General features: G+C 42.0%; 13 protein-coding genes and 1 non-coding gene across 38 annotated transcripts; 7 read left to right on the top strand and 7 right to left on the bottom strand.

Annotated features, from left to right (window-relative positions):
• Positions 1-4,047: 4,047 nt before the first annotated feature.
• Positions 4,048-5,914, bottom strand: LOC117424780 (myeloid-associated differentiation marker homolog). The gene has a single exon (XM_034041484.3). The coding sequence runs from the start codon at positions 5,646-5,648 to the stop codon at positions 4,785-4,787; it is 864 nt and encodes a 287-aa protein (XP_033897375.1). The 5' UTR covers positions 5,649-5,914; the 3' UTR covers positions 4,048-4,784.
• A 39,888-nt stretch (positions 5,915-45,802) lies between these two features.
• Positions 45,803-62,659, bottom strand: LOC117424758 (axin-2-like). Of its 5 annotated transcripts, none has more exons than XM_058992280.1 (11): positions 62,091-62,659; positions 59,292-60,201; positions 56,548-56,688; positions 54,067-54,166; positions 52,456-52,596; positions 51,649-52,142; positions 51,267-51,443; positions 50,875-51,102; positions 50,587-50,682; positions 49,788-49,955; positions 45,803-47,340 (listed from the first exon to the last, which is right to left on the bottom strand). In XM_058992280.1, exons 2-11 carry the CDS (start codon positions 60,098-60,100, stop codon positions 47,214-47,216), a joined length of 2,481 nt encoding a protein of 826 aa, XP_058848263.1. In that variant the 5' UTR covers positions 60,101-60,201; positions 62,091-62,659; the 3' UTR covers positions 45,803-47,213. The 5 variants fall into 5 exon arrangements, with proteins under 5 accessions (XP_058848263.1, XP_058848266.1, XP_058848262.1 ...); XM_058992283.1 differs by lacking the exon at positions 62,091-62,659 and adding an exon at positions 61,478-61,785 and having other exon boundaries at positions 51,267-51,440; XM_058992279.1 differs by lacking the exon at positions 62,091-62,659 and adding an exon at positions 61,478-61,783.
• A 13,848-nt stretch (positions 62,660-76,507) lies between these two features.
• On the bottom strand, positions 76,508-181,105 carry LOC117424070 (centrosomal protein of 112 kDa-like). 2 transcript variants are annotated; one of them, XM_034040103.3, is made up of 27 exons: positions 180,988-181,104; positions 179,859-179,986; positions 179,324-179,514; positions 178,685-178,857; positions 174,259-174,355; positions 173,528-173,605; positions 164,260-164,307; positions 164,039-164,116; positions 153,500-153,586; positions 150,661-150,760; positions 150,170-150,288; positions 149,259-149,402; positions 144,699-144,853; positions 144,183-144,312; positions 142,966-143,058; positions 142,707-142,766; positions 141,610-141,689; positions 131,447-131,582; positions 127,841-127,948; positions 122,920-123,102; positions 111,604-111,834; positions 101,626-101,688; positions 98,126-98,275; positions 88,940-89,029; positions 82,134-82,235; positions 80,359-80,423; positions 76,509-76,965 (listed from the first exon to the last, which is right to left on the bottom strand). In XM_034040103.3, the coding sequence occupies exons 2-27, from the start codon at positions 179,956-179,958 to the stop codon at positions 76,962-76,964; spliced, it is 2,865 nt and encodes a 954-aa protein (XP_033895994.2). In that variant the 5' UTR covers positions 179,959-179,986; positions 180,988-181,104; the 3' UTR covers positions 76,509-76,961. The 2 variants fall into 2 exon arrangements, with proteins under 2 accessions (XP_033895995.2, XP_033895994.2); XM_034040104.3 differs by lacking the exon at positions 82,134-82,235 and having other exon boundaries at positions 76,508-76,965; positions 180,988-181,105.
• A 2,227-nt stretch (positions 181,106-183,332) lies between these two features.
• Positions 183,333-187,377, bottom strand: LOC117424645 (beta-2-glycoprotein 1-like). Of its 2 annotated transcripts, none has more exons than XM_058992277.1 (5): positions 187,238-187,377; positions 185,808-185,937; positions 185,174-185,335; positions 184,069-184,266; positions 183,333-183,509 (listed from the first exon to the last, which is right to left on the bottom strand). In XM_058992277.1, the coding sequence occupies exons 2-5, from the start codon at positions 185,878-185,880 to the stop codon at positions 183,445-183,447; spliced, it is 498 nt and encodes a 165-aa protein (XP_058848260.1). In that variant the 5' UTR covers positions 185,881-185,937; positions 187,238-187,377; the 3' UTR covers positions 183,333-183,444. The 2 variants fall into 2 exon arrangements, with proteins under 2 accessions (XP_058848260.1, XP_058848261.1); XM_058992278.1 differs by having other exon boundaries at positions 185,808-185,898; positions 187,238-187,349.
• Positions 187,378-187,441: 64 nt separating this feature from the next.
• On the top strand, positions 187,442-308,115 carry LOC117424636 (protein kinase C alpha type-like). Its single transcript, XM_058992275.1, has 17 exons — positions 187,442-187,862; positions 193,307-193,338; positions 233,308-233,390; positions 262,387-262,498; positions 264,007-264,135; positions 271,396-271,552; positions 272,329-272,463; positions 272,704-272,797; positions 281,075-281,212; positions 281,552-281,725; positions 282,965-283,056; positions 285,163-285,225; positions 285,793-285,931; positions 294,618-294,698; positions 295,626-295,733; positions 300,999-301,139; positions 304,236-308,115. Exons 1-17 carry the CDS (start codon positions 187,693-187,695, stop codon positions 304,398-304,400), a joined length of 2,013 nt encoding a protein of 670 aa, XP_058848258.1. The 5' UTR covers positions 187,442-187,692; the 3' UTR covers positions 304,401-308,115.
• A 7,437-nt stretch (positions 308,116-315,552) lies between these two features.
• On the top strand, positions 315,553-329,947 carry LOC117424643 (voltage-dependent calcium channel gamma-5 subunit-like). 2 transcript variants are annotated; one of them, XM_034041225.3, is made up of 7 exons: positions 315,553-315,875; positions 321,071-321,307; positions 322,780-322,821; positions 324,161-324,247; positions 327,368-327,508; positions 327,796-327,941; positions 329,551-329,947. In XM_034041225.3, exons 2-7 carry the CDS (start codon positions 321,112-321,114, stop codon positions 329,809-329,811), a joined length of 873 nt encoding a protein of 290 aa, XP_033897116.1. In that variant the 5' UTR covers positions 315,553-315,875; positions 321,071-321,111; the 3' UTR covers positions 329,812-329,947. The 2 variants fall into 2 exon arrangements, with proteins under 2 accessions (XP_033897116.1, XP_033897117.1); XM_034041226.3 differs by lacking the exon at positions 322,780-322,821.
• Positions 329,948-346,276: 16,329 nt separating this feature from the next.
• Positions 346,277-359,908, top strand: LOC117424642 (voltage-dependent calcium channel gamma-4 subunit-like). The gene is made up of 4 exons (XM_034041224.3): positions 346,277-346,817; positions 352,250-352,333; positions 352,732-352,872; positions 357,627-359,908. Exons 1-4 carry the CDS (start codon positions 346,601-346,603, stop codon positions 358,148-358,150), a joined length of 966 nt encoding a protein of 321 aa, XP_033897115.2. The 5' UTR covers positions 346,277-346,600; the 3' UTR covers positions 358,151-359,908.
• Positions 359,909-363,165: 3,257 nt separating this feature from the next.
• Positions 363,166-376,342, top strand: LOC117424644 (voltage-dependent calcium channel gamma-1 subunit-like). The gene is made up of 4 exons (XM_034041227.3): positions 363,166-363,543; positions 371,023-371,097; positions 372,759-372,896; positions 374,461-376,342. Exons 1-4 carry the CDS (start codon positions 363,306-363,308, stop codon positions 374,691-374,693), a joined length of 684 nt encoding a protein of 227 aa, XP_033897118.1. The 5' UTR covers positions 363,166-363,305; the 3' UTR covers positions 374,694-376,342.
• A 5,879-nt stretch (positions 376,343-382,221) lies between these two features.
• Positions 382,222-422,810, bottom strand: LOC117424633 (probable helicase with zinc finger domain). Of its 8 annotated transcripts, none has more exons than XM_034041206.3 (31): positions 422,684-422,810; positions 420,202-420,426; positions 419,715-419,751; positions 419,135-419,259; positions 417,492-417,548; positions 417,041-417,158; positions 416,463-416,538; positions 415,874-416,072; positions 415,406-415,513; positions 414,444-414,741; positions 413,708-413,975; positions 412,502-412,835; positions 411,280-411,410; positions 410,290-410,472; positions 409,125-409,226; positions 408,197-408,375; positions 405,366-405,484; positions 404,109-404,254; positions 402,844-402,991; positions 400,635-400,818; positions 400,112-400,340; positions 396,075-396,291; positions 392,444-392,495; positions 392,122-392,306; positions 388,860-389,055; positions 388,014-388,087; positions 387,124-387,664; positions 386,431-386,653; positions 385,437-386,028; positions 382,966-383,218; positions 382,222-382,807 (listed from the first exon to the last, which is right to left on the bottom strand). In XM_034041206.3, the coding sequence occupies exons 2-31, from the start codon at positions 420,406-420,408 to the stop codon at positions 382,461-382,463; spliced, it is 5,928 nt and encodes a 1,975-aa protein (XP_033897097.3). In that variant the 5' UTR covers positions 420,409-420,426; positions 422,684-422,810; the 3' UTR covers positions 382,222-382,460. The 8 variants fall into 8 exon arrangements, with proteins under 8 accessions (XP_033897097.3, XP_058848253.1, XP_058848254.1 ...); XM_058992270.1 differs by having other exon boundaries at positions 383,110-383,218; XM_058992271.1 differs by having other exon boundaries at positions 383,116-383,218.
• A 2,309-nt stretch (positions 422,811-425,119) lies between these two features.
• On the bottom strand, positions 425,120-432,133 carry LOC117424638 (26S proteasome non-ATPase regulatory subunit 12). Its single transcript, XM_034041219.3, has 11 exons — positions 431,867-432,133; positions 430,850-430,909; positions 430,612-430,740; positions 430,224-430,331; positions 429,741-429,845; positions 428,550-428,699; positions 427,698-427,832; positions 427,100-427,212; positions 426,648-426,822; positions 426,153-426,230; positions 425,120-425,850 (listed from the first exon to the last, which is right to left on the bottom strand). The coding sequence occupies exons 1-11, from the start codon at positions 431,969-431,971 to the stop codon at positions 425,641-425,643; spliced, it is 1,368 nt and encodes a 455-aa protein (XP_033897110.1). The 5' UTR covers positions 431,972-432,133; the 3' UTR covers positions 425,120-425,640.
• A 2,424-nt stretch (positions 432,134-434,557) lies between these two features.
• LOC117424640 (cytoplasmic phosphatidylinositol transfer protein 1-like) lies at positions 434,558-483,778 on the top strand. Its single transcript, XM_034041220.3, has 9 exons — positions 434,558-435,368; positions 462,901-463,049; positions 468,011-468,099; positions 468,690-468,697; positions 470,798-470,869; positions 473,040-473,135; positions 475,818-475,973; positions 476,852-476,915; positions 480,500-483,778. The coding sequence occupies exons 1-9, from the start codon at positions 435,321-435,323 to the stop codon at positions 480,829-480,831; spliced, it is 1,014 nt and encodes a 337-aa protein (XP_033897111.3). The 5' UTR covers positions 434,558-435,320; the 3' UTR covers positions 480,832-483,778.
• Positions 483,779-484,399: 621 nt separating this feature from the next.
• Positions 484,400-494,208, top strand: LOC117424635 (nucleolar protein 11). The gene is made up of 19 exons (XM_058992274.1): positions 484,400-484,475; positions 484,727-484,874; positions 485,283-485,396; positions 485,943-485,999; positions 486,235-486,383; positions 486,827-486,884; positions 486,984-487,125; positions 487,408-487,602; positions 487,898-487,974; positions 489,547-489,670; positions 490,148-490,242; positions 490,476-490,541; positions 490,773-490,960; positions 491,243-491,368; positions 491,591-491,815; positions 492,161-492,239; positions 492,441-492,533; positions 493,029-493,136; positions 493,365-494,208. The coding sequence occupies exons 2-19, from the start codon at positions 484,728-484,730 to the stop codon at positions 493,476-493,478; spliced, it is 2,157 nt and encodes a 718-aa protein (XP_058848257.1). The 5' UTR covers positions 484,400-484,475; position 484,727; the 3' UTR covers positions 493,479-494,208.
• An 896-nt stretch (positions 494,209-495,104) lies between these two features.
• On the bottom strand, positions 495,105-495,186 carry trnas-aga (transfer RNA serine (anticodon AGA)). The gene has a single exon. It is a non-coding gene; the product is annotated as a tRNA-Ser (tRNA).
• Positions 495,187-496,947: 1,761 nt separating this feature from the next.
• LOC117424631 (nucleosome-remodeling factor subunit BPTF-like) lies at positions 496,948-534,888 on the top strand. 11 transcript variants are annotated; one of them, XM_058992258.1, is made up of 32 exons: positions 496,948-497,710; positions 502,062-502,884; positions 506,641-506,861; positions 507,903-508,115; positions 508,346-508,540; positions 509,085-509,291; positions 509,770-509,942; positions 510,078-510,433; positions 510,743-510,874; positions 512,106-512,235; positions 512,712-512,847; positions 513,293-513,556; positions 513,812-516,275; positions 516,615-516,739; positions 516,970-517,098; positions 517,472-517,622; positions 517,816-517,939; positions 518,667-518,919; positions 519,280-519,444; positions 520,241-520,395; positions 521,050-521,179; positions 521,605-521,822; positions 523,344-523,584; positions 524,049-524,785; positions 527,123-527,205; positions 527,616-527,841; positions 528,308-528,606; positions 528,927-529,100; positions 529,467-529,659; positions 529,811-529,895; positions 530,627-530,813; positions 533,150-534,888. In XM_058992258.1, the coding sequence occupies exons 1-32, from the start codon at positions 497,254-497,256 to the stop codon at positions 533,184-533,186; spliced, it is 9,483 nt and encodes a 3,160-aa protein (XP_058848241.1). In that variant the 5' UTR covers positions 496,948-497,253; the 3' UTR covers positions 533,187-534,888. The 11 variants fall into 11 exon arrangements, with proteins under 11 accessions (XP_058848241.1, XP_058848239.1, XP_058848247.1 ...); XM_058992256.1 differs by having other exon boundaries at positions 496,948-497,731; positions 508,349-508,540; XM_058992264.1 differs by having other exon boundaries at positions 496,948-497,731; positions 517,816-517,858; positions 521,050-521,164.
• Positions 534,889-535,658: the final 770 nt, after the last annotated feature.

Here is a 535,658-nt window from a genome sequence, read left to right as displayed (position 1 = left end):
TTTTATAGTTTTCCTTATATTATGCATTTACTATAGTTAATCATGGCTTGCCTTGCTTTTAATATGCTTTGTCATGCTTTCACAGTGCTTTATCAAACTGTGTTATTCTTTTACTGTGGGAAACTTTTATAAGGGATTATACCTGCTTAAAAAACAAACAAACCAGCAACTGCTGGACAGCCAGTGACCAGTAAGAGTGGAGGTATCGGAACACACATTTACTGGTTTCTTACTGGTTTCAAGCTAGAAGCACGTGACCCAACAGTTGACCTGACAGTTTTTGAACCTGTTGATTTTCCAGTCAGTTGGGCTCTGATAAAGGTAATTGAACATATTCCCCCAAGGTGATAATTACACAGATGGGGGAGGGCGTTTTAAAGTCTTGTGCAATGAGATTAGGCACAGACCTTTGAGTAAGAAATGCCCTGTAGGTAAGTGATAAGATCATCTCTTTGTTCTTCTGCACCTCCCAGCAAACACTGGTTTTCTATCAAGGTTGAATGCAAATAAGAATAACAGTTAATTTAACTGATGTGGCCCGACTGCTAAGAGTCTGAAATGCAAAAACTTTGAATGTTTACATGTTACATCATCACTGGAGAGGAGAAGAGAGGAGAGGAGAGGAGAGGAGAGGGGAGGGGAGGGGAGGGGAGGGGAGGGGAGGAGAGAGGAGGGGAGGGGAGGGGAGGGGAGGAGAGGAGACGGGAGGGGAGGAGAGGGGAGGGGAGGTGAGGGGAGGGGATGAGAGGAGAGGGGAGGAGAGGGGAGGGGAGGGGAGGGGAGGGGAGGGGATGAGAGGAGAGGGGAGGAGAGGGGAGGGGAGGGGAGGGGAGGGGAGGATAGGAGAAGAGAGGAGAGGAGAGGAGAGGAGAGGAGAGGGGAGGGGAGGGGAGGGGAGGAGAGTAGAGGAGAGGGGAGGAGAGGAGAGGGGTGGGGTTTACATGTTACATCATCACTGGAGAGGAGAGGAGGCGGGAGGGGAGGGGGGCTCACATGTTACATCATTACTGGAGAGGAGAGGAGGGGGGAGGGGAGGGGGGTTCACATGTTACATCATCACTGGAGAGGAGAGGAGGGGGAGGGGAGGGGGGTTCACATGTTACATCATCACTGGAGAGGAGAGGAGGGGGAGGGGAGGGGGGTTCACATGTTACATCATCACTGGAGAGGAGAGGAGGGGGAGGGGAGGGGGGTTCACATGTTACATCATCACTGGAGAGGAGAGGAGGGGGAGGGGAGGGGGGTTCACATGTTACATCATCACTGGAGAGGAGAGGAGGGGGAGGGGAGGGGGGTTCACATGTTACATCATCACTGGAGAGGAGAGGAGGCGGGAGGGGAGGGGGGTTCACTTGTTACATCATCACTGGAGAGGAGAGGAGGGGGGAGGGGAGGGGGGTTCACATGTTACATCATCACTGGAGAGGAGAGGAGGGGGGAGGGGAGGGGGGTTCACATGATGACGGCTGATGATGAGCGTTGAAGGACTTGATCAAAATTCCACATTCATTTTAAACAACGATAGAGAAACAACTTGTGAGTGCTTAAGAGACTTTGCATTATATTACTTACTTTTACTTTGTTCTAGTTTTGTAAAATGAACAGCAGTTTTTTTTTTTTTCGTTCCAAATTGTTTTTATTAAAGATTGGAGTAATATTCTAAAAAATGTTGACTGTCTACTCTACACTGACAACAGCACCACCTGCTGTTTGGATTTGAAATTTCACCTGAAGCATACTTACTGGTAATACTGTCCACTATAAATGCAAACACTTCCACCTAGTGGTCTTCAGAATCGCCTCTCTACAGCACTGGTATTAAAAAAAGCCTGCCATTCTCTCTCTAGTTAAATCAAAGTCACGAGGAATACCTTTTTGGACACCCCTTAAATCAATAAATATTAGCCTGAAAATCAAAACAAAGATCTAATTGTATATAATATTTGCTTAATTATTGTTATTGTTCTTCATCTTCTTTATGTGATTGTTTTATTATTATAATTAGCAGTGCTAGTCATAGTCTTATTAACATAAAGTTCAGTATTTTTCAGAGTGTACTTCTTGATAAACTATTCATTTTGGAAAGGTGACGTACGTAAGGCATGTCTGCTATGCAGACGTTTCTTGACTTTTCCTCAGCGCTGCAATGGAAATGTAAGACAAAGCCGATACAGTACTAAAAATAAGAGGCTTCAGTTGTTTTATCTGATTAGAGAGAGGATATGCGCAGACCTTCCCTTAGATGCAATCGTTCAGTGAGTCTTAAAACTGGCCACAATGTTTTGACTCATGAGGATCATAAATAGAAACTGCTTTTCACACCTTCTCCTCATAACAGCGCTTGCCTAAAAGTCTGCAGAATTGGGTATGATAATAACATTTGCTGCATAAAAACTTGAGATTATATATAAAATGATATTAAACAGACAATATCTCCAATTTGAGATAATAAACATCCTAGTAATAGCAACTGCCCCTTTTCAGATGACTTGGCTATAGCATCAATCACAATGCCAACAGGAGAACGTTTTCAGGTACCATTCTTGCTACGTGTTTGCAGACTATCTTTAGATAATGGCGATGGCAGGAAGCCATGAAGCTGTTGTTTTCTGCAATCTTGTGGTGGAGAGGAGGGGTGGTGGTGACGTTCGGCGCTCAGCTTATCTGACTTCACCCCACGCTGTCTCAGCCACTTCCAGGCCGAAAGCAAGCAGCATGCCTGGTAGGAGGCAAACTAAACGCTGGTATATGAAGTGGGGCTGTCCCGCTGTGTGCATGAGTTGCTCCTCCAGTGTGCCTGCCCGTTTTAGCCTAGATGATCTCTGTATTTGTCACTGCCATGGAAAGCCCCCACCCTTTACGACCTTGTTATTCTGTGAACTTTAGTGAAAGAAGAAAAGCGGCCCACACAGCTCCACCTGCGCTGCGCTTGTAGATCATGCTCAGGATGCAAACAACACGGCCGTGTCGCAGGAGGGGAAGAGGCTCATTGAAATCAGCTCCCGCCCTGATGGGAAGGGGATATTTCGGGTAGCCTCCACAAGGACACTATTACCCCTTTTCCACTGGCACATGTGAGCTGTGAGAACCAAACCTTGAAACTCTGACACAACTGAATCTGGCTTTAGTGGTGAGATTTACAGAGCCGCTACTGATAGAGGGGACATTACTGCATTGCTCCCTGGCGCAATTTGATCAAACGCAGGAGGAAGGTGAACAGAGGCACTTTTTGAATTTGTAATTGTTAAGCTTTCTTACTGACACATTAACAAACGATAGTCATTTTTTGCTAGTCGTTGGTTGATATGTTGATCCGCTATAAGCAGCATACTCACACAACACCTTTCTCGTTTGCAAAGTGTTACTAAGTGCCTTCAGACTAACAAAACCCCTTTCCAATAAGCAGCTGATGAATAGGTTGCTACATATCAAATGGCCATCAACACAAAACACAAAGCACTATTGCACTATAGCTGCGAATAGTTTGTAACTAAACAAGCGTCATAGAACATTTCAAATATATCGTTTTTGGCTTGTATCCTTAGCTGCACATGGACTATAGGGTGGCACAAAACAGCAGCATTTTCCTGCAGTCCTGTTCAGATTGACACATTGGTGTGTGTTTAGCCTTCATCATTCTGTGTTCTTCATAATGAAACCTGTGTGCAAGACATGGTCAGCTCAGCTCAGCTCAGCAGCCACATCCACATCCACCCAGTCCCTTTTGTGGTCAAGTTATTCAAGTCAGACTGAAAGGCAGGTTCTCAGGCAGGAATCAAATATATAGCAAACCAACCCCCCATTAACAGCAATCATTTAACTACTCCTGCCTGCAGCTAACTTGTTTCTGAGTAATACATCTTTTTAAATTCTCTTAGATTTGCTTTGCACTTGCTTCAAACCATGTGGCGCTTTCTGTAATTAAAAGGACTTTTTTTTTGCACGTCTTGTTTTTTTTTGTTGTTACTTTTTAAGTTATTTTTATTGCTCTCCTCTTATACAGCTTTTTAAAGAAAGTTGAAAAGGGAATAAACCAAAACCACAATCTTGCGTATTTACTTTTTGTTTATTTTTAGGAAAAGTAGCAGTTTCATGGTTTTTAATCATTGTAAATCATTTCTTGGTGAACACATAATCACATCTGGACTGTAACACAGAATACTGTCAGCAAAAGGTTTGTTATTATGTTTTTTAAGTTTCTCTTCACAAAAGAAGAAGTGAAAAGGTAGCATGCAAATTTAACAAAAGGGAGCCAGCACAAGGTGTGCACAGTGCTAAACACTAATAACAATGATCTAGATGAGTTAGGTCATCTTTTTCTATTGAAATGACCAGGTATTATTCTGACAACATGTCCCCAAAGAAATGCTACCGTCCAGAACGTTGTACTGAAGCTGGTTTATTTGTTTGCTACACATGCACTTAATTTGCTAGATCTAGAAATATATATATATATATATATATATATATATATATATATATATATATATATATTATTCCAAATTGCTAATCACTCCAAAGCACAATTTCAAGTTGAAAAACAAAAATGGCATCTAATTATATTTTAAAAGTAACACCTATTTGTCTAATATGATACATTTCTCTCTTTGTATTTATTGGTATGTATTTGCTTTTTATCTCGGTAGTTACACTTGGAAAACCAACACAAACCCATGGCTTGGACATCTGCTGATGGTTTGATTCAGTACTTTTATATTAGATAAAGCGTATAAGATCTAGGACTGTACACAACTTACAATACGTTGGAATCCTCGGTGCTTCCTTTAGGCTCTGTAATACAGCAGCTTGAAGGAGAAAGCCAAGTCCACAGTGTAAGCCAGCAAGTTCAGGCAAGTCATTACAGTGGCGGTTATAACCTTCCAAGTGTGCTGTTTACAGCGGTCAGGATGCACCAGAGCCCAGACCCAGTAGCCCACGGCTGTGATGTACATCAGGACACACAGAGAGCCGAAGCCTGCCAGGATCCTGTCGAAGGGGACGGGACAGCGTCCCGTACACTCCCCCAGCATGACTCCAATGGTGCATAGGGACATCAAAAAGCAGCTGCAGTAAACTGCCACGCACCACCAGAAGAGCGGGCCAGCCTTGCACGTACCCACTACGTCGCTGTCCAGAGTGACAAAGACCACGCAGGCTCCGAAGACCTCGAAGACCTTTAGAAACCCTGGGGTGGTGGCCATGTACCCCCGCTGCTCCACGTTCCTCACCTTCGTTATACAAACCTCTGCAGCGTACGCCAAGAAAGTTAAGCAGGAGAAGATGGAGGCAGCCACCAAGCGGGGGTCAATGGATGCCTCATGCTTGATGGCGCAGTAGGGGAAGCCGATGGAGGCCATCAGGGTCATCAGTGCTCCCAGGAGAGCCATGGTGATGGGAAGGTTCTTCCAGGAGACTGGGACGAGGCTCTGGAACTGAACGAACTCCACCAGGAAGATCAGGGCTGTCAGGATGAAGAAGAAGCACCAGGTGAACATGCAGAACGTGTAGGTATTGGATTTGATGATTGTTTCGTTGTTGCTCGCCAAAGACACCAAGCTGAAGGTCGTGCATCCGAACAACAACTCTAAGATGCGGACCAAGGCCTGAGGGGTGGTCAGCATGTTGATCTCCCCCAGGATCACCGGCATCTTCAAAGATAACTCCCTGTGTCTGTGAGAAACCGCCGTGTTCAGTCCTGGGTAGATACAAACTGGTTCTGGTTTGCTTGCAGGGCCATCCGTGTAGAGGAAATCCAAACCTGTTTGTATCAAAGTGCTCAGCTTCGTCTGTGTGTTGCAGTTTGTAGCAGTGTAGAAAATCCTAGAGGGATCAACGCTCAGCCAGATTCTCAGTTAGAATGTAGGCAGACAGATTCTACTCTCAGTCACAAGTCAGGTATGATATGATATGTTTCCAGTTTATTTAAAAAAAAATAAACCTTACCCCTAATCTAAATGTATCTTTCTTATTGGTGCAAAAAACCCCCACCATTTCCTGTTGGAGTCGCATTCTGCGTCGAGCTGAGGTGCGCATGCAGTGTGTGAGTAGGAGTTGGAAGTGAGTTCTGTGACCACAACAAAAGGAAACTCAAACGTATCTCTTTCGTTCTCTCTGCTCGACGGCAACATCATTTTTTCCTTGTTTTTAAAGTCACCAAAAAAAAAAAAAACACTTTGCATAACGTGAGGGGAAATAATCTTTTGCATTAGTAACATTGAGTATTCAGATTTACAATCTGCTCCGTACAGCAGGGGCTCACAGCTGTTAGGGGCCCTTCATAGTTGAATAATTAGCAGATAGGTACTAGTATCCTGCCCTTGTAAAAATACCAGAACACCTCTTTGTCCAGTTACCACTCTGAACTCTCTATTTTTCCAGACTTTCTAGTAACACTCTTGAACATTATGCCAGGCTCATAACACTGTATAATTACAATGCACACTGTGCATACTTTTCCATAATCACATAATATACATATACGCATTTATAACACTTAAGCATAACATTACTTGCATTACAAACCAAATGTCCTGTAATTGATAACCCAGCAGTTCAAGTGCATACTGTCTCTGTGTCTCGTACACCTTCCCATTTCTAGTGCAATTATCCAAAGCACTAAATAATATCATTTTGTGGCATAATTTGACACAAATCTTCTGAATACTAATATGCATGATATATCTTGTGTGAAAGTGATCCCGAAGGGTAATTTGACACAAGATATATCATGTTAGGTAGGCTTGGTAAAGGTGCTACACAGTGTTGTTCAAGTGTTAGCGACTCTGTCATTGTCACACTAAAGAGATCACAAGACCATGAAGTCTCATTACATATCCTGTGGGGTTGTGGTGAGTACTGTTTCTAGCAGAGGTGAGCTTAAATTACTTGAATGTGCGTCCAGCTGTTATTTTAGGCCGGAAATCTGGTTTTGTACTTCCCTCTAATAATTACAATTCAGCCTTTTACCAAACTAGTGAAAGAGATTCTACCAATGATGTGATTCATCAAACCTGGACTCTTTCTGCATAGAACACAGAGGACACACTGAATTCCATCCTCTTATTGTTGGGAGGGAAGTAGGGACTGTTCCATTGTACTCTTGATATTCTAGTCATGCAAAAAAAAAAGTTACCCCTGGAAGGAGACATGAGCTAACATGTGTAACTTTCATAATTACTTTTTACATTGGAACACGCTGAGTGAGGAATCAGTTGAAAGCAGGCTAATCACGCAGCCTAATGACAGGTGGCCGCTGTTTCCATTGTTTTGCCCAGTCCTTGCAGGTCTCTTTGCAACGTTAACATTATTGCACAGCAGTGGTCCTTCGTAGCCTGAGCAGCCAAAATGAAAGGGATGTCTGCAACACAAGCAGCACCACCTAGACTGGGAGGTGAACCCTGTTATCAGCTTGCTAGAGTGCATGTCCAACACTGTACTGTGCAGGGAATGTCACTGACACACTGCCCTCTATCTGTGTGAATCAGAGGGAGCACACTTTGGGACAGATTCTCAAACCTATTAACTCTGTCATTACCATGATTAAAAGAATCTCCAGATCCCATTGTAAAAGAAATAAGAAAGCACTCTGGAATGCTTTCTAGAGCCCCGGCCTTTAATGTCTGAGTTGCTTGTTGTTGTTGTGGAAACTTTCCCAGGTGCATTTCTTTCTATTCTGAAATAAAAACCACAATTTGGAGTAAACAGCTTTGAGAATTGAGCCCATTGTTTTTTAAATGACATCCATTCATGTACTCCTGGTGCTGTGATTCACGGTACACAGCACTGCTCTCAGTAGAACCAGCAGGGCCGCCGCCCTGTTTACATCAGTGGTTGGGTCGGAATGCTCATACTAAGATGTACCACAGTAAAAATGCCTCGTCTAGTCTTTTGTTTTATATTTTGTTGTACTTATGCTTAAAATAACCCCATGAATAAAAGCAAATATTTTCCGCAACATCACCCAGTTATGATATCGAAGCGTGGTTTGTATTGCTGCTTTAAGCACACAATTTGATTTCTGGTCTCTACGATTGTTTCTTTAGAGGAAGCTGATACAGGATAAGCTCTTGCAGAATGTAGGCAGGTTTGCAGCTCTCTGCAAGCTGGGGGTTGGAGAGGATAGCGCCTTACGAGAGAAGCGAGGTGTGGTGCTCTTTCCTCTAAAGGTTAACTCTGTGTATTTAAAAACTAGGTGACATGAACTCTTGGACCTAATGCAGAACTAAAGGTGTAATATAACCATTTCTTTCCTTCCTTCCCATTTGAGCAACAATTTTCTATCTGTAATGTCCAGTTGCCTAGTGCTTCTGTAACGGGCAGTGCTGTGTGATACACTGCTGTTACGGATTGCCCTGTCCCGTCAGTTCAAAGCTCTACGATCATGAATGCAGACGAGCCCGGCTCTTTTGCACTGCGGTTATTATGCACAGGGTCAGCAGTGTGAACCCAGCCTCCATTGTGTCACACTTCTTTTTACTTAGTTATCGGTACAACAATAAAATATCAGAATACCAAATGCATTTTAAGATTCATGTGTTTTCTGTTAAAGAGTAAGTATTTTCCTTACTATTTTACTGTGAGTTTCAAAATAAATACAGGTGATGGGATCCCATTGTAGGGTTTGGTTGCTATTGTGCTCAGCAGTGTATAGTTCTGACAAAGCAGGCATATTGAAAGGGAAACGATGCCGCCATGTGGTGTCAAGGTGTATTGCACCAGCAGGGGCTGCCTGCATTGAGACAGCGACTGAGAGATCAACCAGCCAGCACTTAGACTGGCAAATGTTACCAAACAAAAACTTTCCTTCACAGGCTGGGAAATGAAGTTCGATGTTTTGGTCTGAGGAGGTGGTATTGTAAAAGCGTTGAACACTAGCTGCTGAGCTGAAATTCATAGACTTGTGGGTTGTGAAATGGACTCTTTGTAAGCTGCTGGGGGCCAGAATGATTGTACATGTGCTTTCTACACACAGGGACCAGTCCAGTCACTCAGTAATAGAGGCACCACTCCATAGAGCCTCAGAGTGTGTTCAGGAGAGCTACATGAATCCTTGCGGGTGTCTATTTTTATAACCTAAACAACAGCGGATCTAATTCCCACAACTCTGCTAATCCTGCGCACCCCCGCCAACCCCACCCACTTGATTTATTTACACCAGGTTAGATATCCCACTTAAATAAGCAACAGGCCAAGTTCTCAAAGAGACTCCAGTCTTTAATTAACTCCTGTTTTTTTTTTAAAAGGAGGATAAAAACTACCTATTGACTTTACAAAGCTAGCATCAAACAGCGAAGTCATGTAAACGAAGGCATCTTAAGCACTCTCGGTTTTGCACATTGCTGTTGAATTTTCATCTTTCAAAAAATAGGAGTAAGACTGGAATAAACCTGTTGCAAATATGGGCCCGGTATTTCGAACCAGCAACACAGCTTCTTCGGAACTATTTCTTGGTAGTGTTACAGTGTCCCCTTGTCTTATTCCTCTTAAAAACATTGACACTTGCTTTAATATATAAAGGAACCACAGTTTTATTTTAGGACCAGAGTGAAATAGACAGCAGTGTTTTTTTTTTTTGTTGTGGTTTTTTTACACCACACAGCTTGGTACAGTCATCCATCTATATATGTGAGACATGACTACCCGTTATCTTGTATCTCTACAGAGTGATTAATAGCGTTGTTTCGTTCACATCAGTTCTTTCTTTGACCTTGACAAGATAAATAACTCAGATATAGCCGGCGCCACTAAAGAATTTTGAAAAGGTCAGTAAAGGATGTTATTAATGCGGAGAAAATACCCATTCAAATTGAGTCTCTTCTCTTTAAAAAAAAAAAAAAAAGTTAAAACAGAGATGAATAACACATTAATTTATAAGAAAAAAGTAAATAATTGATGTAGCCATGGTGCCAGCAGTAATTTCAGACAGCTCCCCACTATCTCACAAAGACATTTAGGAGTGATTGAGATCAAAGTGTCCCACACTCCCACTGCTAAGCTGAAAGGCAACGCTCGCGACCGCCTTTCCCTGCTCTAATAATATCGTCTTTATGCATTTAATAAACTGCACACCCCAGTCAGGCTATATCATTACAGAGGGCTGAGAGAGCTAATCATTTAAAAGCACAGAATCGCCTCTGTTCTCCGCTTTGAACTAAACAACATTGTGTTGAATGAGGAGGCACATCAAAGCTGTGTCACCACTACCAACATGGCTGCAGCATAAGGCTGCTCAGAGCTCCTGCTTCAGTAGCCTCAGAAGATTAAAGACAGCCTTATCGGCCTATGGGCGCTGCCAGGTGGTTTCATTATTTATTTCTGCTGTGAAGGCCTCAGGTGGCTGGATAATCAATTATAAAGTGGATACAAGTGAATTAAACCTTTCACTTTTTTTTTTTTTTTTACTGTAGCCTTTCACCAAGACCTTCTGATCTCAAACGAGGGGGAGAGGGAGGAGGGAGCTGGCCTGGTGGCTTTTAATTTGCTCCTCTGTGTGATGTCCTTTTTCTCCTTGCTTTTTTAATGAATGTCAGCGATACGGAGATAACAAAGCGCCATTTACATTTTGAGTCAAGCTTCGTTTTCATCCCGTTTCATCGGATTCTGGTCTATTTTATTTAACGGACAGGGCTAAGGTCTGTTGTTTTGTACAAAGAAGAATTGATTTGGGTGTAAAACGCTATATGATGAAATGCCAAGGCAAGCACAAAGAAATAAAATAACAAGAAGATCAAGAACTGAACTGATTTGTCTTTCTAGTTTTCTAACCTTACAATTTGCCTTTGCAAGAAGGTTTCGATAAGACAGCTTACAAAGACATTGAAAACTATCAGACGCGCGGCTCACTTTATTCGCTTGTCTAACTTGTTTTAGTGCTCCACTGCATCACGAGAGTGAGGGTTTGCAAGTTGAGGATGAAAACAAGATTCAACACTACCCTACTAGCATGGGATGGGAAATCTTTTTGACAAAAGATTTGGCAATTACTGCTGTACTTGACTCAGGGCAATACTGATTGCATAGGGTGTGGCTGCACTAAGCTGACTAAATGGTAACTTCACATACAGCCTACGTCTATCCTGCATTGCCCACAGGCACTTTATTTACACAACATAATCCCCCTGTCATTAGAAAGGAGAATGTGTTGGATAATTGATCTTGGTTGCTCCTGGTGTGCTGCTGTATTCAGACGTGCAGGCTGGAGATTTGTGACTCAGAGGGCTTTTTCATGGTTTATGTGAGAGATACTAAATTAAATGTACAGCAACCGAACATCAAATGGCTCTGTAGCATTATTAACGCAGAGTAAACGGGTTGCACCTAAATTCAGGAGTCTTTTTCTGAAATCAAATTATCGGGAATCTAGAAAGGTAGGTAATAAAGAAAGAAAGAAAAAAGTCGTCTGCACATATACAGTGGATGATCCAATCCTTTACCATTTAAACTGTATTTCCCAAAGCCTGATCCCATCTCACATGCGGAGAGCTTCCCGATTGCATGGACCGTTTGTGCAGTGTATACATTCCTGGTAAAATAAGATCGGTCTGCAGTACAGAACCCCCCTGGCTATGCAGGACAGCAGCCCCTCTGCATTGAAATTAAACATGCTTCCCCCGAGCTGGGCCCGAACAATCATTTAAAACCCAATCTCGCCGGCCCATGACCCTGGAAAGGAGAGTCTTGTTATATGAGAGGATTCATTCGTTTTGTTCTCAAATCATCTTTTAAAAAGAATACTGTTAGGATCCTTTTCTGCCTGCTCTTTTGACTCTGAAGAGGTTCTTCAGAGGCTCGCTCAAGAGCCTTGGCTTTATTTAAATGGTTATTCATTCATTCCTTTTTTTTTTTTTTAAGCATAGTACTGTATTGCTGTTTTTAGGATTTTAATAATACAAGCCCACCTCCACAAAAAAGAGCAACTTATAAATACTTCATGAGAACTTTAGAGATGTAAAATGTATTAGTAACAAGGTATTATAAGCAAGTTATAAAAATAAAAGACCTTTTCTTTTTTGTGGGGTCTATGGACCCTGCAACCCCCTTCTTGCACAGTATCCACTGATACCCCAGTGTGGAACTCCGCTACTGAAAAATCCAGCATCCAATGGGCTGTTTACGAGCCTAGTTCCTCTTTACTGTAAACCTGCACTGTGGTTTTATAAAACAGACGGGCCACCATGCTTTACCCATGCTGTACCACACAGTGATAGTGCTTTACGAGGCTGGCCATGGGAAGTCTCTGTGTTTTAACATGATTTCACCTTCCTTATGGTGCAATGATTCACTTTTCTAAGAAAACAAAGACGCGTTGCAGTTCAGTTAGACTGCTGGTCACTGACAGGGCAGTAGACGTTGGATTTTCCTGGAGGCGCGCTGCGTGGTGTTTTATAAGGTTTAAGGGTTACTGTTGAAATGCATTTTCCCTGCCGAGGGTGGGAGTGCAGCACTGTACCGGGGTGATCTGCAGATTGATGGGCAGTCTGGAGACACGCTCCAGTTTAAGTAAATAAACACGCGGTGACCACCCCAGAAAAGGATCCATTAAGAGTTGATTTAATAACCCTTTAAACTCTCCCCTCGCAGTACAAACAAAGTTAGCGCCAGGGAGCGAGAGCTGGCTGTTATTATTTTGCGGGTTCCTTCCTTGACGTACACGATGGCACTTCGGGGTATCTTCGGGCTTCCTGCAGAGAAATGGGTGCTCAGGTTCCAGGAGACTTCACACAGTCAATCCGCTCAGACACCCCCTGCAATAATGAATGGGACTCCCCACGGCAGCTGTAATACATCCTCCAACAACACAGTGCCACCACTGTTTTAAGGTGTATATATATATATACATGCATGTATATATCTATCTGTATATATAGAGGCTTTGACAGGTGCTCCTAACAGTGCATGTTTGATGTAACAGATTCATTCAACACCTTCCCAAGGGCTGGGAGCCCAGTTTACACAGATGCTAGTGTCCCAGGACTTTGCAAGCAGGTGTCTTCTCGTGTTACACAGACCACCCTGGTGCTGCAGAGACCACACCGGTGATCAGGCTGTGCAAAGCTGCGCACGCCCCAACACAGAAGACAATGGTGACGGGTGATTATCTGAGCTCACTTTCTAGCAGCTGGGTGATTTAAACTGGATGATTTATAATCATTAACTGTATGTGACAAAACTGTTCATCTTCACTTGTTTTTTTTAGCAACATTGTCTCTAACTGGCAGATCTTGTCTTGATTGTTATAATCTGAAGCTATTAGATATTAAGTGGCACACATTATACAGGCCTTTTTTTCAGCGCTGCATATTTTCATTTAGGTTTGCCGACTGTATTTTTTTGCGTAACTTTTAAATGTTCCTCCCATGCCCAGCTCACTCCGGGATCATTTGCAAGGTGGCTGTAGACACAATTACTGTTGAAGCTTTTTAAAGAAACATGCTTGCCTGCACGTGTTACTGAAGATGCATTGAGAAGGTGTGGGTGGAACGAGGGGTGATGACGAAGGTAATGATTGAGGATATATATATATATACGGTAGAAGCCAGGCTAGTTGATGGTACACTGTACAGGGCACTGCAATGAATACTGAAGGACCAGGTAAGATTGGGATGCATTTCGAAATAGCAGGTAGGTTAACTACATGCAAGCTAGTCTGAAGATACTGAGCATCAACCCGACGCCCTTAAGCACACACGTGTTTGATTGTGACTGTAACCAGTTTATGGAAACGCACACATTAAACACGGTTACCTCGCTATTCTGTGTTTTTTGTTTCCCATTGTGCCGAGGTGTTCATCACAGCCTCAACCCAAAACAGTTCTTCTGCATTCATTTCACTGAACAACGCAAGCCATTGTCTTCAGATGTGCAGGAACAGACACGCTCACCTGAAATAAAAACAAATAAAGGACACGATGACATTTCGTTTCTCACACAAGCTTACCTTCACAAAAGCATTATGGGTTTTACTAAGAAAAGTCACTATATGATAAAGCTTCAAAGAGAAGGCCAGTTCTGACGCTGTTTCTCACACAAAATGGAGCATCTAAGAAAGCACACAAGACTGGGGACTAGGACTGTTTGTTTGTTTTTTTTTTGGGGGGGGGGGGGGGGTTTGGCTGGTTTCCCAAAGCACTAAAATTGAGACCACCTCGAACAGGACTTGGAAAAAATCAGTTTCATTTTTTGCTTTTCAGTTTTGGTGCTGCGCTGCGTCCCGGCTTCGCTCAATACGACTGTTATACTCAATACAATCTGGAAATGCTTTTGCTCACATTTTTGTCCCATTACTGTTCTACTCTGGGTGCGGAACAATGGGTTCGTTGACCTCAGAAGGCAGAAGGGAAGTGGAGCAGACGCCCACTGTGCGTCAAGGTGACCTTGAGTTGATAGCACCAAGTGTGATCATTCTTGTACTAACTGTCTTTATGGCGACGGCTCCCCTGTTAGGAATTCTAGCAGTGCCCAGTGTTGGGAAGTCATTTTTCAAATAATATTAAAATGATTCCCACGTCTTAGCTATTTCTTACACTGTCCCCCTTGATCCTTAACACAACCACGAAGCCCCCTCCTCATGATGAGTCTCCATGCCAGCCCTGCTTCTTAACCAAGCAGCAGATTGTATCCACTCTGTCCCTGCAGTCCTCCCAGGTCAGCTCTCTCCCCTTCTCCAGCTCCTGTCTCGCTCAGCCCTCTCCCCTTCTCCAGCTCCTGCCTCGCTCAGCCCTCTCCCCTTCTCCAGCTCCTGCCTCGCTCAGCCCTCTCTCCTTCTCCAGCTCCTGTCTCGCTCAGCCCTCTCCCCTTCTCCAGCTCCTGCCTCGCTCAGCCCTCTCTCCTTCTCCAGCTCCTGCCTCGCTCAGCCCTCTCTCCTTCTCCAGCTCCTGCCTCGCTCAGCCCTCTCTCCTTCTCCAGCTCCTGCCTCGCTCAGCCCTCTCCCCTCCAGCTCCTGCCTCGCTCAGCCCTCTCTCCTTCTCCAGCTCCTGCCTCGCTCAGCCCTCTCTCCTTCTCCAGCTCCTGCCTCGCTCAACCCTCTCTCCTTCTCCAGCTCCTGCCTCGCTCAGCCCTCTCCCCTTTTCCAGCTCCTGCCTCGCTCAGCCCTCTCCCCTTCTCCAGCTCCTGCCTCGCTCAGCCCTCTCCCCTCCAGCTCCTGCCTCGCTCAGCCCTCTCTCCTTCTCCAGCTCCTGTCTCGCTCAGCCCTCTCCCCTTGTCCAGCTCCTGCCTCGCTCAGCCCTCTCTCCTTCTCCAGCTCCTGCCTTGCTCAGCCCTCTCCCCTTCTCCAGCTCCTGCCTCGCTCAGCCCTCTCCCCTCCAGCTCCTGCCTCGCTCGCACACACACCTGGGCAGGATTACTGCTCCTCTGGTTGCTCTCGATCTCCGCGCTCCCTCTCCGGGAGAGGGAACAATAGGGTCTTTCTTTGACTCTGCCACCTGGCTCATAGAGGTCCTATGTGATGTGAAATCGCCTTATCTGAGGAGCTCAGGGTCAGGACTGTAGCTGATTAGCAGGGTTAAAACGCACCGGTTTACCCCTCTCTGACCGTCAAGGGGCTAGTGTTGCCCCGGTTGAACTGCCTTCAAACGCCTGGTGTACACGGGCCTCTAACACGAAGAACCCCTTTTCCCTTTCCCCTGTTTATTTTTCTTCTTTTCTTTAAGTGACATAATGGGAGGCAGCTGTAAAGTTTCCAGTACTGCGGAGCGAACACAGGGTCAGGAACACAGTGTTCCACAGATTAAAGGCAGGGCTGCACTCACATTGCTTCGAGGTCTGGGTACGGGCCAGCAAATACTTCAGAGGGTCGGGGGTTTAGAAAAGGTAGACTGCAGAGAGAAAGACTCGGTTACTTCAGTAGTTTTCCTTATTTTAAAAGTTTTCTTTCTTTGTCTTTTGCTAATTACATTTTTTAAACCTGCCTGTAAAGGAGCCTTCCATTACAACTTGCACTGCTTTGAGTGTAGAGACCTGGGATGATAGCAGCACAGCTCTCATACTGGCTTTATATCCCAATCCAATCCACTGAGCCGCCTTGATCCTGTAATCACCTGTGCAGGTGCCTTTACAGTAGACCCCCAAATACAGTACAAATCCTCCTCCTCTGTCCTCAAGGTCCACTGCACGGAGCCAGGAAGGAGGACACGTCCGTCCTGTTTGAAATTTTGACATGAGGAATGAAAACCTGTTCGTCGCTTGCCCGTAACCACTCGGGTAAGCGATGCCAAGGCCCTCCTGTGATAACAGCCCTACCTGCAAGAGAGAGGGAAGGAGAGAGAGAGAGAGCAAGAGAGAGAGAGAGAGAGCATGTCAGAGCTGCACCTTCAGATCACTTTTCACTGCAGCTGAGGTTGTAACGAGATTGAGAGCGCTTTGTTGTTTGCACATGTCTGACTTCAGAAGGAAAGCAGTTTGCGTTTCAAGATGAAAGGTAATATTTATTATTTTGCCGGCCAATTTGTATAGTTGTCTCAAAGTGAGCGAAGAGGAGGCGTAACCAAATGGAATAATTCATGTCCGTTCTAATTCCAGCGAGGGAGGTACAAATTAAAGGTGCAGTGTGCTGCTCCCCTCCTTTCTCTTTTCAATTTCACCCGAGTGATCAAAGATGGAGCCCAGGACAGCAGGTGGTGCAGCTGCTTCGTCGCTGACAGCACTGCGTCACGGCTTCACAACAAGCCTCTTCAAAATGCTGTTTCTGTTGTTTCAAAAGGTGGCTTCTTATTATTTCTGAAGGTGTTTATAAAAGATAGAGCTGCTGAGATGCTGAATCCTGTTTGCCGGGACTGTTCTTTCACTCCTTTTTGTTTTGTAGGGGTTGGGGAATCAAAAAGCCTATTGAATGAAATAAGCCAGAGCTAAGGGATTGTAGCCAAGTCATCATTTCTGACCTGGATAGGCCCGCAGTAAGGACACTGCAGGTTCAACAGCTGTTATGAATCATACTGTATGCTCAGCAAAGCTAGCCCTAGCCTCAGTCCGTTCTTCCTAGTTCTTCCTGTGTAACAGGGAAGATTACCGGCTATTGGTTCCCTAATCACCCTGCAGTTCCTCCTCAATCTTGGACTGCAGCAGCAGCTCACACTGCTGTGTGAATCGAAGCTGTTTCCCCCGCACTGCTGTATAATGTGGCAAAGCAAATAAAAGCATTCTTACACGCAGCGTGGACATTGCTTTATTTTACTTATTTATTTTTATTTAACCAATGATATAAAACTGTTGATATCGTCACAATTGCATAACAATTCAATTCTCATTTATTCCACGCAAAATAAAAGTTAGTGTTAGTGCCTGGTACAAGCATGTCAAACTATCCTGACACATTTCTTCACATTAAACAATACAGTACTCCTTCCATTAAAGGCTGATGTTTTTTCTGCCCTCTACTGGTTCCTTATTGCACTGTACAATCCGAACGTTCCGTTTTGAGTCATTATTTAGCAGTTACAACAATATCGCAAACTGGCGTTTAAAAACACGATTGTACAAATGTTTTCGAGATAATGGATATCCTGCAGTGATCAAAAGAGAAAAAAAAAGAAATAGCCTTGAGCTGTTTATTTCGAAGTGATTGTTACTTTTCTGTTCTACACGCTGCGGAACGCAATTAAAAATATTCAGAGCACCTCTTTTTCACTGGTGGATTTTAATGATGGGTGGACGGCACTCGACTGCCTGTTGTTTGCTGAAACCCTTTCTTGTTATTCTGTTTACACAGTTCCAGTTCTGAGCTATTGGCTTTTCTTTTGAAACAGGGGCAAGGTGGCACAGTAGGATAATTTCTTTATCATACCTTCATCGAGGCCTGGGTTTGACTCCAGTTAAATCACAAATGACTCTTTTGCTCTTAAGATGCTCTGTCTCCTTTACAAGGGGGTCCCAGGGGGCATCAGCCACACACAGTCCGGTTACAGCTCTCACAATAAACATTCCAAAGGCGTTTCCTGGAGCTGCTGGCATACAGACGCATGCCCTGCCAGTGCTATCGGTGCTCTCTGGATAAATACAGAGGACAGCATATCGTCAGTCAACAGCATTAATCTAAATAAATAAACAAGTAATTCTGAACAAGCGGCTTAGAACGAGGCCAAACAAACACATTTGCTCAATGCAGCACATCTGCATACTTCAAGTGCTGTGTGCATTAGCTGGTATCTCCTCACATTAACTAAAGTACCATTAATGAACTGCACAACAGGCTTTAAAATGAATCATTCTTTTTAATGATCTTGTTTTTGTAACATGACACAAAGCTCTGGATCTGAAGGCTGAGCATGGTGGGAGGGATGTGTGTGTGTGTGTTTTGAATAAGCCAAGAGTATTGCATTGAATTAAAAGAGAACAGAACCTCACAACTTAATCACTCAAGCCTGGTTTATGAACAGAGTACTTCAGAATGTTAAATTGGGATCTCACTCAAAGCTGTTGCTTCACAAGTGTCATGTGATAACAAGCTGACTCGCAATTTGTAAATGACAGTACCTGGTACATTAACAAGAGACAGAAACGGAGATTGAATATGCTCATTAAAACCAATGAAACCAATGATCCACAGACTGCATGGTACAGCACCAGAGACTGGATTGCTAAACCAGACTGTATTTATCAATAGAGATATGGAATGCATTTACTGCTTTCTGTAATCCATTTAAAGTTGTGTATTCTTGCACTTGGGGGGGGAAAGTGCTTCCTAAAGGAGTTTTTTTTTGTATTACATGCAGCTACAAAATATAAATGGAAGTGCACACACATTAGTGCCAGTGTCTTCATCAGTGTAAATGGTATGGCACAGTATGGTAAATCAATGCAGCTGTAGGCAGGTTTACCATGATAAATGTGTACAGTAATCCCAAGCACATTTAGCAGGCTTGCCCACGGTCCTCTGTCACTGTTATCATTCATTTAATATGCTCTAACCCTCTGCTATGCATTTCCAGTGGGGTACCTTGTGTCCTCTCTGCCTCTCTTAGAACCCTATGAATCTGGCGGTGTGCTTTTCCGCGGTGGTTCATTCCTATTTTATCAGCACTATTAATCTCTCCATTGTTCTGCACAGCTGATGTGGGGACTGAATCTGGCTTTGACCCAGTAGCCCTGTGGGCTAAATGTATGTTGTTTGCAGCGCCAGGTTTTTAATTGTGCTACAGTACCTGTTCGCTTGTTACTGGAAGCTTGTGGCTTACATTTACTTTTCTATTTTTTTTAAATTTTTTTGGGGGGGCTTGTGAATGTTGCGCTCATGACATCATGGCCTAAGCACCCTCTGCCATTCAGCCCTGGGCCTCTTTCAAGCAGAGGCTGCCAGTTCTGCTGAACTGAGCCGAGCTGCCTGGTGTTTTCACTTGCACACCAAAATCCACTGGCGAATAAAATTGAGACCATCACTTCACTTGTAGGACGCAGACACAAATCCAGGAATGAGAGGTAGCTGCCTGTGTACTCCACCCTGCCCCATTCACTTTCCACTTCGAGGAGTGTTGGTACTCATGATAGTGCTAGATAGGCAGCAGTGGAGCCTGAACCCCTCTCTCTTTATCCAGACGCATCAATGAATGTGAGCATGTCTAAAAATAAAGATGGGAAGAGGTCCACTCTGGAGCAGGTTAAAGGAGTATTTTGCATTTCCATCCACTGCTGTACCTAACAGGGCACTTATGATTGTAACTGCGACGCTGCTCGCCTCCTTTGTGATATGGTTAAGAAGTGTTTTAATTCTATTCCCATGCTTTCAGCTCTTCCTCTATTGAGTTGTGCAAGCTGTCCGTGTGTAAAGCAGCAGTGACAGGTGGGCTGTCTGCGTGAACTGGTCCTGGACTGCAGCTGTCGTGGTCAGTGTGGAGCCCAGCCAGCATCTTTCAAACAGAGCTATCTGAATCGAGCCGTGCTGCTGCAGCTCAAGCATCTATCCACCCACTTAAACCTGGTTCACAGCCCTGCAGATCACAGCCTCGCTGGCACACTGTCACTGAGCACCCTGTCACCAGGTCTGCACTTCCAGGCTCAAACACCACTTACAGACGCAGACAGACACATCTGAAATGGTACTGTGTCAGGGGATCCCAGTCTGATACTAAGCATCTGTTAAGAACACGAAAGAGAGACATACCCATCCAGAGCAGTGTGGCGACACCACAATGACAGGTTCATGTATTGATGCAATAGAACCACAGTGGTAGCAATTGCACGTCTTGACAGACCATTGGAATCTGAACGGTGAGAACCAGCACTGTCATACCGCATCAGGACAGCAGCAATGTTTGTTGCCTAATCTGTTGCGCTTCCATTGCTGGTAAAGTTGCGGCCCGCTTTTAGTCCTGACTGGGGTTCTTCAGGGTAATGGTATGGAATCCAATTGTTTTTTCCATAAGTGACAATGGGGGTTGCTCATATGGATACATTAATACTCATGGACCACCAGGTGGTGCTATTCACAGAGTTAAAAAATGTAAGATAAACAATAACACATTAAAGGGTAGGTGTTTTAATCTTTTTTTTTTTTTTTAACTGAAAAAATGTTTTGGCTTGAAAGGTCTTCTTTCAGTTGAGAATTTCCGGTGCTGGGACGCATTCATCTTTAAAATATAACTGTTTTTCAGGCACAACAAAACGGATGTTTTATTACCAGTAAAAAAAATAAAAATAAAAAAGCTTCAGTGATATAGGGAAACAAAGACAATGGTAATGTTAGAAAGGAAATTCTTAAAATATGAACTGAATGGAATGCAATGGATAAAAGGACAAGTGAAAAGCGCTTTTGTGTGAGCTGCAGAATTGTTTCCGTTTTACTGAATGGAGCGCCTATTATATAACTTGCCATTGTTGAGCTATCTAAAAAGCTTTTGGGAAGGGGTTAGCCTGGTATGTCTTAAAAGTGTTGTAGCTCTTAAAATAGCTCCACCAATCTTACCTGCCATGCAGCTCTTCCATCGGGGCTCAAAGGTGCAGTTTTGCAAACATGCAAATATTTCCATTTAAAAAATAATGATACATCTGGTAGTAAACTAGCTTAAAGCCTGGCTTTCAGGTAGTCTAGCACTGCCTTGGTCTCTTCACCTAGACTGAGATTGTCCCCTCCCCAACACCTTCTTTCCGGTCATCGACCAACCAGCTGAACCCACGATTGACTGACGTGCTTTGCAGCCAGTAAGTAACCTGCTTGGAATTGAAACAATAACAGTTGGAACATGGCATGATTATTGCACAGTTCATTTGAAAGACTTGGAACTGGAACTGGAATTGAAAAAAAAGGAATTGGAATTGGAACTGGAATTGAAAAAAAGGAATTGGAATTGCAATTGGAATTGGAACTGGAATTGAAAAAAAAGGAATTGGAATTGGATTTGGAATTGAAAAAAAGGAATTGGAATTGGAATTGGAATTGGAACTGGAATTGAAAAAAAGGAATTGGAATTGGAATTTGAACTGGAATTGAAAAAAAGGAATTGACTCCAACCCTGCTGCACACGCAGCATAACAATCACCTGGTATTGTTATTCGTACTGACCACTAACATTATGTTAATAATAAAATAAATTAAAAAAAAAAATTTAATAATCTGGCAGAAAACATGCTCTCAAACACACTCTAAAGTACTAAAGATTTACTTTTAGACGCTGCAGTATGAGTCTAAAAAAACATAACACATTTTTAACAATAATAATCCATGGGGTCGCACAGGCTAGAGCAGAAAACAAAACCTTGATGTTTCTGCTCGAAGTACATCTTTAAATCTGGATATTCTCACAGTGAAAATAATATGCTTTGAAATCTAATGCATAAACATTCTCTCCAGTTTTTCTTAACCTAAAGCATCAGCTTCTGAGCTCTTTTTTTAGAGAACTTTCCTTTTCACACACTCAGAAGCTTAAATAGCAAACAGCCTGGGATTGGGATACAGTTGTGTCTCATCAAAGGGAACGATCTGAAGCAATCCTCTCCTGCCTGTTCACAAGACATCTGGCAACTCCGAGTCTTTAAGAAAAGCCTCTCTGTGGTTTATGTCATTTGTTTCAAAATCTGAATTGTGAATTTGCTCTTTGTTGAGCATACCTGTTTTCCTTGAAGGAAGGAAGATTTCAAAGGGACTGGCAGCCACTTATTTTTCATTTTGCAGAAGGGAAAATATACAGTGTTCTGGGTAGATACTTCTTAGCACAGTGCATGCAGATGTACAGTATCAGCTTCTGCACTGCGCTGTTCTACTATCTGGTATAGTGTATGAGCGGGTGGCAGCACGGTCTAGTGTCAGTCGCATGGCATTGGTTCTGATGAGGCAATAAGGCAAACCCTGCATCCTTTGCCATGTCCTGATCTGGAGGAGTCTGAACATCCTAAAGCCTTGTGGGCAGGTATTGCGGTCCGACACAATGCTTCGTTTTCATGGAATACGTAGCGGTGATGCTTGCATACTGTCAATAGCAATGTTCTCCATTGTCATAAAGCATTAGTGTGTCGGTAAAAGAATAAGACGCCACTAAGCCTTTTTGACAATATGGTATTTTGGACAGAGCAATTTTTAATGCAATGCAGTTAGATTGAGTTTTTTTCAGGTACTACTGGAAAACTGACAGATTATAAAGTGATACTAAAAGAAACTTATTTACTACATATTCTGGCACTGAGTGTAATGTGTAATTACGGATGACAGATTGATGAGATGCAAGGATGTGCTTAATACTGAAGTGTTTTTAATTACCTCTAATTAATCCTGATGGCATTTTAATTAAGCACATAGCAATTGCTATTGTCATGTACTGGTAATTTTCTTTTAATTGGATTTTTCGTATAGAACACGCACCACCCTGTGGGCGAATGCTGGAACTGCAGTATCTATTTACAAGGAAGGGTCAGTTTATCCGAGCACCCCTGGTAGATACATAGATAGAAAGATCCCATTTCCAGGCTATGCAGAACGCAGGGAGAATGGCTCAAAGGGACTGTTGGTACCTCACTGAGGATTAGCAGTGATCTCTTTCAGATGAAGGAATTGGCCAAAAGCAATTCCAATTCCAGCTCCAGCAGCACACAGTATTTCACTTCTCTAGTGCTCCGCACTCGGGATCAGCTCCGGCAGCACACAGTATTTCACTTCTCTAGCGCTCCACGCTCGGGATCAGCTCCGGCAGCACACAGTATTTCACTTCTCTAGCGCTCCACGCTCGGGATCAGCTCCGGCAGCACACAGTATTTCACTTCTCTAGCGCTCCGCACTCGGGATCAGCTCCAGCAGCACACAGTATTTCACTTCTCTAGCGCTCCGCACTCGGGATCAGCTCCGGCAGCACACAGTATTTCACTTCTCTAGCGCTCCACGCTCGGGATCAGCTCCGGCAGCACACAGTATTTCACTTCTCTAGCGCTCCACGCTCGGGATCAGCTCCGGCAGCACACAGTATTTCACTTCTCTAGCGCTCCACACTCTGGATCAGCTCCGGCAGCACACAGTATTTCACTTCTCTAGCGCTCCGCACTCGGGATCAGCTCCAGCAGCACACAGTATTTCACTTCTCTAGCGCTCCGCACTCTGGATCAGCTCCGGCAGCACACCGTATTTCACTTCTCTAGTGCTCTGCACTCTGGATCAGCTCCAGCAGCACACAGTATTTCACTTCTCTAGCGCTCCGCACTCTGGATCAGCTCCGGCAGCACACAGTATTTCACTTCTCTAGCGCCCCGCACTCTGGATCAGCTCCAGCAGCACACAGTATTTCACTTCTCTAGCGCTCCACACTCTGGATCACCTCCAGCAGCACACAGTATTTCACTTCTCTAGCGCTCCACACTCTGGATCACCTCCAGCAGCACACAGTATTTCACTCCACATTCCCATTTCATTAATAACAACCGGGTCAAACGCTTCAGGTTGTTATGGATAAAATGTGTACCGTACAATACACTAGGAATGTGCATGAAAAACAAGAATATCTCCTACAGTATTTACCCCCAACCCATCTTGTATTTGTACAATGCACAAAGAAAAGTGTCATTGTGCCGCACACATATCTATATAACAGACTTTGAAATTGTGAACTTTTTAACAGTCATATATACTATCCATAAAATAGTGTATACAGTGTCACTGCACACCGAATTACAGTTTAATAATAATATTACCCTAGGTGAGGCTGGGAGCAATTGCATCACAAGCAATTGTTTCAACAGTGGTGTGTAATGAATAAGCATTTTTTTCCCAGTCCATCGATAATATTTTTGAATATCTTTTAATATGCACACTTGTATTGGGGGAAGTGTGCGCGTCTCCTACGCTGAAATCTTTAGAGAGCATGTCTGGGCATTTCATGTGAAAAAGCTGCTGTTTGTTTTGTTGATTTATTAATGGTAACCTTACCACAAGCTCTCCTTGACAGAATCAGATCACAGCATCACAGTTAACAGTAAAATAACAACAATAGCCCAAGCGTGCCCCTTAGAGGCCCCTTCAGTGTCGGCCTCAGGAATTGTGGATTGGCTTGTAAGTTGTCAATGCTCTTATTGTAGCTTTTCAAAGCCACTGATAATAGCAAGGGGGGGGAGGTTTGGGGGGTTACTATAGGACTAGTCTATACTCTCTTGTATCTACAAAGAACCAGGGAAAACAGCAAGGTCTATTTTAATGATCTAAACTGTGCAAGCTCATGGGAGGGTCTAAACAGAAGCAAACGCACACGGTTTGAGATCATTTCATGATGGTCGGATTTAGATCTACATAAGCATACACTGTGATGGCTGCTTGTACTGTTAAACCATTCTCCTTGGTAATTTCATCCAATTTTCTTTGGATGAGAAAGTAATTCTTAACCTCCCTTTGCCACACACTTGGAGGACATTATTAATTTATAACACTGCACTTACTGACCCCCCCCCCCCCCCCCCCCCCGGTAACACTCCGGCGCCTCTCGTACGAGGAGAGCTTCTTTTAAAGACTTATGCAAACTGTGAACTGCTGTTGTGTTGTCTTTGCTTTGCAGCTTTCATGTCGAGCACAGGAGTGAGTGATGGGAAAGGCAATTGGTTTCCGTCAGGAAGTAAATCCTTTGTTTTCCAGTGTTTACTCATTAGACATGAATCCCAGGCGCTCTCCTGATGGAAAGTTCATTGGAACAGTTTATTAGAAAGAAGGAAGAAGAAATCCGGGAGCTCTTGGGTTTCTTTGATATATTTTTTTGTTTTGCAATCGAGATGAAAGAACTTCTTGTTGTTTTTTTTTTCCATTCTTCTTTTGTTTTCTCTTGATGCGAGAGGCAATGTTTCAGTGAGGTTTGTGCACCGCGGGTACCCGTGGAACCGCAGCACTGCTAATTCTGTGCTGCGCGATGGTTAAACGCTTCTCCCTACACCTTGTTTCCTTTCAATATTAAGCAGATGAATGGAGACATTGTGTGCAGTGTTACCCAGCGAGCCTGATTTATTCTGGGTTTTGATTAAAAAGAGCCTGAATCACTAAAGGGGGTTATGGAGATGAGTGACTCGATAGATCATTGTCTTATCTTCTACCATCTATCATTACGAATTCATTTTGAATTTCATTTAATGTTGCGGGTTGCTGACAATCAGCACAGTAGCCCTTATAAAAAGTTTACCACTGTATCTTTTGCAGTTTTCCCATGCATTTCCCATGGTTATACTATGCATTTAGTTTACCCTGGTTTGCCATGTTTATTAATATGCTTCACCATAACACTTTTACTATGCTTTATTACACTTTATTACACTTTTACTGTGAGAGAGAGAGAGTCCTCATTTCACTGCCTTTTATTGTATTTTTTAAGATAATGTGGGAGTCAATGAGGATGCACTCAAACAGATTTTTAGATCCACTTCTGTTTGAACATTAAAACATTGTCTTTTTTGTTGTTATAAATCAGGATTCATTCATCTTTAAACCTGTTTTTAATTTTCTTCAGCATTCTTCTGGAATGTAAAATTTCCACCCCTGGCAGGGGGGGTAGATCATAGCAGCAGCTGATAAAAGTGTCTGTCGCTGCCTCAGAAGATTACAGGTTTGCTTGAAGCCTCCTCATAATTCATTATTATTATTGAAGATGAGCCCTGTGGTTGTTTCAGAGGTCGTCTCGTTCAGCTTTTCTATCCATTCCCTTTACTTTAAAAATAAACACACCTAATGCTCTACAAGCTGAAGGTCAGTCACATGCATAACCTCTGCAGTACATTAAGAAGTTTGCAGGATTCTTCCCATATGAACAACGGGTCCCATTCGGGTCGGGTTACCTTTTTCTCAGCATCTCAGATAAAATCATGATGTGGAAAAATCAGAGCTCGGCTTGGGGGGGGGGCATATGGAGCTAATCATTGCAGAGGAGCCTCAATGATGTCATTGCCATGTGACCTGCTGGTTGACAGCAGTGCTGGAATATTACCGTGTGAAGCTCTCGATGATGTCATTGCCATGTGACCTGCTGGTAGACAGCAGTGCTGGACTATTACAGTGTGAAGCTCACGGTGATGTCATTGCCATGTGACCTGCTGGTCCCATCTTAATATTCTCACCTACTTATAATAAAACCCAGATACTGAGCCTTTATTTATGAGTTTCTGGAATCAATCATCTAGATTCTAGAACAAGAACTTTTAAATCAGTAGATAACACTACAGTATATTCACTGCATAGTGAACACATGGTAAAGCACAGAGAGCTACAGCACACCACGGTACACTGTAATGGTATGAGCATGGAGAAAGAATGGCAAAATGTGCAAATATACCAGGATAACGGGAGTACAGGAACGTTTTGACTAAATGCATTGACTGATTCAATAGCTTCTATGTATTTGTACCAAGGGGTTACCCGTGTGCACTGGCTTTTGGCCCAGTGGTAAAGCTGCATGCTTGCTAGCATGACTAGAGATACCTAATGGGAGTTTCATTCACACCACTGTGATTATTTCCTTCCAAGGGTAACACATTACACCCGATATCCTGCACGCTGTAAAACAATATAACTCAAGCAGCCTGTGCAAGCAGCCATCTTTGTGGATTTCGTCATGTTTTTCTGTCAATGGAGATAAATTCTTTGTGCTTAGTGTAAGTTACCAGAGCGGTATCACAGCCCATGGCAGGAATGAGAGAGCCTTTGTGTGCTGCAGGTGTATGTTTCTGCCAGTCACTCTCAGTACAGGATATGAGAACAATACGTTCCTGTAAAGGGATCCCTCAGTCAGCACATTGAGGTGACAGAAGCAGATGAAGATGAGATTACACAAGATTAAACATCATGAAATGATTAGGAGCTCCCATCTGAAAGGTGAAGCACAGGGTAAAAAACAAGCACTCACTGCCCCTTAAGAAAGAGGAGAAAGAAAAAGAAAGAAAGAAAGAAAGAACAGTTCTGTTTTTTTAAACTTATTTCTGAAACTCAGCACAAATTGACGGTGCTACTTTAAGGTGTTGATTGTTGTTTTTTTTTTTTTTTTTTAAGTATTATTTGAAACTGTAGTAAAAGTAATTGTGTAAAAGTCATTTCTCAAGGAATGTGCAAGTCTTGTTTAAAAAGTGCCTCCCATATGATGTAACTGTACAGTGAGTGGGGGGTCTGGAGGGCGTTATGAATCCAAGGGTTAATCTAATTGAAAGGCATGTGCCAGATAAAGAACACAGTGCTCAAGCTCCTTTGAAATCGTTAAATGATAATGGTATCACATTTCAGCCAGTGCTGGGGGGAAGGGGGGAGGGAGAGAGCCTCAACTGAAATGCCTGCAGCCAAAGCTGGGCTGTGTTATTAACTTCACATTCCTGCACCAGTTTCAAGTAAAGCACTGCGGAAAACTTTAATGATAAAATGAGTAACAGGTTGTTTGAAGATGCTAGTCGTTTGTATTGTCCCTGTAAGACAGAGACACCTGCTTCTCTACAACAGACGCATACATGCCTTTTGTGGGGTACAGTCAAACCCTAATGATGTGTATTTCTTTTTCCATTTTCTTTTTTTGTTTCAGAATAATAAATAACCATTTTCAATGTGTTATCTGTTCGTAGGGTTTCATATGACAGTTCTGAGCAGCAATGGGAAAGTTAAGAGTGCTTACAACTCCTGATTAGTGTGTGTCAGTGTCTGTGTGTGTGTCAGTGTCTGTATGTGTTGTGTCAGTGTGTGTGTCAGTGTATGTGTGGGGGCAGGTATTACTATCAATGTATGGACAAAATTTGCGAAAATGTCCCCACAAAGATAGTAACTCCTGAAAAAATGACGTTGTAAAACACGTGTTTTACAAACCACTTTGTAAAACACGTTTTTAAGAACCAAATATTTTGTTTGTTGTCGACTTCTACCCTGTGTGGAGTTTCGTCTGACTGGAGTTAGAAATAGTAAATAAAATTAGTGAAAGTCAATGAGAAGTCCCCACAAATACAGGAATGCAAACATGTGTGTGTGTGTGTCAGTGTGTGTGTCTCTGTGTTTGTGTTTCTCTGTGTGTGTCAGTGTCTGTGTCTCATTAATAACTACAAAAGAATGGGTATAATAAGTGCCATTAATTAAAAAATGATGCACAAACTAACTGAGTTCCTATTGAACTCACACAAAGCAAGCATCAATTCAGGAAATGTTCAATAACTCATATTGGTGATATTATATACTGTATAGTAGCTTGTTATTGAAAAGCCTGTTTGAATTAAAACTGAAGAAAAAAAAACAGAAGTGTAACGCAGCTAATGAAGATTCACAGAGCCCACTCATATCTGAAAAACGAATCGCTTTGCAACCTGAGGCAATATTATCATTTTTATTTACACAGCATTGTTTTTGACCGCTTTCACTTTTTAGTTTTTTTTGATGGGGCGTTGGAGGGGGGGGGGGCTGGGGGGGGGCGAAACATAAAAGCAATCCCCCCCTCGGAGCTGCAGCAACCTTGCGACTTATTAAAAATGCTAATATCCTTTTTGTGCTTTGAAGTCTGGCAGACAATAAAGGGAAGGTTACATTGTAATCCTTTGTTTGTCACTGAGTTATGACACCCAGCCGAGCCGCGTGACAGTCCAAATCAATCATTCCTTGCGCTCGGCAGGCCTCTTCTACCTCCTGCGGTGACGATGCACTTTAATTAGCTTGCTTTCACACTCGCATAATGTACGTCTGTAGCTTCAGCTAGCAAGGAAACAGGCCATTGATCTGTGTGTGTAACTGCTAAAAACACACACACACACACACACACATACACACATACTTACATACACACACACACACACACACATACACACATACTTACATACACACACACACACACATACTGTAAGTGGCAGATTGGATATACTTTCCATAGAGAAGATACCAAAAAACCAAAACAAGTCAAGTGTAACCCCAGAGTAATAAGAAAGGAAAGATCCTCTATAAAACACCAGGAACAGTACTCTACAGCCATATATATATATATATAACATTCGACATAGTGTATAGAATGTATGGCTGCACCTGGAGACCAATGCATTTACAACTGAGAAAAAAGTAGAATCAAAATGAATATACGGGAGGTGATAGCAATGTGTTGGCGGGAGTGCAGTGTGGTTTATTCACAGTGAGGCTGTCACTTCATGTATTTCTAGCCTTTAGAGAACAGGTTAATGGGATTATACCATTCAAATATAGAAGAGCGTCTGCATCATATGATGTGGATGCACCTTCTTAATTATTTTTTTTTGCTGTCTTTCATCATTATGGCAACTTTTCAAGCTTCTTATTTTTTTGCTCAGCACTGTCACAAGTGTGTCTCAGGATGCCTGCCACATAGAAAGCCCCCCTTTTCATGTTTTAAAATCCAGACTATGCCCTCATGAACACATTTATACCAGGGAACTCCATGGTCTCCCCTAGTAAAAGCACTGCTTGGAGGGCAGGGTAAGTCATGTGATTGTGATTCGAATCCTGGTTGCGCCAAGCTGCCAACCTTTAGGGAGATATGGGAGACTCTGGCCTTCACTGTACAGTAGCTTGGTAAAGCCTGTTGCATTTAATGTCAAACATCTCTGCTACAAAACACCTCTTAATAAAGAGTATACAGCTGCTGTATTTGCACACATAGGTGTCTATTCCGCGATTACTGATTTCACTGTTATTCAGGCTTGGGTGGAAAACACCAGCAGGATCAATCTAAATAGAAGCTATATTTAGATCGGCCACTGCTTATATATCATTAGAACAAAACTTCAATATGCATTTTTCACCAGCCATTCCAACCTTTATACCTTCAACTTCTCTCTGAAAACACCCTAAAATAATCAAACACAGAAAAACAAAATACTTCATAGGAAGACTGTTGCTGACGTGCGGATCGTGGAAACACTGTCTCAATAACAAGTTACCTGTCAGGAGTCCTGCAGGAAAAGGAGTCTGCTGTCTTAGCTGGGTTAGTCCTGATTAATACTCTCAACAGACAGACAGGCAGACAGAGGAACGGACAGAGAAAAAACAAAACTGGTTCATTTAGATGAATGTCTGTTTCTGCTTCCTTTCATCCTTTAAAAAAGAATAAAAAAAAACACATCTGACAGCTTCTGAATTCTTCTACAAGGCGCAGATACACAAATTAGCAAAATCTTGACATCTGCTAAACATCGCATGTCACTTCAACATTAAAACTTCATCACAGGAAACATATTTTAAAAGCTGCATTTTATTAGCGGCCAGCCAGCAACAAACAAAAATAAAAAAAAACACGCAAAGTGGATTCATTATCACTAATCTCGCTCTCTCACTTTCATGTGTCACTTCTGTACATAATATGCTTCTATCATTCATGACTTTGTAGCAAATACATGATGAGAAAGGATTCTGTTCATCAGAGGGAGCCTTTGAAAGGGATATGCTAATTTTCCAAGGGAGCAAGAACAACATGTGCCAATGAATAGCCAAGGGACTTTCAAGTCTTAATATCCCTCAGAAGTGCTTTATCTCCTAGCGCAACCTGTATCATAGAGTAAACAGCAAATGAAACAGCCGGCGCATCAAAGGAGCACCAGTCCACGGGTGTAATTTTAGATGGGGTTTAATAAAGGTTATCTGTGCCACGCTAATAAAACAAAAGGGTGTGTAAGGGGGGGGGGGGGGGGGGGGGTGTTGGGGGCTAAAGTGTCATTTGATAATTTGTGTTATCGCGATTCATTGTGACAGAGTTTGATCTCTCAAGACAGCACGATAAAAGCTGCTAATGATGAGGTTCTTTTTTAATAATCTAAAACAGCGTCAGAATTAAACCTCCTCTCTTTAACTTTCTGTTATTACTGCTGGTGTTTTCTCCCAGCCTGGATGGCTTCTTGACCCCCCCTTGCTAAATAAAATACAGTGAAGGCAAGTCATCGACAGAGCAGTTTGCAAGGTCCAATGTGACGCTATTATACCGTATAGGTTACTAAAATAAACAACCAAGTATTTTATCCAACGTGTTTTCCATTGGGTGAAACGGAAGCAATGTTGTGATGCATTATCGCTTTGCTTCTCAAGAGAAAGGAATTATTTATGGTGAGCCTTTCAGAAATCTGTCACTAGCACACTCTTGTGTCTATCGCCCCCAAGAATGAGGAAGATGAAAAGATGGAGCAGTAAGCTCAAAATCATTTGAAGACAGTTAATTCAATAACATTTAATAAAAAAAGGGTGTAACTGTCTGCTATGTTGGTGGTCAGTATATTATATACTCCCACAAGAAAATGAAATTACACAGTATGTATATTTTATTATATACTTACTGTGTAATTTCTTCCACACACAAATGCGGTATGTTTCAGTGTCCACGTTTTGGCATCGTGCACATGTCATCCCTATCAGACTCCAGCCTCCTTCAAGGGGGATTAATCAGTGAGGACATTAATGTGTAAATGATTCCTATTTACATGGAGATGCTGGCAGGACAACATTGATAACTGAGGCTACAGACTAAGAACACTGACATTTAAAAGGGAAAGACGACTACAAACTGAAAGATGAACTTGTCCTGTGACATTGTGTATAACTTACTAACCTATAAAGTGGACAGTATTATATCACGTATGTCTGACTGGTTTTATTGTATTTTACTGTGGACCTGTTCATTAGTTCAATGCATCAGCTCACACTCCATCCTGCTTGTTCTTGGTTGGGTCTCCTCACGGCAGAAGATCTTATTCAAAGTTACTTTAAGCCCCTGTCTTTCTGGCGTTTCCTTTTCTTTTAATGTGTTGTAATTTGTACTGAATAAAAAGCACAGTGTCCGTTTCTGACGACCCCGACATTAAAGAAACTGCAGGAAGAAAGCTTTGCCCTTTTTTTTTTTTCTTTACAAGCAGCAATCTTACAGATAAAATTGTTCACCCTGGCAGTTTGAATAAGCAGAATAAAATCAGATAAAGAAATTACTGTATAAGGAAGGGACAAAAAATAACAAATTGCCTCACCTCTAAAGCTCAGGACTTTTTTCTTGTTCTTTTTTTTTATCTCTGTGAAAAATAATGAAAGAGGAAGCTGGAAACCACATTTCCATTGATGTTAGAATACACAACTAGTGGTTTCAAAAACACTGCCCGGGATCAAAGAGAAGGGTTTTCATTCCAATAAATTTATACCAGAGCTGGAGCCCTGGAATGGGGGCTTCTTTACTTAAACTGGGAGGCAAATAGTTGCTAGAGAAGAGTTAAAAAGTAAGCATGAAAGAAATGCCTGAGATTCCTCCAGATTACCACAAGAGCCTTTTTGCAAGTCTGATTAATAATACTCATTTAAAAGAAATAAATACATTATAAATCCCTGTTTACAAATATATATAATTCTTTTACATATGTTTTACTTTAGTTACGGTATCTTGGAGAATGCTGGAAGGATTTTTTTTTTCTTTTATCTTTGAAAGTACTAACGAATGGAGCCTGAAGCTATTAACTAATTAGACATCAGCCTTCTCATTAAACTGTGAGTAATGCAGTACAATCGGCACTCCCATATTTCAGATGGGACAGCTATGTCTTCTTTAGGAATATGGTGCAATGGTGTCACCTGCACACTATAATCTTTGTATAATGATATGCAGATAAACGGCTTTAGGAGATCCTCTTGCCTTATTACGTATTACTTCACACTGCCCCAACCAGACTGCAGTCACTGACAAAAAGCTCAATCAAAAGTAAAATACTTGCCTACTCCTGCGTAATAAAATTTTTTCTGACTTTTCACGTTACCTGGATCCATCTATCATAATACATCCACTCATATTGGCTGACACTGTCCAGAGGCGTTTGCCATTAAGTGTTATGCTTTAAATGCCCAGCAGGTGGAGTTTGTGTATATATCGATAGTTAGTAATGGGTGTAACCAAGAAGGTTTGGTGAAGAGGGGTACAGGGCTAAGAGTCAGGTGGTCCTGGGTTCGAATCTTCACCTTGGTGGAGTATGACATCATAGCTAAATAATTAAGTAGAACAGAAACAGAATTGAGAATGTCTTATTTGCGCTAATGCAATAAACCAGGGTCTGGTCTTCACAGGTCACAAGTTGAGTGTGTTGGGTGGTCTCTTCTAACTCAAGTGGTAGTAGAGTTGTGAGGAGAGACACAGGAGTGAATAGCAGGAGCCGGGGTCTTTCAAGTCAGGATTGATGTGTATTGACTGAGCTCCCACATAATGCCCGTCTGCATGGGGGCTGCATGCTGTTAGTCTCTCACCTTTCGTCAAGTCCCATTGTGGGTTTGCAGGGTTTGCTATCAGCTTTCATGCCTCTAACCTGTGCACAGTCCACTGCAGTGGTTCTTAACCCTGGTCCTCAGGTACCGTGAACTGGCCCGGGGTTTTCGTTGAAATCAGTTCTCTTTTTATTGTGTTTCTCTATTTATTTGTCGGGCAGTTTGATCGATAATCAAAGACTTGACGCTGTTTATCTGTAGCTTATCAATTATCTCTTTGATTTGTTTCAGTTCACCAAGCTCATTACCTTTTTTTAACCATACCATTTATGCATCTTCACACATCGCTTCACTGCATTATCTTGTGCTGGCTCGTTATCCCAGTAGCATTTTTATTTATTTGTAGTGACCCTGAAAAAATAACTACTGCACATGGTAGAGATACAGCAGCACACTGGTACTGATATAGTAAAACAGCACTGCAGTTAATCACCACACTGAGATATGATCATTATATCTGCCTGTGTGCACCCACTGCCCCACTGAATCAATGCACTGCCTCTGCATTACCATTGAAGAGCACCTGGTCAGGGCTACCCCATTAGCAAACCTTGGTGCAGCCTGACTGCTAGTTATATCCGTTTGTTATTTTCTTAATGACCAAAGGACCCTGCTCAGTGCTTGTGACGGTTTAGATTAAGTGGAGAAATGTCTCTTGTTTCTATAGCTACTGCAGCTTTCAAAGGCAGCTTCTTCAGCATGACAACTGAACAAAGAAAGAATCATCAAGGGTTGGATTCCTGAAGACCCCGGGGTTAGGAGTCAGCAGCCCGCCCAGCGAAAGCTACTTCTGTACAGGACAGCATTGCAATGCCAGTCTATGGTCTGCCACACAATCTCTCCTATTGCAAACTGACCGTCTGATAAAATGGAACTCAACTGCAATAAACAGATACTTGCATATCAATAACATTCTTATTTTCCATGCACAGTGAAGAGCGCCCTATATTTTGATGCTGTATGTGTTATTTTTGTGTTCTGCTCATGTGGGTCACAAGTAAAAAGCTTGTGTTTGCTTGACACGGATGCTGACTGTCTGTGTTGTCCTGCCAGGGATCCCTTGAGTATGAGCTTTCAATGTCAATGGGTGCTCTCCTGGTAATAAGAAGAAAAATGAATATTTGGAAACTTACGTTCACATTACTTGCTTATTGATGTATGTAATGTACTGGCACATTAAACAAAGTGCTGGTAAAGTTTATTGATCAATGCATCATTTTACTATTGTGTCATAAACATAACAGAATATAATATACCAAATACAATATGAATTTTATTCCAGCGATCCCAAGCTGCATTGTCTGTGAGGCATAAAAAGTATTGCAGAGCTCTGAAACAACATTCTGTGTCTGTGCCGCTAAAGCCTAAACTAAAAGGAATTATAACTGTTATTAATAACTTGAAATAACAAAAACAACATTGACTGCTTGGGGGTAAACACGCTTGCAATTAGGTTGCTGTGGATTCATGTGCTGTGGTTTCTTTGAGGAATCCATAGTCTTTCAGTCAAATCGTGGAATTAATCAACTTGAATATCAAAGCAGAACATCACAGACGCGATATCTCCTTGCACCCAGCTGCATAAGGAAGAGTTATTGACATGAGAGAGGAAAACAGAATCTGAGACCATTCCCCAGAGGAAAAGCTGTGTTTAAAGTCTCCTCTTGAAACTTCCTGCAGCGTGAATAAGCTTCTCCACTGACTAACAGCAGTTTGCAGTTTCAGTATGGAGGTTTCTGTAGCTGCTCCACAGAGCCCCCAGGCTGGGTAATTACATACTGGAGCATTAGCAGCCTGTCTGACGCAGAGTGATGGATCAAACACAGTGCACGAATTAGTTATGAGAACACCAAAATACCAGATCCCAACCCACCACTATAGTCTGGTAACACTTTGCATTAAGTGTCTCTAATCCAACTCCACTGTAATTACCTGTGCGGTTACATGGTCATTTCATCGCCATACGTACAAGTGTACGATTACAGAAGGCGCCAGCAACTACCAACTTTCTTTCATTTTGTAATTTTTGCAATGGAACTACACAACCACATGTGCCACTACTGCAGTGCATTTACGGATGTTAATGTTCAGTTTTACGGATCATTCTTCTTTTTCTTCTAGTGGAATTCAGAATAGTGAACAGACCTGGAAGGGTTACCAGGGTGGTTTGTGTTACAATTGCTTTTAATACGATTTTGAGTATTAATGATATTTGCATTGAAACAAACTTGCCCGGAATGACCCTGTTATTAAAACATAAGCAGACATACCGTTTGTTATTGTGGCATAAAGCGAGGGATATACCACTCGCTGATGACCAGCCAAGTAGAATATAGATCTTCTTTACATCTCCTGAAGAATTGGGAATGGTACGGCGTGTATCAAAGCCACGGGGAGCAAGAAGAAACACAGCTAATATATTATACAGTTCAAAAAGAAAAACCTTATTATTTACATTCGAGCTTCCTTCATCCTTGTCAGGTTCGAAGGACGGATTGACTATTGGCAGCATTTCAAGTTTTTCCCTTTCAGTTCAGTTAAAGAATCAGAACCTTGCCATCAAGCGCTTCTCTACAGCAGGTCTGGGGAAGCAGGTGCAAATCGAAATCCTCACGTTTTTTCTTTTTTTGCTTCGTATTTTTGCCCCAATATCGTATCAATGAAACAAACATCAAACAAACAAAAAAGAAAGCCTTCCCTCAAATCTTATCTGGTACAGAAGGCAACGGCCCCACTAGTTTATCTGATCTGGTACAGAAGGCAACAGCCCCATTAGTTTATCTGATCTGGTACAGAAGGCAACGGCCCCACTAGTTTATCTGATCTGGTACAGAAGGCAATGGCCCCACTAGTTTATCTGATCTGGTACAGAAGGCAATGGCCCCACTAGTTTTTATAACCTGGAGAAGCCCCTGCCTCCATTCCTCTCAATAAACTTTAAGTTCAAATGAATAGCTGCTGGGCAGAGCTTCATAGGAGGGAGAGGTTTCTGTTCACCTCCACACTCCTCATCCACAATCTACAAGAGGGTAGGGGTGGGGTGGCAGCTTTCGGGCTTTGCTACATCAAAGGGTTTTTTTTTCCTCACAGAAATGTCAATAAAATCAGGGCATGGAATTTAGATGCAGAGTTTCATGGAGCGCAATTGAAATTCCTGGCACGCAGTGATATAGATATCCCGTTAGCAGATCTAAACCGTTAGCAATGGCATGCTTGGATAGAATATGCAAGATGACGTTGCTTCTTTTGCATTGTGGTTAAGATGCTTGTTTACAGTCTGCGTGGTCGCCGGATTGCAGCAACCCTCCCCCTCTTACACTGGCTTGATGCTAAGCTAACAGAAGTGGCAGTTTTTCATATAAGGTACAAGGGACATGTGTCCCACAAGTAAGATGCTAGTTTCCTTGCCTTTGCAATGAGGTCCACGAGACAGGGTTTAAAATTCACTGGCAGGTTGGATCTGGTCATTCACATTTTCAGTTTTTTTGTGATTCTTGACTTACTCTCAAATGTATTTTAACAGCTGCTCAATTCCTTGGTAGCCTAAGGGGTTAAGGAGCTCACAGCAGGAAACAGCGTTCTGATTAATAAGAGTCATCTTAAACAGTATTAAATTAGCAATGTGTAAAACAACATAGTAAACTAAATATCATGATTACACATGCACCCCACAATCCAAACCCTTGACTGTGCATTTACTCCTACAAGCACTCAATGTGCTCTCGGAGAAGCCTCCTTTTCTGATTTCACGGCTCACAAGATCAAACGGTTTTGGTAAGCTCTTTGTGTGTTTACTTCATCCCACACCCAGAACAATGCGGCATCCGTTTTGCTTTTGGCTGTCATTTGTTTTAAGCTGGCTGTTTTCTCCGTACCTGTCCATATATATATATATTTTTTTAGGAGACATCATCCCGTCCTGACAAACGTGAACAAAGATGACTAATCTTGATCCAAGATCATTTCGATCCAAGACGAGTCTGAAATCAAAGCAATCTAACCTGATGATCACCCCGTTGTCAAAACCTCTGCACTGCCAAAGAGGAAGATTTATTTTGAATCATTAAAGGCTTGAGATGGAGACGCTCCTGGTGGCTGCAGTCTGCACCTTCAGGGACCCTGCGTTTCAGAGCGGGTCTCCAGAGCCTGCAGTCTAGCTGCCGGAGAACCTTGCTCAGTGTCGACCCTGCTGCGAAGGGCTTCCGTACAACTGCACTGTAACCGCAGTCACGACTGTAACACCAGCCTGAAAAAATATTGTTACTGTAGCCGCCAGCTCTCATGTTAGGAGATTCCTGTAGTAGACCAAGAACTAAGTAGGCCTATATAGTATATTACTTATATAGATGAGCTGCTTTGCTAAAACACTACAAAGACCAGAATCCTTTGCGTGTGTGTGGTTGTGCTTGTTTTATTGTGTAGTGAAGAAGCATTCACCTCAATATATTCCAGGTTATTAACACTACAAAGACCAGAATCCTTTGCCTGTGTGTGTGGTTGTGCTCCAGTTTCACTGTGCATTGAAGATGCATTCACCTCAATATATTCCAGGTTATTATTCTCACAGTACAGCGCTGCTGACCCACTGTTTGGAGCAACAGAGACAGCGATTGCGGTGTGGTCATGCTGTTTACTGCACAGTCCTATTGTTTAGCTCTCCCTGGTGTCACACAGAGCACATTGTTGTAACTCAAAGGTGCTCACGGTTAAGAATGGAATGTGCTTCCAAAGGCCTTCCGTTGATTAGCTGTACCGCAGAACCTGGTATCAGTTTCAGTGTGCGGTTTATAATTGCAGTCCTAATGTTCAAATACTACTGTGTTGCCATGAGCATACACAATCCGGAAGGTATGGGTTACAGCGCAAAGAATCCACTTTGGGTGGATTCTCTTTCTGTTAGAAATAAGACAGCTTTTTCTCTCTTTTTAATCCCCACTGCAACTCCTATTTAACAGCACAGCCAGGGAGTTGAGTGAAAGACTGGCTAGTTGTGAGAAATTCCCTCAGAATTGCTGATTCCTTCATTTAGGAAACCTATCATTTGAACAGCACAACCCTATTTTATGATAATTATGAGAAAGTTCTGTTTCGCCGCAAAGTTGACAATGAGAACGCGGCAGTGACTGAGTTCACATTCCAAACAAGAACCATATGTGTGTCCTTTTCCATGGGAAACATGCAAACACAAAGCTGCCCTGATCCACCAACACATGCACTGACTCGATAAACAGCAATCTTACTCTCCACTATTAGGGCTCTTCCACACCCCAAAAACAAGCAGCTCAGATCACATCGCTGGGGCGCTCCTCCATCGCCTGTGTGTGGCAGACTGGCGACTTCTCAAACTCTGTCCACATACTGCTTCAACTATTGTCCTGCGGATAAGAAGGGGGTTTGTGTGAAAGCGGTATGTGGGTCACTAAAGAGAAACACGGGACACAATGTACTGCTGTGTTTGAAATATGCCCTGGACATGCATGCCTTGATGTCTTGGCAGATTCTCTGCCCCTGAAGCCAGGCCTGGTGTGTAATCTTGGGCGAGCCGGTGCCTGCTTCTCAATACAGGGGTGCCCAGCGGTGCCAGACACAGAACAGAGGTGCCGCCTGGATAGGGAGGTCGGAGGGGCTATGGGTTTTTAGACATCCTATCAGGGTCTCTTTACACACTCACTGGAGCCAATTACAGACTGGAGGAAGTGCTCTGGAAGTAGACCATGTCCTGTCCCATCCCATCCCCCTTGTGTCTTCCCCCTAGGATGATTTGAAAATATGAATTTGATTAAAGGAAATAAAGGAAGATTTACTCTAATCTCCTTGACAGACAGTATGGAATGCAGTTTGCATAGAGGGCAAGTGGGAAGGGAACAAAGAGGAATGCTTGCAATGTGTTTTACAGTGCAGGGTGCACAAGCGCCCAAAAACAAAACCCTTGGGATTTACACAGCGGCCCATGTTAGGACTTATACTACCCTGGGAATCAACATCCACCAGCCACACCCCCAAGGGCATCTCAGAAAGAATGCATGAGAAAGATGAAGGAGATTCGTTTTACTAATACTGTACTGGTACATTTTTTCACTGTGTTTACACAACAGCCATTCCCACTGCTCTCATTCAGCAGGTGGTCATCTGTGAGCCTCCTGAGAAAACTACCTTTGGGGAATATAAACCAACTGAACAGTCAACAAGATCTGTGTCCTGATGATAGATATATATATATATATATATATATATATATATATATATATATATATATATATATATATATATTGTAATTAAGTCAATGGGTGCAGTACCTGGTCTTCTCTTAAAAACACCAACCAGGATGTAATGAATACGTCGTAGTGTGCGTTTATTAAACAAACTAACTAACTAACAAACCCAAACCCAAACCCAAACCCAAACCCAAATTCTTGTATTGTACTGTAGATAGGAATTGCCAGCAGCTATGGAATGGATTTCAATACAGTGCATCTCTAAGATTTTTTCAACGCTGGTAGTTGCCTTTTGGGTTAGGGAGTGAATGCAGTGGTTTCCCGTCTGTTCCAGGGCTGCCAGAGTGTAAGGCTTCATTCATGGAAAACTGCACAGAACTTTACACTGCTGCTACTATTAACCCTTGAAGTGACCTGGGAACGGCACAGAATGGGAACTTGTCCATAAACCTTTGGGGGAATGTAAACTAACTGGATTATGGAACACTGACAGAGTGCTTGTTTATGTCCATTCCACACAACCCCTGTCAAGGGTCTATAATTCTAAAATGGAACGGCGGATTCCAGCAATGAGGGCAGAACAGAACACACTTCGCTACACATTTCCATGTGCTTCAAAAAAAACAAACACTTGACCTTTCCCTAGCTGGATGCAGTTCCCCATTTTAACAAATAACCTAAAAAATATATAAATATTGCTCATCCAATTAAGAGTAACTGATTGCAGATGAAGCAGCATGCTGTGTGAGCAGCACTTGCCAGTGCAGGTACAACACCCTTTTAAAAGTCATGACTGCCCTCTGTGACCTTTTCAAAGGCAAAGAGTTCTTTTGTAACAATATTATGACCTTTAAGCAGGCAGAAAATGCAGCTGCAATAGAACACATGCAATGCTCAGGGGAAGGTAGAATATATACTGCAGGGATTCATTTGAACAGTATTCTGTTTTCATATAACAGTGTCGTGTTGTGCCAAGCCAGCAGTGGGTTTACCAGCACTTTACCCATGACTTGCACACATGTGTAACCAATGTTACCCCTCACTCTGCGCTGCGTTGTGTTTGTGAGCTCAGGCAGACTATTTCAAACCAGCAGACAATGTAGTCAGGAACGGGTTAATAAGCCTTGTTTTGTTTTTTGCAGAACCTGCACGTTATTATTATTATTATTTTTTTAAGAAAGCAGGAGCCCCAACCCTATGTTTTACTTTTAGCTGCGGTCTTTAAACTAAACTGTCTAGAGTTAATATGGTAACAACATGTTACTAACACTTAAAAATACAAAAAATACTGTAAAAGCATTCACCATAGCAAAACAATGTAAAACATTTCAATCCGATACGCGCCATAGATGAAACAGATCTGTATCTCGTATAAATTACCATGCCTTATTTACAAAATTAAAATGATGTCAATTAAAAAGAGAGAAAAAGTCAAGAACACACCGCCACGTTTTGTTTTTAAAGAAGCACGTAAGAAAAAAAACCAAAACATCAGCTCTGCGTGCTCCAGCCCTCCTTCCTGTGAAATGAAGCCCGAATTGGAGCGACCCGGGTCTTTGCACCAAATTTTATTTTAAAGCATGCATTTTGGGTAAACACAGTTTAACCAAACCACCATCAGTCGCGAATAATATTACATCTGTATGATAATGGAAAATAAAAAAAAAGTCACACAGGTGGCTTCAGTTACAACATACTCCGAGGTAAAGACCCACAACAATAACATTGTTGTAAATGTGCATCTAAATTGATATTAGTCTGCATTCATTTAAATATGTGGAGAGATTAAACGTCCCACTCACCTAAATGCGGGTTTACGCTGAACTCTATACAGAGTGCAGCAAAGGAAACGTGCATAATGACTGTTGTTCTTCAGGGGAAAGGTAAATAAACAGTAAACCAGAAATCCACACAATATTTTGAGGACGCGCTCAAGGCTTGTGTAAAACACGTTGCACACGGACACTAATAAAGTCGACACGTTTGTAAACACTGCGCGTGCTACTGCACGTTCACCTTCTGTTTGCAAACCTGTACAAATAATGTGTTTGTTTTCCTTGTGATGCGTTGTTTCTTAACCCTCTGTATATGCTAGACTATAGAGTATAGAGTTTGTGGGTCATTTTCAGTTTGGATTCATTTCAGAGATAATCTACACTTGAAATCAGGAGCCTCAGACCAGCTCTCACATGCACGCACATGGTTCAACCACATACAAAATGAAACATAAAACTTCAGGTCACACTGAAACAAGAGGCCAAGCGGCAAGTCGAAGCTTGATAGTATCTGCTGCTGCCTCCTGGAAACAAGCATTCCCAGAGCAAGACAAGAGCCAGGAGATACAGGAGGAGGGAATCCTAGTTAAGATAGGTCAGCAATACTGGAAACAGCCAGGGTCACGCCTTGTCCAGTCTCAGTCACTTCAAAGCTATTTTTTATCTTTAAAATAAGTCTAATGCATAGTACTGAAACAACAAAATAATCAATTAATATGTTCAACTCCAGATAGTGGGACTGTGGTTATATTGGTAGCCTGAAAGAGTGAGAAATGGATTTCGCCACTTTCCAGAGAATGGGACTGTGAACATAAGAACATCAGAACGTTTACAAACGAGAGGAGGCCATTCGGCCCATCTTGCTTGTTTGGTTGTTAGTAGCTTATTGATCCCAGAATCTCATCAAGCAGCTTCTTGAAGGATCACAGGGTGTCAGCTTCAACAACATTACTGGGGAGTTGGTTCCAGACCCTCACAATTCTGTGTAAAAAAGCGCCTCCTATTTTCTGTTCTGAATGCCTTTTTATCTGATATTGGTAGCCTGAAAGAGTGAGAAATGGATTTCGACACTTTCCAGAGAGTGGGACTGTGGTTATGTTTTTAGCCTGAAAGAATGAGAAATGGATTTCAACACTTTCATGCATGGCGACCACATATGCGGATGGATTAAAAAAAAAAAAACTCTCTTATACTCTCTTAAATATATTTATTATGTGTCCAAAACTCATTTTTTTCAGTTGTTTTCAATATGTCTTGCATGAAAGGGCTCCAGTCTTGGACCTGCGATAATAGAGAGAGGCCTCTTCTGAGCTGAACTCTGTAAAGAGCTGCACTTCATTCAGCTCGCCCAGTTAAACGAGTTTAAACAAACAGCCCTGCCTCCCCCTTCCCTTCCCTTCCCCCTGCCGTTATCCTGCCCCGTCGCTCCACGGGGAACCCCATGACATCATACAGACCGGGGCTGGGGATTACAGGGCACAAAGGACTTCCGGGATCCAGTAGAGAAAACCCTCACTCTGCTCAGTGCCATTGAGTGTGACAGCAGAGTGCAGTCTTCGAGGTACATGCTGTTTGAATGTGATATCAAATACAATAAGAGCACACTTAACCACCTAAATAATTACACCGCGTGTAAAACACAAATTCTATTGCTGTTTGTGTGTGTGTAACAAAGGAATAAAATTCATTGGTCTTTCATTTATTTATTTATCTATTTATTTAAAAGTAAAATAAAAATACATCTTGAAAAGTCACTTTGGTCTGCATCAGGAGTCGGAGCGAGGTGGGCCTGGGTTTGTTTCAGTCCCTGGAAGACTGTTTTTAATAAATAAGAGTTGTAACAGTGGGGCTCCATAGCCACCAGTCAGGCCTCTTTTAAACTAAACTTTACATGAAAACTCTGCGCTGCCTTTGAACTCTCCTTGTTTCTGACCGTGGATTCCAGTGTTTATGCATTCGCTGGGATTGCTGGCGGGATTGGAAGGAGGGTTTTCATTTTTTTTAAAGCAATCTCCTGCCTTCAGAAACCATTAATGCCCACTTTCACAGCATCAAGGCATCGCTTTGATGTATCTTCTGGCAACAACAGCTCATCCACTCTTCCTGGTTACTGTACAATCACATAATTAAACGGATTGTCAAGAAATTCTTGTACTTGGCAATTAAGCACATTAGCAGGGAATGGTATGAAAGAGTTTTAAAGCCATTGCAAATCTACAAAGGCTACCAGCACAAAAGCCTTGCCTGCCTTGTGATGAGCTAATACAGCCTGGGGGAGGGTGTGGAGCAGCTTCAGCAGCCTCACACGGGGCATGTTTGTAGTGCTCATGCCCACACTAAATGCCAGTTAGCGGCGGACACAGAGCTATGAAAGGAACGGTTTGCGCTGTGTACAGGGAACAAACCCAACAGTCTGAGGTGACGGTAAACCGAGCGAAAGTGCGGCAGGAAACAAATTCCCACGTGGAGCTAAATGAAAGAGAACATCACGCCTTCGCTATACCAGCTGTGTGGAGTGGGCATTGTCATATAACACAATGTGGATTGAGAGCCTCACGCCAGACCCTGGAGAGAGATTATCTCTCGCTCGCTCTCTCTCTCCTTGGGAAAGGGAGGTACAGATTGTCCAGATCAGTCCTTAAGGGAAACGGCTTTCCATTCAGTTTCTACCTCTTAATCGTTGCTTATCTAGAGATGCCGATTCTGTTTTCCGATCTGCAAAAGGAACCGTCCTGTGGAATGTTCCCATTTCTCCAGCATGCCCCAGATATTGCCCTGCAGCTGCACCATTAAAACCAGCTGAACTAGGGAAGCCCATAAGGATCTTCCAGAATGGGGAGTATACAGGATTGTTTTTGCTGCTTAATTCCAGACAAGCCATCTGTGTCAAAAAAAAAAAAAAGTGGCAGGAGTTAGGGGTTAAGATGGGTCGCCTGTTCATACCTCAGCCTAAATGTCAATATTGGTAATTATCCAGGCTGGGTTGCAAAGTGAAAAGAAATCTTGATTGAACCCATGCCCAAGCCCGGTGATCCCCCACCCCACCCCCCCGACTCCTGGAGTGGCGCAGCAGGTGGGAGGGGGTCCGTCTCTTTGCAGTTCCAGATGTTCAGAGGGCAGGAAGCTGGCGGTTTTACAGAGCTTCAGCCAGATTCACGATCATCTTTCACATTCCGATATTACTTTAAAAAAACAAGCTTTAAAAGTATCTTCCCGCAGGAGCTCCGATTCAGCAAAGGCTGGATGCGTGTTAAAACAAGAACCGTTTACACGTCTCCGACCACATTACAATAAATACAAAAATTCAAAATATTCCCTCTAAAAATAGTCAAGTGCCTCTTGAAAAACACTACGGAACATCCAAAAACAGTGACATGGACTCAAAATGAGAGTCTACTGTGTATGTCCAGGGCTCTGTCTATTTCTCGATCTGAAAATAGGACCATGAGTGGGGCTCTTATATAGTACAATACTGGGCTTGCACAATGCACTGTGGACATGGACTAACTGTGGATTAACCTGCTTTGAATATCGAGGGGCACTTTCGATATCTTACAGGAGAGCAGGTACCCAATAAGGGCTGACCACATGCATATCTGCTGCAGAGCAGAGGGCACCACAACAGTAGAAATGGGCACTCGACACAGACAGGCAGACAGGCAGAGAGACTCAGAGAAACCACTCGACACACAGACAGGCAGAGACTCAGAGAAACCACTCGACACACAGACAGGCAGAGACTCAGAGAAACCACTCGACACACAGACAGGCAGAGACTCAGAGAAACCACTCGACACATAGACAGACAGACAGGCAGAGAGACTCAGAGAAACCACTCGACACACAGACAGGCAGAGACTCAGAGAAACCACTCGACACACAGACAGGCAGAGAGACTCAGAGAAACCACTCGACACACAGACAGGCAGACAGGCAGAGAGACTCAGAGAAACCACTCGACACAGACAGGCAGAGAGACTCAGAGAAACCACTCGACACACAGACAGGCAGAGAGACTTAGAGAAACCACTCGACACACAGACAGGCAGACAGGCAGAGAGACTCAGAGAAACCACTCGACACACAGACAGGCAGAGAGACTCAGAGAAACCACTCGACACACAGACAGACAGGCAGAGCGGCAGAGAGAGGCAGGCACCAAAACACAACAGGCAAGATTTTCATTTGAAAAATATAAAATTTTAATAAAAGGCTACATCTCTTAATAATTACAATAATTAAAGTACCAAGGATTCTTTTAAGGAAACTTTTTATAATGCATAATTTACAGTTTAAAGTAGAACAAAAATGCCATGGCAAAAAACTAAAAAACAAAAAAAAACTACATTACAAGACTGATAAAAATATCTTTAAAAACATAAGCCCCTTAAAAAAGCAAGGGAATATTGTGCCCTGAACACAGGGCGACACATGGCATTTTAACACCATGCAGGCACGCGTACTAATTCAGCACTATCCCACGGTGTATTACAATTCTTACAATACAATCGTTACAATATGTACATTTTTTCTTTCTTAGATAATGTTTTACAGCAATAAAAAAAAAAAAAAAATTTAAAAATGCGATTGTGGAGTGTCTTTTTCTTTTACAAACTCTGTGTGTGTGTGTGTGTGTGTGTGTGTGTGTGAGAGACACACGTTCTTTAATACACAAGAATATTTCCTGGATACAGGTTATCATTAAATACACAATGGTATTTTGGTGCGCCTGCTACTTTAATGTAAACTTGTTTGCTGTTGTTATTTTAAATAATGAATGAATTCTTATTTAATAACGTTACGACGTGTCTTGTGATTCAGGTCGTGTATTCCAGGCTGTTTGAATTCTTATCTAGTCTGTGCAATGCCCGGCCACAGAGAGGCACTAGAGGCAACTTAAAAACATCCACTATTTTAGAAGGAGTGCACGTGAACCCGAGCGATTCAGCACCATGGATTAAGACTGGTCCACTTCGACACCAGTGGATTCAACAGGTGCAAATCATTATTTTTTATAATTCATCTTCGGGGGAAAAAAAAAAAAAACAAGGATGCGCTGTAATGAAATCCTTGTAAAAATCGGAAAGACAACTTTCGTTCTCTCAATTTTTTTTGAAGCAGCATATCCATAATCTGGACACGGTGGAGTAGGGACAGGGGGTGACAGTTTAAGAAATATATATTAAGGTTTATTAATAATATATAATATAATAATAATATATATATAAAAACTGAAACAAAAAGCAACAAGGCAGACGCACAGTCCAGTTCCATGTCTGTCAATTCCTTATCCTCAGGAAGTCCGCGGTTTTTACAATAAAGTCTTTTTTGCAATGGTCAGCGTCTTCAATAACCAATCAGTGGTCATGTTTATTTTTTTCAGCTACACACAGTTCTGAGCTCTTTATATTTCTCCACGCCAAGTTTATGAACCTGTATAACGCAATCCCTGCTGCTGTCAGGTAAGTCTTCCATCCACTCCGTTTCCTATTATTACTTCTTCTTCATTGGCTCATTTTTCCTTCAAATGTGTGGTCTCCTGGATATACCTCTTTAGCTTAAAAAAGAATCTTCAAAAGTCCTTTCTCTTTAGTCGACTCTTTCCACTTTCCCCAGAATCTTCCCCTCATACATGGGCAAAACTGTGCAGTCCTCCCAGATCTCCTCAAAAACCGCACCACAGTCAAACTCACTGCTGGCCTTCTTGAAATAGTACCTGCAGAAAGAGCAAGAAAAACAGAGCTGGGGTAAGTAAAACACTCAAAACAGATCCAATCCTGTTCAAAATGAAAGTCTCCGCCTTCATTATTATTATTATTATTATTATTATTATTATTATTATTATTATTATTATTATTACCACACTTTAAAAGCAGTGCTCAGACAGCAGACAGGATTTTCAGTCCAGCGAGCTGCTTCATTAAATCATTCACGAAGGTTAAATTACACAGGGAGACTCTGAGCATGGAGGAATTCGTGCTCCGAAGCATCATTAGCCGTTTAATATTCAGTCGATGATGCCATCTAGCTGAGCATAACTAACAATTACCCAGTTTATGAAGGCAATTCAGGAAGGCTAAATAGCTCTATAAAGGAAGTGCTTGCAAAGGAATAAATTATATTAGCAATAAAAACGGCTGCCTCTGGGGTCACTAATATCATACACTGCCAGCACAGCTGAGGCAAGGCCCGTTACAGTTAAACTGACTCTTAAACTATTTATATTCACATGTTATCTGCTCCGCCTCGCCTGAGCCACTTTCTTTTGTTTTGCTTGTTGTTTTGCATTCAGCCAGGCTGCGTTCTTCAGATTACATCACTGTTAAAACAACGAGCAGGTAGAAAGGGAAACAGAGGAGATTCTGAGTCCCAACGCTGAATGAAAGGCCCTTTGCTTTGCTGCATTCCATCTTTTTTATCATGCTTTAAAATCTTGAGACAGCTCAAAAACAGCCCCCTCCTTCTGTCAAACATTTAGGACCTCTCCATTATCCCAAATGAGACGTTCGGCCTTCTTGATTAAAGGCTTCTTTTCCCCTGTCTGCTCGTTTACCCTCTATTGGTTCTTAATTGCAGACGCGCTAAAATGAAGTTAACATTTCGGGTGCCTGTGCGTCTGCATGTCAACGCACACACCTCCTCAGACTGCAGACGCTAACTCGTGATCACCAGCAAAGAAAGAAAGAAAGAAAGAAAGAAAGAAAGAAAGAAAGAAAGAAAAGCTTGTCAGATCTCCCTCAAATAGACTGGAGCCTGTCCTGGCCGGCAGAGCCACACTGTTCCTCTGTAAATTACAGACAGCAAGGGGCTTCTGCGAGGTTAAGAGGTCGCATAACTCGGGGCTGAAAAACTGTAGGGTTGATTTTCAGTAATGGCTTTGCTGGTTAGTGATGTTTTTTCAAAGGGAGACCGGCAGGGGGTTGGGTCTGTTTTAATGATGTGCTTTTGTAATGGAAAATATTTAGTGGCGCTGGGAAAGGCAGGGATTCCTATAGCGTTGTGCGGCTGCTGCTTCAAATCGAGAGCAGGCTGAGGAAGTCATATACAATATCAAAATGTGTTGGAAGTAGGTTCAGGTTTTTTTCTTCTCCTAATTAATTATAGGAAAATAAAATAGAAAACTTGACAACTGAGTGCCATTACGACAGGGAGACCGGAAAAAACTAAAGTTATCAAAGTTTCATTTCTAGAAAAAAAAAATATATGAACACTATACGGTATACATTATTTCCAAGGTCTCTTGGACTCTTTATTTGTGTTTACAAATTCATGCGTCTCAGTTTTTCTTTTCTTTTTGAAGAAGAGAAAAGCAGCATGACATTTCACATAATTATAACCTTATTTCTCAGGAAAAAGCTACATCCTCCCCCACAACAGTTTCAAACGAGAAAAAAAAAAAAAGGTTTCCATTGAAACATGTTTTATGTGGCAAGCTTCTCTCTGTGGAACATCTGGCACCAATCTAGTCTGGCAGGCATGGTGTTACTGTTCTTTGTTGAATTTCTGCCATGCTGAAATTACCCAACACCACGCATTCTCTGCTGTTAGGGCCATCACTGTTAAATAACTTCTTTTTTAATTTAACACTAACAGTATTACCAGGATACCTATTGTATTGACTTAAAAACAATATATATGCAAATAAAAAAATAAAAAAAAAATCGTAGGTGCCCATAATGCTGCCTGATGCAATCAATAAAGAATTTGAGAGTCTTCCCATCTGTGTGAGTCTTTGTGCATAAAATGAAAAGCATGGGCTTCAAAGACATGCTTATTAAGTGTGCCTTACAATGAAATCAGTGCCAGATGTGACCGAAGCAGACTAGTTTGAACCCCCCCCCCACTTTCCAGGAGCTACTATGGACAGCATGCCCCCCCCCCTTCCTCTCAAGGTCACCTGCAGTTTTGCTCAAAGTCCAGCCAGAAGTCAAAGCTTAGATCAAAAATGAATCCCTGTGTGTCGGTATAATTAGTTTCTCCTTTTTAAGTCAAGCATGTTAGGGAAGCGTGTTTTAACCCATTGTTGGCACTAGAGTCATTCTGAATACAGTAAAGCAATCAGGTAAAAAAAACACACACAATAAAAAAACACCCTATTAAACATCACAAGTAAAGATGTGTTACAGACGTAGATTTTACCACAACAATATATATTTTTTTTACCTGTAATTTCCTTTTTTCCGGAGCTGTTCCTTAAAGTGCCCCAGCGTCAGACAGTGTGACTTCATCATCCTTCTGTAAGGGATTTCCTCGCCACAGAAAAAGTACGTAACCACCATCTCACTGGCCTGGCCACTGGGACCACTGTGCGCTCTCTTTGGTTCTTTGTGTCTGGAAAGAGATCATTAAATACAGTCAGTCAGGAGTGCCAAGCATGCTTTTCTCTGCACAAGCGCTTATTGCATTACTAGACATGCACAGTAATACTGTACGGAATGGGACACAAACAAGATGCAAAAAGCTCGAAGCCGTGCAACCAAATGTGTTTTTCTCCTGTGTTTTTATACCAAGGGGAGAACACTTGGTTAAAGGTTTGTCTGTGTCAGTACTTCAGAGGCAGTGTGTACTGGGAGTGTCAAAAGGTCACACAGGGTAGGTCCACAGTAATTTTGTCTTAATTTGTTCCAAGTCTTTGTAGAGCAACTTCAGAGAAGAGGCTGAAGCAAAGACAGCTGGTAGACTGAAGGTCAGCCAATTAAATAAAAGTCTGCTGTCAGGTGACCCTGTCCGAACTTCAAAAGAAACGGGCTGAAGATGCAGAGGAAGTTCAAAGCATAGAAGAAAAAAAAAAAAAGAAAAAAAAGCAGATTTTGTTTTTTAACCCTTTTAGAGCTAGCTGTGACGCAGTGTAAAAAAATTATTATTATTATTATTATTATTTTTATTATTAATAATACTAATAATAATAATAATAATAATAATAATAATAATAATAATACCACCACACATGAATGTAACTTACTCTTCTGTTTGAAGTCCAGGACTTGATAAAGGCGGGACTCCACTTTGCAAAGTACTTGGGTGACTCCTGTCTCTCTGAAGGCTTGATGTTGAATACCTAAGCCAAACAAGAAACCACCAATTAAAACAATAATCAATCATGTACAAAATGGGTTGGTACATTTTTCTGGTTCTAATTCATATGTAAAATAATATAGGCTTTCCGTGGGTTACACGAAACATACATTTAAATAGAGCAGTGACGGCAGTGCCTTTGCAATGGTTCTAGTGCCGGACCGCGGCTCCCTACCTCTGTTTGGCTGGCTTGGACACCTCCTCCAGGCGCCGGCAGGCCTCCTCCAGCTGTGCCAGGGTGTTGGGAGGGGGCAGGGGGGGCATGGCCGGGTCCTGGATGAAGGGGTGGGCTGGCTGGTGTGTCCGCTGGTGACCGCCGCTCCCCCACAAGTGCTGGCGACCGGACCTCTCCCCAGGGGCTCCTCTCGAGTCGGAGCCGTACACCTTCTTCGTACCTTGAGTGCTGAGAGAGGGAGAGCGGAACGGAAAGGTGAGTCCCCATGAACACGCCCGACAGCATCGCTGCTACTGCTGCCCCACTGGACAGCACAGTTACTATACTGCATGGCTGCTTACTGCTACACAGCCTTTAAAACATGTGGAATGCATGACTAGCCTAAAACTCACCTGTGTGTTTTGTGCTTGCTCTGCCTCTCCCCCTCCAACATCCACTGCCAGACGCTGTGGGAGCGGTCCGTCCCGTCCGAGGGAAGCTGCCCAGAGCCCATCCCCCCGTCCCCGTTGGGAAATGCGGAGTTCTCGCTGGCTTTGCAGCTCCTCTTAGACAGCGTGCTAGACCGGCTGCTGCAAGAGAACAAACACACAGCGTTACAACCGAAATCTGCTTCAAAAGAATTATATCACCACTGAACTTAGCAGGCTTTCACCAGCCCGTTTATGATTTAAACCCTACATACAAGCAAACTGCTTTCCCACCAATACAACTACAGCTAGCACTTAAAAAGCCTATACTGCATCTATACCTGTTTTGCTAATATAATCCACTCACCCAAATCCGTATTGATCCCCTTGCCCCGCGGACTGGTCTTTCGAGTGGCTTCTGCATTTGGGGTAGGGGCAGTAGTCCGTGCTGCCCGGGCACAGGCACTGCACCCGCTGGGCAGCCTCCACCTCGATCTGCTCCTTGCTCTTGGGCCCCGAGTGGTGGTGGATGTAGTGGTGGTGAACATGTTTGGTGGACTGCTTGGTGACGAAGGGTTTGGAGCCCAGGGGATACGGCAGCGAGGGCACGCTGCCCCGGTGCAGGGGGTAGTGGTGGTGGTCTGGGGATTTGGAGCGGGGGGAGTGGCGGCCCACTCCCGGAGATTGGCACCCTGGTGTCTTCAGCACCCTTGACAAGTGCTCGTCCAGGATGGCCTGGGGGTCTTCCTCGCAGCTGCCCGACGACGGTAGCAGAGCCAGGGAGTGAGGCTGGAGGTGTGCTGCCTCCAGAGCAGCCTGCTCGCTCCCGGCTGGCACCTCAGTATCCTCTTTCTCCTCCTCCTAGCAAAGCAGGTTACAAAACAGCTCATTAACTGAACACACAAAAACACACAATACAAAACACTGAGCCGTCCTTATATTCACAAGCAGCAAACACAGTTCATTTACTGAACATAGAAAAACACACAATACAAAACAACACACAGAGCCTTCTGTATATTCACAAGCAGCAAAGAGATTTCACTACGACTACAACTGCAAACATGAATTCGAAATCAACACAGCAACTATGGAAACAGAGAACAGAGCTTTTAAATAAGAAAGCCAGCAGCCCCGGAGGTGCTGGCACAGTGAAGGGTCCTCCCTCTCTCACCTCTTTGATTTGCTGCAGCCTCTCCTCCAGGCTGCTCATGGTTTCCTGCTCCCTCTTGAGCTTCTCCAGCCGGGCGATGAGCTCCGCAGCGAAGGAGGCTGGGTCCACGGGAGTCATCTCCTTGGGCAGCCGGTGTGTCCTCTGGAGAGAGGGAGAGACAGAGGAGAGATGCCTCATTGAGCCACGGGCTGGAGAGCAGCATTACCCAGCGACTGAATGGAGACGGTGCTGCAGGAGGGAGGGAGGCAGGGCTCGGCTGCTGTCTTTATGAGCGAGCGAGTCGGCGTGGTCTCGCTGAGCCCTGCCGCTGCCTGCCCTCCTCTCCCGCCGTCGGCAGCGCTCGCCTACGGCACGAGCAGTTGGTCGCGCCCCGAGGAGCCCCTGCTTGTTCCCTCTGTAGTACAACCAACCCATCACTAGCTACTCTGAAGTCAGGCAGCTTCAAAGACTGTTGTCAAACATCAAAAAAACACCAGGGTGGGAGGGAGAGGCTTTAACTGGAGAAATAAAAAGCAAGTTCTAAACAGAGTGAGAGAGAGGAGCGAAAATTAAAAAAATAAGATGGGGAGATGTGTGGCGGAGGGGGTGGTGAAGTCAAACGGCTCCAGATCAGAGATGTGGTAATTTCTTTCCTGGCTGCACACTGGGCACCTTTGAGGTAGTGTTGTCTCAATAGTGTCCTAGTCTCTCTAGTCTCTCTCTCTCTCTCTCTCTCTGACAATGAGAGAGAGATGCTCCCAGCTCTAGTGCTATACTGCCGAGATTGACTGCCTGAAGCACATCCATAAATGGAAAAGGGAACCATCTCCAAAACAGAGAATGGAAGAAAAAAATAAAATGAAAAGAGCAAGCAAGCTGTTTCTACCAAGTGAAGAAAACGTACGTGTGTGTGTGTGTTTTATATATATATATATATATATATATATATATATATATATATATATATATATAAAAGATTTAGATAGATAGAGAGAGAGAGAGAGAGAGCAGCGCTTTGTTTTTTTCTGTCATATCTGCCCCCCCCTCCACCACCTTCTATAACCCCCTCCCTGACCCTCTACCCCCTACCATGAGCCCATCTTTATGAAGCCCAAAGCCAAGCTGCCAATTCAAGCCTCCCTGCCCACCAGATGAGGCAGGGTCTCTCTATGGCAACCACTGGGCTCCAGAACTGATGCGAGAGGAAAGAGAGGGGAAAAAGTGCCACTCAGCTGGAAGTTGACACTTTTCTACAGGCTGGCTCTATTCAGCGTCTGATCAAAGAGCTGCCTGGCAGAGAGAGTCGATTTGCACGCCCCAGGACAAAATAATCTCATTTACCAGCTTGGGCTATGGAATTATTATTATTATTATTATAATTAGCACTACGGCTACTTCTGTTATCTGTATTTTTATTAATATTAAAAGAAAATAAAATTCCAGCAGTCTCTGTTGAACAATAAAAAGAAGAGAAATAAATCTATATAGATACCTTTCAAAAAGTAAAATGCTTTCAAAGCAGTTTCCAATTGGGAAGAATTCTTCCGACAATATTGAGAAGCAGGAAAACGCACTTTGCTTTCGACGATGAACCGCGAGAGTGACAGAGAGGGAGGGAGAGGTGACACTTACGGGAAAATGAGGTAGCGAGACCTGGCCATTCATCTTGACACTGCGCTGCATCTCCCGCTGCAAGTGTTTCTTCCCCAGTCTGTACGGAGGAATCCCATCTCTGTGGACGACACAAAAACACCCAGGTCAACCCCACGGGTCTCCAAAGCACACAGGTAGCAGTGAAGCGGTGTGGGGAGTGGCTGCCAGCGGGAGAGGGTATTATTCTCCTGAAGTCAAGTCAAGGGGCATGCATTGCAACATTTCGCTGAAACTGTCATGTATTAATGAGAACTGAAACAGAATGAAAGGAGGCACATTTGCAATAATCAACACTTGAATATTTCGTTTTGAAGAAATAATAAATATTGCTTAGAATTATAAACACGTGGCTTCAGCCAGACTTCTTGCAGCTTTTTTTTTTTTAATCTTTTTTTGAAGTCAGCACTCCAGTGAGCTGCCATTTAAGCTGGGTCAATTATCGGAGCCTTTTTTAAGTGAGCTGTGCCCGACCTAGTCCAAATGCAGTTTTACTGGCGCTTTGAAATCCCCGGCTCCTGCACATAAGCATCCCCTCCCATCTTCATTGGCAATGACTCTGAAACAAGCCTCTGATCTCCCCACATCAAAAGGCTGGTTTGTAAGATAAGGTAATGTTTGAAGTTCACACAGCAGCATTCCCCGGCGTCCAAACTAAACCCAGAAATAAGATACAAGCACCAAATCAGCTTTTTTTCCTTTATCTAGAAATGAGATTTAAATGTGCACTGCGTGTCTTTTAACTATAATAAAAAGGACACACTAATCAAATTGTTCCCCCAACGAAAAAGCTGCTTCTATTTCACGCGGCAACATGAAATAAAAACGAAAGAAAAGCTGCTAATTCTTCTATGCTGCTTATGGAAGCTTCATTTTTAAATTCAGAAAGCACACACAGTTATGGGATGGTCAGTGGAGAACACATTGCCAGGGTTACACTGGGACCAAACAGTGTCGGAGCAACAGAACCAGATCTTTGACACAGATATTCCACATCATCAAAGCAATTCAACTAACAACCAGCACTGCCTTCTATACCCACACCACTACAGGACCCCTCTTCCCCCAGTATAGACTTTGGAATGAGGAACCCCATTCTACTTCAGATACCCCCACCCCTTCTCTTTCTTCTGTACCCCCTACCCCCAAACTTTCCACTAAAGAAATAAAAAGGCCAACAACCCACAGTGCACCACGGAGCTCTTCAAATCCTCTATACGAATCCAGCAGTTTAATCAGCCAAGCCTCCTCCCTCCTCCCCCACCCCCCCCTCGCCCCTGCCCTGGCCTGGCTATTGCAACGGCAGGAGAAACAGTCAGGCTCCTTTCATGCTCTGCATTCTGGGGATCTCTTATTCAGTTGTGCAAGTAATTTTCAAAAGCATCCTGCTTCTCTCTTATCCCCCTAAGCTCCCCTAGACGAACAATAGGCTGAAAGTGATTCAGTTAAGCCTTTCATGCTCCATGCACTTTATTTCTCACTCCTTGCTCTCATCTGTATGCTTCTACAATCGGCGCCACACTATAGAAGAGGGTGCCCTAATCCTGGCCCTGTGAATCCCAGGTGACCCTACCCCAGTCCACAAACGTGAATGCACCCTTGACACATGACCACACTAAAACCACAGCCAGTAGGAAGAAATGAAATTACCATGTGACTCAGCCTCCCTTCATTTACTGCCAACATTTTTCAATGAGCGAGTCTCACAGCCCACATGTCTGCTTCTTTTCAATGGAAAACAATCACATAATTAGAAAAGGCCTTTGAAATCTGTTGGATCTCATGGAGGAGGGAGGGGAGGGAAGGGTGAGAGAGAGAGAGAGGGGAGGGAGGGGGTTAAAAATCTGAAAGCTTTGAACTGTTGATTCCTTAAATCACACAAACAAAAAAACAACCAGAACGCTTTCTGAAAAGCAACACCAAGCAGACAGCACAAAAACAGCAAAAAATGAAAATCAGTGAAGATGCCATTTCCTCTCGACTATTTACAACACATTGTCAGATCGTTGCTCCTAAACCTCACAAACAGACCTCAAGATGAAGATGAACATGGAATCTGGGGCTCTGTGTTTTTTTGCGTTTATTCTTAATGCTAGATATCCAGCACTAGCATTACATTAGCACCACAAACTTCAAAACCTACTGCGTTACCTATACTGGTGTTAATTTTAAAGGAAGGAAAGCGTGTCCTGTTGCTTTAAGAGGACCCCTCTGTACCCCAGCTCCTGCCCAGCTCCACTGCCTCCTGTTATGTAGGTGTTAATTACCACTCCAATGGCTAGGTATCAATTTAAGCACACAGCAAACAATAGTTAACTGGTCGGTAGCACCACGAAGAGATACCCATTAACTAAACTGAAATGTAAATAGGGCCCTTGGACATATCTTTGGCAGCGCTGTGTCTGCTGGTAACATTAATTAAACATGCAGTGTTAAAATGGTATTTTCCCCTGTGGTACTTACACACTGCTATCAGTCATGGACATGGAATCGTCAGTCATGGCGTCGCTGGATACTTCACTGTCGTTCGCACTGGTTGCAGGAGCAAACACATGACCAGAATTGACATGGTACGGGTTGACAGGGTCCTTACGTCTATAGGACCTGAAAAGAAATAAACAAGGTGTTAAATAATAATAATAATAATAATAATAATAATAATAATAATAATAATAATAATAAATAATAATAAATGGGAACTATTCTGGTGTCCAGCAGAAAATGTATTTCTTTCATTTTTAATCCAAGTTGATAAAGTGTTTCGGTTTCGGTTTTGCTGGTGGCTTGATTGATAAGGGGATTTCGATAGCGCAGTTTTCAAAGGTATTCTTAAAACATTGTGTGTGTGCGTGTTTCTAAACTTCAAAGGATCCCTCCTTTGTTTTGTTTTCGCCAGGGTCCGCTGATTTTAATAATCAGAGTCATTTACACAAGACTCTGAGGCCTCAGGAATGTGACAGCATGCTCTGCAGGGCCCCCCCTTTCTTTTAATGTCCTTTCATGCCCCCCCCCCCCTCCCCCACAGCAGCCTCTGAAATTGGATGAGGCTAGCTTGAGTGAAGTGAGCAGCCCGGCTGTCTTAAAGGACAGCAGCACTTCCCCAGATTCTAGTATCTCTGGGCTTTGTTCCTCTGGCCCCCCGGTCTCTCACTTTTCGACCTCTTGAGCGCTCGGTTTTCTCAAACAAACCCTGTGCCCCTCCTCCTCTCCTGTGCCCTGCTGTGGAGCATTCCTGCTTCACTAGTGAGAGGAGGGGGGGGGACTGGAGTGAGAGAGGAAGGGGGAAGAAGGGCCTCTTCTTTATGAGAATGCCTACTGCAGGGAGGACTGTTAGGAGAGGAGAAGCAGCAGCATGACTAAAGCCCAAGGCTCCAGCTCAGGTTTGAACCATGGTGATTGCTGCAGAGTCAGGTATTTAGCACAGCTGGGAATGCATTCTTTTTCTTCACTTATTTATTTTTTAATTTTACTTCGCTCTCCCAAGTACGCTTTTCAAAATTCAATTTTAAAGGAGAAGACAAAAAAGGAGGTAAAAAAACAAAAAAAAAACCTGAAGTTTTAACTTCCATTTTTTTTGTGTGTGTTGTGAAGTTACGGTTGAAGAAAAGACCTCTCCACCCTCCCCCCTCCCCCCTCCCCCCTCCCCTCTGCTTCTAGCTGGCTGTAATAAAACTAGCCGTGGTCATGTTGTGGAGTAGTGGTGGAATTCAAATGAGTTCCACATGCTTCAGATGGAAGTTGTGACATGAAAGAGTCCGAGAGGAGAGTTCTTTTGTGAAAGATTGGGCTGTATTGATCAAGCATGGTAACTTGAGATGAAGTGCCACAGCACTGACCTGTAAATCATAGCAGTCTGAGATCCAAGCCTTTATCGCTGCTGTGCTTGGCAGGGCACTTTTTTTTTTTTTTTTGGTCTGGGCCCATTAACTCCCCTAAGTACCTCTGAATAAATGTGTTGATGTCAAATTGCCCAACATCTGCACAGGACCCCGGCCCCTTTAAGTGTTTAACTTGCTCCTATTATTTGGCCAACATGTAATCATTCCCTGATTATGCTAATATAGCGGCGCTGGCATGTGCGCGCAACATGTTTTGGAAGCGATGTTTAATATCACCAGCGCCCACTGAAATCACAATAAAAAAATAATTATACTGCTTTTTGTTTTGTTTTGTTTTTTGTAAGTTGCCACCAATAGTTTCTAACTGAAGGATGTTTTAGGAGCATCTGTATCAACTAGAGGGTTTTAGGGGTAAGAGTGTCCACATTATTAAAATACCCAGTAATAAAAAGAGAGAGGGGGGAGACCCTCAAACATCTTAAGCAAACTGATTAGAGCTGTTTCTGTTTTCCTGCAATTCCAGTATTTTTTTTTTCTCTCTTGACCACATTACTGTAATTGCACCCAGATGGGTAGACTGTTTCCCATTGCAGTTAGCATCAGGAATGCTTCACAGGGACCCAGTTCCTAGAGATGCAAGTTAAAAACACGCGCAAGAGCTCCCAGGTCCGCTCTGTTTGTGAAAGGCACTAACCCTGCCTGCCGTTCGGTACTCTATAGCACACAGGAGAAATGCACGGATGCCTTCCAGGCTTTGCTTATCTCTTATCTTGATAAAATGCGACAACAGCCCGCTCTTTTTTTTTTTTAGTACAGTGTTTAGTCATGCCCAGAAATCGAAAGAACAAACATGACCGTTAGTTTGAGTAAGTGGACCGTGCACCGAATACAACAGAATTCCACTATAATTTAATTCATAGTTCTGGGCACTGAAACGTAGATTTGTTGTAGGGGGGAGGCTACACCGTTAAATCTGAGACAGCACTGTCTTTACTGTCTAATGAAATATCAGTCCAACTACTCCGCCTATGGGAGTCCAACTTAGTTCCAATAACTTCCATTCAACAAACATCCTTCCAATACAAGTAGAGCGGACACCAAGTGAGCCACCAGAGGGCGTCTTTCCCAGGCAGCCTGTGCACTAAGTTATGAGGGAGATGGATCTCATTGATATCGTTCCCCATCTTTCATGAATATGAAGCAGGTGAGAACATGATGTTATGACATACCTCCACTAATCAAGGAAAAACTAAAAATAAAGTTAACTTTTTTTTTTTTTTTTTTAATTAAAATTGAATTACCACCGCAGTTTTCATTCAAGACTTAGTGGATACACGGACCGCCCCGTTTTTGCTGTCATAATCTTACCTGTAACCATTTTCAATGACTTCCGTAGTTCTCAGTGATGCGGTTGCCCTTAACGATTTTGAAGAAAGTCCCACCACAGATGCCAGCGCCTTGGCTTTGAAATCGTTGCAAGTCCACTCCTCCTCTTCGTTCAGGGTAGGCAAGTAGCCACACACGACTTTCAGACTCCCTGGCCCGTTCAGGTTCGCGCACGCCGGGTTCTCGCCCCCGGTCCGTACGTAGTCGAGGTATACATCAGAAGTCAAAAACATCTGGTAGGCGTTCTCCTCCATCGTTGTCTGAATCTCGGTCTGCGCCTGATCAAACATCGCAGAGTCGATCTGCTGCTTCTTAACACTATCCCTTATGTAGGTTTTCGTGGCGGGTTTAAGCTGCTTGGCAACGATGCTGTTGTTCTCGATATACCTCTTGTAAATAGCTTTGGCAACTCGTAGCGTTTTGGTTTCCTTGAGGTCCATTTGCCTGAATCCGTTGCAGGCGAACCAGAAGTCTAAAGTGTCAACGCATTTCTCGCGTTCCAAAAAGGTCCTGAACAAGTGAGCACCGTCCTGGTCCCCCAGCAGGGAGTGCAGCGACTTTGTCCACCGAGAGAGTGGGGAGTCCGGGGAGGCGCTGCCTTCGGGCTCCCCGAGTTCACCCTCGTTCCTCCGCGGCGTGGCGTCCGAGGAGAGGGGTGCGACGGTTGTCTTCGCCTTTGGGGTTTTCATGGCGAGCTTGCGCGGGGGCTGGCATGAGGACTCTCCTTCCTCCCCTGGTACCGGAGGTCGAGGTGCATCTTCTCTGAAGCTGTCCGTAAGCGTCCTAATCATGGCTCGGGTTCGGGCTGCTGCCGCCGCCGGAGTCTCGCGTTCTCCTTTGAGAGTGCCACAGTAATCTCACAGGACAGCGGGGGTCTGCTCAGCCCTTCTCTCTGAAAAAAAAAGAATCAAAATGGATCTAAGCAAAAACAGAACCGCCCAACTTCAAAGAAATGAAGTAAACAGTCTATTCACAGTCCCCTTTAAGGTTCTGAAAGAACAAAAACACAAATAATTTGCTATCGGTAAAGTAAATCCTACAAATGGCCGTTTTTTTTTAAATGAAATATTAAAAGCAGATGCTTTTGAATATTTTAACTATTTGATTAAAAAAAACATCTTTACACATTCAATTCATGAAAAAAAAAATCATTTAAACAAATGTAGCCTTCTGTATTTTGGAAACAAACTTTTAAAATAAAACCCAACTAATTAAACTACCGTTAACAAAGACTTCAAAACATTCATCATAAACGTTACTGTAATAAATTAAACGTGCATATGGCCTGAAATTTCTTACAAAAACCTATTTCTGTAAACGTGTAACTTTTTAATTAATATTTACACAAATCTACAGCATGCTTCACGGATCCTGTACCATCTGTTTCACATGCCTGTATTAAACACGACACGCAGAGAATCAATTTCTCAGGGAGTATACACGTATACAAATCACTATACTATTATTACTAGAAAGTATTCAAACACGAGCGGGCATGGGCGAATCCATGGAGATCAGTAATGATCCTCGATCACTTCCAACGTTAAACCCACACATATACCCTTAACTGAAAAAACGGGCAGACAAAATCAGAAACACAGCTCCCATCGGTGCTCTTCAAAGTGTTAAAAAGTGCTTTGTATCTTAAATGAACCCCACTCGACGTGCGTATAGCATTCACTAGCGCAGGCCCCGCTGATGTGCTCTATAATTAACACATCCAAGCACGCAAAAGGAAAATGGAACCCCATACACAACGCGTTAAACATGCAAACAGACTTACAGTATTGTCATCGCGCCGGCCCCATGCAAAATATCAGAACTAGGCTTGATTCTTTAAAACTGCATGCGAGGACCAAGATCTGATTCCCCGACTCTCAATTTCAAACGACAGATTCTTATCATTCGAAAAAAAAAAAAAAAAAAACACTACACGGTTGCTTTACTGCTTCGGGTTACAACACAGCTCAACAGCGGGTGTACAGTCACCAGGAGTGCGCAAAAAGAATACAATCAAAGCCACACTGAAGCTGGGAAAGCCGCATATAAAGAACACATACACTCGGATAGCCTACACAATGCATCCCTCCGTGCAAAGTATCCCATTCCAACTGTACAGCGACAGCCCCTCAATAAATACAGGCTGTACAGAAAACACTCTGACATACCATTACATTATCCTGGGTCTGGATGGAGTTAAAAGGCAATACGTTCCAAATGAGCGCTCGTGTCTGTCCTGTGAACTGTATTATTGTATTTATAAATCCAATAGGTAGGTTGTCCGCTGGGTAGCAGCTAGTATAATCCACGAATGCTTCTCGGCAGGAACGGACGCTTCGAATGCAATCACAAACCCAGCGTTTCCTGAAGTACTAACAACACAGCCTCTCCAGTTGCATGTCCCATTCACTGACTGACCCCCAACTGAGCACGCAGCGCCTCTTTAGAGATCAGAGGGGTGTACTATGAAGGGGGAGAAGGGGGAGGATCCGGCGCACACATCACAGCCCACCTATTTTTTTTAAAACAACAGTTTTTCTTTGATATATATATATATATATATATATATATATATATATATATATATATATATATATATAAATACACACACACAAACATCGGTCTGTTTAAACAAACCTACATTTCTATTTTTTTTAAATGCCCAAAATCCAAGGCGAAAATAGATGGGTTTTTTTTTTTAAAACTTCAAAGCTACTCAAGAGCACATCAAAGCAAACCGAAGGGGCCACCGACAGGATCACACGCAATCTTGTAACTTACCATCGATCCATTAGTTTTCAGCTCCTGGGAAAAAACAAAACACCTTGCTTTCTCTCTTTCACGCAGGGAAAAAAGTAATCCACAATCTGCACTGAGCCGCGGTGCGTTTCGTTCTGGGTTTAAAATCGGACTTCCCCCCCTTTTAAAAAGAGCCCGTTTGCCTTCAGTACAGGTTGTGATTCAAGCAGTCATTGCTTGCTCCAAATGTCCTCCGGGCTATTGTAATTCCTAACAAAAACTGTTCTGTAGGTTTAGCTGTGGACATCAAAGCGAGGAACCGACGGCCTGGTCCAGCAAGGGGTGTATAAAATAATGATCTCGTTTTACTCACTGTAAAAAAAACACAACGTTTCTGTTCTGCATCTCGTCCTTTTATCTAATAATACAGACACCTAGACATACATCGCGGCTCGTTCGATTTTTTTTTAATGAGAGTTTATTCGTTTTTTGAAAGCAAAGTTGCTATTAAGTTGCAAGGACCTTATCAAAGACAAGCAATCTTGAGCCAACTCCCCGAGGCTTTGGAACGTCAGAAGTAAGTGATCTGCCGCCCCAATAGCATTATACCGACACTCCTTCTGTTGCTACATAAACGTTAAAGGCACAGGCTTCTTTTCTCCACTTTAAAGGGTTGCATATTTTGGGTTTAACCATTTACTGTCTGGAACACAGAAGGGGGGGATTTGAGTCACAACACAAGCCTTAGAAGCCCAAGGTGTTCGATTTCTGTTGAAATATGACTATATCTTTTGCACTTAATGTCTTTAGGAATGTTAAGAACGCATACCCCCGTTTATAGTTTATAACGTTTATAGGAAACGGTTATAGTTTCCTTCTTTTGAAATATATACAAACAAAGAATGCATAAATGAGCATATGTTAAATAATAATTCTTAATTTCTACCAAGCAGCCGCATACCGTTGTGATCGTTTTAAAAAAAGGTTAACTTTTAAAAGCTTTCGTCAGCTTTATAAGGGCATGACCTTTTAACACCGTATAAACCTGCCAACTGAGTATTTTGCTGAAAATCCCTCTTCTGTGTTAAATGCGGGGTGACTTTCTTAACGTCCCTGGAAGGAACGTTAAGGGGAGATGAGACGCTGCGGTTTATCCTACCCCACGGTACTTCAAAGGCTATTGTGCTCCTTTGAAGTTGAAAATTAACTTTAAAGAACAAGATATAATTAAATTAATGGATTAAAAAGTGATACTGCCACTAAACAACTTGTGGCATAGATCGTACTTATACAGCACTTAATATAGATTAAAATGCAGATACTCTATGTGTGTGTGTGTGTGTGTGCGCGCGCACTAGATGCCCACCTTCAACCCTTATAGATAAACTATTCTAAGCTTGAATGCTTCCCATGGGAATTCTGTGCCCGACAGGAGTCTCCTAACTATAGGTTAAAGATTCCATGTAACATATGGGGCTATATTTGCTTCCCAAGATAATGTTTTTTTGCTCCGCATGAAACAGGCTAAGGTCACATTCTACACATCTGAGGAGGGAAAGGGGAGGGCGGTAGTTCCCAGCTTGTCCAATGTGTCTTATAAACCGGACCGCATCTTTCATATGTGGACTCTGCGGTCACGGGGTGGTTGGGAGGGTTCTTGGTGCTTTCAGACACAGCTATATTGTTTGAGCTGACATCTCAAAAGCAGTAATGTTTGAAATCCTGTGCAATAACGGACATTACAGTACACGGACTATCCTCCGTCTCCCACAGTCTCCCACTGTCTCTGGGATATGCATTTATTATATGAATGCAAACCCCTGATTGGTGCTGGTGGGATTCTGTGTGTGTAAGGAGGGGTGTAGCCCTGACAGTGTGCGACATGCAGTGACGCCTGTTGCAAGGTAGGGCAGAGTGATACAATTACAAACTTCAATTTCAGACCGGTTACTTAACAATACGCCCTAAAGACCAGACCTCGGAAACCTATCATTAGCCTTGCATTCAAAGTTTTTTTTAACTACAAGAAAGTCAGTCTGGTGTTTCTTCGTTTAAATTTTGATCCCTGATGCGCATGTATGCAAAAATGTTTTTCTTTTTTTTTTTTTTTTTTTAAATAAAATAAGTAATACACCGTTAGCGACGTTATCTCGTGCCGCTGTTTCTGCTCGCTCGTATTTTAGCTGCTCCTGTGTTGTTGCTGTACATTTGCTCTTTTATTGAACCGCATTTTCAGCATATCTAGTCTAACACAGAAACAACGACAAGCCTCTCTTTGATGTTTATTACAGAGAGCAGAACAAAGAAGGCTTATAGGAAATTACTTCAGCAGTCTCAATGTCGTATTCCCGACAAGATTAGGGATGTTTACTTCCTCATCAAGGCAAAACGCAACTTTATTTCAAAAGAACGAGCCATTTTGATTATGAAGTAGCTCATGTGTATTCATGGCGATGTGTAATAATACAGGCGCTGGCACTTTATTCGGTGGGGAGGGGCGGTGTAGAATCGGTAAAAGTTATCAGGAATGTATAAACTGAACCCCATACCCAACGCAGGTCCAGTGAGGTCATGTTCTGTTAGTGAAACATGCCACACTTTGTGGTTCATGTCAGTCTAGAACAGTTTTCATAAGCATCACATTTTATATCATTCAGAAAAGAGCTTGTGAATATGGCCCACTATTTCAAAGTCTCAGTTATCCTTGACTCCCTCTCAGATTTTAAACCTATGCAAGACTAGTTATCACGCATTCATCCAATTCCCATAGCTGCAACACAAATATGTTGACTATATACCACAGACAAGTATGCCAAATGTAATATCCAATCCCCAGCACAGTTTAGGGCATGTCCCTTTAAGTTATATCTGATTAAATCGGTTATCTGATTCGGTCGGAAGTGGTTGCTGTGGTTGAAATTTATTTTACAAACGCGCACATTCTAGCCAAACCACAGGGTGAAATATTACCGCAGCCCGGCTTTTCAGCAAAGCAAGCCCTGTAAAAGATCCCAGACTCGGGCTTGTGGACAGACTTACCTGGCACCAGAAGAACCGTGCAGAAGTGATTACTGGGCACGAAACTGTACTGCGATGTGGAGATGATGTCCTATAATGTATGGGATGGGATGGCGAACTCTAATCAACTAAGCAACTTGTACTTCTGCGCATGCACGGCTGCTTCGCTGTCTGGAGATGCTCGTCTTACCGCTGGGCTGGAAGAGTAGAACAATGCATGTGGTACCTGCTATTAATCACTAACAATTGAAAGGCACAAGTAACACACGCGTATTTATTATGAATTAACCTCAACTCAACCTAATGCACGTTTTGTAGAAATATGTTCTGTTATTGACTGTTATTGGTTTTGACATACGGGTATTATTATGATTATTATTATTATTATTATTAGTAGTAGTAGTAGTAGTAGTAGTAGTGTTACTCACTAATGGATTCGTATATAATATTGCTTGGGGCTCATAGAAACAATAGCGACATGTTTGCAACGCAAGAAGAGACGCGTAAGATTGGTTGGTACAGTGGAGCAGGAACCGCCCTTCAGCTCATGGGGTCCTGGTGACACCTGCTTAACACCATGTAGATGTATGACAGCTCGCTGTGGTAAAGCGTGCAGATTTGTTTTTGATTAGGCAGCTGTAAAGCAGCGGCACGGAGGATTATTTGATGTTGACCGCCTCCTTACCCCGCTTCGTGACCCTTTATTACAACTTCACAGGCTGCAATGGCGCATTGTAAAGCATTGTGCCCGGGCGAGGGAAACCGGGGCGGGGCTTATCATCCTCTTGTCTGCTTGGGAATTGCAATGAAGTCCGGCGAACGGGGTTACGGGGAGGTTACGGAGGTGTCACTAAAGTACGATACAGAGGTCAACTTCAAGTAAAGCGTCACCATTTATTTATATATTTTTGTTTTTTTTTCCGCTTTATGCTTGTTTGTTTGCAACGTTTTCCAGTGGAGCAAATGGAAACGTTTGCCTATGAGCGGGGATTGATTGCAAACTCAACGGAATTCACGCTGCTATAGATAATGTTATTTGAGGTATTTTTATCAAGTGGAACGCATCTGTGTTGATAGCGCTGTGGGTGTACAGTGAGGCACGGAACTAGCGCTCTGGGTATAGTGTACAGTGAGGCATGGAACTAGCGCTCTGGGTATAGTGTACAGTGAGGCACGGAACTAGCGCTCTGGGTATAGTGTACAGTGAGGCACGGAACTAGCGCTCTGGGTATAGTGTACAGTGAGGCATGGAACTAGCGCTCTGGGTATAGTGTACAGTGAGGCATGGAACTAGCGCTCTGGGTATAGTGTACAGTGAGGCATGGAACTAGCGCTCTGGGTATAGTGTACAGTGAGGCATGGAACTAGCGCTCTGGGTATAGTGTACAGTGAGGCATGGAACTAGCGCTCTGGGTATAGTGTACAGTGAGGCACGGAGCTAGCGCTCTGGGTATAGTGTACAGTGAGGCACGGAACTAGCGCTCTGGGTATAGTGTACAGTGAGGCACGGAACTAGCGCTCTGGGTATAGTGTACAGTGAGGCGCGGAACTAGCGCTCTGGGTATAGTGTACAGTGAGGTATGGAGCTAGCGCTCTGGGTATAGTGTACAGTGAGGCATGGAGCTAGCGCTCTGGGTATAGTGTACAGTGAGGCATGGAGCTAGCGCTCTGGGTATAGTGTACAGTGAGGCACGGAGCTAGCGCTCTGGGTATAGTGTACAGTGAGGCACGGAACTAGCGCTCTGGGTATAGTGTACAGTGAGGCACGGAACTAGCGCTCTGGGTATAGTGTACAGTGAGGCACGGAACTAGCGCTCTGGGTATAGTGTACAGTGAGGCACGGAACTAGCGCTCTGGGTATAGTGTACAGTGAGGCACGGAACTAGCGCTCTGGGTATAGTGTACAGTGAGGCATGGAGCTAGCGCTCTGGGTATAGTGTACAGTGAGGCATGGAACTAGCGCTCTGGGTATAGTGTACAGTGAGGCATGGAGCTAGCGCTCTGGGTATAGTGTACAGTGAGGCATGGAACTAGCGCTCTGGGTATAGTGTACAGTGAGGCATGGAACTAGCGCTCTGGGTATAGTGTACAGTGAGGCACGGAACTAGCGCTCTGGGTATAGTGTACAGTGAGGCATGGAACTAGCGCTCTGGGTATAGTGTACAGTGAGGCATGGAACTAGCGCTCTGGGTATAGTGTACAGTGAGGCACGGAACTAGCGCTCTGGGTATAGTGTACAGTGAGGCACGGAACTAGCGCTCTGGGTATAGTGTACAGTGAGGCACGGAACTAGCGCTCTGGGTATAGTGTACAGTGAGGCACGGAACTAGCGCTCTGGGTATAGTGTACAGTGAGGCACGGAACTAGCGCTCTGGGTATAGTGTACAGTGAGGCACGGAACTAGCGCTCTGGGTATAGTGTACAGTGAGGCACGGAACTAGCGCTCTGGGTATAGTGTACAGTGAGGCACGGAACTAGCGCTCTGGGTATAGTGTACAGTGAGGCACGGAACTAGCGCTCTGGGTATAGTGTACAGTGAGGCACGGAGCTAGCGCTCTGGGTATAGTGTACAGTGAGGCACGGAACTAGCGCTCTGGGTATAGTGTACAGTGAGGCACGGAACTAGCGCTCTGGGTATAGTGTACAGTGAGGCACGGAACTAGCGCTCTGGGTATAGTGTACAGTGAGGCACGGAACTAGCGCTCTGGGTATAGTGTACAGTGAGGCATGGAGCTAGCGCTCTGGGTATAGTGTACAGTGAGGCATGGAACTAGCGCTCTGGGTATAGTGTACAGTGAGGCATGGAGCTAGCGCTCTGGGTATAGTGTACAGTGAGGCATGGAACTAGCGCTCTGGGTATAGTGTACAGTGAGGCATGGAACTAGCGCTCTGGGTATAGTGTACAGTGAGGCACGGAACTAGCGCTCTGGGTATAGTGTACAGTGAGGCATGGAACTAGCGCTCTGGGTATAGTGTACAGTGAGGCACGGAGCTAGCGCTCTGGGTATAGTGTACAGTGAGGCATGGAGCTAGCGCTCTGGGTATAGTGTACAGTGAGGCACGGAACTAGCGCTCTGGGTATAGTGTACAGTGAGGCACGGAGCTAGCGCTCTGGGTATAGTGTACAGTGAGGCACGGAACTAGCGCTCTGGGTATAGTGTACAGTGAGGCACGGAACTAGCGCTCTGGGTATAGTGTACAGTGAGGCACGGAGCTAGCGCTCTGGGTATAGTGTACAGTGAGGCACGGAGCTAGCGCTCTGGGTATAGTGTACAGTGAGGCACGGAACTAGCGCTCTGGGTATAGTGTACAGTGAGGCATGGAACTAGCGCTCTGGGTATACTATAGTTAGGGGCAGTTCGTTTTCGTGTTTTATTATTCTTGATCACGTGATGTCCCTTTTTGACTCCGTTGAATCAAGCTCTTGGAAAAGTGTTGATTGTGAGACCAGTTGCTTTTAGTTTTTTTTCTCCCGTAACTTTATTAAGACTATGATTCTATTTAATTGATAATACAGAACACGCTAGCTCCTTATTTTTAATTCAAACCGTAGCAAACAGTGAGTGAAGTTAAATTGATTTAATTAAATCGTAATTAACTATTATTTGCCAAACAGGTTATAACCTTTTTGCAAAGCCTCCTTAAGATTTTAAATCCGGGAAAACACGTTAACTGGACTCGCTTTTTGTGTTCAGTTTTAATTTAAAATTTTAAAACGTTTCTGTGGTATTCGTTCAGGCACACGCAAGCATGTATTGCTTTGAGTGGCGTTGTGTGGCATAAACCTAACCGTCTGTTCTTCGTTTTAAAGAGCGACGAATGAACCAGGCAGTCGTTTTAGTTTCCTCCTATCGGAAATCTGCACCCCTATAATGAAATCCGCTAGGAACTCCCAGGGGTGGGTCCCTGGTATCGACAAATGTCCACAAGGGCTCCTATAAACGTGAATAAATTTTTTTTTAAAACATACGAAAGCGTGCCCTTTGAACACACTGCGGTCACTCGCTGCTCTCAGTTGCCCCCATTGTCCATTTCCTTTTCTTGCTCGGGGTTAAACTCTTAGCACTTCTCTTTGAAGTGATGAGCGCTTTATCTGGGCCGGACCGCGGAATGTCTGGATTTCTGGAGGACAATGGAAAATGCACCCACGGGCAAGCTTATAACAATTACTAAACGAGAAGGGAGTGGGGGCAGGGGGTGAGAGACGACGCAAGAAGACAAGTGTGAATGTCAGTTTTTAAAAGGAGAAGGGGTGGGGGGAGGGATCACACATTTTTAAATAATAATTACTAAATAAATAAATAAAAAGCGAATGCGATAATTTCCAAGTAATGAGAGAGAAAAAGAAAGAGCGAGGGAGTGGGGTTGTCAGCAAAAATCATTGAGCAGCAGAAGACGATACAATGAAAATGTGGAGCGGAGATGAGCTTTGATGTTGGGCATGGTGCCTAACACCCTTAATGTTAGAAAAGGCTGCCATTCATTGGCTTGTTACGGGTTGTTAAGAGGATCTAGTTAAAAGGGCCAATTTGAGAAAATAAACTTTAATGTGAACTTTGAAGACATAAACTGATCGAATATTTTAAGTAAAAGACGTGGCGTAGGTTATATTGACATCGGAGCAATCTGTACATTTAAAGTAACATGCAACACAGGAATATAACAGCCTATAAAATGAGTATTGACATTTTTCGTTCTCTTTTTTTTTTATCCAATTTTTACGCTTGACTTTAAAGTTTAAAATTGTATGGAAACGACGTCTGACGTTCAGCCTAATCCGGTTTTGCCAGGAATCCCGGACTCTGCGGTAATGAAGAGTCCGCTATGGGTTGGTTTTGGCGTGGGGGTCATGAACGGTTTTTCTTTTCAGTGTTCCTGAAAATACCGCTCCATAAAGCAGACCCAAGATTATTCATTCACTTTGATCTGCTGGGGCCCAGGGCTGTGGCATGTCAGTGTTGGGGTCCTCTAATATTGATTAGTACATTATGAATATATAATTCATACAAGCATCATATTTTTTGCTTGTTGCAAATTCAATGATCATTTGTATTGAATTATATATTTTCATATGTCCTAGGTATAAACCAGGATTGTTTTTCACTGCCCACCTCTTTGAATGTCACATTGCTTGCTTGCATGGTTTGCTCTACATTATGTTACTTAATACAACACAATAAATACAAATGCTTCGTGTGCTTTACAGCTCACCTGTTTGTAGCACTGCCTGCAGATCGGAAAGATTCAATAAGACTGATGTGTCAAAAACATGCAGGTGGTGTCCGTGCATCTTTAAAAGGTGAAGCTCTCGTTTTCCTGCCCCTTATTAGTAAAACTTGTAACTGATCCCTTTATCATTGTGTAGTTGAACCTTCTGAATGGCTATGCATTGGCTATGCACTTCCAGAATATCCTGGGTTCAGGCTTTGTCCATTGCTAACATTGCTAACCTGACATAACTTCTAATTCTCCAATGAAATGAAATGTTTTTTTTACAGGGCAAGGTTAGAATGGGGTCACGGCACACACTTTGCCACACTTGAATGGTTTGTGTTTAGTTAAATACACAATACATTACAACAAAGGGTATTTCTTGTAAAACGGGTCTATAAAAAGCACAGTGGACTTCCAAGCCCTCTCCCATGTCTCTTACAACACTGGGACTGCTCTTAACACTTTGATGTATGTGCTAACGCTGACAAATCTTCATTTAAAAATGCAAACTTCTCTACAAGCCAAAATAAATAAAGAAATAAAACCCACACAGTACATTTTATATATTTCAAAGTAATCTTAACTAAGTTGTAAAAATAAGAATTTCCCCCCAAAACTGCTTATTTGCTAGTAAACTATTTTGACCAAAATCAGACCAAAGAATCATGACAATGAATTTAGCCTTTATTTGCTGGTTGAAGGTTCAAATGGTCATTAAACCCAAATTACAGTAAATTAATGGGTTATCACAAATGCTTGTTATACAGTTTCAGCCACATTATGTCGACGACAAGACCTAACCCCCTAGGAGAGCCTCTTGCTTCAAACCCAGTCTCTTCCTTCAGCAGATGGAATGCACTACCTTGCCAGTGGATCTTCAATTAGTCCCTTATTCAACTCATTCAGGGTTCGGTTTAATTGATAGCTCCTTGCCTTGTTGTTCATCAGGGTGGTGTTAAAGTTAAGGGCTTCTTTGTATTACCTGACACCCAAGCTGTCCTAACAATCTGTCACTGCCTCACCTCAAACGTCCTGATCCAAGTGTTCATCACAGACTGATCTCTCTCCCTCTCACAGCAACAAGAACTTCAACTCCAGACTCCACAGTGTGCCTCCCTTTGAGAGTTTGAAATAGTTCTGAGTGCTAAAAGCTAACTGCTGGGTAAGTGCTGGATTACCCCAAGGATCTTTTTAAAATGACCCATTATTATTTATTTCTTAGCAGACGCCCTTATCCAGGGCGACTTACAATTGTTACAAGATATCATTTTTACATACAGTTACCCATTTATACAGTTGGGTTTTTACTGGAGCAATCTAGGTAAAGTACCTTGCTCAAGGGTACAGCAGCAGTGTCCCCCCCACCTAGGATTGAACCCACGACCCTCCGGTCAAGAGTCCAGAGCCCTAACCACTACTCCACACTCCTGCCAGTGTGTATTAGGACTAACAGGAAAGCGCCCACCTGAAGCTATCGAGTGAAGGGACTGCTGAAGAATCAGCCGGTATGATTAGATCCATACATCTGTACCTATAGATAGACACTGAGCTGGTCAGAGACTCACCCACACAGGACCTAAAGACAGAACAAAGATGCTCCGTTAAAAGTAAGAGAGGAGGTTTCATGTATAAGCCCGGGCGCCTGCGTCCGAGTCTATGCAGCCCCCCATGGTTGAAGAGGAGTGCACATGTAAGATGTGCCGGGGGGGCTCTGATATTTATAAACAGCCTGGTAAACTGACACTGAAATTGTCACACTGAAGTCTTGTAGATTTTTCACTCTCTTTTTTTCTATTTGACTCTTTTCTAAAATAGTCCCCCATACAAGCGCATGTGCCTATTATTATTATTATTATTATTATTATTAGGTATTGAGTTTTTATATAAAGGGGTTAAAAGAACAAAAATGCATTGGAACGGTGGCTGCATTCAGGCGTTGGGATAGTAATGGGATACAGAGATGGGGATCGTTCTGTTTTCAGGTCTTTGTAATCTAGCCTTGGACCCCACTGGAAGACTCAGTCAGTCATATCTCTAGAAACAAACAAACAAACCAACCCTGCCTGGTCAGCCCCAGGACCACAGCCCCTCTGCTTCCCTCAGTCAGCGCTGCGGTAGCCGAGCGAGTCACACACTCGATGACCATCTGTCAGCGGGGTCAGCCCCTTTCCAAGCCTCCCTGGCAGGATCTGAGAGGACAGCCCTGATCAAACAGCTCAGCAGGGGGCCTGTCTGTGCACAGCTGTAAACAAATACATCAGGGGAGGAGACAGGGCGTGCATGAAAAGCAGGCTGAAGTGTTTGAGTGCACTGGGGTCAGGAGCCTTTGAAACACCCCTTCTCTCCCCCCCCCTCCAGCCCTGGGGAACAGTGAGGAAGAAGGGGACACATCTATCAACCCACCTCTCCTTCCTTCTATCAATCTACCCCTCTAACTATCTATCCATCCCTCCATAGAACCTAAAACTATATTTAAGGGTCAATGTAGATCGATATATTAAAGGAATACAAATTAACTGATCGAATCAGGCCCTTTGTGGAAATATAATTGATCAGCCAACTAAAGATAAGCATTCAAAAACGCTCCAAAACAAAAAAAAAAGAGCAAAAAATGTATTTTAAAGGTCAACAGTAACAGCCTAAAGGGGGATGATTCTAAGGCCAGCCTTCAGATATAATTCAGATATAATGCACATCCCCATTATCGATCTATCTTGCACAGGGAATCATGAATGAAAACTGGAATACGCAATTAGTAGTGTCTTTAATTGATTTAAATGAGGCTGAGGATTCCTCCACTGATCTTGTGTAGAGTTTCTTAAGTGTCTTTCTTCACAGAAAAAGCATTATAATTTAAAAGAAAACCCACACAGGCACAACAGCACAGTTCTTTATAAAGCGCTTACCAGAGAGTGAGCTCAAATTGGCCACATTACCTGAACTAGCTTCTCAATGCCAACAGGATTAGCGACAAGTAGAACTATCTGGCTGGTTAAATATCAGGATTCCAAATGGCCACTGGTGCAACGAGGGAACCAACATTTTTTGTTGTATGAAAAGAAAGCTGTTATCTCCCTCCTTTTCCTCTCGCCATTTCAGTGAAATTATGGAGTCAATTAAAACTATGCCCTGCCTCGCTCCCCCCCCCCCCAAAAAAAAAACCCTGTAAAAGAAATTTAAAACAAAAAACGACAACTTGCGCTTAATGAAAATCACTGAATGCAGCTTCTGCAATCATTTTACATTTGAAGCTAATTATGTTTGGAAAGAGTTGCTTGAAATGAGCACCTTGCCAACCTTTTTTTATGAAAGTAAATTGTGGTTTATGAAAGTAAATTGTGGTTTGTGGGCCTGGTTTGTTTGTGGATAGAGAGTTTCTAATGCAGTTTTGACTAGTTACACAAAAATATGACATTTTACATGGCTTATGCCTTGCTCCATTAAGACAGAGCATTTAAAGTATATTTTGCTGGTACACAAAACTATATTTACTAACAGACACACCAGGGACTGGATTAATTGAAGTACAAAAGATGAAGGCAAACTGTAAGTGAAGGCACTATACGAGTGTGTTCTCATTCTTCTGTGCCATTCTCACACGGCGCTTCATTTCAGCTCATCAGCTTTGCATGTAAACAGCAAGTCGGACTGGGTTTCAGAGTCAAAATGAAATTGAAATCAATTCGTAAGTCTTTCTTTCTTTCAGTAAAAACAGTTTCCACTCTACGAACGGGGCTGTGCTGCCACAGTTTTGCTGTCGTAAAAAAAAGAGGCGCCATAAAAGTGTAGGTGTTTTAAATATCAGAGAGGAGTACCTTCCTAAAGTCAACCAGCAGATGTTTGTTTAAAATGTAAACAAGCTTATCTGAGAGAAGTGATTAGCCCTCTCCCCAACATGAAAGGAAAACTCTATGCAAATCTATTTACATGACTTTCAACTGCTGTTCCAACTCCCAAACCATTATTTATCAATATCAAAGCCTCAGCTCACACTTTGACCAGTAAACATTACCTTGGTGTGCAATCCCAAACCAACAAACAAGAACAAAAAACAAATGCAACCCATCGCTATTTACAAATAAAAAAAAGATAAACAAAAAAGCTAACTAAGGTGCCCACACCAGCCCAATCCCAATCATACCTCTTCATAGAGGGCTGAGTATGCTGTGATAGACAGGAGGCGGTGATCTCTTAAACATATCTTCTTTGTCAAAGGAGTTCCAGCTATAACCTTATAATAAATCACACACATATTTTCAGGTTTTGTCTGGCTCTGCATTGTTTAAAACCACCATATAGTGAGACTTGTTCCCCTAGTAGATGGACTTCCAGCTGCTCCCTGACGCCCTCACACCCTCTGTAATTGTGTCATTAAAGTACAGAGTTCACACTTGAAAACAAGAATCACCTTACATACAACACTAAAGACACCCCACGTAACAACATCACGACTACACGTTTTAAAGCAGAAGCGCATGTTGCTATTTGTTTTGCAGAGTTCAGCGACTGGTTAATTATTTCTATTATTATTTATTTCTTAGCAGACGCCCTTATCCAGGGCGACTTACAATTGTAACAAGATATCACATTATTTCACATTATACAGATATCACATTATTTTTACATACAATTACCCATTTATACAGTTGGGTTTTTACTGGAGCAATCTAGGTAAAGTACCTTGCTCAAGGGTACAACAGCAGTGTCCCCCACTGGGGATTGAACCCACAACCCTCCAGTCAAGAGTCCAGAGCCCGAACCACTAGTCCACACTGCTGCCCTCAATCAATTGGAATAGTTTGCATGCAAGGTAAATACTGGTGGAGTTGCCTAGCTTTGTAAGAACCCTCCACATGCGTCTCATTTATTTCTGTTCTGAACGTCAGCATGCAAACTGCATCATCCAGTTGTGTATCTCATGAAAACCTAAATGGAGACATGTGGCTAACTACTACCGCATCCAATTACATTGCTCTGCATTTAAAAACCACTCATTACTCTTACGAAGACACCTCATAACTTATAAAAGATTACAGGAGAAGCTTCTCATATGTAATTGTAATTGCTAGAGCATAGCCAGTGGGTCAGAAATAGCTCTTCCTTCCTTTGGTCGCTTTGGTGCAAGTTTGCTATTATTGCTATTTTGTTCTTGTGAAAGGTGACCAAAAGCATACACAAGCTTGCCCGCAATGCTCCAACAGTGCACCTCAATCTTGACCTGGTTTGCCATTGGCACCTCCCAGACAAACATGCCAAGTGCGCCAAAGGGCTTAATTAAATGGGCTGCCACCTTGCTCTGAGGTCCTGGCTGAGACTAGCAAACATTTCAAACCCAGGTGCACCTGGGCTTCAGGTAAATAGACATTCAATGGGAAAAGATGTCTAATGACATGCCAGCGTGTATGTATTAAAATTGTGCGAGAACCTCTGCAAGGAAATGGAGCACTTACTTATTAAAAAAAATAACGAGCTGCATAAAAAGGAATAGGAACATGAAGCGGATTCAAAACGTAAAGACGCTTTCTCATTCTTTTAAGGAGCATTCATTTCTGCCTCTGGTATCAGTTCCCTCATGTCTGACCCCCTCCAAACTCCCATCAAGCCACATGCAAGCAACAGCACGGTCTTTCTAAAACACACAGAGATCCCAAACTCCCTCACGGGCTGACAAGCACCTCCGTCACGGCAGAGAGTGGCATTAGAACTGAACATCTTAATCAAAGTGAGCTCAGGACCAGAGCACAACAGAACCCAAAACCCTACTGCCGTCTGGAAAACTACAGCACTCGGGTAACACCACTGCCCCGATTGCTCTTTCAAAACGAAAACAGTATAGAAAAAAAAAAAAAACACATGAAAACAGCAAAATGGCAAAGCGTACAAACAAACCTAAAAACAAAACCAAGACGTGCAGGATACAGCCCTTTCCCTCATAATATGTTGGAGTGAGTTTGTACTTCTCTATTGCATTTTGACAGGATGATATAATTGTTCTACTTGGTTATTTTTCATGCGTTTGCTATACCCTCTCGACTGCCATGACTGACACTCGCCAGTTGTTCAAGTATGTGAGCAAACATATATACATAACAATGTTGCACTGATACATACTGTATGTTTAAAACCTCTCCCAAAACCTCCTTCATTGACCCCGTTCAACAAAATACAAAATCACCATCGTATTATGAAAATGTGTTGTGATGTGAAAAAAACACAAAATAATTCCAACATGCAACACCGTAAAATATTTTTAATAAAATGTTAATAGTATAAAAAAAACAATTTGCTGTATTACAAAAAAGAATAAATATATATTTAAGTCCATATTATTCTTGATTTCTTTTTTTGTTAGAAACAGTTAATATCTGGTATACAATGTGTACAAAACCGAATTACACAAAATCCAAAACGGTATTAAAAATATAAGAATAAAATAAACAGTTAATTAAAAAAAATATAAAAAACTATTGAATATTGAATGATAAAAAAAAAAAAAACTGTTGGTGAGATATGGCTGGGAATTCATTAGCTTGAAAGAAATAAATGTGATTGATAAAACTGTCAGAGATCTCACTGCCTCGTGTGAACTGCTCCATGTCTTCATGTGCTCAAGGACAGAGACTCATTGCAGCTTTTGATGAGTAAGCGTGCGCCCAGTAAAGGAGCAGTCTGTTTGAGAGGTTACCTGAAAGCAAGCAGATGAAAAAGAAAATCCAATTAGGAAAGAGAAAAGATCTTGAACTGGGAGCTGCAGCTTCAGTATTGCTTAATATTTCATTAAACTGGTTTCCACTTAACAAAACCTAGTCGTGTTATCAGTGCAGCCTGGATTCAAACCAGCCTGCAGAGCTTCAGTGCAGCCTGGATTCAAACCAGCCTGCAGAGCTTCAGTGCAGCCTGGATTCAAACCAGCCTGCTGAGCTTCAGTGCAGCCTGGATTCAAACCAGCCTGCAGAGCTTCAGTGCAGCCTGGATTCAAACCAGCCTGCTGAGCTTCAGTGCAGCCTGAATTCAAACCAGCCTGCTGAGCTTCAGTGCAGCCTGGATTCAAACCAGCCTGCAGAGCTTCAGTGCAGCCTGGATTCAAACCAGCCTGCTGAGCTTCAGTGCAGCCTGGATTCAAACCAGCCTGCTGAGCTTCAGTGCAGCCTGGATTCAAACCAGCCTGCTGAGCTTCAGTGCAGCCTGGATTCAAACCAGCCTGCAGAGCTTCAGTGCAGCCTGGATTCAAACCAGCCTGCAGAGCTTCAGTGCAGCCTGGATTCAAACCAGCCTGCAGAGCTTCAGTGCAGCCTGGATTCAAACCAGCCTGCAGAGCTTCAGTGCAGCCTGGATTCAAACCAGCCTGCAGAGCTTCAGTGCAGCCTGGATTCAAACCAGCCTGCTGAGCTTCAGTGCAGCCTGGATTCAAACCAGCCTGCAGAGCTTCAGTGCAGCCTGGATTCAAACCAGCCTGCAGAGCTTCAGTGCAGCCTGGATTCAAACCAGCCTGCTGAGCTTCAGTGCAGCCTGGATTCAAACCAGCCTGCAGAGCTTCAGTGCAGCCTGGATTCAAACCAGCCTGCAGAGCTTCAGTGCAGCCTGGATTCAAACCAGCCTGCTGAGCTTCAGTGCAGCCTGGATTCAAACCAGCCTGCAGAGCTTCAGTGCAGCCTGGATTCAAACCAGCCTGCAGAGCTTCAGTGCAGCCTGGATTCAAACCAGCCTGCAGAGCTTCAGTGCAGCCTGGATTCAAACCAGCCTGCAGAGCTTCAGTGCAGCCTGGATTCAAACCAGCCTGCAGAGCTTCAGTGCAGCCTGGATTCAAACCAGCCTGCAGAGCTTCAGTGCAGCCTGGATTCAAACCAGCCTGCTGAGCTTCAGTGCAGCCTGGATTCAAACCAGCCTGCAGAGCTTCAGTGCAGCCTGGATTCAAACCAGCCTGCTGAGCTTCAGTGCAGCCTGGATTCAAACCAGCCTGCTGAGCTTCAGTGCAGCCTGGATTCAAACCAGCCTGCAGAGCTTCAGTGCAGCCTGGATTCAAACCAGCCTGCAGAGCTTCAGTGCAGCCTGGATTCAAACCAGCCTGCTGAGCTTCAGTGCAGCCTGGATTCAAACCAGCCTGCAGAGCTTCAGTGCAGCCTGGATTCAAACCAGCCTGCAGAGCTTCAGTGCAGCCTGGATTCAAACCAGCCTGCAGAGCTTCAGTGCAGCCTGGATTCAAACCAGCCTGCTGAGCTTCAGTGCAGCCTGGATTCAAACCAGCCTGCTGAGCTTCAGTGCAGCCTGGATTCAAACCAGCCTGCAGAGCTTCAGTGCAGCCTGGATTCAAACCAGCCTGCTGAGCTGCCTGTTGGCCCTTTTTTAGTCCTGTGTGCCAAATACGGTTAAGCTTCATTTGGTTCAAATTATTATTAAAAGTGGAAATAACACTCCCATTGCAGATCAGTTTGAGCCACTCCTGTTTTTATTGAGAGCCTAATTATGTTCACTTGAGATTCTTAAGTTCACCTAATTGGCCTCCTAGTAAAGATTGGCATGGATCTCACTGCTATTTTGTTAGAGTGTCCTCCCTGTATTATTTTGCATACCGTGCTTCTACTGCATGACTTTAATAAGCAGCAGATTTTAAATCAGGCCAGGCTTGATTTTTTTTCCAGACAGAACCCACAGGCTCGATCAGGTCAAGTTCACGTCCATTACCACAGCACCAAGCCAAACTCATTATCTGTGATTCAGTGTGCTTTCAGGGGTGACTCAGGGGTTTATTGCTGCTTGTTACACAAACGTGGTTCTGCGTCCCACAGTTTCAACAGTTCACATCACCACTTGAACTACTGTATAATGGGATTCATTTCCAAAGCTTGTTTTGATGTGCTGTGATTAGCCACTGCTCAAAGTTTCCTTCACTGTCATTAGGAAGTTTCCTCATAAAAGCCATAATTAAACTCAATTACATGTCAATGGGTGGAAAACTCAGGATGATTGGCCAAAAAAAGGGTTTTGAAACCCTGGAAACCTGCCTGAGCCCTCTTCAGCAGAAGCTGGGAGCAACATCCCTGCTACCCCAAAGGAGGAAACACAAGGTACTACTATCACCCCCCAAAAAAATACAAAAAAACACTTTCAGTGTGTATCTTCATTGATATATTACTGCAATAATTCTCTGCAAGCCTGGCCTGATTTAAAATCTGAGGAGGCTGTGTGGTCCAGTGGTTAAAGAAAAGGGCTTGTAACCAGGAGGTCCCCAGTTCAAATCCCACCTCAGCCACTGACACAAGTCACTTAACCTCCTTGTGCTCCGTCTTTCAGGTGAGATGTAATTGTAAGTGACTCTGCAGCTGATGCATAGTTCACACACCCTAGTCTCTGTAAGTCGCCTTGGATAAAGGCGTCTGCTAAATAAACAAATAATAATTTGACAAATAATTTGCATTAGGAGTCGCAGTTCAGCATTTGTATATGAAAGTAATGAGCAGGAGTCAAAATCTGATGAAATATCTGCTCATGCCCACTGGCTTGGATCTAATTATTGCTGAATCACAAAAAGGGGTGAGATAAAAGGAGCAAGATCACAAAGGCACACCCGCAAGACCTACAATTACTCACAACGTGACTCTGTTTACTTCTTTACAAATTATCATCAAAACCAATTAAATCATGTACAAATTATCATCAAAACCAATTAAATAAGTTAAAAACACCCACTTGTCTTCAGAAACCGCACATTAAATTCTCTCCCTGAATACCAAGTGTGGTAGTTTGTACCGAACCTTAATCCCAAAACAAAGACAAAGCACTGGCACCTACACTGTGCGTGTGCGTGCGTACGTGTGTGTGTGTGTGTGTGTGTGTGCGTGTGTATGTGTGCGTGCAAGCTGTTTTTAGGACCTACTGAATACCTGTTTGTATCTACAGGTGCTCTCGCTGTGTAAAACAGGATCAACTAGAGTTCCTCTGACGAACATTATTCTGCACAGCCCAATAGAGGTATTAAAGGCGGTTTCCTGCTCTTAAGAGGTTGGCCAGTTCCTGCACTGCTGTCTGTCACAGAGGTGTTTGTTTAGCCGTTTCAGACTGTAGGTAAGCAAAGGTTTACCTCCTGCTCCGATAGGCACCCAGCTCCTCCTGCAGCACCGAGGCTCTCTTCTGAAGAAAGTTCACCTGAAACGACGGAAAACAACGTCAATCACTCAGCTGAAGTGCTGACTGGCTGAGAATGAGGTGCACTCTTTGAAGTGTCAAGCCACCTCACTGGATTTTCACCAGCACAGTACGCTTTGACATGCAAAGTCAGAGAAGGCTAAAAAAATAAAAAAAATAATGTCAGCCCAAAGCAAACAGAAAACTCTATTTCTATCCTTATGCAGCATATAGTGTGCTTGCAAACAGGATCTTGTAACAATCTGAAAGCAGACCCTGAAGGCAGTTAGTAATCCCCCCCCCCCACCCCCCCCCCAAAAAAAAATAGGTTAAGACAGACAAACGGTTTTTCAAAAATGTAAAAATGTTGATCTCATTTCCATGGTCTTTACTGAAGGCTTCATGACTGAGTGCATTACCGTAGCAAAAGCTGAAGAAATAAAAAGCTGCATTCTTCCTGTACACTTCCACCTTGCCCTGCCTCTAGGGCGCTCCTCTGCATGTTTTTATAGCATCTCCCTTCCTTTGATTTCTTTACCCTTCCTGCCCTCTGTTGTTTTTCTTATTACACACATGATATGCAGTTGACGCCATTACCAGGGCAAGCCCTCTTATTTTTGCCAGCCCTGGTAGAACACTTGTGTGAAATGGGCGAGGTGACATCATGGGAACCTGGGAGTAGGTGTGCCAGCTTTGACAAGTGGTTCCGACACCTTGCAGGACAGGTGACCCATCAGCTAGCGGGAGACCATTATGAGATTATGAGTGTGGTTATGATTTATGACTCCTAACTGAATTGAAACACAGTAAAGCTGACAGTACATTGGGAATGTTTTAGTTCTATGTGCTTGCCCAATGTGCTTCATTACAATTTGAAATGTAACTGATGTCATCTGAATGAATATATAGGTGCTGTTCTAACAGATATGTATACAGTATTAATATATTGTATTGTGTGAAGCTCTTTGAAAGGTCCACTTTTGAATAATGTTTTTGTCTTTACCCATTTGTTTAAAAATCGCTTATGGTACATAAAAGTTATCGGAGAATCCAACGCAACAGTTGTTAACTAGACACACGTTTGTATTTGGATACTTCAAACTATAAAGGCATTGTACACATATAAATAGAAATATGCTAAACTAGAAAAAGCCTTTAAATGCAAATGCATTAAAATTTGCTCTTGATAGTTTTTTTTTTACATGTAAAGAATTATGCAAGTGACCTTTAGAGGCCAGTCTGAGTCTTTGAAAGTGCACTTGAGTGATGTTCATGAAGTCCTCAACTACTTTAGAGACAAAAAAGCTATTGTTTGGGTTAAATATTTTACATAAATTCCCAACCACACTCACTTGCATGCAGAACAAGGATCACTGTAACTAATAACTAATTTTATTGAATCCTTGAACTCTGTATTAATGTTCCACTGTATAATTTTCTACAAAACTGATCAAATGGTAGAGAAACTTCAAAGAACAACTGCAAAATCAAGTCCAAGTCTATCAAGTGAGCTTTGTAAACGCCCCAGAATAGTCGCATAAAGTATCGTGTAAACTGTGAAAATCATTTGCGTACTATGACAAGAAGAAATGTTTTTCCTAAGCTTGTTTTGTAGTGCTTTCAAACACAAACGCAGTCGGACGACTTTTCAGACAACTGGGGATTCTATTGACTGTGGAAACAAAAGAAAGATCACATTACTGCAAATCTGAATTCAATGTTTTGAACTACCTGAGATTTCAAAGAGGTAATTGTGTCCTCGAGTTCCTGTCTCAAAGCTGCTGGCATTAGCCCCTTTATTTTCAGCTCACACTCCTGACGAATATGGGTTATCTGCAAGGAAAATGGACAAATACTTTTCAGGATATATTAGGTTGGCACTTGGCTCTACTTTCGGAAGTAAAAATAGCTCCTTGTATTAAAGTAATTGTTACTGAGAAGCAGATATCACCTTGACATGAATAAACTTCAGCTCCACAATAATCACAGGAGAAGTTGACATAATTATTTAATATTTATTATGGACAGCTTTTAAAATGCTATCAATATCCCTGCATAGACAGCTGAATTGTCATTTTGTATTTCATGTTGTTTAATAAGATTCAAACACCACGGCTACATTACTGTACCAGTCAGCTGATTAGGATGTTAATAATGACGAAAGTGTTCCTTTAAGAACCCTTGACTTTTTTTTATTCCATTCTATCAGCGTCAGATTTTTTTTTCTTAAGATGTTCATTAAAAAAAAAAAAAAAAAAAAAATGAAGATTGCTTTCCTTAAATCCTGCTATGGATTTAAGTGCTTGTTCTGGGTTTCTGTAATTAATCTTTCTGGTGACAATAAGAGAAGCGGGAAGTACATCAAAGGAACAGAGGATAAATGATCTGAACACATTGCGCATTTTTTGTCCAAGTACAGTGTGCTGTAGTAGATTAGGACTTAGCCAGTTTGCCAGTTTTTATTAATCAAAAGTGTCAGGTCAATAAAACGTCTTCACCAAAGGAATATCCAAATCAGCAGCTCACGTTGTGGTTCTGTATATAAACAAAACAGTACTCATAATGAAGGTAGCTTTAACTCTGTACTACCCAACACACATTTCTATAGCTTTTACTGAAGCACCTCCAGGCACTATACTGAACAGCAGCTGCTTTACAGAAGCGCTGGATTGCTGCTAAACGCTCTTACAGTAAAACAAACAACGAGATCAGTGAGACGCACATATCAAAACTGATCAGCAAAAACAGAAATGCAAAAACGCTCCTACTTAAAAGATTGCTACATTCTCCAAGCTATTTACTCCATGACATCATAAGCATCATATTGTCCCAAAGTAATAACACCCACCCCAAAAAGTTACCAAGCCAGAAATAAACAACTCAGACATGTGAGGCTGGGGCTTGAGCTGTTTCTTGTTGTTTAAGAATTGTAAATGGTGGTCTCCCCCCCCCGACCCCGACAGAAACATGCTAATGAATTATCTGGAGTAAACAGCTTTGAGAATCCGGCCCAACGTGCTCTAGAGACTTGCAAACATACAGACCGCTTCTCAAGTCAGTGAAAAGGGGATTCCCTCAAATCAGGAGTCAGGGCTATAAATGCCCGGCAATGCAAGAGCCTTATTTGAAGACCAAACACAGCTGCATTTACAGTACTACAAACAGCAAGCAAATTACCTTCAAGTACTTACTAAATCTGACTACCGTCTTACAAAGAACCACAGTGCACTGCCATTGTACCACAGAGCCTGAAGGAGGGCCAGAGCTGTCTGGAAGTAGCTTATGAAGAACTATGAAATTCCTTCCCCATCATTTTGGTTTCCTTGCCTGTGATTTGTAGCATGGCCACTTTGTTCCATGTCCGAGAGGGAAGGCGCTTGAGAAGGAGCCAGTCCCAGCTGTGATGTGTTCTACAAGCCCTGCTCTATCCCTATGGATCTAGCCACGCTGGTGATAAAGATCCATTCATTGAAAGTGAATTACAGGCAAGTTGCGTACCAGAGCAAACAGGGGGTGCAAGTTTCAGAGGATCACATTGTAAAAACAGGTGCTCTATTTCAATGCTAGCACACAGTTTTAAGATAAGCACGGGGCTGGATTAAGCAAAACTGAAAAGAGTGTTATCTGGTCTGGAATGCTGCAACACATAAGTGCTTTGATTGGCTAAAATAAAAGCCTGTTAGCCCTGGACCAACAGAATTGTAAATCAGTCCCACCTGCTTCTCTGACTTCAGTGCACCAGTTCAGAATTGTAAATCAGCCCCACCTGCTTCTCTGATCCAGTGCACCACTTCAGTCGAAGATAACAATCAAGTCATGTGGATGAGACGCATAGCCACCCTATTTGTTTGTCTCTTCGTATTTATATCACACTCAATGTTTTTATATACTTTGTAGGTGTTGTCACTGCTTTTTAAAGTAAGATTAATATATATATATATATATATATTTATTATTTTAATGCATGCAATTTAAAAAGGGGTATTTTTTATCATTTTTTACTATTTCTCAATTCTTTTGTATATTACAATTTTTTAGTCTTTTATTAATCTGTAGAGCACTTTGAAGTGATTTATCACGAACGGCTCTATATAAGAAATAAAGATTGATGGATTGAGATATGTATTGATAGAATTATCTAGAGTGCTTATTCACTTGGTTCGGACCTTCTTTTTGCCAAGCTATGAGCATATGTGACAATATGAACACATCTGTGACAATATGAGCACATCTGTCTGACTGACTGCATGACATGTTTACAGGTCCATGCACTGGATATAGGTCATGGTGATCTTCTACGGCATATAACTTGTATCTCTAATAACCTAGAATTACAGCTGTGGCACTGAAGGAATGTCACCTGCATGCTTAACTATGTTAAGGGAGAATAAAACTACAAAAGGAGGGGCAGATAAATGAACTTTTATTCAAATGTTTGGTCTGGAACAGCTGTCAGCTGCACTCTCCCCCCCCCCAAAAAAAACATCTTGATTGAGCTCCAGCCTTTTTGTGGCAAACAGGTTTCATAAAATACTTGACTTGGGATGCGTTCAATAGTATTGAAGACATTTGATTTGTCAAAGGATATACTAAAAACAGCAGGATCAGAGCTTGGGTCATTATATTCCTCTACGGTGAAGGGAACAGTAGCTCATCTTTTTATATTTTCCGATGAAGATCTAAACTCCAGCATCTCAGAAACACCGTCTTCACATTTTAAAAGTGACAAACGTGTCATCTAAATATAGCCTTTTAAATTTCACTGCGATTGAACTCTCCCTCAAGCTAGTGGCATCTGCTGAAGTTTCTGACAGCTGCCAGCACAAAGAAGACGTCTCGCAGTGCTGTGAAGGTTCAGATTAACGATGTCACTTCATCAGCATCTTCATGCATGCTAATAAAAGTGCTCCTGGTACATTCAAACTTGGGAGCTTTTGTGACGTTTCCAGATCTCACTAAACCTACAAAAACCTAACAAATTATTTAAATTATTAAATACAATTTAAAAAAAACAATTGTGTATATAGTCAATAGAAATTCCATCATGAACTCTGAATTAGCAGTTCCACGTCATAAAAGGAAAACAATTAATCAGATCAAACATGAGTTGAAAGCAAATACCGTACTTATTGCCTTACAGTGGCGCAGGGATATCCCATATTTATGAATAATCCGCTAGCTTCTGAGCAACACATACTAAACACACACTGGGATTTGTGAAACCTGAAACATTTCTTTACATTGAGTTAAATAGCCACTTCCATAAGGTCTCAGTTTCAGGGTGGGGCCCCTCTGTAATGCCACAAGTTAGCATTCTCAAGGTCAAACAACAAACTCCTCAAGAATAGCACGCATTCCTTCAGCTGGAGGCCTTGAACTGCTGATGGAAAAGCGCCTTGGAGACTCGCACAAACTACCTGTGTGTGTGTGTGTGTGTGTGTGTGTGTGTGTAAATCTCTTCTAATTATGGCTTGCTCTAAGGTGCAGTATCTAAACACCTTTTTCTCCATTCTAACCAATCCCCCCATGGTCTATCTGATCCTTCGCTGCTTTTACCAGACCACATCAGAACACGGGTCTGGCTTTTATTCATAAACCTTTCACTTCTACTTCCTGGAAGAAACCTCTTGACAAAACCACTCGGGAGTTCCCAGTTAGTTCCTCATTGTACTGGCTGAGCCGATGCAACCCCCGTGTCTTCCAGACACTGCACCAGCCGGGTCACACCTCCACAGCTCCACTACTCAAACCAGGACGACACCAGCTTTTTGAGTGGTTCTGACTTCGGAAAGCGCAGACATTCCTGGAGCTCTCCTTTACTTCCTGGTGGAGGTGCTGCTGGTGTGAGGGGAGGCTGGGAGAGTGTCAGCAGGCCAGGTGCAGCGCTGACAGCAGGCACAATGCAAGACTGCGAGAGAGAGCGAGAGAGAGCGAGAGAAACCTGCCCAAATTGAAGACACAGAAAAGTAGTAATTACGGCTTCAAAAGCATTTTTCAACTCTTAATTCTTTTTTTCAAACCTCTTCCCTGTTTAGTTTAAACAGGTTTTGTTTATTCCCACTGCCTAAGCAAAGCAGGATGGTGAAGCACGTGTTAAAAGAGATACTTTTTATAATCTTTTTTCCTGACTAATATTATCCTGTTGCGTGCCTTGTGTATGATTCTCCATTGTTAAAACCATCTTAGCTAGTTTTTTGTCATGAGGAGTCTTTTCAGAAGCAACTGTTGGAAAAGTCAGTAAGCAAGGTAAACAAATGAGCTAAGCAGAAACAGCAATATGTAAATCATACAGAGCACACACACTATAGGATATTAAACAGCAAAGAAATGTAATCATACAGAGCACACACACTATAGGATATTAAACAGCAAAGAAATGTAATCATACAGAGCACACACACTATAGGATATTAAACAGCAAAGAAATGTAATCATACAGAGCACACACACTATAGGATATTAAACAGCAAAGAAATGTAATCATACAGAGCACACACACTATAGGATATTAAACAGCAAAGAAATGTAATCATACAGAGCACACACACTATAGGATATTAAACAGCAAAGAAATGACACATAGGACAGCACAGAGTTCCAGTACAACATACAAACCCTGTGTGAGGAAACACAACATGCAGTTGAAATGGTCAGAGGTAAATCTCATTTGTAGGACAATTGCACAACATTTGGCAGCTATTACAGCCCTGACTGCCAATTCTGCATGTGCTTCAATAACCGTTTATTTACTTTTTTATAATATATATATATATATATATATATATATATATATATATATATATATATATATATATATACACACACACACACACACACACACATACATATATAAATAATAGTGAAACAACAAGAAAAAAAATGATAAATGTCAGAATCCCATTTCATCCCTCTGCACGCACATTCTAAGAGAGGGCTTGACAGATATTAGTCAGGATCTAATATTCATCCCTACCACCATTTTCAGACTGTAATTCCCTCAAGCATGAGATCCGGACTGACTCAATTAGTATTTTAAGGAACAATTCCCTGCAGTTGTCTTTTCCATGTATAATGTATACACAGAGCACCGAGACGCAGGAGCTCTCTTTCATGCTTCCCTACGCCTGTGGAAGTTAAAAGAAAACCCAGCTGAGTTTAAAAAGGCTGCAAAGGAAGAAAATAAAAAAAGAAGAAACCAAAAAAACAGGCCAACGCTTTCAAGAATAAAAAAAACGTCTCAAAAAGAAAAACATTTCAAAGTGTGATCCATTCTGAGGCCTTGATCGGTGGAGGGCGTGCCGCGCCTCTCTGCGTGCAGCTGGGGTGCTTCTGGACACGAGTTTAACCCTGTGTTGCAGAGAGGCGGCACAGTGGACCTTGTTTTATTTTTCTATTGGGCTTTTCAGGTAGCGTAATAATGATCAGTAAAGAAGTGTTTAGCATATTGCTGGACTTATTTTTATTTTTGCATATTTCCACTTTTCTAGTTACGCTCCTGTAACCGTACATTTCTGAATCACAGATGATTCACAGCCTGTAGTTTCGTAGGTTGGAAAGTTATAAATGGATGACCACTAAAGTGTGTAATATATAAATAGTGTGTGTTGTCTATACATAGTGTGTGTTGTATTCAGGAAATCACTGTATGTTTTATTAAGCACTAAACTCAATCTATTACATTTTAAAAAAAAAACTGTTTGACTTGATCTAACTATACTTTACCAAAAGTATTTTTTCCAGAAAAGTGGTGATTTTTATTTTCATGCCTGTTAATATTCAACCAGATGGCAACAAAGGGATATTAGAAACATGCCACTGACACAAGGCTCTGAGAGATGTCTTCCCATGTGAAGAGAAGGGACAGCATTACAAGAATAAAAGAAAGTTCACCAAGATATACCGTTGCAATGTCTTGAGCAAGGAACCAAGGAAAACGATAGCTCTAAACTGCATCTTTAATTGAATTATATATGAGCTTTCATCTCAAGCTAGACCTGTCAGAGCATCCAGCCTACTTCTCAAGAGGAGAATGTGCCGGCTATGGAATCAACAGTCGGTTTGGGATAACTAAAAGACCTGTGCAATGTAGTATTGCTTAACTTTCATATGAGCTACACACAAAACACGAGTCAAAAGAGTGCTATATTACATGGGAGCTCAAACACACACACACACACACTTCTGTGCAAGTCTTTGACATGAAGCATTTTTTCTACGCTGATGCATTATGAGCATCAACAATATAGATATTGTTTTCTGTGTATATATATATTTTCTTAACAAAATCTATGGTAAATATTTTACCTTTTGTCAATGACAAACACATTTATAATTGAAATAGCCAAAATACCCGCATGAAATCCAATAGACCTGGATAAGTGTGTCTTTGCCTGTGGGGTACAGACAGTTAAATCAGAAGAATGCTGAATTTGTGAAACAAAGAACGCTGCCTTTATCCAGCAGTAAGATATTATTTTCAGACTTGGAGACAAAATACAGCCCTACTGCCCCAGGGTAAAGCTGCAATAAAAAGCTACCTGCTCCTGGGTCTCCAGCTCCTTGTTCTGGAGTTTCTTCTCCACAGAGCGCACTTGATTCTGAAAGCTTTCAATCTTGTCCTGAAGAGCCTAAAACAGACAATGAAAAGAATGAAAGGGCTTGGTGGATGAGCAGTGCTGATGTGTGCACTGAACATCGGTTTAGCTAACAGCTTCATTCAGTTATTCAAAATTAATCATTAATAAAAATTGACGGGACAGCACAGTACATAGGAAACCTAGCCAACAAAGTTGAAAGGTCACAACTGCACGCTTTCTGCAAGGAGGAAATAAAAAGGCAGTCAGTTAGCAGTTAGCATTCAACAGAAGCTCTGAATGTAGCTGAAAGCTGGCTAGTGGAGTCTCTAGGGAAGCCAATGAGCAACCTAACTAAAACAACAAACGGACATTGTGTAAAACACGACAAGGTTATACAAAAAAAAACACATGTTGAAATAGCGCTTTTTAAGCTTCTACTTTAGGCATTCAAGAGGACAAAGTCTGTAAAAACTAAAGGGGGTTCGTAAAAACAGCGTGTAAGCCTAGGTCTGACCACAAGTGAAATGGGTTGTGTGGTCTCAGCTGCAGCCAGTACTGTATGCTATATGCTGGCGTTCTGGAACTGGTCCAGTGAAGTTCAGTCCATCTCTTTATTGAACTGAACAAGTCAGATGTAATTCTGTAAAACCACTACCATGGTAGTAAACAGTCCTGGAATGATCCACGACCCTAACCGCAATTTCCCTCAGCTCCCCTGCACTTCAGGGACTTTAAAATAACTACCCCAGAAAGCAGCAGCAGCACTGTCTTGTACTTCACACTCAAGCCATGCAGACTCACAAGGATCTTGACCCTGTCACTTGACCCCTTGTGCTCCAGCCCGTCTCCCTGCTGTGAAATCGGGGACCAGCTGACCAGAGCACTGGGTCCGCAGCACAGCTGCAGGTCAACTCAAGCACTGCCAAGTCTTTAACATGTGCGGCAATAGTAGTTTCAATATAAAGCATGGTTTCCATAATAAGAAATAATGAAAAGCTGGAGAAATGTGATGATGACTACTAGTGGGAAATGAAACTCCTTTTCAGCAGGTAGCTGCGATACAGAATAATCTCTGGACAAAGATAGGAGTGATTTCTATAGGACGGGTCAAACTTTGTCTGGGAGAAATGTCATCGCTTGACTGTAGTGTAATTAACGTGACCAGCCATAACTTCAAACAATTGGAAAACCGTCAGTGGTACTAAAATTAGGCTTTAATAGGTAGACAAACATTTGAACAAAGTGTCTTTTTCAATGTCTTCCAAGCACCTCCACATGTATAATGTGACCCCTCTCTCTGTATTGCAGCGCCAGCCTGGATTTGGAGTGCTTGTGTCCTGTTTGCAGGGTCTGTCTTTCTGTCTGTCTGTCTTTGTCTGCCTGCGGTCAATGTGCAGGTGCAAAACCTGCAATGCAGCCCAGCTACCCAGCTACCTTTAGAAGCTCGCTAACCCACAGGATCAACACTGGAAAACTACACAAGCATCAACCTCCGTCTAAAAATAATCAAAATGGAAAGTGTCTGTAGACGGAGGCTTCCTGTCCCTTGTAAAAGAACAGTGCGGCCCAGTGTTCCCCTTGACAACGCGCTCGCTCTCACCAGACAGAGACTCTCTACTGCTGGGGAGGATGCAGCAACCAACCGCACACACCCCCTGTGAACAACTAGAACCTCGACATCTGCACACTACTTCTCGGAGAGTTCACCATTAAAGCGCTGTAGCAGTTTTACAAATTTTAATTCAGGGTACTTAAAAGTAAATTGCACTGCACCTATGGCACGAGAAGAATGCAGGCGGAGTTCCACGGTGCTTTGGGATATAGAAGGCAGCTTACCACATAAGCAGGCGTGATACAGAGCATGAACGTTTCATAAATCAAAAGAACAACTGTCTCTCGTGTTTTTGCTGTTGGCATTGTTGCTCTGATCGAGAAGCTCCAGTCGTCAGAGATGAGATATCCAGGCAACGCTAAGGGTCACTTTTCTCATTACTGGGAGTCTCCTGCTAACGAGTGTGACTGAGATCAGTGTGTCGTCTTTGAGCTGTCCTGATAAGCTGCACTGGGATAAGTCAGGAGCTCATCACTGTCTTCAGATGCAGGGGACCGACACAGCCGCCTACGCACCTGCCCCTTTCGATAGGGCTGTGCAGCAAATGAGACGAACCAACGAAAGCTTTCCATTTTTGCTCACAGATTGATCCCTGGTTGCACAGATGAATCACTGCCAATCAATTAGAATTGGAGGTAATCAACTACACATTAAAGGGGAGTCAGAATACACAACCCACACACTGAAACAAACTAATGCCTAAAAAAGTCAAAAGTAGTTTTTACTTTTAAAAAGTAGTTTTGTTGCTATTTTAATAATATAAACCAGTGGTGGTATTTAGACCCGTCACTGCTTAGATCAGCTGAACAGACCCCAGTAAGTGTCCAGTTGTGCCCGGATCAGTCCCAGGTGTGTTGCTATGGAGATTCAATCCCACTGATTCTTTACAGGGGTGTCTTCCAACAGGGCCAGGTGGTTGGAAGTGATGCACTCTTTATCACTCCCAGTGCATGGTATGGAATTAAAACAGACCAAAAGTTCTCAAAAGTTTCCTGAGGAGCCTGTGTTGACGTGGCTGTTTTCATAAATAATCTCGCCACGGTTTGAGAGTTATTCTCCCCCCAATCCCTTTTCTTCTTTCTTCAACTCCGTCGAAGGATAATGAGCATGACTCACCTCTCGGAGTTAAAAAAAATAAAATAAAAAAACACGAGACAAGAACCAGCTTTCCTGGGTGGTCTTTGCGCACAGATAAGGGAGGCATTTTAAACCCTCTGTAACTAAAGCACAAGTTTGGACGTCCTTTCAGGTTCCAGCACTTGTTTTGTTAGGGCAAGGCTCCCTTTTTTCTGCGCGATTCAATGGGGTGCTCTTTAAATACTTATTTAGGGATTCGATTAGAAAGTGCCAGACACACAGAAGGTAAACTACATAAACCACCAAACTACAGGCTGTGGAGTCTCTAGACCAGGTATATTGATTTGTTATGTCAAGATTAGGTCTCTTTCTCTGTATTGTGGTTTCCCTCATTTTTGTTCCTCTCTCTCTCCACCAACACTACAATGACTTCCCGTTAAGGAAAATACTTAGGTAGGGGAGAGGAAATCTTATGGTTTTAACCTAATGCATGCGTTTTCTTTTCACATATGGTAAAATTCCTTGCTGGTGAGAACCCTTTTTTTTTGTTACTGCAACACAATATATATTCAAAAGAAATTCTGCTTTGAAGTGAGTTTCTGCTTCCGATTTAATTCAGCTAATGATTTAAACAAAGAAAAAGAAGAGGAGGAAGAAAAAGAAAAAAGAAGAATTTTTTTTGTGGTCTGCTTCTTTTTGTGTCTGGTACAGCTTCTAAAGTCTGGATGCGCAGGCTAAGGGCTACATTGCCTGCTGAGCCGTCCATCAAATGGCTTGACGTCTTCATCATCAGCGGCACAGTTTGTATTGCTTTTTGAAACAACGCTGTATCAATACAGATGTCTAATGCCAAGGTCTACACCTTTTAGGAGTTGTTCAATTTACTATGCTTGCAGTGGTTTTAAAGAGCAATGATCATATTGCGCCTTCATACGAAAATTGGCAGCAAGTGAAAACCAGGCTTCTGACAAATCAGAGCATAGCATTATTGTATGGCCAGCATTTCACTTGATTTCCACCTACCTGTGAGGTCACTGTAGGTGGGATGTGGATGAAGTTCTGTAGCTAGAGCTGAAAGTGATGCTTGCACATTTGCAAAGCACTGTAGACTTTCACTTAAAACAGGCCATCCCCCCCCCCCCCCAAAAAAAGATTTTATTTTTTATAATTTATAGTGCTAGCAATCTTCACAGCATTTATTTTCTTTTATGTTTGAGATGCTACCATTTCTTGACATTCTACTAACAATTAAGTGGAAGTCCTAATTCAGCTTTGAAATACGACAAGTTACACAGCATCTACTTGACCAGATATTTTTAGGACTATCCGTACAGTCAATTGTCATCTGGTCCATCAGGAACAAACGGAGCCTGATCTTCATGAACAAAACTGCGACCTTAAGTACAGCAGGGAAGTTAAATAAAATCCACCTTAAAAAAACAACAAACAGAAAAAACCCAAACTTTAAGACGAGTATCGTTTGAGTCAGAATCTCTCTTATCTTCTGCATGTCGAAGCCATGGCGAGCACAAAACCCATCAGCATGTTTTTGCACCTCATTCCTGCACTATTGGGACAACCACCTGCTGGGCTGTCTTATTTTAGAAGAAAAAACAAAGTTAAAGTGCATGCAGCGAATATGAAAGCAGCTGCAGAGCACAGACACGGATTGCAGGGAAATTGTTAAGAATGCATGACTCAGGCATGTGTAAAGATGGGAAGTATGAGGTACACGTTTGAATTCTCTAATCTTTGACTTTGGCCGATGGGCTAGTCTTGATGAGTGAGAATGAGGCCCCGCAGAGCCTAAAGGTTGTGCATATGAAAAAATCACAAATAATTGAAATCCTGCGTACCCTACTTTAAAGGTGGACATGGCAAAGTTTTGAAAGCTTCTAAAGCAGTGTTAACCACCCAGCCCAGCTTCTAGAACCTTTTAAACATTCCGACTTACGGCATGTGCCATCATGAAAATAGCACTTTAAAAAAAAAAAAAAAAACGATGACAGCCAGTACATTTTATAATGACACACTGCAATTGAGAGATCTGCCCAGCTTGCAAAGCCAGACCAATGGGAATGTCCTCTACAAATATTCCTTTCTTATTTATTCATAAGCAATCATAATAGCCTTGGATTCCTCATACCATGTGATGGAAAAATTCTTTATGGCAAGACAAAAAAAAAATTCCAACATGAAACAGACTTTCAAAACATAAGAAACAGAACTAGTTTGTGTTTCTGGAATGTGAAGTATTATCAAAAAGCTTAACTTGATCCTCACAAGCAGTCCTTGCCACGGGCAAAGTTATCTTTACACTGTGCTCATGCAGGCTGTCTTCAATAACAACTATCTAGGGTTAAACTGGAGCAGAGACGTATTGCTGAGCTCTCCTACGCAAAGGCATGAATCAGAGCCAAGACACTTGTGTGCTTGGAGAAAGATTTGCTCCAAAAGCGACACAAAGACAACAAGAGCTTCAACTGACAGTGATTTAATTACATTGTATATGACGGCACATAAAACTGTTTCACGCATCGGCATTCACAATAAGTTTCTCTATGTGATGCTTACTTTAGATTGCTTTTTTCTAATTACAACACAGACGGTTAAGATTTTGAGAAACCAAAGCCAACAATAAGTCAGTCATGCTGTGGTGGTACAGTTCTTATCAGTATCTATTAAATCGCATTAAACACCACTAACTCGGTGACCTCCGCACTTACAATGCACGCCAGGCATTCCTTCTCCCTCAGCTTTTAACTGTTAGATGAACTGGTCCAGTCTCTGCACACACTGACACAGGCCTGTGTTCCATGGGTGTTTTCAGCATTGTGGGTCTCAAGTAGGGATTTGGATCATGAAAGTCATCTGTTTTTTCCAGTTTCAATGACCAGCTATCTTCTGTGCTGTTGGTGAGCTGTCAGCTCAGCTTGATGCACAGAATGGTTAGTCATTAGGGCTCTATTTTAATGATCTAAAATGGCGGTGGAGCTAAATACCACCCCTTTGACTCTTTTTCATCCCTGGTGGTGTTTCCACCAGGGGTAATTTATTAACCCACTTATTAACATTACTGCAGACAATACAAATACAGTGAACTGATGTCCTCTGCAAATCGAGTCCATACATGTTATCGCCCCTGGCATTTTCAAATGACAAACTTTAGGTGCCAACAGAATACATATTGCAGTATTGTACAGTATACTGTATGAGGCGCGGGAGCATTGAACTGAAACGACATGTTTGCTAAAACTCAAGACTGCACATGTGAGCCCTATATAGCGAATTGAGGTACATGAAAGGTGTAAGATATACGGAAACACTGAGTTTGCTACAACCATATCTTGTACCGCCTATAAAGCAGCAGCACATCACTCTTTATTTGGACATACCTGCACGTATTCAAAAGAAATTGGTCTCTCCTGTTACCTGCAACCTCTTATCACAAACCTGTCGGCTGTATGTTTATTGTTCTGTTTACTCTCAGCTCAGATGTCTATTTAAGCTTCACGGCTCTGACACATTACTGATGGCAGTCTGGAGTGAGGAGTCTTTCTGTTCTCAGTGACAGCTGCCTCGCAACAGGAACACTGCACTGTACCTGGCGTGTTATGTGCCTCGAAGCATTGTGCTGTCGGAGCGAGAACGATGTTTCTGTTCAACGATTTCATTTGTCTGCAGTGAAGTGCAGCCTTCATCTTTTTGATGCAAATCAACAGTTTGAACAGAATGCTAAACGACTTACCATTTTAAAAGTCGCTTACAGTTCTCGGGTCTAATTTAAAGGGCCAATCTCATGGCAAGGAGTGTTATGCTACAGGCAAGGACCCCTTGTTTAGTTACTGCCGAGTACATTTGCTAGGTGGGGCAGCTTAGCGTAAGCCCCCATTAAAACAACCGCAGAGGAAACAGTAACACTGACCGGCCACACTGTTGATAGAATGAATTGTCCACAATATAGACCGCAGCTTAGAAGGGCTCACACTAAAACAATCTCAGACTGACCTCACCGTGGGAACTTTGTCACATTATGCAGTTCACAGTACTGCAGTCCACACAGAGAGGTACTGTCTGCTTTCCTTTCTGATTTGAGCCAACTGTGATCCTGGGGTCCCTCCGTGTGATCAGAAATACAAAATGTTAATAATACTCAGTGTTGATTGTCAAGTCCAGTTCCCAGTTTCATCCCATCAATACCTCTGAATGCCAGTTATCCTAAACCAGCCCTAGCTCAGTGGTTCTCAAATCCAGTTCAAAAGTCTACTGGAAGCCCTAATAGTAGTAAAATCTATAATGGTGTGTGTGTGTGTGATTAGTGGGAGGAGGGGTACTTTAATCTTCAATTCCTTAAAGACAGCACTTCCATGATTTGCATTACGAAACTTCAAATGTGTACCGCAGCCTGGTATTTACATTGAGATTATGATCTTTGCTATTCAAACAAAGCACAGCCCACCATGTATGCAAAACAGCAAACGTTACACCCCTACAGTCTCACCACTCTTACATGAGATTATCAAATGCACTAAAACCTAAAGCTGCACACTCCGACAATCTTGTTCAATGTTACACTGTAATTCCTTCTTGTCTTTTTTCCCCTCAGAGTTTTGCATCCGGCGAACCGTTTCAGAAATTAGACCTTGCAGGTCAGTTTGGTTTCATTATTATTATTTATTTCTTAGCAGACGCCCTTATCCAGGGCGACTTACAATTGTTACAAGATATCACATTATACATTATTTCACATTATACAGATATCACATTATTTTACATACAATTACCCATTTATACAGTTGGGTTTTTACTGGAGCAATCTAGGTAAAGTGCCTTGCTCAAGGGTACAACAGCAGTGTCCACCACTGGGGATTGAACCCACAACCCTCCGGTCCAGAGTCCAGAGCCCGAACCACTACTCCACACTACTGCTCATGCTCATTCCGCAATGTTGCATTTAACAGTGGGGACTACAGCTTGCAGCAGTTAGAGGTTATACACAACGTATTCAAGTGATCATAGCACAAGACCACATTGTTTTCACTGTATAAACAATAACCCCTAAAAAAAATGTTAGAAAAAGAGACCAAATGCTTTTTAACCAGGACAGAGGTTTAAGGAAAGGGCCAGTACAACTTCAAGCAAAATTAAAAACAAACTGTGGCTTTAATCTTCAAGGAGAAAAGAACTTCTGGCATGAAGCAGGGCAACCAGAACTACTGTTTTGGAATTCGTACATTTCAATGCACAGTACTTTGATGTTTTTCTTTTGCCCTTTAGCATTCATAAGCAGTCTTTGAAGCAGGCAGCATGGAAACACTTTCAGTACTGCAAGAGACAAAACAGCTTTCTTTTTTTCTCTACCTAAGCCTGCACCACAGTATCTGGAATGTAATCACCAGCCTGCAATTAATAGAGCTTGTTAACTTACAATTAACTGTTACAGTTCATGATAATGAGCACACCAACGGTATGCTTTCTAGTTAATACTGTGGCGGACGGATCACACAATAGCTTACAGAAGCCAAACAGTTGGAATATGTATCGTATGTTGACTGACATTTGCAATATTTAGGTTGCTGTCAATATTCAAGACAAAGTAAGCTGTGTGACTTGCTAAGTCCAGGTCTGCCAATCAGACTACAGCAATAAGGAATGCAAGCATTCACGATTTGCAAATGAATGACAAATTAAAACTGCACTGCTGGCTATGTAAAAAAAAATAAGTGCACTAACAGGCCCACACAATCCCACACTGAGGGTGAATAAGTGATGAAGCGGCACCCCCGCCTCCTCTTAGAACATTAACGTCTTAGATGTGAGCCTGTAACGTCTGTGCATCTCTGACTTTCTTGTGCAGGTTACGAAGGCTGATTGAATCACTCAGTCCTGCGCCACTGTGTAGTGCTAATTCCGCGCGACTGTAGTTCATTTTGTTTATTTCTCATGTTTTTCTCACTGTATTGTGATCTGCTGCCTCAGGGAGCTGTATTTACAGTTTATGGGTTGTGCATTTGAACTCGTACAGAAACCCACATTATAATTCAACATATGCAACAACAAATTAAACAAACCCTCTATCCTCTTCTCTTTGTGTTGGTTATTGAGTGGGTAACTATCCTGCAGCCCTGGAGTTCCATGCTTGTTCAATCCTTTTTATTTTCTGATGCCCTCTCCCAGAGTAACAGAGTGTCTTACTGGATGATACGGAACAGATACAACAACGACAGTTTATCCTGGTAAACAATCAATAGAAGCGACTGAAACACCTGCCCTGGGCTTTTTTCACTTTGCACTGACCACTGATGCATTTCATCTTGTTAATCGTCCTTATCAATAAAAGTATTTCGGCAAGCAAATAATGAGCATGTTTTGTATCTGACTCCATATCCCCCAGCTCCCTGCTCCCTGGCTGGCTGGCTCCTCCCCTCCCTGCTCTGGCTGGCTTCCCCCCTGCTCACCTTGCTGGTCTTGTCGTGCTCTCTGGCGAGCCTCCTCTTCTCCTCCTGCACCTTGCCCAGCCTCTCCTGGAGGTGCCTCTCTGCTGACAGCTGCTGCCGACCGGCATCCTCGCGCAGCGAGCTCACTGTGGACTGCAGGTCTGCGATCGTCTGCAGGGGGGGGGGGGGACAGGGAGTGGGTAACAATTATTGAGTGTTACAAAACTACATTTCCCAGAAAGCGCTGCTGCTGTGCTACTGCTCCTTGTTCCGGAACACTCCCCCTGAGGCGTCGAAGCGATACACAGGTCGAGAAGGTACTGCGCAGGCTCAAGTTTCTATCACAGCAGTGAATTATGAAGAGTAGTAATGGAGTGAGTTGCTTAAACATGCCTCCTTAATGAGACACTCCAGTACTGTGTGCAATCAACAGAGCGCACTTTTTATGTCAATGAGGAATCATTTTGCAAACTTGACAGCAGATCTGCTCTCAGATCTGGCTCGGTTGTGATTGTGTTCACGTTAGTGTGCAGGTCACTGTCCAGCCTGTCGTGTGCAGGTCTGTTTTCAACACATACAGAGTCACTTTGTGCCGGGGAACTCATGGCACAAATCAAAAGGAAAAGTGCAGGCGGGCTACTTTCATATCCTCCTCAAGTCAAAATGAACATTTTATTTAAACATGAGCCAAGAGAACAGGCCTTTGCAGCATGCTTTGGGCAAGCCAGATAATTGTTTAGTGTGTATAAAATTTGGAGGAACAATCTGACTGGAATACACAGAGTGTGTGGGTGTTGGGAGTGAGCGATTTGGAGAGGCTGCAGAGAGATAGATCAGGCTTATTTTGTCAGTGGAACCACATTAAAGTAACAAATGACCCATTATTATGGTAACGTCAGTTTTCTTAGTAATAATTATTTCGCAATATAGATCCTTAAAACTACTCTGTAGCCTAAAGGAGCAGACTAATGCTTCGTGTTGTTCTTTCCTGCTTTTTTAAGGTTGCTTTGACTATATGTCACACTGGGCTGGTCTTCTGAAGCTTATTACCGCTTCTATTCCAGTTTCCTTTAGTTTCAAACTTACTTTCTCCACTTCAAAGGACTTCCTTTGGGGCAGCATGAAACTCAGTTTTATTGTATTTAAGCCAAATGACCTAAAATTAACTATTTGCGAATAGAGGAACAATTGAATTTGTAATAACTTAATTCAAAAAAGGAAAAAAAATAAATTATATTATATATTATCTCTCTCTCTCTCTCTGTCTCTCGGAACTAAAATTGCTTGGTATTAAATATTGTAGAATTATGACAATGACAAATCTGTGCGAAACCTTAAACGACTGCCTGAGGTTACCAAAAGGTTACTAAAATAAAAATAACAAAAATCTATTACAACTATACCTATGGCTGTTTAAACTTTCATTAGCTTTAGGTGCCATTTTTCACTTATTTCCTGATCGAGGTGAAATAGTTATTTTTTATTTCGAGTGGGGGTTGTACATTCTAACATGCGAGAGAGCTACTGGCATGTATAAAATGTTTATAACCCTACAGTACAGGCTTCTAACAATAGCTATAACACTACGGCCTCTTCCTCCTAAATCAGCCTAACATCCTGCACAATGTATACAAGAAACACATATCCTCGTAAAGTCACCTCGTTATCCTGTTATGCCGCCTGTCTCTCTCCTACTCGTGTAGTAAACTCTTTTGCAGAGACAGATGAGCCACATTTTGATTATAATGGTCTGTCTCTCTGGTTTCTCTTCCAAGGGTGTAGCTCCCTAATCTATAGCTGGACTCATCACCCCAGCGAGAAACCTGACCCTATAATCAAGAAGCTTCACAGAGACGCACTCCGTGAACACTGAGCTTTGCTTATTCCAAATAACAGAACGTGCGTTTAAAAAATAGAGAAACAAAAAGCCCCCCCTCTCTTAGCTCTGATGGAAGTGGGACGGGTGCTGTGGGAAGAATGGGGACCAATACTATTCTAACTAATAGCTCTAAAATTACTATGACAATAGGGGTCTTGACAAGACTCCATAAACAGTGTAAATCAGGCTGTTACTCGTGAGTATTGCACCCTGTAACCAAGCATATCTCCACATTTTTTGTTGCTATGGAAAAGTACATTTGCTTTGAGTTCTTATGCAGGAAATAAGAAACACAAAGACAGAGAGAGAGCTGGGAGATCAAATGTGCTTTTACTGTACAGCTTTAACCTAGAAACCAGCTCTTTTGAAGCTTTTTTTTTCTTTCCACGTCTTTGTTATTTCGAATTAATTTTTTATAAAAATGTTTTTTTTCCTGAGATGAAAATGTACGTACATGAGTAGCTACGGGTCGATCGCAGAGTTCCGCTTGCTTTGTTCTTTTTGGTGCTTTGTGTTCACGGAGAGGAATATAAACACATAGCTACCTACACATGTTTACATCTAGTGTACACAATCTTGTGACCCGCAGGGCTGCGCAACAATCTAACATGAGAAGTTACTTTTCATTACAACGTCCGACTGTCTGCCTCTCTACAGTACAGGACCTTGAAAATAACAACTTGAGATGCAAAGTGATAATCAAGCACAATTACATCATACATAATTACATCCCTCGGTGAATGCCTTATATGTTAGTATACCTAAAATAAAGTTTTCAACAATTTCAAGCGCGATCAGGTACTGTCGGTTTATTTTTTACTTAATTTCACCGTTATAAATCTGCACCTCATGTTAAACATTTAATTCACTTGCAATACAACATTCAGAAATGACGTAGACTGGGCATGGAAAATGCCAGCATCCTGAACAGCTGTTTAAGCCTTTAACCACTCTTACCTGCAACCCTTTCAAACGAGTAGGATGGATCAGGGAATTTCCTTTGATCCCCTTAAGAGACCGGACATCCATTATATTATTATGTATTCAGTGCACTGGATGCAATGCAACACAGGGTTAAAACAAATACAAGCACAGTTTAAAACTTGGGATTAGGGCATGCTGAAAGCAGTGAGAGCTTTCTTTAAAGCTCCATAATAAAGAAACCCTCCTGCCCTCCTTGCCACACCCCACCCTTGATTACCAGCTCTGGTGCCACTCTACAAGTACAGTACTGTGAGAGCGTTCCCTCTGGGGCTCAGTCAGGAAGCATCCTTTGTGACCCGATCTGGGTTTAAAGACTGCTCTTTATCTGGTACCATTATATACAGTCCCATTCCAGGCTTCGCCCTAATCCCTCCAGCTATTCTCCACACAGCACTGTCTACCTGCAAAAGCTTCGGGCTTCTTAATGTAAAGCACATGGAGCAAGTAAGCTGGTTGGGAAATAAATTGGCCGCGACCATGAAAAAAAGGCTGGGATATATTTTCTTAACACGGGATTGTATATCTCCGTTTTATCTGCATTTATTTTTGTAACGTCAGCGTATACACATCTGAATGGGGGGTAGGGGTGTGGGTGTGTGTGTGTGTGTGTAATGCTAACGCTGGTTAGTTCTTGAAAATGCTCAGAGAGACTGTTTACCTGGGAAGACTTGGCAAGCTTCTGACTGTATTCCTTTTCAATCTGCTTCAACCTGATTTTGGTCTGGAAGAACAACAAAAACAAAAGAGAGTGAGAGATGAAACCGGATCGGCTTGGAGGAAGAGCACGCACACACACTTTGCTGTTGACCCCTCCGCTTGGCACCTCATCTGCATGCCTGTCGCTGAGGAGCTGGGCCTCGTGCCAACTCCAACGCCCCTTTGTGGCAGCCAGAAAAGCACAGGGGCCTGCCTTTGATCTGCAGCCAACTATTCATCACTTAAAAGGAAGAAAAATTCAACCGCTGCTGCCAATTATTAGAAAAACATAAAGGCCTCTGTGGAAAGAGCGAGAGAGAGAGAGCGAGCGAGAGAGAGCGAGCGAGAGAGAGAGCGAGAGCGAGAGAGAGAATTACAAAGTTCAGGATGACTTCACCTTAGCATAAACAGGGACACAAGCTCTTTGATGGAGGCTTACACAGGTGTAATGTAATGATCTGTTGTTAATTAATAACGTGTGGTTATCTGTGTGGTAGGATGTCCTCTGGAGGTTAGAGGAGTGTCACAACCTGATTACAAAAAGGATCCAAGAGAGCCTCCATTGATAAGGATTTTTAAAGGTGTTATAAAAGGTGGCTATAAAAACCACATGGCATAGTAATACATTGTAATGAGATTATGTGAAACCAGTTGTATCCTAAAACAGGACAGATTTTGTGCCCCTGTTCTGCAAAATAATCCAAGTCTGGGTGATGAAAATGTACCATTTATCCAAAAGATTTACCACTCAAAGTTAAAAAAAAAAAAAAAAAACAACTCTTGTAAGAATGAGCACTTTCTGGATACATTGTATTATTTTTGTATTTAAAACCCAGCCTGCACTTGCAGATAACAAATAGAAAACCTAGTTTATATGGAACTATCTGCAGAAAGCTTATGCTCCTCTTTCTGACCAGGTATTCTGCTGCTGCCAGCACCACTAGAAATTGTCAATCTCTCTGGGTTACGACCTTTCCCCTGGGAGATGAGAAATAGCTTGCTAGATCAGTTATCAAATGCTACTTTTCTTTCTCGTCTGAAGAAGGCACAGCCTCTAAGCTGCCTGCCTGGTGATCTGGGCTGAATCTCGAGCTGCTGATCAGGCAGAGGCAGGACGACAGATATACAGGGGACATGCGTTTGATGGGAAAACTACCAGGGGCTGAATTGCACTGAACTGGCCCTCATTCGAGGATTCTGACCTCCTATAGCAAGCTGCAGTCTTTGGGCTTTGTCCTTCAGCTCTCCGATTCCTTACTTACTCCCCTTTGTGGATGGCATTTCCATTGTTTCTATAGAGACCGTTTTTAACATTGTGTTGTTTCCCAAGTTCCAGGTCTAGATGCTGACAGGACTGAATCCCACCTGTGGTAACAGACCTGGGGATTCACAAAGAGCCATGACCTGGTTTGCATTCTGCTGCTGAGTCGCCTTGCTTTGCTCTGCGGGCCAGACCTGAGGGAGCCACGTGAAAGCAGCACTCATCCCAGGCATTGTGCTGCAGGTAAAACAATAGACTGTTTACAAACCTGTGCGGTTCAGCCTATTCTGCGGAATGTGTAGCAAGCAATGCAAACCTCAGAGAGATTTATAGCGTCACGGTAATACATTCACCAGACAAAACAAGCCACACCTCGCAGAACACAATTGTGTTTTTGTGATCGAGATGTTTGGATGCACAGGCAGGTAGACTTAACCTAGTGCGCAACTAACGCAATAAAACATCAAAACAGCAGAATTTGCAATCCAGTATTCCCGTCTCAAAACCGCGTCTTTGCATTTACTGGGACTGGATTTTTAAATAGTTATAAAATGCTTTTGAAAAGATTACTTGCTTAATTAAAAAAAAAGAAAAGAAAAAAGCATTGAACCCATAGAGCTAGCTAAGTGAGCTACTGCGGATTCCACACCTCTCCCTTCATACCGAAATGACTGGCTCAGGGGAGCAGGCTGAAACAAGTGCGCCACTATTCTCCTTTCATGCACAGCACCTTAGACAACAAGCACTTAGACATTTCATAGCTTATACCCTCTTTTGAGTCTAGAGGGCTCTGTAAATTAGATAATTGCTGCACAAAACAGGCTTTCCCATTGTGTTGCACAAAGAACGACAGCTAGGTTTATCTTTTAGTACCTGCGCCCTGCCACTGGCATTTGAATTCTCCAGGCAGTTAGATGCAATACCAGATACTGTAATCATTTAATAATCCTGACTGGCACATGGGCCTTTGAAGTCTTAAAAAAATAAATAAATAAATAAAAAAACCCAAACACAGGTACAGCAAACACACTCGCCATACCAAAACCTGATTAAGACAATTATTGTTGGCCCTGGTTCAGCAGATACCAAGACAAGCCTTCGAGAAACAGCCCAGGAGCAGTGGCTGGAACATCAATCAGAATGCATCCATTAAGCAGTGCTGCGCCATCATGTTTTTTTCTGTTTAATAGATAGCATCACTCCGCAGTGACTCTGGAGAGAGCTCTGTTTGCACCGTGCAGTCGATGCCTTAATCTCCGAGGAACCAGCTATGCCAGGAGTATTGTATGTTTTTTAAAATACACCGATTTTCTGAAACGCTGAAGGACACAGCTGTTAATGAATGTAGATCCCACTACAAATATGACACTCATAGTGGCATTGCAGTCCTACCTACTGGGATTCATTTTAGAATTAAAAAAAGCCTATTTTCTAAAACTGCTCCAATTCCTGCCCCCTACTCTCTTTACCACACCTCCACTTTTAATTGCAGCCCCAATTATAACGTTGACGGTACGCTGTTCCACTATAGGTGTTTCAACGTTAATAAATCTGAACACATCCCAGGAACGCAGGGGCAGTTTTTGAATCCTTGTTTGAGTATAACATTGAAAAGAGGAGGCTGGCCTGCTGTCCTGCAATTGGCTATGGTTAACTCAAGCCCTCCAGTGGAGGTATCGTAGGTAGAGACTCTGCAGCCCACGCAGCTTATTTTCCGCCTGAGTGAACTGCAGCGTTTATTTTTCTTCTTGTGATGTGCGAGAAGCAGGATCCCTGCAGGTTATATCATCTGAGGATCTTCAGAATGCGCTGCAGCCTGGACTGGACTGCTCCGGGGGCTTTAGGATTGCAGCAGGGACTGAGTTAAATCAATTAGGGATGAGACTGGAGCAGATTCCAACTTTGAAGTCCAGGGGCGAAAGCACTGCCTTTATTTACCGAACCACTGAAGTAACTATTACATGTTTGCCGTTACGCTTTTATTTGCTTCTTCGGAGGCTGCAGGCTGAGTCTCATCATCTTTAAAGTGCTCCCTTTTCACAGTCACCCCCCCTCCCCCCCACACTTCTTGGCATCTCCAAGCAAAAAGTTTGGTGATTGACATGTACGTTTTCTTCGAAATTAACACCACTATAGTTTATAGGGTTAAAATATTCTCTCATTTTGAATTAGCTGGGGAAACAAAGGCATAGTTCATACCATATTAACAGTGAAAATCTCTCTCAGGGGTAAAATAAACCCAGTATCCCATCAGATGACCTAAGAAGAGAGAAACACTCTTCTGTACAGTAGAATGGGTATTATTTATTTCAGACATCAGTTATGCACTTGCTTCCTTTGCATCTTTTTTATTCAGATATTTATAAAAAATATTAATTATGATCGAATACAAACCTTGTTATTTTTGCCAGTGAATTGTTTGTTTGAATACTAGAATACTTGTCCCATCTCTAGAATTGATGTCCTGTCCTGGAATTGTCTCACAATAGTTTTGGATGTGTTATCTCTACTTTCAACAGCGTTGACATATTTTTTTCAGATGTTTTGGGGTTCTTCTTTTGTCTTGTGCAATGGAATATGTGTTTTTTTTGTGTGTGTGTGTGTGTTTCATACTTTCATACTGTGTCCCATGTTTTGTTTTTGAGACCCTGTTTTTTGTTAATACCTTCTTAAAATCCGTCAAAAGCAAGTACGACAGCCTTCGGTCACTGAAATCTGGGCTGCGTTCAAAACTAAATACAAGGGCAACATAATTCACAGCCAGTCACTTCACCTCCTATTCAACAGGTAAGAAAACAACAATTACTGTAAAAGCCCAAAACACACTCATTTTTAACCAAACACTCAGGACTCGTTTGAAACATTCCCAGAGAGGAGACGCTCTCATCTAAATCTGATTTTCTAACAGTTAAACACCCCCTCCCAGACTCTGAGGTGATTGGGAAACTTCTTTCATCTTTTTTTTTTTTCTCTAATTTATTGCTCTACATAATCCATGACAAAAAAATAATGTGATTTACTGTATCTCTGAATGACAGAAAAGCATCTGACAGAAATGAATACGTTAGCACAAGCAAAAAAGTCTTCTGGCAGCAAAATATACAAATCATTACTGAGGCACGTCAGTATTGTATTACAATGAAATAAATGGATGACTGAACACAGGACAGCTCTCAACCCCATCAGATACATGCTCTCGGTAGGACGTCGAGCTCCCTTGCAACCAAAGCTTCTCTCATGTGCAAAACTAGCAATAGCCTAGCACCTTCCTGGGACTTTCTTTATACTAAAAAAAAAAAAAAGCCATCTCACAAAATCTATTGGTCTGTATCAGAACAGCTAGCTATTACACAGTATAAGTACTGCATGAACAGGTGATAAACACAGAGGGTAGACTTATAGTTTAATAGTGGCACGGTAAATGTATTGGACTTCACTTTGATGAAGTTTTATTTATTTTGTTACTAAGCCTGACCTAAACAATAAAGCCTCATCTAAGCACACACTTCACTGCCAACAAACTTCGGACTGTGCACAAACTGATTAGGACTTGCAACAGCAAACCTGGGCTGTGCCCAAGGTCACACCTGGCCTGAGTCAATGCCAACCCTGACATGTGGAAGATGTCTTCGCCAGCTGAACCCGACGCTGAATTGTTCCACCTTCCAGCCTTCAAAAGGCTTGCCCTGTGCGCTGCTCCGTGGGCGTGACAGGAAGAGAGATAAAGAGGGAAATTACAAATAGAAGGATACGGGCAGCTGTGTTTGAAGAGAACGCTCAATTTGGACAGGCAAGCGGAGTAGCATGTTCTTTTTATATCAATACTGAAAAGGCTCAAAAGATACAGCGGTTTCCTAAACTGTTTCAATGGTCCAAGGTTACTTCCTCAGCGTATTGTTAGAATGTCTTCTGATCTGCTCGGGTCATGCTTTCTGAATGCAAGCCTCACTTGCCAAGAACATGCCACAGATGGAAGTTACAAACAGCACCCACATCCAAAACGTACATCTGCAAACACTTAACAATGAGGCCGGCCCTTCTGGATTTTTGTTTCAAACTTGAAAATATTTGCAGCAGTTTGTGTGCTCTGCACCTAGTTACCATGGTGATAGCAATGCTTGAGCGATAGATAAGGGCACCTGGCACCAGAACAGTAAAGCAGGTTTGAAACGGAAAATGTACACATGCTGAAGAGTGAAATCACTGACCGCAAGGGATAACACCTGAATGAGCAACAGTATGATAGTACTGTCCACTGGCAGCTGTGCTACACTTCAGAACCTCTTATTTAGGAGAAGCCTCCACGGGTCACCATACAGTTCCCAGCAGCGAGTTGCAATTCAGTAATGGAGAGTTCGATATAAAACCTGAAAATCAGGGAGCTGCAATTCCAATTACTCAATCAGTACAAATATTTCAGGATCTATAAAAGGATCACAGAAGCCTTCGCTGATTTTATGTGTATGTTCGTATAATCTCTCTCATTAATTCCATTAAAACTACATTACAAGAATAAGTACAGCCTCGAGGCATGTTTACTCTCATCAAAGCAATGCAGGCAGAGTGATGCAGACCATGACTGAGGTGAGTGCTTTTAAATGAGCTCCACTGAGGATGACCCATGCCTGGAACAGTCTGTGCTGGCGTTGTGAACGTGTGCGCAGGGCCCGGCTTGCCCTGCAGCAAGCATGTGTATAACTGCAAACATGATCTCTCTATTCCAGCACATTCAGGCACTGGACTTCCTCAGATAGAATGTTCTTCTAATAGGCATTTCTTCATCATGCTATGGAAACATAGAGGTTTCATATGTGTCCAAGGGCAGAATTTCTCCTGATTTGTTGTTTACTTGATTTGGTTTAGAATCAATGCATCAGGGTGTGAGGGTTTATTATAGATTGAAATTAACTGATGGATTATGATTGATATATGAATTACAGACGCAGACAAGTGCAATTAATCAAAAAAAGCAGGGCATAGGCCATGGGAAAAAAGCTAAAACCTTCAGTGTCATATTTATAGTAAACAAGCCAGGTTTTCTTTTTGATGATTATATATTTTTTTCTTCTGGTAATACAATGGGGGAAGGTAGCCATGATGAACAGGGAGGAGATGGCTGTGTTTGTATCAGGCAGCAGCTGAAAAGCTTACAATGAGTGTGAAACGCTAAGAGTAAGCCTCTGAAGCCAAGTACTGGCAGGTGTGCTCAGAACCAATTCAAAACATATCCTCAAATCTCACCGAGCCTTCCCTCTGTCAAGCAGACACCCACATAACAGTGACATAAACATAACCTCACCCTCATTCGGGTCTTCACCGCTTTAAGAAGTGAACCTGACTCTACATTTTGTTTTTATGTAAATGCATTTCCCAAGCTTTGCTGACAATGCAAAGGACATGCTCTATTTCAAAGAGTTGTAGAGAGCGACACTGCAACATTGTAACGGTCGAGTCTCCTGCACTGCATTCTATACTCTGGTGAGGGTGCATGCTGTATTGAGCCACTACACAGGTGGGGTGGGGGTGGAAGTATTAGGGCAAAGCTTTAAGCTCATGTTAACATGCCAGGTGTGCAGTCAGGCGTGACCTTGAAAACATGCCACGTATGCATTTTGTTCTGACCCGTGCTACACATCAGAGTTCAAAATGAACTAATGCCAGATATTAAAGAATGACTGACAAGACTGGTATACAATGAAGCTCACTGGATCTAATACAGTTAAAAGAAAGCTTCTTAGTTATGGGTTAGTTAGGGCTGCATTAACCTGGGGCTTTTCAAAACTGGAACGTGCACAACATAAAAAAAGCCATACACTATATGTGTCAACTGACTGCTCAAACTGTCCGATATTGCTACATTTATTAGAGAACACAGAGACGGGACACGTTTGCTGAGATGGACCAGATCTATCTTCTAGAGACTCTGATATGCACTCATTCATTTTGTAAAGGGCAGAACTTTTTGCCACTAGCCAAGCCAAGTATTTTCAGCCTGCACTGAATTTACCCAGGACACTGTGTTTAGCAACCCCTGTTTAACATTGGCAATCAGAGATGGGAGAAAGTATTTTGGTGGATACTGGTTCCATTGTCCCTGTCTGTGTCACTGCCCTGATGCACTTGTGACCTGCTTCATCTTCACTTGTAAAAACACAACACCCCCCCTAGATAACATGTCCATAACATCCGTATGGATTCCACAGCTGACTTTGTGTTTCCTTATTCATTTAGAGACCAAGCGACATCCTTACTAATTTGCTCATCTTTAGATGGCTGATAATTTACGTTTCTGAATATAACATGCATCCTTTAACAAATGCCAGGGGTATTTCTGCACGTTATATATGAGGTTCACAGTGTATAGTACACTAGGGTATTTTTGCTAAGGTTTCTCAGGCATTCATGGTATACACAGGGTGCACACTATGTTCTGAACATTTTGGTACATGTTACCATATTTACATAGGAAAATATGTACAGGTTGAATGGAGGTAGTTAATGCAATGCAACCCCCCACCCCCACCCCCCCATGCTTTTTCTCAACGCAATATTGTACGTGACCTGCAAACACATATACTGTGTAAGTCGACCGTCAATTAAATTCTTAATGATGGCAAACACAGCGAACGAAGCTGCAGCAGTCTGAAGGACAAACCAAAAGGTAATCACGGAGACAGCTGCAGCAGGGACATTGAAATCGTCTCTCATTATTTTCATAATGAATACTTATTTAGTACTTTCGCGCTGGATTTTAAAATACTCTACAGTTTGCACAAGGCATCTCACTAATGATTAACACACTTTTGGGTTACCATTAATATCAACACAAACTATACATTAAGAATTCAGATCCAGATCAAATGTTCTCTGCAAAATATTATATCGGGTTCACCCCCAGTTTATTAATCAAGGGGTGTTCTGGAACACATACTGTATAAGAAAGCTTTTGCGATCATGTAAAATGCCAGGCCCACTGGACTTACACTGGTACAAACAGCCAGGGCCTTCTCCACTGTGTCAAGCAGGTGATTGCTGTCCTGGCTTTAAAATTTTTTCATCAACAAAAATAGGAAGTGTGAGAAATCAGTGTAAAGTGTTCCAGGGAAGGTCGGCTTATCTCATGATACAGTGCTCCAGATCCAGCTGCTCAACAGAAGAGGAAGATTGTGAACCTGGGGCTCTTTACAGAGGAGATAAACACAGCAAGGCACCAGACAGAGAAACATTCCATTTACTGCACAGCCTTCAAAACTATTTCAATTCATTATTCTCCAATATATATATATATATATATATATATATACACACACACACACAGTATAAAAACTGCAGATGCACGCAGCAATCAGTGGTAGAATCTCATCTTCTGACAGTCTATTGCCCTATATTATAGTCCATGCTTTCTTCAAACAAGCGTATTTAATCAAAATACATTTTTGAGATTCATGGATTTCACGGATCATTTTCTTTTATCTCTGCAAAATATGCTGAAACTCCAGTAGGAAAAAAAAAAAAAAACACAACAAAAAAAAACAAACAACAACAACAACAACAACAACAACGCTGACTCCCGACACAGGTTACTGTTTTTGTCGCCGTAAGAAAATGTAAGCTAACAAAACAAGAAAAAAAAAAATTTAAAACATTAATAAATATCATTCGCATTTTCCAAAGTTTGAATTTCCTAAGGTCCATAAATACAAAATCAGCAAACTGCAAGACTTGAGACTTTATTTTCTTGATTTCTGGTTGTTGAGAAAGGTGTTTACTGGCAGCAATGTGCACAGTCTCCTCAGTTTACCTGTTAGTAGAGCTGACACTGGAGGTACAAGCCAACCACTTCTTAACATATTTTTGACATTTCCTATGAAGTTGCACAGTGCCAACTTTGTGGTGTTTTTTGTGAAGTGGAGCGCTGTTGAAATGTTCACTTGAAATGTTAGCCGGATTCGAACCAAGAACCAGTGCAACATACTACACCACCTAGCCCCTAAGAGAAAGAGACGCCAGGAGCACATGAAGCTGTTGTCTGATGCTAAATAGACGTAATAACACAATTGCAATGAGCACAATTGTAATGTGAATCTCTTACAGTTTTGTGCAAATAACCAATATGTTCCTGTCCGAAGCTTTCTGTAAGATCAGGATTCATTTGGGATGAAGTGCTCACATAAGGTACCAAAATGAAGGCTGGATTTATGAACGCACATACCACAATAATCTGCTCCAGATGTCTTTGAAAGGCTTGATAAGTGATGTATGTGCTGTAAAGAAAAGCCCATAGCTTTGACCGGTCTGATGATACCACCTTTTAACAGTTACTGCAGTATCCGGATGGCCGTACTGTACGTATCTGAGTTCTGTTTTATGTTAACAGGAATTCAAGGTTTGGTAAATACAAAACCTAAAGAAGATGGAGTGGTGAAACAAAAGCCTGAAGGTTCATGTGAAGAAAAAAAATCTGCATTGTTTTAGTGAAGGGTAGCTGATGGAAGACAGATGGGAACAGTACAGCACAACAGTAAGAACGATGTTGCAGGAGATACAGCCATTGCGGGCAGCACAGGTTTTTTTGGGGTTTGTGATACGAATAGCTACAAGTTTTAGATCACATCCTGCACATCAGCTCGAATCTCGCATTCCAGTTTATTTTGATAAACAGAGGATGTTCCTTCTCACCTGTTCGGCTGCCAGCTCCATCTCTGAAGTGTGGACGCTCTGCAGCTCCGGCCTGATCCTGTCCATCTCGGCCTGCAGTTTGGCGATGGCGTCCTGGTGCTCCTGGGCGGCTTTCCGTTTCTCCTCCTCGCGAAGCAGCCCCAGTTCCAGCAGCTGCTGTTTGCGCTGAGCGTCCAGCTGGATAAGCTCCTCTCGCAGGCAATGGACCTGGCTCTCCAGCTCCACGATGGTCTGGAGGGAGACAGCAGCAGGGTTAGCTCCAGGAACAAAACCCCCCAGGACCCCCAACCCACAGTGCACCTGTAGGGTATGTGGACATATTGGCCTGTGATGCAATCATTGGGAAGTTAAGACCGTCAGCAAGGTGTGCAGGGGAAACTACTGCTGGTTTCAAGTGGTGACTTTACTGTACTGCACAGCACCTGCTCATGGTCACACTGTATCCAGAACACTGGGTATTCTGGACCAAAGCGCTAACCACAACTCATCAATATATACAATCCTTCTTTGAGAGACATAGTACCTTAAAGTTTGACCTTCCTTGCAGTAAAGCTTAAAAACAGAGACAGATTAAAGACTTTTTTTGCATAAGTCTTGTTCATTAAATGACGCTTGGTCGATGGTAAAGATAGTATTTACTGTGGTTGGAGGTGGTGGGGGGTGTTTTCAGTGAGATTCCCCACCATGCTGCATGGCAGTCCTTAATGAATCTTCAAATGAAATTTCCCTGCAGCACCAGCAAATGAATCTCTTTACTGATGAGACACACATGCATGCATTCATTTGGCTGTTAATTAAATTCATGACATGCCAGCAGTCCAAAGCAAATCTGAAACACGCAGTGTTATCTCAGTTATCTACGCTGCTTACTAGGAGGTGAATTAAACAAAAAAGGAAATCAGTTGGTTTTGTGAGAAAAGTGTTGCTGGCAGTCATAATAATGTAGAAAAGGCACCGCTAAACAAACATCCATGCATAATGTCATTAAACAAGTTCCCAAGACAGTTTCTCAGCCTATGAGCTGTCAGACAATATCTTGGGTCAAGCCAGAGATTAGATTTTACTAGCTGAAATTGCAGTGAAATGTTAATTCCAATTATCATCCCAAATGGATGAGTGATTCACAAGGTATAAAAAGGTATGTCTGACATACAGACGGACAGACAGAAGCGTTGCCTCCTGTCGCCACGGATATTCATCACTGCATGAGCCTTAAATGTGATCATGCTTACAAGCAACAGCAGCCACTGTTATATTGAGGGTAAGGAGTACAATCCAAGACCGGTTAGACCATCGCAGCAACACGGACTCCCGCGGGTCCCTCCAGTCATAAAGAAGCATGATTTTTAATTGTTATAACTCTAAAACACACAACACTGAACTTTTCTCAGCCAGTGCCGTCTTCAACCCCAGCGGGGATGGAACTTATTAAGAATAACATGGCAATTAAAACACCACCATCCCTGGAGCTGCGGGCCCAGCGAGGAACCATTGTCATGGCAACTTCAAAAAGAATCCACTTTCATTTGTTTGTATTTCAAAACAAATGCGCTTTACAACCCCCCACCCCCCATGTCAGTGTTTTAATTTTAGCTGTGGTTTTTTTTGCCCACATTAAAAAAAAGGTCCCAATTGCTAGATTTGAACTTTAAAGTTGCACCATTTTATTTTTCATGCAAGCTATACGGGTTTGGAAATTGTTGAACAAAACAACATTTTGGCACAATTTTAAAAATAGCATTGAAAGCAAATCATTACTATTGTTTAAAGAAGGGTGATGCAATGCTAATGTACAGATTTTAATTAAGAGAACTATAAGTACACCACACTATAATTAACTTTGAACATGAGGTAATATTTAATCTAGCTTCATAAACACTACCAGCAGTAGTGCAGATGGGAGGTCAAACACAATGGAAGACAATAACAGTAATACTAATGATAATATTAAAAGCAAAAACAGGCAGGGCCTCTGAGGCATTCCCACAATACAGCTGTCTTCAGGGTCCTTTATTATATTCAGACCGCCAGGTACAGACCTGCTGAATAGCAGCTGCGTTGCAAAAGACCTTGAGACTGGGTGAGGCAATAAGACAACACTGATGGTGCATTTACACTTCTGAGTAAACGACACGCTGAAAATATCCTGGACAAATAACTTAAACATGTCATTTTTTCACTGTCAGCGCATTCTGCCCGTTTCCACTACAGACCACCTGAGCCCAGTATACCTTCTTTTGCTTTGCAAAACGGCCAGATTATTTTAACAGGGGAGAATATTTCTCCAAGGAAATGCTGCCATAAGCCCTGAAGTTAAGCCAAGGATGCCTAATTGTTTGCCTTATAACATTTCATTTGTGCTGTTCAGTTTTCTCCACATGTGTTCACAGCACCCCTGCAGGTGTGTAGTGTCTGTGTGGATCTCTGCTTTTAAATCTGCCAGTCACTGTGCAGTGGGCAGCATTCCCAGGAAGGTGACAATGGAAGGGTTTTCTATTTGTTTCTTTTAAAATTCAGCAGTGGCATTCACTACTCTGTCTGCTACGACCTGCAAACAGCACACTGGAGAATGCCACACTGAAACAGGTGATATAATACACATCCGGCTCAGCACTGAAGAATGACTTTTATATCCAGATAACAACTACTTACCTCGGTTCACTGCTAGCCAGCAATTTAGCTGCCAGTGTTTTACTGGCAGAGCGACTGCTACGTTAGGTGACAAGGATGCAAACAATGGCACTGGACAGTTTTAGGCACCGCAACTGCAGTTCATCAACCAATCATCCCTAACTGCTGAACACTCAATAGTGCTACATTTAGAAACAGTCAAAACTAAAAACTTTAAAAATTCCATTTGAAAACGAAATAGTTTTATTCACCTTAGCTGCGCATCCTCTGACAGAACTCACCCCGGTATCTTAAACCCTTTGAGGTCATTTCAATAAGCAAGCAGCTACTGAAACACTGCATCACTCTCTCCTTCCACAATCAGGAGGAGCTCCAGAAGCTGACACAGTTAAACTACACATGGTGCCAAATCGCTTCCATTGGCTCCCTTTACGAAGTCCACTGCACCGACTTTAATTGATCCCTGTACCACTCATCTAATCTTCAATAAGCACTGTAGGTATTGTGCTCTCTCTCTCTCTATATATATATATATATATATATATATATGCTATATAACCTGGGGATTGCTGTTTCCACGACAAATACATACCACAGCATTCTTCTAAGATTGCCCCCATGATTCGTCAGACAGCAGTAGTGTAGGTCACTGAGCTGCAGCATTCTGGTTGTGTGAGTTGTGTATTACACAGCGTAGTTACTATCTAAAAACTACAGGTGTAGTTAAAGTGCAATTAACAACAATGCAACTAATAACTCGGAAAGGTGTATGCATTGCATCCGATGATATCATTCATTCTTTGAATCCTCATGGGCCATGGCCTACTTGTGGGCTGGAGTAAGTAAAGATGCATTTATTTATTTATTCGGGTTTTGCGTGCATATTTATCTACTGACTGAATTCATTTACCGCATGCATTTATGTATGTATGAATGCATGCATGTATACAGCATGCCAGATAAGGATTTGGGTCTGGGAGTAACTTACCCTCTAAATTTTAACACTGAGAGTAAAATGTATTTTCAGGGGGTAAAATGCAACATTACCTTGAAGTCAGAAGTAATCTCGATAAATACTGTACAATCTTTAATGGTAATGGGGTAGGCATTAAAAAAGAGACTTCCATTTTAACTGCAAATTATTTTGAATACCGTACAGCCACGCATGTGTTCTACAAGGTTCTTTATCGACTCAGTGTATTTTTTTTTTTTTTTTTTCGAGGTTTACGCTACTTGTAGCTTTGTATTCCTTATTCATACTGTGACACAACAGGGCTTGCCAGAGATTGGATAATGTTTGTTGGGTTGGTTTTTCTTGTATAGAGTTTCCTACTAACTGAAGCCATTGTATTCTGGGAGATGTATTTGTTAGTGGACAGCTGCATGTACATCATGTATGTACATAACCAACCATACATACACTGAATCACACATGTGTGCACAGCCTTGGAATTAGCATGTCCTGCAGTGACATGCATACTGAATACAAATCAGTAGCAGGAGCTTAAACTCGGCGTTGCAGCTCTCATTTCCAATTCGCAGTGCAATCAGAGGTCTCTGATGGATAAAAGGAAAGCAGCTCTCTGAATATTAGCTAATGCCACATTTGCAAGTCTTCAAGAGGATCTTGCGCTTGTTTAAAAAAAAAAAAAAAAAGATTTCTTGCGAAACCTATATATGAATCACTTTGTACTGTTCAACTAATGGAAGCGATGCCTGGGCTGGGATTAAACCCTTTTCATCATAAAACCCCATCTGGTACCGAGACCACGTCTGTCAAACCTTTCCTTTAAAGTCCCGCCTTTGATTCCACTTCAATTTATTCCGATCGCAGCTGTGTGACTTCACAAAAAGCACGAAAGGACAGCACCATTTAAACCAAACATATTTCCAACTTGAAAGGGGCAGCTATAATTAAAAACAATGGGTATGAAAGAATGAGAATGGGAACAAATACAACCCCCCCTCTGCCCCCCCCGCCCTTCCCCTCTGCAAGTGGCTCAATGTCCAACAGATGTAAAAACGTTCAGAGATGTCAGTAAGCGAGGCAAGAGCTTGTCATTAAATGTGTCTTCTGGGAAGTGAAGGCCAGGAGGCACGGTAATGACTGGAACTATTCACAGACACATGCTTGTGTTTTTAATTTGTCAAGACTGTGTCTGCAGTTTTGTGTGCGATATTAGAATGTGCTCCCCCCCCCCCCCCCCCCCTCTCCCATATTGTTCAGCAGCATGACTCGGCTGCACTTCTCTATATGTAGACTTTTTCCACAGAGGGCCACTCTTGCAGAGTTTCTGCCCAGGAAGGGCCGTTTCTGAGATGTAGCTTATCAGACAGCATTTGCAAATATAAATGTCAGCAGATACGACACATCTGTGACTCAAGGCCGCTTGGGAAATAAATCACAACATGAAGAGACGGCAATGAATTCTCTTACACAATATCTTTACTTGTAATTATCATTCAGTTCAATTACACATTAAAATGAGGAACCCTTTCTGTGTAAAGGTTTACTGCAGTAAACCACAGTAAAAACATCTAGTAAAGCTTAGCAAAAGTATAATGAAACCACAAATCCCAGCTGTATATAAGCACGGTAAACTTAAAAAAATACAGAGCAAAGAGTCTATACGAGGGGAACCTTACCTACAAGAAAAATACGAATACAGCTATTTCTGTAAATATCCCTCTATGGTAGTTCCATTAAAAGTGAAACTGCTTCCAAAAGAAAGGTTTCATTTTTGGCCATCACTTTCATGTAGAATTCCCGTGTTACAGACCCGTGTGCTTCACTGTCATACACTTTCACAGCAGTTTGCCTCTGGTGGTGGAGACTGGATGGCTAATGAGGGTGCCGGCTGCAGCTGGACCCAGCTGAAAAGATAGTGGAACGGGTTTTAAAGGTCGGACAGGCCACCAGGTCTGGGTTTGGACACCCAGGCTGATTACTTTCCTGCTCGCTCTGACTCTTATCAAGCAGATAAGACTGTGCTGGATGAGGTTCTAGAAATGTTTGCCAAGTAATAGTTTGGCTTTGATTTATCTCAAAGCAACACAAGATACCTTTTTGTATTACAACCTTTTTTTGTGGTCCTGTTAATGATCAAGCCAGTTTTATTGGCTTGGTGGTCTACTGGGTAATATTTGCATTGTTTCGGATATACTGCCTGTCTGTAAAACGGCCTTGAGACGACACTGTGGGGAAAGGCATTATAATTTATAAATAAAGTTAAAAACGGTAACCTGGCTTGAACTGAGACTTCGCTCCCTAGCAATGCACTGTACTGTATTACCAGTAAAGCAAAAGAAAGGGGGGGACCAGTGCTAATAAGAGAGAAGAACACCTTTAAGTGTAGTCAAACCTTAGAAGAAATGTCCATACAAATCTTCCGTCAAAATGAACGAACTCATTCATGTGTTATAATGGACGCTTTCCTTCGTTGGTGACAAGATTGGCATAGCACCAGCTGACGGTTAAGAGCAGCAACTGAAAACGTGAACTGGAGCTGATTTTCCTGTTTAGACAGAGGATCTTTGCAATGATCACCTGGCAAACCTGACTCTGTGAAATAGAAAGCGGGACTGTCTGGAGATAAGATGTCTGCAATGTTGTCATCGTAAGCTTTTTAAACATTAAAACATGACATTGAACTGCACAGCCTGAAAACAGACAGGACTGCGAGAGAAAAAGTCGACATTTTTGGTCTTAATTAGCTTTCCTGGAAGAAAACCCTTAGAACATTTGAGGGCGTCATCATTTTGCAAATCACTCGTTTGGAAACTGATCTCTTCTTTATCTCCCTGTGATCTCCACACAGCTGTTTGAAGTCCATATGATATTGATTGTGCAGTTCTGGGTGCAGGAATAATGTGGTGAAAAAAAAGATCAATAAAGCAAGCCTGCAACATAAGACAACCGATTTTAACGACACAATTAAATATTTATGTTGTTAAAGACAACAGTCCTAAAGAATTTCAATGACAGACTGGTATAGACTGACGAGTCCGGAGTCTGGGGCTATTATCAAAGTAAATGCTAATCTCTATGGTGCCAGACATAACAATCATTTTGAAAAACAACTTGGATGGGTAGATGTATGGAATGGTGTCATTAGCTACAACTGAAAGGAGTGACATGAGAGTGGCAACAAGCTTAACAATTCTGCAACTTGCATCACAAAAGCCTCATAAAGTTCAGCGTGACCAGACAGTCTCTGCTCGGGAGACCCCTTCCCTTTAAGCACTACCTACATACCTACACAATGTGCGACTGCCACCTTTTGAAAACGCAGCTGAGAAGAACCAATGGCAAGGACTTGATTGTAAGGAGTTGTGCTGGTGCATTATTTGGGAAATGTGGATGGAGTACTACAGGAGACAGGTATATATCCACTTGGACAGCTGCACAGAGCTGTAGTCAATGCTTCCCAGAGTGCTCAATTCATACACAGAAATTAGACTTTGGTGCAGCAGGGTAAAAGGGATGTACAATGTGCTTTTCCTAGAAATAAGAGCAGCGAGGGCATTCTTAAAACATTGAAAAATGAAAGTAGCACCATGTTGAGTTAAATGGCCTGAGGCTCCTGTGCAAGTTCACAGGTCAGACTAACACAACCTCTGTAAACACAGGGTATAAACGCTGTTTAAAAGATTGGAAGGAAGCAATAAAGTGGAGACTTCATAAAAACAAAGAGAAAGGCAGACATTTTCTGACCGCATGCTTTTTTGAAAACTAAAACCTTTAATTTTCTCAAACTTAACTAGACTCTTCCTGGTTGCTCTCCGCATGTCTCATACCTAACGGTTCCAAAAACAGTGGCGTGGTGCCTTTGCAGGAATGTGTAATAGTGCTCCCAACACAAAAACACAACTAATGCTTTGAAGAGATGTGTTCTGTGTGTAGTTTCATTAAAACAACTACAGTAGTAATAACCCACTGGGCCTCAGGCCTTACTTCCCAGAAAGGTTCCAAGTTTTTATTTATCAATTTAAATTACAAATCATATTTCAAAAAATGTAAACCTTTGAAGTTGCATCTTAATCCCTCCCCTCCACCCTGATCTTTGAGCAGATCCAGTTTCCTGTCATGGTGTGTTTGCTTGGCTGGCTCTCCAAAGCAGTTGGTAACTGTCACACCAGAAAATCGTGTTACATATTTCACTGTGATTACGTGATTTGAATAAATCCAGCATGAGAGACCCTCAGCCCACACTAAGTACAGCACCCAGTTCGCTTTTTGCAATCTCATTGACTGATGAGGGCGGCGAGGGGGGGGTGTCTAACATGTTCAAACTGTTTAGTTTTGGGATTAATCCTGAATCTTAAAGTACATGCCGCAACAGGGGTCAAACTTAAGAAAAAGTACCAGACTAAGCTCTGGGCTTAGAGAAAAGATTTCAGTCTTTTCGATCTCGGTTCCACACTGAAGGTGTAACACGATGAACCCTGTGATCCAATGCAGTTCAGGTTTCAGGAAGGAGATTTACGGTAACGCACCCTTCTGCATGAATTAGGGATGAAAAAAGATAAAACGGGAACAGAACCGATTCTGGTTGCTATTTTCATTTCAACACAGCTGTGAACCAGCAACTGCAAACACGCCTTCCCCCATCCCTCATCTCAGTCTCTCGGATTGTTACGCATGTAATAAGAACTAGCTGAAGGCAAGTCTTATTGGGTAAACAACTATCCTACAGTGACTGGCTGCCAGCTTGGTCTCAAGAGAGAAAAATATGTTTATTGATTCTGTTTGCCTGTCTTTTGATCTTTAAAGATCATTGAAAGCTCAAAGGACTGCAGACATTTTCCAATCCCTTAGGTCTGTGACACTAATTTGAAACACAGCAGTAGAGTTTCACATAGTACCAGGCCTCCTGAAAGAGTTTAAAAAAGTTGCAGGACATCTTTCGAGTTCAGCACAAATAAGATAAAACAGTACAAGTATGACTCGTTCACCTTCCTGTCCTCTGGGCATTGACTACAAAGTCCAGGCAGGAAAGGAATCCGACTTGGTAATCTCATTAGGAGTTTTATCACTCATGTCTAAATGTGGGTCCCTTGTCCAATGTCCCCCCACTCCATAGAGTTTATGTTTAAGGCTGCAGAGAATGAGCTCCTGTTACCATTGCAAACACACCTCGGTGCCACATGGTTATGAGGTCTACAAACTTGTTTCATCATACGATCAGCCCAGAGACAGGAGCCTGGCTCAGAGCAGGACAGGAGTTCTCTGAACAGCAAAACAGGTGGGATCAGGACCTCTTGCTCCTTGGCCCAATGCATAAGCAGGGACACCCTGAGGAGTGATGGAGAAACCAAGCTGTAGTAACCACAGTGTTAGTGTGTTGAGTGGGCAGAGGCTCCGAATGGCAGCCTCCACTCGACAGCAAGCCAATCTGTTCAATAAGGAAACACCTGGGGAGGCTCTCATTCGTTCCTTCCCCTGCTGAAGAACCACACAATCGCCTTCAAACTGCAGAATACGGAAACTTACCACATCAAACAGATGGGTTTCAATTCCAGCTCAGACTTACTCACTTTTTATCTTTGCGGACAGACTCCTGCGACCACATGCTCTTGGCACATTTTATGTTGTTGCGAAAGCCATACTCCATCACGCAATAATGGTTTATAAAAAAATAAAATAAAACTAAACCTTTGAGCACAATGTATTCTGAAGTCTCGAGAGACAGGGATCGCTGGTATTTAGAATTTGTCAGACTAATCTCAGAGACCCATGGCATCTGTCAAGAGGATGAATATTAAGACTGTAGCGTAAATGTCACCTCCATTAAGATGAGCAATCTGCTTGTGCTCATGCTGTAGTTTATCCATTAATAAAAAAAAAAATAATAATTCAATGACAAACATTTAGACTAGAAGTCTTTTTCGATGTCTTCGATGACTTCTAGTCGAACGTTTGTCATTGAAGTTTATTTTAGTATTTCTTAATTCAGCGCTATTGAGTGTTTAATAGTTACGGATGCAGCTTAACCATAACTTCAAAAAGCCTTCAAAATATTGGTGATGAAAATCAGGTCACCAGCACACCAGCTGAAACGTGTGTCTGTTTGACTTGGTTGCTGCGGAGTTTGGTTGAGGATGAGTTTTATATGGAATGCTTGGCCTTGTTTTGTATTGCTTCCTAATCACATGCGGTCATGTGATCTAGAGAGTGGTGCTCTGTGGGTCTTGGTGATTGGATGAGGCACATCAGTAGGAAGGCATGAGCACCAGTGTTAAAGACGTCATGCATCAGGAGAGCTAACCAAACCGTAGTTACATTTTACCCATGATCCCTTGAGCACTCTCCCTTTAGTGGCCAATCGCCTTCCCTGCCGCACAGACCCCAGAGTCATGTGTTTAGCATTTGTCCAGGCTGTGCACAAACTTTACACTGCCTGCTGCGTTCACTGGGCTCAGGTATTAGAAATGGCATTGCTTTGAAATCGATGCTATAATGATTGGGCGCAGTTACATCCAACTTGAAAACAGCTCACAACATAACCCCTGATTTAAAGCCAGGCAAAGAAGCGGATTCACTCGTTTTACACAATGAAAGCCTTGTATGGATAACACCCAGAAACCATGTTCTAATTTATAAGGGAATTATAAAAAATAAAAAAAATCCTACATATGGGAATACAAAAATAAAATACTAATTACAGTATAACTAATTCATTTTGGCAGTCATTTTCAAAATGCTCATACCCAGTGTAAAATGGCTGTTACCAAAACGCTTTTAATACTGGGTACCAGTGCTGAGCTGCTGAAGCAGAGTGTATCATTAAACTATGCTTCCGGACTCCACCACCTTTATCCTGCACACTGAATAAGCATCTGTGTGAAAGAGACTTACAGCACAGGTCCCCCCCCTGTCACTGGAGACCGTTCTGATACCCCAAACCTCTACCCATTTACAGCTTGAAACTAATAAAGATTTTCCATGCTGACAATGTACATTTCATCCCCAACTTTGAAGAGTCAAATACACCCACAGCTGGGGGTGATTCGGTCAAACGGCATCCCACAGGGACCATGGGGGTTGGGTATTGGGGGGCAGAATAACCCAGTAAACAAACCTGATGAGGGGGAGAAAGTGACATTTTAATCGCCTTATCACAAGAACCCCCCAATGATACTTATTAAAAAAAAAAAATAAAAAAAAAAAATGATGGCCCGAGATGTTACAATGAAAAACAAAACGGAAGCTTACGGCAGGCCATTGATGGCTACCTGCAGTGCGGAGAGGAAAATAAAAGAAGGGCGCCCCTACCAACCGAATCATATTTCATAGAGCCGAAATGCTTCCGCGATTGGATGTCTGTGATCTGAATCCAACAAAACAGGGAGAGAAAAGAAAATGCAACCTAGGGTTTGGAATAAAAGGCCCGATTTACACTGCGGCATGAGATTTTAATCTGGCTACCTGTGGTTTTTACAGATTAATCTTTTCACATAACAACGCAGAGAAAAAACGGACGACTACCGCAAGCGACGCAGCCGCGAGCAGCACTCATGCGAGAAAAAAAACACACACAACATAAAAAATGTACACATTTACAACAATTATAGATCTTCATATATATATATGTATATATATATATATATATATATGTATTTTCTTTAATTAAAACAATGATTTAAAAAAATAAAAACAAGCATAAGGCAGTAAAATGCCCCTACCTGGCTGTCCCGCTTCCTCCACTCCTGTGTCTGGGTGTCATGTTGCACCATGGCGGCTCGCAGCTGTTTCTCTAAATTGGCCATTTCCAGTTCGTGGTCCTGGACCAGGCTGTCCTTCTCGGCATTGTGCTGTTGGAATAGGTGCGTCTTCTCCTGTTCGTGCTCCAGTTTTAGCTCCACTATCTGATTGGACAATGAGGAGCAACACTTCATGAGCAGAACATCCCTGTCGTCATGGCAACTTGTCCACGGCTCCATTTATTTTCTCTCTTGCCTCAAACCAAACCGAGTAGACAAGTGCTTTTACATCATCATTATTATTATTATTATTATTATTATTATTATTATTATTATTATTATAAATCTGCAAGCCCCTCCACCCAAATTACAGTACAGGCCAGTGCTCTCGTAACGGAGTAATAATCATCTCTCCCTCTGACTGGGGCTAGCCAGCCTCATCTCTACTACGTGACAGACAATAAATCAATAACCGCTTTAATTAAATCAGAGGCCAAATGAATACGAGCAAAACGTAAAAACATACTGAGCTCCGGCAAGCCACTTCTACCTATAATACTATTGTCCCCAACAGACTGCAAAAGAAGCTACACAAAGGGTTAATTCTGCAGTCCTAATCTATTCCTAATTCTTTTTTTTCTTTTTTACGACACTTAAACAAAATTATAATTCCCCTACATTCATAAATACATCTCTTTACAAAAAAAAAAAATTGTATAAAAATACATATCTCAATACAATGCGCAGTTTTATAAACGTACATACACTTGTGTTATTTTTTTCTCTTTCTTAAATAAACAAAAAAAATCAAGACAGAAAGAAAGAAAGAAAGAAAGCAAGCGGCGGCATTATCTCGTTGTCAGCTACGGTACACCCACATAAACAGATGTACATGTATCAACAGGGCACATGCTGTGCTGCTTGCCTCCGCCATGATTATATACTAAGAAGCCGATTCCCAGGACCCTTTCCACGTCCCAACCACGCTGGAGACTGTGACCTTGGCCGGTCCTCAGCTCTCCCTGCCAGGGCTGAATGGCAGCCCACGACCAAGGGCCTAGTCTTCACATCTTTGATACTAATCCTCTCAGACTGTGCACAATGGCACCCTACCTGGCCTGTGAACTATAGGCAGCAATGCAGCCTTTGAAGCAGGTGATGAATGGTGGACTGCAGGAAGCCAGCTTCTCCAGGGAACTCCAGGCCACACAGCTGCTTAAAACAGTCACTTGGATTTTTCTTCAGTTTTGGTGGATTTTCAAAATAAGAATAAAGAGGAGTGCGTTTTTTTTTTGTTTTTTTTTTTGTTTTTTTTTTTGCTGTGGAGATTATATATATATATGTGTGTGTGTGTGTGTGTGTGTGTGTGAATTTAGTGTGAGAATTGCTTCTCAGAAGAAAAAAAAATACAGAATAAAGGAGCTAACAGTAGGAGTCTTGCTCGAATTGATCCTGTTTGTGCAGAGAGGAAATCGCCTGGACCACTTAGTCTTAAAGCTGCAGCCTCTCTTTGAGACAACCGCTGCCGACTATTTTCGCAACAAAAAATTACAAAAGGACAATCCATTTTTGCTCTACGCCTCCATTAAATGTTTTCCTGCGCCCACAGTTTGACACAAAACCCCCAGAATTGGGGGCAAAGGTACACGTAAAAGTTATTTTTGTTTTGCAATAAAAATCTCTTCGATCATAGCTACAAAAAATACACAATTTTATCAAGCCGTATATGATACCTGTAAAATCAACCTGCAAGATCGATCTCTCTCAAGGGTTGTTTAATTGTCATTCACAAAATTTTGCAAGAGAAAAAGCTTTTTAAATTACAACAAAAAATATTTTAAAATGGTTAATCTATATCTGTAAAACAGAAATCTTGTTTTGGCATAACAATTGTAAGTGCTGTATATTTTACAAAATGGTGAATCTGAAGTATGCATCTGACGTAAAAAGAACAAAGTATTGTGCTGCAGTAGTGTTTGATACCCACCCATCACTATGAACGCTGTCAGCCGAGAGCTTTAGGCAGTAGCTGTGGCAGCAGACTCTTTCGATACAGCCCAAAGCTTTAGGCAGGATCAGCAGACTCTTTTGATGCACCTTGTCATCTGCTTGATGAGATTATCACCCCCTGCCTGTCCCGGAACAGTGAAGTTGTCAGAGATGGCAGGACGGCAGAAACGGCAGCGCGCGTCTGCGCTGACCCCTCTGTGCATCACACAAGCGAGGCAGGTCGGGACAGAGAGACAGTGGCGGCTCGTCGGGCCTCAGCAGGGGGTGTCTCTCCTTCAGGACAGAGTTTGGGCTTTATTTTGGTGTGAAAGAATCGGAGGAGGGGGGCACATCGCTCACAGGGAGACTATTCTACATCTTTTTTATTTCAGTTGCGCAGCTGAATGTTAAAAGATATGACACGGAACCCAGATAGAATCTTTTATCTGTACAACAAGATCAAAACGTGAAGCACGAGCACTAACAATACAGCTCATGACTTAGCTTCGTTTCAATAAGTGTCTGGACTCCTTTGAACCAGACAGGATTGCCTACCTGAACTTGCAACCAGTGCATTTAAGTTCCTAAATGTTCCATTCTTTTTAGATGTTTTTAGCCAATGACGTATCTTGAACAAGCTGATATGCATGTTGAAAACATATATACATACATGTTTGTTTTTCGTTTTAAATAGACAAAGGGTAGATGGGTAGTAAGATGTTAAAAAATGTTCCAGCTCCGATGGGGAAGAGAGTCATTACTTATGCTATTGTAAAAGTTCTCTCTCAACAAAAATAAAAAATAAAAACAAAGACCTACTTGAATTGACACTGAATCAATACAAGACTGAGGACAGAGGGAAGGAGTGGTGAGGGTATGGACCGTGTTACCTAGCCACTTTGTTAATGCTGAATCACTGGGATCCTGTCGCTCGTAAAGTTTCTTCCTACATGGTAGATTTGTGGTCTCCTAACAAGCTCTGCAGTCTGCCAATGCGCTGAAGGAACACTGTTCTCTTGGACAAAAGACTTGAAAGTATGTTTTGGTTAAAACAAAAACAAACAAACACAGATAGCGTTTTGTAATACTGTTTAAATGTATTATTGCACTACAGGAACAAGTTAGCTGCAAATTAGTGTTCTTCACTACATAACTTGTGTATTTCCTATTTAAATAAATAACAATACAAAGACCCCGCCCTCTCTGATGCTCATCCCTGGACCTCTCCAGGGACTCTGCTGGGTACCAGAGAGGCAGGAACACTGGAGCCATTGCTGGGATGGCCTCCAGCAGAATGTGTGCCAGAACAGTAAAGTGCTGGGGTTTTTTGTTTTGATTTTTTTTAATGACTGAACTGTCACATACAATGTGAGAGCGGCGATTGACTTGACTTTATTGTCATTGCACAATGTGGGATAGTCGGTTTGGATGGTATTTAAATTGCTCTTTTATATAAAGACGAGTATTGTGCTGGGTGAACACAGAGCTGGAGTAACCACACATTTAAAGGGTTGAATCGTTTTCGGTTGCTGCTAAACTATGCTCTTTGTTTTTGTTGTTGTGCAAGAGTGTATTTAAATAAGAAAAAAAAAAAAAAAAAGATTTGTGGCCTGTCTCCCTGCTTGCTTTTTATTCAATTTTATTTTTATTCAGGTTTCTGAATACAAACTGCAGCGCCTCAGTTGTATATTACTGTGTTTTTCAACTTTCATGGTTTCTCTTCATAAAAAGGTACAATATTGTAAATTGGGAGAAAGCGTTTATATAAAAATATTCTGCTCATTTTGAGGAAGAAAGGAAGGAAGGGATTCAAAGAATAAATAATTTCTCCAGACTTAAGTGGCGGCTAAGTTAAGTTGGTTTGGTTGCATTCCAACCTTAACTAAACCTTCATTTCCCGTACAGCGGCTTGACGGAGCACCAGAAACACAAAGAGAAAGGTAAAAATACCGCAGGGAACCTGACTGTGCTCATCACGAACGGGTTATTAGGGCTTCACTGCTGAAAGAGGTCCTAGATAGATCTGTCTTCATTTTCTAATTGCTCATGCATGCTTCTTTGCAGCCGGGGTCGTCAGTTTTATGTGGTAGCCACCTGCACGGATCTGCGCATGTTTCAATAGTGGAACCTGTTGTGTGGGAATTGGTCTGATCCAATCAAAGTCGTTTCGTTATTCCTTCCTTCAACGTTTCTGAGCCACATGATACCCTGGAACACATCTTTCAGCGCTACCAAAACAGCCAGTTCTGTCCCCAGACTGGGAGATGGCAATCGGGCTCGTGGAATTTTATTTTGGTTGCCTCACTGTAATGACAGTTGGGAGCACGTTGCGTTGGCATCTTGGGAATGGAGAGCGACATTCTCACAGAGCTTTGAACTGCGTAAACCTGTCATTACAGCACTTCATTTGAGGTCTCGGAGATTGTAATTTAATATTGATGTCGTTTTAATTTTGGGCTGCGCTCTGTACCCAGGAGATTTCACCATTTTAAAACCAGGGCTTTCAACGTTAATTCTGAAAGGCCTGTCAGTCATTTGCTGTGCTGATAAGATCAGCTCTTTCAGTTTTCTCTCACAGATTGATCCCATTGTACAGATAACCTTGTGTTAGTTAAAAAAGAAAAAGAAAAAAGGCAATCAATTGTGTGATAAAGGGAAAAGCAATAAGGTTTTCCTTTGTACCTTTGTTACAGATTCACTTTTTAAATTTTGGATTCACTTTTTAATTATTTGAAAAAACCCATCTATAAAATTAGAAATGTAATATTTTAGAGGATAAACTATGCACAGCCCTGCAAAGTTACAAGCCATGTTTTAATAAAGCACCCACCCAAGTGCTTGAAGGAGTCCTGGACAGTGAGAAACACATTTCATTAATACAGAAGAAAAAGAAAACCTCCTAATAAGGACCAACCTGTTGCTCGTATCGCTGCTTGAGCTCTTGGAGCTGCCAAGAGAACTCCTCAGACTGCTTCTCACGGAGAGATTTTGATCTGCTAAGATCTGCCTCAACTTTCTCCATCTGCAAAGGCAGAAAGAGAATATTTCATTTTTTGTTTATGGCCTCAAACATAAAGCTGACTTATTTAAAACATACAGCACAGTCAGCTTGGAGTACACCTACTGTCGCACCACTGTCCCACCAAACAGGGGGGACTACTTGAAGCCCAACGCCAAACTGTGCTCCATGCAAATACTGTTCAAAATCCCAAATGCAAGATTGTTTTAGGGTTTGCCCCTTACAAATGTTTACCACAGTAAATCTGAACAGTAGTTTTGTTTTCCCATGGTTATACTATGCATAGTTTTCCATGCTTAACCCTTTAAGGTACAAGGGACAGGTGTGTCCCCCAAATAAAAATGATGCTAACTTTTTATTTTTACAATGAGGTCCACGAAACATGGTTTACAATTTACTGACAGGTTGGATCCCGACATCAAATTGTCAGTTTCCTTGTGATACTTGAGTCACTCAAATGTATTTTAAGAAGAATCTGTTTGAATCACTCAATTCCTTGCATAACCTATTATTTTTTTTTTTTTTAAATTTATTTCTTAGCTGACGCCCTTATCCAGGGCGACTTACAATTGTTACACGATCTCACATTATTTTTACATACAATTACCCATTTATACAGTTGGGTTTTTACTGGAGCAATCTAGGTAAAGCACCTTGCTCAAGGGTACAGCAGCAGTGTCCCCCACCTGGGATTGAACCCACTACCCTCCGGTCAAGAGTCCAGAGCCCTAACCACTACTCCACACTGCTACCCTACGGAGTTAATATCCTTTACCATGCTTTCACTATGCCTTATTACACTGATCTATGCTTTTACTATGGTAAACCTTCATGAGGTGCGTTACAGACAAACTGGAGGCGTTGGAGCTGCAAACCACCTTTGTGAAACATAAACCAACTAAACTGTGAACAAGGTCTGCTTACTGACAACAAGAGAATGTTGTAAACAGAAATGCATTCATTTAATGAATCTGTTGAACAGCTTGGGCTCTGCTTGGTCCAACAGGCCGCGAGGCGTTTGTGTAAACCTGTCCATTAGACTGTGCTGTGCGGTGCCATGGGGAGATGGGATTGTCACTGTAAGAAGTAGGGTCAAGTACACAATGGCACATGGCAGGATATGGAAACTTTTAATAAGCAGATGAATAATGAGGTCTGGCAGTGCTCAGGATGTGTTGCATACCAAATCTGAGGCTGCAAGTCATCCCTTACGAAACGGCTTTGAAGTAGATTATAAATTAGTAATATATAGAAGCTGAACCGGATACTCTCATTGAGGTTATGGTGTGCCTGTTTCTTTCATGATACTCTTATGCGTTTCATCCAGCATAATTCAGCTACAGCGCAATGTCCTGGGAGCACTGTTAGGGTTATTAGCCACATTAATAAAGCACGGGTTGAAACACAGCAGATACGTTGTAGCTACACTGCGCTATATTCCACAATAGAACCTGACAAAATATCTTTGACAAGCGACTAGAGGTCCCTTCTGGAATGTCTTCCTCAAAGATGAAGATGATGATTGAAGACAAATCAGTAAGATTTCTAGTTGAAATGTTTGTCAACATCAGTTTCCTACAGCTCTGCAAGCTCCAACCTGATATCTTAACTATTGTTAGCAGTGTCTCTGTTACTGGGATGAGCATAACCTGATACTTGTGAGCATTTGAAACAGAAGGACCACCAACGGCAGTCACCCAGTATATCAAAAACTAACAAGTAAATATCCAGCATTACTGCATGTTTAATTGCTTGGATGTATCGCAACAGCTGGGTTTGCTCTAATAAATGAGCAAGGGAGTGGCAATTATTTCTTATTATAAATCATACAATTACATGTACATGCTTTACTCAAGAATCTGCAGTGAACGATGTTTGGAAATTGAATCAAGAGCACGTCCCGCTGTATGAATAAGGGCCTTTGTGACTTGTAACATTTTTTATTACCATTAAAACACACCGAGTGCCCTGCGACGAAACAGTGATGTAATTTAAAACATGTTTGGTATTGTTCCAGTGAGAAAGTCTGCATGCAGTTAAAGTGTTGTTAACGATCTGTGGTATACATACCTGATTTAAATGCCCTTGTAAAAAGTAAAAAACAAACAAAATAAAAACACAACCATAATTAGGTTCATTTTACTTAATCCTTTATCTAGCGGCGCTGAACTGACTTTCCAAGCATCTGGCTTCTCTTGACTCAAATCAAGCAGGAGAATAAACTAACCCTGAATCATCTAGCATTGACAGGACACTAAAGTTATTTGTTAACAGATAAACAGACCCAAAATAACAAAATATGTACGCTATGTACAGGTTTACTGCACGCATCAAATTAAACACAGCTGTTTGTCTCTGCTGCTAAAGATTACAGACTGCAGGCCCTGCTGTACTGGTCATTGTGCCCGACCTCACACAGCACCAGGGAATGGACAATGATGGGAGGGATCTTCAAAAAGTCAGCTTTTTATAAACGGTTAGAGAGACTAACTTCTCAAATCGATTTACTCCAAACTTGGTTGGTAACTTTATTGGGTGTGTTTCTACTACTGAAAAAAAATGTGCTAATGACAATAAATGGTTTGGAGCATCCAGCCCTGAGAGTAGGAATGCTGCTACATGATGTCAGTGGAAGATTCTGTTTCATCCAGCTGTGAGAAGGATAGGAATTTCCTCTGAATAATGTTGTGTCATTATTTTCAAAGAAGTGCATGGTGTTTTAATGACTAATCAAAGACTCCATAGTTACTCGTTGCCGAACGTTATTAGGAAGTAATATATTAGAGATGAATGATGTTTTACAAAAAAACTTGAATAAAAGAAGAAATTCATTTGAGTGTTTTTAGAGCAAAAGGATAGCATAACAAAGTAGGAATCTTTTTGAAACACAACAAACCACGAGAAAAATCCTGCTTATGCCAAATGTCAGAAAAAAATTAAAATAAATCAGAAACTTTTTTTTTTCATGATGTTTTGGGTAAACAGGATGTGCTGTATGCGATCCAAAGGATGAGGCTTGAACTGCAGAGTTTGGAAAGCATCAGAATAAATAACTTTGACTTTTTGATGCTGTTGTTTGCATGCACAGACCTGGCCAGGGCATTTAAAACATTACACTACATTGTCAAGCCAGAAAATCCTGGTGCATGCCAGCCTATTGCTGAAGGTAATCAGAACTGTACCCCACTCCTCCTCCCCCCCTCCACCAGATAGTGGTGGTCTTCTCACACCTCTCCATTAAGCTGGACTGGCCACACAGGGGAATCCCTCTGTTCTGAGACTGGGAACTCCACGAGCTGGAACAACTCTGAAAAAACCACAGCTCTGGTCGGATCGCAGCGCATGAAACAGCATCTGATCTGATTTGTTCGTCCGGTGATTCACATTACGCGGCTTAACACATCAGAGTATCTAAGAGCCAAGTTAAACTGCAAAAGACACGCATTAAAAAGACAGGTTCAAGTGGTATAACATACGAAGAGGCTGACTTTCAATGCTCACCTGCTGTTTCATTTCAGAGTACACCTTCTCGGAGTTGAGCGCCACCTGCCTCTTGAACTGCTCCAGAGCGCCCTCTGCCTGCTGGGCCTGTATCTTCTGCAGCTCTGTCAGCCTGACGAGCTGCTCCTCCTTCTCTCTGTGCAGGCAGAGCAGAAAAGACAAGCACACAAGCTTTCACTGCACTAGCCTGGGCACATTGCAGGCTGTGTAAAGCACTTTCCACTTCATTACAAAGGCATCTTTCCACCAGGCCTGTCTGCACAGGCCTTCAGCTTCTCCCCGCGTCAGATAATCAGCACAGATTCAAAATCAATGGTTTCAAATGCAATGATAAAATTATTGCCTAATTAGCTGGGATTAGCCACAAGGTGTCATTGAAAAAGGCTTCCAGTTAAGAAGTTTGTTACTGAATTCTGTAAGTTTCCCAGTATTTCTAAATATAGAACTATTGACCGTTTAATTAGTTATAGATGAAGTTAGAACTATATACGACTATTGGACACAATATCATTCAAATATGAGACGTGAAAATATCTTGTAAAATATCTGTAAACAAATATACGAGACAGGCATCACAAATCAGATGTAAAACCACCGTTTAAACGTTTGCACTTCCTAAACCATGCACACAATCATTTTTAATTGAAGAATGCAGGGAATGGCTTGCTCTGACAGCATAGATACTGCTACTAAATAACCTCAGAGTGTCTGTAGCCGGTTATCTCTACAGACGCTTCTGTACGTGTGTGTATGGGGAAAAAGACCTTAGTGGTGCTGTGGTATTCTCAAGCAACGTGTACTCACCCCACCATTTTAACTCTAGGAAAGTAGAGGTTAGACATCAGGGATGGAAATAAGACTCATATTGCATAGCAGTTTCACCCATTCCAGGTTTTACTATAAGCTTGATTAGCCCAAGTGTATAGGTAACAGGCTCAGGTGCGTCTTACTAAATTCATAATAAAACCAGGAATGGATATAACTTCTATGCAATGGGAGTCCTAATTCCATCCCTGTACATGCTGGCTTGTCTAAAAGTTAACGCGCTGTGTGTAGCGTGTCCGTTACTGTATTAGAGATATCATTTTGTTTAAGAAAAAAATTCTTATATGGAGACACCCTCAGCACAGCTTTGCTTATTAGAAATCAGTGTTTGACTTTTCTTTTCCAAAAAAACAGGTGCAAATTACATTTCTGCTTAAAGACCTTAATAGATCTGGCCCAGCATCGTTTTGGTTCTTTTTTTTTTAATCTGATCACATAACCAACAGACTTGGAATAGTTCCTTTGTTCTTCTGCCTTCCTGGCATCTCTGTCACAAACTCAGGCGCCCTACCAGGAATGGCATGGGGCCTGTCTTCTTATTTATTTTTGTAATGCTTTGCCAAACAGTAGACACTAACAATAACAGGAAATGCAGCTTTAAAAAAAAAAAACTGTAGGACCTTTCCTTTTTATAAGATTTTTCACTTTGTAATCTTGGTCTCTCTTATGTTGACATCAAAAGATTGAGAAACTGTTTTCCCCAGTGCTGTGTACTCTGTAATTATTAATCTGCCTCGTAACACGACTGCCTGCAGGGCAAACCGAGACACAAAAGCACTTCTTCAGAGCTGTGATGTGGAAAAGAAAAATATTCATACGAAAATAGATATACAAACTTCATAACAAAAGATTGCTTACCAAAACAAAAGAAAAGGAGGAAATTCTGTGTGAAGTAAACTGAGTACTTCGGATTTGATTATTATTATGATTCTTATTTTTATTGTTTTTTTTTAATTTTTTTAAACAATCAAATCGCTTAGCTCTACGCTTTCCCTACAGGTCTTGATTAGATTAGTGCTGCAATCCCTGCCTGCCTCGCTTGGTTTATTTCATTATAATTTTAGGCTCTTACCACCCTCATACCATGAACAGAAGGCAGATTCAGCCTTTAAAGCTTACAGGAGATAAAGTCTCAAGAAATGCGGTTCTGAATTTCATTATTATTTATATATAAATACATTCATACACAGCACCGGTATACATACTGCACTGGGTTTACTTTTCTTTCTACACAGCTGAAGAAGAGCTTGTGTCTGAAACGTTCTGTATATCTATCTATCTATCTATCTATACACACACACACAGTATCTATAATCCAAGCTCAATGGGGGAAAAAATGTTTTATTACTGTATAGACCAGTTAGAAACTGCAAACCCCATTGTGAAGCTGCACTCCACTCCATTTATTTGACTTTCTTTGGGATTTGTTTTTAGGCTTTCTTTTAAGCCATCTAAACCACCACTGCAGCCAGCTGGGCTGTCTTTTCACACACACACTTTCCATATTTAGGCTGAGAACAACTGGGTGGCCCTTAAACTTTGATGATCCGTCATTAGAGTGTTACTAGCCTGTGTTTCACTGATGAGATCCCGCTATAAGTTGCCGCAGCAAATATTAGAATGGCATCCTTTTTTTTTTTTTATCAGGACTTCAAATGTACATTTAGGGGAAAGAACAGCTTCGTTCGGATTTGTATCCAGTTTTGTTTTAAAAAGTGACGATTCTCTTCTTTACCCAATTTGGTTAAAAAATGTTTTATATTGTAGCCAAACACGTACGCTACCCTCTCATGCATGTTCCAATTAAAATCTTCTGCACGGATTTGAATGATAAGCCATTTGTGCATGTGAAGATATTTAAAACACAAATGGATCCCAGTGGGGTAAAAACGAACAATAAAAATCGCCCTCGAACCTCAAAACCATTCTGGTTTGTTCATCTGTCCCAATACTTATTGGAGGCTTGTACGGAGATCTTTCAAGAACTTCACACACAGTCTGATACAGTGATGCTGAACGGGACCGGGTAACTAATTCAAGCTTATCTGGGACTGATGAGAGGGAAGGCATCCCGTGGGATGGCCAGCCTTTGAGGTCAATTGCTTTAAAAAGGCTTCTGGTTGGGAAGTGGTATGCAAAGGAAGCCAAATTAGAGAGGTGCTCAGAGGGAACCAGGGAAATCCTCCTGATCTTCAAGATGTGGTCTCAGCACATGGGCATTAGAGGAAGCAGAACTGGCGCGTTGGAAGGAGAGTCTGATAGTGTTTCCAGTTCATCTGGAGAAAGCAAGGCATGAGAAGCTACACTGCACCATGTATACCACAGCCAGGGTACAGCACACTGCTCCATGTATACCACAGCCAGGGTACAGCACACTGCTCCATGTATACCACAGCCAGGGTACAGCACACTGATCCATGTATACCACAGCCAGGGTACAGCACACTGCTCCATGTATAACACAGCCAGGGTACAGGACTGGGTTCAGAGTCATTATGCTGTATCAAAAAGCCTTGTTAGTAAGGCTGTAGGTTTCTGCTCTGTGCCTCCTAAACACATCTGCAAGCGTTTAAAAGCTTTACGTTTTAAGGAAATGATTTAAGGAAAGTTTGTATAGGACCTCCTGAATCTTTAAAAAATAACAAATAAATGAATCAATGTCAAATCGGAGGGAATCTAATATTTTTTTTTCCCCCACTGACTATATGACAGACAGATTGCCTACTGTATCATCACAAATCACTGAAGTCTGACTTCTGTCAAAAAGGAAAAAAAGCAGGAATGGTTCTGAAATTGAGAGCTCTTTTGAAGACTGAATGGGAGGTTCACCTGAGGAATTCTGGTGAGCGGCATTGCATAGAGATACCACTCAGATGGGCATTATAAATGGGCGATTGGTCTTGGAATTAATGACTGATAAACAGCCTTTCCCTCTCCCATTAAATGGTATGTCTGTCGTCCTTAAGTCAAAGCAATGTACAGTAAAAGCAGCACTAATACTTAGTAAAGCTATAAAATGTGCTCTTTTTATTAACTGCAAAATGGGATAAATAAGTGTGGGATTCTTTTTATTTAAATAATGTAAGGAAAAAGTGTAAAACACATGGAAGACATGCAGATCCCATTTCCTTTGGAGTGGAGAGGAAGAAAGACAGTGTGTCATCCAAGCGGAATGATAACTAAACCAAAGCCAGATCAAAGGACCCCAGAAAAAAGAGCTAGAAATGCAAAACTGAAATATTTATTGCCTTCAAAACATCTCTCTCTCTGTCCCCTGGGAGTATGAGACTGAGCGGTTAGAAAATCATTCTAACTCTTAGGCGTCAAAACAGACAAAAAAAAATAATTATATATATATAGCAAAATCCTCATGGTCAGAAACGTTGGTTGTATAAAATTAAAATGAGAAAATGGATATTAAATGGAAAAGCAGCCTGATTATAATTAGCAAAGCTACTGCCTGTTTACAACATGCATGATTTGGAATTGAGAATAACCACTCTCTCAATAGTAACGCCCACGTTTTAATCGTTTCATACCATGCATACTGGAACAATATAGAATTAGTAGATACTACATCTAAACTATGTTCACTGTACTTGCTATGTTACTGTATTCAGTTATAACACAATGCAAAACTACCTTATATTAAGAGAATTGAAATCCATCACTATGAGTTCCATTACCAGGAGTTCCATTACCAGGAGTTTCATCCGACTTTTGTGACACAATGGGTTAATGGTCTTTGTTGTGTTTTTGCTTTTTGTCTTCACCGGTGAATGATTCACTGGCTTTAGTGCAGTTTAAGAGGCGGACTGGGGAGTGGAAGAAAATGCGCTGGGAAATTCAGAACTTACTCAACGTGTCAGTACATCGAGGATTTAGGACATTTTGAGTACTTCAAGTCTTTTTGTTGGTGTTTGGGTTAGCCAGTGAAACCCTCGCCTGAAGGCCACCTTGGTACAAAGCCTTGCCTCAATTAATGTCATATTTTCAGGCCACCCCACTATTAGGGCTGCATTTTACTGCTCCCTTGACTGTCATGCTGGACACTTTCTAGCCAGGTAACTCTGTGCAGTGCTGGTGCAATGCATTCCAATAAACTGGGCCACCTGCACTTCATTCACCAAGAGTCTGCTTTGTGCTCTGTACAGCACTGGGCTGCCTCCTTCCCTGTGATCAGGAACTCGCCTTCATCATTTCTCTTTCTGAGCTCCGAACCATGTCAGCTTACTGAATTCCAGTGCATTCTCAGGTTTTCATGTGGAATGCTGCTTTCATGTCACAAAGCGTTTTTTAACAATAAGGCACATGCAATAGAAATTCTTTGATATTAATCCTGGCAAACAGAAAACATCTGTGGATCAGGGAACAAAAAGTATCGAGCGCTGGATACTAGGGGTGTGCCGATATTCCTATTTTCAGAGTAATTACCTTTAAGAAACTTGAAGTTGTTAGTCATTAATTAAATGGAATGAAACTTGTAATTACTCAACACAAAACAAAGTAGATCACCAAGGCAGAGTATGATTATTACTGAAAACAGTACCCCATAAACAATATTGGATTCCTCAGCCCCATCCAATTTCTCATGTACTGAATTTCCATATTGACTTAAGAGACTTCACTTTAAGCAAATCTTTTCCCCTTTCAACCATTAATACTACAAAGCCTCTTTTTATGGAAGATTCGGACAAAATAGCAAATGCCAATGACTTATCAGACCGCAAAGAGTTTTCTCCAAAGTTCCCGAAAGGGCTTATGACTCAGAAGCTATTCCTGCATTCTCTTTATTGAAGTTTCCTGAAGCTAGCCCACTGCGCTGCATAGTTCAGTCCTGTGTGCCCACTTTACATTGTGCCCCCTAGAGTGAGGGTCAAGCCAGCATGCAGTAAAGAGCTTATGGAATGCCTATAATACACTGTGGAAACTGTGACTGCTTTTGATTTAAACGCTTTCAGATGCTCCTAGGAGGCACATAGCAGAAAACAGCTGGTTGGTTTTCCATTGATACACACAAAAGCTCACTGTCTCTTAAAGAGACAGCACAAAGTTCCACTGTCCACCCAATTATAGGAATGACAATCCTTCTGCTTAGCACATTATCTAACAAGCTTTTTTTTTTTTCAATATATTTTAATAAAAAAGGTAAAATCTTATTGAAGCTCAATGAATAGCACTGTAATAAAAGCCACTTGTTCCTCTACATACTTTCTATTACAATAGAAGCTATATCCACATCAATTAGATTTTCTTTCTAGTTGCTGATAAAGATCTATGTTGTGGATGCTTTGAAGTGAATTGTTCGGTTTTCTTAAGCAGACGTTGCATTTGCCTTGCAGAAGCTCCCTCTCAATATTATAAATCGCGCAGATTTTAGAAGACCTTCAATTAGACATCCATGCAAAAACGTACTATACAAGAACATAGATGGCAAGAGATGTGTGACTCAACAGTTAAGGCCTGTTGCACCAACGAGGCAATGGAAATTAAAACAAGATGCAGACTACTTTGTGATGCAGCTTTGAAAACATTGAAGTTTGCGATTGTAATTACTACACACAGATAGTCTGCAAGCTGGCATTTAAATGCAAGGAAGGCATTGATGTGGGTATTCTAGTGAGGCATCCTGCTGTTATTATGAAAGAGATGACTTCATATGCCCAGAAGCAAGACAATTGGAATCGGCCAGCACAGTACTGCAAGTTTCAATTGCTATGAGAATCAATCCTCAAACTGATTTCAGCCTGCATTCATTTTAGTAAATAGCATAATAAGAACCTCCTTTGGTGCATGTCAGCCAATTTCCCCAGCCATCCCAGGGCTTGATTATTGAGCTGTGAAGAGAACTCCGCTACACAGGCCTTCGCTCGGTACCTGCAAACAGCGTGGAGGGGTGTGCGGGGAGATAAGGAGGCTTCAAATGAACGCTGCTTTATTGATCTGCACACAAGCCAATCTCTCCAAATCAAAAAAGGTTGCACTGTATAAAATAAATCTAAAAGATCTTTTGTTTCAGGAGTGCACGGTGAATTGCGGCTGGGTGGATTACTCCCGTAGGACAATTGTGCATTTAAAACAGAAGCATCACACGCATGCCTAACTCGTTTAAAGAAAACAAATTAAAACTAAATAATCAAATTGAACTGCTGTGTTCCTAGCCATTTGAAATTATACAAAATATGTACAGCGGGCTGTGCTGTGATGACTATTTATGTGAGCACGTGTCTGGCTATAGAAGTGTATGCAACTATGTAAATAGAGATCACTCATTTCCTTTATATACAGCAGTTACAAAAGGAATGTCTTACCAGTTCATGGATTTTTTTTATTGTTTTTATTTTAGTGCTCATAAAAAGGTGACTGACTTCCAAAAGCACCTCAATAATTCTGATCTGAAGAGGTTCCTTTCATTACTATTCAGACAAGCAGAGATTTTGCAAAACTGCCAAGATGAGGCGCTTTCCAGTAAGGCTCGATTCAACACCATAACCAAGATGGGTTTGAACCAAGGCCTTCATAAGTGAATGGTGAGCGTGTGAACCCACAGCGCCACCTCTATCCCCTCCCGAACCACCTCTCTCCCTGCTCCAGAATGCCTTGAGCTAACAGCTAATGAAGAACAGATACGGTGGAGTAGTGGACAGAGTGTGTCACTGCACCTTGAAGCAAGAATGGTTTTGATAAAGAAAGAGGGAGGGTGAGTGAATTTCAATACAAATAACCAGATTCCTGAAAAAGGAAATGCCAATGTCCTGAAATGTCCTCTTGAATGCAAGAAGCTATTTCACCCGAGCGTGCAGCCAAAGCCATTCCGATTCACAACTGCTCCCTGCAACATGCTCCCGTTATGTTCATTCCCTCTGATCATCTCCGGGAAGGGAGGATGAAAGGGCTGCTGAGAAACTGTGCGTTCAGTGCTTCGGAGTTCTTTAAATCGTTGCTATAGTAACGTGAACCTGGGAATCACATCTACACTCAGGTTCTCATGAAATGCAGAAATCAAAAAGGATTGACAGATAAATAGATACATTAATGTAGAGATGATCAACTTCCTCAACTGCTGAAGTTAGCAATACTGCTGTCCCAAACTGCTTTCTTTCTTGCTACCTCCTTGACAAGGCTCAGAAGTGGTTTTATTTAATCTTCAAAATGTATATTTATCTATTTAACCTGTTGTGTGTCCATTGAGATGTGGCCTCTTATACAAAAAGGGTTCGTCTAAATAGCTGGAACAATATACATTTTAATCAGTTTAATTATACTACATTAAATACATGGAAGCATATCTATATGCCAATTGAAGCTCTAATTGGAAATCTAATCACAGGGCCAGGTTTGCAGTCTCTCCAGTTCTAAGATGCAGCAACTCTATTTAAGTTTTCCATCTAAAAAGACAAGAAACAGTGATGGCGTAGATCAACAGCCCCTAAGTAACACCTCTGAAAATCAATAATGTATGCCCAATAGGCGTGTCTACAGCTATGAAGAACTTCTGAACCTTAACCATGATAACTGCATGATGGGACAAGCCTGCTCATTAAACAGAAACATCTGAAACGGTTTACTACAAACCTGAGGACATGACTGGCCTCAAAATCAGGACCTACACAGCACGGAATGCAAATACATTACTGTCTGGCAAACACTATTTTTTGTTATTCTTTTCCCAAAGGCACATTATTTACTACTGAGCTTACTTTTTATGGTTTGGCTTCAAAAATGTTTCTTAAAACCTGAGATTTAATGGGCAGGTCATTATATAACCACCATGCCCCTATTCCCTGTATATTTCAAAGATAAATGTCACTATATTTTACTTGCAATTCATATCCAATAAAACAGGGTGAATATTAATCATAAAACTTATAAAGTACTCAATGACTGGGTTCATGCGGAAGCCAGTAACAACAGGGAATGTTCATGGCAATAACCAATAAAGAAGCATGTTTGTATGTATGGTCTGCATTGTTGTTTAACTTTGTATCCCTTACTATTACTCAGCCTTCAAAATCTCAGTTTCCGAGCTGCATGATTTTCAAAATTCAAATGCATATATGCTAAAAAAACAAACTATAAGTAACTTGTGAAAGGTCTCAAGCAGCAGGGGGAAAACAGTTGCACAGTTGAACAATGAGATGGGATAGGCTGATTCTGCATTCAAGTACAAACAAAGAAATACACACAAGTCGCATAAACAAGGCCTTGTGCTGATGACTCTACTGTAATGAACTCTGGGAAACTGGTCCAAGGAGAGTGTGAAAACTCACAGGCAAGAGTAAACAAGAAGCAAACAATGACATCATGGCTTGAACCAAACCCAAACTGACATCAACGTACTTGTTGTGTTAAGAGAGGGATTATATAGTGTTGGGGACACACGAGCTGCTTTCGTGCTCAGGAAATCGGAAGGAAAAGGGCTCTTACTTTTAGAACAGCTCCCCCCAGAAATCTTGTGGTTAAACAAAGCACTTAAATGTTGTTTACAGCCTCCGATGGCAGCACAACTGACAGGTTCATTCACAGCCAAATGATAGACTGTTGTTGACTTTGGGGAAAAAAAAAAAAAAATGAAAGTAAATGGACTAGAACAAGAGCTCTTCCACAGATTCTCCGGTCATACGCAAGTCCTGTTATCGACACCAGCTGTACAATTTCAACTCCCATTAATGCTCTTTATTGCTTGGGCTGGCATTATATTTTCATTACAGCACTTGGCACTTCATCTTCAATTTAATCTGCCCTTAACCAGATTTTTTTTCCCCAGCCTGAATAGATCAAGTACTTTTAACCCGTCCTTCAGCCAAAATGTCAGTCTCTGTGAAACGAAGTGTCCAGACCTGTCTAGTATTCTACAAAAACAATATATAATCAGGGCCTATAGCTGGAATCATTTAGAACCAATAAGGTTTTAAAAATGATGATCAAGATAACACATACAGCTTTATTTCTTTATTATTTACCAATTGCATTGGATCCAATAAGTTACCATGGAGAAGGGAGCTGTACTGACCGCATTGGATCCAACAAGTTACCATGGAGAAGGGAGCTGTACTGATCGCATTGGATCCAGCAAGTTACCATGGAGAAGGGAGCTGTACTGACCGCATTGGATCCAGCAAGTTACCATGGAGAAGGGAGCTGTACTGATCGCATTGGATCCAGCAAGTTACCATGGAGAAGGGAGCTGTACTGATCGCATTGGATCCAGCAAGTTACCATGGAGAAGGGAGCTGTACTGATTGCATTGGATCCAGCAAGTTACCATGGAGAAGGAAGCTGTATGAGTTTTCACCCTAAATTCTTGTAAACAAAACTGAAACACTAGAAGCGCTTACCTTACAACCTCCTCCAGTATGTCCATTTTCTTCTTGGCCTCAGCTTGGTCTCTTTGAGCCCCACTTTGCAGTGAGCGAAGCTGTTGAACGAACGAATGAATGAATCATTTCTTAGGTTACTACCAGTCAGCTTAAATGGGAAATCAACAGAACACCTGTCTTTTTAAACATGGGAATGATAACGTTGTCTTTATCAGCGTTGCCAATAACTGGCATCTACTGTGTAATATATATAGATAGATAGATAGATAGATAGATATGCAATCATTTTAGAAGAAAGGAACTAAAACAACCTCATTTCACCCACAGATTTTTCTACATTATTTGGGTGCCACCATTATCAGAGCATTGTATTTTTATGAACAGAGTGGAGCGCTAATGAGAACCCTGTGAAGATAATCTAGATCTTAGAAATGCGCTGTATATAACGCTGAATCTCGTGACCCTCAGTGCTTGTGAAACACCATAAAAGGCTTCCTTACCTGGAGGGGTATACACTTTCACAGCAGATGTTCACCTGACAGATTCCTCAGGCTTCTACCATCAGCCTTTCCCTTTATTACTTTATGGGGACAGGGGCAGCAGGCTATTGGCTAAGGCCAGGTGTTATCTCTGCTGTTTGACTTGCTTAAGCCGACCAGCTCCTGACTTAGCAGATTAGACCAATTCATTAAACAACAATGTTTCTCTTTACAGCGACCCACTTGCTTTGATCTGTCCCTGGTTTCTGTTTGATCTTTGTGCATCCGAGCACGGATACACAAACAGAATCCGGACAGAGTCAATAACCATTTTTTATTTTACGATGCCCTAAACCGATTGCAGCACCTGATCTTTGTTGTCAGTAGCATTCTCTTGGTTTATCAGCATCCACTGACAAGCAGGTTTGGATTTTTTCCCCCACTTTAGTAAAGATCGAAACTCCTTTTAAATTAGGTTTGAAAGCCATGAAACAAAAATAAGCATTTAATGAATAAAGAACCTTCACTGCTTGTCAATGTTGTTTGAAAAAAAAAAAAAGTAATATATATTTCTTTAGTTTCCGAAGCCTGCTTTTTAAGATAAGGAAAACATTTTCAATTTGTTTGTTTGTTTACCTTTTTGTCATTAAGATGCTCAATATTTGACTTCTCCAGTTGAAATTTGCTGTCTTGTTCCTGAGAAATTGAGAAAAAAAATATTTGTAATTAGAGAACCCCACCTTTGGATTCATCCAGAAAGGCAAAGTGTAGCATTCCTAAATCTTAAACTAACATCATTCTTTGAGAAATGTATATTTCATAATATACACACACACATATATATATATATATATATATATATATATATATATATATATATATAGCCCATGGTTACCATGAGCTGATGCTGCCTCTTGTGCTCACTCTCCTGTAGCTGCTTTTTCAGCTGAGACACAGTCTGCTCCAAATCATCTATTACATCTGCAGCCTGCAACAGACAAACAATGTCATGCACTACATTAAACAAGCATTCTGCAAACAAATAAACCATAGGCTAATGCATCCAGTATAGCCTCCTCAGTCCTTTTGTTCAGTATACAAAACATTTTTCATTTGAAATTGCCCGCGCTGCTGTCAGCCAGAGAACCCTCGGGTACGGACGTTCAGAATACTGAACGTACAATACAGTCAGTGTCTCAAATATTGGTCTTATATTTTGTACGTTTTTGTGGTCTCATGTAAAGCAAATTAAATCGTTTCACAGGCAAATTTCGTTTTTAACAAACCTGGTCTCAGGACCGAGGCGTGCAGAATAAATACAGGAACATTAGAGAAATATAATGTAGATCTATAAAATAAGAAGCGGACATCATTTTCTACCACTCTGCTTATACCTTCTAAAAGGCCTACGGCTGGTTTCACAGACCTTGATTAGCACTGACTGTACCAGAAAGCGATCAAGAGCTAAGAGGGCAGTAAAAAGAACATATGAACATGTGATTTAATTAGCTAGTGTTTGATGCTCCATAAGAAAATGTTCAGGTAAAACTTTTGAACCAGATCAGAAAATTACTTCATCATCCAGCAGTATGTTTATAATGAAGTTGGTAAGACTGCGCATATCTTAAGAGTATAAAAGTGTTGAGGCCCAGGACACAGAGATACCGCAACACCTGTAAGTGTATCAAACAACACTGCCTGTACCACCGTTCTTGTGAGATCATTAGCTGTACATTTCAAACACGTTTTATACAAAGACACAGGATTAGATAACACTTAAAGCACTTCCACTATCAGACTTGCACTATCACTTTCTGGTACAAAACTCTGGGAAATGCTGCATATTTGAAATACTTATTAGGCATCCATATCTGAACTGCACATGTACTGAATTACAGGGAGTAAAAGGTTTGTTATCTTGCATCGCCTGGTTGTGGTTTTCAAAGCAGTTGTCATTTGTGATTCTGTCTCTGTTCCTGTACCATGATAAACAGGGCGGAACCCCCCAAAAAAGAGCTAATTTATCCTTGGTTGTAGCCATTGTTCTCTGTCAGTGCAGTGATTAGACTGGGAGGCATCCTACAACAAGCTCTTCAGGCTGTGTGTTAGTACCTTCGCTGCTGACAGAGCATGCTCCTGTTTGAAGTGGACGAGGTCCGAGTCGTGGCTCGCTGTTATCTGGCGAATGTTCTGTTCATGCTCCTCGATTAGCTTTCCCTTCTCCCTCTGGAGGGCATTGTACCTTTAAAACAGGAAGGGTAGGACACGGTTGTGAGCCTCCATTGAAAAACACTGCTGCCCAAGTTCTTGCAAATGTAGGATCTGCATAATTTTGTACACAGGGCATGGCTGCAAGGATAATACTACAAGTTGGTTAAACTAAATGTATTTAATTGTGTGCATGTATGTATGATGTATGTGCACACACATATACATACATAGTAATAGCAATAATAATAATAATTTATATATATATATATATATTTATAATGGACCACCATCACAAAGTGCTTTACAAGGGTCAATCAGGCTAATTTCATAAAAACCCTACAATCCAGAAAACTGATTTTCATACACTGCTGGGTTTGTCAAAACCTGTGTCAATGCTGGGCATTATTTAACACCTACTTTATCCTGGCCTCGTGCAGCTCTGTGCTGATGATTGTGTTGTGATGCTCCAGCTCTGCTTTCTCCTGGGTCACTTTCTGACGCTGCAAATTGCTGTTTTCAGCTTCCACCGTGAGCTGCTGAACCCGGGCCTCCAGCTCTCTGACCATCTGGTTCTACAGACACAAGACTTCAATCAGAACCTCCTCCAGCGTTAATGTCTTCTGCCTGACATTGCCCTGGAGCTGCTGCGGTTCTCTGGTGGTCTGGAGGCATTATGATAACTGTCATTCTAAAGACCCCCTGGGTTTCTCACTTTAGCTCTCAAAGCACAATTAACAAGACATTATGTGCGCGAAGAAAAAAAAAAAAAATGGCATGGGAATTATTCTTTAAGCATTAACTGCTGCTCGTAATAAATCAAAAACATGTCTGGAGATTAGGAAAATAAATATAGAGCTCTTGGGCCTAAATACACATCCACAACAATAATTATGGTTCAACTTATCCAGAGGCCCAATTCAAAAATTCCTGAAAGTCTTTTACTGTTTTAAAGTATGGAAAATGAGACATGCTACAGTTCCAAACAAAGGCAGGTATGCTGTGCAGTGTGATTGAAGACGTTTGATGCTACCACTGGCAGGTTTGTTCTAACTTGAAATCAAAGTTTGTTTGGAAACCAATATATCTGCGTGCGTGGTTCTCAAAGCAAAACAAAGGCATTCACTTTCCTTCTTTGATGCAGAGTATCAAATACTGCTCCATATCAAACCAGGTAAAGGTACCTGACAAGGTTACCAAAACAACCTGGTCCACAATTAAATAGCAATACATTTCTAATCAACCTCAACATGCTGCACAGCAGGGACCAAAGTACTTTAAAGCTTCCTTTAAAGTACTTTCAGATTTTATCTGCCGTTATTTTTAAAATGCACCTTTTGATGTAGCTTGGAGCTCTTTGTTCTGCACATAATGTGGGGGAAAAGAGGAATACATTCTTATTCAGAAGAAAACAAAGGGACTTGGAAACATGTAACTGTTCATAAACAACAAGGCCAGTAACAATCACAAGCACACACTCCAGCATGAGAACCTCCAAGATGGAGTTCTTGCTTTATTGATATTGATATATTGTTATTTGTCTAGAACACACAACAACTCAGGTCCCTGATATAAAAATAAGAAACAATCCAAACTAAGAAACTTTCCATTCATGCATTGCATTGTTTTCTGTGGCTAATCCTTCCTTCTCCAGTGAGCCAACGGTTCCTCGTTTGATGTAAAGGTATAAATATACTGCCTTTCTCATTTCACATCCTCTATGAAAGAAAAGCAAACCCCAGAAGTGCTGTTTTGCCATACTAATACCCAGCAATGGCAGCTGTTCAACAAAGCTTTAGGGTTATCTGACTAATGAAACCGAAGCTCTCCCCTAAGGGAGAATTAGACAGAGGACGTCAGGAAGTCATTCTTTAGTCCGGACTAAATTAATATACTTGCATTCTGAAGGCAAAACGTTCCACTGGATGCAACAGGAAACCCAATAGTTTCCAACACTGAATAAGATCAGATGTTTGTTTAAGCTATATTAATCATAATACACTAAGAAGAAGAATGCCACAAAAGAAATCGAAAACAAACTCCTGCATATCTCCTTTCTATTTCATATTTTATTGTAACCTTTAGGATTGTTAACAGCAAGTGGTGATGTTAATAGTTTAGAGTTTTACCAGCAAGCGTCATTTTGCTTTAAAAAAAAAAAACACATGCAGGAGAAATACAGGTGTTAGCCTTAAGCTGAAGGAACACAAAGTCACTTTTTCAGGAACAGCGGCTTGAAACCTGGTTCCAGGAGACCTAGTTAGAGGCTGTATCAAACCCCATGTCTCCCTGGTGTGCCGTGCAGTGACCTGAAACCTAGTCTCCTATCGAGAGCTTCTTATTAAACCTTTTCTGATTGGTTACCAACATTCCTAATATGTTAATCGCTTCAAAGTTCAAACGTGTTTTATCCTACAGTGTAAATATTTAGTAAGTTAGATTAGAAACGAGCACCCAGAGTGGTAAAGTTAATAACTTCTTTTTAGCTTGCCTGAATATGGCAGTGTGTGCTGTACTGCGTTTTCTTTCTCTAGCCCAAAGATTGTACCATTTGTTACAAAAAAAATAACATTTGCCAAAATAGACAACACAGCATGTTAATCTATAAGCGTGCATCTGGAAACAGAAGGTTGGACTGCAGTACCCGGCCTCAGCAATTCGAATGATTACAATCTCTAAAGACACTTTGATCTCTCTCTGTTCCTCCCTCTCAATTCACTGACAGTAGCGAGCACAATAAATGATAATATATCACAGGGCAGCATTATAAATGCACGCAGTATGGTGCAGAACACAGCATACACATGTGTATGTGTAAAGAGAAATAAAGACAAAAGTTTCAAATGCATATTGGAGACAAAAAATACAAAAAAAGTGTTTAATCCCGGAAAGGACTGAACATGTTTTTAAAGAATTAGTCATAGACAGTTAATAAAAGCAGTCTCAGTATGGAAGCAATTACATTAGTTGTTTACAGAACGCAGACAAGATGTCTTGGTGTTTCAGTGGTCATTGTGTTTAATGATGTCAGTGCTGTCTTTAAGGAATCCCTGTTATGATGAGCGCCATGGTGTGGGATTGTTTACTGGAAATGTATATTGTTTAGTTTTGTTAGTAAAATTATCAGTTTCTTTTGAGTCCTCCATTGTTGTGAAACCATCATCAAAGCAACAGTTGGGAGATAAAGGCTGGCGTTATCAGTCCGGTGCTATCAGGTAGAAGCTGCAATACCAAGTTTAATAATGTGGTTCAGCAACCTTGAATGTGCAGAGCTGCATGCGCGATGATAGCACACACACATTCCGCTTCTAATATATACTGCAAGGTTAAGAACCCCTCTCTGCGTACAGCAGTGTGCACATTTATTACAACGCCCGAACGCTTCTGCAGTTTTCATTTGCTGTGCATATAAAATCCGACCGCTGGAAATTAAAATCTTGGAAAATTGTCAAAATAGACAAATTAGTGATTGTGATTGAAATGACCACTTTAATAGCAATTCATTTAAAATATTAAGAGAAAAGGAAGACATAGCCACAAATGGTAAAATGCAGGAGACTTTTCAGAAGTTGTCTTAAGATGCCTAATTAAAGTGGTCTAACATTTTCACACGAGTGCCTATTGTTTTTCTAGATCACCGATTGCGGAGTGGAAACTGAATTCTCACACCCAGAGGTTTTCCAGCAGGTAGGTATACAGAGGATATACATGACACATCATGAGGTGTTCTAATAACTTTGCACACAACTGTATATTAAAACAATGTACTGCACCTGGTACGGGATTCACATGCCATTGGAACTATGATTCTTTTTTGAGTTGATTCATTACGATCGGTCACCTGCAAGAAGTACTTTCTTTACGTTAAGCTTCCACTTTTCACCTGAAAAAAGGCTAGTGTTTTTGCATATACATTTTTGTATCTATTCCAGCTGATTCAATTAAAAAGGTAACAAAAAAAAACAACTTTGCTCTATGTGAACCCACACAGCTTATAGTATTACAGTGATGTAATTTATAAAATGCATTTTTTTCTAGAGATTACCCTCAGATCGAGGGTTCTAGATCATCGCTGTTATTTAAGTTAGGATGGCCAAGTTCTCAGCAGACAGCGTGTCTTTTTACACTGTTTCCATCAAAGCGAGCCCTGGCCTTGCCTTCTGCTGCTGTAGTAAAAAGTGTTATACAGTAAACAAAAACAAAAAAAAACAAAAACAGCTGTAAACTGAAGAAAGGGCAGCCATTCCATTGTCTTCAATTGACAGACAACCCGGAAGTTTATGAAAAGAGAAAATCTAAGAACAGAAAATGGAGAAAGCCCTCTTTCATCTGAAGCTGGTCATGAACTCTGCCTTGTTTAGTTATTAAATGGGGTGCTGCTCTGCAGGATCTGTCTGCTTTTGATGGGTCTTAAATTCAATCTCGCTGATAGACCCTGGCCATTCTCCTCTGTCTGTACAGTTACCCGTGACAAGTGCTGAATGCTAATTTTAAAATGTAATATTCATTAATGACAGCATGACGTTTCGTTTGACTGCACGGTTTTTTTTTTTTTCTTCCTTGTGCCCCTTTTCTGGCTTGCCATAAACTTTGCTTTTATCTTCTTAGAAACGAAGCACGCCAAAAATACATAGTCACATTTTGTAAAAAGTTTTGATATACAATATATTTTACAACAGCAAATAAAATTGTTAAAAAGTTATTTCATGTGCCGATGTCGTCTCTGTGTCTCGGCAAGAAACACAGCTTTTATCTGTCAGTGTAACACTACCATTAAAAGGAAACAGAGGAAATAGCAATGTGAATGCCTATGTACCTTAGAGTTGTATTAAGTCAAGATTTTCTGATTGAGAAACCAAAACATCACTTAATGGTGGAGGGGGGCACGTCAGCAAGTACCTGAGGTTGAATAGAAATGTATGCACAAAATATCTATACATTTAATAACGTTTAAGGAAAAGGAAATGCTTGAAGCCTTACTGTAGCCTTAGACTGGGCTGAATACTCTGCCTCCATTTTGGAGAGGCGCGAGTTCGTGTCTTCAAGCAGCTCCTGAATATTTTCTGTGTGTTTCTTCTGGAGTTTGAACTTTTCCTGTTCCATTTCCGTCACAACATTGTGCAACTGAACCCAAAAAGACAAGAAAGAGAGGAGGCCAGATTAAAATGACAAGAGTCTTTCTATACGCTGTCTGTTTGTTGAACATCTAAGCTTTTTTTTTTTTTTTTTAAAACAAGCAAATAAATAAACACAGCCTATTCATTTAGTAAGCGTGACTGTCACACGAAGTGTAAAACATGACAGATACAGGACGAACGGTTTAAAAGCACTTGTGTTTGCCACGAGGATTAAGCAGAGTTCATGACGGAGGACGGTGCTTTTATCTAAACAAAGAGCTTCGTTTTAGAGATCCATAACCCAGGTTACACTCCAGCACTCTGCCAGTCCCATTCCCACTGTGTTTAACAGCTCGAGAACTCAGCAACACATTCATACTCTTCTACGTGAACATCTCAATCAATTCTGCATCGCAATCAACATGTTATAAACGGGTTATATATTTTTCATAGACGTGTGTTTATACACTTGCGTTTATTAGGAGTGATAGGAAGTGGCAGCTTTGATGTAGCACTGATTCACACAACTCTCATAAGGGTTACGCTATGGTGGATTGACATGTGTCATTATAGGGGGATTCAAAACCAGGGCAGCACCGCTTGCCATAGTATCAAATTATTAACACATTTGTGGTGTATCACCAGAGCACCGCAGACATTAGTGGGACAGCCTATTCCCACTTGTGGTAACTCCTGGGTTACTTTTTCCTGTCCAATGGTAGCGCACTCCCGGGCCTAAATAAAACAACAGGAATCCGTAATGTATTTCTTCACCTTCTTCTCCCACTCGTTTTTCAAAGAATCAGCACTTTGATCAGCCATTTTCTTCAGCTCTGTGATCTGGTTCTCTTTGCTCTCTCGGATAACATGCGACTCCCGCACCAGGCTTTGAACTGTTAAAACAGAAAACAAACAAACAAACAAACAAACTCAGGCCATGCCGCTGGGAGATTCCTGCCATCGCTGACAGACAGACAGACAGAGAGACAGACAGACAGAGAGACAGACACAGGCTGGGCAGCCCTACAGTGATGCTGCTTTTATTAACCCCTCAGCAGGTCCAGTGTGAGAAGCAAACTATTACTCACAGTGGAGTTTAGCAATAAGTTAACGCTTTTTCTATTTTGACTAAGTTTAACACATTTAAAACACACTTTGATCAAGCAAAGTTTTCACCAATGCTTTGACCAATACTGGCCTCAGTTCTATGAAGCACAGCTTACTGAAGACATCCAGGAATGTTTCATAGCTTTCACATCTTGTACCTTTCTTCTCCAGTTTCCTAATGTCCTCTTCTGATTCCTTCTGCTTGGTCCTGTAAAGGTTTTTCAGTTCTTCAATTTCATTGTTCTTCCTGTCCAAAATCTGACACACAAAATGTCACGGTTTAAACATGGACTAATCTTTTTTTACAAACACTTGATTTCTCAGTTTGCTGTTTGGTAGACTTCTAGCAGTATCTACTCCATTTCTAACAAAGCTATTGCAGAATTACTACCAGCTGAGATTTGTATCTCAGATCAACACATTTTTATCAGGGCAAACAAGGGAGATTTTACGTTGCTTCTGATGCTTTCTTTGCAATTACCATTACAGTGAGTGGAAGAAGCAGAAGAAACAGACATGGAACAAAAGCCTGTCATCTGGATCTGTTGCAAAAATTGGATCTCTTTGAAACAGCACCTTGGTGACCTCATGGCGAACCCATTCCTTCCGATGGAGTGTCGAGTTATTCCGTTTGCTGTGAACACACTGCGCGTTTCTTACATTTTTATACAGGGACGAATGCATCTTTTATGGACTTCTATTGAAGGACTGTTGTTATTTGATCATTTCTGGACAGCGTTTGCTGTTTTTGTCATTTCCACATGCCTAGTCATGAAGAGCATGCAGCATGCTGATTGGTCCATTCCGAGACTTACACAAAGACTGTCCAGCGATCCATCACGAATAAACCGCTAAAGAAACGTAACAAATAGTGAAGTGAAGCATATGGCTGTGAAGCCCCATGAGATCCAGAACATGATCAGTAACTGCTGTGGAGGCTGTATGACACCAGCACATACATATACCCACTGCATGAGCTCAGCAACAGTAAAACCACAATCTCAGATATAAAAACCACTGCCACTCATACAACAGCGAGCATACGGAAATCTTGGATACACAAAGTCGTGTATCATGTATCATGGTGTCAATTTTAATCACTGAATAAGGCTAGATGGAATTTTAAAAGACCTTACGAAGGATTTGCAGTAATACATATGCTTCATATTGATGCCCAATTTGACTGATTTCTGTGGAAACAGTCTGAACAGGTGCAAGTGAAATTGCTACACAAAGTAGGAAGAAACTAAAAAGGAAAAGTGAATTTCAACTGAAAGTGTGTTTGAAAATACAGTGGCGGTACCTTGATGCCTAGGCTAGGCTTTTGATGCCATGGCAACTCATTTATTTCTACTTAAATGTATGCATGTGCTTGTGATGTAATTTGCAACATAGTTAATGATGTGATGATCTACTATTCCTTTCTATTTAAACCTTCAGGCATCATGGTACAGAGTCTTGAGGTTATAGAGATATATTTTAGTATTTTCATTTGCCACACACAAAGCGCCCCAGTCATAAATATTAGAGAAGAAAAGTAGGTGATTTTTAAATATTTCTCTTTAAGTAAAAGCCAATGTTTATATTTATATTCTAGTCTGTAAACATGAAATTTTTTTCCAAGATATCGAGAACAAAGAAGATCAGTGGCACAGGTGCATGGGCCAAAGAAACACAGAAAGAAAGCTTGCAAACTCTCATACGGTACGCCACGAAGAAGAAGTCTATACAGTTCATTATTACTTGCAGAGCGGCCCACAGCCTTCATCAGGATCCTAAACACTGGGCTGACATGCAAGCAAAATCAAAGCGCTGCATGTACGGGTGTGCCAGGTTCTGGGAGGACAACAATCCGCTTGCTTCAATAAAGGGCTGTGCAATAAAATAAGAGCACATTTAAAGATACTGGCAATAAAACGGAGATCAAACGCTGTACAGTACCTGATTCCATTGTTAGTGCAGGAAGAGGTTTACGATATAAACGTAAACAGGGACTCGTACTCTCAGAAACTGTTCCCTAGGTTTGTGACTTGTGAGCTGAGCCTATGAAAGGGATGGCTTTTTTACAGTGACATTTAAATTGATGTGTTTGAAGAGGGCTAATTGGCAAATCATAGGCTGAATGATGGAATGTTTTGCACAAGGCAGGGTTTCCTGCAATTACTCACATCTCCTAACATGCCTCACCTCTGACCTGGAGGAGACACCAGGTGAGCATTAAAGCCTGCGTGCTTCTCTGTTCAAAGCCCCCACATTAACTAATACAATTAGTAAGCATCCGTTTACTTCGGGTTTTATGAACCCTAGTCTAGGACTGTCTGAATTTATTCTGCACCAGACCAGCGAAACAGGTTTTTTTTATCGTTTTCTGCAGACAACTAACAAAGGGCTCACAGCTTACTACAGCAAGGGAATAATTCACAGAGACACTAAGGTGACAATATAATGGGTAGTAAAATGTAATTCTTTGAAAATATATTGATCTAGTCAGCCTGACTGTTTAGATTCTAGTTATTCAACGGACACTGCAAGCTTTCCATTGACTCAGTGGTATATATTGACACATGTGTCTGATATCATCATCTGTGTTTAACCAACAGAATACTGCAAGCTGACTGGAAAATAATAATTTATGTTGTTTGACCAACATTAAAGGCCTGGGAAACCTCATGAGATAACATGCAATCACTGCTGAGTGAATCATGCATAATCTGTAATATGCGGGAAAAAAAGAACAAAATCTTAGGAGAATAATATTCATACTCACACCCCTTAAAGAAGAGTACTGTGGTAAATCATTATTAAAGTGTTGTGAAGAACAGTAAAAGCATATTAAAACCAAAGGCAAGCACGCAAAAGCATGCTGACAAATGTGGTTAATAAAACACGGTAAGTGCGTAATACTGTAAGAATGGGAACATTCATAGAGTTTGCTTGGGCATGTTATGTTAGATATTTCAAAGCGCTGGCATGTTTAGTTGAAGTGCACTTCCTCACCTTCTGGACATCAGCATCGTGCTTCTGCTGCAGTTTCAGCTTCTCCTCATGACATCTGGCTTCCAAAACCTGTGCCTTCATTTCAACCTACAAATAAAGCACAAGCAACTAGAATCGAGCAACAAGTCTTTATTACAGCCGCATCCAGGGCTGGATTACAATCATTCATCATGTACTGAAACGATAGGGGTCCTGATGTGCAAAGCACCAGCTCGCTGTAATTATACCCTGTGTTTTGTTAGATATATAAAGATATATATAAAGATATGTATACACATGACTGCTGCAGAGATCCCATTCTCAAAGATTCCCAGTATGCACCCTGAGTAGGTGTTGAGAAATTGAACACTTTCCTTAAAGGGGTTTATCCGGGCAGGGGGGGACAGAACCAGGCAAGTCCGGAGAAGAGGATTTAATCAGAACACTGAGGTTAACGCTTTCTTTCAATAGGACTGAACAGAACAGTGTCGCCTACTGCCCCATTCCCCACAGTTCTGCTTGTATTTCCTTACAGTCTTCCATGTACTGACCATGCATAGCTCTGCTAAGCTTTAGGAAAATTATTAACCCAGGGTAGTGCAGTATATCTCCAGTAAAACCAAACTGCCAATACTACACGTTACATAACAAAAGTAAGAACACTACTTCAAGTACCGCAAGAAAATACGGTATAATATGCCTGTTCAAAATAAGTTTGAATGCAAGATAAGTTCAATCAGACTGTTTTGTGCTTATGTAAGCGTCCCACTTATGTTCTTGTGTATTTTAGCTCCTAAACTTTAAGTAACTCTGAAATACTCTCGGCTGAATATCAAAGTTTAAAAACGCCTCGGGCCGGGCTTGCATGAAGGTGAGTTTTGAAAGAATCAAGGAAGTGCTGATCAAATTAAACCACGTTAACAATTCTGCATGCAAATACAGATAAGAATTCATCCCAGTGCTTTAACTCCCACTCCATCATTGCCTGCTGATTAACAACAAAGAAAGTCACTGTCATCAAATCTGCATGTATCACAAGAGCCACCGACAGTTAGCAAAACTTACTAATCAAGTCTGAGAACAAAGCTGGATTGAGATCACACCACAACAACATTATTAGCATAACTAGACTTTTGAGTCATTTTGTGTTTTTATAGCTATTTTATATTAACAGACTACAAAAACAGACTTTACTAACGACTACGGAGATGAAAAGAGATCCTATTAGAATTACAAAAATACAACATTTTTAGTACTAAATGGTTCTTATAAAACTAACTAAGCCCTTTTTTTTGTACTCCACTTGAAAAAAAAATGACTTGTTCTTATTATGGCAGTAGAATATGAATCAGAACAGACAACACATTTATACAGAGAACATGAAATCAGAGCAACTTCAAAATACTAGACTGGAACAAGTCTTGCTTTCTGATGCGCAGAAGGCTCACTAACTATAAAAGATTGCAGTAAACAGACACCAAGGAATGGCTGTTTTGTTAATACTTCCAGACAGAAGAGCTGCTGCTATTTAACATATCCAACCAAAGCATTGTATGTTTCCTCTAATTATACCTTACATATTGGAAAATCCCTGGTAAATTCTTTCAGTGCTTAGAAAACAAATATCAAAAGGGATTTAGGGACGAAAGCTGAAAAGCTTTTACCTGTTTGCTTGCTTGCAGAGAGCTCATACTTGGCTAATGAAATCGTACAGTTCATTGTGTCGGATTCGCAAGTCTGTACCACAGTAATTATTATCAACAGTAGTTCTGTCTCAACTCTATTCCAAGCAACTTTCACTCGGCACCACTCTGGCATTAATTCCTGTTCTGTCTTTTCTTTTTATTTTTTTTATTTGCTAAAACATGTATTTTTAAAAAGAGCAATCTGTTTGATCTGTTTAATTTGCTACTTTATAAACCCATCGCTATGCAGATAGGCCCTCTCGTTATCTCGAGCCCCGGGCTGCCATCTCCTTTGAACTGCCAGTGATTGCCGCTGGCTTGTCTTTCCTTATCTGATCACCTCTAGGGCAGAGGTGGCATCGAGGAGGATAAATGGGTTCTCCAGGTTCCCCAGGATGCGTGCCAACGCCATTAACTGAACGCTGCTGCTTGACAGCCGACTGGAAGCCAAACATTTAAGAAAAAGAAAGAAAAACAGAACATAAAAAGGTGAACTTCACGCTCTGTGACTGTACTATACTTGAACCTGACAAAAGCTGACAGAAAAGTTTCAATGCAAGTATCATGTTTCTAAACATGGCCCTAAATTAAACAATCTGCATTTAAATTACTGGTAGCAATCAAAGTGAAATAAATCAAACCTGATGCAACCACACAGTTAAGTGAGCAGCAAGTCAGGGGCAAGATTTCATTTGAAAGGCAGGGAGTTTGACTGATAATTAGATGAGCAACTGCCTAACACAACACTGTTAGCTTTGATCCCCCACCCCCCCTTTGTATTGAGAATTTGGTTATAACATTTCATAGAAAAACACAGCAGAAAACACCAGCTGAATGAAAAAAGTAATGCAACAAAGTGGATTTAATCGATATACAACTCAGGGAATAATAATAATAATTATAATAATAATAATAATAATAATAATAATAATAATACATATTTAAAAGAAGTTTCCCTGAACTTTCTTTATTTTTTTTATCTGACTGATTTGGTTCTGTCATTTCTATGAAAGGCTGTTTGATATGTAACTGAGAACAGGTCTCAAGCCACTTTAACCAGCTGCAAATGGTCTCATAATAAGCACTGCTAGTGCTGGGGTTCCACAGCAAAATTACTGGTCATCCTGTTATAGGAAAGGGGGAAAAGGGAAGAAATCCCCCATCCAGTAAGCATACAGTAGCGTGTGTGGCGGTATTTGTACTTCTTTAACGCTACAGTGCTGCGGCTGCATCAACACTCAGCATGTCTGGAGCTAGATACAGGCTGGTACCATATCTGTGTGAGATAAGAGACGCCTGGCACTTTGTATCTTTGAAGGCCTCGCCTGAGAGCGATTTAACCAGGGTCATCGGCCGGCCCATGTTTGGTGTTTTGTCATCAAGCCAGCGCTGTTTTGTCAACTGGTCTGCAGCACCTCCAGGTGTCCCGGCGGCAAAGCCAGACTTGTGGCACTCAGACCTGCTCGATGCCCTTCAACAGCCCCTTATAATCCTTCCCTCTCACCCAGAGCCGCCCCCGACTTCCTGCGAGACTGAGTGGTCACATGGTGGAAAGCCATCGAGATCTAAGTGCCTCACATACCTGCTGCACAGAGATTCGGAATGCAAGAACAAAAACCTAGCTATTGGTCATTTTTGAGCCACTAGCTGAAACCAGGCTGGCTTGCCTGGATAGCTGCACAGAGAACTGCACCAACTACGCCCGATTTTAAAAAGATGCTGTTAACAGATCAGAACACACTGTGGGCTAATTGCCTATGTAATATGTTAAATATAGCGGGTCAGTTTTCTTGTGGTTTGTCCACTGTAATATATATCCAGCGATCATCTGCAAAAGGCAGGACCATAAGGAGGAAGAAAGCACCCAGTATTCAGCTACACTGTGACATCAATGCAAGGTTACTTACTGCACTGGGGCTTTGAGAACTATCGGAAGGGCAGTGTTGTAAAACTACTGGAAGGGCAGTGTTGTAAAACTACTAGAAGGGCAGTGTTGTAAAACTTTCAGACACAAAAAAACTCCACACAGTACAAGACCCTTGGATAAGATTAACATACATAATCCTGACACACTGCCGTCTAAACAATCCACCCTATAATAAACACTGCAGAGGCACTTAATCAAGAGAGGATTTTCCAGCACACAGCTATTAGCTTTACTGGGTGATCTCCAAAGGCCCTTTGCATGTTTCAGACAGTGGTATAAAATATTAAGAACAGTGCAAGACCTAAATAATATCAGCTGAATGCGGCTGGGAGATTCTACAAAATAACCCTGAAGTGTGGAACATGAATAAGAGAGCACAGCTCAAACACTGAAAGAGCCCCCTTGAAGGAGATATATTAACCACTTTCTATTTGTATTTTCATGCCTATGAATATGTTGGGTAGATAAAAAAAACAAAAAAACAACAACATTACCTAAATCCCAAGGGTACATGACTTAAGCCTTAGAAATGACATGCTGTTTGTACTCACAAATTAATACAAAATGTACAGACACCATACATTCATAATTTATATATTTATAACGCAGATCTTTTTTTTTTTTTTTTAATTATTATTTTTAATATATTTTCAAGACACTTTGTTATCATTGCAATGCTTTTGTGTGTGTACGATTAACAATTAACACAACGTGTAGCTCTGATTACAGATCGTGCTTGTTTTGCCGTTACAGATAGCAGGCTATTTCTTTGTGTTTCTCGGTTTCATCCCTTTCCTGTTCTGGCCTATGCAAGTAAACTATGACTTGGTTTTGCAGAAGTTCATTAAACTGTGCACGCTTTTGAGTTCTCTCCAAAGCACATCAACGTATTTCATCATCAACTGGATAACTCTGGCAAGATGAAATCTACAAAGGCTGACATTACTTTAAATCGTATAATGGGAAGAATCACTGTTTCAATAACAGAAGAGAATTCTGTCATTTGGTAACAGACCAAAAAGTTTTGTTTTTTTTTGTTTTACTTTTTTTGTTTATTAATTGTTAACAACTATCTTACTAATAACACATTAACAGATGTTTTTATTTGTATTTGAACGGCTATTTAAAATATAGTATTCCACCCCACTAAAAAAAACAGAAGTGGGGTTAAATGTGTTACTTCATTCAGTCAGAAAAACCAAGCCCTACTGTCACAAGGTTTCCATTAAAAACGTATCATTCTTTAAAACACCATCCTCTGGCATCCATTATATAAACCTGGGCCGGGGAGCATTAATGGGAGATCAATAATGAAAAAGCTTGATTGGTGGGAACGGGAAGACTAGGCAGATGTTCTCAGTTCAGAAAGGGACAGCCAGCTCCTCCAAGAATGTGCTCGGGAAGGCATTCCCCTTTGCGTTTCAAAACCTCGATCTGTCTGTGGTTTTCACTCTGCAGTATCTGCTCTTTCACCCGGCTCACACAGACGTTTTAAGAATGAAATCGTCAATAACTAGCAGTTGATTGAATCCCCTTCTCTCTTACTCCAGTGCCAGAAAACGCACTGTTCCAACCCTCGCTAGATGTGCTGCTTTTCATCACAAGAATGAACAAGCAAAAGAGATTAAATTGTGTTCAACTGAATACATGGATATGACTTCTATTCATCCCACAGTTTTCTTCTCAGCTACTTCCAGGGCAACAGAATATCTATATTTTAGTTAGAAATATATTTTAAAACCAATTCAATAAGTCACAGCGCATTACATACAACGAAGAAAACAATTACAGTAATCGTCAGTAATCAAGGCGTATAAAATTCTTTGCGGCTGTGTTTCATGGGACTTGGCCTCCACCTGTGGAAGAGATTAACAGGAGCCCAGGCGAGCATCACCCTTCACCAGAACACAAGACACTTCCATTCCATTAGCTACGATCAGGCATGAAGTGGTTACGTCACTTTCCTTTAAATCTCCAGGAAGCTGCTTGGTATTAGTGGGTGGCACATGGAATGAGTGGAGGTGGGGTTCAAGAGAGCATATCATTGCTTTCTGTGAACATCTGCTTTTTATTTGACTCTCAAACCGAGCTCTGGAAACCAATCTTGCTGTTTTACTTCTTTGCTCTGCGGCCCTTTCATTCAAAGCCAGTGCAATTGCGATGTTGACAGTTTCTCAGAGATATTAAAATCTGCATTGTCAGGGCTCCTAAGAAATAAAGTACTATAAACCCCCTCCCCCGCCCCTGCCCAAATGATATATGCGTGACTATTGTTTTATGGTGCTGTGAGAACTATTGAAAAGTCACTGTTTGGGTGGGCTGGTTCTTTCCTTTTTCTACTTTGCTATCCATCTGTGGATAATAATATGCACACACACACCAAGTTGTCATGATTACTATATCTGAAAACACTGGTTGCATTTTAACTTTGCAGCCCCTATTACTTTCTTCAAGACAGGTTTGATTACCAGCATTTTAGGTTGTGCTGCTGTTAATGCGTCCGGCTGTACTGTAACATGACAGAGTAGATTTACCTACTCGCAGCTGGATCTTCCCTCAGTGACCCATGGCAAAATGAATGACTTATTGTCAGAAACAAGGTTGAGGAAAACATGTGACCTCTCACATCCCAACGAATATTTACTGCGGAGAAAGGCTGGGCGCCTCGGCAACAAAGGGCATGAAACAATGATGGGATCGCTTTCATCACAGGAGAGTTTTCTTACCCAAGATTGACTTCTCTTTCTCTTCAGGAAAGCTTGTTGTGAACCATTTTCATTTCACAGCAACCCAGTTACTACTGTGGGTCTCAAGCCTTTGCAATGCCCTCTGCTGAATATTCTCTGCCTGTCTATGCCCGTGGAGTGCTGGAGACCACTTGCACTGGAAATCAGAAGTATAGAGTGATGTTGTCTTATAAAGAAAGATACATCAAGTGAGTTATTTGTGGTTCCTTGCAACTGAAGCACTTCAATGTAACAGCCCTACTGCATGTGTAGAGAGCTGGTCTGTGTAGCACATGACAATGCCATGGACTGGTTGACCAACACTCGCTACCGCTATGAAACATCCATCAAAGCACAGAGAGAAGGGGGCACCTATGCAGTGTAGGCCTCTAAACTCCCCGGTCATGCCTTTCTCCGGTTAGTTGAGGGACAAAATAAAGTAGCACATTTTCTACTCATAATGACATGCAAATTGTACTGGAGCTACTTAAAATAACACAGGCACACACACACACACACACAGTGTCACTGATAATGAGAGAGAGGAGCCATATTTGTGGGGACTTCTCATCAACTCTCAATAGACAAAAATCCCACAGAGGGTGAAAGTCGACAACAAACTAAATATTTTGTCACTTTCTTTTTTAAAAAGGTGTTTTACAAAGTGGGGATGTCACCATAACATACTTTTTCTGGAGTTACTGTCTTTGTGGGGATGTTTTCTCAAGTTTTGTCTGCACATTGATAGTAATACCTGCCCACACACAGACACACACGCAGAGTGAAATGTACATACCCTCAAGATACCTTAATATTTATCCATACACAGACTCTCAAGACAGAAGACAACATGTTTACAGAACACTATTTTCCTCGCTGACTCCCAAAGGGAATGATTAACTCAGCCTATCTGTCCACATGCTCATGTTACCCCCCTGTATATTCCATCATTACAGTGACACGGGGAATCATTGTAATGATACAGCGAGTACTTCAAACACAGAGAGACCCAGAAAGACTCGTCACAGAGTCCAAAACGCTCTCAGAGTCAGGATTATTATTAGAGGAGACAAAACAACCTACAGCGCCAAACAGACATGTCGCTTCTCCCACGCAACTCCACTGGCTCCCGATCACCGCTCGCATCCAGTTCAAGACTCTTGTACTTGCCTACAGATGCCTTGACCAGACTGCACCCAGCTACCTCCAGACCCTCATCTCTCCCTACACCCCCACTCGACATCTCCGCTCTGCCTGCACTAGAAGACTGGCTCTACCTTCTCTACGCTCCCCTGCCTCCAGAGCCCGCTCCTTCTCCACCCTCGCCCCGCAGTGGTGGAATGACCTTCCTACAGATGTAAGGACTGCCCAGTCCCTGACCACATTCCGACACCTCCTTAAGACTAACCTCTTCAGACAGCACCTGTAGAACTCCTCTGTTTTTCCCCCGGGACACTTATCACCCTTCCTTAAATGCGCTTTACTTGCTCTTATCTGCCCCCTATTTTACTGCATTTAATCCTGTACTTCAGAGTACTGTAATCTGCCTAGTGTTTAATCTGTAGTATTTTGTATTTAATCATATCCTGATGTAACTATCACTGTTATCTGCTGTATTATTGAATTGTATTTTGTCACACTTGTACTTGCTTGAACCAAAGTCATTGTATTTAACTTGCTCTTAATTGTATTATTACTTGTACTGTGATACTTGAAATGTATTTGCTTACCATTGTAAGTCGCCCTGGATAAGGGCGTCTGCTAAGAAATAAATAATAATAATAATAATAATTTAAAAAATGTTAAAAAGGCAGGGCTGGTGGAGCCCAAAAGGTCAAGAGGACGTTCAGACACTGTTGAAGCCCATGAATATTTTAGCAAGCCAACGGCTGCAAGTCATCTGAAGGATCAGGTGCTACCGTTGGGCAGGCAGGTATTTATAATCTTCTACAGATGCAGGGTTTTTGTTTTCTTCCTTTGAATTAATTATTAGTGACCTTGGAAATACCGAACTCCATTCCTCGGCTGTGACCTCCAGCATTTCCATAGTTTTTTTTTTATGAAAACCTGTGGGACTGGATTATTAAAGACAGTAATTTAAAACAAAAAAGGGGCAAATCGATGGCGTGCTGCAGGGGTTCCAGAGGGGGTACGATGAGAGCGTTGAGAAAGAGGTTGAAATGATACCACGCTGTGCAAACAGAAGGCCTCTTGACTCCACTTTAAACCGCTTAATCAAAAAAGTAATATCCAACAAGAATGTCATGAAAAAGCAATTATCAGCAAATAAAGCAACCACCAAACTAATGGGCGACACCAAATCAAAGCAGGGCTACCCTCACTGAGTGCATCTTATCTGGGCTGATCAGTTTGTGAATGGCAAATGGAGCAAATTAGGTTTATGACAGTGGGGTCCTCTATTCAATTGCTCTCAACAGTGGAGGATCTTAATTCCACCGCCATTAAAATGCAAATGATGAACAGAGAGAAGTGCACTAAATAATCTCACTTGCAGTTACTAGTTGTCACTGAAGAGTCCTTTTTGAAGGATCCCCGTGATATAAGGATCCAACACTGTTCTGATCAATTGAATACAGCACAAAAATGCTCTTTACTTGAAAACAGCAGTTCAGTTTCCAGTTCACTGCTAACATCACAGGCCACATAACCCATCTTCTGTGTGATGTGCTGCGAGCATCAATGAGGTGAGAGGACAGTACTTCACTGAAACACAGTACCAGCACAAGACCAGAGGTCAGAAACACTACCCTTCATTATCACTTCCATTCTGCAAGATGGAACTAAGGGGTCACCCTTATGCTAACAAAATGCAAATACATGGAGGAACAGGACAACAAAGTCTTTCTAGAGCCAAGACCAGCGGATTACAGCACTGCAGCAGATGTTGGGACCCTCCACTCACGGGCAGTGGCAACAACTTGCAGCCAGCATCCTGTACCGTCCGTCCGTTTCTTAGATTTGGATCAGGCGATAGAACTATACACAAACAGTAAGAATTCAGTCATTCTTAGAATTCTTAGAGTTTCCTAGTAATCAAACACAATTAGATCTAACAGTAATCCATGTAAACTACAGTAATTTAATAATTTAGCTTCAGTAATTTCACGTAATGGTAATAAGTACTTATTGTATTTATCACATGGTAAATGAATAGCATGTAGTACCATGGGAAAATCATAGGAAAACAACTAAATTATCATGCAAAAATAGCATGGTAAACATTTATAATGGAGGCTGCAAGTCCACAGGCTGAATACTAACTAAACAAGCAAAACATTTTGGGGACAGATCACAAAAAGTTTGACAGCTTCAAAAGATATTCAGCTATTTCAAACAGGACACGAGTTCCTGTGAGTGACATGTCAGCCTGACTATAAACACTGTGTCATGTCTGGTGCTGAATACTTCTCAAAATGAAAGGATCTCAATATAAAAGAGCACTGGCTGCTATGAGCAGGGAGCATCTGTTAGAGGTAGGACACTGTACGTGTACTGCAGCACTGCAATGAGATTGACATGGGTCGGACACAGGTCTTAGTTCACTTCCTGCAAAATGCACTCCTTTCAAACCAACAATCCTGCTTGTCGTGCTTTGAAAAGCTCCATTATTAAACAAACTTTACTGTAGCTTAACCTTGAAAACTGCTAAATCTCATTTCTAACACTGAAAGCAATGCCCTCTTAACAGTTTCACTGTCCTCGTTTATCCACACACACAAAATCCGAAAAAATCAGTTTTCTACTGTAATGAAAAAAAAATAACAACAACATCCTGAAAAGCCTTTATGGTTTAAGAAAAGCGGCGCTGTGTGTCATTGATCAATTCAATACACCTACAGTACAGCCTGCTATATGAAGAAACCGTGAGTGCCCATTTGTTCTCCAGGAACACGGTGTGCCTTACTGTAATCTGCTTGATGAACTGACTGGCTAGTCCGCTCTGGAGGCCTGGGTTCGAATCTGGCTTCGGTCACGAGTGAAAAGTGTTTGGTGGCCTCCACTTAGCCTTCAGAAGATAATTGTCTAAGACAGAATCCGCCACACAATTTAAATCATTTTTTTGGTTAAAAGAAAGAAAAACAACATTGGGAAAGGATTAAATCAAAGATTACCATTTTGCCTTGCTTCCTCCTGTTATCTAAAGGTATAGCCTGGGCGCTGAAGTTCACACACTGCAATAACGCAGCCCTATTATTCTTACCTCTTTCTCATGCATGTGAACTGGAGTCTGGTCATCATAGAAGGTGCTATTTTTTCCCAGGCTCGTTTTGAGAGAAATCTATTAAAAGGAGAAAGATCAGGTTAAAGGATCAAAGCCAACACCTAGAGAAGAATCATATTCAACTGGAAAAGCATTGCCATAATTATCAAAGGCAGGCTATGGACTGCATGCCCACTGTGGCCAGGGAACTTAACACCTACCGGGGACAGGGGTATAGGGTTCTCCCTCAAGTACCTGGGGTTTTCAATCTGAAAAAAACAAAACAATGCAACAAATCCTTATTGATCATTATGGCGGAAGACTCCCCATCTCCCCCTCCCCTTTATTTCTCATAAACAATGCTGAATAACTTCAAAGAGTAACACTAATACACAGTCTTTCATCTGCCTGAACTGTTTATCTAAAGAATATCCCAGGCCACCTCTGTGTATTGTACGATGCTGCTTTGTTTTCTGCTTCGCTAACAAAGGCAACCTGGAAATGATGGAAAGCCATTTAAAGAGCAAAGTGGATTAAACACTTATAAATAAGCCTTTAAAAAAAAAAAAAAAATTCTTAAGGGGACACAGTATGTATACGCCTCTGATCTACACAAAACGGGACTCATCGGACTTCCTGTACTTGTCAAATGCACAACACTAAAGGAGGCAGGGATTAAAATGTGAATCCTGCGTTTAAAAAGTGACAGGAAACAATGTCAATTTCCTTGTTAGTCTTCACACCGCTGTTTCCATCTTTAAGCCAGTTAAACTTCTTGCCCTGCGTTGTGTGTTTTTTTTTTATTTTCCGTGCCATTATAGTGAAGTACATGTCTAGTTCATTGTGATAAAAGTCAGACACAAGCACACCACTCAAAACGCATTTGAAAAAAAGCTAGAGTCATACAATAGTTCAGAGTAAAACATCTGTGTTTCGAGCTATACATCAAGAACTATATATCAATGTAGACCACACAAATACAACTTAAAAATAAAGATTTAACAGTTAAAGTGTGATGAACGATGTATGTATTTAGAATATAAATGGGATGTGGTGGCTAATTGCTAACCTAACTGTTCTTACGTGAACATTTATTGTGTATGATGAGGCGCTGTGATGCTGTCTCTATTATAATAATCTATAAACAGCAGTGGAACTAAATACAGGCATCCTAAAATATATACATCTGATTTCTGTTGTGCTTTTAATAACGGGGGTGAATACGTCACCCAGGACTGGAGTGCAAAACATCAGCAGGATATGATTCTGTTAAATATTATAAATACTTCTATATTAACCCTTTAAGGTGCAAGAGACAGAAGTGTCCCACAAATACAAATAATGCTAACTTTTTTACTTTTGCAATACAGTGCACGAGACAGGGTTTCAAATGTACTGACAGGTTGGATCTGGTCATCCAGATTGTGATATCTGAGTCATTCGAAAATGTATTTGAAGAAACCATTTAACTGCTCAATTCCTTGTGTAACTTAAGGGGTTAAATAGTACCTCTGTCGTTGGGATTAGGGTACATTCGCTTCTTTTCTGTTTTCTAGAACCAACGTAACTGAGCCTTCCATGGTCCACAACATCAATACAAAGGAGTTTTTTTTTTTTTTTACCTTGAAGACTCAGATTTATTAAAAGGTGTTCCCGAATTCTGGAATCTCTTCAGATTTATTTTAAAAAGCTGATGTGCTATATGTGTTCCTGCGTCTGTTTCTCTGAATACTTTATAAGGCCGTGGCAACATTATCCATGTATCTGGTGACTGTATAACACCAACCAGATGTCCTTTGAAGTCGAATGTTCCCACTTTGTAGCCAGCAACAAATAACATGTGCTTTTATTACACGGTAAACATGCGATGCTTCAACATTTTCTTCTTTCTTTTAAGTTGTTCTTGTACAAAACGTCTTGCAGTCTGTGATCCCACACGATCCCAGAGTCGAGTTACCACTAGAAAGACAGGCTCTGAAATAGCCGTGACCACATTTAAAAGTCAAAATATTTTTAAAAAATCGACAACTCATTACCATGTGGCAATACGGGCATTTTCTAAAACACACAAACACAATCTCAGTAAATATGTCATCCACCACAAACCATTTCAGCAAGCAATAATGAATCAAAATAACATTTATATAAAGCAAATTCACATACAGTACTGCCAACAGAACAGAAAGTTAAACTTCATTGTACTCTTGTTCACTGAACACTGCATTCATCTTCAGAATTAAGACAGCATTGCAACTAAATGTAATAATATTAATACATTGTATTTAAACACACACAGGACTTAAAGATCCCCTTTTTGACAACTCCCATTAAAATCAGCTATTGTTGTGAGTACCGAGTTATGCCACTGCAGAGAGAGAATTATAAGACAGCATTTTACAGGACATTTGATTTTTTTTTTTTACTCTAAAGTGTAATGATTTTTTTAAATTTGCATCTACAGTGTGCCACAATACCTGTTACAAACACAGAGGGCATCACGATGATGTCAATACCAAGCACAGACACGATTAGCCATGTCTCTCTGGTGCTCATCCATAAGTTGAGCGCGATTGTCAAGCAGGGGCCTGTGTCAGTGCAAATATAAACTGTGTGCTCTTAATGTGGCTCACAGCATGTGAATGACGTTATAATGTTCCCGTCATGTTCAGGGTATTACAGAGATCAGCAGATGTCAGGGTTTCTTTCATCCCATTCTCACAACATGAAAGTGACGAGCTTCATTATCATGGTAAAACCCTATTAAAATTGTGTACACAATCCCTGTACAGGACATCTGCAAAGTACTCTCCCATCCTCCCCAGCAGACTCATCACACAAACAGAGGCTTTTAAAGGAGTCAATGATTTACTGTTAGCGGACCACTTAGAATAAGCCAGTGGAATCAGATCAGAAGAGTCCATTACATCCGAATGTATCCGATTCATCTACTGAAAAACAGGAGGCAGGGAATGGCTGTCCGATTTCAATGTAACCAAAAGGTAATGGAGCTTTAAGCAATCATATTAGAATCCCTTCTTCATGCTTTAATTTTTGGCTTTATCTTTTTCTAGGCTACGAGAATTACATAAATTATTCTGGTGTTTCTAAAGCTACACGCATCCCTATTAAAATGAATCTGCTGGTGAGGCAAATGCAAGAACAGAAGATGTTGATTTATTTTATGTATTCTTAACAATCATTAATCACATATATATATATATATATATATATATATATATATATATATATATATATATATACACACATACACAGTGCCGTGCATAAGTATTCACCCCCCTTGGACTTTTCCACATTTTGTAGTGTTACAACCTGGAATTAAAATGGATTTAATTGGGATTTTTATCATTTGATTTACACAACATACTTAACACTTTGAAGGTGCAAAATATTTTTTATTGTGACAAAAGTTAATTAAACAAAAACAAAGACATTTGTTAGTTGTATAAGTATTCACCCCCCTGAGTCAATACTTGGTAGAAGCACCTTTGGCAGCAATTACAGCTGTGAGTCTTTTTGGGTAAGTCTCTACCAGCTTTGCACATCTGGATCCTGCAATTTTTGCCCATTCTTCTTGGCAAAATTGCTCAAGCTCTGTCAAGTTCGATGGGGACCATGGGTGAACAGCAATTTTCAAGTCTTGCCACAGATTCTCAATCGGATTGAGGTCTGGGCTTTGACTGGGCCATTCTAAGACATTCAGGTTCTTGTTTTTAAACCACTCCAGTGTAGCTTTGGCTGTGTGTTTAGGGTCATTGTCCTGCTGGAAGGTGAACCTCCGCCCCAGTCCCAGGTCTCTTGCAGACTGAAACAGGTTTTCCTCTAGAATTTCCCTGTATTTGGCTCCATCCATCTTGCCCTCAATCCTGACCAGTTTCCCAGTCCCTGCTGATGAAAAGCATCCCCATAACATGATGCTGCCACCACCATGCTTCACCGTGGGGATGGTGTTCTCAGGGTGATGAGCAGTGTTGGCTTTGCGCCACACCTAGCGTTTTGCGCTAAGGCCAAAAAGTTCAATTTTGGTCTCATCAGACCAGAGAACCTTTTTCCACATGTTTGCTGTGTCTCCCATATGTCTTTTGGCAAAATCCAAACGGGATTTGATATGGGTTTTTTTCAGCAATGGCTTTCTTCTCGCCACTCTTCCATAAAGCCCAGCTTTGTGGAGCGTCCGGGTTATACTTGTCCCATGGACGATTTCTTCCATCTCGGCTGTGGATCTCTCCAGCTCCTTCAGAGTTACCATTGGCCTCTTGGTTGCTTCTCTGACGAATGCCCTCCTTACCTGGTCACTGAGTTTTGGTGGACGGCCTTCTCTAGGCAGAGTCGCGGTTGTACCATATTCTTTCCATTTGTTAATAATGGATTTAACGGTGCTCCAGGGGATGTTCAAAGTTTGGGATATTTTTTTATAACCCAACTCTGATTGGTGCTTCTCCAGAACTTTATCCCGGACTTGTTTTGATAGCTCCTTGGTCTTCATGCTGCTGTTTGTTTAGATATGCTCTCTAACAAACTCTGGGGCTTTCCAGAAACAGGTGTATTTAATCTGAGATCATGTGACACTTTAATTGCACACAGGTGGACCCCATTCAACTAACTATGTGACTTTTGAAGGCAATTGGTTGCACCAGAGCTTATTTAGGGGTGTCACAGCAAAGGGGGTGAATACTTATGCAATCAAGACTTTTCAGTTTTTTACTTGTAAATAATTTTGAAAAATATGTAGATTTTTTTTCCCACTTCGACATTATGGACTATTTTGTGTAGATCAGTGACAAAAAATCCTAATTAAATCCATTTTAATTCCAGGTTGTAACACTACAAAATGTGGAAAAGTCCAAGGGGGGTGAATACTTATGCAAGGCACTGTATATATAGACAGTACTGAATTTATTGCAAAATAATGCTTTGTTTGGCCATAATGCATTATTTAAAATGATGTCCAGATGTCACGTTCCGGCATATGTAATCGCTCATCGTAGATTGTTTGCATGCTTGTGTGACACTAAAATGTAGATTCAAGTGTACTGTAAATACAATGCACACCATCTGTATACTCAGAACAGAGCAGCTTTGTGTTGCAACTCTTATATAGCACACTAGTACTGTATGTAGTATAAACATACGTATACAGACTGCACTGACTGTTACTTTGTGTTTGTTTATCATAGTAAAGCTAACTACAGTAGTAATTATCCATTGCTGGCACCAGAAGTTGACTTCTGCTGGCTTGTGCCATATTGCATAGCAAGTTTCAGAAACAAAATCGATAACTAGAATATTATACCTTATATTTTACACAGCCTTTACTTGTAAAAGAGTGAGCATTGTATTCCAAATACAGTACTTTGTTTCTGTGCATCACATTTTTCCAATCACTATTGAGCAATGCATAGGCTACTAAGCCACTGTGAAAGTGTAGTAATGTTCTCATAGGAGAATTGATTTTCTTGTTTTTATATACCTTAAAAAGTCTAAAACAGTCACTTCAGGTGGGATTCAAATGAGATGCTACACAATAATTCCTGGTTATTGTTACTGAATCAAACACAGGTTTGTCATGTCCTTTCATAAACGAGAATGTTGGGGGCTCCCGAGTGGCGCATCCAGTAAAGGCACTCCGCGTGGAGTGCAGGATGCGCCCTATAGCCTGGAGATCGCAGGTTCGAATCCAGGCTATGTCACTGCCGACTGTGACCGGGGGTTCCTAGGGGGCGGCGCACAATTGGCAGGGAGGGATTAGGTCGGCAGGGGAATCCACGCTTCACCGCGCACCAGCGACCTCTGTGGCCGATAGGGTGCCTGCGGTTCTGCAGTGGAGCTATCAGATCTGTGTTGTCCTCCGGCACTATAGGTCTGGTGGCCTCGCTGTGGATCCGCAGTGCGAAAAATGATGGATTGGCAGGAACACGTTTCGGAGAACGAGTGTTCCAGCCGCCGTTTCCCGAGTCGCCAGGGGGTTGCAGCGGTGAACAGGGATACAAATAACAATTGGGCATTCCAAATTGGGGAGAAAACCAGGGTAAAAAAATAAAAAAAAGAAAGAAAGAAAGAAAGAAATAAACGAGAATGTTACACGAGAATAGCAAATTGAAGTGTACTAAAGGAGAAACCTAGGTCAGAAAGAAAGGAATCAATTTGTTCTTCTGCAAAAACAAAAAATAAAAACTGTTCCTGAATACGGATTTCATTGCTAGAGTTCACTGCAGCAGCACCCTTAAAAGCATTTCAACCCTGATGCTGTGCAAGGATGCATGCATTCTGACAGACAGACCACTCCCAGATCACTCCTACACAAACACATTAGAGGTGCAGAAGGGATTAAGAGAGAAAAAAAAGAAAAGATTTCACTTATGTCAAATGAATTATCAAAAGAAAAAAATAACATTTCAGAAGAGAAAAAAAAGTTGAGAGATAAGCAAGCGGTCATGGAACAAATGTTAGCATCAGCATCATCAGATTTAATCTCAATCAAAGACATTAACCGTGTCACTGTTATCTACAAAGACGCAACAGGAACATTTGACTTTTGAACATTTACAAGGGAGTGTACACGGCGTACCATTAAAAAAAAAAGACTTCGATGCCAAGGTGCAAACTGTTTACATCAATATGAAAACAGCTGGTTAGAATCCAGGTGATGAATAAAGGACCTGGTCCTTTCAACTCTTATGACACCTGCAAAAAGAGATCCAAGCAACTTTCCAACCACACAATTGAAATGTAATAAAGTTCTCATACCACTAATGGAAAGATCAAATCGCTGCACATCACTGAAGCCTTGCTTTAATTGTTTAAGTATAGGATAGGTAGTGACAGACACTTAAATATCTTGTTTCTGATTCAACGACTGACATCAGAGGTGGAAACAAACACCTATCCAACAAACACCGCAGCACAGAAAACAGCATTCGATTTGTGTTCAACATTACAGGAAGGTACTGGAGTCCCTGAAAGTACATATACATTTACACATAACACTGCCTGTAACACAAGAGCCATGATTTAAAAGCAATCATTTTCCGGACTTCTATTACTGCAGCCGGTTTACAGGAAAACACAAAAGAATGACAAAACAACCTGGTGTGTGCAAAAATACCCTTTTTAATCTCAATAAGCCCTTGTTTCACTTGTCAATACTGGGATTAAACCAAAATACACATCTTTTACTTGCCGAAGATGCCATTGTTTTATGACTAATCTCATTTTCATAAACACAGGATAGACAACTCAGTGAATCCTGAGGGATACCTGCAGCCCCGGATAGTTTTTTTTACTTGCTATATCGGATTGTAATATCGAAGTGTGTATCGTTTGTATTGGGTACAAGACCAAATACACAACAGAGCTCACTGTAGATCACCAAATGGTTCTTGATGGAAGAATAAGTAGTCAAGCTTTATTTTAAGGGACTTTTTTTGTTTATTAACTGTTAACAAACAGTCAATAAACATGTTAATGTACATTATTTATTTTCTGTTAACTTTTAGTAAATAATATAAGGGCAGCAGTGTGGAGTAGTGGTTCGGGCTCTGGACTCTTGACCGGAGGGTCATGGGTTCAATCCCAGGTGGGGGACACTGCTGCTGTACCCTTGAGCAAGGTACTTTACCTAGATTGCTCCAGTAAAAACCCAACTGTATAAATGGGTAATTGTATGTAAAAATAATGTGATATCTTGTAACAATTGTAAGTCACCCTGGATAAGGGTGTCTGCTAAGAAATAAATAAAATAATTAATATACAATAGCCAGCTAAAACTGCAAACACCAGAGCTCTATGGATGATCAATACCCAGTCGATCATATGCTTGAAATTGGTTCAGCTTGTTACTGTAGTAATGTTTAGCCAATTAAATCAGGTTTTTATTAACCCTTAGCTAAAAATTAACAATGTTTAACAAAAAAACAGCCCTTACAATAAAGCGTTACCGAATAAGTATGTTTTATAGTTGGTATCGATACAAACTCTCTGTATCTCATTTCCCGTGTGTCTTTTAACAAAACAGTCCATCATTAAATGATCATTTGATCTTATTTTGGATTGTACAATTAGCCAATCAGGACGCTCCCTATCGTACCAGGATCCGCATATCACAATACGTATCGTGAGATTAGTGTCGAGTTACACCTCTACTCATCTGATTAGTGACAGTACTGTTTCAACACGAAACAACTACTTCAAAACAATCAGTGATTCCTTTTTTAAACTAAGTGGATTCGCACCTCAATGTACTTTCCCTTTGGAAAAACAAACAAGCTCAGGAATTGCTTCAGTTAATTCCCAGCATGATCTTCCAAATATGCTTAGCTATAGAGGACTCAATTAGACCCTTGAAAGGAAATGTTTCAGTATTATTATTATTACTGGGTTTCATCTGGGTTTTTTGTAATTACTTGTCTCCAGGGGTAAACCTGCCAGACCTAGTAGTTTTATGTTTTTTAGCCTTTAATATACCGTACCTTTGAACTTTCTAACAGCAGGCTTACGGTTTTGAAATGAAGGGTCAGCCCCAGTTATATACCTCAAAAGATCACAGAGAGGACTCTCTCAAAGTATAAAAAAGCTGTAATGGTGCAAATCTTCACGTTCACATCTGATGCACTGCGAGATTGTTCCTGCATCCATAAGTGCATAGAGGGGCAAGGAAAATCAGGGCAGGACTTATCTAAATTCAGACAGAAGACACTCCAGACAGAGATAAGAGCCAGCCAACCACATTTCAAATTGCTGCTACATTAAGTTTACATAAGTCTATCCAGCCCACTGCTGAGATTTTATCACAATCAAACGGTTTTTCCTCTTGGTATCTTTCTTTTCACAAAAGCCATGCTGGTGTCTCCTGAGTGTAAATCATTTTGTGTCCAAACGTAGCATCTGATGGCTTCAAGCGTTTCACAGAAGTCAGCGAGGATGCTTTTTCGATCTCTTGGTGTCTTTCTGAAGGCTGTGGACTGCCAGCTCCAGAAGATGTGCTTTGGATGACACCCTTGCTATTTATTCACAGAGATCGTTTCAGAGTTGAAAGGCCAGTACAGTAACCTCCTGCGCAAACTGAAACCCTTTTCCTTCTTTAGTCTGTATTGTAAAGATGCACCCTGTTTTATTTTCTTTCTCTCGATTTCTGTACAGAAACAGCAGCCTGTTACAAGGCACAGCTAGGGGTCACTGTCAAGCGCTCCAAGACCACTCGCAAGTTCAAAACGCTTAATCAGAATTCGTAGAGAAACTTCAAAGCAACTTAGTCAAGATGTCTACTTCACTTCGTTTCTTAAAATCCATTGCTGTTTCGGTATCCGAAACTTAATACTGCATGCAATTATTATTACCGGTGTTGTGCGTGTTTTTTTTTTTAAAAAACCTTCTTTTATTAAGCAGCACTCTTGTTTTCCCAAGGAGGCTATTTCAGAATAAAACAAAAATGTGAAACATGTCAAGAAACAATGTGAAAAATTCCACTCCTACCCCGAGGTTCCAGCTGTTCAGACGGGCTTCAAGGTCACTGTCGTCAAGGGAGGTTACAAGTCTCCTCTGCCCATCATTCTGAAATCCAATGAGGAAAGTCATTTTAAATCACCGCTGCAGAAGACGACACTTCAGACTGCTTAGGCCATTGGCTTTTTGATCTTTAATTGAACGCATCGCCAGCCAGTCAAGAGTGGAATGTCTGAGTAATATTGAGAAGTAACAGCTCAGATCCAACACATGGGAGCCACATCTTCCAGCCTAGAAAAATCCCAAACTCACTCCCAGGACACCGCACTGAGCTAGACCTTTACCCTTTCCTCTTTAAAATCAATTCCCAATTCCAATTCCAGTTCCTTCAAATGAGCTGGATGTTTTAGAGATGTAATAATTGTTGCGATTGTTCCCACCCCCCTTCATGAATGTTCAATATACAAGGTTTAATAAAGGCAGAACTATTTGGATTTTCATCAATCCTACTGCATAGCAGTTTCACCCATTCCAGGTTTTACTACGTGCCTGATCAGCAAGGGAAGTCTTGCTAAACTCATAGTAAAACCAGGAATGGATCATACTGCTATGGAACAGGAGTGTTATTTCCATCCCGGCAATACAGCACATATCTAGTTGTGGAAATAATAAAAAGCAGCAAAGATTACAAAGGGTGCACATTTTTATTTTTAAATGTCTTTAGGTTCTTTTATCAGGGGATGGGGAAGGGGAGAACTTACAGCCTGTTGAGCCACGTGGTTTTTTTCATCCGATCTGTGCGTCAAAATATTGGAACGTGCTTGCGATGCTAACTTCTCACTGTACGTGTGTCTCCTCCTGTAGTCAATACACAGAATAATAAGCATCAGAATTTCAGGAATTCAATTTAAACATGAAAATAAGGGTACTGACATTGATCTTTTTTATAGGATACTGTACACACTGTATATGTGGCCATGAAGTAAAAAAAAACAAGTCAAATCAAGTGTACAAAAATAGAATCTCAAAAAAAAAAAAAAAAGAAAAAAAAGTTTCAGATTAATCCAGAAACCAGTTTTAAATTGATCTTGTCTACAGTTAATATAAAATACAGTTTTCAGAATACACAGTGTGTGTGTGTTGTGTCCACATGTACATTACATTTCTGATTTAAAAAAAAAAACAACTAAAACTCAGTCACAGTGTAAAGGTAATCCTCCGTGGCTGCCAAATATATATTTAAAACAAAACACAAGAATCCTGGAGCATCCCAGGCAAAAAGTGTTTGTAGTTCAGTTTCGACAGGCACAGCTAATTTGTTTTAGTACCTAATTACAAATATTCATTTGAGTTAATTGCATGCCCGCAAAACTGGCGTTAACTGATTTAAATAATCTCAGTTAGATGACTGTCATGCAAATGGCGGTCTACAAAACAATACAATGTAACCATTTTTAAGGCCTTGATAGTAATTGTATACAATGAATCTCTGCAAGCTAAACTCTGATCTGCACTACGTACTATATAGAGCTATACTTTATAACATTATCTCATTACCACAGATGGCAGACCGATATTCCAGCACACATGCAGACATATATGTATACTGGACAAAACAGACACAACACTACAAATGATCTTTATGGCTCAAGAGATAATTGCCCATTAAGAAAATCTTTACAACGACACCAACACACAAGACTTTGTGTTCCACCACAGGGGAATTATACTGGAACGTCACTTTTAAATCTATCCTCACATATCCTCAGCTGTTGGCTTAGGGTAATCGAATGAGATGTGCCTACAGTTTGAGCCTGCAAAGATCAAAAGGGAAGGACAGTCAAGACTTCCTAAGGAGGAATGAGGTGCTGCTGCACTGATTAAAGGAAACTGACAGGAATCTCTATTTACTTAACCTGCTGATGGACTGATAGACCATTTACAAAGCGGCACTGGAGGCCGTCACAGATCAGATCCATCACCTTGTTTCCAAGTGAAAGGCTCAATTCAGCAGGGATCTGGGGAGCTGTGGATGTCACACTCATTTTGCACCATCAGGACTTCAAGCAGGAGATTAGCTCACAATTCATAAGATTATTATCTGATAGCTAACTTAGCAGAAAGGCAGATCTTGCACTATGCAAAAATAAAATACTGAATTAGCAATGTCCATAATATAACAAAATGAATGAGCTTGTTTTAAATCTCAAATTATTCAGTTTACTAATGTCCTAGCACAATAAACAGTAAGTCAAATAGGACTGGCATGCATTTAAAGTATAGTCTATGAGCAGACTCCTGTACTAGTTACATTCAGCACGTAAGCAACATCTAGGGACCATGTAATAGTAGATACACTCTACTGGTTTACAGACCACCCCCTCAAAGCACAACTTTGTAATATTTCCATTGATCACTTTCCCATGAAAATCTCTTGCTACAGAGACTCTGCAAGTAAAGATCGCCACCCGTTGGTCGTCCGAGGAGCTTTCAATGCTGCAACTCCTTAAAGAAAACGTCAAGAAGGTTCAAGTCAAACATTGTCAGGAGAAGGAATAAAGCGTCTGGGACTACCCAAGGAGCTATAGCTGACAAGCGACCTACAGCTGACAAAAGCTGCATTTTAACATTTTAATATTGGTTTGTTATTAAGGTTTTGCCAAGTGATAAAATTCAAGTTTGCATTGATTTTTTTACAGTGCTATCTGATGTTAATACAAAGATCAACACTGTTAATAAGTTGATCCACCTCCAGGTCAGGGAGTATTTGCTGCATGTGGATACCTGCCCAGTGTTATGATTGTACGGATAACCAGATCTTTAAATGTGCAAATGCTTACTAACCACACAAACTTTAGTACCTTCACATTGGATAAAACAGAAACTCAAAAGGGTGAATTCAAAGAAAGGTGCCCAAGAGCTTCTAGTGATCAGTTCACAAATACAGTGGCGTCATAGCTTTTTTTTTTTTTTAACACATTAAACATTCTTGGGATGAGCAATTAACTTAGAAACAAATTTCTTGCAACTGGATGAAAAAAGCCTTTGATAATCTGTACTAGTGGTTTTATAAAGTGATGAGACAGTGGGGTCTGAAAAGGAAAAAAGAAAATAATTTTAAGATTAAAAACAATATTTCAAAGGGAGGCTTGAAATAGCTGTAAAATTTATGAGACAGCAACAAACTACAGTTCCATAAGATAATAAATAATTCAACAGAAAAACACACATGGCAACTACTTGAAAACTCAGTTAATCTTTTCATCCCTGCTAGCACAGAAGAAAAAAAGAGGAAGATATCAACGAACGCTAGAACAAACTAACAGTTGAATTGTTTCAGACGCGGGAATCAGATCTTAGGAATTTTCTTCAGTACTTCTTTGATGCGCCAGGTCAAGTTCAAGATGAAAGTTCAGACAACTTCACAAGATTATGCAAGTGCTGAGAGGGCACAAAGTTATTGTAGTTCTGTGCTGTGATTTTTATAGCCTTCTGCACGTCCAAATAAGGCAAAAACCACACACATTAAATCTGTAGTGAAACCAGACCGTTTATACAATTGCCTTCTTTTGGCTAAAAAAAATAATATATGCATTTTAAGATAGAGAACAATAACATTGTTGATGGACAGCGAAATCCAAAAAGTAATGAATTCAAGAACATACAGTCCATCCCCTGCCACATCTGTAGCAATCTATCAGTATCGTGCATAAGCAGATAACCATGACCCTACATCCACTGTATTTGCATGTAAAGAATGTGACACGCACAGATTTGTTCTCTTTTCACCAGACTGACATGTATTTAAACTGTAGTTAATCAAGCCCTGCTCTCTGCTGGAACTACCCTCCAGAGTTCACTACATTCAGAATTAATGTAAACCAGGAACATCAACTAACTCACCCATCACAAAAAAAACCCCCAAAAAACCAGTGCATCTCCCCACCTATTGAACCCATTACTACATTACAACATATGTATATACACTAACACCACCTGCTGGACATGTCAATTATTACAGCTAATTCTGTGACTAATAATAAAAATAGAATGGCTACACATCTAATACAAATCTCATAAAAGGACAGGACTCATCTCAACTATTAAATAAACTATTTGCCCATTAAAACTACACAGAATCTGTGCTGCTCTGCACAATTTAAAACAAATCGTTTACTAATTCAGAAATATTAAAGCTATCCTAAACATGTTCCAGACAAAAGAGCAACATAGATCCCATGCACAGATGAAGACAGAAGATTAAGCTACATTAAATAATACATTAAAGGGCCATTTGTTTCTTGAAATTGCCAGTATGGATATTAAATAATGTCTCTCTTTATAATGCTAATTCAGAAATATGGCTATTGAGCTTTGACACCAACTCCACATGAATTACTATTAAACTCAAACTCATAGCAGCTAGCACATCATTAGGACATACAAATGCTTGCCTGTCAAAGACGATATTCCAGAGAGGGTGAAGTGCTCTAATTGTTTATAATTGCATGCATTATTTCAGGCTTCAGAGATCTACTATTGCTATTAACCACATGCTGTAAGAAGTGAATCCAAAACTACAAGCATGGTAGAAATCTGATACAAGGAACAAACTGAACAAGCATGTTCGCAGTGTGCAGTATCCTGGGCACAGACAAGAATTACTGATGTCTTAGGTGATCCAAACTGAGAACTGAACAGTGTCTCAAATTCAGTGAGAACCTAGCAGCATTTCATTTTACACACATTTAGAGAAAAAGGCTGTTTTGAACTGAACCAGCCAATGCAGATGGACTCATTACTTACAATGGCTGCTGTGTACACTCAGTTCCTTAGCACCCCCTGCTGGTTAAAAAGGAGTACCGCGTGACTGTAACCGACCAGCAGATCAAGGATACAGTGAAGATGAATTTATTTATTTTTAAAGCGGGAGCATTTTCATTAATTTGTCAGATTTATGCACATGTGTATGTATGCATTTGTACAGCACCTGATTGTGACAGGTATGTTACAGAATGGAACTGTGGAACTAGGCTATGTGTGGTCTGAAGCTTTTGACTAATAATATAAATGTGCTCTGTGCTGGTACCCACAATCCGTGTCTGCCTCTCTGTACTGCCTTCTGGCCTAGATTAATATCAAACCAGCCTGGCCGTCATTACAACACGTAGTGCTAGAAAAACGGACCTGTGTGCAGGACGAGGTGAGGAAGTCAAGGTCCCGTCTTCTCTGGGTGTCAGCCTCCAGGAGTCATCCACTTTGGAGTCTCTACTGCCCAGCTCCCCCGTCACCCAGTCAGGCAGTCTCTCTGAGCTCTGGTCCAGGGGCCTCGCGGACAGGGGCTCGTCAAAGTAGATCGACTGGAAGAAATGTGTTTGAGAGTTAAAAGAGTTCAATTCAATGAATTACCATACATCTTTATACACGTTTAGTAAAATGTACTGTTATTTTAACACCTGGCCAGAAATTATAGTTAAATATTACAGCTAGTTCACTTGTGTTTAAATGCTTGTTTGTATGTGTTTGTAGATACTGCAACTTTACTGGATAAAAATAATTATACAAAAAAATTAATAGGCAGTCACTAACCCCAAGGTTTGATCCAAAATATTTCCTCCATTAGCACCAACTCTGTTTTTTTATTTTTTTTTATGTTTCCAGAATTATTTAGGAATGACAAATACAGCACATGGAAAAGTATACAAAAATCACACTTCAAAAAGGGCACAGGCAAGCATTAAAATAAGTCAACTGTGCCACCTTGTGGCTATGCCTGGCCACTGCAAAACACAGGAAAGCCACATGAAAGGGTTGTAAATGCAGTACCATGTATGTGGGCAGTGTTTTCAGTGTCCCTGGCTCTGGTCTGTGGGTAAACGGCCCCTCCAGGGCCCCTCTTCTGAGCATGTGCAGTAACAGTCTGGCGTACATGTTGCGGTTCTTCCTGCCCATGACTCCTGTGCCTGAACCCGAGGGCTCACAAAGCTTCTTAATCCACAGGGCACATCTCTGACGCTCTGTCGAGGGGGTAGGAAAAGCAGCATTGACACTTCATTATGTGATCAGCACTAACCAAACCTGCAGCTGTTTTAACAACCATTCGACTCATTAGACCCAAAGTAGCCCATTAATATCCCTTCCCTTGTGTATAGAACAGAGCTAGTCTGATCGGGACAATCAAGCCTACGTGCTCCACTCTCCCAGAGCTGGTGCCCTAGTTAACTACACTCTCCTCCCAAACCTAAACCCAAACCTTCTACCCGAATCAACCCCTTCCATACCCAATGGGACCAATCAGCACCATACCCCACAGCTCTGGCACTGCTCCAAACACATTCTATAGGAGTGCTCCTAATTGTACCTGATTTGTGTGGTAGTTTCAGAACATATGGTTTCATGTCCACCAGATAGTGATCAAACTCTGAATCCAGTTTCTCCCATGTCTGCTCCTGGCTGCTCATTGTGGCCTGCGTGTGCGTCGAGCAAAAGCTAAAAATGCAAGAGAGAACGACTGTGAAGAAATGGTGCAGCGTACTTTTATATGTTTTTAACAAATACAGAAAAATCAATCGGAAAAAAGTTAACCCCCCCCCCCCCCCCATGTTGAAATTCAGTTTCTACAGCTGCTATCCGAATGGATTTCAGTGTGATTGGGATTAAAACTCAGTTTGGGGGTTCAGATTACAGGGAGTCTGCTGCTCCTGTGTTTCAAATCTCACATTTCCTTTATTTTTAAAATGACTTTTGGTAAAAAAAACAAACAAACAAACAAACAAACAAACAAACAAAAACCTTGCCTTCCTTGGCAAGGGTCTGAGCCAATGAGAAAGCTCTATTTGGCCGTGTAGACAATCAATGACTGGAGAGGAAGTGGTTTTTGCCAGAGCAGTATAATAGCTTGCATTTCAAGTAGCCTTTTCACAGTAAAAACTACAAGACAATGCAATCATATGAATACTTTAAAACAAACACGCTCCGTAATAAACGCAGAGGTTAATTTGAGGCTGTTGTGATTAAGATAGCTTGGGTAAAGTATGATGATAAAACACAAGATTTCACTACATCCAGCTCCGTGCGTTTCCAGTAGAATATATTACTGCCAGTAGGATTTTTACTGGCACTAAGGCAGGTGATTCCGCTGCTGCCAGTAGCTGCACAAAACAAATTATTTATATAACAACCCATTTCACGTTCTCTAAACCTAGTCAATAAAATATACTGCTAAGTATTTCTCTTTGGGCAGCCCTGAAGACGTTATAATACCGGTGGCAGTCTTACTGGCAGTATAATTTGTACTGGTAATCGGAATCTCTTTAGACACAACTTTAAAAGTACGGTTAAGCCGGTAACTAGTCGTAGTAAAATCGCAGTGTATGTGCAGTTCACGGCACCTTGCAATGATATACTCAGTCCGATTTTAACCCTGTGGTATTAGCGCAGTCTGTATGCAGCACATTCATAAACTATAGCGAAACACCGTGTATACTTACATTGACAGCGACTCAGACTTCAGCTCCCGCAGCTCCAAACGGTTTAAACTTCCATCCCATCAAACACTGATATCGTCATTTCCTTCTTCCGCAGGCGGCAGGGAGACGTCAGTCGTTGCCATGGAAACTAGAGACGCCAGTTAGAATGCAAACGGACAAGCTTCTTCAAATTATTTAAAGACGTATTGTCATTTCATTTGGATTTATAAAAAGACCCACACAAACTGATGAAGATCAAAAGATCTACTTTTGCATTTTCCCCATAGATGTTACTTTTATTATTATTATTATTATTATTATTATTATTATTATTATTATTATTATTATTATTATTATTATTATTATTTATTTATTTATTTATTTATTTCTTAGCAGACGCCCTTATCCAGGGCGACTTACAATTTTCAGATAAATTTTATAACCAGTGGGGCAGGGCACTTATTCTTGTAAATACACTCTTGCAAAAGATCCAGGTTCACTTGTGCAGGCAGTTCTAGAGACTGATCTATTGCCTCAGCCCTCTACCGAGGACTATTTACCCTGGGTTGAAAATTAACTTTGATTTATTCAATACTTTGTTTCCAAGCTTGCGAAATGAATCCGGAAAATTACCAAACCGAAATATCCCATTTGAACACTTGCAGTGTTTTTAGGTGGATAGCCTAACAGCTGACTGCCACTGTCCCTCTCCTTCACCCCTCTTAACCTGCCATTGAAATACCCTATCGGGAAAAAGCAGAATTGGAGTTCATGGTTCATTTATAGTTGTATTCGCAGAATCCTGTCACTTGGACTGAATAAGCACAGTGGGGGCAGGCTGACGGGATATTTGCATACTTGCCAACATTTGGGAACTGTTCAGCGGGCCACTCGTCCCCTGGGGGGGGGGGGGGGGGGGGGGGGGGTCATACCCAAAAAAACACTCTATAATAGACGTATCCTCTCAACTCAACACCACAGGACCAGCATGACAGTAAACATAGACACAATGAAGCGCTCTTACCTTTCTATACGTTAGTGATCAGCAGATGTGTCAGCCGCACGAAGAGCACAGCGTGTGGTTTTCACTGTACTGTGCAGAATAAATGACTTTTTTTCTATGGGTAAATATCAGGACTCTCTTCCTATGCATCGGGACGCGGGATATTTGCTAGAAAATCGGAACTGTCCAGACCATATAGGGGCTGTTGGCATGCATGCATTTGCAGTAGGCATATTGGCACAGTGACCGAGTGAGCCCATCAGTTTCTTTGATCAGTATCTGCTGACAGTGCAGCCCTGTCCAGTACTGGTTCACCCCAAGGGGTTACAGAAAGGGTGGTTCTCATTGTTTTCTTCGGGTGCCATAATGGATCACATTGTTCTGTACCGTGGAAATCTCTTTAATGTAGCAGCTCATCTAAAATGGGGCTTGCAAAACAATTCTGCCACATGCTTCCAATGTGATCCAGCACTGGTGATGTGGCTTGCAGTATTTGCACAGCGTGAGCCCATCCATTTCTTTGCTCACATGAACTGCAGCACTTGTTAGCAGTGCTGTCCTAGGATATAGAAAGCAGAGGTAAGAAACCTCACCGCTGTCATTGTTTTTACTGGGCGCCATTCTACAAGAGGATCAATTCCCCATTTATACAGTTGGGTTTTTACTGGAGCAATCTAGGTAAAGTACCTTGCTCAAGGGTACAGCAGCAGTGTCCCCCCACCTGGGACTGAACCCACGACCCTCTGGTCAAGAGGCCAGAGCCCTAACCACTACCCCACACTGCTGCCCTCCACAGTTTAGTGTTTTTGTGTTAGTGCTGGTGCTTGAGGAGGTGTGCAGTCTCCCAGATCATTTGGTTTAGAAAAACGTGTTCCCCATTCCCTCCCCTTTTGCAAACACCTTGCCTTACCCTAATCAGAGACTGAGAACAGAATAAGAGATTATTTATCTCATGATCTTGACGCAACCCGTTTCAAATGAGGTTTTTCCTTTGTCCTTAATGAGACACCCTATGGCTTTGCTTCCTCATTCCAAAATAATTATAATAAAAATAATAATAATAATAATAATAATAATAATAATAAAAAGATCTCCCAAACTCTGTGTATCATCACCAATTCACTTCTGCATTGAGTGTTTCATAAGCTGATTGGAAGCACATTTTCTACGGCAGTAAACATGTCCGCCAACCAGATGTCCCGGAGCTTCCAAACCCAGTACTCTAACCACAAGCCAGGTTCTCTTCTGCAAGCAGTTATGGAGACTGATCTATTGCCTCAGTCCTCTACCAACACACAGTGCAACATGAATGATGCATAAACACACAAATATCACTTCAGAGAGGGACGTCATAACAGATGAGAAGATTACAATATATTTTATTTGAAGGAATCTGCCATGATCTGGGCATCAATAGAAATGCAGGTAAACAGCAGGTAAAAGAAGATTATTTAAAGTTATCAGATTGCGTTGCTTCAGCACTGTTGTATTTCCGATGGCAGGTTCTTATGATTAAGGTTATATGTGAAACTGCTAGGTTCTGTAAAGAAGAAAAAAAAAACACATTAAATGTATAGTTGTATCTTGTTTTAATTTGGTGGATCTAGAGCTCATATAAGGTGAGCTGACAGTAGAGGCCAATGCTGTTGATACAATGAATACTTCATTGAAATACATTGTGAAGGTCAGTTTAATGAGTGAGAATGCTTAACCTCTTCAGCCCTTAATTATTTTTATTGAGCTGAAGAATAGTCCTTTATTGAGTAAACATGAGAACAGGATGAAAACTTTTTTGTTTTTTTAACAGCTATTTCTACACGACCTCAGACTGGGATCTAGGAGTCCTGTGAGGTTCCAGCGCGATTCCCGATGGCATGTGTGAACATATGGTGCTAAGAACAAGCAGGACCTTGAGGCGCCAGGACTGAAAGGGTTAAAACTGAGACCAGAAAGTTCCCCAAATTAATTTCTCACTGGGTGAGGTATAAACTGAGACCACCAAAGAAATGCGAGCCGATCCGCATCCAATATACCCAATACATCGTGATGTGTTTTACTTGATCAACACCCTGCCCTTCATATGCACACGAATGCCGTACCTTTGTAACACGATGGAATTGTGAGATTGCCATCCAAACACTGGGTATAAACCGGGTAGCCACACCCCCTGTCCTTATCTTTGCAATAGAACGCCACCCTGTCAGCGTGCTGGACTCTCCTCTCTGGCAGGTCGTGCAGCCAGGTCTTTTGATTGTTGTATAAGATGCGGCCTCTTCGTACACTGATGACGCAGGATGCTGGAGAGAACAATGAAAGCATTTGTTTAGCATTAGTTTATATTTTCATGTAATGATGTAAGCTTTGCAGTCCACTATTGAAAGCTCTGTCAAACGCATTTGAAATGGTCTGATGTTCGGCTCCTTGACCCTGGCAGAGTTCTTAGGGGGGGATTCAATTATGTAATGCTAGTTGGTTTGGTCACTGCACAAGCACCCACAAAGGGTGTAGTGTCAGAAAGTGGTACATTGTCAGAATGTGTACAAAAACTTGACCCGTGCAATGTTAGAAAGTGGTACGCTGTCACATTAATTACACATTATTTTTTTTGGAAACTTAAACTGGAAACAGACAATCAATTTCACTAAAAAGGAAAAACAATTCATGACGAACAAGACAAAATGAGAAGTCCACCGCACAGTTGCACAAGTAAAAAAATTACAAGACCCAATGCATACGATATATATTCACATACTACTTTCTTAATGGTGGAAAAATATCAGCAATTACATAAACAACAATGTAAAAGACTGGAAAATATGATAAATTCAATTTTAAAAAATATGTAAACGTACCAGATTTAAGCAGAGCGAGCAAGCCGTACCAGTCTTTACCGCGTACCTGAAAACAACACTACACCAGGGCTTCTTTTTTGGGGGGGCAGCACAAGCAGTCAGAAAATGCGGACAGCAGCAACAGCAAGCATGCAATCATGAAGGGATATGCTGCAGATTCACATCTTAAAAACAACCAATGAGACTTCCCTTAACGCACAGTTATGTGTCCGCAGGAGGATGCATTGAGCCTTACAAACATCATGCAATAAACCCACAGTGAAAAAAGGGCTTGGGGTTATAAAGTTGTGCTGCTTAATAACCCCAAATTGCTAAGAAATGTTGACTCCAGTCCGTAGACAACAGGACCTACCTCTGCAAACTGGCTTCTGGTTCTCTGTTTGCTCGCATTGCGCTTCCACTGCACCGTCCAAGATGTAATTGCCATGGCACTTATACTCAAACTTCTCCTTGCAGTCATACTGTCTAACAACCGTGTATCCATTCGGTATTGCAGGCGGGTGCTGACAAGTCTCTGCAATAAAACAAATGCAGAGAACATATTCTGCGTTTACACCCTCAACAACGGAATTTTTCTTTTTAAAAGGGTTCATTTAAACGTGATGCTTGTGGATGTGTGTGTGTGTGTGTTTGGGTGTTTGTGTGTGTGTGTGTGTGTCTTGAAGGTCAAATGGTTTGAAGATGTGCTCTGAAGAGCTACCATTGGAACTGGGAACACAGCGGGCATGTGGGCAAGCAGTACAACTATTAGACGCTCAAATCTCACAAGTAATGATTTTGTCAGTTGCTTGCTCTCATCCAGTGATCCAGCGATGTGGAACTTGCTCATACTTGAGTCAAAAAAAAAGACCAAATCAATGTTTTCACCCCCATGTCTGCATCTACATGTAGCTCCCCACATGCTCAGATTCTCTCTCCTTTCAGAAGACCCTCTCGGCCAAAAGATGACAAAAATGTGCCCTATAATAACTAAAAGAAGCACTCACCTGTGGTAGAAGTCCCGAGGTTATACAAAGAAACCTCGCAGACCAGTAACAAGACAAGTCTCTTCAGCATCATCCTGGTTTTGGTGTTGCGCTGTGCAGAGGATCAATGACATTCAGCTGATCTGAGTCTCTGAGGAGATCAGTGAATATATACAACACTTATTCTTTCCAAAATAAACAACTGATAACATGTTGATGGGAAATGTGCACAGTATTTGCACAGAGTGAGCACATCAACTTCTTTGAACTGAACTTTGTACTGCAATATCTGGTGGCCCTGATCAGCACTGGTTCACCCCAGCGGATCAAACTGTTTTGTGCCTTGGAAAGCTGTTTAATGTGTGCAAAAATGAGGCTCACAAAACAATTCTGCCACATGCTCCCAATGTGACCCAGCATCAGTGACGTGGCTTGGCAAACCATTCCATACTCTCACCACTCTCTGTGCAAAAACATGCATCCTCCTACCCTCTGTCCTAAGTCCATCGCCACTTAATTTCAAAATGATCAGCTCCTTTTAAGAATTATAAAAAAAAAAAAAACTGTAATTATGCTCTCTTAACCCTTCTTTGTTCCTGGCTAAACAGATTCAGCACCCTGAGCCCATCTCCATTCCTCATTCCTTTTAGTCTGATTGCCCTTCTCTGGACTCTCTATGCAGTCGTGGTGTCTGTTTGGTTGTACAGGGACCAGTATTGAATGCAATATTCAAAGTGCAGTCTCCCCATGAGGGCATTTTACACATCATCACTACCTGCTCTACACTCTTCCCTATATGCTATTTCATTTATTAGCCACAAGGTGGAGACGTTGACTACCAGACCCATCATTATTATCCACCCTACACTCCAGCAGAGGCGGAACTTGGGGTGCGGGCTTTGCATGGCTTCTAGCATATCCAGGGGTTACAGTTTTGTTCAATGGCTTTCAGCACCCTCACTTTAAATATTGTTGGAGCGCCACTGCTTTCAAGTATGTTGTTTTTAAAGCTTCGTTAGCAACACATAGAACACGCATGCGGTCACACACAGAGATTACAAAAGAACATGATTTAAATCTTATCGTTAAATCTTCCAAGATTTAATGTGATGTTTAGTATATATTTTAACACAAAGTATGGATTTGATATATAGGGTTATATATGAATGTGATACGATAGAATCGATGCTTATTCTATTACAGGTACAAGTACAGGTACAGGTTACAGTTTGCGATCGATTAAACTCACAATAAGTCCAGCAAAAAACAAAACAAGACAAAGTCTTTTCTTAACACTTCCGCATGGTAAATGCGCCCAGTAATGTGCCACAGAAGTGTCCCATTCTGTAGCCAGGCTTGTGTTATGGCATGCATTTCCGCTGATTTTCCGTGGTTTGACAGTGATTGTTTCGTGTTCCTGATATTTCTGATTTGCCATACTATGTACTTACTGCACTCTGTTACGCTGTTGCAACACGGTGCGGTAAACTCTTACAGTGTTTAGTCCATTGCACCCGTTCAGGTTGTCCGGGAACACTGGAATGTGTGGTTTGGTAAGGCATGTGTAACGCTGCTACTATCAACTTGACCCCTACCGCCGCTTCACAGTCTGAAACGTACACTCCCATTTGAGAGCAGTGTATTCACTGACGTCAGCCCCAGTGAAAGGAGGAAGGAGAGAGAGAGAGAGAGAGAGAGAGAGAGTTCAGCCAGTGCTGTCATTAACTAGTTATGCTGTAGAGAGCTACTGGGGTAAAGTATTCTACCTTCAGAAAACAGCACTATAGAAATTACATACCAGACTGTGCAAAGCAAAACCCGGGAGGTGGGACTCTTGTCTCCGCTTCTGCCTCTTTCTTTCTCTCTCTCTCTCTCTGGCTCATTTTATAAAAAGTTTCTGGTGATTATGGCTGATGTGATGCATATGAACGACTCGTCCTCAGCGGACGTAGCGAACAGATTCGCCCGTAAAGGTGCTCTGAGACAGAAGAACGTCCACGAAGTGAAAGACCACAAGTTCACGGCGCGGTTCTTCAAACAGCCGACATTCTGCAGTCACTGCACCGACTTCATTTGGTAAGCGGCTGCCTTTGTTCGTGTTGTTTTCAGGTTTAAATGTGGAAAAACCAGATCATGTGTTATAATGCAATATTACAATGCATGTTGCAATAGCTTTTTTTTTTTGAGCATGCATGACCTCAAATAACGTTACTGTAGCTGTGTATTCTTAACTAGAGTACTGTACTTGGCTTTTTCACCAGTCACAGGGCTATGCCAGCGCAGTGGAACAGTGGTGCGACCACTGTGGCAGTCGGCAGCAGTAATCGTATTGCGTTCTGTCATCATTGCTATGGAACTTAAGTTTCTTTGTGGTTGCAGTGGAATACATGTTTATTTATTTCTGTTGTTTCTGGATACTCGGGGATCTGTGTTATTCACAAGTTCGGAGGACCCCCAGCCCGTAATAATTATGTATTCTGCATTTGGAGAATACATCGCTAACAATGGTCTTGCTCTGGACTGAGCTAGATATTAATACAGTATTGCTTTGGATACATGGTTATACAATATACGCTGTAGTAGGTAGTGATCACCACATAACCACATCTACTGTATGTAAATACAGTAACGTTTTAGTGGAAAGAAAACAAACCTAAAGTGGGATCTCCATGCAGGTACAATGTAATAATACAAGTCAAGGATCACTGGCCAGTAGATGAATAATGCCCATCCTGCAATCTGCATATAATACAGCATATTGCTGATTACATTAAACTCAGCTGGACAGTGCATGCTGAGTGCAGCTGCTGAATCCATTCCATCATTCATTCATTCATTCATTCATTCATTCATTCATTCATTCATGTATTTAATCCAGCTCTATAAACCTTACTAAAACATATATCAAATAAGCCTTCCTTTTAATAGAAGGGCAATGCAGACCATCCAGACATGGCACAGCTAGCAGCAACATGCAAGATCAGGGGTGGCAATAATAACTCATGTTGCATAGCAGTTTCACCCATTCCCGGTTTTACTAAGAGCTTGGTTAACCAGTGTGTATAGGTAACAAGCTCAGGTGTGTCTTATTAAATGTATAGTAAAACCAGGAATGGATCAAACTGAGATGCAAGTCTTATTGCCTTCCCTGAAGATGCCAATAGAAGGTTGGCAAGCCCACCTTAAAAAAATGGTGAGTTTCTCAAACAGGGAAATAAGTTGTCTGTTTTTTTTAGCACTGTCATCAATCAAGTGGGCCCGCGGAGCCCTGGTATGATTTATAAGCTGTCTTACTGAAATACTGGGGCGATTCTCTGGTGCTTCAGAGCTCAGTTAAAAAAGGATTGAGAGCGTGAGGCAGGCAATGCTTACAGGACCGGGGATGCTAGCAGGGCTTCAGATAAAAGTAGGGCTTCTGTTGTTCAGGGGGCATTTATACTTTTGCTGTTCTTATTAATAGAAATGTTCATGAAATGTTCATGATGAACCCCAAAAGACTGGTCATTTCCAGTGCATCTATAGGATAAACACTTTATCGGTTAAAAACTAAAATCAGAAACCCTGAAATTAAATTGTGTTTACCCTTATACAAGCTTACCATGATAATTTGGATATACTGTTGTTTACTCTAGGTTACCATAGGTTTATATGTTTTTATAACCTGCTTTAGCATACCTTTCTGTGCTTTACATACACCAATGTTTAATCATGCGTTCACGATGATTTATAACACTTTGCTGTCTTTTATTGTGGTTACTTTTATAAAGATGATAAGACAGGGCAGCTAACAGCACTGTTGTATGTACAGTAAGTTTTCTGATGGAGCTTCCCCAGTGCACTGGACATTCCCTGTCAGTTCTGGGTCTTCCAAATGCAGTTTTCCAGAGTGAGATTCCTTTTATTTCTATTCTAATCCAGAGCCACCACACCTCCCTCTCTTACACATAGCATTCTCATGATGTGTTTTTGAAACGTGGAGCACAGCAGTCAAGACGTAGCCAGAGCCACAAGAGAGTGAATAGAGAAACACACGCTGTAGATCAGAACTCCTTGTTATCTGAATTGCTCGGGGTACAAGTCTTTACAGAGCAGGCGTTTGGACAAAGGGAGTTCATGCAGAAAGTCATGGGGAGCACTCTTCCAGTTAACGGGGGCTGTAGTGTACTGTACCTGCTGAATACATGAAGTTTAGGAGATGTGTCAGCCCATTGCTAATTTACATCGTCCCCAGGATAGGAGTGATAGTTGTAGACTTTGACACTCTCCTAATTGCTTCAACCCTCATATCTGTGTTTGAGTAAGACAAGCCCCATAAGCTGTAAATGCATTAATCTCCCTGCGGAATACGCAGCTTGACATAACTGTCAATAAGCTTGCATGGTTTATTGGCTTTTATAGTTTTACAATAGCTGTAATCTATTGCTCTGATGTGTTGTCGTGTATATGGGCATGTCCGAGTGCACAGTCGTGGAGTGGTTGCTTGGAGGTGTTCTCTAAAAGAGGTGTAGCAATATTATTCCTATTCACAGAGATCCAGGAGGACTGCCCCTGCCTTTCACACAGGGCTTAGTGCTCCTGCCCATTGTTTGCAGTGATTCTAGCACTGCATGCATGTTGCATGTGTTACGCAAAGCCTCTCACACGTGCTACATCATTCAGCGCTGTGTTTGGTCGTTACAATCTGTATACTGTGAAGGTCTTGGACCCTGGATTCTCACTGGCCACGGCTTTGCGATGGCGAGCGGCTAAAAATAAGAACATTCAATACGTGCCTAGAGCATTGATAAGAATCACTATTCTGAGGAAAGATCGTATCTGGCATTGAATGAGCAGAACGATAACTTAAGCCTAAAGAATTATAATATATTTGGGAAGAAGATGACTACAGATGATTGTGACAGTTCAAGGATGTAAATAAGACTCCTCTTGCATAGCAGTGTCATCCATGCCAGGTTTTAATACAAGCTTGATTAATGGACAGTGTATAGGTAACATTCTCTGGTATGTATTATTAAACCCATAGTAAAACTAGGAATGAACCAAACTGCTATGCAGTGGGAGTCTTATTTCCATCCCTGCAGTTGCATTCCTCAGAGCAATGCAGGACAGAACCACTGTACAGGAGTCATTACATTACCTTCCCTGTGAAACTATATGCACATTCTATTGTACATAAAAAGCACTTCTTAAATAAATTACCTTTTTTTATTAATATGAACAGTAATTACAATCAGAACCACTTGTTTCATTGAATGTGTGCCTATCCTCTCAAATGCATTATAATGATTTGAAGTTTCTGTCTTTAAACTGTAACATGTGTCAGCTTGTGTCTTGTTTTCTAGCAGACATTCTGACCTGGGTTAAATCAAATTTATAGCATCACCTGTGTGTGTGTGTGTGCGCGCATGTGTATGTATCTATGTGCGTGCATGTGTATCTATGTGCGTGTGTGTGTGCGTATCTATGTGCGTGTGTGTGTGCGTATCTATGTGCGTGTGTGCATGTATGTATCTAGCTAGCATGTAGCGCTATGCCCTATCCAGCTGGGTTTTCAGTAAATTTGCCTTCCCCTTAGTATATCAATTGCAGAGAGAGGGAGAGAGGTTAGAAGCGGCAACTGGGTGTGGACCTGTAACAGTAACCGCAGTAAGTGAGAAGGGAACACGCACTTTCAGGTGCGTGGAATACCTGCACTCTTTATGTTTGGTAAAGAAAATAATAGACGCGGGAAAAAACCTGAACAAAGGAAGCTTATTCTAGAAGCCAGTGGGATCGGTGCCTGGAAGAATCGCTTTTGTGGAAAAGGATTGGAATGGACGCTGTGTGGTCCAGTGGTTAAAGAAAAGGATTGTACTGGAGGCTGTGTGGTCCAGTGGTTAAAGAAAAGGATTGGACTGGAGGCTGTGTGGTCCAGTGGTTAAAGAAAAGGATTGGACTGGTCTTGGCGAACCGAACTCGGAGCTGTATCCGGCCTATGGAGGTGCTCCGGTCATATTTTTTCCTTGTGGTTTCCTTTTCGGACTTTTTTTTGTGCTTTCCTAAAGACTCGACACAAGATGGGAAGTTTGTTTTTGTTCAATGTTTTTTGTTTTTTTTTTTAAACAGAGTGCTGGACTTTATAACTTTATATTTTGAAAAATATCTGTGCTGGACTTTATATTTAAAAAAAAAATCTGTGCTGGCCACTATATTTAAAAAAAAACTCTGTGCTGGCCGCTATATTTTTCTTAATTGTTACTGCTGGCGAAGGTGTACTTGTTCAGAAAACATGCATATTTTTTTGTTTTGGGACTTTGCATAATTCCTGCTTTACAAAGCTCTGCAGTGCTTGAATGTGCACTCTTCTAGGATCTATGTATATATTATTTGTCGTTGAGAATTTTGCACAGTTCTTGTTTTACTAAATCCACACTTTTTAAATTATGCTTATGGAAGGTGTGCTTTATTAGAAAATGTATATCTTCATTTCGAACTATATATAAATACAGTATAATATATTTTTTGTTCCTTAAGCTCTACAGTATTTAGAAAGTGGCCTCCCTGAATGAGCTCATTTAGTATGTGTATTTAGTATGTATTTTCCTTTCAAGCTGCATATCTCTTTCACTTTGCTATACTTTAAAATACTGGTTGAGTATAGAGTCTTATGTGTGTCGGTACTGAAAACATTTCTCGTTTCTTCTTGCATATTTCGTTCACTCTGATTCATGTTTGAATGATGTGTTTACTCCCTAAATGTATGCTTGATTTAAAATGGAATATTTGTTTGTTTGTGTTGACGGTGTCTTGTTCCATGCGTTCTGGAATGTGGAGAGAGTGCTTGATTGGAATCGAATGTTTGTCTGGTTTTGACCTTCTGCATATACTTTTTTCTTTTTAATCTTAAAGTATTTCTGAATGCAGTCTTTTGAAAATATACATTATTACTACGTTATATACTCTAGATGGATGCATATTATTATTTGTTTATTTAGCAGACGCCTTTATCCAAGGCGACTTACAGGGACTAGGGTGTGTGAACTATGCATCAGCTGCAGAGTCACTTACAACTACGTCTCACCTGAAAGAGCACAAGGAGGTTAAGTGACTTGCTCAGGGTCACACAATGAGTCAGTGGCTGAGGTGGGATTTGAACCAGGGACCTCCTGGTTACAAGCCCCTTTTCTTTAACCACTGGACCACATAGCCTCCTCCTAGGAAATATATTGTATTTGTTTAGCCAATGCACCGTTCTCAATGTAATAAATGATGATTTTGAATGTGTGCTTGTTTGAAAAACACAGCGTTTTTTTTTTTTCCTTTTAAGTTCTCTAAGAGTGTTGTGAATAGCAAAATTGGCATTGTCAAATCAGAACTATAACTGTTTTTTTCTTTCTTTTTTGTGTAAAATCAGGCTTGCCAAAACCAACCACTTTGTGTTTGTACTGCGTTCAGAAACACTAATGGTAAAAATGAGCATGTCAGTATTTATTAAACGTGTGCACAGGGCTCTGACTGATTCATCTCCTTTTCTATTTTAGGGGGTTTGGAAAGCAAGGATTTCAGTGCCAAGGTATGTAAATGATACTTTTTTAAATATGTTTTTATGAATGACCTGGATTTCCGTCTGCTGCTGCTTTGTGTAATGTACTGTTTGAGACAATTACCTCCTAAAGAAACTGCACACAGTACACACACAGGACCTCGGAGCGGCCGCGTAGGCAGTGCCTCGTATCACTGAGAAGTGATTACTGAAGGGAGTAATCTGGAAGTAAGTTGTAGACTGACTGATTGTGGAATATCCTTGCTGATGCTGAGGCGGGCTTGTAGAAGAAGGCTTTGTTCCGTTATAAGGTGCTTTTTATAATCCTGATATCTGCTTCGCGAGGTGACACACAGAGCAATGAGAGAGTGGGTAGTCATGCTGAGCTGGTAGTTTTAATTCATTTGATATGAGGCTGGGTGTATAGAAGGGTTTCTGTCTTTTGTTCCATGACCAGGATTGGTAGGACAACCAGAAAGTGAAAGTGAAGGTTTGGTGTTCTACTTAAAGTCATGCAGAAAGACAACTTTGACGTCATTAGTTTGTTTCTACACTTTAGTAAGGGGCTGTCAGGGGCATCCGAAATGGTGCTTGTGAGGCAGAGCAGTCGAGCCAAATGGAAAATTCTCAGCAGTCCTCGGATGGGGTTCACTGATTCCATATATTACAAGCGTGTTTTCTGTGGAAGTACAGAGAAGAAACCTGAGAAAATATCGTTTCTTTCTTTCTTTTTTCATCAGCGATCGCTGAAACGAGCGAAGAGCTGGCATTTCCATCCCCTTGCACTGTGTGCTAAATGTGAACGTTAGTCACTCGGTACATTACCTAGGATGTGGTTTTGTGAATTCTGAATGCCTCACAAACAACAATTCAACAAACAGTGCACCTTTTCCTCCGCTGTGGTTTGTTGTGGTTTAGAAGCTGTTATTGCTTTCTGACATTTCCTTTTCTTTGCATCTGCAAGGCTGTTAAGCAGGTTTCTTATGTAAAGTCGTTATCTTGTGCTCTAAGGTTATGTGCAGTAGTGCACCATGCATGGGGTGTGGACTGGTTGGTGTGGTGCCATGGTGCTTGAATGGATCACCAGTGCGTATTGGTTTGCTCAATATGACGATGGTACCACTGTGCTGCTGGTCTCTTCTCCAGTGGTTCCAGTCCATTGCAGCACATTGCAGAATTGCAGACTATTGTCATTGCAGTGCCACTGGCCTAGATTTTCCACTTTCCCTTCTAAAGGTTTTCCATAGTAAACACATAGAAAAGTGTAATACAGTACAGTGAAGGAATGGCAAAGCATAGGTAAGCATTGTACAACCCAGAGAGGTATGATAAAGCATATAAAAAAAAGACATGCAAACATGGTAAGCTATGGTAAATGAATACTATAACTGTGGTAAAAGCACTGGAAAACTGCAAAATTACCCGCGCACATTTCTCAAGTAAAGGGAAAATAAATAAGTCATGCCTTGTCACTGAAGATGGTTTCGTAATGGTGTCAGGGAGGGGAATCCTGTATGCCCGATGAACCACGGCTCTAAAGAAAGGATGGGGGGCTGTATTTTGACCACATGGTTTATGTCACAGGAGGTTACTCAGCCTTGCCGTTGTAAATGGAGTCTTATCTCTTTAATCTGCCTTCCCTGTGGGAGTGCTCAATCTGAGCTGTATCTATGAAGGATTAAGGAAGATCTGAGAGCAGTGATAGCTGATCTGGCTGGAGCAGGTACGATTCTGCCGCCCCGGAGATTGTATGCAGTTCTTGGTCTCCAGGAAACTGGAACATGTTTTCCTGCATTTCCATGAAATTAAAACAATTCCAGCACAGTCACTGGTGTCCGGGTCTCACTGTGACTGCATTTAAGAGCTGGCCTGGGCAGACTGTCTGGGCAAACACACAAACATGCTAATGCCTCCAGTAATTGTGGTTGAAATAGTTTTGTTTGGATATTTTACAGTTAGATCAATTAAGTAATTCTGCACGCCCTCCCTGAGTCATCAAACCATTCGAAGGTCAAAAGGTTAAATACCATTGGAACTCAATAATTATAATATATATATATATATATATATATATATATATATATATATATATATATATTATTACAAGATTACTTCCCAATTTTAACACATACAATGGTAAAATATTGTTTTATGAACTAAATGATCATTTAATATTTTGTAGTTACTGTACTGGCCCCTTATGAAAGTTTACTGTGGTATACCATGGTAAAATAATAGTTACGTGTAGTAAAAGTAACTATGGTAAAAGCATAGTTAAGTAAAATCATTGTAAAGTACAGGCATGTGGGGTTAATCACAGGTAACTATGATAACTAAATAGGAAACACGTTTAAAGCACAGAAAACTATAAAGTAGCACGTTGATTTACTGGGGTAAACATTTCTAAGGGGCTGCTGGGGGGAAAAAAAACCCATTCCCAGGAAAGCTTATTAAAGAAAGATAATCAATTTCAAAGACAGGGCAGAGAATGTTCTGTTGAAAGGAACTCGGAATGTCCAAGTGCCTTCCGCCCATTCCAATCTCATTGCAAAGCCCGCCCACAGAAACAGGCCAGCTTGTAATGATTGCATCGTTACAGCTGACTGCAGCTTAAATCTGCTAAATAGGGTGTAAAATACCTGCAAGATTAAATAAAGCCAAGCACCGTGACGTTGGGCAGGACTGCACTGTTGAATTGCATTTTGTCATGTGCCACCCTGGGGTGTATTTTCAATGTATCTGTTATTGCACATGTAGTCGATGATGCTGCTTCAATTTAAAAAAAAACTAACAAAAAAAAACAGAATCTTACCCAACAGGAATAAGGAAGTGAATAAAAACCACTACAGTTTTTTTTTTTTAACCAAACCGTTTCATTTCGTGCAGTATTTGAAAATGATACTGAAACAAAAATGTCACTTCTGTTAAATGGAGGGACGATAGAACTTTTAACGAGATGCTGTATGGTCTGTTGAAAATTTGAGTTAAAAGGAGGAAGCATTTTTAATATCCATAATTGCATACACCAAACCATAAAATCTTAACTTGCAATTATAGGAAACCTACATGTACGTACCCTTATGAAAAGTGACCACGGTAAATTTGCATGGGAATGGTGCTGTTTTTCCATGCTTTTCCCATGGTTATACTCTGCATTTCTCATAGTTTCCGATGGTTTTAAATATGCTTTACCATACTTCTCTGGGCTTCACAATGCTTACCTATGCTTTACCAAGCTTTCACTATGGTTTATTACACTTTGCTCTGCTTTTACTATGGGAGACATGTATAAGGGTAAGCACCACTGACCTATCTCCATTTAAAAACCACTGTTTCTGCTGACAGTAACTGCATCCAGGAAGTTGGGAGCCTCATAAAGGATATGTGATAATTACAGACGGCTATCCTTGGGAACAATCTGATAAAATAAATAAATCATAGGAGGTCAAACTGATGGACCGCGTAACAGACTCTCTAGATGCATTCCTTGAAGGCGTGCCAAGTTTCGCTGACTGCCTTTGTAACGTGGAGTGAGTTGTGTTCTTTTTATTGTGTTCACTATTGCATTTTTGTTTTTCTTACAGTTTGGGTACACGCTGTATCATGTCTCTAATCAGGTGTAAAGCGATGATTAAGGTGACGTTTGGAATTTCGTTGCGTTTGCAGTGTGCTGGTGCATGGACCGGGTGTTTCTTATTCATGGCTTGAGGGAGGGTTGCTGTCAATAGGTCTTCAAGTCTACTCACGACCACTGCTGTCTCATTTAAAAAGACATCTGGAAGTTTTTAAAGTTTTGTAAACAAAATAAAAATGTTTTCCTTCTATGGGATGTTTCATTATTCTCTGAGTAGGACAGGTCGCAATTATTCAAAAGTCTTTTTGTATTTGTTTTATTGAAAAGGCAATACAAGTGAAAGTGCCCACTCCGTTTAATAGCACGCTGACAGTCTTTTTAATGCCATTCTTTTGCAGGTAAATGTATTTGGCACGCCGTCAAAAATATTTTATTTTATTACTCCCCTGTCGGACAGTCCTTGCTGCGGTTACAGGCAGTGAATTCTTGTTGTTGTTGTTGTTGTTTACAGATGGAATCTCAATTGCATGACAATCCCAAGCTCAGATCAAGGGTTTGGCATGTGATCTCGTCTGTCACAATGCAGGCTCAGGGCTCTAGTATTAGTAGGGTATACTGTTTCATTCAAACAGCTGGAAATTATTTAGTTCAACAATTGTGGGAAACTCTTGTCATCTGCCTCCTGACTCATGAAGACTTGGGTTTGCATTGGGGTAGAGAGTTTGGTGTCTAAACTTAAATACAACAAGTATGCAACCCTATCACCAGTAGTTAGGTCATAGACAGGATGCTGTCTGCTGCCAGTGACTCTTTCTGTTGCAGCAGGTTCTAGCACACGGCACATCCTGAAATATCGGATCGGAGATTTTGCTTTGTGTAAATGGCCACTGTTAAATTGCATCAACTTTGCATGATTGGTTTGTTTTTATATTTTCTGCTATTTCTGTACCATAAAATGCGCAACTGTTTTTTGTTTGGCTAGTAATTTAAAATAAATTTGCTGTTTATTTTCTATTCTTGGTGTATAGCTAAAATTGCTTATCAAATAAATCTGATTTAAAAAAAAAAAAAAAAAAAAGTTTCTACTCTGTCACCTTGAAATAAATGTGGTTTGTTATGAAAGAAAAGGTTTTTGTTTGTGACTTTCAGTTTCATAATAATAAAAAATACTTTAGTAATAAAAAAAACAATTAAGAGTCTTGCTGTTTCATGAAAAAGGTTTTACGTTCTGATTGGCAGATAGTTCACCTCTAAGCCCTGAAGCCTTCCCCCCTCCCTTTGAAACCATTTCAAAATGCTATTCTGTGACACTGTGTAGTAGTGGTTCTGGTAACATTTCACAATAAATACCTGCAGACTGCATGGGTCCTTGGGAAATACCTTCTGAAATATGCAGTTGCTTTTCTTTTAATTGAATCCAAAGGGTACAGGGTGTTTCTAAATACATTTAAACAATTGAAACTTTCTGGAGCATGAAATGCAAAGAGCGTTCTTTTAAGTTTTTATTTGAGTCAGGGTGTACTGTATTCAGCTTGCCATATCAATCTTTATTGCATTGTCCAACTAGGAAAGTATGTGCATTGCTTTGAGGAACGAGAGGAAAATGACGCTAGTAAACTGGTAGGGGCGGTGCGAGTCGTATTTACAGCAGCTCGTTCCTGTCGAACAGCGCTGTCACGTCGCTGGTATTTCCGCATGCTGTTAATTTAAACCACATGGGTTTGCAATATTTCCCAATATTTCCTAGGGCACTGGGGCTTTCTTATAGGAAGAAATCTTTTTTATGATGTCACAGGAGGAACTGGAATACACTTCTTGCAAGTCTGACACACAGTCTCCTGCAAGCCTGGCCAGCAACGGAGTGGGCATGGACTGATGTCCTCTGGCTGGGTGATATAAAAGCTCCATGCACAGCAGCAGGATCCCACATAAGCAGCTGCCAGTGGGTTATAGGGTCACCATTAAACAGATGCAGTTTTCATACTGTTGCATAACATATTAATGAGTCATGTGAGGGGCAGCCTGTTTACTGTGCACCTGAAACCCTTGCTTCATCCTGCAGGCGTTTCTTATTAACAGAGAATGCTCAGCAGTGACTGCTGCTCCTATCTATCTGTCTATCTCTCTATCTCTCTATCTATCTATCACAGATTCCTGAACTGCATACTCTACGGCAATGTAATGCAGAGAATGAGTGGCATGCGGTTGGGGTGCAATACAGTGTGCAGCAAATAATGGAAGATCAGAAATGATCCCAGGGGGCTCCCGAGTGGCGCATCCAGTAAAGGCGCTCCGTGTGGAGTGCAGGATGCGCCCTATAGTCTGGACGTCGCCGGCTCGAGTCCAGGCTATTCCTTTGCCGACCGAGGACGGGAGCTCCCAGGGGGTGGCGGTCAATTGGCCGAGCGCCGCCCGGGGGGAGGGAGGGCTAGGTCAGCCAGGGTGTTCTCGGCTCACCGCACACCAGTGACCCCTGTGGTCTGGCTGGGCGCCTGCGGGCTTGCTGATGGCACACGCATCGGAGGACAGCGTGTGATCGTCTTCGCCCCTCCCGAGTCAGAGCAGGGGTGGTAGTGGAGGGCTGAGCCTAAAAATAATTGGGCATTACTAAATTGGGGAGAAAAACAATAGAAATTGGCGACGACTACATTTAAAAAAAAAAAAAAAAGAAATAATCCCAGGACTTTGTGGTTCTGCGTATGAATCAGCCAGTGGCATGCTGTTCCTAAAGATGTGGCTGAGCTGTATTACTGACTCCATGCAGGGGGACTCATAATGAGATTGTCTTTCGGATCACGTGACATTCAAAAGGCATGCAAATGAAGGTCAAGCCCAGAGCAACTCCAGATGCTTGCCAAAGGACAGATGTACTTCACTGTGTATTAGATGGAGACTGGGGCATCCCTTCTTACTGAACTCCATTACAAGCCCTGGAAAGAGCAGCACACGTTAGCCTCCGTGCTGCTATATAAATTCAGTGTTGTGCTGCAATGCTTACCTGAAGTGTGGCAGTGCTTACCTGGAGAGCACAGCGCTGTTGTTCCGTCCCAATAAACTCAAACCCTAACTCATAGTGCTAGACCATTCAACACAAAGAGGCTCTTACCTAAAGTGCTGCCTATTACGACACTCCAGAACAGCGTTGTCCATCACTTGCCAACGCTGCTGAAACACCAGATCTGTCAGAATGCACTGCTGGAAACCCCAGTCGCGGTTAAAAAAAACAAACAGAACTTGATATGCAGAAAGCTGGTAACTAGGCAGTGCAATCAGCATTGTTTGATTAAAGGGATCTCCCGAGCGTTGCTGTTTCAATTAGTTTATATACAAAAGGGGAGGGGAAGGGAACAGGGGAGGCAGTCTGCCAGTTTTAAATTCACTTCTGCTGTGAGGCGAGCGTTCCCAGCCAATTTGAAGCATGCCGTTACCAAGGAGTGTGACGTGTGTGAAAATGCTGCTTTCTGCTAATGAGGCAACCCTTCAGATACATGTAGGCATCAGCCCTGCATGACCGATGCCGATGGTCTGAGAGTTAAACATTCTAGTCCAATACAATGGTTACTTAATAAAAGACACAGTCAGTTATCTACAGGTAATGACCACTGAGGAGGATATTAATGCATTTGGAATTCAAGCAGGCCTAGTACTTAGAAGAAACTGTGTTTAGGTGTAACACTGTGTGCGGTGAATCATGACAGCCAGGGCTATTCCCTGTATGCGGGGTGTATAGGGTGTATTTAAAAAGACATCCAGGTCCATCTCTTTGATCTAAATGGGGGCAGGTCTACTTATATCTTATGGGATCACTGAATTTTGTTACCAAGATTATGGAAATCCAACATCAAACCGGATTAATGTGAGTCTCTCTGTAGTAAGATGCTGTCTGTAAGAAAATGTCTAACACCAGGGAGGAAGGTTCTGTTTATTGATGTAAAGTACATGTTTTTGTTTTCCTTTCATCTGAAGAAACTGGAGCTCTCACACCATATTAGCATTTAAGTTTGTGGGGCATTTGCGTTCCTGCGTATGTATCATTTTTTCCAGGAATTTATGAAAAACACTAAGAATCATGAATATGTACAGTAGATGTGTTTTTTCTTTGTTTTTTTTTTATTTATTTATTTTAAATATGAATTATATGGCCTGTAAAAACAAATATGTTAATAATAAGAGGAGCTCAGTGGACTGGGAAATCATATGTGGTTACTGGCCAGCAGAGCAGAACATGACTCAAGGGAAAATCTAAACTCAGCATTGTTTATTATTTGTTTATTTAGCAGATGCCTTTATCCAAGGCAACTTACAGAGACTAGGGTGTGTGAACTATGCATCAGCTGCAGAGTCACTTACAACAATGTCTCACCCGAAAGACGGAGCACAAGGAGATTAAGTGAGTGCTCAGGGAACACAATGAGTCAGTGGCTGAGGTGGGATTTGAACCGGGGACCTCCTGGTTACAAGCCCTTTTCTTTAACCACTGGACCACACAGCCTCCTATGGATAACAAGACTATCACAGTTTTATTTTTGAATTTCTTCCTATTTAACTGAATGCATTTGTATCTTTAATGCCAGTAAACCAATATCTTCTAAAACACCTTATCCAGGTCAGAGATGGTGAAATTATCCAATGCCTAAAACAATATGCCTCAGGTTATCAAAGTTCCTCCAATCTTCATGTATTTAATCATTACTCCACCATGCACTGTGGCTCCTGCACAGAACGTTACTGTGTTATTAAAAGGCTAGTATTCAGTGCAAGTGGTTTATTTGTGGAACAAGCTGGCCATGTTGTACTGTCAAGGACACCCTTGGAATGAGGTGCTGTCAACTTGGGTTTCTTAGGGAGGGGAGGGGGTGGGGTAGTACATAAATAGAGGGTGCACTTTGCATTAGAAGGGCTTTATTTTTAAATGTTTAAAAATACACACACAGATGTGTTGCCAAACTGAAACGAATTTGATTCTGTGTCCTTGCCAGAGCTCTCTGTCCCACGACACACTGCAGGAGTTCGTTCCAGTAAACCGAACTGCAATACAGCTCACTAGCAAGGTTTGATTTCAGATGCAACATGCAGTCTTCTTAAATGTCTGTTACCGGCTTTAGTAAATAATATATATATATATTTTTAGCACTGCTAGTGGCAATTATTGTTTCTTACTTTTAGGGTTACCATTTGACTCCCTGTTCACTGGGACAGTTCAGGCTTCTCAAACATGCTATTTAGTGCTCAATGTGCGTCTAAAAGGGGTTGCTTCGGCTGAATGTATCACTTTGAGTGGCTGTTTATTAGAGTCTAGTGCTGTCTGCACAGTACACGCAGTCTGTAATTGCAGCTATTTAGTAGGAAATGGTACCCTTTCTACAAGCAAGAGCTGTCTTCCTGGATTTCCATTACATAAAATGTAAAAGTTGTTTCCATTAGAGCTGTCCAGGGCTTTTGGTGTCATTGGTAATGCTGCTTTGCCTGAGCTGTACTGTATTCCTGTTTGTTTGTTTGTTTGTTTGTTTGTTTGTTTGTTTGTTTGTTTGTTTGTTTGTTTGCGTGAATGCAGCGTTTGGTACAGAGGGAGGGATTTCCCTGACGGGTCTCGCTGATAATAAACAACATCGTGGAGCAGATGCCATTTAGTCACTGGTGTAGAGAGTAGACAGCCTGTACTATATTGTTTTCTGTTGTCTCTCATCAGTGGCCCGGAAGGCATTGAACAGCAAACAGTAAGTTCATGCCTGCTCTGCATGTGTAGACCGCAGCAGAACGAACACAGTCAGTGTCAAGGTTGATTGTGAGAGGTGCTGTGTTTGACCGACTGGCAGGCATCTGATACTGGATGAGAATTAGTTTGGGGATACACAGATTAGCAGATTACTATTCCAATGGGGTGTGTTATTCACACATTGTTTTATTTTTAATTTTATTTATTCCAGCGCTTAAGGTACAGCTCGACTGCACAGTGTGCAGTCAGCATGGCTTTGCATGACCAGGTGTGTGCCTAGGCGTTCTGTTAATAGAGAACACTTTGACAAGCTGCCAACACATGATTTATTAATGTGACCATGCAGAATATTGAAATGTGATGACAGTGTTATTGTCTTGTATTGCAGTGTGGGGGCATGTGCCATCTGCCGGTGACTGATCCTGGAAACTTTAAATCTTTCAGGGCCCATAATGATAACCAGAAAATGATACACTCACCTGATCCCCGGTGTAATATTATTGATTTACACAGGAAGGACCGTTTTCCAATGTGTTTATTTGGGGTCTCTATAGCGACTCTGATTGTTCAAGCCTGGTACTGAACTCTTGCCCTTTCCCGGTCTTAATCAGCTGGCAGCATGCACTGCAAGCGACAGTAATGAATCAGCCTGTAATGGCCGATTTAAAAGAAAGACATTTACTATTGAAAATAAGTTTTAGAAGTGATCTGAGGGCCCTTTGAAGTGAATATGCCATCAGTGAGAAAAGCTCTTAGTGCAGACTCAGCTGCCAATAGGAATGCGTTCCTGTGATGAGGGGCTCAGTCTTGTGTCCACCAGGTGGGGTGTATTGAGGAATTCCTGTATAAGGGTCAGTTAATGGAAATGGATTGTATTGTATTGTATGGTGGTTTTCAGGACCTCTCTCTTCTGGGATTAGACTGCAAGGGCCACCCTAGGTCAAGTCATCCTGTCTTTGGCACATGCCAGGCTATTGTTTCCTTCCGTTATCTGTTAAACAGGTCAAGCTGACTCGGATACGGCAGGGCTTTTCTTGTTCGTAAGGCGAAAAACAGGATTCTGTATTTTTAATTGGCTGCTTTCTGAAAATGGAAATTATAAAAACCTTTAGGAACGGTGACAAGGGGGTGATGATACCAGATAACATGAAGTGTCTGTAACCCTACTGTATAACATGTAATTGTGTGCAAGATCACATTGTACATACAGCACCCATGTGTCAATGCATACTAAGAAAGGGTAGCTGGTTGAAGTGTCTGCTTCTCTGACATACCCATGAATTACTGTCAGGCTTTGGGAACAGAGCCCATCGTAATATCAAGCAGATTGTAATCCTGCTGCAGTTTAAATTTGAACATAACATAGTGGGCCACTTCATGTTTAAACAAATTGCAGTTTATCTGAAATGAAACGTCGCTGTATTCAAATTGAGAGTCGCTTCTGTAACCCGAGAGAAGCATCTGCCTGCTGTGGTGTCTCTGTGTGCTTATTGTGAACTCTGGCATCGTCTCCAGCTCACTGCCGGATCCTGTAATATCTGTTGACTGAAAGGGAAGTGAAACAGTGAGGAATGTATATATAGCATTTCACTGCCTTTGCAGTTGTATAGATGGAATGCTAATTTATAGTGACTGTCAATTGGTAACTTGATTCTCATTAACAAAAAAAATAAAGACTTAATGCAAACACTGCACAATAGAGGTCTGGTGTACTTCAGTATGAAATAACTGAATTCTATATCAGCTGTTATCAAATTCCATTTAATAACTCTCTGGTACTTCCAAAGAGGTGTAGCGGAACATTACGCCTCGTCAGCTTTGCGTGCTTCTTGGGTTGACAGGAGTAGATTTGCAAGACAGTTGCTGTTAATGCTCCCTTTATTTTAAATAGACCGGAGGCTGTCATGAACAATATGATTTGTAACAGTGGGGTTTTATCTTCTGTAGTAACGTTGTTAACTGTTAGCTTTACTGTACCTGCCTTGTATGGTATGCTTTGGTTACTTCTCTTATAAGCAACTCATTTACACATGTATAGCAGTGCTAACCGATTCTCTTAAGATCACTTTTCATACCTCTTATTCGTGCGAGCAGCATTGTCATTATGCTGATCAAATGCAGTGTTACAGCTGTAAAGCTGCAGCTGCTTCCTGGTTCCTAATCACTTCCTGTAATCAGACCATGTGACTACTGCACAGGTACCAGGATGCAGCAGTTGTATTTGAAAATCGTGAGCAAGTGGAAAGGGGGACCGGCGATAACAGACGTCATGCTTCTGTGTTTCGAGGTAGACCTGCTCTTGAAACAAGGGAGGGGAGAGTTTGGGCGGGTCACAAGTTTGACCATCATTGATTCAGCAGAAAGATCAGGGAGCTCCCTTGCGTTTCTTGGAAAAGTGCTGTGAGATCTGTAGTGTAAATCAATGGGGGGCAATATAGAGCTACAGGAATAAGGGTTTCTGAAGAACACATTTCCACCACTGACAACTGGGAACCACTTTTTAAAATAACCAGAAAGGCATCTGCTCCATTGATCTTAACTCCTGTTAAAAACAATAATTTCCATTTATAATTGATTTGATTGCTCTTTGTATCTATAAACTATTAATTCATAAGAGAGTTAATAAATCATCAAAGAGAAAGATTTACCTTTACAAATAAGTAATGCAGATGGTGTCATGTGTTTTTTTTTTCTGGGGTGAATTTACTGCAGGATTAAAAATGTACAGTGAGATTTGGGGACTCTAAAAAACCCTCCTGTGCGTCACTTCAAGCACTGGAATTTCCTGTCAGAACGATCGGGTATGTTAGCAGAGAGTTTAAAGAAGGGATTTGTGTTTGTAATGTGTTTGTTGTTTCTGTGATGGATAACGTGCATGTGTGGGTGGGGTTTATTGAGTGGTAGCGATGAGGAGTGGAGAATTTGCATACTTGCTTGCAGTACCTTGTGTTTTTTTTTTTTTGCTGCGAAAATGAGTTCCTGGAAAATGCTTGTTGTGTTTGATATGACGTTGACGCAGCGGCTCATATTGATAAAAGAAGGTTCAATTGAGAATTCATTGTGCATGGATATTATATCCTTGTGTTACATGTTTCACTGTTGGGTGAGGTTAGGGTGTGAAATATTTCATCAGTTCCGTTTAGCAAGTGCTTTTCAAACCTCAATAAAGCCTCTTTTTTAAAGCTTTGTTAATAGGACAGCGTTTTCTCTAGGTTGCATTCAGATAGACAGGTCCACTTGATATGAATAAACCTTCATAAAACAGATACTGCGTGCCAGTAGCAAGTTCTTTCACAGTTGGAATAGCCACACAAAAACTGAACTCATTCGTTTCTACAGTATTAAATTCACGTCATTTAGATATGGAAGATATGGAAGATACTGGACCTGGGAATAACATGAGAAATGTCCTTTCCTTTGTATTAATTAGACAAGCAGATTAGAGCTTTAAATACAGACTCTGGCAGAACAAGTACAGTAATATTACTTGCAGTAATAGAATTTGTTTTGGAAAACCATTAGTTACTGATGCTACCAGGGAGTAATTTGTATTAAGAAATATTGGAGACAATGGTATGGTAGGAGGGACGGAGCATTTGAGGGAATTGGTGGGCGGCTGTATATATAAGCACAATAAAAATCATACTTAAGGGAGCAATAAAATGTGTAAACGTGTACTGTGTCAACACATATCTGCAGACCTTCCTCACTGCCGCTGGTGTTTTCAATTCACTGGGCAACAGTGTCTACTCAGCGGCACACCTGAGACGACTGCTCGCTTTACAACTGCGCAGGCATCACTCTAATCTGGTCTAAGTGTGAGCTCCCCTTCAGAGAAACAAATCCAGTGATTTGAAATGGTATCGTTCTGAACTGATGACCAGGGCTCAGCGTGCTGGTACGTTTAGCCACGGGTAGCTACCTGTACATGGCTCCTGTTTCCAGCACTTTGAGGCTTTTTTTTTTACCAGGGTTTCTGGGGTAATCCCTTGTAATCCTGTGCTAAACATCTTAATTTGATGGAGTACATTATGCACCACATCATGTAGTCTACTTGTAGTTTAATTTATGCGAGTGCTTTTATTTTTTTTAGATGCTTTGTGCATCAAACACGGCGTTAGCTTGACGGGAACCTCTTTCTTTTTGTCGGATCAACGTTCATCCCTCAAAGGAAGTCCAGTTCCGCTGGCTTGTTGGGCAGCTTGCACGTTTTTCCATGCCTTAACGGTTGTTCCTTTTTGTAACTTTTAATAAAGGGGCTCTAATGCTGAAGCTTTCATGATTACAGCCTGGCAGAGCCGTGGCTGCTCAGCTCTGGAACTTCTCTCCTCCATGTGTCAGTCAGCGTGATTTTGCTAGCTTTACACATATCTGCTTCATAGATGAATGCTCAACACCCACGTGCCAGACTTTTGCACTCGTGAAGCTAGAATGAAGGTGGGAAGTACACATTCCTTGATGCTTTCTGAAGCGCCTTCAGTCTGTGTGTTAGGGTTCGTTCACAGTGGAGTGGCTCCCTGCAAGGTGAAGGTGCTGATCTGTGAAAGCTGCGGATTTCCTTGTCCTCTCTCTGTTGGATCGAGACCTTGTTTCTCTGGACTGTCTCAAGTCTCCAGTGCACTGCAATCGCGATCTTGTACATTAACCAGGCTTCGTGGGGTTAAAAATAAACCATGTTCATTTGGTTTGAAACCCCTTCAGTGTAATTCCCAGTTGTGGGGTTCAGCAGATTGGCAGGGGAGTCTTATTTCAGCTCAAATGGATTCCAATTTGGTGACCTTATTTTCCAGGATACGGACAGTGTTTGACACTAAGTTTATATTAATATTGTTAATCTTAGAACAGAACATGGATATCATTTCCTTTGGGACTGTGCCACAGTAATGTCCCGTAATCTGTGTAGATGGATACTGCGGAAAATCTTACTGAAGTAACGGTGCCTAATGTGTAGTGACTTGTGTCAAATTAATTGCAGAATGTAACCCTTAAAGTTTGTTTTTGGTGGAAACTGGGTGCTAGCCAGACTGAATAAAAAATAAATAAATAAGAAACCAGAATGCCATCACACTTAAAAATCAAACATCTCTGAAAAAGACTTTTTAAAAGGGTATAATTTACACAGGTACAATTCATAACCTTAGATAAATGCTATTACTGCAGATACTTTGCATTCTGGGATTGTGAAATGTTAGAACGCTTCAACATCTAGAAGCAAATGAACAGCATCAATTAAGGAATTTTGAACCCAATTATCTCCCCTGGCTCCCAGTTGAAATCTTCAATGCATGTTCCACTCCCCTCCACCTCCATGACTTCTCCTCTTGAATCACCGTGCTGGAAACCAGGAGACCCACCACCAGCATAGGAGGACATCTCCATGGATAACCCCTCTGTGAAGAAACAAAAACCACTAAAGTCACCTTCAGTATCCCGGGACACTCGTTGTTCCACACAAAAGGCTTATCTTCCCAGAAAAGCGCTACAACAGTGCTCCGGATCGTTTTGTCTTTTGCGTTGCTCTTTGTCCTTCGGATGATCTGCTTGCAAGAGAATAGCTTTCCATTAAAAAAAAAAAAAAAAACAGTCTCAGTCCAAAAAACAAAGTAATCTCTGTGTTTTTTTTGGACTGAGATATGGCTTGTACTGTGTATATAAAGCCAAGCTATCAGACACCTTCATCAAGAACTCTTCTTCCTAAAGGCTATTGACGGGGCTCCTGTGAGCTGCTGTTGAGCATTACAGAAATGAATGGAGCTGTCTGTCAACAGGGGTTGTGTGTATCTGTGAAGCCCTATTGGGACGCATACAAAGGTGGCTATATTAACTGCACAAAGCCCCTAGAGACGACTTATTAACTTAAATATTAGGTAGTAATAATAATAATAATAAGGATGCTGTTTTGTCCCCATATACAACAATGGAAATAAAAGCATAAAGGGTTAACATGTAGGTTTGCTAACCTTTTTTTTTAGCATTTGTGCCTCAGAGCTCTGTTCAGATCGGTACTCTGATGATGGAAGATAATGTGGCCGGACAGCAGGGTATTATTTCTAGCATGTTATTGCTCTGAAATGTGCTGCCGTGTGGTGAATTTCATTCAAGTGTAACCACGGCAGCTGAGAGTGAAAGGAGAGATGTTTGAATGAAGAATCAAAACTCACCTAATAGAATAGGGGTGGCTACTGAAATCCAGAAGATGATGCACCATGCAAAACAAGATCCATTGCAGTGGTCTTTACCTGCCCCCCCCCTATTTCCAATGCTGGAGTTAAGAGATCAGGCTATCCGTGTTCCTCCTTATACAGTAGCAAGAACTCAAGTGCTTGTGGAGTGGGATTGAGGTGCATGTGTGTTGCCGGTATGTGTCTTACCCTGCAGGCTGTGATCTAACCTTAACACAAGACGCTGTTTCACTTTATAGACGATTTGTATCAATGTGTCTGAAAGATAAAGGAGCCTAGCTGAAACCACAAGGACAGACGCTAATGATAAGGCCTCGAGTTGATTTGCTGTAACCCAGCCAACACACACATTTTAAGAATAACATAGGAATACACTCTAGAGTGCAGCTGCTTGTATTTTTATTACAGACATTTTCTCCCAGTACACTTTACGAGGCAGAAGAAAACACGACCTGGGCTCCAAAGGTCCAGCGCATGTTAAACAGTATGGATATCACTTGTGGTATTACGACTCAGCTAACGGACATGGATAGATATTTGATTATTAACCCAACCTATTCATTTTACCTACATTAATTTACTACCTCACTGTAAATGATTGACCTGAAAAACAATCGACTTCTCGCCAGCGCACGGCACATACTGAGGTTTACAGGGCAAGAAAGCTGGGGACCCTAACCTTTAAACTAGCTTTTGAAAAGTAAAACAGATACTGTAGCTCTGCCTTAAAAATTTAACAACAGCCCAACACTGTTGAGAGTTTTATAAAATAAGAACCTGTGTGGACATCAGACATGGCTGGCTTGTGCTGGTCCTGTCCATAGCAGGGTCAATAGGCTTTCTCTTAATTAATCAACCATGCCAGGCTATTCATCTGAGCCTCTCCCATTTATAATTACTTCACCAAAGCATTGTGTTTGTTTAAAACTCCCTTCATTTGAAGCTGTGAGGTGACCACACTGCTGTGAGTAATTCTGTCTTCTGCAGTATGCTAGTTCCTGCTGTTGTGAGTGGGTTACACTTGTGTAGCACAGGGCCTCTCCCATGTGTAGTGCATATTGACCGAAGACTTGTCAGGGTTGTATGCAGTCTTGTAGGGCACATTCTTTTCAACCTGTTGCTAAGAGTTGTTAAACAGCTGCGGTATGTGTTGTAAGAAACGCTCTACCTTGAGTGACAGGCAGAAAATGTAGTCGCATACAGGGCTGGGAATAAGACTCCTATTGCATAGCACTGTTGCCCAATCCAGGTTTTACTACAAGCTTGATTAGCCACAGTGTATAGGTAACAAGCTCAGGTGTGTCTTAGTAAACTCACATTGAAACCAGGAGTGGATGAAGCTACTATGCAATGGGAGTCTTATTTCCATACCTGACATAATAACTCAGATATTAATAGACCCTGCAGGTCACTGGGATATTGTAATGACTGTGTTTTCCAGACCTGTGTACAGGCAGCAGAGTCCAATGAATTAATATCCAGAGCTGCTGAAACGCACAATGTATACAGTAGCACACACATTGTTTCTTAATGTACATCTGTGTATAATGCATCATTGCAGTACTGGTAATTGAAATCAATATTATGCATAGAGCTCATTCCAGCCTCTTTGCAGTGGCAATAAGGTAATAATGTGTAGAAGTGATACTGACCTAACATAAAATAACGAGGGGGAGGGGAGGGAGGGTGGTCTTTTGTCCTTACGCAAGTTGATTACATCATAGTGATTTAAAAAAAAAAAAAAAGCAAGAGACAAAGCCGAGTCTGTGTTTCTTCTCCTTTTAAGTGGAAGTAATTCTGTTAACATGCGTTATTTCCCAGAACGCGAGCTTGGCCACATATCCACAGTGATGTTGGATGAAAGCCTGAGTTAACTCCTCTGTCCGTTCCTCAGAGGGAGAGATGCTGTTTTTAGTTCTTCCACTCGTTGTTGAAAGTGACCTGTTCTGTGGCGACTGGTGAGGTAATATGAAGGGGATTAAGTGTAATTAGGAGCTTTAGGACCAGGATTTTAATTTTTTTTTTTTTTGCATGCTGCGTCACATTCTCACTGCTGCGTCAATGAGTGATAAAAGCAAAACGCCCCAACAGATTTCCAGCAGTGCGTGTTAGGCTGCTTATTTTAAGTGCTTTCTGATAATTCAATTAAAACCATCGTTAGCAGACCCGCTCGGTGCATGTTCAACATGTACAACACGTGTTTCTGAGTCACAGCCACGGGCGTGCACGGCTGAAACTAAAGCCAGATACGCCAGACAGCTGCTGAAGTTTAGAACGGAGTGTTTTATTTGTTCATGGATTTCTTCGTTTGGATTTCTTCTTTATTCAAAGATACACAAACATGACAGGTTTTTGTAAAATGCAGCGCCTCATTTTAAGTGTTCGGGGAAATGTAGAGGGACTTATTTTGGAATTTGCCAAATATTTGGTACCTTTTTTTTTTAAACTGTTTACAAGAACTTAAAACTACAGCATTTCAAATATAACTAGGAATTGAGTTTTAATTAAAGGTATCCAGGTGGATTTTAATCATGTCAACGGTGTCTGATTCATACTCAGCCAAACGGCATATCGTTTAGTCAATTACTAAATAACATAAATGATCATCTCGGACTATTAATACTTATTTTGATTGAAATAAGTTTTCATGCGATCTCTTCCTCAATCATAAATAGTGTAGTTGTCAGGCTGCTTTATGGATGAATAGTTTCTCGGGGGCACTTTTTCACAAGGCCTCGACAGCTTGGAGAGGCAGCAATTAGCTGACTCTGTGAAACACACAGAATTGATGGGTCTCTGGCAAATAATAAGCAGATCAAGCTGCTCCAAGACAGATGTTTACATTCATACACTGTGTGAAAATGCTTTTTTTTTCTGTGATGATTCAGCTTTTATTTAGTTTTAAGCAGAAAAAAAGTCACAGAAATACATTATGAAATATACTACACTGTAACTTAGATATTTCTAAGTGGGATATCCTATGATCCTATTATTAATAAGAGCTGGCAGCACTGCTGTACACCTCAGGAGACCTCCAGTAAATTGAATTTCCTGCTGTTGAATACATCGGCGTCACTGTTTAGAAATCTGAGATACCTAACACCAGTGCTGTGTCTACATTTTTGTCAGGGCTGTTAAACGTCAGAGAAATGCCCACGTGGCAAGCCGTAATGTAGAAAAAATGCATTTTGCTTTAGGTAATGCAAAGCAAGCATAATTAGTTTTTAGCACCGAGTTAAACGTATCATTGTTTTGCAGTTGCAGGGGTATTGGCACAGGAATGCATATATCAACATTTATATCTCTCATGTTAACTGAAAGACATTACTGAGGGTTGAAAAGCATTTTCAGGTCAAATAAAAAAGAAAATGAATAAAGAGCCGTGTCTGCATTGATGGCTCTGGTTGTTGATAGTGGAGACAAAAGTCACACGATTCAGTAAAACCAATTCTGCTGCACCGATAACCATAACTGATGCAGCAACAATACAGTTCCATTCTACAGTATAGGAACGTCCTGGATAATTGTCTTTAATGGGCCTCCTGGGATAGAACTCCAGCATTAATAAGTCAACCGACCAACCAACGAATGAGCAGAACAATTTGTTCTAGCTAGGTGGCGAAGCAGAGAGAGACCAGCACTGAAAGATATTGCTTTGTGTTTTTTCTGTCTGTTGTAGTGTTGCTAGCTGGAGGCGGGCAGACGGTCGTTTGTAAACATCCTCCCAAATTGAATTAAACTCTTAATGATAGAAAAGTGCAGGGTCCTGTTATCTGCATATCCAACGGTACCGCTGTCAGATTCACTGCCAGGTATTGAAAAAACAAACAACACAAGCTTTTGGTGTGGTTAAGAGACCAGCTTCCTGAACCCAGGTCTTCAGACAAACTAGTACCATGCAATGTGATCTGTGGCCATGGTCACCCAGGGACCTTCCACAGCTCTAACCACTGCAGACCATATCAGTGGCACAGTAGTTAGAATGTATGTCTGTGCAAAGAAAGAAAAAACTGTGATTTTACTGTACACTCGCACTTTGCATTGTTCTTGCAGTCCACATTCCAGTATACACTTGCATATTTAGTTAAGAATTTCTTAAAAGAATATAGGGCACTTTGCATTAGGGGTGGGTTAGAGTATTACTTGAAAAAATGTAAATAATAACTCTTCATGAATGGAAGTTGAATATATTGTAGCAACCCAGTCAGTTCAGTCCAGTCAGGTTGGCAGACTTTTGTCCTGTGCATTCACGTTTTCTTTATTGTTCCTGGGTGGGACCATACCACTAGTTTCGGTAGTGTGTGGGTGTGGGTGTGTGTGTGTGTGTGTGTGGGTGTGTGAGGGGGTGGGTGTGTGTGTGTGTGGGGGGGGGGGTGTGTGGGTGTGGGTATGGGTGGGTGTGTGGGTGTGGGTGAGGGTGAGGGTGAGGGTGTGGGTGTGTGTGTGTGTGGGTGTGTGTGTGTGTGTGTGTGTGGGTGTGTGAGGGGGTGGGTGTGTGTGTGTGTGGGGGGGGGGGGTGTGTGGGTGTGGGTATGGGTGGGTGTGTGGGTGTGGGTGAGGGTGAGGGTGAGGGTGAGGGTGAGGGTGTGGGTGTGTGTGGGTGTGGGTGTGTGTGTGTGTGGGTGTGTGAGGGGGTGGGTGTGTGTGTGTGTGTTTGGGGGGGGTTGGGGTGTGTGGGTGTGTGGGTGTGGGTGAGGGTGAGGGTGAGGGTGTGGGTGGGTGTGGGGGGGGGACCATGTCATTTAGACGCCCTTGCTCTGCTCCCTGCCATGAGAGTAGTGGTCCGCTCTCATCTCTGTGTGTGGTTGTCCGTTTATGACTTTTCCTAAATAAATACCCCGACGGCGTTTGAAAAGCAGGATCACGAAAATAAGAAAGTTACAACCTAGCAACAAAGCCGTAATTTTTACTGACTTTATTACATGTTTTTATTTTGAATACAACCTACAATATTCTTTTGTTCTATCAAATCAAATTGGATTCATTTATTTTTTTAAAGTATATAAACAGAAGAGCCTGTCCATGCATGAAAAACAATTCTTATTAGATGAAAGTCTTCACAATGGCTCATTATATATATATATATATATATATATACAATCCTGTTGTTATCTCTACTGGACCTGGCAACCATCAATTCCTTCGTTTTGTACAAGGAATGCACCAGGGAAAATATCAGTAGGAGAGATTTCATCTTGAAGCTAGCCACAGCGCTTCAGCAGAAACATTTCGATCAGAAAACTGCAAAGCTGCAGGCTGCAGCAGCTCAACCTGGATTCTGTGCTGCACTGAGTGACACACACACAAGAGCTAACACATGCTACTTTCGTTTTTACAGTTTTGTATGTATATACCTGTTTACACACTAGTTTCTTTTGAAATGTTTATTTTATTATATGTTTTTCATTTTTTTGAAGTAGCGCTTTATATGTGGTAAGTTAGAAAATAAACCCTTTTATGTTTAATTGTTCATTTAAATACAGCATTTCATGCTTGAATAAAACTTGATGTGCTTGAATAAAACTTTTGAGTTGTATTGGATAGTTGTCTTTCATTTTAATATTGATGATGTTTAAAATGTAACCATCATAATGACTGCCGACAGCGGTTTTAGGTATGAATATAACTGCAGTGTTAACGTTATAATTTTTGTGGTGCATCTGTAGAATAATATTGTCTGGCATTAGGTTTGAGTATTCGAAATTAACGCTCAAGTACTCGAGCACTAAATTACTTGAAATTCCCACCCCTCCTTTGCATTAATGGTGTAGGTTGAGCTGAGGAGCTTATGGATGAGGTAAGGCTGTTAAGTACATTCCATGCTTGTTCCTGACTTATTGACTCGAACCAGCTTATAAATAAAGGAAGACTGTCAACTACACCCTGTGCAAGTTGATAAAGCTGCAGACTGAAGAACTGAGGAATCCTTGATCTGAAGTGCCTTCTCCCAAGTGAGAAGAGAATTGTGTAAGAGTCATTGAATTTCAGGAGTGTATTTCATGGGCATCAGTTGAGTGAGTAAATCCTAGTGAGTTTACAAATTCACAGGGATACGCAGAGATTGCATTACAGCTATATGATAGTGGTGCTATGCTAAATATATAAATAACTACACATCTGTGAGCTGCTGAGATGGCCTCAGTGTTTAGTATTAAATCTGCTGATTGTCACATACAGGACTGTACAGTTTTCCTACATCGGTGTCTGTAAGTGCAGCAGACAAATCACTTACAAACATGTGTATTACTGCATCGCTGATCATAGGATGTACAGTACAACGAACAACGTTACTGTCACAAATGCTTCTGGCAAAGCCATTTGTCAGGCAAGGCAGAGTCCAATAATACAAGAAAAGAAACATTCCTCGAATATACCTTGAGTGGTTTTGATAAACTCTTGTGAGGATATGTCATAGTTCAACCTTTTTAAAGCCAGAAATACTGACATGCAAAGAGTCCACTGCAAACGACACAGCCTTCCCTGGACTGCTGAACACCTCCCACTGAGAGCTAATGAAAGCGAAGGCCAACGGTGCTCACAGGCATGCAGCATGTTATAATGAGAGTGAGAGAGAGAAAGTGAGAGCGAGCAAGCTAGAGAGAGAGAGAGAGAGATGCTTGAGAGAGAGAGACACACCTGCGATTTCATTATGTGCTCAGAAACAAGCTAATGCCTTGTCTATTTAATCATGCTGTCTCGAGAATTAGATTTAAAAAATGCATTAAACTAGTGCAGCACCCGTGCCGTGCTTGTGAGCATTTTTATTGTTCTAATACAATCTGAATATGTGACTTCAGATCTCCGACTGTGCAGGTTCCAGTCATCAGTCATTAAAAAAAGAACAGAAAAAATGTAATAAATCAAATAAATCATAATACAGGAACAACTGCAACCAATTAAGTTTCTCCCTTGAAACTGTTTTTTCTTGTTGTTACTGCATCTTGTAAAGCGCTTTGTGATGGTGGTCCACTATGAAAGGGCGCTATATAAAATAAAGATTGATTGATTGATTGATTCTCTACAACAACCCACCCGGGATTCAAATAGAATGATCTGTAGGGCTAACTAATAAATCACGTCTGGAGTGTTCCTTTGATCTCTTTAGGGGTGACAGGTGTTGCACTAGATAAAACATTTTGAAATTAGATTTGGGTGGTTCGGGGGATATTGGGGGTCTGTTTTAATGAGCATAGTTATTTTCTGTTGGCCCTGAACAGTATGTAAGGAGTCATTCTGTACCACTGTTTATCAAGCTGAATTCACAGCGCTGTAATTACAAGATCACCTTGAGGATTCTGCGTGTATTCAGAGGGCCTTTACACTCCTAAAAGAATGAGGCACTGAAAACTCTGTCTTCCTGAACGTACGACTAAGCATTCGCAGTGTCTAGCGTGCTCATGGAAAGCAGCAATCCAAGGCCACAGTGTTCAATTCATATAACCCTGCTAAATAATTCAAACATTTTGTACAAGCTGTAGATATCCAGCTGAGACATACAGCGTTAGTGTCCTAGTTATTTTAATTGAACTAATAATAATAATACGAGCAGTAACTATAATAATTCTGATGATAACAGGAATGACGATGACGACACAAGCTGTTCTTCCTGCAGATGCTGCTGCAGTGTAGCAAAGCAACACTATGAAACATTGCTGTTTCTGTTCTGCAGTGTAATGTTTTGCACGAGCGAATGGTTTCCTCCCTTGTTATGTAAAACTTGAAACATAGCAGTCACTGTGAGTGCGTGCATTAGAAGAGAGGATGCATAAACAGTGTTTGGATACTTGAGGTTTGCTCATCAAAACCATCAGCTCTGAAAACAGTTTGTTTAGCATTGATGTTGTTTAGTTAGGGCTGATCTCTTGTAGGTGGCTTGTGCTGTGTGTTCAAGGTATGAAAATTGTTCCGAGCATCACAATCAATGTCACTCACGTGTGGCTCCTTACCTGTCCACACTACACTACTTAATCAAAGCCAGTCCCTTCATTCCCAATCACGGTTTCAACAAGTAATGATCGCGCAGTGTTTGCGTAGTGTGGACAGGGCATTTGGATCCATTCTAGTTCAAGAACTTGTTCCAGCTAGGTCCTGGGTTATTTAATTGAACAACAATTAGATAATTCAATATAAACAGGATAACAATACATAATCAAGGCTTGATTCAATTATTACAAATCTGTCTGGAGCCAATTTAACGATTTAAAGACCTAATTGAAAAAAGGTCCTGGAATGAAAGTCTTAAGAGCAGTATCACTGTTTTAAATGCTTGCACAGTAGGGGCACTACATGCAAGCCAACTGATCAGGTAAAACGAATCAGTGGAAGCTGGTGAGCTGGTGGTATCTGTTTCTGTATGGCTGTTTAATTTTATTTTTATTTTAATTCGGTGTCCGTGTGGCTTTCAGTCTCTGCGCTCGTAAGTCACAGTGAAAGGCTGGGCTGGCCTCCAGGCGTTGACGGGTTCAGTTAACTGCTTGTGGCACACATCATTAATCTAACAGCTAATCTGAGGGACAGCAGGCCAAGTAGATGAACAGGAAAGGATTGATTAGGAATCAGCACAAGGATACAAAGCTGGTCTGGAGTGAAGACTGGTTTTGGGTGTAAAGCAGTAGGGCTGCATTTTTCTCATTTTCATTTGTAAGCTATTACTGTACCTAAAAGAACGCCTGGTGATATTTGGAAATGATGTTGTAAATGCACGTGTGATTCCTTCACCCTTAAATAATATATCATATTAATAAATCAGTGATTTTTCTGTGGTGGAATATTTTATAAAAGTTACTAAAGTATTTTTCATGCACTCTATTTTTCTCTCCATATCTTTTTCTTTTGTTTTGTCGTTTTTGCAATCAAAGAAATAACCTGTATAAACCCTACCGTGGTTTAACACATAAACACATTTCAAAAAACACCAGAAACCTGCATCTTTATAACAGAATACTGGTTAACTTTGGTGACCAAATATATATATATATATATATATGTGTATGTATAAAATGTGATTGCTCATTTAACAGAGAAGATAATTACTGAATGATTTCAATTTTGTTTTTGTGGAAGCAGGTAGCATTCCTGCACCTCAAAGGTACAATAACCCTCCCCGTGTCATCTCGCATGGCGCTTTATAAAGCATCACCCACACACAAATCTGCACAATGACTTAATGGAATGAATGAGTGAACACAACTGGGAGAGAAAATAATAGATGTGGCACTGTAAGTGAATTTGAAAAGCTTGAGGCTGTATGAGCTCCACGGCCAATTACAGTTCCCTGCGTCGATACAGACTCTGCATCATATATATATATATATATATATATATATATATATACTGTATATAGAACGTACAGGAAACCTCTGATTACAATTATCGTTTGTTCATCCTGTGGATGCACAGTGCTGTATTTATAGGCACATATTATTATTAATAATAATAATAATAATAATAATAATAATAATAATAATAATAATAATAATAGTTAAGAGTTATTATTATTATTATTACTATTATTCACTGTCACAGTAATTAGCTTAGGGAGATTATATGAACTAATAAAAAGGGATTATTTCTGTGTCATAGCTAAGAGCATAGAGAGAAAGACGATACATATTTTCTGCAGCAAGAGCAAAGATATCTAAATACAAGACAGCTGTGTGTACAGCACAAGGGAACAGGAAGTACATTTTTCACATGGATCGCTGACTGTCTGAATCCAGCCAACAAGAGGCAGGAATGCTGCACGGCAGAGCAGCAGGGTCCGGTCTGACTGCTTTCACATTTAAATACTTCATGCCTGTACACTTCCAGCGAGCCAGAGCAAACATATCGGAGCTGGAGAATGGGAGAAAATGCATGATGCTCATTCTGAAATGGAGAGAGAGAGACCTCCAAGTTCTGTTCTGTGTGAAAGCTCGATAAGTTACATACAGTAAGTAAAATACTTTTGAAAGAAGTCCTTAATTGCACCTTAAATGGAAGTGCTGTTACATATATAGCAGTGTTTGTTTCAGTTTGCACATGTTTTGTTAGTGGCCTGGCCTTTTAAAGATTTTAAAAAAAATAATAATCTGCGGGCTATTCCATCAGCATTACGTCCCCGGGTTTCAATCCATCTCAGGTCATGGGTCTGTCTTAGCCCCCAGTGAACATGAGCCCACATCACAAAGCCCCCCCACAATGTGGCTCAAGTGTCAGTCTCTGCTAGAGAGGCGCGCCGGACGAGGGGTGGTCAGCACTAGGGGGTGGTGTGGTCAGGCGTGGTCATGTCAGGATTGAGGTGTGAAGCTCTGCTGGTCTCTGTGGTTTTAAGTGAAGCGTCCCTTATTTGTTTGTTACAGTATGTGTTGCTTTGAATGTTTGCCAAGCATGCATCTGTGGTGGGAAGCAATGTCTATTCATGACGCTGCACGGGGACGGCCCTGAATATCCAAACCATCACAACGAGCTGCAGAAAAGCTCACAAGATGATTTATTTCATGACTGAAGAAAAAGAGGGTTTTTAATGCTGATCCCTGGTGGAGGATTATAATACTAATCTGTGCCTAAGAAGGCTTTGTCTTGACGGTTCAGGGGTAGAAGCAAAACTGCTATTGCATAACTGTTTGAGCCATTGTCTAGTTTACTGTTAGGTCAATTAAACACTCCTGCGCTTAATTAGACAAAGCACAGAGACGAAGCACTCAGGTGTGTCTCAGTCAAAGTTTGCAGTAGAACCTGGAGTGGCTGTGCAGTGGGAGTCTTCTTTCCAAGTCTTATTTTCAACACAGATGTGAGGTGACAGCTGTTTGGACAAAGTCATGTTTTGTTTGACCTAAGCTGTTTTTTATTTATTATAAAGAATGATGTTGTGGTTTACATCCAGGAAATAGAAATGATCCGACTCTTAAAATTCAACTGGGCAATGCAGAGTGGTTTCTGTGGCAAGCTTGTGTCACAGTTTGCAGCATCCAAGAATCCTGTTTTACTGTTAAATGGCTACTGCACAGTTATAACTACGGATGAACAGCTAAAAATAAGTGGCTATCATTACTTCCCTTTTTAAGCTGCTATTGATTGATTTTGATTACCTGCTTTTGTGCGAGTTCTGGCCTCCTATTGCCTTTGCTAATGATAGCTGTCATGTGTTTATTCTTGTCACTATTGTTTTTTAGAGAATCAATTTCTCGTACTCACAAAAATGGCCGTTACGAATACTCGTTTGCACTTGTTACTTGGCCCCTGCTATTTCTGTAGAAAGTCCTGAGCACACCTTTCCGTTTAGTATTTGATCCAGATTTGGAAGTGGAAATGCTGTCTGCGTATAGCTGGCATATAAGCATATCTGATTCTCTACAGCTCTACCGTCTTTTCATTTCGCTGGGGTGGCGGATACGCTTGCCAGAACACAACCTTGTAACAGGACGAGCCCTCGAGTGAAAAGTGAATCAATTACACATGCTGCAGAGAAGGAGTAAGTGAAGCATGTCCCTCCGGACGGCACTTTGTAGCTAAACATAGTTCTTATCAGGAGAATAAAGTGCCTAACATGTTGGAGGACAAGATTGGCAAGACGACAGATACATGTTGAGATTGTGACACTTACAACAGGAGTATGAGAGTCGAGGGGCTTTCAGAATTACTGCAAGATTGACCGAGCGATTCAAAGTAGAAACAAAACAAAAACGCTCTGAGGATGTTAACACAGGCCTCAGTATTCTGGTATGTATTACACAAGGCCCCTAACAGTTTACAAACAATTGTAAATTCTCTTTCTGAAGGTTAGAAATGCCACTGAATTACACCATGAGAATGCATTACCAAATGTAACACTCGAAATAAACACTTGAAATAAACATCTATAAAATGGATTAGGTGATGCAATATGTTTATGCCAGCATGATTTAGAAAGAATATGCAATTTTCAACTGGCTAGCCAGCTGATGATGTGATCCCTCACACAACAGTGAAAAACAAGCATGTCTGACTGGATGCTCTTCCGTTTGCCTTCATGAAGCAAATACATTATTCTCAGCTCCTTATTCATACTGGCTTTGTTGGGAGGATCGTTATTTTATACAGGTTCCTCTCTTGTCTTGAATTAACTGGTCTGGTAACTACATTGGGTAAAAAGCTTCACAGAACCTCCCTCCAGTTTTAATACAAATTCAGTTCAAGGCTCAGAGGGAATTCACAGACCCCCATAAGCCGTAATTTCTTTTTTGTCCACCGACTGTTCATCGGATCGTGTGTCATGATGCTAGGCTGTTTGGTTTTGGATGTTCAGTAATGCCGGCTAAATGAAACCTCTGAATTACTCCGTAATCACACAGCTTTAAGATTCCTGTCTGTGTCTCTTTAAAATGGAAAAACTGAAAGCCTCATTGGACAGCACCTTGTTGAATTAGGATTCTCTAACCCCACGGACTCGAAACTCCCCTTGACCTTTCCCCTGGGGGGGTGGGGGGGGCTCTCCAGGTTTTTAGTTATTTGTTTTTGTTTGTACTTGTTCTGCAATACTCAGTGCGGCTGGGCTGAGAGCTGATTCCTGGCCAAGCCTGCACTGAATCAGCGTTTGAGTCAGGATGATATTTCACAGAGGAGCAGCTATGCTTTTGATTTCCTCCTTCTTCTCATCTCTACAGTAACTGATCTTCCAAGCATGAGCGGTCCCTGAGACGCCAGGAACGATCGGAGTTTCCGAATAGCCAGACTGTGCAGGGTTATAATAAGCGCCCGTATTGCAGTGTAATATCACTCGTGTTAAGGCAGAGGCTCATTAGCTGATTGTGCATCATCTCCTCTTTTTCCTGAGCAGTCAGGGCAGCAGTACAATGGCTGACTCCCTCCTGAAGTAGTTACAGGACCACAAGTGCCATCTGCATGCTTTATTTCCCCCTTACTTTCTTAGCGTTCATTTTTTGTATCTGTACAGTGCGAGGGCAGCTCTCAAGCTCCTTCACTTTAACTCACTTTGTATCCAGAATTCCAAGTCTGTCAGTATGTTTTAATCTAAAGAAACATCTCTCTTTGACTTGGCATGTCACCACAGAGCAGTATGGAGCTCGTTTGGCTTGCTGTTTATTTTCGAAATTGGTTGGGTATAATATGGTAGTAACCACTGAGTTTCTGCTCCTTAACTTAAACCACACTTAAGTTAGAAAACTAGTAGGTGGTACTTTTAATGTCGTTGGCTGTTTTCTTTTTTTTTTTGCATGATTTAAAACAGTCTGGAAACACCCACCCAAAATAATGACTGAAGCACATGATCACTTTAGCTTAATACATATTTAATAGCTCCTAATGGTTGGTTGAGACAACAATTATGGTATACTGACTGGCACAAGATAAAATGGAAAGCTAATCAAATTTCTATTGCATATCCATTAACAAAAATTAGTTTTTAAAAGCAGGATGAAAACCGGACTAATAAGTTTTAAGTTGAGAGGCAGAAGACATTTTCATATGGGAAAGCAGAAATTGAATTTAAAAAAAAAAACAGAGGCTGGTAAAAGGTTTTGAAGACAGAGGGGTCTAATGGAAATGTGTTGTGAGTTTACAGGGGCAGTAGATATTTATTCTGTTTATTTCAGTGACTGGAGTTGTTTGTCAATGCCGGAAACATTCAGTGTGAAGGATTACCTCTGAGTTCAGCTTTTTTATGCATGGCAGTAACATAGTCCAGCCTGTATTCCTGTTAGCATGGGTCTAGCTACAGTACTGTAGCTGTCAAAGGTTGAAGACATTGAGAAAAGGCTTCCGGTCCAAATGTTTCTCATTGCATTGAGTATTTCTAAATGTAGCAGTGTTAAATGCTTATAGATCGTCGTCTATAGACTATGTAATGCATACTGAATCAGCCCAGATGAGTGCCCATTAGTTGTTATAATCAACAGACTTTCGAATCCCTGGCCTCAGGCCCATTTGACTTCTGTGGTAGAATAAAACATAGGTGCCTACAGTAGGAGTCTTCGAGACATGAAACTACCGTCTTTGAGAAGAACTGTCGTTGAAAACAATGTGCTCTAGTTTTATAGCATGTACCCTTGTCATCAGTTTCTTGAAGAACTGTTTTAACAAACTGTTACATGTACAAAGATCCACTAATTTCCCACTGGCCTTACTAGCTGATGGATTTCTTGTTGTTCCACCTATTTCATGTGCATCTCAAACCTGCCAATGCAGCAGGTAAAATCGCAATTAAAGTTATAGCAACTGCCCCGCGGACGTGGTAAAATTGACAGCACTGAAGTTCAAACAGGACGGCGGCTCTTTGAATTCAAAACGTAATGAAACCATTCCTTCTTCCTATCACATCAAGGCAGGTGTCAAGTGTGTGATTGCTTCACCTACCATGTAAAACCTGCCGGCACGCTCCCTCTTCATTATCCCCTCTGATGGTTCACTATTCTTTCTTCATGCTGGTGGAATCTGAGCCTGCACATTGCAGAACGGGGGGGGGGGGGTGGATCACAGGCGCTTAAAGGGAAAGTTGTGTGCTAGGATCTTCTTCAGAGCACAGAGCCGACCGCGTGCAGTAGAGTAACACCTCTGAAGCTTCTCTGCCAGGCACTTTATCCACAGGGTCCTGCTGTACTTCTCTGTGCTCGCCCTTTGAAACAACTCCAAACGTGGGTCAGCTGTCCAACCTCTCCCTGGTGACGTCACTGCTTCTACAAATACACATGGGAACAACCAAGAGCAACATTGTTGCAGTGGCAGTGACCCAGAATTGCTCTGACGAGTGGAAACCCATGGAGGTTTGAGGTTCTAAGGTCTGGTGCTAAGGCTGTGCAGCACTGTGGACTGGTGCAGAGTCAACGCTTCTGACTCCCATGATACCGTTGAGAGGAAAGCTCACTCCATTTCTGGATGTTGATCCCAATGGCTTGGCTTTGACCTCCACTGTGCCTGATGAATCGTCTCCCCTTTTGGAAAGCAATCTGCCTGAGAGAGTCCCCGGGACTGAATGAGGTGGTGTTCAGGGTTTCATCTGGCTTTAGCCAGAGCCTCATCCTTTCATGAGCACTTTGTTCATAAATTTAAAAAAAAAAAAAAAGAAAGAAAAGTTATCTACCAAATGCATTGTTTGCATATTGTCATATTTGGTTTGATTTGCATATTTTTGTGAGTAAATTGATTTGAAGGAAAAAAAAAGCTATTAACAAGTCATACTCTACAAGTAAACCACACTATGGCTACTGGATTCCAATAGTCCGTTCAGCCAATCGGAGACTTGCACAGTATAGCGGTGACCAATCAGAATGCAATACATATCCGTGCATTCAAACTGCATCCAATCTCATGCTACTCTCGTTGCCCTGTTTGTTGGCAGGATCTGTTGTCTTTTTTTTTTAGAGATCCTTAGGGATGTAGTCCAATACTTTAGCACCCCGGGCCTGTTGAATACTGACCAGTCTGGACTGAATCTCATGCTCCATCCCTGAATACTGTGGGCGGAATAAGAGATCCTTATTATAACCCCCGTGCTTCATCTCAGCTGCTTTAAAGAAATAAAACAGGAATTCTACGTCTCTTATTGGCCGCCTTGTAGTAAAAGACTAAACTACCAAAGGAAAACTTATATATTGTATGATCATCATTACAGTCACTCATCTGCACAGATTCACATCCGTATTGACAAAACCAGTACAAGTAACTCGAGCATCGCTACACTGTTGATCATTTTTTAGAAGTATTAGTATTATTATTATTATTATTGAAGAAGTTATTGCCTGAAGCCTGTTTCTTCACCCGTCCTATTAAACCATTGTGTTTGTGTAATTGAAGCATTTTAAAATGGAGGTCACTGCATGTTAATCATTCCTGCTGGCAAATGGAAAAACATGAGCTCATGTTCATGTTCGTGTTAAATCTGAATTGCATGTGATTAGGCATTCGTTTCTTAATAGAGCTTGCATTTTTCTTTCTTGTGTTCAAAGCACTGTGTAATACCTGTATTTAACTAACTGTTAGGAGCTGGGGTATTGTATATGGATCCTTTACAGGTATGCATGCATATACAATTCTAATAAATGGTTGTGGTTAATATACCCCTCTGGGGGGAGAGCTTCTGCGTGATTAATACAGAGTGTAAGGGTGGCAGTACAGTGTGATCATTACCCCCCCCCCCCAAATAGATATTGCGCTGACTTGATTCCCCAGCAGTAGTAGTTTGTGACATGTTCCCGTGGTCCAAAAGCACTGAATGCGTGGCTGCTTAATTCAGATACTGTATGATGTGCTATCCACAAGCAGCATGCAGAACTCTTTACAGTTGAACATGTCTTACAATTGTATTATGTTTGCTGCTGTATGCACGCATCATCAGGCTGTATATATGCAGCTTTAATCCAATCAAATCTATGGTTTAAGACAGACAGTATGACACACAGCAATCCCTAACCACAGAAAGTGTGCCCTGCATTCTAATAAAAAAACAAACAACAGAAACCCCCCCACACGACTCTATATGAAACTACTGTAGTGCCGTCAGTACCGACTACATTTCTGTAAAGAAATGCAAATAAACTGAGGTCAGTGAGCTGCAGCAACAGCAGCTTCATTTCATTCCTGACGTCCTCATTGGCTTTGGAGCACAGTTTGTTTGAGGAGGTAATGGGTAGCAGTGCAGTAGACATGGGGCCAGCTTGTTCCTTGGTGAAATCATTCATCTCAGATACAATTTGTAATCTGTCTCTCTTACTGTTAAACTCCCATCTATCTGTCTTCGTTGTGCTGATAATATCCGAACGGAGGAAGCTTACACTGCACACTGCAGAATGTTACCCCTTTGCTACCTGTGGTTGTTCATCATTCGAAGGCTATTGAAAGCTCTGGGATTATGCATTGTGTGGAAGCTGATGTTATGGAAAAGGCAGGGAGAGTTACATCAGCCAAAAGCCATGCAGTTTTTATAAATGTATGCAGACTGTGCACAAAAAAAAGCAGTTTCTGCAAGCTACAGAATGCGGCTGCAGATCCACTGTTTATTTAACTGTTAAACAGTCTAGAACTGTGAACTGGACTGTGGCAATTAGAAAGGAGGTTATTCCCTAGTAATTCATTTTCTTTTTCCTGATGCTAAAGAAATAATTAACTACAGTACCTGACCTGAATTCGACTGCTGTCATTTTTATTTTTATTTTCATCAAATCCGCCGCTAAAAAGGCAAGTCAATATCAGCCACTTCTCCATTCATAAAGCACATGCCATGCTTTTCAACTGACTGGGTTCAGTCGAGGTGGCAGATGAGCTGAGCAGTGCCAGGAACATGGAGAGTTTATTATGTGTGGCATGTAAAGTTCATTCTTAGCAATACAATACAGAAAGTGAGAGAGAAAAGGAAGGGACATGGTTGTGGTGAGGTGAGATATTTATCTTGTGAGGGACACAGTATTAATCCCTGGCCCTTTGTGAATTATAGGTCTGTTTCAGTACTAGTACTGAGATGCACTCTGTTGAAGCACAGCTGCCGCACCATACTGCTAGCATATCCTCCGTGCTTTTGAATCCTGAAGTTTGCTCCTGTAGTTACAGGTGGTGGTGGTGTGCCACCAAGTGCATGCTCTCCAATGATTATGCCCTTAGATCAGTAGGTTTAAGGTTCATACAGATATTCAAACCAATCGAACAGGTCTTTCACACGTTCTAAGAGTTGCACGAAGCAGCATATAAAACAGGGTGTGCACTAGGAGCTTGTGCACATGGTAACCGATTCTATCAGATATTCTTTAACCAAAAGTCTGAGTCACATCCCCTGCTCCACAGCACTCCACTGCTATCCCCCTGGGGACTGATCTGCAGGAGATAGGCTGTTTAATTTATAATGAACCTTTTTTTGGAATAATCCTTTATTATATCATTAGTGTTGCCAAGGCAACCATCTTCACTGTGCCCCCCCCCCCCCCCCCAACAGCATTAACTCTCTGAAAAATGTCTATCATGTTATACTAGGTAAAGAGAGAAGAAAGTATCTTAAAGCATTGATGTCAACTCTGTCTGCTGTTCTGCATGCTGTAGATAGATACTGTATCGACACCAAGGCTTTGTGATTCTGCCTTACATTACGTTAGGGCTTCTGAAGCATTTTCTGTGAACGCATACAGCATGCTTTGGTAATGATTATATTTACCTTTCTCCAGAAGAAATTCCTAAGAGCATTGCAGTCTGCAAGGTAACAAACAGCATTGCAAAAAGACACACAGCATGACATTTCAGCGCAACTGTCGCCAGTATACGCTGAACCCTTTCTGAATGCATGTCATTTTTAACAATGGGGTTCTCATTGAACACACAGTGCACTCTGCTTTCTCGGAAGCCTTGTTAGCTCTCCAGATTGTTTAAATCCCCTTCTTGCCGCTCTGTGAACGTGCATGGCTTCTGCTGTCATCCCAAAATATTTCTTTTGTAGATGTACTTATAAGGTAACGAACAACCTCATGAAAAGTGTAAAAATAAATACATATTTATTTGAGCATTGCTCCTTTTTAAATCCACTCCCTTGACACTTGCGAACATAGATCTGCTGTACTGACTGACCATCCTCAGCAATACTAACTGCATTTTAACAGACCTGAACATTCAGATTCTGAAAAAATCAGATGTTACGATTTATTCAGTTGCTGCTGTAACTTCCAGATTTTCTTTTCTTTTGTCTTTACACCCAAGCTCAGTTCACAGAGAGTTTCAAAAGTTCAAATGATTAAATATTAATATCCGAGGATGTAGTAGCGGGTAATTTATTTATAAGATGACTGTGGCATAGAGACAGTAGCAGGTGGTCGAAAGGATGTATTCACAGGTATCACTGGGCGTATGAGCATGAATATAAAACAGGAAATATGACCTGTCATATATTTATGACCCAGCTCGAAACTGGTTTACATTCGGGATACAGAGAGGATCAGGGAATTGATTCCTCAAATTGGATTATATTAGGAGATATCAATGAGGCAATTGGAAAGTATTATTACAGAGAGCATGCACTGTGTACAAACATACTACATTAGAATGAAACAGTAACGCCTTCAGAGCCACGTTTTTCACGACCACACAATCTTCAGCAAAGTAGGTTAAACCAACTGGCGTTTTCTAATTGAAGCAGCTTGCAGCTGTGAACCACTGTCTAGGAGAAGAGTTTGCAAGGAAACTGTCTGGGATTGTTTGGCTGACAAAAGATTCCCTGCCGAGTGAGTAAAGCAAACTGGACGTTAAAAGCACCAAACCTTTGTGTAGCTGTGATAGCATTTTATTAAAAGTGATTACGCAAACAGAATGGTTTTTTTTTTAAAAGCACTCTTTTTTGCACAGAAGGCTGGCTGTGTAATGGGTTGAAGTTTCTGAATCACGATTCCTCCAGTGTGAAGCCACTCCACAGGTCTATCAAAGCCTAGTTGAGCCCTGCTGTGCTTTTCAGTAACAATGGGGTCCATGTACAGTACAGAACCAGCATGTGCATTAGACTCCCCGTGCTTGTATTTTAGTGAGCAATCCGGGGGAGACTTTTGGTCGTGAGGATGGAGACAAATGGCATGGTCGTGGACCCGGTGATTGGATTAGCTGAAATATTTTACCAGCGCAGGCATTAATCACAAAATAAAGAACCGCATCCCCTCTGCTACTTTTATATTTGTACTAATGCATTATTAAAGTCTGATAGATTCCCTCTTCTTCTGTTAAGCAGTAATAGCAGATCATGTGTCCCATGTGTCGTACTCAGTGGCTATCGGTATGAATTCTGTACTGTACACAGTGTGAAATGGTAAAACTGTGCTCTAACAACGGTCTGACTGCAGCTAGACCACTGGAGTGAGTTTGAACAACAGCACCATCATGCTTCATCCATGGTGTTTACTTGGAGATGCCTGCATATGCCAAACTGAAGCATCAAATAAAAGCAAAGAGAATCTTCAGCTGAACAAAAGTAGCCCCAAATTTGCATCATTAGCCCCGCTTTTGGAATCGATTTTGGAAAGTAGGTTGTTTTTTGAATTTGGTAATTAGCCCAGTTGCCAGCGCTAATGAAATGCATTGTAAAGCCTTGATTAGCACTCCTGTAGTGGCTCTGAAGAAGGAAAGCTGCAGTGCCATTTTCTCCGGCGTCTCTCTTGCTGCTGAGCTGTCCAGTCGTGCTGTCAGAGAGGGCAGCGCAGTGCCAGTCTGAGAGCTCACTAGCTTGTCTGGGATCGGCAGACATTAAAGAGGACACCCTGCCAGGTTCGGGTGTTAGCGGCGGGGGACCTTCGTTCCCGATATGTCGTCTGTCTCGCTGCTTCTTTCTTTTTTAATGTCAGGCTTGGATGATACAGCACTGTAGGCTAGAGGCAGACTTCTAAAATAAATGTGAACTTCCGTTTAACTTTTTAAAAAGCTGTTGTAATTATTATTATTATTATTATTATTATTATTATTATTATTATTATTATTATTATTAATTTCTTGGCAGACGCTGTTACCCAGAGCGACTTACAATTGTTACAAGATATCACATTATTTTTACATACAATTACATTATTTTTTACACATTAATTTTTTTTACATACAATTACCCATTTATACAGTTGGGTTTTTTTTTACTGGAGCAATCTAGGTAAAGTACCTTGCTCAAGGGTACAGCAGCAGTGTCCCCCACCTGGGATCCCCCATCAAGAGTCCGGAGCCCTAACTACTGCTCCACACTGCTGCCCTTAAAGATTGAAATCTTTGAGGTGTCATTTTCTGTTGATCGGTAGTGTAGTGATGCATTTTCTTTCTGCTTAATATAACAAACATGATGCATAACAATTACACTCTCAATAGAAATACTAGACGTCTAGACTCCTTTAGAAAAAGACATCAGACACTCCCTTTCTGTCTTGTTGTAGCTGCTTGACATATGTGAGTGGTTAAACCAGCAGAGGCTCCTGTGTGTGAGCGTGCATGTGTGTGTGCTTGTGGGAGTGGGTTTCATTATTGATGTGGGAGTGGGTTTCATTATTGATGTGGGAGTGGGGTTCATTATTGATGTGGGAGTGGGGTTCATTATTGATGTGGGAGTGGGGTTCATTATTGATGTGGGAGTGGGGTTCATTATTGATGTGGGAGTGGGGTTCATTATTGATGTGGGAGTGGGGTTCATTATTGATGTGGGAGTGGGGTTCATTATTGATGTGGGAGTGGGGTTCATTATTGATGTGGGAGTGGGGTTCATTATTGATGTGGGAGTGGGGTTCATTATTGATGTGGGAGTGGGGTTCATTATTGATGTGGGAGTGGGGTTCATTATTGATGTGGGAGTGGGGTTCATTATTGATGTGGGAGTGGGGTTCATTATTGATGTGGGAGTGGGGTTCATTATTGATGTGGGAGTGGGGTTCACTATTGATGTGGGAGTGGGTTTCACTATTGATGTGTGAGGGGGTTTCATTATTGATGTGGGAGTGGGGTTCATTATTGAATCACATTCAATGCAGTTATGCATGCAACCCTTTCTGTAGGTTGGACTTTGATGTGGACCCTGCTTCATCAAAGCCGACTTTCTAGCCAGAGAATGACTGATTATCTATGTATTTATTGTTATGTATTCAGTATGGATTACTCCAATCTGAGGTCACAAGAGTAAAAAGGTTTGTCGAAAGCTTTAACCACATCTACTGACAAGACCCCACGGACCCTAATTAGCTTCATTTCCAAGAAAAGATAAGTGGGAACAGTGCCTGTCATTATCACGATGATAAACGGCACTCCCCAGATGTTTTTTTACTTAGAAGCCGTTGACTTTCATCTTTCTTTTATGAGTAAATGTGTTTGTACTGCAAAGTAGATTTGTGTTTGTGATGTCTATACCCGTTGCATAATATACTGAGGCATGGATTACAAAGTGGTGCACGTCAACAAGATTTTCATGGTTACTTTTTTTTTTTAAATGTAATAAATCGGGTATTAGTTGGGATTTAAGTACTATTCGTACAGGACTAACAATCACCAGATTTTCAGTTGACCTTGGAATTTTTACTGACATCGGTGAAATTTGCCCCAGGTCATTTTTCCAGCGGTCCTCCGCTTGTATTATAGGGCATCGGGACCTGAAATTTCAAACTCAGTCATCCTGTGCTTTTGTAGTCCCGTGCGAATCGACAACGACGGTGTTATGTTACAATTAATATCAGTATTTCCGGGTTAATCGCCTCAATGCTTTTTGTAGAAGAGAGTGAAAATACAAGTTATAAAAATGGATGCTTTCAGCGATGCATCTCAAAGCATGTTTGGATGTGAACAAACATTTATTCGATGTCGACAAGATACTGATATTCAAAAAAGAAAACAAATTAAAAGACGATCGTCCCGGTTCGTTGCTCACAGATCACGCGCAAAAGCGCCTTCTCTGGACACAGTTTTGAATTTAATAAAAAAATTACTGACCTTCTCTTGAAGAAAACCAGTCCGCGTCTGGGAGATTACTGGATATCCTCTGCTTTTGACCAACTCTGAGTACCCCCTGATTTTAGTCCCGTGTGAATAATACTATGGTCTGGCTATCAACATTGCTGGTACACATTGCAGTGGCTCCTCCATCAGATCACAGTCAGGTGCGAGAAGAATAAAACAGAAACGGAAACACATCAAAGGCAGCTCTCAGTGGAGACGCAGCTCATCAGAGGCAGGGGCGTGGAAACACATCAGAGGCAGCTCTCAGTGGAGACGCAGCTCATCAGAGGCAGGGGCATGGAAACACATCAGAGGCAGGGGCGTGGAAACACATCAGAGGCAGCTCTCAGTGGAGACGCAGCTCGTTAGAGGCAGGGGCATGGAGACACATCAGAGGCAGGGGCGTGGAAACACATCAGAGGCAGCTCTCAGTGGAGATGCAGCTCATCAGAGGCAGGGGCATGGAAACACATCAGAGGCAGGGGCGTGGAAACACATCAGAGGCAGCTCTCAGTGGAGACGCAGCTCGTTAGAGGCAGGGGCATGGAGACACATCAGAGCCAGGGGCGTGGAAACACATCAGAGGCAGCTCTCAGTGGAGACGCAGCTCATCAGAGGCAGGGGCATGGAAACACATCAGAGGCAGGGGCGTGGAAACACATCAGAGGCAGCTCTCAGTGGAGACGCAGCTCATCAGAGGCAGGGGCATGGAAACACATCAGAGGCAGGGGCGTGGAAACACATCAGAGGCAGGGGCATGGAAACACATCAGAGGCAGGGGCGTGGAAACACATCAGAGGCAGCTCTCAGTGGAGACGCAGCTCGTTAGAGGCAGGGGCATGGAGACACATCAGAGGCAGCTCTCAGTGGAGACGCAGCTCATCAGAGGCAGGGGCATGGAAACACATCAGAGGCAGCTCTCAGTGGAGACGCAGCTCGTTAGAGGCAGGGGCATGGAGACACATCAAAGGCAGCTCTCAGTGGAGACGCAGCAAAAACCAGGAGGGACACCGGCCGTCCAAGACCAGGATTGGACACCCCTGCTGTAAATGGTCTGTTATGCAAGTGGAACCCCAGACGTGTATTCTGTAATATATAAAAGCTGCACCTCCCTAAAGGACTCCAAGGTGTCACTCCTTGAGAACAGACTTGTATCCCTGTCATTCTCAAGACATAGACAGAGCTCCGTCCTGGTTGCCTACGCTTTCTCTACACCCCCTATTGACAGTGTTATGGCAGGTCTTGTTTTAAAGAGATCGGGCTGCTGCTTTGAAATCTGCATTATTTTGCATGTCAGCTCTTAAAAGAAACTACAAGTATAATTCAAATGGAACCTTCAGACATTTCCAGAGCTAATTAGTTTCTGCTTTAAGGAAGCAGGAGAGAAGCTGTGAGGTAATTAATGGTGGTTTATTGCTATTAGCCTGCCTCACCTTTGCTTAATTAAAATCATTGTTTCAAACTAAAATCTAGTGCTTCCTGAATGGCAGTTTCTAAATGTCACCTTATTGGTTTTTCTTCTGTGTGCCCCAGCAGACGTTTGAAATATTCTAGAACCAGACTATTGCTTTCTTATCAGTGAGTGTGTGCTTTGTGGGTCGCTTTCAGATGAAGGGGTCCGTTTTTGGTCTGACTGTTTACTGAGTCATTAGTGGTTACATAAACCAAACCCTTTAGCAAATAGGAGCGACTACATTGCGTAACCACATAGAATTGTGCTAAAAGCTTGTTATTAAAAATGCAATAGACTACTGTAACTCAAAAGGGAAACCTAAATGGCTTCAATACCTTTCCTTTATTATAATTCTCTGCTCTATCGTTGCAGTCAGATGCAATATCTGTTGGTAAGATGATAAGCTTACATTACAGTAAATTATTATTATTATTATTATTATTATTATTATTATTATTATTATTATTATTATTATTATTATTATTATGATGTCCAAAAACAAATGTATTTCATGTTGCAGGTGTGTCTAGTATGAGTCACTGGGATCAAAGCCAGCTGCAGATAGAAAATGAATATCATGTCTACTTTTATAAATTAATCATGTTGTTGTTGTTCTCTCTCTCTCTCTCTCTCTCTCTCTCTCTCTCTCTCTCTCTCTCTCTCTCTCTCTCTCTCTCTCTCTCTCTAGTTTGCTGTTTTGTGGTCCACAAGCGGTGTCATGAGTTTGTCACGTTCTCATGCCCTGGTGCAGACAAGGGGCCCGACACTGATGTGAGTACTCCCTGTCCATGTGATTTCTTTCAGTACAGTAAAACAGATCAACCACTACAGCTTGAGCAGGATAGACATGAGTGTGCAAGTCCCAGTAAAAGCCATTAATCCTAGCCCACATACAAGGGTAAAGATGCGGGAGGGTTTCACATGAAAGTTATGTTATGTAAGACACTTCAGATGTCATTATACAGAATTAAATTATTTTTTTTACCTGTCTTTGAACTTTCTTTGAGCATGTCTAGAGATTGATAATTGCATCCTTAGGAGAAAATAATGGCGCCGCAAAACCTAGAACCACACAGAGTGATTGCAAACTATAACAGTGAGGGAAATGTTAAAAAAAAGCAATTAAATTGAATTCTGAAGCTTATAACTGTGGACGTGCTTCTTGAAGAATCTTTCTTGTAAGTAGGACAGCAGCGCGGCGTGCACAAAGACAGTGAGAGCAGAGAGATTTTCTCTTTCATTAGGTGTTAGAATGACCGCGCAGATCCAGGCTATTGAATTTCATTTCAAATCCCTTCGCTGCAGTCTTCTTAAATCCCTTTGTTGCAACTTTGAGTGTCCTTGTACGCTATTCTAGCAAGGGGGAAACTAGTCATTGAACTAGTGCAGAAGGTCAGCTAGATGTATTAGTCTGGTGATTTTATAGCACCGCTTCGCTTTACAGAACTTGAATTAGTCACCACATAATTCCAGAAGAGATCGGTAAACTGAGAAGAGATCGAGTGTGAAACTTGATTGCTTCTTACCTATTAGATGAACCGGCGTCATTTCAGAACAGTTTGGAATAATCCTCCTGGCTGCTGTGCTGCCATCGCCAATATGTAGAAGATACAAAGCTCCTGGTCAGGCTGGTCTGAATAATGCATAGGAAGGTAAACTTGACACAGCTGCCAAACAACGTTTCAAGCAGCAAACATACAGCATTTGACCTTAACCACAGCATTTGATTAGTAACAGGATCCGGGACATGTGCACATTTTGTCGTGTTTTTCTAATCAGAAAGTCACATTTATTACACAGAATTTCATAAAGGTCATCCAGCTAAAATGAAAAAAGAGAAAGTGAGCGATCGAGTAAACCTGTTAATCCTGTTATATTTTGGATAACGTAGGGCTCCAGTACCATACCGTATGACCAGAATGAGAAGAGAATACCACAGCTTCCAGAGCTGGAGTTCTAAAGAGATTCCATCGATTATCTGAAGCGTAACTTACCTGTCTTACCGTATTAGAATTAAACAAGCTTTTTTCCTCTTGCAGTGTGCTTGCCACAAGCAATGCGCCACCTGCTGTATACTTAGAGAACTACAACTGTTCTATAGAACACATGCACACAGTATAGGAGGGGAACCCAGGGATTCTAGAATGGAAACTAGCGAATGGGATGCTGGAGCAGAGACCCCCTGTCGAGCCAGTTCAAGGAAACTCCAGTGTACAGTACTGTAGAGTATACTGCAATTCAGGGATGGAAATAAGACTCCCAGTGAAAACATGGTAAAGCATAGGGAAGCTTTGTAAAGTACAGAGAGGTACAGTACGGTAAAGCAAATTGCAAAATATGGCACATCATCGTAAACAATGGTAAATGCATAGTAAAACCATGGGAAAAGTCTGGTGAAAACCTTGCTAAAATACAGAACTGTGCAAATTTACCACATTTACCAGAGGTTTATACTGGTACCAGTACACATTTGAGAGCGATAGCTGTTAGGTGCGCTGTGTTCTATTTCTTGTCATAGTCTTGTTAATAGCATCTGATTTTTTTGTCAATAGCAGTATCGAAGAGGAATGATCTGCCACTCTCGCAATGATTTTCAATACGTTCTGGTCTCAGCACTGCTTGGAGAAATGAATTGATCATTCCATTACTGTGCCTGATGGCTTGTTCAGATTCTTGGTTTCAAACTGAATCAATGATTATGGAATAATTTTAAAGAAAAAAAAAGGATTTCGACAGCTCATAGTTTTCGAGAGCTCAGAGTTTTTTTTGAGAGCTCAGTTTTTGATGAGTCAGAGTTTTTGATGACTCAGAGTTTTTGAAAGTTGTTTTTGGTAGGTCACAGTTTTTTTAAGTAGTTTTTGATGGTTGCTTTTGATAGGTCACAGTTTGATAGCTGTTTCAGGTTACTACATTTTTGGTTGCTTACAGTTTTCAACAGTGCTTAGTTTTTGATTTGCTCTCATTTTTCACAAGAGTGGACTAGAATTTAAAGCAGTGCCTGATCCTCTCCGCATACAAACACATGTCCATCCACCTCAGTGTCACGCTCTGGGAGTTCAGGTTTCACTAGCACTTATTTACTGTACGCACGGAACAAAGTGCCTTACTGGTCATCACTGCCACTCACATTGAATACACTGTTGTGACTTGAGAATGGAACCCAAAGTCCTATAGTGTAGAACAGGAGCAGCTAGGTGTCTTCAGTCAGCATCCAGAACTGTCGGAGGCAATGGGACCAGACAGCTTCTGTGCTCCTGCTAATGTTAGCATGGAAGGTGAATTAGTTCTGATTGAACTTGTGCTGAATGGAATCAAGACTCTTGAGTACGCCATCAGTAGACATTCTCACTTTGTAAGAGACTGGGACAGGGCTGGGCTTGCAGAACTTCACATAGCGCACCTTTCAAAGGTTAGAGGTTCTCGCTGAAGAGCTGGGGGCTAATCATGTCAATTGATTATTTTGTTGTTCTGTTGAAAATCCTGTCATGTAGCAATCTTAACTGCTTGTTTGCTCTCGCAAACCCAATAAATGGATCGGTTGCTCTCCACCTGTGTGTGTGTGTGTGAGAGAGCAGCAGTCTTAGTGTGGTGTGTGTGTGAGAGCAGCAGTCTTAGTGTGGCTTCCACCCTCAACCCACCCCCCACTTCTGATGCTTAATGTGTAAAAACTTTTACGAAGCTGGCTGCCAGCAGCCCTAGTTCTGAGTAATGGCACTGTTCACAGAGAGGCAGGTCCACTCACAGCATTTATCACTACATCTCCCTTTGTTTGCTTCACAGGTTTCTATGTTTTACACAGATTGCTGAGTTTGCAGAAAGCGGCAGTGTTAATGTATATTTGCCATTCTTTCCAGTCATGGTTTTTTCTGCAATCTATAATTTGTGCTTCTACTGTATGTAACAAAAAGTGTTGACGTGGCTAGTACTGAATAACCTATTCAAACCTACAGAGTGATTTTTTTCTTTCTTCTTCTTCTTCGAAAGTGAAAGTCTTAATCTTCACAAAAAAATGCATCACTGGAATAACATTCCAGAAACTGTTTAAAGTTACAAAGTGTTGAGTGATGCACTGAGACAGTATAATGGATTCCAAGGTAAAACTCGAAGAAACAAAGGGATTCGTGCCTCCTTCCGTGTGTTGCAGTGGAGATTCTGAAAGTGAGAAACAGCTCCACATGATGAGAGTGAGTGCATCACTGTGTAATGTGTACCGGATACACGGGGCTGTGTGAACTGCAGCGTGTCAGAAGTGATGAGAGGCTGGCAGTCTAGCCTTGGTCTGATCTGAGGGATTTGTCCCTCTTAGCTAGATAAGCCAAGCCAGAAAGGTGTTTATAGCTGTCTGTGATAGTCAGTGCAAGAACCAAGCCCGAAGAAATCCTATCCTGGTTTAAGCGAAGAGGGCTCGGGCAGAGGATTGCCAGTCAGGGGATCAGTAACCACTACCCCCCCCCCCCCCCCCCCCCCCCCCCCCAAGGTGTGGCTGTTAATCACGCTGCTTGTCTGAGCGGAAAGCACCATCTTGTCAGGTTCATCTTAGTGAATGGCGTAAATCTAGAGTTATTGACAGTTTCCCACATGCCATTTATTCTAATTAGTGTCATATCAATTGGAATGCAGTTTTATATATATATATATATACACACACACACACACACACACACACACACAAACATTCAGCAGTCTGCAGTGTCTGATCTGAGAGCATCCTCCAGGGTCCAAGTCAGCAGTTCTAACAAGCATTGTAGCCGATTCTTATTTTCTGTACCGCAAAAAAAGACATCTTACTTTTACATGGAGAATGTGTGCAAATTGTAAATGTATTTAAGGAACAATTCTGCAGCTATAGATACAGTAAGTAAAATAGAGAGTATACAAAAAATACCACCTTATTAGACTCTGCCTTGCATACTGTCCACATTAATATACTGTATATTCTACATTATGATGAAGGTGAGTTCGTGTTAGTCTCCTACGGTATTTGTTAAATCCCATCCATGTGTCTTTTAAATGCTTTTTATTCTCCAAGCTCTAGGCTTTTGATTGAATACCTGATGCAAATCATATAGCTTTGTTCTGGTGTTAAATTATGCATTCTTATGCCATTTAGTGGCCATTAGCATTCACCAGGGAGGGGTACTGCACTGCCTGGCAAAGCTGTAAGTGATTCCACTGGGCTTTCTTGGGTATCGGGGGTAAGAAGCTTAAAGGGGGTTGCGATTGTGAATTGTGATTATAGCCTCCTAAAGGCATGATTATGCAAAACAGACTTTGGTTACTGATAATTGGTATGAAATTTGTACAATTTCAATTTGTATTGTCTCTTAGGCAATTACTGACTGTAGCAACTGGAGCGCCATGCATCTTGGTAAATAGACACCCCTGCATTGCAGCATTCCTGTATATAACATTTAATGGAAGAAGAAATGTAACAATTGTGTACATACTGTACAGTACAGTATGATTGCTGCTCCTCAAGATATGATGTGTTTCTTTTACCTGTGCATATGTGTTTGTGTGTGTGTGTGTGTCAGTGTGTGTGTTTCAAAGTGTGTTTGTGTGTGTGTGTGTCAGTGTGTGTTTGTGTCTCTGTGTGTCAGAGTGTGTGTGTGTCTCAATGTGTGTGTCAGTGTGTGTGTCTCTGTGCGTGTGTGTGTCATTGTGTGTGTGTGTGTGTCTCTGTGCGTGTGTGTGTCAGTGTGTGTGTGTGTGTGTGTGTGTCAGTGTGTGTGTTTCAAAGTGTGTTTGTGTGTGTGTGTGTGTCAGTGTGTGTTTGTGTCTCTGTGTGTCAGAGTGTGTGTGTGTCTCAATGTGTGTGTCAGTGTGTGTGTCTCTGTGCGTGTGTGTGTCAGTGTGTGTGTGTGTGTGTGTGTGTCAGTGTGTGTGTGTGTGTGTGTGTCTGTGTGTGTGTCATGGTACCAATCAGAGTAAACCGTCAACATCAGAATTCATTTACTGGCTGCAGAAAATAAAAAGGGCTTGTTCTTTCTTGCTCAAAGCCATTTTTTGAAGATCTGGCACCAGAACTAGATTTTGATATGATGCATTTAGCGGCTTGGCGGACGCGCTGGATTTTCAGAGTGTTTAACCCGATTTAAGGTCGTGTCAGTGTTCTACAGACTGTTGAATTTTCACAGTGGCTTAAGACATACTTCATATAAGTTACATTTTCTTAATGCTTCCTTTCTTACCGGTGTAATGTCCTGTTATGTATGTCATCGTCTATCCCCCTCTGAGTATTGCTAGCCAACCTTACTTACTATTCCATCAGAAATGGTTTTGTAAGATACTACTCTAGGCTGATGGTGGGGACGCTTATTAGCATTGGTCTGTGCACGGAAGTCCGTAGACGAGACAGTGATATGCTTCTCCACGTGATTTCGACGCCTCGGGGAGTCTTTTCAGAAGCCTTTTTGGTTTGAACAGTTGTTAAGCCTGGTAGATAACAATCGAAGCAGAAATACCAGTAGTGAATAACGCAGAATGTGCATACTGTAGCAGGATAATAAAACAACTTAGAAATAACATTTTAGGAAAAAATTACATTCATTTCATAGCAAGCTGATACTGATGGAGGTGCTTTGGTCTGGTTTGTTTCATGCACTGCAGACAAAATCACTGATGGGGAAAGTTTGATTGTGGAGAACCTGCTGAAATCCCACATGCAGGCACTGTGAGGGAGCTGGAGATAGCCGACAGTGTGCTTCTGTTATTGAACCAAATCAATACTTAGGATTTGATTGTCTGGAAATGCAGCAGCTTGTCAAGCCTCACTGAGAAGCTACAAACAAGTTTTCTTTAGCAATTAAGTTACAACTCGGAAGACATTAATCCTTTGATTTGCGGTGTTGTTTGATATGTGTCCCTAGCGCTTTTAAAAGATCAGATGTGATCTTAATGAACAAAACAAAAACAGCAGTCGTCCTTCTTAATTTGTGTAGCTTATGTGATTTTCAATTAGGCTAATTGGGTTGAATGATTGAAGGTGAGGATAGTAATAATAATATTAATCTGTATAAAAATGTGATTGATTGTATAAAAACAGAAAACAGAACTACAACAAGAAAGAGAACAACAGGGCCTCGGGACATATTTTCAAAGTGCCCTCCCTTTCTTTATTTAACTCCCTGTTTTACTATGAGTTCAGTAAGACACACCTGAGCTTATTACTTATACACTGTGGATAATCGAGGCCATATTAAAACCTGGAATAGGTGAAACTGCAGTGCAATAGGAGTCTTATTTCCATCCTTTGAAGGAAAAATCTGCAATCTGGCTGAGTTAATTGAAGACTAAGTAAACACAGTATTTTACGTAACATATAGCACCACCTGGTGACAAAACATTATACTTATGGAACATGTTTAAGAGAATGGTTCTCTTGAATGGGGAAAGACAAAGTTCCTGCAGATTTCTACAGACATAATAACAGTAAATCACAATATTGTCTACGCTAGGGGTAGGCATCTCCGGTCCTGGCGTGGCAATCCATTCTGTGTTTACTAGGTACCATTGATTGGTTTTGAACTTTAGGGCCTGGCCAGATGTTGGATGTATAATTAAAGCCTTGGCTGGAACAAAGACCTGGTTTGGAGGCTGCGGTCTGCACTCTGCTGTGCACACTAGCTGTGTTAATGAACGCTGCGTGAGTCCCAGCCCACAGTGAACCAATTAAGGATGCGATTTTATCTCTCCTTGCACTTTTTCTTTCTCCTGCTTGATAACATGAAAGATATTTATAAATGCTCGTTCTTTGTAGTTATTAATCAGATTAAATTCAGGAGGGCATGTGGGACACCTTTATTAAAATGTGAGTAGGCTGCTTATCAAATGAAGGGTGCCCCCTGGGTCCTCATGTATCAGAAGCCGTGGTGATGGATGAATTAGTAATTACTGATTGACTCACACTGGGACAGAGGAGGTTGAAATGACTGGCACAGCACACACTGTAAACATCAGCGTTTCCATGGAGACCTTCTTAATTGCCTACCTTCCTTCTTCTCCTGTTTGCTGGGGAAAGGGGGTGGGTTCAACTTAATCCACAGGGAGTTCTTGCCTGAATCATTGATGATGCCGGTCTGTTCGTACCATAGAAAATGCCACCTACTGACTGATATGAATTCTCGCACTCACCTGTAACCCCACCCCCCCACCCCCCTCCACACACACACCCCCCAAAATAGAGCAGCAGGTACCGAGAACACCAATCATTCTAGCTCCTTGTTCATGAGTCCTTCACCATGTGTCAAAGATGGCAATGGACAGGGTTGCAATGATTATGAGTGGGTTCGTTTTCTTGGCATGACCTGCTGGAAGATGAGCTACCCAAGCATCCAGACCTCCACAGGATTCTTGAGAAGGAACGTTCTGCAGTGGGGCTGGTCATACTGCCAAAGCGTTTTAAGTAGGGCTGTCACTCGATTGAAATTTTTGATCGGATAATTTATGGCCATTAGTTGATTAACCGGTAGATTCATCAGTGCATATCTTTAATAAAGATAATGATCTTTTAGCGTTTGTCCTGCATGTAATACTAAAAAAAAATCAATAGAATCTAAAACCAAAAAAAAATAAAGGGAATTTGGTCTTTTTAAATGCATTTTTATTCTTTTCATTTTAGTAAATGTAACAAATGTTCACAGAACAACACCAAATCATGAAACAGTTTAATAGCAAAGTATAATGCACAAGATCCGAGAATGGATTTTCTTTAGTCTTTCATGCGAACACTTATGAGCTCCTATGAACAACCTGTTTTTTTCTTTTACATTATATTCAAAGAACAAAACAAAACCAGTAATAATAATACAAATTTAAAAAGACCTATTTACAAGATCTATCAAATGTAGATTTGAATACATTTTTATATTCACTCTGCTGTTCAGGGATCAGTGCCACAAACCGGAAATCCATTAGAAAAAAAAAAAATCAAATTACATAGATATTAAGGCTTTTTTTTTTTTTAACAAATGGTTTGTGTAAAAGGTTATTTGTAAATTAAAGCCTATACATAATTTATTTACAGTTATGCATTCTCTGAAATAGCATTGAAAAAAAAAATCCTTTTAAAATCCTGTTACACTTATTCCCAAAACTAGATTTGAGTTTTCCCTTTAACGGTTCCTAACCCTCTTATTTTCTGTTCTCTCCAACTATCTCCGTGTGATCCTGTTTGTGACGACTCGCGTAATTTCCCACGTGTCAGTTACTTTGGTTCACAATCTGAGCACGAAGCTGGTGCAGAATGTAAATTCACGATATTCATAAAGAATGCAGGCAGTTTGCAGTTTTCCGTAGGGAAAAAGACTTCTTCAAAGACAGAAAAAGATTCAGTTTTGGCAGCTGTTACAAGCTGTTTGGCATCAGTTTGGAGTGCGATTTCAGTCACTGTTTATCTCTGCTTTGAAACTTTTTTCTGTTCAAGCAATCTGTTATTCAACAAGATAGTGGAGTTGGCTGCGACACATTGCACGCTGGTAAAACAATGTGCGCAGAAACAGCAATGTAGTATTCAATAATGTACTGATATTTTCATTTTGGGTTTTGTAATCTCCAAAGTCATTCATATTTTACAGATCTCACAGAAATGTGCAGAGGAGCATAAGTTTATTGCAATGTGAGAGTCTTCATAGACAAGAGCAGGGATTACAGCCTCGCGAGAGCGGGGAGAGCTGTGGGGTTGACTTGTCAAGGATTTCTCAAGGGTTTTTCAAAAGCACATAAAGCTGTTCAATAGTTTCAGTCCCCCAATAAATTATATTGAACAGCATCCAGTTTTTTCTATTTGCTTGGTGATTGAAATGTTTCAGTGTACTGCGAGTGCATTGCAAGCCCTCCGCCCTCGTTGGCAGCGTATCTGTTCACTGGCTGTTCAAGCTGAAATTAAAGTAGTTTCTGCTACATTAACTGATTAACAAAGCCTTTAGCTGGAGTAAAGCTCCCAATTAAATAATGTGCACATCTCATACAGCATGAGCACAGGCATTTTCATTCTAATGTACAGCAGCATACTGTACTGAAGGACAGGGTGTCCCATAAGTGAATGTCTCTCTGGTGTGAAATGTTGCTAAGCCAAGGTGGAAAACATATTCAGATCATTTGGATACATGGTGCAGATAGTCCAGGTGGTGTGGCCGTCCAATTTAAGAGAGAACATGTGTGGCAGAATCTGTGATATTGCCTGTTATGCTGAATTTATGTGAATGCTTACAGGGCCTGCTGATGAAGGATCTACCATCTGGTAGGACTTCTCATGCAGAACCAAGTAGGACTCCAGGGCAGGAGATGATGAGGCAGGTGAAACGTGAAGTATGGTGACTAACTGCCCCTAAATCCCTGCCTTGCTCTCAAGCATGTATTGACAGCGGTCTTGCAAATTCCTAAGGCTCCTGTGTTTACCAACAGTCCATTTGGAATGCAAAATAGCCGTGTGTCCTTAGCTATGACCTACGGCTACTGGATCGATGTCCAGCTGTGCTGTGAATATATTGCAGTCAGCGGCACGTCAGCCCAGGGCCGCTGTGCAGTAGCAGCCCGCTGCTTCACATTGAGGAGGCACCTGCATGGGACAGGGAGATCTTTGCATATTTATTGGCTGGAAACGTTGTTCCGTTCTGGTAGTGTGTTTAATGTGCATCAGGCTTCAGTAATACATGCACCTCATTTCCAGTTCCTAAATTACATTTTATGTATTTATTTTGTAATTAAAAATGAAAGTTTTCAGCAGCTATTCAAAAGGAACATTAAAGGCGCCCGCTGATTTGGCTGACGAATCCCATTATGGTAAAGGCTGCTGTTTCTGTATGTGTCGGTGGAGAACCAGAAGGATACCTAAGGTCTACAAAGAGACATTGCATAATTATTCAAAGTCAAATTATAGGAAACGGTCAGCCTCAGCTTCACTGTTACCATGGTGATAAGATAACAACATCCTCTGGCTCAAGGGATTTAATCTAATCTGAATCATTGACTCTGCAGACAGTCTGACCAGCCAAATAAAACTCCCATTTGTCTCCCGCCGCAGAATTATAGCCCTATTAACCAAAAGCAATGCTTTACGGAAATGGCCTTCAATGTTTTCAAGACGTTTGGGCACAGCCAGTCTGTTACATACAGTAGGGACCTCATTTATAACGAACTGTAGAACTGGATCATAAATGCTGAGACAAACTGTATGCCTCAGAAACTGTAGAAGCTAATGAGATGCGTCATTTGACCAAAACACATAAAATTCCATTCTGTTTTATAGAAATGGATTTACTGAGATTTGACTTTTAACAAAATGACCTGCAGGGTAGGTTTGGACCAGCTGAGTTGAGAGGTCACATGCTTTGAATGGAATGAGGAAGGGTGTCCAGTTAAGCCAGGTAAAGAAAGATTTAGAGAAACATAAAATAATATAGAACAGCTGTGGCTGCTGTAAATAGTGTGTGTGTGAGAATGTAAGGTTGGCAGGGATGGGGTTAAATCTGCCTCTGCCAGCAATCACAGGTGTGGCCATTCCCCAGTTAGGTTATTGATGCTAATTGGGGAGTGACCACATGTATAAAAGGAAGCAAAATCCTTAGTTTGGAGTTGAGGGTGAGTGTTTGTGCTGTGTTTTTTTTTTTTTTTTTAATGATTGTTTTTGTAACAGTGTAGTGAAGGCAAGTGTGTGAATCTTTTGTTTGAACCCTTTTATTTGACCCCCATGCTGTGTTTATTTTGTTCCTGTTTTTGTGTTTGTTTTGTTAAATGAAGGTGCGCACCAGCTCTTAAACTGCAGCTTCCTGTCACTGGGTCTCTTTCCTGCCGGTAATAGCTTGGGTCGTGACGGTAGCCTGTCACAACAACATAGGAGAAACAGAACACAGAACCCCTCGGAATGATTGAGCAATAGAACACAGAGCCCCTCGGAATGATTGAGCAATAGAACACAGAACACTCCAGAATTATTGAGCAATAGAACACAGAGCCCCTCAGAATGATTGAGCAATAGAACACAGAACACCCCGGAATGATTGAGCAATAGAACACAGAGCCCCTCGGAATGATTGAGCAATAGAACACAGAGCCCCTCGGAATGATTGAACAATAGAACACAGAACCCCAAGGCAAAGGTGAATAAATAAAAACCATGACATCTGACGCTACTTGAACTTTATCCATCAGTATGGCTCAGTGAAGTTTTGCTTAGTTACTGCATTGAAAACCAAGTCTGCTGTGTTATATATACTGTAAAGCGTGTGACCTGTGGATATACTGGACCCACTCAATCATGTAATTATTGACTACAGTACTATTGTGCAAGTCAAAGAAACAAATACAAACTTCCTTTTCTTTCGAACCACAAAATCAATATTTGTCAGCTACTTTCACTTTTAATTGGCTACAGCAGTAAAATAAGTTCCAAAGAAACCAAGGCTGTTGTGTAAATGTGTGATAGGACGAGAGCCCCAAGCACATTCACGGACTGTATTGTCTTTACAAGAAGAACAAGCTTTATCTTGACAGTGATATCCAGGAATGCTTCATGGGTATATTGGGGGTGTGGCAGACAAGCTATCCAACAATAAAATACATTGTTTACACCAAGCAACAGAACCAGTTTAAAAGGACCCTGCCCTTTATTACAGTATAAGCAAGATTTGCATTTGTGTTGAGTTTGCATTTCAGCTAAATACCCACCACATTTCTTTTAGTCATCTGCCACCCACAGTGAACTTCAGCGCAGCGATGAATCTACAAATAACAACGAGAAAAACAATAATGACATTTAATACAGACCACGTCCCAGACTTTTTAATCCAGTCACAATGCCTCAACAGGCAGTAACAGACACGTCTTCCTATTTATTTTGAAGGGTTTTCAAACAAATGGTAATACATTGAAAGGTTATTCATTTGTATCTGTTGGCTGTCTCTAACTTAGCTTTGAGCTTGCTAGGAGCATGTTTGACCAGGCATCTGTGCTTCCTGATCTTAGAAATATATTTTAAAAAAATGTGATAACCTTTCAGTTCTTTACTGTATATCATTGAGCAGGCTGGGCCAAACACCCTGGAATAAATAAGGGTATCCGCTACGAATGTATTCTGCTTAATAAATAAGTTGTATCCGTGGTGTAAATAAGATGTATTCAGATCTTAATTCTGTGTGAAATGGTCCTCTTTTGCAGTGGGTTATCCCACGCACACCCAAGTTCTGCACTGCAACGTAATGTGATAAAAAAGCAACTTCTATATACATTGCATTGCTTTAATTGTCATGCGGAAAATGCTGACAATGGAAATCAACGCTAAGCCAGTTTTGTTTTTCATTTACGGCTCAGCTTGGTTTTCTCCTTATGTGTTTACGTGGTGCAGTTTTATAGAAAAGAGTTACGGAATCTCTACTCCTCCCACACACCTATTACAGAATTACATAGAAAAGGAAAATAACTCCCAACAGACGCTGAATAATGCATAATAAACTTCACTAGGCTTGCTTCACAATCAAATTGAATGAAAATAGGATGCCGTGACCATGTACAGATCTAGCCAAAAGTTTTGCATCTCCTAGAGTTGAGACGTAATTAAAATAAATATATATGAACATCATTTTAGATCTTTTTTTATTTAACATCATGTAATCAAAGAAAATGATATCGCAAAAGTCTACCGGAAGCCATAATAGTAGTACAGTATTTCATGAGATTTCACAATGTCACATCTTTTCAATTTTTGTTAGTTTGTTCATTAAATATATGGAAAACTACAAAGCGGTAATTCAATATGTTAACGTAATATTATTCAGCAGGTTTCATTCGACTTTATGAAGCAAAATGAGCAGAATACAGCATCATACAACACCATGCTTAGCGCGATTGCACATGTGCAGGATGGCATCATATTGGACAGACCCCTCAATGTACCATTCATTCAGCGACCATTATAATCCATTGTTCCTGTATGTGTGGAGACACTGGACTCTGCTCTAGTGATCTTGTTCCTTTATGTGTGGAGACACTGGGCTCTGCTCTTGTGATATAGAAAAGGGCCCTATGTAAATGATCTATACAGTGCCGCTATTTAGATAATTTAGATCAATTGAAAAAACAACCACAGTGCTGCTGGAGAGCGATTATTGAGACCAGCTGTAACTCCCAAGTGCTTTCCCCGTGCTTTATCTCCATGCTGTCAACATGGGGCCTGTGTACCATTCATTGCAGTGCCCTAACCAGACTCCTACCCTCTTGCTGAGACCTGACATAACCCAAACCCTAACCCTAACTCTAACCCTAACCCTAACTCTGACCAGACTCCTACCCTCTTGCTGAGACCTGACATTTTCTTGGCATTCTCCGAGGGCCAGCTTGCGTGATGGAAAAATAAAACAAACACCTTCAGTCTCGCCGTTATCAATCTAACAGAGGGACTTTTTGCGATGACTCCTCTGTTCCAGGTTGGAGTTTTTTTTTTGTTTTTTTTTTTATTCTAAAACCCACATGAAAATCAATCCTTTCTCCAGCTAGCACATTCAATCAAACACTAATAATTCAGGGTTGTTTAAAGTCCTATTGATACAAGCTGGGCCAGGTCTCAGTATCCGGGAGCATGAAGGATAATCAGAGTTTGGAGCCAGGCACAGCAGGCAGCACTGTTACAATATCAATGGGAAGGGATTGAGCAAAGAAACTTTTTTTTTTTTTTCCAGTTGAATCCTCTTGAAACTAGTAGGTAGGAGGGGATAATTGGCAAGTCCAGTACAGTTTAGGATGCAAAACCAAAAAAAAACTGCAGTCTGGTTGTTGTGTGGTATTGGGTTGCATAGTAATGCCTCTTAATGCTTAGCTGATTAGCCAGGCCAATGGCTTTTTAATGAGATGCAGATGGTTGTATGAATATCAGCGTGCAGGTCTGACCTTTTTAAAAGTCAACAGTGTTTTAATGTGGGACGGAATGTGTAACAGTATCTGAAAGCCGCGGCCTCGTCAAGCTGATTTCTCTGAACATGGCAGCCGTGCTTCTCAACAGACCCTGGGTTTAGGTTATTCTGAAAGGAGATGTTGCAGCGCTGTCTGTGACCAGTACCTCAGGGAGAGCTTCTATCAACGACAAAGTCTACTCACCGAATATATCAGCAGGTCTCCAGGCATTTTAATCACAGTTCGCGTTTCCTTAATCGAACATTTCAGTTAGTAATTCAGCAAAATGTGTAATAACGTAGTGGTCAAAACTAGATTTACTGTACAGTACACAGATGTTCCTGGGGGCGGAGTGGAAATAATTTTGAAATTGATCTGAAATGGCACACTGATAGTTACCTAGCTGATTGAAACAGTGGCAGGCTCCGAGCTCGTCTAACATGACTGGGGTCAGTCAGCATCAGACTGTTTGTGTTCAAGTTTCAACAGCAAACTGTGCATCGTTCCCTAGCTGAGCTTATCACCTGTCTTGCCCTGTCATAAAACTTCCCAGGTATGTTACCATTAAACAAATGTACCACAATTCATACACACCCAGTAAGCCAACAGCAGCTTAAAAAACATGTTTTTTGTTTGTCAGAGCCCCTGCACAGCAGAGTGTCATCTGAGTAACAGTTTAATCCTGTCTGATTAGTTTACGAGGTCTCGGAGCTAATGGCTAATGCAGAAAAAGGTTAAAACATGAGTCAGTTATGCAAAAAGGAAAAATATTGTGCTCATCGGGAAAGTCAAGTGGGTGCAGCTAATAGATCACCTGTAACCCAAGCCCCCAGTTCTAATTAGAAGAATGAACACAAAGAGAGGTTTGATTTGCGCCAGTGTGCTTGATCAATCGATGTTTTCTCCTCTCTCAGCAAATTAGCATGACACGGTGAGGATGATATAATTCATCTCAATGAAACATTGCCCAAAAACAGGTTCCTGTCTCTCATACAGATCGATTCTAAAGAAGAATGCATAAGGTAAATAACTGGTTTTTCAAGCGCATACCAAGTTTTAAAATATCCCCTGTAATTGAATGAGTTTTTGGATTTCGTTTCTGAATAACCTCCTGTTAGTGCAGTATCAGGAGAATTATTTCTGTGCAGCAAAGTGACAAGCAGGTTTCAAAAGACATCGGCTTTCTAAAAGCAGAATACACAGAAGACTGGAACTAAACCTGCCCCCGGCATGTACTGGGACTGTTTTGGCACAGAGGGTGTCTGGAAGCTTGTTGAAGGGTAGTTTATATTTAAAACTAGAATTGGACATCAAAGGTTAGTGATGAAGGATCTGAATAGCACTTTGGAGTGCAAGGGAAACGCACACACTGTCTACATAATGAAGCAAAGACAAGGTGCAGCATGCAGATTTCTTACAAACGGATGATGGGAGAGCAGAAGAGGTGGAGTTTTCTGTAAACAATCAATTTGCATTCCAGTGCAGTGCGCTGTACTGCGTGGTCTGTTAAGCATTCACTGAGAGAGAGAACATATAGAATCGGATTGTTCTGTCTGTATTGGGCTGACTGAGGTGCTTGATTCATGGTGCACTCTGGAGCTGCAGACGTTGAGTGGCGCAGTCACTTGCAATTAAAATCGAGCTTCAGCATCAGTCTAATGAATGTTGCATTCACAACGTTATGCAAATTCTCTTACTGCAGAGCAACAAGGAGGCCTTCTGATACAACATGAAAAACTGTCAGTTTCACCCCTAGCTGACCTCTGATCTCAGTTAAGGGTCACTCGCTGTATAGCCTTCCGCTTTTGGTTTTTGCATATCCACTTACCTGTTTTGCACCCATTATGCTGCTGTCTTTTCTGTGCTTTCATCTGGGTTAAAATGCAGCAGGGCTGTGTTGGTGGATAGAGGCGTTTTGAGAAATACACAAAGCATACTCTTGCACCCCATTAATGAGTTGAACTTTCCTTCAGCCCACACAGCTATCTCTATATTAAACATAGGCAACCTTTGAATCACTCATTCCCAGACACGAATTGCTCCCCCGCTGAATAACATATTTATCGAGAGCTTTGTCTAGATGAGAATGTGCACCAAATAAAGCTGATTTATCCCCACTTTAAGCCTTTACAGCTGAAGGGTAATCCCACACATATCACTTGCCTTTCATTGCCATTTACTTTGCAAATATCATATTGTGCATTTCGAAAGAAGTGTGGAAAGGGTGTATTTTGATTAAGGGTATACTAACCTGTTAATAGTGAATGTGTACAGCTTACTTCCTGATGGGGTCAAGGATTAAGGGTTTGGGTCTAAAAAGAGAAGGGGCTTAGAGAAACAATTCTGAACCCTTGCATGCATCTCATATGAGCATGTTCCATGTCCCCATGTGAAAGACTAGAAGAGAGATATGTGTACCCCTCCCCATATGAGGTCACCATGCCTGAAAGGGTTAAAGAAACTTGTTTTTGTTTTTTTGGGGGGGGGGGGGGTGTTGTTTGTGAGATTGCAAAAGTTAACTAGGTGGATAGCATGTCCCTAACCAGCTGCCTGTATCCCCTAATGAGAGCACAGTCTGTTAAATAATACAACGCTGCCATGCCGTGCCTCCAATTAAAACGAAAAGAAACTCACCTCCGTGCAAACCACTTGGCTGCCAGAACAGGAGGGTGCAATTGTTTGTTGAATATTGTTCTAGAAATAGAGGTGAAATTCAGTTCACTTTCACAAAATAATAACTGCACTCGCTATTATTAATATATATATATATATATATATATATATATATATATATATATATATATATATATATATATATATATATATATATATATATATACATATATATATAATATTTCTTTTGCATATTTCCCTGTACTAATCTACAATCCCTGTCTAGTGGAAATCATGTTTTTGAATTGTATTTAAAACTCCTGCTAGAGTAATATAGTTGAAACACTGGCAGGGGCTGCTGTGACAGGACACCAAGGAGATAACGTTTCGTATTCAGCATTTTAAATCCAAACCTTGATTGTGTACTACAATGTGTTCCTCTCTGCCTGCCTAGGACATTGTTCCACAGCTTCTGTGCAATTAAAGAAACCGCACTTTCAAATCCTGCTTTCCTACAACAATTGCAACATACCTTTCACATTCCATTGACTTAACACCTGCACTTCCTACACTTCTGTCCTCTCTCTCTTCTGCATTTCATTTTTCTGCTTTTAAAAGTAATTTCTGGCATGGCTTTAAGTGCAGTGCCCAGCGATAGCGAGGCTGTCTGTAACCAGTCCCCCAGCTCAATCTATCTTTAGCAGACTCCGCTGCTGTCTGATGGCAGGGGCCACCTGCAGCTCGATGAAGCCTGTCCTCTGCAGAGCAGTTTGCATGGAGTTTCTAGAACCCTGCTTCTGATTCGTGCTGTGCTAGTCATGCTTCCTTTAGGTATGAAACATAGTGCTCTATATCAGGAGTTTCTGCGCCTCTTGTTCACCTCTCCACAAGGCAGCAAGCCCTCAAAGGTGGTGCTCACAAGCTTTCAACTACACAGTGATAACAGGAGATTGCTCTCTTTAAACTAAGCCAACAAAACTAATGCATGTAGGAGCTCTTGAAATCAACCTCTGTTAGTTGTTTATTTAGAACTTTACAACCTCCAGAACAAGTGGTGTAAGGAGAAGCCAGCACTGTGTCCACATGGCTCAGCGTCTTCCACAGAATGGTCTGTGTTTCATCTGAACGGATGTGCAGATGTGGTCTACGCATTAATAACCATCACAGTGTACAGCAGGTGCATTCTGGGACGTGTTTAAACTCGTGCCAGCGACAGTAAGTGCACTAATTAGTATGTATTAGTCTGATGCCTGGATTGTCATTAGCGGTTTTGTCGTCACCCTTTGGTGCTAATGAAGCTAAAAGCTTTGATACAGCGCCGCCGTGCAGAAGTGCCTCTGAAATGGCATTTCACATCGTCAGTGATGTGGTTCAACTGCACTGCCGCTGGAGAGATGGAGCCTGTGGATGGGAAACAGTCGCTCAGAGACTGGGTTCAGCAAGGGAGATGGGGGTTTACGTGGCAGGCGTTGATTTAACTGCATGCCTCATGTTGCTGCCTGGGTGGCCACTTGAGACTCGAGTACAGTATTTTAATTGAGGTTATACATTATCCAGCCTCCTCCAGCACAGAAACCCTGCTCTCCACTCATGTGGGTTTTTTTTTTATAACACAGAAGCAGGTTGAGCATTTACATGTAGAGAGATCATGGTGTGGGTTTGGTTTTAGGGTTCGCGTATGGAGAGTTGGCATGGTCTGTCCCCTTTCTGCTTTCAAGTATTGATAATTCTTTGTTTTTATTCTCAGGCTTGGTTTGTAGGTTCTCTTTCCCAGCAAAGCCTGAGAAAGCATTTAGAAGTTAAAATCCTGCAGGTCCTTTTTTTTTGGTTTTATTTCGTTTCATGCTGTACGACTCAACTGGCACGAGCGCTGAAGGAAGTTCATTATCAGAGCTGCAGAGCAGACTGCGCTTCGGTATAACAAATGTGTTAGTTTAATATATAACCATTTTTCAGTACTTTGCAGTCCATCAAGTATTATATTCTATTATATTATGAAACAAGATTTGTTTGAGACCCTTGCTTTATTCCCTTATTGTACCAGCACCACACAATGATCCAATCTGAAATGCATTCCTTTCAAAAGCCTTCACTTGAACACATTGCAGTTGTGTGTAAGATCTGTGATGAATACAGCCCTGTGTTTCCCCAGATTGATTGTTCGAAGGGCATAGTGATGACTTTAGTATTTTAATGTAATACTGTATAAATATCTTATTGAGACTACAGCACAGTAGTGCAATCTCGTTCTCAAACCTGAGCCACCAAAGACAGCCATTCAATCTCCTCTGGCTCCACTGTAGTTGCACAGTAGGCAAAGCCCACTCACCTGCTCCCTTATTTATAGCGATTAATTAATCATTAGTGGAAATTGTGAAACAACACAAGCCTTCTAATTAGTACTTCCTGGTGTCTTTTATAAATAGTGCTGTGAATTTGCATTTCCGCTGAAAGGTATTTCAATTACTAATTTTTTTTTTCTTCCTTTGATGATTTAGTCATGAAGAAGGCTGAGAAAAAACAGAGGCTATCCGCGCAGTATTTAACACTGTCAGTTTTCACTGCAGTATGTATTGTCAAACACTGCAGTAAAGTAACAAGTGACATACCAACAAGTCTGCTAGCGTGACATTCCCCACTAGGATGTAGACATTGATAAACCAACATCCTTGTGCATGTGTGCTGATCACTGAGGCATGGCGTTTGCAGGAGATGCTGTGTTTTTAATCACACCACACAGTGATAAAGATCCTGTGACTTCCATTACAGTCATATACTGTTCAGGACTGCCTGGCTATTAAAACGATGTACTGATCTCCTCCTAGCAGTGATGAGTTAAACATACTGACCTCACAATACAACACGTACTCGCCTCTCCACTACTTTATTATTATTATTATTTATTTCTTAGCAGACGCCCTTATCCAGGGCGACTTACAATCGTAGGCAAAAACATTTCAAGCGTTACAATACAAGTAATACAATAAGAGCAAGAAATACAATAACTTTTGTTCAAGTAAAGTACAAGTTTGACAAACCACAATTCAATAATACAGCAGATAATAGTGATAGTTACATCAGGATATGATTAAATAGTGATAGTTACATCAGGATGTGATTAAATACAAAGTACTACAGGTTAAAAACTTGGCAGATTACAGTATTCTGAAGTACAGGATTAAATGCAGTAAAATAGGGGCTGATAAGAGCAAAATAAAGCACATTTACATGAAGGGTGATAGTGTCCCAGGATACAAACAGAGGAGTTCTACAGGTGCTCTTTGAAGAGGTGAGTCTTGAGGAGGCGCCGGAATGTGGTCAGGGACTGGGCAGTCCTGACATCTGTAGGAAGGTCATTCCACCACTGCGGAACAAGGGTGGAGAAGGAGCGGGCTTTGGAGGCAGGGGAGCGTAGCGGTGGTAGAGCTAGTCTTCTAGTGCAGGCGGAGCGGAGAGGTCGAGTGGGGGTGTAGGGAGAGATGAGGGTCTGGAGGTAGCTGGGTGCAGACTGGTCAAGGCATCTGTAGGCTAGTACAAGAGTCTTGAACTGGATGCGAGCGGTGATCGGGAGCCAGTGGAGCGAGCGGAGTAGTGGAGTAGCGTGGGCGAAGCGAGGCAGAGCTTGCTCTTTTGTTGAATGGTAAGATGCTCGTCCTTTCACCATGCGGTTTGAAGTCCAAGTCCAGCTCTTGCCTTTCCATGCAATTCAATGATAACGCAGTCAACTCATATTAGAAGACTTGTATTGTGTACATGTGTTTTGCTGACTCAAAAAGAAATCTCATAGGGGTTGGAGAAGTTTGCAAAGAAATAGCGCGTTATTATTCCCTGTGTAAACTGACAGACAGGCAATCACTAGTAAACATTAAGACTTTGCAGCAGCCTGTTCGAAATCATGCAGCTTTTGAATATCAAAGTGGGAGAGTTCAGAAGCCCTGAAGTCTCTGATAATTTCAGCCTGAAATGAGAGGCCTCGTCAAGCTCAGATTGAACAGGAAACTGAAGAGCTTGCTTTGGCAATATGTTACTTAATAAGCTATTAAGTTATTTTCCCTGTCAAAGTGTTTCCAGTAAGTGTAAAATGATAGTGTATGCAGGTCCACTGTTTCATTCATTATTGTATGTATACTTGCCTTTGACTGGATGGTGTATGACAAGACTGCGTGTCTGTTAGAAGTTATCATTTCAGCATACCAGTGCTGTTTTGCATTACATTACATTACATTACATTACATTACATTACATTACCCCTCTGCTAGAACCACCTCTTTGTGAGACAAGGACGTACAAAACAGCAGCTTGAGCTGCATGTCAGGGCCGGTATTACTGAGTATGCGATTCTACCAAGGACAAAACCTTGACACCCCATCATTTGTGTGTAAAGCAAGTGAATTAATGAATACTGAAAGAAAGAAAGAAAGAAAGACTTTGCTAAAAGGTAAAACATGTTTACAGAAACCAGGAGCAGAAGACACAGTTGAAGATGAAACAGAGAGTTGTCATTCGTGCATTTCTTTCCCTGTAGGGAACACACAGCGCAGAGCCATTACAATGGGAGTTGTGTTCATCCCTTCTAAGCTGCTAATACCTCGATGTCCTCTCTGACACGCTTTTTGACCGATCCTTAATCCCGCCATTCGTCAGCCCGGGAGAAAGCAATAATGAAAATGTCGCTGGTAGCCTAGGCTGTGTTTGCTTTCTCTCCTCCCAGGGATATTGTTTCTGATTCATTCATTCAAAAAAAAAAAAAAAAACTAATTAGGAAATAGTAATAATGAAGTGAAAGATATCATATCATAATTATTAATTAGAATGAAGATAGCAGCTGACACATGCTCTGTGGATAAATGCCTTTAGATTCCTCAGTGGCTCACCGAGTAAAGGCAGGGCAGGGATGATGCCGATTTTGACTGGAGACCCCCAGGGAGCGATGCATTGGCCTTTGCGCTCCCGTGGTGTTACAGAGGAAATGTCCACAGATAGGTAGGGAGCATACCATGGGGGCCGGTTGGGGAAGTTACGAGGAGCGAAAAAAATAAATACCCAAACGTGAGAACAAAACAAATCTAAAACACTGCGACACACCCACGCAATGGAAATGATACTTCAGTTAAAGCCTGATGCAGCTCCAGCAGTATATTGACCAGTCATTTCAGTTTGGAAGTTGACCTCATTGTAGGATAAGTTTCTCCTTGATCACAGAAAAAAAAGTATATATCGAAAGCATTGATGGCAAATTCCTACACTTGATGCTGAATAGCAGCGAAATGTTTTGAAAAACAAAATCACAATATACCAGTATCACCCCATTAACTGTAGCTGGAAAGCAAAATTGTTCAGAAAGTAAGTGACTGACCCTTTATTAACCCGTAGCTTTATTACCCGTATCACACTGAATTTTTTTATAGGAAATGAACCGTTAATAAGACGGGTCAGTCATGCTGGAATTACAGGTTGGAAATGCAGAGTTCCTTCTGAGCAGCTCAATCAATAGTTCATGATGCTCTGAGGTTTAGTCAGGGGAAATCAGTTAGATAATGCCATCAATCTCTTTTGCGTTGAATTGATACTGTAGCACCCCCTCCCTTTCAATAATGATACTGTTATAACACTCTCTCCCTTTCAATAATGATACTGGAAAGAAAGAAAGAAAGAAAGAAAGAAAGAAAGAAAGAAAGAAAGAAAGAGAAAGAAAGAAAGAAAGAGGTGCAGGAGTAATCACAGTGAGACATTTATTATTAAAGGATAACCTGTGATCTCTGAGAAAAATCCAATCCATGTGTATCAGCTGTACGTGGGTGGATGTGACTAACTGCAGCTGGCTGTATCACTCCCGTTAACTAGTGTACAGTGCAATACTGAGGGGCTGTTGTTGTGCTAATTAGAGAGCTTGTGAGAGCCTGGGATTCGGGGCGCTGTGCAATTGAAAGAAAGCTGCTTTCATCAGGGATGTGATGGGGACTGTGCTGTCGTAATAGCCAACAGCAAATACAAGCTGCTGAATTCCAGGCGCTGATGTCTACGCACTTAACTTTGTAAAGGTTCTGACTGAGCCTTGATGAAAATGTGTTTAATTGGGCAGACTCAAAAAACTTGTAGAACTAGTTTAATAAATTCATCTGATCTTAAATGATAAGATGGCGATGAAAATTGTAACAGATTATGCAAATAAGTAGGGGTTATACCAAGCAGCGATCTGTTAATGAATAAATACCAATGGGTCAAACGCTTCGTATGTAAAGAGGGACATTTCATCAAAGAATAAAGACGGCAGTGATATGATAAGGAGCGCCTGTCGCAAATCTGATCGCTGAATGGCATAAGACATAAAGCCTCCTAAGAGCGATCCTGGAGGCGATTTTATAAATGACATCACCATAATCGAGAACGAGGAAAACCGACGTCTGAACTAGAATTCACTTCGTCGAATGAGTAAAACAAGATTTGTTGTGAAATAAAAAAACAAGTCTAGACTTAACCTTAACTTGTAGATTGTCAATGTGTTAAAAGTTAATGTAACTGTAAGAGAGTGAGAGACAAATCTGTCTGATTTTACACAGTGAACCCGATTCGAAAAATAATTCTGAAACCATGCAAGAGAGTCCTTATTGAAACCAATACCACTCAACCTTTTCAAAAGAATGGCATGATCAAAAGTGTCAAACGCCTTTGATGGGTCTATGAAGATAGCAGCACAAGTTTGCATGTTATCAAGGGCTGTCATGACATCATTTAAAACTTTCAAAGCTGTTTAGGTAAATGTGAGGATGAAGATGTATTCTCCATCATTTTAACTGTCTGCCAAAATTCCTTAGGATTGTTTCCAAGATTAGTAAGTTGGTAATTATAGTAATCGACTTTAGCCTTTCTAATAGCCCCGAGTACATTTATTTCTGGTTTGCGTAAAAGAAAGCCAGTCACCATGATCCTTAGTAGTCCTTGCCTTTCGTCATGCTAGATTTTGTTGCTCTATTAGAGAAGACAATTCAAAATTAAACCAAGGGCTACTATGATTTTGAACTCTAAACTTTTTCTTTGGCGCAAGTTTGTTAACAATATTACTAAAAGTATCTTTAGAAATGGCCCATGAAATTAAACTAATTCTACTCCAGTTTAATAATGCTAAATCTTGTAAAATTTCTTAAGCTTCGTTTTAATAAAACCATAGAAGGTAGCTTTTCTATAAAGCCGTTTCAAATACAATCTGTAAAGCAAAGGTCACTCAAGTCCTGTCAAAAGACAGCTGATTGATATTTCAAAGCGGTGTTAGTAAGATTAATATCAGTTAGAGTTGATTTGTCAGGTATCAAATCTAGTAGGTTCTGTTATCATTTGGAAAAGAGTCCATCTGATGCTTAACAATGTCACAAGGTTTAGTCATGTCCCAATTTAGATCTCCTAATAAAACAGACTCAGAATTTATATAGTGAGCAAGTGATTCGCTAAACATAATTAAGGTGCTTGTCGGGACTGGAGGTGGTCTATAACAGCCAGCAACCATTAGAAATGTTTTTTCACCCAACTGAATTTTTATTACAAGTAAGTTGTTTAGGAATTGATTTAGATAGTGCAAGCAAGCACTGTAAATAACTTTTAATTGGCAACCCCACCTCCCTTCGATCTATCTTGACGAAACATATCATAACCTGTTAAATGTACTTCATGATCCAAAACAGCCGAGTCTCAGAAATAAGTAACACGTCAGGGCTAGAACTATGCAACCACACTTTAGGAAGTCAGATTTAGGAAGTAAACTGCAAATGTTAATATGAAGAAATCCTAGATTTTTGCGGTTACAAAAATCAGTAGAACACAGAGATGTAGTAACTCTGTCGTTGGGTTAGGATGGGAAAACTTTAACTAAAAAGTTTAAATTATCAAACAAGAATATAATACCGTGAGGTGATTACCCCGCAATAATTCTTAAATGCTTAGTAACAAAAAATGAGTCGGCCTCCTGTGAGTGCATAAAATACTCCACAGTGACTCTATTAACAGCAACAGCAGGAATGTAATTTGGAAAAACACCATGATCTGAGTTAGTGGAGTCCAAGTTCAAGTTCAAAAAAACTAAAACTAAAAAACTAAAGCATCGCATGACAGTTAATATCAATCTCTTGTAATACATTAGTGTTATGCAATATTCATGCTCCTACACTGACATTTTCCTGAAATGACATTCAGTTTGTTTCCATATACATTCAAAACAATCACTGTTCTGTTCTTTTTTTCAAAGCAATTATTTTTAAAATGTGTCATAAAAAAAAAAATGTACGAGTGAATTCAGCACAGGGGTAAATTGCTGGCATGCCTGACAACAGGATGTGTATTTGCTGCCCCCTGTCTGTGAACAGTGGGAATTGCAGTCATGGTTGTTGCAGGGACATAGCTTAACGGGCGCCCAAAAAAACGGAGCTGTGTGGCATTTTATGAAAGTAAATAAGAAAACTGGTTCAGCAATTGATAAAGTTGTAGAAAGAGCTACTTGTGGCTGCCGAGTATACCGGGTCTGCACACAGTCAGCACAGACTAGCAGTAAACCTGGCTGTGTTGGGTACGATACAGGATCATTCTCAAACACATTGGGAATGGAGGGTGTTGGATAGTCTGAATGGCTGCTGTGCGCTGTGGCCAGTTTGTAAGCGTGGGGTTTGTAACTTTGACGTTCTGCTTTACAGAAAAACAAAGAAACAAATAAGCTGGATCAACACCAGAGACTTGGCTGCTTCTGTTTTATCAGATCTGACATGGCCCTGATGTCTCCAGCTCTCCATTGTTACAGCGTACACTGAGCTCTATTAAACGAGCTTGTACAACAGGCAGTCCGGTCTGACACGGACTGACACCACGGAGCAGTGTTTACCCTGCGTGGCACCGACGTTTAGTCACTTCTGATGTGATGGCAGTCGGAGACTGCATGAGCATGTGAGCGAGGCATACAGAGGAGGTCAGTTCGAGTCGAAAGTGAGAAATGATTCCCCCCTTCTCCCGTTTGGCACCATTATCTCCTGAGGTTAAACCAGAAGAACGCTCTGGGGTGAAAGCACAGTGACAGCTTTGTGGTTCTTCTTTTCAATAATAGGAATCCTCATTTATAAAAAGAGAAAAAGAAAATCTGCATTCAGTGAACAATACAGTGCATTGCAAGCTGAGTGCTGAAGGGAGGCGTCATGCATGGAGCCAGGAGACCCATCACAGTGACTAGTAACAGGCACTGACGCACGCACAGAAGGGCTCTTGGCTAATTCAAGCTCGCGTTTGCTTTTTCTCTTAAATAGAACCCGATTTCTCCTCTTGGATCTAAAAAAAAAAAAAAACCACAAACGTCTCTCGGGCATTCATAATAAGGTCACATCTTCACAAATCTTGCAGAACTGCAGCTAGCTTCTTTTTTCTTCTATTAATTAAATCTGTACTTTCTAATGGATTAAGCTGCTGTAATTGAAACATAATTCCAGGGCCAATCCAGATTTCACGATACAGCACCAGACTGAGAACATACCTGGGGCATTCAAGAGCAGACCAGGGTCACTGCTGTTCATCACTCAGGACAGGGGCACCTCTCACCAGCATGTGTCAGCTAGCAGTATTGCTCTGGGATTTGTGTTGCCTGCACTCCGGTTTCACACTGTGTACAGTATATATTATGCTTGACCGCTAAATATAGCACTGCTACAGCAACCGGCTGTTCATTAAATCATGACATGGGGCTGCAGGTGTCACGCACCTCTGTACCTTGGTGAGACCTTTGTCATTGTTCAGTCTAGGAGAAACAAAAAAACACAAACTCGGTGGGGCCAAAAGATACGACTCACTGAAAGTGTCAGTCTTTACATGACAGCTCTGTAATTACGACAGGTCACAGCAGAGAGAGGGGGAGAAATGTGACTCTGCATGCTAATAATAGCTGTGTGGACAGGAGAAGCGGGGCTCTGCTTGGTTGGTCAGCGGGTGGCCAGGCAGCACTGACAGCTACTTTGATGCCACTGCAGGGTGTGTGCTTGTGAGTGGTGCTGCAATCACTGACGTGTGCTGCCATCCCGTCATTCATCTCGAAGGAAAAAAGGTTTGCGTATTAAACCTCATCTACAGTTGAGATATAATATATATATATATAATCTTTTTTCCTCTTTCAAGACTTTTTCAAAAGGTCAGTAACTGCTGCTGGCCCTGTTCCAAACCCCTCTGTACAGTGACACAGAATGAGCAGGTCACTGGTGAGCTGCTGGCACAGCCAGGCCAGGCCCCGGGTCATCACACGGACTGTGAGGGTAACCCCTACACAACTCGGGCTGACAGCAGGACGCATCGGTGGGGAGGGGGAATCTGTGTCGGCTTGATGAATGATGGAGGTTCAGACAGACAGACAGACAGGGTCTAGTGAGCCGGGGAGCGGAGTGACAGCGTGCCAAGCAAGCAAGAAAAACGAAGAGAGAGGTGTAACACTGTTTAAAAACAAATCTTGTTCTGTGTCAAGGAAAAACGATGAGTCTAAAAGCACTAGAACTCACAGGAGGGATGACACTAAATAGAGTGCTGTGGAATGCTCAGGCGACTTGAGGAACACCTGCCACCTGTCACTATAAGGGTTTATGAAAAGCACCATTCCCACATTGTGAGTCAGCAGTCATCTGGAGAACGCAAGCGCAACCATCCACTGGTGTTGCAGCCAAATAGCATGGCACCCTTCACAAAAGCGTAGAGCAGCATGGAACAGGGAGATGCACCTGCTGGGGTGGGATGTTCATCTGAGAGGCTCTGTAGTTAATGGGTTAGGGATTCAAAGTGTGATAAGGTTCACGCTGCTGGGATAATGTTCTAGTAGAAAAAGGGCATGGAACAAGATTGGCTCTTTGGTACAATCACAGGTACTGTGTTTTGTGTTTTCTGCATGTTCTACCTCTCTGAATTGTTTGACCCCATCTTTAGAACAAGCAAACACACCATACAGGCTGCTTAAACTCTAACGTTTGAGAAGGAAGAAAAATGCCGCAGGCTCTAGGGTGATCCCTTAATGCATGAAGCGAATTGGTTATCACACGCTTCGTTACACTGCCTCCACTCCAATTGATGCAGATTGTTTGTTTGTTGTATTTATTTATCAGGGAAACATACAATTATAACAGAAGAGTCACTTGCATGACACAAGATGCATTGCATTTTCAATTTAGCTAGCCGGCTAATTTCCATTGGCAGTCCCCGCGCAGACATTGATGTCAACTGTAATAAATTTCTTCTACTCTCAACTATAGCAATAACCTCCTATTGAATATTTGATTAAAAATACATGCAACATTAAAGTCATAAATTACCTATTAAAGTGTAACAAGCCATATGATGCAAATCTCAAAGGAATGCGTTTTGAGCTCCAGCGACAGTGAAATATCAGGGAATGGATACTGGGCAATCAAGTGTGAACCCACGTCTGTTCCTGACAGGTTGCATCACACTGACTCTCTGTTTAACATAAGTTGGAACCCCTGGTTTTAATGGATTTCAGCTCAATCTCTGAATCTTAACACAAGAGGATTATATGTTAGTAGAAATGATCATTTCCTAGGATTCCAGTTCCAGTTTCCAATTGTGTATAATTAGGCCGCCAGCCTGGTCTGCCATGCCAGGGGGAGTCTGGGTGCTCAGGGGCTACCCAAGATCCTTTGCCTTGGTGCTTCAAGGCCTGGCTGGAGTGACAGCTGGGATTTGCAGTGATGTGCGCTGGGTGTTCAGCAGACAGGTCCCCGGCACGACCTGCACAGGCTCTAGATTACAAGGCGTGCTGTCAGGGAGTGCAGTTTAATCAGAATCACGACACTGGAGAGCAGGAGACCAGCGCTGCACCTTCATGCACGGCGTGACTCGGTACTTCAGTGCCTAGACTGTCTGGTACATGAAGAGCTGCTGTCTGCAGGAGGTACTGCAGTGGGCTTCAGTAGGGTTACAGGGTAGTGCAGTAGGAATTGCAATGTTGTGTCTCAGCTGAGATATCCTTTGTAAATAATTTCTAAAAATATACCAGAGCTATTCTTGAAATAAAGGTTCTTTCAATCGGTGTGATTGTTTGTCCACAGATACCCCTTTAGTCTACCTGCTGTATACGTCACAAAAATGCTGAAATAAGTGTAAAAACTATCAAGAGCAACATGTATTAATGCACAAGGCGTTGCTATTGATATACAGTTGTTGGAATGGAATTGGTACGGTAACAGTTGTGTAACATTAGTAAGTGCAAGGTGTCTGTATATTTAAAAGTGTCACTCTCCTCTCTTTGCAGGATCCTAGAAGCAAACACAAGTTTAAAATCCACACGTATGGAAGCCCCACGTTTTGTGATCACTGCGGCTCCCTACTATACGGACTCATTCACCAAGGGATGAAATGTGACAGTAGGTTCTGTTTTTATTTAGCCTGTAAACTAATAAGCTTGACACTGATTTGCAATCCCCGAGCGCTGGACAAATTGTAATTCAGCAAATTCGATGCATTACATACTTGTAACAAATTTGAAATAGTTTTCTTCCATTGCTCATTAAGAATTCAGAGTTCATTATAACTCATGTTACTTTTAGCATTGCTGGATCTTGGAGATTACAAAATAAATGCTATTAATGACCTCCTAAGACCAGCTCAGTCGTTTAATGATGAGAGGCATTCAGACTAAATGATTTCTGCAGGGACTCCACTCAGAAATACCAGGACAAGGCTGATGCTAATAACAAGCGTGCTCTGCATTCCAGTCACAGGCATGCCTTTCCCTGGGTTCAAAATCATGATGGTCACCTTGTTAAATGAAGTTAAGCACTGTTTGAATTAACGTCACATGCTGGGTGTCACGCATTCATGCACGCTGTGTGTTAGGCAGAGAGAGCATCGGCCCTGTAAAGTTATTAAAACAGTAAAAGGCTCCACTTCCTCCCCTCTAGCCCTTGCTAGTCCGTTTGCTTGTGTTTCCATCTCTTTTCTGTGCTCCTTATCCTCCGCTGGACAGTGGGAAATACATTGGAAATCCTGTCTCTATTAATCAGTGTGTACAACAAACAGTCTTAGAAATATTGTTAAAATCAGATCTTTTACCTCGTTTACTGATGCTGAAAAATTAGTCCATGCTTTTCTTTCTTCTAGATTAGATTATTGTAATTCCCTCTTTGCCGGACTCACTAGCCACGCTATGTCTCATTTGCAGCTTGTGCAGAATGCAGCTGCTAGAGTTTTAATTAAAACAAAAAAAGACATCCCACATTAATCCTGTGCTGGCATCTCTGCACTGGCGCCCAGTAAAATACAGGATTGATTTTAAGATTTTAATGTTAACATATAAAGCTCTAAATGGGATGGCTGCAGATTATTTGACAGAGATGTTGCCTCGCTATGAGCCTCGACGGGTATTGAGGTCTGCTAGTTGTGATCTTCTCTGTGTTCCAAGGGTGAGGCTGAAGAGGAAGGGAGCAGCAGCCTTGTGTGTTCAAGCCCCTCCACTCTGGAACTCCCTGCCTGAGTCAGTTCAATGAGCTCCCTCCCTGGAAATGTTCAAGTCCAGGCTCAAGACATTTCTTTATAACTTAGCCTTTTAATTTCCACTTTTTAAGCTTATTTGTATTTTATTTTCATTTTTATTGTATTTTTAAAATATACTGCTCTGTTTTTAACTGTCTGTAAAGCGCTTTAAACCATTGTGTATGAAAGGCACTCTATAAATACAGGTTATTATTATTATTATTATTATTATTATTTATTTATTTATTTATACATTTTTTTTAAAGACACAAAACTTCGCACCCCTTCTGATGATTTTGGACTGGTTTTGGTCCATGTGTTTGTGTTTGTTTGTTTGTTTTTTACGCCCTGTTGCCTTTACGCTGCAAACTGACCCTCACCCCACCACCTTTCTCCCCAGCTTGTGATATGAATGTGCACAAGGTGTGTGTAATGAACGTGCCCAGTCTCTGTGGCACCGACTTCACAGAGAGAAGAGGGCGGCTGTTTCTGAAGATTGAAGTGACTGGAGACCAGCTGCATGTCACAGGTATGTGAACAGAGAGGTCTCTGATGTATAATATGACTATAAGATACTAAGTCAAGCAGACAGGCACTTCAGCTTGTGCCTTCATCAACGTCGCTCTGCTTATAACTGAAGCTTAAACGTTTGTCTGCGTGACTTTGTGTCTGATTGTTTTACTTCTCTTACTTATTCTTTCTGAAAATGAAAGACGTCTTATCTGGATTTGCCTAATGCCTCCCAGAAATCGTAGCCATCGGATAAATCTGCGATGACAGATGATAAATATACCTGCTAGGAAACAGAATGATACAGGCTTCAGGAAATTAAAAGAAGAAATAAAGTCAGAATAAAATGGTAATGAAGAAAAAAGATAGGAAAGAAAGAGAGAGGGATCAAAGAGGAGGAGGAGGAGTGGGGAAATGAAAAATAAACAGCCTATCGATGCAGCGCATTGTCATGTCCTAATGGAATAACAGTCATATGACGTGCGTGCGCGTGCCTGTGCGTGTGTGCATGCATGCATGCGTGTGTGGTATGTGTTTGTGTGCAGAGAACAGTATCGTTGTGAAAAGCTGAGCGTACAGCACTGTTCAGTTGCCATTGGGATACAGTTTAATAGGTTTCTTTGTAATTGGCAACTATCAAGATAGCAGCTGTGCAATGCAATTAGATGCTTTGGTCTATTTAGGTTTATAATAGTCCCCCTCAGATAATTGAAGTGTACTAATTTATACAGCCCGTTTCGAAAAGAAATGACAGATGAAGAAATAGAAGGAAAAGGAATAGCTGTAAACATCAGTGTGTAGTGATGGTTAACAGTGGGGAGGCTTGTACTGTGACTGCTAGTTGTATATTGGAAGTGCCTGCTTTGTGAATATGGAGTGCTGTTCAGTGTGCACGATTGCAGGTCTCTTCGCTTTCACTTTCACCTTCACCACGACTATTGAAAATACAACAGTAGTTGTATTTCTCTATCCTTGCACAGTGTAAGGGACACATCCACTGTCCCGGGCACCTTACTAGAATCAACTGATGCCACAGAAAGAGTGTTCAGCACCATGTAGAGCGGGACGTAATGAGCTTCATGCAAAGCTTGAAGTATTACCTAGAATAAGCAGGTCAGCAAGGTGTGGAGCGGTCTTGCCTTGTTAAGCATTCCTTGCAGCGTGGACGTCACTCTGCGGCTCTCTACTCGGTGGAGCCTGTTACAGAGCTGAGGGAGTAATGAGCTGTTATTTTATTATGAAAGTGGAAGCAGTGCTCTGCAGTGACAGTCGGCATTGCAATGAGCTACGACGCTGTCAATTACAGGAGAGCAGTAAGCCAGCAGTTCTTTTCAGCCAGTCCTGTTTATGGGTGCTATTGATCTAGTATTGATAGGCTGCAAACTAATGGTACTGTATCCATCCCCATCAAAGGGTGAAGTGAAGCTGACAGTCTTACCATTTTTCAGGGGACAATCAATGGTCCTAAAAAGATACCTTCCTCCCCTTAGCCGGGGCTTGGAGCAATTGCCAGAACAAAAACAGCACCACAATGCAAAGCTTTTTATTGTGCGAAGCAGATATTTAAGTGAATTAAGCATCCCCACGAGAGAAGCTTTTACAAGCCACTGCGATCCAAGATGGGTGTCGTGTTGCGCTCAATTCACTTTTTTTGGTTTACAGAATTAAAGACGGGGGGATATTTTGAGATACTGGCTTCACACTCGGTACACAACCGTGTTCTGTGATTCCCCAGCTCAAGATCGATCGCTTGTAGAAAAATACATCCTTTTGTGACTGTATTTGTAGCGGCTTACGTCAATATTCAAACACCAATCTCGGAGACCATTTGAGAATATGACTTCATATTAGCAGGGGATATATTTTTTAGAACTCTTTGCAGAGATGTTCACTGTATAGACTGTATCTGGAACTTTCAAGGTGTAAAAGCATGTGAGAGCCTGCATGCAATGAGTGTTTGAACTGCAGAAGCCCAGCTAGAAGGTACAGTGCTTCATGCATTACTGCAGGGTAAACATTGATTGGTATACTGTAACAGCATGACTCTGGAGTTCAAACACTCATGCGGGGAGGGCTGTCGCAGGCAAGGGGAAGGCGGTTTTGTCTGCACACCTTAAATACACATTTCACAAGGAGGTTATTTTTAAGCCATTTGAAATCCTTCCAAACATCATCGCAAGACCAAACGGGGCCCCGCTTAAGTGTGCCGCTCAGTCTCTGACTTGAGGGCTCATTGAAGCAGGGTGAAATGAGATTGTTACATAATGTGAGACATGAACATACTGAGTTCTCAACAGAGATAAATAAATAAGTGGGACAGCTAAGATGTTATTTAACATGTCAAGGCAGGTGACAGCACTTTGTCGCAGTTATGGTAGCAGATGCTGAACTCTTGTCCACGAGCAAAGACCAACGGTTTACTGAAGGCAATGTAAGAAAGAGAAATGTAAAATCTATTTCTCTAGCCGTTTTTAGTCCTGTGTCGTGCAATTAAACCTTTCTTTCTTAACGTCTTTTCTGTGCTGTGCGAAAGTAGAGTATTACAAAGAATCCCTATTGTTCTGTGAATTCCACTTCACACATGCATTTCAAGATGCATTTTGATTATCAGGGACTGTACCAACAGATTCAGAAAAGCAATGCCTGTTTTCACGGAGGTGAAGGGGTGAAGAACAAGTTAGGCAGAACAAAAAAGCAATATGTAATAGAAAGCATTAACAGCCCAATTTTCTACACTTTCGTGTCAGCACCAAATTATTCTGTTACAACAGAATGTTAAGGTAGCAAAAAATGCAGGATTCATTTAACAGCTCCAACAAGTACCAAAGATCCTTCTTACTGGTCTTGATGTGTGTGTTTTTTTTATCCCTTTCAGTGCAGATTTAAGCATTCACACAAGCACTTACTAAACTTGGTCTCAAGTGCATTAATGTCGGTGACTTGCTTGTTGAGGACACTTTGCCAGGTGATAGTTTGTTATTCTGCGTGAGTGCGTGTGATTTTTAATAAACAGATCGGAAGCCAGCAGCTTCCGTGACGGTGACTCTCAGGCATTGGGAGTGTCTGAACCCCACAGTGTCTGTCACAAGCTAACTTAATCCAAGCCTTCACAGAGGTGACCGTGGCCACCCAAGACAATGTTATCAGGAAGCTCCAGATGTCCTCTGCATGCCAGTGTTTACAAAGCAAGCTTCGGGGCCTGATCTTTGTTTATTGTTTTGCTGTGATGGGATCAAACACAAGTTTCTTTTTTCTTTGTTTACAGTAACTTGCACGCGAATGCAGTTGAAAAGCCTTTTGGATGACACCGAAGGTTCAGATGCAGAAATAAAAAGAGATCCAGCTAAAAATGAAAGCAGCTGGGTGTTTTTGTGCCGGAGTCCTATTTGAAGGGTTGATTTAGTTCTGCTGCTTCTATAAACAAACAACAGGCAGGCAGGAGATGAACAGCTTTGTTCCTGCTAACTACTGCCTCATGGCAATTCTCTCACGCTCAGGTTATTAAAATATTTGGCAGTGCAGCCCTCGTTCTGCGTGGTCTCCATTCCTGACGCTGAAACTGACATTGATAGTGTAGGTCTCTTTTTTTCTTGCAGCATTTTAATTGCCTCTAATTAGTGGGTTATCATTCAAAGTGTGATATTAATTGCCCTGGAACACTTTTACTGGTGTCTGCAGAGACAGGACTCTGTAAAGAAAGGAGCATCGAGGCTAGACTGTTTCCACAATAAAATGTCAAGCTACAATTGTTTCTCAACCAACAGACCTGCTTTGCTGTTTCTGTTGCCTAACACTGTGGCTTCCTGCTGCATTGCACTGCTGTTTGAAAGAGTCAGACATCTGAAAAAGACAAGGAAGCTCAAGCTGATCTAACTCCTATTCAGTTAGTCAAGTTCACCACCAGCCCGTTGTCAATTAAAATATTAGCTTTAATAAAGTGATTATCAGATTGACATTGACGTTTGCATTGTATCAGATTGGGATTTTTTGAATAGTGAAAAGTGTTCCTAAAAGTAAAAGGTAATCACGCATAATCGGAAGAGAGTGTTCTCTTCATTAGAGCTTAGAAGCGTTACCAAGAACAAGACATTTAGCGTAAGGTCAGAAGCCTCATTCACTCCTACGCCACTTACCGTACACACTGGTCAGGTTTCCATTGGCTTAACCTACCCGACTGACTCAGAAAGCAGATCTTACTGCTGGGAAGGTAAGAAAGCTACCTGACCGAAAGGCCAACTGCCGAGGTTCTAACCTGTAACCAGGGTTTCATTGCAAATCATTTTACTGTGATCTGAACAGGCATGCTTCAGCACGTGCTTGCCCTCCCTGACAGACTGACAGCTAAGGGGTCCATTAGTGCCAGTTACAGCATCTCACCTTGTAATGACAACATGATGTTCATGTCTTTCTATACAACATTGTAACCAAGAGGCGAAGGGCTTCAAATTGTTGTGCTAATCGACTAGGACACACTGCCTTGAGGCAAAGTGTCTCTCCTAAGTCAAACGACCCCACTAAGCATTGCAAGTGTGCAGGAACAAGAAGCCTCTTGCCAATTCTGTACAGGATGCTCTACATTAAAAATGCATGCGGCCAAGCGTTATGCAAGCAAGAGCATGGGGAAAAATGTTGTTGACAGTGAGAAATACTCCTGGAGGAAATAAAACTACATGCAGCAGAATATCAATTTAAGATGCCCTAACTAGTGTGTGTGTGTTTCTTTTTTTATCATTATTCCTGTACTCCCTATTACTACTAACAGACTCATATAAACACACTTTTAGAGCAGGTTATTATTATTTCCTATTGTATCAACTTAAGCTTCTGCCTCAGCTTGCACACAAGAGTGGCAAATCTGTATCCTGCTAAAAGGATACAGAATTATTTGCAAAAATATATTTTTTTTTTCTGCATACTTGAAAAAATAAAATGCATTTGATGCACCGGTAACGGGAGCATGCAGGGACCCAATCTGTAAACAATCAATAGTTCAGTTACTTTTTTTTCTTGGAAGAGTACTTCCTTATTAAAACTGCATATATAAAAGCCCATCTTGGGATCCGTCTGGGAATCGGAGAGGAAATCCTTCTGTTAACTGGGCAGATGCATTGATTGTGTACAGGCAAAACAACCGCTCAGGAAAGTATTGAACAAGAAGTATTTCTATACAGATGATTCAGCCTGGGAAAAACAGCACTCGCGCACTGCAACGCAGTCATGTGGAGCCTCTGACAACAGAGTACATGTGTTCTTACTGACAGTGTGTAAAAGGAAACGAATGCACTGCTGCCGTAACATTTTACTTTTTGCATTAAAGGGGTTGTAATCCATTGAATCCATATCACACGTGGACGGCTCTGCTGTAACCTGGGAAATACTATTATTTAGCAGCTGAAAAGCTTTGGAAAGGGGTGGTATATCCTGCGAAAGGTACTGTTAGCTGTGTTTATGTCGCATACTGTCACCCTGGAGTTTGTTCGAACACACTGTTAGCTCTGTTAGCTTGATAAGTGCGCAGGTATTACAAAGCAGTTTGCATAAAACATTTAGACCAATTAAAGTTAAGAAATGCATATTTCCTTCCTGCCTGTGTTAACACACGTCCTTGCGCATATACTGTATATATATATAATTATATATTGGGTGCAGTTCAGAAATGTCACAACATGTTCAGGCAGCAGTGGAGGCTGGGGTGTTCCCTGGAGCTGCCTGAGTCAGCACCGGCACGATGCAGCTGCTTCCTCAGGGAAATCAGAGCCTTGCTTTTGCTGAACAACACAGACCTCACTGCATGAAAAAGGGATTAAAGCAGATAAGGCTGAAAGCAGCAGGCTTCATGAAGGTGGTTTTGGAAATAACACCAGTTAGCCCAAATACTACTTGGTGTGTCCATAATACCTGTTCAGTGTACACGGTTCCCTCCTCCGCACCCACAGACACAAATCTTTCATTTTCAGATGATTCATCTCTTACAGTTTATATATTCTGAGCTGCCTGCTCCCTCTGATGGGAAAATGAAGGAACTGCAGGCATTAATATTGCGTTAAATGCTTGTACAGATTAATCTTGATACCGATGTATCACTGCAAAAAAACAAACACAAAATAACATGTGAATATTCAAAGTATAATGCACCTTGTATACAAGTTCAGTATTGTGCTGTAGTTTCTGAAGTATCTCCCAAGACATGAATGTGCTAAATAATGGGACATCTCAGTAGAGCCACGTCAGTCCCCCAAGAGTTAAATTAAGTGCAGTTCTTAAATGTGCTGTTGGGGAACCTAGCGAACGTGTGCTACTGCTAATTGCAGAGAAAACTGAAGAGGCAATTAAACCAGATCCTGATTCTGAAGGCAATGTCCATTAATCTAGTGACTGTTGGTTAACTAGTCTTGACCTGCAGTAAACTCTCTGCTGCTTCAGAGAATACCCAGCAAGAGCCTCTCATCAAAGGCTTATTAGTGAAAATGCCAGCCGCCACCAGAGGTGAAGCACACACGTTGATGGTCTAATTGCACAGAGCTCAGGAGTTTGTGTATTAATTGGGTCTTACATCCACCCGCCTCGTGTGTAGTCCTGTCTCCACTGAACAGAGTTCCTGAGACAGAGAGGGCCGCACACACAGAGCTTTAACGCAAGAGCTTGCTAACGAATGCTTCACAGCAGTCTGGAAAAGCGTCACTTATATCAAACTGCATTTAAAAAAGAAAAGAAAAGGAAACATTCTTTAAAAAAAAACAACTCATGAGTTAAAGCTGCAGCCTGATGGGGTGGGGTGGGGTTGTCTGTCTCTAGTCTTGGAAAAATATCAGATGACACGAGACTTAGTGGCTTTAGCAGTATGTGTGGAATAAACACGTTGTTTTCACAGGTCCCTGTCACCTCTGGCAGGGTTATTTAACCTGGCGAGACTAAACAGTTTAAATTTGTTTTGGTGTTTAGAGTACATGGCGTTCAAGGCAGTTAATCAGGTGATCTTCTTTTGATTGTGTTCCTTGCTTAGTCCTGAACATTCTGTACACAGACACAAAGCTATTGAGATGCAGTAAACTCCTCTATTTATCCAAACAGCCCTCCTTGGTAACCTGCCTTGGTCTGTGCAGAGCCCTTCTGCTTTGCTGTCACTGTAAATGTTCGAACCCGCCTTGTTTCTTCTTCAGTGTTGGAACATGACACTAAACAATGAATTCCGACAAGGGTTTGTTTCTATTGATTTATTGATTTATTTAATGTTTGTAACAATTTGCTTGTGTTGTCCTTTTCTTTTTTCCTCTGAAAGTGGGAGAGGGGAAGAACCTGATTCCGATGGACCCGAATGGATCCTCGGACCCCTACGTGAAGCTGAAGCTGATCCCAGACCCCAAAAACGAAACCAAACAGAAGACCAAAACCATCCGCGCCTGCCTCAACCCCAACTGGAACGAATCCTTCACATTGTGAGTCTGTAAGCTTGCGGAGGGGAGTCGGTATCATTGCAAGACTCCCTGTATCATTCAGCTCCTTGTTCTTCTCCTGCTTTTCACTGAACCCCAGTTAACCACTTCCCTCTGTATCATTGCAGTATCTTTCATTTTACTCTATGCATGGATATAAGAAATTGCTGCTTTTTTTAACATTTACTAAATAGATCATAAAATGCAGTCAATAGTAGCACTGGGATTGTGCTGTGCTGCAGTGTGGAGTAGTGGTTAGGGCTCTGGACTCTTGACCAGAGGGTCGTGGGTTCAATCCCAGGTGGGGGACACTGCTGCTGTACCCTTGAGCAAGGTACTTTACCTAGATTGCTCCAGTAAAAACCCAACTGTATAAATGGGTAATTGTATGTAAAAATAATGTGTAAAAAAATAATGTAATTGTATGCAAAAATAATGTGATATCTTGTAACAATTGTAAGTCGCCCTGGATAAGGGCGTCTGCTAAGAAATTAATAATGTAAAAAATGTAATATTAGCATTTCATCTATAGGAGACTAAATGTTTTGTCCTACACACTGGAGGTAATGCACAGCATTTCCCCACAACTGAACTCTAGGGAACTCTTTCAAAAAGTCCCCAGCAGTTCTCAGAAGTTATTGTGGAATGCAGGTAATTAGGTGTTTAAGACTGTAATTGGCTAATTGACAATTTAAAGATAGAAAGTGGCACTAAAGAGGTTTTCTGCTAAGTTGACGAAGGCAGTGTTTCAACACATCACCCCTCTGCTCTGCTTCCAGTAAACTGAAGCCCACAGATAAGGACCGGCGCCTGTCTGTGGAGATCTGGGACTGGGACCGGACGACGAGGAATGACTTCATGGGCTCCCTGTCCTTCGGGGTGTCTGAGCTCATCAAGTCCCCTGCGTGTGGCTGGTAAGGGGCTGTAACCCTGGGCTCGAGCTGACTGTCTTATCAATCTGCCTGTCTGATCTATCTATCTATCGATATATCTAGCAACCTTTCTTTCTTTCTTTTTCATTCTTCCACTCTTTCATTCTTCTCTTTTTTCCTTCTTCCTTTCTTTCGGTCCACTTTTCCTTGGTTCCTTCGTGCTTGCGTTCCTCTGTTAGTTGGCTGCAGTTTCCTCACTTGTTCCTTTGTCCGTCCGTTCAGGTTCAAGTTGCTGAATCAAGAGGAGGGCGAGTACTACAACGTGCCCATCTCTGAGGCTGACGATGGGAACTTGGAGCTCAGGCAGAAGTTTGAGGTGAGACCCTCGCCCGGGCTGGGGTAATAGACAGGCTACACCGATGTCAGACAGTCGTGCTGTGTGATAACTAGAATCAGGGTAACATTGATGACATTTAAATTGAGTTTTTAAATAAAAACATATTAATATTGCAAAACCAGAACCGAACAACTGAGTACCGCAGTTTATTTCAATGTCCCTTAGATGTTTCTTTCTCGTTTTGTCATATTGATTTTGTATCGTTCGTTTAGCCCAGGGGTATGCAACCCTGGTTGTGAAGGTCCATTCCGGGGCCCGAGTCATTGTTTCACGTTGGTCTGTTCCAATTCTACTGCACACATGCTCATGTCCCGTAGTCTTGGGTTAAGGAAGCCCTGATACTGTGGAACAGGAGCGGTCGGGGCTCCATTCTGTATAAACGCAGCCCCGTTAGGGCATGCTGACATGGTCATGTTTCTAATGCTCCAGTGAAGTGTATTTGCCCATCAAGCTGCAGTAACATCAAAGGCTTCATTATGGCGATGGGGCCTGTAATCACGTATTGCTGGTTATCAGTCTTTGACGGCCCGTGATGTTTCCATAACAATGCTGCTGGTACCAGCTAGTCATTATGGGATATCCCCAGTCTGAATCTCCTGAGGGAGGACCTGAGCTTGTGGGTCACTGAAAGTCACTGGCAGTGATGAAGCTCTGTGTCTGTTCAGTGCTGTGAAGTCTAAATGGGTGCTTTATATTGAAGCACCATGTACTGCCCATAAAGAATCATAAGGAATCATAGAGCCATATGGAAAAGCATATAACAAAAATATTCATTATAAACCTGAACGATCGCCTCTGAGTTGAGTGGGTTTTTTTCGTGGATAATTACAATTTTGCTGCCACTATCTTTACAGCGGTATTTGGGAAGTTCCAAATTCCAAAAAAACAACAACTATGAATATACGCCTGCAACCATGCACACTGCAGTCGAGCGCCTTAACCACTATGCAAAAGAGCAAGGCAAAGCGCAAAAGCAGCATGCATGTGGTAAACTTTTAAAAGGAATAGTTTTTAAGTACAGTAAGCTCTTCTCGTCTCTCTGCTCCACATTTTCTTATTGCTAACGATAGCTGCTTGGCACTTTCCCTCTACTAATTCCACAGTCTCTCTCTCTCTCTCTCTGTCTCTCTCCCTCTCTCTCTTTCTCTCTCTCTCTCTCCTCTGTCTCTTTCAGGGCTGTCATATTAATATCCACTTCCTAAAGGTAGCGCTTTCTCCTCTGTGTTCCAGTCACACATGTTCTCACAAACTTTTTGTCGCTGGTGTTTGTAGTTTTTGCTGCTACAAATAGATCCAATTTACTAACAATGAGCCAACGGCTGCTGTGGGTTGTAGTTTTATGCAGGATACGGGAGCCGTGACTGGTTTTAGTTATTCTGAAACTCAGCAACAGCATCCAAGCAACATCCGAAAATGCGACAATCTATTCTTTATAGTCGACAGGTTTGTCATTGAATTTGAGTTTCTTTTAGTGTTTTAAAATTCAGCAAAAACGGTTTACCTCTGTATTATTTAGTTCGCAATACCTGGAAGGTAAAATATAGTACAATGTACCATGTTCATTTTTAGGTCTTTACATTAAATACAATTTGCACCATTTAAAAAATCTAAGTGATGTTCAAAACAAGCCTTTAATTTGATAGATTTTTTGTAACATAACATTTAGATTTTTTTGTTCTCCTGTGTTAGTTGATTTGCAGCAGTGCACATGCGTTGGGTACCATGGGCCTGCACGGGCACTGCCAGGGATGATCACGGATGAACAAAAACAATTGTTAGTAAATTAGTAGCTCAGCTGGGAGTTCACTGCAGTGTTACGATGGCATTGATCATCACTGCATAAACCCGAGTTCAAATGTCACGTCTCCATTGTGTCCATTTCAGTGCTCTTAAAGGTGTGGTCCCTGCGGTTTTTAAAATCCAGGTGTTTTTTGAGCTGCGTTGTCGTTCTGATATTGCTCTCCTTATCACTAGGAAGTCCAGCTTATCATTTCTACGCCATTCTATTAGAGACACCTCCACCTAACACACGCTGTGCCATCCTGCTTTTCTTAAACTGGGGGGCTCTCATTTCTGTGAACCAGGGGGCTATAGTGCCATGTCTTCAGTCTGTGCATTAGAAATGAAAAGTGTAACTGTGCAGTGATAAAGGTACTGTAAGGGTCTGACAGTGGATTTTAATACCTTGGATTACACCCTTTAAATGGCACAACACATTGAAATACTGTGCAGTTCCTGTACAGCGTTTTACTTCTACTAGTCTTTTACAACAGACTATAGAAGAAGGTTCAGTTTCCCTGTAAGCATGGTCTAAAGTGGCATGCCTTGTACACATTTACTGAGATGTACGTACCATGTACTCTATCATGACTTTCTCGGACCAGAGCCGGAAGAATTGTTCATCAATTGAATGCAATTTGAATGATCTGAGTAATGGATGACAGTGGGGACATGCAAATGCCTCTCGCTATGAATAGATGTTTAAATGCTGTTTCTTCAATCATGACTCCAAACATTTGAAACATTTCACAACACACAGTACACAGCCCCCGAAGCCCTGATGCTGCTTCTCCAGTGATATACAGCACTCGTTGGTGTTACAACTTTTAGCATTTATTCACACATCCAATCCCATCTTATGTTAGTGCTTTCAATTCCTCATCAGTGGCTTCACTTCTACGAAGTAGTCAGAACTGCTGTGCAAATACAGAGCAGGACCCTGTGAGATACAGTAGAACACCCTCTGCATCCCAGGCAGAGAAGGGTTAAATTCACTGCCACATCGTTCGCCAATCAGGAAGCATGGAGAGCCGAAGGAAGTAGCTGCTGATGGTGTCCCTCTCTGGAAATGTCAAAGTGACAGGGGGTCAGGGGCTCAGTGTATCTGCCATGTACAATACTGTCATTACTCTCCTGGAAACAGGAATCGCGCCCTCGTTATGAAGGCAGCAGAAGGACACAGCAGCTCCTCCTGTCCAGGATTATCATTACTGCCAGCCTCACTCCTTTTGCAGCTTGCGTTAAATTTCTAAACTGCATTAACTGTTATTTGTAGTTCGTCAAGTGTGTCAGTCCCTTACATAAAAAAATAAAAAAAAATCCAGAAATATAGAAATACATACATGCATTTACAACGGAGTATTGTTTTGAATGGCACTATTCCTTTGTGTGTTTGTAATTATTCTGAGCATGTTTTATTCCTAAACACTTGTTATTATCATGTTAAACTGGGGGTTCAGTGCCTAGCAACATCTTGTTTCATTCGGCCCCTCTTTAAAGCACGTTAACCCAGCTCACCACCTGCACACAAAAGCCCCTTTATGCTGTGTGCTGGTTCTTTTTGTGGGGAAAATGTTTTTGATTAACAATTTATTGCCACTTAAGAGTCGAAATGAATGCAGGGTTTGTCTTCTCTGCATCAAGCGTACAAGCGGCTACTTGTTTTCAAAAAAAGGGTCTATATATACTGTATATATTTTCGATAGGGTATTGGCAAGATAGTGGCAGATACTACTAGTTAAAAACACTAATTGAGCTAAAAAAAATACTTAATAAATACCGTAATAATAATAGAGATCTCTAAAGAAAACAATTAATGTAAGACAAGCTGTCTATAAGAGATCAGCCAACCAGTAATCAATGTATGCAAGAATTTATTAATAATAATAATAATAATAATAATAATAATAATATTTCTTATGACAAAATACCCATGATATACCCATTCATTGCAAGGACAAGATCAACCATTAGATGGCAGCAGATGCCTATGATGTTAAAGTCACTGGGATGCTCTCAGCTGTTAGACTGCAGCGAGATGGAACCGGCAGTAGTGTTTAGTTAATGACTTTACGTCATATGTGGTGCTTATATAAACCTGGATAGACGGTAAAGACCTAGACTGGAAATTGCATTTCTGTTTTCATGTCCACTCTGATTTGTGAAGGTGCATCTTCTACACTACTTGTTGTAGGAGGCAGATGTTCTTCTATAAGCTTTTCTCAAGGCATGTGTGTGCCACCTGTGCACAGGTTCAGTAAAGGTAGCTGCAATAAAGTTTAGCAGGTGTTGCGCGATTAAGTTGCTTCCCCAGTGCTGCAGTGTTTAACTGCAGGAACAAATCCACACGGGAACCAAAGTGCTCAGGGTGGTGCAGCCATGGGGAAGAGATTTACAGCTGCTCTGAACCTGTGAAGCTTCCGGGCAGATTTGAATCTTGAGCACGGAAATGAATCGGTGCATGTTATAAAATAAACAAGAACAGCGTGCAGGAAATATTACTGAAAATTCATTCTTTCAAGTGCAGTGCAGAATTATTCAGAAACCACAGCGACTGCAAGCGAGCATCTCAGCTACAGAGCAAAAGAGCCAGGCTTGTTTGCATTTGTGGTTGTAGAGCTTTTAACCTCATCTCATCTCACCGACAGGACCGAATCTGTAATGGCAGAGCATCACACAGCGCTGCCCGTTTCACTTGCAATGTGCTTTTCAGAAGTAGAACTCATGACTTGTTTTCAGTTGTGCAACTGTGCCACTCGTAGCTTTTGAAATGCTGAGTGTAATCGTCAAAGCCACTGACTGAGGTCGAGCTCACTTTACTGCAGGACGCCGATTCTTAAGAAAAATATTGCTTTTGTCTGTATGTTCTGTGTGCTCAATGCATGCTACCCAGGCAACGGGAAGCAGAGCAAAAAAACCCTCATCCTTGAACGCAATAAATATCCATTGTAAGAGTTGATTAGAAGTGATCGGGTTTCTGTACACTCTCAGTACCGGCTGGGTAATTCTCCAGGGAGGGAGGAGGGATTCACTGTGATCTTTTGAGGTGTAAGATAAGGAAGTTGGGATTTCATAATAAGGATCTCATTATACACAACTTAATCATACTTCAGCCTCCTCTGGTGGCGGCTCTGTAGACTTCCTGAATTGCAGTAGATGTTAGATTGGCTCCATCGCCGGCCAAAGAAGCTCACAGGATTCAGGAAGGGGTTGAATAAAGCATGAGCGGGTGTCCACATCATAGCGCATGATTCAGCGGGTCTGTTTTAATGATCTGAATAGAGGAGGAACGTCTACACAAATGTCCGTCCACTAACTCTAGATTAAGGTTGGGTTCATGGGTCTAGAAGGGGGACTTATTTCAGTAATTCCCTTCAATTTCCAGAATTCTGACACTGTGTTTTTTTTTTTTTTTGTTGTTGTTTTTTTTTTGGAAGGTTTTTTTTTTTTTTTTTAAATATACTCAACATTAATATTTAATATAACAAAATCTTCCAACACTATTTTGTTCAACATTTATTTGTCTTAAGTTCATTGCTGTTTCAGAGTTCTAGACACCAATCCTATTGCCTATTGTTACAGTGGAAGGAGAGGATTATGGGGGCGTGGGTTAGTGTGCTTAAGGGTGGCAGTAACACCACTAGGTGGCAGACTTTCCCCTCCATTAACTAAGGTTAAACCCAAACAAGGCCCAGACTTGTCCTAACCTCATGTAATTATACTTTGATCCTGTATGGCAGAATGTTCAGAAACTCAGCACAGTAGCACACAGAAGACATGACAACACTGTGAACAATGACAGACCAGCCCAGGCTGCTTTATTGGTGAGATGATCACGATGAAATACTGTATCTCATGCCTCTGCTGGGAAGATAGGAATATAATGCACTTCACCGTGTTCCTTGTGCTGGAAGTACCCCCGTGGAAAATAATCACATGATGATGAGCAGAGCTGCAGCTTGATAACATGACTTCTCTCAAGCCTCCCCTGGCACTGCTACAGTAGCTGTCTACACCCCCCACAGATGCAATGCTACAAGGGGGCAATATTGATGCTTCTCACACAGCACTGGCCTTTATTTCTTTTTTTCTTCTTTTTATTTTTATTCTCAGATATAGGCTCCACAGCATGTTTTATTCCCAGAGATATGTTCCACAGCAAGGTCATGCATGAAAAAAACCATCAACACAATTTGATAACAATAATAAAAAATGAGAAAGTCCAAAACATTTTTGCACAGCAGTACGACTCTGCTCAGTTATACAGTACCCTGTCCTGTGTGGTTACAGGGTCACAGTCTGATCCAGTGATCTTGCACAGCAGTACGACTCTGTTCAGTTATACAGTACCCTGTCCTGTGTGGTTACAGGGTCACAGTCTGATCCAGTGATCTTACACAGCAGTACGACTCGGCTCAGTTATACAGTGCCCTGTCCTTTGTGGTTACAGGGTCACAGTCTGATCCAGTGATCTTGCACAACAGTACGACTCTGCTCAGTTATAAAGTACCCTGTCCTGTGTGGTTACAGGGTCACAGTCTGGAGGACCCTGATAAGGTGCGTCCTGAAGGAAGTAAGATGGGCTTGCTTGACTTGGATTTTCAGAGTGAATCTTTTTCTTGAGTGTGTGGGTGCAGAGTTTAAACTGCTGTGAAGCTGCCTTTTAATTCAAAGCTGCTTCAGTTGTGCGTGTGTTCTAGGCTGGCTCAGTTAAGCTCTTTTCTGCATAGTCTTTTGGGGTGTGTGACAGTAAAAAGTTTCAGCGCTTGTAATAATTTTCATTGAACTTGTTTTGTCTCCTTTCTATTGCGTGTTGTGCTTTTTTTTTTACAATATTGTGGCTTTTTTAATTCTATGCATAATGCTTCCAGGCACAAACAGGGTAGGTACAATACAGAAGCCACATCAAAAGAGAGGCATGCCCTGAGTCAGGACAACAGTAACACTTAACATAAAGTGTCTCTAATCCCATTGTAAATACATGTGTACTTACACATAATTCCAGTGTTATTATATATAGTTAAATCTACTTAACATGTACATCTTTTTGCACAAGATATTTAAGTGTACAATTGTATCAGAAAAGGGTTAGGGTTACATCATGCAAAAAAAAAAAAAAATGACACATTAAGCACATTGTAACTATGCATAATAACATTGTAATATAGTATTTATATAGTAACAACTATATAAATACGCAGTAATTAGAGACACAATGTAAAATGTTACAGCTGCCCAGTTCCAGGTGTTTGAAAGCTCTACAGGCTCATAGCTTTTGCTCTGTGCTCTGCCTTGATTTGGGTGACACTTTGCTTTGGTTTCTAGAAGTAAAGGAAACAACAGTGAGCCTCATCGAGGCACCTCAGTAATACGACACAGTAGCCAGCTCCTGTTGTTTCTGTCAGTAATCTGGTTCACTGCATGACTTCTCCAGCCTGTCCAAGTCTCTCTGCAGTCAGGCATGCATGTGATGGGCCTTTTATAAAAGGGAACCGAGAAGAAACAGAACTGCATCATTCCAGCTGCACGCCAGCACAAGTGATTTCTCTTTGTTGCCTAGATATGTTTTTGTAAAAAAAAAATATCCCTTGGATGGCAACCTTCTGTGCCATAAATAAAAATACATGAGTCTGAGGGGTCCATTTCATGTGTGTCTGTCATATCCGTTTGCACAAGCGTGCACAATACCAGCCCACACGTGTACAGTCTCTGTCACAACATCCTTTACAGCTTCTTTACCCTGCTGCAAAAGCCTTGACAGGACAACCTGTGAAGATCCAGCGGCATGCAGAAATCTTGACAGGCTTATTGGCAGATTGCAGAACAGGACCAACGCAGTGCTCAGCCGTCTCGGGGGCAGTTTGTGCAGTGCTTGTGTTTGCCTTGTGACTGTTCCTGGACACTTGAGACCCGCCTGCTGTAACACAAATCCGTCAGTCAGAAATGAGGCGTGGCGGAGCCATCCTCCTCATCAAGGGAGAGCTGCCCCGGTTCACTGGAATCCAACTCTTAGCTGATTGGGTTGAAGCAAGGCGAGGCAAGGCATCCATTAGAATCAATGCAATGGCTTTGATTTAGACCCCACGTCTCTTTCCAGACACCCAGTGACTTTAGTAGTTTGCTTTAATTAGGCTGCTCTCGTTATCGTCGCACAGCATTGAGCAACACATTTGGGGAGCATCAGTGCTGCACAGCGCTTCAGAGCAACGTGAACATGCCTGCCCGCAATCAGCACTGAGGAGTCTTTTCAGAAGCAATTCTGTCTGGAATAGTTAGTAAGAAACAACAATATTAAATCAATTCATATTAAACAGGTAAGAAATTACACATTAGGAAAATGTAAATGTAATCTAAAGTATCTTTTGCTCTCACAATTGTCTGTGCAGTGCTCCTCCAAACCCCATGAACTACAGCAGGAGTCAGTCACTCCTGGATCATTAGATAAGTGATCTGAACCTCTCTCATTTGTTGATGTAGAAAGCCAGGCTCGGCCCCACTAAGAAGGTGATCAGCCCTCCAGATGATAAGCAAAGTTTACCCTCGAACAACCTGGACCGGGTCAAACTGACTGACTTCAACTTCCTGGCTGTTCTGGGCAAGGGCAGCTTCGGCAAGGTGACAATTGTTTTATTTGGTGTTAATTCGTCATCTGTTATTTAAATTCTGTCCGGTTTTCATTTTGAGGGGTGGAATATACAAAAATCCCATTACAGTTTATCTTAGTTAAAAAGTAAAAGAAACTAAATTCAATGACAGACGTTTTTGACTAGGAGTCATTTTCTTTTTCAAGGCACTGAAGACATTGGAAACAGACTTGCAGTCGAAATGTTTACCGTTGAATTAGTTTAGTCTGTTTTCGTATTTGTGGATAGGGCCCATAGTGGAACAATGTGTATGTGCAGAGTGCAGGTGGTGGAAATGGGACTGAATGGCGCCCCCTTGCTGGTGTTCCAGGTAATGCTGGCGGAGATGAAGGGCTCGGATGAGCTGTATGCCATCAAGATCCTGAAGAAGGACGTGGTGATCCAGGACGATGACGTGGAGTGCACCATGGTGGAGAAGAGGGTGCTGGCACAGCAGGACAAGCCACCCTTCCTAACCCAGCTGCACTCCTGCTTCCAGACTGTGGTAAGCAGCCCGGAGGGATGCGCAGTAATAGCTTACAGTCTAAGCATGGGCTTTGCAATGCTTACCTATGCTTTAATATACTTTCACTTCCACGGCACAGGAGATTGGACTGCGCTTTCATACCCCGTCTCCCTGGGGTTAGCCTGTGCTTAACATGAGAACTTGATGGCAGTGAGAGAGTGTCCCGGGTCTGTCTAGTGCCACTGTCAGAAGGCTGTTAAGATGCTGATTCTAGGACTGTAGCATGCAGCGGCTCCAATGTATTTCATCTTTAAATCCCCTGAATGTGGGTAGTGCTGCGATGCAGTAATTCTCTGGTTAGTGTCAAAACAGAAAGACTGCTCGAACCAGTGATGTGATTTGTTTCACTGTGTGTGATCTGATCTCAGATTTGGTAGTCAAACGACACAAATGATGTAGAATAAGGAAAACAAAGAGACGTTTCTTGTCTTTCTCTTCTGCTTACACAAGTTCTGTTTTATCTGCGGGTGTGATTCGTTTATTTTTTAAATTGTATTTTAGTAAATCTGAAAAGGGGCGGGAGGAGGAGGGGGGGCACTTTGGAGTGGGTGCAGTCTTCCTATACCCGCGGGGTGTTTCATTTTAGTTTTAAAATATTATTGTGTAACACAGCCAGAAATATTAATAAATAAGCTGGTCTCTGTCGCGCACCCATGCAATTAATGTAATTCTTCCAAAATAAGATGTGACAGAAACCTGTTCTTATCTTAAACAATCGCTTGTGATTAATCAAAGTTATTTTTCATGTATAACTCTACACAGCTGCTGTCTTTTCTACATCAGCCGCTTTCTGTCAGGAGACAGGAACAGAACCATTAAATGGGATGCCTGTTCATCCTCGTACCTGTGGTAGTCCATTCCAGAATGTTTTCACCACGGAACCCACCTGGCTGGTTCCAATCACATTCTTTAGTGGATATCCAGGGTTAAATACGGATGGGTGGGTGATGCAATAAGGGTTATTCCCTAGTGCTTGAAAGTGCTCCAGAATATAGTTGCTATTTTAACCCTTTCAGTCCTGGGGGGACCGTAGCGAAATTTAGAGTTCTTAGAGTACTGATGGGACATTAAAGTCCCATTTCCAAAAATATATGTACAATTTGTTTTTTAATTTACATAACTTAATTTCACATTCTTCAGCTTGACAAACAAAGAATTCCGGACTGAAAGGGTTAATAAACTTTAGTTTTTCTTGACTGTTTACATCTTCTTTCCCAGGACCGCCTGTATTTCGTCATGGAGTATGTAACTGGAGGAGACCTCATGTACCACATCCAACATGTGGGGAAATTCAAAGAACCACAAGCAGTGTAAGTATCTCTTCAGCACTGTACACAAGCAGCATCTCCAGCACTGTACACAAGCAGCATCTCCAGCACTGTACACAAGCAGCATCTCTCCAGCACTGTACACAAGCAGCATCTCCAGCACTGTACACAAGCAGCATCTCCAGCACTGTACACAAGCAGCATCTCCAGCACTGTACACAAGCAGCATCTCCAGCACTGTACACAAGCAGCATCTCCAGCACTGTACACAAGCAGCATCTCCAGCACTGTACACAAGCAGCGTCTCCAGCACTGCACACAAGCACCATCTCCAGCACTGTACACAAGCAGCACCTCCAGCACTGTACACAAGCAGCATCTCCAGCACTGCACACAAGCACCATCTCCAGCACTGTACACAAGCAGCACCTCCAGCACTGTACACAAGCAGCATCTCCAGCACTGCACACAAGCAGCATCTCCAGCACTGTACACAAGCAGCATCTCCAGCACTGTACACAAGCAGCATCTCCAGCACTGCACACAAGCAGCATCTCTCCAGCACTGTACACAAGCAGCATCTCCAGCACTGCACACAAGCACCATCTCCAGCACTGTACACAAGCAGCATCTCCAGCACTGCACACAAGCACCATCTCCAGCACTGTACACAAGCAGCATCTCCAGCACTGTACACAAGCAGCATCTCCAGCACTGCACACAAGCAGCATCTCCAGCACTGCACACAAGCAGCATCTCTCCAGCACTGTACACAAGCAGCATCTCCAGCACTGTACACAAGCAGCATCTCCAGCACTGCACACAAGCAGCATCTCCAGCACTGTACACAAGCAGCATCTCCAGCACTGTACACAAGCAGCATCTCTCCAGCACTGTACACAAGCACCATCTCCAGCAGGTTTCATTTCTGTTTCTACAAGTGCAAAGTTTCCTGCACCAACCAAACCTACAGATGTATCCAGGGTTAAAAGAGTTCAAATAAATGATACATACTGTACAATACCTGAAGATGGGAAACAGTAAGAAATAATACAGCTGCTTACTGTAGGAGGCATCTCCGCTAAATAATTGGTGCTTAAAGATTTTATTGGAATTTTTTAACAGGAGTGGGCATGAATTGTTGCTGGAATATCTAAAAAGAATTGTGTCTGTGTTCTGAATAGCAGGCTAAAATTCCACTGAAGGAGCCGGCAGTAAATACCTATTACTGTACCAGCAAGCAGTGGTGCAGCAGCCTCCTAATATATTCTGGTTATTATTCCGCTGTAGAAATAATTGCTTTTCCATCTAGACCCTCAATAAGGTATGCCTCGTACAGGCTGAACTGTGATTATGCATTGGGGTTTGGCCCTGCCAAGGCTGTAAAATGCTAAAAATGCGAGCCAGTTCCAGAAGCTTGTGATTTCTGCACACTGATGCCTCTGAGTCTGTGGAGGAAGTGCTGCTTTGTGGGTAGAACGGCAACATGGACACATTATAACAGGCAAATGTTGGAAGTGCTATAGCCTGAACTTGACCATGACAGACTCCAAACTGTTTCTGAAGTTACAGAAAGTCTCAGAAGACACGAAGTCTAAGATCCGTCAGCAGATTTTCAGGAACAAGGTGACAAGACTGCTGGTGCAGTGTTAAAAAAATCAAATGTTTAAATGAAGCGTGGGAGTTGCTTTCTTGGACTGTCTATAGAGCACACTGAGTAGCAGGTCTTTATGTTCCGCATGTAGTAGATTTGTTGCCAGATGAGCTTAAGATCCTGACTTTCAAAGGTTTTGTATAAGGTGGAATCTAGTGCTGTCGTATCTCTGTTCTTCAGCTGACCTTGACGGTGCTTTGTACTAGTAAGGCAAACACACTTGAGCAGTCACTTGTTTAAATGCCTTGTGTCTTCACTCTGTTGTCAGTCAGAGACATGATGCCACAAGGGAATAAATAAAACATTGAACATACTGTACTAAAAGCGAATATACTGGTGTATGTGTGGGAGTGTCTGTAGAACTAGTTTTGGTCATGTGACACCATTTCCAATTAAAGAAGTACACAACACATCATGCAGTAAAATCAACGAGGAAGCGGTACCCCTGTACAGTCTGTGGCTGTGACCCTCTGTTCCGCTGTGTGTCATTGCAGGTTCTATGCAGCAGAGATTTCTGTCGGACTCTTCTTCCTGCACAAGAAAGGAGTTATATACAGGTGAGTCCCACTCCTTCAAACAAGGGAATCCACTTCCATATAAAACTAAAACAAAACTGCTCTCTCGCAGTGATTTTATATGTGTGTATCTCATTTTAGAGGTATAATATATATATATATATATATATATATATATATATATATATATATATATATATATATATATATATATATATATATATATATATATAATATACTACTTCTACAGTTTATATTTCTAACATGTAATTCGACCTTGTAAATGCTGTGTTGCACCTGCTTTTATGTAAATCTGTAGAATATATAGCTTACAAAGCTGGTGAAAGTGTTTTTATTGAAGCCGTTGCAGATGGGTTTTATAGGTGGCAGTGTGGGCTCCTTGCTGTAAATAAGAGGCAACAAACAGAAATAAAGGACTGTTTGCAATCCCTGATGTCACAATACGGTTTTGTCAAGTATTGTTTTTTTTTCTTTACTTTGATTTTGATGGGAACAGAGGGCAGACTGCTGTGCGACCCTGCTGCTCCCCAGCGCTGTGCAAGTCCCACTGGTGTGCTTCAGTTAGTTTCTTTTTGTTTGTCAACGCAGGGATCTAAAGCTTGACAATGTAATGCTGGACTCTGAGGGACACATTAAGATTGCTGATTTCGGCATGTGCAAGGAGAACATGTTCAATGGAGTGACAACGAGGACGTTCTGTGGGACCCCAGACTATATTGCACCCGAGGTAAGAACACCAGGGCTGTTACAATACTGCATTTTACACCGTGCATATAAACACAGGCAAGGAGAGCATACAAGAGAAATCATGGGGGGAGGAAGTAAACTTTCACAAAACAGTTAATTTAGTCAGTGGTAATATAGGCTGCAAATTCATCTGTATTAAGATCAGAAATGAATAACATGAGGAATCTATGTAGCTAAAAGCATGAATCAGAACCGTCATTTCCAATTAGTCCAATAAGAAACATGTATTGCAGATAATGTGTATTTCAGAGAGAGAGAGAGAGAGAGAGAGGAGAGACTGAACGACCCTCGGAGGTCACAGTATGTTCTGACAAATGAAAAAGACGTCTTCCAGGCATAGCACAGAATGATTCAGCTCTGCTAGCATGCGGGAGTGTCTGCTTCCTCCATCAACGGGGACGCTGGCTGGTTTATTTAGGAACATCCTTGATAAAGAGGGTTGAAAACTCTTTGCTTTGTAAGTTTAATAAAAACAAACTGAAAGGCCTTTAATACACACAGGCTTATCAAGGAAACATATATGTACCGTAACAATGATGTCAACTAACAAAAATGCGTGTTTGTAATGATGAGGGTGCATCCGCTGCTTTCACAGAGCCTGATTAACACCCGTCAAAGAGCAGGCTCAGAGCTGTAGTGCTACGGGCAGGTTAGAATTACATCTAACTGAGTCAATTAAAACAAATAAAAGAAAACGTTGACGTTTCTGCAAGATGTGTAATTACATGTGGTTAAATCATGTGTCTCTGTGATCAATGCATGTAATTACATGTGGTTAAATCATGTGTCTCTGTGATCAATGCATGTAATTACATGTGGTTAAATCACGTGTCTCTGTGATCAATGCATGTAATTACATGTGGTTAAATCACGTGTCTGTGATCAATGCATGTGATTACATGTGGTTAAATCACGTGTCTGTGATCAATGCATGTAATTAAATGTGGGTAAATCACGTGTCTCTGTGATCAATACATGTAATTACATGCGGTTAATTCACGTGTGTTTCTGTGATCAATCGTGGGAACTGGTTCATATCTCAGGGCTTTCACACATTGTAAATCAATGAGGCTTTGTGAGCATCCGGGCTGCCCTCTGAAATGAATGTGTGTGAGGCCGGGGGGAGTCAGAAACACGGAACTCTTAATTCACCCCGTGAACCACTGCTCAATGATCCCTGTCCACTCCTCCAGCACGGTTTGAAGTGCACTACTCAGTGATCCCTGTCCACTCCTCCAGCACGGTTTGAAGTGCACTGCTCAATGATCCCTGTCCACTCCTCCAGCACGGTTTGAAGTGCACTGCTCAATGATCCCTGTCCACTCCTCCAACATGGTTTGAAGTGCACTACTCAATGGTGTCTGACCACTCCTCCAGCACGGTTTGAAGTGCACTACTCAATGGTGTCTGTCCACTCCTCCAGCACGGTTTGAAGTGCACTGCTCAATGATCCCTGTCCACTCCTCCTGCACGGTTTGAAGTGCACTGCTCAATGATCCCTGTCCACTCCTCCAGCACGGTTTGAAGTGCACTGCTCAATGGTGTCTGTCCACTCTTCCAACTCCAAATTCAAATCAATGTGAACAGGCTGGCACGAAGGAGAGATGCGCTACTTTCATCTGTATTTCACATTGCCTCACATTGAAAATGAAACGCAATGCTGAAAAAGAGTCCTAATAACTGTCAAGTTACACGCCATCAAATGTGAGTCGTCGGTACATTCTGTGACCTATTAAGATTGTTTAGTGTCAAAATGGCACACAGCAGTCAGTTTACGTCTTGCTTTCTAAAAAAACAGAGCTGTCTCCTTGTCAATGCATCTCTTTCGTATCTCCATGGATGGAAATGCAAAACTCTCTCTGTAGAAACAGTAATACTGGCAACTCTGCTCAATTCTTATTTACAGCAAGCATAAACATCCCTGACAGGGAATAAATGTACCATTTACGAATCCTTGACACAAACAGTGTAACGTGCATGCATGATTAGATCAGGGGAACAGGGAATGAAAGGGTGCAGCATTTTATTTTTTGGATATTCAGTCTTCCTTTTTAAAGGAAATAGCTTCCTATAACTCATATTAATGTGCACAGTAGCCATGGAATACTGAGTAACCCCCCATTGTCTTTGATTTCCGCTCTTCATTTCAGAACACCTCCCAATAGCTCCTCCTGCTCTGTGATAGTGTACTGTGCCAGCAGGACAGTAGCACAGCCCCACAGCATTCATGCTTCATGGTGTTAGGAGAGGCTGCAGTCAGTGGTTAAAAGCCTGACCACTTTCTCCACCTACCTGTGCATCTAATCACAGCGTTCTCTAATTCGTTCAGCTGCTCTCTATATTCATGGTCATTGTTTTGGCCAACACTCAGTTATAGATTTGTGTCCCTCTGGCATTGCTGCGGAGTTGCAATGTTCTGTGACAGCTTACAGAAAATATATGTCATCAGAGGTCTTCCTGGCACTGATTGATATATTGTAAATTAATATATACGCCCGGGAATGGGGTCAGCACTCGGATCAGTTAATGGAATGCTGGATGATTGAGCTTCTGGGTCTGCCGTTACAAAGCCAGACGCTTGATGAGAAAAAGTGAGGCTGTTGTCAAAATCTCTGTACAGTCTTTATTGCAAAACCTGTTCAGAAACATAACTTCGTTCCAAAGCTGCCAGTGAGATTAAGAGGATCTATGTTTACTGCCACTTATTACTTAACTGTATCTTCTAGCTTCCTGAAGTTGTGACAATGTAGCCAGTTTCATGTCTGCCTAAAACGCTGACAGCTTTATTGGGGTTAGTTAAGAATAAGCAGAAGTAACAGCAGGATATTTCTAATTATCTGACATATGGGCTTGTCTGACAGTGCTGGCTGAAGTTTATTTCTTCCGAGGATTTTTAAATCCAAATCTACAGCCTCTCCTCTGTTAAACATATTGGAGCATTAATTATGAATAGACTCATGGAACTTCACAGGTTGCTTCACAGCTGTCGGTGTGTGAATGTTTCCTACGGGGAACACGCGCATTGTGATGTCATTGCACCTCTGGGTAAAGTCGTGTTTTACAGATTGATTGCGCTCTGCTCCTGATGGTCCATTCTCTTGATCTTGGGATGATTTTCACCACATTTGCTTTCACAAAGCGGTTGCTGTTTTATTGCTAACTTTAGGTTGAGTTCTTATGAGCCCAGCTGGCTACGTTCACTTCAGACATTAAGTTAAAATTAGGAAAGAAGACCGGAGAGTGGTTTATTACAACTGCTTAATAAACATGTACAAGGCAGACTCATAAAAGTAATGCTGTGTGGAATAGATGAAAATCGACAAGATGCGCAGCAGATGGGTAATCGTGTTGCATTTCTTGTGGTTGGCTTTTGAAACACTGCCTAGAAATCTTAGTTCATTAGTACAGCCCATTCTCCAATTAAACACCAGTCTGGCCAGTAATGCCAGTGAATGCATAGACTTTGGACTTGCAATTGTATGATTGTAAAGTAGAGATTCTTCAGTTTATTAGCATAAGTTGTGATGCTCAGATTGAACTAAAGCAACCACAAATACAGCACAGTTCAGTCCGTCCTTTGCCTGGAGGAAGTGTGTCCATGTTGTCATGTCATTATTAATGGTGGTTGGGTTAAGGCGTTGAAGAGACAGTTCATTTGAATGTGTGTTGATTTATGAAATCTAATTGGACAGGGCTTTTACTGAACAGTAAACCAACGGGCGCTTCTCTATCCCTGAACTTTGGTCTGAGATTTACGAGCCAATTTCCTCATGTGTCTTAGGGATGTTAACCTTGTTTACACATACTGTGCACCACAGCATCTCAGGTGCTTTACAGAACAAATGCAGGAGAGAGAGACCAGCGGGCAACGACAGCAGCCGACAACTACAGGAGCCATTCTGCACTCGGCAGTCATCCTCCAGACATACTGCACTAATAAGAATTTCAATTCAGATTTCTTCATTTGGGATCTGCGTGGAGCAATGCTGGCTATGCACAACTGGGAAGAGTAAACTGCTCTGCTTATATTACTGTAAGTTCACTGAGTAGTCACATGCCCCATGAGCAATCAGAAACGTAATACACATTTAGAGGTTCGGCCGTCATCAGCTCCCTGGTCCCTGTAATGGCTAATAAAGTGAGACTGTTGTTTAAGTCGTGATATTTTGCAAAGGCAACCGTTCAACATTTGACTGCCCCTTTGCGCTTTCTCATCCAAGGAGATGGAAAACGTAAGTCCCCAGGTCGTGTGGGAACAGTTTCTAATGAGCAATGTAGGACGCTGGCTGCTTCACAGTGCCTGAAAAAGAGCTTAGCAAATTAACGTGGCAGATTGCTGTTTGTTAAACACTTTTTTTCTGCTTCTTCTTTTATATATATATATATATATATATATTTCTGGAGCCACACTAGCAATAAATGGTGTGATTCACCTGGGATACTGCTGACAAGCAGTGCAGAAAGTGCCTGCAGGCTCGCAGAGCTTAGCAGTCACATAACCACATTACTGTTTTAATGATGCTATGCATATTTAATGATTGCATTCCTTTGGAAGCATGCTCCTTCCCGATGTGTTTACTGCACAGGAGAGCCTACTTGACGAGACCCTTGCAGTGGGATCAGAGGCAGTGGCTCTCACACAAAGAAGGTTTTTGAGATGAAAGAGGGGTCATTAAGTAGCTACACAGTAATTTTTATAACTGCAATGTAACTGTGTACGTGTAAAATAGAAGCACATGTGTACGATATGTCTGCGTTGATTCTATTTTCTTGAAAGTTTGGACAGGGAAGTTAATATAAACAATCCTGTGGCCGAATCCATACATTTTATATAAATATTTCATCACATAAATCTGTAATCCTACCAATTAAAATTAATTGGGGGGTGTGTTTGCGTGTGTGTGTGTGTGCGTGCATGTGTATCTGTGTGTGTGTGTATGTGTGCGTGTGTATCTGTGTGTGCATGTGTGAGTGTGTGTGTGTGTGCTTGTGCATGTGTATCTGTGTGTGTGTGTGTGTGTGTGTGCATGTGTATCTGTGTGTGTGTGAGAGTGTGTGTGCATGTGTATCTGTGTGTGTGTGCGTGTGTATCTGTGTGTGTGTGTGTGTGAGTCAGCACTACACATTGCTATTGTTGTGAAGGAAAGATAACACCACTCACTGCAGCAGACCACTAAATGACTCTTGTGTAAGCCCATATATAAAACTGTCCATTTTTTTTTGTCCTCTACTGGAATGAGTTATTAAGTTATCCTAGCCTTGTCTTTCTGTAGAGTCACCTCCCCCCCCAGTGCTAGCAGAAAGATTTAATCTCTCCATTGAGTTGCGACCAGTGTGCCTGCAAAATTTCAAACATCCTGGAGGTGGATGCGGAGCTCAGGGCTGCTAGTTCTTAAAGATTGAGCCATGGGACCTGGCCTGGACGTTGTGTCCGCAGCCCTGCTGATCCTGCAGAGTGCCTGGAACAAGAGTCCACGGTACAGGAAGGTGTTCCCGAATTTGCAGATCGAGTGACCATCGCCTCCTGCAAATCAATGTTGTTTGTTGATGACAAGCACCATATGATCTGTCACTGCATTTTAACAAACGTCACATTATTGCATCCCCTCCAACCCTAAATATCCCAGATTTGTTCTGATTTCTGAAATGATAGAGCACAGTTTTTTATATATATTTTTTTGTTTGATTCCAGACACTTTTAAACCAAAATTGAAACCTCCCTTATGAATGCAATTCATTTTCTTTGTAATTAATTTTATAATAAATAATAATAATCCAAATTTTATAAAGCGCCTTTCGTGACAAGTCATCACCAGAAAACAAAATAAACAATAAGAAAAATATCAAAACATGAAATAAAAAAATAAAAAAAGCCAGTTTAAACAAATATGTTTTAAGCCGGGATTTAAAAACACCAAAGGATTCAGAGTCCCTCATTTCTTTGGGAAGGGCATTCCACAACCTAGGGCATGGGAACAGAAGACCCGATCACCCCCAGCTCACAATCTGGTCGTGGGGACACATAAGAGTCCAACATCAGTGGACCGCAAATTGTGTCTTGGGGTATAAATAGACAAAAGGTCAGTTATGTAAGGGGGAGACACACCCTTCAAAGTCTTGAAAGTCAATAGCAAGATTTTAAAATCAGTGTGAAATTTAACAGGAAAGCCAAGGTAAAGATTCCAGAACAGGGGTAATATGATCACCAGATCGAGACCTAGTCAAAGCCCTGGCTGCTGGGGCTCCCGAGTGGCACATCCAGTAAAGGCGCTCCACGTGGAGTGCAGGATGCGCTCTATAGTCTGGACGTCGCGAGTTCAAGTCCAGGCTATTCCACAGCCGACCGTGGACGGGAGCCCCCAGGGGGCGGCGCTCAATTGGCCGAGCATCGCACAGGGGGAGGGAGGGTTAGGTCGGCCAGGGTGTCCTCAGCTCACCGCGCACTAGCGACCCCTGTAGTCTGGCCTGGCGCCTGCGGGCTTGCCTGTAGCTGCCCGAGAGCTGCGTTGCCTTCGACGCTGTAGCTCTTGGGTGGCTGCATGGTGAGTCTGCAGTGTGAAAAAAAAGCGGTCGGCTGACGGCACACGCTTCGGAGGGCAGTGTGTGTTCGTCTTCGCCCTCCCGAATCAGCACAGGGGTGGTAGTGAGTTGAGCTTAAAAAATAATTGGCCATTCTAAATTGGGAGAAAATAATAAAAATAATTGGCAATGACTAAATTTATCAAAAATAAAAAAAAACCTGGCTGCTGTGTTTTGGAAACCCCAGCAAGTAGGGCATTGCAAAAGTCAAGTCTGGGAGACAAAGGCATGGACCAGTTTCTCTGCAGCAGGCATAGAGAGATCAGATGAATGTATGTAAGCTGTCTTATATACTGTAGGCTAGTCACATGAAGATAGCTACAGTGTATCGGCATGTAATTATCATTTGAATTGTTTAGTTGCAATATGAAACATATATAGCTAAGATATATATATATATATATATATTTTTACACATTTCTAATCTATAGAATTCTATAGTCTGGGATAGGCACCAGGGAGTGTTCAGAAAATCTAATTGTTCGGATAATTGAATTAAAACTGAAATTGTTTGTATGACTCCCAGTAAAATATATGATACCTCTTTATCTTTAAATACATATGTACAGCACATTCTACTTCATCCCAAGCAGTTAAAGGATAAGGAGGCTGGTATTTTGGGTTCATTACAGAATGTACTGGATGTGTCTGGGATGGCTCTGAGCAAGCCTAGCCTTGTCTATGTTTTTTTTCAGCACTGCATTATGCAAAACCTTGCACTTCCATGCTGTGGCCTGTTATTTTAAATTACACTCACGTGTTCTGCACTGTTACAGGAAAAATCAATAAATGACAAAAGATCACACTGAATAATATTGTTTTTTCAAGTGCTGTGAAAAGCCATGTTATCTTCTCCTTGGTAGAGTTTTCACTCCTTCCTTGATCGTTGTTGAGTTGAATTCTCTCCCATCCTCAGTTCTGGAAGCAGAATCCAGTTTCAGTGTTACTTTAAAAGGTCATTTCATATTGTTTTACATGGTACTGTAAAACTTTGTAAGCGCTTTGTGATGGTGGTCCACTATGAAAGGCGCTATATAAAATAAAGATTGAGTGATTGTATAAAAATGCAAATCAAAGTACAGTACTGCTATACAGTCGTGTGCAAATGTGTTAGAACACCCCTTTGCCTCTGTAGTGTATTGGACTCCATGCTGTACAAAAGAAAGTGTGGCTACAACTTCAAGAAATCTGGAATCAGATTACACCAGAGATTTTGAGAAAGCACACAGACACCGTGCCAAAAAGAGGCCAAGCTGTTACTGATGCCAAAGGGGGGCCAGACTAAATATTAGCGTTAATGACAGTTTCAGACTGTTTTAGTTTTGAATTAGTTTAATGCAAAAATTCATAACTAATTTCTGTAGTAAATGAATAATGTATTTGTGTGCAAAGCTGAATAAATGACAAATCTTGAGGTGTTCTAATACATGTGTACACTACTGTAAACAATTGACTAAGCAGACAATGGAGAATGCAGTTAGTGTATTCTACTGTACATAAGTTCACGGGCTATGCAAACAGATATCTACTGCCTATTGCAGAAGTGTTTCTTACAGCAAGTTGCATTGATCCTCACAAGTTAGAACTGGTAAACAATGTGTTGTAAGTAAGAAGCAGGTTATTGTTTACCTGGATCTCTCCAGCCTTGCACTCCGTTGTCTCGTTCCTGACATCTCTATTTATAACACTTCTGTAATGCTCAACATTTACATATTTCTTAGATGCATTTCTTGGAAAGACTTTGTATTCACGTGGCATTTGTTCAGCAATTGCAGGATGCTCCTGCAAAATTAGCCCATTGACATTGACATGTTAAATATTGCCTTGTGCATACTAATTACGTTGCACTGTATGCATGTGTGTTAAAGAAATGGAAGCCTGATTCTGCTACAGCTAAAAATATCCCACAAAAAAACTATATTTAATTGTAATTAGCTGTAGTACAAGTAGTATTTCTTTAAAAAAAAAAAAAAAAAGGTTTACTGTCTGGATTTTGATTCTGTGTAACGTCTTGCTATAAACAGAGTAAGACTATGACTGTATAGGTTTTACTTGTTTTAACCTTAATTATATTTTTGCCTCAACAGATTATTGCATATCAGCCATATGGAAGATCAGTAGACTGGTGGGCCTTTGGAGTCCTGTTGTACGAGATGCTGGCCGGGCAGGTTAGTTACAGAACTTGTAGAAATTGGTTAAACAGACCTGATTGTTAACAAAGAAATCCACAGTGCAGTAGGGTTTAGGTTTGGGGCTCATGCACAGACCAAGTGAATCCACCCTATTCCTTCATAAACGAAACGCTTCTCATTATCAGTGTCTGCTGGTTTGCCGGGGGGATGCCAGTGGCAAGGAGTGTAGATGATCAATAGCACACACTGCGAGCCTGCCAAGCGTGCAATGCAAGCTCTTAGATCGGTAGCATGGTGCCCCAGTTTCTTTGAGACTGGCTTTATTTTTCTGTCTCACTTTTTTGAACTTTTCCTCTACCTATGATCTGGTGTTTTTTTTTTTCTCTCACTCTCTAAATCTTGCTCCATCTTCTTGTCAGTTTTGTCTAAGCTCTGACTCAATCAACAGGGTCAAATAGGAGTGAGCTTGTTGCCCCCTCCCCAGTGCCAGCTGGTTAGGCGGGGAAATATACCAAAATATATTCCAAATGCCATTGAACTAATGAAATCTGTTAGTATTTCTACACTGTGTTATGTGTTATATATATTGTTGGTGGTTTATATATTTTTTAATTATTTGAAAGATACCTTTATTCCAAATGTTTGAATTAACAAAACCTTGTTGTGATTCTAAACTCTGCTGAGTGTTTTACCACTCTGGATGCATGCACAGTATAAATGTTTGATGGTGTTGCCTTTGACTCCGTCAGCCACCCTCTACTCTTCTTTGTGGCTTAAAAGATAAAGGATTGGTGGAGTGCATGTAAGAGAGCATGTGATCCACTGGCATATTCTTCCTCTCCTCTTCCTGATTATGAATCTAGTTCAGGCTCAATACACTGTGTTGTAACCCCACGGCAGTCATTATGCATGCTTGGTGTTTGTTTTCTTTCATGCATGTCTTGTTTTTGTGTCCCCCCCCAGCCTCCCTTCGATGGAGAAGACGAGGACGAGCTGTTCCAGTCCATCATGGAGCACAACGTGTCCTATCCAAAGTCCATGTCCAAAGAGGCAGTCTCTATCTGCAAAGGGGTGAGTCAGCCTCGCTGTGTTGCCATGGCAGCGCTTTTTAAAACCACCCTGTCTAATGTGATAGTGCAATACAAATTAATACTGCTGCTTAGCTTAGCTGCATTATTCATGCTAACGAAGGGAATTCATTTGAGAGGGATGTGCGAGCTCGTGCAGGGGTTATGTGATGCTGGTAAGCTATATGCATGGAGTAGGATCTTCATTGGAAATGCTGTATAACAAATAAGACACACATTGGAAGCAATTCAAATGATACCAGATACAGTAAATCCTCATTCTCTTGAAGCTGTGTTACAACACTGGAAGAATAATTCTACCTTGTATTGCATGGGGAAAAAGAGACAGTCCTTTCTATATTTCATCTGCGAGCTTTCTCGCTGTAACATTTGATAAATCACAACTGTATTGAAATCAGCATAAAAAGAGAGCGTGCAGGCATGCAGTATCTTTGGTTCCTTATAGAGCCTATAGGCCTTTTTTCAGACATCTTTGTTCTAGCAAAGACTGAAACTTATGTTCACAAAAAGCTCATTGACTCACTTGGTGTTTGCCCTTTCTTGTGTTGCAGATGCAAATAATTTAACTTGAATGTTTCGACATGAATGTGGCATGTTCCACTCCGAGATGAACCTCAGGTCGCTGTATTAATATGCAGTGTACTGTATTGGAGTATTGTACCTCAATGCAGCACATATTATATATGTTTTAGCAAGCTGCTTGTGCAACATAGAATGAGCGTCCTGCAGGCTTTTAATGTTTTTATGTCGGCAGGCTGTATGCCGTAAAGGTTAGATAGATGTTGGAACTGTCTGGAACAGATAACAGCCATAGCAATGCTGACTGCTCCAGTAAAGCTACAGTGTGGTGGCAGAATGTTTAGAAATGCCGTAGCCAGGTTGATGCTTGTTTGTTTTGACAGGATAGTTGTATACAAATCTGTTGCAGAACCATATTGCAAACTACCTAAGGTTTGTACGAGGAGACCCGGGCAGAATTATACAGATGATCCCGTGACTTTCTGAATCACAAGCTGCGCACAGCCTTGGGATCGTTCAGGTTAGGTGCCTAGATGTGTATCTCCTGCGGGTTACTGCAGGAGCACCGCCAGAGGGTTACTGAAGTTAAGGGCTGCAATACCAGGCCGACAGGCAATTCCAGACACAAGCTGCACCAGCTTCAGCTGCTGTGTGGTACTACAATATCTGTTAGATAAAAACAGCTATAGCTCATATAAGCTGACCTGTTGCATGCAATTTCTTGCTTCAGAATTGAGCACTGCTTTATTACCAGCAACTTGTTACATGAAAAAGCAAACGAGTACCCATCAACTATTGGCATATGCAACCTATATATTTTTTAATATGAAGCCCACCCATCCCCTCCACCTCTTGTATACTACCCTATAAACAGCACCATAGCATACTATATAGAATACTGTTACCCAAGTATACTGCACACCTTGAATACAATACTCAGTTCATATATAGCCAATAGAATATCTCCTCAAATCTGCAAGCACTTTACACAGTAATGCCCACTGTGACAGAGATGGTCGCTGCATTCTAATGTGTTGCAAAACCCCCTGCAATGGATTTTGCAGAATTATATTGCAAAGAAATGTTAAGATCACTACAGTGTGCGTGCCAGGGCGTGTGCTTTCAGCTTCATTTTTAATATCGTCTGTATTTGGCATCATCTGGCATGCTTTCCTCAGAGCCAGCAGTGCTGAGGAGACAATCAGTGCAGACATTAAATATGAAAGCTTCTGGAGATATTCCAGATGCACCTACCTGCTTATTTCGTGGAAACTATCTCAATACACCACCTGGAAGTGCAGTGTCGACATTTACTTGGAATATATTTTGAATTCCAGGACACTCCGATAGATCATCAGTAAGACTGCCTCGGATTGCAAACCACTGAGGATTCGGAGGCATGCTCAGTGCTTGAAAGGGGAGGCTGCTGTTATGTTAGGTATAGTTCTGTTTGTAAGGCTACACAGATAAACCCAACATCTCTATAGCCTTAAGTGGGCCCTGCTGTCAAGAAGACTCAAAGTACGTTACTGGTGGACACATTGAAGTCTTTTAAAATCTTAAAAGGAATTGGCCTTGTTATGTTGTTGATCCTGGATCTCTTGAGTCCTTTAAGACCCGACTTGACAAAGTTCTGAGATCAGTCAGCTCCTAAAACCGGACGAGCACTGATGGGCGGAACGGTCTCCTCTCTCTCATATATTTATTGTAAGTGCATCACCGTTACGGAGGAAGAAAGGACTGCAGTATATGGATTCTGTGGTACGTTGGTCTTGGTTTGCAGGTCTAATCATGTCGTTAGATGTGAAGCACGTTGACAGTGTTATAGCTAGGTTTGCAGGTCTAGTCATGTGGTTAGATGTGAAGCACGTTGACAGTGTAATAGCTTGGTTTGCAGGTCTAGTCGTGTGGTTAGATGTGAAGCACGTTGACAGTGTAATAGCTTGGTTTGCAGGTCTAATCATGTGGTTAGATGTGAAGCACGTTGACAGTGTTATAGCTTGGTTTGCAGGTCTAGTCGTGTGGTTAGATGTGAAGCACATTGACAGTGTAATAGCTTGGTTTGCAGGTCTAGTCGTGTGGTTAGATGTGAAGCACATTGACAGTGTTATAATTGGAAGGAACTTGGAGAAAGTAAAACAATGGCTTGGGCAAGAGGCTGGGGCGGGCCTAATGAAACAGTGAGAAGATTTATAGCTGTTTTGATAGGTGGAACTTGTGATGTGTGTAATTGCATGCTGAATATCCTGACAGTACTGGTACAGAGAGGAGTTATGGGGCTCCTACACTATGCTCCAGATCCCAGTCAGAGAGATGGAGTTCATTTATATTAATCCCCACCCCCTCCCCCAACACCAAAGCACCAAGTGATACATATCAATACTGTCTCCACTCTGTAATGAATATAAAGCAGCTACGGTGACTTTGGACCTTTTTTGCAAATTGAGGATTTATATTGGAGGAGTCGCTTTCCATCAGGTTCCAATACTCTTGCACAGTGAGTGAGAGAGGCAGTGCGAGATTGTGAAGGATTTCTTTAGCAGGTGGGAAAGGAAAAGTGTCATTTATCTGAAGAAGGGCTCTCAACAGCATTTTTACATTTGCATGGTTCTGTGCGGAAATTGCAAGGGAAATTTAAATTGGTTCTTCATTTCCCCTTCGGTCACAGCATGTATAATTGTCCCTGAATGTTAAGTTTCTTACAGTATCTCTTCTGTACTTATAATGTTGTTGTGTTGGATTTGTCTGGGAACGGCCATTTCTTGTACCTTATAGAAATTAAATACATGGAAGAATGCAAGAACACTGCCTTAACAAGCTGAATGCTGCAAGTCTCTATATAATGTGGACAGCAGCGTTGAATACAAGTTAAGTTAGTTACTGCTTCTAAGCGCAGGAACTAATATCAGTCGTTCTTGACCTCTCGGACCAGACCACACATCTTTGTGACGCAGCACACACAGTTACGTCTGTCTGACGGAAATGAACATGCTTTACAAAAGATCCTTAAAAAAACAAACAAAGGCTGAATCTTTTAACGTTACTGAACAATAACATGCAATAGAAAGCTACCTTGAGTGTGTAATGAATTACTTAAGCTCCCAAGTCAGTTCTACTGGAAAACCCTAAACCCTAACCCTAAACCCTAACCCTAAACTCTAACCCTAAACCCTTACCCTAACACTAACCCTAACCCTAACCCTAACCCTAAACCCTAACCCTAACCCTAACCCTAACCATTACCCTAACCCTAACCCTAACCCTAACCATTACCCTAACCCTAACCCTAACCATTACCCTAACCCTAACCCTAACCATTACCCTAACCCTAACCCTAACCCTAACCTCCCAAAAGTCTGTTCTACTAGAAAAAACCAGCCGGCTGCTAATCGGACACAGGCTTCCTCCTGACCTAGGGCATTTGTACAGCAACAAAAAAGAAACGCACACACACATGATGTTACAGCCCCTTAAAGCTGCAATGCCCCACAAACAATCCTGCTCAATTTTATTGTAAAATATATGTATTGAAGCCTGTTTCCTACGGTATATACTGTATACCTTTGATTGTTTTAGAGGAGTGGCGAATGTTTATGAACTGTGTTTTTATATATATGAAATAAAATAATTCCTCTTTGAATGGCTGTCTCGGAAATAAAAAAAGGCTTCCTTTAAGAAAGGATGACTTTATTTTTAGGTCATCTCCAGTGAGTGTTTATATGAACTGACAGCATGCTAAAGGGACAGCCCTGCACTGCACCTGGTGCTGTAGTGCTAAAGAGACAGCCCTGCACTGCACCTGGTGCTGTAGTGCTAAAGAGACAGCCCTGCACTGCACCTGGTGCTGTAGTGCTAAAGAGACAGCCCTGCACTGCACCTGGTGCTGTAGTGCTAAAGAGACAGCCCTGCACTGCACCTGGTGCTGTAGTGCTAAAGAGACAGCCCTGCACTGCACCTGGTGCTGTAGTGCTAAAGAGACAGCCCTGCACTGCACCTGGTGCTGTAGTGCTAAAGAGACAGCCCTGCACTGCACCTGGTGCTGTAGTGCTAAAGAGACAGCCCTGCACTGCACCTGGTGCTGTAGTGCTAAAGAGACAGCCCTGCACTGCACCTGGTGCTGTAGTGCTAAAGAGACAGCCCTGCACTGCAGTCCGTTCTACTAGAAAAAACCAGGCAGCACCTTTTTTTTTTGATGTTCTTTTTTGTGTTTTAATCAAGGCTGAAAAACAGCCAGAGTGAGAAAGGAAAAAGTTCCAAACCGTGATGACAGCGTATTGACTTTCTCTTCCTGCCGAGCACATTGATCGAGGAGCAGTGCAGAGCGTCAGGAGTTGTTCTACAGCCTGTGGAGTAGAGCTTGCTGTCCCTGTGTGGGTGCATTCTCCATTGATCACTGCTGCACAGAGTGTGTGGAAAGAGAGGCACAGAGAAAGTGCTTGGGCCTCTCCACAGACTGCAGGGCACCAGTGCAGTATAGACTGGCTCCCCAACGATAAATATGCATTTAAACATTATATGTATCGGTTTTAAAAAAGAAAATGATTGCTACAACTGTAGCCTCTTTAATTAATATGTATGTATATATATATATAATTTAACACATTTTAGTGCTTTTAAAAAACAGAGCATGCATTAAGAAATAAATGCAAGGCAAGTCATATTTCACATGATCTCCACGCATCAGGTCTTTTCGATTCAAGTCTTTGTTGTTTTTTGGTTGCATTTCCAGCTGATGACCAAACACCCTGCGAAGCGGCTGGGCTGCGGGTCGGAGGGGGAGAGAGACATCAAGGAACACGCCTTCTTCAGGAGGATCGACTGGGACAGGCTGGAGGGACGGGAGATCCAGCCGCCCTTCAAACCCAAAGTGGTGAGTGCTGAAGACACACCCTGGGGGGTGGAGGGGTGCTTTGGGTTCATCTAAAGCTGGATATATAGCAGATCTAAAGGGAAACCTGGTTATACTGTTGAAATGTATTGCACAAGCATTACAAATACCATGCATGTCTGCAGTAAACGCTCTGTATCCATAACAAGCATTAATGGGGAACCCTGCCATTAACTTTGTTCTGTTGGAATGAATGGAATAACCTTGTCCTAAATCTCAAGGACAGACGTTATTTACCATTATTGTTATCATTATATATATATATATATATATATATATATATATATATATATATATATACACTCAACTTTTCATTTACCTTTTTGAAACAGCAATAATAATAAGCAACTTCAACTATATACAGTAGATGAGATTTGAACTCCAGTAACGTTATGTGCAATATTATTATTATAATTCAGAAAATAAATGAAGAGCCAGTAAAAGGAAATGGCTGATAGAATTTCAATCAAACCACAGACGTGTTTCTCCTTTTGAAATGATCCTTCACCTTTGGCTTGTTAAGAACCCTACAAAAAAACACCAGGAGATCCTGTACAGAGGGAGTAAGTCCATCTGTCATTTGTCTTTTTCTTTTCTTCTTTGCCTCTTTCACATTGTGAATTATTTAGAGCCTCTTCAGTAGCAGTTAGATCATTCTCTGGGTTAAGCGATATAGTCTTCTTGCAGAAATAAATCATGTACTGGGTTTGCTTGGTGCGTGATGGTAAATGACCTTTCCTGCCACAGTTGAGGAGAAGATAACAAATCAGTTATTTTATACTGCAGCGCACTTGAAAAGAAGCGTGTCTCGAGTACATTCACGTCAGGGTCCATACAATGAATTCATCCAGTAAGTGCTGCATCTCAGGACAACGTGCCTTACAGACACAGCGCGGAGGTCATGAGCTTCCTGCTCTTGCCAGGAGCCGGCTGCTAATCGGACACAGGCTTCCTCCTAACCTAGGGCATTTGTACAGCAACAAAAAAGAAACGCACACACACATAATGTTACAGCCCCTTAAAGCTGCAATGCCCCAGAAACAATCCTGCTCAATTTTATTGTAAAATATATGTATTGAAGCCTGTTTCCTACTGTATATACTGTATAACTTTGATTGTTTTAGAGGAGTGGTGAACGCGGTGCGAATGTTTATGAACTGTGTTTTTATATATATGAAATAAAATAATTCCTCTTTGAATGGCTGTTTTGGAAATAAAAAAAGACTTCCTTTAAGAAAGGATGACTTTATTTTTAGGTCATCTCCAGTGAGTGTTTATATGAACTGACAGCATGCTAAAGGGACAACCCTGAACTGCACCTGGTGCTGTAGTGCTAAAGAGACAGCCCTGCACTGCACCTGGTGCTGTAGTGCTAAAGAGACAGCCCTGCACTGCACCTGGTGCTGTAGTGCTAAAGAGACAGCCCTGCGCTGCACCTGGTGCTGTAGTGCTAAAGAGACAGCCCTGCACTGCACCTGGTGCTGTAGTGCTGAAGGGACAGCCCTGCACTGCACCTGGTGCTGTAGTGCTAAAGAGACAGCCCTGTACTGCACCTGGTGCTGTAGTGCTGAAGGGACAGCCCTGTACTGCACCTGGTGCTGTAGTGCTTTATATACTTTTGACTTTGTTCTTCTGTTTCCTGTTGTTAATCTCCTTTGTGCGCAGTCCCGGTGCAGAGCGGTAGCACTGCAGGCTGTGTGGGATGATGAGAGACATGCTCCCTGGTGCTTTCCTTCATCACTCAGCTCAGCAGATGGTTCTGCTGAATCGATGGGCAGTCTAGAGGGTATCTCTGTCTTAGCGGGGTCCCGAAGCCTCAGTAAAACTGACCTGAGACCTTCAAAGACCCATCGCGAACCGGAATGTATCAGAAATAGAATCAATAGATGTTTCCATGAATGTATTTACAGCAGATACCTTTTTAGATCATTTTAGCCACATCTGGGCACAAGTCGTGACGAAACTGAATATTGATTTTCTTCTGCGTTTGTGTTGGGTAACAGCACTGAAGCCACTGCTTGTTTTCTCTCTCAAATTTTGCTAATTGGGTCACACTTTATTTTAAACAACTACTGTGCAGCAGCTTTCCAACCTTTGAACAATGTTGGTGTCTTTCGGTAAAGGTAAATGTTTATTAAAGCCTGCTCTCACTGTCATTTGCCTTTTAATGAGGTTCTTTTGTACAAAAAAATAACAACAGCACACATTCCTATATGTTCATACTGTAGCTCTTTCAAGGTAATCCGTTTCAATTAATTATTTTTTTTTAAATACCTTAAAATTGGTTTCATTTTATAATGATACTTGATGAGCTGAATTTTTCCTTTTAAATTAATTAAAAGCTGCAGACAGCGGAAAAATATTATAAGCGTTAAAAGGCCATTTCAGATTGAAAATGATGTCTGATATGCATTGAGCCAGCCGGCACTCCCAATGCTCCATTCACCCACTCCAGCAATCCAGGGCTATGTCTCAGTCTCCAGGTTTCCAGAGCATGGAATCCTTCAGCGTGAAAGTGGAGCATTCCCCTGGAGAAATGTGGTTGATTTATAGGATAGCGATGGAGTAAATTCCCCAGTACAGTCAGCAGAGTAAATGAAATGCCTCTCCTGTGAAGCATTACCAGTGATTAAGCCTGAACCCCAGCTGTCCTGGGTATAGGTGGTTTCTGACTCTCCCTTCATTTGCTAATGATTTTTCATTGATTTACATTTTAAAAGGAAGCTGCCAGAGGATTGATGTAAAAATTATTTAAACGAGAAAAATCAAACAGGATAGAGTGCAGTAAATTACAAAACGTCTTACATATTGGTGTCAATGTGAGAAATGAAGAGTGCTGCTTTTTGTGGAACGGTTTTCTCTTACGGCTCACCTTGGATAAAGATAACAATTGGTGGCAGCGGTGGGATCGCAGCTTTTGTTGGGAACTCTAATCATTGTGTTTATTTGGTTTAGAAATACCAATAACTATTTAAAGTTTCTTTAAATATTTCTAAATTAAGCGCTATCCAGTGTTTAATTAGTAGGGATACATAAGTACATGTATGCGACTATTTTTCCTTCTCTCTCTTTCCACAGAGCGGTAAAGGTGCAGAGAACTTCGACAAGTTCTTCACGCGCACTCAGCCAATGTTAACACCGCCGGATCAGCTGGTAATCGCCAACATCGACCAAGAAGAGTTTGAGGGGTTCTCCTACGTCAACCCCCAGTACGTCCCCCCCTCACTGCTGAGCGTGGTATGAAGCTGAGAAGCAACCGTGCACAGAAAAAAAAACAGGAAGGAAGGAAGGAAGGAAGGAAGGAAGGAAGGAAGGAAGGAAGGAAGGAAAGGAAGGAAGACGTGTTTGCAAAATCTCGAATCCAGGAGCGAATAACAAATAGACAAAAAAATAATTTAACAGTCATTTTTCATACTGAATCTATGGAGATAAGTGAAAATAAAAATAACATGCATATCATGGTGGAAATAAATATGATCATAACCAGTGTGCATTGCTGCCAAAGTTTGGAATCTGAATGGCCATTAAACTAGATTAAAAAAAATAATCTATACACACTATTCATAACATGCTTGGTTTGGACCACTGGATTTTTCCAATGGCTTTGTTCATCTTGCTGTATTTCATATTGTTCATCTTGCTGTATTTCACTGCATACTTATAATGCTAAACCTGTGGTTCCAGTTACGCCCAGAGGGACCTGTTACTTTCTTGGCTCTTCCCATTATGAATGCAAGTGGAAGTGCTGAGACTCGACAGTTAAAACCACAGCAAGACCAGTTATTTTCAAACAGAGCTGAGCAACAAGGGAGTGTAGAAAGGAGTTTGTTTTGTACCGATGGTAATGAAAGTATGGCCTGGAACAGGTTACAATAGTGCATCCTCATTTTACAAACCAGTCTCTATCCTTAAACAGTGAATGCACTTGCACAGGCTACTGCCAATTCAGTTGCAGGGCATTTGTTGTCTTGACCGAGCCCAGGGTTGATTAGTCAGATTCAGCCATGTAAGAAACTGGTGTGTGTGCAAGCTGGGTCATTTTTGGGTGACAAACATCATATTTACATATCTGTCTGTTTTTTTTTTTTTGTTTGTTTTTTTTAGAAATTATACAACCTTATGAGCAAATTCCTACTATATATATATATATATATATATATATATATATATATATATATATATATATATATATATATATATATATGCCAAAATGCTATCACTAGGATTGTACAAGAAATTTTACCATACAGGTATAATGTATAATGCAAGTCAGTGGTTAAGGGATCAACACTACTTGACTGCAGTGGGGACTTTCAAAGCTAATTTGTAGATGCATTTGGGCTTTCAAGCAAGAACTGTACAAAGGTATGTTGCAGTATTGTCTCACACCAGAATACACAGGAATCTTCCTCTTCCGTGCCCCTTACGGTTTAAAAAATAGTATTCTATGAAAGACACTGGAGAAATGCCATCTGCATATGGCGCTTTTTAAAAATAGGAAATCCCTATTTTTTTAGTATTTCTGTTTTTCATACCAGAGCTTGAAAATGTCACATATAACCTCCTACTGTTGCAAGTAGTAGCAGTAGCGTATCTATTTGGCTCATAGCAGGGTTCAATAAAAGGAGTGTCGAAGAATCTTATGAAGCTAAAAGCGAACCCACATGTAGCTTTAAGGAATGTAAACAAAGAGGTGGCAAGACATTGGGAAAATGCACTGCACTGCACTGTAGAAATCAGGCAGCAACTGAATGGATCACTGTGGGGCTCTACAGCAGACCAAAGACTGCTAGAAAATATAAAATATTGCATCTCACTTTGAAGAAACTGAAAAAAATGAAGAGCACTTAGGGTTATAAAATAAAGTAAAGTAAATCCAAAAACATTTTAAAGATGCTAAACATACTGTACATAAGGGAAATGGAAATGAATGTGTATGCATCATGCAGTTAACTTTGCATGTTTGTGTTCAACCTCCATACAGAGCTGTACTAACTATATAATCCTATCCATGTAAAACAGAGTATTATATTAGTCAATTACACATGTGCTATATAAATTAGGTGTCAAGGGATGAAGGTTTATTCTTTGAGATAGTACCTTAGGCTTGACTCAATGTTTGTTTTTATCCCCTCTCTCTCTGTCTTTCTGTTTATTACATATGGCTTATATTTCATTCATGTTAAATCAGTTACATTTTTTGTATTACAAAAAAAAAATGGTTGTACTTTCAAAAGTTATGGCAGCTTGCAGTTTTTATACCAATAACTGAATGTGCTTTTATTACATTAGTCAGCTGATAATTTAAATGGAAGACAGCCATGGGGGAGGCATGCTCTTCAATGTTTTTTGCGCATATCTTGGATTGAATGCATCTTTTTCTTGGTATTATCAGTGACTCAAACAGTTTTGCCTTCTGGAAATGCATGTAAAAGCCAGGCGCATGCAGTAGCTGGTGTTGCATGCACGGTTCGTACAATAAACAGGGTCGCAGTTCTTACAGCATGTCAGTTAAGTGTCAGACGGTGTCTGATCTTTTACAAGCCGCCACCATTGTTGAGAAATAGAAAACAAAATCACGTTTGTTCATTCATACCCTAGATGATGCTCGTGGGTCTTGATTACAGGTTTTATTTTTCTCCCTTTGGTTACTACAATGCCAGACTAAAAATAGAAAGATTTGAGCAGGCAGTTACTACTTGGTCAATAGGAATAATGACAGTGACGCAATTTAGTTTTTAACAGCAGTTATTAAGAGGCGATTGGACTTTGGCTAGAGGCATGCCTAGTTAGGAAAAGCCCAGTTGTTATTACAGAATGTTGCCAATATCGACTTTGCACTTAAAAACAAAGTTCCTCCGCCAAACAACGTCTCTCTTTGGACTTTGTGATTTTAAATAAAATCATATTCAGAAGTGTAAGACCCTTGTATCTCAACTCAAATGATAATACAGGGTCCGTTAAAGCTAAGTGAACATGAAGCCATTGTTCCTGAAAAAGTGTTCAGGATCTCTTTCTTCGAAGTCTGTTTTGTTTTATACCATGTGAATGAAACCTGATGTTCTTTCAGGTTGCCTTGGTCAGTTTTAGAGAACGTGCCATTCTCGTCCATTTAGCAAATGTTGATCTGCATATACCATTGGTTGAGGGCTTTTTATTTTAAATATTAAAATCCCTAAATCTGCTGCTTAGCCTCGCTGGAAATATTTATTAATTATGAAATGGTACAAATTCTTCTTTTTTCTTTATATATTCTTTGAATCACTTGTTATTTCATCTAATTTAGCAATGCTGGATAATTCAGTGTAAAGTATGCTGGCCAAACTAACGTCACCCCCTTCAAGTTACGTGGTTTATAATATAACTGTTTATAAACACAAAGCTATTTAGACATGGTTTATGCTACTTGGTAACGTTTGTTTTGAGAGGTATTCAAAATGTAACAGTTAATCATTTTCTAAAAAACAATAAATACATTCTTATCAACGTTATTGTAACAGTGTGACAAAGTACACAATGCTTGACACTTACCTCTTTTAAAAGAAACTCTTTCAATGCACTGAAGGCAGTTTTATATACAGTCAGAGGTACTGCACAATTTATACTTGCTGCACTTTGTGAATCAATTAACTTTTAATAGAGAAGCCAAGCGCCATTTGGGAATGTGACGATCCTGAGATATTCATTTGGAACCAGGAGAAAGTTATTTTCTTTTGTTATTTCATTGTATTTTACAGGCTGCTCTTGATAAAGTGCTCGTTCTTTTAACAAATGATTTATTAACGATCCTCTTTATAGTACATATTCTTCTTATTATAATAATTGTTATTGTTATTATTAATTCTTTCTGAATTCTGAACTAGTGCTTTCTCTTCATTTGTTTTGCATGTTATGCTTTGGTCCCCTGTTAATTGTAGTTTGAAGGATAATATGTACAAATAAAAAGTATGAATCTGTAGTCCATTTGTTTTGATCTTTATTTTCCTTGCTAGAATGTTGAACTCCCCTGGCAAACGTAATCCTCTGAGAACCCCAAAGGCTGGCAGGTCACCTATAGAACCAATATCAAAACAACCAAGAGGCACTAGACGCCAAGTAAAAAATTCCATTGAGGTAATAAAAACTAAACAAGCACATTCTTGGCAAATAACATACCAACAATTAACACATGACACGTTTACTAAAACTCATACATGTACGCTAAGGAACTGTTGCAGAGCATAGTAAACAAATACTGAAACATACATGATTGTCTGCAAAATGACTTTACAGGTATACCACTGTAAACTTTTTATAAGGAGTTTCCATTTCTCCATGATCAGAGCTGAGAGAAAACTGGGACTGTGTAGGAATCAGTGAGCCTTGGGGGTGTTGGGACTGTGCAGGAGTCAGTGAGCCTTGGGGGTGTTGGGACTGTGTAGGGATCAATGAGCCTGGGGGGTGTTGGGACTGTGTAGGGATCAGTGAGCCTTGGGGGTGTTGGGACTGTGTAGGGATCAGTGAGCCTTGGGGGTGTTGGCACTGTGCAGGAGTCAGCCCTTCAGTTTGCTCTAAGCATGACCTCACTTGGTTTGTTCAATAGATTAAAAACAGAATGGTACAGGTACTAGAATGAAACCAGATTTTGCTTCAGAAACTGCAATTGGAAATGGGCTATTCAGAGGTCAAGCACGCTTCACTGGTTTAGCGGTTTCTCATCTTGTAATTACTTTCCTTCTCTACAGTGTGTGTGCCAGGTCCTGGTTCGTATTACATTCAGGCAGAACAGCTGTTACCTTTTCAACATTCCCTCTCTACCCGAAGTGATATTTAATTTAAAGCTTTTTAAAAAGGGTTAGTACAGGTAAGTACACTTTTAAAATCTGTTTTTCTCTACATTTCCTATTCGCCACAGCAGCTATTTCACAAACCACTTACTTGCTTTGTTTATATATATATATATATATAGACAAGTCATGTAACACCTACAATTGCAGTATATACTGTGTAATATTCACCAAACATCAAAGTGCTAAATTGGATCGACCAATTATTTCACTCACAGAATGAAAAAAATGATTGTTTCCTTCTCTTTCATCCACTGTTTTTAGCTTCTTCCAAAGGCGAAACTGCCCAATTATTTTGTTTTGCTTGAAAATGGCCAGCATTCAATTACAGGCTTGCATCACACAAAAGAGCTGCAGGTGTTTACTTTTCATCCAAGAGATGCTGAAGAGGACCCTTCCAGTGCTGTGACCTGCAGGTGTGCAGCTGGACCTTGGGTGCAATGGGATGGGTTCTAATCCTGCAAAGCTAAATGTCTGAGAGGGGCGCTGATCCCACAATCACTGCATCCAGTGTTGGGGTCAATTCCTTTTTTTCAATTCCAATTCCATTTCCAATTCCTTTAAAAAAACAATTCCCATTCCCTTTTAATGTTGGTGTCCTACCAAAGGAATTGCAATTGATTAAAAGGGAATGGGAATTGATTTAAAAAAAGGAATTGGAAACAGAATTGGAATTGAAAAAAAGGAATTGAACCCAACCCTGAGTCCATCATCTACTGCCTTTCTCTCTGAAGTAACGTTTTCCCAGGTACTGATTGAGCGGTGAGCCTGAATTTAGGCACCCTACATCACAGGAGAGAGTTGTACATACACAGCTTTAGAGATCAGCTAGAGAAAGCAGACAGACAGAAGGAGGTCATTCATCTTTCAGTCCATCGATTTCAAGAAAGAGGCACTTGTCAGAGTTAAGACACTCCGAACAACAAGGAACAATGGAATTACTGACCAACATGTCAAGAATAAGATACATGCTGTACAGAAACTCATCATGACATCACCCACGAAGAGATAGATAAAAGATAAACATCAAGGAGCGAGGATGGAGGGACCTGTCTGTCTGCCTGCCTCAATGCCTCCATCACAGGATTCACTGATACACTCAGAACACTTTCCAGCAGCCCTGCGCTCTGAACAGTATCAGCTTGGATAAGCTGCCAGTGAATGGAATCACGCTGGTGAAGGGGCATGTCTCTGAACTTTACTGGTCTCAGAGCCCCTGGTGATGTAACCAGTAAGTGATGCAAGAAGGAAGAAGAAACTCCCATAGCACTCAACATCTCCAACTGGACCGCCTCAATGTAGAAACCTGATTTTAAAGGACCTTCATTTTCAAGATTGTAATGGAATAGTTGTGCCTTACCTCAAAGATATTGCCTTGTTTGGCCTCTTTTGCTAAGCTGTTGAAAGAATGTATCTTAATCACTTACCTGGTTCTTATGAAATAAAAAGGTGGAAGCTGTGTATGGAAAGCAGAAGTTAATAATTTACTTTGAGGAGCGAGGTACTTAGGACACACTGTCTGTGTGGGGGAAAAAAAACATTTTGTGTAGAGAACAAAATTAAAAATAAAGAAAGAGTTGTTGGCAGTCTAGCATATCAAATGTATCTCTGTCACACAGTATATTCTCTAGGTTGTGTAATTTTGCAACACAAATTCAGAAGCCTCATGAAAATGTTTGCAATGCCCTTCATCATTGCTTACAGCTTCACATGGATCAGAATGCAATAGGATTCCTCAAGATTCTACCCCATCACCCCCCCCCCGCCCGAGGGGCTACAGTTTGTACAGGCATGGAAATCAGCATCTGATCATCTGGAGAGTGGGAAGTCATCACTATGTACAGCATGGGAACATGTGTGGGCGTTTATCTTTGTACCAGAGGGGCATCCAGCCCTGTACAGAATTTGGATACTGCGGATAAATTAGACTTCCAAAGCTTGGATGAAGGACACAGTGATTCATTTCAAGTTCAGAAGGTGAAGTGGCTGCAGTATACACTGTATATGAGGATCAGAACAACATATTTCTATAGTCTCCAGCCAGCAAACCCCAGAGCGTAATCTGATCATAATCATTAATTTACTGAGGCGCATAAGCTGAGACAAACGCTGTAAGGTCATTATAATTATTGCTCTTTAGTGCAATCAATGCATCTACTGGATGTGTAGCAATGCTGTGGGTAGATTTTCCTTATCTTTCTTTCATGTGTTTACTAGTTAGTCTTGCATTATTGAGGGCTCAGCTGTTTTCATGCTGATACTGGCAGTGGTCAGTGTTACAGTCATGCAGTACAACTTTAAAGAATGACAGGGATTGCTGATGTGTCAATATTTAAGCACAGTGAACCCCGTTGAGTAAAGGGGGGTCTGTAAGCCCCTCTCTTTGGAGAACTCGTTTCCCAGTCCCTTTTCTGGTTGTAATATAGAGACTCCACTGTTCTATGATACTATATACAGCTTGCTATTTAGGTACATGCACTGAATAGCTGAAATCACTTCAAACATGTTGAATAAGCCCCATTGTTTAGCATGACAGGATAAACTTTTGAGACAGCGAGTGAGGGGGAGAGGGACTAAGGGAGAGAGTCAGGCAGGGTTCCAATGACATTTCCTTTCATTTAGTCTTTCAAGCACAGAGCTGGTGCGGTTCTTTCTCTGATTGGGATGTGTGGGAGGCTCAGTATAAATAGCTCCCTGTTTCCATGGATAGCCCTGAAGGACTGGCACGGAGAGCACCGCTCCAGCAGATGAGCACTGGTCTTTCTCCAGATCAAAGGATGAAGGGAGACCCCGGGTTCAGCCCTGCTGAGGAGGCTCTCTGAAAAGGGGTGACACAAGGGCATCAGAATCAATGAGGTGCCTCCACTGAGCCTCTCTTTGATTAATCTCAAATATCAATGATTAAACAAGTCCATGAATAAGTCATAATTCAAATACGCTGGAAAAACCCCTGGTGACTTCACAGACACATTACAGGACTCCTTTTAGTCATGATTCAAATACGCTGGGAAGACCCCTGGTGACTTCACAGGCACATTACAGGACTCATTTTAGAACTCCAAACCCTTCTGAAGATTTGAATCTATTTTTAGAGCTGTACTGGTAAAGATAGCCAGCTGGAGATCTTAAAATATCCACCCACTTTATTAGCAGTCTGTAACCACACCTTCCAGTAATCAGGCTGCTTAGATCAGGTGCAGTTTCAGAAAGCATGCATCCCATCCCACTCAGTCTGTCTGAGTTTCAGGCTACAGTGAGGCAAGCCCAAGAGCGATGTTGTGATGGTTGATCATCACACACCCAGGTGTAATCATCAGAAGGCCTTGAGCTATTGACTAGTCTGATACCAAGGACTGCAGTTTCACCATCATTACATTTTCATGGAACGGCTCTGCAGTCCTGCAGGTATCCAATACAGCACTTCTCAAATGCAGCCATCAGGGTAATTTTGTTTAGCCACAGCAGACGCTCTGAAACACCTTAATGATGCTTTCAATGATGTTGGTAAGAGTGACTGCTACCCTGCTTTCACTCAGCCCTGTTCATTGCTGTTATAGTGTGGTGGGTTTGCATTGTGATTCCTCCTTCTGATCCCCTTCATGTTACCTTTAAAAGGTTTGACATTTATATAATAGGCTCTTTAAACAAAACTTTAACTCACAAAACGTTGTATAAAGAGGATTTGATGTGTATACTAAAACTATCTTCTTCACTGTTGTTAACAAGATCATTGATAGACCTGAGCAGCTTTAGGAATATTGAACTTCATTTTATTCACCCTTACCCGAGGGAAGAGCTATAGTTACCAACAGGGGACTACAATGCCTGAAGCCACAGGTTGAGATCAGTCCATAGCGCATAATTGTTAAAAATGTATTTGGCATAGAGCTGTCCGTCTGACTTTCTCACGGAGGTATAGAATTCTCGGAGGAGTCCGTTGAGTTTTTGAAGGTGGTGTTTATTTACATTGCCAGTTTGAATTTGTTTGAATTTTAGCAAGTCAGAACACACTAAAAGTAAAGTTTTTCATGACAATTTTAGCGTTTGCAGCATCTTTGCTTTGCAGTTGCCTATATTTTGTAATTCATTATCTGTTGTGTGCCACTTCGCTTTGTTGTGTGAAGAGAGGAAGGCAGTCTGCGTGATGACCTAATTTGAGGAGGTTTGTAAAAGAAAAAAAAAATATTGACCGTAAAAAGCGTCACGGGGGCAAGAGTTGGATCTATTTTAGGTCATGTGATGAGGTTTTAACCAATCACATGCCAGCATTCGTAAGGACTGAGATATCAGTTAATATCTCAGTTCCCTATATATATATGATCCATACAATTACAGCCATGCAATTACAGATTTTACATTATTTTATAAAAGTGGTACAGTGCATTGTGGCCATGGTTGTTATTGTTGTTTCCTACTGGCTCTTAGCTCTCATTCGATACAGATAGACATGTTTACCCAACACAAACAGTTAACACAAGCCAGAGTATTTTGTTCAAGAAGTTTGTTTCTGTGGAATTTCACAGCTTGCATTCTCACACCCGACCGTTTCTGTGAATAACAATTGTTTCCGTGCTGTGAATGTAATCAGTTCTGTACAATCCGAACTTGTTTCTATAAGACGCATACTGTGTGAGAAATTGGATGGCTGGCAACATTTCGGAGTGTGTGTGTGTGTGTGTAGATAGATAGATAGATAGATAGATAGATAGATAGATAGATAGATAGATAGATAGATAGATAGATAGATAGATAGATAGATAGATAGATAGATAGATAGATAGATAGATAGATAGATAGATAGATAGATAGATAGATAGATAGATAGATGGATGGATGTTAACACTTCTGCAGCAGGTCCAGTGATGAAGGCAAAGTTCTATAAATGCCACAATAGGACTGTTGAACCGCTGGCGGTTACTTGAACAAACTCACACACATAACTGATTCCACGTTTATTGTCTTCTTTGATTATTATTACTTTGCAAAGTTCCAATTAGTTTTCGCAGATCTCTCTCTCTCTCTCTCTCTCTCTCTCTCTCTCTCTCTCTCTCTCTCTCTCTCTCTCTCTCTCTCTCTCTCTCTCTCTCTCTCTCTCTCTCTCTCTCTCTCTCTCTCTCTCTGTTTGGATTTACAGTAAGTAAATCTATGGGATCAGAGTGAGTGATCTTCAATATTCGGAAATACAGGAGGCACGCTTGTGATTGTTTTTGGTTTACAGAGATATTTCGTTCATTGTAGTGTTTTATTTCAGTTAATTTGATTTCTTAATTTATGAAGCTAAGCAATCCTGAAACAAGAAAACAGGGGGAAAAGGGAAGTACCATTAAAAAGTGCGCTTTCAACGCGGCACATTTCCTAGAACAATCCTTACTTTAAAACATTATTATTTATGATCTGTTTCTGAGTCCCAACAGTAGAAATGTGGCAAAAGACAATATTTATCCAAGGGACTCGTGAGCTCACTTAGACCTAGTAATGAGGACTGCAGGATGTCTAAAAGGAGGATAAAGCACAGAGACATTATTAAAGGGCAACAATGATTTGGGCCTCGCCGCGGCTACAGCATTTCTTTCTGGAGTCGGTACCAGTAAAACAAAGAAGCGGTGCCCGGAACAAGTAATGACATCACAGGAGCTGTCCAAGTGCTGAAACAATTTGTCGCTTTAACAAGGGAACACCCGACTGAAATTTACAATTAACGTGGTAACTAAATTAAGTTGTTATAAATTGTTGTAACTTTAATAGGTTGTTAATTTAGTTCAAAGTTAAGTAGCATTCTGTCGTTTAGTTTTTATTTAAATCGCTGCGTCTGTGTACAAGTTTCGTTTCTATCGGACTGGTGACGTAGGTTTACCAGACGTGTGGTGTGCTGAAAAGCTCGCTGATGTCCTACTTACGGTCCAAACTAAAAATACAAACCATCATGATGTTCCCTTCACTTCAGTTGGGCTCCAGCTGGATTTAGTGTTGTGTGTAACTTAGCGGCTCCTCCGAGATCTGAGCTCCCGTGAAACTCATTGCTGAAGTGATTCGCGACATCGTTTACATGGATGAATCAGCCGACATTATGTCGGTTATATTTAGGTCAAAGCGTTTCACGCTGTGTTAGTCTTGTGCTTTGTAAATACTCCCCCCCCCCCCCCCCCAAGAAACTTTTATTAACCGATAAATAAAACGATTGATACATCAGATCAGTAAAGCTAGTTTATCTTCCCAAAATCGGCATCCGTGTAAGCATGCCAACAGAGAATACTGTTAGTGAAGCTTTCTATAAAAAATTATTATTGTATTAATAATAATAATAATAATAATAATAATAATAATACTTTGCATATATATATATATATATATATATATATATATATATATATATATATATATATATATACATATATATTCAAGTACAGTATATTTAAAGTACATTTTTTAAAAGTAATTGAACGTTCTATCAGTTAATACTTTTCTTTTTTTTTAAAAAGAATCCTAGGGTATGTCACACCACGTGATCCGACCCCCCTCCCCCTCTTCCACCCCTTCTACCCCTCCCTCTACTCACGCTGCCTGAAGAGTTGCTTCTCACCCTCGGTATCTTCATCTATCTTCAGAGGTGATAGCTCGACTAGAGCGGAAAGCAGGCAGGCGTAGCCGGGCACAGAACTCACATCGCACACGGGGGCATTCCAACCAGAGTATCAGACACCGAGAACCAAACGCGCAATAACGCAAAGATTCACAATTTTGTGTTTATTATTTGGTTTCCTTGTACAGTGTTTCCCACTATCCGGAATTTTGGCACAGCGTTTTTTTTGCAAAGCAGTTGAAAGACGGGAGTAAGAGACCGTACCAAGCAAGACAAGTGTACCTTGGGAAAACAGAGACTTCGCTTTAGAAGGTAAAATACATTTCTCTCTCTCTGTGGGTGTGTGTGTGTGTGTTGACATTTATTTTCTCTTACTGACATTTTTTTCTTTCAAATTGTTTAATTGCGAAGACTATTTGCAAGTTTATTACAGAAATAAACTTTTCTAACAATGCAAAATTAATTTAATGAAAATTTTTATTTATTGCATTCGCTGTGTTAGTTAAACAGTCTTATTAAATCCGTTTTCCATAAATAAAATACTGGTCTGTAATTCTGATTAAAAACAAACAAACAAACAAACAACTTACAAGTACCATATGGGATTTTGCCGATCATATTTTGTTGCAAAGGAATTGCAACAAAATATGAGCTGTACCCATTTATTTCATGTATAGAGACTGACGTCTTTTTAAATTGTATTTGTTTCTCCTCTATATTCACTGGATATGCAAGACCGTCATAGGCGGTGTTTTGATTGCCATTGGCTGAGTAGGCAGTATAAATGGGGCGATAATGAGAGTGCAAGTACAAATTGAGAAGAACAAACAGCAGTGGCAGTGTGTTCTCTGTGAAGTCAATGATCCCGCACCAATAGAAGCCATAAATCTACCAGAAGCGTTCTGCCATAAAATCTCATTGACTTTCAAGTCAAGTTTCTTTTTAAATGTGCACATTTGAGATATTTAGTTCAGGTTTAAACAACACAGTGCACACAGTGTGAATCTCTTTGAGGACAGAACATATAGATAAATAACTGTCTAATCAAAAACATGATAATTACTTTAATTTATTCTCAGTTTCAATTTGAAGTCTCTGAATTTCCAGTCAGCTGTCTGACTCCCTTTTCTCAAAGGTCAACTTTTAGCTTTATTTAAAGTAAGGCTTGCCTCCAAATAATTCTCTTTTCTCTGCTCAAGCAGTATGATGAACATGTAATCCAAGCTTGACATGACACCACCAAGCTTGACATGTTCATCAAAAGAATGCCTTAAGGCAGTCATAGCCTGCACTGAACTATGTTAAATTTGACATGTGAAGGTTGAAGGACTCATGTGAAACCCTGGAATGGCTACATTTGTGAAAACCAGTCATAGGATTGGAAAAGGAAAGGACCATGGTATTTCACTAACAAAAACCCTCCTTGCTTTTTGGTTCCCAGCGCTGTTCACGGTTAGGGAGATCACCGTTCAATCAGAAGTCACACAGAACTGCACAATCTGATTTATCTGCCCTGGCTGTAGCAGCTGGGTTGCCACCAAGTGGAAATGCAGTACGGTAATTGGCATATTGCTCGAGGGTTTACGCTTCACCCACTTCTCATTAGAGTGCCTCCGCTGTGCAGCCCTTGCAGATGAACATTTTTTCATTGATTAAGTCAGAATTCAAGCTGAGCACCAGAAAGTGGCTGGAGGCTTAAATTAAGAATGGCATGGTGCAGGGTTCAAATCTATATCTGTATCTATAGTTAGCATACTTTTATTCTCCTTTATTTTTATTGTATTGTATTTCAATCCCTGTTTATCTACCCGATATAAAAGCTAAGATGGCAGGCTGAAAGAACTGAATCTATTTCGAATGAGGGAAGACATGATTGAAGTCTTTAAGATCTGACATAGTTAACCCAAACTAATCCTTTAAGTACAGTTGAGAAACCAGAACCAGAGGACACAGTTGGAAATTAAGTGGAGATAGACTTAGGACAGAGGGCAGGAGACACTTCACACAGAGTGGTGAGGGTATGGAATGGGTTGCCTAGTCATGTTGTTGAGGCAGAATCACTTGGATCCTTTAAGACCCAACTTGACAGAGTTCTGAGCAGCTACTAGGAACTTGCAGGGACAAGAACAAAATGCAGGGGTGTGTGGAAATACTCACAAGCATATATTTGTGGTCGACATATATTTGTGGTTTCAACCTCTACCGGAGAGGTTGAAACAACTAAATGTAATGAGAATTGATGCCAGGGTGTGAACACAAGGCTAGTAGGTGAAATCGACCCTGGCTTTCCCACACATTTCCAATGTGACTGTCCGGGGATACAACTGGAAACATCCGCCTGGCATTTGAGAATGCTGCGATAGTTGTGTGTGTGTCTGTGTGAGTGTGTGTTTGTGCGGAGGCCTTGTCAAGATCTTCTTGGCCTCTGCCTCCTGATATTCCCCTGCCTGGAATGCTGTGCAATGTCCTCCTGATATTCCCCTGCCTGGAATGCTGTGCATCGTCCTCCTGATATTCCCCTGCCTGGAATGCTGTGCAACGTCCTCCTGATATTCCCCTGCCTGGAATGCTGTGCAACGTCCTCCTGATATTCCCCTGCCTGGAATGCTGTGCAACGTCCTCTGGCTGTGTTCTTATGGATGTGCTGTCTGACCTCTAGCATTGATGAGACAACTGCTTGTCCCAGGAGATTGCCAGGAGTCTGAAATTCAGTCATCTAGGTCACTCGCCTTGTGGCACATTTTAATACGCTTTAATGAACATGGGCCTCATGCGCGTAGGGAACTCAGGGAGAGAGAGAGAGAGAGAGAGAGATAAGTAATGAGTACCTTCCACAGGGAGGCAAATAAACAGACAGCGATGAATGAATGGGATTTAATATGTCTCAAGCTAATTGCCGTTTTAAGCCTGTTCAAGGATGCCAGAATAATCAGAACCGCGCTCCCTTGTTCCGCTTACCTGATCATTGGATGTTGTGGAGGGTCCTTGCACAGTGAAATATACTCCATGTACAAATGACAGCACTCAGCATTGCCTGGCTGTGAATTATCAAACTGTGAAATAACAAGGTACCCCACCTTCATGGAGCTTGAGGGAAATGTGTCTCAATAACAATTGGGAAAGCTCTTTATCTTCTGCACCAGGATCTCTTTATACAGCACCCCCTCCAGAAGGTGACTCATATGCTAGAAGTCAAGTCTACAGTGGGCATTTGTTTTACACCCAGTACCAGAATAAGAAACGTCCAAGTGCCCATATTGTTTACTGATTTCTTACAACATTTTTGGACACAGTCTAGACAAATGACAAAAAAAAACAAACATACAATACTGACCTACTTTATATGCAGCACTTTAATGCCTTTGCTTTTTTCAGCACGGCTCTCTTCTACTGAGATTATATTTGTCCTAAACTATTCTGTACAAGATTGTTTAACTTTATTTCATACATTTAAAAAGTTAAATATTGGTCAACAGTGCCAATAGATTTATTTATTGATTTTTATTTAAGTTATGAATAAATAACAATAAAAACGTGATTTCCATGTAGCTTATTAAAGGTAGCTGGATTGTAAAATGTTAGCTAGGAAGCAGGTGACTTTGACAGTACCAGGGGCGGACAGTGATCTGATTACTGGGATATCATCAAAGCTTGGAGTCAGTTGAAAGGCAATGTTAGCAGCATAGTTAAGAATTGCAGATGGATTTACATTTCAATGGGGACAAATGAGGCGGTTTCAATTGTAAAACAGATTTTGCAGAAACTAAGAAACAAACTAGTTTTAACCCAAAGGTTTAAGCCAACCTGTTCCTCAATCCTGGAAGTTACTGTCGTGGGAGGTTTTATTGCCACGATCGGCTGGTAAGGAAGTCCACGATTAATGCAAATCGGGGTCTGTGAAACTAAACATAACATTACGTAGTCCAAGATTAATGCTAGTGAAAAAATATATAGATATTGCCCATAGCTCTGGTGTCTTTATTTATGCAATCAGAAGTTAAACTTGCCAGCTCCCTCAAAATAAGTAATGTCAAAAGCATGTAATTCCAATGCAGCCACAGTTTTGCTATTGAATACACACACCACACTTTGATGCAGGGGCCCCAAAGCAACCATGCTTTGGAAAAGCTGACTCAACAGCAGTGAGCTCCTTGATAGCCAGGCTCTGCCAGACACCAACAGACTGACAGTCTGGCACTCCAACACTCAAACCTGGCCTGTCACTCCAGGTGGTTGCACTTGCAGACTGGATCCCAAACAGTAAATACTGATCGGAGACACAGAAGGCGGTAATAACACAGATTACTCCAGACCAGCCACTGGTGCACTAGGTGGGCAGTGCACAGCACAAGCAAAGCAATCTCACCTTAACTTAAATGTGCTGATCTTGAACTGTTGCTGAAGCTTCATTTGCATTTAACACGACATGTGCTGTGAGTCAACCTGCACACAAACCAAGCAGTCTGGATAGACTTGCATTGCCTAACTATGAAGCCAAAGGGCACCTGGAGTTACATGCAAACACAAAGAAAGGAAAACTCCCTTGATACAGCGTGGCAGCTCCTGTCCTTGCAGTCCCAGTGAAACAGTGCTTCCCATCCGAATCTTCCTCAAATCCACCCAATGGTCACCTTTCACAAACACACAGCCTTCCAGGCAGCACTGTGCATCTAAACAGGCAGCACCTGCTCACTCACTCAGTCATCCAGGTGCAGTGCTGAATAACTTTCATTTAAAAGGAGTCACTTACTATTCCTAGTCAGGCTGCCATGGTTGTGTTACACATGGAGGTGTGAGCTTCCTTACAACTCTAAGGCAATGCAATTCCTCTCAGCAGTAGCAGGATTCCACATCATTGTGGTTGCTATGGCTACAGGGCAGTGAGATCTCCGCAAGTGACACTGCAATCATATCATGATAATTACATCAGGGTAGATCTTGGATCAATATGATAGGAATTCAAATGACATATTAAATTTATCCAGCAGTTTACATCTTGCCAGAGTTTAACAGACACCCATCAATTTGAGAAGCATTTTAGTAATTCATATGCAAGCGGTTTTGCACTCTCCTACCTCCTAACCCTTAGCGTGCTGTTTTATGAGCCGCCACACAGCGGTGACTCATACGCTGGACAGATCTGTCAGCAGAACCTGCTTCAATTCAGACACATCTGGAAAGCTGCTGTCTGTCTGGAGGTGTCTGAGAGGAGGAGAGTCTGCTGCTCTTCTCTGTTATCTGCCTGTTGACAGATCAGCCCTGGCACAGCAGTCAGATACCCTTAACTAGGGTACTGACTCTTAAATGTGTTAATCTGATTTCTGCAACACCCTTAAACTCAAGTTACACTAAACTACATTTAACTAAAGGTGTTTTATGCCACTAGCCACTGGTCTTTAAAGCATTTGAATGATTTTTTTAAACTATCCCTCTACTGTTTATAATTTCATCAGAAGCCTATTCAAGACAGCTGATCACAACTCCCTCTCCTTTCCCTCCTCCCACAGCTCTTCTTTCAGGCTACACCCTACCCCTGGTGCTGAGTGGAATGAGTGTATGTGGCAGAAAGGCTCTGACCTTGCTGAGCAGCGTGTTCGCTGTGTGCAGCCTGGGGCTCCTGGGCATCGCGGTCAGCACAGACTACTGGCTGTACCTGGAAGAGGGCATCATCCTGCCGCAGAACCAGAGCATCGAGATCAAGATGTCCCTTCACTCCGGGCTCTGGAGGGTCTGCTTCCTCACAGGTATGCTTGCGCTCCACACCGCGCTGTTCCCGTGACTTCCCGTGCTTGTGATTCTAGATCAAGCACGTACACAGTACACGCTAATCTAAAAGAGTACGTTTTCAGTTTTGACTTAATGTCATCAACTGGTGTAGCACTTCTGATATGAGGTGGTAGTGCATTCCACAATCTGGGAGCACAGTGACTAAAAGCTCTCTCTCCCTTCCTTGTGGGAGGCACAGGCAGCCTGCATCAGCTGATCTTAAATCACAAGAAGGTATATATGTGACTAGAAGCTCCTTTATATAATCTTGTGCCATACCTTTAAGTGCCTTATAAGTCAGAAGTAAAATTTTAAAATCAACTCTGAACTTCACTGGGAGCCAGTGCAGTGAAGCCAGCACAGGTGTTATATGGTCTCTTTATTTATTTCTGCTGAATATAACAGGCTGTGTGTGGCATTGTTCTCACTGATTACCTATTTATGCATGCATGTGTTCCACTGGTTTTATCTTCCCATAGCAGATGCATGCAAAATGTATGTTATTAAAATACTGCATAATGTCATACAACATTTACACTCATCACAACAAGGTCACACATAAAGCACACACACACACACACCCCCTCCAGCAGACTTGAACGCAGCAGGGCTGAGTCATTTCAGAATGCTTTCGCAATACACTAACTCTTACATAGTAATTGGAGTCTGATGAGGAATAATAGTGATGACCTTCAATCTGAACATGTGGATGTTTTCAATTTTCACTGGGTTATTGAATTCTGCTTACTAAAATGAACTTGGAGGTGCACTTGACATAAGGGGACAAATGGCAGTATTTTCCACATGGTTATAGAAACTTAAAAAAAAAAAAATCCATGCCAGAATATGGAAAAGTGACCCCCACCTAAACAAACTATGATCAGAAAAATAAAAGATGAATTTTGATCCGATTTACACTTTATTTCAGTGAGCTGTAATGTGTTCGGTGTCCAGCAGGTGTCATGGGTGTATCTATCCCCAGACACTGAATCATTCTGAGCTTCTCTCCATGTGCTTGATAGTGGTGTAATGTCTTAATTACTCAAAGGCTATCAACCCAGATGGTACCACCCACAGATTACAATGTATCCAAATGTTCCACAAGCTGGCAGATACTGCAGTCCATCCATCCACCACCCAAACTGAAATCTCTAGTTTATCCTGTCCCACGGCTCTTCAATGGATTAAGTGCACAATGTTACAGCTGGAAGTGTACACTATATGAATGATTCATTTATAATGACAAGGCACATAGAGCATACATCCTATTTGTGCAGTAGGAGGTCAGACTGATCCTGTTTATTGATGGTGTGTTAGGGGACTTCTGTTCACAAAGCCTTCAGCACATAAGGGATTGCATGGACTGCACACAGCAGCACACTAATGCTTCATTAGCACAGCTTAGAGGTATTGATCTATGGGGCACTAACTTTAACTATTTCCTCTGTAGAAACGGCGGCAACAGACAGAATCTCCCCCTCTGCAAAACCAGGTATTGACAGATGTGCAGCAGCCACACCTGAGTTTTCCGGACCACGTTTCAGAACTGCAATACAAATGCAATAAGACAGCCTGGTCAATGTTACTTTGAGGGTTGCTTGTGTATTGTTTTTTTTTCTTAACTTGCAATGGGCTGTTTGTATTGCAATGACAAAACGGGACATTCTGTAAAAAAGGAATCTCGCGGAAACTCTTCAATGCCTGCTTATGAGTTGTCGGTTTGGGTTTAAGAGGTAATCTGGAGCGAGCTTGGGTTATGAGCCAATGATGGTCCTGAGGCTAAACGCTGCAGGAGAGCTGTTCATGATGAGAATACCTCGCGTCTTCCAGTTTAGCGCTCTTAAACGTCTTTTTATTATCCCATTGAATTGCTCTGGTGTTTAACACAAACACATATCCTGCTGCTGTTTGTTTGCTCAAGGTTTCCTTACGACTTTGTTTTCAATGTATTTCTCCAATAAATGAAAGCGAGGACAAATGGATTGTTTTCCCTGTATTTAACCTGAAAGTTTTACTTGTGTAAATGTTGTTAACAGCAAGCTCACCGGGAGACCATTAAACAAAGCCTGCCCATAAAAAACAGTACTGACCAATGGGGTTTCCAATGGGGTTTCCAATAGAAAAATGCATTCATTTCATTAGTTTCACTTTGGGGGCTAATTCTTCCATCTTATTTTACACTAGAGATAGATGTCTCATCCAGCTTCCTCACTGTACTTCACATTGAGTAACTGAGGTCATGCAAAGTCCCAAGCAATGAAAACTAAACTAAAATAAAACAGGCCTAGTACTTGAGTGATATGAAGCCGACTGAGAGGCAAATTGTGCATTAGAATCACAACTCGGGAGGCAATCTGAAATGTTATGACCAGCTGCTTCTGGTGCAACAGGAATATCTGGAAATCAATTCATTAAAAATCATTTTCTCCTCCCTTCCCAGCATTGAGGCTCAGTGGGTGTCTCGCTTCAGTTCCTGTTGATGGGGCGAGTCCAGCGCTGATTGCTAGAGAACAATTAAATCCTGTTTCAAATGGTTTAATTCTAGGTAGCACAGCAATCAGCAATCTCCGCTCATCGAATAGCTTCCAATTGCACGATGTACTGTATTGCGCAGTATTACCGCTGGTCTTTGATCGCCAAGATTTGTCGTTCAATTTAGATTTTCTCACACACAAAAGTCAGTAAACTGTATTGCGTGTAAAAACAAAACAAAAAAAAACCTTAACGCAATAGGTATAATATGGGGAAGTGTGTTTCAAACCTGTGAATGGCTAATGTTTGAGTCAGTGTTGTACATATGGTATTTAATACCTAGTTCTTTTCCTCTGCAGGTGAGGAAAGAGCCCACTGTTTCACAATAGAATACGTCATGCCGATGAATATACAGATGATGTCAGAATCTACAGTCAGTGTGCTAAGTAAGTGCAGCGTTTTTAATTGACTTTTTTTGTGTCATATGAAGCATTGATTTGAAGGTTTTGACTCTTAAAGGAAAATCTACTGTATAAGAAAAAAAAATTATAGCAGTGCTTGTGCAACAATTCTGAAACACTGCCCTCTAGGGATAAAACAACATATGACATGGCGTTATGCATGTGACAGAACAATGTGCCAGTCTGGCTCTTAAGAGATAGGATTGTATACTTTGTACTGAATCCACTGACAGCAATAGTGTTGTAGCAACTTCCAGGGATTGTGGAGCTCCTCTCGAGGACCGTCAGCAGAAGACCAGAACAGGCAGATCCTCAAGACTGCAGCAGAAACATAAAAAAAACAGTCCTTTAAAATCAATAGCTAGGTATTGGATTCAGCCCTGCCTTCTCGTGGGAGCTAGTGAAGTTCAGTTTAACACAGACACTTCTTAAAATTCATATTATTAGAAGCTGCCAGCAAATTAAAAAGAGAGAGACATAGAGAGAGAGAGAGAGAGAGAGAGAGAGAGAGAGAGAGAGAGAGAGAGAGAGAGAGAGATTACAGTAATTAGTCTGAGAAGATATTCTACACCTGAAGCAGAAAGTCTGCACAATGCCAGAAGAGATAAGAAAATGAAAATGGATTTAAATTAGCTTGACTCGGTTACTGTATGTCAGTTCAGTAGATGTAATGATGAGGTATTGAGTGGTTGCCTTGCTTATCTTTAATGAGATTTCAGCTCTTTAAAATAAATATACCCGTGCTTTTAATAAGAGAAGCCAAATGGTGTGCACAATGTTCATATTGAATGAGACATTATTGAACTGTTTTTTCCATTAAGGCTGGGGAAGGAGGAATCGATCCTGCCTCGTTTATTGAGTACAATAATCGCTGTTCCCACAGATACATACAGTACATACTCACAGCTACCCTTCCACATCGATACACCATCCAGAGCTCACCTCAGGGAGCAGCTCCGAGCGGCTTAGCACAGTTCTTTCAGGAAACTTCTGAAGGATTGCCATAGCTGTCAGATACATTAGCAAAGAGTAGGGGAACAATCAAACCCCTGAGAGAAAGCAGGAAAGCAGGCAAACAAGCACGCAAACAAACAAGCACGCAAGCAAACAAGCAAACAAGCAAGCAAGCAAACAAACAAACAGGCAAGCAAGCAAACAAGCAGGCAATCAAACAAGCAAACAAGCAAACAAGCAAACAAGCAAACAAACAAACAGGCAAGCAAGCAAACAAGCAAGCAAGCAAACAAGCAAGCAGGCAAGCAAACAAGCAGGCAAGCAAACAAGCAGGCAAGCAAACAAGCAAGCAAGCAAACAAGCAAACAAGCAAGCAAGCAAACAAACAAACAGGCAAGCAAGCAAACAAGCAGGCAATCAAACAAGCAAACAAGCAAACAAGCAAACAAGCAAACAAACAAACAGGCAAGCAAGCAAACAAGCAGGCAATCAAACAAGCAAACAAGCAAACAAGCAAACAAACAAACAGGCAAGCAAGCAAACAAGCAAGCAAGCAAACAAGCAAGCAGGCAAGCAAACAAGCAGGCAAGCAAACAAGCAAGCAAGCAAACAAGCAGGCAAACAAGCAAACAAGCAGGCAAGCAAACAAGCAAGCAAGCAAACAAGCAGGCAAACAAGCAAACAAGCAGGCAAGCAAGCAAACAAGCAGGCAAGCAAACAGGCAAGCAAGCAAACAAGCAGGCAAGCAAACAGGCAAACAAGCAAACAAGCAGGCAAACAAGCAAACAAGCAGGCAAGCAAGCAAACAAGCAGGCAAGCAAACAGGCAAGCAAGCAAACAAGCAAGCAAACAAGGAGGCAAGCAAGCAAGCAAACAAGCAAGCAAGCAAACAAGCAGGCAAGCAAACAAGCAGGCAAGCAAACAAGCAGGCAAGCAAACAAGCAGGCAAGCAAGCAAGCAAGCAAACAAGCAGGCAAGCAAACAAGCAAGCAAACAAGCAAACAAGCAAGCAAGCAAACAAGCAAACAAACAAACAGGCAAGCAAACAGGCAAGCAAGCAAGCATGCAAGCAAACAAGCAGGCAAGCAAACAAGCAGGCAAACAAGCAAGCAAGCAAACAAGCAAGCAAGCTCATACAACCTCAGAGGGAAGCTGTCTATCAGTAAAGAAAGAGAACCAGCCAAAGCAATTTTTAACATCAAAAAAAATGTCAAGAATGCCTAATGTGATTCTTATGAGAGACAGGATGATTCATATTGCCTGTCTCCCAGTATGAGGATGGATGAGTGTAGCATACTCGCATTGCTGAAATGGATAGCGCCTCTGTGTGTGTGTGTGTGAGTGAGTGTTAGAATGGAATGGCGGTATCAATATTGAAAGAAAGAAAATACATACTGTAATATAACAGGTTTCAGCCAGTAGAATCTCTAAGTCAATGGCTCTGCTGCATTACCTTTTCATTGCTGTGGCTGATTAAAAAGTTAGTGACACAGCATCAATGGAATGTCTGAAGCACTTGTTTTCAAAAGTTCCTTTGTTGTTCTCTGTAGGGAAGCATTCATCATTTTACAAGCTGTCGTAATCAAGACAAGGGGTTCTAGAGCTCATAATTATAATTACCATCCAACCTTCAAGGCACAATGCAGCAGATTAGAATGCACTGTACAAAGGCACTGTCAATTACAGGCTATTAACAAAATTGCAGTGGATTCCAGATTGAACTGAATTTAATTAAGGAGTAGATTTTTCCTCTATTTTTTCCTGCTAAAATATGCTATGATAAACTGGTGTGTGTGTCAGATTATATATATATATATATATATATATATATATATATATATATATATATATATATATATATACAGGTTTTGTGCTCAAAAGATTGTGGCTAAACTTCATCCTTAAAGTGTTATTTCAATTGTATTGCTTCTTAGAAAAAACCTGTATGAGTTGTACCTGGCATTTGACAGGTCAGAGATATGCTGAAGCTCTAGGTAATTGATCCACACTCATTGAAGGAAGAATGCAGAACTTATAAAAAACGAAGCCAAGCTGACATTACTTTCATCCTGTGCCTTTGTCAGTGCAATAGCCCTAGTTTGGATAAAAGGGTCAATAACCTTTGCTTTCGTTTGTTCTTTCCTGTACCAGAAATGATCCGCTCGGCTACCCCCTTCCCTCTGGTCAGCCTCTTCTTCATGTTCATCGGGTTCGTTCTGAACAGCATCGGGCACATCCGTCCTCACAGGACCATCCTGGCCTTCGTGTCTGGAATCTTCTTCATCCTCTCAGGTGAGCTCCACCAGGTCCACTCAGCAGAGAGAAGCACAGGAACCCTGAACTCAGAGCTCATCCTCTCAGGTGAGCTTCACCAGCTCCACTCAGCACAGAAAAGTGCAGGGACCCTGAACTCAGAGCTCTCCTGCTCTTACCGGACAGGATTAATTGATGAAGGCACCTTCAATTAGCACATAACCTGCCTTAAGCATCCACTGATCAATATGCAAATACTGTTCATTTAAAGAAGGTAATCCTTCGTGTGGGTGGTGTGCTCCTCCTAACTGCTGGTTTCTGTGCAGGTCTGTCCTTAGTTGTTGGGCTGGTGTTGTATATATCCAGCATCAATGATGAGGTGTTGAACAGGACGAAGGACAACGAAGCCTACTTCAGCTATAAGTACGGCTGGTCTTTCGCCTTCGCTGCCATATCCTTCTTGTTGACTGAGGTAAGGAAGTCAAAGAACAAAACAGTGTAGTTTTCACACAAGAAACATTGAATCACATGGTGTCCCAGGAGTCAGGCACCATCATTTTGCTGTTATGATGAGGATGTTCTCTGTTAAATCCACACTGCACTGACTATCTGCACCGCAGATCAAAAAGATCAGGATTCATTCCTCTTTGCTTAAAAGTCAAAGTCAACGGAGAGACAACCAATATTAACAACTCTGCCTGAAGTGCTGTATGAGCACCGCTTTTCCTTTGCTTACTTTACCATTCTCTCAGCAATCTTTCATCCAGTCTTCCCTGTTCTTCAAAGCCCCTTACCATGCATCTTGTTTTCTGTTTCATCATGTGATTTATCATGCTTTGATCTTGTTTTAGTGCACTTCACTGTGTTGTTTTTGTCATGTGAAAAACTGCAACATATAGATCATTACATGCGGCACAACTAACACTATATCTTTAAGTTTGCTAATATTCTTGCCTGTTATGTGCTGACCTTCACAGTACTGTAGAAAAAAAAAAACAAGAAAAACAACAGTGATTTTATTTAAGCGGTAGCCATAGTAACCTAGGCAGTTGCTAAGGACTGCATCCACCCACGTGTGGAATAAACAGTACCAATCAAATCCAATTCGTGTTTTCTTTTTCCTACATAGCAATTTCACAAAATAAATCTTTTCTGTATACGTGCCAGTTGAATAACGAGGAGTAAAACGACAAAAGCCTAATCGGACCTGCCCTAGCAGTTACAGCTGTGTTACTACAGATATTGCACATTGCATATGCAGTGCAGCTGGCCAGCAGTCTAGCTGCGTTACTACAGATATTGCACATTGCATATGCAGTGCGGCTGGCCAGCAGTCTAGCTGCGTTACTACAGATATTGCACATTGCATATGCAGTGCAGCTGGCCAGCAGTCTAGCTGCGTTACTACAGATATTGCACATTGCATATGCAGTGCAGCTGGCCAGCAGTCTAGCTGCGTTACTACAGATATTGCACATTGCATTATGCAGTGCAGCTGGTCAGCAGTCTAGCTGCGTTACTACAGATATTGCACATTGTATATGCAGTGCAGCTGGCCAGCAGTCTAGCTGTGTTACTACAGATATAGCACATTGCATTATGCAGTGCAGCTGGCCAGCAGTCTAGCTGTGTTACTACAGATATAGCACATTGCATTATGCAGTGCAGCTGGCCAGCAGTCTAGCTGTGTTACTACAGATATAGCACATTGCATTATGCAGTGCAGCTGGCCAGCAGTCTAGCTGCACTCAGCTGTACTTTTCTCCACTTAAGTTTACCTGCATTTGTTTATTTTTCCTTTTAAATTGTTTGTCTTTTTTATTCTCACAATAAAACCAAAAAATTAAGCAATGCATTTAACGTAGCATTTTTTCACCAATCACCGTAACCCAACCCAATTAACAACCCATAATAACGCAATTGAAAATCGGACAAGAAAGACAGAAAGAGATGCAAACTATCACTTGTATACACAGACAAACGTTTCCAGGCTAGGGCCTTCGTGGGTTTTCTGTTTCAACTCTGAGCGTTTTGCAGTTGTGGGTAGCTGCGGACAGCGTTACTTTGTTTTTTCTCTGCAGAGCGCGGGGGTGATGTCTGTGTACCTGTTCATGAAACGATACACCGCGGAGGAGATCTGCAGACCTCAGCCAGGCTTCTACCGGCCACGGCTCAGCAACTGCTCCGATTACTCTGGTCAGTTCCTGCACCCGGACTCCTGGGTACGAGACCGCAGCCCCTCGGACATCTCCAGCGACACTTCACTCCAGATGAACTCCTCCAACTACCCTGCCCTGCTCAAGTGTCCCGAGTACGACCACATGTCGTCCTCCCCTTGCTGAGGCGCAGGAGCAACAGCACTTGCATCCAGTATTCAGAGGGTCTCCGCTCAACACGTTTTACAAGCAACGCAAAAAGGTGCAGCCTCGGAGAGGAAGCCTTTTTGCTTATCCAATATACATGTAGTTTTCCTATTTCTCTCTCTCTCTCTCTCTCTTTTCAAGATCTTTAAACACAAAATCAATACACAGTACGGCCGAGGCCACACAGAACAAAGCAAGCTGAGGAGGGAGGGAAAGGAAGGAAAGCGAAAGGGTTCAACATGTTTAGTTTGGATCCTGTTCAGTAGATGAATATGTAAATAGCACATTGAAGAGATGTTTTCTGCAGTGGTCCTGTTGCAAGGGCTGAATGTATCGATTCTTTTAAAGTGGTTTATTATTGATGGAACTGCATCACACAATGGCAGGGGCTGGTCCGTCAGTGAGGAGGGTTTAAAGCACAACATTGCCCATGCTTTATTTATTGAATTGGATTACTTATTACTTATTTTTTTCTAAAATGTTTGTAGATAAAGTATTAAAGCACATACAAATATAAACCTTTTTTTGCTCTAGTGCAAAGATGTGTTTTGGGTTGTTTTTTTTAAATCCAAAAGTGGTGCAATGGCATAATTTTTAGTGTAGCTGTATTATTATTATTATTATTATTATTATTATTATTATTATTATTATTATTATTATTATTATTATTATTATTATTATTGATCCATGTGCAATATAATTCAATGATTTCACAGTAAGCACAGGGATAAGCAACATGTCAATCCTGCAAAACTTTTACAGTATGATAATTAAGAACATAAGAAAGTTTACAAACGAGAGGAGGCCATTCGGCCCATCTTGCTCGTTTGGTTGTTAGTAGCTTATTGATCCCAGAATCTCATCAAGCAGCTTCTTGAAGGATCCCAGGGTGTCAGCTTCAACAACATTACTGTTAATAATAATAATAATAATAATAATAATAATAATAATAATAATAATAATAATAATAATAATAATAATAATAATGTATTTAGAATGTATCTGTAATAATAATGTATTTAGAATAAAGTTTGGTTTTATATATTTCTTTTTCTTGAACTTTAATCAGGGGAATGTGCTAGAATGAAACAGCCGACAGAAACCATTACTTGAGAAACTTTTTCCACCCCCTAAGACTGTTAGAAAATCAGAATTTGAACTGGTGTAGAAGTGTAGGGTACGTCTTTATAGTGATTTGCTGTGGACTCCATACACATATCTCTTTCTTTACCTTTTTAAAATGAGGTCACTCCATTCTAGAATGTGATCGACTGCGTTCCATTGCTTATTGTGATGCAATCAGTTTGAAACTGGGGCGCAGGCTGTAGTGTGTAGATGAACACAGAGCAGCTTTTGGCTCAGCTGAATTGCCACTTAAAAGAGTTCAATCAAGCACTTTATTTTCCAGCTGCAGAAGGATATTTTGTTGCTAAATCTTACCTAGCCATGCTGTACCGCCTTTTTTTTTGTTGTTTTTTTAAAAGTTCCTTTGTTAAAAGATAAGGGGGCTCAATTCTCCACTGTGTAATATATTTATTATGGAGGAGGCCTATGATTTGCCTGTAGGTAACTGGAGTTAAAAAAAGCAGCACTCTTGTAAATATGTCAAGCTTAATACCTCTTTTTAAATAGGCTTTCAACTGTTAGAGATGTGATCTTATTCTGTAACCAGTGTAAGAGGCTGAACTGCAGTGTGTTCTTTCAGTATGCTTGTGATTGCTGCTTTGCCTTATGCAATGTGTTACTGCAGAATGCAGGCTTGTTCTTGCATATATTGAAATTAAATATATAGTCACTATTGTAGATAATGATATTGTAAGCCTTTTTTGGAAACAGTGTTAATCTTTTAACTGTGTGTGTTTTTACGAGCAAGCGTTTTGGTGATGTATATTTCTGTTAATAAGAATTAAAGCAACGATGGTGTTTAATGTGTCTAGTGCCGCACCGCTTCCTGTTTTTTTTTTAAAACATGTTTTCTCCTGAAAGGTACGAGTCAGTGAGGCCCCTTTGCAAGAGATTGAAGCTCAAGTATGTGCTACATCGTGGCTGTGTTTCTGCGCATGCTATTCCCTGACAGGTAGGTGACGCAGGCAGAGACTGATGTGTCGTTCACCTCGCTGCTTTAATGGCACAGCAACACAAATGAGACGTGATCATTTCGATATATTGACCTCCAGGGTCTCTAATTCGCTGGCGTCTGACCGCCAGACTGTAATACGCGTGTCATTCTGTTTTTAGTATAATTAGTGCCAGAGTTTTGCTGCTTTAGCCACTCTGTGTCGAATAATCATTCGAAGCAGCAGTCATGCATGTGATTGGTTCTCTAATGCAGTTTACTGTGTGCGTGTGTGTGTGTGTGTGTGTGTGTGTGTGTGTGTGTGTGCCGTTCATAAGAAGGAAGCAGGGAGCTAAGAGAAATAAATAAATGCATAATCAAATAAAATAAAACAAAAACTATGATGAATGATCACATGAGATGTCTGCGGTTTTCCAAAGTAAAGTGTAGTAAAGCATGGTACTAACCGTGGTAAAGCTTGCAGGGATCGCTTGCACACTCCAATGACATCATCAGCCAGCTCGGCATGACATCATCAGCCAGCTCGGCATGACATCATCAGCCAGCTCAGCATGACATCATCAGCCAGCTCGGCATGGCATTCTGCTTAGGCCTTGCTAATGTAATCCAGTGTTACTCTGTCACTGCAAGAGCAAAAATAAAAAAAAAACAACAACAAAAGGCAGTTCTCTCTGTCAAATCTCAATCGCTGAAACTGAAGGAGGGAAGTAATGGGATTCTTTGAAGAGGGATTCCATGCTTCAGGTTCAGCTGTAAGTTAATTAAGGTTGGATAGTGAATAGCTGAATCACAATGGATTGCATTACAGAGCGTTTGCTCCTGCACTCAGTTTTCAAAGCCAGCGGAGGAAAGATCAGTCCGGAGCAGTGCTCTGCAGATATACAGGGCTTCATTCAGGAGGGTCTGTCACATTCAAAGGGAAGAATAAGCACATCAAGACAAAACACTCTAAACATGCACTTGTTCAGATGCTGGCTCTTCAGGGTGGCAGCCAAGCCAAGCAGCTCTTCATTTTATTTATGAATGAAGCGCTACATGTAATATTTTTATTATGCAGTAAACACAACTACTCACACTGTATAAACCCTTAGTAACATTATTACATACCCTAAAACTAACTTTTCCAATCATAAACTCTCTTTCATTATAAATAAAAGCTACCTCATCAAATCCCCCCATGATACCAATCCTGCATGTTACAATGGGGGCTCCTGTTTGCTATGAAGGGGAGCAACAGCCCCCTATAGGGTTACAATGGGGACTCCTCCTTGGGGATCCACAGCCCCCTATAGGGTTACAATGGGGGCTCCTGTTTGCTATGAGAGGGGGTCACAGCCCCCTATAGCGTTACAATGGGGGCTCCTGTTTGCTATGAGGGGGGGTCACAGCCCCCTATAGCGTTACAATGGGGGCTCCTGTTTGCTACGAGGTGGGGTCACAGCCCCCTATAGCGTTACAATGGGGGCTCCTGTTTGCTATGAGGTGGGGTCACAGCCCCCTATAGCGTTACAATGGGGGCTCCTGTTTGCTATGAGGGGGGTCACAGCCCCCTATAGGGTTACAATGGGGGCTCCTGTTTGCTATGAGGGGGGGTCGCAGAGAGACATAAACAACTGTGTCCGCTTCAGTAGTGATATTTCCAGAGAGACATAGACAACTGTGTCCGCTTCAGTAGAGATATTTCCAGAGAGACATAGACAACTGTGTCCGCTTCAGTAGAGATATTTCCAGAGAGACATAGACAACTGTGTCCGCTTCAGTAGAGATATTTCCAGAGAGACATAGACAACTGTGTCTGCTTCAGTAGAGATATTTCCAGAGAGACATAGACAACTGTGTCCGCTTCAGTAGAGATATTTCCTGTCTCTAACCTGGCATTAAATCATTTGTCAGAGATACCTGTGGTCTAAACGTTTCTGGTGGGCACAGATATTATTGCTACACAATTCAGCTGCACTTAAACTAGTAATTCAAGTCAAGCAGTTACAGAGCACCCCCTTCTGGAAACACAGTGAATTGCATAGAATTACAAAGAAAATCATATTTAAAATGAATCTTACTAAAATCTCAACAAAGCACGGGCCCTTTTCCCAGTAAGTTAATGTATTACACAATGTACTAAACCCTTTAACAAAGCAACAAGAGAGGTTACCTCTGGGTCAAAACTCAACTATAGAGTTGTGTTAAGAGTTTTTCTTTTCACGCTCTGAGCACATTTCAAACGCTTCTAAATTCAGATTCCTGGGAGATGTTTGTTGGTTCATGCCATGTATCATATTAAGGGCTTAGTACAGGTAGTAACTTATAGCTTCAAAAACACACAGAATCGGTCTGTAATAATTACTTGCCCAAATGACCATTTAAGGACAGCTGGCATTTCTACAAAATAGATCTAGAACCTAATCCATGTTAAATGGGGTTGATGTATTTCCTGCTCTATCCAGGTTGTGTTCCGATGCTTGCGTCATCGTCTACTATTAAATAAAGGTGTGTTCTCCGTATGGCCTCTAGAGGGCGAAAGCGTTTGTGAATACAGTGTACAAATCTGCACATATTAACAAAGTCAATTTACATTCCATAAGCTTCTGTTTAGACAGTGAATTATCACATCACTTTAAGAGATACTTTATTCATGATAGCTTAATAACACATTTTGAGTGGCAGGGGTTATATCCCAGAATTAAACACTATTCCTACTGTGCAGTTCTTCTTGGTGTCTGGGTTCAAATCCAGTCTGAGTCCGTCCTTTATTTTCAAAGAATCAGATCATTTCTTATATAGACAATAAAAAAGGAGGTTTTTTTTCCCCATGGAGGTGAGATGGCACAGTGGGCTAATTCATGAGCATACTGTGCTGTTCTCCTTAGGGGACTGGGTTCAAATCTGGCTGATTCCTTCCTTTATTTTCAAAGAACTGGTTAATTTAGCTTATAATCAATGTGAAACACAGTTTTCCTGTGGGAGCTGGTGTTGCACTGGTCTAATCCCATGGCTTTCTCTCGCTGAAGACAGCAGTTCAAATCCAGGTCCTGAAGGTAGGTAATTCTGTTGGTTGTGTTTCCACAGGAGGAGGAGAAGAAGACCTGCCCTGTGGAGTGAGGAGGATGAAGATGAAGAGCAAGTAGGAGAGGATAGAAAGGGGGGGGGGGTCTGCCCCCCCTCCCCCCGGCTGAGAGGAAGGTGGGGCTGTTGCTGCCTGAAATCTCTTTTTATAGATTCTTATTGTGTGCGTTCAATAACAGACTGAAGTAGTTCTATTTTGAAGATACTTATTATGTATATCATTTTAATTCAGCAGTCAATAATTACATAAGAATCTTTAAAATAGAACTACTTCAGTCTGTTATTGAACACACACACACACAAATGAGACTCAGGCAGCAACAGACCCACCTTACACTCTCCTCTCAGCCAGGGGAGCCAGACCCCCCCTTTCTATCCTCTCCTCCCTCCACAGGGCAGGTCTTCTCCTCCTCCTGTGGAAACACAAACAACATCATTACTTACCTTCAGGAACTCACCTCTGGGACCTGGATTTGAACCGCTGTCTTCAGGGAGAGAAGGCCATGGAATTAGCCTACTGCGCCATCAGCTCCCACAGGAAAACTGTGTTTCACATTTAATGTAAGCTAAATTAACCAATTATTTGCAAATGAAGAAAGGAAGTAACTGGATTTAAACCCAGTCCCCAAGGAGAATATCACAACGTACTAGTGAATTAGCCAACAGTCTATGGAAGAGCTTGCTTTTTCATTTACTATAAGGTAAATTAAGCAGTTCTTCAAAAAATAAAAGGAAAGAAGTCCTTTAGATTTGAACCCAGTCCCCCAGATGAAGAGCACAGTGTACTAGCAAATTAGCCCACTGCACCACCTGTCTCCTTGATACACTCTAGCAGTCTAACCTTGTATATGAGATTCACTTCCCTTTTCAGAGTGTGCACACACCTGGAGTTGAGAATCGTGGATCTTATTGCAGAGTTTCATGCTACTGGTGGATCACCAGCAGTTTGATATCATCCAGGCTCAACAAGCGCAGGCAACACTCGTAATCCTGAGTGAGAGACACGCTGGTCTACACCTGCATTTAAGTATCTGTGTGTCTGTGCTGCAGTTGGGATTGTGTGTGCTGGTGCTTGTGCTGCAGTTGGTATTGTGTGTGTGTGTGTGTGTGTGTGTGTGTGTGTGTGTGTGTGTGTGTGTGTGTGTGTGTGTGTGTGTGTGTGTGTGTGTGTGTGTGTGTGTGTGTGTGTGTGTGTGTGTGTGTGTGTGTGTGTGTGTGTGTATGTAAGCTTTAATGACAGTACGCTGTGCAACTCTAATGTCTGGCTATCCTGCACCCACAATGACTGCTCTTTTCTGCAGTGGCGATGTCTGTACTGATTTGTAATCAAAATATTGAAAACCTTTTCCTTTTAATCTTCAGGATTTAACAACCGATTAAACCCCAGGGAGCCCAAGACAGTTTTTTCAAATTGCCTTTGCAGTACCTTTTGAAAAAGTATTTGTTCCCACAGGCCCCATTTATATTTACATTTACACTTAAATTGGTGCATTTTGAAAAGCCATTTCTGCATAAAACCGCTTTCATATCTGAAACAATAGAATGGGGCCTGTCTATGCAGGATATATCATTCAAATTTCTGTCACCCCGCTGCATTAGGAAGGAATAGTTAAGTTGGTTGTCTAATGAGTTTCTTAAGCACTTGTGAGGAATGTTTTACAATGTCCAGCTCACTGGGTTGCTAGCGCTTCTCTGCCTCCTGGTCTGGCATGCATCTTGTTTACTGCAGCTCTGTTGCTTCAGTATCTTAAGAACATGCATAAGAAATGCTACGATTGAGAGGAGGCCATTCAGCCCTTCGTTATCAATAGGGCATGCTCATTAATATTTCTGTAGACTCTTGATTCATTTAGTAAATACTCGAGTCCCTAGAACATCTGCATGGAAAATAAACTCCAGCACTGTGTTCTTTGACATTTGGAAAATGTATTCAGAAGATATTTTCTAATTGCACGGAGCCTGTTTCATGTGCTACTTTTCAACAGGGATTCAGAAACACATTGTATTGCGGTGAAGCCAGTGATGCTAGCAAACACCTTTTATTTTTTTTTTTTTTTAACATTCCAGTCTGAAAAGGGGTACAAAAGGGGATCTTAAAAATCTCATGTCAGCTGAGATCAGTTCAACTGACCTGTGTGCATGTAAAAGGTGAAGGGACAGTCTGGGAATGTGAAACAAAACTTCAATGGTCTTGTAGCCAAGTCTTTAAAAAATAAAACATGCTCTTACCTCGACAGCAAGGGGGGTCCTAATACCTGATGCACTGGTATTACACATCTAACAAACAGCAGGCTATCACAGTGCACATGATGCTGAGAAAAGTAAACGCCTGCTTTATTAAGCCTGACCGCACAGGGATATCATAGGCCGCTTGGTTTTGTGTCTGTATTTTTTGGGGGGTTTTTAAACAGCGGTGCTGCAACAAGCTTGTAATTTAAAGCCTAAACGTATACTGTAGTTCATAAGCCTTCGAGTCCTTGGGTTAGCCAAGGGTGCCTTTCTTTCAGAAACAGTCTTGTTGATTAGCCACTTGGCAGCGATTGTGAAGTCTCTTATCCAGTCTGCTTCATTAGCCTGCAGAACTCCTGCAGATTAACAGCCATTTTGATTGGCTGGCGTGCTGCTGGGTCGCCTTGGTTACCTTAGAATAGAGGAATGAAGAATTGGGCAGCACATGGTTTGACGTACCAGCAGCCGTGTCAATATTTTTAAAATGCCATCATTAGTTGAAAGGTTAAAACCCTCTCAGTGAATAACAGGACAAGACCATGGACACAAACACATGTTATCATTTATAATTGCTTCTCTCAGAGGTGTGGTGACTCATCTTTAAAACACTCATAGGTAGTATATTCCAATTCAAATTCCAAATGTATTTATTGAACCCTTGAGATACACATCTCATATCAAGGGGGTCCTGTCAGGAGAAGGCAGAAAGAAATAACATTTTAAAATCAATGGCAAAAGTAGATAAACCATTCAAGCAGGACATGCACACTTAAAACAATCATAAAAACAGTAATACAAAATAAAAACAGAACAATTTCAATGTACTGGTAGTAAAACTAAAAGAAACTTCAAATTGAGACCAACATAAACACTTTGGCACACAGTGAGATCCTAATTGCCTCCAATATTGAAGACACTTTGAAGAAGAATACTTTAAATGCAATTCCCATTAAAACCGGGGCACTTTTCAAACAATGGCACCACAGGGAGCCCTGTGGAGGGTGTTAACCAATGGCAAATAGCTTTCTATTTACATACAAAGGAGGCCAAGCAGGACTGTTTGTCAAATATCAAAATCTACATTTGCATTTTCCACATTTTGAACTAACACAAAGGTGTGCGAGTAAACAGAATATGAAATCGCTTCCAGTGGGACTACTATACATTTTTCATGATCATGTTCCATGAATGAGGCATTCGGACTTCTGTAGTGAGGACGCTCACTTAAAGGTGCACCAGACCTTTCCACGCCTCTCCTAAACACAGCTACATGGATGTTTGATGGAAGGACTGGGTTTCATCTCCCCATGCCAGTGGTAGTTTTCAGTTTGCTGCTTGCGAACGTATTAAAATGAAAGATCAAGACTCCAAAGGCCAGTTTTTTTTATTCTTTTATCTCACATCTGCAGTTCCCTTCACATGCCTCGTCTAGACTTCCTATCATCATTGACATCAAAGAAGCTGAATGGTTTTTATTTGATGCTCTCTTCTTGTAGCGGGATAACATGTCTCTCCGGTCAGTGTAATTTATTCTTAAATAAATAGAAAGAGCGATCTTAGTCTCCAGATGTCGTGGCTTTGTCTCTCTCTAATGCATTTGCTCTTGTTCTACAAGCTTTTGATCTAATTGCAAAGTCGAGGTAAATGTTTCCTATTTAGCTTTCTTCCACATCTTCAGTCTTTTCTAATGCAGCCACTCCACACAGTGAGAATGTAATCGCTCATGCCGCCCTGTGAAATGCGGAGCACAGACTGTCATCGCCTGACTGCCAACTGGGCTTGAGCCTGGGCACATTCACACTGCTCTTGGTGTTAGAAAGCCCAACATTCAAAGGTAAGGCATGCCAGTCTGATCAATAAGAACAAGATGAGATACAGTAGAGTCCTGTCACCGCCAGAAATACCTTGTCATCATATCTGGAATGCTGGCTTTATGTACACAACTGTGCTGAGTTGCAGATTCTCCTTTGTTCTTACCTCACCTGTGCTGAGTTGCAGATTGTCCTTTGTTCTTACCTCACCTGTGCTGAGTTGCAGATTGTCCTTTGTTCTTACCTCACCTGTGCTGAGTTGCAGATTGCCCTTTGTTCTTACCTCACCTGTGTTGAGTTGCAGATTGTCCTTTGTTCTTACCTCACCTGTGCTGAGTTGCAGATTGCCCTTTGTTCTTACCTCACCTGTGTTGAGTTGCAGATTGTCCTTTGTTCTTACCTCACCTGTGCTGAGTTGCAGATTGTCTTTTGTTCTTACCTCACCTGTGTTGAGTTGCAGATTGCCCTTTGTTCTTACCTCACCTGTGTTGAGTTGCAGATTGTCTTTTGTTCTTACCTCACCTGTGTTGAGTTGCAGATTGTCCTTTGTTCTTACCTCACCTGTGTTGAGTTGCAGATTCTCCTTTGTTCTTACCTCACCTGTGTTGAGCTGCAGATTGTCCTTTGTTCTTACCTCACCTGTGCTGAGTTGTAGATTGTCCTTTGTTCTTACTGCACCTGTGTTGTCAACTGTGGTTTCATTAGAGTTCAATTATACTGTAGGTCAAAAACCGCCGCTGAGGGAAAAAAAACCACCAATTCTCCTGTAAAGCACAATGATAGGTATGCCATTCACTCTTTATTGTATTAAAATGCATAAGCCTTATTTATAAAGGCTGTGGGCACTTTTCTTGTGCAGAGAAGACTGTCAATTAATGTTTTTATTCTTCACCTTCCTGTGTCCTAGAACCATCTGACAAAATGTTCCAAAATGGAACCTGCCTGAGAAAGGTGAGCAAGGGGTCTTCTTCAGGATAACTTGGTTTACTCAGTGAGTTGTCCTGCAATCAGGAGCTCTTTGGTTTGAATCCTGGTCATGTTGAGTTGCCCATCTTTGCTGGGGGCCCACAGGACTCCCCTGGGTTGGGGAGAAAATTTGGCTGTTGATCTTTATCTGCCTTGTACTGATTCTTCTACGGTTAATTAGGTAGCATGAGAATTTCTATGGTTCTGTCCATCAAATCATCCTTAGATGATTCCCATTGTAACTAAGAGAAGTGTAACCTTATTGCAGCTCAGAATCTGGCAAGCACCTTCTAATCAATAAAGAAATGACATGCCAGGGACTTAGACACTCCGGACTGCAGATCTGATCAAAAAAGAAATGACTTGCCAGGGATTAGACACCCTGGACTGTAGATCTGATCAAAAAAGAAATGACTTGCCAGGGATTAGACACCCTGGACTGTAGAGTGCCTTGTTCATCCTATTCTATAACCAGAGATGCCAAGGTCAGAAAATAGGAGTGAGAGTTGGGAGTACCGCATTAAACAAATTAAAAGTGAGACTGCTAAAATTCACAAAAAAAACTACTTAGAAGGAGCAAGTCTTGATTGTCTGTACAGTATATCCTGCCCCTAATAAAAGTGTGCTGTTGGTATCTGTTGGACCTGTAGCTTTCCAACACCATCCAAATGTCATTTCAGAGGCATTTATTTTACAAGAGGGCGCTGGCAATTGATCGGAAATGACCCCATATGTGACAATGTTATTGGTGCAATATTGTTCCATATACCCTGCACAGACGGAAAGCTAACATTGAAAAAATAAAAATAAAAAGCATTGTTTGTATTACTGTGTTTCTTATTCCAGATTCACAGCGATAGCGTGACTTCAGATGGGGCTTAGCACCTAATTACAATGTTATCATGCAAAGAAATGTACATTAAGGTCATTGTAACTGTGCATAATAACATTTGAATTAGGTGTAAGTACACATGCATTTACTAAGTAACTACTATGTAAATACATAGTAATTAGAGACTGATAATGCTTACAAAGCTAATAGGAGGTTAGCAGTGAATAAAGCTATTGTGTAATAAGATCACTTAATAATAATGATAGATAATGCTGGCTGTGTCTTATTCCAATAAGGCAATAAGAGATAGCCTACACCTTCTATGTTTGTTCTTTTTAATGAATAGCATAGATAAAACGTGTGTGTGTGTGTGTGTGTGCATGCGTGCATGCGTGTGTGTCTCTATTTAATGATGCTCCTGGGTCAGCCTCCACTAGAAGTGCAGAAGCTCATGCCAAATTCCCCCAAACTAATTAAAATTCCATCACAGCCATGCCCCCGGGTCATCTTATCTTGTTCTTTTTAAAAATTAATCTCCTGCCAGCCAAAGAGGTTCATGGAGTACATTCTTACATCATGCATCACAACTGGAAGATAACACATGTTACTCATAGTAGACGTGCTTAACACCCCCTTTGTCTTTAGAGAATGGATCAGTAGTCGATGCAGGTGGCAGGGTGGTCCATGCATTTGGTATATCAGTGCCAAGTAGTGATCCTGTTGCATTCTTTTTGCAGTCTTTGTCAGTTATTTTGCAAGAAGCGGTTGCATTATTTATTTTTTATCATTAGCACATTATTTTACATGAGCAAAGTAATAAGCAGGCGTTTGGTCTGCAATAAAAATAAAACAAAATAAATACTATTGCACGTAACATCAGGAACTGCATTTATAAAACCACCAACTGTCTGAGGTCATTTATATAAGAACTTCATGATGTTACATCTGGGTTTGTTAAATAAGACATCTGTTCATTTTAAACATGCAAACCTTTGTACCTGCTTATAGAGGGAGACCCTTCATTATTAATTGATGTCAACCAGGGTTGCTATGCAACAGTTTCCAGTCAGCTGTAATTAACCTCACATTAGAGAGCTGTCACAGTTAATATAACAAACAAGTATCTTTGAAAAGGGAGCTGATGGACAGCGGGTCCGCCTCTCTCCTGACAAAGCGCAATAACATGCAAGGTAGGCTGCAAACCGTGGTATATCTAGACTCTTATCAAGAAACTCAAAATGACATTAGTGGTAGCCATGAAGGACACACAGTTTGCAGTTGTGAATCAATGTGACTTTGCTTAAATGAATGGCATGGTAATCAAGCGGGTGGGTCACGCACGTCACAGAGTCACAAAGTCGCTCTGCAATGGAAAACAAACATTCCTAACCAGATTGAAGATGCCACCCAGAAATAAGGCCTAAGTAACCCATCCCATCCCCTAACCTTAACCCTAACCCTCACCACTCTCTGTGTGAAGAAGTGTCTCCTTCAGCAACATGACTAGGTAACCCATTCCATCATCTCACCACTCTCTGTGTGAAGAAGAGTCTCCTTCAGCAACATGACTAGGTAACCCATTCCATCGCCTCACCACTCTCTGTGTGAAGAAGTGTCTCCTTCCCTCTGTCCTAAGTCTGTCTTCACTTAATATCCAACGGTATGTCCTCGGGTCCTGGTTTCTGCACTGTGCTTAAAGTAATGGTTTGTGTTAACTATGTGAACTCCTTTAAGATTTTAAAGACATAAATCATGTCCCTCATAATTATTTGTTCCAGCCTAAATAGATTCAGTTCTTTCAGCCTATCTTTGTAGCTCATTCCTTTAAGCCCCGAGATTACTTTTGCAACTAAGGTGAGAGAGAGAGAGAGAAATCACCACAGACACACCCATGTTGAAAGACATGTACATAAGAGCTACTCATGTCATACAAGTTCAAACCAAGAGCATGCTCTTCTTTCTTTCCAATGTCTACATGCATGATTGTAGAGTGGATTATGATAAAAAAAATCATTAAAAAAAGAATTCAGACTGCAGGTAAGTAATGGTTACAACACATCATTACCTTGGTTATGTAAATGTGTGCCAGTTACCAGGGGAAGTGCACTCATAACACTTTGTAGCAGCTGATTGTAAGCTGGTGACTTGGTGATGAGGGACCTGTGTGCAGCTTTCATTATGCAAGAGCAATCAAGACAGCTCGAGAAAGCGAAAGCCTTCTTCATTCCAGATGACTGTTTAGTGATTTCCAGTCCACAGGCCTGCGTTGCTTTTATAATGAGAAACTGCAAGCTGCTATAAATCACGAGTGAGGGCAGCAGTAGATGTCATTACTGTAGTTAGCAAGCAGAGACCCAAATGCAATTGCTGATCCATTGCAGCTATTTGATGCACTCCACACATATTTTAGGCATAGGAAATAATCAGCAGAGCCTCTCAAGGGATATATAACATACCCTGCTTGTAACAGAGGTCTGTGATCTACTGTGTACCTAATCCTGGAAGAACCCTAGTGGACATCTAATCAGCTGCTGTGTGTGGCCTGCCTGCAATACACAAATTACTGAGGATGGATCGCATGGGCTCAGAAACTAATACAATTAAGGCTTTACAGACTAATAATAGATAGATAGATAGATAGATAGATAGATAGATAGATAGATAGATAGATAGATAGATAGATAGATAGATAGATAGGTAGGATCGATCGATCTAGGGCAGCAGTGTGGAGCAATGGTTAGGGCTCTGGACTCTTGACTCTTGGAGGGTTGTGGGTTCAATCCCAGATGGGGGACACTGCTGCTGTACCCTTGAGCAGCAAGGTACTTTACCTCGATTGCTCCAGTAAAAACCTGACTGTATAAATGGGTAATTGTATGAAAAAAATGAATGTGTAAAAAATAATGAAATTGTATGTAAAAATAATGTGATAACTTGTAACAATTGTAAGTCGCCCTGGATAAGGGCGTCTGCTAAGAAATAAATAATAATAATAGATAGATAGATAGATATGGAGCTGCAGCAAAAACAGAAATTGTGGCATAAATGACTTCCCCTTTCAGGTGTTTTTGTTTGCCTTTGATTTATTTCTGACGGTAGTTAGTCGTTGTTTAGGTGAGGTTAATGATACCCTCATCAAAGAAATGCTGTTTTAAGACATTAGTATAATGTGTGTTAAATATGCGACCAGACTAGTTTAGGGCACTAACACGACTATTTCCAGCTGAATATATGCCCTACCCTGGACAGATCGCTATTGATGGTAAATGTTACCCTTCATGCTTGTTTGAATTTATTTACTGTATTTTAAGAATAAGATATTTAGTAACTATTTCCATAGTACCGACTAAAAATATGTATTATTCAAATAATAGTCATCACCAAAACAGCCAGAATAAATTAAACGCGTTGTGCAAGAGATAAAGCAAACCCTGTTTATTGAACATAGCAATTAAAATAGCAACCATAGCCACACATTCCCTAACAAACAAAGACGATAGACGAAACCCCTCTGTTTACTCACAGTCCCCTTTCACTTCAAGCCATTTCCTATTAGTGTTCAAAAAAGATTCCAAATAGAAGGCCGATAAAAAAAAAAAGTTCTCCTGAACCGCATTCCAATCAATTGTAATCACAGGTGTGTATCTTCACTCGCAGCTCTGCAGCAACTCATAGCTCGGACAGGCGTCCTCAAAATGCAACTGTTACAAGATATATATGTGTGAAATGGCGCTGTAATGGATGCATTAGACCCAGATAGTTGTTCGAGCGACCATGTGGAGACTTTGAAACCGTATTACATATGTGTATTAGTCGTAGGTAGCTCCTTGTTAATCGGGCAATGTTATGCTTTTTCATTTGATCCCACAGTTCTTCCTGCAAAAGTGTGTAAGTAGACCCACTATGTATGTATGTATGTATGTATGTATGTATGTATGTATGTATGTATGTATATATGTAGCCCATTTTGAGTAAATGAAAAAGGATGCCTGAGAACTCGCTAAACTAATGAGACGAGGAATCCGCATGGGGCAAGTCACCGTCCGCCTATATTCCACATTCCTTTGATCAGCATGAACTAGCTCAATAATGAAAGGGTTTAATATTCATCCCTGTAAAAACAAATTGGTTGTTTGCTTGTGCTTATGCTGTTACGCTGCAAACCCGAATGTCTAAATTAAACACAATCACATGCAACAGATTTAAAACATAGACCAACCTTGGACCTGTTACCAAAATAAACATCCAGGTGTGTAGAAAATACACACGAAGATGGGTTGCACAAGATCAAAGGCTGTTTCTTTAAACATGTGTTTGTTTTATGATTTTTTGTTTTATCATACTTGACATTATTTTACTGTGGATTAACTATGCTGTACAACACTTTTCTGTGGTTTTACAAGCCGTCAGATCTGTATTAGGTCTGTGAGTAATGCAGAGACGCATGCATGCCCCGGGTCTTGTTCAAATTACACCGAGATGGCTGAATCTCATTTTCCTGCCGCTCTATCAGCAGAAGCACCTGAGGGACGAGTAATCCAGAATTAGCCCCTAACCGCTAAGGGAAGAGAAGGGGTAAACTAGCCCAATGTGCTTCTAAAATTCCATTAAACTCCCAAATTGAAACTAATACATATATCACATGTCAATATTAAGGTACATTTACCGTACAAATACGGTCTTTTTTTCAGTGTATGTAACCATTCTTTGTATTATTCATATCAGTCTGTCCTATCTGCCTCCTCTTCGTGTACGTCTACTTGCAATAGAGATACGCAGCGTTATATATATACTACAAGTCAGGCATTGCATTGACAGGTCATATTTGAGAGCCTAGGAATTTATACAAAAGTGCGAGTTTGATCATGTGTAGGTAGGCTATACATTTCATTTGTACTTCATGTATTATTTTAAATATATTTCGATGGTGTGGTATTGCTTTGGAATCAAACGTGTTCTTCATTTGTCTCTGTGGGTGTACTGAAGCATTTCTAGGCAACTCGAGTGTCGAGTGCTGTTTCCAAAAGCGCTCCGTCTAAACATCTCCCCGGTCGCTGTTTTTTCCAGCACTGAAAAGCGGCGAAGTGGTCAACAAGTTGGCAACACTAGCGTAAGCCTGCACAGCTAGTATGCAACAACTAGCCGCCACTCCTCCCAAATGCATTGAGTTTAAGAAGCGTGAACACGGTGCATGCAGCTTGGCGAAGAGGTGCGAGTGATACAGCTTGCATCAATCACGCGTATCTCCCGTTCCTCTCCAAGCTCTCCAGACATTGAAATGCGTCTCTGCTTCTTCTTAGAACTCTTCTCACTAATGTATTCTCCATCTCCGGCTCCACGTCGTTAGACCCAAGTATTTACATGTTTGTTTCCCATTGGATACTCGCTGGGAAGGGGGAGTTAGGGTGGGAGGCGCTGAAGCGCATGCCAAATGGAACCCACCTCTGAGTTTGCGAAGAGCTGAAAAGCAACAACTGGAAGTAGTGAAGAGAGGTTCAAAAGAAGAGAAAAAAACTATTGGAAGAAAGCTTCACTCCAAAAAGCTGTTTTCTAGACCGATTTGGATGGTAGTTGTTTTCACAAAGCGCAAATAGGACAGTTCTGTTCCGAGTCTGGCTAGGAGTAGGGAGTGGGGAGTGGGGAGTGGGGATTCACTGATGGAACTTAACAGGGACGTGCGCTTTGGAAGAATTGTGCCTGGACAAGAGTGGCAATACTAATAATAAAGAGGGCTTTACAAACGCTGCTCTGTTTCGTGTGTAGCTGGGGCTTGGATTATTATGAGGTACCATGGCGTGGTGTGATCGTGGAGTTCAGATTCTGTTTACCACCGTGGGGGCCTTCGCCGCTTTCAGTCTGATGACCATCGCCATTGGCACAGATTACTGGCTCTACTCAAGGGCGCATATCTGTAATGCGACCAACATCACCACGGATGAAACTCAACCCAAGAAAGCCAAAGGAGATCTAACGCACTCCGGGCTGTGGAGGGTCTGCTGTATAGAAGGTATTCATTTAACAGCTTTCCATGACAAAGGAGCCACTCAGTAAAATAAGTGAATAGTTGTGTATATTATTGCACACGACCGTGGATGAGGAAGTTAACTAGGAGTATGTTTAGGGTTAGGGCTAGGGTAAAGTTAACTAGTAGCTATATGGAGTAGTTAAAAAAAAGGATTCCAGAAACAAAGCGCTTGGCTCGACACAGACGGGTTTTGTTTGTGAATGAACGCGAGCAGGGAGACGAGGAAGTAGCAGAAAGGACACTGTAGCGCGAAAGGAAGCAAAAAAACGGAGATTGAGAAGAAAATAAGGCTTTTAAGATGTTCTAAAACAGTTTGTTAATTTACTAGTACCAGAGAAGCTACACACGCAAAATGTTGATGAAGAAAAAAAAGGGGAGACAACTCTACTGACATTAATGATTAATTTGTGGGGTTAAATGCAGGGAAAACTTAAATAGCAAAAAAAAAAATGCCCCATGTTGAATGAAATCCTGAAATAAAAGGTAAATGGGGGTTCTTTTGAACAAATTGTTGTAAAACAGAAGATATACAGACTAAACCGTTAGCTCTCGTTTGGTTCTCTATTGTATTTGATGCTGTTGCTTGGCAACTGCATCTCTGAAATTGCTATGGAAACAATGAATAGATATAAAAATAGACAGGTCTAGAAACAACATTATATATATAATTATATACACACACACACACACACGTTTAGATCTCAATAAATAAAACCAGATATAAGTGAAAGAATGAGAATCATTTTTGCGGTAGCTCGGCGCAGGAGGAAAATGTTTTAAATGAGTCTGGGCTGGGAGTGCTTTCATTAAACAAGTGTCTTTTCAAAAGGACATTGAGGGAGGGGTTATCAAAATGACATTTAGGGAGGGGTTGCCAAAAGGGAGGCTTGTTGTTGTGACCTATCTTGCATTCAGACTATATTAGGATGCAACAAGAGCAAAGACGTGGTTCAATTACGCTGCCACCTCTCATACATCTTGCAATGCCTTTTAAGGCGTTATTTCAGTGAATTAGCAGAATTCCTACCTATAGCGTGTCTGGTAGGTGTTTACTTGCGCGTGCTTACTGGCCACATATAAGTATACATGAAAGCCTAACATTTCAATGCTAGGATATGGATACTTCACAGCGAAGTAAACCAGAAACCCAATCTATACTTAAGATCGTCGCCGGAGCCGGCAGACTTTAATCACAGTGACTCACAGGAGACTTAACTTAATAAACAAGGGAGTTTCCCTGTTGAATTAATAATTCAAATCAATACGACAGTCGTTTGAGATGGATTACACGATCGAAATATATTCTTGGATAGGCGATGCGCAACATATTTAAAATAACGGTAAATGATAGAGTGTTAACGAATCGCTCATCAATATAAAGTTTGTAATCCTTTAAAAACACACACACACACACACACAATGGTTTTGAGTGTACAGCGCTTGTGAAAGGGACACGGAGAAAGGTCTGAACACAAACACAACCCGCTAACAAGGGTCAGGCAATGTGTTTGTATGGGCAGGGTGTGGATCGGGAGGTTCAGAAAGTGCAGTGGAATGAATATTGGCTCCAGTGAGGAGATCTCGATCAGCGCCCGTGGCGATTCCCTTTTGAAAGGTGGCTTTTCAACACTTCTTTGACAGCAGGGCGACCGCGTTAGAAACGAATTCCGGTCAGGGCGCTGTCCACAGAGCGTGGTGCTGAACGTTAATATTCAGACTCGGAAACCGTTGGGCTGAGATAAAGGCACACAGTTAAATAATAATAAAACATAGTAATCACCAGTCTAATATGTGTGAAATACTAAGTTGCAACGGTTTTTTTTTTTTTTTTTTTTTTGTCAACAGAATGTTTTGTCACCTATAAGCACTTACTGTATAAGCAAATACAGGATGAACAACCTTACTTAGCACAAATTAACTACACGGCTCAGTGGTAGCTATATAGATTAGAACACAGACAGAAACACAACTTCAGAAGACTGTCTACTACTAGGAACCCTGTTAAAACCATCTTGAAAACGGGTTTTCCCCCAACCCAAGATATAAAAAATGCACCAAACGCATGAACGTGGTCATTTTTTTAGGTTTCCCCTTTACCGTTTTTATTGTTTGAAATTCAAGCCACTAGATCGTTTGAATCAGACTGGCCACGCTGTGAATCGAGGGTGACAATAAGCACGGCTTATTACTTTAGATGTTACTTGGAATGTGTTGCGTGTTGAGTGCTTAACTCCATCGCACTTCCAAACACAGTCCCTGTTAATGGCATGTGTGTAATCCGCGAATGGTTGACTGTCCTGCCTCTACTCTACTCCACAGTGTGTCGCCTCCTATCAACCTAAGAGGTGATAATGAATTCTCGATTGGACTCCCCCCGTGAGAAAGGCAGCAATCAGTCGTTCAACAGGCGGTGTGACAAGTTACCGTAGAGTTATCGCCCCGGGTTATGAGTACAATCTGTGAGAGAATGCAGCCTCTCTAGATATGGCAGTATACCAGTGTATGCTATCATGTCAAGCAATTTAAAATACAATGTTCTGATACAGACACAGTGTTCAGGACGACAGGGCTAAACATCACGTTAGTTGTAAGTAGATTTACTACAGTCTATTCAGTTGGCTGTGTTCTTTTTACGTGGTCCGCTGAATAGTGCTGCTATATTGTGGGTAAGCATTGCGTAACATGCCTGACAATTTGGAGCTGGGTTTTTATATTATGTACAGCACAGCAGTGGCCTCATTAAGTCACACACTTCTAGTTGTGTTTCTGAAAGCTGTATCCCCCTGTTTTGTTTTGTTTGTTTTAGTCCCAGGTTGAAAACTATGCGACTCTGCAATTATTCTTTGATGAACACGGTTGTTCAGAAATGGACTTCCCGGGGTTCATCCTCCCCATTGTGTGTGTGCTTCTCGTTTGTGATGGAAATGCAGCAATGAAGGCGCGTGGAGGCTTGGATTAGCCACCAGGACCCTGCTTCTGGCTCAGCTGAAAGGAATGAAAGGAACCTCGTGCTGCCCTGCCAGGTCTTGTTCTGGGGTGATGCATTGAGAAACAGAGAGAGACTGAGAGACATAGAGAGAGACAGAGAGACAGGGACAGACACTGGGTAAACACAGAGACACACTGAGAAACAGAGAGAGAGACACTGAGACAGTGAGAGACAATGGGTAAACATTGAGATACTGAAAGACATTAATAAACACTCCCAATCTGAACCCTTCTCAGTATGCCAAGCCCTGGATCTTCAGCACAGTTAACAGAGCATGTCAATCATTTTTGTTTTCTATAGACAGATATATACTGTGTGTGTGTGTATATATATATATATATATATATATATATATATACACATACATATATATATACACATACACACACATACAGTATATGCTGTATATATAAAGTAGCAAACACTGAAATGGGCCATCACTCGCTTGTTAAATTCATTTGTTTTGTAAATGGAATTCCCTGGCAGGTGTTCTGGAATATATCAAAGCTGCATCTCCCTGTTGCAAATTACCATGGTCAGGACAACAGATCGAAGCTATAATGATAATAAATGCCTGGTTGGCTGGTGCTTCCATATCCAAGCCTGCACAAATGGCTGATGTCATTATTTTTTAATATAGACATTTTTATCAAACGTAATCCTATGTTCATAGTGTTCCTTGACCCTCTCCTGCTCTGTATAAATCCCTCACTGAGAACTATTTTCCACTTTGTTATCGTAGTGGTAGAGGGGGTGGGGGGATGGGAGCCTGTATCAAGCAGCAATGAAGATGTCAAAGCATCCTTTGAGACATTATGGAGATGTGATTCCTGGAACACAGTCCGGGTTGCCATGGAGAGAATGCAGTCTGCAATGCACTGTGCTGGCAGACAGGCCTTGTCTGAGCTCTTCCACTGCTCTGCCCTGTCAGTCGGCAGGCTTTATTGCTGGGCTATGAGTTGCCCATGCAAAGCACACATGACACCAGTCTAGGGATCAGGCTGCTTAGCTAACAGGCCCAGAATCAGCCATGCAAGCACTGGTACATGATTGAATGGGACCGAACAAAGAAAGAAAGAAAGAATGAAAGAAAGAAAGAAAGAAGAAAAATACACCCTCCTGCTTTTTTAACTAGACTGGTATTGCAGCAGAAATACCAATAGTAATTGTTCCTCACAAAATCATTTTATAACTCTTACCTGTTATGCCCTGCTATTCCATATATTTTGGTCTGAAATGTGAAGTTTTGAAAGAAACACAAGTTACAGCCCACATTTTTTATTTGATACTGAATCGTTTTCTAGTTTGAAACCGTTTCGTTACCAGTTCCAGAATGCAGAACATTTCTGACACATCACCTGAAGATTCTATCTATATTTTACATTCTAATTCCAAACTCACTCCTTTATGGAAGACATTCCTTTAGGTTCACCAAGCAGGTACTGCTTACTGCCAGAATGGCGATTTGGCACTTCAGCCAAAAAAAAAAGGTAATTCATTCCCTGCCAAAAACCTTACAGCGACAACTGCATGTATAACCAGCACGTTTCCATCAGGAATAATAAAGACGTCAATCAAGACTGCTCGTGGAAATGTTTGTCAAACAATTTCACTAGTTTCCTTTTTTAATATTTCTACTAAATATACCCAACATACAATATGGATGTACTGTAAATAAAGTAAGCTCCTGCTGGTCGTGTGGTTTTTCAGTCACCAGGCGATAGACAGTAAATTACAGAGCAATTATCATGGTAATACCCTGTCATTCTCTCAGGTTCGCTGGAATCTGGTTAATTAGTGTTAGGGTTGGGTTAGAGATGCTCATTACTTCATAGCAGTCATTATTACGGTTAATTATTTTCCCATTAATATAAGCCAGATCGATGTAACACCAAAGAAATGGTGAAAGGACCCCCAGCCAGGCTCCCCTGATGCACCCTCTGTCTCTTCTCATGCTCTTCTTTCATTCTGAACTGAATTACATGCCATTAATATTCCTATTCTGAAGCAGTATAAAATCAGCAGAGCTAACAATAATCAAACCACTGCTTCCTGTAAGCTGTTTCTCACTGGCTCCAGCAATGTTGCAATTGTCGTATTCCTCCCAGAGAATTTGCCTTTGCTTCCACACTAGGGTCCCTGGCGTCTGCATCCTTCCTTAGTAACTTAGCCCATATGATAACTCGTGGAAATTGTATTCCACTGTCTCTAGGCAGGGTTGCCATGTAAACTCTCGTCTGTTTTGAGATGGTATGGCATCTTGAGGACTGGAGTTTAAAACGTGTGAATATATATGAAAGGAAGCACTGAAACCTGCTGAGTGCTGCGGCAATGGGTTACTGGAGAGACCAGACCCTTAAACACGAGCTGGGTGAGAGAGGACTGCACTTTCTTCCAGTCTGTTCACGTCACTGTTCTATTCCAGGTATTAACAAAGGGAGCTGTTACCGAATCAACCACTTTCCAGATGACGATGATTATGATACCGACAGCTCCGAGTATCTTCTGCGTACGTACTTTTCTTATCCTTTACTGCAGTCTTTCTCATTGTTTAACTGTTTGCAAGTGAACATGGGCGGGTTACACAAGGGGGTAGCTATTGAATCATAAACGGTAAAGTTAACCCAAGACATGACTTTTAGCACACAGAGTAGAACAAGAGGGCATACATGGAAGATGAGAACGTATGTTTAGATCGTAAGGTAGGAAGCATTTATTAATGCAAAGAGTTATAAATGCATGGAATATGACATGATGACATAGTAGCTTCTAAAACACTGGGAACATAAAAAAAGACTTTTCTAATGGTCTTATGAGTGGAACATCTCAGCGACACACACCACCTCCTTCTCTTGCACCTGTGCGGTCACAGAGCCGCAGGTGAAGTGCAGTCTTTGTGTTTTGCAGGTATAGTGCGAGCCTCCAGTATCTTCCCCATCCTCAGTACCATCCTGTTGCTGCTGGGGGGGCTCTGCGTGGGGGCCGGGAGAATCTACAGCAGTAAAAACAACATCATCCTCAGTGCTGGGATTCTGTTTGTAGCAGCAGGTAGGAGACGAGCTGGATGCAGCAGATCAGCATGATTCCATTCTAAGCTTTGCTCCAAGTACCCCTCCACTGGTATCAGTGTCAAACCATGGTCATACTCGGGTACTTCATTGTCATGCCACGGTGCCACACTTTCTGGGTTTCTAATATTATCAAAACCAGCCTATTTATTTGGTTATGTGGTCAGAGAACCATGGACACAGGTCAGAGACGGGGCAGAGAGAATCATGCCAGGAGTGAGTCTGCTCCAGTCTTTTATTAACTGGAAAAGTCAATGATAGTGTTACAAGATATGAAGCAAACAGCTTCAGAGTGATTTAGAACCTGTGAATTATTGGTTCAAGTTTTGATAAAATAGAGGGATTGCTTTTCCTCCTTCTAAAAAAGCGGTTAATCAAAGGTCGGAAGACGAAAATAAATTCTTAAGTTCGGTAGAACTGAAAATAGAATCAAGAGTATATTCATGGATCCGTAGGAGCTACAAAATTTGTAGTCACTAGAACTGATCTGTCAGAACATATGAAACTGGCAGAAACCCTCTAACGCGACGTGCTAGCAGTCTTTCATCCTCCTCAACATCAGTGAGAAATCAATAGAACTCAAGCTCAGTATAAATAAAATTAAAGCCACAGAGCTCAGACAGTGTCCATGCTACACTCATTTTAGATGATGAAACAAACCAGAATATCAGGGCAATGAACAATAAGGATGGATAAGCATAGCCAAGAGGGAAACACTTGATCCAGCTCCCGGCTGAAGATACTTTAAAATCCTAAAGGATCTGGGGAGTGGTAGCAGTAGAGTTAAGATTAAGGCATTCTTCCAACTAAAGAACTGAACAAACAGCTGTGGTCTCTGTGGGGAAAGAAAAGAAATGCAAATGTATAGAATAGTGTGACAGACTGGCTCGCAGTGGTGACGTCACGGACCAGGAAGTAACTGAAACCAAACAGTGGATGGGCGGTTGAAGCTGAGTGTAATGGCACTCAGCGTATTTATTAATAAACAAAACAAAAACAAAAGATTTAACAAAACACCAAAACACAAAACAAAAGGGCACGAGGGCCAAACGAATGAACAAACAAACAAGTAAGTGATGTGCTGGGAAATCCAGCACGTCTTAGCAATTGTTTTTCTAAATATGGCTTTCGCTCTCCGCTCTCCCGTACTCTCCTCTACACTCTCAACCCCGAGTGCAGAGTGCTGCTGGTTTATATACTCTGGCCGAGGGATTAACTAGTTGGTAATTATCTTATTATCCCTCGGCCAGAGTCTGCACGCGTTTGGTAAGGATGCATGACTGTCAGCTAGTTAAATAATCAGTAGCTGATCAGCCATGCATCCTCACGGGGTTTTTAAATATAATAACAAAAGACGCGGCGCTTTTACCCGCGCCGCAAACAAAAATACAAATAATAATAAATAGGGGCGGGACACTCCGCCACACATGCCCCCCCTTGTGCGCAGCACACATGGCCTTTTCGGCCACCTCCCCCCTTAGTCCCCAAAGTCCCGGTCAGCAGTCCCGGCGCAGGAACAGGGGCAGCAACGGGCCAAAGGTGGCGGCCACGGTGGGATGTCCTCCTCCCACCCAAACAGCCGTAGTGTTCCAATGGCCCGCGCACCGGCCAGCTCCTCTGGCCAAAAAATTTTTGGGGGTGGTCTCCAGACCTGCCCCCCCTTCTTCATGGCCGACAGCTCCCCTCCGTGGGGCTCTGGCCACCCTTTCTCCTGCAGCGAAATTGCTGCGGGGGAAGCTGGTCTCCTGACCTCCCCCCCCTTCTTCATGGCTGACAGCTGCCCTTCACGGGGCTCCAGCCACAGTATTTCCTGCCGCGAAAGTGCGGCTGGGGGAGCTGGTCTCCTGACCTCCCCCCCCTTTTCCATGGCTGGCAGCTCCCCTTCGTGGGGCTCTGACCACATGATCTCCGGCCGCGAAAGTGCGGCTGGGGGAGCTGGTCTCCTGACCTCCCCCCCTTTCTTCATGGCCGGCAGCTCCCCTCCGTGGGGCTCCGACCACAGTGTAGTGACCCCAGGCGAAGCAGGATCCCTGGCGACCCCAGGCAAAGCAGGATCCCTGGCGACCCCAGGCAAAGCAGGATCCCTGGCGACCCCAGGCAAAGCAGGATCCCTGGCGACCCCAGGCGAAGCAGGATCCCTGGCGACCCCAGGCGAAGCAGGATCCCTGGCGACCCCAGGCGAAGCAGGATCCCTGGCGACCCCAGGCGATGTGGAACAGGCAGCCCCAGGCGATGCGAGGCAGGCATCCCTGGGTGGTGCGAGGCAGGGCAGGAGCAGTCCTTCCCATGACGGTGGATGTGGAACCAGCAGGTATTCACCCTCTGCTGGTGGAGGTGGGAGGGGAAAGCAGTCCTCCCACAGCGGCTGAGACGGAACCAGCAGGTATTCACCCTCTGCTGGTGGAGCTGGGAGTGGCAAGCAGTCCTCCCACGGCGGCTGAGGCGGAACCAGCAGGTATTCATCCTCTGCTGGTGGAGGTGGGAGGGGCAAGCAGTCCTCCCACGACGGTTGAGGCAGAACCAGCAGGCATTCATCCTCTGCTGGTGGAGGTGGGAGGGGCAAGCAGTCCTCCCACGACGGTGGAGGCGGAACCAGCAGGCATTCACCCTCTGCTGGTGGAGGTGGGAGGGGCAAGCAGTCCTCCCACGACGGTGGATGTGGAACCAGCAGGCATTCACCCTCTGCTGGTGGAGGTGGCGGAGGCAGAGGCGATGGGGCGGATGCTGGCCACTCAGAGGGAGGCTGTGGCGGTGCTGGCTCCCTCTGCTGTGGCGGCTGGGCTGGTGTGTGCCGTGCTCCCTTCAGCAGCATAAATAGAGGCTGCTGGGGAACACCAGCATCCTGCCCTTCTCCCCCCCAGAAAAATTCAGGGGGTTGAGCCTGTAACTCCTCCCCTTCTGATGCTGGAGACGGTAGCGATGGCTCCTCTCCCTCTGATGCTGGAGATGGCAGCGATGGCTCCTCTCCCTCTGATGCTGGAGACGGTAGCGATGGCTCCTCTCCCTCTGATGCTGGAGACGGTAGCGATGGCTCCTCTCCCTCTGATGCTGGAGACGGCAGCGATGGCTCCTCTCCCTCTGGCGCTGGAGACGGCAGCGATGGCTCCTCTCCCTCTGGCGCTGGAGACGGCAGCGATGGCTCCTCTCCCTCTGGCGCTGGAGACGGCAGCGATGGCTCCTCTCCCTCTGGCGCTGGAGACGGCAGCGATGGCTCCTCTCCCTCTGGCGCTGGAGACGGCAGCGATGGCTCCTCTCCCTCTGGCGCTGGAGACGGCAGCGATGGCTCCTCTCCCTCTGGCGCTGGAGACGGCAGCGATGGCTCCTCTCCCTCTGATGCTGGAGATGGCAGCAGCAGAGTCTCTCCCATATCCGCAGCCAGGTAGTTGAACACCATGGCTGCGATGTCTGGGAGGGAAGCTGGGTGGTGTTGCTGTTCCCAGGCCTCCCAGCGCTCCCCATCTCTTGCCCACAGGAGGTTGATCACTGCAGGGAGGGCTTCCTCATAATCCCTCCCCGGCTCCACCAGCCAGTCCCAGACTCCCTCAGAGGAGAGTGCATTCGTCCTCTTTGGAGGATGCAGGTCCTCCCTCACTGGACGCTCTGGCTCCTCTTTCTCCTGCCATGGAGGGGGTTGGTCTGGTGCCACGTGCCCAACCTCACCAACCGCGAAGCACCACTCCTCACCCTTCAGGCAGGTGAGGCAGATATCCAGTGTGGCAAGGTAAGGCTGATGTTGCTGCGCCTCCTGCTGCTGTTGTTGCTGCTGCTGCTGCTTTCTCCTCCGGCTACTTTTCCCCATTTTTAATTTGAAAAAAAAAACACGAACAAACAAAAAAAAACGCACTTTTCAATCCTGGTCCGGCTGTTGGAGGCGTTGTTTGTCCCACGCAGGACACCATATGTGACAGACTGGCTCGCAGTGGTGACGTCACGGACCAGGAAGTAACTGAAACCAAACAGTGGATGGGCGGTTGAAGCTGAGTGTAATGGCACTCAGCGTATTTATTAATAAACAAAACAAAAACAAAAGATTTAACAAAACACCAAAACACAAAACAAAAGGGCACGAGGGCCAAACGAATGAACAAACAAACAAGTAAGTGATGTGCTGGGAAATCCAGCACGTCTTAGCAATTGTTTTTCTAAATATGGCTTTCGCTCTCCGCTCTCCCGTACTCTCCTCTACACTCTCAACCCCGAGTGCAGAGTGCTGCTGGTTTATATACTCTGGCCGAGGGATTAACTAGTTGGTAATTATCTTATTATCCCTCGGCCAGAGTCTGCACGCGTTTGGTAAGGATGCATGACTGTCAGCTAGTTAAATAATCAGTAGCTGATCAGCCATGCATCCTCACGGGGTTTTTAAATATAATAACAAAAGACGCGGCGCTTTTACCCGCGCCGCAAACAAAAATACAAATAATAATAAATAGGGGCGGGACACTCCGCCACAAATAGCCACCAAAAAAAGGAGAAAAAGAAGAAGAGGTATCAAAAGCCAGTCAAGATTCTGTAAAAGTTCTGAAGTTGGCTGTCAGACGAATGATCGGATTTTCATTTTTGCGTAGTTTAAATAAAGCCTTGCAAATAACATTTGGTATCCGAGAAACGTTTTCTTGTTGTTTATTCTTTAAATAAGGGGTTCTAAATTGTACAGGGGCGGTGTGAAGTAGCAGGCCGCCCTGCTAAGAGCATTAAAACTGATCCCTAACCCTGTGCTTCTCTTCCCCGCAGGCCTTAGTAATATCATCGGAATTATCGTTTACATCTCCAGCAACGCGGGGGACCCCAGCGATAAGAAGGACCAGGACAAGAAGAACCAGTACAACTACGGCTGGTCCTTCTACTTCGGGGCTCTGTCCTTCATCGTGGCCAAAACCATCGGGGTGCTGGCCGTGAACATCTACATCGAGAAGAACAAGGAGGTCCGCTTCCAGGCGCACCGTGAGTTCATCAAGACCACCTGCTCCTCCTCCTCTCCCTACTCCCGCATGCCGAGCTACCGGTACCGCCGGAGACGCTCGCGCTCCAGCTCCCGGTCCACAGAGCCCTCCCCCTCCAGAGAGGCCTCTCCCGTGGGGATGAAGATGCTCCGCTCGGTGCCCATGACTGAGATCTCCATGTATACCCTGCCCAGGGACCCCCTGAAGGCTTCTACAGCAGCCTTGTGCAACCCGGAGCAGGACTTCCTGCAGGTTCACAACTGCTTCCAGAAGGACCTCATGGACGGGGGCAACAGACGGACCACGCCTGTATGAGCAGATTGTATTATTTTAGAAGCAGAAGCCTGGGTTTTCTATGAGGTTCTGTAACAGATGGACAGGGAGACTCGCTGGTTTGTGGTGTGGATACTATAGTGTAGGACCGCCTGATAGAAGCTGCTGTATCCAGCGATCGTATTAAAGAATCTCGATGAATGAACGCAAGTGAGGTTCACAAGGGACCAGGAGCCTGTGAGCTGGTGTTCAAATGTAAAAGTATAGGAAATCATTGTCACTGCCATTTTTAATAGCACTTTAGTAGTGAAAGAAATCTTAAGATTTAAAAAGCAAGACTTTGTAGCAATATATATATATATATATATATATCTCATAACTGGCAGCAACAGTGATTTTCGTTTCCTTCTTTGTCCCCCCACCCCTTTTCATTGTGTCACTAATGTCTGTTTTAGGATGTTTTTTTCAAACTCTACACTGTCTGAAGGTATACAAGTTGCACAGTATAAACTGGTGCTAACTGAGATGTAGCTGTAACATACTGTACTATCCTTTCCCCCTCACTGATCAATGCATCACATCCACGCCAGGCTTGTTTGTCCTGTGTGGTACCAGTGCAACGCCAAATTGACATGCTGCATTTCAGCATGCTGTCATCCTCACACGTTTAACATGTCTCATGACGTGAGAGCTACCTGTAGTAGTGGCACAATTATTTTTTAGAACCGCTGCCTAAAATTACGCTTTATTTTATCTTCTGTGATACAAAACGCTCATAAATTCACCTCGAGGATCAGATGTCTAAGACAAGTTTAGCATGTTTGGTTAATTTCAATTGTGTGCTGAATTCAACATCTTTCCTGAGTTAAGATACTAGGCAAATATCAGAGCAGGACAACAAAGAGCACAGAACTCCCGAGAGTGAAGGAGCACATTTAGAGGGGCTGGATGTGTTTGATCAGAGGCTAATAGGCTGTGAAGCACAATGAAAGATATGCAATAATTAACAGGACTGTCCGCGGTCATCTTAAGAACTAGCACACATCATCACGGTTGTCAGGGACAGATACACGATCACTGACCCGAAAGCTTGCTTGCTTTTCTTTTTTTAATTACAAAACATCTTGGGAGTGAGTAACCAATCTCTTATGAGGCATAAAGAAGATATTGAATGGCAAATACTGGAATCATTCACAGAAATGAAACAGATTGCAGGGTAGGCGGTTTTAATTGACTGTACTTATGAGCCTTGTAATTAAAGAAGAAGACAAAGCTCAATCAAAAACAGAGAGGGATGCATTTGAAAGGTGAAATTGAATTAGAAATCCCAACTTTTATTTTGTATTATTATTTTTATCAATTCTATTTTACTGTAGGTTTAACTTTAAAAAGAAATACTAACCGATGTATATGAAGAGTTATTATAAAAGCAACGTGCCATACAGGACGTGTACAGAGGATGCTTGTACAATTACAAGCATCACTCCTGCTCGTCAATCCTACAGCTGTCTTAGAAAAATAACATTTAACGTCTTCAAGTTCAACGTTAACATCTTCTATTTCTTCTTTTTATTTTGTAATTGTCATTGTAATTTATTGCACACTGTGATGTATTCGTCAGCTGGTATAGAAGACTATCACACACCTTCATATAAATGAAATCGGGAGGTGTTCTTTCTGTTGCTGTGTTGTGCCTTTCTGTATTCTGTATTTCTTATTAGATTGTACCTGTATCTTTTTACAATGTGATTTATTCATGTTTATTCAAGTGTTAAGTAAGTAAAAATCCAATTCCCTCTGTCTTTTGTTGAGTAAACTGAACCATCAAGGAAAAGAACACACACACCCCTTGAGAGAGTGGAGATAGTGGTTTTGTACTCACAAGTCTGAATGAAGAGTCTCTGGGTTTCTTGGGGGTGTGCACAAAGCAGCAGTTTAATGCACTGCTTGGCTGCTCTGGCATTTCTTCTCCGAGCTTCAATTTGTCCCGGACCTAAATAACCAAACACACAAAAATAACCCTAATCCCTTAGCATGGTATTTAAAACAACAACAATAGCGCTCATCTGTGCAGTTCTCTGATGCCGTATCGTTCAATCAAATCAACAGCAGCTTGAAATATTAAAACTTCACTAAAGGTCCAGTTGTTCTGCAATCTTATAATATTGAAAATGACGAGACAGTTAATTCACAACATGCTGATTTGACTAATAACTGATGAAATGAACTGTGGAACCTCAGCTTTGTGCCAAACTTCCACTGATTCTGGGATTGCTTTTTTTATTTTAAGAGTTTTAGCATAACATGATTGCAATTAACTATGATATTTTTTTACTTTGTACTTTTAAGAGCTGAATTAAATCGTTCATGCGTTGCCACTGAAGTCATAGCATTGCCCTAGCGTGTAGAAAGACTATTTGATTCGGGTCTCAGGGCACACTGTACCAGGGTTAGGGTTAGTGGAACACACATAAAAACTCTTTCAAAGAAAGCGCTTCTCATTTGAATTGAGGGAGCCTCAGGAGTGGAATGAATGCAAGCCCAGGGCCTGCAGGTGCAAAGTGTCCGGGTTCCATTCTTCTCTTTCTCTTAACAGAAGAACAAAGCATACTCACATACAGGGGAGGGGTGCTGGTCTATTACAATGATGTGCCTCATCTGCAAACTAACCATGAATTTAAATAGAAAATAGAGGTTACAGTACACAGAAATGATGATCACAAGAGGTGTGCATAATAAGAGATGTAACCCCAGCCTGGCACTGAAGCACGTCATACACATGGTTTATGTTTAAGTTTTTTTAGTTTGTTTTTTTAACTGAAGTATTTTTATATTGTGTGGTACAGTATTCTAAGATCGTAGCTCCAGCTCTCTTCAGCTCTGAGCTCCATGAATCACAGCAGTCACGGCTGTCCATTCAACAACAACATCGCTGTGTGTGTTGTTCTGAACATTCTCTCCTAAATCAGTTCAAGCCAGGCTAAACTCCATGTCAGATCACATTCATTTGAGAAGAAAGCAGATTTCCCAGTGGGCACCACTCCAGTAACAATAAAACTGATCTAATTCAGCACCTTTTCAATATATTATATATATATATATATATATATATATATATATATATATATATATATATATATATATATATATATATATATATATACATACATATACACACTCACACACATATACAGTACATATATACATATATCTATATATTCAAATGAAATACTCAATTTATAAATCCTTATAGACCCAACCTCAATGTCCTTTTAACTTGAAAACCAGACTGTAATTTCCTGTTGAATGTCTTTTTCCATTTCATTAACACAGTGGATTAAAAAGAAATATTCATAATCAACGAGTTCATCTAAAACCAATCCATCAGCCTGTCAAGTGGCGCGCTCATATTTTAATAATAATAAAATAAGTAAAAAAAATAAATAAAATAAAATTCCAATGATTAAATTATTGAAGAAATTGTTTCACATTTTTCTAAGGAAACGCCGTCATTAAAACTAGCTGCCGTATAATTCTGAAGCAGCTGCCACCACTGACTCTGTCATCCCTGTATCACCAGAGTCTGAAAGAATAAGACTCCTCACCCCTATAGATAGACTGCCGCTCCCCACATGGAGACATACATGAGCACCTGGCAGTGCGTCTCAGTGTGGGGGGACAGCTGCACTAAACGAGAATCTGGACAATCACCGGGGTCGAGGGGTCACCCCTCAATGAGTGAGATCCAGGGGTGTCTCTCATCAACAGTCCCATGGAGGCTCCGGATAGTTTGGAGGTTTCATTTCACATTTCAAGACTGTAATATTAAATCAATCGAGCCCTGGGACGGTGTGGTACTGCACACATAAACCCAGGAGTATCTCTGGTCTGCACCACAGAGGATATGACAGTGTGCACTGCCTGGGTGTGTTCTCCTTCCTCGTTTGCAAGATGCTACCTGCACTCTATTTAAGTGGCGGGTGGGGCACACAGCATGCATGGCTCGTGAAGAGCTTGGGACCCGCATGACTGGAATGCAGGGCCAGGATTTCACCTGCCAACAGAACTCCACAGCACGGACGGGGCTCGGCTCTACTTGAGCTTTTCTAAATGCAGCATTTCCATTAATGACTCACAAGCACATGTTTGCAACGCGTGCTGATCATGCAGTATATTTATGTAGGGGGGTAATCTATGATTGGGAATCAGTAAAGGGGTTATTTAATCTAAAGGGGCTTTCTGGTACTTCTATTACTCTGTGTTCCAGAATGACACAAATATGAAATCTCTCTCTCTCTCGCTGTGCGTCACTCCCACTGAAGTCCCTGAGCAGCCCTGGCCTTGCCAGGATTTCTAATCAGAGCAGAGCTGCTGTGCGAGTGAACCTGAAGAAAGAGATGTAATCACTCTGCTTCTCATACTGAACAGACACTGAATCTGCAAGGATCTGACCTGGGATTTCTTCAAAAGGAAGTAACTGTTGAATCATTCATTGCAGAGGCTTTACAAAAATCTTGCTCTAAAAATTAAATTACAAACCGGCTTCTGTTTCTTGTTGCTTTTTCTGAAATACAGTAACTAACAGAGTTTTCCACACAAGGCAGGGAAGGTAATGAGATGCAAAGCTTCCCCAGCCTGTACAGAATAAACCTGTACATGGAGCTACTGTCTCCTTCAGCCAATTAGTGACATGCTCATAAAAAAGGTCAGCATGGGTTTTTAGCAATGTGCCCAATGCAGTTAGAAAGGAAGTGGACTTGCAAAATGATTTTAGCAACTTGCTTAGCAATCTGCAACAAAATCAAGGTTGCTCATATATTTCTGCAAATATACGGGCAACCCCACACTATGTTTTATGAAGACAGCCCCATCTTGAAGTGCTTGGTCTCAAGAAGCAAGTGCAGAAAGCACTCTGCTGAAATCTGAGAAGTTTCCATCCCATAGACTTAATTCACCATGGACATTAATAGCACCAGCGCCCCACCCTCCCTGTGCAGCCAGTCTGCTCATCAACTTTCCTGACATGCACCAACAGCTGTGGACCAAAACAGGATTCCTCCAGGCTGAAAACTAGGGCAGTGCTCACAGGGTGCGTTCACACACGGGGCCAGGCTGTGGAAGCAGTAGTTGTCTGGGAGCTGGGATTCAGAGAGACCACCAAGCCTGCCACGAGAGAGCATCCAAACACTCAGGGGCAATGGAGGACAAGACGACAAAGGTGCGCATAGCGTTCTTCATCATCCTGGTGGGGATCGCCACCATGTTCACAGCCGTGGTGACCGATCACTGGGCCGTCCTGAGCCCCCGGGTGGAGAGGCTCAACACCACCTGTCAGGCGGCGCATTTCGGACTCTGGAGACTTTGTTTAAAAAGCATCTACATTCAGGAGCCAGACCCCAAGGGAAAGGGCTGTGGACCTATAAGCCTTCCTGGAGGTAAGAACCACTTGGGGTACCTAAACTCTTGCATGTGGAGAGACCAGAACTGCAATGCAATTCCAAAGAGAGCGAATGGAGCTTGGTGTTCCAACTTAAAACACTAGCGCAGTTCCAGTAAGGGATTGGTGGTTGGTTATTGGGTTTGCATACCTATGCTTTACAGCACTTTGCTTTGCTGCAATCAGAGACATTTCTTCAAAAACCTTTAAAAATGACTCAATCATTCTGAACAGACTACAGAGCCAGGGTCACTGGACAAGCTTGGGAATCTGTGTGTGTGTCCGAGTGTGTGTGTGTGGCTGCAGGTATTGCCCCAAACATGGCTGGAGTTGGCTGTGTTACTGCCAGACACAGCCTCTCCAACTCTTGCACTCCACATGCACAATCAAACTGTTTAATCATTACTTCAGGCTCAGCCTCATAGTGTTTACTGCGTGGTCTCTGCACATGTTCATTCAGGAGAGATTAAACAGCGACAGGCTATCTTATTGTGAATATTCTTTTCAAAATATTCCATTTTAATTTCTACATTTATGGAATAAAAGCACGTATAGAACGATGACTGTTATCTGAGTGCTTTTACTGGTAGAAGCTGGTGAGCTGGAGAAGCCTTCTGTAATATTCTGTACCGTCCCGTATTGAAGGAAGTGAAGAGCAGTCTGCTGCAAGGCTGGCAATGTTCACATGTGATGATCCTTATAAAGAGCTGCCCAGGGGTCAGTGTGAATGACTATATATGGAAACAGAATAAAAAAAAAATATTAGTAGATATACTATGACCAAAAGACTACAGACAATCTGTTTTTTGCCATTATGCTTAATGAATTAATGATGTCGGAAACACATTTCAATGTGATTAATCTGCTGGAGCTGCACAGCGCATGTAGTGAATGCCATGTTGCAAGGTGTAGCGCATGGTTAGCTCACTAAGAGGAAGCAGGGGGGGGGGATTCCCCATTTAATCGCAAACAGCAGAGGACGCAAGCCATATGCTCTCATTTTTAGGAAGCCTTATGCAGATTTGCACTTTGAACACGGGTCTTGTGGGAATTTTATGCCTGAAAATGAAATGGTGCTGATACCAACATCAGAGCTTTCGATTTTCCACTAAAATGTCCAATTCCTTGGTGTCCTCTTTCTATAGTCCATAGTGTTATACCTATTGAGTACTTTCCAGAAAGCAGATCATGTTGACCAGTTTGTTCACTGGTAGTTGTTTTTGTTATAGGGACAGACTTCCCCCTAAAACCTGCCTGTTACTGTGGATGGAGTTATGTTTTAATGATTGGGTTCAATAGTAAAATATCCTGCCTTATTTTAGGATGCTGAAAGTCAAGAGCATAATGTTTTATGAATGGCAGCTGTTGACCCGCAAAGCTAAAATCAGAGCCTAAAAATTTATTTCTAGGAACACATGTGATGACAAACAAGAAGCGGTCAAATTCCAAAACGACAGGCAAAGAAATGGGCTCGGTGCCAGGGTGTGGTCTCACGTCTGGTCTGCATGACTGTGTTTCTCACACCTGGGCTCCAGCTGTTATAAGTTGCAGAGCATGTACTAATCCAATCCCCCTGGCTCTGGCTATCCAGGTGAGGGACGCACGGTTTGTGTAGCTGTCCGTTTAGTGTGAAAAACAGTAAACACATCCCGGAGAATCCCTCCCAGTGTCTGTCTTTGCAGTCTTCCCAGAGTTCTCAAAGCGCAGAGAGATAGCCCTGGGAAGAGATTAGTTCTTCATCTTTGAAGTGGCACGTCTTGTAATCACAGGTCCTACGACTGCTTATACACAGAGCCTGCGAAGTGTATGCCAAGGCAGAAACAAAGAGGAACCGTGTTGTTTAAATAAAAGCAGCATATGGCTGACTGGATAAATGTAGGTTTGGGAGAATAACCAGCTGTCCCTATAATGAAGGAGCCCTATAGAGAGCCAATCTTGCACCAAAAAAGTCCCAGCTCCCTGTGAGTGACGTGAGCATGTGTACCGGCCTTCCATAGCCTGGATACCCACTCCTCTCCAGAGGGAACAAGACATTCCTGATCTGGGCTACCAGGCTGTGACTCTGTGGATAGCGGAGGAATGCCGTTTGAGTGGCAGGTGCACTTTTGGTTTTGATTCACTGGGAGGTCTGCTCGGGTCTTAAGGTTAATGGCTCAGCTCTGTCCCATGCACCGAGAGAGAGAGAGAGAGAGAGAGAGAGAGAGGCCATCTGCTTTAAATGAAAATAATACTTTACACCCGTAAGCCTTGTAAAATCTCAATATAGAGCGGTAATTGGACACCTGCCTGCAGTTACTGAATCCATCATCCCTCCGCTCAATGAGGTCCTGCCAGCTTGGAGGGCAATGTTAAAAATGATTACATTTCCATGCTTGTGTGTGATTCTCCCCTGGGCATCACAAACTCTTAGCCCTGTTTCCATCAGATCGGGACAGTACTATATTCACTGAGCTTCCACTGTAATTCACTGGTAGCTGTAGCTTTTCATTCCACGTTGTAGGAGGGTCCGAGCCACCGCCTCTGCACCTCTTTCCATGCGGAAGCGCCCTGCTAGGGATCAGTAATTAATGGAGCTGTCAGAAGATCAAAAAACTAAGCCAAAGGGCGAACGGTTCTTTGAAGCTGTCAACTTGACACAGCATGAGCCTCTATATCCTGCTCCTCTTCTTCCTTATACTAGTTTAACATCTAGAAATATTTTTAGTGCCAAAAACGCGCCCAGCACGCTCCTAGTCATTAAACTTATCGAGCCATCTTTTTAAATGGACAAATGCTGGTGTCGTGATTTGTTCAGTTCTCAGAAGTGACGAACTGTAGGAAGGGGAGCCTGTAATGATATCACTAAGGTCTGTTTTAATGATCTAAACCCTGTCACCCTTCCACTGGTGAGCCTGCTCAATCGCAGACCTCTTTACGCTTTATTGCATGCAGTCATGTTAATAAGCAGATTATTGAAACTGACCCCAAAAGAGCTCCCTGGCTGGACTCTGCCGCTTCCTTCAGAATCTCAGTCTAATGGAGAGTGTCCCTTTAGATTGCTTTGCTCGCTAAATATACAATGCCTGCAAACCTGCGTGCCAACCCTGTGTTAAGTGACTGGTGCGTTCTGATTCTTCGTCAGTAATTGACGTTCTGACTGAGGCATTGTGACATTCTGTCCAGTGAATAATGCCCACAGGTTCAGAGACTGTTGAGATGGCTCCCCCTGATCGGTGATTGAGTCAGGGCAGTCAGGGCAGGGGTCTGGGGGCAGAGCTGAGCACAGGAGGACCCTACTGCCAAAGGCTGCCTCTGGAGCTTCTCTTGGCAAACACTGCTGGGTGCAATCCAGGAGAGTGAACAGCACAGCAGGATAATCCTGGGTATTGGCAAATGCAGTATCTGGGCATGTTACTAAAAGCTTTCTGCATTCGGAAACAGCAGTCTCAGATACAGTCTAACAACAGTACTACAGTTAAACAGGAGTTATAATGTAGTAACAATACATCTTTGTATGCTTTATTAAACTATGGTACACTTACAAGGGAAAAGCCAAATCTGATCAAGGCAAGAGCTGATCCTAAATTGAATGATCGCAGAGTCGTACCTACAGTACACAGCCCTGTATTCAGCACAGCCTCGCTTTGATCAGTCGTACCTACAGTACACAGCCCTGTATTCAGCACAGCCTCGCTTTGATCAGTCGTACCTACAGTACACAGCCCTGTATTCAGCACAGCCTCGCTTTGATCAGTCGTACCTACAGTACACAGCCCTGTATTCAGCACAGCCTCGCTTTGATCAGTCGTACCTACAGTACACAGCCCTGTATTCAGCACAGCGTCGCTTTGATCAGTCGTACCTACAGTACACAGCCCTGTATTCAGCACAGCCTCGCTTTGATCAGTCGTACCTACAGTACACAGCCCTGTATTCAGCACAGCCTCGCTTTGATCAGTCGTACCTACAGTACACAGCCCTGTATTCAGCACAGCGTCGCTTTGATCAGTCGTACCTACAGTACACAGCCCTGTATTCAGCACAGCCTCGCTTTGATCAGTTGTACCTACAGTACAGAGCTCTGTATTCAGCTTTGATCGCTAGCTGTCTGCAAATTAGCTTGATTGACAGCATCTGCTCAAGATTTGAAAGCAGTTTTTTAATTAGGAAATGAGACCCAACAAAGCAGGCATTACAGCAGGATAATTGACTGCAGCAGGAATCTAAGTGTAACGAACCAAGAAGGGCATTCATCTGGTGCAGATGACAGCTTCTAAAATTGTATTCTAAACATAGTAATATATGCTTTGTATGTGTAGGCACTTAGTTTTGTTTATTACCTGTTTACTAATTATTTTTCCCTTAAATGGGTAGGAAATATATAGTTACCTATTTATAAACGTAAACAAAGTAAGTTGCCATTTAAAACGAAGCGTTAATTTTGTTTCGTTTTTTTGAGTAATATAAAAATGACAGGGCCAGATTTACTAACACAACAGAGGTGTGTGTAAACAAACAACATCCTTGAGTGAAAGCGAGCTGCAGTCAGTGCAAGTCAGATTCCAGATGCCTTTATTCTTGCACTCGCTCAGAAATGGAACCCACTGCCACGCTTCTGCACGGCTTAAAAAAAAAAAAAAAAAGCCAAGAATAACAGCCCTTAACGTGCTCTGTAACAGATTACACCAGCAACTCCAACCCTCACCAGCAGCAGTCTGCAAACATACTGTACACCCCAACACTGCCCCAATCGCAAGCTAAGGCACTCAATTTAATCCTGACCGACGTGTGAAACTGGACACACCAAGAGCCCGCTGTCTAGTGTCCAGTTGTGGTGCAGTACAGTCACAGTGTGTGTAAAGGAGCAGGGCTGGCATTCAGTGCTAACAAAGGCTCACCCTGTGCAGCATCAGATCCAGGAGAATCACATAACGGCTCCCTGATGGTATCTCAACTGTTTTATTATCTCTCTTGTTCGTGGTATGGTAAAGCAGAGCAAAGTGTGGTAAACGCACAGTAAAAGCATGCACTTACCATGGGAAACTATTGTGAGGGATGCTGCTCCACCAGACCAACCAGGCAGATCTTTCCAATTGTGTTACTTGGACAGCGGCTCACTGTGTCCCACGCCAATCCTGGCACCTTGCAGACCGGCACTAACCTGCTTCCCTGGGATTGGGAAAGAGTATCGTTAGGGTGAGATGCTAGACTGAGGCAATGAGTCTGCTGAGGTGCAGTGAGGAAGCGCAGCACAGTTCAGGACATCCTCTTTGTGACTGAATCTGTATCCCAGTGCACTACATGTCGTCTCCACACAGTGCACTACATAAAGCCAGGGGGTTTCTATAGAAGGATTTCTTACACATTTCAGTAAGTATAATATCCTCCCTTTGTGCTAAATTCTTAAGTGGATAGGCTAGCCACCTTATACCTGCTTTGTTAATTAGAGTTTCCATTGGAAGCCAATACACACCCTGTGCGCTAGTCCTTGGTGAACTGATCAATCAAGGTCCGACACGTTACTGGAGTTCAGGGCACCATGCCATCCTGTGAATGCAGAAACGCGGCTCACCCTGTGAATGCGGAAGCATGGCTCAGTCTGCGAATGCAGAAGCACGGCTAGGTCTGCGAGGAGCTCTCTCACCATTGAGACTTTTCTTTCTGATTTGTGATAGGAATGGGGTGGTCAGGAAGTCGATTTCTAGTTTACTTGCGGACGGACAAGGGTAGAGTTGGGGACACTAGAACTCCAGAGAGAGAAAGAGAGAGAGAAAGCTAGCTGCTATTATCTTACTAAACTTCTTATTAATTGTACCCCTGGTCCTTATCGGATTACCCCCCTTCAAGACAGACTGCTGCTCAGTAACCTTCCTTGATAAACACTCAGATTGAAGCTACAGCATGTTATGTAATCAGCGTCACACCATGTGCTTGAAATAGCAAAACCTGGCACTGAAAGAGTTAACCCCTACAACTCGCCCCAGCACTAATCTGTTGTGTAATAGGTATAATAGAAGGGGCCACCTCTCCTGCCTCTGCTGGATCTAGCCGGCACACAGGTCTTGCTCACAAAAGCCCAGAGGATGATTATTCAACATCAATAGAGACACATATTGGTATTGGGGAGGGGGGAGTAGGATGGTAATTAGTGATTAGGTTGCTTGGACACAGTTTTGGGATATCATTGGTTTGAACCACGTGTTTTGCAGATGCCTGGGGGTGCTGCATTTACAATTAGAATTTAAACAATGATTCGTTTGGAAATCATTTACATTACTGGAATATGCACAGTTTATTTTTTGTGCATTTTGTGCTCATTACGCTAATGAGTGTGTGCCATGCATATTGTTTAAATGATCTTGGATTTTAAGAACATGCAAGGCCGATCCACAAATAAAAAGATATCAAGAATAATGTGAAACAAACAGATTTCTCTAGTTATAAGCCACCGATCTACAAGTACTGGATGGGATTCAACACAAAATGCATTTCTAGCCATGATCTTCAAGATGAACCTCACTTAATACACAGATATCCTTCCATAGGGAGCGATAGGGTTCTCCTTGGGGTCTGGTGCCTGCCCGTGTCCATTTCTGCTACCCTGCCATCCATGCAGGAATATCCTCCGAGCACAGGCACTAGCCCTCCCTGCCATCATACCAGAGTGTGCGATTCAGAGATCCCCAGCTCCCAGACCCTTTATCCGGTGGACTGAGGCAGCTTGAGCAGCAGTTCAAACCAGCCCAGCTCCCCATAGCATCTCACCCAGAGAGGGGCAGCAGAGAACAGTAGCGTGAAGAACTTCCTCCAGCTCCTCAAAAGTGAAGGAGGACGAAACTGTCACGAAGACCTCAGCTGGCAGGACGGACCGTGACGAGCGAGCGAACAGGCCGGCTGGACCCAGGTCACGCCGGTCAGCAGAACGGCATGTCTTCTTTACAGACAGACTCTCTCACCGCTCTTCATAGCTCAGCGATGCACATCTTCAAACGAGATGTGAAACTGCTGTCCCTTGTCATTTATCACTACATCTTTTACATATACCAGTGGGCCAAATGTTACTGGGCTCTTTGTTGAACCAGTACAAGCAGCTGACCCTTGCCAGTGGCGATGTTAATAACTTAGTAGTGGCTTCCAGAAAAATACAAATAAAAACTTGTACAGCTGTACATATTAGTGTATTAGATTAATGTACTGGTCTTTTAGCAATTACTAGCAGTTCTGAGTAGAGTTATCTTTTCTAGACCTGTATACATCTGCAGTTATAGAGTTAAAATCCCAGGGCTGTGGGAAGGACAGGCTTCAGTGCGTTAATGAGGCCTATGTTTTTGTTGTTTAGTGTTTAATTTAAGTGTGTTTTTCAAAAAGGACCATTTTTAAAAAGCAGCACTAAAAGTATAAAATGATATCAGCGTTTACCAGAGCTCTACTATGGAATACCATCAACATGTTTTTATTCTTAACATGTTTTTTATTTTATTTTTTTTCTTCCCCACAGAACAAAACTGCTCCTATTTCAAGCACTTCACCTCGGGAGAAGATGCAAAAATGTTTCAAGTTAAAACCCAAAAAGGTAAAGCACGTTCCTGCTTTGCTTCATCTGCTAAAGCCGTTGGAACACTGACTGCATCAAAAGACACTGATAGAAATATTCAAAACGTGTGTGGTTTAGAAGCGGTCACGATTCATCGAGGGTAATGCATGACTTCATCCCTCTGTGGTTTTAGGTCACCCATTCAGAACTCGATACCTGGGTTTTGGGTGTACAGTACTTGCTCTAAATTGTAGCACACAGATATGTTGGTTTTAAATGCGCTACGAGAATGCTATGTAATGGTTTGGAATTTGAATCCACTGCCCAGAGTAAGCTGAGCTCTTCAGAAGCCATCAGGAGGAACGAGATACGCCTTGCTCTGAAAAGCAGAAGCAGCAGATGAATCTGCGCTGTGTTTAGGGACGGAGGGTCTGCCTCACGCTACGAAGATGATCAAAGAGGCTAGGAGCTCGAACATTGATACTAGCACTTATATCACCATTGTACCAAGTGTCAGAGCAGCTTAAATATAATCCCTAGCTGTGCTGTCAGAGATCCCTTTAAACACCAGTATTCAAGCGTAATGTATATTCTGATGTGGATTACAGTATTCCCGATGGAAGGAAGCATTGATGCCTCATTATTTAGGAACACATTTTATATGGCTTTTTAATTCGCTTTTGGTTTGAAACACAAGTTAGATTTCAATTCGCTTTTGGTTTGAAACACAAGTTAGATTTCAATTCGCTTTTGTCCCAGGAGTTTAAATGACAATTTTCAATCCACCTAAATTATCAATCTTTAATTAAAGGAGGGTTAATTGGAACAATTAGCCCAGGAGGGAAGGAATTTGTTTTCAAGAGAAGACGCTTGATCTACAAAGTCAAGTGGACCAGTGAAACTGGACTGGAACCGACAATTTTCCCTGCCTTTAGTGTTTCATCGCCTGTGCCCCGTCTTGAGCAACTGTGGTCAGCCTGCCTGGTTCACCACGCTCTCCAGACTTCTAAAAACACACACAATACATTATGTAAACCTTCCCGGTCAAACACGGGTGAATCATATGACCTGATTATTTGTAAAAGTCTATCAATAAATAATAAAATCGCAGTGCAAACACAGACTTTCTCTACAGCGGAACTCATCCTTCAATGAGCTGCCACTTCAGTCACGGAATTCAAATCCAACATGTGCCCAGTGACATTTACACTTAGGCATTAGATGAAATCCCTGTGGCCATTATGGTTAGGTATACGGGATGAAGAAAGCACAAACACTGAATGGCTATTATACATATGCAATGTATCCCTTTTAAAACCAGAATGGCAAAACCATGTTGTTTAGGTGTATCCTGGTCGAATCATATATATTATTAGGCAACACAATTTATGGATCTGTCAAACAACCAATAATGCATATATGCATGTTACAAACAACATATTAGGCCGTTAATAATAACAATAACAACAAAAATAATGTAACACTAACCCCAGGGCGTTCTGTCTGGCACACCATCATGATCCCAGGTACGGTAATTGCTACTCTCAGCTCCTAAACCCCAGGGTGTTCTGTCTGGCACACCATCATGATCCCAGGTACAGTAATTGCTACTCTCAGCTCCTAAACCCCAGGGCGTTTAGAGTAATCACATCTGCAAAGAGATGGAATGATGGCTTCATTTTCCTTCCCTTCTGTTTCAGAGTACAACATCTCGGCCGCGGCCATCGCTATCATCAGCGTGGGATTCATGATTCTGGGAACCATCTGCACACTGGTGTCCTTCAAGAAGAGCCTGGACTACCTCCTGAAGCCAGCTGGCATGTTCTTCACCTTTGCAGGTACAGCACTGTATCTACGGGCTCTTTAGCATCATTACTATTATTTGTTTATTTAGCAGACTTTTATCCAAGGCGACTTACAGAGACTAGGGTGCGTGAACTATGCATCAGCTGCAGAGTCACTTACAACATCATCTCACCCAAAAGAGCACAAGGAGGTTAAGTGACTTGCTCAGGGTCACAAAGTGAGTCTGTGAGTGAGTCAGGATTTGAACCGTGGACCTTCTGGTTACAAGCCCTTTTCTTTAACCACTGGATCACACAGCCTCGTATCTCCCACCACACAGCTGTTTACAAAGAGTCATTTTATTGTTTATACTGTTATTTTGTTTTTTTGTAACAACAAGCCCGTTCCACGGATTTCGAACTTCACACAACACGTGTTAAAAGAGTGAATGACTTTGTTGGTTTGGAATCCATTTGGTGTTCGTTGAAATTCAACGACAGAACGACTGGAGCAGGACCGAAGTTCTCCTGATTACACCACGCTGCTAAGCGGGTGCCGATAACTCTAAAAGATATATTTTATCGTCAGTTTATATATATATATATATATATATATTTATTAGGATTATTGGCATGGCTTCCCATATTAAAGCCACTCTGGGTGACAGTGCCACTCATCCTATCTATCATGCTGTCATCAGTCCTGTAGCTCTGCGCTCCCTTTGATAAACACGTAACCGCAGTGAAGGCAGGCCCAAAATAACTCTTTAAGGAGCAGGTTTTCCATTTTCATCTGCCAACATCCGCCTCCACGGAACAAAGCAATGGCTCCTTCAGATTCCTCCAGTGACGGGAGAACAGTCAACCATTATAACTGATGAAAACATCACTTCAGAGCCATGCTTTAGAAACCCAGACCCCCCCCCCCCCCCTCCCTCCTTTAATCAGCTCAACTTCTTCCTGCCAGGACGAATAAATCAGGGAAACCACATAGAAGTAACAACGGCAGCGATTAGCTGAGATACAAGGTATCCACGGAAACCACAGAACAAAACAGTGGCTGCTACTCTAGCTCAGCAGCATCAGTGAGATCTAAGCAAATGATCTGAACAGAAGTAGGTCTGAATACTCCCACTGAACTGTATTAATCCCACTGGTGTTCCCCACAGCCTGGGTGAATTATTAACATCACTGAATTCAATACCAGGATGATGGGACGATGGGGCAGGGGGCAGTGTTAAACACCCCTTGTTGTTTAGGTCATTAAAATAGACCCTGTTATCTCAGAAACGTTTGAGTTTTTGCACTCGTGCAACATTGGCACCACTTTGTTAAAAGTAAGAAAACAACAGTTAACGCATGCCCCACTAGGTGGGAACGCAGATGTTTTTTTAGGGGCTCCTGTTCGTTCGGCTTGCTAGGCAATAAAATACCTGAGTAACCTGATTTCTAACGCCTCTCTGTTCTACTCTGAATACAAACAGCCGCCTCAATGCTCACACACATACAGCTGGAGGCTGCGCTCCCAGTTTTGGGTAGGGGTGCACTGCTTTAACTGGTAGCAGTAAGAGACCTGTCCAGTCTTCAGCTCACGCCTGCCTGTCCCTTGTCTCCCCAGGTCTGTGCATCATCATCTCAGTGGAGGTGATACGTCAGTCTGTGAAGAGGATGATCGACAGCGACGAGACCATCTGGATCGAGTACTATTACTCGTGGTCGTTCGCCTGCGCCTGCGCTGCCTTCGTCCTGCTCTTCCTCAGCGGGATCGCCCTGCTGCTCATCTCCATGCCACAGATGCCCCAGAACCCCTGGGAGACGTGCATGGACGCTGAGCCCGAGACGCAGGACTAACAGCAGAGCGGGACGAGACAACCTGCAACCAGCTGTGCTTAAAAAGGAGGCAACAAAACACGACGTCTTCCTAAAATAACAAAATAATAATAATACAACTTTAACAATAAAGAAATAAAATACAGCAAGCAAACTTCAACACGAGTCGTAACAAAAACAAAATGTAAACTCATTTAGTAAAAAAAACAAAGACCATCATCTGGCCATGTGCTCCACTCGGTCAGGGAGGAGTGAAATCCACACCCATCTCATGAGTTTATGAGTCGGATGCCCTCAACCCCGCCCCATTAACAAGCCCAAATTAATCAAAAACCTTGTCAATCATGTATGTGCTGTATGCATATACTCATTTATTACCCCCCCCCCCCCATTGGATAATGTCCAAGTCCCTGGCTTTTTAAAGTATTGCAGGAGATATAGATAGATAGATATAGATAGATCATAAGGTTTTATTATTATCATTACCATTGATTCATGTATTTTGGGAACGCTGTGGTCCAGGTGCCAGGTTGAATGTCTTTCTCAGACAGTGAAGGCTTGTATAGTGTGGAGTGTGTGCTGGGCAGCTTGCAGAGTCTGCAGGTGCAGATGTTGGCAGACGATTTGGATACAAATCCATCTCTTTTTAAACCGTCGTTCTCTCTTTGTACAGGACACTAGCGGGCATACACTTTTGTTTTCTTTTCAAAAGCATTACTTAATGTGAAGCCATTTTCACGCTATTGAATTTAGGCTTTCAATGTGTAATTTTTTTTTAAAGCACATTCTTTGTAGCATAATGTCACATGATAATAATATGCTGTTACGTCCATCTGGTTTCCCTTTCTTCCACTATTGAAAGGTAATTAAGAACTACACTGAACAAGCACAGTGTATGATTACGAGCCACGATAAACACATGTTCTGTACAGTAGTTACACACTGCTTTGTAAAAACAAGGGCTCATTGGCATCTGTGAATGAGGACAGCCGTTTAACAGTTTCTCTGCTGTTTCCAGTGCCTTGATTAAAATGCATGGCTCAGCGAAGCAGTCTGTGGTTCAACACTGCAGTTCTGTTTCTGTAACCAGAACAGAGTAACACTTTACAAGAAACTACCAATTACTGTGTATTTACATAGTAGTTACATAGCAAATACACGTGTACTTACAGTTAGAATGCGATTATGCACAGTTACAATGTACTTCATGTAAATCTTTTTGCACGATATATGCAAGTACACAAACGTTATCTGAAAAGCCTTAGGCTTGGGGGGGGGGGGGGGTTAGGGTTTTACACATTAAAAGTAAATTCTAACTATGCATAACATTCTAACTGTGCATGTATTTACAAAGTATTTACTATGTAGATGCACAATGATTAGAGACACAATGTTGTGCTACCAGAAAAGAGTAAGAGTGCAGCAAGCTGAACAACTTAATGAATCAAGAGATACTGTATATACCGACAGGTATACAGAATATACTCTGCTTGGTTTGTCAGCTGCATTTCTGCAATTGATTGGCATGCAATACTGAACACTGGTCTGATTATTCCTTGAGTAAACCGTTAATCTTTTTTTTCTCCTTGTAAATGTTGATACTGTATGTGTAATATATATTTATGTGCTTTAAAACGTCTTTTTAATGAAAATAAATATATCTTAGAGTACCTGGCATTCCTGCTGTATCTTCGCAGCACTGTCTGCACACGTTTTCAACACTGCGTTCTGTGCAGCTGCCTCGGATCAGAACCAGTCTCATGTTATTTGCCACATGTCACATGTCTTCAAAGCTCTTGTTTTGAAGCATTCCATGGTGAATACACTGGACTATGCAGGCTAACCTTTTGCTCCAGTGCAGTGTTTAATTCCATTCAGGAAAATTACAGCGAATGACTAATCTATTGAGGTCTGGGATTCGATCAGATCACACATGAAATAAACCCAGTCTGCTGTTCTGTAAGTAGGAGACACAGATTATTTCAATCATGTTTCTAGAGCAGTGGCTCCCAACCCTGGTCCTGGGGACCCCCTGTGTCTGCTGGTTTTCATTCCAACTGTGCTCTCAATTCCTTAACTAGATCCTTAATTGAACTGATAATTTGCTTAATTAGACCTTTTTTTAATGGTTTTCAGCCAAACAGTTGTAGAGTTCAAGTTACTTATAAAATGTTATAGCTAACTTGAAATATGCACTGCTGAACTATGAACTGTTGAAGGGGAGCTGCTCAGAACAGTTGCTCAGTAGTGTCAATTGTGCAATTAAAGCAGGATTTGGAATAGCCATCAGACAAAAACACTAAACAAAACAGTACTGTTGCATTTTGATGCATCATGGTAAGGGGACACCTACTGGGCTCAGAATCCCATCCCTTCTAACAGCGATGTCCCATGAGATGCATTCATTGAAGTTTCCCAGTGCTATACTAAACGATGGAACTGCACCATGATGAACCACGCAATACAACTGCACTGCTACTAAAAATCAGGTCACTGACAAGTGACTAACAGTGCTTCCTGCAATTGAGCTTGCAGTGATAGTCTGAGTGTGATGCCAGAGGCATTTTTGAAGTCAGAGGTACTGTAAAACATGTATGAATGTACTTTCAAAACAGCTGAGAGAGAGAGAGAGAGAGAGAGAGAGAGAGAGAGAGAGAGAGAGAGAGAGAGAGAGAGAGAGAGAGAGAGAGAGAGAGAGAGAGAGAGAGAGAGAGAGAGAGAGATTGATTACCGTTTGGTTCAAGTAGAATTGTCTGAATAGAATCACATCCATCACTTCAAACAGAACATGATCCACAAAAAGAAGAGATTACAAAATGTTGCAATAAACACTTTTAATAGTGAACCAAAAAAGCGAAAAAAATAAAAGCAGATAAAACTGTCAAACATGTCTGCTATCCACAGCAGCTTAATGTCAAAAAATAACTACCACCAACAGAAGCAGTGTTTTTTTCTTTTATATATATTATATATATCCACTATGAACAATGGGGACATACGCAGAATGGAAACAATTTCTAAAGCAGAGGCAACAAAAAACCCAATATAAAACAAAACAAAAACACCAGAATTAGAACTACAAAAGAAATAAATGTCCTAGAGCTTGTATCGTCTTGCTGAAGCTACTGTACACAACGGATAAACACAAGGGTTACTAATTAAGCATGTACTGGGCAAAAATCAGGGGAGCCTAGCAAAAGTGTTGGTGGGCTTCAGACTCCCTGGAGTATTTTAAAACATAGAAGTAAATATGCATTGTATGCAGATATTTCGAGTACACCGAATTCCCGATTCGTCCCTTGAAAGGCTTACTTGGTCAAGACCAAGGCGGCTTCTTCCCCAGGAATTACCACTTTAAATAAGGCAGCTAAAGGCTCAGCACAGGGATAGAGACGGGGCAGCTGAGAGAATTCAAATCCGGAGCTTAAGATTTACATAAACCCTAACCCAACTCTTAAATAAGGTTAGTGTTTGGGCAATGGTTCAGAGAGAGCGTTGTGTGTGTTTAAAAGAATGAAGTAGTTGTATATTGGCCCGTCTTTCTGTACCTATGCCAGAGGCTCTCCTGCATTTCTGATGCTGGGATTGACAGAACAGGGCAGGTGCTGAACAGTATTTATTTGACCCCTTATACAAACCTGGTGCACAGAGAGTGTTGCGAACTACAGGCTTGAGCTTCATAGTAAGTGGCGTGGCAGGAGGAAAACACGATTGTTACATTTCTAAAGGCGTAGATTTAGATTTACTTATAATCTATATCTAATAGCTACTGCTGAATCAACCTCAATACACTGCATCACTCTCTCTCTCTCGAAATATCTTTAACAGAAGGGGGGGGGGCGGGAGAGATAATATAGCTAGAGCTAATAAGAAAGTGGGTTTAAAAACATTGGTTAGCACACCTTGATTGAGTACCGATGTGCAGAACCACATGTGCACATTTCCAAAGAAGACACTGTATGAATCACACCACACAGTCCCTACAATGGGTTTCTGTGAGCAAATCAACAAATCATTTTTGCCCAGCCATTTTTTTTGTTTGTTTTATTATTGAAGCATACAGAACTCTTTTTGCATTATTCTTCAAAAACAAGTTAGTAAATTAGACCCCTGTTGTATAATGTCACATTTGAATGCAAAACATCAAATAAAGGGACCAAAAAGTAATGCAACTAGGAGAAAGGCCAAATGTTGCACACACTATATATATATATATATATATATATATATATATATATATATATATATATATATATATATATAAAGAATGTCAGATTACAAACATTTACACATGCATAGTGAAAAAAAAATCTGTAATTCACACAATTGTAAATTGTTATTAAAACTACCAAGCACCAAATTAACCTAAAACATATTTCTCCCTGTGGGTTTCTTCTTTAAACACCTATAACTCACATGTGCACTTCAGAAACAGAGAGCATGTTCAATGACATGAGGTACCCCCCCCCCCCCTCTAATGTTGTACATGGCTGATTCACATTACAGCAGCCTTTGCATTACTCGAGCTTGGGTTCACATGGACCCCTTACAAAAGTTGCATTTGTTCAAAAGGTGAACCAGATTCTTCAGCGTGTTTGTTCAAAAAGTGAACCAGATTCTTCAGCGTGTTTGTTCAAAAAGTGAACCAGATTCTTCCAAAAAAGACTCCTCAGCGTCACTAAAGACTTTAAAAAAAAAAAAAAAATTGTAATAGATTTTTTTTTTCTTTTTTTTTTTTCTTTTAAACATTATTTAAAAGGACATATTTTCTTGTTAAAACCATAACTATAAAAGTAATGTACTGTATTCTTGGGTATATAGACACACCTACAAAAATGCACATTATTTACAAATATACTGTTATGGTGTAAACCTATGATTAAATAAGTATAACGAAAGATATATATATATATAATAAAAAACAAATACACATACGTATATTGAAATGTAGGAAATCACCTAAAACACTTTTTTGGTGGGGGAAAAGAAAAAGCAGCAAAGATCAAGGCCATGTAAAAAGTTAGTGTCACTTGCCTGTAGTTTCACAGGTAAAGGAATAAACCCAGGGCTAGTTTCACAAAGCAGTTCCAGGGAGCAGTCTGCTAAACCCCATTCACCTCCATAGAAAACAATTATTACAATTGAAGAAAATAACATTTATCCTTTAAATCATATAGACTTGCTGGGTGGATTTCTACTGAGCTTCGTCGTTATATCGGGGGGGGGGGGGGGCAGTTGTTTTTTAATAAGATAGCTTGTTAGCTAGCAGTGCTTTGAGAAACTGAACCCTGGTGTAACTTACCAGGCTTTTCTCATGCAGGACTTTACAATTAAAATAAATGTACCTTAAAACATGACAGAACGATACTGGTGGATGTACAGTCCAAGAGACACCAACTTCTAAAACAACACATCAATACACAGTGAAACTGATGAGCATCTTAAGAGTGGACAGAAACCTCAACTTCACTTTTAATTGTGACCCCTCCAGAGCGGGAGAGATCTGACAAACTACAGCAAGAAAGGTTTGCAACAGAACACTACAAAACCACTGCGCCTTTTCCTTTCACAGGAAACACAAGCCAGTTTCACAACAAACGCTAATTGGAGTCTCTCTTTTTCTGATGATTAAAACCTTTAAACCACTTCACCAGTCTTGAAAATAAATAAATACAATAGAAGTGATACAAACCAACATAGCGCACAGCGTGAAATCTCAGGGAACAGTGTGCTCACATCCGAGCCCCAGCCAGGCTCTTAATCACGAGTTCAAACTCGTTCTGATCTGCATTGTGGATTAAAGGTTAATATCACTGATAGCCATGGCTCATTCATCTTTTTGTTCTTTTTAATAAAATCATTTTAGTAGACATCAGCTTGAAATGCAAGGCTATCCGCTATGCAAGTCGGCTAAGAATGAACTTCACAGCATGGCAAGCCATTATTTGTAAATTAGTTGCAGCTGGGACTTCAGGTTGCTAGGAGCAAAGTGACAATCACATTCACATGGGACAGAGACTGGGGCACCACTTCCTGCTTGCAAAGGGTGCAGGGAAATAAGAGTTTTAATAACACCACCTCCCAGCAGCCTTTGCAATTTCCAAATGCTGGGTCTCCTTTGAGTTACGTGATTGGGCAATTCTCCCATGATTCCAAGAAGCAAGCTAATGATCCAAGCTTAAAAACACTTCATTAATAAAGCAAAAACATGCCTACCATGATAAAAGTGTAGACTGGTTCAGAGAAACACAAGCTGTTTTTGGTCTGGCTTTACACATTTTAGAAATGCTGCTGTTTACCCTTTAGATACATGCAGTAAGACTATTCTGTGATGTGGTGTGAAGCTTCAACTTAGGAGTTGCATTATCCCTTTTCTGAAATTCAGGTCATAACTTTTTTTTTTTTTTTAGTCAGTCAACATAAGCAACATTTTTAAAACACACATTGTTTATTACAATAAGAAAAACAACAAATAAAACTAATTAAAATCGTAGCATTGGGAAGATACTCAACAAAGGGTTAACCCAAACTAAGGAAAGCTTAAAAAACATGTTCTGCGATTCATCACTCCTGACTGCTGAGGCTGGTTATTAATCTGAAGGGGAGGAAGAGTATTTACTTTTCTTAGCTTTCTCTATGAAAAAAGGCGAGTTTGTCATGAGATTTAGAATTTGTATAACATTGACCAGGAAAAGTACAACATGTGCACTCTGTAACAATCACCACTGAATAAACAAGCAGCTGTTCTTTTGACTTCCTCTGCAACACTTTGCTAGCCTTTCTGAACACAAAACTGACCGTTTTTCAATGCAAAAGAAAATCTTCCCCCATTGCATTGAATACATTAGTGCATGAAATGTGGACACTGCAGTGTTGGTTGTGAGATTTTGGCTTGTGTTTTCTTGTTTATTGCATTCTGTACACCTCAAAATGAACTCAGCTGGAGGATGATGCTGTGATTTTCTGTTTCAGGGTCATACTTTAATACACTGGATCATTCTGTTACAGAAACTCAGCAACATGCAAATGTCAATGCTAACATGGTACAGCAAAGTAAGTATGCGGCATACAATTCAGGGATGTAAATAAAGACTCCTATTGCATAGCAGTTTCGCCAATTCACAATTTTAAGCTTGATTAGCCCCCGCTGTACAGGTAACAAGATCAGGTATCTTATTAAATTCATAGTAAAACCAGGAATGGATGAAATCGCTACGCAACAAGAGACTTTATTTCCATCCTAGTAATTAATTTGTTTCCTTTTTTATATATATACAGGTTAGAGAAAAGTTTAGCTACTTCTATACAACTTTGTATTTTTGTGTTTAGTTAACCACTTGGCTGCTCCCGAAACACATCACAAGACATTAAATTAATTACTAAAAAAGGCGCTATATATATATATATATATATATATATATATATATATATATATATATATATATATTCATAAAAACTTAAAAAAAAAGTTAGGTGAACGCAAGATGAGCAACTGAGAAACTGGAGAAAGAAAGAGAGGGAGAGATTGCCTGGCAGCTAAGTGGTTCACTTTTTTCTTTCCTTTTTTTTTTTTTTTAATTAATTTTTTTATTTTTATTTAAAGAGCTTTGTCCAACCGTAAAAGAAATTACACAACTAATGCAAGTAAAAATAAAAATTAAAACGCAAAATACTATCTATAAAAAAAATCTTTAAAAAAAGAAGGAAAAAGGTACATTTGTAATTTTTTTTTTTTTAAATGGATTTCCTTTTTTTTTTTTTTTTTTTTTTGTTAATATTGATTTGTATTTATTTGAAATAAGAATAATATCCGTTGCTACCTGTTGAGCTGCCTATGCTGAGTTCCTGTAACAGGGCCAGGGGATCACTGTTCTTTTTCGTCTGCTCGGGCAGGGGTCTTGGTTTTGGGGGTGCCCGCAGGGCGCTAGCATACGACATGGTGGGGGGTTTGCCCATGCCAGGGTTCTGCAACCCGCTGGCGCTGCTGCATGGTTCAGGACTCGGCTGCTTGCTGGGCATGAGCGGAGGGAACTGGCTGAGGTGCTGCAGCGTGGTGCAATTGAACGAACTGGACAGCTGCTGGACACCTTCAGCCTTCATGTGCTCCTCTGCAGAACGGACTACCTTTGATGAAGCTGGAAAAATCAAACAAAAAACACACACAAAAGATTACTCGGCAGCAGAACATTTCCACCCGCCCCATATATTCTCTCCATCAACTCCTAGAGCTAGACTTCCTCAGTTGTGTGTGTGTGCGTGCGTGCGTGTGTGTGCGGCAGCTGGAAGAACCTACCTAAAAGGTCCCTGTGTGGAACTACTCTGCTGGGTCCATTGCATGGAATGTTCTGAAATGGCACAGAGGAGTTGGCGCTGGCCCACAGCTCTGGGGATGTGTACTTGTATGAGAGATGGTTATGATGATCCAGAAGCTCCTTACACTGACCGAGACCACCTGGAGCAGCGCCTGAATCTTCAGGGAACGCCTGCACAGAACTAGAAGAGATCCTTCTTTGGTACAGTGGCCTGCCTGGTCCTCTAGGCTCATACTGAGGAAGGGGAAAAAAAGGCACTTAAGTAAATATATCCACAACGCTGGTAAGACACCAAGGCGTCTGATCAAAAACAGAGTGCCTGGGTTAAAACATAAATATGCTGTAGCTTTCACAATTTGAAAAGCACTGGTTCCGCTTCGGGAGAGAAAAAAAAACAAAACATTTGCAGTCCCCGCTGTCTGTAAATCAGCCTTCACACTTTACCAGACTGCATTCAGTCACAAAACACTGACAACCAGCCACCGAGGGAGATCCTCTCCATTAGACCGGATCCTTCAAGGTGTCTTAAACTGCACACATGCACTGTTACATATGAACTGAATATAATATATAAAAATAATTGCAATATTCCGATCTATACATCCAGCAAGAACAATTGGGTAGATGTAGTTGCTTTAGCAGAAACATCTCAAACCTGTATAAATGTACACAAATTAGAGCGCTTAGTTTGTTCAACAGCATGCTGTTCAGCAACAGTTAACATTTGTGCCTATCAGGATATGAAGTTCATGTATTATTAATCTGGTTCCACTGGGCTGCTAACTAACAATTTATTCAGCATTGTTCTCCTTCCGCATTACAGACTGTACCCTGAGAAAGATGAATACTGACAGGAAGTTCTCCTAACCATGTAGCAGAGATCTGAAATGCACACCAAGCATCAGCAGGACATGCACAGAACTGTATAACTGAGTGATTTACATTCATCATGATTTAAAAACAGCAGGCTGGAACAGAATCAGGTTGTCGTTACAGCATAGCACGTCATAATAAAACACACGTATTTAAAAGATCTAACCCAGGGTCATTTCAGCCTGAATTTATTAACAAAACCAAGAAAATATTTGTAGAAAATGTATTATGTAAAGGGGAACCGCACCATGTATGTGAATATGGGCTGCAGGGAGAGTTCCGGATAACTCCAAAGCCCAAGAAAGACCAGCCATTAAATATATTCTTTATGAATTCCCCTACACATGCCTTCCTTACCAGCAAGGTTTGCCATTCAAGACGCTTCTTGCGACGGGTAAGTATAGCATGCATGTAATAATGGGTGAACATGAATCTAGTCTGTGCTGAGTAAGCGGAAAATCCACATGCCTCGCGATCGGTTTTCTCCTACGCTGTTAACATGGAAACAGGTTCAACATTGCAACACGCTCCTTGGACAGCTGCAGGGAGGCAAGCATTCCATTCAAATCAGGACTTGGCGCATTTTAGAGAAAGAATGTCTTGCTAGGTCCTTGAAAATCACTTTAGAAACCTTCAGCTAATTCAGAGCACCAGGTAACCACACCTGATCCTCAAAAAGCAAGTCTTGCCCCAGTGTAGATGCTGCTGGAATACACAGGCATTTCACCAAATGTTGGCGACTGGAATTATTTTATGAAAGTACTGAAGGATCAAACTTGTTCTGTGCCTGGCAACTACCCCAGAAAACAGTGCAGTTATATCAGAAATAAACAATAACACTGAAATATTTAACAAGAAACTAAAACACACTGTCCAGAGACAGACCTGCACAGGACTGGTGTGTTATGTTGTCTGTAAATTTAGCAGCGCATTGCTGAATTATATTGAGATTGTTCCAAATATCTGATTAAATTGCTTCCAATTCATAGGCGATCCAGCCTCAGTCCAAGGCCATGAATACTCAGCAACTCTTGTGCACACAACTTAGCATAAACCACGTGAGAGAACCACACTTCGAACTGAGAATTTATGCAGTTTCACGCCTTGTTTTAACACATCTGTCTAATCTGTCTTTCCTGCAACACCCAAATAATTGAGCAGGATACAGGTCAGATAACAAATGTGTTTCAGACGTGTTTAACTTATTTAAAAAGAAAAAAAAAAAATCTTTAAAAAGATTTAATTAATCATATTCCACTTAGCCAAGCAGCTCCAAGCCTCTGGTACAAAAGCGAACATTTACACATCATAAAACATGAACGAAGTACTATAAAAACAAACCAAGACGCACTACAGGGATAGTTAACCTTCTGCTAAAAGTGTGCGATTGCCAGCACAATGTGGTCTGTGGCTCAGTGGGGCACCTCGGAGATGGAAGGCTTGCCCCCAAAAAGCTACACCAACACACTTCTATCCCCAGCCGATTACATTTATCACCTGGAAACACCACACAACTTTCAAAAATGACTTCTTACTAGTGAAGTCAGCCTCATTTAGATCTCCAATATGAATGCTGTACCTCTTCTATGTTGTGAAGTGAAGCAGCAGACACCGTTCGGGGCGAGAGCGGGTGAAATGATTCCCGATTGCTGGCCTGCTGTTGGTGATGCTGAGTATGCTGATGGTGCTGCTGCTGCTGTTGCTGTTGCTGCTGCTGCTGCTGCTGGTGATGGTGCATCTGCATCAGGTGGACCTGCTCCTGTCTGTGGGCTAATTGCTGCATGCCGTAGTGAAAGCCCTGCCCCAGCATGTGGTTCTGCTGCAGGCCAGGGTGCGGCCACTGAGCCTCAGGGAGCAGGTACTTCACTGGAGGAGGGGTGGTGTGTCCGGCCGCCACGGGGAAGGCAGGGTTGAACATCTGGGCTTGGCGCTGCTGAAAAGCCTGGCTGTTGATCATCTCAAGCTCTTGGTTGGTGTCCCCATAGGGGCCTGGGAAGTGGCCAGTGTGGTTGGAGTTGGCCGAAGGGGAGGGGAGGGCTCCAGGATTGCGGGGCTGGACTTGCTGGACCTGCCTGTACTGCAGCAAGCGAGACTGGGGAGGGGGCATCTCCGGCAGGTCGCGGGGCTCGCACTGCTCCAGAGGAGGCACCTCTCTGAGCAGACCGGGAAACCTACAAGCACCAATAAAGAAAAATAAATTAATAAATAAAATTCAATCTGTGATCGGACTTTGCGATTCAGAATCTTTACATCTGAACTTGACAAAATGTATCCTGGATTCACACTGAAGAAAGGAAACAGGAGCACAGCATTTCGATGAAAATGGTCACAAAGACGGAGTGTCCTGTTATTTTGGTAACCACAGATGACATCTGAAACAGCTGAACGCAGATATACTGTTTAGATAAACCATACCTTTTTTATGGACAAAGCAAAGTACATTCTACCTGTTTTCATAAACCTCTACTGTTTTGAACTGATCAGAGGGCAGGGAGGAGGTGGGATTAGTTTCCTCTCAGACAGCTATCAGTGGAGCATTTGAAAACGGTAGAGACGCTTTGTCACCATTGTACCTGGGGTATCCTGGCCCATGCTCCTCCTCTGCATTGTTGCCCAGCCTCCAGTTGCCTCTGATGAGCTGCTGGGGGAAGCGCAGGGACTGCTGGGCTAGAGGATGAGCCAGCTGCTGATGCAGAGGGAAGGCCATATTGTTCTGCAAAAAGTGATTGTGTTCATTCCACTGGTGCAGTCTCGTCTGCTGACTTAGAGCTTCCAGTGTGCTGACCCCCTGCATGTCTGTGAAGAAAGAGCAGCAAGGAAAGCTTGCTTAATGGGCTGCACAAGCCATGCATGCATGAACGACATTTTAAAAAATGAAAAAAGAAAGGAGGAGGAGAAGGAGGACGGGGCTGTCCATCTACACCAAGTCTACCTTACAAACATAACGCAAGGAAATTAAGACAAAACAAAACTTACAGTCGGGAATTTCCACTGAAGAAAACCCCACCATTAAAAATCCACCGATTAAGGTTATAATTTAAAATATAATACATACATACATACATATACATATAACGATGGAAAGTGCCATTCCCATTCTGTTGGATAACTTGCAAGTTTGTCAAAGACCTTCTCAACTTAAAGCACACTCCATTATTACTTTACACCACACTGCCTAACACACAGCAGTGTAGGTGTGTGCAAGTTTATATAGGGTTTATTTAAAATGACTGGCACCTGCATGTTCTGCCTCTTCATCTACATACCTAGCGCTTCCCCCAGGACGGCCGCCTCAGAGTTTTCTTCCACGAAGCTGTTGAGCCGGCTGGGCTGAGCTGGTGGTGGTGGCTGCTGTGCGCTGAGCTGAGGAACGGGCCGCATCGCATTATTCATCTCCTCCGGCACCATGCCGGGCTGCTCCGGAGCCATGGCCTCGAGGTTCGGGGAGTGCAGGCCCCGGTGAGGGAGGGGGTTGAAGAAGGAGGGGTTGTGACCGGCCTGGAAGGCTGGAGAGAGCTGGGATGAATGCTGCTGGGGCAGCTGGTGCACCTGGCCAGGTTGCGGGGGCAAGTGATTCTGAGGGGTCTGCTGCTGCTGCTGGTGGACTCTGAACGGGGGCCGGGGGACAGGGTACTGGTGTGGGAACTGTCGACCGGAGGTGTGGGCAGGAAAAGGGGGGTTGGGGGGAGCCAGGTGGAAGTTAAGCGGCCTCTGGGCTGGGTTTTCTTTCCTGTGGAGTCTGGCATTTGGTAAATTTAAGCTTGCTTGGGGGTCAGGGCTTCTGTTCTGTCCAGCCTCAGGTTCCACCTGAACAAAAATAAGAAATAGTTTAATATCCCAAAAGGAAGAAGAGCTTGGACTCCCACAATGTTTCCCCCTCCAATACAGCAGCAGTTGCATTGGCTTTCTAAAATCTGGTATCTGACATCACAACAAATAAAAGCAGTGCTACTGTATTCCAGAAACACTCCGACTGCTGTGCAAAAAGCTGCCCTGCAAACTACTTTAAAATTCTGAAAATGTGAAGTATGCATCTCAAATGCTTTTCCGAGATAAGAGTTGTTAAAAAGCTCTTAATCCCTTTTCCCTGACCAGCTTCACATAGCTGGTATTACTGCATTCAGTTCACCTCATAGAATAAATAAAAGCACGATACCTGTTTCTCTTTGGAATCAGGTTTCCTTTCTGGGGTGTGCAGCCTGTTTTGCTCAGGTTTTCCATCCATTTTACCTGCATAAGATCAAAAAGTATTAGTAGTTATCCTCCAAGATATACAGAACTATACATTGCAAGGTGTCATAACTCTAAGCGAGTTCCTGAACAGATCAAAATAATTACAGAATAACTTCTCGTCTGTCAAATTAGCGTCCTGAAGATTCTAATTCACAGGAGTGATGACATGCAAAATCGACCCATAATATCCAGAGAAGAATGTAACCCATTACATAACGTTGTAAACAAGGAGTTAGCAGTAACCTGTTCAGCCTGATAAGGTAATTATGCACCCAAGGCTACACTGAAAACCTCTGGACATTTTAAAATCACACAGTAGCTTTCGCTGTAGATGACATTTAATAGCATCTAAATAATCATCTCTAAACCTTTTAATGTTATCAGCTGTGTTTATAAATGGACGCCAGCATGGCACTGTACATGGTCTATTTTTAAATCCTGGACAGCTAATTGAACAGAAAATTATTTTGTTCAGATTAGGCATGGGTTTGAACTCATTATGATCCTACAGACACAGGAACTGTTTTATTTTTTAAAAAAAATAAAAAAAAAATAAATTAACAAAAAAAAAAAAAAAAAAAAGCAGAATACTACAGCAATATGCTTTCTCTTGTCAGGCATAAACCAAAAGGTTTGTTTGATGATTGGGAAAGGTTACTCATGGATTACATTATTGCTAAATGTAAAAACGTCAGCTTTACAATATGAATTTCCCCAGAGAGCCCCATCGACCCAGCAGCACAACACAGCGCCCCGCAACTCTACGCACCGTTCCTGCTCTGCTCTTCCTGTTCCTTCTCCTGCTGCTGGTTCATCCCGAGCTGGGAGGGGTGGCTCCCACTGTAAGGGAGGGGGGATCCGCGGCCGTGGGCTTGCAGCAGGTTCATGTTGTACGCCATGGCAGCCTGGTGAGTCATGAGACGAGGGTCCACTGCAAACCTGCCCTGGTACCCCGGCCAGGGAACCTGGAACAAACACAAGTGTCACCCGACTGAGTCCAGCGATTCACAGGGGAGCCTCTATTATTATTATTATTATTTATTTCTTAGCAGACGCCCTTATCCAGGGCGACTTACAATCGTAAGCAAATCCATTTCAAGTCTTACAATACAAGTAATACTCTAGGGTATCTGCAGTAAACATACGGGGATGCATACTGCATGAGCGACTATCCTTAGTTTAGTGAGTGCCAATAGCTCTAGCAAGCTCAACTAAGGTTAGCAGCTCATATAAAACTGCATGTATGAAGTTTTTATATATATATATATATATATATATATATATATATATATATATACACATACATATATATATATACATATATATATACATATATATATATATACATATATATATATATATAGGTTTATATATATTTATATATATATATATATATATATATATATATATATATATATATATATATATATATATATATATATATATATATATATATATATATATATGTATGTTAAAACATTCCCTGTAAAAAGGACACAAATGCCAACGTGGGCTTCCTTCATGATGCTGACCACCGGCAGAACACAGTCTTTTCCTTCCAACAAAAGGCAAGTTTCACCTTGAGTGCAATGGGGTTCATTGCAAAAAATAAAACCTTGCACTGCCAACGCAACGAAGCATCTAAACAAGTTTAACACTTTGATTCTACTGATCGTTCAACTTCAAATACCTCGGCCACAAAGCAATAGGCATTTTACCTACAGGCTAAAAAATAAATTAAAACGAACCCAAGATATGAAAATGTGCGACCAGCAGGATACAGCAAGGGGCTTTTGCAGAAGCTTTATTACAGCAAGGGGCTTTGCAGCTGCTTTATTTTTTGTAATATTTCAATAGCTTTTGTTTCTATAAAATCACTGTTCACACTGTGTGCTAAGGGTGGTCGGTGCACTAAAACTGTTAATTCCGAATGACAAACCGCACCACGTCTTGAAGAGAGCAACTTAATGTATTTCAAGAGAGATTCAAAACAAGTAGATGGCCCCGGCCCCTCCGACGAGACCGACTTTAAAAATGAGCCCCGTAAAAAACAGATGGGTCTCCGTCCATCTCAGACCTGTTCAAATGCATCGCCTGCCTACCAGAGAAGCACCCTCCAGTGAAAGGCAAGCCATTTATTTCATGTGTCTGCAGTCACTGTAGTTTCCATTTTTATTGCAATCCTCTCACTGGGTGCCAGAGCTAAATTTTTTTATTCCATTTGGGTTCTTCGTAGTTCAGTTCTTGCATTTATCAAACAGAGTTTCCCTCTGACAAAAGCAGACAAATCCCAATCCGTCCTGTCACCGCCACTTTAGAAATACACAGCATCAATTGAACCTCTAGTAAATGGCTGGTGACATTTAAAAAAAAAAAAAAAAAAAAGGAGAGAGCTACCATTTAATGGTGGCTTCCACTTTAAAACTCAACAGTAAATTCATATATATATTTTTGTTTTTATAAAACTCACAAACAGCGGCAGCACTCTGACAACAGTTGATGCCTGTGCTAAGCTGATAAAACGGCACAGGTTAATTCCTAATTGAACAATATTGTCTCTCTCGACACTGAAAAATCAACCATGCATGTGAAAACTTGAGCTTTCAGTCCCCCCTCAACTTTGCAGAAGGTTTTCCTTTTGTTTCATTTCATCTATAGGGTCATTAGAAGTATTGCTCATGTAAAAGAAGAGCAACAGCCGCCAAGACTTTTAAATCAGAACTAGATTATTTATTAATAACAAAACTTGATTATCTACAGTTTTGATCAAGCTTTGTTGTGTTCAAAAACCCATTGGAAGCCCAATTTAGAAACATTATCACGAGGAAGAGATTTAGTCAAGAGATTAAAAAATACAAACAAGGGGTTATAGGCATTATCAAATGAAAAATTCAATGTAATTGTTTTTTTGAGTGCATTATAAAATTTAAACATAAAAAAGAGGCATCATACTTTCATCTTTTTTCTCAGATATTTAAGTCCCTTTAGAGCCATGCTGACATTTTAATCAAACACCTGCTGTCTGTTCCCTTCCGTGGTTGCCCGATCTCTACTTCAGATTACGGATGTTTTACCAAACGCAGGGTAACGGCCTGCAGCAACTCCCATACTAAATAAGCACCTTGACCCACCTGATAAGCTTACATAGACTGTTATTCTGCAAGAGCACAACGTGCAGTCTAATAAAACAGTACAGCTGAGGCCCGGAAGCAGATCACATCTCTGGTCTCTTATCTGGACAGGCATGAACACCACACTCATTGTTTATTGGCACTGCAATTTGAAGCACGGTTCAGCTGCATTATTTCGGGCAATCAGATCAGATACCGTCAACCTCTGAACAACGTGCTGCTGAAGGGCAAAAATCTGCTTTTAACAAATTACATTTTAATCTGAACTAAGCATTTTTAAATTGAGTTGGGTTTTGTTTGCTTAGTGCACACCGTAAATGCACTAGTCACTACCCTCCCATTTATCTTTATGCTGGAAAATAACTATTCAGGATAAGCTGCAGAGTATAGGCGTTATCAGTACTGAAACATGCACCACCAAATATCAACTGGTGTTATTAGAGCCGACACGTTCAGCTCAGAGCAGCACATGCTAAACTGGCAAACAAAATAAAACAGTGGGGAAAAAAAAAAAGAAATGAACCAGACAGTGTAGTAAAGCAACAGAAGAAAATCTACTGTTAGCAACACCAGACGGGAAAGCAAAGGAATGTGCAACAATACAACTGTGCCCGTAAACAGTAAATAAAAAAAAATGCATGATGTTTTCATTACTGGCCTCCATCGCTGTACAGTAAGTACATCTAGAATGAAAATGGGTTGTTTGGGTATATATAGGAATTACTGTGTTGGTCAGAAGTGTAAAAAGTTAACGATGTATATATATATATATATATATATATATATATATATATATATATATATATATATATATATATATATATATTATAAAAATAACAAACAATCAATCAATCAATCAATCAATCAATCAATAAAATAAATAAAATGTATATTACTTACAGACAAAGGCATTGACATGACCATGTTTCCCCCATACACAGCTGGCACGTAGAGGATGCTTGCCCCAGTGTGGGGGTCTATCCTCTGGACTGGGCTGGGTGACTTTCCCAGGGTAGGGTGGGTCCCGAGGGGAGGACTGAACGCTCGGATTGGGTTTCCAATCAAAACAGATGGATTGGGCTGAACTAGAAAAAATAATAAATAAATAAATAAAAAAAGAGATTACAACCCAATGGTACAAAACACACGCACGCACGCGCACACACACACACACACACACACACACACACACACACACACGAATGTCAGATGGACAACTTACCAAATCCTTCCACTGGAAAAGTTTCACTCTGATTCTGATGTTGGCCTTTACCCTACACAGAAGAAGAAACATGTTAAATGTCCTTGTAGTTCCCTCAACTGTATCTTTAAAAAGCAGCACTCCACATTACAGGAAACAAGAAACACAGACTGTTCACTCTGTTAATTCAAGGAAGTTACAGGAGAAAAACCCAGCTCAACTACTGCAACGGCAGAACACAGAATCAAAATGTTGAACTTAATATTTAACAGCAAGGTAAGCAATAGACAGCAACACTAAAAAGGACACTTGAAGGAACATGTGAAGAGTACATTTAGACAGCATTATAAACCACCCACCTAAAAACTACAACAGGCAGATATCCACAATGAAATGTCCATTGCAGGGTTTGACCACGCGACATTTCAAACTGCAGTCCGATCCTAAAAACTACTGAGCTACAAAAATCTATTGAACAGCACACAGGTACGTCAGCAATCAACGTGTCCAAAAAATACTAAATAATACAAAACAAAAACCCTTTTTCTGGACTAATGGATTATTAGTTAAAAACATGAAAGACTAGCTCTTTGACACAATTCTGCAAAGACATGCCTATATAATTACAGCGTGTAGGCCTACATCTGCATAACAGGCCGTGCCAGTTTAAGGCATAATTATGATCGGGACGTGACAGTCTTAAAGAAAACCGCTGGATGTGATCGTGATCGTGTTTTCTATTTTTACCCCAGACGTTACTTTATAAAAAGCCAACTGAAACCTTCCTTTTTCAGTCTTCTGCAAGGCTGCCAATCTTGTAATAAAAGGCACCAGTCTGCTAGGACTATGAGATGACCTTTTTCTTTCTACCCAACAGTGCATTCCAGACACTCTCTTCACCTCGCCGGCTGCACAAGCAAAGATCCTTATTGCTATTCTGAAACGGGGTTCACCGTGCCCAGCTTTCAATCAGTGGCACTTGGGTTTGAGAAAAAAAAAAAAAAAAATGGTGAAAGAACACCAAAGGCGGTCACGTTTCCTTTCTCTGAAGACATCAAAGCCATGCATCTTAACCCTGTCTGATGCAATTCCATGCTTTGTAAAGATACCTACACACAGGGGCTTTGAAAGGAATAACTGTGACGGTACATACAAAGGCTGGCGTGCCATTTCACCGAGTTATCTACAAGCAATGACTTCGTTAAACAGTTGTGTTGATCACCAAACAGTCAATACCTTGCTATTTATCCCATTTCCTTGTTGCACTGAATCTATAAAATCACTGGGGGGGATATTAAAAAAGGGATACATCTTTAGCAGTGCTACAGACAAGCAGACACATATGTTCACAGTACAGTCAGGGAGAACTGAATTTAAGTCATAAAAGTTTTTTTTTTTTTTTTACTAAACCGGTGCAGATTACAGACAGACCGACCGACATCAAATAAAACCTCCAATTACATTAGAGTAAGATGCTGTAAACACACACATGTATATGTAGGTACAGACACCTCCGCTATACCTCAGTTGACAGGAATAAGGGATCCTTGGGGAGGGGGAGCTGAAGGAAATGCCATCAATAAATTGCTATTCAACCCTGTCTTCCTACTGCTCAATAACTGGCACATGCAAAAGCAGTCAGAAAACGATGGCAGATCCTGAAATCCAGTGTGGCATTGTTCCCCGTCACAGGCTAATGAGATGTGGCATTAGCAAAGCACTTGTGTTTCCCAAAGACACTCGTGTGGAAATCAAGTAAAATTGCTTTTTAGAATGGATGTCAAGTCAAGCCAGAGCTCGCCATCTGATGTCCTCCCAGCGCCCTTCAGGGATTAAAAAAATGGATCAACGTAGAATGGTTTAAAAAGAATCATCTGATTCCAAAAGGTAAATTATATATTTTTTTAAATATATGACCTTCGTTATGGCAACACTGGGATCCAGTCGATCCAGCGTTCTGTAGCGCTATCGGCCAAACATTTATAAAATGATATAAAGCTAACCTACTACCCTTTTAAAGCTCGTCAAAGGCACAAAGACCAGGAAACATGCATTTGTAAATGACTTGAGTGCAGCAGCTGAAACAAGTCAAGTGTGAAACTGTTAATTGAAATAGCACAATAGTAACAGCTTAAACGTATAGACTGGGCTCGAACATTGGGACATGACCGGAAATTCAGCATGTTCAACCTGTCTGGATGTAGAGGAGCTCAGAAAATGGAGTTTGCTTTTGAAGCCTTTGTTAATTAGAAGTGTGGAGTCAACATACACTGAGAACATTTCATCCTTGTGGAGGAGGAGAGGAGAGAAGAGTTGAGAAGATATGCCTGTACGTCTACACACACTAGGGGCCTTTACAACAAAACAAACACACACCTCAAGCCTGTAAACATTAAGCAGTTAGGTGTTTAAACCTAATTAAACACATTGCAGAGCCAGACAGACACATTGATATGCATCTCTGAGTGCCAGCCACCCGCTAAAATCACTGGTTCACTTTCTCAACGCACCCCTGGAGAGAGAAAGACTGTGTACTGCTCAAAAGAAATGTAACATTCGTTAACAATAGCTAAAGCAACGCGAAGTGCTGATGCATGAAACTTTTAATGCTGTGTAGCGAACACTTGTGGCAGCATTTTGTGCACGGAGGAGAAAATAAATAAATCACTTAGATAGTCCTTTAGAAAAGCACACCTTCATGGTCTTGACATTTTGAAGGAGAACACAAGCGGTTTTCTTTAAACTTACGAGAGTTTAAAGAAAACAGAAACAGAGATGCTTGTATTTGACGACTCGGCTGAACACCACACTGCCAGCAGCTGAGAGGGAGAAGCATTTTAGCAAGGGGGAAGCTTTAAAAAAAACAGAACCAACAAGCCCCTCGTTCCTGAAAGCTTTACGCCTCCCTGCTAGTTCACCTCCATGGCCTCCAGCTCTGTGGTTATTTAAGCGTGTAAATAGGGCTTATTTCTCAATAAAAACACATTTAAAAAAAAAAAAAAGGTGTTTAAGTGTTAAAGCATGAATGCTAAAAACAGCGAGACAATAGATAAGCCTACAATGAATTTAAAACATTTGCACGACTACATCTTTTTTTTTTAATTTTTAGAAACGATGACACATTGTGTTATTGCGATTTGTAAATGTTCACATCGTAGCTGTCAAGTCTGAAATGGCAAGCTATCCCACCAGTCTACAATATTATTACTGCCTTGGAATCGAAGCGATTTTTGTGTTCCTGTTGCCAACAAAGAATGTCGATACTTTTCTGCATGCTGTCAAGTGCTTCCACAGTACAAACAGTAAGGGGAGCTATGAAAGGGCGAGGTTAATATCAACGGAATACAAATCGAAAAAAAAGAAAGCAGTGGCTCAAGGAAGGATGTGACTGTAGGGGCTTTTGCAGGTGGTGCATGCTTGCTAATCACTGTATTTTTATTAATTTTCAGTCAATGACATTCATGCCCCCCCCCCCCCCACCCCCGAGCACAGATGCTTATCAGTGTAGCAACACCTTGATGACAGCTAGGTTATACCTTAAGTAACTATGCTTGATGGGAAGAAACAGTGCTTTCTACACATTTAAACGAGACCCTGTGTATATCCACCAGTGTATACATAAAGACCACTTCCTGTTGTAATCTTGTGTTACCTTTGGTGGAGATTGCTGCTGCTGTTTGATGGAGGTTGCAGGGTGCTGCTGCTGCTGCTGCCTCAGAGCCCTGGGGATGAACTCCGGAGCCAGGGGATTGAGGACGTAGGTCTTCTTCAGCTCCAGCGCCTCCAGCTGAGCCTTGATCTGCTCAAACGTGATGCCGTGGAGGCTGCTGTTCTCATGACAGATCTCAATGAACTGCTCCCAGAACTTCCTGAAGGAACAACAGCAACAGAACGGAGTCAGCGAGAGATTCCTGACAACTTTGAGACAAATTACGCTTTAACAGCAAGCGGTTAATCCAGAGGAGAGCCAGGTAAAGTGAATGCACAGCTCGCCCTCAGAGACCTGTGTCAGCCATTTATGGTGAGAGCTTCAACTCTCTACAGATTGCTCTCTAATATACTGCATGTAATTACCTTCCCTTTTTCAATACATTTCTCATACAAAATGTAGGAAAAGTGGAATGAAATGGTCTAAAGATGAACTGGACTGTACGTTTTTTAGTGTTTGTTAATTGCAGAACATTTTGTGTTTTGCTCGGCTGGTGATTATTTAAAGCAGTAAAAGTTAAGCCAATTATTTTCTGAACAGGCTCAATTAAATGGTGGCAGAAAGAAGATGATCAACGATTCACACAATTCTACACACAAGCTACAAAATCAACTCAACAACAGGGAAACTCAAATCTAAACATTTTGCCAATTTCTTTTGCTGCAATGACAAAATCTGACAGCAAATAGGCTGGACAAAGAGACAACTGGCAGGATGTCATTACTCTTTCGATTATTATTAACGGTGTGCACACCTGGATAGTGCTCCCCCCCCCCAGCAACAATTTAGAACCTAAATGTCAAAACAAGCCATCATCACGCAAACCATTCACAGCAACAGCAGCCTCTTATTTCCCTTTAGATGTCTGTAAAGGAGAGACAGACAAACACCTTAAACAAACCGAATAAGAGGAGGCCATCCGTGAAGGAAGCTCTTTCGGGTCTAACCGAGCAGGTCACAGGTCTTGCAAAAGGCAAGCAATTACATGGCTGGCTCAGCTGTGAAGAGGGAGGAATCAGTACTAATTTTAGACATCCAGCTTCACTGTTGGCGAGAGGATGAGGGGCAGGAGACTGCTCAGGTTCAACCAAGTACACAGTACTGCCACATTGCATTGAGAAAAACAGACAGGCAAAAGCAAAAAACCTGCAAAGCAAGTTCAGCTCCCACCAGCATGGTGCTTTGAGCTTTAACCTTCATAAATCTGTTCTGTTGAAGGCAACAGTGAATGGCAAATGACCAAAAAAAGAACACAAATTGAAGCCAAGGCAATCTCCAGTCAATTTGTTTAGGAATACATGTGTTCCATTAGGTGCTGTGCTTTACATTACCAATAGCAGCGAATACGCCAATCTAGGCAATGTTCACACGCACACACACACTCGTCAATACAAAGAAAGCATCTCTGATTGGATCTAGACTCTGCACCTTTGTAAGAAAGCAGCTTTGTACTTGTAAGCCTGTGTTATTCATTTATAACCCTGTCCATATTAACATGTCATCCTGCAACTGCTGATCATTTTGTGTTTCGGCTTAACACCCCCCAAAAATAACAACAGAATAAAACCTCCTGCATGTTAGCTTCTTTATCAAAAATATAAAGCGGTCAAGCCTGAGCGATTTCAGTTTCTGTTAACTGTAGGCAAACATCGTGCTTTATAACAAAAGAAAACCCTCTTGAAAGCAAGCTGGCTGTGCCAACGTAATGAGGCTTTACTGGTGTGTGGATTCATATATTTATTTTTAAAAAGGTCAAGCATAATTTAAGCTACATATTAATGACACAGCATGTGAAGCTACTGCAAAAGGAGCAAAGGGCTGTCTAGATTTCTTAAGCATTAGGTGAACTTTAATCTCTTATTAGCGGTAGGTCTGGAAATAAATTGGTACATTTATAAAAACGCACCCATTTGAGCCAACAGCTTGTTAAAATAAACCTGCACTCCCCCTCAATCACATCGGAGTATTTCAAATGTTCTGAATGTTTTTATTCTCTCTGTTTTCTTACTTCTTAACAGTAGCCCCTTCACTGCTTGAATGTTTGTTTTTTACAATGCAGATATTTCACAGATCATGCTGTAGGTGAAAGGTTGGTGTTACAGTCCAAGCTCACATGTGACATCTGGAACAAATACATCTCCAGACAGCAGTTGTAATTAATTGAAACCCAGACTGAACTTTACCATGATGCGGTCATGCCCAGGTGTAGTCAAGTCCATGGAGAAGCAAGTATCAGATGTTAATTGGATATAATTACATATAATTTATGAATGCAGTGTCAAGGACCGTAATGAAATAATTTAAAAACGGACAAAGTCAACAAAGCTTTTCAACATCCGAGTGAGAACACGTTTGGTTGTTAGTAGCTTATTGATCCCAGAATCTCATCAAGCAGCTTCTTGAAGGATCCCAGGGTGTCAGCTTCAACAACATTACTGTTGTGTAAAAAAGTGCCCCCTATTTTCTGTTCTGAATGCCCCTTTATCTAATCTCCATTTGTAACCCCTGGTCCTTGCTGAAAAAGTCCCTTGGGTCGACATTGTCAATACCTTTTAGAATTTGGAATGCTTGAATCAGATCGTCGCGTAGTCTTCTTTGTTCAAGACTGAATAGAAGGTATATACAGAGTGTCTTTTTTTATTTCATGGATGGTTAGGGAAGAATCTCTTCTACCAAACTGTTGCTCAAGGCCCACAATAAAACACAAGCCTCTTCTAGTGCCTATAAAATAGCCAATAAAAAATGATTTACCAAGAATATAAATCAGCTGATCAGCTTCCACCATGCTTTTGACATAGCAAAGAAACAAATAAACCAGCAGCAGTTTCATCTTTCATACTTAACTGAGCACTGACAGATACAAGCAGGGCACTTCAAAAGCCATTTCAGCAGAACAGGGTGCACTTAAACTAGCTATTGTCAACACACTCTGACAATTGTCAATTAGAATAGCTGAACCTCTTAGACATCATTTACTCTATTTATACCCTTCTCAAATAAAGAATATCTGGTAGTAAAGCTAAAGAGAATGGTTTGGGACTCCTGAGGGCAACTGGACCCTGCAAAGTCTCAAGGAATTGAAATGCTCAAGTAAATACGCATGCTATTTCAGTGGGGGTGTCGTTGCCAAACAGATTCTCTGTGATAGTCCAATGACCCAGTCAAGCCTGCAGCGACACGTGCCAGGTCTCTGTTGAGGAAACAGCACATGTTCTTCTGAATGCCCCAAGCGCTCCTTCTCCCTCCTCCCTGCTATCTGTCTTTCCTTGCAAAAAGCAGTTTTACTGGAGTGTGAAAGATTGGGAATAAAAACAGACACCTCAGGAACAAGCTGCTGCGAGTGTGAGAAAGAATTTCTAATTTTCACAAGCTAACCACATCACCTTTATAACTCTACCATAAAGATAATTAATTTCACTGGGCAAACTACCAGTTGCTCATGACAGCATTGTGGTGGTTATATATTGTTTTTCCCACTGATGAGGATGTTTTCGTTTGCAAAAAAAGATAAAGATGTTTGCAGGGCAGATACTTGGCAGTTTCTGTCCACCTACACACAAATGCCTTATGATCCACCTATCTGAGAATCCCCTCTTTCCAATATCTCTTCCATTGATTCCCTGCATTTCTGCTCTGCGTTTCTCTTCGGGTGGAGTGAAGTCACACAGGGGAGGGTGGGAAAGAGATTCACATAATGCCTCACGTTAAAAGTCTTAATTACCGAGTATAGATTTACTAATTATAAAACAGCACAGATTAGTTTAGATTACAGGGGGTGGGGACTGAAGCAGGAGAGTAGTTCACACGGCTAGGAGAATTCACTGGACGATGCAGATGATGCTTTCAAGAAGTTTTGATGCTGCAACTCAAGGCAACTGGCAGGTCAGTGCACATCAGATCCTCGGAGTGGCTGAAAATCAGCCCAAACGTGCAGAACCTAATCCGATTCAGGACTGAAAGGGTTAATTTGTAAAACGTACCTGCATCTCCCAACAGAGCAGAGGGCAATGGGATCTCCGACCACAGCCACCAGGGACTGGGACCTTGTGATCGCCGTGTTCAACAGCTTATAGTTGGACAGGAAGCCATAGTCCAAGTCCTCTGTGGAGTCCTCGACCATCTGCTCCTTTCTCTTTATCGCTGTCTGCTTGTGTTTGCAGGTGTGCCTCGTCCTCACCGTGCTAAGGAACAGCACTCGGAATTGTTTTCCTGAAAAATGATACATTAAAACCACCCATGTCAATCAAGGCAACGGTGCGAATAGACGCTAAGAGCTGGCGCTGTAACAACGATATACCGACGCTAGGATTTCAAGAGTTCAAATGTCTCTTCAGAGGTAATGGGAATTTCTAACTTTTAAGCTCTCGATATAGATTTTATTGATATAAAATTGTGAAATCATCAATCTAGAAATGTTTTCATAAAAATAAAAAAGCACATACATATTTTTAGGGCTTTTAAAAAGTTCTAGCTACTCAGATTGGTCCTTTCAAAGCCACGCACCCTGAACATTCAAGACTCGTTCAACGCTGACATCGGACATTCTCTTCTTGCGCAGTTCTGCCCGAATCCGGAACACCTGGTCTGCGTACGGAGTGACCACGCCGATGCTCCCCTCATCCAGTTTACCCCAGGCGACCGGCCACTTCTTCCGCAGCTCCTCCACTCTCTCCACTATCTCGAACACCTGCAGCACGGATGAGACGGTGCACAGCGTTATACAACACGTACTCAGAAGACCCAAAGAAACCTTACATTCACACCATCTACAGTCACTGCAAACCTAAAACAAGAAACAATCACAAAAAAGCTATCACGAATAAAATGTACTCTTCCACCTTTACTGAAAAGCCATAGCTGTTAAAACAGAAATGAGAAACGTTTTTAATACAATATACTAAATTAAAGTTCTTGACAAACTACAGATTATTAAGAGCTCATTTATATGTTAAAATAAATAAATAAATAAATAAATAAAAATTGCCTTTAAAACTCAATAGGGGGATTTTAAATATCACTGAACCAAGAATATAATTGGCTATGTATTTGTTAATAAATGAACAGATGAATAAAGTACCCCTAGAAGAACACTAAAAGATCTAATAAAATGAATAAATCACATCAGCAATGGAACAGATGTGGCTGCCACTGCCAGGGTTCTGATTGGTAAGTGCCATATTAAATCAATCTTCACTGCAGCTTAAATAATTAGATTACAATGCAGCAATTAACCTACAATATTCAAAACAACAACGAAAGAAATAATTATTTTCTTTAGGTTTCCCACTTCGTGACAAGTTGCATCAAGGCCCATTTTTCTGCGGCCACTGCACCCTTAACATTTACCGCAACCCAAGCTAATTTCTATGACGTATTTTAAATAATTAGCTTAATCTGCTGAGGGGCACTCAGTTCTGCAGTAGAACAGTGTCCTGTCAATGACCAGAAACAGACAGCAGTAATTTCACATCATGAAAAACAGGACCGCTACTCATTAAAATAAATGTACTCTTAGTCATTGTTCTGCGTTTAGCCGATACATTTGGGTTACTTTTCTGATGCACGATCATATCCCAGTTAATCTGGTCCAGACTATTCACTGTAACCAAATGCTGATCGGCCAACACAGGACCTTCTCCAAGGCACTGGATAATCAAGTATCATAAACTTGGGTATATTTATCTGTAACATTGAGCCTATGCTACCCAACAACAAACCTATTTGTTTTTACACACTATTGAAATGCATATTATACCTGTTTAATAAGGAAACTTCAAAATCTGTAGTAGTCTTGCCTGTATGTACTGCAGTATAAACACACAACAGCATGTTTTATTTTTTATTATTACTGCAAATGGCAAGTTACATGAATACTATCAGCCAGCACTGCTTGGGAATGTCTTGTCATCATGAAGTCGTTCCTGTGCCTCTAGCTTGCCTGGGGCTGGTAATAACTCACCTTTCAGTCAGTAATGACTTTAATGGTGTCTGCTCTGATAATATTGTGGGACCTTTCCTGACCTCCCCTTGCCTTTATGAAACAGTGACACATACACTGATGAAAAATCCAATGGCTTTCTCGGCATCGCCTCACTGCTATAGCAACGGCCATTTATTGGATTACAAGGTTTAAAATCACCTCCTGTTTTGAGCTTTATCAACTAAAGAGCCTTTCTCGATCAATATCTATATCTGGGAGGCCTTCACACAAACAGTTCCAGCAGCAGGTCCAAATGATTACTTACATTACTGCCTTCCAAACAAGGTCACTTAACAAGCAATGCCCCTTCAATAAGTTTGCTTCTGTACAATTGCACAAACAGGTACAGAAATGTGTGTGCCGGGAGCGAGCCCATATGCAAGAGACTTTAAATTAACATTGAATCCTGGCACGCAAGATAATTTCAGTCACTGAATACCATGCTCATGCTCAAACAACTTAATCTCCCATGCCCTACTTCTGCACTCATCTTCAGCCACGGGCATGACAAAATCCAGGTTACCTTGACACAGTAAAAAAAAATGAAATAAAAAAATGGGGTTCAAGAGTTATATAGACTAATAAAAGTATTTGCTAGTGAGTACGTATGTATATTTTATTGTATAATATTTTTACAGCAACCTAGTTCCAGTAACTGTATCCGGGCAAAACAAAAGGAGCCGGTAGAAAAGGAAATCGTGCACACAGTGTGTGGGGGGCGTTTTGCGTTACCTCAGCGTTGTTATAGTAGGCAGTGCTGTTTTTCTCCTGCACATCCTCTCCTCTTGCTGTGAAGAATGTCAGCGGGTAGAAGTCTTTGTGTGCAGGCTGTTTACCACTGGCCATCAACTTCCCATCGTAGAACAGTTCAGACGTGTAACTAGAACAGGAACACAAAATGTAGTTGAGATTTCAAGTGTTTGACCGAGGAACGTCTATCCCAGTTATTTCCCACAGCCCACAACTTAATGGCTCCAGCATCCAGTTGTTTGAGTGTCAAGCCTTAAATCCCAGTATAAATTTGTTGGTTACTGTACATGATTGACAATATTAGCCATTTATTAGCTGCTTCAATAAAACTTCAATAAAACCTCCGGGCCAGTGTTCTGTCTAGCGGACAATAAAAACATTCCAAATCACCAGCAACACCAGGAATTATAAATCTTTACTTTGTGAAGTAAAAACAAAAGCAATGTGAAGGTATGGTACGATATAACCCCTCCACCCCACCCCCCAATAAAACACGTTCCTACATATTATTGCTTATATGCAGTATGTCCCCGGCACCCACATGCCTACAGAATACATAGAACTGCAGAAAGAAACCGGTTGTTAAAACAAAGGCACAAATCATGCTGTACTTCAAATTGGGTAGCCTAGATGCAGTATGTTGGGCTGCTGACAACAAACACAGCCCCCTCTGGTGGCAGATAACAATGGGGCACGCCAATACCAGCTTTGATGCAGCACACAGCTACAAAAAGGTGTACATAACCAAAACCAGAGCGTCTCGAATTGCAGAAAAAATAAAAACTTCAACGTGCACAGATTTGAGTTGAGTTGGGGGAGCGATACTGGGTTATCGAGGTAGAGATTAGTTGAAACCTCAGTCAAATTCTCCTTTAAGACAGTTGGGCCAGATTGCTGTGGCATGTAACAACCACTGCACTGTTTGTATTACAAGCTTCTGTCAGCCTCACGGCTAAGGTACTGAAAAACAAGGATCTCAACCCCTTTATTATCTCAGCTCCTTTAAGCAATTAGGGCTGTGAATTATAAATCATGCAAAAACGCATCCTCTAAAATAATAATAGTGATAAATGACGAGCCGCAGCTCGCTTGCGCACTCTGAACAGTTCGGAAATTCAAGCGCTGCACACTGCTAAGAGCGATCCAATTGTATTTCGTGGGGTAAGTGCTTAGGGGCTCGTTTCTGTATCCCCCGGGTTTCTCGCGTTAGTTGAACAAAAGTGTGACGTGAAAAAGTTCACACCTACTTGATGATAGCTTCATGGGAGCGATAATTCTCACACAGCAGTATTCTGCAGGGGTATTCGGCAGGGTAATGCTCGTACAGCCGGTCCAGCAACGACACATGAAGGTTTCTCTCTCTGGCGAATTCGCTGTACACAAAGGGACTAAGCTGGGGAGAGCAAAGAAAGAAAGGGTTATGAACAAAACTACACAATTCTCTAAGCACTGCTAATAAAAGGATTTGAAACACCACCACTGAATGATGCTTAAAAAAGACTTCAGTGGGGAGGACTTTGATATTACCTCTGTTGTAAACTTAAAAATGTGATGATAGACCAAATTAAGCTTAACTATTATTATTATTATTTATTATTATTATTTAATTCTTAGCAGACGCCCTTATCCAGGGCGACTTACAATTGTTACAAGATATCACATTATTTTTTACATACAATTACATTATTTTTTACACATTATTTTTTACATACAATTACCCATTTATACAGTTGGGTTTTTACAGGAGCAATCTAGGTAAAGTACCTTGCTCAAGGGTACAGCAGCAGTGTCCCAAACCAGGGATTGAACCCACAACCCTACGGTCAAGAGCCCAGAGCCCTAACCACTACTCCACACTGCTGCCCACTGCTTAACTAAATAAATGCATTACAAAAAAAAAAAAATGGCAGCCTTCCAAATTTGGATACTGCTGCAAATATTTTTTCTTTTTCTCTCTCAACAGAATCTGGTCCAGTAACGAGAATAATGACATCAACCAATCTAATGCTTCACACTGGCGTTACTAATGATCCAATCTCAGCTCCTCTCGACTGGCTGTGTCATTAACACAGTGCACTTCTATTTTCATGCTGCTTTGTAATGTAAGAGAGAAGAAACACTGCCTGGGTTCCTATTGGTTCCCATCTGCTCTGAAGCAGAAGCTCCGCTACTAGGTGGCACTATTCCTAGCCTGGCAGGATTCTCACTGCCTTCAGACTAACAGCCCCTCTCTGGGTAGTGGTGCGTATACACAATATTAGAAACACCTCGAGTAACATTTTCAGTGGGGTGCATGGCCCCCAGGACGGTGTGCAAGATGACAGAATGGCTCTGGAGGACCACTCCTTATAACCCAGGGAATTTGTAGATGGGCTCCTGCAAAGCCTGCTCCCACAGTGCTGTTTCAATCCAAACTGTGCAAATTTCAAAATTCTACTGAAAACATGCTCGACGAAGATATTCAACTTCACATGCAATTTGTTTTATAGACTAATTTTGCTTACCTGCATGTGGTCTCCTGCTAACACGATCCTCGTGCTGTTACTGGCGAGCGCAAAAGGCATGATGGTCTCGCACTCCATGGCTTGAGCAGCTTCATCTAACAGAATGTGCGTAAAGATACCTTAGAAAGAAGAGAAGAAGTTACAAATACTAAAAATCATGTGCAGCCACTCATTCATTCATTGTTCTTTTCAGGGTCCCAAGCTTTGTGTTTTTATATCAGAATATACAATTAAAAAAAAAAAAAGTTAACTGCAAAATTCCGATAACTGCTTAATTGTCTTCAGGGAAATCACATGATCAAAACAACTTTACAGCGGACTGTGATTCCAAAAACAAGTGACCCATGTATTGTTTTGTTTCGAAGATCATACAATGAAAGCATTGTATCTTGCAATGCCAAAGAAGAAGTCGACTCCATCGGTAAATTTAAAAGGTTAAATTTAAAGTTATTCCAGAGGTACGAATGTAATATTCTAGCATAGGGCAAGGCAGAGCTCTGTTTCCAAACTAGTCTGACCACTGGGTCCCAGTACCAGCTGGAGGGCATGTGCCCAAGCATGCCCGAGGCGGTCAGGTTACAGGACAGCTTTCTGCACCCAGATCGGAAATCCCCCAGGATTGTTCTGAGCAGCAATTACCAAGAATCAGTCAAATGAGTTCGGGCCTCACAACAGAAAGGAATAAAGATTATATAAAACATATCAACACTATCAGGTTTTTTTGGAAGCAAAAAAAAAAAAATAGTCACAGCAATAGGAAGACAGAAGTTAGGTGGGAGTTTTGACGGTGGGAGCAAAGCTACAGGGTAAAGTCTGTAGAGATACAGATTTCACATAGCTATGGAAATGGCAAATAGCAAAGGAATCTCTGGACAGAACACAGCAAGACTTCATGTTTCTACATTATCTTGGATTGAGTTTCATCATATTCCTGTTTGTTTTTTGCTTCCCTATATCCCTAGGTGTGTTTGCTTCCCATGCTTCTGAAAAGCATAGGTCTATATTGTTTTGGCAGCTGGAATTTGTCTGCAAAATGTTTTACAGTTGTAGTATTAAGGGCTTGCTGCCCCAGGACACGCACTGCCGTGCTAGAAGGAGAAGAACTTGGCCGAGGAACGACAGTGAGCATCTGCAGGCCTGAGGAATTGGATTGAGAGTCTCCAGGATATCTGTTGCTCATTGGTTTAGCTCCAGAGCAGCGCTACAATCATTAACAGTTAAAGCAGCAGCAGCCACCAACTCGTATGAAGAAATAAATTAGACCTACACATATTTGGCACAAGTGGGAAATGGAAACCAATTTTACAAATGCAGCACTAATTGCTTTTCTGAACACACTCATGCGAGGGCAATAGCAATTTGGAAATCAAGGACTTGAATAGCCCAAAACCCCTCCAAATACACCCTGGTGAAAACCAGCAAATGTCTTTTACAAAATAATGCAAACTAAAAAATGCATTTTACACTCTGCAACTGGTAATTTAAACTGTCTTCACAGGGCCATGTAATCTGCAACGCGGCAGGATTATGCCCGTTACTGAAAAGATACAAATCAGTTTGTGACAAGGACATTACTAGAGAATTAAAGAAATCCACAACAAGCATCTAACTGCCTACATACGGGTCTGTCGATATGTTCCTCATTTATAAGAACATTAAAATAATTGCCAGTCTTCACATGTTCCCATGGAGAACCTTCTCAATTGCCAATACTTTTTTTTATAGCCTACCAAAAGACAGCAATTTGACAATGAATTAAAAACAATGCAGGACAGACTGCAAGCCACATTTCCAGAGTAATTTGCTCCATGGGATGATGATAATTATACAACATCAGCAATAAAAGAAAGTAATCTGAAGCTAAATAATTACGCTGCTACAAAGAAATTGAGGCATTGTCTTCTTTAATCAATTAGCTATTTCAAAAGCTTGTAACCAAGCCCTAGACACCTGTGGTTATACAATTACCGTAAACACTTTAAATTGAAGCTGTAAGTCCCTCTGCAGAATAAATCCCAACAGGGAATAAAACAGTGTGCCCTGTAACACGTTTAACCAGACTAATAACACAGTAATAAAACAGTGATTTACTAGAATAAATTATAGGCTCATTAGTCACTTCCAATCTTTTCAAAGTAAAACTGCATCTCATTTCAAAAGTAGACAGACAACATTCTGCAGCAGCACTTAACTGATGCTAATGGCTTGTATGGAAATTAGCAAACTGGGGGAACGTTCTTAAGAATGGGTCTCTCGCAGACACAAGGTTAACAAGCTTCCTGCCTCGCAGCACTCACACTTCTCGCCCCATGAGTGCCAATAACGAAGGGAGCCGTGACACCCAAAAGGAACTCTGCAGGGCGTCTTCACAACGCCATGTCGAGCTGCCTGGGGTTTCAGGTTCTGTGAGTAACAGTCTGATATGCAGCACATGCAAAACTCTGGAGAAGGTGTACTATTTTACAGTGGTCAGAGCCTCTGCATTAAAAGGCGGTAACACATGTATACAATAGCCGTTTGTTTTCCTAGACCAGTAGACAGGTCTGCAGCCTTGCAAGAGTGAACTTGGTTAAAAACAGGTAAACGAATCTAACATACCAATATGCTTTCCATTTTAATTTATTTGTCAGTGCAGGACACTGAAACCATGTAATCCTTCTGTGCCGCTGCTGTAAATAACTCAAACCAAGCTGTGCCAGTCTACGAATACGACTTCCCATCTACCAACCAATTCGATTTCGCTGCGTTCTCATAGGTGGAGGGAGACAGACACCCCTCCCCTGGCTGATGACCAAAGTTACAAAATCGACAGAATGTGCGATTGTACTCACCTGGCTCAAGATCAAGCTGACACAGATACTGAGAGGTGCTCAAAGTGACGACAACAACACGGTGTTTCACTATGTCTTCTTTCTGTGGCATCTGGAAAGCGTATTGCGTGCTTGATATTAAACAGTACTGCTGGACTGTGGGGTGGACTGTCTTAACCCATCGGTTTCTGAAATATACTCTAGAGAGAGAAAAAAAAAAAAAAAAAAGAAAGAAAGAATGTTTCAGATGCTAGAGGTTCAGGAATCAGCCCGTTAATCACGCTTAGTGATGATGACGACAATGTCAAAGGGCTGTGCTGGTGCGGAGGAACACCCATGAAACGTGTAATCACAAGTACATGAGTCGGTTCTCAATATGTAGCTGAAAGTAGAAGTGATAAATATGTTTATACACCAGGAGGGGGTATTTTTAAATCTTGTGATTTGATTTTACGGTACATTTACCGACTTTTAAAAGGAGGCATAAATCAGTCCTCTTGTGATTCGGCTTGAAATACCTACATAGGAGCGTCTGTTCCCCATTTTCCCTAGTGGGGAAAAACTAATTGTTATCATTCAAAATTAACAATATTGTCCTTTATGAGCAAGGCAAAATGACTGTTGCCACCGTTCTCCCCTGGTACGGGAAGATTCTCATCGCAGTTGATATTTAGCCAATTTGTCATCCGTGTTATAAATAAAGGGCATCCAGAATCGCAGTGTTCAATCAGCTATGAACAGATCAATCACAGCGGGGCTATAAATACCCTGGTCACTTAACCGGGTCCACTCCCAGTGACATTTCCCTTCAGTAGGAAGGGAATACTGACTGCACCAATTGACCTAAAACACAGCGAACGTCTGCTCACAAACAGGGGCGGTTTTTAAAGCCTTGCAGTTCTGCACATGATTTTGTTTGAAGATAAAGAAAAAAGTCAAACCTCCATACCTGAGAGGTCTGGCGTGCGGATTGCCAGCTTCTACATGTGGGTGAAGGTAATCCTTTATGTACAGGTCAGCAGCACTGTTTGAATGGGTGCAAATAAGAACTCTGGAGAAAAACAAAACAGATATCAAATCTGATTACACTCAAGTGTATATGTTTAAAAAAAAAACCAATGAAAAACACAATGTGCATCAAATATGTTTCTTTTTAAAACAAAAAATCATGCCACTCAAACATTCACACTCCCAAGAAACAGAGTTCATATGAAAAATGAATGCATCTCATATTGCATTCTGTCATCCGCACACTGGGCCTCCTATACATTACAATATTACTCTGCACGCACAGTGAACGGTTTGACTAATGTCATCTTCGCAGTGAATGCACTTTGGGTTGTGTCTACCCGGTTTGTTGCAACTTGTAATCATTGCAACAGTAGCGTATCATAGAGTGTGTAAAGGTTAGCTGCGACAACAGGTGAAATTTGCATACTACATCTAACCTTATGAAAAGAAAGAATTGCACTGCCATGCACCTCCCACTACAGGGATGGAAATAAGACTTCCAATGCACAGCACTCACCCATTCCAGGTTTTACTATGAGCTTGATCAGCCACAGTGTATAGGTAACAAGCTCAGGTGTGTCTCAATAAACTTGCAGTGAAACCAGGAATGGATCAAATGCTATGCAACGGGAGTCTTATTTCTATCCCTGCACAACCATGGTCAATCTTACTGGTATGATCACAATTTTCAAAATCCATCAGAAAGAGAGCGAGAGAGAAATACAGCTATGGCCAAAGGTTTTGCATCACCCCATATAATTAACTAATTTTGCTTCACAAAAAGTCGAAAGAAACCTGCTGAATAATGTTGGCAACATATTGAATTACATACCGCTTTGTAGTTTTCCATATACTTAAATAAAACACTGACAAACTGAAAAATGTGACATTTTGATATCCAGCATGAAATATTGACATGAACTACTATTATGGCTTCCGGTAGACTTTCACAATATTATTTTAATTACATGATGTTAAATAAAATATCTAAATGATGTTCATCTATTTTTTTTTTTTTTTTTTTTAAATCAGTATCTCTCAATCCTAAAATTCTGAGTGATGTAAATGTTTTGGCCCCAGCTGTAGCTGGCCAGGCAGCTCACTTGGAGTCCTGCTGCTTGAGAATATGCTTGACTGCCTGAGCCAGAGCGAACGTCTTCCCCGTGCCGTAGGGCCCGATGATGAGCACGGGCGGCAGCTGGAAGTGGAGGGGGGTGGTGATGGCCAGGATGGCCTCCTTCTGCTTAGCATTGAGACGGGGGTCCAGCTGCTCATCCCACTGCCTGCTCAACACAGGGGAGAAACAAAGTAAGCATCAGCCTGCAATGCATCATACCCCACCCCTCCCCTCATTACAGCTAGAAACCATCACCAGCCAAACCACATTAAAAAAAAAAAAAAAATTTGTATTAGCAGAAAAAAACGTTAGGTTTGTTTAAGAAAGATGTTGGGTGGCTCAGTTGGCAACTCACTTTTTAACTGCTTTTCCCTAACATATATAACACTTGTACAGAACATATAATACTTCAATATAATCCGAAAAATGTAAACTCTTAAGTTAGCAACCACACGTAACGTTAGTGTGGCCAAGAGCATGTGATAGCCAAAAATGCAGAGAAACTTTTGCATACCATAAGTGATAAAGCAAGTTTACCAGTGTGTAGCAGAGCACAAACTTTCCCTTAGGTTACATTAGTACCCTCAAGTGTGCAAAACTGCCCTTGCTACTGAAATAACCTTCTGGCTACATCTGTGCCCCTCGAGGCAATGGCTAACAGCTCCTGCCATCGAATGCGTTCACTCAGGGATGTTTCATAACCAAAAAGAATACTTGCGCTTGCTGGGGCATGATAATGGCATGTTTTAGGGACTAAGCACTCAAAAAAAAAACTGTAGGAAATGCCCATTTATAAATAAATGAATAAACTTCAACATATTATACATAATTTCTATTTGACTATATCTGAAATGATCATGAAATAAAAGCACCGTTGAGCACACGCACAGAGCAGAATCTGACACTGCAGCCAGCTCTTCACAAGTGGATACAAAATGCTGCAGAGAGTGTCGTTTTAAATCAGGACCTGCCATACCTGTTGGGGCTCCAGGGGATGGTGGGCGTCAAGCTGGCATTTGGAAACATAATACTGTTGTCCTTGATCCTGTCCAGAGCATAATGCATTTCACAGAGAGGAGTGCGGTTCAGCTGGAACTGAAGCTCCACCTGCAGGACAGAGCAGACATTGACCATCTGCTGGCCTCCTCTCAGGCACGTTTAGATTGTACACTTTGGCAAAGAAGTCTGTTCTGCCTTCATTTAGTATTGAATTATTTACACACACACGCACGCAAATGATGCACACCCTTGAGATTATATACACAGTTACATACAGGATCTCTAAAATAATAAAGCTGGTTATTGTGGCAAAATACTTGAATCATTAAAATGATACACAGTGTTTGCAAGCTGCAATATTTGTGTTTGAGTTTCTACACTGCTACAAGTACGGTCACTTAGGAAACGTGGAAGGTCTCTTCAGCTCAGATCTGTTTTTATGAGGAGCTGTAATGCTATACTGAAAGCCTCAATAATAAGCTTCACTTGTATATTTCAGCATCTATACACCAAACAGCCTTTATTTAGATATCAATTCAATTTGCACTGCCAGTAGAAACACAACTTAGAAAGATGCATTTTACGCAGGAAATTTGAAATCCCTCACTGTTTTCTAATTTGTATTTCAGCAGTTATCTAGCAATTACTGCAAGGCCATCAAGAGTAAAAATGAGAGCTTTCGTATCTTTCTACCTCTAGCACTTTGTGTTCATCAGATTTTAATATTTTATATCAGCGACTCATTGTTATTTTGTTTTTCTACATTAAGCAAGTGACATATTCACCCCGAAATTACTGCCACATTTTTATTAAATACATTAATAAAAAAATAAAATTACCCAGATATGGTCCACAAGATGCTATGCTATTTTAAGCACATTCTTTTCACATATTTCACAGGAAAAGGGAAAGACACTTCAGAAAATGACGAGACAAGAGACAGAAATAAAACTGACATTGCACAGCAGTTTCACCTATTCCAGGTTTTACTACGAGCTTGATTAGCCACAGTATATAGGCAACAAGCTCAAGTACATCTTATTAAAGTCATAGTAAACCTCGGTATGGATCCAACTGTGCAATGGGAGTCTTATTTCTATCCCTGGACAAGGTGGTTCCCTACTGAACGCTCCACACAGACTCAGACGGGTGTTTTAAACAAGGACCCCGAGCACAGCTCTGCAGAGTCATCTCGTTACCTGCAGCTCCCGGTCCGGACGCAGCTTCAGCTCCTCACAGCAGTCCTTACACACTCGGAGGAAGATGAAGTCCTTTGTTTTGTCCTCAATCGCAGCTTCATAAACCTTCTCTTTGGTTCCTGGCGCCTGTGCCGATTTTTCTTTAGTGAGCGGCAGTAACAAAACAGAGTTGACTTTGGTCATTACCAATCGGCCAGCCAAAGTATCTTCAGAAAGCGTCTCCGTGAGCTTGAAGCGACCAAACAGCTGTCCATTCTGGGCGTACTTGGCTCCTCCTGAGACACCCGTCAGCATGAAGCTTGCCACAAGCTGCAAATTCACCTTAATGTTGAACCTGCAGGAAAAAAAAAAGAGAACATCCGTTAGTGGTTTTATAAAGAATCGTGAAGCGCATAATACAAGGCAACCACCACCTCTACACTATAAAGGGCCCGGACAGTTCGGATTCAAAGTAAGTACTGCAGCTGAAAGGTCAGCTCCAGAAGGTGGGTGGACTGTACTAAAGCAAACACATTGAATGCCACCTTAATAACGTGGGAAACTGCCTTAATATAAATCATGATATCCAAGAGTTATTATATATTTATACATGGATACTAGATGAAAACATAAAAGTTTCTTTTGGGTTAATGTACTAAATCTTGTCTGGTATAACAAGTCTGAGTGTGCCTCAACTTTTTTTTTTTTTTTTTTTTTTTATAAAAACATAAGCAGCAGGTAATGAATCAGCAGAGAAACTGCAAAATTTCAAATCTATGCCAACTCCCTGGTGCCCCATTACGACATGCATTATTTAAATCTTCAAAAAACACCATGTCAATCAGTGAAACATAAAACACACAGATAAGGAGGAAGAACCAAACGTGCCATCCAGTGGCAAACCAAGAAACTGCTCATTCAAAGGAAATGTCACAACATACCCATTTCTCACAACAACCCCAGATCTCCGTCATCATTTCATACAGACAATAGAAGGCTAATATAAAACACCCTAATCAAAATGTTCTGGTGACTTTGACCTAGTCCTCCCAGCATTTATAGGGGTCTAATTTAATGCTATATTATGGACTTTTGACCACCACTGTCCCGGCAGGATCTTTTAACCTCTAAATCAAGAGACAGTTTGGAGCCCAGCGAGCCAGCCATGGCTTAAGCAGCACCCGCTGGGCAGCCCTGTTTAGCGTGTTGCGCAGAACAGCAGCTTACTTGCTGACTTCCTTGTACTGCGCAATCTCCTCGATGTAGAGCAGGTCGTGCAGACGGGCTTGGTAGTTCTCCTTGGTCAGGCTCTTATCCAGCACAGACTGGGTGAAGAGCTGGTCAGCAGACAGAGGGATCTGGTATCGGCTCAGGAGGCTGCGCTCCAGGTCAGCAGTTTCATTGGGCTCAAACTCCACGATAGTCTTGCAGGAAGAATCCCAGCGTTTCGCAGTGATGAGCAGCTGCTGCCTTGCTTGCATCAAATGTTCAAGATCTAAAATAAATACAAAAAAAAAAAAAAAAAAAGGATGTCAATACTTTAACTAATTGCTTTGATGCTTTAGTGCACAGCTTTGACTGAGGATCATAAAACACACTTTAATTCCTGTTAAGTTTATATTTATACTTTCCACACTTCTGTTTATTTTGAAGGCATGGTTAACAGCGTACGTATTCATAATTAAGACAAACTTATAAGGTCCGTCATGGATTAGAGCCATCCTATCCCCAAGAATTGCTAGCCCTGTATATTCCTATATGCTCCTTGAGATCAGAAAATGCAGAACTCTTAAGTTGGATTATTTTAAGTCTACACTGAAAGCATATTTCTTTTAATGTGCTTTTATATAACTGAATTGCTTTGTACATACGAGCTCACTGGTTTTGTTTTTCACTTTGTACAGCGCTCTGGTATGGCGCTATATAAAAACATTTTATTGTACATTCTGATGAACGATCTCACCTTCTATTGAAGCAGCATCAACCATAATTCTCTGCATCAGCACAGGCTCGAAGCCAAAGTCAAAGACTATAGTCTGCCGGAAGGTCCCAAAGATCTCTGTGCTAAACCGGACGACTACTTCATAAACACAATGGTCCAGTCCATTCTGCGCAATGTTGCCTCCGACCCACTCCTGGCAGTTGTCTGGTACTTCCTGCACGATCTGGTTAGCACCGTCTCCAGCAGAAACAACACCGATGGAAAAATGGGGTCGGTGGGCATCGTACAGGAGAGCCATTCTATACAGCATTCTTGCAGGCTTAAACAAAAACACAAGTGGAGATTTATATACTCACTTTACTAATTATATTCCAGTTTTCATACCATCAACCTCAGACGAAAGCAGATAAACGTCTAATCTCCAAAACACTTAAAATATTGCTCTGGGGAACTGTTTCAATAGAGTTTATTTATCAATGAATCCCGGTACAGAAACATGTTTATTTATGTAACTGTTACATATTAATGTGTAGTTCAAGTAGTTTCAGAACCCTGCAAAAGAAAACTGATCTAGCAAATTTTAAATTTCCAAGTTATCTGCTTTAAAAATGTATGACACCCCATATTGGAAAAGTATAGCTACATGTGCATCTGAATTTACATTAAAAGTACAGACCACATGGGCAGCTGTGTAAAGCGATGCCACTATTTATATTTGTTTATTGAGCAGACGCCTTTATCCAAGGCGACTTACAGAGACTAGGGTTTGTGAACTATGCATCAGCTGCAGAGTCACTTACAATTACGTCTCACCCGAAAGACAGAGCACAAGGAGGTTAAGTGACTTGTTCAGGGTCACACAATGAGTCAGTGGCTGAGGTGGGATTTGAACCGGGGACCTCCTGGTTATAAGCCCTTTTCTTTAACCACTGGACCACACAGCCACTAAAGGTTCATTAGAATGTTAAAAAGCATGTTCCTACCTTACAGAAGAGTGAGAAGGTCCAGGACTGGGAGGATTTCTTGGTGGTGACTGTGACCGACAGACCAGGACTGTGCTCCACACTCACCCCGTCCAAATAATCACTAAGCTTTAAGGGGGATGGTCAAAAATGCACATCTAGTAAGAATTCAGAAAAGCACCTACTACCTTAAGTCGCTAAAAACAAAGTCTGGTTCTAGATGACAGATTCTTACTTTGGAACCTATTACCACTGGATTGTAATGACAATTAATCATCACTGCACTAACTTATTCGGCGTACAGTTATGAACGAGTTTCACTCGCCTGGGACATTATCATCAGCAGGGATCCCTGTACAGTGTTATTGTTTTAGTCGCTATCACCGTTATCAGATAATGCTAGTGAAACTAAAGGACCCAGATTGCTGCGGGTTCATTCGTCACATGCACTTCATTTATTGTATTTATTCTTCAATTAAATCTGCATACCACTTTCTCTGGTGATAAGGAGTTCATCCATTTCTCAATGAGGGCTTCCATGTAGCTCCCAGCGGACTGCGTGCTCTCTTGCTGCTGTTTCAAGCTTATGAGGCGGGAGGCGTATCTCTTCTGCCATTCCGTGAGCTCTTCCTGAGAATGTGCAGACGTACACCGAGCCCCGTATCTGCAAATGCCCTGTTCCAAATACCTGAGGCCAAGGCAGACAGCAATAGTGACGTGCATGAAAAATATAATGCCATAAAGGAAATGCGAAACTACAAATCTGTAACTGCAGTCTGAATCGCTCAACAAACACGAAAACAAAAAAGAAAGACATGAAGGCCAAATGCATCTCAGGGCAACAGTGAATCATGCTGCTCTTGCACAGCAAACATACAATGTGTCTTGCTATATCATAATTATACAATCTGGTTAGTACTGTATATAACCGTACATTTCTATATGTGCTATGCTGTAGTGAATAAAGGGCCTTTCACAAAGTCAAACAGCAAAACAGCAAGGGAGTAATAAAATGTGTTCGGACAAGACTATCTAGATCTAGATTTCGTTCAGGTGTTGCAAAATTCCTCCTGGTTACCTTTTACAGAGCGTGTACTCCTCGCTGCTGGTGACTCCCCGCGGAGGAGGGCGAAACTGCCAGCCCTCCTGGACGTCTTTCAGGAAAAAATAAATCAATCAATGCCGTGCATAATACAGGTTTCACACAGCGTTGTGCTTCAAAAGCAGGCAAAGCAACACACTTGCAGTAGTTCTCAGATCTTAAATAGTAAAAGAAACTTAACATTGTCAGTGTCTTTAAAAGACTTCTAGACAAAACGTCTGTCATTGAATTTGAGTATTTCTCAATTAAGCACTATTGAGTGTTTAATGGTTTTCACACCTTGTAATCCGTGCCACTTGCTTTCAGGGTGTGGCTCAATTATCCAGACTGCTTACACCCACCATTAGTCCAGTTACTTGGTATTGCACTGTATGGTAAACTGAGCCCTTTATTTTTCGTTTATTTAATCACTGTTTGGTCACTAAATGGCATTGGTCTAATCGGAAAGTGTTCAACTGTGCCTTTTAAAATGAAGATTATATTACGTCCCACAAGAAGCTACACTGTGTTAGACAGACTGATACCATGGAATCATTGAGGTACATTTCACAAACCTGTTAGCGTGACATTTAGTAGCTTATTTGTTTGCAGAGGAGAACGAAAACATCTGGCAATCAACATACCTTCCTCATTATCATCCACATAACCCGAGGCCATTGTGCTGCTTGCTGTCTGCAAGAACAAAACATGTTTTAATAAAGTAAAGTGCTCAATTACATTACCGAATCCAGGCTCATAAATACAAACAAACACTAGAACTAACACACAGCATACGATTCCTATGTGTAAACGGATGAACTTTCTACGCCCCCCTCAGTTTTCAACTGAAGATAACAAGAGATTACACCTCATTTCTCATGGATATCCTGTCCCAATTCCTGGAGAAATAAAGTGGTATTAAAATGAACAAGAGCAAGGGATTTAGCTGGGCGTCTATTCCCTCTGGGTAACAGATGGTACTGCATGTAACGCTGGTACAAACGTACTAACCCTGTATATACTTACTTCTATTTCAGACAGCAGCATTTTCAGCCTGGTCAGATCCTTCGTCACCATCCCATTCTGAAGAGACACAAACAAACACATTCCGCTCAGAATGATTACAAGCAGCCCCGGAACACAGGCTGCAAGACTCTGTTCTATAAGGAGTTTGAATCTGTTAGCAGTGGCTGCTCACTGCTACTAACTGTATAGCAATTGAGAAAAAGAAATATACATTAAAAAATAATTGTTTATTTTGTATTCATTATATTTACATAACAGGTTAAAAGTGTATCTCTTGAATTACATTTAAAACCGCTTTTAATGTTGTTAAAATGCATGCTCCTTTGCCTGTAAAATATACCCCTTTATTTGTGCAAACCAGGGTATACATATATTTAATGCAATCACTGAACTTAAGTTTCTTTTAGTATTTCTATTGTTGCCTCACAAACTTTCCATCAGCCTGTGGCTTACTGAGACGCAGAGTAAATCATAGACAATGGCACAGCAAGTGCTTCCAATTACCAATTACAGAAATGCAATGGGAAGCTGCCATCAATACTGCAATACAATTCATTTTGGGCACATTCCTCCCTCACCCGAGAGAAGAAAAATAAATAAATCAATCTGCTTATTTCATTATCAATGCCCATTACCGATTGCGTGTCCTCTTAAATCTCAGGAATCTCGCACTTCATTTTCTCTTTAAAAATCAATCAGCTAAATGTTTCTTTTGTTAATCCCTAGGAATGCTTTTTAATAGCTGTTGAAGCTGATGGCAATCGATTGGTGTCTACATGGTTATAAAGCCTTCTTTGTATTGGGTTATACATTTTCTATTAAACAACCAATCTATAAACTACCTCCGTTTACAAATACTATCAGTAAATAAAAGTTTATAAAGCAGTAGTCATAAGATTTGTAGGCATTTAATGTTGATCAAGCCATTTAAATATACCGTATAGGTACTCTATATAAGAACACCTAACAGTTAAAGCCAGAAGGCAACGCATACAGACTTATAAAGCAAGGATGGAAATAAGACTCCCATTGCACAATAGTTTGAGCCATTCCTGGTTTCATTATGAGTTAAATAAGATACACCTGAGCACAATACCTATACACACTGGGGCTAATCGAGCTCGTAGTAAAACCTGAAATGGGTGAAACTGCAATGCAATAGGTGTCTTATTTCCATCCCTGTAAAGTGATTGTTTATCTGTGTCTGAGAGAATGAAAAGCTCATGTAAATTATGTACATCAGTGTATTTCACTGTGGATTTGAGGTCACGGCATGGTTGTGTCAGACGAGGGATTCATGTTGTAATGTTCCCCCCTCTCTAACTGTCTCCTCTCAAGATCCCTCAGTGCTTCACTGTTCCTGTTCTTCCTGCTTGATTTCCTCTTGTGGCCTCCAGAGCCTCCCAAGAATAAGCAAAACCTCTGTGCATCAAAGTGGGCCCCATGTGCTACCAAAAGGACATTTTCCAGGAATCTGACAGACTGCTGGAACTTCAGTTTCACATATTCATATGACTAATATATATGAATGGAATACCCACTCATGCTTACAATGCTGTTGGAAAACACCAAAAATCTTATTACGAAAAAATAAAAAAGTATATATGCACGTTTGCATACAATTACACATAAATAAAACTTACCAAAGGTTCCCCCAAAAGCGACCTGGATAAAATACTGGATACTTCTTGGAGACTTCCTTCCATGAGCATGCAGCGAAGCACTGCTGGGAGCATGCCTTCCCCCCTGGCCAGCTCCTCTGCCAACACTAGGAAGGCAGGTAATCACAGAGAGGACATTAGATACAAACACCAGCTTTTGCAAAATCCGAGATGGATGCAATTTCATTAATATCTTTGTTTATTTTTCATGTAGGATACAGATCAAAGGCATCATATTGTATTACAGAAGATATTTATCGACAGTAGCAAAATAACTTCAGACCAGCATAATGAAAACAAAACTCAAATCAATGTCCTTTAATTAGACAGCTGGACTACAGAATATACTGTTTGATGCTCAGTGCTCTCAATTTAGGAAGAGTGTTGCTGCTGTGCTTTGTTTGCTGAACCTGGTGTCCTTTTTATAACAGCGTTAAAAAAAAAACGCAAGTGCAGAACAAGTAAGATCTACATACTTATTTCATTAGCAGCAAGTGTAATTCATTAATTCTATGGCAACAATTCTATCAAACTTAGAAGTAGTAAAAAGGTCTAGACTTACCATGCTTACAATCTTCATCTGCTTGATCATAGTTTTTCTGTTAAATAAAATATACATATAGTCAAATTACTCGACATCAACTATATTTTCAGCAAAGAGTTTGCAGAACTGGTGCTGTCTAGCTTGGCTGCTGTGCACTGCCAGAAAGCTGATCATCCTCGGCTGTGCACTAGATGGCGTCCACTTTCTGACCGCTCTACAGACCCTTTGGTTATCTACTGTGATAAAGTACTATGAATACTTTGAGCAACTGCACGCTGGACCATTGGGAACGGCTGCAAATATAAAAGTGAAGTCATTTACACTTCAAGGCTGAGGTAGAGCTATAAGAAGCATAGACAATAAGGTACCAGTAGATATCCAGCATGGAAAAAGGTATTTTGTTGAAATGACTTCGCTTTTTATAGTTTGCTTTTGAAATTACGCAAATATAAAAATTAGGCTTTCTTTTTTTTTTTAAGCATCACAAAAATAAATCCAGGCTTACAAGTTGCAAAAGCGCTGCGATTCTGTAGAGCAGGATCCTGTTCCTGATGAAGTCACTGCCCTGCTGGGACACTGCGCTGGGACTGGGGGGGCAGTGGCTGAGGGAGAGCAGTGCCTTCGTGCAGTGCTTCACCACCGCCTCGTACTCCTGCCTTCGCAACGATTCACATGCTTGTTCACATGACTTCTCTGGCCTCCTGTCTGCCATGACTTAGGGACAGAAATTCTTAGGGGGGAAGAGGAAAGAAACATTTTTCAAACATTAAACAATTTTTATACTTGTAAACTAGAACACCTCAATCACAAGTATTGGGTAAAATGGTCTTAACTGATGCCAACAGGATTATTCTCTTCATATGGGCTAAGAACAGCCTGAAAGATACCTCCATAGCAGACACGCAAGGCTTTCCATTTCAGGAAAAAAGTTCATCACAAAAAAAAAAAAAAGACTTCAATATCTAAAATCTATGAAGTGTAATTCTCTGAACTAGGACAAAATCCCTCAAATCCATATTCATGCTGTATCTTCTTCAACACAGCAGCAGAGTTAATTTTAAATTCATATCCATGAAATCTTCACAATTCAACCCGAATAAACAAAAGTTTAGAAAAAACATCAGCCTTCACTTAAGCACCACAATACAGTCCTTTCTTGTACTCGCCAAACCAAAATCGGATTACATTCCCTTTTATTTAGACTTTGAATAATTCCCAAAATATCTCTGCATACTTTCCTTTGCAAATTATTAGATTGTCAATACAAAGAAAGTGTCACAGACTTTCTGAATGGTAATGGGTGAAAGAGGCTGGTGCCAGGAAACCCTTTTTAAATGTTGTGTTTACTGTTATTTATATTTTTACAACTGCATTTTCCCAAAATGCCTTTTCACTTTTTTTGGTCATGCCACACCCAGAACAACTCAACAGCTTTCTTCATTCCTCTCAATTTAAACCCAACACAAGGACAAGTATCATTTTCATAGCATTAAATTAGCACCAAAGAGTTTAATCCATTGCAGGGATGGAAACAAGACATTCCAGAGCAGTTGATGCATTCCTGGTTCTACTACAAGTTTAATAAAATTTAGTGTTACATGCACACTGTGGCTAATCCAGCTAGTAATAAAACCCGGAATGGGTGAAACTGCTGTGCAACAGGAGTCTTATTTCCTGTTTTGTAAGATGTAGGGCATTACACAGTAGGACTGGAGAAATGCTGCTTAAAAACTGTGCACACCATGTGGCCTTCATAATTTCTCAAAGCAAATCTCAATTTGTGTCTGTTCCCAAAAAATAAAATCATCCAAAACACTCTTGAATATATATTTTGATAAACCTTGATGTGGGCTATTTATTACTTTGTGTCTGCGCAAATATAGTGCTGTTGCATCTCATTTGTATAGTTTATATAGCATAAAGCAAATGGCATATATACAGTGTACATTTTTTTGTCTGTTTACATACTAACCTGACCTTCACAAAACCAAATCATTTGCACAGTATCCTGGGATTGCGTGTGGTTAATAAAAGTAAAATATGTTTCATCATCCCCAGAAAGAACTTCCTCCTTTTGAAGGAAGTTCTTTATGCTTTTGAAACTTTATCAAAGAATGGAAGCGTAACTATGATCCGCTGCAAAATGCTTTACCGGGAACAATGGATTTGTAGAGCAAATGGCCCAGTCCAAAGTGCGTTTAATTGACTATAGTTTTTTTATATTTGTAGGTTAACCGTTTCGATGCCAATGTATGCGTTTAATTATTTATTTTCACCATTAAATAACTGAATGCGAGCGTACCTAAAAAGGACATCGGGAGAGTGAGCAAGTAAAAACAGCAGCATCATCATCAGCAGCAGCGACTATCTTTGGAATCAGGGCCACTTAATTATAAATACGTGTGTCCATGATGTATATCTCGATATATAACTAGTCTAAAAACAGTATGACCTACGCGCTTTCTTTTGCAAACTAAGTCTAGGCCCCACAAAAAAAAAAAAAAAAAAAAACACGCGATTTTTTCAAACTTTGGTATTGACAACAAGCACTCTCGCTGTCTAGAAGTATGTGTGCATTTTCAGACGCAACCAGTTACCGCTAGTATTTACGACTGCGAGGAGTTTATCCAGATCAAAGCGCACATTCATAAGCGATGCAAAACATATCACATCGCAGCTATTCGGTGTTTACAGCATAGCGTGTTATTTGCAAACTGAGCGCTTCGGGTTGCTGATGTAAACAGCCCCAAAAGCAGGGGCCTCCCGAGTGCCACAGACGCAGGCGAGCGCCGGTGCAGGCCTCCGCTTCACAGTTTATTTATTTCCAGCATTATCGGCTGCAGCGGGGTCTCTCGGGCGGCCTACTGCATACCCTGCTTACTTTTTCTTTTTATTTTCCCCTTGTTTCCGAAACGGAGCGGGTTCCCAGCTTTCCGGGGGCGAAACGCTGCAAAAACAGAGCTGAAAAATGGGCAGTCTACACTTACCTAGCTTTACTTTCTACGCCATCTTGGATCCACTTGTCAGCCTCCCCCAAAGCATTGTGGGAAGAAAGCTGTGAACTCCGCTTCCTGGAAGCTGCATGGTGATGTTCAGGCAATGGACTCGGAAAAAACAGAAATGCGCAGCGGTTTGTTAGTTTTTTAGCTGTTACTTCCATGCAGTTACATTCTCAACAATTTCAAATGGAAACAGAACGGTAATAGTAGGCCTATTCGTTTTTAAATGACAGAAAAACAGTACAAAAAAATGTGCACCATCATATCTATTAATAAAACACTCAGTACACTTGCTGTACTCCACTGTTTAATAACATTCATTCAGTAAAGAGCGTTAGAAAATACGGTATCGTTTTTGCAAACAATATATATAGTTTTAACATCTACTCTCGTGTAATGGAAATCATACATATATATATATATATATATATATATATATATATATATATATATATATATATATAACACCTTGTATTGTAAATATTTTTAACTACACTGTTGTAGTGGTAAACAAACAGAAGACATTCTGGTGGGCTGCATCATTTGTGTAGCATTGAGTACTAAGCTGAATCTGACGAGTTTTATTTTGAAACTAATGTAACTCCCATTATAAACATCTTTTTTTTTCCCCCCACTGCCTTTTACAGACATGCAAATGTGCACATTAATGGTAATTAGAATATTACATTTAAAGTGTAGCATTTTCCATATATGATGTATAAAAAATACAGTATCATACAACTATGTATCCACAAAGCCCTTGTGATCGAATTGTAAAGAGAATTAGCCCTTCGGGAGCTTACCATTGCTACAGGGAATGCACAATGTAAGACTGGTGAAATGCAATCTTATAACAATATAGCTGTACCTGCAGTAGGTGTTAGCCCTACTGTATTGCTGCTCTGAAAAAACAGTCTACATATCCACAATTCTTTGCAGGTTGAAATCAGCAGAAATAACGAGTACTGGTGTGCACATACGATACAAACATAATTGAATAGTCCTAAAGACTGCATTTCCAGATAATAAAAGCCTTACTGTAGGACAAATTGTGCAATCTTGGGAAGTGACACGCTGGCACGGTGGTTGCAATTTGCATGTATACCTCTTAGTTTTAATAATTTATTAAAGATTTTTTTATATTTCACAAAGCAGCTCAATGTTTAATAAGGCGGCTGTATGATTTGTTCCCTTCATAGCAGCACACCCAGTTGGGTACTGTACATAGCATTGTGTTTATTGAAAATGTTTTCACAGTCCATAACAGGGAACCCCAACTTTACTCAAGGGGACCAGCCTTGAAACATTTCGCTGGCATGTTTTTACAAGACTGTTTAAAAGTAGGACGCTATCATTACATCAACAGCTGTCAGGTTATTCTTGCTTTCACAAATTAAAATTTCCCACAAGTCAACCTGTTCTGCAGCTGATAGACCGTTTTTAATAACAGCAAATGTACTTGCTGTCATTATTTGTAAAATGCTCATTCCCATACCATAATCAAGCACTGTCCCACAGTCATGGTCTGTTTTATAGTAAATGAACATGTATACCTTTGAGTCTGAAAACAGACTTTGTTCACAGTATAGTTCTTTTATATTTTCCAAAGGCAACATTGGATAAATCCAGAGCACTGAACAAAAGCACGACTTATGAATTAATTGGAAGAGAAACATACAGTACAGACATCCTGTTATGAACACTTTATACACTTTACTGTGCACTGGACAGAGTCACGCAGGGTTTAATCTTATTCTAAAATGCTGCTTCCATGAAATCTCCATAGTACAGTGCAGCACAATAAAGAGTGTGTCTTTGTGAGAATAGATGGGATCACCTTAGGTGTCTGACTACCGCTAACACAGTGGAACATCTCATAAATAACCATCTGACTCCAGAATCCGATGCTGCTGTCAAAAAGAGGACATTTCCATATATTCATTTTAAAAAAGATTTTTAAAAGCAGCGATGGGACCAGCATTGAGACAGCGACTGCGATGGGGTTTGAAATGCATGTGTCACTGGGAGGATTCTGCCTCCCATAGCTACCCCTTGAGTGTGTCCTGTCAGGGTTATACCAGAGGTCAGGGAGCCCCGTTGCAGCTGCCTGCCCTTCTTGTGCTCCAGACATCAGCATCTCTAGATTCATGTGTGCTGTGTCTTCGAAAGCTACAAAAGACCGGATGCATAATGCGGTTTTGCTCAAGACAAAGGATTTGTTTTTAATGCGAAACATGGATTTAATTAGACCCTTTAAGACCCTTCTGGCAATTACAAACATGTGGACACCATGGAAGATTTGCATCAGAGTTTAAGGTTGAGTGATTCACATTGTGGAAGATATGCATGGTGTTTATTATTATTCGTTCTAACACATAACGCCTATTCATCTAAATGAACAAAAATAAACACAGAAGTCAGCAGTTTATAGCAATATTTTAATATAGCACAGATTGACCAGTTTGTATTCAACTCTCTACATCCCTTATTGTAACACCTGCATGTAAAAGCTGTGAGAATATGGTAGGAAATGATGCCCCATCAGTAACCAACATCATAAGAACAAGCATACATGCATGAGGTATAGAAAACAAAAGAATAAGATGGAAGGACTGGGATTCTCACAACAGGAGCCGTCCTTCCGATTCGATGGCTGCTCTACAATGGAATAACTTGGGTATGCTGGATGGTATTATCAATGCAAACAGATATTAAATAAGAATGATATAACAAGGTATTCCCCCCTCCCCAACAACTGATCCATTTAGAAATGCCCTTGAACATTATTATTATTACACAAGTTTAAATCCATCCTAAGAGGTTAATTAAACCTGGATCAGGTGACATTTTTACAAAGCCAACACTGTGCGGAGGGGGCTTTCGGACGATCTTTCTGTTTGCCGCGCCCCGTTCAAAAGGCACCCCGCACACACTCACAAAGTCCTCTACTGCAGGTTGTGGATCATTTCCTCTTTGGCGATGAGGTGTGTGGTTTTGTTAACGAGTGCCATCAGTGAATTGAGTTTATGGGACCAGTCGTTGAGAATGTCGTTGGGGTCCTTTGGCCTCTGGAAGTTGATGATTCCAGCCATGCGGTCGACTTTTGAATAGATGGTCTTACTTACTACCAGGCTTGAGAGGAACTCCTCGGACTCCTGCAATAAAGACACGAGATATGACTTCTCAACTACACTTGTTATTCGTGTCATGCAAAGGCACACCACTAAAAGCATGCGTTTATTTGAAAGGAACGCCATTCATAATAGTTAGGTGTGTATCATATTCGTTTGTGGGAAGAATGACAACTGTCTGTGAAGCACCGTTTCTGAATGCTTCCGAATCTTAATCACATAGATGGTTTGTGGGGAAACATGTTAACTAATGGCTGCCCACCAGTGGCTATATAAATGCCAGGTACACAAAACAAAAGTGTGCTAAAATGTAAATGAATACTTACATCAACAGAAAGATCAAGAAGCCCAGCCATTCTCTTCATTGTAATCCGCGTGTAATACTTTGCCATTATTCTTATATTCTGAAAAAACAAAAAGATGTATTAGCATTGATGTGGAGTGAATATATATATATATATATATATATATATATATATATATATATATATATATATTTTAGCTCAAATATATAGATAGATAGATAGATAGATAGATAGATAGATAGATAGATAGATATAGATAGACAGACACACACACACCTCTAACTAGTGCTATATAGTAATCAAGCAGCAAACATTGAAATAATTTTATTAAGAGCAGAATCTGACACTTCTTTACACAACATATTATTTCTATCTTTGACTCTGCAACCCGTTAAAGCATTTTTAATGTCCCTATCAAAGTCCTGCTTCAGAGTGAGAACCCCACTTCCATGACACCTGACAGCATATCTACTGCCTGGCCGCAGCAGTGTTTAACACAGTCAGTGCTTCACTCACATGCTCCACAACCCTGTTCTTCAGGTCCTTCCATCTCTTCTCCCCCTCCTCTGTGTTATCAAACACGTCCGTCGCCGGGCTGTCTGGAGAACCCTCTCTCAGCTCCTTCCCATAGTCCTCCACCAGGGCCGCCCAGCGCATCAGCTCCATGGTGGTGAACTGCTTCAGGAGCTCCCTGGGGAAGGACGGGCAAAGCATTGGTGCAAATATACCACAGCAGAGAGAGCATGAGTGGAAATCTATCCAGACCAAAAATGAGGAAACGTGCAGTCCATCGACTATTTTTTTGGATAGTTTTGTGACAAGTCTAAGTGCATTATTCGGTTGTCAATTAGTTGTAATCCACAGTCCTGGTCACCACTGTGAATTATTAATAAAGAGCTGTGAATTAAGTACAGTAAGCAGTTTTGCAGTAAGCTGTTCCAAAAATGAAAATGTGGCTTTATACTTACTTGTACTTCGGAATGTCTTCCAGTTTTTTGTCTGCGTTTATCCTGTGGACCAGATCTGACTGCTCATTGTCGTAGGGAGCCAGGATCACATACAGAACAACACTCTTCAGAGCCTGGAATGAACCAGCTAACGGTTACTTCCACATAACCACTACAGCCCGTATATACACACATACAACAATGTGCAGACAAAACAGACGTTTATTACATACAACCATTGTTTTAATGAATGAGTTCATTCAGCTTTGGTTCAAATAATCTAAGCTCGCTTAGCAAAAGCAGTGACATTGCAGGAATGTGCTGCATTATTGTAACAGAGCCTGGTTTGGAAGCATTTTTAAGGCTCATTTTGCATTCAAAGCCCTTTTGTGTCAAGCCCCCTTAATAAGCATGTGCACAAAAGATGAAACAAATGAGCAGTTCAATGAGACAAGCATGTCTCAGTGTCTTCCTCTTGAGTTTTCAAAACCACTAGTGATTCATGTTTTTATATATATATATATTTCTTCTTGTTATTCCATTCAAGGGAAGTTGAGAAGGTTCAGTGCTTTGAGGCAAGGCTAGGGTATTGGTAGTGTGCAGAGACAGGAGGTTTTACCTGCTGCCATTTGGCACTGTCTTCTTGGATGCAGGGGGTGTCGTAGATCGCACGGTAGTGCTTGCAGATCGAGAGGTAGGATCCCTCATGCTGATCCACTTGAATCATTAAATTGTAATATTTAAGCTTCAGCTCCTAAAAACAAAAAACATACAAGTTCCTCAATGCTGTATTCAGTTCTTCAATTAAAACATGTTTAATTAATTTAACAGAAATATATACCGTACAGGTGCTACTGTCAAATACCGGTAATGCAGTCCTGCTCCCACCACAGGTGTGCTTTAAGGTGTCCAATCATTTTAATCCAAATCAACACGACAGATTTAACATGAAAGATGCCTGGTGCATCACAGAGCAAGTCAGATGAAGCTGGATTTAACATCTACAGCATGTTCATGAAATGCTTGTGTGTGGAAAGCAGAGTTACCAGAGTACACCCCTGCAGACATCCCTAAAATTAAAGAGGTCTCATCTTCCCGCTTAGAAGCTAGGCTACAAACCCTGCAGCTTCGAGGAAATGAATAGGCTTGGTGTGAAACAATCTTTATTTCACAATCCCTGCTTTGAACACCATTTCTGTGCACACATGAACATTGTTTTTTAATTCAAACAGAAATGGTATGAGGATGTTTAGAACCCATGAACGGAGGGGATTGCAAACACAGATTACTGTCAGGCATAGCACAGACAGGGACCAAAAACTGAACCACAAGGGATCATGAAACACAAACCCCTGCCATTCAGTCCTGGGCCTCCCCCAGCAGATGTCAGCTGTCCAGAGGACCACCCTGTGACCACCTTCCTCACATGTTTACAGCTGCCCTGCAACAGGGTTTTAGGCAGCGCTGTTACCTCTGTGCCCTCCTCCTGGAAGAACTTGGTGTTGATTTTCTTGCTGATGATCTGAGTCCGGATATAATCCTTCACAGCCACACACAGCCTCATCTGTTCCAAGATGAACTCTGTCTTTTCCTTCTTCTCCATTGAACCGTAGGTCTCAACCTAGATCAACAAGAATATTATTCACAAACCGCTCCTTTGCAGTTCTCAGAAATATATATACACCGTATTCCTTCAAATTTAAGATGCAGCCCAAATTTCCCACCCTCAACTTGAGGAAAAAAAAAAAAAAAATGGATTTATGAAGATACTACTTCAATTACTCACATAAGAAAATGACATGGAGGCAGTTTGCAGTCGTCTGCTGTCACAGAGCGTTACAGTTATACTCATTCTCATTTCCAGTTGTGATTATTCACATGTTTTTCTCCCTTTTTGTGAACTGTGCTATTGCTTGGCAATTTGAAAAATATGGGGATCTGATTAGAACTGAGCCTAATAACGAAATGCTGAAATTGTAAAAGCTTCTCTTCCAATTCCTCAGGAAGATAATGACGCTTTGTGACAGGGAGGACCCTGCTGCTGGTTCAGCCGTGCTGCTGCTGTGGTAAACAGGAAGGCTTGCCCGGAGCCCAGATGATCGGGAGATACTGATTGGCCGGGGGTCGTGCCTGTTTAAGAGTTCTACTGCATGGCCAGAGCGACACAGGCGGGCGCTGAGCGAAAGCAGGATAACTACTACGGAACCTTTTAACTGCCAGACAGAACCTGTGAAAGTTCTGTCCAGCCAGGACCGTCAGGTGGCGGGACTTCGGGAGCAACAGCACTAGGTTAGTAGTATAGAGAGGGTTTCGTAGAGTAGCTTCCTGGAGCGGGACGTCTCTTTTAGTAGGGCTAGCGCTCGCCGTTTGTAGTAAACTTTTAAGATGCAGGTTTAAAATTGGTTTAAAAAGTGTGTCTTAAATTCGAAGGAATACGGTATATATACACACTGGGGAGTGTGTATGGCAGGTAAGCCATTTATTTGGACTACAACTGATAAAACTGACAACTGGGCCATTGCTGCAGCCACATGGTTTTAAACAAGATTTTTTGATATATAATGTAGGTACAGCATGTTCTTGGACATAATGGTTTAAAAACAGCTACTTTAAACGATACAGAATATGAATGAGCACATCCCACTCCCAGCCCGTGCGTTACCTGCAGCTCCTGCAGGATAGCAGCTGCCTCCTTCACTTCTCCACTCTGCTCCTTGATGTTCGCCAGGGTCTTTGTCAGCCGGGCACGCTCGATTTCTACATAGATCTGAGGGAGAACGAAGCACAGGAAACATGACGCCGCCAGCTCTTTCAAAGACAGCAGACAGCAATGTGATCAAAGAGGTTATTAAAAAACCTAATAAACCGTATCACACTCTGCATATCTGAACAGGTCACACACAAGGACTGCTGGAAACCTGTGGAGGTCGGTCATGCCCACATCTTTGGCAAAGCACAGTGCAGATGCTGGGATGTCTATATAGGGCAATGGCTGCACAGACCCAAATACAATATTCCAGTTCAGCCTGCGTCTCATGTCACCCGTTCTTACCAGACAGTAAACCATGAACAGTGACGCAGCCACAAATGTTCAGGTTGCACTACTGAGGAAAAAGAAGCTGTCCCAACCAGCAACAACACGGACCTTCCCTGCTGTGACAGTGCGCAGCGTGTCAATGAATCGCAGCTTGATTGGCAGGTCTGTTGCCTTCTCCACATAGGTGTAGCACTCCTGGACCATCTTGGCAACAGCCTTTAGAAATAGAAAAAGAACCAATAAATAAGACATGTTCAGTACATTTAGTGCAGCCGAGCAGAGCAAGGTGACATCGAACATCATGCTGTCAGCCCTCCGACCCCACACAAACAGAATGCGCCTGGCTACAACATGCTGTGGGTCTATTACAGTACTAGTGAATACATAAAACCAAAGAATACTGTGTGGACATTAATGGGCAGTCATTATTGGGATCTTTACAGACGATGTTACAGTGAAAGTGACCACCACAGCTGGCCAGCCAGCCGGCACGGACCTGCTTCAGCTGGCTTCTCCTCTTCGACAGCAGCATTACATTCTCATTCAGAGCGTCCCAGTCTTTGGCTTCATAGCACATCTGCACTATAGCAACCAGAATCTTGGAGGTGGAGACCATGTCTGAGGCCTGTTTGACATGAGAGAGAAGACATGAGAAAATGAACCGTATTAAAACAGAATACATCTCTTCTTATACTTCTCTAGAACTGAAATTCACACAAGGAAATAAAACATACCGTTCTGGTCTGCTTTTCCAAGTTCAAAAGTTTTTCAACGGCTTCTTGAAGTTTTCCTTCCTGAAATAGAAAAGTTGAGTAATTATAATTAGAAACGTTAGGATACTAAAATTCACATTTCAGTTCCCTTACTTGAACAACCAGTCTTCTCCTGTATAATTTCCGTTATCAGCGTAGACTACAGTAACAAGCTTAATACTTCATATTTCCATTCCTGCTCCAAATCGGACAGGTATGACAAAGTCATTTCTCCGAGACAGCAGCCCTTGTTGACAACTACTCTTCATATGACAGTTTACCGCTGTGTTGTTATAGCGTAGATAAGATAATACAGATTATCACAAACACAAGCTTTGTTTGTGGAAATAAGTACATTTTATATTGTAGTTTGGAGGTCGATTCGGGTGCCACATAGAACACATCGCACTGGTTAATAGGAGGCTGTGTGGTCCAGTGGTTAAAGAAAAGGTCTTATAACCAGGAGGTCCCCGGTTCAAATCCCACCTCAGCCACTGACTCATTGTGTGACACTGAGCAAGTCACTTAACCTCCTTGTGCTCCGTCTTTCGGGTGAGACGTAATTGTAAGTGACTCTGCAGCTGATGCATAGTTCACACACCCTAGTCTCTGTAAGTCGCTTCGGATAGAGGCGTCTGCTAAATAAACTAATAATAATAATAATAATAATAATAATAATAATAATTAAGAAACCCAAGCGTAAACAATTCAGGTATCTTACTTAGACTACGTATATGTGATTTTTTCATGCTGACAATGAATGAATTACATGTGAAAATGAACGTCTCGTTTTATCATTAGAAGTCTCCATGTGGCTAACGTTATCCAAAGATTCGTAATAAATAAAGAACAAAAAAAAAAAAAACTGAACGTCCAAAAAAATCTCCTCACTGTGTGGCTGTCAGTGTCAAGGCCTACGTTAACCAGCATGACTCAGCCCTGGCTGCGGAAGAGAAAAAAAAAAAAGAAAAGCAGCAATCCTCTTTTCATTCAACTCACTTTTGCCATCTTCTCGCACTCGGGGATGCGTTGCTCCACGGTGGAGCTGTAATCCACCTCCATTTTCACAATCTTCCCGTCCGCGCATTCCAACCCATCGGCCATTATCAAGCGTTAGTCTGGGACCTGGGACAAAAACAAGCCGTCAGACTTCCACAAACTGGGACTCGGTATACCCGCGCTCCCAGTCCACTCCGCTTCTGTGAGCTGCTGTCTCGCTAACCGGAAACCAGCGGGACCAATGAGTAGGCAATCAGAAAAGCCGTCTAAATCCCGTAAGGACCCGTTCAGGACCCGGTTTCATGCAGACAGGCAGTTTCACAAACAGCAAAAGTGACTTCGGTAGATTTTTATAAAACATAAAACGGAAAAGAGATTAAATATTAGACATTAGTTGCACACCGCCCAGTAAAACGGCTATGTTCAGAAATATCTTTTTGCCATCACTGTTGTGTCTGAGCCATACCAGACCCTCGGGAGTTGTAACGTACTCTGTTTTTCAACTTTGTTTTTTTTTTTTTTCTTATATGTAGTTATAAAGAGATATTTGATTTGGGGTATTGTGTTATTTCTGAGGTAAACAAAAACAATCGTACTTACAGCTGTTTTTAAAAGCATTTCACGCCTTCCCCATTGATGTGCATTCTGCAAAGTTCTCTGAGTTTGTAAAATTCTGTTTTGCATTCAATGTAAATACCGGGGGTACACAACTATATATTGAATTATTGTGTTCTTTACCAAAATCAATCATTTTCCATATGGAATCTACGTTTATGTACTGTAACGTCATATTTTTGCTATTTCGTCAAAATTTGCTACCAGTAGCAAAATATGACATGTATAAGCGTCATATCTGTCAACATCTGCTACCTGTACCAACATTTTATTTCAGGCTGTAACTAAAATACTGTAATATAATGTACTGTAATTAACAATAAGTATGCTACTTTTGTAAAACAATTTTACAAATGTGTACTTGAGGTTACTTATATTATAGTTGTGAGAAAACGCTGCGCTAAAGTGTAAAATAAACTGCCATCAGGGTAGGTGCATTTTGTATTTAAAAAAAAAATGTAACTCCCTCTGTAGAACATGAAAGTCCGTTAACAGCAGGTGTCTGCATTCAATATAATAAAACCAGTGAGCTGCACGTGGAATACCGTGCAAGCAAACAGAACACGTGTTTCATATCCAAAGACGGGTATTTGTTTTTGGTGGGCGTCCTCAGTCTGCAAGGGGAAAAAAATCTGGGCTGGCGCAATGCAAGGGAAAAATAGTCAGGGCATGCGCAGTACGCAAAGTAGGAACATTTGACGTGCGTGTGCCACCGGTAGTCAGAAACCACGTGTAGTTATTTGTGAAACCCTTTAGGTTTGAGATGCACATACAAGTGCATTGTATGAAGTGCAGTTAGCATACGATTTATTACATTGACAACACAGTCGCATGCGTGATGTCAGTTCATACAGTTTGTTTGACATTTGTGTGACGTTTCTAATTGGGCTTAAACACAAAGACTGCGTTTATCCCAATGCGTTGTCCTGTAGTGAATCATTTTGGCTCGAAGATTATGGCTGAATTCGACTCATTTCCTATGTTTATGTAATAATACACACATCATGAAATAGCAGTTCTGTGTCTTCTTTACTTTGACGCTAAGTGCTTTTTTGTTGTATAAGTAAAAAAATAATGCACACAAATGTTGTTAATGTTATAGTTTCCTGGACTTATTACACATTAACAGCATGCTTTCATCAAGTTGACCATGGTGTTTGTAAAGGTGTACTCTCCTAAATGAAATTCCACGTTCAGTTGCAGTGTTATAATTCCCCTTGCAACCAAGTAGCAGCGATTAAGAGGCTGCTGGAATAATGTCGCCCCCTACCAATCACTGCGCTGCAGCTCACTTCCAGTGTCGCGCCGGGTGCACCATTATTATTCGAGATCCTGTCTTGTTCATACAAGGGACATTTTGAAACTGTTGATGAAGATTATTATTTAAATACACATGACTGTAATACACGATTGCAATGGGAATGTCAGATGATATGGTAATATGCAGATCACTGTGTGCATTATAACATATTATTACAGTTCTCCATACACCACACTGGAGCTGCAGGGATCCAGGCTGCAGAGATCCCCCTCTCCGTGCACGTGCCGTACCGGCTGTTCTTGCCTCCAGCTCGGCTCCTGCCTCACACAGAACGGGTCAGGCAGATAGATAACCACACAACGCTGCACACTTTTACACGTTTGCAAAATATATCATATGGACACCTGAATTACTTATATACGCATTTGCAGAAAGTGTCCTGCAGGGTTTGACTCTGTCCAAGTCTTTCCGTGAAATTCTCCCTTAGAATCCAGTCGCCCTGATCAACCAGACTCGCCCCTCTTCTGTTATGCTTTTAGATTATCCGCACCGCAGACGTAATCTAATTCAAGCCGTACAGAGCTCCAAGAGTCATCATGGCACACCTACACTAATAATAATAATAATAATAATAATAATAATAATAATAATAATAATAATAATAATAATAATAATAGTAGTAGTAACATGCTAGTTTTTGTTGATGCGTTAGTAGCTGTGTGTAGTGTAGGGCGTTTTATTTAAATTCTCCACATTCTTCGCAGGGAGACGCGCTATTGGCCACAGCGCGCCTCCTTCAGTGTGATGAGATCAGACAGCAGTAGAGGAGTCGTTTGAGAAGCAGACGCGCTCACTGCTAACTCTAACCCCCGATGCATTGTATAGCTTTAGATCTGCATGGGCATCAGCGTGAGGACAACTGCAGTGCCGAGCGTGTAAAACGAGAGGTTTAGAAAGAGGACAGCGGGTCTTATCGCAAGCTCGGGATTGTAGAGATAAGGAAGAGGAGAAACGAAGCATCACGTCTCTACTTCAAGTGTTCCGACACATCTCTATCCCGACACATTGCCTTTCTCTATTTAATACCCCGACACATTGCCTTTCTATTTAACGCAAGCTTTCACACGCATTTTGCGGAAGGCGTATCTTGAGTTCCGTTTGTTTCAATTGATGTCATTGTTTTAATAAGACATGCCTCTTCAGTGACACTTCTCTGCACTGTCTTTGAATCGTTTTTTAGGGTTTGTGTGTAGCACTGCCTGGCATTTTCTACATTCCTTTTTTATAATTTCCGGAAGTGGGCTTACACTGTAAAATGCACATGATCTGAACTTGCAGAAACGCAGAGGAACGTTTTTCTTTACCGCTGGGTCACTATTGTTGTTGATCGTGGTTTGATGCATGGCCAGCGCTCGCTGCTGTCTGAATTGATGAGTGCGTCGCTTATCCAGTGACCGGAGCTTGGACAATACACACACACATCTAGCAACACGTCTACACGTAGATTTACACTGCACATAGCTTCTGTTATACATTGTTTTTGCTGACTGCGAGGAATTTAAAAGTAATCCAAGGAATATGCTGCTAAAGGAGTATAGAATCTGTATGCCACTGACAGTGGAAGAGGTAAGTCGAAAGTATATTCTTATTACTATTATTATTAGTAGTAGTAGTAGTAGTAGTAGTAGTATGTGTTTAATGGAATGGTGTGTGTATATATATATATATTTACGCATTTAATGGTAAGCAGATATGAGTTTATTTTTACGTTTAAATACTGAACTGGGTTTCCAGCGCTCAGATAACTGTGATAATAGCGATATCAATTTAACACATTGACTGTAGGTTACATAAATAAACCTTCCAAACTTGCATACATTTTTCAGTTTTGGTGTTTTAAAAAAACAAATGTGTTTAACATTACTGTATGTTATTCTTGCTGTACAAGTGCTACCTTTTTTAATATATTATTCGAATTTGTTCGAGTTCATGTTTACTCGTGGTGTTTCACCTCTCATATTTAATACGCATATGTGATATTCAGAGTATCACATATGCGTATTAAATATGAGAGGTGAAACAGAGTATGGCAGAGTATGGCAGGTCATATTGACTATGACCGCGGAGAGCATGTTCATTCGGGGTTAGTCAAGGAATTGTCGTTTTTTTTCCTGTTAGTACCGTTGTACGTTATAAATGGTTTCTCTTTGTTTGCGCTGTCAAGTACACGGATATGTCAATGCAGAGTGTACATTCTACCGTGGACCGCCAGGTGGCGCTGTGGAAACTTCCTCGTAAATAGCGCACTAGCGTTTGTTTTGACGATTTATCAGAAGGTAAGACAAGGGATGCACAGCGCTGTACAAACTTGTGGAAGTAAGAGATCCACACGCTTACAAAGTTGTTGTTTTTATGGAATGAATGCATTTTTTGTCCAATAGTGAAGCATACCCTCTATTCACACAAGTTCAAATCTGAACCAAAAATGGCTGTATTTTATAAAAAAAAAGGCTGCTAAGTTGTGTCGTTTTTATTTAAATTGAAGCAGTGGTTACATGCATGTGTCAATGCACATTAGGTACTAGCATGTGTTATACTTTGAGCTCTTATGGAATTTGTATTTTCAGCTGGAGGTTGTAGTCCTGTAATGTTTCACTGTAAAATATACTATTGCTGTTTGTGTGTTGCACCAACTATTGTGTCTTTCATGAGAGTTCCTCCCAAACACTGTTAAGTTCTCTCTATGTAACTGCGTACCGAAGGATTCCTGCAAGAGAAACAGAGAATTACGGGAAAGCCACCCTTGCACTTCCTTCTGGGGTTGAGGCTGTCTTGCAATGTGAAATGCAGGCTGGTTATGAAGACACATTTATCACACTTCTGATGTGAATAAAACACACACACACACACACATACATATATATATATACACACACACACACTTAAAGGTGCCAGATGTCCTCAGGCAATACCTGTTTTTCATAAAAGAAAGGAAACAGCAATTACACCCTGTGCCTTTGTGAAGTGAATTGAATTTTCATTGTTAAGTTCTTCAATACTGTATATGTTGGGCCAGATTCACTACAGTGCAGCAGTTTGGTTTAATGGTGATAACCCAGCACTGGGCTGATGGCTTAACTCTTTCTGTGTGCAGTGCACAGTATAGAGAATGAAATCTCCCACGTGTATATATATATATATATATATATATATATATATATATATATATATATATATATATATATATATATATATATATAAGGAGACCCCCAGTAATACTGTGCATTGCAGCTGTGTAGCGTACTTCATCGCCAGACTTGTTCTCATCTTTTCACTGGAGCCATTAGAGATCAATAGAGAACACTGCCATTTCATTTTTCTCAGCCAGAAAGATCAATGGCCGTTTACTGTTTCAAATGAGAAATCGCTGAATCAGCCGCAGCCTGTTAAGAGGACAGGGAATCAGACATGAAATGCTGTCCTCAGTGTTGAAGGAGGAAGTCTATAATCACACCAGCACCAGCAGAGCCAGCACTGAAAGCACGGTCCGCTTCAGACACCAGTCACATATACTTAGGACAAGGGTCTGTTTACCTATGACAGATCTCTCTGCCCTTATCAAAGTTTGCCATGGTGACTTTGCAGTTTTCCCATGGTTATACAATGCAGTTACCATAGTTTACCTTGGTTTGCCATGTTTTGGAATATGCTTTACCATACCTCTTTTGCACTATAGTAAAAACGTGTAGAAGTGTGCCTGTATCTGTCATATTATTCTGTGTTTGTATCTTGCACATACAGTGGGTAGCTGGTGTCACAAACACTGTAAAAATCCATTGAGGATTAAACGGGTCATTGATAAATCCTTTGTGTTGCTGCTGGATCAGCTGTTTAAAACTGTTTAAATCCTTTGTGTTGCTGCTGGGTGAACTAAAACAAAACACAGAGCGTTAAACTTCACACAACCATGCAGAATAGGATGGGGCTTATTTCACAGCATCTAGTTGATAGCTGGTGTGAGTAGGGAGTTTCACCAGCTTGTAAGATGGTTTCTTTTCTCTTATTTCACAGCATCTAGTTGATAGCTGGTGTGAGTAGGGAGTTTCACCAGCTTGTAAGATGGTTTCTTTCCTCTTATTTCACAGCATCTAGTTGATAGCTGGTGTGAGTAGGGAGTTTCACCAGCTCGTAAGATGGTTTCTTTCCTTTTCTGTTGTTATAGTGCTGGTATGTGCAGAATGCTCTTGGCCTGTGCTTCTTCCATGACTGAACAGCGTTCTGAGAACACTTCCCCAGCGCTGTGTTTGGACAGGATCTCAACTCGTTACAGCTCAGACTTGCCTATTCAGTCATGAGCTCATGGGCCTGCCCTGCCCTCCTCAGCAATGACATCCAAGGTCAAGGTTGCGGTTATGCAAGTCCCTGGCTGTCTCTCAGTCAGGGTTGCTGGAGGCAATGGCATACAGAGGTTTGTGATGAGAGTGCAGTGTGAAGTACGACGGGGGACGTGCATGGTAGAGAGCATTCCATTTCTGTATCGGAGTGTGTCGGGTGCTGTGGTGCAGCGTGTGTGTGTGTGTGAGTGTGTGTACTGCATGTCTGTTTGTGGAGGAGCTGGTTTGTGGTTTTTGGTGCTTGGGAAGGCAGAGCGCTTTCTTGCACACCACAGGAACCTCTTGTAGACGGCTCCGTGGCAGCTTTCCACAGCTGAGCTTCCTGTTTAGAGAAGCCAGTTTCTCTTTAATGGGTTCAAGGGAGGGAGTAAGACAGAAAAGGTTCTCAAACTGAATGCCTTGTAGCTTTGGGCACATCATGCATGAAGCTCTAAACGAATGATGGGTAACAAGATTATTAAGAGTAAGTGCCGATGACAAGGGTTTAATAATTTAGTGCTAGGAGGAAAACAGCAGTGAACCACTTTAAATAAATCCACACACAGGGCATTGCTTATGTAGCTGAGGGAGTGGCTGCTCTATATTATTTTGCTAAGATGATTCTCAAGGTCATTAAATTGCAGGCACTGTGCATGATGATTTTAGAACAAAACATCTAAGAAAATCCAAGTAAGGGCTTTCGAAATGATTTCATTTCATGATAATACAGTCAAACCCTTGCAACAGGAATCATTTACAAAAAACACTTGAACAGCTGCCAGGGGAGCAGCGAGTAGGAGCACCACCCTGCAAAACCGCAACACCTTGGATATTTCAGGAATTCTGTAGTTCTAGCACACCTGGTTTAGTTTTTCTCTCAAGTGGAAGCGTGTATCGTAAAACACTCTGGGGCGAAATAAAGGCTTTATATCAGGTGTTGGGATTGCAGTCAAGCATCATTTGAAATGGAGTCTTTGCTGGCAGCCATACACGTCGAAAGCCTAAAATCTGATTTGAAAAAAAAAGAAGAAAAATCCATTTGACTCGTATTTCTTGCCATACGCAGCAATAACCAGGGATTACAGCCCGCTTTGACGTAATAGCAATCTGTAACCCCGGCTAATTCCTGACCTGGAGAGGGTTTTAATTGTGTAAACACTGGAATATAATATTTCTTTTTGGAATTACAGTTTTTTTGGGTTTTTTTTTCCAAACACGCACGTCAAAAGCAATGCTTTTGTTTGCGTCAGTGGTTGCGTCAGTGGACTGGAAGCAGCTGAGGCTCGCAGTCACACTGCCTGGGAGCTGAGTCTGTCAAATTAGATTCCTGATTGGGTCAGTTTAGTGGCGGAGATGTAGCGATGTGGGCCTCCATCGCCCGACAGGGATCATTCTACCAACAGCCATTTCATTTGCAGTCCTGAGCAGAGCTAAAGGTTGTGCAGATAGATTGCCAGTCTGGCAGGATCCCAGTTCAATCCCTGAGCGCTGGAACCAGAGAAACCAGGGTTTCTGACCACGAGGGCCCGGCTTTTTATTCTAACTAATAGAATAAAGAATTGAAAGCTTGACATGCATGGCACTTAGGTACAGCACAAGCCACAGAGTTCAGGAAAAGAAAGCACACAGTGTCCCAGCACAAACTGGCTGGATGATTCCTTAATAAAAGTTTCAACACAGCCTGGCTTGAGCCCTTAAAATATACTGTCTGATTGCAGGATCTCCTCTAGAACAGGTTTTCTATTGAAACCCACGCTCCTGCAGTAACGTACTGTACAAATGGAGCCCAGCAAAGTCTGCTCCTTTTGTCCCAATCAACTACCTCCCTGACTCCAGCCCTCCACTCCTCCACCTCTTCAACACTTTGATCACGGGATGAGAGACTCTCGCCACCCCACCCAGGTGGGACCACTGGGCCAAACTATTATATTTTACTGTACGCAGAGATTGCTCCTGCATGGTTGAAATGTAAGCAGCTGATATAAGTGGTATTGAGGCTACATTTAAGTGCAACGTCACAATGGAGGCATGATTGCCTTCTGGATAATTAAACCATTCTTGTGCCTGGCTGTTTCATGACTGTGTGTCTCACAACATGAACTCGTTGCCTGGTTTCAGGAGGATTCTCTATTGATCTGTTTAGCAGGATGCGTTTCGATTTTGCAGAATGCTACAGATTGCTGTGTGCCAGAGAGGCTGTGTGCATATGTTTTATTATGTTGTATTAAAATCGTGAGAATACGTGGCTGAAGGGAGAAGATCTTCATTCATTCCTGTGCTGTTTTGCCATTGCTGGCAGACGGCCACAACAGCAGGGGTCAGTGACAGAGCTGAAATATTATCTTCCTTTGCCGTTTGTATTAGAACATTTTAATCCACTGTACATTTTTTACAAAATAATCTCCATTTAGAGATATTGGTGCACTGGGACGATGCATTAATCGGCCTTCAAATGATTCAATTTTGAACAAGCCCACAAGTGACTAGATTCTGAAAGATGTTTTAGTCATTATTATTATTAGAAACCCCAATTAAAACTCTCACAACTAAGAACCCCCCCCCCCCCCAAACTGCATGTCCAGTTTGATCATTTTATTGGGCACTTCAAACTCTCTCTCTCTCTCTCTCTCTCTCTCTCTCTCTCTCTCTCTCTGATGCAGTCAGTTCTTCAGTTCCCTCCAAAGCAATTAGCTTTGTGTATGCCTAATCTCAACCAGCAATCAAGAGGCTTGTAGAAAAGCGTATTAGGAAGGGATATCAATTAATGAGGCGGCCAGCTGCTTGTTAATGCAATCTGAGAAATCCCCTCTAACCCCTCATATTGTTGAGACTCAATTTAATATTCCCAGTCTGCAGAGACACAGTTAGTGGCAGTAATGTGATCAGAACGAGTGAGCTCTGCTGAATGGTGCAGAAAGGGCTCTTCATTTCTGCAGTCCTGGTTTGCATCCCTTTCAAAGCAATCCAATTCAGAGTTCCAGTGGCATGGATTGTCTGACCTCACACATATGGGAGTGCTGTTTCTCATTGGGATCAAGTGGCTGTATTACGCTTTGTATTACCCTTTAATCTAGACTGGGTGCTGCCCTCAGTTACAGTGCAGTGCTGTGAATGTTTTGGTGAGCCTCACTGTACCAGAGCCCTGCTCCTCGCTGTCTGAATCGGACTCACTCGTGTATTTCAGCAGCATGGTCTGCAGTGTGAAACTGTCACAGCCGTCGACTGCCAGTCTCTATAACAGGTCATTGGTTTGAATGGGAGGTCTGATCGAAAATAAAAAAAAAGCTCTTTAATTTGTCAAGTATGTTTGCGTCCACTTATCACTCAGCAAATATTGAACAAGCTAGAAAGAGCTTAGGGCTATGTGCTGGCACTCCAGCGAGCCATTGCTGTGCAGAGTGGGCTTGAAAAGGGCAGTGTCATAATGTATGGGTAGTGCAGCTCATAACCTCATACTGCTGTAGGTAGAGGCAGCGGGCTCACATCAGACACTGAAAATAAAAATAGCACGACTGAACTCATGGCAGGATCAGAGATCTAAATATCAAGGAGCTTGTGCCAGTACCCCAGGTTTTAAAAACGTTGCTGTGGCTGTGATCTAATGATATGGTTTCAAACATTTCTTCATGGCTGGGTTAGGAGACGGTGAAAGACTCAAGATGATCTCTTTTCCAGCAAGTTGATAAGCAACGTTTTACATTATAGATATATAAGCTGAGGCTATGTGCCATTGTTTCACAGGCAAAGAGCTTCACTTTACAGCCTGAAACGACCTCCCTCAACCTCAACCTCAACCTCATATGTCTGCAGAATGAGAAAAGGCCTGATACATATTTATGCAGGAAAGCTTTTAAGCTGTTCTTTTTTATTATTATTATAATTTGTAATAAAGGAGCTAGACAATTAATTAATGTAGAGTTTAGGAAGTTCAGAAACATTATTCATTTCAGTCAGAAACATTGCTGAAAAGTCCAGGGATAATTGGAGCGAGCCCCCTGGTCTCCTGTTTCTTCTGTTCCCCTGGGCTGCTTCTCTGCTAATGAGATCCGCTGTCACTTCCTCCCGGAGAGGTTCCCACCATGCGTTCGCTACAGGGCTTCAGTTCTGGGTGATCAGCACTTTTCTGTTCCTCAACTGTTGCCTGATAGCAGTTGAGAGAGTGGCTTGCTGACTCAGAACCACCGTCGGGATGACATTCAGCTGGGCAGACTCTAACGAGCGTGAGGCTGAACCGCACTTGCAGCTTCTCGATTGCATCGTCCTGTAAAAGGTGAAGTGCTGTGCTCAGAATCCAGAATGCATGTGGCTGAACAGTAGTGTGTGGGAATGTAGACTCATGCATGCACACGTACAGTATCCATTATAGGCCTTTCTGTCACATTATAAAGTCCTTATTATACATGACTTATCTTGCCTTAACTACATGTGTAATAATAATAACGCTATTGCTGGAGTCTGTGAACAGTCTGCTGTTGGCTATAGCATCCTGTGACCAGACCACGTCAGGCCAGGAAGTAGACAGACAGGACTTGTGAGTGAAATGTGAATGCGCAGCCTGCGTGTTTTAATAAATGAACAAAGAAACAGGTTGAACAAAACAAAAAAACACTGATACATAAAACAAAAAGGCATGCTGGCCAAAGCAAAAAGACAAACAAACAAATGGGACGAACACTAAATAAACAAGCTATGTCTGCACGAGTAGCAGTTGTTATTATTGTCTTTCTATCTCCTCTCTCTCCCGCACCTCCTCGCTGTACACCCAACCCAGAGTGAGTGAACCGTGCATCTATATATACAGCTGTGCTGGGATTCAATTGCTAATTAATTAATTATTCACTTGAATCCCAGCACGTGAACTCATTTGTGCAATCCCCATGCCTAAATGCAAATATACAGTTTAAATCACTTGTGCTACATAACCCAATTTATACCTCGTGCCCCACTATATCCACACCAACAATAACACACCACATACAACAAGAAACACAAACATACGCACAGGGGCGGGGCACCCTGCCACACAGCCTTTATCACGTTTATAGATGCATAACTAATCATTTATAACAGAGCCTTATTACCGACACACCAAAAACAGCCTGAGCCTCAAGTTCTTTAAAAGGTTCTTCTCTTAAACCCAGTGTTTAACCCTGCTGCTGAATCAACTATTGTTATTTTAATAATGGACTGATTCTCAACACATGGATGTATACTCTATAACCCTTAAGGCAATGATTGTAAAGCTAGGTTTTTTTTTCCGGTACAGCTCTAAAACACTCAACACGTCTCAGGATTCAATTTATAATTTTAGCTGGCATCTTGTTTCCTTTCTGAACCACACAAAGAAAATGGATTTTTTTCACTGGGGCGTTCAAAATTCACACTGCAGTTCAGTTTGTGTTTTTCTTCCCACACATTTAACAGCCATTGCTTTAGAGCACAGTAGTGTTTAGGGGCTGTTGTGCCGAACTGTCTGATCTAAATGAGCACCTTGCCTGACACGGGACCTGTCTGCATAAATGATCATTAACTCTAGTTCTATCAAAGAGGCTTTGCTGCATGACTGCGAGCCTCACAGCCACTCTGAGGGGATAATTAGCAGGACTGTGGCTCTTGACACATTAGGTTTGCAACATCGTGGGGGCTCTGGAGTGGCGCACCCGGTAAAGGTGCTCCGCGTGGAGTGCAGGATGCGCCCTATAGCCTGGACGTCCCCAGTTCGACTCCAGGCTATTCCACTGCCGACCGTGGACGGGAGTTCCCAGGGTGCGGCGCACAATTGGCAGCTCAGCAAGCATTTTGAAAAAGCTGAGATAGCCAACTATACAATAATAATTAGTAACAAGAATATGGTTATCACAATGGGAACAGGTAGATACCTGCATTTTTAACTGCAGTCATTTCAAAGCTCACTAATCAAGAGATTCTATCTGCCCGACCTCCAGAAAACAACCAGAACTTAGCTGGCACTGCCATGCTGGAGTCAGATCTGTGTATGCCCCTTCATGCTGGCGAATGGCCAGCGCTGGCAGAGAATGAAGAACCTGGCTGCAGTGCAGCATGCGCAGGGGAGTTTGCAGATGGTTGACAGCTGTGTTGTTTTTGCATGGCTCTGGATAGATAACTATAGCGGCTGCATTTCCACTTCCCCAAGCCCTGGAAATCACCTCTTAATAAGCTTGGCTGCCCTAGCCAGTGGACACGGAGCTTTAGTGAAGTCAGAGGTGTGAAGATCTCATATGTAATAGGATTTTTGTTTACCATGCAAGCACATCCATTATCTGTGAAAACTGGATCAATTAACAAAACTAATGAGTGATGCCCACGCTTTGGAATTAGTGTCACAGGGGTTCATGCATTAGGATTGTTTAATATGGAGGAACACTGGCCTGTGGTATTGCAGCACATTTCAGTAATGCACTAGATTGGAGAATTTCCTAGTAATTCCCCTTTGACAGGAGTGAGTTGCGCACTTTACTTTTTTAAAACTTCATTTATTCTCCAGTCCCAGTCATCACTCCTCCAGCATAGCCTGAACAGTAGCTAGTCATTATTCCTGTTTTCATTTACGAATGAGAGCAGCCTTAAGAATCGCCAGGGCATGGAGAGCTGCAGACATGATAGTGTAATTTCAGAACTGCTATAACCAATATTGATCTAAAGAGAGAGTATATCAAAAGAAGGACATTGTTTGCAGAATCCTTTAAGGATAGCTTTATTCCGCGTTCTGAAAAGCAGCAATTTACTCCAAGGTACTTTCTCCAAGAAAATTACTGGTAACCAGAAAGAAAATATATATAAAAGCTCACATTGACATCTACAAATTAGAAAATACAATGACCTAGGAGCTGTCCCTCTACCCAATTACTGTTGAACCCGAGCTTGTGTTTGCTACTTTTAGCACCATGACCCATCATCCTAATTCCTATGGTTGTGGGAGTTGGGGTGTCTTCTCCTCTCACTTCAGGGAATAAAAAGGAATTCGCAGTGTAGCAGGTGCAGCAGTCGTGCTGATGTGAGCTGCAAGAACATGGAGGCTGTGTGGTCCAGTGGTTAAAGAAAAGGGTTTGTACAGGAGATCCCTGGTGGTTCAAATCCCGGCTCACTCACTGACTCACTCTGTGACCCTGAGCAAGTCACTTAACCGTGTGCTCCGTCTTTTGGGTGTGACGTTGTTGTAAGTGACTCTGATGCGTAGTTCACACGCCCTGGTTTCTGTAAGTCGCCTCGGATAAAGGCGTCTGCTAAAATAAACAAATAATAATAACATTTATTTGGAAAGATTCTCCTCCAGTTTTGGTTTGTTTGTTTGTTTCAGTCTGCAAATGGATTACCCCCCCTGTAAAGAGTGTGGGTATTTATGTGACTGTTAAATTTGCTTGGTAGCTAAAAGACCCACAGGAAGACATCAAACATCTCAAGGGTTAATAATCCAGGCTTTAAAACCCATGTTCTTGTCTCTGATAACCATGACAACGTTCTTGCGGCTTCCCACTGTTCTGTCGAAGCCTGTTTCCCAGCCGCCACCCTGTAAAAACCAGCAGAAAACCCCTTTTCTTTTAATTAAAAGTCCTTGTGTGCATCCAGGAATGTCAAAGCTTTCTCAGATGAAACTATATTAAAAAGACAGCTTTCAGACATAGAGAGAAAAAAATGTTTTTTTTTGTTTGTTACGTTTTATATAGTGCTTTTTAAAAGAAAGTCCAGATGAACACCTACGAGTTCTGTAAATTGAGAGAACAATAAGACTGAACTGCAGAAGGTCACCTTTTCAAAGCAAAGCCCTTCTTGTAAAAAGCGTCTGCGGCTGATGTGTGATATGGGCTCTAATGTGTTTGCTACCTTGATCTTTCGGCCTCCCGCACACAAACGAAGTCTCTCCCCCTTTCTTATTTGTGGTCCCAGCAGCCTGGCTGCCCACGCAGGAATGTGTTTATCTTTTAGCGACGGCTTTTCACATCTCAGCTTTTTGTTTGACTTCACCAACAAAGGTGACAGTATAAGAAGACTCTGGATGCACAGAGCTGACAAAGCCAGGCGGCTCCAATGCCCTACAGTACAGTATGTGTGCCTTTTGTGTGTCGAGAAAAACTCAGCAAACATGCTCCTGCCATAGAGATCTCAGAACTTCTCCTTGTGAAACGAAAAGCTAGTCACTCGGTCCTGTGATTTGGGCCTGGACTCGTCGCTCGTCGTTTGATTTTCATAGTCATCTCAGTCTGTCGTGTTGTGTTGGAGCACTGAGCCCATTTACATACAAAACCTTCATCTGGCACCATTTTTGCACTGGTCTCATAGTTATATTTGGACCACAATCCATAACCAACCAGTTCCAATATGGGGGGCCAGTTTTTGAGAATGCTCCTCATGGAGAAGTTTTAAAAAGTTTAGAGCGTGTGGGAAGCTCTCTGTGAGTCAGCATGCCCTCACTGTGCTTGCTCCCCGCATCAGTGCCCTTTGTTCTGTTACCACAGCACACTGCTGTTAACCTTTTATTCTTTAAGGGCTGATAGGCTGCCCTGTATAATTACCTTTAACTTACACAAGTGAAGAATCCCAGCTGGTGCTGCTTCGTGTCAGCTGTAGATATGAGAGGCGTCCTGCTACACAGTGTAGGAGGTAATACTCACAGCAGTTCCTTCTGTAGTCACTTACTGTTCTTATCGCTAAGTCTGGCTTCTGTCTGTATTACCACACTGTGCTGAGCTAAAGCAATGCCTTCAGTATGAACTCTCCAGCAATGTGACCCGGTGAGCTTCTGCTTTCACTTTCAACCACAAGTACGTCCTGCTGGATAAGCATCCTCCAGCTGATTCCCTTTGTTTTGAGCATCGCTAGTAAATGCTGTCAACAGCCTGGAGACGACTGATAAGATGTCTTACCTGTGCTGGCCCCAGTCAGTGCAATAATAAATCTAGTTCACAGAGTCCTCTTTCCAGCATCAAAGCCTGCTTATTCGCACAAGGACCAGAGCTCCATCCAGACACTTCCAGTCTCTGGCACTAATTTTAACTGACTTGCATCTTTATCTCATCCCTGGTACCAGACATCCAGGCTACAGTAACTGCAGGGGAAACGAGAGCGAGCGCAGGGGTCCTGGGCTCCAGGTTTCTCACTGGAGGCTGTTCCAGCAGGAGGAAGCACAAGAGCTACAGCGGGGTGAGAGGTATGTGTGTGAGGAGAGTGCTTAGCGATCCATTGGGCTGGAGCAGCTGTCTCATGGACTGGATAGCAGCGAGGCACTATATTTAGAGGCACCAGCAGCATGTGTTTGGGTGGTTCAGATTGTGACAAAGGAAGCGTGAAGGAGAGTTCAGACCAGCGCTCTTGTGTATACACCACTAAATATTTTTCTTAGCGGTTCTAGGAAACTTTCCATCAGCTGTGTTTACGTCCACAACTTGTTCCAAAATAAGAAGGATGTTGCAGGAGCAGGGGAAGTGAAAACAGAGGCCCTGATAACTTGCCAGGCTAGTCAGGCTGAGATACGACCAGACGGGAGTTTGTCATGTTCCCTGTTTCATGTCTTGCAACCGCTGTCTTATTGATGAGGAGACGGTGCTGCTGTTCAGTTGAATACAGTACCAATTAATGGTAGCATGACCTCTTCTCGTTTTTAATACAATGCTGTGCTTGGGCGATTGCTGTCCATGCTATGCATTATATTTTGGGTGCATGTAAGGTTCACGTCTCATCTCCAGTAGATTCCTGGAGGTTGGCAGCCCCCCAGCAGAGGGGGGATGAGTATGAGTGGGAGTTTCATCCTTCGGGTCCAGGAAGGGAATTCTCAATTGTCTCCTTGCCTTTCACAGCTCGCTGCTCCTCAGCCGTATCCTGTAGTCATGGTACGGCAGCTCTTTGGGATCTGGTTTTTGTTTTGCAGGCCTCGGTGCACATGAAAGGTCCTCTCTGTCCACTGATGCACAAGGACTGGTGCAATATAAGCTTCCCCAAATGCCTCAAGCTGGAGGGGCACACCCTCTGAGCAGTTCACTCTGCAGGCTCCACAGATACTTTGCTGCCTTCAACAGATTCTAAAGAATGTGATTTGATTGTGGCAAAAAAACTGAGGTTGTTAATCCAATTAAGTGTTGCAGTGATCTCCCTCCAGAGTTTAAAAAACGCTGATGCATTCTCAATAAGATGCACAGTGTATCTTCTCTTGTTTGTTTGGGCTTGTTTTTCATACACTATAATGCTGCTTCTGTATAGACCAGGAACATTAGCATGCAGCATGGAGTTGCAGTCTTGTGTGCTTCACCTATTTAGGACTGTGGGTCAGGCTTACACAGCAATGCAGTCTCAGGACTGTGTGTCAGGCTTGCACAGCAATGCAGTCTCAGGACTGCGGGTCAGGCTTGCATGGCAATGCAGTCTCAGGACTGCGGGTCAGGCTTGCATGGCAATGCAGTCTCAGGACTGTGGGTCAGGCTTGCACAGCAATGCAGTCTCAAGACTGTGGGTCAGGCTTGCACAGCAATGCAGTCTCAGGACTGTGGGTCAGGCTTGCACAGCAATGCAGTCTCAGGACTGTGGGTCAGGCTTGCATGGCAATGCAGTCTCAGGACTGTGGGGCAGGCTTGCACAGCAATGCAGTCTCAGGACTGTGGGTCAGGCTTGCATGGCAATGCAGTCTCAGGACTGCGGGTCAGGCTTACACAGCAATGCAGTCTCAGGACTGTGGGTCAGGCTTGCACAGCAATGCAGTCTCAGGACTGTGGGGCAGGCTTGCACAGCAATGCAGTCTCAGGACTGCGGGTCAGGCTTGCATGGCAATGCAGTCTCAGGACTGCGGGTCAGGCTTGCATGGCAATGCAGTCTCAGGACTGTGGGTCAGGCTTGCATGGCAATGCAGTCTCAGGACTGCGGGTCAGGCTTGCATGGCAATGCAGTCTCAGGACTGCGGGTCAGGCTTGCATGGCAATGCAGTCTCAGGACTGTGGGTCAGGCTTGCACAGCAATGCAGTCTCAGGACTGTGGGTCAGGCTTGCACAGCAATGCAGTCTCAGGGCTGCGGGTCAGGCTTGCACAGCAATGCAGTCTCAGGACTGTGGGGCAGGCTTGCATGGCAATGTAGTCTCAGGACTGTGGGTCAGGCTTGCACAGCAATGCAGTCTCAGGACTGTGGGTCAGGCTTGCACAGCAATGCAGTCTCAGGACTGCGGGTCAGGCTTGCACAGCAATGCAGTCTCAGGACTGTGGGTCAGGCTTGCATGGCAATGCAGTCTCAGGACTGTGGGGCAGGCTTGCACAGCAATGCAGTCTCAGGACTGTGGGTCAGGCTTGCACAGCAATGCAGTCTCAGCTTGAGATTGCTTAATGTCTTTGACGCTGTGTTACAATGTTATGCAGAGAATGAAACGAACATCTGCTTTATTACTTTGTGTTTCCTCCATAGCTGTAAAACACTCAGTGGTGCTGAATTAAGAGACGCTAAGAGAAAGCAAATCAATTCAATGACAGATGTTTGTCTTGTGGGAGAGCAGCCCTGGGTTACTGTATAACACAGCTCTTTTAAAATATGCAACTCTTGTACTGTATAATAAACATCATTTGTATACCTCCTTATAAAAAACACCAGTGTACTGTATAGAATACCTTTGCCTTTGTATACTGTGCCCCTAATATATAAATCACAAACCGTATATTGCAACACGCAGAAATGTACCCAATATTTGTAAAAGGGGGCACATTATATTCTTAAATTTCCAGTACTGAGTTTTGCAACATAACTCATGCGTTTTCCTTTTCATCCAAAACGATGCAACTTGCACCCTGGATTGAAAACGTATTAAAAAAAGAGACAAAAACAGAGAACAGATAAAAACAATAACAGAGGGGCTCCAGCTTTGATGCAGCTCCCGTTCCTACCCTGTGCAAGACACAGTGACCCATCTTCTTAATTAAATGTGCTTATCTGTAAAGATGCATAATTCATCGGCGCGCGAACAACAACAACAGATGTCAGACAGGGGCGCAGCAAACGTTTGCATTATGTATCCTCTTAACACTGCTGTGGTGCTTTCTGTTTGTGTTCTGTTTTTTTTTTTGCTTTTATTAGATAAATGTGAAGTCAGATTCTATGAAGGGCGTTGATTGCTTGTTGAGGCATCACAATGTCCAAATATTGTTTATTTGGTGGAACTTTTCCATGTTAAAGGTGTAGTTGCTGAAGTTTAAAATTGATTTTCTTACCTTTGCCATTGTCACTGTTCCCCTTGTCAGTGAATGCTACCTGCCCGTCACATCTCAGTATCTCTGCTAAAAGCTGAACCTGGATGGGTGGGACGGCATTTCCTGACTTTTGTGGCTTCAAGCTTAAACCATAACTATACTTTTTTTTTTTTTTTTTTACTTAATTTTATGAAATTATGATTGCTAGAAGACACATTACAAGGACAAAGCTGACAGCAGCGTTACTCTGCTGTGAGAGAGGTGAGGACAGAGCCGACAGCAGCAGGGCTGACCGGAGCTTTAGTGCAATGAAATAGAAATGAAAAGTGATGCAGAGTTACCCTGCTGGTCCTGCTGGTGTTCCCTGTGAGATAATTAATGTCACATTTCAGTTGCAAGCAGCACAGAACATGAAAGCCCAGAAGGAAAACGAAAATAGGTTAGAACCCCTCCTCGGGCATTTTTGAGAGCCTGTTTTTGTAACCAAAATGTATTTGGAATCGTGCTGTTGTTTGTTGTGTTTGGTTTTGGTTTCTTTCATTTGATCAAATTGTCTACTTTACACACACACAAGGGTCTTTGAGTTGTGGAAGAAGTTGCGGCAGTTAATGCTGGAATTTGAGAGGGGAGAACGTTCTGATGCGTGTGTGTGTGTGTCCGTGGTTCGGCCATGCTTACACATTTTAAATGTAATTGAAGGCATTTTGGTACAAAGCAAAGGCCCTTTGTCATGAAGGCTAATGGAACTCTTTCAATAGGCCGCTGGGAAAACCAATTCCTTCAGCCAGCAAGGCGTTGTGGGTTTAGTGTCTTTTTAGCCTGAGACCTCTCTTAATTCCAGTTCAGTGCAAATTGAGAGCAGAATGATTCTTTTTTATTATTATTATTATTACGGCCATCAGATCTTCTAATTTTCTACAGAGGAGGTGGGGGGTGCTGATGTGAACCTTTTAAATTGAAAGCATGGTCAATTATACAATGTGAAGAGGTACAAGGGGATATTCCAGCATGCTAGGCTAAGTGAAGGGTATGCTGTAAACCCAGATTTACACTAGAGCTGCTTAAATCTAAACAGTCTTAGCGCTGTGTGCACTCCGGGAGGCCAAGGTGCACAAACACAAACCCCACAGCAATGGGGCTCACTGCTGATCTGGGCGGGCATTCTGTGTAAGGACCGCCTGTCTCTCAGAGGAAAGGGATTGTTTCCCCCATTTAGAGCCAGGCTTTCAGATGTGCCCCATACGTTCTTATCAAGCTAATGCACAATTTCCCGTCTTAATTGTGTGAAGCTCAGCGCCACCCTGTGGCTGGAGGTGCTTGTAGCGGCTTTCCCTCACGCGCACCATGTCCCCAGGGGTCCCCTGGTACATGAAATAAAAAGCTTGTTTTTTTAATTCTACACCTTTTCTTGCAGGCTGTCTCTGGTCTCCCAGATCGTGTTGCAGCACGCTGGAGTGCTCTGTGTTTATTCTGCTTTGTAACTTTCAGGGTGGCCTTCGTGGAGTTACGAGCGGTGTGTGTTTATACTCAGGAACACAATCAAGTAAAAGCCCTTCAAGCTGAGCGCTGTTCATTGTAATCAGCCTGTCCTCAATTTATATTCATAAAATCGCATTTTCAAAAGCAAAGGGGAGAGGAGTGATCTTTTATTAGGTATATCCTTGAGCATAATGAAATTAATGAATAATCTGCAATTAATTATTATTTGCTGTGCACAGTACATTGGTGAATAAAAAAACCAAAACAACATGAAGCTTGTGTTTTGTTTTTTAAACTTTTTAACTGTGACCGGGTCCAGCCGCCTATACATCTCTGTATAGCTGGAAACCATGGCGTGTGTTGTTGTGCTTTTAAATAGGCTAAATATAGGTCCTCGGACAGCTTGGAATGCTTGTTATCCAATCGGACCGCTTTTTACAGTGCCCGTTGGTAACCATGACAATTGCTGGTGTTGTCATAACAGTATGGACTGCACAGGCGAGGAAGCATGCCGGGGTTAATCCTGGTCATCTGATCGGAGTTTATTGCTCCCGGATCAGGGTTGCCCTTTTTCAGCTGCGGGAAGCATTTTACTTGCTCGGCTTTATAGCATGGAACATTGACAGATTTTTTCCATTCATGAAAAAACTGACAAGAAAATTGCAAAGACCTAAAAAAAACCCCATTAGAACAGTAATATTGATATCAGAGCTGTAAAGTGAATAACTAATCGCCCTTCATTAACCCTTCCTCCTTTTGCATTCCAGAACGTAACTAGGGCAGGGACCAAATCAAAACTCTGACAACCCGCTAATCGCACTTAACAAAACTGTATTTAATAGCGTTTTCTTTTTATGAGTTGAAAAAATAAAGATACTTACCAAAAAAAAAAAAAGAAAACGCTATTAAATACAGTTTTGTTAAGTGCGATTAGCGGGTTGTCAGAGTTTTGATTTGGTCCCAGCCTAGGTTCCATTATTAACACCATGCTGCTGGCTTCCCCACCCCAATGGCTTTTCTTAGAGCTAAAGAAAGCGTAGCCTTTATGTTTCTGTTGCAGAAGATCAGGGGTGATGCTGGCTATTTTTAAACCGGGAGGAATGTGCCGAGACAAAAAGGAAAATTGGTAGCGAGTGCTAGACAGCAATCTACCGCTTGTCATGTGGCCTTTCAATTTTCCGATCCCATTATCAGCCCCTGGAGCCACGAATAGCCCGGGAGAGGGGGCTGTGCCCCGCTGCTGAATGTCAGCATTGCGGTATCGGAAGCCCCAGGGATGCGGCCCACTTCATTTGTTGGCGCACTTTTGTGTTGCAGATTCCACACGGGTGCTGCGTCTCGGGTTATATGGAAGGCATTTGGGGAACATAAGAGGTGAACCCAGCGCTGGAGGTGCCCTGTCAGCACTTGGGTAATCCCTCCAGCTCCCCTGCACGACTGAGCTCTGTTTTAATGTGAACATCGCTTCTCTTTAACTCTATATTGACCCGGCTTGTGTTTTTCCCCTCTGGGTCAATTTTTTAAGCCCCCCCCCAATTAACTCCCCCGAAAAACAATACAAATCCAGTGGAGCTGAGTGGTCTTTCTTTCCTATGCTGCTGGACCGGTATAGCCGCACTGTTGCACTGGTCTTGCAGTGTTCAGCAGTTCAAAGAGTTCATGCGTGTCAGGGAAACGAGATAATCAGTCATGTGATGGACAGAGGTTTTTTTTTTTCCCCTGAATGTGTTGCTCTGATCTTTGTGCATGAAGGAGTTTGGCTCTCAGCTCACTGCCGTTAATCAAGACACACAGAAACAGCCAGCAGTGGCCATGACCAGTGAGAAACCGCTGCACACACACATTACTGCAGTCTCTGTTTAATAGGACTGTCAGGATCAAATTGAAAATGTTGTCTTTTTCCATTTTTGCTGTAAATAGATGAATCTGTTACAGTAACGGTGAATAGATTATCTGACTGAAGAGCAGGGATCCTGCGCGGCTGATCGGAGTGACGGTTCCAATGGGATGTTTCGGAGCAGTATTTATGGTCGCAACTATTTCCTTTTTGCAAACTCCTTAAAAGGAAGGGATCACAGAAATAATGGATTTGTTTTACAGACAGCCTTTTGCATCCTATTCAGGAATGCTTATTTTTATTAATAGCATGCAGCTTGACATTCTCTACACTGTTGTATCCAGCTCCATACCAGAGCTAGACATTCTGTCATTAACTCAGTTAGTTAAAAGGTAAAACTTGGGAAGATGTGTTTTTCCCAGAATATGGGGTCAGTTTTAACAATGAATGAATCCTGCTGGTGCTTCTCCCGGGACTGATTTTTAGGGGCCAGTTTCAAAAAGCACTGCCAGCACTTAGCAGGCTACTAGCTAGCAAGCTATATATATTTTTATATAGAACGAAATGGTTTAGTAGAAATCCACTCAGCCGTCTATATGATTAAAGGATAAATGTGTTTTTTTCTTAAATATTTTTTTTTCTTCTATGGAAATGAATTGGATTTGGCCGACTGCTCCCTGAACTGTTTTGTGAAACCAGCCCCAGGTTTTCTTAATTTCTGGGTAGTGTTTTTAAGGTCCGCCACTGTCATTAGAATATGGAGCTAACCAGATGCCATTAAGCCCTAACAGGTACTTTTCATGCATGGTGCAGTCTTGTTGCATGCTTTTCATGCATGGTGCAGTCTTGTTGCATGCTTTTCATGCATGGTGCAGTCTTGTTGCATGCTTTTCATGCATGGTGCAGTCTTGTTGCATGCTCTTCATGCATGGTGCAGTCTTGTTGCATGCTTTTCATGCATGGTGCAGTCTTGTTGCATGCTCTTCATGCATGGTGCAGTCTTGTTGCATGCTTTTCATGCATGGTGCAGTCTTGTTGCATGCTTTTCATGCATGGTGCAGTCATGTTGCATGCTCTGTAGCAAACTTTAAAATGCTGACTGCAGGATTCAGATCCATTTCTCTCCTGCTGCTGGGGCGGTGAAATAAATCGCTTGGGCTCAGGAGACGAGTAATGGAATCAAGATGTTTAAAGAACAAGACACAGAGAGCAGGCACTGTGCTTTGAGAACCTGCAGTACTGAGCTGGCACGTCGGCTATACAATCCCACTCCTGAGTCCCGATACTTGATGGAGGGGAGTGGATATACCCACCAGTAATATACCCTGGATTCATTTCAATTCTTTTTCAATAAAGAATAAAGAAATAAGCTTATTTCTTTATTGCGTTTTTATGGGATTTTTTTGGTACTGGGACCTAGAATGCATGTGACTCCTGACGCAGTGGATTAATAGAAACAACGTTAATCCTTTTTTAACGGGATCAAAAATACTGTGCATGCAGCAGATTGCATCCCCCTCCTCCTTCACAGTGGTAATCACAAGAAGGTTCAGACGTGCTGTAGCGTGGTCTAGCATAAAATCCGGACAGGCTGCATATCACGTTTAGACTGGAATATGTGCTGAGTGGGCAGCTAAATAATACTTAATGAAGCTGCAGCAGCCTCATGAAAGAAATGAAGGGTCGAGACCCAGGCTTCAGCATTGCACCAGCTCTGCAGTGTGGAAATCCAGTGGTGTTACAGAGAGGGGCTGGAGCGCGGGAGAACACAGGGAGATCTGTGCCTCTCAGCGGGTGCTTGGTAACTGTGAATATGAATGGTGAATTGTTCCTGCCATGCTGGCTGTTGAGTTCTAAGGTGAAACTGTAAGAATCTGGTCTCCCGAGTTCAATGTCTGCGAGTGAGGGGTCCAGGCAGTGTCAGGGGGAGGGGATTGGAAAATAACATTTCCCTCTGGATCTTATGACTGCCGATACATCACATGGAGTAAACAAGGCACTTGAGGGCCTCGCGATGATCTCACAGCTAAAAATAGTGCGGCACAGACCTTCCGCGAATTCCAACCTTTTGAACGTTAGTGTAGGGAGGCCACAGAGAAGCAGATATGTGTGGCTCAGGAGGCGCTGTGTAAATGTGTATCGCACTGGGTTACATCTCATTTCCTTGGACTTTAAATCAGCAAATTCTTCACAGATTATTATTATTATTATTATTATTTATTTCTTAGCAGACGCCCTTATCCAGGGCAACTTACAATTGTTACAAGATATCACATTATTTTTACATACAATTACCCATTTATACAGTTGGGTTTTTACTGGAGCAATCTAGGTAAAATACCTTGCTCAAGGGTACAGCAGCAGTGTCCCCCACCTGGGATTGAACCCACAACCCTCCGGTCAAGAGTCCAGAGCCCCTGACCACTACTCCACACTGCTGCCCTAGAGACATTCATTTGGAATCTTTTTTCAGTTCCCAGTTCCCAGACCCTCTGGTCTCAAGTGTAACTACCCTGCACTGTACTGTACCTGGTCCCTTGGTAATGCCTTTAACAGAGCATGGTGGCTTAATAAAGCAGACTGCACATTCACTTCAATACAGTCCTGCTTATTTTAGGGTCTGTTCTGCTGTCTTGGGGTATTGTGCGTGTGCGTGTGCGTGTGCGTGCGTGCGTGCGTGTGTGTGTGTTAAACTACAGTAATTGAATAAAGGCAGCTCAGTGATTCATGAAGAACACGTGGCTGTCCTCCAGATCAGCACTGCAATCAGCAAGGGCATGGAGACAGCAGCTTTATCCGAGGTACAGTCTGCACCATTTCACAGCAAGCGAATTCCAAGTGTGTGATCCATGTGTGTTGAAATCGTCATTGACCGCCTGTCCCGTTTACAGCATGCGTTGATCACACGTTATGCTGTACGGGTGTGCTGATCAGGGGAGAAGTTTTGTTTTGTTGTCTAGGCTTGTTCTTTCCATTCTCGTTAATAAATTAATCCTGCGCTAACCAATATGAGATATACTTAAATGTTAACAAGATAACCAGTACTTGTAATATTTTAGCAGCAATATTCTTTTTTTTTTTTTCGCAACCTTATACAAATAATCATGTACACAATGATAAGAAGCCTATTGTCTAGGGATAGAGATATGTTATCTCAAGCCCAACAGTTGACCTCTATATGGCATTAGTTCAATGGCTGCACTGTACTGTGCTGAGCAGGATGTTGGAAATTAGTTTTTTCCTGTTTTCCTGAATTGCAAACATTGGTCAACAGGAATAAATGATCCTATCAGTGGCTTTCCAGAAGCTTATAAATAAAAGGGATGGATTTCTCATCTTGACACGCAAGCTGCCTCATTGGTCACAGCGTATTTAAACAGTTTAAACCTCCTTGATGCAGCTGCTTGTTGTAAACAACTCTGAAACTCCTGCTGTAGCAGACTCTGCCCTGCCCTGCTGGAAAACAAAGGAGGCAAGCGATAGAGAGGGGGAGAGAGGGAGGGAGAGATAGGGCAGCTGTGACGAGCTCCATCAGAGAGATGTGTTGCAACAGATCCCTCTACAGCTGCCTCCCTCAAACTCAACGGAAAGGCCTCTCTTTCTCTCTCTCTCTCTCTCTCTCTCTCTCTCTCTCTCTCTCTCTCGTGGGCTGGGGCAGGATAAAGGAATACTGCTGACGTAACGAGGGAAATGCCAGATGTGCGCAGCTGTCAGGGTCTGACATGGAAGATTTCAGGACATGCTTCGTACACGCTGTGCTAACGTTTAATTAAGAACAGCTCAAAGCCCCAGCCTCTTATTGTACACGCTGTGCTAACATTTCATTAATAACAGCTCAAAGCCCCAGCCTCTTTATTGTACAGCAAAGTATTATCTAGCAAAGAGAAAATAACACATTCAAGGATGGGAGCTGAGGCTTGTGTTTTACGCATTAGAGGCAGATTAGAAAAGCTCTTGTTTTGGATAATCTGCCGAATGACGCAGTTAGTATGACAGCACATGACCTTGTTTGATAGGCTCTGGTTTATCTTTGACTGCGAGAGAATTCTGTACTAAGACTTTATCTGATTAGCACTGGAATATGTGCAAAGATTCATGGAAACAAATGGCAGAGATGCAAACCGGGAATGTAGATATCAGTGGGGACCACAAGATCACTGTTTAAGAGAAGGAACAACTGTGTGAGAAACAAACACAGACACTGTGTTACTGATTAAACACACCTCCATTTTCAGTGTCCCAGTCTCTGCACAGTCCTACTGTTGAGTTAGACAGCCGAATTCACACACAGGACGTAATAATTCAAACGCTTCATGCATTCCCACGGTGGAACTGATCCCATCAGAAATGAGGGATGTGCACAAATGCCACTGAACTCCCATTAAATACAGTGTGCAGGTCAGCTGTCTTCATCATTACACCTGTGTGATCTGTACAAAACGCTCATTAAAATGCTCATTAAGCGCAGCTCAGTGATCTGTTGCGCCTGCAGCTGATTCTTTCTGTTGCGGAGGAATGGCCTCCTGACGGCTGTGGCGCTATCTGACTTTCAAATCGGCTGGATTGATTCATGCTCAATAACTTGCTCCACAGCCACTCTCGTGCGAGCCCTGGGTGCTGTAAGCCCTTTCAATAAGAGTCTGTAATAAGGAGATGTCTGTTTTATATTCTTCAGATTGTGCTGTGATCTGTTAATGCCAGTCTCCTTGGTATTCGATGAGTTTGACTTTACAAATCTTGCTTTCGTACATTACTGTTGAGTCTGCATCCTTAGTTCAAGACTGGAGTTAACGCTTTGGAAATCTGGTGCACTCCTACCTCGTCCAACGGTAAAGCATTCCTAGTTTTCCAATTCATTAACAGCACGGAGTGTAAAGGAGTAAATCGTTCAGCTGATAATAAATGTGTTCTGTCAACAGTAAAATAGCGCAGTCGTTTCAGTCGTCATTCTTGCTGTTCATGGAGTGTTTGCAGATTGAAGTGCAAGCCCCTAAAACACTGACTCATGTTTTATTCTGCGCTCAGCGTCTGCTTTTGCAGTGCCCCGTGCATATCGATCAAACTGGGACGCAAGCACGGCCTCAGTTAATACAGGGGGGAAGGTGACGGGCAAGTGAGAGGTACAATCTTCAACTTGCAGTCCTGTAAAGATCAGCACAGGCTGCACACACACCCCGTAGAGGACACCGCTGTGAAAAATCACTGGTTAGGGATTAAATCCAACTGAGATCCTGTTAGAAGAAACCCTTGCTGGCAGAACCATAAGCAGAGCACAGCATGACGGCAACACCATAGGCTCGGGCTCAGTTATAGAAACCAGTGTTGATGAAGGGCTGCGGTGCTGGTGTTGCACACGGAGCTGCGGTGCTGGTGTTACACACGGAGCTGCAGGGCTGGTGTTGCACACAGAGCTGCAGGGTTGGTGTTGCACACGGAGCTGCGGTGCTGGTGTTGCACACGGAGCTGCAGGGCTGGTGATGCACACGGAGCTGCGGGGCTGGTTTTGCACACAGAGCTGCGGGGCTGGTGTTGCACACAGAGCTGCAGGGCTGGTGATGCACACGGAGCTGCAGGGCTGGTGATGCACACGGAGCTGCGGGGCTGGTGATGCACACGGAGCTGCGGGGCTGGTTTTGCACACAGAGCTGCGGGGCTGGTGATGCACACGGAGCTGCAGGGCTGGTGATGCACACGGAGCTGCGGGGCTGGTGATGCACACGGAGCTGCGGGGCTGGTGATGCACACAGAGCTGCGGGGCTGGTTTTGCACACAGAGCTGCGGGGCTGGTGTTGCACACAGAGCTGCAGGGCTGGTGTTGCACACGGAGCTGCAGGGCTGGTGATGCACACGGAGCTGCGGGGCTGGTGATGCACACGGAGCTGCGGGGCTGGTTTTGCACACTGAGCTGCGGGGCTGGTGTTTATTATCTGTTGTCTTTGTGTGAAGATGGAAAGGGACACTCTTTAGTAGCACAAGGAAGAGCTAAAAGCCTCTTTGGAATTAAGTGCAGAAGATCCCGCAGGATCAATTAGGCACAGTGAGGGATGTGTGCGGCTCTGAGCTCACTGTATAATCACAGCATTGTGTTCTGAGAACTGTGTGTTTTTCCAGCACTGGCACATTTGCCAGAGCTCTTGATATGCACTAGAGCAGTAATCCTGCATAGTGATCCAGACACTGCAGGGTCTATCTGAGTAGAGAATACTGCAGAGACTTTGAAATCCTGTTTGTTACCTTACCTTATTCCCACCAGCCATATAATCACTACCCCTACCCCCTACCCCCCTACCCCCCTACCCCCACCATCCTTTCTAGTGCTGAACTTCTACAACAAGTATGTTTTAAAGCACCCAGATGGCTGTTTCAGTACTGTAAATGCTTTTTTTAAACGATTCAATATGTTTAATGAATGTATTTTAGAGTGTTTTTGTATGTTTTTATATACAGTATATTATTTAATTTAACTCATTTAAATAATGTGATCTATTAAAGCTAGCTTGTGCGATAAATGAATCGTTTCAATCTTTAATGGAGTCCTGCAGTACTTACAAGCGAACCTGAAACACAGCGAGCTGAGCGGCAGAGTTATGTTTTATGTAACTGCTTCGCGTGTGGCTAACCACAGCCCAATGAATAGGCTGAAACGAGAGCCTTCAAAGGCTAGTCTTTCCTGCTCACTCTCGCCTATAGCTGCTGGAATGGAAAGCGCTCTCTCCACAGAGCGCCTGTGAGCAGGGTCTGCCTTCTGGTTCACACGGGGCTGAACGCATGCGGTAAACAACAGACTGCAGGCACACGTAAGACACGAACACCACCACTCTGCATATGACACACACACCCCAGCGTTCAAATGACAAAGCTGATGTTTTTATTTAAAAGATGCATTAGATATCACCGTTTATCAAAAGGAATCTTAACTGGCTCTCCTAGGCACTGGAGAGCTTATCGGTTAAAAACAGATCTCGCGCTGTCTCGTTTGTCTGTCTTCTATCCGTGGGGACCTCTCCCTTCTAATTATTGATGAAAAGTATCAGAAAGGAATTTGAGATATTCTGTTGTCTGCTTCGACTGTGGGCTGCAGCCAGTTTTCCCAGCTCTCTGAATTGCAAACAAATTTCCGGGCCAAGGCATACAAAGCTGCAGTGTGGTTTTAATGTTCCTCCTCATCACAAGTCAGTGTGACAGGTCTCATTGCCTGTAGACTGACTGAAGCACAGCAAAGAGAGGAGGGTGCACAGCAGAGCACACACAGGTCTGCAGCCAAGTAACCATGCTGCCTGTCTCCTGCCCCTCTCTCTCTCTCTCTCTCTCTCTCTCTCTCTCTCTCTCTCTCTCTCTCTCTCTCTCTCTGTGATTACAGCCTAAGCCCACCTCAGATAGCAGGCTTTGCCTTGCAGCTGATGAAGTCATTTGGTTTAAGTGCTGCCAATGACTCTGAATCAGTGGGGGCTCAGAGGGAATGGGGATCAGTGCGCTGCGTATGTTGGGGTGTCCCAGGAAGGTACAAGTTTAATCAGCTCTCATTATGCAGCTCTCTGCACTGCTCAATCAAACACAGACTATTTCATGAACTTTATTTCATTCATAAAAACTTGAATCATCTCACTTTTGTGAATGGGGCCACTCTAAGCATGCTAGTCCCACCAGTCAGGTATAGTTCTCATTACTGAGAGAGGCCAGCGTGGGTTATGGAGATTGAAATGAGAAAGATGTTATATGGCCTATGGGACGGGCCCCAGTATTTATCAGTGGTTAGCAGTGTTTAAATGGATGTTGGCTTTTCAATAAAGGATTAGCTAAAGGCCTGTGTGGCGTTTTGTCTGACTGGAATTAAAATGTAGTAAGAGTCAATGAGAAGTCCCCACAAATATAGGAATGCAAACATGTGACTGTGTGTGTGTGTGTGTGTGTGTGTGTGTGTGTGTGCGCGCATGTGTGTGTCTGTCTCTTTCAGCTCTGTGTGTGTGTGTGGTTCAGCTTTGTGTGTTTGTGTGTTTCAGCTTTGTGTGTGTTTCAGCTTTGTGTGTGTGTGTGGCAGTGTAGCCAAGCCTAGAGTCAGGGGACCCTCCCCCACCCCCCTCGGACACACCATTGCATCTAACTGTGGTGTAAAGACTCAGATTTGATTGAATTCCTCAAAAGAACAGGGCACAGACACAGTGGACACAGTCTGCAGCCTCCAATCAAAACCTTTAGATGGAAAAGAGAATTTAAAAAATCTATTAACAGCACTTCCTAGAATTGTAAGAGATCAATTTGGAATAAGGTTGGCTTCACAGCCATCTGACAGTATCTTATTGTTTTTAAATACATTGCACTGCAGTAGCAGGCAGCCTGGTATCATTGCCTCGACACGTGGCAGGGACAGCGCAGGCCTGCAGTTAACAACCTAACGTTCTCTTCAGAGGAAATAAAACATTAAACCTACAAGCCTACAGCTATAAAATAAGACAGCGCAGATATTTCAATTGGAGCCTTGCATTTCTCAAGCCGAGACAGCACTGTCCTTATGTAACTGTCATGTCAGTCGGCAAAAACAACATTAAATATGCATCCTCTTATGTTCCTGAGAGACTGCAGAGTCTGTGGGAATAAAAGTCCCTTAACACCTTTTTACAGGAGGACTCTGCGGTGGTAACACTGCCCAGCTGTCAAAAAAGACAAGTCTCAGTCCTTTTCCTGATGTCCTCACGACAGCATCTCCATCACATTGCCACAGTCTGTCCTATCAGTCCTTCCTTTAGACCGGTTTCTAACCATGCGGTGGGGGGGGGGGGGTGATTGATGTTTTGTACCACATTGTTGTATTGTCTCTGAGTGGAGCCCTGCTGCTCTGTGCTCTCTGTGTGGAGCCCTGCTGCTCTGTGCTCTCTGTGTGGAGCCCTGCTGCTCTGTGCTCTCTGTGTGGAGCCCTGCTGCTCTGTGCTCTCTGTGTGGAGCCCTGCTGCTCTGTGCTCTCTGTGTGGAGCCCTGCTGCTCTGTGCTCTCTGTGTGGAGCGCTGCTGCTCTGTGCTCTCTGTGTGGAGCCCTGCTGCTCTGTGCTCTCTGTGTGGAGCTCTGCTGCTCTGTGCTCTCTGTGTGGAGCCCTGCTGCTCTGTGCTCTCTGTGTGGAGCTCTGCTGCTCTGTGCTCTCTGTGTGGAGCGCTGCTGCTCTGTGCTCTCTGTGTGGAGCCCTGCTGCTCTGTGCTCTCTGTGTGGAGCCCTGCTGCTCTGTGCTCTCTGTGTGGAGCTCTGCTGCTCTGTGCTCTCTGTGTGGGCTGACACTGAGCCTTGTCTGTGTGTGTTTTTTCTCCAGTACAGGATCGGACAGCTGTACATGATCAGTAAGCACAGTCACGAGCAGAGCGACCGAGGAGAGGGCGTGGAGGTGGTGCAGAACGAGCCCTTCGAGGACCCCGCACACGGCAAGGGCCAGTGCACAGAGAAGCGTGTGTACCTCAACAGGTAGGCTCCTATACACACACACACACACTTACACATGCACACACACACACGCACACACACACACACACGCACACATGCACACACACCCACGTCCGTCTGCAGGAGGAGTGGAAGCCTCAGGCCTGTGTGGGGTCCCTTCTCTGACTGCCCTGCCAAATCCCCTCTCTGCCCATCAAAACACTCCACGGCCTCTTATTTTGTCACAGCTGTCCTCAAGTAAAGGAGAGATTCCCAGATAGGAACCAGATATAATCTGGGAAAGTGGCAGATACAGAACAGAAGCTTCCTCCCCACCTACTCTCCCCCTTTTAAATTTCTTAAAACTTTGATTTTCCTGTTGAAAGTTCTTAGTTAAAACAGACAGTGACATTCTGTGGTGCTTACTGCTAAGTGCCCAAAAAAGAAATGTTTGACTGTGAGAATGCCGGTTCAAAGAGCTTCTCTTTTCTCTTCAGTCGTAAAACACAAAGCTGATAGAAGCTTTAGAGCCGAAACCTTTCAAGATCTCACGGAAAGCAGCAAGAGGATTTCTGCTTTTATCAGCTCTAGTGTCTTGTAGAAAGACACATAAAGAAGGCTTTTAATGTTCCATTCATCCCCTATTTTGAAACCTCTTCAGAGGAATCTGAAGGCATGCACAGCACCTTTCATCTTTCCAAAGTGCATTTCTCTTAATGGAGCTGGAAAGTGAGCTTTCAGCTCAGCACAATTAGACCAAAGCCATCAGAAGTAAAAAAAGGTCTGGAAAGTGTGAGAATACTTTTTCAAGGGCGAGAATGTTTTAATGTGTTTTTTTTTACCAAAATGAATCAGTGGTTGTTTGGTACCTTACCTTAACCGTATCGTATCGGTACACCCTTAGCTGTTGCACAGTAATGCTATTTCTTTAATATCCGAGCTCCCCACATGTCTTTGCATTTGAGCTCATCTTCGACCATTGGGACCGCGTACACGCAGACACAGACACAGACACTGCTGTACATGAAACCAATGCAGTTTCACAGAAACCAGCGTGCACCCGAGTGCAATCATACAGGAAACAGTGACAAACTGACCCTTTTGACATGAACACTGAAAACTAAAAAGTGTTACCAGTGCAGCTGTGACCTCCTGCCTGCTGCTGCTTGAGACTGACTCTCAAGGAAGCTGCTGAGGGCCTCTGCGTGATCTCGCAGACTCACTCTTCATTAAGCCTGCCCCTTCTTTATTGAAGATCTACCGGGTACACCACAGCAGAAAGGAGCAGCTCTCTCAATTAAGAAACTAATTAGCAATCAAGGTTATTGGTAACAGTGCAGGTCTTTATCAGCCTCAGAACAGAGGATAACCAGCAACACTGCCCACACTTACTTTTGTGAAAATAAACTGCAGTTTGACTTTAATTGTTTTATAGCAGTAAAAGGCAGTTCATTATATATGTTTTTTTTCCTATGCACATCAAGCATGTAGGAGTCGGTTTCAGTCATCACACCCTTGGAGCAGAGCTCTGAGAATCATGTCTTAGCTACAGTGCACCTGACACACTGCAGGCTGAATAAAATCGTTTTATCAACTTAAAACCTTGGGCTACCTTTAGTCTTTGCAAATGCTGTTGTTTAAATGTAATCTGGTATACATTACCAGATATTAAAAAGTAGACTGTGTCAATAACATTATCCAATTTGTTTTGACATTGGTGAACTGATGCCCTGCAGCTTCCAGACTAACATTTTTAAATCTGTTGACGCACTAAGGAGTGTTGCTAGATTTAATGAATTGCATTTGTTAATATGTCTCTTCATCTTTCTGTACCCCTGGTTTGCTTTTCAGATCCATTACCGCTGAAGCAATGCAAGACTGGGGTGCAGAAAGAGGAAGAGATACATTACAAATTAAATTAATTCAAACTAGCAAAGGATCAGGCTCCCTCAGGCTTTAATAGTTATAAAATGTTAGTGCTGCTCGGTCTTGAAGCTGCAGGTGTCAGTTTAAGAATGTCAAAACAAATTGGACTAGTTTATTGACAGTCTGAATTGGCAGGGATTATTAATATCTGGTAATGGGGGAAAAAACAAAACAACATTTTATTCTTACATAGATATTACCAGCATCCACAAAGACAAAAGGTAGCCAGGGTTTTAAGTTAATAAAATTATTTTGTTCAGCCCACAGTGTTTGGTGCAGTGAGGCGTAGACATGATTCTGAGAGCTCTGCTTTGTACCAGAGAGACAGAGAGAGAGAGACCGATTGATCTGCTTTCCTCTATAAAGATGCAAGACTAGAAAGACAGCAGAAAGCACAGGGGCTCTGAACTGCACAGCAAGGAAGGGAAGTAGTGAAAGAGACACTGGAGCTCATAAAGGGCAGAACGGTTGGAACACAGGTTACAGGGATTGCAGACCCCCTGGGAAAACGCCTTTACGAGACCACAGCCACAGTAATGAGGCGTCAGTGTTAGATGTCCCCAGTGTGCTGAGCTGTACTGAAGTCATTATTGTTTGTTGCTGTTCTGTGAGGTGAATGCAGACTGTCACTGGAAATGCTGTTTTAAATCATTATCTCAGTTCGGAGTCCTTTCCTGAAAGCTGTAATTTTCCATGATTGCACCATTAGCAAATGCTTGCCTATTAGCTGTACTGAACAATTTGTGCAGCAGGGTTTCTGGGGGGGGGGATGCGGGTGTGCTGCTAAAGCACCATCTGCTGTGAGATACCGAAGCCGTAGCAACAGGTTGCTGAGTGTGGAGACTGCAATGCCCCAAACCAACCGCTTTCTGTAGGAGCACGTTGTCTCTCACTAAGTGCAGCGATTGAGCTTTTTAACCAAGAGTATAATGTGCTCCGTGCAGCTGCTGATCTCTTTTAAAGAAGTGCTTGTGGGTTTTTAATTGTAAAATCTATTTCCTTACTTCTTATACAGTAGCTGCACGAGCTGTATTATCACGTTCTTCTATCAATGTCCTTTTGATTCTTGCCTTGTGTTTTTGATAGCAAGCTTCTCCTCATGGTCGTGGAAATAAAATTCTGCTTTGGAGCCAGGTTTCCAGGTTCCTCCAGGCTGCTCTCCCCCCTGCAAGTCTGCTGAGTGGGAGCTCCGTCTGCTTTCACTCTGCGTTGTGTTAACAGGCAAACACACACTCTCACCCACGACTTGAGGGTCCCCTCTGCAGAGACGTGGACCACGCAGTGCATTAGCAGACTATGCAGAGACATGGACCACGCAGTGCATTAGCAGACTATGCAGAGACGTGGACCGTGCAGTGCATTAGCAGACTATGCAGAGACATGGACCACGCAGTGCATTAGCAGACTATGCAGAGACGTGGACCGTGCAGTGCATTAGCAGACTATGCAGAGACGTGGACCACGCAGTGCATTAGCAGACTATGCAGAGACGTGGACCATGCAGTTCATTAGCAGACTATGCAGAGACATGGACCGTGCAGTGCATTAGCAGACTATGCAGAGACGTGGACCGTGCAGTTCATTAGCAGACTATGCAGAGACGTGGACCACGCAGTGCATTAGCAGACTATGCAGAGACGTGGACCACGCAGTGCATTAGCAGACTATGCAGAGACGTGGACCGTGCAGTTCATTAGCAGACTATGCAGAGATATGTAAAAACTCCTTGCCTCTTTGCCAAATGATCACACGCAAAGCCAGACAGACTCATCAATTTGGAGATCCGTTCTCAGGATATTAATTGAATTATTTAAAATCAGTGCGTCATTAACAGGACCCCAGATACTGTCGCCAGATCAGTTTTCGCAGGAAAGATTTTAACATTAAAAAAGCAGGTTTTCAAAAGAGAAGGACGTCTGTACAGTACTCGGTCATCTCTCTGTATTGCCCTGAACTCGGAGGACAGTCTGATTGGGACTGTGTGAACCTAAGCCAACAACTCCAGTGTCAGCACTTATTCTATATTCTAAAGAACTGGGGGAACGTGTCGCACGAAATAAACGAGTGAAAACAATATCAAAACTACTGACAGGCAGCGGGGTTCAGTACACAACCCTGTAACTGATTAGCAATCAGCTTCACAGCAGCGGCTTCACTTTCAAGTGCTTTGCATCTTTATAGTATACTTTGTATTCAGTCAGTACCATGTCTAAAAGATATAACAAGAGTAGAATGAATTAGAAGTAATAGGAAGCAGTCTTCACACCAATAGGCTGCCCTGCTGGATCCTAGTAATGTACTGTAGCACTCCCTGAGACTGCACTGTGTGGTTCCAAATAAGGGTTCATAGCCTGCAGAGTAATTTGTCTGTTACTTTGCTGTACTAACCCGGGAAGCATATTTCCTCTTTAATAAGCAGATGCATTTTGAATGCGCGCTGGTGTAGTTTATTTGTTCGTTTTTATTTCTTTCTTTTATTTTGCCTTGCATTACCAGGACATCAATGACAAACACACGCACGCATGCTCTGCTGATATGCAACATTAATTACAGGGGAAACACAAAGGCCTGGCGCACCAGTAATAGTGTTCCAGGTTGTTTTTAGTGTTTATTTTATTTAATGGGTGTTTCATACTTGGAAAATATTCCTTTGGAGACCAGTATGATCAGTCTGGTTTCTGTCTGAATCTTCACGAGGAGCGATGCCCTTATTGGCTTTTATCAACACGGTTTGGTAACCTGTTTAAAACCCGAACCTCAGTGAAGCGGTGCGATTCTTATTATTTGAAAGACACTTGCTGGCAGCATAGTTCTTCCTCGATAGGTCCATAACATTAGTCCTCGTGAGTTTCCATGAGTATTTCCCTGTTTTATTTTTTTTTGACAGTGTAGTAATACTAAAAGAAACGTACCCAATCCTTGCTGCTGGCTCTTTGTCAGCGTCGTGTCACTGGGGGGGATGCTCTGTGACAGCGGTGCTCTGTGTGGACACCAGGTTTTGGTTTGAATGGCTGGCTGTTCAGACTGGCTTCTTGCCGAGGAGGGCAGTCTTTAACCAGCTTCACTCTCTTTTCCAGCAAACTCCCTAGCTGGGCTAGAGCAGTGGTGCCCAAGATCTTCTATGTAACGGAAAAGGCCTGGAACTATTACCCATACACCATCACAGGTGAGTATATGCTGCTGGCTGTGCACAATACAGGGCTGGCACCAATTACAGAGCCACTCCATCAGTCAGAGGAGACTCAGATGCTGCAGTACAGGAGATTGGCTCTGCAAACTCTTTTAGACAGAGATTTAGCAGCTAGCGATTCAATGGACATCATGGAGTTGGTGAAGATCAGTAGTAGGGTGGTTTGGAGTGTGGTTTGAGATGACAGGCAGAACTAAGCAGTGATGAGGGGGTGGAGCGAAGAGGCTAGGGTTACTGGATTGTAAAACGTTTATTCCTATGCCTTTTAAGGTCCTGTCACAATGTGATCTGATGTAGTAATCGTTTTAAAAGTGCTGATGTACTGGAGTATGGTCAATAGATCTAACCGGTGATGCATCTGAATGCAGGGTTAGAAGAAGAGGGCTTTAAGAAAACCACTAGCTGTACTGGTCTCCCTGGGTCTCTCAGGTGTCTTCATGTAAAACCTCAGGCTGGTTCCCAGTCTGAAATTTTAGATCCACCACTGTCTCGACCCCACTGACCTTCTTCCTCTTCTCCTTTTCCCCCTGCGCCTCCATCTCTCCTCGCTGAGGAACACGGAGCAGAGTACACTGTGAGTACACCAGACATCTTCTCATATCCATTTCAGTCCTGTCCCATTTACAATGCACGCTTTGTGACCAGCCTCGGAATGAGAGGACAGGTTGCCTCTGAAGCCACGCGGCTCTTTGAACTGTGTATAAAAGGTTACTCGGCATTCTGAATACGTTCTGATACAGGTGACTTGTCTCCTCCACCCAGTGCATTCGTAACCAAACGGATCAGAATGGCAATTAAAAAGGAAATCTCAACATTGCATTGAATTTTTAGCTTTAGTCACTCGCTGTACACTAGCCAGTATAAAGTGTTTATCATTCACGAGGTTCTGTCCAAAGTGTTCTAATTAATTTAGAGTCATACAAATTGGTAGTTTAAACAGCTCTTGAAACACAGTGTTGCTGCACATTGCTCACTTGTCATTTCACAATCACAAGTCTTTCTTAATACACAGCAACGCCATGGTGGCGGTTTTATTTTTTATGTGCTTGTTCAAATGCTGAGTCATGTGCATCAGCCAAAGGATCTGAAAAATAATACCCATGTGATGTATATGCACAGACGTTGTTTCTTAGCAGTTTCATGGCGTGGTTGGTTCCAGGGGGCTCTGAAGGTAGTTATTTAATCAGACCTGCTGAACAATCTGATTCATTGATCCGCTCCCCCTGGCTTTCCTGGACCTCATGTTTGGCCCGTACAGCCCAGTCTGATCAATGAGAAGATCCAAAAACCTGGTCCAGTTCCCATGGAACGAGCGGAACACATCCGGGTCTGAGAGTAAAAAGGCCCTGGACAGGCCCTCCCTGCTGCACAGTCACAGCAGGGCTTCCAGCAGCTGCTTTGTTTCTGAGGTTGATGTTTTTGCCTTGGATCCATTATTAATGTCCAGCATTTCCGAGCAGTGCCAGGGGCATTGAAGGGCACACGCTCAGGCTCTTTGTTGTTTCACTTTGGGTTCCTGCCTTCCTGGGAAGCGCCATCAATGATGGGCAGCATTTTAAGTGCCCTTTTTTTCTTTCTCTTCTTTTCTTTTAGGAATATATTATGACATGAATAGAAACGGGATGAGCGACTAGTGTACATCACCTGGTGTAGCAGAATAAATAAACGTGGTTGGGGAGGGCGGAGGGTTTGACGACATGAAATGAAACAAGAACGCCTGCTGCTGGCTGGCAATAGAGCTGTCCTCCGTCCTTAGCACGTCATGCTGACAGTTAGTCGATTGCAGGCGTCAGGCATAAGAAATGGAAAGGATTCTTCACACTTTCCCTTCCTATAAGCAAAGGCGCAAGGTGATGAAGAGACAAGCTCAGCGCAGGTCTACATCCGTCGGCTTGTGACCCAGAACTGTGTGGATTTTTCTCTCTGTGCAATCGAATTTGTTTTGTTTTTTTCAAAGGTAAACTGACCCCATTCTCAAAACAGTTAGTATAAACAGTGATTACCACAGCTATGTTGCCTCCAGAAAATGCATTTAGTCTTCTAAAGTGTTCACTTAAAATTCTTAGCAGTGTGACTGTTCTACGAAAATTGCATTTCGTTCTAATTGTGTGTGTGTTTGTAACGGGCAGTGCTGTAATGGGCAGTGTTGTGTGTGTGTGTGTGTGTGTGTGTGTTTGTAACGGGCAGTGTTGTGTGTGTGTGTGTGTGTGTGTGTGTGTGTGTGTGTGTGTGTGTAACGGGCAGTGTTGGTTGATGCACTGTGTGTGTGTGTGTGTGATGCACTGTGTGTAAGTGGCAGTGTTGTGTGTGCACTGCTGTAACAGATTCTGAACCCTGCAGATGAGAGCAGGTTAAATGTTCTATAACTGCTTCTGCAAACCAGCCTAGCTCTTAAGAGGCTTGCTTGCAGTGTGCGTCACAAGAGCTGCTTCACACCGAGCCTCCGCCCTGTTACATGTGCACGGAAACAATACTCCTGTAAAACACACCACAACGTGCTTCTCTGCTGATATCTAAATAAACCTTAGGGTTCAAAACTAGGAATTGGAACAAGGGGAGGTAGAGAGCCTTTGCTCATTCCAGTGAATTAGCTTTTAAAACGCAGGTACAGTACCAGAAGCATTCACTTCACTCATAATTTAATGATGATTTTCTTTCTGTTTGTTTTTTCTAGTGTTCCTTTTTGCCGAAGTTCTCCATTCATATAGAAACAAAGTACGAAGACAACAATGGAAGCAATGACAACGTAAGTAGTGAATGGAACAACATCGCATTTCATCCTCTTTCCCTTCACTTCCCCCTCAGGTTTAATCAATGGAATAACGCTGAGTGAGATTGTGGGGCTCTGCAGCTTTAACACACAGCTCCTGAGCAAAGCAGACACATCAAAAATGCACAAAGTCAGTTTAACCTGAAGGCCAGGCAGAAAGAATCTCTGTCTGTCCGGCTGCTGATTCATGCTGCTGAAGACAGTGGGGGAGGGCTGTTCAGAGGCTGTATTTATATTCATTTTACTTTAATGGGAGTCAAGCCGCTGTTTGATCTGATGTAATATCGTTTACCCCTGTGCACCCTGCAGGCCTGGCCTCTGAATGAAAGTATTGCTTTCTAATGACTCCCCCCTATCATTACTGAGAGTGAGAGAAAATGACTTGCATGTGGAGCCAGTGTAAATGTGCCTTTGCTTGCTATGGCACTCATTGAGAGCATGGTATGATGCCTGTTTAGGTGTGCTGACGTGAGTCGGGGCAGGCGCTGGCCCTTCATTATTCATTTCAGTGCAGACTTTGTTACACAGCAGCTTGCATACTCGCGAGTTTCCATGAGTATAGACCTGCGCTGTGATGATCGTTTCAGGAGTTCAGCTCTGAATGAACACTGGACACCTGCGTGCTCACGGACCTGATTTTAAAACTGAAAGCATGTCCTTCAGCAGAGATCAATCCCGAGCACACGGAGGCCTTGAGAACCCCAGGCTGTTCACTCTGTTAAACACACCTCCGTCAGCCTCTCTCCTGGAGATAACTGCACTCAGGAGAATAGGAAACCCTCAAACTAGCTTTGACATTTAGCATTAAAATGCCATCTTCATTTTACCCATAGGCTTCCTCTTCTAATGCTCACACAGTGCAACCCTCTGCAGTGTGGTTCGCCATGGAGCTCCTCTATCAACAGGACGTCCAATGCACTTAGCAGACTCTAGAACGAATCAGGCCACCCACAAATATCAGGTGCCTGCGTGTAGCTTCCTTCTCCTCCGTGCCAAGCAGCACGTGCAAAGCTTAACACAGTACATTAGCAGCAACATGCCTCTGCTCCAAACCCTAATGGAGGGATCAAAAAATAACATTATATACAACGTTATATACAATATACATTAATGAAGCCCCATACTAGACCCTCCTGAGCCTGTTACATAATCACCTAGTTTAACACACTGCTTCCTGTTCCTGCAGCAGATTCAGGGCTCCCCACAGTGGACAGTCATGGAAAAGCTATACAGGGAGAAGGGTAGTTTATTATTATTATTATTATTATTATTATTATTATTATTTATTTCTTAGCAGACGCCCTTATCCAGGGCGACTTACAATTGTTACAAGATATCACATTATTTTTACATACAATTACCCATTTATACAGTTGGGTTTTTACTGGAGCAATCTAGGTAAAGTACCTTGCTCAAGGGTACAGCAGCAGTGTCCCCACCGGGATTTGAACCCATGACCCTCCGGTCAAGAGTCCAGAGCCCTAACCACTACTCCACACTGCTGCAGTTTATGTGAACAGCAGCCCATCTCACTACTCCGAAATGTGCAAACCTGTTTGTTCACTGACCCTTTTTAATTTGGGGTGCTTGTAAGAGGGGCAGAACAGCAGCAGGACTATTATAGTTATACCGCGGCAGTATTTAGATTGGCTGCAGTTTTTGATTGTTAAAATAGCCCAGGTGTTTTCACCCGTGTCTTTTAAAGTGTTCATTTAAAAAAACAAGCCGCTTCATTAAACAGGAGATGATTGAATACTGAATGAACAATCCAGTATTCAATATGTGTGTGAGGGAAGTGGTAGGCTGAAGAGCAATCAGGTGGAACTATCGGGTTACTTTTATTACATAGCAATTTGCCCCCTATTGAATGGACCAAGACTGCATTTCTTATAAGTCAGACTAATCAAAAAGAACAATTCAGGCAGGATCAGGTGTATAATAGAGAAACATCAGTGAAATTCCTATTTCTCTTTTTAGCCACGCGTCTCTTAGCTGATTTGTACTTGTTGTACAAATGTAGTTTTGATTTTTTTGTCGTACACCCAATCACACTGTAACGCAGTGGAGTTGTCACAGGACACAGGATTATATCTCTTCCTGGAAATACCTCCTTCAATGTAGGAGTTTCTCTTCTGCTTTCTTCCAGATCTTCGGCAGCGAGGCCCAGGACGTGGACAGAGAGGTCTGCTTCGTTGACATCGCCTACGACGAGGTCCCCGAGCGCTACTACAAAGAGTCAGAGGTAGGGCCCTGGCTGTGCGAGAGAGCTCAGAGTCTCACCGGGCTCCTTTTTACAAACCCTCAAACGTGCAGACCCTTCTCATGGTCAATTGAAAATTCACTTTGTTGTGAACTACTGAGTTTTCTCTAAACCGGAAAAAATAAGAATACATAGACAGCTAACATTGCTGCAGTAACACAGCGCCACCTACTGACCAGAATTAAATGTGCTGCTGCTGCTGCACCTTTAACACTGATGAGGGACTCTCTCCTGGCCCCCCCCAACCCCAAGGGTAGCGATGAGCTGGTGTGTCCTAATGCAGTGCAGTTCCAGCTGCTTGTGTCCATGAGAGCAGACGGAGGCATTCACAGCCAGGGCTGACATAATTAAACACTGTGGAATGTTCTGTTTTATTTGCCAAGTATGCAGCCTTATTGTATTCCTTTCAGGCTCCTTTTCAAGAATCTAAACCGTATCAGGTCGCTTTGCGGCAGTAAAGAGCGTTATTGGAAATCTGTGGTAACCTGGTCACCAGCCCACTCCAAACTCTATCATGCAAGATCAATAGCGTTTTAGACAACGAATCAGCCCGCAGCGTGGGCAGCGGCAGAGGGCCAGTGATAGAGCTCATGTGGGCGGCTTTTTCAATAAATAATGTATAAGCACTAAACAGTCATTCTGCACCATCGCAGTGCAAAAAATAGTTGTCGGTCCAAGACCCATTCATTTCTTTACAAAGTTAACGCATGCCATAGCTTTGCCAAGTCGGGCTTGAGAGATCATTTAACACTTCATATTCGTGAAACAGTTCTGGGCTTTTCTTTAAAGTGCTTTAACTACGTTTTAGAAAAGGGTTAATGCACACAATGTAAAATAGCATTCTTAAAATAGCTTGTGAGATAAAGCTGTGTTGACAGAGCCACAGGATTCTTCACACCAGGGCTGTCACATCAATTCCTTTGAAAGCAACCCTGTCTCAGGCTTCAGTGCTCGTTTTGAAACTGCTACTAGAAAAATAATGTCCAGTGATTTAGTATGGATGAGACGAATCCTCTGTTCCACTAATGAAAGATGACAGCGCAATTAGTCAGCGCAAACAAACCCAGGCGCCCTTGAGGTTCAGGAGACCTTGTATTTACACCCAGATCTTTCATCTTAATGAAGCAGGAGCACTCTCTCTCTCTCTCAGCAGATGTTTCTGCTGATGTGTCAATCCATCAGGTGGATCATTTGCATTTTTACTTTTTGTATTTTTTAGTGTTAAACTTTGATTCCACAATCCCCAAAGTTAGGCAGCAATCGGAAACACCAACTTAAAACGATGTTAAGAAACTGCTACAAAATAACGACTGCGATCAGCCACACTTTCCTTTGTTACAGTTAGGAGTGCATTTTATTAGAATCATTCCACATGTCTCCAGCAGAAAGCAAGGGATGTGACCCGTTTCACTGCTGGCCACTGGTGTGGGATTGATGCCCGTTTATTCCGTTTGCAAGCTTGTCACAGACAGGGATCAGCGGCACTGACCTGGAAACTGTTTCAGTGCAGGTGATAGAAGGACCATCCTTTCAATTGAATTTGTGACTCAGTAGGTTTGCTGCGAGGGCTGATTCCAGTACTGCAACAGGCTTATCTGTTTCTCTTACCATGCTAAAAAGATTTTGACACGACTTCTTTCTCTTAATTAATTGACATATAGATGCCTCTGTGACCGTTAATAACTCTGGGCTCGGCTGTATCTCAAAAGCTAGGAATCCCAGTGAAGATCGCATAATGTAACTTGAATGATATAATAGGGGCCGTGTCGGCGCCAGTCCCAGAGCTCAATGAAGCCTCTAAAAGATAATACCTTTTAATAGACGCTTGTCTCCATAATGGCTTTGGATTCATGCCGCACACTAAGATTGATCCATCAGGATGCTATAAATGTCTGATGCAAACAGCACAGCTTTTAAATACACAATATCTGTGCCGACAGTCTAGTGGTCACAGACAGTAGGAGTTTCAAACATGCACAGCTAAAGAAACACATTTTATTTGATTTTTATTATTAGATTTCCAGCAGCCTTTACAGGAAGCTCGGCTCGTACGACGTAATGGGTAACAGGAACAAGGTTCATAAGCTGGTTTTATGCTCGCTTGTAAGAAATCACTTTGTCTGAAATTGCTGCTTTTAACAGACCTTGATATCCTGGCCTTTGGGCAGCATTGCCAGTGCTGCCAATACAGCATGTTTACAAGACTTGATCCAGGGTCTCTTCTGCAAGAGCATCCTTACTGACAATGTGCCGCTGAGAGAAAGCATTGAGGGGCTCACAGTTATCTATTCAAAGTACCGGGGTATCCACTTTGATAATAAATGAGGCACTGTTCAAATTCCAGTTAAACTAAACCCCTTGTGGTGCGTGATTCTATAGGGCGTATCCTTCAGCGGAACAGTCCTCTAAAGAAATCCCATCCCTTTAGCATTCCTGTGTGCTTCTTGTAAACACGTCTGCCCACAATGAGTGGAATAGATGCACCGGGTAATAAAAAGCTACTGAAAAAGAAGACTTGTTGGACTCTATGAGTAGAGAAGGAAAAGCATTCAGAGAAGGAATGCGCGTGAACACCCCTAACTCTGCATGGATTGCTGCATTTGCGATGTGTGAGTAGCTGATCCTTGCTGTAAAGCTTGTCTGTGTCTGTGTGCTTCGTTCCAGGACCTGCGCTATTTCAAGTCTGAGAAAACATCCCGTGGTCTGCTCAAGGAGGGTTGGAGGGACAGCCAGCAGCCAATCATGTGCTCCTACAAGCTGGTGACTGTGAAGTTCGAGGTGTGGGGGCTGCAGACACGAGTCGAGCAGTTTGTGCACAAGGTTAGTGCGGTGAAATTGGGGGCCAACAGCACACATACTGACACCTTGATATTTCACTGTCTGTCTTACATATAAAGCATATTAAACAGTGAAGGAGTAAAGGGACCTTGTATAGTATAGTGCTTGTACAAGTTCAGCTGTCAACATGGGTTGGGGTTGGGGTCGGGGTTGGGGTTAGGATTCAGGTTGGGGTTGGGGTTAGGGTTAGGATTCAGGTTGGGGTTGGGGTTGGGGTTGGGGTGGAGGTTAGGATTCAGGTTGGGGTTGGGGTTGGGGTTGAGGTTGGGGTTGGGGTTGGGTTAGGGTCCGGGTTAGGGTTGGGTTAGGGTCTGGGTCGGAGTTGGAGTCTGGTTAGGGTCCGGGTTGGGGTTGGGTTTGGGTTTGGGTTTGGGTCCGGGTTGGGTTGGGGTTGGGGTTGAGGTTGGGGTTGGGGTTGGGATTGAGGTTACGGTTGGGGTTGGGTTAGAGTTGGAGTCTGGTTAGGGTCCGGGTTGGGGTTGGGTTTGGGTTTGGGTTTGGGTCCGGGTTGGGGTTGGGTTTGGGTTTGGGTTTGGGTCCGGGTTGGGGTTGGGGTTGGGGTTGGGATTGAGGTTACGGTTGGGGTTGGGTTAGGGTCTGGGTCGGAGTTGGAGTCTGGTTAGGGTCCAGGTTGGGGTTGGGTTTGGGTTTGGGTTTGGGTCCGGGTTGGGGTTGGGGTTGGGATTGAGGTTACGGTTGGGGTTGGGTTAGGGTCTGGGTCGGAGCTGGGGTTGGGTTAGGTTCCGGGTTGGGTTTGGGTTTGGGTTTGGGTCTGGGTTGGGGTTGGGGTTGAGGTTAGGGTTTATGAACACATGGTGCCCGTGTTCATTCAGCCCTGTGTGGTTCTTGTTGCCCCTCAGGTTGTTCGAGACGTGCTGTTGCTTGGACACAGACAAGCTTTCGCCTGGGTGGACGAGTGGATCGGTAGGTCACTGTGCTGATTCACTGTGTCTTCACATATACAAGATATAGAAGAACCCTCTTCACATATACAGGATATAGAAGAATTGTCTTCACATATACAAGATATAGAAGAACCCTCTTCACATATACAGGATATAGAAGAACCCTCTTCACATATACAGGATATAGAGGAGCCCTCTTCACATATACAGGATATAGAGGAACCCTCTTCACATATACAGGATATAGAGGAACCCCTCTTCACATATACAGGACATAGAGGAACCCTCTTCACATATACAGGATATAGAGGAACCCTCTTCACATATACAGGATATAGAGGAACCCCTCTTCACATATACAGGATATAGAGGAACCCCTCTTCACATATACAGTAATTCCTGAGTTTGTCAGACTCCTGCTCGTTCCTTTTATTATTGTTCTGCATTCATCTAGTCTAGAACATTCATGCAAACAGCCTGAGGTGGGTCGTTGATTTAGCAGTGTCTGGCTCTGATGTGTCTGCATGGGTGGACAGAGCAACATGTTCTTTATGATTAATATTATTAATAGTCCAGTTGATTCAAAACATACAGAACTTCGTGAGACTGTAACGGTATGGATATTGTGTTTGTTATTTTATCACCAGTATATATGTGATGTGTTTGCTAATATCTATTAATATGCTACTTTTTTTCCTTCTGAGTGTGAAACCACATGCTTGCTTCACTGTTACTAACTTCCCTTTCCAAAGCAGTGCTGTAAAATCCCAATAGAAACACACACTGAAGGTATTTGTTTTTCCTTGCTTCGATATAGCACAGTTTCAGTGCCTCTCCACTTCATGATCTTCTACTTACGTATGTCTCATCCTTTCATTTCACAATGACTCATATATATATAAGTTTCAATTTGAGTTTAAATCTCACATCCGATTACAACAGCTGTGCTAAATCTCACATAGCCAAAGCTCTTGTTACTGAAGCATGTTTTTATCTAATTGGAAGATCTGGAAATCTTTTTCTCTATAAAATCCCAATAAGGGTAACCCTCCAATAAGCCAATCATGTTACTGACTGTGCTGAAGCACGAGAGAATACCTTCTTAAACTGGCCCTGTGTTAAACCATTCATAGCATACCATGTACAGTATTATACCAGCTCTGCATACGGTATACAGAAAATACATGGCATGTTACTGCCAACCCTACAGCTGCTGGTCTGACCCCAGAGCCCTCAGTGCGAGCACTTGAGAAGTCCCACTTTATTGAAGCTAACACAAACCATGTGTGTCTATCTGCGGCATTCTAGAATCGGAATGTACAGGTTCTGTTCCGTGCCTACAGCGTGAGTCAGTCAGGTCCATGATAAAGGGATACACTGTTCTTGCACAGAAGGCTTTTCTTGTGACCTGCAAGTAGCATGTCACCCCCAGCTCCTCTGTCCCCTTCCCAGCCTCCTTTCCCTGGAAAGAGGACTGCACCCAGCTCTGTTTCAGCCAGCCTACTACCTATACGACATAGCAAGAGGACGGGAAACAGCGTGGTCCGTGTCCTCTGAGGTTATTAATGATGGCAAGTAAATACTTACAATGAAACAATGGGGTTTTTAATGAGAATACAAATTCATGCAATAAATGCAGCACACTCCAGAGATTGGGCACTGCTTATCATACAGCACAATAAATAATACTAAGAAGAAGCAGTAACAGACACAGCTTGCACTGTGAGGCGTCTTTTATTGTATAGGGAGGAATGGTGAGCTTTAATAACATGCTTATTTATACTTCTTAAATGAACGGATCTTTAATCTAAACTGGGATTATCTTCTGATTTAAGATAAGACTTCCGAGCTGTCGCCTCTGAACCCCCCCTGAAATGTCTTAGGGAGTATGGGTGACTGAAACGAATCTCGACCCTATGTCCTTCTATAATGTACACTTTGGTTTAGATTATAGAGCACTATCTAACTCCTCAATGAATCTGGGGGGTGGCATGTTCTGTAATTGTTTTGTTTTTTTACAGTGCGTGAAAGGTAAGTCAGAAACATTTCCACACAGACACTTTCTTGCGCTGGCATCACACAGGTGATGCCGACGATCTTCTCAAATACTGCGAGGCATTTCTGAAGATCTGGCTCGCTGGCTTCTACCTGCCTGCACTAACCAGCCTCCCCGCCTCCTCCAAGACCAGCCGTGATCTACCCTCTCCCACTGCTGCTAACACCCTCCTCCATCTCTCCAGACTAGCTTCACTCGCTTGTTCAATCAATCAGTCAGGAAGCTAGCTCTCTCTCCCTCTGCCCTGCCTTCTGTAAAACCTGCCTGGCACCCACAGCCCAAGATGCTTCTCCTTCCACCTCCTTCTACCACCCCCCCCCATGCCCCTCCTCCTCCCCAAGTCTTGAGTTTCCTAACAGGAGCTGCCAACGTCTTGAACTTTTTACAGATTTGACTTTGGATGACGTGCGGGAATACGAGAAACAAATGCATGAACAAACCAACATTAAAGTATGCAATGATCAGCATCCCACAAATTCATCTTCACTGGATGAAATAGAGAGCCGTGACAAAGCAAGCGTATGTTCTGATTTCTTTTAACATATAATCCTCTCTCCCACCCCTCCCTTTCCTCCGTAGCCACCACTTTGGGTTAATAAAAGCAGCCTGTGTTATAAGCCTGTGGGTTGAATGGGGTGAAACAGTGACTCGGGTCTGAGAACAAACACCTGTGTCGGAAGTATTGCAGATATTATTTTGGAAAAGTTTCAACTTTTAAAAATGACATACACGCTACACACCATTGTACATTAATAATATCAGACGCCACATTCCTGTTTTATTTTAATATTTACACCTGTATGTTTTTTTTATTATAACCAGTGCCTGCCGTGATTAATGATAACTAAATGCTGAAAGATTGCAATTATTATGATGTCTCAGCAAGCAGTGTGTTAATATTAATGCAAACTAGAATGCCTGTTTTTCCTTCTAGATACTCCTTCTTACCATGTTGAACCCATTCCCCTGAATTCAGTAATCCCATTGCAGCATAGACCTTAATCAATCTCTCAAGCCCATGTCCATTAGGGTGTTGAATGATGTCACTGTTTTAACAAATACTTCCTTAAATGTACATATCAGTAACAAACAGGGAATATATTGTCTTTCTACAGTAACTGTGCCCATGTAGCCATCCTTACTAACCAGGGATGGAAATAAGACTCCCATTGTTTTTTACCCATTCCAGGTTTTAATATGTGCTTGACTAGCCACAGTGTATAGGTAACAAACTCAGGTGTGTCTTAAACTCCCAGTAAAGCCAGGAATGGATTAAAATGCTATGCAATGGGAATCTTATTTCCACCCCTACAAACCAGTATATTTCTATGAAGTATTAATAGATTTTTCAAAGCAACAAACTAAATAGCAAAGTAGCAGTCATGTCCATTACATTTGACATGTGTTTGGAGTTTGCTATATCAGCAGCCAGTATAGTCAAATCACTGAAAGCCTTGGTCACTGACCAGTGCAATCATGTAATGTCTACATACTGTACTTTCACCATGCTGAAGTAGCTTGTGTTTTGATTTTTCTCCTAATCGAAGACATGACAATGGATGAAGTGAGAGAATTCGAAAGAGCCACTCAGGAAGCCACCAACAAGAAGATCGGAATCTTCCCCCCCGCGATCTCTATCAGCGAAACCCCCCTGCCCTGCTATACCCACAGCGGCCCCTCCAGCGCCCCCTCCACCCCCCTCGCCACCGACGCCCCTGAGTTCCTCTCCGTGCCCAAGGACCGGCCCCGCAAGAAGTCAGCCCCCGAGACCCTGACCCTGCCGGACCCTGCGGACAGGGTGCCCCGCCTGCGCCTGCCCTCCCTGCGCCTGCCCCAGCGCTCGCCATCCCACCAGCCCTCAGACGCCAACCCCCAGTAACCGCTGGGGGTGTGTGTGTGTGTGTGTGTGTGTGTGTGTGTGTGTGTGTGTGTGTGTGTGTGTGTGTGTGTGTGTGTGTGTGTGTGTGCTGATAACCAGCCTTTATTTTTATAGGACATCAGCATCCAGTAAAAAGACCTTAGCCCTTATTCTGATAGTGAAACAAATGCATGGAGGAAAGCGTTTTTTTTTTTTTATTTCTTCATTTTGTTACACACTGTCTGCTGAAGGGGATTCTAAAAGGCTCAGTCTCTTGAGCATGTTTTCCGGTTCGGCTGTATTGAACCGCCTGTGAAAGGTGAACGTTAGTTTTTCTCAAATGATTACCATGTCCAGTTTTTGAAATGCTATGTGTTCCTTTCATTTAGTATGTGTCTGTTTTAACTCACCTGTCACCCAAGTCTTGGGTCTATGCAGTGGGGTAGAATGTACACATGACATGAGCTTTTGAAAGGGTAGTACCGGGCAGTTTCAATGGTTTGAAAGGGTGTTCGCTGTTTGCCCAGTGGAGTACATGTGTCTCTCTCTGATGTCTGTGAATGTTTCTTTATGGACAAGTGAACCAGAAGTTTTATACCAATAAAGGTGCGCCATGGTAAAAGAATAGCGGAGTGTAGTAATGAGTTGTAAAAGCATGCTAAAGAATAGAGTGTGGTAAAGCATGGCTGTGTGTAGCTTAGTAAACAGAAAAACATGGTTCCATGCATGTTTACCATGGTACACTGTTACAAGGTCATTGGAAAGACTGAGAGGTGTCAGTTCTTAGGGCTTCACAGCTGGATATCCAGTGCATTAGTGCAGGCTGGAGGAAGGCAGACATGCTGATGTTTAGGAGTTGTGCTCTGGCCTGCCCCCCCACACAGACACATGCGTCTGCCCTGGCTGTTGCAAAAGAACCATGAGATAACAATAGCCACAAAATAGCCATCAGCAGCAGGAAACACATTTGTTATATAACACATGCACGGTCCACAGTGTTCAGATCACACAGGCTGGTGCATTAACCCTTTCTGTCCTGTATCCGTGTTCAGATCACACAGGCTGGTGCATTAACCTTTTCTACCCTGGATCAGTGTTCAGATCACACAGGCTGGTGCATTTGCCATTTCTGTCCTGGGTGTAGCAGTGTGTGCAGTGGCTGTTATATCCAAGATCTGAATCCGTTTGTAGTTCAGACTGTAAAAATGGAAATGGGCCAGTTAGTTAGTCAGTAATAATGCTTCTCGATTGCTGTGCTCCTGGTGGCAGTGGTGCCTTAGAAGATGAATCCCGAATGCACACAGAAATCATTCCACACTCAGTTCCAGACCCTGTTAGAAATACAACATGACAGTGAGGAGGAGAGAGTGGTTTTGCAGAGGTGCAGCTGCATTAGAGGACAGCTCTCTCAGACACTGTTGGATCGGGTCTAGAAAGCCATTTATTATAAAGTGCTCAAGCTCAGGAGAGCAGGAGAAGAAGAAGCTGCTGCCGACACTAGAGTCCAGGAAACTGCAGAAACGACGTGCTTGTATGAGATGAGCAAGCTGTCCCGTTGAGATCTCTACTTTCAGGGATAAGCCCTTTGATCCAAGCCAAAAAAACAACACCAGGCTGTTAAGAATATCCGTTTGTTTTCATCCAGTTGTCCCCTTTGACGTGTGATCTCTGTTGTTTTAGCTTTGTGCATCGTTAGCTTTTGAAAGCCTGTTGATATTGCCAATGTACTCTAGGGTAGCAGCTTCCCATGGGTAAGAAATGCCTTCTTATAATAAAAGGAGATGCCTTGTGTACATGCCAGCTAGATAGATACAAGACCTTACACACGATATTGCAGACATTGCTACAAACAGTACATTGTTGCTTTGTGTTCCTATGTGAATTCTTGAAAAGCCGACGGTCTATTTGTCTAAACAGTGACAGATCTGTTTAGTTATTTAAAAAGGGCTCAAAAAATGGAACAGTGCACGTTGTGAGTCTCAGTCTTCAGTGTATTGCTGTAAAACACCAGGGAAGATTCCTATTGTAATTATTAAAAGTGCGGTGGCATTTAGATCTGCCAGCATTGTAGACCTATCAAATAAACCCCAGAACTTGTAGAATTCCGTTTTAAAACATGCTAAAGTAAATATTGCACAGTGTTCCATACCTTAACAATTGTCTGCACATTGTAACAGAAAGCAGGGATTTTGTTCACTCGAAGATGTATATAAAAAAGTGAATGCAAAGTTGACTAGTTGCGTAGTATCCATTCTTAAAAAAAAAAGCAGAGACTTGATTAAACTGAGCATGTTTCAGGAATAAAATGTCCCTCTTATCTCAGTGCCTCTCTGCATGCGATGCTGTATCTTTTAATCTGTAAACTAAATCTGTAACATACCTTTGTATAAACTACTTCCTGTTTTTCATGTACCTTCTTCAAGCTGTGTAGCCTCAAACCTTTTACGATACCACTGTAAAATAAGCTGGCCATATCTGAACCAGGTTCAGTAACTGAACCCTGAACACCAGCTGGAAGACCTTTCAGTGGCCAGCATTGAATCACACTGTGCCCCTCGACACCCTCCTGCACGCCTGTCCGCTCTCAGAGCAGGGAAGAGGAGCAACAACTGGAAGCTGGGCTTCATTTAAACGGAAGAGTTGGCTTTGAAAACTCGTTAGGGTGTCTTTTAAAAAAGAATATTTTTTTTTGTATTACTATTTTCTGTTGAATTCCATGACATTTTTCTTAGGTTTGCTGTTTCTTTTTTTCGTTTTGCACCACTGTCGTTTCAGATTTAAAAGGACCAAGTTTTTGAATGTAAAGCCACTCTGTGTTTCTTCAGAAGTGCCACTCTGTGTCAGGCTCCCGAGAGTCTGTTTTGTTTCTATAGATTTGTGTTTCTTTGTTATTATCTTCCACTTTCTTACATCTTGTAGTAAATAAAGTGAAATGCAATCTGACCTGAGTTTTTTTTATACAATCACCTTGCCCATACCTACATATCAGATTTTGCTCAAAAGAGCCAACATCCCAATATATATATATATATATATATATATATATATATATATATATATATATATATATATATATATATATATATATAGAATGATATTGTCAGGGTCAGGGGTTAGGGGTTGTGGACTCACACGTCCGTTGGCACATTATAAGAAATGTTCCACACCTACTGATCAGGGAGACGATGGCTGCAGAGGACTGTGCGATCTGAAAGTCTGTGGTTGACATGCACAGTAACCCACACATTGCATGCAGGTTGTGAGCAAGCTAGATCGACCAGAACGGACCAATGCACAGGGAGTTATCCCTCGTGGATCGACCCCATTCCTAATAAAGTGGCCACATCCACTGTAAGGAATATCTATGTCCTCCCTTTGAACGTTTATTTTAAAACTCTTATTATAATGGGAGTTTTGGCGATAATGACTCATCATTTGCATTATTATTATTTGCATGGAAAATTTAGCCCTCGTATACTTATAGAGTCGATGGCAGCTATTATGTGACGCGAGTCACGTGACAGCTGTCGCCAATGGAACTACAGCAGCAATAGGCCCAATCTACATACATACGTAAGACGTCACACATTAACATTCGGTGGTGTGAATCCACTATTAAGTTACATGCTACAGTAGCCTACTACAGAATCGAAATGGACTTCCAGGTACACTGTCTTTTTATAGGCACCAGTGTGGGGTGGATGTCATCTGACGTGCTGATATATTGATTTGGGGAAACGAGATGTTTTGAATATATTTAGTGGGGCTTGCAACGCCACTGACGTCACTGTGTTCTAGAGCCTTGTTGTAACTACTCCTCGCCTATAGGGGTCTCTGTCTACGTTTGCTCATCTTTCGCACCGCATGGGCTTTCCTCTGTCTCTCCTCTCAGAGTCGTCCTGCCTTCTTATTACAGCATGGCTGAGTTGTATGAGGGGTTCACGTTGTGCGGACTCGCTGCCGGCCAGAGCCGGGAAAACTCGGGGCTGCTGGGGATAGAACCGGGGAGAGACACCGACCATGTCATAGTCACGGGCGCGGGGAGGACCGTTACCGTGTACAAGGTACGCAGAGAGCGGTGCAAACAGTGGAGCGCGTTCCGCTACGGCTACGTGTGTGTGTGTGTGTGTGTGTGTGTGTGTGTGTGTGTGTGTGTGTGTTAGACGTGTGTGCTTGGCAAACACTAGCATAACTGTATGTGTATCTTAAAGTCAGTCGTCTGCTTGCTAAACATCAGACGGGAAAACCTGCCGGTGAAATGTAATGCTGCTGCCGCTGCCAGCGGTTACTGTTGCTTAACTGGTGGTCTACGTCATGTAGTTTGCTAATAATACAGTCTCAGTTTGAATGCAAATTGGGGCTACCCTAGGCTTTAGTGTAGGGGTGTAGAATCGCCTGCCATTGAACTGTATTTATTTGACCCCATTGTTTTTCTAATACAGTATGTTTGATTTGCTTTCTCTCTACCCCAGGTTTCAGACCAGAAGCCTTTGGGCAGCTGGGCAGCTAAGCAGGGACAAGCAGTCACCTGCCCTGCAGTGCTCCACGGGCAGACTGGGGAGTACGTGGCGGTGCACGACAGCAAAGTAGGTCTGCCAGTTGGAACTGAAGGTGACGTGCCTTCAGAATGCTCAGGCATTCCGCAGCTCAACAGCACAGCACACCTTTAGAATAAAGAATGCAGCAAAATCATGCATTTACACTAAACAAAAGTCTTCTCTGTAGAATATGGCTATTTTTTTTATTATTTCCGTATGTTTACAGTAGTATTTTTTTTTTAACTTTATTATTATTTATTTCTTAGCAGACGCCCTTATCCAGGGCGACTTACAATCGCAAGCAAATACAAATACATTCAAGTGTTACAATACAAGTAATACAATAAGAGCAAGAAATACAATAATTTTTTCAAGTGTGACAAACCACAATTCAATAATACAGCAGATAATAGTGAAAGTTACATCAGGATATGATTAAATAGTGATAGTTACATCAGGATATGATTAAGTACAAAATACTACAGGTTAAACACTTGGCAGATTACAATATTCTGAAGTACAGGATTGGTGCTATGTTTTAGGTGGGAACCATTTTTTGAATGATCAATATAAACATTTCATTTTTTTGTCTAGGTACTGCGAATATGGAGGGATGAAGATATCAATTTTGAAAAAGTATTTAAAGCCACAGTAAGTACGTCAAGTGCACTTTGTTCATCTTGGATTCCAGTCTTCGGTGCTGAAACAGTAAACCGGGTGTTTATTGTCATTTTTGCATTGCTTTCCTTGGCCTGGTGTCTGATTCTGTTATCTGAACACGGTGTTATTTGTTGCCACCAGATGCATTTGAAGCTGTGTGTGTGTGTGTTTGAATATGGGAGTATCTGTCCCTGCGCTGATGACGATTTCGGTCTGTCTCTCGTAGCTCTCAGCCGCTGTGTCCCGGATCCACGCCCTGCCCTCCTCGGAGCCCCTCGTTCTGTTCCAGAGGGGCGCAGTGCGACAGCTCGATGCCCTGCTGGCTGCTCCACAGCAGGCAGTGGAAGAAGTCTTATCGGAGGAAGAGGTCATCAGGTTAGGAGGTTTCTTTACCTAATGTTTCCTTTGAACATCGGTCATCTTGCACAGATAAGACCTCCTTTGCATGCCAATGTAAAAACTCTTCACTTCAAATAAGACACATTTTGATTCCCCTTGTATTTCCTGAAATGAAAAGGCCCCGTCCCGTCCTCCCCCTGTCTGGTGTAACACTTTCCAGTAGTTATTTCTGTACATTTTGCACATTGATTAATAGCTCCTTCCTAAGAGGGAAACAAAATGTCAGTGATTTCCTAATCACAGCCTCACGGATTTTGTGATCAAAGATTCATTACGGCACTCTAGAGAATGCATTGCGTGTGATAAGTCTTTCCCAATGGATCCTGACTTTTGTACACAATAATTTGACTCTGTTCTCCTATTTTTTTGCAGTGCTTTCCTTTGAACTCGTATTGTAAAGCGCACTTGTTTTGTTTCAGGTGGAGCAGCTGTTTCTTGGAAGCGGAGCAGCCTCTCCTCCTGTTCTCCACAGAGAAGGTAAATGGACTGATCGCTAGGTGTTGCTTTTTATTTGTGCTGTTTCAGTAATGCACGCCGTTCTGCTGTGTGACTTTTACAATGTGTTCTCCTTTTCAGAGCGGGGAATGTTTTCTGTATTTGCAAAAGCTCAGTCCAAATGTTCTGCACAAGTATAACATTGGCTCAGAGGGAAAGGGGGTGTGTCCTATTGGCTTCACTGCAACTCTTGAGGATAAATGCATCACCCTGATGTGCTTGTGTAAGTAACTCTGTATTCTCTATACATGCAAAAACCTAAAACTACAATCTTTAAAAAAAAATAATAAAAAGGAAGAATTAATGAGTTCCGACAGGATAAATAACTAGTCCGAAGCAGAACTTTATTTCAATGAAATCTTTCAACGAGATTCTCTTTCCTTGCAAGAGCTGTATTAAACATTTTAAAGACATGTTATTAATTTAGCATTTTCTATATCTGGTAATGTTATAGTGTTTTAAAGAACAGCGTCCACAAATGTTTTGTATAAATCTTTGCTTCTAGATTCCAATGGCTGTGTCTATAAGCTGCTTGTCTCCCTGCACCCCAGTGTGGAGGGGGAGCAGCACCTGCCCAAGTCCCTGCTGATGAAGCTGCCTGTATCTGAGGGAGTCCTGCACAGGGCTGCCATCGCCTGTCTGGAGGAGGGGCACATAGCCATCGTAGGAGCACCGCCCTCTGCAAGCACGGGTGACAGAGGTACACTGGCAAGAAAAGCCCCAGTAACGGCTACAGGGATCCTGTCCTGCTTTATTAAAATAAACTACTAGAATTCTATGACCGACGTTTTATCTTTATCAAGATCAAGGTTGAAAAGCAGTAGTCAAAGCATTTATTTTCAGTATTTCTAAATGTGTATATATATAAATATCATGTTCTTGTATTTATTTCTAGGTGGTTTTCACTTGTTAATTGCATGTAGCTGTGAATGCAGGGCAGCGTTGTTTTCACATTGTCAGAACATGAAAATTAACTTTTTTTTTTTTTTTTTCAGATTTCCTCTGCATCTGGAACACTAACTTCCAGACGCTGCAAGCTTCAAAGGAGCTGCCTGGGGGAGCGTATGGGCAGGTAGGAGTGGAGCTTGGGTTTAATGGGAAGGTTGTATGGGCAGGTAGGAGTGGAGCTTGGGTTTAATGAGAAGGTTGTATGGGCAGGTAGGAGTGGAGCTTGGGTTTAATGAGAAGGTTGTATGGGCAGGTAGGAGTGGAGCTTGGGTTTAATGAGAAGGTTGTATGGGCAGGTAGGAGTGGAGCTTGGGTTTAATGAGAAGGTTGTATGGGCAGGTAGGAGTGGAGCTTGGGTTTAATGAGAAGGTTGTATGGGCAGGTAGGAGTGGAGCTTGGGTTTAATGAGAAGGTTGTATGGGCAGGTAGGAGTGGAGCTTGGGTTTAATGAGAAGGTTGTATGGGCAGGTAGGAGTGGAGCTTGGGTTTAATGAGAAGGTTGTATGGGCAGGTAGGAGTGGAGCTTGGGTTTAATGAGAAGGTTGTATGGGCAGGTAGGAGTGGAGCTTGGGTTTAATGAGAAGGTTGTATGGGCAGGTAGGAGTGGAGCTTGGGTTTAATGAGAAGGTTGTATGGGCAGGTAGGAGTGGAGCTTGGGTTTAATGAGAAGGTTGTATGGGCAGGTAGGAGTGGAGCTTGGGTTTAATGAGAAGGTTGTATGGGCAGGTAGGAGTGGAGCTTGGGTTTAATGAGAAGGTTGTATGGGCAGGTAGGAGTGGAGCTTGGGTTTAATGAGAAGGTTGTATGGGCAGGTAGGAGTGGAGCTTGGGTTTAATGAGAAGGTTGTATGGGCAGGTAGGAGTGGAGCTTGGGTTTAATGAGAAGGTTGTATGGGCAGGTAGGAGTGGAGCTTGGGTTTAATGAGAAGGTTGTATGGGCAGGTAGGAGTGGAGCTTGGGTTTAATGAGAAGGTTGTATGGGCAGGTAGGAGTGGAGCTTGGGTTTAATGAGAAGGTTGTATGGGCAGGTAGGAGTGGAGCTTGGGTTTAATGAGAAGGTTGTATGGGCAGGTAGGAGTGGAGCTTGGGTTTAATGAGAAGGTTGTATGGGCAGGTAGGAGTGGAGCTTGGGTTTAATGAGAAGGTTGTATGGGCAGGTAGGAGTGGAGCTTGGGTTTAATGAGAAGGTTGTATGGGCAGGTAGGAGTGGAGCTTGGGTTTAATGGGAAGGTTGTATGGGCAGGTAGGAGTGGAGCTTGGGTTTAATGAGAAGGTTGTATGGGCAGGTAGGAAGGAGCTTGGGTTTAATGAGAAGGTTGTATGGGCAGGTAGGACTGCAGCTTGGGTTTAATGAGAAGGTTGTATGGGCAGGTAGGAGTGGAGCTTGGGTTTAATGAGAAGGTTGTATGGGCAGGTAGGAGTGGAGCTTGGGTTTAATGAGAAGGTTGTATGGGCAGGTAGGAAGGAGCTTGGGCTTAATGATAAGGTTGCAGGTTTTATGGAGGGACGGGGAACACCATAGAGCTGTTACTAAATTATTATACTTGATTGCATTCTAGCCTTCAAGTCAGCAAGTTTTGGCTCATGTATTGTAGATTTATTCTGCATGTATAAATGCATATTCATATGACGCACTCCACGCGGTGTTGTCCTCTGTGTGTGTGTGTGTGTTAACCCGAGCCTGCTTTCTCTTGCAGCTGTGGTGTAATGCAGGGAAGCTGTATGTGACTCATGGTAAGGTGCTGACAGTCCTCCCCTATCGCTGTGAGAAGTCATCACTGGCTGCTGCCCTGGGGAAGCTGAAGCAGACGAGCACGCAAGGTGATGTTTACAAGGCTTTCTGTTTATACTGGGGATGCGTAAGCCGAAAACCAGTTAGAGACTGGGCACCCCCCAGAAACCACCACGAGCCAATTTTAAAAAGGTTTCGTTCACCCAAAAAAACACACGCAGGCATTAACCACAGAACAGATTTTCTGTCTTTGTTTCTTTCTTTGCACAGGTGTTTTGCACTGATACATTTTAACCTGTTTATCGTCGATCTGTCTATTAATGTGTACGTTTCAGCAATCAAATAAGGAGTCTTGGGTCTGACTGTGTTTTACCTGTTGATGTTCATTGTGACTTTTATATAATACTAAAAGAGCACAGTCATTTTGTGACATGTCTAATTAATAAAAAAAAAATGAACCTGTGGCTGGAGATGACTAGCAAAGATTTTGATTCTATTGAACTTGTTTCCCCTTCTCTTTACACCCAAACCTCCCGTCCTAAAGAAATGCTTTTCTCTTTGCTTAGAGGTGACGTCGTCTCCTTCCGTGTTGAACTGGAATTCTTTTCCCCATGAAGAGGCGGCACTGGAGCAGAAAACAGGGATGAGAACCAGGAGAAGTGTGAGTCTGGAATGTGGGCGCATGTGATGGAGAATGACCAGTTCATTACAGCTGCAGCCCAAATCCTTTTCAAATGTTTAACAAAGCCATCCTTCAAGCTATCGACTCTTAACAAAACCTTTTTAAACCTAGGCTTAATCAGGATCTGCTGGTAGAGATGTTTTGGGATATTTGTAGATGCAGGTAAAAAGATTGGTAGCGTATGATTGATTTGCGTCTTTCTTCTTTTGTAGAAACTGAATCTGAAGAGTCAGGCTACATTGGCCACTTCAATCACCCAAGTGTTAGAAGACATAAAGGTAAGAGAAAGCAGGGAACAGCAGCGCGCTCCAACTGCACGACACTTTCAAATGCCGTGGCGCGTTTCTGCACCATCGAAGACAATAAGAAAGAGTTCTTATTGGGTTTCTTTTAGTATTTCTCAATGCAACACTGTGTAGCTGTGCGTGATTTCTGCACTTGTATAAATCTTTCAAGTCTGACTTTGCAGGTGTTGGGTGATCTCTCATTTGAGTGTCTGTGTGTTTCAGGGAGTTTCCAGAGAGGAGGTGGAGGAGGTGCTGGAGCCCTTCCTGTCGTGTTCCCCCGTCTCCCCGCAGTTCCAGCTCGGTCTCGCTCACATCGCTGTGGAGCTGCTGAAACGCTGCCAGGCCGACCCTGGCTTCTACCCACAGAGTGTGCTGGCGCGTCTCACACAGACTGGCAGACTGTCCCACAGGTGAGGCTTCTACCCACAGAGTGTGCTGGCGCGTCTCGCACAGACTGGCAGACTGTCCCACAGGTGAGGCTTCTAGCCACAGACTGTGCTGGCGATCGACTATCAGTCCCTTCATGCTGTGTATGAGTTTCTTTTGTTTTTTACTGTGCTGTTGGTATCTTAGTCAACCTGTGAGGGACTTTAAGTTTGTGTTTTTGTTTAGTTTTGTAATGCACACACCAGTACTGTGTGTTATTTCGTTTTTAATCTGCTTAAACAATGCACTGATCTCTCGTTTCCCAGTTCATGCCCCGGATTCCTGATGCTTGCGTTGGAAAAGCACGATTACTTCCTTGCACAGCTGTGTCTGCAGCACTTCCCTGACATTCCTGAGGCTGTCACCTGCGCCTGCCTGAAAGCCTTTCTCAGGTAGGTGCACGTGAGTTATTGTAACACTAGAAACACGAATGATCTCCTGCAGACTGGAATATAACTACATGCTAGGTGAGGGCTGTCCTGGAACAATTACATTTTCTTTAGAAAACCCCTCGTCTTTTTTAATCGTAATGTTTAAACAAACAAAAAAAATCAGTGCGTCCCTCTCATGGTGGTTTGTTTGTTTGTATAATTGACATTGATCTATAATTGCAGCGTTGCGGATGCAGACCTAGCGCAGGTGAGTGTGGACCTGGAGGGCGTCTCCCTCGTGGACGGCCCGGGACAGTCTCTGGAGGTGGTACAGAACGGGTTCAGCCCTGTCCTGCTGGAGGAGGACAGCTGCGACGTCCAGCTCACTCCCCCCAAACTGGACCAGAGCAGCTCCTGGACAGACATGAGCCTGACCTGCCCAGTGGGACTGAAAAAGAGTGCTCTGCTGTATCCTTCTGGGGGAATGATTTCCAAAGCAGTGTGTGTGTCAGTGTGTGTGTGTGTTTGTGTGTGTGTGTGTTGGATTGGATTGTCGACTTCCTAGCTTGTAGTGTTTCCGTTTTTTTTGTCAATGGGATAAACTATTGAAAGCAGATGGGGTCAATTCCTTTTTTTCAATTTGTTCTCTTAAAATCAATTCATCATTCCAGTTGGAATTGATTAAAATGGAATGAGAATTAATTTTAAAAAGGCTCAGAGGACGGCAGGGAATTGACCCCAGGCCTAATTGCAAAAAATGTCCTAGGTTTTCACAATTATCAGACTCGATTTCCTTGACCGCTTGGCCCACAGTAATGAAATCATCCGGTCCTCCTACAGTGAAAGCTTCCTCCTGCCTCATTTGAAGGACCTCTCAGCTCAGCAAGTCATTGTAAGTACACCCTGTTCCCTCCTCCCCTGCTCTCTCTCGTCGCTGCTTCACGAGAGCTCTCTGTAGTGCTCAGATCTTGCAGCCCGTGTTTCGGTGCTTCCGCATACCGCGTTTCATTGCTCTGCTGTGAACGTTTGAAGTGGCTGTGCCTTTATCGAACCACGCCCAGCTGAAAACTTTCCCTTTCCTCTCCCTGCCTAGCTGTTTCTGCAGTACCTCCAGTATCTGTACGTGAGATCTTCAGGGGACGTCTACACACAGCTCCCGGGGCTAAGAGCACCAACAATGACCCAGGTGAGGTGTTCAGAGACACTGCAGTTGTATATTTGTTTAAGTTCTGTCTTTATATGCAAGGAATAACATTTACATAATGAGTTTTGTTCTGTATTGATTAAGAAGATAGCCAGTGCATGTTCCGGTATACTAATGGTTTATGATCATTAATGACGGTAAGACTTGTTTTTTACAAACTCTATTATCTGTAAAGTGTGTTCACTTTTCATTGCAGGGATGGCAATGAGACTCCTGTTGCACAGCAGTTTCACCCATTCCAGGTTTTACTACGAGCTTGATTAGCCACAGTGTGTCGGTAACAAGCTCAGGTGTATCCTGATTAGACTAAAATAATAAAACAAGGAATGGATCAAACTGCTACGCAATGGGAATCATATTGCCGTCGCTGCATTGGTAAGAGTTTACTGTTCTGGTTAAGAGAAATGTTGAACAGTTGGGGTGTTTTTTGTCTTGTTTTGCTGGTAGTAATCTCTCCTTTTTTTATTTTGTTTCCAGATCATGGACTGGGTAAGCTTGTTACTAGATGCTCATTTTGCAGTCTTGGTAATGGCACCAGAAGCCAAGGAGCTACTAGCACAGCTCCACAGATTTGTCAGGTCCCAGGTAAACGCTCACTCTTCTAGATCTTGCCAGTAATGCTTCTGCGTGCTTAAAGAAAGAACTACCATGAGCATGTGTCACTGATTAGTAGGAGTAACACAATCCAGTTCAAGCAGTATATGCAAAGCATGCAGTAGTGACAGTGCTTTTTTGTTTGTTTAAAAAGTAATTGTTGTGCATCTCATCATGGTGTGCGTTTGTTCTCATCATGGTGTGCTTCTCTCCTGCTAGGTGAGGCTGTATTCTGAGCTGGGGAAGATCCAGGGAACTTTACAGGAACTCGGCAAAATAAAGAAAGAACAAGAGATTGGCTTGTACTCCATTGAAGTTATTGAGCTGTTTTAAAATGAACTCTGTGTGTGTGTTTCTAAACGTATGTGTCCCATTACGTAGTTTAATATTCTTTATGCATAGGCATTTCAGCTGTAACATGCTTCTTTTGATAAGTACGTAGTAAAATGTAAGCTAAAGTATTCAGTATCATTGGGTCTCTAGCTCCTTGACTGTTATCAGTGGTTACCAGTTCACTTGTAAATGGTCGCTTACTGCGCATATTAATATGTAATACACTGCCATTTCAACCAGGTGTTTTTTTTTACTGCGGTGCAATGGGTAGTTCTATTGAGTGTAACCAAATCTCTCACTGATCACTCGACCTATTAATTACATGAAGATCTAATGTGCTACTCAGCAATATTGTGCAAAACAATTTAGAAGCTACAAACATTGCCATTAATTGCATGAAATTAAAGCGGTTCCCCTGCGATGCCCAGGATTTCTATTAACAGGAACTTCATGAATGCGTCCTATTTGAAACTGCTTTTAACAGTGTTTCCTTTTGGAATAAGGGGGGTAGGCTGTGCTGGGGGGTTGGGAGGTGAAGCACCTGCATTTACAGTGTGTATCATTGTACAGCTGGGGGGGGGGGGGGGGGGACTTCATGTCACCCCCAGTGCAAACTGACTTTGATTTCTCTCATTTGCAATGCATTCACCGGCTCTTTGTTGAAATATGTCGTCTTTCACATGCAACATCAGATTTGTGAAAAATAATAAATACATTTTCTTAGTAAAAATGAGTTGTTGCTTTTTTTTGGGCTCTGCCCAGGCTGTTTAGAAAAGGGGATTCACTGTGGGAAGAGACTGCATGCAAAGGCTATAGAATGGGGGAAGGGTGCATCTAATCTTAGGTGGGCATTTTAGCAACAGTATCTAATGTGATTCAGTGTGCTTCAAGTCAGTGTAACTGTAAGACTCGCATTGCATAGCAGATTGAGGTGTTTCACCTTACAGTGTAATACGTGGACTCGCATTCTAGCTTCCCACTCGAGCAACAATACACGTGTGTGTGTGTGCAATGTTCACTTCTGAACACTAGAGGGTGCTACTTGCACATTTCTGAAATGATAAGCACAGTACTTAATACGCTGTATTTACATGTGAAAGTATATTACGTAGCTTGTTATCCTATAGATATAGTCCTTTCAGTTAGCTAAATGCTTCTTCTCGGTTTGCAGACGCGTCTATTTCTGTCCTCGCCGGTCAATGTGTTTAGCCAGTCTTGTTTTTAAACATCGCTTGTGGAGCCATTGTTCGTCCCACTCTTTGTTCTGAGAGAAGAGGCCATCTTGCCAGAATCCCTTGTTTGCAATGCAGCAGGCATGCGAGCTTCATATAGTACAACTGAACTTTCGAAAGCTTCAAATTCCCAAAGTTAACTTTTTTTTTTTTAAATGGCCGTAAATATAATAATGATATAATGTCTGTTTGCACTTAACGTTTGAAATCTACTTTATTTATTTATTTATTGGCAATGGAGCTGCTGAGACGCAGTGCCTCGAGATGTGATTAAATATATGTATATACATATTATAAATGTTTCTAATGGGGTTTTTTATGTTTTTAGTATTTAGTAAAAAAAAATGTCTCAAGGAAAGATTTAAATAAATAAATAAATAAATAAAATTACATCCGTAGTCGGCAGGATTCGAACCTGCGCGGGGAGACCCCAATGGATTTCTAGTCCATCGCCTTAACCACTCGGCCACGACTACTTATGTTAGTGTAACTGAGCATGGGGAGAACCCATTTCACGTCGAAACTTCATATAACAGCAGTGTGAAGGTGTAGGTTTGTATGTTTTGAAAAAAAAATTCGAATCGACATTTAAAAAATACAAAGATGTATTGCACAGTAAAATGGAGACCAGTAATCATTTTAAGAATGCCAATATGAGGTAAGAGATTTCTACGTGTAGTCAGTTCTGAGCATCACTATCTCGTGTCCGTCCCCCGCTTCTACGCCCCTGTCGTTTTAGGCCTGTTAGATTTTCAGAATGAAAATGATGTAAGATTCCACTGAAGGGCTGGCTTAGTCTGGGAAGACCAATCAAAGAGAAGTAGTGCGTATAAACCCCACCCCTTTCACTTCATTATTAATGAGCTTGTTTATTTGTGAGCCAATCATTAAGGGAAGAGGGTGGGGCGTATAATGATAAATAAAAACAACGCAGGTCCCTGTTATATTACACACCAATACAGTGGAACAGAGTGGCGCTTGATCAGCTAAGGGCAGGTGTTTCAAACCATGGTCTTGACACCCTAGAGCTTGAGGCGGACAGGCACCATCACAAAGCTGCTTGATTACACACAGCACATCTGCACGAGAAGGCTGTCCCGTCTAATGCACTGCATTTGCACCGAACAGAACTGAACCAGCACTTTGATATGTGAAGCCTCATTGCAGAACTAGGCAGGTTACACGCGCCCTGTCTGTATGACACGGGTGTTCCTGACGTTAGCATAACCTAAGGCTTCCTTGTATGTTAAATTCATTACATGCACGTTATGCACACGCACACACACACACACGTATGCTCTGGCTCTCTGTAGACATTTAAACCTGTCGTGCTAGAACACGCCGCATCCTCTTCAGGGTTTCTGGCAAGCGGAAAGGCACCTGAACAGACTGCTAGGGTAGGAAGCTTGCTAGAGAAAGTAACCGGTTTACAGTTTTTGACAAACTGCAACCGCAAAAAAAAAAAAAAAGTTTGCGAGATATTTCATTATCCTTTATATCCTCTATAAAACAAAGTCCACAGAACTCAATGTAACATAAAAACCGCGTACAGAACTCATTGTAACACAAGAAAAAAACCTGTGTAGAACTCATTGTAACATACTCATTCATAACTCGTTCCATAGTGACGTCTTGAGTTCTTTTCATTCACAAAATAAAATATCTTTACGTTTGTAGACCAATCAGAATACAGGTTTCCTGGCTCCTCATAGAAATGATGCGTGCCTATGTGTTTTGATTTCCGAATTACACAATGCAGTTTATTATCATTTATTCTCTAGTTATGTATGCAGAGAACTGCGAGAATCGCAATATTAGGGAACAATACGCCTTCAAAATGGACTGTTACCATTGAAAAAAATACATTTCCAGACCGAAAAGACAATAACCCGACTCTTAAATGAATGCGTCCAAATCAATTATTAAAACGTTTACATAAAAGGCACATGCATATTCATTCAGAAAGGTGGATGAATAGCCTCAGGTAGCCTTTTCCTGGTTGTTTAGCTTGCTGTAGTTATAGCTGATGAAGAGATTGTGATTATTATTATTATTGTCGTTGTTGTTTTCGTTCACTGTTTAATTGCTGCACAGCAATAGTTTTTAAATTGGGATTTCCACGCCGTGCATGGGGGGGTCGGGGACACCTAACCCAATGTCTGTGACAGATATTAAAATACTGTACTGTGGGTTAATAAAAACCACTTCCACCAGTATACCGGACTGGGCAGCGCGCAGCGCGTCTCAGGCATGGCTTTCCTCTCGGCGGTCACGTGACCCTCGCGCTGGGCCTGCTGTCGGTTTTCAGCAGACGGAGAGAGAGGAAGAAAAATGGCGGCTGTAAGGGACCCGGAGCGGGACGCCGGCCATTCGGTTTGAGGTTTCTCTCCCAAACTGAGCCCGGGGCTGTGGCGGAACTGCTTCTCCGAATTCTGCAGAGGTTCAGCTTTCGGGCGGTACCCGTTTTCCCGGGTTTGCACCGGCGAGTCCCTGACAAAAACTGAAAGAGAAAATAATAGATTTTTTATATTTATCTGTGGAGGATGAGAGGGAGAAGAGGCAGGCCGCCCAAGCAGGCGCTGATGCAGGAGCCGTCTCCTGGCCCAGTCCGGGGTTTGAGACCCAGGCGGGTGTTAAGCGCGAAGGGGAGAGGCGCGTCCGAGGCCGAATTCGCGACTCCCAGGAGGGGGAATCACCATTCTTCCAGGGGCAGGAGGAAACTGGGGTCGAGCACCGCGTCGGGGGGCAGAGGAAGAGGCAGGGTCGGAGCGGGCAGGGGACGGAGGACCAGCAAGGTGGTCTACGATGACCACGAAAGCGACGAGGACGAGGAGGATGCCGTGAGCCTGCGCTCCGAAGAAGACGAGCCCGTGGAAGAGGAGCCGCTGTCGGAGGAGGAAGAAGCGGCGATTGACGACGAGTCTGATTACCTGGAGGAGATAGGCGAAGACGAGGATGATGATGGCAGCTTCTGCACTGAGAGCAGCTTTCGGAGCCACAGTACGTACAGCAGTACCCCAGGTAAACCCCGTGTAATCTTCCGAGACAGACCCGGGAACGCACACCAAATTAATTAGAAATCGCAAGGGGTGCTTTTTTTTTTTGCATTGGTAAAAACAACGACAGTGTAGCAAGCGGCATTGTTCAAAATGGAGAATGCACTGGGTTTACAGGCCACGGCTTATTGAAATAGAGCGGATCCCAGTAATACTACTGGTGTAGTAGTTAAAGTTTGTTTGTTCTTTAACAGTTGCAGTTCCACGGGCAATCACGTCAAATGCATGCTTCTGTTGCTCCAGCCCGTATTCTAATTTTATATTATTTTGTATTTTTTTTTTTTTTTGCGTTATTGCTAATATTATGAAATGCAGTGACATTTCCATTGTTTTGCTAAACTTCATCGCACATTCATTAAACACGCTTTATGCTTCCGCCGATTCTTTTTTAAAGGTCGTGTCTCTAGTTAAAATTGCGTTTTGTGGTTTTTGTGCAGAAAGTGGTGTTTTTCAGGTGCAATGCACGAGTGTATCATGTTGCTGTGTTTACATCGCTAAAGAGCGGGATGTCAGTGATTAGGAGGAGAGAAGCATGCAACAGTTGCCGTTAGGTGGCAGGTACACTAACGTAGCCCAACAACATAGTTATTGTGGCTGGTGGACGTGATCATGTTTGATGCACTTTGGTGAATTGACACACTATATAGAAACGTCAAGTGTAATTCTGCTGTGTGCAAGATACTAATTGAACTCGGTGACAGTGCGCCATGTGGCCCTTTTGTTTTGAAAACATGCATTCGCTCATGAGCTGTGCAGGACAGTGGGGTTAATATAAGACGAGAGCCAGTGTTCTTTGCATAGCCTACGTGCTGAGTGTTAACTAAGATACATGTGGTGGTGTTATTGTTGCTAAGCAGATCATTTATGATTGTGTGAAAAGCAGTTGTTTTCAGTGATAAAAATGTATTTTTATTTTTTCTTGGGTGGGGAGTTTTTTTTTTTTTTTTACATGCTTTTGTCATATGCAATTACCCCCCCCCCCCCAAACAAAAATACATAATTAAATAAATAAACAGAAAACACTTTTTTAGCCTGTAAGTTTGCACACTTTTTTATATTCAAATGCACTGTACGCTCACTGAAATCAAAGGTTTTTGTGTGTGTGTGTGTATATATATATATAGAGAGAGAAATAGATAGATATATAGATATATATAGATACACACACACACAATTGTAGTCAAAAGTTTAAATACCTCAATGGAAATTTTATATAATTCTGGACATTTTATATTGAAAACAAATAATTATAGGAAAAAATCTTTTATAGCAAAAGTTTTGCTTTGTGGATGAGGAAAAAAAGTTACAAGAAGTGGATGTCAACAATTCTTTTGCAAAACTCCAAAAATGCTAATTAAAAATTATTCATACCCTGACAAGGAAAATGAAATTAATAGCTAGCTGAGACACCTTTAGCAATAATAACCTATTTTAAAGGATTAGGATATTTGTCAGTGAGCTTTTGGCATGATTCTTTAGTGATTTTTGACCATTCTTCAACACAAACTTGTTCCAGTTCATTCAAATTCCGAGGACTTCTTTCTTGAAGTCTCTTAACTTCTCTCAAAAATAGAACTACATCGAGCTCTCTTAAGCCTATGTGGAGTTGGGTTTGCAGGTTAGATGCATGCTTACTGACTTGGGCTGCTGTGGGTCGCCTTATACTGTGATCTCATATTTGTTATATTTCTATAAATAAAATCATCTACTACAGTAATGGATGTAATTGTGGAAGGTAATTGCTTAAATTAAGCAATTATGTCGTGGTCTTAAAGCTTCTGTGGTCACCCACTGTATTTGTGTGGGATTAAGTTAACTGTGTCCTTCCATGCACACGTCCTTTTGGTTTGTTAGTGACCAGCCTTTTAGGAATGTTACACACACGCTTTTATAATTGTGTGGTTTTAGTGTTTATTTGTCTTCACATGTTCAAGCGGGCAGTACTTTTTTTTCATTGCTTTTTAGTACGTTTAGAATTCTGTAATATTGGAGAGAGGTTGATATTCTTGCCCCCCATGCCTGTTGTGTTTTTAAAGTAAAAGATCCCAGTTTTAATCTCGGTTTCCACCTGCCCTTTATCACTTGCATGCACTCTGCTCAGATGACCCCTTTTGCTTCTAAATTGAAATCATCAACTGGCAAATTTGTATTTTTAGAAATGCATAGCTGTGTTATTAAAAGCATAGGATTGTCTTTCTTTAGAGCTCTACCTGGAACGGGCTGCAAAACACATTAACTGTTCAGTGCTCCTGGGTTCAATCTTGTTTTACTAAAGCCAGCCTAAGGTTTTGAAATGGTCTTTTTGCAATGAAGGTAATTGTACAAATTAATACACAGTGGGTCTGAACCTGCAGGGGCCGAATGACTGAAGAGAAATTTCGAGCAAGGGGTTTGCAAAGAGCCAGTCGTTGCAGCAAATCCTTTCAAGCCTATAGTCACGGACTGAAGGTATTTCAAAATTAGCCTAGATCTTAATAGTCTGTTCTGGCTTCGCTGGTGTGACATAACAAGCATGGAGGACTGTACAGTCTTGTATGAAGTTATCACTGGTGCCTGCCTGCTGTAGTTATAACAGAGGATTCTGCACTCTGCACTGTAAACGTGATGTAAACAATAGAGGCCATTGAGACTGCAGGGGAACGTGCAAAGTACTGGGTCTGTTGGGGACTCAAGAATGCAGACAGAACAATTTCTTTCTTCTTCAGACCAGGGAGCACTGCTTGTCATCATGGTCTCCATTTAGCTGAGGTTTTATTTTTTTTTAAACTGTAAGATACTAGTCTGTAATCTCAAACCCTTTTGATTACTCTATAATGGTTGTATGGTAATGACTGTCCCCTCTTGATGTGTGGTGGTTGTTGAGTGCTGCCTCTATCATCTCTTGTTTGGCTTTTCATAAGCTGCAGGTAGTGGAGGTAACCTCTTCACCAAAGTCTGGTTTCATCAAATAGAGCAGGTAGTAAAGGAGGGACAGAGGATGATTCTGTTGAGTATTTAAACACGAGTGCACAAGATTTAATTCGGCAGATAGCTAGGGGTCTTCTGACTTTTTGAGGCTTTATTGCCAGATGTGTACAGGTTCAGAACTGAAGCATGATGCTTCCCTGTAAGCGTTTGTCTGTTGTAGTGCACGGCTGACTTCACTCCCCATCTCTCTGAACTAACAATGTGTAAGTAGAGGAGCAGCTCTTTCCTTTTGTTTTTTTTATTTTTTTTGGTAGTTAGACCAGTAATCTAGGCTAGACAAAGACAACCCTGCACAAGCGTGAATGTAGTACAGACTGTGAAGAATTGTCCAGGGAGAGTGCCAGGTGTTTTGCGTGATATTTTAAAAAGGTGATTTAATGCAGTTACACATCCTCATGTATTCTGTGAACATGTCATACCTTACAGTGCACAGTATGTGGAGTAGCTTGTTCTATTTTTAGTGGTTCCAAGGGATATACTGTAGTTTTTGTGCAACAAAGAAAAGACTATTTAATCTGAAAACCAGAATAATAGAGGAGGTTGAGTTTGGTAAACCTCCGTCTGGCTAACTTCAATCCAAAAGTGGAGCTTAGGCGTAGAAGTTTTAATTAGGAGGTTTACCTTAAGATTTATTTTGACAAATCGGGGATTTACATATTCATGCACATTCTTTTTGATACTAGCCTGCCTTTTTTGGATGTCTCGTCTGTTGCTGTGTTTCATTATTTCCATTTTTAACTGTTATTTTCCAAGGTTAAACCCTTCGCTCCTAGGGTTCCCTGATTCACATTCAAACCAGCTTGCTTCAGCATTGTGTGAGGTGATTGTAATTAGATAGATTTCTTCCAATTTAAGATGCAAATTTAAAATCGGACTGCATTTCTCTCTCTCTCTCTGCCAATGCAATAGATACAATATCTGCGTTTGCATCAGCTAATCGGATGTGTGCTGTTTGCTCTGGCTCCTATCAACAATGCACTCTTGTAGATAACTCTAACCAAAGTCACATTGTAACATTTGCATTGAGACAATGACATTGAGACAATGGCATTGGGTGATTCTCACCCCTAGTGGAAGGCGATACATCAGGGATGGAAATTAGATTGCTATTGCATAGGAGTTTCAACTATTCCAGATTTTAATACAAGCTTGATTAGTCAGTGTGTATGTAGCAATCTCAGGGGTGTGTCATAGTAAAACCAGGAGTGGATCAAGCTATGTAATGAGTCTTCCTTCCATCCAGCATACAGATGGAAGAAATGCATTGAAAGCACATTGATCATTGCTTTCTGTTGATTTATTTATTTTTGGTTTGCTTGCTCTTCTAGGGAGGAGACGGCAGAGGATTCACCGGCCACGCTCGCCGATCTTCGAGGAGAAGGAGGTGCCTCCCCTGGAGCTCCCCAAGTCCTCCGAAGACCTCCTGGTGCCCACTGAGCAGCTCCTGAACATTGTGGCCATCTACGATGTCCTGAGGAACTTCGGCACGGTCCTACGGCTTTCCCCCTTCCGCTTCGAGGACTTCTGCGCGGCCCTGGTGGGGCAGGAGCAGTGCACGCTGATAGCAGAGACTCACATCGCCCTGCTGAAAGCCATCCTGAGGGAGGAGGACACCTCCAACACCAGTTTCGGCCCGGCCGACCTGAAGGACAGCGTCAACTCCACCTTGTACTTCATTGACGGCATGACGTGGCCGGAGGTGGTGCGGGTCTACTGTGAGAGCGACCGGGAGTACCACCACGTGCTGCCCTTCCACGAGGGGGAGGACTACCCCTACGGACCTCTGGAGAGCAAGATCAAGGTGCTGCAGTTCCTGGTGGACCAGTTCCTCACGACGAACATTGCCCGCGAGGAGCTCATGTCGGAGGGGGTGGTCCAGTACGACGACCACTGCCGAGTCTGCCACAAGCTGGGGGACCTGCTGTGCTGCGAGACCTGCTCGGCCGTCTACCACCTGGAGTGTGTGAAGCCCCCGCTGGAGGAGGTGCCCGAGGATGAGTGGCAGTGCGAGATCTGCGTGGCGCACAAGGTGCCCGGCGTCACGGACTGTGTGGCGGAGAGCCAGAAAAGCAAGCCCTACGTTCGGCAGGAGCCCATCGGCTACGACAGACACAGACGGAAATACTGGTTCCTGGATAGGAGAATAATAGTGTAAGTACGCTGGTCTTGGGTGGTGGTTTATTTGATTTTTTTGTAAATTTTTTGTTTGGATTGTTATAATGTTCACAAAGCATTAATTCAGAACAGTTGTTTTAAAGAATTTTTGAAGCTGTTGGTAATGGTACCATTAATAGTCCAGAACAGTTTCCATATCAGACTTGATTTTATTGAAGAAAGCAGATTTTGTGAAATATGTAGAATGTCTGGGCTGCAGGTTATGTAACACGGATATGTGTTAGCCCCACAGTTTGGGAATTCTGCCAAACAGCACAGCAGCTGTAGCAGTGAAGATGATGTTGATCAATAACACAATCAAATAATAAACCTATTCCATTATATGAGGCTTCAGAGCAACAACAGTCTTGTGTTCTTAGCTGAAACCTAAGAAGTCTCTAAAGGGAAATCACAATGGCACAAAGGGGTTTGCCAGGATAGGGCTTGGAATTGGTTTAGTTTTGGCCAGAGAAAGAAGACATTGAGCCATCAGCAGCACAGACTGCAGCAGTGCGCATTGTATTCATTGGAGGGTCTGTCTGAAGTACTGACTGACCAGGCTCAACCCTACAACAGTACATGGCTCTGAGAGATACAAAGCGTGAGACTGCGGAGAGGAGAATAACATTTTGCAGGTGGAGGGAGGCAGCAATCTTGTATTGTTGCACCACTACTTGCACATTTTATATTCTCAGCTCTACCAGTGACATTCACCTGGAGGCAAATAAAAGCCACCATTTATGTATTTTGTGATTAACACTTGGGAACTAAATCAATCCATTAATTTAAGTGTGTACTTTATAGTCCTAGCATTTTACACGGGTAGGACTGTAGCACTGACACACAATGTTACATAACATCTGGGAGCCCCCCCCCACAATACCAGAGGGACAGAGCACTGTGTTTCATTATACTGCATGTAAAAGCATAAGGAAGTACTGCAGTGCTGTGGAATAGACTCCTCACTACCGTATCTCCCCAGCCACCTCCAACAGGTTTCACAAAACACACACAGGTAATCGTTTTCTGTTGTAGAGATCATATTGATTCACACTACTGATGGTCAAGAACTGAGTGTATTAGTGGGTGTGGGGGTGTGTGTGTGTATATATACAATTGTAGTCAAAAGTTTACATACCCCAATGGAAATTTAGAATTTCTAGAAATTTCTCAAACGTAAGAATTTTAAGAAAAATCTTTTGTAGCAAAAGTTTTGCTTTTGTGGATGAGGAAAAAAAGTTACAAGAAATCAATGTCTGCAATTATTTATTTCAGCATTTTTTTTATTTTTTTTTGCAAAACCCCAAAAATCTAATTCAAAAGTATTAATACCCTTTGATGCTATAATTATATTGTCTACAAGGTGCTAGAAACTTAATGATAATGCAGAACCTAATTGTAGAAAATGCTGGATTGTAGGTGAACATTCTTAGAGAGTGTAAAAGGGTTAGGCATAGGATGATTGCTGTCATTACCAAGAAGTCAATATGGGAAAAAGTAAAGAGCTATCTGAAGACCTTAGGCAGAAAATTATTTATTGTCATAAAGCTGGAGAAGGATACAAGAAGATCTACAAGCATTTGAGTATCCCAATTTCAACTGTTTCTAATATCAAGAGTACAAGACTCATGGTACTGTCACAACGCTCCCTCGGTCTGGAAGAAAGAAGGTTCTTTCACCAAGAACAAGTAGAAGAATTGTGAGGAAGGTTAATAACTATCCGAGATTGACTGCCAAAGATATTCAAAGTGAATTGGCTGCAAGTAGGACTGGGGTTTCCATTTCAACCATAAGTAGAGTATTGCATGGTGAAGATCTCAATGGTCGCAGGCCAAGGAAAAAGCCACTCTTAAGAAAAAGTCACAAGGACAATCGCTTAAAGTTTGCAAAACAGCATTTGAATGATGGATAGGCGTTCTGGTCAAAGGTTTTTTGGAGTGATGAAACAATAATCAAGCTGTTTGGTCATGCTGATAGTTGTTACGTTTGAGAAAGTCTGGTGAGGTGTACAAAGAAAAGAACACCATACCTACTGTCAAGCATGAAGGTGGTAATATCCTTCTATGGGGCTGTTTTTCCTCTAATGGCACAGGAGATGTAGTTCCAGTACATGGTAAAATGGATTCCATAGCATACCAAAAGATATTGGCCAATCATCTGAAACCCTCTGCTACAAAACTTGATTTAAAGCGCAACTGGACGTTCCAACACGACAACGATCCAAATCACACATCAAAATCTACTTCAGAATGGTTAAAAATGAATAAAATCAAGGTTCTGGAATGGCCTAGTCAAAGTCCTGATCTAAATTCAATTGAGAATCTTTTTTATGAGTTGAAGAAGGCTGTGCACAAGAGAAGTCCTCGGAATTTGAATGAACTGGAACAATTTTGCGTTGAAGAATGGTCAAAAATCACTAAAGAATCATGCCAAAAGCTCACTGACAAATATCCTAATCCTTTAAAATAGGCTATTATTGCTAAAGGTGTCTCGGCTAGCTATTAATTTCATTTTCCTTGTCGGGGTATGAATACTTTTGAATTAGCATTTTTGGAGTTTTGCAAAAAAAATTGCAGAAATAAATAATTGTAAACTTTTTTTCCTCGTCCACAAAAGCAAAACTTTTCCTACAAAATATTTTTCCAATAATTTATTTGTTTGAGAAATTTCTAGAAATTATACATTTCCATTGGGGTATGTAAACTTGACTACAACTGTGTGTGTAATAGGTATATATAATATATTTTCTTATTTTTTATGGAAAAATCGCAGAAAGCTAAGCTTGAAACTCTTCGGTTGCTGTCGTGAGGTGGTGCTTTGCACTTTGTAAATGCTGTTCGAGCAGGCAGGCACGTTTAAAGGAAGTGCTTTTAGCCACGAGGTTAAGGTTGCTTGCATCGTTCTTGCACATGCCCACCCGTCAATTAAAATATTTTTGCAGATTTAGATATTTCTGCACACTGGAGCTTTATAGGAATACAAATGATGCAGTATGTTAAACACTGTTCAGGCCGTTGCATGCTGGATCTGTTCCGTCATTGCCATTTTTAACACTAGTAAAACTGGATCAATTCCAAATTCAGCACTTGGTGTGCAAGGTACAATAAGATATGTGTTAAATGAATGTTTGCTGTGTGTTAAATTCAGGGTTGAAACTGATCCGTTGTGGAATGGCTTTTACTGTGTAAATTGGTAGAAGCAGTTCTTTAAGTATGAGCAATGGCTTTATATCAAGGGATAATGGAACAGGATGCATCTTTACAGTGGGAGTTATCTTTCAGATGAAACTTTACCTGGACGTTTGTTTAAAAAGTTATTTTACATACTATGAATGTAGAGGCGGGTGACTGGTTTTACAAGGCACTGTAACCTGTATTCCACAAGCTGTGGCTTTGTCATAGTAGCCTACCTATTTCATGGTACAATGATACCATTTTTATTTTAATTGTGTGTGTATATTACAACATGAAAACGCAACTGGCTTAAATGTTATACATAATATAAATAAATAGTACATTATATCCTAGTGGGAATATAGACTGCCGTTCGACATCACTACATTTAGGAAACTCTCTTGGCATAAGTAAGTCCTGTGGCTGCCATGCCATGCCATGCCATGCCATGCCATGCCATGCCATACCATGCCATACCAATGTAATTCGTATAGCGCCCTTCGTGTGCAAGCATCCCAGGGCGATTTACAAAAAGTCAACAAGAGCCAGTTAGTTCCCTTACTGTGTGTTTATTCCTTAGAGAGGAAGACGGGGAACATGAGAAGAAGGTTATTTGGTACTACAGCACAAAGGTTCAGCTGGCAGAGCTGCTGGAACGCCTGGATAAGGACTATTGGGAAAATGAACTTTGTAAAGTCCTGGAAGAAATGAGAGAGGAAATTCACTCTCACATGGACATCACTGAGGATCTCACCAACAAAGCCAGTGGCAATAACAAGTCATTTTTGACAGCAGCTAATGGTAAGCAACACCTCTCCCCAAACCAATATAGCAACACAAACGGGTCCTTTTATTTTCAGTTTTTATAAAAGCTATAGGCTTGGAATTTTAGCCCACACTAATCATGTCAAAATACAGTGCTACCTATGTATGTGTTATCTGTCTTAAAAACAATAGGGAAGTATAGCATATGACAATTTACTGTAAACATAACCATGAATTATTGAATCTTGAAATAGTAAAGGAGCACTGTACTGATTTATACCAAGATGTAACCAAGTATGCTTTGACTCCTGCAATGGAAATCATTCTGCAACTGTGTAGACAACTGAAGATGAAAGGACGGGGGGCTGTACTACTCGAAAAAAGAAAATGCACTGTTGTTGTTTTACTGTATTTCAAGTTCAATTCTCTGTACAGTCTGCATTTTATCAGTTGAATTTATTTTCTTTAAGCTTCTTCCTGTTTATTTACTTGTGCTAAACTATGATTAAAGTCCCACTGGACAAGTTGTATTGTGCTTGAGTCTGTTACTGTTGCACACAGCTTTTCCCTGTAGCAGGCAGTTAATTGTCTTGCATGGCTATTTTTAGACTGCAGGGTATAGACGCGTATTAATTTCATTCAGGTGGCTTGTTAAGCAGGGTTTGGACAGACACACTCTCAGATGCACCTTTGGGTCCGTTTCTATTTATTTATTCAAGAAACGTCTGCTTTAGTGTAGCTTCGTGCACACGCTGTTCTTTATTAAATACACACGTAACAAAACAAAACACCTTTACAGCTGTAATGCAATCAACATACCTGACGTAAACCAGCAGTGAAGCTGTTACATGCATGCTACCAGTAAGAATGTTTTGTTTTTAAACGGGAAATGCATACCAGTTATACATACAGCAAGAGAAAGACATACATTTATCCAAATTCTGGTGAATTGCTTTGTTATCGGAATATCAGTACAGCCAGAACATTGGTTATTAGATCTGTTATGACTTTTTTTATTTTGTCAAACACTCTGCGGTGAATAATTCTTTTGACATTCATTCATCCCATCACATTTAGATGAGATTTTGGAACGGTTAAAAGCGAAACAGGACGCGGAGCTGGAAGAAGTGAAGAGGAAAGCAGCTGAAGAGGCTGAAAAGATGCGCAAGGAGAGCGGGGGTGAGAGCCAACACGAGCCGGAGAAGAGCGAGCAGGAGCCAGCACCACAACCAGACCAGGACAAGGAAACGAAAACAACACCGGAGCAGCCTGAGAGCGAGCAGGGGAAGGGTAAGCAATACCACCTACCAGAGGATGCCAAGCCTTGTCTGGACCATTGCATGCAAGGAAGAGCAGTGCAAACATTCAGTGAGTTAAAAAATAATCGTGCGTAAGAATTCTTTGAGAGTAATTGCTAAATATTTTCTAAACTTGACAATGGGGATGCTCGGATCCTTTTTAAACACCTCCTTCACTCATGACTCGTACAAACTGCTGCCTGTGTTTGTAATTTCTTTCAGCAGCAGCCTCACTCAGTGCGGAGGAGAGCAGTAACTCAGAGACGTTGCAGTCTGCAGCCCCCAGCACCAGTCCTGCTGCAGAGGACTTGGGTTCAACGGACGGGAAAAGCACGACGGAGGCTCAGCAAGCAGCAATCGTTACCAGCCAGACACCTGAGGAGAAGCCAGCTGCCCAGGCTGAACAGGACGCTGCAGGTACAGTGCAGAGGATGGAAATACGACTCCCATTGCATAGCACGTAGACAGGTTTTGCTTTGAGCTCGGTTACTCAAGCAGAGTATGGCTTTCCACAAAGGAACTGCAATCAAGTTGTGTTAAGCTTTTATTAAGAATAATTCATAACCCAGATTCCAGATTGAAAATATCTAAAATAATCAAACTGGGAAGAACTTTAAAATAACCTACACTGGAGAGATTACTGCATGTAGAAAGGAATGCTGCTTGAGTAGCTGGGCATTGCTATATGAACTGAGGTCAAATGTTTTATTTGCTTGTGCTCATGTAATATAGATTGCATTAGCCTCTGCCCACGGCAGTGCCACAAGGGGGCAGTGTTGCACTTTGAACATTCTTTTTATTTTTTATTTTTTTTAAATTCCCATGATATGAAACATGTTTGTTTTTAGAGGCTTGCAGTCTACTCCTGTAGGTAGGACTGGATTCAAAGCAAAGGTACATTTTGGCAGTATTCCTTTTTTTTGTAATCTTGTTGTTTCTGTGTGTGTTGTGCTTATCTCAGATAAAGCAGAAGAGGCCAGCTGTAGCAATGGAGAGAACGCCTCCACCCCTGTCCCTCCCTCCTCACAAGCGAACGATGAGAACAGCAGCAGCAGCAGCATCACCTCCTCCTGCGAACCCCACAACTCAACCACCCCCAAACTAGCAGATGAGGCGGACGTCGCTGACAAGTCCTCCCAGTCTTCAGTCACCAGCCAAGAGGAGACAGGTAGCCCTTCTGGGTTTTTTAAAGCAGATTAATCTGCTCTTACTTCTAAATGAAACATATCTACTTAAGTAGATGCAGTGACTTGTATGTAAGAAATGCAAATGTCATAAATTCAGGGATGGAAATAAGACTCCCTTGCATTGCAATTTGATCCATGTCTAGTTTTACTATGAGTTTAGTAAGACACACCTGAGCTTGTTGCCTATACACTGTGTCTAATCAGGCTCATTTTAAATCCTGGAATGGGGGAAACTGCTAAGCAACAGGCGTCTTATTCCCATCCCTTGAAATTAGTTGTTTTTCCCAGATTGCACAAGCAGGCAGCCCTTTTTTTTGGAAATATTTCTCCTAGACCTATTTACATGCTTGTAAGTTTGAAAGTTACGCAATAAAGAGTTCTGCTTGTGTTGATTATGTAAGTGGGCATGGCTGTGTTTGGAGGAGTGAAGAGTACCGATCGTGATTGGGTTCTCTGCAGGTGATAACAAAGCGGAGAGCAGCGACGGAGCAGCGAGTGGGAAGGGCACGCCCGGCTCCACGCGGATGGTCACGCGGTTACGGAATCCTGACAGCAAGCTGAGTCTGCTCAAGAGCCAGCAAGTCGCTGCCGCAGCTCACGAAGCAAACAAGTACTACAAGGAAGGCAAAGAGGTGAGCCGCAGACCCCTTCAAATAAAAAAAAAGAATTAGGAGATATCTTTAATAACCTTTTGTCACATGACCCATATTCCATGTGCTGCGAGATCATGGCGACCTACATTTCATTCCGATTCCTGCTTTGTCTAGGTCCTGGTGGTGAACTCTCAAGGCGAGGTCTCCCGACTAAGCACCAGGAAGGAAATTGTGATGAAGGGGAACCTCAGCAACTACTTCAAGCTGGGCCAGGAGGGGAAGTACCGGGTCTACCACAACCAGTACAGCACCAACGCCATGGCCCTGAACAAGCACCAGCACCGTGAGGACCACGACAAGCGGCGGCACCTCTCCCACAAGTTCTGCATGACCCCCGCCGGTGACTTCAAGTGGAACGGCTCTGTGCACGGCTCCAAGGTGCTGACCATCTCCACACTGAGGCTGACCATCATACAGCTGGAAAACAACGTGCCGGCACCCTTCCTGCACCCCAACTGGGCTTCACACAGGTGAGGCATGCCAGTCTGTTTTAATATGGCTTACCAAATAGGTTATCATTTCCGCATCTAATACAGCTGATGTGAAATGTAGAAGCCCTATTCTAATCTCGGGGCCCTTTTCGTACAGAGGGTGTGAACGGTAATTTTGCACATCTATATTGTATCTGTCTTTTTAATTATTATTATTATTATTTTTTTTTTTTTTTTTTTTTCCTCCCCGTTAGGACTTGTGTTAAAACGTTATGTATCCGTTTACTGTCTTGAAACATTATCTCCTTTAAAACATTTATCTATTTTATTTTTTTTCCCCTTCAACAGGTCTAACTGGATTAAGGCTGTTCAGATGTGCAGTAAAGCCAGGGAGTTTGCGCTCGCCTTAGCCATCCTAGAGTGTGCCATTAAACCTGTCGTCATGCTGCCTGTGTGGAAGGATGCACTTGGGCACACGAGGCAAGTATAATGTAGGGAGGGCCCACGTACTGTGCCACCATGTGCCAAGTACTGTGCTCGGAGAGGGTACAGCAGGTCAATAGCTAGACTCATTTCACTTGTGACCTGAACCGGATTTCAGCAGTGAGCCAGTGGATTATAATACGCTTTCCCACTCTGCTCATATCAGTAAATCGCACTTTTTTTTTTCCTTTTTAAATAAATGTATTCAGATGTGTGAGCCTACATTTCTTTTAATCTGATGTGAGATTTAATTGCCTCATAAGCACACTAACTGCTGGTTTCACAAACTCTGATTAGCACTAATCTTGGAATACCTATTGTTGGCTTAGATAAGCTAGTCCAGCTGTTTTAATGGGAGGGATAGCGGGATCAAACGACTGCTGTCCAGCAACACGTTGACAAAATCAACATACCAGAAAAAGGTGCAGCTGCTGGTCAAATAAAATCCTTTGCGTGAGGAAATGTTTATTTAGAACCGCTACCTGTTCTGCTGTTTTTAAACCCGACCACATCTTCCCTCTCGAGTCACAAAGCATGCTTGTGTTCTGTACTGAAATTACCTGGCACTGATCAGGGTAGTATTTTGAATCGGTTCACGCTGTACTCTTGAGTACAGGGTGGGGGGGGGCTGCTCAGTAAGTGTTTAGACTTCGCCAAAAACAACACAGGGAGTTGGTACTTTTTTTTTTTTTTTTTTTTGTCGTTGCCAATGATTTACCCCATTTTTCTCCCCAATTTGGAATCGCCAATTGTGTTATTATTAATCCCACCGCTGCAACCCCCGTGCGACTTGGGAAACGGTGGCTGACACACGTGTCCTCTGAAACGTGTCCCTACCAAGCAGTCTTTTTTTGCACTGTGGATCCACAGCGAAGCCATCAGACCTGTAGTGCCGGAGGACAGCACAGATCTGAAGGGCTCCAATGCAGACCCGCAGGCGCCCTATCAGCCACAGGCGTTGCTGGTGCACAGTGAACTGTGGATTGCCCTGCCGACCTAAACCCTCCCTTGGTGGCGCTCAGCCAATTGTGCGCCGCCCATTGGGAACTCCCGGTCACGGTCGGCAATGACATAGCCTGGATTCAAACCTGCGATCTCCAGGCTATAGGATGCATCCTGCACTCCACGCGGAGCGCCTTTACTGGATGCGCCACTCGGGAGCCCTGTGTTGGTACTTCTGATAGAGCCCCGATTTTTGGATCATGTATTTTTATTTATTCAATTTAAGGTTGCACCGCATGACAGCCATAGAGCGGGAGGAGAAAGAAAAAGTGAAAAAGAGGGAGAAGAAGCAAGAGGATGAAGAAACCATGCAGCAGGCCACGTGGGTTAAATACACCATCCCCATTAAGCACCAGGTAAGTGCCATTGTGCTGCTGCTCCCAGAGCTTTTTAATTATTGCTTGTCACATGAGTAAAGCCCCCTGAAAGGCTAGGGGTTGCATTAACAAAATGTTTACCTCTAGCAAGACAGAGCTAAGGTGCAGGATGTCTTAAATGAACCACCTGAGCTGTTTTATTAGGAGCTTTTTTATTTAACATGAATGGTTTCTTTTTAGAAAAAAAATAAATGATGTTCCCTTAGCACACTGGTAAATGCTTTGTGAATTTGGGCCCTAATGGTTCCCTTCATAAGTACTGTAAGTTAGGAACCTTTTTTTTTATATATTCTGAATAATACAGTGTAGATAGAAAATGCAGCCTGTACTAATAAACCCCTGGCTTTTCATTTATTTTACAGCACACTGAACTAAGAATCACCCCAAGCGAGAACGAAATGCACTGTTCAAATTTGCATGTCACAGAGCTGTTTCATTTCCTTTTAATATCGCAGGTGTGGAAGCAGAAGGGGGAGGAGTATCGCGTGACTGGGTACGGCGGGTGGAGCTGGGTTAGTAAAACCCACGTCCAGCGCTTCGTTCCCAGGCTGCCAGGAAACACCAATGTCAATTACAGGAAAGCTCTGGAGGGTAGGTGGGGACCCAGGGAGTGGGGATCTAGATCATTGGACGAGCAACAGCACGTAAAGCTGCTGTGCAGTTTGGATAAGTACCCAGTTTACCGCTGCCATTGCGTTTGGTCACTAAAGAGTGTGATCTGCCCAGGTGTCAAGCTCAGAACTATGTTCATAATGTACAGAATACCTAGACACTGAAGTTACATGTATAATCAATATCAAGTAAAAAGAAGTCTTAAACATTTTGATGTATACAAAAAACATTATACCCCCAAATACTATAAAGCTGCATATTGTATTTCTGTTTATATAATCACGCTTTAGTGTGTTCTCTTAGGTGACATATATATATTTTTTCAAAGTGTTTTTATAAAATATTAAATTCAGTTGATGCCACTTTCTATGGTTTCATTAGTAACATGTTTTTTTTGTTTGTTTGTTATCGTTATTTTCATAAGCAAAAAGCAATAAAGAAGGTGCCGAGTCCCAAAAGCTGGATCTTGATAAAAGGAAAAGCTCATCCAAAGTGAAAACAGAGACCGAAGCTCGTGAGAAAGACCCCAGGTCCTCCAGAGATTCAAAGATTCAGAGCTTACCGGAAAAGGACAAGGACCAAACTGCTCCCAGCGAGTCTTCTGAGGACAAACCTGTAAAGGAGGAGGCTGCTGAGAAGATGGAAGTGGAGACCAGCCCTGCAGAGCCAAGTCCGGAGGAAGAAAAAGGTATCCGTAGGCTTGACTGCTCGTCCTGGTTGTAAAAATATACCTGAGCTGAGTAACTAACTTTAAAAAGTTTCCCTCGTTTAGTCATTGGCATGCTGTTAAACAGCAAGCTGGTAAGTGAAGATATCCATGTTTTGTTGTGTTTTTGTAGAATTGTATTTAGTTTTTCTTGTTCATGTCTTGAAATTTAAAAGTCTTTACATTTTATCCGACACGCCATCTAAAATAACAATTTTATGTCTTGCTTTTTTCCAGGGAAAAATGAAAGCTCAGGTTCTGACGGCGAGAAGACCATGAAGGAGGAGCCGATGGAAGACGACGCAGTGAAAACGGAATCGCTGTCAAAACCTTTCGAGGACGACGTGGTCAATGTCAGCGAGGGCTTTCAGTTAAGGACTGCGTACAGAAAGAAAGTGAAAGCCTCCAAACTGGACAGCCTGCTCGAAAGGAGGGTCAAGCAGTTCACTTTGGAGGAGAAGCAGAGGCTGGAGCGGCTCAAGCAGACGTCTCTGGTGAAACCGACTGGGAAGCACCTAGCGGGTGCCATTGTCCCCCAGTCCACAGTCAGAGTCAAAGCTGAGTACAAAGAAAGCTTGATCGACAAAGCAAAGACTGAGCCCCCAGCTGCAGTGAAAGCTGACAGCGCTCCGACGGAGAAAGACCAGCCTTCAAGTACAGAGAGCAGTCTGGCTACCACTGACTCCTCGCCGGGGGAACAAGAGGTCACGAAGGACGTCCAGGAAGGCAATAAGATGTTTAAAAAAAGCCAGCAGGGCTCTGAAGATCCCACCTCCGTTCAGAAAGAGAATGGGGAAAGCACCACTGATGAGAGCCCTGAATTGGAGTCCACGGAAGAAAATCAGGAACCCAAAAAGACACCAGACGTGACCACTGACATGTTGTCTGAGCCTGTGCTTAAAGATCAATTGACTGAGGCTCAAAGCTCTGAGGAGACTAAAAAACTAGACCCCAAATTAGAATCCAGCAGTGAAGACAAGCGTGTCGATTCTGACTTGACCCCAGCAGGTGCAAAGACTGAAATCCTTAGTGAAGCGGTAGAACGCCCTGATGCAAAAGAGCACAAAGCAACAGTTCCAACAAGTGTCTCGCCATCTGTTGGCAATGACGCTGCGAGTGAAAATCAGGTCCCCACTTCTAAAGCCGAATCTCCCGTGGAAAGCAAGTCTGAGCCGAGCGCATCGGAATTGAATGGCAGCGGTCGGAAAAGTGAAACGCATCGGATGGAAACTCTGGTAGAAAAACTGGATTTGATGGAGCAAAGCATCGACCAGAATCCATTAGACGAGCGACCAAGCAAAGTCGGGGAGGAAAAAAACGATTGTCCCCAAGTCCAGGAGACAGAGAAAAAAGACGAGGCTGAGAACATTTCCGAGCCTGAGAACATTTCCGAGCCCACGGTTAATAAGCGTTCCCTGGAGGAGAACAACAAAGTGTGCCTGGACCAAATGGACACGGAAGACAGCAAAGCAGAGATCAGCCGAGCTGGGGAGGAAGAAGCTAAAGAGCACTGTCCTCACACTCCAGCCCAGGTCAATGGAAAGGATGGGGCTGAAAGTAATTCAACCGCAGACTCCAAACCCCCTGTAAAAGAGCCCTCGAACCTTCCAAATAACATTGAAGGGAAAGTTAACAACCTATCTAAGGCAAGTTCGGACAGTGAAATAAAAAGTTTGTCGCTGAAGGGTCCTGTGAAACCTCTGATGAATGGTGATATGGGCGTGGAGGGAGCTAAAGAGAAGCCTAACAACATAGAGGCTCAGTCTTTGCCATCCAGCCCGTCGGTAGTTGATGGTGAAAGGAAGGTTGCAGTTGTCGATCAGGACTATTTACCCCCGGTCAAAATGGCCAAACTGGGAAACAATATCGAGGAAGATGTCAACTCTGCTGTGTCTACTACTACGCCTACACCAGCGGATGCAAGTCCTGACAGTGCAACCCAACCCAAAGTCAAAGACCAGAGCATAAACGAAGAGGAGCCCATGGAAACGGAAAAGCCAGCGCCCAAGAAAATAATAATCCCCTCCCCGGTTCCTTCGGCAGAGGAATCCAGCCTCAGCAGCGACTTCGCCGACGAGAGCGTTCACCATCCGGAACCAAACAAGGTCGAAACCAACGGGGAGGATGGCGTCAAAACCATCATCACCAAAGTGACCACCACCACCACCACCGTTTCCACAGAGTCGAAGACCGTTCAGATCGCCGAGGTGTCCAGTACGCAGAGCAGCAAGCCCATGATGGTGTCTTCCATGGAGGACTCTGCCGTGTCCACCCTGACCACCATGACGAAGACCACAGTTACCAAAGTGACCTCTCCCGCGCAGGACCGCAGCGTGGTCTCGGTGATGGAGGAGAGCAAGACCACTGTCACGACCACGCTGACGGACTCCGCCACCGGTCCCTTGGGCACTTCCGTCACCACCATGACCGTCAGCAAGGAGTACTCCACGAAAGACAGGGTCAGGCTGATGAAATTCTCGCGGACGAAAAAGACGCGATCTGGGACGGCCCTGCCTTCCTACCGCAAGTTCATCACCAAAAGCAGCAAGAAGAGCATATTTGTTCTGCCCAACGACGACCTGAGAAAGCTGTCCAGGAGAGGGGGGATCCGAGAGGTGCCAGTGTTCAATTACAATGCGAAGCCCGCGCTGGATATCTGGCCCTACCCTTCACCAAGACCAACGTTTGGGATCACGTGGAGGTGAGCCGCCCATTTTTATTGCATTGCTATTAAACACTCAGTTTTGTGCTTTTAATTTAAAAATACTAATTTAGGAAGACATTAGTCAAAAAGTTTGTCATTATCTATTCAATTTCTTTTGGCATTTCTAAAGCCACCAGTTTTATATTGAAGGTGTTTTTTTCGGGTTTTGATTCTGCTAGAGTGTTTTCAATTTTGACTTCAATCTTCAGCATTATGTGCTTGATTTAAATAGGCCTATATATTAGTGAATGGAACATATTGGCCTTTCACCTTACAATTTTAAAATTACTATATAAAATATATTAAAATCATGCTTTCTGATTTTTCTTTATTTAGGTATCGTCTCCAGACAGTGAAATCCCTAGCGGGAGTAAGCCTGATGTTGCGATTGCTGTGGGCTAGCCTGAGGTGGGATGACATGGGAGTGAAGCCTTCATCTACTGCCGGCACCACACGCACAGGTAACGGCAGACAGCGGAAGGTTACGGACGTTTCTGTCCTAGTTTGTACTTTACGTTTTATTCCAAGCCATGCAGTAATTGACGTTGGAGCATTGTTGGTTCCACACATCAGTCAAATATTATATATAAGGGATTATTTTTCAATGTCGTCTTTATTTTTTATTACTAATTCTGCAAGATCATATTCATTGTTTAATTAATTGTTTCCCTGTTCACCCCAACCTCTGCAGAAACTTCAGAAACGGAGATCACGACGACTGAGATAATGAAGCGCAGAGACGTTGGACCCTATGGAATCCGCTCAGAGTACTGCATCAGGAAGATAATCTGTCCGATTGGTGCGCCCGAAACTCCAAAAGGTATCGAGTCTGTCGTGCCATGCAACGTTTCAAATTAGACATTTTAACGCCAGTTGGTCTACATGATGAAAGTAATTGAAGTCCATTAAACCTCGATTCTGGGTTTTTTCTACAGTAACTCCCAGTTGACAGCATTACTGTATAAGTAGACATTTCTGAGTGTAGACATTTCTTTTGAGAAAGCTACTAGCTTTAGTGTTAATCAATCCTAAGATCCTGATTTAAAGACTTTGTCAAACATTCCTCAAATCATTTTACTAGTTTTATTTTAGTGTTTCTGCAATCTTTGTTGATTGATTTGCTTAAAACAGTTCTTTCAAGTACAATCGGATTGCGCTGCTTTAATCTGGCTGTTTTTTCCCCTCCTCTACAGAAACACCCACTCCACAAAGGAAAGGTCTTCGGTCTAGCGCTCTGAGGCCAAAGAAGCCGGAAGCCCCCAAGCAGACGGGCCCAGTCGTGCTGGAGACGTGGGTGGCAGAGGAGGAGCTGGACCTGTGGGAGATCAGGGCGTTTTCAGAAAGGCAAGAGCAACGCTCGTCATTGAATTTATTAAGTCTCTTGGTGTTTGTAAATCTAGCACTGTTAAATTTTTATAGTCCTGGATATCCCTTTTTCTTTAACCCTCACTGATTTTGCATGCACTGTTTGTTATATGCTTGATTTCGACACTGCTGTGACCCCTCTAAGCGTGCGCGTGTGTCTCTGTCGTTGCAGGGTTGAGAAGGAGAAGGCCCAGGCTGCAGAGCAGCAGGCAAAGGTTAGTGAGCAGAAGAAAGACGAGGAGTTCAAGGCCCAAATGGAGGCTCAGCTGAAGCAGCAGAGATTGGCTGCCCAGCAGGTGGGATGATAAAAGCTGCTCCCAGCCTTGCACTAGGGTGAAACCTGTCTAATAATCAAACTGTCCAAACGGGAGTAATACAGGGTCTTTGTATGTATGTAGGGGGTCCCATTTAAAATGCCCTGACTTGCACAGAACTAGACATGTTTAAACAGCTATTGTATATCTACACAACTGTTGAGACCTAGCATTTTGGGGAGTCTTATTGCTGTAACCCAGAATAAATCCCTGTTGGTCACTTTAAATTCACCTTGATGTTTAACCACCTGTGCCTCGCCATCACTCTTGTCTATGTGTAACAAAAAACTCCCATGATGTGCCACATGGATTTTAGATTTTTTTACCTACAGCAGTATGTAGTTGTGGCTGAATTGGGACATTTTAACTGGGACGACCTGCAAAGCACAGTGCAATGCTTAACGTTCAAGCACGGTGTAAGTAATGGGGACTAAATTAAAGGCAAAAACTATATTCGGAGGAAGAAGTTAGCCACTGATAAATGCATGTGCATACTTGGCTCGCTTTATGATTGTGTTTATGGAAGCCAACATGGTCTTAGTAATACAGGTGGAGTTTAAGGCAGGCTTTTGTATTAAGTTTTTTACCTTGTGTTAAAAATTAAAATGTAATTTAATAAAAAAGGCCTTGCTGCTGGTTCCTCGTTTGTTTGCATGAGTAACAGATCATTTTGAGTTGATTATAACTCTCTTCTTCCCCTTCCTGACAGAAGCGTCTGGAGCAGCAGAAGCAGTCCCCAGCCGCAAGCACGGCCTCACCTGTGACCACCACTGGCAGCACCACCAATGCTCTGTCCACCCCCCAGAAAGTAGTGGTAGGCTCCTTGACAAGCCAGGTCACCCCCGGAACCAAAGTGGTACTGGCCACCAAGATGGGCTCGCCTACTGCTGTGACATTCCAGCAGAACAAGAACTTCCATCAGACCTTCGCTTCCTGGGTCAAGCAGGGCCAGACCAGTACAGGTAAGGGTGAGCGACGACTGGACATGTATAGTTTTGGTTTAAAGCAAACTGTAAGTATGCGGAGTGACTCAAGTATAGTTTGACTGTCGCACAGCTTCATCTTAATGCAGTTTTGACTGTCCTTGCGTTCACATTAAAATAACTTCAGTGGGAGTTTTTAAGAGAGTCATGTTGTGGAGCTTAGTAAATCATATAGGGTTTATTCGTTGGCCAGCCCTGTATTAAATTATTGCTTTTCAGTCTGAAGTTCCCACTTGACTCTTGCTTGTAATGAGGTTGTGAATGGCATGAAGGAACAGCTGTCTGTGCCCAGGTTGTCAAAGAGCAGAGTTGTATTGACTGCGATGTGTGTTTTACCAGCCACCAGTACGGTTGCTACGGTAGCAACAAGTGTAGCCACGGCAGGGCAGACGTTCCAGATCACGGGCAGTTCGATGTCGATGTCGGGCAAAGTGATTACTGCCAAACTGCCCCTCCCGGCCAACAGCAAAATCGTCACCGTCAATGTGCCAACAACACAAGGAGGTACGGTTCCACGGAAACCTGTGCATGATGGGGTGCTTCCCGACTGTACTGCTGTTGTGGCACCACACCTACTAATTAACAATCGCAATAAAACACCCTTTTAATCTGTAGAGATCCTCATTCTTGAACAAAACACCTAAAACACTGTGCGCAAAAAAAAAAAAAGGTTAACTTCACATTGGGTCAAAAAAATAAAAAATCCTAGCTAGAATTTAAAAATGTGTGTGTGTGTGTGTGTGTGTGTGTATATAAAGTTATGTAGTTTTGTAAGTAAAGGAGCAGTATTCCAAACAAGCGGACATGAACGGTGTGTTTTTCCAACACGTGTTTTTTTTTTTTTTTAACTTTTGTTTGTTTTGGAAATAATTAAGGAAATGAAAATGAAAACAAGTTTGTGCCGGGAGGGACTGGCTGCCAACACAGGTAGCCCGCTGTACGCGTTTTCTAATTTTAAATTTTTCAAAGTAGCGCTGCTCTCTGAAGTCGTGCCAGCTATGCAGTACCTACCAGGAATTATTCGTTAATCCTTTCCTCATGAGCATCACTTATAACGATGCGACGCAGTAATGGGAAAGTTTTGACTGAAGCGTTGACCGCAGCCACAGCTGGCATTACCTGCTTCTGAACAGTTTACCCTTGTTGCAGCTCCGCGTCCTGAGCTGAAATGCCACTTAGCATCCATGCAGTTCTGGCTAAGATGCTGTAACAGTAGTTGCATTGAAGAGTATGATGGTAACATGCCTCTGAAAGCAGTGTGTTCACCTGGGTTCTGTGTTTTTTGTTTGTTTGTTTCTAGGTGTAGTTCAGGTCCAGCAGAAAGTCCTGGGTATCATTCCATCCAGCACTGCGGCCAGCCAGCAAACCTTCACGTCATTCCAACCCCGGACAGCCACTGTAACCATCCGGCCCAATACCCCTGGCACTGTTGCAGGCACGGCCGGCACACAGCAGGTAGTTCACTTGCTGTCCTTGTGTAAGCTTCCAGAGGCATTGCAGCTTTTCGGGTTCATGCCAGGTGGTAAATTTGCCCCAGTTTTAAATTAAAATCCGTTCTTTGTGAAGATTGGGGAAGCTATTCCACTCTATTTTATTGTAATGGCTTGGACATCAGGACTCCCACCGTTGCTCCTATTGAATATACAGTGCAGGCGGTGGGATCTTCAGTGTACACAAAGTACTGATGCTGGGGCATTACAGGGATGGAAATATGACTCCTATTGCATAGCAGTGTCACCCATTCCACATTTTAATACAAGCTTGATTACCCCAGTGTTTAGGTGACAAGCTCAGGTGTGTCTTGTTAAACTCATAGTAAAACCAGGAATGGATCAAACTGCCGTGCAATGGCTTATATCCAACCCTGCATTTGTTGTGTTTTGGTTGGGGGGGGGGGGGGGGGTGATATAATATTTACTGCTTTATCTGCTGGCTTTAAACTACTTGAGCTTTAAACTACTTTATCTGCTAGCTTTAAACTACTTTTTTTTGTTTTGTTTTGTTTTGTTTTCTTGTCTTGCTTGTTTCTGTGTTGTCAGCCCAGTGTTAGCCTGATGTCACTTTTTAGATGTGCTCTTTTGTTATTTTATTTATTTATTTTAAACGCAGGTGATAACGGGAGGAGCACAGATCCGTCCCGGGATGACTGTTATTCGGACCCCCCTCCAGCAGACCACCTCCCTCGGCAAGACCATCATCCGAACCCCGCTGATGGTACAACAAGGTATTCTCCCAGCCAGTAGGTGCAACTCGGTTTATATCTCCCAGCGCGTGACTGCATGACCACCTCCATTTCAACACGCCCGCTGACATGTCTCATGCATGCTGCAAACAGAGAGCCAGCAACTCCTTTCCTGGTAGACAGAAGGCTTAGATGTACTAAGCTTTTGGTCCAGTGCAGTTTACTCCTCACCTATTGAACACCACAGACAGTTAAACTTTTGCATATTTTACTAATACTTGGTTTGTGTGAGATTTTTAGAAAAATCTAAATTCATGTCCATGGTGTGTTGTTACATACACCACGTTAGGTGGTCCAAGATTATTGTTAATCGGGGTCTGCAAAGCCAGATGCTGTTTGCTGTCCTTTATGACAGGAATTGTGAACGTGTATCTCTGGGCACCCCTAATGATCCAATCTGTTCGACCCCCCACCCCCCTCAGGTCAGACGCAGCAGGTTGTAACGCAGATCATCCGCGGGCAGCCGGTGTCCACTGCCATCCACACGAGCCCAGCGCACAGGATGGTGACGACCTCCGCCCAGCACCCCGCAGCCAGCCCCCAGACCCAGCCTGCCACTCCCCAGGGGCCGGGGCCACGGCCACAACAGGGCCAGGTAAAGCTAACTCTGGCACAGCTCACCCAGCTGACACAGGGACAGGTGAGTGGGGATGTGAGTTCACTCCGCGTGGGGGGGGGTACGAAATCTATTAACTTCCCTGTCAGCTTAAACAATATTATTATTATTATTATTATTATTATTATTATTATTATTATTATTATTATTATTATTATTATTGTTGTCATTATTATTATCATCATCATCATCATCAATGTATTCTGTATTTTCTTGATTTATGATTTTCATGATTTTAAATTATTGTTATCCACCAATGTGAAAATTAAAAATACCTGTTTAAAAAAATATATAAATATATATACACACACACACTGCTGTGCAAGGGTATTGGACATGTTGCATTTTTGTACTCTGATGCATTATGAGCATCAACAATTTACTCAAAGCCTCCACTAGTGTTTTCTACTATTATAACAACCTTGACTTGCATAAAGAAGGAAAAACATTGAGTGAAATAGCTCCCATCACTCGATTTCCAAGGTGTGGTATCCGAAGCATAATCAACAAGTGCAGAGAAACATCTTCTGTAATCGACAAACCCAGGCCTGGAAGACCCAAAAAGCTATCCAACAACGATGAGCAATACTTAAAAATAATATCCTTAAGGAATAGAAAGAGGACAAGCGTTGAATTGACAACAGAACTGGCAGAAGGCACAGGTGTCGTTGTCCATCCATCAACAGTACGAAGGTCACTCTTGAAATCAGGACTTAAAGGATGTGTTGCAGTAAGAATACCTCTGTTAAAAAAGGGGAACAAGACTAAAAGGCAAAACTATGTGCAAGAGCACAGACATTGGACTATGGAACAATTTGGACTGTTGATGGATGGACAACGACACCTGTGCCTTCTGCCAGTTCTGTTGTCAATTCAATGCTTGTCGTCTTTCTATTCCTTAAGGATATTATTTTTAAGTATTGCTCATCCTTGTTAGACAGCTTTTTGGGTGTTCCAGTCCTGGGTTTGTCAATTACAGAAGATGTTTCTCTGCACTTGTTGATTATGCTTCGGATACACAGCTTGAAAATCGAGTGATGGGAGCTATTTCACACAATGTTTTTCCTTCTTTATGCAAGTCAAGGTTGTTATAATAGTAGAAAACACTAGTGGAGGCTTTGAGTAAATTGTTGATGCTCATAATGCATCAGAGTAGAAAAATGCAACATGTCTAAGACTTTTGCAGAGCGGTGTGTGTGTATATATGTATATATGCGTGTGTGTGTGTATATATATAATATATAATTTTGTACAAAAGCTATATAACAGTATTGTAATTCAACAGTGGTCTTATGATTTGAAGTATATAAGAAATTCTCTCTCTGCTGTGTCTTCTGAAATCCTCTGTTGCCCTCTTTGGCATTTTTGCCTTATACTGAACTCTATAGAAAGACAGTAATATATGTTTGCCATATTTTGTGCATGGCTTTACTGGGGTGTACTGGCTGGTAGTGCACTGTGAATATACATACAGGTGTCGCTGTAATTAATGCGGACTGTTGTGACGTGGAAATTAAACCTCCTTTAAAACTGCCTTTATTTCAGAGTGGAAGTCAAGGGCTGACGGTGGTGATCCAGGGCCAGGGTCAGACGACTGGGCAGCTGCAGGTGATCCCTCAGGGGGTGACTGTGATCCCGGGACCTGGGCAGCAGCTCATGCAGGCTGCGATGCCCAACGGCCAGGTCCAGCGCTTTCTCTTCACCCCAATGCCACCACCACCCATCTCCACTGGAAACGCTGCCGTTACCGCGGTCACGGCTACCTCCACCACGCCTTCTGTGCCAGGTAAACTGCCTCGAGAGCTTGAGAGACAAGCTGGTAACCCACATCTGAGCTTTCAGGATGCGGGTCTACAGATAGGATGCCCTGCAGATGGGTAGACATTGAAGCGCAGGGGGTATTAAGCCTGATACAAACTGTATATGTTCCAATTCTCTGTCAAATTAAATTTCTCAATGTCAAACGTATTAGACACCGGGCAGCAAAGGGTTAAGCATTTGTCAAAAGTACCGTACTTGCCTTGCATACGATGCAATTCCAAAGATAACCACAGCACTGTTTGTTTTATGTTTAATTGTATATCTTATAACAATACAACCTCTGGGCTCAGAATAATTAGTCATTCTAAATATGGAATTATTATTATTATTATTATTATTTTTACTACTTTTGTCATATGAAGCTGTTTAATTCTTTAGAATAATTAAATATATATTTATTCATCTATCTCTTTGGATTTTATGGAACAGCTCCCACAGAGCACAAAGTGGCTCAGAACCAACCCCAACTGCAGACGCAGACGCAGACACAAGCACAAGCGCAGGTTCAGGCCCAGTATCAAGTCCAAAGTCATCCTGCCATGTCTCAAGCACAGACCCCGGCGCAGCCAGCCCAGCAAGCAGCCGCCCCTGTCCAGGCCTCCACCTTCTCCACCCCCGGCACGCCTGCCCAGCCTCAGTCCCAAAGCCAGGTCCCCACCCGAACTCAGGCACAGACCCCGTTGCAGCCCCAGGCTCCCCTGCAAGCCCACGCCACCCTCGTCTCCCAGACTCCGTCCCTGGTGAAGGCCGTGACGGCCGCGCAGACTCTGAACCAGGTGACGGTGAAGTCTCCCGGCCGGGCCCAGCTGCAGCTCCACCAGCCCCAGCTCATCACCGTGCCTCACCAGCTGCAGCAGCAGGTGCAGGTGCTCTCCCAAATCCAGTCCCACATGGCTGCCCAGATACAGGCCCAGCAAGTAGGAGGAGGGGGCGTGCTGCCCCAGCAGATCAAGCTGCAGCTGCCCATCCAGATCCAGCAGGGGGCGCCGGTGCAGCCCCATCAGATCCAGAACGTGGTGACCATCCAGACGGCCAGCGTGCAGGAGCAGCTGCAGAGGATCCAGCAGCTCCGGGAGCAGCAGCAGAGGAAGAAGCAGCAGCAGCAGGAGGCCAAGAGGGAGCAGAGCCTGCAGGCAGCCAACCAGAGCGACATCATCCAGAAACAAGTGAGTCGCAGAGCTGTGCTGTGGGCATTGCAATGAAGTGTGTAAAACAAGCCTATGCGTTTTAAATGTTATTCAAGTGAGTCTCAGAGCTGTGCTGTGGGCATTGCAATGAAGTGTGTAAAACAAGCCTATGCGTTTTAAATGTTATTCAAGTGAGTCTCAGAGCTGTGCTGTGGGCATTGCAATGAAGTGTGTAAAACAAGCCTATGCGTTTTAAATGTTATTCAAGTGAGTCGCAGAGCTGTGCTGTGGGCATTGCCATGAAGCATGTAAAAAGCCTACACGTTTTAAACGTTATTCAAGTGTTTTAAATTAGAATGTCTTATGAGGGTCTTGCATAGATTTATTGTCGACCCCATGTAGTGTCGACATTTTATAGCATCCTAGATTAATTTGCAACCCAAATACAAAGTATACACACTAAATCAAGTCTACTTTTTTCCAAAGAAAATCTACATGATGGTTTTAAAATGATTTTGTGCATTTTAGATGAAAAACGTATTGGTAAGGAACGTGGTGGTGTTTCTTTTACTGCTCCTTCCTGGGGACCTCAACACCACTTTGAAACTTTGTACAGGAGCCCCCCTCCAGCTGTAATACCCAGTCTTATTTGTACAGGAGCCCCCCTCCAGCTGTAATACCCAGTCTTATTTGTACAGGAGCCCCCCTCCAGCTGTAATACCCAGTCTTATTTGTACAGCAGGCCCCCTCCAGCTGTAATACCCAGTCTTATTTGTACAGCAGCCCCCTCCAGCTGTAATACCCAGTCTTATTTGTACAGCAGCCCCCTCCAGCTGTAATACCCAGTCTTATTTGTACAGCAGCCCCCCTCCAGCTGTAATACCCAGTCTTATTTGTACAGCAGCCCCCTCCAGCTGTAATACCCAGTCTTATTTGTACAGCATGCCCCCTCCAGCTGTAATACCCAGTCTTATTTGTACAGCAGGCCCCCTCCAGCTGTAATACCCAGTCTTATTTGTACAGCAGGCCCCCTCCAGCTGTAATACCCAGTCTTATTTGTACAGCAGCCCCCCTCCAGCTGTAATACCCAGTCTTATTTGTACAGCATGCCCCCTCCAGCTGTAATACCCAGTCTTATTTGTACAGCAGGCCCCCTCCAGCTGTAATACCCAGTCTTATTTGTACAGGAGCCCCCTCCAGCTGTAATACCCAGTCTTATTTGTACAGCATGCCCCCTCCAGCTGTAATACCCAGTCTTATTTGTACAGCATGCCCCCTCCAGCTGTAATACCCAGTCTTATTTGTACAGCATGCCCCCTCCAGCTGTAATACCCAGTCTTATTTGTACAGCATGCCCCCTCCAGCTGTAATACCCAGTCTTATTTGTACAGCAGCCCCCTCCAGCTGTAATACCCAGTCTTATTTGTACAGCAGCCCCCTCCAGCTGTAATACCCAGTCTTATTTGTACAGCAGCCCCCTCCAGCTGTAATGCCCAGTCTTATTTGTACAGCAGCCCCCTCCAGCTGTAATACCCAGTCTTATTTGTACAGGAGCCCCCCTCCAGCTGTAATACCCAGTCTTATTTGTACAGCAGGCCCCCTCCAGCTGTAATACCCAGTCTTATTTGTACAGCAGCCCCCTCCAGCTGTAATACCCAGTCTTATTTGTACAGCAGGCCCCCTCCAGCTGTAATACCCAGTCTTATTTGTACAGCAGGCCCCCTCCAGCTGTAATACCCAGTCTTATTTGTACAGCAGCCCCCTCCAGCTGTAATACCCAGTCTTATTTGTACAGGAGCCCCCCTCCAGCTGTAATACCCAGTCTTATTTGTACAGCAGGCCCCCTCCAGCTGTAATACCCAGTCTTATTTGTACAGCAGCCCCCTCCAGCTGTAATACCCAGTCTTATTTGTACAGCAGGCCCCCTCCAGCTGTAATACCCAGTCTTATTTGTACAGGAGCCCCCCTCCAGCTGTAATACCCAGTCTTATTTGCTGGAGTTGCTGTCGATCACCGATCCTGTGATTGAAATGCTGGAGGCAGGTGCTCTCCATTGTACTGGGCAATATGACTGACTTGCAGAAAACTAGCAGTTTTGTAGCGATCTCATTAGGTTGGATCACTATTTTGGTTTTTTGATTTTCGTTTTACCTTTCAGTAACACAGTTTGAATGCATTAAACATATATAAATATGTTCCTTAAAGTCTTTGAACCTGATGTGACACTTTTTATTCTGTGCATTTATTTATTTATTTATTGATTGTTTTTTTCCTGTGACCTCCCAGTTGCTACAGTGAGGGGTAGATACAGGGTGTGTACCCACCAGTATTACAGGCTCAGTGAACTTTAAACCTGTTGTCTCCCATGTGTTGAAGGTGGTGATGAAGCAGAACGCTGTCATAGAGCACCTGAAGCAGAAAAAGACGCTGTCGCCGACAGAAAGAGAAGAGAACCAGAGGTACAAAAGATTAGACTGAGTGGAGGAAAGTCCTGCAAGTGTAAAACGACAACATGAGACCCAAGCTGGCACTGCAGCCATAGCAACCTAACCAAGCAGACCATAGAAAAAACAAGCAATCGCCCAAAGCCAAACCAGCGAACGGCCGTTATTGAGTGATGCTGCATCTTATCTGTTGCACAAGTGTGCCACAAGAAGTTAGTCTTGCACTACTTGTGCTTCAGAATTATAATCATCATTATTACAGTAATGCCTGATCATTCCCTTGTTAGTCTTGAACTTCACCTGCCTTAATTTATAATCTGTATTATAGCAATGCTGCATGTGATAGTTGCTTTTTTTTTTTTTGCAGGAGGTATGATTGCAAAAACCACTGTGACCATTTTTTTCTCCTCCCCTCCCTTTTCTAGGATGATCGTGTGTAACCAGGTAATGAAGTTCATCTTGGACAAAATCGACAAGGACGAGAAACAGGCGGTGAAGAAGAGGAAGCGGGAGGAGTCTGTGGAACAGAAGCGCAGCAAGCAGAACGCCACCAAGCTGTCAGCCCTGCTGTTCAAACACAAAGAGCAGCTCAAAGCAGAGATCCTGAAGAAGAGGGCTCTGCTCGACAAGGAGCTGCAGCTGGAAGTGCAGGTGTGTGTGTGTGCTCTGCAGATGCTCTGTCTGAAGATTCCACATTTTAACCTCTGTGAGCAAATGGAATGCCAGTGCTTTGGTATGTCGGATGGAATGCCAGTATAGACAGTGCTGTGTGCTGGTCCGAGAGCACACAGGAATGAAGATCACGTGTACCTAGAGATCTGACTGACTTGCAGGAATGTGTGTGGTGTGTTTTTTTTTTAGCTCCAAATCTGAATAATTTCTTGCATAATTTGTGTAGTCTGTTGTTCGGATTGCAGTAGAGTCTGTGTCTAATTATTTAAAGTAAAATATGTGCAGTCCATTAACACTGCTTGCAGTACAGTTTAGAGATATTCAGCCATGCGCTTTATTAAATGTTATAAATCCTGTGTAGAATCTTTCTGAAAAAATTCTGAAGATGATCTTTCTGTTTGTTAAACTGGAAATACGAGCGCTCTGTTTCTGTTGATCTGTCCAGGACGAGCTGAAGAAGGACCTGAGCAAGCTGAAGAAGGAGAAGGCGCATGTTGCCGTGTCTCAGGCAGCAGCAGCAGCAGCAGCAGCGACGGCCGCGGGCCAGGCGGTCGTTCTCACGGCCGCCATGTCCTCCCCGAGCTCCGCACAGAAACGGAAACGGGACGAGGAGAAGGACCCGCCCAGCGGCATCGCCTCCCCCGCCAAGCCCAAGAAGAAGAAAATGATCTCTACTACCTCAAAGGATGCGAAGAAGGACACCAGTCTGTACTGTGTGTGCAAAACACCGTACGACGAATCCAAGTGAGTCGGGGCGTCTCGGACAAGTGCCTTTCCAGGGGGCGCAGTTCAGGGTGGGGGGCTTAGGAAATCTTACATGTATTCTAAACAAGCTTAATAGGTGTGACCTTTTTTTTTTTTTTTTTAAATAACGTGCCTGTCTAGCTGTGGAATGGCAGCAGTGCTTTGAATTAATTATTACAATGAACAATTTAGGGATTGGTTACTTGTATTTTTTTTTATTAGAAATCTAAAAGTTGCCATCCCATTCGGAGACCTGAGGAAATCCGTGTGATCAGCACTTTGCATATCTCTGCTTTGACTGTGTGTGTGCGTTTTTGCAGGTTCTACATCGGCTGCGATCTTTGTACAAACTGGTACCACGGGGAGTGTGTTGGCATCACAGAGAAGGAGGCAAAGAAGATGGACGACTACATCTGCAACGAGTGCAAACGGGCACAGGAGGGCAGCAGCGAGGAGCTGTATTGTATCTGCCGGACGCCGTACGATGAGGCTCAGTAAGTGCTGATACGGGGGGCGTGTTTGTGTTTTTAGATTTAAATCTGCAATCTTGAATTATGCATAGGAAGCCGCTGATAAGAACTATATCAGTCTGATAGAAATCCAAGTCAATGCCCAACTTCTTACGTCCTGAAACGTAAAAAAAAAAAAAAGTGCGCTGTGTTCAATTCTAGCCCAATTTTGCATGGGCTGTGTCCTGTTGTCAAACCAGTAGTTTTAAGTTTAAATCTTCAGTCTTAAATTTTGTGTAACAAGTCACTGATGAGGACAATACTGCTATTATACAAGTCAAACGTAAATGCCCAACTTAACGACTGAAAAGTACAAAAATAATTGTTGGATGTGTTTGGGTTCTGTCCCAGGTTCTACATTGGCTGTGACCGCTGTCAGAACTGGTACCACGGGCGCTGCGTGGGTATCGTGCAGAGCGAGGCCACGCTCATCGACGAGTACGTCTGTCCGCAGTGCCAGTCCACGGAGGACGCCATGACCGTACTGACCCCGCTCACAGATAAGGATTACGAAGGGTTAAGAAGAGTTCTGCGTTCCTTACAGGTGAGAAGAGGTGCCCAAGGGCAGGCTCTTTTAACAGCGCATTTTACCTGTTTCATTTTAAAACGCCTCCTATATACATTTATTTAGATCACACATTACTGTGTTTTTGTACTTTTTCTGTTTCCTAACTGCTTTTGTTTTCCATGAACAGGCTCACAAAATGGCATGGCCGTTTTTAGAACCTGTAGACCCCAACGATGCACCAGATTATTATGGCTTAATAAAGGAACCAATGGGTAAGCATGGGAAAAACTCTGGGTTGGTCAGCTTGTCCAGCTTCCAAATTAGCCGAGACCAATGTATATGTATATTTTAGATTCATTGAAATATTTTGGCCTGCTAAAATACATTGGTGCATGTAGTAAACAGTGCAGCTTGGATTGGCAGGCTGGTACCAGGTTTGTTGGTGAAACACTGCTTTTGAATTATCAGTTATTAGATCATTATCAAGGAAAGGGCACACCCTTAGACATAGGAATCTACAATCGCATCAACAGGTCATCATTTGGTTGACAAAGTGGAGCAGATCAGCTAAATCACTGAATTAGTTCAAAATGGGTAGATGGACTCTCAGGTGTTGATTTGCAACAGGTGGTCATTCGGGGGGAAGAGAGGAGAGGGAGGGTATCGCTGGGAAGCTGCTGGACAGTGACATCACTCTTCACAGAACACTAAGCAGGACTCGATCTTGCATTTGTCTTTTTCCCGTGACGGAGAGGGAGTCCATTTGTTCAGGGCCAGTAAACCAGATCAGGCTGCCCCTCTTGCAGGGATTGCACAATAAACAGGCAAGCTGCCAAGCAATGGCTCAGCGGCTGGAAAACAAAGGGAGTCTTGTTTGTATTTTATACTGGATTGCCGGTGGGGATGTGTGAGGATGAAATAAATGAGTATAAACAAAACATTTTTAATGTGTAAAGGTGATAATGTATCTTCTCTTCTCTGTTTTTTACTTTTGTCATTTTAGACCTGGCCACAATGGAGGAGAAGATACAGAAACGTTACTACAACAAGCTAACGGAGTTTGTGGCAGACATGACCAAAATCTTCGACAACTGCCGTTACTACAACCCCAGCGACTCGCCGTTTTATCAGTGTGCCGAGGTTCTCGAATCATTCTTTGTACAGAAACTTAAATCTTTCAAAGCAAGCAGGTAAGGAAACAGGCTTTGATACCGGAGAACTTGAAACACTCCCAGCTTAGCCTTACTAAGTTAATGTTTTTGGTTTTTTTTGTAACACTTTTATTGTAGAAATTTAAATTAAAATCCTCTCTAGAATGGTGTGGGGGCGTGTTACAGTAAATTCATGCATAAATGTCTGGTTTTCAGATGTAGCACGGCACATTCTCTTTCAAGAATCACCTGTAAGTGATATTGATACATTATAGAGAAATACACATGTTCCGCTAACAGCATCGTGATGTTTTAAAAGAATGAAGTTCCACATGTGACGTTACAGGTTGCAGTACTTAGGAGAACCTGCTGGCTCTCTCCTTACCCTTGCATCCCATCTGAGAAAGTGAGACACTGTGCTGGCTTCTGGCTTCAGTTCATATTTGTTGCCTGCTTCCACGTTGCTGTACTTTGCACTTTGCTTAACACTGGCCAGGCTGTAACCCTTGTAACTTGCAGGTCCGAGATTTAAAGAGCATTCCGGCTGTTGAAATGTAAACCCGCGAAGGAGTTTCTACTTTGTGCAGCGGCTTGATTCTGTGCGTCTGCATTCTCACCAAGTCAAAAAAAAAAAAAAAAAAAAAAAATCATCTTTTTAAAGGACAAAAAGATGATTGAACACCTTGAGTAATTCTTCTCTGATTGCAGTTCTGTTCTTATGCTTGGTTATCACAGTTCATGAAATTCATATTTTATAGTAGCATGACATTCTTTAAGAATTGTGTATAGACACCCAATTCCAGGAGAAGCAGCCAGTTGCTTATTGAGTCGTCTTCAGTCACTGGGTCTCCTAGGAAACGTATGATTTAAGAGACCCCCCCCCCCCCCCCCCCACCCCACATGCTTAAGTAACATTTCATTCACGAGTCGATGTGTGAGACGAGTACAGTGAGCTGGCACTGCATTCAGAGTAAGATTTACTCAAGGAAACAACTGGGCTTTCAGTCCTCTGTGTTGATACGAAGCCCACCTCCTGCTCAGAGGCTTGTTCATTTTCTAACACAAAAGCACCTGTGTCGTCCTCATGGCCATTGTTTCATAACACGTTTGTATGTTCATTCTGTGCAGCATGCATGTATTTATGCCATCCATTTCTTTCTTTTTCTTGCAGATTGTGATGTCATAAGTCTGACCTAATAGCTGGAATCTGATCTGGATGCTGGGGTCACACTATCACTCTAGTTCTTTTAGTTCTGTGTTTTTTTTTTTTGTTTTTTTGTATCATGGAATTTGCTGTTCCCTACAGCGTAAATTTTTGCATTATGAAATGTTATTTAAATCACTTTTAACAATAAAGAAAAGACTTAAAACCCAAACTCCAAACTCCAAAGATGCCTCAAGTGGCAATCACTTTTACGGCAGCCATGTTGACAACAAAATAATAAGTTTCAATAATATTGGTTCCCAAAAAAAAAATCAAGGGAGGAAAATTTGTTTTTCTGTGACTGAAATAAGATGTTTTTTTTGTTTTTTTTAACCCCATAAAATAGAAATTAATGTACAAAAGGTTATCCTGCCTAAATGTAGGCAGGATAACGTTTTGTACATTAATTTCTATTTTAAATGTAATGTTTAATGAATCATGGCATACGGAATAGCCTGACTTCTGGTTTGTTTTTTACCATGGGATTCTTTTGTGTAAAGGTACATTACATCTCGATGTACATGCAAGAAGCCTGCCGTACATTCAGCATGCAGTACAAATTAAATAAAGATGCCAAGAGGCATTTGTGCAAATCATGAAGTATTTTTCTGAAGGGTGGTTTACTTTACAACCTTGACTTAGTAGTAACTTGTGGGTTTGTTTTTTTTTTCCCCTAAAAAAGCAAATAGGCACTGATGACGATGATGCAGAGTTATGAATCCTTTTGTAAAGGAGTATTTTGTGATTGAAAAAAAGTTTTATAAGAAAGCAGCTTAGTTCCAGCTTTTAACTGGTCCTTTTTTAATTTTATTTTTCATTTTTTTGCTCGCAGTACTGTTTGTTCATCATTATTAGAGAATTCACAGTACAAAAAAAATGCTATTGTAGCATTTTAGTACTTAACCCATTCCATTGCCTGTGTTAATACTTTTTGAAAAGTTATTTTAAAAAAAATTTCAATTGTAAAAGCCAAGCGCTTAAATAAATATTTTATTAAAAGAAAAGAAAAAAATCAATCCAACATGGCTGCTTTTTTCTCTGATTGGTTAACCCCCCCCCCCCCCCCACCCACACACACACACCCTGGCATCCTGGTTTTGTTTTGTTTTTGTAAGTTATGGAAAATAATAATAAAGGGTACTCAACTGTTCCCTTTTTCCATATTCTATAGGTCTCATAACAACAAACTACAGTCTACAGCTTCTTAGAATACAGAACTCTATGCCCTAAATCACAAAGCGCAGGCTTCTGGTTCTGTGAGAACTCTTGCCCATTCGGAACCAGGCTTCTCCTCTCATTCGGGTCTCCCCGGAGGACCCGCCCTGTAAACCAGCGTATTTTCCTGTCAGTCACAGATCAGGAACTGGATTGGATTGGATCGCACCGGCCAGCTTTGGCTGCAGCATGAAGGAGGGAGATGAGTAGAAATGTCCCCTGCAGTCGCTGTCTCTGACGGAGGAGAGTGCAAACCTGGGGATAGCTTTCTGTCAGCGAGGCACGGTCTTGTGTTTTTGTTTTTTCTTCCCAAGTCAAAGTGGTCGTAAAGAAAGATCTGCAGCAAATAAGCTGGTGGTTATCATGCCAAAAAAAGAAAATAATCTAAGAACTGTGTGTACCGTTTAGTGAAAAATACATTTTTATATTCAACCCTGTTTGTCAACTAATCGTATTGCACTCCCAGTTTCAGCTGTTTTTCATGCTCCCTGTATGTAAAGGTTAAGATTCCCCCTTCGCTCCCCTCCTCTCTAGACCTTTTCTTTTTTCGAAAGGGACTGCAATGTGGGAATCCACAAGGGCTTCACAGCTAACAATCCAGCACAGAACAACGGTGGAGTTGATCAGATTGTTGCCCTTGTCAGTGGCACCAAAACAAAATAACAGAAGTATACAAATCACCCTGCAGTGACGAGGGACTGAAAATGAAAAAAGCTGAAAAGCATTGTGTATTTGAAGGTGTCTCTGTTTGTAAAACTTTGTCAGATTTTTTTTTTAATATTATTATTATTATTTTGTATTGCAGCTCAAGCAGTGATGTATATGAAACATAATAAATGGAGAATAACGTTCTCTTCCACACTGATAGAGGCGACGCCAAATGTTATTGATCTATAAAGACCTGTTCGGTATTCCTTCTGTCTTTTCCAAACAAAATATTACAAAAAAGCTGCAGTTTGGAAACGGTACAAGGAATGGGTAAAGGGCCTGTTAAACCGTAATGTGAGTTTATCATTTCAGCTCCTTATGCGAGCTGTCGCTGGTTCTCGAGAACACTGGTTGACGGTTTGAATAGTTGTGATTCAAAACAAGCGCTTCATACAGGTGCATTTCCAAAAAGGGTGGCTGCAGATCACATGTTTAAACTCCACGCAGTGGGTTAATATGGGCAGCGATTCGGGACAGTGCTGCTCGGTTTCCTCTCCCTTGACAACAGGGTTTTAAAAAGCAAATGTGTAATCTGTCATCTGAGGATTTCCGAGAGCATGTTGGAAGGGGGAGGATGCCTTTCACTAGTTTTTAGTTGTGTGTATGTGTGTTGTTTTTTGTTTGTTTGTTTTTTAATGAAAAGCATCAGATTTTGTGCTCTCTGCAGTAATTTAAGCTGAAAATGTAGTAAGTTGCATTTTCTGAGCTGTCTGCGAAGGCAAAGAAAACAGATTATTTTTCCTGCAGTCCTTCTGTTGTCTGCTTTGTACAAAAGAACACGGAACCGTGAGATTCCATTTGCTTGTAAAAAACCTAGAATATTTTCATAGAGCTTCTACTTATAAACCTGTAAGATTGGTTGCCATCAGGAATTCATTTTAATGTGATGATCTAAACCAAGTTAACTGGTTCCTACCTGTAACATAAATTAATTTGGCAGACCTTTTCATGTCACCTGTTTGACTTTATTTTATATTAATTAGAAGGAAGATAACTTTATATATATATATATATATATATATATATATATATATATATATATATATATATATATATAAATAACTTTTAAATCAAGTTTGCATTTAGGTGAAATTGTCGAGTAACATCAAGTAACAAAAAGTAACATCCTGAATATTGTTCAGGGGAAACATATGAACTCTTACAGGAGTTGTGGGGGAGGGGAATACTGCACATTTCAAAGTATTTCTGGATTTATTCATTGATATGATATTTTATTCATTTTGAGTAATGAATAATTAAAAAAAAAAAAAATCCTCCCAGTAGGCAGTAATAATAGTAATCCTTTCTTCTGTACAGCTAGGACATTTCATCCCAGATCAGTCATGTTTTTTACATCAAAATGGAGTGCAATCTCTAGTCCTAAATGTTTTTTTTTTATTTTCTAAATATTGTCATAACCTTAAAAAATAAAGTTTTGGCAAAAGTGAGATAATGTTAGGTAAACTTTTGACGTGCAGTTTTTTTTATTATTTATTTCTTTTATTTTTTTGTGTGTTTTGGTCCCCAATTATACAGACAAACAGATTTTCAAAAGAGTGCACCCAGTTGATTTCAATAGAACACGCTTTGACACAGACAAGCCTATAACAGTATGCCTACCCTTGGCTTTCTGTAGCCTTTAACCAGTGTGATGTTTAAAATGAGACATTGTATTTCCCAGGACAGAAAGGACCAGGGTCCATATATAAGATGGACATTTTACCAAAAATGAAAACTGTACACCTATAATCGAATTA

The sequence above is a fragment of the Acipenser ruthenus genome, chromosome 19, assembly GCF_902713425.1.
Source record: "Acipenser ruthenus chromosome 19, fAciRut3.2 maternal haplotype, whole genome shotgun sequence".
Lineage (NCBI taxonomy): Eukaryota > Metazoa > Chordata > Actinopteri > Acipenseriformes > Acipenseridae > Acipenser > Acipenser ruthenus.
Note: the sequence above shows the minus strand (reverse complement) of the source record. Positions and strands in the feature narration are given on the sequence as shown.

Excerpts from the sequence above, each read along its gene's own strand:
- LOC117424780 (XM_034041484.3), bottom strand. The coding sequence starts at position 5,648 with ATGCCGGTGATCCTGGGGGAGATCAACATGCTGACCACCCCTCAGGCC.
- LOC117424758 (XM_058992280.1), bottom strand. The coding sequence starts at position 60,100 with ATGATTAGGACGCTTACGGACAGCTTCAGAGAAGATGCACCTCGACCT. Across the intron at positions 54,167-56,547 it reads TCCATGACTGATAGCAGTGT|AGATGGGATTCCTCCGTACA; the intron begins GTAAGTACCACA and ends TGTCGTCCACAG. Across the intron at positions 49,956-50,586 it reads CCTGGACTTCAAACAGAAGA|ACACAAAGAACCAAAGAGAG; the intron begins GTAAGTTACATT and ends ATCTCTTTCCAG.
- LOC117424070 (XM_034040103.3), bottom strand. The coding sequence starts at position 179,958 with ATGAGCAGCCAGGAGCAGACATGGGAGAAACTGGATTCAGAGTTTGAT. Across the intron at positions 127,949-131,446 it reads ACTCTGAAATGAAACAGCAG|ATGGAGAAAGTTGAGGCAGA; the intron begins GTGAGCATTGAA and ends CTGCCTTTGCAG. Across the intron at positions 80,424-82,133 it reads TTACCTCTTTGAAATCTCAG|GTGAACTTTCTTCAGAAGAG; the intron begins GTAGTTCAAAAC and ends CCGTCGTTTCAG.
- LOC117424645 (XM_058992277.1), bottom strand. The coding sequence starts at position 185,880 with ATGATGCTGAAGAGACTTGTCTTGTTACTGGTCTGCGAGGTTTCTTTG. Across the intron at positions 184,267-185,173 it reads CCAGAAGCCAGTTTGCAGAG|CATCCTGCGTCATCAGTGTA; the intron begins GTAGGTCCTGTT and ends TGTTCTCTCCAG. Across the intron at positions 183,510-184,068 it reads AATTCCATCGTGTTACAAAG|AACCTAGCAGTTTCACATAT; the intron begins GTACGGCATTCG and ends TCTTCTTTACAG.
- LOC117424636 (XM_058992275.1), top strand. The coding sequence starts at position 187,693 with ATGGCTGATGTGATGCATATGAACGACTCGTCCTCAGCGGACGTAGCG. Across the intron at positions 187,863-193,306 it reads CACTGCACCGACTTCATTTG|GGGGTTTGGAAAGCAAGGAT; the intron begins GTAAGCGGCTGC and ends TTTCTATTTTAG. Across the intron at positions 285,226-285,792 it reads AAGAAAGGAGTTATATACAG|GGATCTAAAGCTTGACAATG; the intron begins GTGAGTCCCACT and ends TTGTCAACGCAG.
- LOC117424643 (XM_034041225.3), top strand. The coding sequence starts at position 321,112 with ATGAGTGTATGTGGCAGAAAGGCTCTGACCTTGCTGAGCAGCGTGTTC. Across the intron at positions 321,308-322,779 it reads GAGGGTCTGCTTCCTCACAG|AAACGGCGGCAACAGACAGA; the intron begins GTATGCTTGCGC and ends TTTCCTCTGTAG. Across the intron at positions 327,942-329,550 it reads TATCCTTCTTGTTGACTGAG|AGCGCGGGGGTGATGTCTGT; the intron begins GTAAGGAAGTCA and ends TTTTCTCTGCAG.
- LOC117424642 (XM_034041224.3), top strand. The coding sequence starts at position 346,601 with ATGGCGTGGTGTGATCGTGGAGTTCAGATTCTGTTTACCACCGTGGGG. Across the intron at positions 346,818-352,249 it reads GAGGGTCTGCTGTATAGAAG|GTATTAACAAAGGGAGCTGT; the intron begins GTATTCATTTAA and ends GTTCTATTCCAG. Across the intron at positions 352,334-352,731 it reads CAGCTCCGAGTATCTTCTGC|GTATAGTGCGAGCCTCCAGT; the intron begins GTACGTACTTTT and ends TGTGTTTTGCAG.
- LOC117424644 (XM_034041227.3), top strand. The coding sequence starts at position 363,306 with ATGGAGGACAAGACGACAAAGGTGCGCATAGCGTTCTTCATCATCCTG. Across the intron at positions 371,098-372,758 it reads TCAAGTTAAAACCCAAAAAG|AGTACAACATCTCGGCCGCG; the intron begins GTAAAGCACGTT and ends CTTCTGTTTCAG. Across the intron at positions 372,897-374,460 it reads CATGTTCTTCACCTTTGCAG|GTCTGTGCATCATCATCTCA; the intron begins GTACAGCACTGT and ends TTGTCTCCCCAG.
- LOC117424633 (XM_034041206.3), bottom strand. The coding sequence starts at position 420,408 with ATGGCAGACAGGAGGCCAGAGAAGTCATGTGAACAAGCATGTGAATCG. Across the intron at positions 414,742-415,405 it reads CCTTCTCACTCTTCTGTAAG|CCTGCAAGAATGCTGTATAG; the intron begins GTAGGAACATGC and ends TTTTTGTTTAAG. Across the intron at positions 402,992-404,108 it reads TCCCATGAAGCTATCATCAA|TTACACGTCTGAACTGTTCT; the intron begins GTAGGTGTGAAC and ends TTCCTGTTCTAG.
- LOC117424638 (XM_034041219.3), bottom strand. The coding sequence starts at position 431,971 with ATGGCCGATGGGTTGGAATGCGCGGACGGGAAGATTGTGAAAATGGAG. Across the intron at positions 430,741-430,849 it reads TGGAAAAGCAGACCAGAACG|GCCTCAGACATGGTCTCCAC; the intron begins GTATGTTTTATT and ends CATGTCAAACAG. Across the intron at positions 427,833-428,549 it reads TCCAGGAGGAGGGCACAGAG|GAGCTGAAGCTTAAATATTA; the intron begins GTAACAGCGCTG and ends TTTTGTTTTTAG.
- LOC117424640 (XM_034041220.3), top strand. The coding sequence starts at position 435,321 with ATGCTGCTAAAGGAGTATAGAATCTGTATGCCACTGACAGTGGAAGAG. Across the intron at positions 475,974-476,851 it reads TCGAGCAGTTTGTGCACAAG|GTTGTTCGAGACGTGCTGTT; the intron begins GTTAGTGCGGTG and ends GTTGCCCCTCAG. Across the intron at positions 476,916-480,499 it reads CTGGGTGGACGAGTGGATCG|ACATGACAATGGATGAAGTG; the intron begins GTAGGTCACTGT and ends TCCTAATCGAAG.
- LOC117424635 (XM_058992274.1), top strand. The coding sequence starts at position 484,728 with ATGGCTGAGTTGTATGAGGGGTTCACGTTGTGCGGACTCGCTGCCGGC. Across the intron at positions 487,975-489,546 it reads CTGGGGGAGCGTATGGGCAG|CTGTGGTGTAATGCAGGGAA; the intron begins GTAGGAGTGGAG and ends TTTCTCTTGCAG. Across the intron at positions 491,369-491,590 it reads TGCCTGAAAGCCTTTCTCAG|CGTTGCGGATGCAGACCTAG; the intron begins GTAGGTGCACGT and ends CTATAATTGCAG.
- LOC117424631 (XM_058992255.1), top strand. The coding sequence starts at position 497,254 with ATGAGAGGGAGAAGAGGCAGGCCGCCCAAGCAGGCGCTGATGCAGGAG. Across the intron at positions 510,875-512,105 it reads GATGCACTTGGGCACACGAG|GTTGCACCGCATGACAGCCA; the intron begins GCAAGTATAATG and ends ATTCAATTTAAG. Across the intron at positions 519,445-520,240 it reads TGTGCCAACAACACAAGGAG|GTGTAGTTCAGGTCCAGCAG; the intron begins GTACGGTTCCAC and ends GTTTGTTTCTAG.